Source organism: Coloeus monedula (genome assembly GCF_965178545.1).
Source record: "Coloeus monedula genome assembly, chromosome: 12".
NCBI lineage: Eukaryota > Metazoa > Chordata > Aves > Passeriformes > Corvidae > Coloeus > Coloeus monedula.
The window spans coordinates 11,085,827-11,573,413 of NC_138792.1; the positions used below are offsets into that span (position 1 = coordinate 11,085,827).

General features: G+C 43.2%; 20 protein-coding genes and 1 long non-coding RNA gene across 39 annotated transcripts; 12 read left to right on the forward strand and 9 right to left on the reverse strand.

The window, feature by feature from the left end:
• Nucleotides 1-181,107: 181,107 nt before the first annotated feature.
• On the forward strand, nucleotides 181,108-183,565 carry C1GALT1C1 (C1GALT1 specific chaperone 1). The gene is made up of 2 exons (XM_082289267.1): nucleotides 181,108-181,130; nucleotides 181,574-183,565. Exon 2 carries the CDS (start codon nucleotides 181,579-181,581, stop codon nucleotides 182,533-182,535), a length of 957 nt encoding a protein of 318 aa, XP_082145393.1. The 5' UTR covers nucleotides 181,108-181,130; nucleotides 181,574-181,578; the 3' UTR covers nucleotides 182,536-183,565.
• Nucleotides 183,566-183,935: 370 nt separating this feature from the next.
• On the reverse strand, nucleotides 183,936-191,854 carry MCTS1 (MCTS1 re-initiation and release factor). Its single transcript, XM_082289192.1, has 6 exons — nucleotides 191,719-191,854; nucleotides 190,967-191,119; nucleotides 190,153-190,250; nucleotides 188,935-189,068; nucleotides 187,825-187,892; nucleotides 183,936-185,688 (listed from the first exon to the last, which is right to left on the reverse strand). The coding sequence occupies exons 1-6, from the start codon at nucleotides 191,727-191,729 to the stop codon at nucleotides 185,607-185,609; spliced, it is 546 nt and encodes a 181-aa protein (XP_082145318.1). The 5' UTR covers nucleotides 191,730-191,854; the 3' UTR covers nucleotides 183,936-185,606.
• A 3,270-nt stretch (nucleotides 191,855-195,124) lies between these two features.
• Nucleotides 195,125-220,944, forward strand: CUL4B (cullin 4B). Of its 2 annotated transcripts, XM_082289467.1 has the most exons (20): nucleotides 195,125-196,262; nucleotides 198,923-199,038; nucleotides 203,561-203,664; nucleotides 204,590-204,659; nucleotides 205,115-205,188; nucleotides 206,178-206,340; nucleotides 206,441-206,530; nucleotides 206,798-206,880; nucleotides 207,927-207,994; nucleotides 209,102-209,220; nucleotides 210,065-210,257; nucleotides 211,338-211,442; nucleotides 211,735-211,845; nucleotides 212,581-212,666; nucleotides 213,229-213,336; nucleotides 213,586-213,699; nucleotides 214,625-214,730; nucleotides 214,805-214,977; nucleotides 215,507-215,659; nucleotides 217,229-220,944. In XM_082289467.1, exons 1-20 carry the CDS (start codon nucleotides 195,737-195,739, stop codon nucleotides 217,322-217,324), a joined length of 2,658 nt encoding a protein of 885 aa, XP_082145593.1. In that variant the 5' UTR covers nucleotides 195,125-195,736; the 3' UTR covers nucleotides 217,325-220,944. The 2 variants fall into 2 exon arrangements, 1 of the variants encoding a protein (XP_082145593.1); XR_014226762.1 differs by lacking the exons at nucleotides 215,507-215,659; nucleotides 217,229-220,944 and having other exon boundaries at nucleotides 213,586-213,710; nucleotides 214,635-214,730; nucleotides 214,805-214,942.
• An 8,104-nt stretch (nucleotides 220,945-229,048) lies between these two features.
• Nucleotides 229,049-243,022, forward strand: LAMP2 (lysosomal associated membrane protein 2; the record flags this gene model as incomplete). Its single annotated transcript, XM_082289553.1, is given in 10 exon segments — nucleotides 229,049-229,088; nucleotides 229,091-229,204; nucleotides 230,288-230,406; nucleotides 230,914-231,127; nucleotides 231,741-231,902; nucleotides 232,676-232,893; nucleotides 233,415-233,534; nucleotides 233,809-233,887; nucleotides 234,680-234,847; nucleotides 240,644-243,022. Coding segments are annotated over 10 exon segments (1,377 nt in total). The 3' UTR covers nucleotides 240,787-243,022.
• Nucleotides 243,023-244,534: 1,512 nt separating this feature from the next.
• Nucleotides 244,535-254,595, reverse strand: ATP1B4 (ATPase Na+/K+ transporting family member beta 4). Of its 3 annotated transcripts, none has more exons than XM_082289554.1 (9): nucleotides 254,512-254,595; nucleotides 254,188-254,245; nucleotides 251,329-251,491; nucleotides 248,535-248,663; nucleotides 247,590-247,694; nucleotides 247,142-247,338; nucleotides 246,447-246,503; nucleotides 245,685-245,780; nucleotides 244,535-245,146 (listed from the first exon to the last, which is right to left on the reverse strand). In XM_082289554.1, exons 1-9 carry the CDS (start codon nucleotides 254,526-254,528, stop codon nucleotides 244,985-244,987), a joined length of 984 nt encoding a protein of 327 aa, XP_082145680.1. In that variant the 5' UTR covers nucleotides 254,529-254,595; the 3' UTR covers nucleotides 244,535-244,984. The 3 variants fall into 3 exon arrangements, with proteins under 3 accessions (XP_082145680.1, XP_082145681.1, XP_082145682.1); XM_082289555.1 differs by lacking the exon at nucleotides 254,512-254,595 and adding an exon at nucleotides 254,438-254,494; XM_082289556.1 differs by lacking the exon at nucleotides 254,512-254,595 and adding an exon at nucleotides 254,428-254,446.
• A 2,167-nt stretch (nucleotides 254,596-256,762) lies between these two features.
• On the forward strand, nucleotides 256,763-282,572 carry TMEM255A (transmembrane protein 255A). Of its 2 annotated transcripts, none has more exons than XM_082289480.1 (9): nucleotides 256,763-256,870; nucleotides 261,004-261,146; nucleotides 265,616-265,678; nucleotides 269,900-269,989; nucleotides 271,794-271,856; nucleotides 273,554-273,642; nucleotides 276,290-276,452; nucleotides 277,711-277,854; nucleotides 279,888-282,572. In XM_082289480.1, exons 1-9 carry the CDS (start codon nucleotides 256,813-256,815, stop codon nucleotides 280,044-280,046), a joined length of 972 nt encoding a protein of 323 aa, XP_082145606.1. In that variant the 5' UTR covers nucleotides 256,763-256,812; the 3' UTR covers nucleotides 280,047-282,572. The 2 variants fall into 2 exon arrangements, with proteins under 2 accessions (XP_082145606.1, XP_082145607.1); XM_082289481.1 differs by having other exon boundaries at nucleotides 276,293-276,452.
• Nucleotides 282,573-283,563: 991 nt separating this feature from the next.
• ZBTB33 (zinc finger and BTB domain containing 33) lies at nucleotides 283,564-293,568 on the reverse strand. Of its 2 annotated transcripts, none has more exons than XM_082289730.1 (2): nucleotides 293,464-293,568; nucleotides 283,564-288,574 (listed from the first exon to the last, which is right to left on the reverse strand). In XM_082289730.1, the coding sequence occupies exons 1-2, from the start codon at nucleotides 293,489-293,491 to the stop codon at nucleotides 286,533-286,535; spliced, it is 2,070 nt and encodes a 689-aa protein (XP_082145856.1). In that variant the 5' UTR covers nucleotides 293,492-293,568; the 3' UTR covers nucleotides 283,564-286,532. The 2 variants fall into 2 exon arrangements, with proteins under 2 accessions (XP_082145856.1, XP_082145855.1); XM_082289729.1 differs by lacking the exon at nucleotides 293,464-293,568 and adding an exon at nucleotides 289,646-289,732.
• Nucleotides 293,569-293,680: 112 nt separating this feature from the next.
• On the forward strand, nucleotides 293,681-298,816 carry NKAP (NFKB activating protein; the record flags this gene model as incomplete). The annotated part of the gene is made up of 9 exons (XM_082289731.1): nucleotides 293,681-293,937; nucleotides 294,350-294,430; nucleotides 294,806-294,879; nucleotides 295,097-295,213; nucleotides 295,827-295,872; nucleotides 296,262-296,377; nucleotides 296,518-296,593; nucleotides 297,061-297,210; nucleotides 298,514-298,816. The coding sequence occupies 9 exons, from the start codon at nucleotides 293,681-293,683 to the stop codon at nucleotides 298,686-298,688; spliced, it is 1,092 nt and encodes a 363-aa protein (XP_082145857.1). The 3' UTR covers nucleotides 298,689-298,816.
• Nucleotides 298,817-303,780: 4,964 nt separating this feature from the next.
• NDUFA1 (NADH:ubiquinone oxidoreductase subunit A1) lies at nucleotides 303,781-304,684 on the reverse strand. The gene is made up of 3 exons (XM_082289567.1): nucleotides 304,457-304,684; nucleotides 304,171-304,260; nucleotides 303,781-303,876 (listed from the first exon to the last, which is right to left on the reverse strand). The coding sequence occupies exons 1-3, from the start codon at nucleotides 304,556-304,558 to the stop codon at nucleotides 303,856-303,858; spliced, it is 213 nt and encodes a 70-aa protein (XP_082145693.1). The 5' UTR covers nucleotides 304,559-304,684; the 3' UTR covers nucleotides 303,781-303,855.
• Nucleotides 304,685-304,898: 214 nt separating this feature from the next.
• UPF3B (UPF3B regulator of nonsense mediated mRNA decay) lies at nucleotides 304,899-311,178 on the forward strand. The gene is made up of 10 exons (XM_082289566.1): nucleotides 304,899-305,113; nucleotides 305,343-305,449; nucleotides 305,562-305,668; nucleotides 306,401-306,499; nucleotides 306,859-306,969; nucleotides 307,656-307,699; nucleotides 308,324-308,512; nucleotides 309,006-309,157; nucleotides 309,869-310,181; nucleotides 311,017-311,178. Exons 1-10 carry the CDS (start codon nucleotides 304,934-304,936, stop codon nucleotides 311,161-311,163), a joined length of 1,449 nt encoding a protein of 482 aa, XP_082145692.1. The 5' UTR covers nucleotides 304,899-304,933; the 3' UTR covers nucleotides 311,164-311,178.
• A 940-nt stretch (nucleotides 311,179-312,118) lies between these two features.
• On the forward strand, nucleotides 312,119-314,144 carry RPL39 (ribosomal protein L39). Its single transcript, XM_082289568.1, has 3 exons — nucleotides 312,119-312,248; nucleotides 312,456-312,559; nucleotides 313,839-314,144. The coding sequence occupies exons 1-3, from the start codon at nucleotides 312,246-312,248 to the stop codon at nucleotides 313,885-313,887; spliced, it is 156 nt and encodes a 51-aa protein (XP_082145694.1). The 5' UTR covers nucleotides 312,119-312,245; the 3' UTR covers nucleotides 313,888-314,144.
• A 4,184-nt stretch (nucleotides 314,145-318,328) lies between these two features.
• On the reverse strand, nucleotides 318,329-319,339 carry SOWAHD (sosondowah ankyrin repeat domain family member D; the record flags this gene model as incomplete). Its single annotated transcript, XM_082289706.1, has 1 exon — nucleotides 318,329-319,339. The coding sequence occupies one exon, from the start codon at nucleotides 319,337-319,339 to the stop codon at nucleotides 318,329-318,331; it is 1,011 nt and encodes a 336-aa protein (XP_082145832.1).
• Nucleotides 319,340-322,080: 2,741 nt separating this feature from the next.
• SEPTIN6 (septin 6) lies at nucleotides 322,081-348,403 on the forward strand. Of its 5 annotated transcripts, XM_082289620.1 has the most exons (11): nucleotides 322,081-322,148; nucleotides 328,363-328,477; nucleotides 335,432-335,627; nucleotides 336,792-336,978; nucleotides 337,209-337,370; nucleotides 339,736-339,832; nucleotides 340,098-340,266; nucleotides 340,745-340,877; nucleotides 341,544-341,734; nucleotides 343,637-343,680; nucleotides 345,367-345,944. In XM_082289620.1, the coding sequence occupies exons 1-10, from the start codon at nucleotides 322,122-322,124 to the stop codon at nucleotides 343,638-343,640; spliced, it is 1,281 nt and encodes a 426-aa protein (XP_082145746.1). In that variant the 5' UTR covers nucleotides 322,081-322,121; the 3' UTR covers nucleotides 343,641-343,680; nucleotides 345,367-345,944. The 5 variants fall into 5 exon arrangements, with proteins under 5 accessions (XP_082145746.1, XP_082145745.1, XP_082145743.1 ...); XM_082289619.1 differs by lacking the exons at nucleotides 343,637-343,680; nucleotides 345,367-345,944 and adding an exon at nucleotides 347,894-348,403; XM_082289617.1 differs by lacking the exons at nucleotides 343,637-343,680; nucleotides 345,367-345,944 and adding an exon at nucleotides 346,445-347,812.
• A 942-nt stretch (nucleotides 348,404-349,345) lies between these two features.
• NKRF (NFKB repressing factor) lies at nucleotides 349,346-369,284 on the forward strand. 4 transcript variants are annotated; one of them, XR_014226769.1, is made up of 6 exons: nucleotides 349,346-349,734; nucleotides 354,169-354,290; nucleotides 356,360-358,348; nucleotides 358,923-359,091; nucleotides 363,684-363,860; nucleotides 364,871-369,284. XR_014226769.1 is itself a non-coding variant. In XM_082289621.1 (4 exons), the coding sequence occupies exons 1-3, from the start codon at nucleotides 349,532-349,534 to the stop codon at nucleotides 358,345-358,347; spliced, it is 2,313 nt and encodes a 770-aa protein (XP_082145747.1). In that variant the 5' UTR covers nucleotides 349,346-349,531; the 3' UTR covers nucleotide 358,348; nucleotides 358,923-359,161. The 4 variants fall into 4 exon arrangements, 1 of the variants encoding a protein (XP_082145747.1); XR_014226770.1 differs by lacking the exon at nucleotides 364,871-369,284 and having other exon boundaries at nucleotides 363,684-363,993; XR_014226771.1 differs by lacking the exon at nucleotides 364,871-369,284 and having other exon boundaries at nucleotides 358,941-359,091; nucleotides 363,684-363,993.
• Nucleotides 361,172-371,113, reverse strand: UBE2A (ubiquitin conjugating enzyme E2 A). Of its 2 annotated transcripts, none has more exons than XM_082289623.1 (6): nucleotides 370,975-371,113; nucleotides 369,434-369,514; nucleotides 369,300-369,325; nucleotides 364,102-364,191; nucleotides 363,004-363,092; nucleotides 361,172-362,607 (listed from the first exon to the last, which is right to left on the reverse strand). In XM_082289623.1, the coding sequence occupies exons 1-6, from the start codon at nucleotides 371,022-371,024 to the stop codon at nucleotides 362,479-362,481; spliced, it is 465 nt and encodes a 154-aa protein (XP_082145749.1). In that variant the 5' UTR covers nucleotides 371,025-371,113; the 3' UTR covers nucleotides 361,172-362,478. The 2 variants fall into 2 exon arrangements, with proteins under 2 accessions (XP_082145749.1, XP_082145750.1); XM_082289624.1 differs by lacking the exon at nucleotides 370,975-371,113 and adding an exon at nucleotides 369,833-370,144.
• On the forward strand, nucleotides 371,072-374,825 carry STEEP1 (STING1 ER exit protein 1). The gene is made up of 7 exons (XM_082289622.1): nucleotides 371,072-371,326; nucleotides 371,521-371,638; nucleotides 371,770-371,811; nucleotides 371,922-372,060; nucleotides 372,576-372,665; nucleotides 372,793-372,885; nucleotides 373,645-374,825. Exons 1-7 carry the CDS (start codon nucleotides 371,203-371,205, stop codon nucleotides 373,705-373,707), a joined length of 669 nt encoding a protein of 222 aa, XP_082145748.1. The 5' UTR covers nucleotides 371,072-371,202; the 3' UTR covers nucleotides 373,708-374,825.
• Nucleotides 374,826-380,043: 5,218 nt separating this feature from the next.
• Nucleotides 380,044-401,973, reverse strand: LOC309577403 (ADP/ATP translocase 2). 6 transcript variants are annotated; one of them, XR_014226760.1, is made up of 7 exons: nucleotides 401,616-401,973; nucleotides 398,964-399,205; nucleotides 397,426-397,598; nucleotides 386,375-386,509; nucleotides 385,104-385,332; nucleotides 383,138-383,201; nucleotides 381,952-382,074 (listed from the first exon to the last, which is right to left on the reverse strand). XR_014226760.1 is itself a non-coding variant. In XM_082289396.1 (6 exons), exons 2-6 carry the CDS (start codon nucleotides 383,185-383,187, stop codon nucleotides 380,282-380,284), a joined length of 1,002 nt encoding a protein of 333 aa, XP_082145522.1. In that variant the 5' UTR covers nucleotides 383,188-383,201; nucleotides 385,104-385,241; the 3' UTR covers nucleotides 380,044-380,281. The 6 variants fall into 6 exon arrangements, 5 of the variants coding, with proteins under 5 accessions (XP_082145522.1, XP_082145524.1, XP_082145523.1 ...); XM_082289396.1 differs by lacking the exons at nucleotides 386,375-386,509; nucleotides 397,426-397,598; nucleotides 398,964-399,205; nucleotides 401,616-401,973 and adding exons at nucleotides 380,044-380,439; nucleotides 381,050-381,190; nucleotides 381,306-381,792 and having other exon boundaries at nucleotides 381,909-382,074; nucleotides 385,104-385,241; XM_082289395.1 differs by lacking the exon at nucleotides 381,952-382,074 and having other exon boundaries at nucleotides 382,500-383,201.
• Nucleotides 401,974-402,698: 725 nt separating this feature from the next.
• Nucleotides 402,699-403,888, reverse strand: LOC309577478. The gene is made up of 3 exons (XR_014226765.1): nucleotides 403,772-403,888; nucleotides 403,612-403,669; nucleotides 402,699-403,510 (listed from the first exon to the last, which is right to left on the reverse strand). It is a non-coding gene; the product is annotated as an uncharacterized lncRNA (long non-coding RNA).
• Nucleotides 403,889-406,261: 2,373 nt separating this feature from the next.
• On the forward strand, nucleotides 406,262-415,937 carry LOC309577622 (A-kinase anchor protein 17B-like; the record flags this gene model as incomplete). The annotated part of the gene is made up of 6 exons (XM_082289763.1): nucleotides 406,262-406,267; nucleotides 406,411-406,589; nucleotides 412,620-412,857; nucleotides 413,698-413,824; nucleotides 413,954-415,210; nucleotides 415,751-415,937. 6 exons carry the CDS (start codon nucleotides 406,262-406,264, stop codon nucleotides 415,885-415,887), a joined length of 1,944 nt encoding a protein of 647 aa, XP_082145889.1. The 3' UTR covers nucleotides 415,888-415,937.
• A 5,354-nt stretch (nucleotides 415,938-421,291) lies between these two features.
• On the reverse strand, nucleotides 421,292-425,205 carry PGRMC1 (progesterone receptor membrane component 1). Its single transcript, XM_082289261.1, has 3 exons — nucleotides 424,820-425,205; nucleotides 422,832-422,987; nucleotides 421,292-421,671 (listed from the first exon to the last, which is right to left on the reverse strand). The coding sequence occupies exons 1-3, from the start codon at nucleotides 425,142-425,144 to the stop codon at nucleotides 421,571-421,573; spliced, it is 582 nt and encodes a 193-aa protein (XP_082145387.1). The 5' UTR covers nucleotides 425,145-425,205; the 3' UTR covers nucleotides 421,292-421,570.
• Nucleotides 425,143-485,313, forward strand: KIAA1210 (the record flags this gene model as incomplete). The annotated part of the gene is made up of 12 exons (XM_082289764.1): nucleotides 425,143-425,183; nucleotides 461,316-461,392; nucleotides 465,918-466,086; nucleotides 470,339-470,468; nucleotides 472,885-473,043; nucleotides 473,616-473,681; nucleotides 475,147-475,359; nucleotides 478,103-478,205; nucleotides 478,979-480,577; nucleotides 481,342-481,490; nucleotides 481,985-482,084; nucleotides 485,141-485,313. 12 exons carry the CDS (start codon nucleotides 425,143-425,145, stop codon nucleotides 485,311-485,313), a joined length of 2,979 nt encoding a protein of 992 aa, XP_082145890.1.
• Nucleotides 485,314-487,587: the final 2,274 nt, after the last annotated feature.

A 487,587-nucleotide genomic window follows, 5' to 3' on the forward strand; every position in this document is an offset into this window, starting at 1 on the left:
ACATTGCTGTGCATGCAAACCTCAGGAGAAGCATTTGTGTCACTCCAGAGCAATGTTCTGAAGGCACTTGCCGTCAGGACATATCAGTCTGTTTTCCAGCTGTGGGTGAGGATGTCACTCAGCATCTACTGGATTTCAGTGCCAGGGTCCTGGCAGGTTTTGTCACCCATATCATGGTCTTCCCTGCTCTGGGGAACCTGTGGCATCTCAGCTACACCTGGACACACACACCTCCCACTGACAGGGTAAGCAAACACAGTGGGGTTTCATGATCCAGTTCCTACAGATTTGTTAAACCCTCTCCCTCAGTCACAGCCCAACAAAAAGTTGTGCAGGACTCCAGCCCCACCCACCATTCCCGCTGACCTCAAGTGCTGCAAACCTACAGGAACCTCCTAGGCCATGTTGCATGTGAGACTGGACTAGGTGAACAGCTGACCTTCAAATCCAGAAATCTATTTCTTTGAGATCACTTAATAATAAACTCTGTGCCAGGGCTTTTTGTGCAGCTCCAAAGGATTTTATCTCTTTTCCATCTATGATTCATTTTGCCTCTTAATTCTTCAACCTTTTTTTAAATTCAACAAAAAGACCTGCAATCATGATCACCACAGGCAAACTACATTTTGAGTAAAGACTACAACCTGTTATTGCTCTTAAATGTCCTACTTTTTCATTTCAAGAATCATGATAAGCATTTTAAGAAAAAGTGCCTCCTGAAATCCATAAAAAAATGACGAAATTTTGCACTTATCTCCAAAGTAATTTTACAATTGTATTGCTAAGCTCTTTAATTGTAATTGATTACATCCAATTTTCCCTGAGAATTTCAACCTACGATTCAGCTCAGTTACTCTATTTTGACTGACCTTGACTACATGAGATGCAACACTTATTGTTGAAATGGAACAAAATTGGTTCCCTCTTTTGAATGTTTTGAAAGATTAAGTGTGAAATTATGAACTGAATATCAACCAGAGTAATACCAAGGTCACGCAAGTTAAATCAGTTGCATCTGAGCACTCAGGATGAAATTGCACATTAAAGGCTTTTACCATGTTTTCTTTAATGCACAAAGCACTTGACTTTTCTGAAGAAGTGGGGAACAACACTTAGCAACACAAGCTCCATGAAGCTCTTAAGGCAACTCAATAGCCACAAACTGCCAAATATTCCTGCCATAGATTAAAAACTAGTTAAAGAAAGTTGACACTGGCCCAAACTGCCAGTTCTAATTTTAAAAAAAAAAAAAAAAAAAAAAAAAATTATCACTTAGTAACAGCCTAAGCAACAGCAAAAGCCAAAACCTGCATTCCTGAGGCACACTTTCATATGCAGGTAACAGAGTTACAGTAGGGCACAGGCAAACTAAGGCATTTAAGGGATTAACACAGAGGAAACAATAACCTTCACTTCAACACAGACATACCCAAGCAGCCTGTAAATTAACTAGTTGTGCCAGAGAAGCAACGTGATCACTGCAGCACAGAGCTGAGAGCAGGCTTCTGCTTCACTCTGCCTTGTCAAGCCCTAAAGTCAAAAGGATTCAGGACAGGATGTTGATAGACAGTGCACAGAGCCCTTACACTGCTACACACCTTTTCTTGGATTTGGTCCTCCTGCATGTCAAGCTTTTGCCTACTACAACTGGCATCGTATTGATCTGTTTCTTTGCATGTTGAGTAAATCAAGGTTAAGACCACCTGTGAATCCCTAGCCAGTGCAGTGCACATCCTAAATCCTGTCCCTGTTTGTCCAAGTAACCCAGATGTCCTTCAAGCCTCACTGACAAAAGCACAGAGGTACAAAATAAAGAATTTTCCAAGGCACTACCTTTTTCATTCACCTTCCCTGAACATAAAATCCTCACCATCTGCCTCCTTTGCAGGTACTGTGCAGGCTGCTATTGTGCTTTATTTTGGGGAACTTCTTGAGCAGGATCCTTGAGCAGTGGGCCTGGGAGGTTTCCCGGTTGCCATGACAGTGAGTTTACAAGCCACATCCTTAGTCAGAGGAGCATATGCTGTCTTTGGAAAGAAATCTAACCCAGCTGCACCTTGCCTTTTCTTTTCCCACCAAAAGAATTAGTGTCTAGTCCTACAGTGGGGTGAGGCTCCAAGGAAGGCAGGGCCACCCCTCCCATACAGCTCTTGGTGGGATGGTGGTGGCTCCATGCCCCCCGGGCTTTCCCTCTGCCTTCAGTAAGGCTTAGTTGAATCACCGTGTCACTCTCCAAACTAACAAATTCAACATGCTAAACATTGGGACAATACAACACAGCACAAGGCAGAGATGTGCTTTTTAACAAACAAAGCTTCTGTATTATCTGGATGAATAAAATCAATACTAAAACACATGATTTGTGCATCTCACTACTCTCAAGATTTATATTTTATGTATTTTATGCAGTTCAAGAACTTCCTACTAGGTTTGTTCTTGCTTCTGATACTTTCTTCTTTCTCCCATCAAAACTGTAATGTAAAGCTCTTTGGCTATTAACCCTGATGCCAAAGACCATAAAGCTGGAAAACTCCTTGCTCTGAAATCAATAATATTTGATAAGGAATCATAATCCTTCTTAAAGGCAATATAAATAGAGTGTAGCACTCTCAAATTCTTCAGGTTTCTGTAGTTATTTAATCAAAGTCTTCTTACATTTAATTTCCACTACAGAATTTCTTGTACCACACAGTTCTGTCAATGTACATTCTGTCATTGGCAAACATAATTTCATTTTTGTAAATAGATTCTGTCTCATGTCCTTACAATTCTTCAACTGAAGCAAACCTATTCTGAAAATACAGCATGAGATATACGTTCAAAACTCAAAGACTACCAATATCTGCAGATGACAAGGCAATAAATGCCTGGATTTGCATATTACCCAGCTGATACCTTAATATAAAGGTGTAGCGGGTTGAGTTCGAAACCGGGCAGAAAACACCAATTAAATGTAGTGGTTTTGGTTCAAAATATTCATTACTTACTTATTTTCCTTCTGTGAGATAAGAATTAGGAGAAAAGCAAAGCAGGCACAAACCTTAAACAGTTGCAGTACAATGAAAGAGTTTTATTACTAATAGAATTAAAAGTAAAGAGACAATAACAAAATTAAAGCAAATCTCCCCCCCCCCCCCCCCCCCCCCCCAGCACTTCTCTCCTTTTACCTAGCTCACACAAGGGATAACAGAACATGGGATGTTAGTCAGTGTTCCAGTTCTTGAAAAGTCTCTCTCTTATGCTTAAGGGAAAAAAGGGTTTTTCCTTCAGTTGCACGTGGTTCCCAAACTGCCACCAACAGCAGATCCGCCCAGAAACAAACAATCTGCTGTGTGTAGAACATCTCTCCCATGAAAAATCTCACAGTTCCTTCACACTGCAAAACATGGGCCATCACATGGGGTTATTCATCTTTTTAAGGATAAGTTCTTTTGGCCTGCACACAAAGGCTCTTCTTCGCCACAAGTCTCTAAAAGCCTCTCGCTGCTTCTATATAGCCTGGCATAGGCACTCTTCACAATCTTCACAGGCACACGAAGATACTCCATCCCCCCATGTTCTTCAAATGGATTAAAGAGACAAACAGTTTGTGGTATTACAGTTTCTTACCACGGCATACAAGAAGGTTTTTTTTAAGCTGCGCGCCAGAATCGCGGCACCGCCCTCTTTTCTCCCGTCGCCATTTCCAGCTCCGTCCCACGGGACTCACTTCTCTTTCTCTCTGACTCTGACGCCGCCATGCTGAAGGGTGTTCTTGTTCAGCCTTTACGGTGGGGAGAGCCTCGCTCCCTCTGTGCTGCTGGCTGCGTGGTGTCCTCTTCAGTTCAGCACGAAGTGTGCTGGCTGCAGACAGGAGGCTCTGCTGGCTCCCGTTGACTCTGCCGGCTCCACATGGAGAGGAACCCGCCTGTCCCCAGAAGCCGCGCTGGATGGGTTTAGCTGTGGCAGTCCATGGCTGGTTTTAGCTGCCTGCGGCTCTGGGACAGTCCCCCCCCAGCGACCCAGGGTCCGTGCCGCAGCGTTGGGAAAGGGGGGAAGGGGCAGTGGCCCCGGCCTGGCCCGGCAGGGCCTGGAGGCTCGGAGCCCCCCCCCCACCTTCCAGCAGGCGAGCTCGGACAAAAAGGGGAAGTCCCGCCTTTCTGTGCAGTTTAAGTATGTAAATTGTGAGAAGCGTAATTGGTCTTAAAGACTGTCCATCAACTCAGGGTCAACCCAATACAAAAGGGCTGAAATTCCCAGTTGATGGACAATGTCACTGGCAATTACTTGGGGTTTGCCACCAAAATTCCTGAGTTGATCACTATTTTCATATATCTGTCCTCACAGTTAGCAATAAACTCTGGAGTCCTTGGGCCCCTCTTTACATCAGTGCAACCTCATTGACTTAACTGAGCACCAACTAAAGAATTCAGCACAAAGTTTGGCATTACAAAGTTCAGCTGTGCTTTCAGTGCCAGGTAACCCTCTAAAAGTAGAGCCAACAGTATCAGTAAGATATATTAAATATATTCAGAGAGGGGAAAAAAGTCTGGTACATATACTTTGTAGACCAAAGGGAGTTTCCACAAATGAAGTGTGTAAACAGATGATGTACAGGAAGCATTTGTTCGAGATAGTTGTCTGACAAACATGCTACTTTTTCTTAACCCTGATAAAATACCATCAGAAACAGGATTATAAGCAACTCCTCCAAAACAAAGATTGTCTATTACAAATAGATAATATCCAGAAAGTGAACCAGGCTTTGTTTTTTTATTAATGAAAAAATACCAGTTTGAAAAATATGGATTTCCAGGTAGACTGATTACTTAAGATACAAATAAAGGGTACTAAGTGTTAAGAAGTGTTTATTATAGATCATCTATAGCCTACAGTGAAATTCAAAAAAAATTTTTTAATTAGTATAAAAATTTGGTAATTTATATTTATTTATTTATTATAAATATAATAATGCACACATACCTAGTTTTACTAGTGGGGGTTTTTTGTATTTATTTTTTTATTAAAACTACATACAATATATTTTGAAAGTAATATTACTTCATTCTTATAAACTCCCAGTAATACTTTATTGGCAAGTTTCTGTGTTAGGTTTTATTAATTACTAGCCATTTCATTCTCGATCTCTTTAATTCAGCATGAGAAACATTCAATTTCTGTAAAGACACTGACTCAAATTTATGTAAAGTAGTTTCTGTTTACTGATTGGTGATTTTTATTTCCTATCATTTATATTCTCATTAGATTTTTTTTCCCTTTTGAATAGAGTTTATGAATTCATCACAAGGACCAACTTGTGAAAACCCCCTTAAGATAGACATGGGTTAATTACCATTATGGATGGGTGAACAAGTATCAGATAATTTTCTACCTTCATCATGCTCGCTGAGAATTCAAATCTGACAGGTCACATGCTAGACTCTACTCCCTAAACACTAGCTTTGAATTCTAGCAAAACTTAAACTCCAGAAGGATAAAAGATCTTTCTTTGCCAGGTTGTCCTGTAGCAAAGAAAAAAGAAACAGCAAAACTCCTGCTACAACTCACTGCCCTGTTTTTTCTACATCACTGCAGTGTTTTTAATAAGTGAACTTCCATTAAACTGGCTTAATATGAGTGTAACAGCTGAAATCAATGATATTAATGTCTGATTCTTATCAGGTAGCAGCCAGAGGGAAATTAACCTTGTAGCTGAGAAGTGCACGTAAATCTGATTTCCACAACTTTACACTTGATGGACTACCTTGGGGGGAAGTTTGGGGGGGTAAACATACAGCGTTTCCATTGCAAATTTCCATTGACTTTAGCAGTACTGCACACAAAACATCTGCATGGAAATTAATCATGAATACAGATGTTGTAAATTAAACTCTCTCTGAGATTTTATTAGACAAACCAATGAATGATTTCCCCAGTATTCTTCAATAAAGCTCTAATTAGGAGTATATATCCCAAAAGATTTTCAATGAAATGCCAGATAATGCTAAAATAGGAATGCTTGTTCTTTTAAAATATGGTAAGTACAAATTTTTTTCAGTAAAATCATTTGCTAACTCTGAAAACTTTTTACCATACAATATATTTGAGATCAATCATGTTGGTATGGATCAGTAAAGAGAACTGAAAAGTAAGAAATCAGTAAGATTAGTGAAACCTTCACCCTATTTTATGGTCATTTGCTGAAAGGAACTACTGCAACTGTCCTTTGCTGGTTCTCACATTGATAGATGACTATGGTAGTTTTTCAGAGGACCTTTCCCTAAAATGAACTTTTTTATGACAGAATCAATAAAAAGGCCTTTTCATTCATAGCTAGAAAAAAAGGATTTGGAGGATTTGGAATGCAGCAATTTTCCCTAACTGCCATTTTGAAACGGGAAGCTCTTAGAGGAGCAGTTGTTGCATCCAATAATGAAAGAGGCACACCACAGTGTCTTTTACTCAATCTGCTAAAACTGGGTTGATCACTGTAACATGCTAGTACATGTTCAAATTCATTCCTGAGCACCATAAGTAAAGGAGAAAGTCAGAAGGAAGACCATAAGTAACTGTATAAACTCCATTTCATATGGAAACAAAAATGTAAATTCTTCATTGTGCTACCTGTAATTCTAATAAAGACTACTATTCCTTAAATTTGAAAGGTGCTTCAATGCTTCTTAGTACATTGCATTTTAATTTTTTACATTCCAGAAAAAAATTTGGTTTGTGTTAAGAAGATTCAAGTTGGCCCAGAAAATCTTGAAGGAAAATGTTCAAATTTATTCTCAGTTGTAAATAAGTTCTACTAAGTTCCTTAAAAAATTAGATTTATCATGTCTTGATATTGCTAAATCTACACTGAACTCATAGCTGAAAGAATTTCTCTTGGAAATAAGAAGCAAATATCAATCTATATTGATATTTGAGAAAATCAAGAATAAAAAATTTTTCTCAATGTTACCCACATTTTAAATTCATAAAAAATATGGAATGCTCTTTCTTTATTCAACTCACACTTGTATTTTCATTATTTTGATGAATTTTTGGTCTCTACAACACAAGTGACCATCAGCCAAATGACTTAAAACAGAAATCAGCTTCACTACTTGTTGACATTAGCTAAGAACATGAGTATATACTAAAATGCTTAGACAAATAAAATGTTCTTAAATTCCCTGCTAACTCAAAGCTTTAAAAGTAAAATCCTAACTGAAATAACAAAGATAACCTTTTTCCTCTTATCTGTACTGGACAGCTGGACTACAGACATTGCTTCCTTAATATTTGCCATTTTAAACAACACACACGGAATAGTTTACTATCATCTACCATAGTAAACAGTGGCAACAGTTTTTTCATTTCAACAAAAATATTCCAACTTGAAAGAAAGCATTAAAAGGATTTTTAAATTCTTTTTTTAACTAAGCAGGGGTTGCAGAACTATGTCACCCTGAGTCGCACAGGCGAACAGTGTATTGGCATTCGGGGCATTTATCACTGATGGCATCAGACCATGACACAAACAGAACCTGCCCACGACAGTGGGCTGAGCTCACACTGGAAAAATTGTAATTGGGATTATAGATTTTCAGTAATACACACTCTCACTGTGAGAAGCCGACAGCATTCTCCATCACACTAACCTTTAGGAAAGGAAAGGTTTGGAAGGCTTATGGGAATAGTCACGGGTCTGGTATTTAACTCCTCTAAACACATTCTTGTTAAGACATAATGACTTTAGATTAATTCATGGTGAGACTCCCTGATATATAGTAATGCTTATTCATTTCCTTTGCCTTGCTTTCATCTGTTATCATTCAGTGCTCTACTCATCTGATACTGTTGTTTTGCTTTTTTCTGCTGCATTCTCTGATTTTTTGCACTTTTTTTATGGTTTTCAGTAGCATAACCTTGAAGAGTCTCTTCATGTTTAAGCTAATTAAAAATGTTTTCACACCCAGTAAGCAAAATGTGACTCCATACTATGTGTACTTAATGGAAGAAATATGCTTTACATGCTTCATTAAGTTATTTGCAAAATTGCTTTAGTGCCATTCCATTAGTGTACCTCTTTCAGCTACATCTGTGGCCTGCTTTTGACAGACAAATTACTAGTTTCATAAGTCTATTTTACATTAGTAATGATCTTCTAATATGTTGAAAAATATCCATCTTAATAGTAATGGGAAAAGAAAATAATAATGCATTTTTCAATATAACAGGAGCAAAATTATCTGCTGTGGGGCAAAATATTTATCAGATTTCTTAAAACAAGCAATTACAGGTTATTTTGGATATTTCATTAAAATAACAACCTTACACAGTACAGGAACATTAGCCTTGAAATAAGATGCCATAATGAAGTCAATATTGATTAGAAGTGAAAGGAAAGTGTTTACTGCATTAAAATCCTTTTAGACACCTACAGAATTTTAAAGCAATAAAAATGATGTTACATTGACTGTGCACTAAATTGTGAGAATATTTTGACATCTTTTTAATCTGCACAGTAAAAATTCCTTTAGGAGAAGTAAGACATTACTGACCCTGGGTGTGAGCATTAGTTGGAAACTGAGATTTAACACAAGAGTGATCATTTTTTACTTTTTATCCACTGTTTCATAATGACATCCTATTTTAAATCATACCACACTAGATGTCTAAGTCACGAGATGCTATTTTCCAAGATTAATGATAAAGTACTGTTTGTTTTCAATTAGCTGTTCACTTAAGATCAAGGTCTCGTTATGTTAAGCATCATAAACACAAGAAGGTACAGCCCCTGGCCTGGAGAACTTACAGTCAAAGAATTTGGACTGTACTCATCTATGCTGTGCTCATGTGCTGTGCTGGTGCAGAAGTAACGATGCGTAATACATACCTCAGAATTGTTATTAAACAGGCCACATGTGGCCACAACCTGCCAGAGTGAACAGGGAAAAGATGATGAGGACAGCTGGAAAACTCATTTGATGTTCCTTTTGATACCTCTGTATCAACAGATGATCAGGTGATGATGATTCTGATATAGAAACAGATATTTACATTAATCATTTCTCTGTCTAAGATATTGACTAGTCTGGTTGCTGACCTTCAAAACAAATTCAGGGCCTCGTATCAGGATTTAATTCAGTTATATTATGTGTGCCAAGATAGTGAGTAGATAGTAGTTGTCTCACTACACTAACAAAAATTACCTGGAGGGGAAAAAAAGCACCTAAGTCAATATTTATTAGAGTCATTCATAGTTGTATAATAAATTTGTATGCCAAAACCCCAGTTTAGGAGCAGAAATATGCTGTGTCAGTTTCCTGAGGGTCTTTTGATATTCAAGGAATGTATACTGAGTGGAAAACATACTACAGAGAAAAGTATCAATGACTGAGAAAACATGAACAATTACAGCATCAGTCGAAGGCAGCTGTCTCCAAATATGTTGATTTTACTCTAAAACAGAAGACTTGGCAGGATTCTGTCAATGACAAAAATACAAGCGGGATGGCTGGTTTAGAGCACTAAATAGCAAAGTAGGGCAATTAATTAACCACAATTTAAATAGAATAGTAAATAGGTCAGGCTTGTTTCACAGCTTCTCTGGACACTTAAGTACTGCCCTTCAATGTCGAGAAGTACATGAAGCTAAGAAGCCTTTTCAGTTGATCAACTCACAACTCTGACTGTTCACTTACTAAATCTTGTTGTCCATCATAGAAGAGCACAAGATGTCTCACATGGAGGAAGGAATATAAAATAGTCTTGTTAAGCTGAGCATCTATATTTAAAATAATCTCATTCCTTTTATCTCCACATATGACAGCTAGGACATCTGTATTTGGTATCACAGGGTTTCCAGACTCTGAAGCAAATCAGGCTGATCTACAACATTGCACCCTCACCATAAGGAGTTTCAGCTTTTGAATGTCTGACTTTGAGATATGTGGTACATACATGCATAATAAAAGCCAAGTAGTTTGTATGTGCCCCTGTAATACAAAACCTCCCTGTGCTCTACAATTCTTGCCATTATCTGACACCTCCTGTTCTTCAGCCTCTGCTACAAGTGCTGGACCCCAAGAGCTGTGAGAGAAGCCCATTATACAGGCATGAGTTTGGAGTTAGTGCCATTCCCTAGTTTCACTCCTTGAACATTTTGTAACCTTTCAATAGCTGACTTACTCTGGACTTACAGTCCCTTACTTTTACTCATAAAATTAAAGACCAACACCTCAAATGTTATATATAAAATGCCTCGCTTATTAACAGGTGTGAACCACATTCATGATACATTCATGCAGCTTGGACAGCTTTAAAGGGCTGCAGGTAAGGGCAGTGCCACTGAGAATTTCCTCATGTAAAGCCATATGTTAGGTTCATTAGTACATTTGCTTCTGCCATTTACGAGCACAACTGTAAATTACACTCTTCCTGCCCTCAAAGATTTTAAAGAATATTGACACAGGAGAGTGTCTGGCCCAGTTACAGCTCACAAAAGTCAAAGCTACAAGACTCACAAACACCTGGGACAAATGAACCACAGGGAAAGAAAAGTGCCATTCAAGGAAGGCTGGAAATTACTATTAATAGCTACAGACTCGTGGCACTAGAAAAGCAGCACACATGGGTAGACAACAGTGCCCTACATTCACAAAAAGGTTACAGAGAGCACCAGCAGGCAATGAATCACACTCACAAATGGAAGAGCTGCTTCACAAATAAGTGGGTTTGGATTTTTGCCTCTTTTTTTACTTCTTTGTGATAAAAATGCTGCTATTCTCTTCAACTATTGAACCCAAGAGTATTAAATGTTGCATCAGTAACAGAGAAGCATAGAAATGTATAAAACTCAATATTTAAATAAGATACTGATTTACAGACAGCATATAAACTTTCATTCTCCTCTTGAATCCTACAGACCAAACTCCTTCATGAACAATGTTCATTTTTCTAATACAGGGTAAGATTTTATGTTTTAAAGAACAAATATTACTCAGATCACATCACACTTGGGACATGAACTAAAAGACACATGAAGGTGGGTGAAGAGGTGAATCTGGGCAAGGCAGTGTGGGGGTGACACCTGACAATAGATAGTCTGCTCATTGCCTCTGTCTTATGCAAGTCTGAACTCTTCCTGATGTCACCCCCACAAAGGGCTCTCTGAAAAGCCTCCTAAGGACAGCAGGATGTGAAATGGGATTTTTTTTTTTTCTTTTTTTTTCTTTTTTTTTTTGACAGTACTAAACCTTAAAATAGAGTGGTTTTCAGTTTTGTGGATTGTTTTTTCCCTTCAAGGACTGAAGCAGACTGATGTCAGAGGAGCAGGAATCACACCACTGTTAATGTACAGCATATTTTAATGCTCCGGCTCCACTCAGGTACTAGAAAAATTATATGTATTAATAGAAGCACGTTTAAGAACCAGAGATTTGGATTTTGGCATGTGAGCAAAGTAATCCAATAAGAGGTGTTAAGGCCAGAATTTCTTGACCTTTATATTTGTCAAAGTTGTTGGTTCAATAAAGGTCAAGATGTGTGACAAAATTCAAGCCTGTCTAAGCCAATTAATGACAAGCAACCAGACCATTAAAAATCTCATTTATGCTGAGCAGTCAAGTGGGTCATGTGAGGGCAGTCTGTACCTTAGATAGCCTACACACTTGGTTACAGGCTTGCTATAGGATAATAAAGGACAGAAGGCAGCAGAATGAGAGAATACTTAGTTTTAAGATGAATAGGATAATCTCTCCAGCTTGCCCAGTACAGACAGAAACACAATTAAATAAATAGTAGCACTTCCTCATTTAATTGCAAATATTGGTATTTCACAAGAAAATTATGAGAAAAAAAATTGAAGATTAAGAATTTGTGGTTATATTGCATTGATGAAATGCCAGGGAATAAACTCTTCAACACGGCCATATGCAGTTCATGAGCATCAGTGGCATGCACTAAGATACTAAAGATATTAAAGAAAGCACCAAACTGCTCAGGGATCTCTTTCAAAGCGCTGGAAAATTGAACAAATACAGTAATGTTCTGGTTTTCTCTAGGATAGAGTTCACTTTCTTAGTAGCTGGTATCATGCTGTGTTTTGGATTTAGTATGAGAATGATGTTGATAACACACTGATGCTTTAGCTCTTGTTCAGTAGTGCTCACTCAGTCAAAGACTTTTCAGTGTCTCATGCTCTGCAGGGAGCAGGTACACAGGGAGCCGGGAGAGTATGGCCAGGACAGCTGACCCAAACTGGCCAAAGAATATTTGAAACCAAAGGACGGAAGAGCAAGCAGGTTTCTTTTATTTAGACACCCTGAATTTTACCATAACAGCAAAATAGGTTCACTGGTTTAGATAACAGTTTCTCCTGCTAGTAGCAGCAATCTTCAGTTCGAAAAACCATAATGTCTTGGGTTACAGTGTAAGATGTAATCAAAAGTGTGTATTCTGTTACCATCTTCATAAGCTGTTAAAACAGGTGGGGCAGTGTTCTTTATCTTCTCCATGGGTCAGCCCTTACAGCTCCCTCAGGGGAAGCAGCTACCACCCTGAGGGGGCCATCTCCGCTGATGGGCCATCAAGGTCTCACAGAATGACTCATAGAATTACATCATCCCATTGTGAGATGCCCTGCTCTGAGGGGAGGAGCCAAATATTCCCACCTGTGTACTATCTGAGGTGTGGAACATCATGGGCAGCTCTACCCTGGATTCCCAGAGGATGAGAGCTCGACAACTACCACTGGAGAAGGACCAGATCTTTGTACAGGATCACCACTTTGACAGAACCACATCCATCACTCCGACAAGGACTGCAGGCACCATTTAACTGGACTGCTACCACCACCCTGACCCACAGCGTGTCAGGTCATATTCTGACTGTCAGTTTAGGCCAGTTTTTCTGAACTATTGCCTTTATTTTAGTTTTCCTATTAGACTGCAGTTCTGTTTTGAAATCTCCCACTGGTTTGCTTTAAAACTAGTACACATAAGAAATCCTGCTTTGCTAGATAAGGTGTGATGCTGGTGAAAGGAATATGTTCAAAAATAAAAGCCAGCTTGTACATATTTTCTGTTAAACAGGGCATATAAACTATGGCTTTTATTTCATCTCACACATAACTCTGTTAAAACCAGCACTAAATATTGCAAAGTATCAGTTGTATTTTTAGTAAGATTGTGTTTCAAATAGGTACAATAAAAATTCCCTCCACCACCATCTTTGCAAGTAAACCCCTGCACTGGGACTCTCTCTGTGAAGAGGGGGAATGTTTGTTGTCACACTCACAATCAAACAAAGCTGCCCTGGCAAGGACAGACTGACCTATCCATGTTACCTGCACAGACATCAAGCATGGGCTTAAACACAGGCAGGAGAGAGCATCTGCCAGGGGGTGAGCTGCAGAGCTGGGAGAACAGCTAAGACATGCCACGGGACTACGGGAGGCATTGGGATGGAGGGCAGAGGACGGCTGGAGCCTGCCGAGACCTCAGCACAAGGAGCTGCAGTCCCAGGTCAGTCCCCGCCCAAGCTCACAATAAAGCAGGAGACAACCTCATACTGGGATAAGGAATGCACCTGCCCCAGCAGCACAGCCCCTGGCAGCAAGGAAAGGCTCTGGAACAGAAAAGAGGCACCAGCGTTCTCTCACCCTCAAATGCCAAAAAGGACACATTTTCAGCATTACAAAAAAAACCCAAATCATATTTAAAGCATTTTTTCTCAAAGTTGCTTAAATTATCTGACAGTGCCCTTTCTTTTAATGGCTCATCATAACCTCCCTGAAGGCATTTCATTAGCTCAGTAAATTCCAGTTTGCAGTGTATTATTTTTAAAGCAGACTGACAGACACCTTCACAGTAGGATAAGGAGCTTTTAAGTTTTATACAGCAAACAAGTTTTATGTTGGTAATTGAACACTATGAATTACATCTGCAGCACTTCTGTGTCCAGAGGCAGCAGGGCTGGCAGGGCTGTGCCCCAGCCCCATGGAATTCATACATGGAATACAGGGTGCTGCATTGTCTTAGGCTTCACATTCATTCATTCATTTGCTACTTCTCACACACAGAAACTTAAGCACAGATGACTGTGCTTAATGAGTAAACATAATGATATATAATTAAATACGCAATTCAAATGTATAATGCTCAGTGCATTGTATAAGCAGCTACTGATGTTGGGGCCTGGGACATGTCACAGCATCCAGCTTTGGCACTTTCTGGAAAAGCCTTGCAAACAAAACTTAAAGTCACCTCCATGTGAAGCAGATACTTACCTCACATTTTCCTTCTTTCTTCTTGTCATCACATGTCTCCCCATAGCTATTTTAGCACTAAATCAGTAACTCTTCTCCCTTCCCAGTGTGTTCCCTTCAATGTAAAATGTAGACCTGTTCCTTACCCACATTCCTGCAGCCTCTTCTCAGCCTTGGCCACCTCTTTCTGGCCTTCTGTCCTGCTGTCTCCTCTCACTTCTCTCCCCCTTCTCCTCAAGTCCCTCCAGCTTTCTCTCATTAATAAAAAAAGGAAGAACCTCTTTCATGTATTTTTCCCAATTTGTTATAGCTGTATCAGTGGGATTTTAATCCTTGAAAATTTTGTCTCCCAATATTCATGAGATTTATGAACTAGTGCCACATTTGCTATTTTGTGATGGATACAATAGTATTTTATTCTGCATTCCATCTGTGACAGTAAAGCAATTCCTCATTAAGAAAAATACAGTCATCCAAAACATAGGAATTTGAAGCAAACACATGACACTGTTCCTTTACAGCTGTTATTTTTGTGAGCTCTGCCAGAGATGAGATACACTGAAACATTGTATCTTTTCAAAGTCTTCCACACTTCAACTTTCCTTCAAGTAAGACCCAGACAGGAAAGTACATATAAATACCCCAAAGAATAAGATGCAAGTCTTGATTGAACTATTCTTCTACTTCAGCCTCTACCAGGAAAGCTGCGAGCAAATTATCAGCCTAAACAACTTACAGTGTTTTAGGGGTTTGGGAGGGTTTGAGGGTGGGGGGGAAGACGGGGGACATTAGTTTTGTTCATTGGTCGGTTGGTGGGTGTGGTTTCTTGGTATAACACATGATAGCAATTACTCTTGGAGGATCTGAAAGTTAATTCTACAAAATCTCACGTCTCCTTTTTGCAAGGCAGGGTTACCCACATTCATGAACTTATTTATGACAATGAAATACTATTGGAAGAGAACATCTCTGTGTTAAAGAAAAATTAAGGGTTCTGAACATGTTCCAAACTTCCCACACAACCCAACAGCTTCCTATTCACAAGATGCAAAATATATTTCTAGGGATGAAACAGAAACAAATTTATAGTATAGAAAAGCCCCTGATAATTTCAAACACTAGATAGCAGAGATGAAATTCCATTTGGTTTGGGTTTTTCTAATCTGGAGCATTTTAGCGACAATACAGCCATGTAATTTTGGTTTTTTTAATCCAAAAGACACATAAAGTACTGGAGAATCTGCAACATCCAAATCAGAAACTCTGCAGAACACCAGCCTATTCATAAAGACTTCGTTTGCACATTCTCAGCACTTAGCTTCCGCTGAACGGTGTGACTAAAGAAACTGAAAACTCTCTATTAGTATTTCTGTAATGCAATTTAATACATGACTCCTCTCTGCTTTTACAGGGATTAGAGAGCACAATCTCTTTTCACAATGCATGGAGTTGAAGCTCCAGCTTTGCAAATAGATAGAAGCCTGAGCATCCCAAAATGAAAGGTAATAATGTATTTGTATGTCTTTCTAAGCTTAATTCCTTTACCCATCTAACTTCAGAATGATTGAGGAACAAACAAGCTGCAGGTAAGCTGGCAGGTTTTCAGTTTAGAAGTGCATTGCAGTTTTTGTATTCTTCACCTTACCCAGCATTTTATTTTGCTGACAGTTTCCTTTAACAGAATGCAGCTTAATTATACTCAGCATTACCTAATCAGCAGGACTTTGCTTCTTTGAAACTTTTTTTTGTCCACTAAATGTATGAATTAAATCTGGCCCATAGCTACCTTTACAATCTGCAATGCTTAATTTAACAGCCCATATTACATTATGTTCATACTCAAAAAAATTTGTAATCTCAAAATGATTCATAGATGCTCACAGTTGCCTACATAATGAGCACTCAAAAGACTAACAAAAATTGATTGTTCCTTGGGAGTTGGTGTACAACATATAAACTATCTGTACAGTCTGAGTCAGTCAACAAACTCCATACTGATGGAGCTCACCCTTTTCCATTCCTTATTCTGAACCACTCTTCAAAAGGGTGATGAGATTAACACAGAGGGAACCGCTTTAGGTGTCTCCATTGTAACAGACACACACCCTGGATCATCTCTCATCATAGGTAAATCTGTTTTCTGCTTAAAATTTGAGTTCTGTGTGGGATGGTAACTAAAACAAAAACTACCTGGCCAAAGAACTCATGAGAAGCAACAAGACTAGAAGAGGATGCCACAGGAACAAAGAAATAAAGCATTATAAATCAAGCAGTCTCTTGGTACAAAGTTAAGCTGACTTGCAGCAAAATCAGTCAGGCAAGACTCCAGGTGCCTGAAGAAACACTGCACAAAAGAAAGGAATGTTCCTGACTTTCAGGGGACTTTTGCCCTCAGTCCGGATGCTCCTGAGCAGTGGAGAGATCAAGGCAGCTCAATACTCTGTATTGTCTCAAGCATTGCTGCTCTCTGTGTTCCCCAGAGCAGGAAGTAATTTGCTGCAGAATCTCTTTGTGACTAGCACTGCTTCAAAGCAGACGAGTTATTCCCAGAGCATGGATTTGACCAAACTGTCAAACAGAGGCTAGCATTCTGCTAAAGGCAGAGCTTGTCAGCTCTCCCGGAGCAGGGGTACAGGCTCACAAAAGGAGGTAGGAAGGGTCACAAAAAGAGGCAGGGAAATTCAGAGCCTTCCTGTCCCCTCTCCCCAGGAACACAGCACTCAGCTGGGACATGGTGAACTGGTTTCAGTTCCATCTCCTGATGCCAAGTCAGACATGCCTCCCTGCCTTCCAGAAAACACCTTTAATTGGAAGATGGGACCTAAATAAGTCCTAAACTGTGCAGTCACCCTTGTCATATTGACCTTGATTTTATGCTTTGAATAATCTCCCCATCACCTTTCTTTTCCAAGTCCACCTTCCCACTGTGTGGCTGTAGCATATGATGGTGACATCTGCTTTCTGTTCCTTCTGTCAAAGCTGTTTTACTTTGTAGACCAGTTTTCAGAAAGAGAGAGAACTGCATGGGGTACAGCTCTGCAGGCCTATAGCACTTAGCACAGAGGGCTGTACTTTCCACACCCTACTCCAAGGCCACTTACAAATATCATACATTAAATGATATTTGGACAAAATAACATTTTCTCATATCATAGAAAAAAGTCTCCATAATTGGCTCTAGAACTTTACCAAGCCCTCCAGGTCCTACCAGAGTACCAATTATATTAATAATGCCAGTAGTGGCTTCACAACTTCCAGTTCAGCCAAGCAGCGTACACTTAAAACTTCCCAATACTGTTCTGAGGATTCCAGCTCCAGTGTGCATCTATTCAATTCCAGGCAGGATTGTGGTAGACAATTCCAGACTCTCTCTAATAATTAAATCAAGACATGGTATTTTGCTCTTCTTGAGCATGTCAAACTTACTGGGAGTAGTTGCATCCAGGCTGCATTAATGCTCTCAATTTCTTGCTAATCTGCCTCAAAGGACACATACCCATAATACCACTGACTTCAACATGCTCATATTAGAGCAGAGTTTAAGCATCTACTTATGTGGGAAGATTTTCTTAAATTAGGGCCATATCTTTTGTGATAAACATAGATTGAAGTCCTACTTCTGCTAATGCCTAAGTGCTGTCCTAAGCATGGAGGATTTAACTGTGCATTAGAGTACTGTTGTGCTCAGAGGGAGTTTGTTTTCAGACATCATGTCCAGAAGTCCACACTCAGGAAGACAGCCACAGGTATAAGAGAAATCAGCCATCCTTTCCACAAGCTGCCTGCCTGTACCATGTGCAGAAACTCAATACCACCACATCTGCCACACTCTGAGTATAATTGCTACAAATTGAAAATAACAGCATTTCCTTCCAACATTTTTTCAGCCTCGATAGCTGCACAGACACCCGAGATTGAAATCAAGAGTTGTAGATGAGAAATTTAGATATAATTGAGCGTGAAGCATCTCATTTCAGACAAATTGTTTTGCTTTAATACATACAAGTGTACTGGTAAATGATGTTTTGAATTGCAAAAATCCAATCAATGAAAGTGTAAAAGAAATTAGTTACATTTTGCAAAACACATAGGAAAAATGTTTTCTATTGAAGTAAAAAGAACATTTCCTCTTATGAAACAGGAGGTTTTTTTAGTAACTATTCTATGGTGCATAAATCACGTTCAGGCTAAAAGTACATGTATTACAAGAATTTCAGTAGCCAGTAGAGCTCAAGAAGTTCTTACCTTCACTGAATAGCTAATTAGAGCACCCATTTATCATTCAAAAAGTCTAAGAAAAGGATAAAAAGGGAGGAAAACAAAAGAAACCGTAAATACATGTGGTGGTGAGACAGCTGAATAAGCTATGTCCCCACTTGAATTTAGTAAGTCTCAAAATTTAATACCAAGGGAAACAGAGTGAAAAGACCATCGCAGGGAGGTTCTGCAGTGCGGCTCAGGAGGTGCAGGCAGCCTCTTGGGAGCTCATAAGCAGCCACTGTGCAAAAATGCAGTCATTTCACTGAGTTTTACCTCTGCCATATTGGGACTGGCAGGGTTTTGTGATAAGCTGATTAAATTAATGGACTGTTTTACCTAGGGCTCATTTCTTCTTAGACAACCATCCACTTAAATGAAAAGCTCTATGACTCTTTGTAACAGTGGGGTTTTATAGAACTTACGGAAAGGCATATTCCTGTACTTCATTGAAGACTTAGAGAGTTGCTATCCCCAAAGTACAACATCCAACCCAGAAGAAAGTGCTTAATGGTTTGAATCACCAGTGCATTCACCTTCCCTTTTACTTTTTTCTATAAGAAACATTGCCCAGAGTATCTTTTGGGGGAGTTTGTTGTGCAAGATGCTCCAGTTTTGATAGATAATAAAAAACAGTTCATAAAAACACATCTTTGAGATGCTCTAATCTCTCTGCAAAAGTCTGTGTAGAAGAAAGGGGTCAGAAGAAGCAGGAGTGAAGGAGTCAACATATGAAGCATTGAAAAAATTTTGGAGTCCTAGAGCAATTAAATAAATAGAAATAAGCTGAAAAACTGAGAAAGGCAAAGAAAATGAGAACCTCATGAGCAAGTGCCCCATTCTCTTTTCTGATAAACTGTTCTGGTGGTGACACTGCTGGAGAGCACTGATCAAATCTTCAAGATTTGCATGGCAGCCTGGCAAATTTTTCTCTGTAATGAAATCCATTATAAAAATATGTGTGCCTAACCATGAAATTCTGGCTATAACCAACAATCTTTTATAGAAAAAAGTAGCAATGAGAATTTATTAGCTAAAATAAGTAGCATACACACCTGCAAGCTGCTACAGCTACATAATCTATTGCATTGTAACTGAAGACTATACAAGAAGAGCTTGTTATCTCAAGCCATGTAAGTATTACAAATTCTAGACCTTAACCAGCCATTTGTATGGTATCAACATATTAAACTCAGGGCTGCTTTTGGAAATCCTTATTACAGAATGACTGATTTATCTGGTGTGTAAGCAACAAATCAGTATAATGGCAAGCATAAAGCTAACAATATATTTTACAAGATTCGCTGTATGTATGACATAATATAGTTTTTAAACATGCTCACCACATTGTGGCTCTAATGTAAAATGTAGACAATGATAGTTAATTTTGTGAAAGCAAAAATCTTCTATGGCCTCCCAGTTTCCTTTTTTTTTATTTCCTTCAAAAAGACCAGATAACTTGTTAGCCAGTCGCAGCTCTAGGGAAAAAAGCTCTTGCTTTATAAAACCTCTACCCATAATTTGACACAATTTAGCAATTTCTGCTTATTGAAGGTGAATTAATTCAAAAAGTACATGAATTACAACACTTGTTACTTGACCAGCAAATGTGCCCACACGATCACTATTGAGGTCAGTGAAGGGACACTAACAGTGCCTACAATTTATTAGTTTGCACAGAAACATTTCCAGCTCAGTTTCTTTAAGCCCTTGAGCATAAGTATCTGAAACATCTGAAAATAAAAAATAAATGTAAAATAAATGTAAAATAAAATTATCAAGGTGCAGTGTCCTAAACTTTTCAGAAGTGAGGAGACAACTAGGTTTTTTAGGGTGGTTAGTATTATTCAATATGGAAGTTTTATTACTTTTTAGATGCACAAATACCCATGACTGTGTTGGATATGGACCAGGTGTTCAAGTGTCTCCCTCGAAACTATGAAGTTCTCTTGTCTCCTTCTATCTCCTCCTTAATAAATTTCTGATTCTGAATCACAATATCCATGGAAAGATCATATTTTTGATGAAGGATGTTATCTTTCATATAACAATAGGATAGGGCAGACAACAATAGTATCCCTTTATTAAATGGCACTTGAGCACAAATTCCCCTTTATTTGTATACACTTCAAATTTTTTTCTGTTAAAAACTTAGCACAAGTGATTTAATACTGCTTTTGTTTACTTTAAATATTGTTTGTTTAATTGTAAAATAAACTTATTTTGCACTTCTGTCTGAGCCTAACCTTCTCCACACATTACAAAACTGCAAATTCTCTGTAGTTTATTTTTCTTAGTTGTCGATAACTGTTACATCAATGAAAAATGGCATTGTGAACTGAAAAGATTTTTGTTACTTTATAATAGACAATTCTTCTGTGCATAATATGTCTTTACAGCTACAGATCAGCACCTACACATATCCACCCACATACCAGGCTGAAAGGGGAATGAGGGAAGGAGAACAATGGATATTTTGGTTATGTGCCAACAATGAATATATTTCCAGCTAAGAAAATGCCATGAGCAGAAGGCAGAGTAGGAAGCTGTCTTCCCAGGTGAGGGTTGAGGCAAGATCAATCTGCTTCTTGTAGTATTGAGGCCTTTCACACAAATGAAAAAACACCATCAGCACACATCCCAGGAAAATTCCAGATAAAACCTCCCCACAGTGTGGCAGTGCTTAACACATACTCAGTTGAAACAACTGCTACATCATGTCCCCAAGGCAACACGAAGTCAACAAAGATAAAACTATTCTTTTGTACACTGTATAGTTTTGCCTTGGGCTTGAGGATCCATCTGCCTAGAAGGTGTGTGAAAAATGAAAGCTGTTGTCTTGTTTTTATTGTTATGAATGTTTTTGATCAAACAGTTATTGAGCAAACACAGCTATTGTCCTACAACACTAACACACTAATAATTCTCTATTTTTTAAAGAAATTTAAAATAAATATTTAAATCAAATGAGATGCAAAATTTCTCTGTTTAGTGCAAGCCCCCAGTTTCATATTGAAATGCATCAATTTTGGTGCACCAGGCACAAACTACCCTTTTCTTTAGCAGCCTCAGCAGCAAAAACATGAGAAACATGTTCAAGTCTGGAGTGTTATATCTCAACAGCAAGCAGTGTGCCTTGGGCTGATACTGTCCAGAGAGGTCATGGACTGGGAAGAATATTTTAAAAAATCAATCCTCTAGGCAAGTTCAAGAGTGTAAGGGGAGTAATGTAAGAGCTTTAAAGTCTCCTAGATCTATAATGTTTGTGTAGTAAAGTGAAAGGGCAGGAAGGTAGATTATTAGATACAGCAGGGGAGTTTTATTTGGTTAAGAATTACCAAAATACTCCATGTGAAAAGCATTGAGAATCTTAGCCAAGGAGTTAAAAAAGCAAGGCAGGCATCACTTGATTTTTGGAGAGAGTTTATCAAACACTGAAGGGCAAGCAAGTCACCAGGTAAAGACAAAGCACAGTCATAGCAATAGGCATTAAATAAAGCTTACAGTTGGATGGGGACTCAACGGTGCCACAACCAGGCTCCCCCATTTTGTGCCCTACTACAAGGAGGTGTAGCAATACCGCAATTCTCCTGTCTCTCTAAAACCAGCTGTGCTGTCAGACACCGAGAGCCAAGGGGCTGGTACTCAAACGTCCATTTCCCTTCCCTCACTGGACCTGACCTATGCTATGCTTGCTTTTTTTGGCATCCTTTTCTTCCTGGTTGTTGGAGGATGAGGATTCACTGTATCTGGAAAGGCTCATCCAACATGTTAACACTAATAGGAACACCACTAATTTAAATCGTGTCCTGTTCAGAATGTACTCCCAGTCCTTGTGTTATGCATCTCCATTTGAAGATATTTCTCCCTCTATTTCAGACACCTGGTGACAAAGAGGCCGTTTAGAGATACTGCAAAGGCACAGATGAATATGGGGGGGTTAATATACATATAAAATATTAGTTAAAAATCTTTGAGACTTATGACAAAAAAATTGTCCGGGAGCCTTTACTGATCCTGATACAATTCCTGCTACAGTACTTGTTTTATTTATTTAAATAAAAGAACACCTAGAGGGCAAATGAAACAGTTTCCAGTCTTTATAGTGGAAGGTTTCCCCTCCATCTTTAATTCATGGGGTGCTTTTCAGTATTGACTGTAACTTGAATCAATGCACTCCATCAGGTTACCTGGTGATCATACACTCTACAACATGCAGGTACAATGGAGTGAGTCAAAACCAAGGGACAGTCTCAATTCACTCCCACATTATGTCTTGGATTTTTTTTACCTCCTTCATCCTTTTAACCCCAAACAGATGCTTCTAATGTGCATGCTAAGTTCAAAAGCACGCAACTCACCCTGACCACTTAATAAACCTCAGCAAAGCCCTATTGCTTTAGTGCTAAGAGATCCATACAGACTTCAAAGAAAGTTTTTCTGAGCTTGTTTGATGAAAACGAGCCCACAGAAATGAGCTGGCCGAAACAGCTATTCTGCACTCCACCCTCTTCCTTCAGGTTGTGTTTTACCCTCAGTTTTGAATTTGGAAATCCCCACCACACTAGGGAAGGGGTGTGGGAAAGCAAAGAGTTCCACTTAAAATATTAGAGGCAAATTGCCTTCAGTGCAGCACATTTTAACAAGTTTTTACATGAAAACAGTGTTAGCAAGTTTTTAAGACCCAGACATAGCCTCCTTTTAAGCAAAATGAGACCTTCAGCAAGAGCAGCAGCAGATTATGATCCTCTTCATCTACATTTTGTGCCAGCCCTAAATATTTTAGAAGAAAGGTTGCTCTGAGCATTTCACTCATTTTTTACCATTATCCTTTTCTCCCCTTTCAGGAAAGGCTTTCAGTGTGTTGATTATATTTCTGTGCTGAGTTCCTGGAAATATTTAATCTAAAATGACAATTTGACTAAATACAGTGGCTGCCATTTTATGTAGCCACAGGAGAGGTGAAAAAGTCGTTCGGCTGCTTCACTTTGTGAAATGGATAATATAACTCGGAGAATAGGCATATAACATTTTCTGTCCATCAGTCTATGCTTTCATTTTAAAGTTTTATCTGCTATCTAAAAGATCGTTGTTTACCAAGTCACTCTTATCTTTCTTCTTTGTGAAACTTCACTGCAATAAATAAAATGCCTTGTGTTTGCTGTGCCTCCAGATCATTTTGATTTCAAACACACTCAAGATTTCATTTTGATTGCCCTTCCAAAAATTATATTTCATATTATGTCATAGCATCAAAATATACCAATAGAGAATACTATTTCTGGGTTGGGGTTTTTTCCTGTTTGTTTCCCAAACAAAATTAAATATGCATATTTTACAAAATTTTCAGGGCATTTTCACTGAATTAAAATGAACCAGAATTAATGGAACTGCAGAGAGTGGTTCAAAAAGTAAATAGAAAGATGAGCATAAACTAAGCTGACTTCCTATAAGAGAAATTATTGTATTGAATAATCCACTAATGAGACAGGTCTTAGAAAGATTGTTTTCACTGTTCACTGAACCTCATACAATATTTAGATGAGCTTAGAACTTCAGCTGACAAACACACTGATAGCAACGAGAGAAGTTTTAGTCTGATACGATTCTAGAAATAAAAATTAAGAAGTTCCTCTATCATAGTGTTAGAAATTAGCTCCTTTGCACAAACCTAAGAATATAATTTAGCTTTTTCCATTCACATGCAAATACACTATTCCTAGTGCACAGAAGATATCCCAGGAAAGAAATTAAAACATTATAGAATCTAATAGCGGGGTTATAACATGTCAACCAAGTTTTGTGCTGCGCTTTGTTTCAAGTTCTGTGTGATATGACAGCTGCTTCTATTCAGATGTTATTTTAAAGGAAACATTTTCTGTAATTTCAGCTGACTCATTCAAACTAGCAATACTCCATTTTAAAATGCCATTGAGAAAATGCAAAGCATTTCTTCACTGAAGACAGCATTCACTGTTTTAATCTAATGCAAATGCTGGTTAGAATCAACAAGCCTGCACAAATGCCAAATCACTTGTCCCCCTTTAGATGATTTCACACCTAACACAGCAACAGACAATTTGCCAGAAAACACATTAAAAAGCATTTTAAAATATATCACTGTGTATTATCTCTATGGTAAGTAACACAGTAGGTCCCAAATGGCTGTTCTAAACAAAGAAAAAACACAAAACAAGTCCTGAAACACAACAAGGTCTGTGATACAAATTCAACTGGGACTAATATTGCAAACCCTAATAGAGACAGCACTCTGACATGAATAAAACTTTTTTCTAGTAAGGGACAGCCAACAGGTTGTCAAGGATGTCTTCCAAAGATGAAAATGTTAATTTAAGTAGTAAGGCTACTTTTTCCAGCTACTCCTGGCTAAGTCCCAGGCTATTTCACTAAATAGAAGAGAGATGTATGAACTGATAAAATTATTTATGTAAAAATGAGGAATTCACAGATGTCTGAGGGAAGGACACAGTGCCGAGACCACCTTGCCTTGTCAGAAGTTGCTCCAGCCATATCCCCAGACAGGGCAAACAGCCCTGTGTCTGTGAGAAGAGAAAGGCAGCAAAGCTTGTGGGCTCAGCAGTGCCAGAACTGTGGATGAGGCACTGACGGATGAGCCATATGGTGATAAGAAAGTGGCAACCATTTAGGTGGCCATAGGAGGATCATTTGCTTTGTGGGCAGTGATCAAAGCTAAAAGGAAAAAAAGCAGGAAGACTGGGGAAAGCACCTGGTGCTGCCAACTGGAACAGCTGATGCCATAAACCAGGTTGGTGATTATGTAGATAGAATCCTTTATAAATCTGTCCCAGCATATGGTGAACAGGAGAACAAAGATGGCCAAAATACTAGAGCATAGTTTCTACTGGGGCTCCTGAACATATCCAAGAGCTGTAAAGGAGTAGGACCAGACATGACTCTAAGATTGGTGAATGTTCCTTCAAGATGAGGATGATGAAGATCAAAACTGTTGCTCTCAGTGAGGTACTGTTTATAAGACAGCAAACAAAAAGGAACAAAAGAGGTGAAAAAAAAGAGCACACCAATACCAAACTGAGGATCTATATCCATGATAAAATGTGAGCCTGGGCACTGATGGGATTGTTTTCAGTGCTTCACAACCAGGATGGCCCCTCTTGATGCACTGGGGTTTGCACACCAATTTGACCCAGCTGAGACCCGTAAGCCAGAAGTGCACACAGCAAATACTGACGTAACAGTCCTGGCACCTGCTTTTAGCTAAGCTTCAGTACACCTTTCATCTCAGCCTGAGCCTTTTATTTTAACACAGCAACTGCTCACTGCCCTTTCATCCCTCCTGCCTACTTACAGGAATGTGACCCCAGCTGCTAACCCTCAATCTAGCTTTGTGCTCTCCCCAAGCTCTCCTTCCACAAAACCACCCCTAAGTTATTCATCTTGAGGCTCAGGACAGGTGCTGCAGCAAGAATGGCAAACGCTGCTAGCTCAGTGGCAGGGAAAGTGAGCCCCCCAAATGCCTGGCATGTCCTGGCCAGTCCCAGTGTCAGCTCTTTCTCCATCTAGCAGCATAGATGCTGTGTGTCACACTGTGAAATACTGATCACATTAACTGAACTTCCCAGCACGTCAGCTGGTTACCAACCAGCACTTAGATGGCGCTGAGCTGAAGACACTCCTTGGGAAATCTCGCCTGAATGAAGTTTTGACTTTGTTGGCTTCTACTTGTAATGTTTACCTTGTTTTATGCTGTGCATAATTGTGCTTCCTAAAAGCATCAGTGTTTATATTCTAGCCTTCCTAGAATAAACAAAAGCCAGTGTACCCACTGGGAACAAAAATTTACTGTAAATTCAACTAACATATGCCTGAACTTTCTGCATAGAGCAGATCATCAGTATGCACAGCAGATAATACTGCAGGACACAAAAACACACTACCAAGACTGTGTCAAATCCATCAGTGGCTTTGCTAATTGATACAAGAATGTTTGAGACTGGAAGCCAATTCAGGTTCACGTCACATGCCCCTCCCAGATGGCACTGAGACATGATGTTGGTGCATGGAGGAGCAACAACACGGTTCTTCTAAAAGTCCTGTTGCCAAACCACATCAGAAGGAGATGACAAGAGTCCTTAGTCCATCACCCTCTCACGTGCTAAGCAGAGAGACAGAAAGCAGCAGAGACATTCACATCCTGTCAAAAATTTCAGGAACAGATTAATTGAAGCTGGCAAAAAGGAGAGTGCTGGTACAGACTGACTGGAGTGAAATTACTCAATATTTGGCCAATTCAAGTATATGCAATTTTTATAGAATGTTTTTGTAAGATCTTATCATTGAGTTTTAATTATCCCAAAAAGGTGAGATGGGTGAGGAAACAGGCAGAGAGGTAAAGTTACACACACAACACCGGTGTTGTGAGTTGTGCAGACCCTAAAGCAAAACCCAGGACATGAGTTCTGTGCCCTTTGCTCCAGACTGGGACATAGAGATTCTCCTCAAGTGAGCTCAGCACATTTCACAAAGAAACATAAATCCATTAAGGACTATCCTTGGAGAGGAGAATGTCACTATTTTATTCTGTATTCTCATTATATTTCCTTCTACATCAGTTGATTTTTTTGGTAATTTTTTCAGCTCTTATTAGAGCATAAAAGTTACAAGTCGCCTCCAGTTTGAATTTACTTATACTCTATTATAAATATTTATCAGGCAAAAAGTATAAAGTAATGAGAATGAAAAGTAGTATTAAAGTATAGGATAAATCACTATGTCAAAAACCTTGCAAAAAGAATCGAGTATTCAGTTACTCCAGGTGTCTGTTTGTCCTTTCTGACAACAGAGTTATTTGACAGTCCTATATTTATAACAGGCACGAATTAAAGTGAGAAACACAAAGGCAACTTCTGCAGGTGTTTGTAAGTTCAAATTATGGCTGGCCAAAAACAGACACACTCACTAGAGTTTCAGTCACATGACACTGAAAACTGATTACCAGAGCCATTACCACACCAAACAGTGCCTGTTAGACTGAAAGCAAAATCCAGAATTTAAAATCTTTATCCCATCTCATTAAATGGCTATTAAATAATACCAGTGCACTAGTAAGTATTTCAAATGACATTCACAAACAATAAAGCACAGGACACAAGGCAGAAGATTTTCTCCCAAGTGTATTACTGAAACACAGAGATGATTTTTAGAAAGGTGCTAAGGGGCAACAGCAGGTCACTCCCAGAATTATGGGTTTGTGCTGTTTCTTACAGCTTCACTTGACATGGTTACTCTTCACACATGTTGTCACTCCAGACAAGAGCAACCTATGCCCAGACACAGATAGCATCACACATTTACATCCAGGAAGCAAAAAGTCACCAACCAAATTGCTTCTGTTATTGCTCAAATGACAATCACCATCTCTGTCCCAGTGCCCAGAGGCAGACTGGACATGCTGGTGGACACTGCCCTCCCCCAGAAAGCACAAAATCCAGGGGATACTTAAGCAACAAATAAGGAGGGACACTCTGGTTGAGCTGTGCTGGGAAGCCTATCCTACCACATCTCTGGCATCTTTTCCCACATGAAGCTGTTATGAAGCAGCCCAGTTCACACATCCCAATCCAAGGCCACCTCCTCAGAGCCAGCTGCCCACCAGCACCTCCCATGGGAGACAAGAGGTGTACCAGCCAAATTAGAAATGAGGCCAGCTAGGAAACAAAAGGGGGAAGGCAGTCGATTGCAGAGGGGGCAAAGAGACTTCTGCATCAAAACCAGCCCAGGAGCAGTAACAATCAAGGCAGGAAAATCAGCAGCTTCAGCTATTAGAGTTTTCTTGCCAGCACCTGTGCTCTGGAAGCCACTCAACATTGTGTGTCTGAGAGGCACCAAGCATTGTCTCCTATTCATTTATCCCACGTGAATCGAACTTACTGCACAAAGGGCAAATTCTCTCAGCTGAGAGAGTCCTTGGAGCAATGAAACATAAACACAGAACACCTGGGCCATACTGCCGTGGCATTCCCCGCAGTAGATGAAACTGCAGCAGCACATTTCTGGGCTTTGCGGAGTGCCTGCCTGCTGAAGGCTTTGTCATCAGCTTGTAGTGAATGGCTCTTGTTAAACAATGAGATATTTCCCTTTGTATTTGTAGTGGAACTGATAGAAAGGGATGCAAGAAACAAGACAACACCACCAAAGCAAGTGAGGAAGCAAGCAGATGTGCCTCAGCAGCACACAAGCTGCCCGGCCATTTATCATTTTCACTTACATGATGTTTTCAGCTACAGCTGTAAGCATGGAGAGCTTGAGTGTGTCACTGCTTTGTAAACTAAACCAAGGCTGTTTTTCCTTTGTGTGATTTCTCTGGAATCACTCCCTCACTTGCCACGTCTCTAAACGCTGCCTTTGCTGAGCAAGTAGTATGAGGAATGTCCCTGAACATTCATACAGGATTGAATCACTTCTTGGTCCTTCTTGCCACAAACAGCATTTGCACTAACTGTTATGACACAAGGATTATCTGCAGAGGCTGACATCTCTCCATGCATTGCCTTCCACTCAACTTTATCCAGTGCCATAAAGCATTTCAAAATAGTAGCCTCATCATAGTCATCTTTCTGCAATAACCCTGGACCACCTCAGACCTCTCAGGCTCAGACTCCACAGAGGAATACCTGACCTCTGAGAAACAGCAGTATCTGACACTCAGCAGACACTAAACAGATGCACATGTACAGTGCCATGAGGTGTTGCTTCTCATTAATTACTTCCCAGATGCTTGGCTGATGTTTTCTCTACAGCTATACAACCTAGTTGCTTCATTTTTCTTATTGGCCCCGATCAAACAAGAGGCTAAAGCATGTCAGGACAGACAGGGCTTGAAGTCACATACGAGCTCATGAAACTATGGCTGATGATTTAGCCTCATCCACTCTGCCTTCATTGTTGAGAGTGGAATGATGAGCTGGAAGCAACAGAGAGGGCTGCTGTTTGAACAATTTAGCAATTAAGAAACCAAAGGACACTCTGAAATGTGGTCTGTATGTAGATATTTTCCACAGATTTTTGTTGCTGTCTTGTCTTAGAAGAAATGTGTCACAAAATGAGCATTATTTCCTTTCTCACCATGGCATAGCCATGATTTGATATTTGTATCAGCAAGCAGTGCAAATACTTCATAAAAGCCTTTAATAGTGTAATCCAGCTAACAGTAATCAGCGCTTGCATCAGACACTGAGCAATCTGACAGCTTTGATTGCATCTCAGTATTTTGCTAAAAGCAGAGGCTGGTATAAAGGGGTGGATTCAAAGAGCAGCATGATTGAACAGGTGTATACAGGGGACGATCATAGTCTCTATGAAGTATTCATACTGTGCAAGAGAAAACAAATGGGAAAAGTGAAGGAAAATGGGCATCTTCAAATTTTGTCCATATTAAATGAATATCAGTTGTACCCACTTCAATGAATAAGTTCTGCCAGTGAGTAGATTTATGTATGCTTTGAGATGGTACTGAAAAATCTTCTCATTAACAAAAATAGCTCAAACATGACAGACTTAAAAGAAATTCTGATTTAGGTGCCACTAACTATATTTTGCATGTTTAGAAAATCATGTAAGCACATACATACTGGCTCTAATAGAGGAAGATATTTTAAAAAATCAAGTTAACAAAGTCAGGAGTAGCATTATTTATTCATTCATACCTTTAAAGGTGATATGCTGTCCTGGGTTGCAGTGTATTCTATTACCATCCTCATGAGCTGTTGAAATCAGGTGGGGCAGTGTTTCCTTGCCTCCTCCCCGCAGACTATCTTTCTGTTAATGGCCCATCAATGCCCTGCCGCATGACTCCCAGATAACTCCCTCCGGACTATCTTCTGTTAATGAGCCTAATCAACACTTGGCCTCATGATTCATTACCCCATTGTGAGATGCTCCACCCAGAGGGAGGAACCAAGCATCCCATCGTGGATATAATCTGAGATGCTGAACACCAGAGACAACCCTTTCCACTGGATTTCCAGAGGACAGGAGCTATACAGCCACCACTGGACCAAACTAGTACATAATTTGGCACCCAGTGTGGGGCTTGCTCTGAGAGAAAGTCAGAATTACAATTTTGTATAAATAGAAACCTATTCACCATGGTGTTCAGCTTGTCTACATGGGTACTGTATATTGCTCTCTATATTTTTCCTCACATGGGGAACTACCTGCCTGTTGTGTTACTCCTGTTAACCAGGGAATGGTATGAGAATTGATTTATTAGTTTATTATGTCTATAGCATAATAACCTGCGAGGTGATGAATACCATTCAGAATATATACTCAATTTTGTTTGGCTGTCCTAGTCTGGGCTCTCTTCAACAATCGCACCCAGCCCCTGGTGGGAGGAGTAGAGAGTGGTTTCTTCCAGCCTTTCAGGCCAGGCACAGCAGTTTTTGAAAATATTGAGTTCCCTCTGGATGTTAAGGATGGTATAATCTTCTTGTCAGTTCTATTCTCTTTTTTCTCTATGGCCTGTACACCATGCTTAGAAACAAAACACTACTTAGTGTGGTGCAACGTCTGCTTGAGGAGGAGGTAAAAAGGAGCAAAGCAACAAATACCACGTCTACACAGACTGTCACACAGAAAGGAACCAAAAGCAAAGCAACAGTGTCCATGTCTACACACATTGTCACAGAGGAGAAAGAAACCAAACGCCAAGCAACAGCGTCCATGTCTACACAGACTGACACAGAGGAGAAAGGAACCAAAAGCACTGTCAGCGTCCCCACACAAACCATCACTGAACCAGAACAGCCTAAACCGATTGCAGTTGCCCCCGTTCAGAAGAAGAAATCAAAAAGCAAATCAGTCCGCATAGTGACTGACAAGGATGCAGCAGGACCTTTGCACCCACCAGAAGAGGCAGAGCCAGAGATCATCACTCGGTTGCAATCCCTGGGTGAGCTGCGCGACCTGTGAAGGGAATTCACCTGCCAGACAAATGAGTCCATCCTGACCTGGCTGTTCCGCATCTGGGACGCTGCAGCCAATGACACCATTCTGGATGGAAGTGAGGCCAGGCAGCTGGGATCTCTGTCCCGGGATGTGGTCATTGACCAGGGGATCGGGAGAACCCAAGAAACTCTCAGCCTCTGGCGGCGACTGCTGACAAGTGTAAGGGACAGGTACCTTTGTAAAGAAGACCTCCAGGTGCACCAAGGGAAATGGAGCACAATGGAACAAGGTATCTGGTGCCTGAGGGAATTGGCTGTGCTGGAGATCATTTTCTCAGAAGACGAGAGATTTCCTAAGAGCCCAGATGGTGTCCAGTGCATGTCACAGATGTGGTTAAGGTTCACACGCCTTGGACCAGAGATATACTCCTGTTACCTGGCAATGCTGCAATGGAGGGAAGGCAAGGACAGGGTGGGCGTCTTCATGAACAAACTGAGGATTTATGAGGACACCGTCACAGCCCCATTTCGCACCCATGTCTCATCTGTGGAAACAATGCTGGCTGAGCAAGTCCGGAGCTTGATCGAAGAAGGCCATCAGAAACTGAAAAAGGAACTTAAGGAAAAGATTTACCACATCCCGCCAGAACCAACAAGAGCCTCTGCCATTAGGAGCCAGCGTCCCCCAACCAGGGAGAGAGGACACACCCCACAAGGTAATCTCTGGTTTTTCCTTCAGGAACATGGAGAAGACATGAGTAAGTGGCATGGAAAACCCACCTCCTCCTTAGCAGCCAGGGTACGTGAACTAAAAAGAGGGGCAACTACTACAAGAAGTGCATCTAGAGTCAACATTGCTCCAGTCTCTCATGCACAGAACTCCAGACGGTATAAGAATGATAATATGACTGATCCTCTCGAAGGGACCTCAGGAATGTATTCACCGGAAGGGAGCAACATGCAACATGACCAGGAATAGAGGGGCCCTGCCTCTAGCCAGGTAGAGGAAAGGGATATCAGGTCTTTTGGACTGTGTGGGTCCGATGGCCTGGCACATCTGACCCACAAAAATACACGGCTTTGGTTGACACTGGCGCTCAATGTACTCTGATACCATCAAGGTATGTGGGAGCAGAACCCATTTCTACTTCTGGGGTGACAGGAGGATCCCAGCAGCTGACTGTACTGGAAGCTGAAGTGAGTTTAACTGGGAACGAGTGGCAGAAACACCCCATCGTGACTGGCCCAGAGGCCCCGTGCATCCTCGGCATAGACTATCTCAGAAATGGATATTTCAAGGACCCAAAAGGACATCGTTGAGCTTTTGGGATAGCTGCTGTGGAGACAGAAGATATCAGACAACTGAGTACATTGCCTGGCCTCTCAGATGACCCCTCTGCCGTGGGACTGCTAAGAGTTGCAGAACAACAGGTGTCAATAGCCACAGCAACAGTGCACCGTCGGCAGTACCGCACCGACAAGAGACTCTGTGGTTCCCGTCCATGAGATGATTCATAAACTGGAGAGCCAAGGGGTGGTCTAACGCAACCAGGGGCTTGTTATCACAAGCCTCGGCGTGCCCTCGGGCAGAGGGGACGCAGCGTTGGCCTCCACAGCGTCCTCGCTGGACGGCTCAGTGGAATCAGCGTGAGATGGGTGCGTGAGCTGGCTCCTCCTCAGAGGAAGCACGTCGGGCAGCCGGTGGATTAGGCTCATGTTAGTCCGGAGGCAAAGAAGGCGGGAGGGGCTTCTGGTATGGGTTCCAACAGGTTTATTTGCAGGAGGGTCCAGGAACCAGAGAAAAAAGCCGAGAAGAAGCGGGCTAGCCCCTTTATGGGGGGGTGGGACAAGGCAGGGAGAGAGAAAACAACCAATGGGGTACAAGCAGAGGGGAGGATACAATTTTTCAGAACAAATGGGGAAAACAGGGAGGCAGGAGTCCTAACAGGGAACCAATTAATAACTAAGAAAGGGAGAACTTTCTAGAACAGAGGGAGGTAATTTAGGATTGGGAGCCACCCAGGGGAGGTAACCTAGACCTCAGTGATCTCTTCTGGTGACTGATACTTGATGGTTTCAGCCCGAGAGCAGGCTGAGCCACCCCAACAGTGGTCAGCAAGGCCCATTCACCTTTCAACAGCCCTATATGGCCAGTGCATAAGTCCAGTGGAGAACAGAGACTGACAGTGGATTACCATGGCCTGAATGAGGTCACGCCACCATTGAGCGCTGCTGTGCCGGGCATGTTGGAACTTCAGTACGAGCTGGAGTCCAAAGCAGCTAAGTGGTACTCCACTATTGACATTGCCAATGCCTTCTTCTCCATTCCTTTGGCAGCAGAATGCAGGCCCCAGTTTGCTTTTACCTGGAAGGGGGTGCAATACACCTGGAATCGACTGCCCCAGGGGTGGAAGCACAGTCCCACCATTTGCCACGGACTGATCCAGACTGCACTGGAAAAGGGTGAGGCTCCAGAACATCTGCAATACATCGATAACATCATTGTGTGGAGGGACACAGCAAAGGAAGTATTTGAGACAGGAGAGAAAATCATCCAGATTCTCCTGGAAGCTGGCTTTGCCATCAAAAGGAGCAAAGTCAAGGGACCTGCCCGAGAGATCCAGTTCCTGGGAGTAAAGTGGCAAGATGGACGACATCAGATTCCCACTGAGGTCATCAATAAGATCACAGCAATGTCTCCACCGACCAACAAGAAGGAAACACAAGCTTTCCTAGGCGCTATAGGTTTCTGGAGAATGCACATTCCCGAGTACAGCCAGATCGTGAGCCCTCTCTACCTGGTTACCCGCAGAAGAACGATTTCCACTGGGGCCCTGAACAGCAGCAAACCTTCTCCCAGATCAAGCAGGAAATCACTCACACCGTAGCCCTTGGCCCAGTGAGGATAGGACCAGAGGTGAAGAATGTGCTCTACTCTGCAGCCGGGAACAATGGTCTGTCCTGGAGCCTCTGGCAGAAGGTGCCTGGTGAGACTTATGGCCAACCACTGGGATTCTGGAGCCAAAGCTACAGAGGGTCTGAAGCCAACTACACTCCCACAGAGAAGGAAATCTTGGCAGCCTATGAAGGAGTCCAAGCTGCCTCTGAGGTAATCGGCACTGAAGCACAGTTGCTTCTGGCACCCTGACTACCAGTGCTGGGTTGGATGTTCAAGGGAAAGGTTCCTTCCACGCATCACGCCACTGACACTACATGGAGCAAATGGATTGCTCTCATCACACAGCATGCCCGTATTGGAAATCCGAATCGCCCTGGGATTCTAGAAATTATAACAAACTGGCCTGAAGGTGAGACTTTTGGATTATCTTCTGAAGAAGAGGAAGAGCAAGTGACTCGTGCTGAGGAAGCCCCACCATATAATGAGCTACCGGAGACTGAAAGACGTTATGCCCTCTTCACTGATGGTTCCTGCCGAATTGTAGGCGCTAACCAGAAGTGGAAAGCTGCAGTATGGAGTCCCACACAACGAGTTGCACAAGCTACCGAGGCACAAGGTGGATTGAATCAGGTTGCAGAGCTTAAAGCCGTCCAGCTGGCTTTGAATATTGCTGAACAAGAGAAGAGGCCGAGTCTCTATCTCTACACCGACTCATGGATGGTAGCTAATGCTCTGTGGGGATGGCTGGATCGCTGGAGAAAAACCAACTGGCAGCGCAGAGGAAAACCCATCTGGGCCGCTGAGATTTGGCAGGACATCGCCGCCCGAGTAGAGAAGCTGACCGTGAAGGTTCGACACGTGGATGCGCACGTACCCAGGAGTCGGGCTAATGAAGAACATCGCAACAACGAGCAGGTGGACCGAGCTGCCAAGGTGAAAGTATCTCAGGTGGACCTGGACTGGCAGCACAAGGGAGAATTATTCCCAGCTCGTTGGGCCCACGATGCCTCTGGTCATCAGGGGAGAGATGCAACATACCGATGGGCCCGTGACCGAGGGGTGGACCTTACCATGGACAGCATCTCACAGGTCATCCACAGTTGTGAGACCTGTGCTGCAATCAAACAGGCCAAGTGGGCGAAGCCTCTGTGGTACGGTGGACGATGGTCAAAGTACAGGTATGGGGAAGCCTGGCAGGTTGATTACATCACCCTTCCCCAAACCCGCCAAGGCAAGCGCTACGTGTTGACCATGGTTGAAGCGACAACTGGATGGCTGGAGACCTACCCTGTGCCTCATGCTACAGCCTAGAACACCATCCTGGGCCTGGAAAAGCAAGTCCTGTGGAGACATGGCACCCCTGACAGGATCGAGTCAGACAACGGGACTCGTTTTAAGAACAGCCTCATCAACACCTGGGCCAGAGAACACGGTATTGAATGGATATATCCTATCCCTTATCATGCACCGGCTGCCAGAAAAGTCGAACGCTGCAATGGACTACTTAAAACCACCCTAAAGGCACTTGATGGGGGGACCTTTACAAATTGGGAAGTGAACTTAGCAAAGGCCACCTGGATGGTCAATACCCGAGGGTCCATCAATCGAGCTGGTCCCGTCGAGTCTGAACCCTTGCACAAAGTGGATGGAGATAGGGTCCCTGTGGTACACCTGACAGGTATTTTAGGAAAGACTGTTTGGATTAATCCCACCTCAGGCAAAGGCAAACCCATCCGTGGGATTGTCTTTGCTCAAGGACCTGGTTGCACTTGGTGGGTAATGCAGAAAGATGGGGAAACCCATTGTGTACCACAAGGAGACCTAATCTTAGGTGAGAACTGTGTGTAGGGTTTCATTGTATATATATATATATATATATGTATGCGTGTTTAGAGTTTAAGAAGGTATTGATTTGGGATGATGTAGATGGTAATAGAATAAGAGGTGGATAATATCCTGGGTTGCAGTGTATTCTATCACCATCCTCATGAGCTGTTGAAATCGGGTGGGGCAGTGTTTCCTTGCCTCCTCCCCCCAGACTATCTTTCTGTTAATGGCCCATCAATACCATGCCACATGACTCAGAGATAACTCCCTCCAGACTATCTTCTGTTAATGAGCCCATCAACGCCTGGCCTCATAACTCATCATCCCATTGTGAGATGCTCCACCCAGAGGGAGGAACCAAGCATCCCATCGTGGATATAATCTGAGATGCTGAACACCAGAGACAACCCTTTCCACTGGATTTCCAGAGGACAGGAGCTACACAGCCACCACTGGACCTTCTGAGGAAGAGCAGACCCTTTTACTACAGGATCACTGCTTCAGAGGACTGCAGCCACCATTCTACCAGACTGCTACCACCACCCTGCCTAACAGGGACTCAGGTTGTATCTTGACTCTGTCAGTTTGAACCAGTGTTTTCTTTTAGTTTTTTTCCTTTTCTTTAATTTCCCCATGAAATTGTTATTCTGACTTGGTGCCTCCCACTGGTTTGTTTTCAAAGTAGTACACATGCCAAACTGAGTAGTAAATTGTTTTTCACTTAGTTATACCTCTCATATTTAGCAAAGCATAACCCTAAAAAGTTTTCACAAAATATCTCCTGTGTTTTCCTAACCTAATTCTTCACCAGTTCTCTAACACTCCTTAACTGTAATTATACTTCCTCTGGAATTGCACCCTAAATAGAAATTGAACTATTCATGGTGTAAATTGAAACTCTTCAATGCAGAGCCATACAAATAACTTGCATTAGCATTAACCTCCTTCCAAAATTTGATAAGATCACTCCTGTTTCTCAGAAAGATCATACTAATTGCTGTTATTTTTATCAAGTCCAGGCAAACACATTCAAATCAACATATAAATGCTTGAATGACCCAGAAAAACTTCCCTTTAACATTAAGAGTAAGTGAAAGACCTCACATGAAGACCCAGCAAGCCACAGTCAGAGGTGCTGTCTACAGAGCCAAGAGAGTGAGAGCAGGTGGCATATCACGCATTACAATCAGGGTTTGCACTTACAAACACAACAAAACCACTTTGGGGATTGTATAGCAAGTGAGGAAGAAACACACAAGAAATGTGTCCCAGGTTTTCTTTGGCTGAGGTACAAAGCACCCACAGTCCAGCGACGCTAAGTTGCAATCCTGCTGTCTCGCTCCAGCCTTCTCTGAGCCCCTAACATGGGCTCAGCCCTCACACAGGGCACCTCCCCAGGAAGGGCTCCACCACCACCTGCCCCAGCCTCTCTGACAGCTTAGCCTTTATTAAAGGACACTGTTAATTACTGTTTCATCCCCACTGTTTATCTCTTCCCTTCTAGTCTCCTGTACCCTCCCTTCCACTTTTCTGCTAGCCTGCCACTGTAACTCATTAAATGACCTCTTGGATTAGAATCAGATCTTCCTCATCATCACAGCTACAGTAGACATCTGTAGTAGTAATGATGCCATGAAGGTTTTTTGCCTTTTCTTTTATACCCCTGTTATACCTTTCTTACAAATTCTGTATTCCTAGTGCTTTTTGCCTACATTCTTGTAGGACTTGTTTGTCAAGCTAGGAGACTAAACATTTTAGAAGCTTCCTAGCTAGGGATCAGTGTGCCCCAGACCCCAAGGTCCTCTCCAGAACACATTCTGTAAACTAAGATAGAACCATCCAGGAGAGGGTTCCTTGGGGAGGGGGCTCGCTTGAGCCTCTCATTGGGGAATTTCTGATGGATATGCTAATTATTAAGATCTGCAATGTTGTACCCGATCTTTTGGGGGTGGGCATTTTGCGGGGTGCATTGGGGTGCATATGACCTGGACGTGTGCACCTAAGGATCCTTAAAATAAATACCAAGGTAAAATCCCTTTTCCCCTTCTAACCATGTTTGACTCTTGATTTTAAGACCAGGAAAAGGCATCAGTAATAATAGGAAAAATACTAGATTCCCTTTTTCCCCTAGAAAATATGACTGTTGAATATTAATTAATTATTATTTTTCCTAAATACTGATATCAACAGCAGATTTTACTGGTCAGATGCTCAACTTATTGCCATGGGTGTTCAGGCAGCAGGGCATGCACAGACAGGACATGGTCCTTCTGCATTTCCATGCTGTTCATGCATTTCCATGCCCATCAGAATGGGAATACACCCTCCCTCATCCCACCACACATCTAAGACAGAATAAGGAGAATTCTCAATTCTTTGCTTGTTATGCTTAACATTATTGCTGATTATCTACTAAAGAAGTCATCACTTGATAAAATGAAAATCTCTGATTTAAGTAGTGTCAGATTCTAATGCACTGTGTGCAAAATACAGAGGAAAAACTCCTTTGCAGTAAGAAAAAACAGCATCTATTTTCAGAAGAACCAATCCTGCAAGAGAAAGCAATGAGACTGCAGGAATAGGCACTTAGCTTTCACCTCTAACTTCTACAATTTCATTATGGAAAACTTTGGGATATTTACTTTGTGTGAATGTGTTATTTCTGTGAACCAGCAGGGTTAGAATTAAATTATTTCAACAGAAAAATTGCATTAACATTTGTTCTTGAAACACAGCATTATGATAACACACTTTACACTGGGAACATTTCTACAAACATTTTTTTTTACATAACAGTGCCAGTTCTCCTCCTCCTGAACAGGCTCTTAATATCCTCAAGTGATTCATTAGTAAGAGAGTCCAACTAATTAATTGTTGCAGGCCTAGTCACACACTGTTATATTTGTTAAAGTGACACAGTCATGATAACATTCACTAACAAAATTCACATTATTCATCTATAGAAAGTGGTAGATTTACAACAGAACCAAATTTAGTAAGAAAAAGAAAATTCAGAGAGACACCAATATGGCCTAACATCAGGGACATAATTTACTTCCTAAGCTAGAAGCAGAGTTGTCATTCACAAAACGGCTGGAAATGCCTTTCCTTGGCCGAGGAAGAAGACACTGTAACTCTGTAACTCCTTCTGAATACTTCTCAACCACAGAGCTTGATAATTAGAGCTTATTTACATGTAATTGTACATGTTCATGCTATGCATCTTAAAACCCAGCAGCTCTTCTGCCACCCATCCACATGTGGAGCCAGGTCTTCTCTACTTTATAAGCGACTCACTTGTAGGGTCAGCAGGGCAAGGTGACTCCTGAAATCAGCCTCAGGCAGGTAAGTGAGGCAGCTGGCGGCTGTATCAGCTGAAGAAAGACAATTCATTTTGTCCTGCTTTGTGAGGGTGATTTTGTTGTTTGAAGTAATAAACAGGGCCCTGAAGAAGAGCCTGAAAGTGATCTGAGCATGTTGTTTAATCCTTCCTGCCTGTTTCCCTAGCAGTCTATGCTAATCATGACCAGCCCCGTCTGAAATCTCAAACACACAACTACCTGTCTGACTTGCTTATATTTACTAGCTAAAACAGCCATCTGCAAAGATAGATCTTAATAGTACTGCACATAAGCCTAGGACAGAGAAGTATGCAGTACTCATACAGACATTTTCAGGTTAGATTTGTGCTCTTTAATTAAGCAAAACACAAAGAAGTACAAGAAAAAAAGGCTGTAGCAAGTGCCTGTGGAAGTCAGCTCACGCTACCTTTCAGTTGTACAGCTGAATTTTAATAGCTCACTCTGCTGTTCTCTCTGCTCCAGTTTTAAAACCACATTACAGGCAAGCACAGTGTAAGGTTAGCATCTTCAAGAGTCCTTTGCAACTTGTTTTTCAAGAAACGGCATCTGTGAATGTGATTGTTACCTGAATCCTTGTGTTACTCTACATCAGCTGTGAGACTGCTTATGCTAACAGGGAATAATAGAACAGTTCCCTGCAGATTTGTGAGCCTCAACTCCACATGCTGCCTATGGACACTTCACACCCAGTCTCCTTTGTGAGCTATTTCATACACAGGCATGAGAGCAGCAAGAGGATCCTAAAAGTAATCTGCATAAATCCCTATGCAGCAACACTGGGAAACTTTGTTGAAGTGCACTACTAACACCATTTGGAAAGAGAAAAATATCTGAAGTATCCTTAGCTGGGCTGAAGTATTCACATGCTCAGAAATGGGAGGTAGGAAAAGAATAATTTTCACTTAAAATGATACTACGTGACTTAAGATTTGAATTCAAGCCCTGGGGAGATAACATCTCATATAAAAGGAACTTAGAGAGAGGGATCCCTTTTACATCTTCAGGTAATGCAATTAAGAAAAGCAGAACATTTCTATCCCCATTTAGACGCTTTTTTTCCTTGCTCTGGCAACAACCCTACGTATCTGGGTATGCACATTGAGAAAACACACAGATAACCACAATTCTATGCCTGGTGCTAAAAAACAGTGTTGGAAGGAAGATGAGCATCTTGGAGAAGCTGCCTGGGTTAAAATCACCCCACACTGAGTAGCAACTGAGATGAAAGTTTAATGGGGGACAGATTGTTCCCACCTACTTATTAAGGACAGCTCCCGATCTAAATGAAGTGGACAAGTGCAGGTTGCTCCAAGGGCGGGAGAGCAGTCCCAGCCTCCTGGCTCCCTCTGGCACCCCAGGGAGCCTAAGTCAGCGACCCAGTTTTTCAGACCTCTTCCCTGCCCCACTTCTGCTTCCAACCCTCAGGCTAAGGCAGGAAAACATGGTCTTCTCTACTCTGCTGAGAAGCCTTGAACCAGTCTGAGAAACTCTACAGGTTTTTGCACCTTCAATTGCAACTTCTGGGCTGTTTACTCAGTTTGCCATCGTAACAGCAAAATGCACGAGCAGTGCACATGAGAGGCTCCAGGACAGTGTAACTCAGTGGTTGGCTGGGCTGGGGATGGCCTGCACTGGCCTTTTGGGTTGCTAAACACACACTTAGGAAAACAAAGCCCTTTGCAACAAAACTCTGTCCCAACTACTACCACAGCACAAAGCAATCAAATACACAGCACATAAACAACTGGTTCTGAGACCCAGTGGGTGCCCAGACTCCCCTGCCTAACCTGCATCTGGTCCTCACCTGTCCCCTGAGTACATGGGATAGAAATCAGCCACAGAGGCTACAGAACAGAGTTCACTTGGGACAAAACTGGCCACCTCAATTCACCCAGCAATTTCTTTCAGGGAAAATTGTGTTTCAGTACCAGAACAGCTTTCTGCAAATAATCCTAAACACACATTTCAGCCAAAGTAATGATGTCTCAAGAACAAAAAGAACAATTATCATTGATCAGAAGATTAGTGGTTTATAATTGGGCTATAGCAGTTACTAGCCTCTTTTAACAGTGTATTATAACATCTTTTTTTTTTTTAATTAAAAGAATTTTAATTGCTTGTGCATTTATAAAAGGATAAACAGGAATGGATTATTCAATTTTTCAGAGAATCTCTACATTGGTAACAGAGTGTTGTGAAGCAGCAACTAAAAAGTTGCAACTAGGTGAATTCAGTCTTCTAACTTTTTTCTTTGCCCAGGTGTCAAACAGACAATATTATTCCTTTTTTCTTCTCTTGGTTAATTTATCATTGCAAGCAACCCACTGAATGGGGCAGGTAGTATAGATTTTACTGAAAGTGCCATTAGGCTATTTAATACATATACTCTATGACAAGTAATAATTTAAATTCACTTGAAGGCTTTTTTGTTTTTCACATAAATTAATTCAGTTGTGACAACAAAATATGTAAAAATATTGCCAATGAACATTAACTACATTTTATGTTTCAGTTATTTTGTATTTTACCAGGTTGTCAAGGAACAGATTTACAACAGAATGCAAAAAATGAACACTTCTGATGTCCAAACATGTTTAGATGGTACTTTACCTCGCTCTAGTAAGAAATAGTTCATAATTTGCATTTATAAGGCTCAGTTGGAGCAACGAAGACTTTATATGAATTTATATGCATCAAAAGCCTATTTTAGTATTTGGTGTGAGAAGCACTATTTCATTACTGACAATTCCCTGATTTTAATGGGTTCTATACTCCATAAAATGCATGTTCTGAATTTAATGGGAAAATGCACTACAGGATATGAATGTATCAACCAGAATACATCATTATAAATTATTCTTAAATCAAACAGTACAGCATTCTAGCTTTAGTCAGCAGCAGCAAACAGGACAAGGGATCAGCAGCAGCACACTTCAGTCAGTGCCATGGCCAGTGCCTGGGGGCTGCTTGGTCACCATGGGTCCCCAGACAAGGCAGCTCACTGCTGGCTGTACCACATCTCTGTGTCACTGGGAGAATGCCACAGTGGGTTTAATTTTACTCTCTGTTAGATTTGTGTAGCTATACAGTGTTTTCTCTGTCTGAACTCTTTGGCTTGTCCTCTGTTTCATTCCCATGGATGGTTTGCAGTTTTATTACAATCCCACTCTTTGGAATAATTTATGTTAATTAGGAAATTAACACATTGCCAGTCCTCAAACTGTTATGATGACACATGACAGCATAAAGACAACCTATGACTTCCGTTGTGTTTGTAGAAAATGAAAGTTAGTCAATGAAATCTTAAAGTTCTGACCAAGTCACAGGTAAGAATGTGTTTTTAAAAAGGATTCCACTTTTTTCTGTATCACAAAATTATGATGACAACAATACATGCTAAAAAAAAAAATGAACAAACAAACAAAAAACCAACCAGAGTACTCAATTTTATGTTACTGCCACATAAATTGCTTTTAAGGCAATAATTAGGTATTAGTATTTATTTTCATGAAACATCTAGGAACAGTACCAATATTACATCCCGTTTGAAATGTCTAATGAGAGGAAATACAACAGAGCAGAAAATCACTTTTTCTTTAGATTATTAAATGTGCAAATACTTTTATTGGCTTTTGAGGCAAAATTAACGCATAGAGGGAAACGCCAGCAGTTTGTTATTACATGGACCTGTGGAAAGGAACAGAGTTACATGTGGGTTTTGTTCTGAAAATTGAGAGACATGTTGTACTAAAACAAGATGCTTACCTTGGGTAACATGAATTTACAATACAGAGAAGAGAGATGATTTAAAAGTTCTCCTCAGTGGCTTCATTAGCAGATACTCTACTACAACACTGGTCCAAGGCTTCCTTTAGCAAACCATGAGCTCTCAACAAAAAACTGCAAAGTAAGCCTGAGTATTGAATGCTGAACATGCAGATGAGGTACTGGGAACTACACTGCAGAAATACAACAATCCAACAGTGCTTAGAGAGCCAATTTATAAACAACCTTTATTGCTCTCCCCCACTTCATTCTATGCAGTAAATCACTACAGTACATCCTAACATCTGTTACCAGGGTTCCTCAGAGAGCTCAGACAAACATGACAAGGACAGATATACCTGTACCAGTGAGAAAACAGCTATAGGTGCAGGTTGAGGTGTCCAAAACAAACTGCTATATTACTTAAATATCTCTTCCTACCTTTAAAAAGTCTTAGAGAATTGCATCACTCTGAGCTATTTTCTGAGTCAATTCTTTCCCAGATATTTTCTCAGTGTAAGGAAATGAGCTCAAGACAGCAGGTGGGTAGAGAACAGTTCAGGGCAATATGACCCATAATGTGCTCTGCAAGAAAAGAAATCGAATTGTTTCACGTAACACATCACAGCAGTCCCTCTGAAGGTCTGATCTTCCCATGTGCTAAAAAATCTCACTTCCCAAAACCTACAAGACAGAGAACACTAATAATTCTGCATGGAGCCCTTAGCATTTAAGGAGCTGCAGGAAAGGAAAAATAAACCCAGCTCTCTTAAACACTGTCTTCAAAGAGAAAAAGAGGGAAGAGAAAGGCCATTCCTTATGTCAAACCTCAACACAGTGGAGCAATAAATTCAAGCAACTGGTGTAGGATGTGCCAAGCAAGTGAGACAAAAATCCAGTGCAGGGAGTTCTGACCTGGCAGGTGGGTTGGATGGGACCAGAGCAAGCAGGAGCTGACTCAAGAGTGTTCAAGCTTTGCCTTGTCTTGAAGGAAAGCAGGCATGGCTATCCCCATTTTAGTTGTGCAGGAAGAGAGGGAGCACGCTGCTCCTAGAAGCAACTAGATCTGGTACAGGAGAAATTGCAAGAAGAAAGAATGAAGCCACAAATCTCCCAGTGTGCAGCTTCAGTGAGAGGTTCCTGCCCATGGTAACAGTTCTCCCCTTATCCCACTGAACTGGGTTATTTGAAAAATGCTGCTTTTTATTTCTTTTCCCAGTAGAAAATAACTCCATTTGCACTAACACAGCACAACAAAACATTAACAAAATGTTAGAAATCACTAGAGAAAAATGTCCTCCGAAATTAACTCTGTATAAACCAAAAGTAACTCTTGTTATGCAGGAAGGAAGCCTAGATCTGGAAAAAACAAATGTCTGCTCCCTAAGCATTTAAGGTTACTCCTTCTTTCTTAAGGAATTGAAACATTTTGTCTCTAGGCTTTTCCTGAAAACCCCCATCCTTGCAAAGGAATGCCCATGGTAACTGCTTAAGCACAGCTCTGCAGTAAGACCTCACTGCCACCTTTCAGATATTCATAATTTTCAAGCTCTGCAGCAAAGCTGCGGCACATGCAGGTACCTCTCATGGTTATGTGTCCCTCTGGAAATGGCCATGCCAGGAAAATGAAAGGAAAAAGGACCAGGATTTATTACACATACACATTATCTTCTTCCTTCACTGACCTCCCCTTCAGTATGTGCTGTTTTCCAGCCTCTGCAGCATCCAAAGCCCAAATATTGCAGGACCAGCCTCTCCTGCAAACAAAGGGACACCAGATGGAGCAAGGCTAACCAAATGTGGTTTCTAGCCAGAACTTTAGTATTCCTGGCTCTGTAATGTACCACCTGAATGACCCCAACTGCCAGGACTGAGGAAGGGGAGTTCTGACCCCACCAATGCCTGTGACCTGTAGCCCTCAGCTTCCCTCTGGCCCCCATGCCCCACAACCAAGTTCCTGCCTTGGCATGGGCAGGGAGGGGGGTGAGCTTGAAGGTGAAAAAGGATATTGAGATAGAGAGGGGATAAGGAAGGTATCATGGAGAAAGCAAAGTGAAATTACTTAAGTCAGAAATTCAACTTGCTAAGTGTTGAATTCAGCTTGGTCTCAGTGTTGTCTCAAATCATGGTCCATTAAAAAAAAACAAAACAAACTTCAAACTTAAACTCAGCTGATCTTTCCTGGTTGCACTCTCAGAAAATATTTTTTCAAAGATAAATCAGGTTTTTTCCACCTATTATGTGCCATCAAGGCACTTAATAACTAAACATTGCCTTCGCACTCTCTCTGACCCAACATTTTAAGCCACCAAGAAGATACACTATGTATGCAGCAAAGCATTTATACAGCTTGACAGATGGACTTGCAGCACTTCTTACATCTCATTAGCAGAAAAGTTGGGACTGTATCACAGAGTTTTGAATGAAAAGTGGAACTCAGTTCTTTTTCTAGTCCTTTCTCTACCTCCTCCTGCTGTGAAGCCAAAAGCACATGTTGTGACAGAAAGCCCAGAACAAGAAAGGGACATGAAGGAAGATGAAAAGGGACCTGGCTCCCTTTGGCAGGATGCAGAGCTCGAGTGGTGGATTTTCCTTCACCTTCACTCAAGGCCAGACCTGACAATCACACACTTTCCAGGCTTGCTTGTCCTTCTCAATGACAGCCATCTCAAGGAACCCATGGGTGAGATGTCCCAAACTCTACCTGGATATTCTAAGCTAACCGACTGTAGAAATCACAAACTCTGCCACATCATCTTTCTGGTAAAATAGTCTGTGTAAAGTCTTCATAAATCTTCCTGTTTAGAGATTTTACACCTGGATTTACACCAACTCCCAAAAACACTGCATAGGTGCCTTGTATTTCTCAAAGCTGGTTCATACTTGAAGACCGAAATTCAGCTTTCGATTATTCTGTGTACAAAAGTGCACACACACTTTTGGGCTTACATCTGCTCCATGGCTCTCCTTGGCTGCAGGCTTAGGGGAAAAATAAGACAGAAAGAGCTCCCAGCATTTTGCCCAGTGTGTTCTGTGTGTTTCCTTGCAATATCTGAACTGCTGCACATGTTTTATTGTCAAAGGCAGATGGTCAAACTGGAGACATGAAAAATCTCCCAAATGCAATTACCTGAGAGTGTCCCTGAGCCACTGGGAAAAATTGAAGTTAAATCTCTGATCAGATCAGGGAAACCTCTAAATTCAACCAACTGTAAACTGCTTACGCAGACCTCTGCAAAAAGAGACCAGTAAAACTTCCCAACATCATTCAAAGTCACAGTGATACCCTCAGGCCTCTTTCATCCTCCAACTATTCTTTTAATATGCTGAGAAGTTTTTCAGTTGTTCCATTTTCTTTTTGGCCTCATTGGACTGCAAGAGGAAACAGAATTAGTTTCTTCTCAGGATGTACAGAATTTGTGAGCAGAGGGGGGTGTGGGGGTGGTAAGGTAATCAGAGGACCAGATGTATTTCACCTCTTATCTCCCTAACAGATGGGCAGCTATTCTTCTACTCACAAATCTCTGTCTCAAAATGAAAATATGAACAAAAGCCCTCAGGGAAATGGGCTTTGAGGTGTTGAGATGGTTTTTTCCATATACTTTTGGTGAACTCAGGTAGAGGAAGAATAAACTTCTGTCCCCATGCATTCAACCACAGCATTGAATACAAATGCCCTGGTATAATTTCAAAAAATAAAAATAATCTTTTCTTACCCTGCACCAGCACAGGATTCCTCCCTGCCTGTCACAGAGTTGTGGATCTCTCTGGGATGGACACCATTCTTTCAGGAAAGCCCACCACAGGCTATGCTGACAGCTCTGTCCTGTCTCAGCCCTCAATGAGCACGCAGGGAGAAATAATCAGGACTCCCCTTTTTAGGAAAAGACAGATCACAGAGGAACACTGTTTCCTGACTGCCATAGCTGGAAAACAAAAGAAGGGCTAAACTCAAAGTCCTTAGGCTGCAGGAATGGTCTGACCCACAAATTCAGCTCTCCATCTGCCAGACTGGCCACAGGAATAGTCAAATGGGCAAAGATACTAATTTACCACGTTAAGCCTTAATCATGCCTGCCTCTTCCACCTCCATTTTGACTGTATAAAGACAGAAGTCAGGATCTTTGCACTGGGAAACTATAAAGAACAGTACTTCAATATATTTTAAAAAGTCCTTCTCCATCCAGTGTTACAAATTGCAGCAGGGCAAGAGCTGTTGTTCACACAGGAGCACAGTTTCTACCACCAGTGCTGCTATTAGGCTGAAGGGAACAAATGTTACTCTTCTTTCAAAAAGATACAGGCCAAGGTCAAAGCTTATGTCGTCACAAACGCAAAACATGAGAAGCCTACACACTGCTTTCAGCAAGAGTACATCTTGCTGACATGCAGTTTTCTATTCATTTAGGACATTTCCATCTAAAATTAAAAGCCAGAGGGTACAGTCTGTGCTGACCTTCCTCTAACAATTAAATAGAACACAAAATCTTCAGGCTTCAGAGAGAAAAATTGATGCCAATTCAGTCTTAGATAACACAGCATAGATGAGCCCAGTCAATAGTGCACATAAGACAGTCAGCAATTTAGGCATCTTGTTCCATTTCTTTTTTGGGGGTATGCATACTAGCAAAGGAAAAAATTTGTATAAGGATTAAAGCATAGTAGACAAAAGCTGATAATTGACTACAATTGCTGTTCAGTATTACATTTCTAAAAAGATACTACCAGAGCAATTCACAGCATTCTCTGAGACTCATTTCCTCCACCAAGATCTTGAAAAAGTATTCTTTTCTTATCATTAGCTATTAATTGTACTGGGAACTTATTTATCCTAAAGAATAGCCAATCCAGCACAAAATGAGTTTATTGAATATTTTCATTTGAATTAAAAACATGGTTCTGTTTGGGAGCAGAGCTATGCTGGCTGCATTACATTATTATCAAAGTCAAATTCAACAGATCAGTTTTCCAAGACTGTAAAAAATAAAAGGGACAGAAATTGCAAGTACATTTAAGATCCTATAAAGCATGATTTATAAGGCAAATGCACATGATCACCCTGTATTAGAGGCATTTTATTTTATTATGTTTCAATTTCAGTAGATTTAGATTTTACTTTTCCTCTCCAGAAAGGGAAGTTCTGATTCATCACAATTTATGTGACTATTCTGACGTTGCTTTATGGCTGCCTGACCCAGCTGTGGTCAGCCGAGTTCTAGAGCTTGGCTTTTTTTCTCTTTTATGCAGAGGGTTCCCCTTGTCAAGAAAATTCAGTTTCAGACCACAGAGGAAGCATCTGAAACACCTCTCCCCTTACATCAAAATGATTTTTTGTTGGAAGAGCTCTAGCTGACCAAATTTTCAAATCCTGGTTTGTGTTTTCTGGAAGTGCTGGCCTCCACTAAATTTCTTTCAAACAAGCTGAAAGTTATCCTATCAGGCCTTGAGCTACATTTTATTCTAAAATAAAACTTTCAAGCCAAGGCCTTTCCATGCCAGGCACATGTGACAAAGCCTTGACAAAAGAACTGCAGTAGCTATAAGAAGTAACTGAAAACAACCTGTTTAACAGGGAAGATGCAGCAGCAATCCTAGTTCCCACAGCTGGAGATTGCCAGGATGAGATCTAAAGTAGAACACAGGCAATCCAAGGCAGGTATTCCAGTGTTAACTGGAATAGGCTGAGACTCTAATTCCCAGTTAGAATCTTAGTTCCCAGGACTGAGACTTAAGCCTCTATGCAGGTGCTAACCCTACACAGTCTTGTAAGTCTAGATGACTCCACACACGCGGGATCCAAAGAAGATTTCCTGAGAACAGGCACCTACTGGTTTTGTAAGAAGTGAGGTGTCTCACAATGTATCCATCAATAAAGAAGACATATTATCAAAGACAGATAGTAGCAAATACTTCTAACCTGCCAGTGATCTGTATGCTCATGTTCTAGCTCCACACCTCAGGGTATTCCAGTGCCCTCTGAGATAGGACATCATTTAACTGCGCAGACACAGACCATTATTACCACAGGTTCCTGTTCCTGGCAGCCCAGAGAGGACAAAAAGTATTTTAAGATCAAAATAGCTACCTCATTTCGCCAAGAAATGAGAGGCCTCATCTCTGAGTTGCTGCTTTGGTGGAGTTAGGTGAGTAACAGGAAAGTGCAATTCCCCAGAAACAAGATGTTTGCAAAACATTATGAACACAAACTGATATCCATATTCCCTGGTTATGCACCCACAACATTTTGTAAGAATTATGGTTGCATTACATACATTACGTACATGCAAGAATAGTTCATTTTTCAAACAGTTAAATAAGAGACATTAATGTTGTCTAGTAGTTCTTTCTAGAAAGGTAGTAACACAAACAAAAGCAAGCTCTCACTGAAGTACAGAGTGTTATATTAAGGAGCTATTAACATGGAGAAACACAAGTTTATGACCTCCATTAAAAAAAAAAAAAAAAACAAAAAACCTCACATGAGACATCTCTCTGACTGCCTACTTGAGAAACAATTGAGAACTGGACCAGTAAGATCAGACTCATTGCACATGTTTCAAGTATACATTGATTGGAAATGTTAAAGACTCAAAATCTCATTTACAGGAATTTGTCCTACATTGATCTGACCCTCTGTCCAGTCAGCAGAAGTGTTGGGTTGGTTTCTGCAGTGGAGAAATACCATAAATGGATGGTTAAGCAAAAGAGCCAAATATATTAAGCAGGGAGACCAACACGTTTTTAGCTTTAGACAAAGCAACAAATCTATGATTATTTCATTATTGAAAGTTTTATTATCCAAGCAGGTTGTTGGATTGTTTGGGGTTTTCTTAAGCTAGGAAGATGATTTATTAATCCTGTTACATGGTTCCCATCACAAACTGAAGAGCTGTTTAACCTGAGTCTGCTCCCACTCAGACATGGTATAAAACTGAGGTGAAGATAAAGAGAAAAAGGCTTTCAAATTACACCAGTCACATACTTTCCTCCAGTGGGAACACTGTGCATGGTAGCTCACCAATGGGCGAGGGGTTTAGGAGGCTTCAAAGCACAGAGGCAGTCTTTAAACACTTCAAAAATAAAGAGCAGCTCATGCAAATCCACATAGCTCCCAATATCACCTCATGCCAATGGGAAACGTTGCTAACTTTTTCTAGAAAGAAGTATATGTTGAAGAGCCAAAGAAAATTGCAGACTGCAGTTAAAAGGAAAGTTTCAATTTCCCAAAACAGATGAATTAAATAATTTGCTGACATGAAAAAGAAGTGAAGCATGCAATTTCTCGAGCCTCAGTTTAGGCACAACCTGGTATTAGATATTGCCACAAGTACCATGCCCTCCTCTGCCTAAGGAAGCAAATCTCTGTTGTTTTCTCCTGATCTCTGCCACAGGTGTCCCCAGCTGATGGTCCCCTCAAGCCTCTCCAAAGAGCCCCATTTTTTTTTTTAATTGAAAGGAAGCACCTGCACTGACATTTCCTTCACTGAAATACTTGCTTTACTGAAGTCTCTGTTGTGACTTCCCTACATGTCTCTAGGTGTTGCCTTTTTCCTGCTGCAGCATCTCCCCACCCCTTCCTTTTTAGCACACACACTTCTCAACCTAGACCATCTCTCAAAATCCAACACAGCCACATTTCCTCCTACTCATTTCTTACTCATTCCTCTGCTCCATTGTCTTTTCTTCCAGGTTATTTTCTCCATCTTGTAAAGCTGTCTGTTTTACATCTTTCAGCACACAGTGCAAGCCTGATCTGAAGCTGTTGAGTCATTTTACCAGAATACCACCCAGACATCACCACAAGCTCCCTGACTGTCATGAACTGCAACAGCTGGCACCAAAATCATCATTCACTTTGTTAGCTGTGTCCCATTTTAAAATGCTTTCACTAAAATTTTGTTCTCTTGTTTCTAATGTGCCTCCCCCATCTACTTTGGGAGACCATTTTTATAACCTTACATTTCCTATTTTGCTCCTCCTCCCATTCTGAATAATTATTTCCAGCTTGATGTTCATACCTTTAAGATAGTTGTCTGACTATATCAGTCTAAGACCCATCACTGTCACTTAGCTAACTCACATCAGATTCTTCTCCCTTCCTGGTATGAACTGTATTCCCAAGTGAGTTTATTTCTAAGATGGTCACTGTCTAGGAATGAATCCCACAAAAAGATTTTAATTGTAGGTTATGATAATGCACTCACCAAAAAACATCTATTGCTACCCCTAGCTGTTAAAAATTATACAAGTCAAAAGCTTTATTTTTGGTCTTCAGAGCAAAACAGGTGTCTAGTTAACACCATGCAGCCCAAATTCATGACCCACAGAGAAATATTTCCACGCTCTCTGCCTGCTGCTCTCTAGAATTTCTGCTCATGTTTGTTGCCAGGCACCGACTGACTGCTGCTCTTTGCTGTTTCCTTGTTTGTCAGGGCCTCTTAAGTCAGGAAGCTTATAAAACATTCAAATGCATGTTAGTGTGTCAAAACTTTTACTGTAATAAATTAGATACTACACACAGAATGAGAAGTCAAAACCCACCCCCTCATCCTTAGGAACAGCTGTGGAGTTCCACCTTGCAGAAGACACTACAATGACACAACCTGGAGTCCAATCACTTGCTCAGTAACTTGACAGATTTGTCACCAACATCTTATGCAATCACAGACAAGACCAAGAGACTTGTTGCAAATTAGTGTCCTAGTTATAAACAAAAGATAATGGGACTTCCCTCTTTCCCAAGGGTTTAGAGAGTGTAACTACATTGACCATTACAAGGTGCTCAAAAACTACGGCAGTGGGCCAATATAAAACCTGAAAATAGTGATACCATGAGGGGTAATGCATAACATATTCATTTTGAATTCATCCTTTTATCATCAATCCTTCTTAAGCTAGAAAGGGCAGATCGGGATTTTTCAATTTACAAGCTTGAAAATTGCAAATTGGAAAGAATTCACTTCTGCCCTCTACTGTGAGATAACCATGTATGAGTGACAAGAAGACTTGTCCAATTGTTCCAATTTTATTTTCCTTTGAAAGCCATTTGCAAAAACTCCTGTTCTCTACAATTTTTACAGTGAATCATTCTGAGGTAGAAGAGAAGCTCTCAATAGTGATATGAAGATGATGAGTAGATCTGCACTTCCATCAAACACATTCTTCAAATATGGCATTTTGTAACAAAGAAATTGTTTAGTGATTTTCCAAGTCAATGAGCCAAAACAAAATAATTAATGTCAATGGTAGATGATGAACCCTTAGAGGTAGTAGGAGACTAATTCCATTAACACACAGTACTGCATCTAATGATTCTGATTTTGAAAAGCTCCTGTAAAGAAACTGCATGATCACAAGGATTTACTTGCATTCTCTACATGACAAGAAACAATCTGTGACAAGACCTTTGTTCCAACCTATTTGATTTGTGACAGAATTAATGCTGTGGAATTAATGTTGAGTTCCAGATACTTCTTTGTTTGATTTTCAAACTCACAAGCATAAGTGCTTTTCAGGTTAGGATTGGATACAGCTGTATCTGAGAATGCAGATTTAAATACTGTGGAAATATAAAACAGTCCTCCAACAATATTTTGTCTTTTAACAACTAGGATCCTATAGAACAATGTATATTTGCTCATAAATAATGGGAAATATTGTCTTGCCATGGACTCTACCCTAATTAGTGTGATCTAAACTTAGTCATAAATCACACTTTAGTGAATAAACTGAGCTTTACTCAAAAGACATACTTTAAAACCATCAAAGCTAAAATTCATATGTGGAGCTACAAGGTCCACATGCTCTCCCTGCCCTTCCCTACTCCATTGTCTATCCCACATTGTCTTCTGAAACCAGTTCCTTTCTCAGTACTCCTACCAAGTGTTCAAGGTAGAGCATGTTATGCACTCACAGACCCATTATCCTATGGTGAAATTCTACCTTCCTTTGGTCTGAATGGAATAAAATGGAAGCATTCTCTATGCTGCCAACTAGGTGTGGAAATTCCCGTAGATGTAGATACTGCCTGTTTTCCTGACACAGTAAGTCATTCTTTGTTACCAGACTGCACACAGCACTGTGCAGATACCCTAGAGAGCTTTCAAAAGCCACACTAGGTCCTAGAAGCCACAGGTCAGCTCAACATAGTGTCAAGTCAGGTACCATAAATACCAGTATGTTCTTTCCTGTACTATTGATGGCACAGTGGGCACATATTCAGTCATGTGGACCAAATCTAACAGCCATTGTCAACATAGTGAATTTCACTCAGCAGACACAGAAACCCTGTGGTGAAAAATACATGAGGTAACTGCAAAATCCAGCTTTGTTACTGGGGACATCAGAGAAAACTAGCAAAGACAGGACTTCCCAACCATTCTGTGACTTTGTTTGCAAAGCACAGGGATAAATTTCACACTCATTCTTGGAAGGTTCAGAATACATGATATGTGTTTGCTCAGTTACAGGCATCAGGCAGAGAATAAAAGTTCACATGCACACTAAGTGGTACATCACGCTACATTTAATAATTTGAAGTGCTTTTGTCTCTAACGTGCATGTTTCTGAAAAAAAAGCAGCAGCTGTTTGACTGTAATTAGTTGTAGGACTTTCAGTAAATTGAAGAGTAAGAAGTGCAAGGGCAGACAGAACAAATATTCTGTAGGTCCTTAGCAAGATCAAACACAAAACCATCAGCATTTATGCACTCAGGGTTTGCAGGCAAAACCAACAGATTTTAGCAAATGGCAGCATTATCATTCCTAAGGTCACTTCTTAAAAAGGACATCCTCACACAAAGCCAGGGCATTTCCCAGGTAAGTGCTACCCAGACCAGGTTAGTACAGTTGAATTAAGACAGATGTTCACTACTCCTCCACCTCCTTTCCACTCTTCACTCCCAGGTTACAGGACAGGATGAGCAGGTCTCCCAACCTTTGCTGCAGGCAATTCCTAGGAGAGCCCAACTGGTACAAGACAGCAAATTTCAACTTGCACCCCTAGGTGTTCCAGGGCCACATAGACTGGACACAAAGCTCATGTTTTGCATCCTTCTCTCAGTCAAGCTACATGGAACTCAATAGAAGCTCTCACAAGCCCACCAAGGACACAGAGCCTGAAGTGACACAATGCCAGGACTCGGATCCTCAACAAGGACACAGTCCCACAGTGCCAAGCAAGGGCAGCAGAGCAGGGCTGTGATGGCCACAGGGATGACCAGAGGCAGATCAGCAGGGTAAGCCAAGAAGTCAAGTCAGCAAGGCAAGGTCAGGACCAGCAAGATACCTGACAGGGCACAGGCATACCTAAAGCACAGCTCAGAACAGAGCCAAAGGCAAGGTGTTTGAGCTGACAAACACCTCCTGATCCCTTTCATCTGATTCTAATTTTGTGGACTCATTGATACTCCCCATTTTTGCATCCTGCAAATGTCTCGACACACCCACACCCAAAGCATTCTCATTTGAGATTCTTAAAATTCCAAAGAACAAATACCCTCCTGATATATTCTTGTTGCATACAACTCATTAATCTCCCTACTTGCCAAGGGCACTCAGAATTGAGCAATGGCACCAAAAACATCCATCCTTTTGTCATGAACCACCCCCTGGAATCAGCATAAACACCCACTCACAGCAAGAGGCCAAACCAGTATTCACAGAAAACAGACCTGTGCACTCCCAACACACCTACTTCTAACCTTTCTCTCAGACATACAACAGGACAATTGGCATGAGAGATGCCCTTTGTATATTTCTATGCATTTTGCGGGAAACTGGCCTGTTTTCCTGTCTCCATTCATCTCCTCCTGCTCTTTTAAGTCTATGGAGGCACTTAATCTTTCTTCAGTGGGAATTGTAGCAGTGTCTTATTTTTATGCTATTGATCATTGCAATGTCTGTGCAGAACACCTAATGTAACATAATTCAGTCACAGAAAGTATGAAGACAGTCAGGGAAGTCTCTAAATGTTTTGATAAGAGCCTTGCCCCACAAAAGTAAGAAGAAAACAGTAAAAAAGGAGAAGCAAGGAGGAAAATTAAGCATTTTAAAATATTTGCCCTAGCTGCTTCCTAAAGACCTTGCAAAGGCCAGGAGAAGGGAAGCAATAAATTACATTCAGGAGTAACCTTGCTAACAAAGATGGCCTTTTCTGCAGCTAATTTCAATAGCAAACATGTTACGGGTCTGGGATTCAAATGGCAGATGCCTTTCCATAACTAAAGATCTTGCTGATGTTCTCAATCAAGTCCCTTTATCTCAATTCCTCTTCCCATCCTTGCCTGCTCTTTCCTTTCAAAATGAAAGCCTTCAAAAAAGCAAAAAAAGCTTTGAGAGCAAAGACTTGTTCACTCCTCTTCATGTAACTGCATCTTCAACTGAAGTCGTAGTTTCAACATGTTCCTAGAACATATTTACTCAAAACATATGATAGTGGAGGAAATTAAAACCAAAGCTATTATGACTACTAGAATGTCTGTTCGGTTATAACAGGAATTCCAGTATTCCTCATCTCCCACTGTCTCCATGAAGAGCTCAAGAGAAGGGCTGCCTGCCAAAAGGCAGGCACCTCTCCTCTTCCTTGACAAAATCAATAACTAACATCCCGTGTGGAGTGTCATCTCCATAACACTTGGGGAAGCATTCCTGGCCTGAAGATGCTGTGCAGGCAGACTTGCTGCTAAGGCAAAATTGAGAGCAGAGTCTATACTACTGTCACTGCTGCGGTGACACCTAAGGCACCTCTGCTTGTAGGTACACATCCAGCCTAGGAAAGCAGCCCCAGTACCATGGGCCAAGGTATAGCTTTAGTTTAAGACTGGCTTTTATACTTTTGTTGTCAGTAAATGGAAAAATGGACTGTAAAAGCAAATAGGTATTTAGGGCTTGTTTGAATAATTATTTTAAATTCTTCCACATCCTGGGTTCAAGAATATCCTAAAAACTTTAAAATTGTTTCAAGACTGATTAAAGCTGACAAGAGACTTCAGGTAGAGGAAATCATCCTAAACTCAAGAGTTTGTCAAAGGCTGTGTACATTGTACTTGAAATCAATAATCCTGCACAACCTACAGCCTAAGTTCCTTCCTCCTTTCTCACAGCAACAAAATTACATTTGGGAGAATGCTGTCTAGATCTATCCAGCATAACCAATAACAGCAGAGCCCTGAGACAACTCCAGCTTTAGCAGATGCTTACAAACAGAGAACATACCATAAGCACTGACACCAAGCAGCCACCAGTGCTGGTGGGACTGGCTGTCCTACTTAAGGCCAAGTTCACTCCAAGAAGACCTCATGTACCTCTAACCATGCCTGCAGAGCCATTCTTCTCCTTTCTTGCACTCTTGGAAATTTGCTATCTTCCCCATCACTTTTGGCCAAAAGAGGCATTTGAGAATCTCAAATCCAGCCTTGGATGATAGAAGGTGAACCTTGAGGCTTCCTTGTCAAAAGATCTGTACTGCCTCCATCAGGGGATACATCTCCAGTTGGGTTACTTCTGCTCAGTCAAGATGCAAAACTATTCTTGCTAAGGCTTGTCTGTGTCATTGTTCCTCTCTTTGACAAATAAAGGCTTTTAGAATGATCTACTTGTTCAACACATTTAGTGTTTGCACTCAGAAGAATGCAAAAAAATGGAAAAGGTTCTGCTGATTTCCATGACACTATCACCTCACAATAAAAGTCTATGTGATATGAAAATCCATATCTTTTCCATTTCTTACTAGAGTAGTAACTAAAATAAGATGGTTCTAAATCTAAAATGATACAAAAGTAACCCAAACAAATGTAAAAGAGTTTGTGGGGGTTTCACCTCTTGACTAACTTGCTTCTTGCAATTTCTGACCAAAGCTTTTAACAGTTTTCACAAAAGCAAAAATAAAGGTGAAGGACAGGAAAGTCCCATCAACTGACATTTGCACTCACACATAGATATATTTAATTTCCAACTTCAGAAATTAATGACAGCAGCTACTAAAATTCACCTGATGAGGAAAACACAATTAGGCAGAGTAAAATTAGCATATCCTAAAATATTTTACAAGTAAACCAATTTCAAGTTGGGATGAATTCAGGATCAAGATACCAAGTGAAGTGGCAACACAGAGCTGGACACTAGATCAAAGGCTCTCTGTCTCCAGACCCATTTGAGATATATTTGCATTGCTACCAACAAGACAACCATTTACTTGTCATTATTTTCACCAGGTCACAAAAGAAATTATTGTCTTAACCATAACACATGTTATTTAGCAGGAGCCCTTGTGTGATTCTCTCACAATAATTCATGCTTAAATTTATGGGAGGCATAAAATTCCAGTGGCAGAGTGACTGTAAGAGAACTAATGTATCTTGTACGACAGTTATTGACGGCAAAAAGGCCTCTTAACTTGCAATACTTCCTTGTTAATTGGTACCTTTGGTCTCAAAAAGACACATTAAATAAACGTTTTTTAGTAATTTCCCTTTGTTTGAAATCTACAGTGAAGTTGACAGTGACCTCATTCGGACTTGATCATCAGCTTTCTATAACAGGTTCCTTCAATCCCCACTGGGTAGATTAGAATGGCCCTTTAGAAAAGATTTACTTACAAAGTACCATCTCCAAGCTTCCAAAGTCATTCCAAAATCAAATTTCAGCAGGTACTCACTGTGAGTTGGAGGTGGCTTCTTCTCTACATCTACACACAGGAACATGAACCTAGAGCAGGAATAAATAATTTGACAATCAGAACATTGCCTTAGCAAAAGAACCCGTAAGAACAAATATTAAACCACTGCTGTGACTCATTATGGTGTCAGTCTGAGGAGAAAGGAGAGAGTAGTATTTTTCTCTACTAGATTTTTTCAAATCTTTTTACTCACAAATGCCAACTTTCATAAATGGAGATCCTGAATGATGTGTTACAGAGGCTGCTGGAACCTTCTGCCCACGTGCATGTACATATTCAACAGTGCTCCCTACAGCCAGGGAAGACACCCACTAGAGATAGTTAAGCACATACAAAAGTCTTTTCAGGATCAAGGAAACTGTTTATTCCACTTCAGTAAGTGCAACTTAATGTTTCCCATATATATAATATTTCCCTTGACATCTTCAGGAAGAATTAAGAGAGAACACGAAAGTAGGCAGAAACCAAGTGACGAACAACGGCTGGAAGCTGCAGATGCAACCTGAGTTTAGCATATGCACTTGATATCTATAGCCACAACTTCTGTTTCTGCAAAAATTGAGGAACAGGGTGTTCAGGCATGGGACTCAGGAATACAGTAAAACTTGGAGCAAGATTTGGATAAGATGAATGAGCAACCAGGGAGAAGAGGCCTATCTCCCTGTAGGAGGGAATGGCAGGAAAAGCATTTGTCTGGAGAAAAAATGTGCAGCAAAGGCTGCAGTTTCAGTCCTGGAAAATGCTGATACCCACCCATCTAAGCATATCCACTTGATTTTTTGGGGGGGGTACCAACATTTTATGCAAAAGTCACTTGGTGTTGATTTGAACCAGGAATTCCACACACCTAATGAAGCCTCAAAGGCAGTGATAAATCTCAGCACCCTACAGGTGCTGGAAAGCTAGCACAGAGCGAAGAGCAAAGGGAGCCCAGAGTGGCCCCACGGCCTTCTTTATGAACTCAGTGTTGAGCTACCAAATCGAAAAAAGAAACAAACCACCCCAGCCAGTAACTATTTGGCCAATTGGCATAAAGTAGTTCTTTGAGAGCCATGAGTTTTCCAAGGAAGAGAACTTTCTTGTGCTGTAATCACTCCTCTGCACAGGCACAGCAATGCCATTGAAAGATGTGGTGAGAGCAACAGCCCCAACTGACAAAGTTACAGCAGGAAAAACTGAAGGATAAAAAACCCCAAGCCTTAAAAGTGGATGTGGGCTCTAGACCTTTCTTCAGCTACTTTAACACAAGAGAAAAATGAAAGTGTGAAATAGAGAAGCCACACATCATAGGCTCAAATCCCACTCTGGACAAGGACTTATAGCCTTGTTCCTCCCAGGCAGCTCCTTGAGGACTGGTGTGGTCTTGCCCCCCTTGCTGTGGGGCACAGGGCTTCCAATACCTCAGGGGGGAGCAGGCAGGTGACATTTCACATGGGAAGTTTTAAAACTGGCAACAAAAAATGAAAAAGATGACCTAATAAAGCTTCACCCTCTGAGCTGGGTCTCACAGGGACTGAGGTAGATGTTAGAGACCACACAGCATATCTGAGAAAGGACAAATGTAAAGTAAGATAGCCTGGTATTTCTGCTGAAGATCAGAAAAGTACACTGTTCCAAGCACAGAAAGAGCTCTTACATTTTTAGGAAACATACCATTACATCAGTATACTATACATTATTACGCACTGCCTGCTATGAAAGGGCAAAGAATATTTGATTTGGCATAAAACTGGGACAGTGGAGGGATATAAAACTTGAACTTGCACAAACCCCATCACTCTCAGTTAAACCAGCAAAACACTTTGAAGCAACAAAGCCACTGTGAGTTGATGCTGTACCCACACACCTGTGGCACTTCTCAAAGGGCTGCAACTTCAGAGAAGCTGGATTTATTGTACTATAAACCATACAGTATTAAAAGGTTATACAATGCATTGCTATCAAAGGTTTGCAATTAACCAGTCAACTCTTGCAGGCTTTGGATTAATCTTTAACTAAACTGAAAGGAGTAATATCCCCAGGCTACCTTCTGCTCATCTACTGGTAGCCACATGTTATTCATACCTGTGACAGTCACAGCTGAGACACTTTTTCCCATCTTTGCATGATCGACACCATGTATCAGAACTCTTCCCTTCCTTTAACTCGCAAATGCTCTACAAACAGGTTGTGGCTTTCAAGAGCTCCCTCATTACACATGCAACTCTTTGATAGCTTTTGTGCAAATTAAAAGAAAAAAAAAACTTTTCAAAAGGTCTAAGTCACTTCTAGTGGGAATACCTCAGAAATCTATGCAAGTATCCATGGTGCTTTTGTCTTCTGTGTTTTGTTCTTGTGAATAAGAATTAGCTGAAACAGATGTTTGTAAGTAATTAGAATGATAGGCAGTAGCAGCAAATCAAATCAGCAGGTTTTACTCACAGGAACACTTGCAAATACTTTGTCACTATATTCACTCAACTCCAATCTGAGCCTCTTTGGCTCTACTTCTTTCTTCCACCAGCTACTTCTTCTCTTGATAGCTTTAACAGATTTGTTGAAGTTTCATTCCTGTTGCAAGTCTGTTTCTCTTAGTATTAAACCTGGTTTTGTGTTAACTGCACAGTCAACATTTTCAAAGAAAATTCCTTTACACTTGAATCTTAATGTGTGTCTTAAGCACCCTTTACCTTCTGTAGCCAAATACTAGAAGTTCTGTCACCCAGTTTTCATTCTGTTTTCCCTCAGTATATATTTTCCAACAAAACTTCAGAAATAGGGGTTACAGCATTGTGAAAAACATTAGCCAAGATGGAACCACAATACTTTCATCTCTGTATGAGTCATCCAACAGAATAAAACAAGGACACTGATTAGGGTTTTTGTGATGGGAAGCAGGGTGCATGTTCTGCAGGTTACATCTAAGGAGGATACAGTTTCACAACAGGCCCATTCTTTCCTGAGCAACGGAGTAATGTCAGTCAGGTGCTCGGCTGAGGGGATTGTGTGAACTTTACAACATAATAACTCAATGAAACAACATAGGATAGTGACTATGTAATGCTGAACTGCAGTATAGGCAGCGTCCCCGAATTCACTATTTTATTTTTGTGTGATAAATGGCTCTTGCTTCTGTCCCTGAGGAAAAATTACTCACTGGCTTCTTAGCTTCCTGCAGAGAAGTTTGTGTTCTGCTCCACACCCTCTGTTACTATTTTGTTTTCTTTAGGCTTTAACTGTTGTCCAATCTAAGCCTTCAGGAATAACATAAGACAGCAGATTTTTGTTATCCTTGGGCTTTTTACATCCCAAATCAAGGTGGGTTTTGTTTGTTTCTAAGAAAACCACCACAGCCCACTATCTCCTCCGAGTCACAGCAAAAGGAAAAGCAAAACCATAGTAACATTTGTGCAACTCTAGTGGCTTTTAGGATACCAGATATGATGCAACATTTTGGGGAGGAACTTATACAAGAAGGAAGCATCAGGGAAAAGGAAACAATGGATGAAACAAGGCTGGCAGCCTGGTGGTTTATATCAGCATTTTCTACAATGGCAGACTCCAAAGTAGAGTAGAAGAATGAGAAGACACAGGAAGGAGAGAGGGCAAAAAACTCAGAACGTTTTATTCCTAACACAGACCCCCCAGTCTTTGATGGAGTATTTTCAACCATAATCCTCCTTGCAGCTTTTGGTTTAACCCCATCTGGTAACTCAGCCCCACACAGACACTCCCTCCCCTCCCAGCAGGATCAGGGAGAGAAAAAGAAGAGTAAACATAAGAAACCTTGTTGAGATAAAGACAGTTTAAGAAGTAAAAGATGGACAGACAAGCAAAGCAGAAAAAGGAATTCATTCCCCACTTCCCCAGGGCAAGCAGGTGTTCTGTATCCCCAGGACACCACGGCTCCATCCCACACAACAGTGACTTGGGAAGACAAACACCATCACTCCAAATGCTCCCCCCTTCCTCCTTCTCCCCCAGCTTTATTGCTGAGGATGAGGCCATATGGTCGGGGATATCCCTCGGGTCAGCTGGGATCAGCTGTCCTGGCTGTGTCCCCTCCCAGCTCCTTGAGCACCCTCCGCCTCTCGCTGCTGGGGTGGGGTGAGGAGCAGAGAAGGCCTTGGCTCAGGGTAAGTGTTGCTCAGTACTAAAAATACCATCTGAGTTATCAAGACTGTTTCCAGCACAAATCCAAACCTCAGCTCCATACCAGCAACTGTGAAGAAAGTTAACTCTATCCAGAATCAGCACACAGCCTATTTCCAGTAACAGTGACCACAGGAGTAGCTCTAAGATGTTTGCATGGTGCTGTAGCTCAAATGACTTAACATGTTGAGGTCTCCTGAGTATTGTTTATTTTTTAAAGACAATTTTATAACGATTTTATTTGCAGCTTAAGGTTAAGAAACATTGAAAACTAATGATTTGCAACCAAAATGAAATACATGTCTCCTATTGATTTTGTTTTCTTTACTTGGAAACAATATTGATTCCCAAGAGATACATCTAAACACGAAGTCTGAGGCCCAAAGAATTTCCATACTATTGATTAATAGATGCTATCTATGACTTTCACTTTTAATGAGACATTTTCTCTTCCATGAGATACTGTATTCTATCGAAAGGTCAAATGTGGATTCCAGACAAGAGAGAAACAGCTCACAAACAGCCACAACTCGGGAACAGCTGATTTCTTTGCTTCTTTAATTAAATCGGGAATAACTGTTTTCCTTCCTATCCCCAGAAGTTTTTTTATTAGCATGCTTTGTTCCTTTGATAGTCAGTTCTGTTAACATTTAACCTATGCTTTGGTTGGAATTAGTTTAAAACTAAGACTTCTTTTGCCCTGTGGGTTTTATAGGATACAATACATGCCTGATTCATGACCAGGTCAGTGCATTACAAATAATAACAAACCTTATTAAAGAAATCCCCATTACTCTTTGAGGCATCTTTCCTTTGGGCCAAATGCCATTATCTGTGCAATGCTCTTAAACAAAACCAGCAAAACTAGAACTGACAGTTGATACATAGACATTCATAAAGGAAGATGATTTGCAACAATATCCAGCAGCCCATTGGGAAATACATATCACTATGAATTCAGTAAGTGATACAAGTGCTTATTATGCATTCAGCTCAGTAAATTATGAGAAAATTTCTTCCAGGCCTCGGAGAGAACAGCTTTTAATAAATCCTTACGGATTACCAATACTTCCAGTAGTACTTGGCAGCACAGAGACAGAATACACAAGTTATAATAGGAAAGTTGAAAAATAGGGAATTTGCATCTGCAGAAGTTCAGGGTGACTGGGTAGCAAGGCCCAGACATTATCAGCTGGAGGCAAACTCACAGACCAGAACAGCGGAGCTGTGTAACTACTGAAAGGAGAATCAGGCTGAAATAATAATTCAGATTGGGAGGGTCCTTGGGAAGGCTCTACCTCAAACACCTGCTGCCTCTTGCCCTTCAAGGACCACCTCCAAGAAGGTCCTGCCTCAAACTCCCCTGGGTAGCTACCACTCCTTTGGGTAGCTGATTTTAGATTCTCTCCACCCCCTTGGCTGCCAACACCCCTCAGCAGACACTCTACTGTGTGTCTAATGATGGCAATTCCTGGAGCACCCCCACAAAAAGTAGTGATCTCAGTAAACATCAGCTCTGCTGCATAGCAGGAGACTTGGCATCTGCCTAACAATATATGCATGCATAGATGCCCGAGTTTATGAGCAGAGCAATTTGATGCTCTGGAGATGAGCAAATCCTGACTGGAAACTGGTGAACTAATGACCAGCATTTACCAATTCAAGGGATTCTCCCACACTCCAACAATGATTAAGAGAAGCTGATTTTATTTAAAATATTTCAGTCTAAAATACACATTTTTCTTCATAATTAGAAATTTTAATAATTATGAAAACATTCAACATCTAAAGTTACCAGACTTCTGAAGAAAAGTAACAAATTAAATGTTACCACACCATAAATCAGCCCTGAGATAATAAGCATATATTTTCTAAATATTATATTAGGTCAATTATCAGCAAAAAAAAAAACGAAGTGTGATAGTGACATGAACAATTGCATCTTGGCTGGAAGACAAAGAATACAAGGTGTTTCTTTAATTGTATCTTGGCAGTTCCATTCACACTGATATAATCAGGTTGCATCAGCAATTGTATTATGATCTCCCTTTAGAGGTTTATGATCTGCCTCAGAAAAGGCTTTCTAGCACCAAAACTTGGTATTTGAGGGGCATATAACCAGCCTTCCTATTTGTGCAGTGAGAAGAAACACTAAACATTCAAAATCCCAGGCTCCCCTTGCTAAAACATGATTGCACTGTTTTTTCTCCTGTGCAGTTCTTCTACAGAACTACAAATGCAGGGAAGAGCTGGAAAAAGAAAATCATTGACTGGAACAGCAACAGCCTGTCCATCTGCAAACCCCAGCTCACTCCCACAGCCACAGGGAAGCAGGGCTCCACCACACCAGTTGAGCCCCAGTTAAGAGCCCTGCTCCCAGATGTTTGTAGGTGAGCACTTTACTAACAGGAGCCCAAAAATATCCAATTACTCCCAAACTTTTAGGATGGGAACGATTACATACTTTATAATGGCTATCACAGGTTTAGGGTAACTATTAATCTAAATAAGATACCACAGAGCAAAACAAATGGGTTTCCAGGCATGGTGTTAAAAATAAATGCTTTGATGAAATTCTCCTTGATAGCAGTTTACCTTTAAAAGCTCATTCTTACAGTTCTCCCTTAATTCAGCCACCTGCCCATGTATCCCATGGTTTCTGCTGCCACCTCCTATAGTCTCAAGGGCCAGATCCACCAAAACACAGGGCAAGTTACAGGGTACTCACAAAAGTTAACTGGACAAATCCCAGCTACCAAACAAAAACAAAGGAAAAAGTTTTCCCTATTATGTACAGACACATCAGACAATTTGTCTTTAAAGAACAAAATGTTAATGACAAAATGCTATTATCAGACAGCTTAAGTGACTGGTATCACCCAACTAAAAATCATCATGTGCTAGTAGAAAGGTAATTAAAGCTGAAGTTCCATCTCCGGATTGCAAAAACCTGCAATTAAGGGAACCACCTGGAACCTGGGAACAATCAGAAGTATTCTGGGCATACTTACCTGGATGAAAAATGGAATAAAGAGCATATCTTAGAAAGAAATTAGATGTTCTTACACACTCTTTCAAGATACAAATATTCAAAATGTATCCTTTAAAAGCACATACTCAAGGAGCAAAAATTTATAGAAAAGAAAACCTGTTTCAGAGCAGTTTTAGATAAAGGGTGCTTAGCAGTGCAGAAAAAACACCAATGGCATGAACTTTAATTTTCTCAAAAATCCAAAAACTCACACAAAATTCTAAGCCATTTAAATTACTGTTGTGTGGAATTCTTTCCATGGACATATTAATCCAGATCTATATAGGACACAGGTTGGTTAAGCAAGCTTACTTAACACACAGACATTTCAGCATTCATATTCTGTCAAGTACCTAGAGTTTTTAGAAGATTTTTCTCCCTTGGACTTAAAAAGAGACAAGAGGGGGCTTTGAGACATTTTTCTATTCAGATCATTAGGTTTGTCCCAATTGGCAGGGCTTTTCCTATTGCCAGAGGTCATCAGGATGCTAGGATACCTGAAGAGAGACACAGCTGTGTATGTGACCTTATTTCCAGACTTTTAAGTTAAGGTAAGTGCTTAAGATGTTACCAATCTGCATTTCACTTCAGTTTGCATTGGTAACCAGGCAGCTTCTCTAAAAGAATCAGCTTAGGTATGCATACATGTTGTAGTTCTGCTACCAACCACACAGCCTGTATTTTGGCAAAAATAAGAAATACAGAAAGGACAAGAAATATTAGATATCTACAAAGGTGATTATGAAACAGTCCCTAGCCCTAATGCTACCTGGCACTCTGTCATTAACTGTTGAGGGACAGCCTGCTGTCCTACCAACCTTGTCTTTTTGGAGTGACACAGTAAGAAGTTTCAGTCTCAACCATTTAAAACTTCAGCGGAGTAAAGAAAGGAGAACAGACAGCTTCCACTTACCGTCCCTAGTATGGGTGCTATTACCAAAAAGAAGAAAAAATGAATGCTGAAAAGAGAGTTGTAATTTCCCTTTCAAAAGGGTGGGATATTTATGTCAGTCTTTATCCTCATGTCAGGAAAGACACATCTGCCATCAGATGGTACAAATGGCTTTCATTTGCTTACGGGATATTGGTTGAAGTTAGACCTCCTCTTCCTCTCCCCTTATTATTTATTCTGTGTATAGCTGTGAATCTCAGATTTTCCAAAGGAAAACCTTGTAAGCAGTTGCTTATGCTTTTGCTCTTCAGGGGAAGCTGGTCATTAACAAAACACACACAGACATTAAATGTGATGCTTATCTCAGAAGAGTTTGCCAAGTGTGTTGGCAGGCCTATGCTTATATCAGGTTGGTTTGTTGGTTTTTTTAGAGTGTGCATCATAGCAAACTAAACTTTATACATCTTTACCAACATTTACACCATATTTCTCTTAGCATTCAATGTGCAAAGCCAAACTGCTCTGTTTTAAATATTCAGGAAGACACACAGAACAGCTACAGAACTGAAGCCAAGAATGTTTCAATGTTTTTAATTTCTATTGCGATTCAATTGGGAATATCTGAAAACCAGAGGAGCAAGGATGGACAGTACTGGAGATCTGGGTTACACCCAGCCATGGGCACAAAGTGGGAATAAAGAGAGGAGGGAAGAGAGAGGTGGCCAGGGCTGTCCCAGTAACCCCCTTTACCAGGGTCATCCTCCTCTGGAGAATGCCACAGGAGATGACAGCTATTACAACCCAGAGACACCTGTTAACCACCCTCAGAAAATGAGAAGCAGAGAGGGCAACTCTTCTAATAACCCACCTTGTTATTTTAACACTTTTTTTAACCTTTATTCCACTAGAATTTGGGGTTTGCAAGCATTACCTCTGTATTTGTTAGTATACCCCAGGCCACCTTGGATCATGAAACCAAAGTACAGGAACCTGTTTGCATTAACCAGCTCACAAATTGTCCTCAGCACCCAAAGATGAGAGTATTTTGTAAGCTTCACACATTCCTCTGAGAGCTGTAAGGCACTCTCTGAGAGGTGGAATTGTATTTAGGGGCTGGCACCAGTCAGGGAAACACCTATACAGGGGAAGATGAATGCTTAGGCCAGGAGGTCCCTGCAAAGCCTTGCAAGAGCACCGTACAGGGTGCTCTGTTCACAGAAAAGCCAGAGCAATAAAGTCAGATGCAGCAGAAACCACTTAACCCTTCCTAGCATGAAAGCATTCAGGTCCAGCTTGCTGGGAGTGCAACAAGTGTCTGGAGAGAGAACATTGCATCATTACCAGCTCTCCTTGCTTCCAGAAAAGGCCTCCTCTGTGAGAATGAGTTGTGCTCTGATGTTGAAGAATGGTTAGAGGATCAGGGACATGGATCATTGATAAAGCTGAAGGGTACAGATCAATAAAAGAGCTGTACAAGCAAAGGCCTGCATGAGAAAATGCCTGCATGAGAAACAGGCCTGAGAACCAAAAGGGAGTTTTAAGGAGGTACAGTGCTGTGCTGGTAAGATGTACTGACCATGAGAAGGGAGGAAGAACTTTGCTTTCTCAAGTTAAAACATAAACAGTAGAAGCTTGTCAAATGTAGTCCTTTATCTAACCCAATTATGTAGAAACAAGAATGCACTTTCGTAAGTTTAAACCAATTAAGAACTGATAAGCATGTATACTTATACAAGTGCCTCTGTATTGCTAATAAACGAAGCTTGCTTTATCAATCACACTGATTGTCTGCATGTCTTCCCCCGCCGAAGTCAGCAAGTTGGCGCCCAAGCAGAGACTGGCACTTCGTTTTCTTGACTAGGCGGGAGACCGAAGAGGCACCGATAGCAGCGATCAGGAGGCAGAAGATCAGCAGCTGCAGGCAAGCGTCTGATCTGTGCCTGGACTGACCTGACACAGGGGTCCGCCGTTACAGCTGACAAGGGCAAACCTGATAAAGGCTGCACAACTCCTGTCAACAGGGACAGCGGTAAGACGCGGACTACGGTAGGACGCAGATATGGAAACAGAGGTGGCCCTTGATTTATTTTTACGCTTTTTAGAAAAGCGGGGAGTTAAAGAGATAAACCTTAATAAGGAGTCCAGGGCAGCACGGTTCTTCGGGCTGGCCGCAAGAAGACCGATTAAAGGCACAGCAGCACCTGTCCGCTCACTGCGGGAGTTGCTGGACTCAGCAGGGCAGGAAGTTACCCCTCCGACGTCTGAGAGAGAAATGGCCGTGAACGCAGAAGCAGAGCCGCCCGACCCAGGGGGCAGGGTGCAGGCAGGCCAAGGAGACACAGGCAGTCCTGGTGCCCGGCCCAAAGAGGCAGAGCAACGTTGTGGTCCTAAAGCCCCTCTGCCGAACGGCGGAGTAAAGTCCGGCAGCGAAGCAGCTTCTGCGGTTTTGTCACCTGCAGAGCCAGAGCCAGCCAGGGCTGCCAGGGGTCAGCCCCAAGAGGGGGAGAAGCATCAAGAAACGAGCAAACATCAAGGTGACACACAAGACCCACTGTATGCACTCCAAGCTGACATGCTAACTGGGAGTGGAGCTTATGGGGCGACGGTGACACAGCTGACCATGCCCGTAGTCATTCATCAGTTGTCACAAACTCTTGCCCACAAAGCCTTGTTGTCAGTACCTGAAAAGAAGAAGTCTCCCCCGTATGCAGCAGTCCGACGGGACTGTCAGAACCATATGGTCAGTTCATCGACCATTTGTCACCAGCCTTAAAGGATGCAACTGAGCTCTCTGAAGAGCTCCAAGAGCAAGTGTTCTGAACACTTGCCTTTGAAAATGCTAACAGGCAAACGGAGACAATTCTTGCCACGCTGCCCCCAGGAGCAGGTGTAGACGAGATGCTTGTACATGCTACCTGTGCGGAACAGTCATCTCAAACAGCTGCTTTTACTGCAACACTGCACAGTCCTGCAGCAACAGGGACAAGTCGTCGCCGCAGCACTGACCAGAGGAGTGCCCAGCAAGTGGTGCCGTGCTACGCATACAGGACCCCAAAGCGAGAAGGCATAGTCAGCATCAGCTCCTGAGGAAAGTGACGCCACTACTTCAACAGCTGGAACTCTGGGACCTCTGTCCTGAGAAGCCTTGGGAGAGGCTGAAGATGTGGCTGAGTGAGGGGGCTGAGGACTTGCCAGATCCGCCACTCTCTGTAGCAGAAGAAATACCGTGACTCTGGGGCGAATGTAACAGCTGCCCTAGGTGGTTGCTAGTGACTTGTGGTGGGTGTCAGGGAACCCTCTCCAAAGGCAAAACTAAGAAGGAGAGTTGCATAAATTTTTGGGTATAGCACCAAACACAGAGGTAGAGTGAGAAATTGTTTTTTGACTGTCTTGAGACAAGAGTATTAGCGGACATTTTCAATCAGCTGTCCGTCCATTTAGATCGAGTGAAGGCAGTCAATTTGGCTAGCATCTATGTTTTTACCTGGTACTTCAGCAGCCAGGGCTCATGCTATTTTGCATAAACTTGCTTGCTGGGAGAGGGATAAGTTAAACATAACTTCACAGATGCTTGATGAGTTAAGCGTAGATGTTACTAGTGTTAGACATACAGTATTACAAAATCAAACAGCCATTGATTATGTGCTGTATGAATCTTTCTGACCACTCTGTCTCGATTCACAAGCAGGTAAGTGAGTTACATCAATTAACCACACAATTACAGAAAAAAGATGGTCTCAGCTTAGAAGGATGGTTAAAGTCACTAAGTTTAGGACCATGGCTAGTTTCACTTGTGCAGCATTTGATTACTGTAAGACTAGTAATATTATTAATAATAGTGTGCTTACCTTGCCTGTGCCAATGCTTGCAAAAGATGATATACAAAGTTACTACATCTGTAGCCAATCAAGCATTGCTTGTACAAAAAGAAAAAAGGGGAATTGTTGAAGAATGGTTAGGGGATCAGGGACATGGATCATTGATAAAGCCGAAGGGTACAGATCAATAAAAGAGCTGTACAAGCAAAGGCCTACATGAGAAAATGCCTGCATGAGAAACAGGCCTGAGAACCAAAAGGGAGTTTTAAGGAGGTACAGTGCTGTGCTGGTAAGATGTACTGACCATGAGAAGGGAGGAAGAACTTTGCTTTCTCAAGTTAAAACATAAACAGTAGAAGCTTGCCAAATGTAGTCTTTTATCTAACCCAATTATGTAGAAACAAGAATGCACTTTCGTAAGTTTAAACCAATTAAGAACTGGTAAGCATGTATACTTATACTATATAAGTGCCTCTGTATTGCCAATAAACGAAGCTTGCTTTATCAATCACATTGATTGTCTGCATGTCTTCCCCCGCCAAAGTCAGCCCTCTGACACTGGAGTACAGCTCCCATCTAGAGAAATAAGCCTGCCCAAGCTTTTCCACAAAGCTGCTTCTCTGGTAACAGAGGAAAACATCAAAGATGCTCTGAAGAAAGGTGTTTGGATATAAGCTCTGCCTTCAAGTGTTCTGCAATGTCCATAGCTCTAATGCAAGCCTGAAAAAGTCAGTAGTTTCCCACTGACTTTGATAGGATTTGGGCTTGGTCTTTGATGGGCAGAAAAACAAAAACAACCATTGGGCTTTTAAAAGAACTCCAGTAAATACAGCTATTGCTACCTTACAGGACAAGTAAACAAAATCATTACAGGTAATTCATCCATCTCCAAGGGAACTTCCCTTTAAGAACTACAGATCTGTGACAGAAAAAGAACATTATTATTCTTTTTATTCCAGATCTTGGGAGAAGGTACTACGTCAGAAAAAGACAATTTGTTTCCACTGGAAGAATAAAAGAATGACTCATCAGATGGCTGCTCTGAATAAAAAGTTCATGTTCACAGTAAAGGGGAAAAATCCTACCCTGGGCTTAGGTGTTACACAGTGAGAAAAGAGATTTACAGATATCGTTAATAAACTGATGAGATACATCAAAGAAATATGAAATCCTAGTCAAAGATTTAAGTAAAAACAGATTTGAGAAAGGATTTCATGTTGTTTAAGGACTTTTGTTTGACTTTTAAATGCTTTCACACTTTTTAATACCCAAAACCCCCATGAGTCTTGTCAAGATAAAACCTCCAAAGTTTCCTTTTATAGAAGAGCAATGTCCTTGATGCGCTCAGCACTGCGAAGCCATTTGAACACAGCACTTGTTTCCACCTGCAGGAAGCAGAGCTCTACACAGACCCTAAAGAGCACTGGATTTCACAGAAGTGAGGTATGGGAGAGGAGACACGTAAATATTGCTAAAACAACATTTCATCGTTTTTATCTTCCTAAACAGCACTCTGACATGATGGATGTGCTGCTGACACCCAGTGTTATATTGGTTGCCACTTTTAAAGATCATGTTTTAAATCTAAAGTGCAGAAACAGCTACATTGTAGGCACTAATAAATAAAGGGCTTTTTGACAGCTGTGGATAGGGAGAAGTTAGACACATTCTGCCAAGTTAAATTAAACTCAAAATTCAGGGCTTATAATAAGTAGTAGCAAAAGCTAAGACAATCAAAAAGCTTCCAGGACATTATTTCTTTCATTTTAACGACATCAGTGAACAAGAACTTCTCTCAACATGCAAATCCTGGATCTCTAGTCCACCAAGAACATCACTAAAAGTGGTGCTGCAGTAACAAGCCATATAGAGTTTTATATAGAGCTGGTATTGAGGACAGGCTGGGTGAACTGTGGCGTTTACCACAGACAGAATAAAACAAAACGCCAAGATTTTCACAGAAGTACCCCACATTCCCATCTCACCCACTGCATACAATCGTATCATCCCCACCCTGGACCAGATTCAAAGGCAAGTATTGGGTTCCAAGTGCCATAAACATGTCCCAGTTCACACTGCTTTTCTGTATTACAGTAACTTACTGTTCATGCTCAACATTTAATTGGATGGAATTTATAGGTTGGGAGAGGAAGAATGCCTGTAGTACTTCCTAGAGTTATATATTTATACTAAAAATTGAAAGTCATTGGAAAACCTGCTTTGTTAAACAATATTTTGTGATGGGGCACATTTGACAGGCAGAAAATTCAAATACTTATCCAGCAGTAGTTGTGGGCGGTTTAGATGCACAAAAAATATAAAGAGCATGAGTCAAAGCCATAAACTTTGATTTATAAGGGGATGCTACTGTATTAGTAAAAAGCAATTCAGTCAATATCCAGGAAACTTTAAAGTAAATGTAACTTACAGCTAAATAAGAACAGGCTGCAAAATTCTATATACTCTGCCACTGAAAAGTCATACAACAAAGCAACCATTCTTGTAAGTGACCTCATACAATAACTTTTGAATCGTTAATTTGGAGATGGGTTACAAATGCATATTGCTAAATACCAGTATCCCTGCTAATTCTTTCAATAGTGAACACACATTTATTTTCCCCAGAAACAATAACTTTGTCACTACCAAGGAACAGTGCAGAATTTGATGTGCACAGCTCAGGGACAGCAGCAGTAAAGCTCATGGGATGGGCATGGCTGGAAAGCACAGAGACACAAAGCAAACACTCTTACCAAGAACAGAAGCTTTGTAAAGCTTTACAATTCAGGAAAGCACCTCAGAGCTACCCTAGTGCATGAAGTTAAGCTATTAACAACGTGATTTCACACAATTATCTATCACCATTAGAACCTTCTTGAGTTCCTTGCAGGATGTGAGACTTCCCAGTACCATCGGGTTAACCCATCTCTTTAATCCCATCACTGCAGCAAGGGAGACTTGGTGACAGCGACGCTTGCTGCCCCTGCCCTCTTTTGTCTCTCCACCTTCCCTGACACACAGCAAGTGTGGGTGGAGTCATGTACTGCAGGAGCTGCAGCAGCCACCATCAGATTCCCAGGGCCTATGTCCCTGCTGGAATAGTGACACGTTGGGGCTGAAAATGGGAATGAAGGCACATCTGCTGGAGCCCAAAGGCCCCCTGCACCACAAGTCCATTCACTGCACCAGTACAGGGCAGCATCCCTGGACTGCACTATATTTCACTCCTCACATGGGGCTTTGTGTCTTGAGACTGACCTGCAGCAAATGAGGACTGAGCATCACCACCATGGCATGAGCCACAGGTCCAGTTGTAAACTGCAATTAGTTATTCTGGGGCCTCGTAGCTAACACAGCATTAGCCACAGATACTAATGTGATTCATGCTCTTGGGGCTCTCATCCTATTCCTCCAAGTAAACATACTTCTACTTTATAGACAGCAATATCACCTTTCAAACAGCATCTTCCAAAAAAAAAAAAAAAGTTATACAAATGTGCCCGTTACTCTTCCAGTAGTGCCAGTCCTTGACAGCACAAAAGGAGGTTGAAGATCCAACCAGACATCAAAAGTTAGGGAGTTGCTTGTAATTTGTGTTAAACAGAAGCTGCAGCAGCACGATATGACAGAGGGACCCCAGAGGAACATAGGAGGTGCAAGTTCTGCTCCTACATCGACTGCTGGCCCATTAGGTGACCTAGAGCTAGTCCAGAAACTTCAGCATCATGTGTACAAAGCTAAGCCAGTACACCTGATCTCCCTCGAAGTGTGCTTTGAGCTCCACCCATGAACAGCTCTGTGCAAGAGCACAGGCAGGAGTAACTCATTATTACTGCACAGATACATGAGCTCATCTCTACAGGGATCAGTTTACAACACAGGCAGAGAACAACAGCTCAAGCCAGCCCTAGTGAAGGGACACCTTCAGAACAGTTACAGAAGAAATGCCAGCTCTCTGAACCCAGGAGCACTGGGCAGGGTTGAAAGAACTCTGAGAGGAACTTCAGCACAAGCTCTATAGGAGTGACAACGGCAGTGTCGTGAGACGAGCAGGACTTGGGGGTTTGATTCTCTGGGTTTTGTGTACTATTATTACTATTATTATTACTATTATTTTGTGGTGGTTTTGTTTCATTTTGATTTTCACTGATTAAACTCACACTTCTATAAGGTCTTTTCATTTCTGGCAAACACACCACACTTCTGTTTTAAGAAAGTGTTGGACAAACATTCATGCATGAAAGAAACTTTATTAAAACCAGTGGGTTCTTCAAGACAAAGCATATCTAGGACAGTAAATCAGCGATTCATTTTAAGAGCCTCTGTTCCGCTATCCTGAGCTGAGAAAAGCCAAGACCTATGACCCACAGAATACATCCTCAAAGGTCAGCAGCCACACAGATCGAAGAGATGATAGTCTACTTTTTCCCCATCTCTTTCCAGGGCTAGTAGAAGCTGTTTGAGGATACCTTTCAAAATGGCCTTTCCAAGCCTCTGAAGGGTGACCTTACACTAAACCATTAAAAACCATTTGGGGCACCAAACTGAGATCTGAGGAGCAATTAGAGAACTGGAAAGTTTCTCAAACAGACAATGTGAGATAGTTGAAAACCCAGTAGTGTCAAAGGAATAGTAGTAAGGCATGAAAATAAACAGAAACAAAGATTTCAGAAGAAAGAACAGCCAAAACATTTTTTCTGCAACTTGTAGCACAAGAAAGACAACAATAAAGTGGATAACACAAAGAACAGTTTTTCCGTATTGCAGCAAACCACATTTTTGACATTCATGTCAGATGAAGAAATTATTAATGTTTTAACAGAATATAAATTACCAACCCACCCCACCCCCCCTTTTCATTTTAAAATAAACACCCTGATTTCCTTAGGATTAGACACTGTCACCAAAAGCACTGTGGCAGGGAGACCAGACTGCTCAGTTCCTCTCGTGATCAATCTTTTCAGGTCCAACCAATGCCTACAGATGTTGGAAAACCTACAAATACAGAGGTAAAAAACCAGCAGCAGCCAACAGCCTCCTACTTTAGTCCTTTTAAGTGAGTTAAGACCAGCCATATGTAAGAAAATCTGTTATTCTCCCATGAGCCAATTCCTGCCTGATTAACTTGCACACCTGCAATTCCAGTGGCTCTCCTGAGAGCACAGGGCTGAAACACAGCTCAAGGCTGTAAATGGAAGTTCTCATTTGTACAGAGAAAAACACTCATTGTCAGCTAATGCCAACACAGCTCCTGCTAGTGCCAGGGGGACCTCCTCCCCTCCAGGGAGCTCCAGGGTCCTGCACATAACAGCTAAGGGAGCAACAAAGCCTACTGCTTTTTTGTGGGAGGTTTTGTTTTCCCCACTTTCAGTTTCCATGCACAGCTCGTGTTACCCAACTGAAGAGGTGCCAATTCACTGGCAGGGGAGAGGCAAGCCACACCTTTCCCAGGGTTTTTATAGCATTCAGACAGATAGTTTTTCCAGCTATTTTTGCAATCAGTAATAAAAGGGTCACATTGCTGCTGCTTTTCAATCCACTTAGTTCCACAAATATTGGTGACAAAAGCAAGCACATTTTTATTTTTTTCGAAACTGTGTCCAGTTCAGAGTAAGAAAGAGATTATGTAAACTGTGGTTAAAGGTTCTTCTGTCATTGTACTCATGCACCAAACAGTAGTACTTTCAACTTTGAAAAATTCAGTCCATTACTCTGAAAATTTCCAGACATCTGATACAATAGTACCTGCTCTTCCTTGCTACATGCCCAAAATCCTTTACATAGGAGTCCAATTACCAGTCTTTCACCAGTCATATGAATACAAAAAGTAGCTGTAGCTCCCAAAATAGAGATAATTTTGAGCCTTGTAAATTCAGCTTATTTGAAGAGATGTCTTGCTGGTCTGGTTAGCTGATTAAGGAATCCAGAAGTCCCTGAAACACTAGTGCACAGTAAACTTGGTAAAGCTTTGTCCCCTTATCACCAGTTAAAGAATTACACTGTACCTGGTCCTATAGTCTTCCTGTACCCAAGGTGGGGAAGCAAGCATGGGAACAGACTGCCCAGGGAAGTGGCAGAGTCACCATCCCTGGAGACATTTAAAGGATGTGTGGATGTGGCACCTGGGGACATGGTTCAGTGGTGAACATGGCACTGCTGGGTTAACAGCTGGACTCAACCATCTTAGAGGTCTTTTCCAACCTTAACAATTTTATGACCAGTCTGACCAAAACATTTCTAAGAGAAGTCCGAGAGAGCAGTTAAGAGGTGCCTCTGTCCACATAAGATTTCACAACACTGGCCAAGGCCAGGGTGCTGCCATTTGTCACACACACACAGGCTACACCTGCCCTTGAAAACAGAACCAAGGAGCAAAGCACTGCCCAGGACTTTTCTTCCCTTGGAGATACAAGAAAGGCTTAAAGAAAGCCTAATCAAAACTTTGCATATTTCCCTAGTATTAGAAATCATCACTTTGAAAATTGCATAGGGATAAGAAAACTGTAGTGGGCTGAAGAAGTCACACCCCTGGCAAGTATCTTAGCTCAGGTACAAATCCTACATAAGACACACCCCAATCCAGTGGCTTAGTGAGACCACACACTGCTGGAGGTTGGCAAGGGGAGAGGGTGCCTGTTCCCTCCACTGCCATAGTCTGTTGTAAATATTCACTTGTAAGCACAGGCCAAGGGGGGATGCTACACGAGACAGCACCTTGGTCTCACCAATATATTTGTCTTTCTGGCTCTACACTCCCTTCAGCCTTAGAAAAGGGCTTCAAAGCAAGGTTTTGCAAAATAGATTAGCAACAAACACAGCACCCTCCTTGAATATGTGAAGAAACTTGCTTGTTTATGGAAAGCTACATCCTTGGTTTCACCTCTGCCGGGAATCAGAATCCAGGGTGGGAGATCATTTTTGGAGGGAAATGCTCCCCCACCACATTCCCTCCCTCTGCAGCTGTTGATGCACCTGCATGGGCAGCCTGGAGGGTCGGCCTCCCACACAACCCTGGCAGTGCAAGAGGGACTTTGCATAGGAGAAGTGAGCTTAAGAAAAAAGCACTACTAAAGCTCCCTGACAAAGAACTACAGCATGCTTGAAAACAGGACTCCTGGGTGCCTCTGAGTCCATTTGTGGGTTTTTTATAAAAGATTTAAAAAAAAAAACCTGTTGAGAACTTTTTCTATTAAAACCTGCTCAGCAGATATCAATTTAATTTGATGTTGTAACCAACTGCTTTTACAAACTGTAGGAAGAGACAAGTGTGAAAATTACAGTTATTTATATTCAGGCAAACAGCTGACAAGACTGCACAACAGCCCAGTAGCACAATAGCAATGGCTCAGAGTGAAACAAATTAGCCTGGCATTTATAATTTTAAAAAATTTTCTCCTTCCTGGAATGCATCAATTGTCATCTCTTCCTCCATACCATACATTAACACAGCATCTTTGATTGCTTTTGTGCAACAAACTATTCATATACTAAATGCAGAAAAATATTTAAATTAGTTATTTTTTTCTTTAGAGGGTTTTTTTTGACATACATGCTGTAACTGAAATGCTGAATGAAGTATGATACAATAAATTGAAGGGTGGGGAAGCTTTAAGCTGCCTTTGACAGGTAAATTGGGGGGAGATTGTTTCTTTTTCATTATTTTTATATTTTAGGTAGTCTAGCTCACTTAGATCCCACTCTGCATTTCAGATAATGTTATGTTATTCCCTTGCCAAATTGTTTTGGTGCTGCATGATGAAATACTTGCAAATGTCATAAAATGCCTCTAACTTGTGGACTCTGTTATTTTTCTTCAAGTTCAAGTTCCTGAGAGATTCTCAAGTTTCAGTTTGTTTTAAGAATCCTTTCAACTTTGGTGGCTTCAGAAAAAGGAGTTAACCATTAAGCAGTTCGAAACTGGAAAACAATCTTAAAAACTTGAGCACTCCCTTAAAACCTAAGCAAATGTTATCAGTTTCTCAGTGCCCGATGCAGGAGTTTGCAGTATTATTACAAGTCTCAAAACACAGGAGAGTACAGTGACTTTCTAAGCTTATCACAATAATAATATCATAATAATTACTAGAAAGTCTCATTCTTTGCAAAGTTATAGTTGTCATCTGCCACAAATTAGTCAATTATTTCTCAGTTTAGGGAAATGCTCACCTGCCATTTCCGTCTACTTTTGTTTCAACACAGGCCTCAGGGGATTTAATAAAATGAGGCAGCTCACAATAGTTGTTGAGATACAAAATGTATTTATTTTTCAGCTCCACACTGAAACTCAATACATTCAGGTTGAGTTGGTGGAGAACAAAATTGTGCAGCAGCATAGCTCTCTTCTGGGAAAGCAAGTAATTTTTCTAGATCTAAATCAACTTCTTGTCCTGAAAAAACATTATGAACGTGTTGGTATCTCTATTTCTCATAGCCTATACAAAACCCACAAAAACTAAAGAAACTGTGCATTATCTTCCTTCCTCCCTATTTTAGCAGGGATGAGAATATTTTTGGGTGTGACAATTAAAGCACACATGTTGGGGAAGATAGTACTTACTTGCTCTGAGACTGTACAAACAAAACCATTACTTAAATTGAGCTCAATTATTCCACTTTCATTTACTTTAAAAAAAAATTTAGCATGTGTTGGCCTTCTTCTATCCCAAAAGAAAAACAGAGATTTCTAACCTTGCACATCATCAAAATTAATTAAATATCATGCAAGATATCCCTGAGTACAGAATTATGCAGACTGGAAGGGACTTTCAAGTGCCTTTCAGTCCAGGACACACCTGAGGGGCAAATATGGACAGAAAGTACCTGCACCTTCCAATGCTCATGGACAAGCAAATGAAACAGGGTGATGGACAGGGAAGGGAAAATTAAACATAAAAAATTAACACAGAGAAAAGATTTTTTCTTGTCTTCAAAATGCAAATCCACCATGGCAGTATTGCATGAACCAGTCCCAAATGCATTTGAACTTCTCAGAAAAATGAGCCAGTCCTTTGATTAAGAAATGTTGATCAAGTCTATCCCTTCTGCAAGGTAATGGAATGCACAAGGTTTCAACCACCTCTGCTGGCACTGACACAGTAGGTTTGCTACTGATGACTGACTTTTCTTCTCAGGCAAGTTGTGACTGCCCACTAAAGGCCACAAAGTTTCTTATTAGCTGAGGAATTAGGCACTAGAAGACTTTTTGGAATTTATCATACTATCAAACCATCTATGAAATGTTTTCATGTAGCTCTACCAATTGCCTGATCCACTTAGTCCCCCCATTAATCCCTCTGATTTTGATATTACACAGTAAGTTATAAACATTTTTTCTTACTGAGGCTTAATGCACAAAACTATCAAATACAAATGAAATAAACCAGTACAAATAAGCACATAAAACATATATTGAGCTTTAACTCAAACATATCTACACATGATTTAAAGTGAGCCATGCTCCCTCACTGCTCATGAATGGAGCAATTTTCCTTAAATTAAGCACTTTATCCTAATGAAAGCAGAGGAGAAGGAATACAAAAAGGTCATCTTTTTTATCTCATTTGATACCATAAACACCAATTATTTTTATTTTTCTTACTGAACAGCATTGTTACTTTAATGTTACTTGTATCCCTTAATATTTTGTTTCCACACTTTGAAGTGTTAAGATTTCCTTTGACAGCAGATTATTTTTTGATATGTAGTACTTGTTTGGGGGATAAGTAATATCCCTCACTGAGAATTTTTTGCTCTTAAATGGTTACAAGCATGTCAGCCTTAACTCCATCTCACCACAGGAGTTTTATGTAACTATGAGCAAAAGCACTCAGTGGAGTGCTCTGTTCTGATTTTTTTCTCACAGGATGATTTTGATGAAAGTACTTGTTACTGGATTTTGTAACCATCCACACTGGATGGGGTTTTTTGCATTGTCAATGTGTTTTCCAACTATAAAACATAGAGGCAATTTTTTTTACAGATGACTAGCAAACCAGGCATCAGCTGGAAAGGTAACACATCTTCAAGTTCAGAGCACTAATGAGTCCCAAATGTCCTGCAACACCATTCTGCTTGTTAGTCTTACCATTAAACAGTCTTGCTGGAAAGCCTGAATATTTACTTCCAATTACCAACAGCACATGAAAAATATGCTCATACCCCTTTCATTATCTTACAAGACACTGTTTCTCCACCAGCATCCCAAACGCAAGCTGAAGGATGGGGCAGACCTGAGGCAGAACACTTCTCATTGACCAGTCCAGAGCAGGACAAAACATGGCACATTTCACCCCTTGAAAACTGAAGGTTTGTAGGAAACCTGGTGTTAATCATTTGCAGATGACCTGACTCTGCAACCCTTGTATCAGGAGAGGCTGAGACAGCTGAGCTCATTCAGCCTAGAAAGCAGCTGCTTCAGAGGGCCTGATGTCAGTCCCCCATCCTGACACTGAGGTTGTTAAAGACATGGAGCCAGGTTCTTACAACACTGTGTGCCTTTAGCAATATCTGTGATTGCATCATTGATTACCTCCATAAAATTAATCAACTTTATAAGAATGTACCGAGCGTTCAACTGAAAACTGTACTTATAACCACCCCAGATAACCAGACATGGCACAGGCCATGCCTGAAGTGTACAAGAGACAAAAGCAGGGACAGCAGTATTTAACTGCAGGCAATTTAGAGGCAGAGAAACACGATGCCATCAAGCTCAGAGCAGTGATTAACCAGGTTTAAGCATCACCAAGACTGCTGTCATCTTCCCTGGTGCACTTCAGCACCCTCTTTCCTCAGCTGAGCACAACCAGGAGATATTTCTAATAAACAGTATAGACCAGGCCACATTACTGGGCAAGGGAGAGGGAAGAGAAAATGTGTTCTGCTCTGTGCCATTTGGTCTTAGTGCTAGAGAGTGGCCATCACCAATTTTATTCACCATTACACCTGATTTGCTTGCTGCCCTGGATCAAGGTTATCCACCAGTTCATCCAGCCTTTAAGTTCTGAACACTCTTCCTTCTCTACCCTATTTGTTATTACAACTTTTTCTGCAGACTGGAGGAAGAATTATTAAGAGTCCTATAAATTAATTCAGTGAGCACATAAGATTGTAACACAACAATATTTGGTTTCCTCCTTATTATGAAGTTGCATTGCTTGCTGCTAATCTTCTGCAAACCTTGCTCACCATCATCCAGTTAAATGCAAATCTCGGCTAACTTCTGCTTATAAAGAATTTGCATTTACAAGAACTTTGCTATCATTCCTATAGTGAAGTCTACATCATGATTTGCATTCAAGGCTCATAGGAACAGCATAACCTAGCTCTCGATGTCATTTTATCTCTTGAATCCAGCCTTCAACCTAACTCATGTTAGATGAAAACAAATCTTAAAATATTCCATCCAGCGCCAGCACAGCATCTTTAAGCAGCACCACATTTCTATCACACCTAATTTCTCTTTTCATTTAAGGTAGTACTGTCAGCAATCATTCAGAATTTTCCTTTATTCCATTCTTTTCAAAAAAAAAAAAAAAAAAAACAAAAAAAAAAAAAAAAAAAAAAAAAACCAAAAAAAAAAAACCAGCAAATTAAACAGAAGCAGAGTTGCCAGGAAAGAAGCAAAATAGCAAGTTTGCCAAATAAATCATTATGTACTTAATCAAATGAAAACTACTTAGCCAATTCTGAGAGAACCTCCATTTTATGCAAGCCAGGTCACATTATAGCAAATTAAAACCTCCATATGGCAACATTAATGCAGTTACATCTATGTGAAAGATGAAGAGAGAAATGACTATACAAATTAGAGATGAGTGAAGTAAAAAACTTGTACAGAACTCTCCAAAATGCATCTGAAGTCTCAATAAAGAGAAAAATATCTTGATGTTCCCAGTGCTTCTTCAACCCAAATAGTCTGAAAGCAGCACCAGCAACTGGTTTCACGCAGAGGTGGGCTCAGATGGCAAGCTTCCAGTTTGAATGTGGGTGTACTTGAATTCATAGCTTTAGCTTACATTAATAAGCATATTAACACTTAGACCTCCTGCCAGAAAAGGAAAAAGAAAATAACAGGCTGAGCTATTGCAGGAGAAACAGGAACAAAGAAAGAAAGAAAGAACAGCAAAACTAAACCAATCTCAAAGAATTTTAGGGATGGGTTGAGTTGAGCTCCAAGCAGGGATGATAGTTCTTGCCACCCGCACACAGACTGTCTTTTTGGAGAACTTAATGATGTCTTTACTAATTTGAGAAAAATCACCACTGAACTGACTCTCAGACTGAATACTCAGAGGGCAGCAGCTTCATAAGCAAGTTGCCAGTTACCTAGCAGAAAAATATAAGCTGGAAAAATCTCTTTTTACATTTTGCAACAATAAATTAAAGGCTTAAAATATTGAAAAGTGTTCCCCACACAAAATTGTATATCAAGGTAGAGAGGGAAAAAAAAATAAAAGTTGATATTAACCTCCAAACTCAGATGAGGATTGATGGCGCCTTTGATTCTAGCAAGGATTAGGGAAGGAAGTCATATTCTGTTAAGAATGGCCTTAAACTGACTTTCTGTTCAGGCAAGTGACAGCAGCACAAGTAGTCAGGAACAAAGTGTCACAGTTTGATTAATATGCAAACCTTTAGATCTTCTTTATCTTACATCCAAGGTTTCAGTTCACTCTGGGGTGGCTTCTATTAATTTATCTCCATTTGAAGTAAAACCAAATCATTGCTCATACACTGACACCTCTGTGCCTTTGAAAATTATACCTGATTCAGCAAGAGGTACAAATAAGTGGGAGTACTATCCATACATTCAAAAAGTACATTTCTTCTCAGTTCTTGCAGAGTTCAGTTTCTTGCAGAGTTCTGGTGCTCTATCCCACTAATGATAGACTACTGTGTCACAGAAAGAAACAGATGAGCATCACACTGACGAGATATTTATGTGCATAGATGAAGCTATTCAATCCTTCTTTAGGAAGCCATGACCACTATTGAAGTCCACCAGCTTGTCAAAGTTCTCATTCAATCCTCAACCAAGTTTTTTTCCGGTGTAAATTTGGACAAACACATGTTTGTCAATCTCACAGTGCTCATCAATACTTGCCAGGTCGCTTCCACAGCTCTTTCCTCTTCTGAAGAGCACCTGATTTTTGTTCCTTAGGCAACTTCTGCATACATTGCACTGGAACCTCCTTGCTAAGTTATAACTTGCAGTTTTGTCTCATGTCACCCTCCCAGTAAGCCTAGCCTATCCATGATCTGCAACTATCTAGAAAACTATTTTATATGGCAACATACAATCATTACACAATATATGAAACTTCCATTCCATCAACAGTGAATTTCCAACTTGTTTAGTTATTTTATTCTTAATTTTTAATTGGTGTTAAGCATCTAGCACTGCTAGTAGCCTGTAAAATCTCAGGATCATTATCTTTCTTCTCCTCTCCACTTGCTCTCTTCTAATATCCTTTTACCTGCATCTGATGGCATTAACTGTACTCATCCAGCACAAGACATCAGGGAAAAAATATTTTACTTATATTCCACATCATTGACAATCTTCAGTCTGAGAGTTAGGCTAAGCCTTTAACAAAAGGCTACAAACACAGCACAAGATAAATAGCCATTTCTTATAAGCCTCTTTTCCCTGCAAGGTCCCTATTATCATTCTCTACCAGCAATAAATTTCTGTGAGAATTAAACATCTCTCACACCACCCCATTGATCAGTATAACAGTCAGATGCTGCTTAGTTCTGCCTCAAGGGAGAGTGTTGTATTTCCAAAGTCCTGCTATCACCAGCAACTGGAAATCCCTACATTTCCAAGCAAGAGTGAACTTTCAGAAGAGCCACTCTACCTCAGAGCCATATTATTTTACACTATATTAAAAGCAGCAATAGGTGATCTTCTTGTCTCTCAGTGCCTTTTTCTCACCTTCCTATTACCTTGTGCATTTCACTATATTAAACATTATCAGACAGTTAATAGCCCAAGAAAGGCTTTTACCACTCAAGCACCAGAAAATCCAGACACACTCTCTCAGTATGGCAACCTCTCTTATGTTTTAGTACACTGAATTCAATAACTGACTTATCAGATCAGAAACCTTAGGGGTTTGTTCATCATCATCCTAAAAATCCCATCTTTCTTCTCAAAGGCCAGAGGGAGGTGCCCAGGATGGGAATTTCTGCCACTCAAATTTCATTTCATTTTTTGCCATTTTACACCATGAAGAAATCTTGGCAAATCCTTTTTGAACATGATTCGGTTTTCTTTGGGTTTTAATTTAGTTTTGGAGAACAGTTGTAGTCAGATACCCTCATTTCAAAGACTAGTGCAGATAATTAAAGAAAGGGCTCATTTACTCCTAAGTAGCTTGCAGAAAACTTTCTTCCTAATATGTGGCCTTCCCCTCCTTTCTTCCATAATCACTATCTGTCATTTGTTATATGTGCCTAATTAAATGTGGGATGCAAGTGATCATAGGTCTCAAATTTCAGCTTATCTTGGTATTTGTACAAGATGTTCTCATTTTATAAATTAACTGACCTAAAGCATGGAGGAGAATATAAATCTTCGCTGGTTAATACTGCCTAATATAACTACAATAGTATTCACTCTATTAGAAGAGTATTTTCATTTCATAGCCATACTTCTAACATATGTGTCATGGTTTTTTCCCAGAGTGGGAAAAAATAAGAGACATGTTTGCCTCCCAAGCCACCAGGTAAGCATAAAGTTAAAAGGATTAGAGTGAAAAAAATGCTAGCAAAATGAGATGAGAAACAGTATATCCATGGCCAACTGCTTCACCTGTTAAATCTTGTCTGCAGGGTGAAGAAAAGGCAAGAAGAAAAAAGAATTTTCCTGTTGTTTGTCTCTTCTGTACAACTTCCCTGTATCAGTTATCAGCTACAAAAAAGTTTCATATATAAAGGGCCATTTTTCCAAAATTTTCAACATTTCATTGAAATGAAGTGGGGGGAAACAAAAGATATTTAGTAACAGCAAATTATTTTTTAAAAGACTCTCTTTAGGAAAACACTGGCCTATAAAAGACAAGGAAGGCATTGGGGCTGCTTCCCTCAAGCCTCCACCTCTGGCAGCCAAGAAGCAGAGAATGGGCAGAATTAGATGATATTTTGTAAGTTGTTCTGTTAGACTTTGGCACCTATACTTGGTCCAAAAGGAAAAGACAAACCCAAGTGTGTCTTTTTTGGGATCCTAGGCTCTAGTTTCTGAGGCCTGAGAAGTGGGCTGTGCCTGCAGCACCAGCCTTGAAGTTTCTCTCTTGGCCAGCCTGAAGGAAGCATCTGTCACCCCCATGAGGTGATCCATTGGTCTGGTGTCACAACAGATCCTGAAGAATGGCAAAGCTGGAAAAACCAAGCCAGAAACAAAAGGGAAATAATAGCCAAGTCTAGAGACATTCCCCCCAGGCTGATGAGCTGACTGGCTTTGGAAGGGCAGTAATTACTCACTGGCTGTCCCTGAAGATCCTCAGAGTTCCTGTGGTCTGGTGTATGGTTAGGAAGGGGGGGAAAGACCCCTCCATCCTGCAGCATAAATGTCAGGGCTGCATTTTTTTTATTGTTTTATCAGACACAAGGTTATTTCATCAGGGCCAAAGCATGCTCTGGCTGCTAGATAAAGTAACCCAGAGCTTTGCTGTACTTCCTGATAAACCCATAGGAAGTCTGTGCTGAGGTGTGGGAGCAGAGACCAGGTATAATGTCTCTGGATCATCACCTATCCAACAACACCCTGGACTATGCAAGGAGCTGGAACACTAACTCAGGGAAACACAATGTCTTAAATACGTTAGCTATAGAGGGTACACAGCAGGGAAGCAAATCAAATCAGAAATAGTTTTTTCCTCAAATTTCAGCTGAAACACTTGAAATAATTTTGAAAGATGATTCCCATTCGTATTTGTTTCACATTCAGATTTGCTTTTGAATTCTGCATACTGTGAAACACCTGGAGTTTCTAACACTGGATTTAGCAATTACAGACTTCATGGCAATAGATGCCAATATAAGCAAACAACAATCTGGGAACCAACACATCACACCTACTTTTGAATAATATGTGAAATACTATTTTTGTATCCTTTTTTTAAGTCAATGCTGAAGGTCTCAGAGGCTGTAATAATGGGTCAAAGACTTGCAAGTGCAATCCAGTAAAAGCTGTAATTGCTTTATAACTTAATAATACATTATAGCATTGAAGACTACTCAGAAGCTTTAACAAATACACAAAGTAGCTATCTACTTATTTAGTAGAGACACAAGAATTATTAGTTATTCCCTGAAGTTTTCCCTACCTTAAAATTTTCTTCTAAATGTTGTTCAGAGAGATAATTTTTATCCTTAAAATTCTATCTGATTTGGGATAGGCTCCTGGGGGACAAGAATGAATCTAATATGACCTGCTATAAGGGAAGAATATATTTAGAAATGCTATTAATTCTGCATCTTTCTGGCCTTATTTTACTCATTTTTACTTATTAAGGCAGGAGGCAACACTGTCCAGCCAGCCCCACAAGGACCTTGACATTTCATTCACTTTCTCCCCCACTGAAATGCAGCAGCTGAAATGTAGTTAAACCATAAGCAAGCTTTGAGTTTTTGTCTAAGCAAAAAAAAAAAAAAAAAAAAAAAAAAAAAAAAGATGGGGGGTAGCGGAGAAAAATACCACTGTGCATTCTTCTTCTCACCTTGCATTATCTCCTGCATTAGCAGAAAGGAAATCGTGTTTGAACCATGAACCTACCAGCTTTTAACAGGCAGACAGAGGTTATCAGACTATATTAACTATATTATTTTAAAGGTGAAGTTTACATAACAGAACTATTCCTGCCAAAACTAGCAGAGAAGCTAGTGAACACTGTTGATTTTCAGCAAGATCTTTTCCCTGTTTTTAGCTGTCAAAAATAATTTCTGCTCTCTAGTTTGACTGACTTCTTTTGAACCCATTTGATGTAGAGACTTAAAATGACCATTTTATTCATTACCTTCATGCCCTGACAGCACAGACTGAGCTGAGTTGGGACAGCAGCAGTGTTGCATGGAAATCAGGACTCCAGGGGGGACAAAGAAGTGATCAATTTTGGTTTTATCTTTCTATCATAATCTGTGAAGACAGACAAGATATCTTTATGACTGAAATCTAATTTTCCCCTCTAAAAGTAATGTCACGCATTTCATCTAGCAAGAAAAACCATATACCTGTTAATAGATCTTGTAAATCCTGGTTCAAAGGAAGAATTCATCAAGTAATTGCCCCAACATAGCTGCACTAAAAGGCCCAACTGTCCATTGGCAACTACTCAAAGGAAGAAAAAATTTTTGCCTAGATGCTTTGCCATTCAGATTCTGTTTCTGTCTGCAGCGTTTTTCTTATTGTTCCACCCACAGTTGTCAGTATAAATCTGCAGTAGCTCTAGCAGGAAGCTACAGCTAATAAAGAAATTCAATTACAAAGAATATCAGGAGTCCTCCTAAAACTTCGTCTTTCAGGACTGCTCCAAAATTCAGTTGCTGTGCAGAACATATTCCCATATTGATTCTCAAACAACAAAAAGAATCTTGTTGCTATGGTGTTGCAAGAGGAAGGCTAAATACAATTATCATATGTCAGTTTAAAGAAATATGACCTAAGGTTCTCTCAGACCATGGTGTTTCAACAGATCAGATCTTCACAGCTGCCTATAGGAAGTGCAGACTAGTGAGAACAAAGAAGCACCTGAATAGAAGAAATTACACCTGTTCTGTCATTCCTCCAATGTTTAAATCCAATTAATTTAAGCAGTTTCATATCTTGGTTTAAGATGTTGAAATTCTTAGTAATTAAAAGATGCATTCAATCAACTCTCCCGGTCTGCAAGGAGAGATAAACATATTTAGATTCTGCTTTCCTGAATGTACAGTGAACACTGATGATAGGCACCATTCTCCAGACTTACTACCTGCTCCCAGCATGCTGGCACCCAGACCCCACAGCAGGAATCCCAGACGGGTTATCACTAATCAGGGTCAAAATGCACACAGGACAACGGACAACGGAGAAGAGTAACAGAACATGGAAAAGCATGGGGAAGAAACCTGAGCATGAAAGGATACACTCTGGCTTCTTACAGTAGGAATACTTGTTTTTTCAAAAAGAGGTGTCAACCAAAAAGGGAATTGATGCCAGGCAGGCACTGCTCTGCTCCTAAGCACTGATTTTCACAGACCTTCTGGCTGAGGAGAACAAACCACCTGGGCATAACTGGGATGCACAGCTGATGTGGTGCCACTATTTTCCTTTGCATATTTTAAGCATGTTTGCTTAAGCAAGATTTAGTTCTTTATTTCAGGCCTCTAAAATACAGTAAATCAATGGGAGACAAGAGATTAATATTAAAAACAGAAACCCCAAGCGTATTTAATACTCAAAATCAACAATAGTCTTATTCTTTTTCCCTTACATATAAATGTAAGGGCTACTGTGAGGTTTCACAACCTTTGACAATTTCCCATCTTCCTCAGTCTTTAGGCATCTTCCTCCTGCTTTATTAACTGGGAAAGAGTCCAGAAGTACTTTTTGTTGGGCACATTAAAAACTGAGCTATTAAAAGTATTAATTCAGAATTATTTAACTATGCAATCTTTTGGAAACAGTGTAAAACTTGGAAGTGCAAAGCAAATAGGGGAAAGATGGTCATCCAGGTTCATTTGATTTAAAACCATTTCTTACCTCTCCAGACGAAATTTATCATTCCAGTAATTTAATTTATTAGGGCAACACCTCTACTTGTAGAGTTTTTTCCCAAAAAAAAATGCAGGAAGCACTCAGCATAAAAAAAAATTTATATTTCACTGGTAATGGCAACCCATAGCCTGAATCTACAATGACTTTATTAATTATATATTGTTCTCAATGCATAATTATGTAAAGTGTAACAAATTTGGTCTGATTTACTTTTCCCTTATGTAGCAAGAGTACATCCATATTTAATAAGACCATTGTAGCAGAAGTGAAAGTCTAAACAATCTGCACTGTCCACAGTTATGAAGACAGTAAATTAGCGCTCCAGCGTGGGTCCTTTGAGGAAATGCAACAATTAAAAATTGCACCCAAAAATTACTTTTTTTAGTGGAGAACTAAAAATACTAAACATCACACTCCAACATTTTTGTTACAAAGCCATTTTTGTTACAAAGTGATATTTTCAAATTTACATCAACAACATTTATTATATCTTAGCTTTCACATAAAACACTAAAAACATAATATTGTTTCAATCTGCCCGCAGTAGGCCATTCATTTTTTAAAGTATTCTACCCAATGTTTCCAAGCATTCTTTCTAACGGCTCCCTTCTCCCTGGCATTTTAAACCACATCCAGATTTCTCCAGAACCTCTTTATTTAGACCTCAATTTGTCAGTTGTATAGCTTTAGTCACTGTTTTAGACAGAAAATCTAGAAGTCCAGCCCAGAGACAACAAAGGAACAGCTCTGTAGAAAGGAAGCCCAGGAGCACAGCAAGATGTTTGTGTAGGAAACATGCCAGGAATTTACACCACAAACATGCCAGAAGGTTGCAACAAGCTTAGATCTGAGGCAATGGGAAAAGAGAGGACTGCAACACAGCTAAAATAAATTTCCAAACTAAGGCTTTTGTTTCTCCCTGTAACGCTCAAATATAAAAACCCTCAGACTTCTGTCTCCAAAAACTCCCGCTGCAGTTCGTGAGAAGAGTTCCTTACCCACATTAGTCTTATCAGTCTTTCTTATGAAGCAGTATCAATCTGTATCTCATGCATGAAAAAAAGTAAACCTATTAAAAAGAAAAAACAAACAAACAAACAAACATACACCATGGAGATAATAAAAAGGTACACATCCTTCTACAGCAGATGCACCATCAGGGAGTTTGAAAAACTTTCTGTTCTAACATCAAAAATTTGATTGAATTTTCCTAAGAACACTAAAAGTATAGTTTTAGAAGTGCAAAACTTTTGCAGTTCTTCCTCCAAAAGGTACTCGAAAGCCTGAAATACTCTATTCAGTCTAATACAGCTCTATATTTCTTAAAGCTTTGCCAACGTCTCAGAAACCAGTTTTGAGAAAGTTCATAGCAGTTCTTATTTTCCATGATATCCAGTTTCCACCGACTTCCATTTTGAAAAAGCCCCAGAAGAGGAGCAGGACAGAGAAGGGCTCTGATGGTTGATTTCTACTGGGCTCACTGAGCAACAGCTGAGGTGGTCTAAGGTCCCACATGCAATATTCCTGTAAGACTTGGCTTTCTCTGGATCCCTTCCATCTTTTCTATATCCAATATCTTCATGAAAGCAAGTCTAGCAATAACAGACTGACGAGAATGTAAATCTGTGCATTTGATTAAACTCAGCCTGAGTACATCAAAACAAACCCAGAAATAACTCAGTCGGCTTCTGGTAAATGATGCTTTGAAGCCATATTCCACCCATGCTTTTCTCTGTCACTTTCCAAACTAAAAGTTTATTCCACTACTGCAGGAAAAGTAAAATCCACTGTAGATTTTCTTCCCTTAAGATATTTCTCATTTTAAGCACTGCTGAGTGCATGAAATTTGGCACAGGAAATATCAGAGTGCAAAATAGTCTTCAAGGCCCTCAACATAAAAATCAAATCTAATATGTATAGCTGAAAAAAAAAAGCTGGAGATGATGCATAAGGAAAACTCAGAAGAAACCTGGAAGCATCAAAAATATTAAATTAAAACCATTTATCTGAAGCAGAAGATAAGTTGAAGGAGTTTACAAAAGGAGGGAAAGCCGACAGTGATGAATATAGCAATTTGGAAACTGAGAAAAAAAGAAAAGCATGAGGAGGAGAAGTTATGGAGGAGGGAAGCAGGGAGGACTAATAAAATGAGAGACTTCAGAGGGAAGAAAGGAAACTCTGGGTAGCCCGGTATGCATCAAATTGCTTTCCATGGAAGTAAAACAGAAATGAGCAACCTCATCCCTCTTCTGACTTAGTGACTTCACTAGAGCTAAAAGGATAAAACAGGCTGCAAAATATTAAGCAGAAGTCTCTGCTCCAAAACCCTCTCAAACCATCGCATAAATAGCTCATCTCCCTCACAGAATTTTCAATTCCGTTATCTAAAGGCAGTTGACATATTTACAGCTTTGACACTGAGGAAGGCAGAGATCTGGATTGTTCAGGAAAGCCACGGGCTTCCAGGGATGGTGAGGTTGCAGTGGAGTTTGAGATATCTTTCTCCTGTTTTCTCCTACTGCAGCATTTGACATACAGCATCTGAGACTTTTTGGTCTTTGTACTAAACATCCTCATTATTTTAATAGACATGGAAGCCATTTAATGATCGGCTTGCAGTGGCTTAGGAGACATTTAAGAAGAACAGATATTTCTGTGAAATTCTCTCATTTCAACATCTGCTCTATAGCTGCCTGTGATTGCAGCAGAATACATTCAACGACCCACATGTTCCCTGGCTATCCTGCAGTTTCAATCATTTCTTTCCTGCTGCAAGGTAACAAGATACAAAAAATGTAGACCTAAGACAGCAAAGAAACAAGATGCACAAAGCACACATTAAAGAATTTCTTCATAGCCCAAGGTTCATTATTATCACAGGAAGTTTCACAAAATCAGAAATTAATTGCTTAACAGTGGCAATCACTGATAGAACAGATGTTAATGTTCATTACCATATTAAAAAACTGGCTAGGCAGTTAAACACGCCTGAAGCCATATGAACATTACCCCCCAAAAGTAATTTTAATTCAACTAAAATGTTCTTGAGTACTTGTGTTGCATCTTTGGATTGCTGACAGCTGTGTCCAGCCTCCAGCCCATCTAATCAATACACCTTTTCCTGACAATCTATAGATGAGTTGGCTATTTATCCCAAGATTCCTTGGAAAATGGCAAAAGCAAGGCACTGCTGCAAGTACTTAACTTTGCAAGAGGCTGAAGGACATCAAAGTGCTTTGCAAATTATTCAGGTTTCTAGAACTACAGCTCTGGTTTTTGAATGGCCTTGAATAGCATGTTGCATTTGTTTCTTCATCCAACAGCTTCTCTGTCCTGCCTATCCCACACACTTCCCACAAAAGCCACCCACCCACCTTCTTTCATGCTGGCCCATACACACCATGTGTTCTATCTGAGAGTGAAAATAGAACCTTTTCATGCCACCAAACTGACCAAGGACACCTTCAAAAAAGCAAAGACAAGTGCAATCCAAACAGGCTGCCAAAACAAACCAGCGATGCTCTGGCCCCATGGTTTCACCAGCTGCTGGAGAAATCAGTCTCAGCTGGAAGCACAAGAACCAAGGTGTACAATTGTAAGAGAATACCACATTTTTCTTCCACTCTATATTCATAAATTAAACTAACTTTTTTCACCTCCCTCCTTACCTTTTTTTGTGCGGATTTATTGGGAGTGGTGGGGTTGAGGGTAGGTTTTTTTTGTTTCTGTATCACGTACATTGTGCGCTCTTCTCTTTGAGGGGTTCAATGCTTATCTTTCATCCCTCTCTTATACACTGATTCTTCTCATACTGTTCAATATTAACAGCAATGACCTGAAAAAACAAATGGCTAATGATTAACTTTTAGCTATATCATCTCAGTAAAAAAATTTTTTGCCAGACCAGATAATGGAGCTGGTGATTATCCAGCACTTGAGAAGCGGCACTGTGGGATGAGCCACCTCAGTCCAGGTCCCAGTGGACAAAAGGCTCCTTTGCAACTGACATGAACAAGTCACCATGACAGAAACTTTAGAAGGTTTTGAGACAGCAGTGAATTCAATCCAACTATTACATTCCTACATAAAACATGGGAACAATCAGGAGAATTTTAACCCATCCATCTTCTCACAGCCAAGCACAGACTGCAGGCACCTCTGTATTTAAAGTGAAAAGATCAGCATATGAAACTTACAGAAATGTTTTCCTTCCTTTTGTACCAAGGGAATTAATATAATAACTTGGACCTCAAGCACATTCCTAACTCACCAGACACTTCAACCACTTGCTGCTTCCTGCAAACACTGCTGGCTGGGGCAAAACATGTTCTTTCCCTTCCAGCCAAGTTAGTGCTGCACTTTGAATCCTTGGCCAAGCAAAGAGTTGATGCAGGGTCAACATCAAGATGCCAATTAGCGCATTTTACCATGGCAGCCACTACATCTTCCAAAGAACCTAGGAACATTTTTACATCTTTTCCGGGAATTGAGTTGTTAGCCAACCCTGTGCCTTCACATTCCTCCCAAGAAAAACTAAATATTCTTCCACACCAGAGATGCAAAAGGGTGGAATCAGTAATGGCTCACAAAGCTATTTTAATGCTGAGGTGGAACAAAAATTAGAAATTACCAGAGAGCAAATTAAGTCCTTGTTGGAAATTAACTCATTAATGAAAAAACACACACAGTTTGTTGCTGTTATTTTGCTTTTTGGAGGATTTGCAACATTCTTGATGCAACCCACTTGTGACTGACAGACACCTGCACATGACTTGTACCTTTAAGAGGAGGAAGAATTGCAACAATCTAGTAAAAAGCAGAGCAACGTGTTACTCTTTCCAATAGATATTCCACCAGGGACATTGCAAAGGATGATCTTAAAGTAGACTGTCACCAATCATTTGAGCAACTTGTTTTCTAGTTCACAAAGGTTTGTAAACCCCTAGGTCTAGAATGGAAGACAATATCTGGGAAAGGACAGGTATCCACTTACATCTTCATGATGAAGGTACAGCACCAGGCTGAATGGCTTCAGTGAAAATAAAATAGAAATCTTCCTCCCAAGTTTTCTTAAAATCATTGAAAACATTCTGGCTTGGGGCCTCCAAGCCAAGACAAACTGAAGGGCAAGCACCTTCTCTCTGCTTTGAACCTGAGGCAGCTCCACCAGGAATTCCTGTGCTCAGCTACAGACATGCAGAGCCTCTGTCCAGCTCACAGGGAAAGCAGTCTTGTGCTTTCCTTGGGGTAGTGCAAAAATGCATTCTGACAGTTCAAGCATACAATAAAAGAGAAGTACAAGGATGAGAAGATGTTATCATCTAATCATTCTGCAAATGGACTTTTCCATAGTGCCTCCTGTAAACTCATCTTCCAGTGTTCAGTAGGATGTAGAGAAACATCTCAAGAATCTTACAGGCAGCAAGAACTAGCAGCTATTGTTAAGCATCTATTAAATTCTGTAATGTTTTCCTATAAGGGTTATACTGTTTTGAGCTGAGTGGCTTGAATTTAATTTCATCAGTCAGCCTGAGGCCAGGGGAGTGCAGGAGTGATCTGTCTATTATGTGTCTTGAAGTCATTATAAGAACCGTTATCAATTTTTGAGGCAGTTTTATTTAATGGCATCCATCACAGCTCTGCATCCCCTCATTGGTTCTGCCTCAGCACAGCCCTCTCTCAGGCAGGATAACCAAGCTGTCAGACTCCAAAGGGCACTGGAAACATGTGCCCTGCAGCAGCACCTCAAAGGTCAAGGTTTAAAATTAGGTTTTGCTGTTTCACTTCATATGAGCAATTTTGGACTAATAGTTGTCCCATCTCTTATTAGCTCTGAGTGGTAAGTCATACTGTGAAAGCCCTGCAAGGCACACCTAACAGTGGTTTCATTTATTACTACTAACATCTTCAGCCATTCTCCTTGAGCCAGCACAAGAATATTATTTATGTTACAGTTAGGAAGTAGACACTGCATTTTGATTGGTTTCATGTATTGTATTTCTAGGATTCAGAATTTGCACTCAGCCAAGTGGCTGAATACCTCTGGGACTCATTACTAAATACAGAGCAATCTAGACAAATGTTACTGTTCTAACCATTTGTACTTCTCAAAGGCACCAGCCATGCAACCGCAGAGCAACAGTTTCAAGGTAGATGTAAAAGACTTTTCATGCTTATCAATTTGCATATTGGAAACAGCAATACTCTTCCTTACAGTTAACAAATGAGACGCTCAATTTACTGCCAATGTTTTTATGGGTTGGCATTTGTAATTCACTGCATTCAAATCAAAATGTAAAGGATGGTCTTATGACGTCTAGCAGAGAGGTTTCCAGCACTATATATATCAGCAGTAATATCTTTCCACCCTAAATAACCACTGTCACTTGCAACAGTAGGCTCAATTCTGACTTCATCCAGATGCGTGGGAGTTTATGCATGAGCTACTGATTACGCCTAGATTTTTCACTTCAAGCATAGAATGTGTGCACCTCCATATCATCAGATAGTGGCAGTCCTCGTAATTATCTTGTCTCCTTCAATTTTTCTTAGGCTTTCCAAAGATTACTCTCCCTCTCAGAAATTATTACACCCAAGAAAATGATATTCATTAAATACAGTGAGGCAATGCTAATATCAAGGACAAGGAAGGAAAATGGGTTGAGCTTTTATCCTTTTCGTTCAAGAAAGCTGAATGAAATTATTTTTATTGTAATCCTGGAATGGGAAAAGATCAGTCTCAAGTTTTAAATTCTATAAATCTCCAAAGCACTATTTTTTTCCACAGACTTCTTAAGCTTATCTTTAAGATTTCAAATTTCTTCACTGAATGAAAATTTATCTGTGTCTTCCAAAAAATATGATTCCTGGGCTAAACAAGTACCTATGTAATACCCACTCAATGCATTCAAATATCCAGTGAGATAATTCGTACTTCTCCCCTTTGCCATTTGCATTTAAATAGCCTGGCATTTTGCTGGGGAGAAAATTTCGTTTAAAAGGCTATAACCTGTATTAGTTATACTTTTGTGAACAGAAAATTAGAATTACTAAAATAATTATACAAAAGCTCTTGAGAAGCCAACAGACACCAACAACAAAGGCCAAAGCTGAGCTAATGCAAAGGTCTTTGACTCCCAAAGATCTACCCAGTATTATCTGCAACTTTGGAAGTGATGTTATTCCTCTGTAAGTCCAGTAGCTGTATTAAACTGATAACACATGTCTATATATCTTAGGGAAAAGCAATAAACCCTGCTGTGAAACACTATTTCCGTAGTATCTTGGAGGAAAGATAACTTTTTACACAAACTCATTTTTCATTTCCACAGCATTGTCTTCTCTTTCAAACAGGATATAACATGATTCCACAGACAACTTCAAAAATAAGTGTTTATCCAAGCTCACTTTTTACACAAAAGTTGCCCATCTCAAGAAATTAATAAAAACAGAAATGCATTCTATTTCCCCAGAAAGTGAAAGACAACACTGAGATCTGCAGAGCTAAACTATTTAAAGTTCTTTTCAAGGCAGAAACATCACCTCCCATGGGTGAACAGTCTAGCTGAAAAATAGCATTTTTACAAACAGTCACTTTTATTCTCACTTTTTCCTTAGAAAAAAGTAATTTGTAATGCTAACTGCATCATAAGACCTTAAGAATGGTGATTTCCCACTTTTTCCCACAGCAGTTGTCTTTCCACCGTTGCTCAAGCACAACTTTCTTACTGTATTTTCTCCACCTTCTCTAGAAATATTTAGAAAAAGCTTTATATATGGGTTGTAATGGTGCAAAGACAAAGGCAGCAGCTTCCACAATGCAGGGAACTCTTCATTGCAGATGAGACCCTCCAACCTTCTTAATGCTATAAGCATCACTGAGGTCCACAAGGACAACTGCTTACTGTACTTCTACAACTTCATTTTTATTTAATTTCCCATCAAAAATGTTTTTGAAGTATTAACACTACTGTAATGAGATAATATGTTATTATAATCCTATTGAAACAGAATAACTCAGAAATTATTGCTGTCAGCAGTATAATTGCAGAGGTAATGCTACTCCTCTGCTGCTGGGATGGGAGGGAAGCAGAAGTGCTCAGCCCCACAGCCCATCCAAACTTCTGCTCCAGCAGAGAGTGACACACCAGATTTGGTTTGGGCTCCAACAAAAGCAGTAAATAAGGTCTTCTCTAGCCCAGCAATAATCACCTTCTGCTCAGCACTTGGAGTATTCACCAAAAGCAGGGTCTGTGGTACTGCCTGCACATAGGGCACATCCTTGGATTTGCTACAGACCTGTCTGGAGACTGGGAAGGCTGGGGGAGGTCTGTGTCCCTCAGACTGAATATCAGGACAATCCCACACAGTAAGTGAGGAAAAGGAAGAAGAGGAAGGAGTTCAAAGAAATTTCCAGAGTGAATATAGTGAGGTCCCAGGTTAACCACTTAGTTCTAATAAAGGGGGAGACTAGTGAACTGCATAAAGTCAAGACTTAAACAAGGGTTTCCTGAGTGTAAGGAGTGTCTGAGCTAAGTTTCTGCTGTGACTGGTTCAAGCCAGGGATTTGAATGTAGGCCTGGCACAATCCAGTAAGTAATATAATCCAGTTATCAGTGCCTGACAGGGACAGGACTCCTTTGGAGCTGTGCTACTTTTATAAATAAACGTTTATTGAAGGCAAGATACAAAGATAAGTCATGACTTAGAACCAGTTTATGACAGATTACAAGGTTCAGTGTCCTTTCCACAAAGTTTTAATTTACTTGCATGAAGAAGAGCTGCAGCTGCAGAGGTTGAGTCCAAACCCTTAGAGTCCTAGAGCACAGCCTTCCTTTCTTTTTACCAAGAGTCTTAATCAAAAAGATATCACCAAAAAAACTAATAAAAAGGTATCTAGAGGAAAAATTGATAGCAAGCTCACAACCTTGACAAAATGCAAAGAGATAGCTAGTTTACAGAGTGTAGATACAAAAATGCTGCTAGCAAGGATTTTCTTGCTATTTTCTAAGCCCGTGAGAGACTTTTCTCTCTCACAGAAGGGGTAGCAGAGTTATGTAAACAACCAAATACCTGCAACCTCGAAGAGTCTTGTTTATGGTACAGTAGAAAAATATTTTGACAATGGATGTTTTAGGATTTTAGCCAATCACCCCAAGGGGTGGCTGGTCCTTTGTCCAATTAGACTATGAAGAAAAAAGTCTATAAAAGAGTTTGTAAAATAGTTAAATAGATCAAACTTGCTGCACAATTCCTGCCTGCTGGATCTTCTCTCCTCTTCCTCCCTATGGCTGCGGGACACAGTGATATACCCTAGGGCAAAGGCCTGTACTAATAACAGACGGACAAAATAAAGCAGAGAGTTCCCAAAATCTCTCCAGATTTTTAGGAAGCTGGACATGTTACGATGATTGTAATTCTGAAAATTACTGTTAAAGTTTAACAACATTAGATACTGCTTTTTCTGAAGGCACTGCTGAAATAAGAGTCCTGAGATTCATGGCATGACATACTATGAAAATATACACATTTGCAAGCTACTCTATGTTCAAAACCTGGGTTAACCAAAGACAGAACCAGTACTCTTATTTTACTATTTGAAATAGTTTTATTATTGTATCCAGGAGTTTTGCTTTAGTTATTCACTTTCAAGGACACACTGAAACTCAGCTGGTTGCTTTTCTCTTTTAAAATTGTAACACTTACGCAAATGGGGAGAGCTCTTAATACTGGGGATAAAAACTAATTTATGTTTTTCAGCCCATTTTCCAGGTCAACTTCTTTTAACCAGACCCAAAAGTCTTGGCTCAGTATTGTCCTTAGCCAGGTGCCACCAACCATCTGCACGTCCTGCCTGGATGCAGGCACACATAACAGGGTGGTCTGTCCTACATATACATTGAACAAGCATGGAAGGACCATCATGGATATAAATGGTACAGCCCTGCTGCAACAAGGGCTGTACCAAAACAAAATTCAACATTGACGTTAGGGTGGAAAGTGGTCCTTGTTGCACTTGGGCAGATTGAATCACTTTACTGCCTTGGAGAAAAAATCATCCACTCTAATCTCTTGACTCAGACAGAGATTTATGTTCTGAGGACTTCAGATATACTGTATACATTAATGCATGTAATCTTCATTTCAGATAATTTACCTTTTACAAATCATGCTACTGGAACAGAAGTCCTCAGATACAAACTATAATAAGAGAAATAATGCCTTGGAGAAATAGTATTAACATACATGGAACAGTCTGTGACCAAACCCAGTAACATGAAGTCTTTATGCGCTAGGAACTGGTTCTAGCAGTCTTAAGGAATAAGGGCAATGGGAATTTGTGTAACACCTCAGTATTTCTCTCACTTCTAATGTCTCACTACCCACGTTTTGAGCAGCTCTTCACTCGTCTTTAACCAGAGTCTGCGCTGTAGCAGCACTGTGCCATTACCAAGATGAGCCTTCCTGCTGCCTGCCTGAGTCCCCAGTTTTATTTTTTCCAAGTAAAATGGAGATGCAGAAAAGGTTATATCCGTCTCTTTTTTAACACACTTCTTTTGCCAAGACCTTTCTTGCAGTCTGGAAAGTGAACGCAACAGAGCCACAAGACAGGAAATAATGTGTGTAAACATGACCTGATGCAGGCCATGAACCTTGCAGTTCAGAGAAACTAATTTCTAGCTCTTGACATATTCAAGTACTAAGCCTGCCTTAAAATTACTTATTTTCATACTACCTGGACTGGCAACCAACTGTTCCAAATGACAGCTTATCAGAGAGGCATTTTTCACCCTCGAGGTTGACTTTGCTTACAAACAAAACAAAAATCCCAACCTGCTGTATGAAGATAAACCTTATGCCTAAGGATCATGGAATGGTTTGGATTGGAAAGGAACTTTAAAGATCTAGTCCTAGCCCCTGTAATCAGCAGGTACATCTTCAACTAGATAGGTTGCTCAGAGTCCCACCCAACTTGACTTTGAATGTTTCCAGGAATGGAGCACCCGCAACCTCCCTATGAAACCTGTGGCAGTGTTTCACCACCCTTATCATAAAAATTTCTTCTTTATATCCAGTCTAAATCTAACCTCCTTTAGTATAAAACAATAACCTTTGTCCTATTACTACAAGCCCCACCTTTCTTATAAATCTACTTTAAGGCTGCTACAAGGTCTCCCCCAAGCCTTCTCTTCTCCAGGCCAAACAGCCCCAGATCTGTGTCTTCATAGGAGAGGTGTTCTATCCTTTGATCATTTTTGTGGCCTTCCTCTGGACCCATTCCAACAGGATAACACAATCTATTTAATTTTAAAGCATACCTTTATCTCCATCAACTACAACAAAACTGTATGCTGTAGAATGAAAAATAAGAACAACCTATCACAAAAATAAAAGATAATTTGACATGATAAAAGAGAAATATGTATAAATGCCAGCCAAGAGGTCATGCTAACAAATAGCTTTGAGACAAACTTGACGTAGTCATTAAAAAGGTATGAGGGAGGACACAGGTGGTTCCACAGACTTGCATGAAGAGCCACCTCTGTAAAGCTTTGGCAATCCCTCTCTTCCCCAGAAACCAAGGATGCATGCAAAGTCTGCATATATATGAGACAGCAGTTCACCAAGATTCCTGCAATGGAGACTAGCACTAGGAAAGTTAGCTCTGAGAAATCATCCATAAAACACTGCTGTACTTGCATGACTAACCCTAGCATCCCTTCCTTCCAGAGGGCAGAGGAAAACAACCTAATAAACATCCCCTGCAGCAGTGGTTAACCTTAACCCTCACTCAAGACAGAAACTTCACGGAGGGTGAGGGAAAGACAAAGTGTAATTTAGCAAAACAGTCAAAACCAACTATGACCACGGTTGAGTATATCAAATGGGTAAAATATACTCCACTTAAAAAGCACAGTGGTGTGTGGTGATGACAAAAAAAATCTCCAATAGGCTTACAGATAAAATACCCTGCTGAAAAACCTGGTTACCAACTCAACAGCCTCTACTAGAAATATGTGATGGTCATAACACTCAGAATGCACAGACTCACACTGAAAAGGATAAAAAAAGCCCACAGCTCTTTCAAGTCTGCTTGAAAAATACACAACACAACATCCAGGTCTTTAAATTCAGCACCGTATCCCTTTTGCTACCTGATGCAATACCTTACATAAAAACAGCACAGGGATACAATGAACAACCCCTCAGGCAGGGCAGGTGGAAAGGATAAAATACTACAAAAAAGCACATGTCACTTATTCAGGCTGCTGGGACTGAAAAGGAGAATAGCCTGTGACAGCAGCCTCGATGCCTGCAACACACTGGAGAGGCAGGATTATTTGAACAAGCACCTTTTCCTCTCAGAGAAAATAGCAGTCAATAAGCTTCAGGGTATGGGGCAGGTTTGAGAGAAAAAGAGCAAATCCCTGAGGAAAACAGAAAGGGACCTTTGTGCCTGTTCCCCTTCTCAAAAAAGAAACAAACAAACAAACCCAAAACAAAAAAAAAAAAATCAACAACACCCACACCCACTAAAATACACCCCAATTCTTTCTATTTGAAAAACCTAAGCTATATTTTCTGGTAATGAGGACAGCTCATCTCCATTACAGGCAGTCAGTACCTAGAACTTGCTGAACCAGTGTGGTCCATCCTCCATGACCTTACTCTCTTAATGAGCGTTTGGTGTCCAGACACACTGAGACTGGCAGAGGAGGGGGAGCCCAGTTTACCCCAAGACAGTTGGTGTCCAGGAGAAACTCCTACCCACACTTCTGGAAAAGCCAAAACCAGGAGACAGCCCCATCCAGACAGTTACCACTCCTTCCCATCTAAGATGTAGTGACAAACAGCAAGGAGGGTGTGGTGAAGCTGTTCAGGTCAGGGCTAAGAAACCAGCTGGAAGAGAAGCCTGTTGTGAGGGAGTGGTTCAGGGCTGCAGCTGATCATTAGCAGCACAGACCCCCAAACAGCCAACAAGCTCCCATTTGGTATGAAATCTGTTGGCCCAGCACACATAGCACCAAGAAGGAACACTGGACGCACAGCTTCGCAAAGCAGACGTGGCTTCAGACTTCCAGAGCTACACTTGAAATGACAAAACATGAGAACGGCCAAATGGGGTCACATCAAATATTCCACCTTCCTTTGTCCTAAGAGGCATTATAAGCAGAGGTCACAGGGAAGGTAGAACAGGATAAAATTGACTAATGCCTCCCTCAGGTCTCTCTTAACCTTTCAGATCCTGGCCCAGGCCTTTAGTAATACTCAGTGTTTTTTCTGTCTTCACCAGTGAACATGACTGTCTGGTCCAGACTCGAGGGATTGATGAGTTTGGTCACACCTAAAGGCTACCACCAACAGGACCTTCAGGTACTCTTATTCAAGAGCAAATCAGAGTTGAAAAACCTCACTGTGCCTTGCCACAGACAGCCAGAAGTAAAAGAATCGTCCCCTCTGTTTATTTGCTCAGATGCAGGATTGCCTGTCTGAGGAGATACAGGATATCTCTTTGCAGGTCACCCACCTCTTCTAACATGATCCAGATTGGCCCTATGAGATTAAGGGATAGGGAATGCAAACCTCATTTACAGAGCCCTGCCAGCAGCAGCTGATGGTGACAGCCTGTGTCCCTGCTCTGTGATGCAGCTCCACTCTCTCAGCCAGACTCTGAGCAGAGCACACCAGTGATTCAACTCTGATTCACTAGAGTTAGAACAGCTGGACCAAGAAGAGACCTGACTGGATGCTCACTCTTTTCTGTCGAGTCATTTTAGCAGTTTACAAGGTACAATCCAGGGGAAAAGGCAGTTAAGCTATAATGCTAATTTGACAGAGAACACAAGACACTTGCTTTAGCCTCACCAAAGGCAGCAAATGCTAGCTTGGTTCAGTTTAATTGATAGCAGGTTCTACACGTTGCAGATAAAAATGACTTTCACGGACTTGGCTTAGCACCTAGAACAAAGAGATATCTAAAAGTAGAAAGCTATTATTTGTGAAACAAAATTGCATCCTGTATTTATAAACTCTGTGCTATGTCCATACATCAATGAGTTTAGCAAAAAGCAGCCTTAGTTCCAAGTTTCTGCAACTTTGTTTTATTTACTTCTGCTCACAATGTTCTCATAACAATATAAGCCCTAATTTTATCCTAAAGAATTAGGAACAAGGCTGAAATAATATTTGCTTTTGTTGCCTAACCTATACAATTGTCCTCCCCAGTAACAACTGTCACTAGAGATTTTGATGTCCTGTACCACTGCAAATATAGCAGGAGAAAACTCCCCTCCCGCACAGTGTTCACTTTTCCAATAAATTAAGCATCAAAGGCAATCCATGTACCAAGCAGAGTTTTTCACCTGCAGCAGCCTCCCACTGCTTGATCTGGAAAACTTCACATCCTAACCATAAACCTCCCACCTACAGTAGAGCAAAATATAAAGGAAATGAGTCAAGAACATTTCTCAGGCTTAAGAACTTAAAGATGAATTCACACATAGAGAAGAAATACAGAAAACTGCAGCCCAGCTTGCAGAAACATCACTAAATTCTGTATGGCATAATATTTGGTTAAGAGTGAAAGAAACTACTAAGGATGGAAATTTGTTCTCATAAAATGTGAAACAGACTTCTTACTTTACAATTATTGTGTAGCTACAAAATAGTAGTCCTGTCACAGGTAGAGTGCCACTAAATACAAGGAAAAAAATCTATAATGATCAGCTTAGTCATCAGCCCATCATAAACTGAAGCAGGGCAAATTCAGATTATAGACTAGAGCAAAAAAAAGGCCCACTGAACATTGTGTCAAATTAACAAAAAATAAAACTAAAAGAGAAGCTTTGTAAATGGTCAGAGCACAAGGAGACTACTGCAAGGGCTGATCCAAAAACTGTGTCACTAAGTCCATCATGAGGTAGGGAGAGACCAGATGGACCAACAGAAGATGTTCAATCAGATGGTCTCAAGTAATTATATAATCCATGGTTTAAAACATACCAGAAGTGATAGAGATCATCTTGCTTCTATTCCCATCTGTCCCTGGCTCACTCAGACAAAGCTTCAGAGCCTCTTTCCGAAGGGAAGTACTGCTGTTCCCAGGCATACAGAACGTACCAGGTAATAAACCTGCACGGCTTGAGCTCACATCCACAAAACAGTTTGAAATGTCAGAATTCTTGAAATAGAAACTTTACAGATACCATCCCAAAAATTTGGGTTCTAACACCATTCCAGCCAAGGCAAACATGGATTTCGGGCACAACTGAAGGTCAGTGTAACTCTAACTAGCACACTCTGAAAAAAAGAGCAGATGAGTCACTAGAAGTGGTTGTTTCCAACAATTTCTTTTCAAAAAAAAAAAAAAAATCATGGCTACAGTGATTCTCCTATAGTTTTAGTGGTAATTTTGTGCTCTACTCACATCTTCTATCATGTGTCAGACACAGCCAGTGGTACTCTTACTAATAACCCAGATAACCTGGACTACCTACACTACTAACGGTCTGAAACTAACACCCATAAGCACAGCAGGGCTCTGACATACACAAGACAGTTTGCTTCCTGCCAGCCACAGACCACATAACCTGTTTCTCACCTCGTCCTCAGCACACAGCCTCCCTTCCATAGACTTCAGCTGCTGGCATTCAGTGCAGAACATAAAGTGTTGCAGTCCTCTGGTCTAAGGAGCAAGTTGCTGGAAGGGAGAAGCAAAAGGAAAAAGACCAGAAAAGAAGCATCAGGATGACTGTCCTGCAAGGCTGCCTGCATTAACTGGGCTGGACAGAGAGCAGTCAGCTTTATACAAAATATTTGTAAGTGGAGAGTATGTGTAAAAGAATGACCACCCACATGGAGGCAGTTACCTTTTTTCTTATGTCCCCAAAGTCCCCGACCAGTAGGAATGCAGCCTGTAACCAGTCACCATGCAAGCAGGATATCTGAGGAGACTGTTGATGAACAGGAATTCTATTTTGAGGGAGGCCATCAGTTTTAAAGATGGGCATTGTTCATTGCACCATCCAACAATACATCCCATACAGGTTTCTTTAATTTTTAAATAACTTGTGTTAAATATTGTGGTTTTTGTTTCTATCTCCTGCATTCAGAATTCCCTTCCCTTCAGCAGTTACTGTGGCCAGGCTATTTGCAATGCTACATGATCCCTTCCCCCAGCTTTTTTGTCCTACTTCCTTGCAGACTGAGCTCCCTCACCTGGAAGGCTAGAGCCTTCCACTATGATCAGCTTCATCGGGGATCCTGCCGCCTCACTGCCTAATGAGCTTAGAGAAACCCTGAACATCTTTTCATGGTTTCACTATAACAGATTATTTTTCCTTAACTGAGATGGGCAGAAGGCATTACCTCCCATAGCTGCCCTTCGGATGCCAAGGCTGAGCTGCTGACTTCAAAAGCAAGGTTGGGGTGGATCCCTCTCCTTTCCATTTCTACGGTTTTGTTTGACATTTTGGAGTTCAGAGGGTTCTATATGCCAGCAAAAGAAATAATTTCTCACATGGCCAGCTGAGGGTTCCTAACAAGAACAACAAATTAGAAGTAGTAATGGATTACAAGAAGTAAACTGGGTTTTGCTCATCTGCAGCAATGCTCTGCCCCCAAGGGACAATTTTTATAAATACAATATTGTTGATATTCAAACGTTTCCCCTCAAATCCAGACTCTCACCTTTTTATCAGTGGCAGGTACTATTGTCAGTATAAGTGAACCATCACAATAATCCAAGGGGGCAAAGAGCAGACTGGAATTGGAAACAGCTTGCACAGCAGCTCCAAAGCAGGCCTTATGTAATCTGCAAGTTTCCTATCCATCTTCATAAAATTCTGATTTTATACAGCAATAGTGTAAAGTCAGTTAAACACAAGAAAGATTTTATAGGTTTCCAAAGAGCTGATGTCATTTGGGAACAGTGTACTCCATTTATGCATTACATCTGAAAAAAACAGAGATACAAATCACAAAGAAACACAGTGAGTGTTTTACGAGTTCATAAATTTAAGGGTATGGATATGCAGGGACCAAAATTTGAATCTTTAAGCACCATAATTATGAACACAAAAAGATTCATTTTAACTTTTCAGTATTTTGAATGTGAGCAAAACATGCTGCAGCAGGAGCAAATACATGATGCACTAGAATAGCCTAACTAAAAATATTTTATTATCATTGCTCCATCACACAAGTTCAAAGGCAGTGGCCTGAGCATATAACAGTGCACATTACTAAGAGATGCTGTGAGAACAGACACACAGCACACGTGCAGTCCCTAACATATGCTCTAGTTTAGCTGATTATTCCGTAAATTTCTCTTTTCTCTTCCCCCTTTTGTTCTCCATCAAGAAGGAGCAGGAAGAATGAATGCACAACACAGGGCACCAATTCCCAGCTGGTGAAATGCAATGTTATGTTCTTCGTGACTGTACATTCTTCTGCTGCCTATCAACACAAGAGCTGCTCAAATGTGTAACAGCAGAAATTTAATCAGCATTCATCTGCAGCCAGGAAGAATGCAAGTACACAGAGCAGCAAAGATAATGTGCTTCCAAAAACAAATTTTAAAAAACAGAGAACATGGACATAATTTTACTTTTTTTAACCCAAATTTTATCACTGCTCCCCAGGTGCATCTGTCCTGCAGCAAAGCATCTCTATGTGACAGCAGCTGAAAGCTATGTCAGCCATGCTTCAGTGGGGCAGAAAAGTACCTTCTGTTTAAAGAAGCAGGACTTGAGTCATCTTAACAGGCAATATTTAACACTAAATTTCCCACCAGCTTCTGGGGTGACATACGTGACACTACACGTGGAAATGTTGTCAATTATGGCTAAGGCTCAAATACCAAAAGTACTCAGAGGTACTTGAGATATGGCATATCACAGGATTCCAGACACACCTGTACCTGGACACTCAAACACACAGAGAGAAGGCACCACCAGTGGTTTAGAGGAGATTCACACTATGGCCAGAACACAGATCCCTGGTTAAACAGAGCAAACACACCTAACATGAAGGTGTAATGACCACAGAAATTTCTCAGTGCATCAAGTGGATGCTTAGGTGCTCTGCTGGCTTTGGTTTAAACCCTAACCCAGTTTCAAACCTGAAGGCAATGAGAACACAGAAGACACATTCAAGGCCTCACCACGCACCAGAGCAAGGAATCAACCCTGTAAATCCCTCACCTTGGCCTTTGCCCCAACCCAGTTTCACTCATCCCAAGTGCTAATACTGCCTCATAAGCTTCCTTCGAGAGAAGTCAAGAAGAAATAACGTGTAATCACAGAACCCATTGATCAGAAGCCATCCTTATTCAGCACTGCACCACTTGGAGTCAGCAACACCTGGGCATAGCTCCAGATTTTCTGGGTCTGAACTGAACTTCACCACCACACACAGAAACATTCTTCCTATAGGTCAACAAGCTGAGGCACAGGGTGTTCTCACATGCAGGCCTAATACCTATTTTGTAAACAAGAAAAGTGAGAGACAGATGAGTTCATGCTTATCTCTCACCTCAGTGGTATCACAAGAAGCACTTTCAATAACGACTGCCAGCTCCTTGTTGTGGTCTTGCAGTACAGCAAAACACAGGGCCTTAGCTGGGACCAATTAGCAAAGGCTCACTAGCTCTGTAATGACCAGGGCTGGGCCACAACTGGCAATCCTCCCTATAAACAGAAGAATGTAGATATGATCTGGATAGTTCCAGCTATTTCCCATCCTTCTATCTTTGTCCCACATTGCTGCCAATTTTGCTCAGTTTTAGGAGGTGATTCACATTTTCCTTACTACCACTTTCATTGTAATGCCTTATTAACAGCACTTGGACAATCATAGTAGGTTTTCCAGAAGAAAGATTTCCATCAGGAGATCACCAAGCTTCAAACAGCACTTTGCATAATCCCCTGTTCAGAGGTGGAAAAACAGATCCAGAAGAATAAAGTGACTCATGGACCATCCAGCAAACTAACAGCAAGACTAGATATAGAAACCTAATATTCCCAGTGCCCCATACTGTGCTCTCCCAGTAAAGCAGCAGCTTGCTTTCTCTTCTCACAAATTAGACTACCCCCAGGATGCAATAAAGAGTTTTCTCTGAGTTCAAGCCTGTTCCAGTCACCACTGTGGCATGTTTTGGCCCGGGCCTCTGTTAAGTTTGAAAAAGCAATTCACATAAGGAGTTTAAGAGCTCGCTTAGGACTGAAAATAAAGAAGCAATATGGACAAAATGCTAAAATAAACTACAGTTGGGATCTTAAGAGAAAGAACATACACACAGAAATAAATTTAAGGTGGAAGAAAACTTACCTATATATCACAAATATCAATGCATGCAATCATACATACAGTTTATTTTAGCATTTGCCCAATGAAATAGGGCATGAACCATTAAAACAATTGCCCTTATTATTTCAAGGGCAATTCTGCTTTCCAGAGCAACATATTACAGAAATTTTGTGCAGCATATTCAAAGCTACTGTAGTTAAAATAAATTACATGTTTGGGCTCAATTATGAGACCCTGATGAGTCATAGTCCTCATGTGGCAATTACTTAGGAAAAAAAAAAGTGTTGGAAGCCTCTAGCACCACAAAGAAAATTCAAAGGGAGGGTGAATTCAAGCATTTGAAATAAAATGAGAGGTGCATTAATCAGCAGGCTCAACCTCCCAAGGCAGGAAAAAAATTTATTGCTTGTCTCAGGCATCCTTCAATCTGACCTGCAAAGCAAGCAAATTTAAAGTAACATCCAGTGCCTTACCGAGGCTCACAGGCTGTGAGTCTTCACTATTTGCATTTCCCACACACAGACAAGTGTTTTAACCATATCAAGGTCATTCAATACCGAAACCATTAAATTAAGTTTTCCTCCAAAATGGGGACTCATTAACAAGACTAATTAAAGGATGACAAAACCTTCTGAATAGTTCCAATCCTCAGCAAAGGCTTATTCATGACTAGAGCATTCTTTAGAAATAAAGTTGAGTCAAATTATTATAAGATGTTGGGGTCTCCTCCCCTGCCATGGAGCCCTGGCAGATGGGCCCTGGGGGGGAGACACGGGGTCTCCCTGCCCCTGGTCAGCCTCATTTCCCATTGGTTGGTTTGTGTTCCCCGGGGTGGCCAAGGACCCTCGGGTCCGGTGACTGCGGAGTTCCTGAGCTGAGCCCCGGCCATGCGGCTGGAGAAATAAACATCTCTGAAACATCTACCATGAATCTGTCCATATATACTTCGCTTTCCACGGGACTCCTGGTTTGAAATATGCTTGTTACAGTAATCCCCGCTGCAACAAACTGGTAGAGGAATGCAGGCAAGACACCGATCCCTGAGGAAGATTCGTGAGTAAAATAGCCACTCTAGACCTCTCTCATCTTGGTTTGGATATTCTCTCTGGACTATGAAGAATCGTGGGAAATGGGGCTCTCTGAGCCACAGAAAAAAATGTATCTAGAAGTAAAAGGAATCCTTGAACAACAAAACAAAAAAGTATTGGAACCGGGAGATCTAGAACATTTCTTCATCTGGCTTTTCAAAAGGTTCTCCTGTATTTCTCGAGACTTACTTTTTGATATTGAACCTCCTGGAACTTGTCATGGGTGTTTCTGGGACGAGATCTGGGATAAAGTATGGGATCAAAGAGAAGCTTTCCGTGCATACCTTATAATCAGGGAAGCTCTTGAGGGGCATCTGTATGGTCCCATTACCCCTAAAGCAGAGGATCATACTAATCCCGTGGCCGAGACCGTGCGGCCGCCATCCCGGGAGCACATGACTGCAGCCGTGCCGGTGGAGATGCCTGTGCTGGATGCGCCCGGCCCCCTCGGGAGCGCGCGCCTTATCGTGGACCCCATCCCTGTCTCGGGGTCCCCGGCCACACGACCGCGAGTGAGGGAGCGATGCCGCAGGCGCCGCGGGTGCCGTGGGCCACGAGCAGCCAGGAACCGGGGGTCGGCGTGGAAACCCGCTCTGAGCACACGGCTCGGAGAGCCCTGCGGAGGGAGAAGCGGCGGTTTCCAGAGCGACACGAGAAGCTGCGCAGCGCAGCGCCGAGCCGAAACCGGGCCGCTCTCAAAGCGGCGTGGAGTTTGCGGAGCGGAACCGCTCACAGGGCACGGAGCCACTCACAGGCCATGGAGCCAGCGGCGATGGCAATGCAGGACCGCGCAGAGCCCAGACACGCGCCGGAGCAGCGCCGCTCGGAGAGCGCAGAGCAGCCGCAACGCGGGGGCCCAGCCGAGACGTCGGAGTTGGCGAGGCAGCGGCCACGCGGGACCGGCACCCACAACGAACACGCAAGCACGTGATAGGAGAAGTTATAGCAACGAAAATCACAGGAACTGTGAAATGGTACAATGTAAAAAACAACTATGGATTTATAACATGAGATGATACAGGGGAAGATCTATTCATCCATAGAACTGCCATTAAAAGGAATAACCCTAAAAATTACCTGCAAAGTGTAGGAGATGGGGAGGTTGTACAATTTGATATAGTGCAAGGAAAGAAGGGTTTACAAGCAGCAAATGTTACTGGGCCTGGAGGTATTCCAGTCAAAGGCAGCCGTTATGCTCAAAATTATAAACAATATCCATCCCTGCAATTTCCCTACCCACAGCCTACTTTCCGCTTTTACCCTATACCCAATATGAACCCCTTCCTAAGTTTACCCCATCCCCAGTTTATTCCTAATCTGTTTTTCACCCCATGGCTTCCCTATACAATTCCCTTTCCCTCCAATTCCTCTCTGATGCCGAGGGAGGGATGAAAAGGGGGAGGGAAGAAATTAAACCCTCTCCTGCCTCAGTTTCCCCACAAAGCATGCCCGGAGAGTTCTGTCTCCCTTCTGTCAGCCCTAAGATGTTCCAGAGAATCTGTTTGGACATTTAAAGACTCGGGAGGGTGGCTTGTTTTGTCTTGAAACTGTTCTTGTTATGTTTATCCAGTTGTTTTCATTCTCCTTTTATTAAAATAAAACGGGTGAGCTGTTGGGGTCTCCTCCCCCGCCGTGTAGCCCTGGGAGAGGGGCCCTGAGGGCACAGACACGGGGTTTCCCTGCCCCTGCTCAGCCTCGTTCCCCATGGGTTGGTTTGGGTTCCCCGGGGTGGCCAAGGACCCTTGGTCCCGTGACTGGGGAGTTCCTGAGCTGAGCCCCGGCCATGCGGCTGGAGAAATAAACATCCCTGAAACATCTACCACGAATCTGTCCATATATACTTCATTTCCACGGGACTCCTGGTTTGAAACATGCTTGTTGCAGTAATCCCCGCTGCAACAAAAAGCTGTTTTAGTGTCTGTGTGAAAAGTCTCCTGACTGCCAACATTAGAACTGTATAAAAATGGTCAGACGTATGATTTTTCTATCCACACTTCCACCACATATTTTTAATTGATCTTCTGGACTCACTAGTTCCCTGGTTTTGGCAATTATCCATCAATGTTTGGAAGTCAGAATATATGGGGAAAAGGCAGGATGCTCCATTTTTTCCCCAGGGCCACTGGGATATTCACAGGGGCAGACTGGATTACAGGACTACTTACAGGAGCATTCACTAGGAATTTATATTTCTGAACCAGATATGGTGTCAAAAACATGTTGAGTGGCTCTCAGTGCTAGAACAGAAACAAGCTAATTTCTCAGTGACTTGTACAGGTAAGCATAATTTAGACAGCACCAAACACACAAGCATTTTTTTGTGAGCTCATCAAAGATCTGAATCTCCCTTCCCAAGGATCTGATGGAACAGAAAGAATGTAAAAAGACTTGCATTTGTCTCCAGAGAGTCCACTGTTAGTCTTAGACCTCAGGAAGAGGTTTCTTAAATTCTATTTTCAGTCTCTATGTGAAATAGAAGCCATTCCCCTTCCTATCCACAGTTCCATTAAAGAAATGTCTCCCATGCATTTCCCCTCCTCTGAACCTCCCACCCATACTCACAACACTGAGATTTCCATCATGCGTTTGAAATGAGATTGAGAGTCCTAGACTGTTAAATCATTTCCAAGATGCAAAGAGCTAAGAAACTGTGATGCTTAGGAAAGCACTCAAGCTCTTGTAAGTTTCTTCCTTTTCAGAGCAAGAATGGATTATGGGATGCATTTACAAAGAACAAAGAAACCACAAAACCCCCTTCACATCAAGACTGTAAACAAGAATAACCAGCTCCCTCCTAGCTCAGGCATCTCGTTCAGACCTTGCCACGAGCCCCATGTCCCAGAGGGGCTCTCCCTCCACCTCCTCCCAGGCCTCTGCTCACCACTGAGCTTCCACATCCTTAGCTTTATCCAAGAGGCAGAGCTCAGCCCCCAGGCTGCTGCACATCAGTCCTCTCAATCTAATTGAATTAGCCTTGCCATATACACGTCCCTAGGCCTGAAACAGCAACTTCCCAGCATTTCCACCATCACATGTGGGGTGAAATCACCTCATCCATTCAGGCTGAAGCAGGAACGGCTATCACATCCATCTGCTCTAACCAGGCCTTTGAGGAGTGGCTACCATTAAGGCCTTTTGCCTCCAGACAGACAGACTATTGCTCATTGCTTCTCACTTGTCAGCAGGAAACATTGGTGGAACATCCTGCAGCTCACGAGCATTTCCACTGTGCCTAGGGAAGCTGAAAGGAGCTAGAAATGCTACATGACAATCTATGAAAGATTTCATACTGCATTTCTCAGACCCATGTTGAGGGGATGGATGTGGTCTGTTTTCCATAATCAGATGCTCCTATTGCCTTATCAAGAACACAGGGATAAATCAATTTAATTCTCAGAAATCACAGCTTTCAAAAGAAAATGTATCAGTAGAGTAATAGCAATGGGGTTCGTAAGTAATAAACCTGCCCATGAGCAGTGAAAATGCTGCAGAAAGGAAGCTAATCCAGAGCAGCAGGCACAGGGATATTAAAGAACAGCATGCCCAGACATTTGTAAGGCACAGCCCCATGGTAGCAATTTGGAAAAAGGTGCAAGTCTTCTAGGAAGAGATTTTTTCACCTGTTCTCCTTGAAGGGAGATGGTTCCAAGAATTAAAAGAGACTTCTTAGAGCTCTGAAGAATCTAGAAAAACCTAACTCCAGACCACCTTCTAGCACATGAAAATTAAATTGATATATTTGCCACCCAGGATACTTTTTATACAATGCATGTCTCTGGAAGAGGCTCCTTTACTTCATCTTTTTCTTTTCTTCTGCTCTGCTGGATCTCTTCCAACCTCACATAAACCTCTCTCTCTGCCTGTCCCTAGACTTTAATTCTTCTGATGAACTTCTCTTTGCTTAACACTGACCTGTAACACTGACCTGTCTTTCTACCTTGGAGAAAAACATCCCATAGAGGTACAACACAAAGAAGAAGAAAGGATAGTAATGGGCTGTCACTGTTAAATGTATTTACTCCATTCTCTATGCTTTACATCAAAAATTCACTCAAAATCCAAGTCATCAATCAATTCTCCATTATTGCAAAACATATTATAATCCACCTGCATGCTTTGCCAATTTTAAGATTAAAATTACACTGCCAAGACATTTTTATAGCTTTTAATTTTTTTTTCTAATCCATGCTTTAATACTTTCTCACTAGGCTTGAAAAGCAAATGTCTTTCCCTATTGATTCTGTTCTTTCCCTTTGGCAAACACCGATTTATTTTTTTCCTGTGTTACAAATAAATCAAGAATTAACATGTCTGTTCTGTTCCATGATAACAGTTTCTCAGTATCAACTCAGCCCACCCCCCCTCAGTTTGCCAAAAACTTCATTCATGACTCAGCACTACAAAAAGTGACTAAGCACCCCTTACAACACTACTTTTGCTACAAAGACTGAACAAACCAATCATCTGAGACAGTTTATAAAAAATATTACCTAGTGTTTGCTTCAGTTAAAATTGTGATTGTCTAAAAGACAAAAAGTCCTTTGAAAATCTGTGTGAGCTCCCAAGAAGTGGCAATATGACCCAGGACAGCAGTTACCATCTGGTTTGCCAAGCCTCACTTGAGACTGTTCCAGGACCTTAAACATTAAAACCACACTGATCTCAAGAGCTGTGTGCAGCAGAAATGCATTGAACACAAGTGTGCACACATTCACGTATACACCTAGTTAGGGTTGGGTCAGGTCCCCACATCTAGAGTGATGAGCAGCCACCTAGTGCTGTGCTCATCTGAGTAAATCTCAGGGCATTTTAAGGACAATCCTAAAACAATCCTATGATGTTTTTTCTTGCTGTGGTTGCCCACAAGAAACAACAGAAGACTCTGGACAAGCAGAAAGGGAAAATGTAAAATTAGTATTGTCCCTCTTCTGTCATCCACTAGTTTGCCACCAATAATTTTCTACCTTTGTTAAGCAACTTGCTTTCGGGTTACATAGGGATCCACAGTACTCTGACATTGTGAGGATATAGCTAACAAGTGAGGAAGGAGGTGAAATTGGCCAGGTGTTTCTGAAAAGACATCAGGAATTTGCTAAAAAAGCAAGGTACTGTTTTGTCTTCAAGTAAATCTTCAAGCAATCTTCTGTACACCTACGGAATCCAGGAAGGTAAGACTTGGCAGAAAAGTAGTAAGAAGAGAAAGCAGATATTAATGACAAGCAGGAAGGGTTCTCTCCAAAGCATCTCAAGAGGTAAATGTCCTTTACCATACACAACAGCAACAACTTCCCCTAAAAGAGGCTAAGGGTGCAAGTCTTGAAAAGAGTAATTATATCCTGAACAGCTGAAGAGATCTCTGTGGAAGTTAGAGTTGGGGAAGATCAGAGACAACATAGCAGGTGTGAACCCGCCACGAGCAACTATCAGAGCTGATCCCCTTTGGAAGCACATGGACAGATAGGTGGCAACAGGGTGGGCTGGGAGGAAAAAAGCACAGTGGGGTTTAAACAGGTACACAGACAGGCTAAGTCAAGCTCAGGGCAATGCAGTGGAGGAGAGGAGCTGGGAGACAGCCAGGAAGAAGGAAAAGACAGGAGCTGGGCAGGGATTTTTAAGTACTAAATTCTGGAATTGAGTGCGTAATGCAGCACTTTGATGAACAAATCTCTTCAGAGTTCTGGGAGTTTAGGGAAGACCAATTCCATCTACTTTCAGGTTAAACTTGAAGCCTACGGAAACTACAGGTCACGCCCATCTGACACTTTTAAACACATGTATGAACTTTACTGGTTTCAACCTCAAAAAACAGCCACAATCCTGTTAGAAATGTCTCAGAGACAGGCTCACTATCTACTGTCTCCCTCAAACTGTGGCTTGATTCAACATGGGAAACAGATCACGTCCATCTGTAACTGTGTAAAAAGTACAGTTGTCGCCTGGCTAAGAACAAAGAGATGATAATTCAAGAAGGGATGGCGGGGGGGGAAGTACTTTCACTGGTCACTTCATGAAACAATTTATCTTGAATAAATATAGTGCCAGACTGTCCAAAGCATGTCTGCCAGGAAGCCCAGAATTCTTTCAGAAGATATTAAACAAGCCATCCAAGATGTTTATACAACACTTCATACCTGAGGTAAGACTCAGAGCCAATATTAATGCTTTTCATATGATGAACAGAAAAACCCTCCACGACACAAATTGCTGGAGGGAATAAAAACAGTGCCAGCAAAACTGGTCACTGGCTTGCCTGCTGTTAAGGAAGACATCCTCACACATTTTGTACCACACTTTACATCTCCCAGGAATTTCAGAGCATTTCACTCCCTGGGACAGCTAAGACTTTGAGATGTTTTACATCAGTATTTTCAGATTTTTTTTTTTTTTCTTTCTTACCTGCTCTTTCACCAAAACCAATGTACTTTTTATCACCCATAGCAGTCCAGCTAGCAAATTCTTCACATAAGTTACTGCTGACAGGTATCACTAAGATGCCAAGGAAGAAAAAGGTATGTGGGAAATAAGCATGAAGTCTTAGGCAAATATACCAAGGGCTAGTGGGAAAAAAAAAAAACACTAACATAACACCACACACTACTAGTTTGTGACCTTCACTTTAGATACTGAGGATAAACACTGGTCAGTTACTGTCCCAATATTTCAACAAATCAAAGATCTTCCTCATAACATAATACACCAAGCTTTACACCGTCAGTCCACAGAGCAAAGTCCACTTCTTTTAGGCATAAGTCCACTGCCTTTCCAACTGCCTTTCAGCTTCACAGCAAGCACATTCTCAACTCTGAAAGGTCACACTGTATGTGGAAGTGTTGAAATGAAAGGACTGTGCAAAGAATAAGGACACTGAAGCAGAAGTTTGGAAAAATGAGCAGAACAGCCATGGGGAAAAGCAGCAACAAAGCCTGAGATGAGTTGGGTGTCCGGGCAGACTCTGATCTTTCATCCCACAACACATTCATTCCCCAAGAAATGCCTGCTCTGACTGCAAAGACCACATAACCTTCCTCTAAATGACACCAGCCTAGTTTGGAGCTCTGTGTGAAAGCACAGTCCTTCTGCATATGTGTCTTTCTGGCACGATCACATACAAACCTACTTTTTTGATGGCATTCCACTTGGACAGAGGTCTTAACATTTACTATATCACTCAAATTTCATGAAAGATAAACAATCCACTACAGGAAAAATATATGTTAAAAAAAGGTGTTATGGTGAATAAAGAAGTTAAGACAGCTGTACGAGCTCAGCCTTTACTAATTAAGAAACCTTCACGGGAAAATCTTGCTTTGAGTGTCCTAATTGCTGAAAAAGCATCTCTCAAAAACTTTGCAGTTATGAGACATGAGAAATTTTAACTTTTATTCACATTTTTTTGCTACTATGAACCCTCCAAAGCTCACTGTTAGTTATAAACTCACTTCAAGTTCTTCCCATGGCCAAATACTCTCTTCAACTCATTCCCACTTTTCGTGAATTTTCTGATGTCTTATAAATCTCTACCTCACTACTGTAGCTTTAGAATAATTTAGTTAAAAGGCCAGTCATCCATGAGACACAAAGCCATAGGAAACGAGTTTTCATTAGTTCTGCTAGTCACAGAAGTACTTGTTTATTATTATAGAAGCAGCTGGAATGTATTTGGTTTCTGTACAATGTCTCTCAAATTTTACTCTCAAAACCAAGAACAGCTGGGACATAAGATTACTGACAGTTGCCTCTAACATTATTATTAGAAAAAGAACAGCATCAAAAGATAAAGCCCCAAACTGTTGAGGAAAAGCACACTAGGGGTGAGGCAAGAAATCTGCCAAAAAGTAGGCTGTAATTTTGCAATCTTTACTGGCACTCTAGAAAAAGAATACACATGTTAATGAAAGCAGGCAGGTGATGAGTGCCAGGGGCATGCTGTCAACAACAGAAAAATCCAGAGGAATCTCACAGCAGAGCAAGGAAAATGCTATGAGAAAGTGTCCCAAGTTATCACTCATATCTTAAAAGTGGCTCCTTTTAATGTGGCTCTCCACAATGTGGATGTTGGAAGGTTGAGCTTTGCATGCAAGACTACCTGTCTACACTCTGCTATCCCTATGTGAAGCAGTCTGTTCTACAGTACAGCATAATAGAGTAAGACAAAAGACCTTTCCAACCCCCTTCCATCAGCAAGTTAACCAGGACAGAGAGCAAGCAGTAGCAAAACCTTATTACCAGACAGTCAGAAAATGTCTCTGCACAAACAAGCAAAGTCAGTACAGAAAATATCTCCTCAAGGGCTAGAGACAGCCTGCATGACTGAACAGGCTCTGTAGAAGGAAGGGTGATCCACTGTGAAGACACCAAGCTGGAGTTGCTTAATGCCCTGCTCCAACCCAGATTTCTGCAGAGCAGTGAACAAGTCATCTCAGCACACAGTCTTGAATTAAACAGACATCTAACTCCCTTTCAAGTCAACTGAAATGAAGGAGTTGAGTACTTCAGAAGTTGTCTCCATATTCAGATTGTCATCCGTGAAAGGGTCAGGTAATAAGAAGAGACAGCAGAAAGGTCCAAGATATTCACTCACAGCAATAAGTGACTGGGGCTTGCTGTACACTTGGAGCTCTGAGGTTTGGTGGAAGGACATTCCTAGCTTCCCTAGAAAAACAGACACAGAGAACAGTGGAAGAACCTCTAGAGCACAGAAATTAAGAAAAGCAAGGGTCAGCATTTAATGCTGACATGCATTTCTCTTTCACTATGGAAGATGTCCAAACTGAGAAATTCAGATCTGCCTTATTCCCTCTTCGGGAAGATGATGCTTCTCACAATGGCCTCTGGCCACAAAGAGACAAGGGATTATTGCAGCTAAGACTTTTTTTTTCCCAGGGACCTAAAGGTATGTAACAACCTTGGGCGCCTACGAAAGGCTAAGAAAACCCAAGTCTAAAGGGAACTACTGATAAAATCTGTCAGGTAATACCACTGTTGTCACATAACTACCATGACCTAAATATCCTAGGGACAAACTAACCAAGTGTTACTCAGCCAAACCTGAACTTCAGCAAGGATACCACTAGCAAGGAAATCTTACATTTATAGAATATCTCAAGTTGGAATTGACCCATAAGGACTATCAAAGCAAATTCCTGCTCCTCACTGGATTTACCTAAAACCAAACCATGTGACTAAAAGTGCCATCCAGATGACCCCTGAACTCTTAACAGGCTTGGTGCTATGACCTCTTCTCTGGGCAATCTTCTAGTGACCAACCTCCCTCTCAGAGAAGAGCTTTTTTGTACCACATAATCTGGACTTCCTGATGCAGCTTCATTCCATTTCCTCTCACCAGAGAGCATCTCTGTCCTCCTCAAGAAAGTTGTAGACTGCAATGAAGTTGCCCCTCACCCTTCTCTTCTCCAGGCTGAACAAGCCAAGGACCTCAGCCACTCCTGAGAAGTCTTACCCCTGAGGCCCTTCACCATCTTGGTTGCCCTTCCCCTGGACACACTAATAGTATGATGCTCTTCTTATTTTAATGTAGCCAAAACTGTCCTCAGAATTTGAGGTGAGGCCACCTCAGTGCAGAGCAGGGCGAGATAATCCCCACCCTTGCCTGGCTGGCAATGTTGTGCCTGATGCCCCCAGGACACGGATGTCCCTCCTGGCTGCCAGGGCACTGCTGACTCATGTTCAACTTGCCATTGACCAGGACCCCCAGATCACTTTCCATAAGGCTGTCCTCCAGCCCCTTGCCCCCCAGTTTGTATGAATAACCAGGATTACGCCATCCTAGGACAAGATGGAATATTACAGCTGAGCCCATATGAAGGAGGCAGGAACGTGGAGGGAATCATACCATAGCTTCCTGGAGCCTCATGTTCTCTCCCGAATCACAGAAAACAGGCAGAAACACCACTATGTTTGCTGTTTGATGAGGTTAGGGGAGGTTGTTTAAGGAGAGTGAAGCTAACACATTACACTACATCTTGGTAGAATTGTCTGGACTTAGAAAACAGCCTAGGAAAAATGTTTATTCTCATTATAACTAGGAAGTAGAAGCTAATATTCATCCTCATCCAACAGAAGCTAATAGCCACAGTTCCTAAGCAGGGGTGCTGTTCCTCATACTGTTTTCCTCTCTGAACAGCAAGTGTTATTTTTCTCTGCCAAAGCAGTAGACCAATAAATTATTTTTACAGGACTACCCTACCAAATGAAAAAAAAAAAAAGGCAACAAGGAAAGCCTTGGATGATAACATCTACAGCTCTCCTAAAAACCTGAGCAGCCTTGTGTCTACAGAGTCCCAACATCCCATACAAATGAATTTTCTATTCCTGTATCCCATGAGATAGAGGAAGCTATTGCTTTTGCAAATGAGAAATGAAGCAGTGACTTATTCCTAGAGGGCTGGTGAGAGCTCATACCTGAAATGCATTTTGCTGCAGGGTAGTCTGGCAGGACTACGAAAAGCAGGAAAAAAATAAAGTCATCATTTTGAAAAATCCACTGAGCTCACAACAGGGGCATGGAACAACTCAGCAGGCCTGAGCACAGCAGAGAGAATGAGGCAGACATGAAAAGGGAAGAACTAGGAGGGACAGTTGTTGGGACCAGAAGGAACTAAAGTTTACAGATACGGATTTTTGGACTTTTGCAGAACAGCAGCACTGGTTTTGCACAGAACTTGAGCATCCCTTGTTCAGTCTTCCACAATTTAAAGGAAAAGGGATTGTCCAAATATTCCTATCACTAAGCCATTTCTTCCTCTACTGATCACAGCCCTTGTCTCTCCAAGAGCTTAAGCATGAGAAATTAAGGCTAGAAACATTTAGCTCATCTTAAGACAGGAAAAGGATTCTAGGTACTAGTACAAGAATTCCTTTAACTATCAATAAACCAGACACCATTCAGGCAATAATAAATACTTCCAGTTACTACTGCCTGGCTCAAAGAACCACAAATCTCAGGTCAATGTTACACAGAAGAAAAGCAAGTTACCAAATTTAAAAAAAAAAAAACAGTCTGTCAAAGTGTGTTGTCTCTGGTTTGTTTTTCTGCATTCTCCTTCCTCTGCTTCAGAGAAAACCAACAAGACTGCAGTTAAATTCTGTGCATTCCAGACAAAGAGGAAACTTAATTGCAGTCTTCAGGAGACTGAATTCTATTGAATGAGATAATGAAGCATAACCAATAGCATTTCAGTGACAAGGCTCAGAAGGCAATTTGCTAAGATGCAGAGGTGTAGAGCAATCTCCTCAGCAGAGTGATTCACTGAAGCACCATAACTGGCAGAGACAATCAGTCCAGATAGAAGAGTTTCACGGATGACAGTAAGCTTGAAGCTTGTAAAAGGCTCCAGCTCAGGTAAACTTAGAAAGATGTATCATCACTGAACAGGTAAGTAATAAAACATTATTGTTAAAATTAGCAACATACATGCACAGTACCTTTCCCATGAACATTGAAGCAAGAATCTTTACTGTTAGCATAACCACTGAACTAGTCATGCAGTGTCTAAGTACCCCCTGCTGTCAGTAGCACCTGGGTTCAACAAAACAGGATGCTGCTCAGTACAGAAATGTCCAACTCTAGCCCTGAATAAATGGATTCTTAAAATGCTTACTAACTCACTAAACAACACCTAGTGCTATATCACTGGAAGCCTCATTTTCTACTGCTAGAAAAGACCAGCTGAACAGCTTTATTTTTCAGTGTATTTTTGGAATGTGCTTCTATGTGCTTAAATGATGGCCTTGAGTCATAAGCTCTGGGATTCATCTATTCAGCCCATGCTCAGGTATCTGGAATGCAAAAGGCTGGAAAAGAGAGATATGAGCTTTTGGTTCTTTACCAGCTTAGTATGTCCTATATTCCACCAAGTATATTCTCCCTCCAAAAGCAACTTACAGAATAACTTAAGCAATCTATAGAGATAGCCCTTCATCTTATGTATTGCTGTAGAAACACCTCACATACTGGGAAATCCAAAATGAGCTCTGCAAAGATAGCTGATCTCCCACCAATTCTTTTATCATTGGTGAAGAAAATACAGTTCTTCATTCAACTTGGAGTCAGCTCCAAGTTGTGCGAATTTGGTGACTCTGTCACTCAGGAACACTTTCCTACTTAAATACCAGATGAACCAAATGTTTACAAACAAAACTGAGAGCAGAACCAGCACTGACAAACTTCTATAAGCATGAAAAGAACCAGTCAGCCTACCACCTAGATGAGACAGCTGCTCCTTCAAGAATACCCACCACATTTAGGTTCATCTGTTCATCTGACACCGCCACCTCAAAAAAAAAAAAAAAAAAAATTCCTAGGCTGAAAGTAGGATGGACTACAGGAAAAAGAATTCACATTCTTCTAGACAACTGTCTAGATAGACCCAGATAGTGTTGGGTCACATACCCCTCTCTTACTAAAGCAGAATGTGAAGAGGACAAGGGAGAAAGATATGACACTTCTGTCCTTCTCTGTGATGATTTTTTTCAGACACTTCCTGGTAGAAGACAACCTGACAGAGCAAAGTCTCAAACATCTACTCCTCAGATTGACAGGATCTGGAGAAGATTTAAATCAGGGAAGAAATTGTACAGCCTTGGTCCCAGACCTCAAACACAACGCCCATCATCCAGTAAAGACACCTATAAAATGGAATCTCAGTGGATGTCAGGAAGAAAGGGCTTGGGATCCGTAGCAAAAGCCAATTAAACAACTTCCATCTCAACTCTCCAAGCATGTGAGATTCCATCCAGAAGAGAGTGTGTCTAACCACATCCAACTATGACAAAATACATGAAGCAAAATATTCAGTTATTCTAACTTCATGGTGCTAACAGGAAAGGGAACTAAAATCTACACTTCTAGATTCTGGTAACTCTGGATTACCATGTACAGAAGTTTATAGTCCATTCCTAACCAATTAAACAACAAAATAAAGACCTTAAACCAAGAACTACATATCACAATATTCCTGGGGTTTGGGGAGCTTCTGTTAGAGATCCTGTCTCATTTAGCTGTACAGATGTAGTACAGAGTAGCTACACAGAGCAAAAGATGGGTAAAGACCACACGTTGTTGTCATTAGCAAATTCCCAAATAATTCAGTTTCTCCACTCTTTTTATACAGAGCTCCTTTCAAGACAGAACAGAGAGTTTCTGGACAGCATTATTTTATATGTTACAAAGCATTGGAGGTTTTTTAATGACTTAGAAAAACAAGTTGCTTTCACTAACACTTTGCACATAACTATCATCACAGATTGTGCAATGCCACGTACTTGAAGTAGTATTTGTGGAGGACGGAAATGTGCCAAATTCTAGTGTCATGGAAGGAAAAATTACATTAACAAGGATTGAGGGTTTGTATCTTTGCACCCACATTTCATCCCCAAATGAACAGCATAAATACTTAACACGCTGCTGCCTTGGCACAGAAATCTACCTTTGCCCTGCAAGTGGCCACAGGCCAAAGTCAGCATTCAGAGGCACTCCAGCACTGGCATAAGCATGTTTCCACTGAAATCAATGGGAATTTCCTCACTGACCTAATGAGAGGAGACTGTAGCCAACACCAGTCCCATCTGTACTGAGTATAATCCATCATTCTAACAAAGTAGAAAATTCATTCATACACAAAACAAATGAATACTCAGCACAGTTATACACGACATTGAGTCCAGTAGCATTATCAGCTCTATGACAGACATAAGTGGGAAAAACCAGCATTCTTGCGGGTCTACACTAAGTCTGAACAGGCAAAAGGTACATTATTTATTACCAGTCTCTGAGCCACCCAGCCTCTTAACAGATGTTTTTAAGTTTTTTAATTTAGTGAAAATCTCGGCTATTGTTTATCTGTCATCCTCATCTACTAAAACACTAGTTTGTTTCCCCCAGCTCTGACTGAGAATGTTGCAACTTCTAATATCATTCTCTTAGCCCATTTTCTAGCTGGAAGATTCACCCCCCAACATACTCATTTTACAGAGAACTAAAGCATGATTTAATCTGTCAGATTCTTTGAAATAAATTAAGGAATTTCTGCATTCCCATAGGGTCAAAAGTCTTAAATTGATTAATTGCTGAGAGTATTCATAATAGGCAGAAGACTGGAGTATATTTACTTTGTTGTTCCATATATTCTTTCCATAGGCATCCTCTTTTGCCACAGTCAGACTGCTGTGTCAACAGAAAATAGGATCTGTGTGGAAGTATCCATGTCCCACAATGAGTCTGAAATGAAAGGCAGCACATACATGTTTGCTTATATTGCTCATCTTCTGCAGTGACCAGGTGCACCCTCTATTTTATCCTTCCATTCTGTTCACAAACACTATATTCAGTGCCATGTAATTGAGACAGAATTGTCACATATTAATATAAACCGAAGTGCTAATTTGAGATTTCACAGGGCAAGCACCAGAAAACAGCATTAAACCTGCAAACCTGCCCAAAACAACTACTTGCTTCTCTTTCCAGTGAAATTAATATAACAGTTCATCAACAGTGTTCAGGGAGAAAATCCTCAGAAAGAGAAATAATCATTCTCCAATTTCAAATATTTTTTACTTAAACAGGTGGTAAAAAGCAAAGTCAAATCTGTCCACAGATCTCTAGAAAATTTCTCCTATAAGAGATGTCATGCAATACTTGTGAACTCCCACCATTTCACGGCCAATATCTGCTTCAGCAAGAAATTCTCAGCCATACAACCTCATCATTTCATCCTGGCTGAGTTCCCTGTGCTGTCCTTATCTCCAGCTGCTGAACCTGCCTCACCTTTTCAGAATCTATTTATATCACACGCCAGAAGACAGCAGGGATTGTCAGCTCCCACCTGCATGGGACACAGCTCTGTAGAGACAGAGGACATGATTTTTGCAATGGGAAAATTGTTTGCTCCTTCCAGAAGCAAAAGCAACAGAAAACTTTCATGTTAAAGGGTAAACCAAAGCAAGGCGTGGTTGCTGATGTAAGGCAGTGATACACACAGGGGAATACTTTTGCTAAGAGCACTGCAATGAAACCTTAGGATAGTGAGAGTGCTGCAGAAAGCCTGCATGCCATGGCAAGGGCTGTGCCACAGATGGGCGCGCTGAGAGACCCACTGCAGAGCCCCACACACAGAACAGGCTTTCCTCCTCTCCCTTCACACACAGGGGCTTGCCAGGGTGAAACATGTCTATGCCAGTCCTAGACAGCATCCCAGACACCATGAAAATCAAAACAGCAGCCATATGAAGCTGTCTGTACCTTATACCTTTCCTCTCCCTATCTAAGCACAAAGTGATGAAGATCCATTTGTTATTATGTGCTTTAAGTAGTTTAATACATACCAAGTAACTGGTTAAACACAGTAAGAAAATACATCTCATCAAAGCCTCAGTATCAATAATCAGAAAGTAGGAGTGAAAATTAACTACCATCAAGTATCCAGCAGATTACAGTCTCACTGCTTCAACATGACAAATACACATTTTTCAGTGTCACCCACTCCTCCTAAGGACTGCACAGTTTGCCCCAGCTGCCAGTATGATGGTAACATTTTCTTCTCAACTGTATGATCCATTTGCAGAACTGTTGCTTGACAAACAGGGTTGAAGAAGTTAAAATTATAGAGAAGTACTTATAGTATATATTTTGGCCTGTGGTGTGCAGTGAATTGATAAGTCATCTATTATGCTTAGTGATGGCCTTATCTTAGTGATGACATTCAAAATAAATGTAAAAATAATCCACTGTAAATACCAAAAAACCCCACTCTGCTTTTCAACAGCTTCACTTGGATAAAACCAAATTTCACAATTATGAAACTGACCCCAAGGCAGCAAGAGATCATAAATGCTTTTGTGTTATGCCAGGAGCATCCTTAAAGGACTCTCCGATCTGATGGCTTAAAAATGGCTTATTCCCATAGCAGGAATGCTCCTATGGGAAGAGCAGCAAGTCAAACACACTCAGGAGATGTGTGCCAGTTTGAGACAAATTTAGAGGAAAATATCCTCTGATAGAAGGCAGGTTACAACACCCCTCCCCCACCAGGTTCAGGAAAAAAACTATTCCTCGGAGGAAAGTGAAGGAAAAAAAATATTTATTTAACAAATACATGGGAAAAGAATAATGCTAAATAATAGAACCTCTCGCTGTGGAGAGAACCTGGTAAAATTCAAAGTCCGTCTGTAGGTGTGGCTGTTCTCTCTCCGGAACTGGGGCGTGGCCCCTCCAGGCCATGGCATGGGCCTCCCCGATGATGTTTTGGTGTTGTTGCACAGTTCCAGAAGAAAAGAAGTAGAAGCCAAAGTCCCAGGGAAACAAAGGAGTTTAACTCTCCATCTCTCTCTCAGAAAACGAGCCAAGAGCCGAGAAAAAAGCGGAAGATGCTTTCCTCTGCTCTGCTGCAGACGTAGCTATCTCCGTGTCCTCCAACACAAACTGCTTTGGGAAGTTCATCTGACTTTTTTTTTTTTCTTTCTTTCTCTCACACCCAGTTTTAAAGACACAGAAAGGCACCGAATTCATTTCTAGGCATAGAGGGGCAATAGGGGATACACATCATAAAGTCACACCAAGACAGGATGCAAGCAAAAATCCCCACAGGGGACTTTTCAGCATAGACAAAGAGTACAATACGTAATAGATGCTGTGTTAGCAAGTGAAACACCCTCTGCTAGCCAGCAAGATTATCCTCTCTAAATCATCCATCTGCAAAACACGCTTTGTCCTACTCAAGTCACACATCCCAATTTTGAAATGGATGGTGAAGAACAGACCTTTGGCTGAGCAATGATCTGAGGGAAAACCCATAGAGGAGACATATCTTGGGCAGCTGGAAATAGCAGGCAGATGCATGGTGGACAAAACAGCATTTTGCAAGTCACTGATGACCTCTGTAACAGCAAGAGAAACTCCTGACAGCTTTACTATATGGCACAGATCAGGAAAACCACTGTGCACTTGTGCACACCCTCCCTCACCTCACAGATCCAGCACTATGGATGGCAGGAGCTCAGCTCTCTTCCAGCACACTGCAGCTCCATTACTCTCAATTTGATCTAGGTATTCAAGAGTATTTAAATTGTTCTTAGATCCAGCTCTGATCTGATGCCAGGAAACTCTGTCAGGAAACAGTCTGGAAGTGTGGTGTGCTCAGTAATAAGGAAATCTACTTTTTTTTTTTTTTTTTTTTTGCTATTTAGTCCAAACAGTAGCAGTTTAATCTTGAAATTCAAAACAGCAGCTTTCCCTCCCCAAAGAAAAAGGTAGGAAAGACCTCACTAGGGATGCCACTTCTTAGGGAATCAACACATACTAGTATTTTTCTCTCTTTCCTACTGTCAAACAACTTTGCTGCCCAATTTTAGTAGGAGTTACTGTTACATTCATTTTCCATTACTCAGTGTTTGTCTTCATGAGTTGCAATGTTAATAACAGTAACAAAAATAAACTGATGATCTCCCTATTGCAGTTGTATTTCACTAGAATCCATCAGAATTTATGAATTTATGAGCTTCAATTGGCTACAAAAATATGTAAAGAAAACACTGATATACAGTATTATTTTTTGTTGTCCTAAAACACAGCCACTACATTGCAAGTAAGCAAACAATTCTAGGGAAGTATCTCCTACATTAACAAGAAGTATTCACTACCTTATTACTAACAATCCAAAAGCTTAATTCATGTTCATATTCACATGTCTGCCAGGAATATTCACTTGCTCTTTAACAACAAGAAGTCATTCAGCTGCTCCTGCTTTTTTCCCTAATTATGAAAAATGTCATCCTTCTAATCTTGAATTGTAATAAAAGGACTGCCCAGGGTTGTTCAAATTCTCTTTTCTATGTGTGAATTGTCCTTGAACAAATGCAAGGTAGCTAATGCATCAGCTTGTGAAAAACCTTCACAGGTAAGCACCAAGGGAACACATCTGCACGTGTCCTTGAGGCACACTGGAACACCACCTTTCAATGAGAAATCTGTTTGCAGCCTTAGCTGATGAGGCACAGAGTGCATTTTAGTACATATTCTGCCCTAGTCACTTCCCCTTAGTATCAGCAGAGAATACTCACTGCAGATATTCTTCTAACATTTCACACATTCTACCTTTTAACACACACATTTAACTTTTCCATACATGCTGCAGTGCATTAGGGGAACATCTGAAGCCTACCGTCTTACCACGGCCTGTGGTTGGGAAAGTTCTCCTTGTATTCAGTGACTTACAAAGCACAGACAGCTTCACATCACTGCTGCTTTGCACTAGGCAGAGCTCCACATTTGAAATTATCTATACCACCACAAACCACAGCACTGAAACACTGAGGAGTTTTACATCCATGACTGATGATCATGGTATTTTCTCCACTGAAACCTCAAAGTTTTACACATATTTACTTCAAGAGGGTTTACATTTACTCTAAATTCAAGCTTATTACACTTCACAACATTTGCATTCAGTGAATTCAGGGAGGGCTTTTTAAAATCTTGGGCCTGGATACTGAAGTCATGTGCATGAAGAACACCCACTGCCACAAAGGATATTTTAAAGCAGGGAACACACCCTTGAAGAGATCATCTAGCCATCAGTGAAAAGCAGACGTATTGGGGATAAGAGGATGAAAAAGGGACAGAGACAAGAATGATTGTAACTGCCAACACAAAGGACAAAAAGAAAGAAGAATGTTGTATTTGTATTTAATTGCACAGAAAAGTCATTTCATTATACACTAAAGATAAAGTAGCTGGTTTTTTTAATGCCTACTGTGGCAGTTTAATAAAGCACAAGTGGACAAAGCCTCCTCCCACATGACTGTTCCATTATCCCAGGCTGCCCCTGCACAGTGGTATTCCAGGGGAATGTTCATCCCAAACACATATGCTAAAGTCCAGGAAAAATTCCAGGGAATGTCCACTTGATGCAGCCAAGGTCCAAGAAGGCCAAAACCTCTCCAGTCATATGCATGCATTGCTGAGTCCAAGTTCTCTAAATTCTTGCCAATCAACATTTGTTCACTCACTTGTTAGAATTTGTTAGTGCAGCTACAGCATGGTATCCGCCACAGCCGTATGATTTTTTTGTTGGAACAAAGCCCAGAGGGGCTCTCATCCACCACAGTTTCTCTCTCACAGTATATTTATCAGAACAGTCTGCACATCATAAAAACAATTTCTAAGTTCAGGTTGCTTTAGCTTCACCTCCTATTTTAGTGACCCAGCAGACATGCTCTGCTAAGTTAGAGAGGTGAGTCTCATCTTCTTCTGTCTCATTCCTTCTGCAAGGATTTTTCTCTCTGCAGCTTGACTGTGATATTCACCCCTGGCCATCACAGGAAGCTGCTCACTTTGTCAAGAGAAAAGTCTCCAGGCAGACTGACAGAAGAGTGTGGTCTCATCTAAGGAAAAAGTTGTACCTAAAGAGCCAACCCCTTCTGCAGCACAGTATGGATTTCTGCAGTGACTCAGGTACAAGTACTTAACTGGGATGCCCCTGCTTCTTTTGCCAAATCACAGCCTAGGACAGTATGGCTTCAGGCACTTGGAGAGATCTGGGGTTTTGCTTGTGTTTGATTTTTGCCTCATTTCTGACACAGGTTCATGCTCCCAGAAGCAAGTAATTTCATAAGCCCTTCTACAAGATAGTAAGTAAATACATTATGGTTCTGCATGAAGGAACTGCAATATATACTGAAAATCAATGCCTGCATAATTCTCAGGGCAAGAACTTCAAGATGTAATTTTACTTCAATACCTTACGTATTTACATGCTCTCACTGGGTACCAATAAAAACTTAACAGCCTTCAGTTTGAATACAGCTCTGCTATGGGTATGTACATTTGACAAAAAGTGTACTATTAAAGCAGCTTTGATCTATTCACTGTATGACCTGTTCCTGTTTTCTACCTAGAGAACAAAGTCAGAATCATAGAAAATTATAGTCAGCAGATTCAAAAACACAAGCAACTGTGTGAGCTATCAGGCAAGCAGCCTGTGGCTGGCACAGGAAATGAAGTGCCACAGGATTCTTACCTTTCTATTTTATCTTTACATGGTAGCCAGTCCCCATGATGGTTTTGACCTACTATACCACAGCAAGGGCCCTTGAAAGGGGCCCCCAGCTGAACAGCAATAAGGTTTCCATGCAGCAGAGAGGAAAAAGAGCAAGTCAAGCAAGAGCAAAGAGCAGCAGAGTCCTGAACAGTGCTCAGGGTCTGGTGCTGGAGCACACAGACGTTGCTGCCCAATAGCTCTGAAAGACCAAAACCCAGGGAACAGCACTACAGACAGACAAGCAGCAGCCAGCTTGAACAGCCCTCCATGCCCTTACAAACATCCCTCTGGGTGTGAGCTGTATTACAATCCACTTGGCTGTTGCAGTTTTACTGCCCGTGTTTCGAAACAGGTACTGCAAAGCTCATTTTCTCTGACTAGTGTTATATGTAAGCAGCAGAGATGAGTCATTTTTCCCAGGAAGCACTTGCTTGATATATCTTTTATTTCAAATCAGACTCAAAAGCTTTGTCTTCAGCTTCAAAGATACTAGACAAGAAGCATAAGATTACGTACAAGGTTTAGCTTACAAGAGACTATGTACCTGTCAGCCATCTTTCACAGCAGATTCCCTCTACTGCATCTAAACTAATATATCTAAGTGAAGGCTGAAAGAATGAAAAGCAATCTCTGCACTCATATGTCACTTGCAAATCAGTGCACCAGTCAGACTTAAGGAGAGACATCTCCATAATGAAAGGAGATCCAATTTTAATATTCACTGACTTCACAATTAAGTCCACCTGATAAAATATCAGCAAGAGGACAATTAATAAAGAAAACTAAGTATTGCATTGCTGCCTTTGGGTTTTATGAGATTTGAGGGCTTGTTTTATTTTAAAGTCTGAAGTTAAATAAGGCCTGGAAATTTCTGATGGGGATTTTACTGCAATGAACCAAAGACAGACAAAATCTTGTATGGTTTCACAGCAACTGATATAAGAACCATAGCACACTACTGGGGTACAGCACAGTTTTGCATAATAACACATAATATCTGGAATGTGCTATTGCCTGTCCCAGAGGATATTGCACAGAATTTACTCAAAAAATCCTGACATAAATGTAAAAAAATAAAAAACCTTGGGAAAAAGTAAGTTTTAACACATCAATATTTTTAGCAGGTTTGGTTAGAAATGCATCATTTTCCTTAAAATGACAAACTGATGATTTTTGACATTCTTCTAGTAGAAAAGCAACTGCTCCCTTCTCATAAGATTTGCACATAAGCCTTTGAAATCTCCCTGTTTGGCATCCTCTGAACAACAGGCAATTTAAAATATCTCATCAACTAGGAAATGCAGGTGGCAAAAGAGGGTTGATCGAGAACAGAGATTGAACTGTAACTCTGAACAGTTTCTCCTGTGAAGGAGACAGAACAAATTGCAATACAGTTCACATGAGTGAAGCTGTATAATTGCAAAATGTAATCTCTCTCCATGGATGAGAACAAAGTTTCCCTATCAATATTTATAAGCTGGGTATTTCAGAATCTCATTAGAACATGTCTGATACCTCACAGGTTGTGTAGAAAATTTTAAAAAATGGCATATTTGCCATGGTTTGAGAAATGCCAACTTCTTTTTAAATAAACACCATCCTGCATCCACCACCCTGTGCTCATGGAATGTTCCGTCTGATGTTCTGCTTTAGGGAGTGTTTGTTGCTGCGTGTAGCAGAGCATGTCACAGTAAAGTTCATGCTTCAAAGAAGTCAAGCCTGCCTAACATATGTTGTTCTCCAACCTAGTAGAAATAAATATTTTAGTTACCTCCCCTCTTCTGCAGTCAGGCTGATGCTTTTCTTCTGCCTCCAGACACAGTCTTTTCCTGTGGGCCTCTTTCATTTACACAATTTGATAAAAGAAACACTCTTCCAAATAACTTCACTTTGAATGAAAAGATTGGTTGGCATTTCCTTCCCTTTTGTGCAAGATCTCCAAAGCCACCAAGGAGATTTCAAACAAAAAATTTAAAAAGGCATTTGAAACCACCATCCAAAACTTTGTATAACTTGGGGCTGGGGGTGGGGAACAAACAAACAACAAACATTTTTCAAAACTATAGAAGCTTCAGAGGCAGGTCACAGATTCCTGAAAGGGAAATGTACACAAGTGTACACTTGCCTTTGCACATACAAATCAACTGTGCAGGAACAAAACACTCTCCCTTACATCCCTGCATTAATTCAAGTGCAAATATCATAACCTAATAACATGCACAAGCAATATTCTCACACAAGCAAATGATCTCTACCCTCTATTATTCTCTTCATAACAAAACCATTTTTAAAGCTCATTTTGAGCCCTAAGAGTGACAGAGAGTATATTAAAGGCACTAAAATGATGAAAATCCTGCATTATTAAGGCAGATATATCAATACAGGCACCTCTCTATGTTATCACTCTTCCTTGAGCAGATCAGAACAAATATGAGCATTGCACATCATTCAGCATGAGGATATGGTTCAGCATGTTCAAACCGGGGCAGGAACAGTAATGAGAATAAGGGAACTCTTATAATAGAGAAGTCTTTACAACAAATTCCACGTTGAACTACTCCATTGTTAAAATAAATCTTGACACAGCTTTACATTTTCAAGTTCATTCTAAAACCTTATCCCTGCTCAGCTAAACACCAAGAACTCCCACTTGGATCTCCAGGACTGCTTGGTATAAAATACAGTCCTCTTCCAACTTTAAAAACAAATATTCAACTACTGCTGAAGAAAAGAGAAGGATGAAATTCCTCTAAGAACAAATAGCACAAATTACCACTACTGAACACAGAGAACTACTCCAGTTATTTGTAATGCATTGCCAGAAATATTTCACATCTCCCTGATATAAAAACAACAGCATACAACAATAACACATTTTTCTCCTTTGACACAAGTGCTTACATATAAAAATCCCTAAAAGGCACAACAGAAATCTAAAACAATTCAAGAACAGCAAAATGAAAAGTAAATATGAAAAACTGTCATTTTAGTATGATCTTTCCTAATTAGGAGTAAACAATAAAATTTTATGTAAAGAGCACTATATTTTCCTTCTGTTAGTTCCACAGAAACTGAGCTAGAACAGGAATGTTTCAGAGATGTGTCAGCTTCTTTCTTTCCTTTCTGGAGTTGCTCCAGGCAGTAATTAATGCTACTGTAGGGACTCAGTCATTCCCTTTCACCAGTGAAATCTCAGCACCCATTCTCCTTTTGAGGCTCAGAATCAATCTCAATAAAGCAAATCAGAGATCCACAGCAATCAGAGGTCAAAATCTCACTACATTAAGTGAAACTTGGCTATATTGTAAGGAATAGTTTGCCTGTCTAAATTCACCTGCAGAACAAGATTAAAGCAACACTGTAATGACATTCAAAACCTTCCTACCGCTTTTAATATCACAGCTGCCTCACAGCAAACTCTTTCAGAAAGGAGGAAAAAAAATGTATACATACATACACATTTCCCCACTGTTACAATCAGGAAGTTTAAAAGACTATGAGCTTACTTGGTCAGGAAAACAGCATATTAAGCTAGTACAATATTTAATATTAATTATAGACAAAAACATCCCTCAGCATATATGTGTGTTTTAAGGACATATGACTACACTAAAAGGCATTTAACTCTTTTACTACCACCCTGAAATCAAATTACTCTCCATTATCACCAGATGAAGAAGGGTCCAGAAACTCTCAATATCATGTTTTCTTCATAAAAATAGCACACTCATGCAAAAAACTATGCATTTGCAACATTACCCATGCCAACACCCAGGATGTTCACAAGGGCCTGTAAGATAATATAGTCCCAAAAACACACTCACAAATGGCCTTCTCCCCCAGCACACTAACGAAGAGGTAGCAAAGTCCCAGAGGCTTGGATAAGACTAAACAAAGAACTTTTTTTAAAAAGCTTAAAGATACTTTTTTTCTTTCAGAATTTTCCAGACAATTACTGAGGTCAGCAATGACAAAGAAATAATTAAATGCCTGTGGTGTGACAAAAGCCAGACTTGAAGGCACAGCAAGGTGGAACAGAAGATACCCAGTTCGAGCACTAACCCACTGGGAGCCCCTGATTTAAATCCTTATGTTACTGGTGGTGTCACTTGGAGGAGACAGAGTTCCTGTGCAGCACTGGCCCATTCCTGGGGACAGCAGCAGCACTGCACCTTGCAGAGCACTAAGCAGATAAATACGTTGGACACAGAAGAAAATCAATACGGTGTCTATGGGGCACAGGAAACCAGCGCAAGGATGGATGCTGGAACAAGTCAGGAGGTGGTGTTTCATCAGGCAGCCTTTCATCCTGAAGTTAGAAGTCAAAAGACAGCTGAAGCCACAGTTGACAACATTTCCCCCTTTTTTAACCTTTTTATTATGCCCACGCTGAGTCATTCCCACACAAGCTTCTCAGCATGCAAGATCTGTAGCAGAGAGGAGTTTGTCCCAAAAGTTTAGGGAGGTATACTGGACGATGAAAATGTAGCTCATTGGAAGCTGTATTTCTGCTCTAAAATAAGTATGCACAGCCCCCAGGTGCCAGAAGGGCAAGTTTGCACTGGACTTGCAGGTACTTAACAAGAGGCATAGAATGAAACCCTTCCAGCACAGCTCACAGACACCACAGTTCCCCACGGCTTCTGGGTGCCCATGTTTCTCAAAGCCCAGTAATAGCTGTCATTTACAAACCAAAATACTGCTAGCCACTGTCCACCTGTCTTGAACAGTGTCTGTGACATGAAACAGTGTCTGTGACATGATTGAAGTGGTTGTATCTGAAGAAGTAAAAATATTTTGCCTCATTTTCCTTCCCAAAATTCAGGTAGCAAAGTCAGGGCACCAGTCACATAAACCCTGCTCTTACCATTTAAGAACACGCTAATAACATTGTTCTGTAAAACATGACTTTGGGCAAACTGCATGTGCAGTAAACATCATCTTTATTTTTCACTCAGTGGTAGAATAACTGCCTTGAAGAAGGCTCTGAATGCAAATGAAACAGAGGGAGCTGCATGCAGGTCTCACATACAAGCTGTAGCAGAAGGGGAAGGACTAGCTGAACCATCAGACACTCGGTAAAAACCACACTGCAAACTCCTTCCACCCCTCACCACAGGCAGGGTTGAAAAGAAAGGGCTCACCATCAAACAGATGCAAGCAGCTAAAACTAGTAATGTATTCCTTTGATATTTAAGTGCATAATCTCCACAAATTAGGCTTTTATCTTAGCACCTGCTAAGGACAGAGGTGTTAAGCACCAACAAAGCTGCTCTCAATTGCCTATGCCACATGTGACCCTCTAAGGTCTGGGGATGGTATCCAAGGGCTAAGGATGGATATGGAAGTTACATGAAAAAAATACTTATTTCTTTTCTGCAGCTTCACAGTAAACTCCTAGCTTCAAACCCCACTTACCAGCAAAAATAAATACATCAAAACATTTAAACTCTCAAAAAAATTCTCAAAAAAGCTGAAAACTGCAGGGACAATTCATTAGAAGGACAGTTGTTTAGGATTTTCACTTTGGCATGGAATAAAGCTCTCATATCTCAAGACAGTGTGAAACAATTCTACACTTCTGTTCAGCCTCCAGAACTCCAGTTACTCACAATGCTTTTGCTGGAGATTGGCACTGTAGGCTGCCTCTCTCAAGGCCAAGACTCCAACAAACCATTCCTCATGCTCTGCTGCCAAACACTGTTCTTTGTGGCTGGCAAATAAAGCAGAGAATTTCTAGAGAAAATTACTGTGCTGGTAACCTGGTGAGTTCATAACTCCTGCCCTTGCACACCATGTTGATTAACACTTCAGTCATGCCTAAACTGGACTGGTCTGCATGCACATCATCCTGCACCCTGATTATATCAGCATTTGTTCTCTGTCATGACAGCAGTCATTGGAATATTAATGCATTCTGACACATACCCTATCTATTGCCAGCTACAGCTTCAGAGGAAAACAGGTAGTATTATCACTCTTTGGAAATAAGTAGACGGTGAGACAACACTTGCAATATCTGAGCAAAAAGCTTTCCTGTACAGAACTTCTCATTTTATATCATTCCAAATATGACTATATAACAGAAGGTGCAAACCTCAATCCGTTTTAATTAACAGTTACAGTGTTTTATAATGGGCATACCACATTTGGGATGACTATCCTTCAAAAAAAGCACTTCAGTAGGAAAGTGTTATTGATCTAATGGAAAGAATGACTATCCCTAAGGATTACTGCAAGCAAGTCTAATAATATTATATCAAATATACATCCAACACAGGAAAAAAAGTCTAAAGTAGCTAGGAGCAAGCCACAAGAAATTGCTAGGTTTGTCTACAGGGTAAAACCAACACATTTTTTTCTGCAACTAACTATTCTTTTTATGAAAATCAGCATCATATCTCTGAAGTTATCCACTAGCTGAAATTTTAAAGTTATTGTTCCAGCATTTTAGAAAGGTGGTGAGATTGTATGCAAGTATTTTAAGAGTACTTGTCCAGGCTTAGCCAAGACAAAAATGTTATGTAAGGTCAAGTCAACACTGATTTGCGTCATACTGTCCTGCTTACCAGAGAGTTGACCCAGCAACATAAGTCAGGTTACAGCTGTATTTCAAGCCTGTCCCTATCACTTGATAAGGAAAAACTGTCCTTGGGATTCAGAGAGAATAATTCCAGAAGTTCTTCCCCCCACTAGCAAGATCTTCAGGGTGAGGATAACCCAAATAAGGGCGCAATTTCTTTACTGCAGATAAACTACCCAAAAACAAGCATCTATTGAGCTACCCAGAAGGCAGAGGCACCTAGAAGGTAATGGTTTAACAGACAGCCTGCCTGCCACTCTTACAGTCACCTGCTCAGGATGAAGCCTTTCACTGCAGAAGCACCTAAGCACTGGCACAAAATGTGCCAAGACATTTGAGTGTACTTGTTGCAATAGACAGTACCTGAACACAAAAGGAAAAGAGGACAACAAGTCCAGAGGCTCTTCTGCCTGCCTTTGGGACTGGTTATACTCCAGCAGATGATTGGAAAAGTCAAAATGCTTGTAATGAGAAATAACTGCCTGTGGGCACTCCACTAGTATCAGTCACAGATTTTCATTCAATGTTCTCCCAGTACAAATTGTAAAAGGCTGAAGCCATTCTGAAGACTCAGACTGCCTTTTGTCTGTGGATCTTTTGTGGAGGAGAACCTGACAACCATTAAGCAACCCAATGCCCCCACAAGGCAAGCCCATCACTACCAGGTAACACAGTAGGAAAGCTATGAAGCCCAGAAGAGCTCTCAGACTAAAATCTCCTTCCTAGGAATTAACATCACACAATTCACTTGTAGACCCATCATCACCTTTTGCTGTCTAACAGAGGGCCAAGTTTAGCCCTGATTTTAAGTGGGTATGCATCCAGAAAGCATGTAAAGCTTAAAAAGCGATTCCATCTGCTCTTCACAACATATAAGCTGAAAAGACCACAGGTTTTCCTTGATTTAATTCTTAAAAAAATGTCTTATTCCCCTCTATGTCCTGTACACTGGTTATCCCCTTAATCCTTTTTGACTCTTCTAGATTTCCAGACAGGTGCTCCAGAGGCTTGTCTTGAACGTACTGCAAAAGAACTAACTGGACATGGGAAAGATAATTACCCTGACCTGTGACAGCTTTTATATTCACTTCCATTTCAGAAGCATCCAGAGGTGCGAACCATGGGCACTCTCCTGCTACTAGTGCCCGTAGAACAGAAAATTCTCTCCAAAAAAGCGCCCTCTGCTGACACTGAAAGCAGAAAAGATAGGAATAGAAACAGAAGCAAGGAGCAGAAATTGCCCACGGTCGTGAGGATGTTCATAGTAGTGAAAGGTGAGATCTTACCATTTCCACTTTGGTGGTACCCTGTAAGATGAAGTGTTGCGTTTTGCCAAGTATCCTACTGCTAACCTTCACAATTCCTGAGGACGAGACGTATTTCTAGATGTGCTGAATACTTAAACACTGAAAAGCCTTTTTGAAGAAACCTTGAAAAAGTTCTGTGCAACCAAACCTTCCACAGAGATGCCTCAGAGTTAACATATTTAAAACAATGGATTGTCTACCAACAATCTTCATATATTCCATAGGATTATCTTCTTGGCACTGAAAGAATTCTTTGCCACCAGCTCTGAAGGGCTCAGGAAATACGCCTACTCTGACAAGTAGCAAAGCACAATGGGAACAGATCTACAGATTAAATAGATGGTGTTAAAGACCAAATAACTGCATTATACACATTCTGAGAGATTCCACTTCAGCTCAAATCTTGTTGGTCCCACTGACAAAAAGGCCCATTGTTGTTCAGAGCATATTAAATGGAATTCTAGATTGGACAAAACTGAACTGCAGAATATAAAAAAACCCTAGGATATATGTTCCAAGACAGTCCCATGACGCAAACAAAGGTACTCTAACCAAGGACAGTTTACATACAAAATTTTAAAATTCACTCTTAAAGCTTAAAATGCTAGTGTAGAGAAAGCATTTGCTCTCCTGCAGCAAACACTTTCAAAATATGCAGCATACCTGCCTTTTGGACACCAATTCTTACAAGAGGCAAAAAAGTAGAGAGGTAATGGCTTCTTGAGCCTCGAAGTTCTCCTGGGAGGCACAGGTTTTGACTCTCCTAGCAAATTTCTTCCATGTTACAGCAACCCTAAGAATCCAGCAGATGAGATCCTGTTTCATCTGAATCACAGCCGCGGGGACTGTGCAAATGAAGGCCTGACTAGGAGTGATTGTAGGAGGCACTGAATCACAACCAGCTCTCACAGATGATTCACAAATGCAGAACAAATTCTTCAATGCAAACAGGATGCAATTAGTGTTCTGGGATCAAGATATCTCTTCAAGCAATACAGTTAACTCAGCGGTGTCTTTGCAAAGCAAAAATATCATTCCATAAGGTGCTGAAGTACACATGACCCTCAGGCTAAAATTAAATTTCAATTCAACATGGAAAATTGGACACATCCTTCCTACAGGGAACAGGATCTACAGTGGTCCAAACCTTGGATATAACCCAGAAACTCTTTCCAGAGAGACTTTTCTCTTTATTTTTCTCTTTGTTGTGAAGCATTTTCTCTGGGAGTTGCTCTGTACAGATCTCTAAGTCAGCTTTCATTTGAAAGGGGCTCCTGGTGACAGAATCTTGGCCTGGGTAGAGTTCAGGGTCTGTGTGCAGACACCCTCACAGGGCAAAGCCACTCCACTTAAATTACTGGCAGTTAGCAGCATGGAAAGAACAGCCTCTACACAGGGGCTTTCCCATGGTCCATTCTGAAAGACCTGCATCTGCTTTATGCTTTAGCTGCCCATGTTTAGACAGCAAGGCAGGACCCTACAAGTGTATTCCATTTGTCAGAGACAGAAAGGTTCTTGTGCCTCATAATCAATCTGGTCAAAGGGCTAGTCTGCCCCCCTCCCCTGAAACCTGCTCTAAAGGATCATAGGCCCCTTCATTTGTCAGTCCTTTACTGATTGATCACCACCTTCAACAACGTGGTTCATGTCCCACCACTGCCCTTGGACAGCAACACCAGGGCTTTCGCTTTCACAGCCAGCAAAACAACAGGAGTTTTATACCCCTGCAAAGGCAACAGCCATTACTAGGAACTAAGCTTTAGCTAGTCTCCAGCTAGAGCCTTCCTTCTCCCTGCCTGATATTTATCTCCTAGATAAATTTATAGGCAAACATATCCCCCTCTTGGCCTCTACAATACTACGCTAAGCAAACAAGCGAACGTCTTCTAGTCTCCTCTCATAAAGTAAGCTGTCTGTTTTCCTTATCATATTAGCAAGCTTTCTTTGCACCAGTTTATTTTCCTTGGACACAGGTCATCAGATTTGTATGCAACATTCTAGAAGAAATCAATTCAGGTCCTTGTTAAGCAGCATTTATGTTCTCCACTGGAAGCAGCTTCCAACAACTCAGTCTCTTGTAGACACTCCATTCCCATTTTCTGCACTCATATCCCCCTAAATGCAAAGCCCACAGCCACCATTTCCACACCCAAGGCACAAGTCTCCAGAGACCAAAGTGAGAATCTCAGGGAAGGCAATACCCTTCTGACATTCCCCCTTCTGCAACAGTCAGGGATATTAGGACACAGGTGGTAAAGTCCCATCCCAGCTGGAATTCTGCAGTGTTTGAGAGCACCGTCTGGCCAAATTTGGACAAATCTTCCCCAACTAGGAACCTTGACATAAAAATTGCAACCAGATGAATTTGGTTTTTCTACATTTCCCCCACACCAGGCATAGAAATACCAAGACAAGTTAAAGGACTGCCCAGTCTCACCTATAGCATTTTCAGGGTTTCTTATGGGGAATATTACCAACACATTTCTTTCACAAGACATCTTCCCTGTAATTCTTTTTATTGGAATTCTTCATCTTTTTCAATTACAACTGGCAATATTATTGATGTGTTTAAATTTTAACTAGAATGCTAAAAAAAACCACAAAAGTGAGTATGCAACAACAAGCACTCTGCAAGGTTTTACTTCAGGCACTGGCAGTCAGACCATGTTGCATTCAACTCCTATTTGCACCCTGTTCTATTAACTGAAAGATTTCACTGCAGTTGCCTGGAAGTCCAGTATAAAATGCAATGCCTGCTATATTGAAAAAATCAGACACAGAAGTATAAATTGTGTTTCACATTGTCATACTAGCAGCATACCTATTTTGGAAATAGGATGTACTTGTTACATATATTTTAACCAGTAGCCTTCACATAACAGAAGAATTCATCTCCACAACTGATCATATGCTCCAAAACTTGATAATTTTACCCCACCTTCATATTCAAAATTTATTTTGGGTCTGGCAAAAGAGAATCTAATTAGAATGCTCAGTGCCCTTCAAATCAGACTTTTTAAAAAATCAGGGCTTAATGAGATTATACAATTAAAGATATATCTATTACTCAAAAATCATCATGTTCTACAGTTACAGCCTTCTGCTATTAACAGGAGCCTTCTCTGAGCTTCGGTTATCCCATTAAGAAACATTAATTGAACTATACAAGTCCCTGGTCAAAATACTATTTCCAAACTCAGGAAATACTAAAAGCATGCAGAACTCATGAATATGCTTCTCATGAATACAATTTGGAAATACAGTATGGCCACATGTCAAAAAGAACCCGAAACCCAGAGTTTCAAATCTAAGCCTGTAATTGAATTTGGAGGGGTTTTTGTGGGAAGATACACGGTCAGAGAGGGAATTTCATTAAGAATGAGGAAAAACTGGCTATAAAATCAAGCACTATTTCACTGAAGTATACAAGACCTCTCTTTTCAGACACCAAGTCCCATTTTGGAAAGCACATTTCTCCCCTTGCAGTGAAAAGCCAGAATCAAATGCTGACTGAAATTCTCTCAGCAGGGCAGTCAGTAGCACTGTGGTAGTTAAACACTGACATCTACAGTCGTATCTTGGGAAAAAGAGTAGGATCTGGAGTAGGATCCAACAAAACCATCAGCCGGTACTCACACTCAGCAGGCGCCTCCCATTCATAACCACCTGGTGTGAAACTCATTGCACAGGGTAAGGTCATACTGTGACATCAGCCCTGCTACTGTTACTGTTTGTAGCAAGAGTGAAAGGACAGACATGCACAACATCACACGCAGGAGGCAGGAAAAGCACATGGAACTTAAAGCCAGGCCCATGGCTTGGTTTTTCAGTGCTTGAACTTCCATCATTTCAACTGATGTTCATTGTGTGCTGGCACTACCAAGAGGAGGAAACACCTTGCAGTTTCTACTGCTCCAAATGGGTGGGGGGGGAGGGAGGGGTTAATGATACTATTAATTAGACCAGTAATTGCAATTAAAAAGAAAATAAGTCAATTTGATAAATTATATTGTAGCAGAACCCCATACTGCCAACAAACAGACCAGGATGAGAGGTACAATTTTGGCAATATTTCATGCTGAAAAAAGAAAACACAACATTCACAGCCAGATTGCATCTTTAAATTAGATAACTAACACTAGCTTGACCTTGATTTTTCCTCAGGTGAGACCAAATGCCTGGATCTGCACAAGTCCTTCCCAGATGCATGTCTTTTGTTCTAACTGCTACAGAACAAGCTCTGTTTTTTAAAATATCAAGGAAAAATAAAGCTCTAAGAAGTCCAGGGCAACAGTTATTCCCAGGCTCTCTGCATTCATCCCACACCATATTTTCCCTCCACTGCCAGCTCACCATTCCTTGCTTTGTCACTCCAGCACACCACTGGAAGGATCACGGAAGCATCTCAGAAGTTCACCTCTGCTAAACTCTGGTAGCTGACAAAGTTGTTTTAAGTATCTCTAACAGCCAAAGAGGCTCCAGGATGCTCTGCAGGCATCACCACTCACTTGACCATTAGGTCAGGATCTGGGAGTGGGAATAATTGACTGGGGGGTAGCATTTGTAGCTTGACCAAAGTCCATGCCTTTGACCTTCAAGTCTTATATCACAGCTAAATCTTCCCTCTCAATTGTTTTCTAGCTCTATTTATTGTTTCTTAATTTCTTAACATTATCAAGGCTTCCTCCTATCTCCATGTTTTTTGCCTGCCCAGCACTGTGTCCCTCCACAGATACCTCCCTTATCACCTCAAAAAGTAGTCAAAGGAGCAGGAAAAACAAGTATCCTTTCACAGATCATACAAAGGAGGCACAACATTACTGACAAAAATTAATACTAACACTTCTATTTGATTTGAAGATTTGTATTGCCAAGCATCTCAGCACATGCCAAATAAGCTACTTGCTGGGATACTTCAAGAGCACAGACTGCTGACATGCAGACAGGACACACTTGGAGGTATTCACCTTTGCTGCACACACAGCAGTTGGCATTATTTGGCCCAGATATTTGCATCTCCTACGATTTGCCAGGCAGTGATTGCTGTAGCCTCTGTATCAGCCTCTCCATATTGCTTCCTTGAGCACCCTCTTGGGGGTTACATGGTCAGACACGGCACACAGGAAAGCCATTATCACTGGGAATGCTTTAGGGGAAACACATTAAATTTGATCCGAAAAACAAGTCCTAGGAAGGGTTACCAGGTAGGGTCTTGCTCAAGATACATGCCTGAGAACCATTCTCTACCCACACCTAACTTTAGAAACATGTAAATCCAGCAAAAGGGTCTAATCAGCAGTCAGGATATAATCCCAGAAGGCTACATCAGTCACAACAGTGCAGCCAAACCTGCAACACCTGACAAAAACCATTCCAGCCACCATAGTAACACATCACTATGATCTGCCAGCAAATGAACAGCACTTCTATTAGGATGCAACAGTATATTTCACATCCCACTGTTATTTTAATAGCATTTATTAAATACAGAGTTCAACACCCATGACAAAAAAAAAAAATACAGCTTTGCCTGTGTGCTATAGAGTACTTTTTATTGTTTTAAACAAAATGTATCTATTGCTGTTTTTCTGAAATTCCTGAAGGTACAAACACTGAGATTACTGGAGCTCTAAAGATGCCCAAGTCCCTCCCACTCTCCCTGGAAAGCTGCCCAGGGCTGGTCAGTGGAGCTGCCCAGCACAGCCCCCCAGTCTTGACCAACAGCCACACCTGCTAGAGCTCACCTCATCAAAAGCAGCAACAATCTCCAAATTTTTGCTGACATTGGAATAGTAACTTAGCCTAGCTCTAAATTTTTTTTTTTTCACAGTGCCATTAAAAAGCCTATTCTTTAATATATCCTCATATATAGCTTCTCTATCTCAATTAAGCAGTTTCAGTAACTGGCATAATGGAAACCCATCTGCTGGTTCATATGTGTATTTAAGAGACCAAATCAGGCACATTTGGCAATAATACTCCCTATTACTATCATCACCCTGACTGTTACATATAGTCAAAAGATATCTTTGAGGCTGCATCAATTTTTACTTTCCATCAGCTATGAGCACAAGAGGTTAATCCTGCAACACAGGATTTTTTTTTTTTTGCCAAGTGCTATGGCTACAGCTCACAACATACCTATGACCTTATTAATGCTCAAATTCTAAATAGAATTATAAGATTATTCATAATCTTAGAACTGAAAAGGAAATGTTTCCAAAGGAGAACCAGTATTGTATGCACAAAGGAAGATCTAGAGTACAGCATTATGCCAAGATCTAGAGGATAGTGAGAACACTCACAAAACTAGCACCGTCAACAGTTTGGATAGAGTAAACTACACTCTGAACACACCAAGTCTCATTCCTCCCCATCCAAGTACAAGGACCCAGCCAGCAGTCTGACTCTATTGCAATACTGGCTTTTCCAGGAAGCCCTGGAAGCATTGTAGCTTCTTGAGATGGGCTATTCTCTTCCAGCCAGCTTCTACTGCCTCTTTCTTCTCATTTTCTTCCGGTAACAGCAATAGCTCTGGGCTTTTTACATCATTCACCACAGACTGTGATCCATACACTGAAGTGAGAAATGCAGAAAAATGAAAAAAGCAAAACACCCTCAAAACAGTTTTGAGGGGACAAGAAAAACTGTTATCAAAAATGATGCAGGATCTAGAGGGGTTAGCTTAGAAACCATTACTCTCTGAGCAAGTCTCCAGATGTATGAGGAGGCCAGGCACTTACGTTTAGTTCTTGTCTGATTAAATTGGTATGCACAGCAAACTCATAAGACAAACTATAGGCAAAGTTCTAATTGACCTGATTACATAGCTCTACAAGAAGCTTCCAACAAAATAACATGCAGCAGTTTTCTTTTATTTATATCTGACACTGAAGAACATCACAGGCAATCCATTTTTAAAATCTCCCCTGAAGAAGCTATTAGCAGAAGCAAAGAGTAATAAAAACAGGAGATGAAAAATCAGGGATCTAGTCTCTACCTTGAAGTATACCCTGTCTGCTTTAATGCTGCTATTTTGCTTTGTTTATGAAGGTGTAGGTTTCCAAAAAAAATGTGTAACAGTTTTAATGACAAAATAGCAATTTATGATATAATTTCTCGATGACAATGTAGCATGAAAATATCTTTCTTCAGATAAAAAGAAATGCCTTCTCTCAGTAAATAGGCTCACAAAGCAGGGTGTGCAGAACAAACATTACCTCCAAGTTGAAATTAATTTCTCCCACTTCTACTGACATGAATGTCAATTTATTCAATAGCTTATACTGAACTGTCGAAGTCTTTTCTACACTTACTTTTCCTTCCTCTCCAAACAATTGAAGAGCAAGAAAACATATGAGCTACCTAAACCAACATAAAGCCAAATACAAGAGAGAAGGGGAGGGGGGGGGGGGGGGGGGGGGGGGGGAGCCATCTTCTTGAACCTTCAAAGATGACATTCTCCAGCAGCTCTCTTCATGCTGTTGTGCAAAGGAGAGATGTGCAGGGCAGCAACATTTTCACTCCAATCCCACATGTCCAGCAAAAGCAGGACACAATGTTATGTCTTTGCACTAAGGAAATCCTTCCTCAATCACAACAGCCTGTTTCATCTCTGGCTCACAAGGTGCCTGCATGAAGTAATTCATAGGTGCACATGGACCAGAACACAGAAAGCACTGACATCTTTAAATTTTCAAAACTATTATTCATATATCCCAGTTACCAGGTATCATACATCACAAATGGGAATGTATTGTCCTAAAAGTCAGTCTTCTCCTGCCACTTCAGAAGCTTCCCAGTACGAGTACTGACCATTCCTCTCACCAATAACAATGGGTGGATTTCTAATTCTTTCAGATATTTGTGATCTTCATATTTAATTAGGCATCTTACTCGCCAACATTACTTGGCCTATGTAATCAGTCTTCATTAAACACCATCACTTTTACCATTTTAACAGACTGACCAGTGGAATACAGCCTGACATATGCTAATCGCTTGGAAGGAAATAAAAGGCTAAAAGAGACTTTGATCAATATGCACATTATGACCCTAAATCAGCAAGCCAGAGCTGGCACAGCCTGGCCTCCAAATGGAGGAAGTCACCAGCTAGAACACAGAAATCTAGGTGGAAATTCCTGCTCCACTCCAGCTTCTGTGTAATTTGGAAAAATGCATCTGGCCCATAGCTGATTTTCCAAAATGGTACCTAGGTACTTATTGCAGATTTCAGACAGGTAGGTCACTCCCAAAGCCCATGGCAAGGAAACACAGCCTCCTTAGACATTTGTAAATCCACATGCATATTGATCTGCATAACTAAGTATCTGAATACAGCTAGTCCTTAAGTTTCCCTCTCTTGACAGTCTCCCACTGAAATGAGGGAGACTGAATCAGAAATTCTGCTGGCATATATCTGGCATACATTTATTTGGCATAAACTTGGTCCAGCAGATTTGTTGCCTCAAAGTTTAAAATAAACTAAAAACAAAGCTGCAGATTCAAAGCTTCATACTTCATCCTTGGAAGCCTGAGATAGTTCTGGAGAATAGCTGTGAAAGCTACAAATAGCAGTAATACAGTCTCAATAAAATTGCTGTTTTAAATCACTTGTTTTTAACATCTATTTTGCAAGTCTCAGAGGAAACCAAAAGCCATTTTGTGGCAGCTTCCTCATTTTTATATATTATGAAAAATCTCCAGATATAAATATATGTTATGAATGGAGCTTGGTACTGAGGACAATAGCTGGAAAATAATGCCTGGGGAATGAAAAATGTACTGAGTCTTTGATATAATGCTAACAGGCAGAGGCCCAATGCATTATTTCAGCATCAAGGTAAATTTTCTGTCCCAAGGACGACATTTTACACAGTGATTGCTTGAAAAAAACACCAATATTTCTTTTATTACACTTGTCGGTATTTTTCCCACACACACACGCATACTGAAATACTGTAAATCCTATTTGCTCAGGAGAACATTACCCATTCCATTCATTTAAGTTATATCCTCTTTTTTCCACTCTTCTTCCCAAGTTTTCCAGAAAAATCTGCATATTGGGTTGTTTTAGCCAGTTAAGGTACAGGGGAGAGACATAAGATGCTCCCAACACAGATGTAATGATCCTGACCCCCAGAGATTATGTACATTTCATGTACAGTGCATGAAATCAATACCCTCCCCAACCACATCCACAAATTCTGCATGGGATATAGGCCCTGTGCAAATTGCCAGCTGCAGACAGACAGCTTGTTGCGCAGCACAGACTCAAGATACAGGCAGGAATTCCTACGTTTCAAGAGACACTGGGGGGAAAAAAAAAAATACACACATACTCTTTTAGCACACCACCTCAGCAGTGCTGCGGTTCCCCACAACGTCGGGACATGACACCACTAAAAGCAGCTCACTTTGTGCCCCAGCAGGAAACCTTTCAGACACACGCATAGAGTTCCTCCTGCAAAGCTGCACAATGAACAGCTCCAACAGCAACTGTGTCAGGGTCAGCGTGCTAGCTCAAAGAGAGCGCAGAGGTCTAGCCGGAACCCGACTGCTCCTAGGTAGTCCACGCAAAAAGAGAGGACACAGGAGGGGACGAGCTCCTCACCCGAGGGGGCCATCTCTGAGCTGTGTGTGAAGGCATGCAGGTGGAGATGAAGAAGAGAGAGAAGGGACTCTCCGTGTAAGTTCCACACAGGAGGTTTACTTAAGCAAAATCACAGCGGAGGAGACGAACAGCCGAAGATCTGTGTGGTGTCCAGGGATTTTATAGTGGGGATAGGAAAGGCGGGGATAAGGGATACAGCCAATGGGATACGTGACAGGAGACAGGGTTGAGGGCAAGGGAACCAATGGAAATAACACAAAGGAGGGATTTAGGGAAAGAACCAATGGGGTGTCGAGTACTCCAGAACTTTCTAGAATTAATACATATTAACTATGGGGAAATGAATATTAACAAACTTATACATAAAACAGGAAGGGGAAAACACGAACCAATCATACAAAACATGTAAACTGCAGAACTGGGGGATTATGAGCTCTCACCCTAAATATAGAGTGAGGCATTAAACTTTGGAGCCTGACCACCACAGCTTGGCATGTGTTGGGTCTTCAGGGGTCAGGGTGCCTGCAGCTATGTGCACTGCCACACAACTACTTTTTGACAAATTTCCAAATGCCAGAGGCATTAAGAGAAACCTGATCAGTAGAGGATTTCTGCCAACAAAGCAGAGATCATAGTGGAACAGAGTGCCAACTGGATATTAGCTATACCTTACACACTACTCTAACTGCACAGCAGAAGGCTGCTGGGCTCAACCCCATTCCCCTCTCACCCTTTCTCAGTTCAGGAGCTGCAGATAACCTTGGAACGTTTTCCTCTTGTGGTATTTCCATATATGAAAACTTCTCTTAACTGAGCACTTTTCTATAACTATAAACCCATTTTGTCTGATTCTCTCATGCTAACACTGAAGCACGTAGACATAAAGAACACATACCAGGTCTAAGGGGCACTTTCAGAGCTACATGTTCCTCTGAAAAGAGGCTGGCAGGCTTGTTGGGAAGATACAAAGCTACGTGGGCAGTAGCAGAGTCAGTTGTTGCTGTACAGAGCTGACTGCAGTAGGTTACTGTGCTGACCAGGAGCAGGAGCACTAGAGAATTTATGTTTACCAATGTTTGTTATAATTCTGACTGTATTCCAACCAGGAAGAACAAACTCCCTTGACTATGTTTTCCAAAGTTGCTGCATCTTGTGTTTTAGTCACTAGTTCATTATGCTGTTAGTTTTCAGCCAGAGCAATTCCTGTTAGAGAAGTGCTGCTCCTTCAGACAATTCTGAAGAGCCCCCATGGCCCCATTTACCACGGAAAAGTGCTTAAAATACATACGTTACTGCAGCAGCTAGAATTGAGTCTGCAGAGACCAGAGACCGGCATACAAAATGCCAGCAGAAAAGAAATGGTCGTAAAAAGCCTATACAGCCAAGTTCAACAAAGAGGGGGTTTGAGGGCACAAGCTAAGCTACATTGTTACCACCTCCTTATCACCTACGCAGCAACCTTGGAACAGAACCAACACAGCACTGTTCCTCCTGACACAGTGCACTGCTGTATTTGTCATCTCTGGGTCTTTTCCATCTTCATCACCTGCAGAGTAATGTCTGTCTGTGTAGGCAGAAATGACAGCAACTCTGGTAAACGTCACAGAAACTTTCCTGCTTCAATCCAGGAAGATCCCACATTCATTGTTGCTTGCAGTGGCACAATGGTCAATAAAACAATATGGGACAAGGAAGATTGAGTGCTTTTTGTGATCAAATTACCAAAAAAAACCCAGTAGCTGAAGGGAATGCAGGAGATGCAATATCTTGACTTTCATCGAACATTCACTACAGTGCCTCACAAACTGCTTGAATCAAATTGATTTGGATAGAAGCATTGTCAGATGGCTGGAAAGTTAACTGGAAATCATAAGCAGTGAGTAACATTGGGCAGCAAGTGTTTTGAGCAAGAATGGCATTTAAAAGTGTGCTTCCACAAAGATTGACATTAGACTCTACTTTATATAACATTTCTACTGAAGCATCTGCAAAAACAAGTAGCATATTAAATTTCTGAATAGTAACTGCATAGAACAAAGAGAAGCCAGTTTGAATTGAAAGTATGAACACACAACTACTTACAATGCAACAAAACCATACTATTTTAACAAGCATGAAAACATTATGGCAAGAAAAATAGCACAAAAGCAGTAAAAGCAAGAGATGCCTTGCCATTTGGCCAGCAGATTAGCAGAACCATGACTAAGGCCATCTGTTTTCCAAATATGCTGCCATTTTCCTGAGCAGAATAGGTCAGATCACAGTGGACATGACAGCTTGTCTTGGGGTGATTTTATGACGCTGTATCCCCTATTGCCTGCTCTATGCCAACATGAATTCTTTGCCTTTCTGTGTCTTTAAGGCAGACCCGAGGCGGGGAGAGGCGGTGGAATTCCTTTGGCACTGTGTTCAAAAACACAGATAACTTTTTTGCTCGCTTCTCGGCTTCTGCAGCAGGGAAAAGAGTGGCATTCTCTTGCTTTTTAGCTAGCTTCTCATTCATTACCTGAGGAAAGAGGTTTTCCTGGGACTTTGGCTTCTTCTACTACTCTTCTGGACTGTTCAGAACACCAGAACATCACTGGGAGGCCCTACACCATGGCCCGGAGGGGCCCACGCCAAACCCCAGCTCCGGAGAGACAGCAGAGCCACGCCTACAAAGGACTTCGAATTCCACCAGGTTCTCTCCACAGCAAGAGGTTTTATTATTTAGTATCATACTTCTTCTGTGCCTGCGTGCACTCTGCTTGTTAAATAAATAACTTCTTTTTCACTTTCCTCCAAGGAATTTCTTCCCGAACCTGTGGGGGAGGGGCGGCTGAAACCTGCCTTCTTTGGAGGAGACGTTCCTTCCAGAGCATTTCCCTTAACTTGTCTCAAACCGGGACACAGCTATTTATGAGATGTACCATCATTTGGTAATATCTGAAGACCAGACGCCTCTCAGTAAAGCTGAAAAGTTTTAAAAATGTTTACTATATATTGGGAGATTTTTCTTGTTAATTAGTGTCTCGGTTTTGAAAGACAGGTGTCTGCTAAGGAAGGCAGAAGCCCCCCTTGAAGTGGCAGATATAACCCTTTTTCCCTCCAAGTTATTATATTTTGAAATCAAGGGCCTTTAGGCAAAGATGTGGGAAATAGGAATAACAGTTCTTTACTCCCTCTCTCTCTATATATATGTATATGTATATAACCAGTCAAACAAAACAACAACAACTATGACAGTAACAGCACACACAAACCCAGTCCCAGCCTTCTCGGCTGTCAGGCCCTTTCCCCTCGGGTGCAGTTCCGCTCGCAGCCGGCAGGGGCGCTGGCGGCTCCCGGTGAGCAGGGCAGGTGCGATGGTTCCCCCGCGGCTGCAGGGGGCGCTCCGGAGCGAGCTCGGGGAGCACGCGGCACCGGTGGCCTGGGATCCCGGGAAGGGATGGAACAAAGGCTTCACAAACCCCTGGGCAGCCGATCCCGGACTCTCAGGAGCAGCAGGCTGGGAACGGCAGGCTGGAACGGCAGGCTAGAGCGGCAGAGACGAACGCAAATCCCGGGTGGCAGGCGAGATGTATCCAGATGGGAGAACCCCACGGATGCCCAGGCAGGCAGGGCGAGCAGGGCTACAGCGTAGCGAAAGCTCGAAGCAGCAGCAGCGGGACAGGGCAGCCACAGCTCAGCCTCCAGCAGGGCAGGGAAAGCGGCTTTTGGGGTCCCGGCGTTGTTTCCAGCAGGAAGAGAAGAACGGCCAAAAAGAAGAAACAGCAGCTCCTTTCTCTGCAGCTTCTCTCTCCGGACGCTCAGAGCGAACTGACCCCACACCCAGGTGTAGACAAAAAAAAGTAGCCAGGCCCGCCCCACTCCCTTTTTTGTCTTTCTTAAGTACAGCTATTTGTCCCCTAGCAACATGCATATGGGAGAAAATTCCTTTAACAGAAAAAAAAACCCTAAGACTAAACTAAAACCCCAACAATTAGCAAGCAATTTTCCCTGAGCAGCAAGGAAGATGGAATGCAATAAAAGCTGACACTTGCCAACACTAGGCAAGAAATAGATGGTGCTGCGCTCAGTCAGGGAGACCAGGCTATAGACTTGGTCTCTTGACCTGTAAACACTTTCCCCTTTCTTTTGCATTATATTAATCTGGAAATCCCATAATATAGTCTAGACATCATGCTCAAGCTGGGTTTACCGCTCTCAAATTCACCTTCTTTCAAGTATGTAGCTGAAACACACAAATTTTCCTTTGATTTCTGTCTGCTGTGAACATACCTCAGGTCTTACACGTATCAGAGAAATCATCATTAATGGCCTATGATCTATTTTGCACAGCCAGTCTCACAGCTGATTAAGTTGCTAGATAAAACACACTAAATTTCAAGTCCTAATTCCCTTTTTTCAACCATAAGAAAATACTCCACATGATAAAATAACAAGTCTTACAGTTAATCTTCAGTAGCACCCACAAAGTTTCAGATGTTAGAGAGATTCACATCTGCTGCTGTAATGTAAAGCACCAAAATGTTCTGCAGCCTCTCCCTGGCAGAGTTTGGCTACTCAAGGCCTGCTCTGACCTGGCACAGTTATCCCAGCAGCCAGATCTCAGGGTAAAAGCCACGTGGGGAAAAGATACAGGAGAGATCTTGGCTGAGGCCATTCACCCTTGGTTTGGGAGGTCACTGCTCTGCCAGGCTCAGCATCAGCCTTGGCTCCCCAACTCACCTGCCCCTGCAGAGCAGTCTGACCTCACTGCTCCCTGACATCTCACTTGTTTACCCACCACTGGGGAAGAGCACCTGGTATCCAAAGCAATTAACAGGAGCTAAGTAACCTCCATTTGTTTGTACTAAACTGCATTACTGCCAAAGCAAACCATTCCCTGCTGCTCTGTAACTAACCCTGACCCTCAGGCCATCATCAATAACTGAACACAGGCACAAGACAGTCAAAGCAATGAGTCCAAACAAGGAGAGCTATGGTGGATATTACTGCTGATATTCTGGGCATGTTACCTTCCTCATATCTGTCCAACCCTCATCCTGACCCACTGGTCCTCTACACACCACAAAGCACTGGCCTACTGACATTTTGCTCCCAAACCCATAAAAGCTGGAGTTGCTGAGGATCTGTTGCTCCCAAATTACAAGCCATACAATGCACAGAATGGTCTGTTCTCATAGGTGCTCTGCAAAAGAAGGTGGGAGGGGAAAAAAAAAATGGAAAAGGGACCCTCAGACCAGTAGTGCTGGACTCCAGAGGCTGCTCACCAAGGTATATATCTCAATGTCAGTTATGATTGTGTGGCTCACAGGGTGACACACTGGTCACATGGCTCAACTTGCTTTGTTTTCCAGAGAGAAGGGCACAGTGGATGCTCGTCAACAAGAGGAGGAAATGCCGCCAGGCACACTGCGCGCAACAGAGTAAACATGTAAGTTATCACCTACTGCCTTATTCCTATAAACACATCAAGCTGGCCTAACTGAAAAGCCCCAACGCTGTGATCAACAGCACCACATCCAACTGGTGCCACTAGTAACATTCCTGAGACAGATATTAGAGTCAATGCTATTTAAAGGCTTTTTTTAAATGAACTAGACAACACTCTCCACAAGTTTGCAAACACCAAATTAACACCAGTGCTTGAAATTCTGATCAGATATGTGCATGTTTGGTTGTTTTGGTTTTTTTTTCCCCACCAGAACAGGAGACAGAGTGGGCAGGGAAGCTCTATTCTTGGAGATACCTAAATCTCAACTGGATAGGCCCTGTGTTTTTGCATACTCTATAAAGCAATATTATTACAATGGGTTATGGAAGCCTGGATATCCAGAGCAACACCCTATCTTCAGGCTTCCTTTTGGTTGAAGTATCTGGCTTCTGACACAAACTAAATTAGATTTTACTCAACACTAAGCTGCAACGAGCAGGCTGTCTAGTGGGTACAGACACCCTCAAGCCACGTTGCCTCTCCTTGATGGCAATTTTTACAATGGCACATTTTGCATTCAGCAGCCACTTTCAGGGCAAGTTATGCAAACTACACAGATCCTCCTCAGAATGAGGTACGAACCTTAGGTCATCTACCTTATAGATTATAAAGAAAAATAATGCACAATAAAACTTCTAATGGCCAGTGTAAGTAACTACTTATCTAACCAAAAGCACATGTTTCCCCTTCCTCTCCAGGTCCTGAGTGCTCTAGAGATTGCCTGCCCATGGGTTTTGTGAGCAGAAAAATTCTCAGCTTGCCATTCTTTGCCTACACTAGGCTCATGCTGGTGTGATAAATTGTTACCTGTAGATGCACTAAATCTGCAGGAATAAAAAAAAAAAAAAATGGAACCTCTACTTACAGTAATACTGCTAGAAAAGAGCAAAGCAAAATAACATTCATTTTAGCCCTGGGGCAACGAGTAATGAAGGAATAAATTATAATTGATTAAATTATTGATATCTATCATTTAGGAATCTTCTTGCTCAGCAGTAGATGTTTTCCTCCTGTAGCTATTTGTGATGTGTGGGTGGAGCAGAGGTAGAGGGTGATATATTTGCACCTGTGTTTGGATAGCATAGTTTGCAACCATTCAGTATTCTACTGAGATTTGAAAGTTGTTAACCTTTCCAGCAAATAGCAATTACAAGTTCAGTAGGGTTTGACTGTCCTAAAGCCTTGCTTTAAGGAAGCCTTCAGCTTATTAACATGATACCAGTTTTCAAAATAAATACAGAGGGACCTCTTTGCTTATAAGTACATAGCAGCATTATACCTGAGACCCACAGAGCATTTTTCTGGTTAGTTGGCATTTTTCTTTATAATTGTGGTACTAATGATTCTATTAAGCAAATAATGTTGAGAAGCATTCAGGAAATTTATTTTATGTAATGGACTGTTTCTCCTTAAGGATGAGGTTCTATGGAAATACAGACCATAAACCTTCCCTTTTGATAGAAAAATACCATGCTTTGCAGGATATTAAGGCTTAAGCAGTTATCAGAAAAATAAGGCTCAACTAATTACAATACTGTGTTCTTTCAGCACACCATTAAAATGCACCAATTCAAAAGAAATGAAAGCTGCAGCCAGGAAACATCACCACAGAGTTTTGTACTTACCCTCATTTTAGTGTTGTTTCACTTTGTGAAGGAGCATGTGGCACCTGAACAACATTCCCACGGTCCCTACATACCACACAAACCCTGGTGTCCTGCAGAAGGGGAACCACAACAGCCCACTCACTGAACACAGAGCCCTTGGTGAGGCTTCAGCTGAAGCATATCCCAATTGTTGTAATGCACACTAGGACCAGGGCCACCACTCACTACAGAGTCCAGAAGCAAAATAACTAAAAACCACAGCAGGAGAAACCTGGGAGTGAGTGGTCGTGTTATCTGTGATGTTCAGGGTTCTCTACCATTACAAGTCTGACTCCTGTGGTTAGTAATGGGAACTCCCAAGAGCACAACAGGAGTTTCCTGAGGCTGGCAGTGGGAAGGGCTAAGAGCACAGAAAGCCCATTTCTCCAAAGTGCTTTCTTTTTCAGGTGCAGACATGGACCTTTCTACATAAGTCAAAAGGTCTCACTAACTTCTTCAACGAAAAGAAACTTTTTTTGAAGCACCAGTCCTCCCTTCTTGGTTGTTCTCTGAACACCTTTCCCCCAGCTATTATTGCAACCTGCAATGTTTTCTACTAACACACAAAAAGCTGTTTACCTGGCCAGAAAAGAGCAATTACTGAGTCATTGGGAACTTTAAGCTCTGGTATAAAGAAGTTCAACTAACCATGTGATCAAGTACAGAGAAAGTCATAAGTTCAGATTCTTCTTTGCCAGAGGAAACTCAGGCACACTGTTTCAAGGATGATGTTTTAGCAACAGGCTGCTTGGGGCAAAGAAGCAAAAGCATTGCTTTCTCTCTTACAAACTGAGGCAGATCTACTTCATGTTGAGTAGTTAGGCAATCACTGACCAGAGAGGAACACAGTACCCACAGTATACTAGCAGAGGGAACAAAGTTGGATTGCAGTCCTTCTTTCCTTCCTCCCTCACTCCCTCAATTTATTTCTATTTTATATATAGCTTAAGGTTCCCAGTTCTCCCTCTCCCAATATGCCCAGATCCCAAAGTGAAACATTGTACTCACTCTGACTTCTTTCAGCAGCCATCTATTCCCTTCTCCAAAGGGGATGTGGTTCAGCACTCAGAACACTTACCCACGAGCTGGGTCAATTTATTAACATTAATCCTCTCTTAATACTACTTTTCCTTTCTACAGGGCAGCAGAGAACCTATTCCTCTACCCAGGCCCTAACAAATACCTATTAGATCAGTGGCCCCAATAAAGGCACCCAGAAGAGGTGGATTGATCTCTCTCTGAGACAAACAGCAGAATATAGGGTACCTGTGGCACTTCAGTAACAAAAACCAGATACACGTGAAGACATTATCTCCTCCAGGGTTAATAGTTGTAAGGATTTTAACTTTGGACTTCCAGGTTGCAAAAGTAGTATCTTGTCTCATAACTGCCTTCTTGACATCTAAGCCCAAGTAAATTTAGAAAGAAGGGAATAAGCCTTTGCTAGACACCACTGCCTTCCTTTAAGTATTATTCATTTAGGGCTTGGTGTGAATGTGGGTGAAAGCCCAGATCCTCAAGGAATAACCACCATCATCCCTGTCCTGTATGCAGTGACCTTGCCAACTTTACACCACCAGTCACAGTGTTGGGGAAGATGAAACAGGAAAGCCTTATAAATATGATTGCTTGACAAAAGATTTTGGGAATATGAAAACTACAGGCGACATCGAAATGAAAGCCATTTTTGAGATACCAAATCTTAGTTACTGAACAACTGGAAAACAATGGTATGGCCAACTGAAGGTAATCCCCTCTTGATTGAACAGTACCCTCTGCTTGCAGGCAGGTCCAAGGGTCAGAGCAGACCCTACTAGCTCAGCAGAAGGGGTCCAAAGAGTAGTTTTTAGAAGTTAAGATGTAACACTCTATGGTAATATAAGAACTCTTATAGGCTGTATGTAAATGCTATAGGATTTGTATCTTGTATTAGATTGGTTAGTGACAATTAGAATATTCAGTACAGAAGATGATTTATTGTATTGTAACCAGGACTTCAGACACTCGTGCTCTCTCTTACTAGACTCTCTTACTGTAGACTCTTACTATTCTCTCTTACTATTCTCTCTTTACTTACCCGCTTACTCTCTTGCTCTCTTGGGCCTGCTCAGAGCTGCCAGCTGCAGCTCTAAGCAGTGCCCCTGTACCCACGCCCTTTGCAATAAACCGCATGTTCCAAGATCTGACTTCAGAGATCTCTCGTCACCACGAGATTCCGTCTCTGGCCGAACCCACACCAAGAACCTACACACAGGTGATGGATTAATGAAGACTGATTTGAACCAGCTGCACTCTGTCAGAGTCTGCTCTGATCTTCATGCTGGCATAACTTTCCATTTTAACTGATTCTGCCAGGGATGAAGCTGTTAAGACAACAAAGTACATTGCCAAAAAAAAAAAAGGCAGTGCTAAATTTCACTACTACTATTAAGGTATTTTTCGCAATAGTGAGAAGACTGACAGGACATGACCCACTTTATGTCAAATTCTTGCATGTGCATGTGTTATTGAGGCTTCAAAATATGAATGAAAATTTTAGGGTCAGCAGACTAGGCAATACAAGGAGAGGTTTATGCCACAAACAAACTCATATCCACAAAAGATTATTGACAAGTTTCCCAGCTCTTTCTGTGCAACTTAGAGCTTGCTGTCTTTCAAGGAAAAAATTTAGTACTGCCCCAGCCTGCATCATGTACCATAATAGTTGCCATAGAAGTGCATCTCACTGCTTATCTGTCACAAAAAGCACATTTTATGGAAGCTTTTTGTCCACAAAGCCTAAATCTAAAACTGGTGTTAGACTCTTTACTCTCCAGTTCCCAGCACATACATGGGCACATGCACAGGTCTGCCTGCTAATACCAGTTTTAGATAAACACAGTCTCATGCAAAAAGTACTGAATTTAATGAGGTGGAAGGAGTGTGCAGACGCCTGGAAAACCAGGATCCAGGAGGGATGAAGCTGGCATGCCAGCCACTGGGTCGCAGGCTCTGATTACAGCCTGCATTCCCACCCAGAGGGAAGGAACTGCAGATCACTCCCCAGGCAACCCCATCAGCTGCTGTTCCGCGGTCTCAGACAGCTCCTTTATTAACTCTGACAAAAGTCACTCACTTTCCCCTTCTCTAGGTAAACAGAAGTCCTTCCCAAAGCATCGGAAATTAACTGTTTCAGATTTTAGTTGCAGGGACCCTGCAGTCATACGGGAAACAACAGCATCAGATGAAAAAGACGATCTCTGGTGTCTCCTCCTCCCACAGTAGGCCATCCAGCACTGGACGCACTCCTGTTGCTGCTTGCTGGCATCCTGCTTCTTTTAAGTATGCTTTCATTTCTCACACCAGGCTTAGCACACAATAGACACAATTTGCATTACAATCCAGCCTCTCGTTCACCTGATTGCTGCTGTCCACTCCAAAAATACCTGAGATCACAAGTATCTCTTTGTTACCAGGTGCAGCAACACTGCCAGTGAACTGAGGTTTAATAGTCATTTCACCAACTAAAGTGCTTAGAGAATTAGATCCTGGAAGGGTCAGAGAAATCAGCAGTACGTACCATCCACTAAATTAAACTGTTTATTGCCTTCTTGCATGGGCTCTAATTTTTGCCATTCTCTGCAAGGTAGCATATAAAGGAGTATCAGCTCTGAAGGTGTCAGGGACTCAGCACTGCTAAAGCAGCTGCAGCACCACTGATTCCAAGAGCGTGGCTCTGTGTCACTCAGTGGATGATCTCAGCAGCTTTCCTGAGCTGAACATGGACCTGTCCAACAGATCCCAGTACATACTCCCATCCCCATATGTCAACAAATCTGCCTGACCAGATTCACTGACTTCATTTCAGTTTAAATATTGGAGTGCATAAGTACATCAAGAAAGAGCTTAGGCCCTCTGTAGCCAACTCTTTTCAACTTTCCCAGATCCTCAGAGAACTTTGAAAATTCTGAAGACCATACAGACAAATACTATTATAATAGTACCAAAGCAAAACTACAATAGCTACTCAAACAAACTTCCTAAGACATAATCAGCAGTATACAACAAGCGAGAACATAGTAAGAGTGCTTCTTTCAAATGTTATCGTAGAAGAAGCCAATCTGAAACATGCAATCCTGACACAGCCAGAGCTACTAGGGGACATTGGAAGGCTCATTGAAAAAAAATTTCATTAAATCATGGCCTCCACCGGGTGACTGAATGATGGGGCACCACTGATCAGCTGCAAGAGACAGCTCTTCCCTTTGTGACCCAGGCAAGGATCAGCATGGAAAGAAATGGAAATTGGCATACAACCAATATCCATTCCCTCTGATGGAGGAGATGTGATGGGTATGTCTCTTCTAGCCATTAATGTGCCCACCCTGCTCTTTTCTTGCCTCATTTGACTGGAGGAGAAGCATTTCATAGGCACCATCCAAGGTTTCATGAAAACATTTTGAACCAGTCTATCATGGGAGAAACACCTTCAGTCCAATCCTCTCTAATATTTATGTCAGAAATAAGGCATTTATTACATGCACATCATGATTTGGATATTAACTTCCAAGCCATAAAGAGCAGAGACATTTAATTTAAACAAGAGCATAGCTTTTAGGACACAAAATAGTAGCTTCCAGAAGAAAGAAAAAAAAAGACTTTACTAAGCCTGTACTGTGTCCCGGATTGGTCCTTGGACCTAGTGCTGAAAGCCAACACCTGAGTAAATGCTGCAATCCCAGAAGCCATATGAATCAAGACAAATAACTTAATCATGCTGTGCCTCCATTTCCTCATAGGAATAATGCACAGCTGCTTCACTGGGGTAATGCAAAGCTGATTTCATTAGCATTCATAAACTTCTTTCTTCCCAGCAGAGGAAAGTATTAGGGAAATGTTAAGAATCTCCACTGCTGGGCTTCTCTTCTTAACCAGCTCTTTTCATAAGTTATGTCTTACCAAGCATACAAAGATTTCTTAGAACCTTCTTAATCAAGAAAGCAAACATACCCTCATCTGCCAAATGCAGCCTTGTAATTATGTGGAAATGAGGCAGAAACAGCATATACATGATCAAGAGATAACACCACCATTAATATATCCTTTTGGAAATTACAGTTTTAAGCCAAACAGTTGGAAAATCACAAGTGGTGCTCATTAAACATTTTCTTTTTCAAAATTAATTAAAAAAATATGAGAAAATTATGCAGTAATTCAAGGGAGAAAAGGAGCCATGGTGCTTAAATGCACTACATTCTAAGCTGTCCATCCAAATGGACCCACAGATCTCATGTACCCAGAGCAGACATTTAATGGACTGTTGGATAGCTGTAAACAACCAGCTGACCTTCTGCGAGCTCCTTCACCTGCTTCAGACAGAAAAAAATCTCAGCCAGTAAAGATAAAAAACCACATGCAGCTGAGTAATCAATGCTAGCACAAAGGAATGGGATGGGATCAGGACGACAAGCAGAAGAACTGGGCATAGAAACAGAGAAGTACATAAAACATTTGCCACTACAACGCAGGTTATCTGAAGGAAAGCACTGGGGAAACACCTGAATCTGTGTTGGAATCCATTTAAAGTCAGGCTAAAATATATTCCACTCTCAGTCTGTAACATTGAAGATATTCCTGCTCTTGCCATAGCATAGGCACACAACTTCATAATGTGCTGAAATATGCTCAATTAGTTTATTTTTCTTCTTCTTTTTGTTTGTTTTTTTTTTAATTAGAACAGGTTTATCTTTCCAATTATCATTTTTCAGCATCATAAGTCAGCGTTCTAACTCTCATTATTTTCAACTATGTTTACATTGGGAAATAGAGAAACAGTCCCTCTGTTGTTTCTTTACTTCCAAACTCCATTGTAACCACAGCTGACCATTCTCTTCCAAAAGTCACCTATTCGGTAGATCTTTTTCTGTGTGACATGTAAGACAAAGCACTTTCATTTTACCAATGGTTAAGATTGGATTAGGTTAAACAAATGTAAAGCACTTGGATCATTTTCTAAAACAAATTAAGGATCCAATATACTTTATTAGATCTGGGAAATACAGGATATTTCTCTAGACTAAAAGCTATATTGCTTCTGTTGGGTGATATTGGTACAGCTCAGGTGCTCAGAATTTGTATTAGCACCTTCCAATATCTTTAAAGTTCCAGCATGTTGTAAAGCTTTAATTATCTTCTCGCCATTTTACCATTGTTGATCTGCTACATATATCACTGTATTAAGTCACAGAACAGATATGTGACATGGGCAAATAGTACTGATGGGGAGTTTTGGAAAAAAAGAAAATCACCTTAGTTACATTAATAAGCTTTTCCTATAAAGCAGACTCAGCTCTCAAGCTGCTGCAGTCTTGATTTCTAATTTGTTTGGAATCTGTTTTGATTTTCTGTCTCCTCTTAAATATAATTCTCTTCTGGGCTCTGTTTTATGCATTGATTTTTGCAATTGCATCCATATTACATTGGGACCCAAATTCACAGTTCTCAAATTCAGGTTGCACAGAAAAATTCAGACAAATAATCCCAATTTTTTTAAATTAGAGAGATACTTTGCCACTTTGAGCAAGGATGGGACTCAGAGTAGTTATAGCACCATTTGTCTCCACAGTTGATATACATCAGGAAGCGATGGACTGTTGATTTCTTAAGAGTATACTAAAAAAACCTTCTCTCTAGACTATATTTTGTATGGAAGAAACTTACAGTTTAATCAAGTGTAACTATTATTTTAAATCACTGTGCTCCAGAGTAGCAATCAGTGTTGGCCTGAGAATACAGAGAATCTCCTAAAACTCTCTGCTGCACAGGCCTCATCACTAACGCAGCACACGGTGACTATTTCCTTTTAAATAACCACAAGTGGGGCTGACATTTTTATTTCAAAAAAGTAATTTTTACTGATTTTTATGGCTACTAGGTAAGTTTTAACATATGTTCATTTCAAAAATACATGCAGAGAACAGAAACATCATTACCACAGCAAAGATCTGGTTGCTATTCCTAGAAGCTCATTTAGGGCTTTCTGAGAAATGTAGGTGCAGACAGAGGCAAAGTCTCCTATTCCTGTGCTCAGCTGGGTTACTTGTGTCAGCACAGCGCCATACCCAACCTAACTCAGCTGAATCCTCTCTTGCAAGAAGCTTCTCCAGCTACCCTTGTCTTCAACTGGAATGTAAGAAGGCAACAGCTCTGATGATTACAATTCAAAATTAACTGAGCTTGAGACCCTCCCATTTGTAAGGGACAAATATTACTAGCTACTTTTTTGCCAGCAGAAGTCACTTGGAGCTTGTAGAATTACTTTGTGGGTATGACATAGAGAATTATACATAAAAGTTGAAAACCATGAAAGTGGGCTTTGGTTTTAGATGTTTTGTCTGTTTTTATGTAAAAGAAATTAAGAATTCTGGCTAGCGGCTGACAATTGCTGCTGCTAGAAAATACTATTTCAAAGGCAATGAAATCTTTGTACCTACACACCCTTTCTTCATCCCCTTTATTCAAAGGGTGTGATCCCCTCTGTTCAAATAAATATTTTCCAACTTATTTTATATAGACAATGAGAATATTGACAAGAGTCTCCTTTCTCTTTCTCCTCTCCCCCTCCAGTTTCTTCCTACAATGAATATGCCACAAGACAGATACCCATGGCACTATTCCAATAATATTAAGAAATTTGGTTTCCTTTATCTCAAAACCCAGCTGATTAGAGCTAGATGCAAAAAAGACTGTTTGCTTTCAAAATAGTCAAGAAATAGCCTGACTGTTTGGGGGCTTGGTTTTGGTGGGTTTGGGGGGAATGAGGAAGAGGTCCCTTCTCACTCCTTTTCAAGCAGAGCATAATCGATATGGTTTTCTGATATACTGCTCCTTGTCTAAGTTTACTCAGCACATTGACCAAGGAGTCTGGAATGCTATAAGTACCCTCATTGTGTTCTCATTTTCATTTCAGACATTGCCTTCCCCATCATCTCAGATGGAAGAAAGCAGAGGAGTCTCTGTGATGTGCTACTCTGCCATTGTGCTGACCACTTTACATTTTTTAAGAAGACAGAGTTTTCTATTGCTCCAGCAGAGTGATCATTTTTGTGCCTCATTATTTCATACCCTTTCCACTTCATTATAAAAACACCATTTGCTAGAGCTAAGGTAAGTAGCACAGTAGCATTTCAAAGCAGCATGAATTAATCAATACAGCCTGTACAGCTGAGAAGTACAATGTCACTCTCACTGGAAGGTGTAGGTTTCATTTCAAGCTGCTCTCCATCCTTCCAATTAAGTGCTTTATAACTCATCGTCTACAAAAAGCCTCAGCTCCCAAGTATAAAAACAAACATTTCTGTTGAGAAACAGATGTGAATATAACTGAAGTAGAAACAATATAATCCATCTGTAGGAAGAAAAAAAAAGAGAAAAACAAAACAATTGAGTCAAACAGGTTAGTCCCTACTCCATCTAGAATAGTTAGGCTTGACCCATATACACCTGCTATTTTCTGTACAGTGTTCTCAAGCCTCAGGGTCACTTGTTTTATCTGGCAAGCAGAAAGGAAGGAAGGGCCAAGAGAGCTTTCCTGCCCATCCTTTTCACTGCCTAACACCTCATCTCATTGTCAAAGAGCACAGTCAGCTTGCAGCCTGGCACTCACCAGAACTCAAAAAAACTGATTTTTATTTCTAGGGCCACTATTGAACCAGGAAGCTGTCAGGGTGTAAGGTTCATAATGCTATTTCAGCTTCACTGAGTGACCTGTGTGGGCTCTACATCCAACATTCAGTCCATTAGCTGTCCTTACAAAAATTTGACTTTTGTTCTTGAAATAGGCTCCTGTGCTCCACTGTGTATTGTGAGTCGAGATAATTTCCACCACCCACCCAGAGCAAACCAGACCAGTGGGAGCCAGCAGAGCCCTGGGTTAACTGCTGTAGGAACTGCCTACCAAACTCCTGTACAGCCCCACCAACACAGTCATCTTTTGTCATTCACAGCCCCTCTATCAATGCAACTTGCAACTCAGCTTCTCAAGTTAAGAGAAATGTTTTACAGCAAGAAAGTCAGCCCTGGTCCTTTCTACTTTCAAGACATTATTTTAAGATGCAGAAGTCAGGCTCAGGGACTGTAGTCAAATATTAGATCTTTCTAATTGCATGGCTAGGAAATGGGAGGAGTAGCACCAGTCCTTCAGAGCAGGAGGAGTCCGCCCCTTCCTGCAGTACAGCAGTACTGTCATCTTCTCCTTCAGAAGACACAGAGGCACTAACTAGGAGTTAGCAGTCACCTATTTGCCTTACTGTGCTGAGGTGGATCCAGCACACACTTTTACCTCCACTGATCATACAGAAAAAAGCAGAAAAATGGGAAAACATCAATTCTCCTGTTGCTCCCAAATCTTTTATCTATTCTGCAGTCAAGCTCTAAAGCAAAGACTTAAAGCAACAGCCAGTTTGTTCATTAACAAGAGGTCTCACCCAAGTTGCTTTTGTTCAGCTGTGCCATGTGCAGATCTGCTTTGAAGTCTTTTAGAAGACACTGCAGAGCTGACAGGTAGAATTAAGTGCTTTGAATAAGGAATTGTTGTGCAATTTTTTAAATTTACTTTGTGGGAATCCTCCTCACAGACCAAGACTAATACTGTGCCAAGAGTCTTATGTATACAACACTGCAGGTCATTCTGTATCATGCTGCTAGTTTTCCACTGTAATTTAATGTATGGTATTTTATCACCAGTCTTTCAATTGCAGATATCAAGCAGAACAAAATGGCTTACAACATCTCTTACTGGCAAGAGTTTAGATGTGTACTTGAAAGGCAACTGGAGTTAAAATATGACAGGCAGTAGACTAACCTTAACCAAGCATGAAGCTTTCAGACAGTTCTTTCTCTCCCCAAATACAGTCAGCTCCTCTGGGGTCTGCTTTGCCTCTGTTATAAAGGCTTCTAACAGCGTACTAATCCAGCCCTTGGGGGTGGCTCACAACAGAGATGGTGCTGATTGGGAAAGGGCAGCACTCTTTTCACTGAGGTGAAGCTGGCTGGCTGTTATTTACTTTCTGCCTTATGAAGATATTTTCTTAAAAACAAATGCAATCAAGACAACAGTCCACTGACTGCGTGGCAGATGGAAAGCAACTCAGCTTTAGTGACAATGTCCCAGAAAAGTTTCATTTTGTTCAGTTTCTAAGTCTATCTAAAAGAAGATCCAGTAGAAACTTGCCTCCACAAAGTTAATCCTGAAGGAAGATGTGCTGGTTTTTCCTGGGGTAGAGTTAATTTTCTTCACAGTGGCTGGTACAGGGCTGTGCTTTGGATTTGCTGAACACAGGGCTGATAATATAGAGATGCTTTTGTTATTGCTGAGCAGGGCTTACACAGAGCCAAGACCTTTTCTGCTTTCCGTACTGCCACACTCGTGAGGATGTTCCCCAATTCCTGACTCTGAGTACTCATCAACCCAGCCAGAGCACAATATTCTGGAGCAATGTAAATGGAGGGATCAGAGCTCAGCATGCAAAGGCTCTTTGCAAGACTGCCTCACCATGCAGCATGGACACAAGTACCCTGTCTTTGGTTAGCCGGGTCAGTTCCCCAGTTTCAGCCTGGGAAGGGTCAGAGAGCACAGTGACATCTCCCACCATGCTCAGCTGACTCTGTACACACAGCCCTGACACCTCCTAAGCAAATGTGCTTTGTTCTGCAAGTGCAGAACAGCAGCTTCTTCAGCTGAGGAAAATGTGCTGGGTTTGCTCTAGAGATGAAGAAGTGCAGACAGCTGCTAATCCTGTGGATGCCTGCCAGCACATAGAATGGTGACTGCAAATGCACAGCAGAGATGGCAGGGTGACACTGCAAAGGCAGAGAGCCAGGGGCAGGCTGGTACCAGCACAGCCCACTTGGTCTGAGGACAGCTCACAGAGGGAGAGTCTAAGCCACAACAGGCCTCCATGTGGCAGTCTGAGTAGCCCTGCCCTAAAAATGGAAAGCATCTATGTAGCACATTACTCAACAGGCACCAGGCAAAATAGCTCTCCTGTTAGCAATGCACTTCCTGATGCTAGACAACATCAGAGCTACTAAGCTGAAATCCAATTTTAATCCTTTTGCAGAGTGAATTTACCTAAGTTCAAAAGGGAGTTCTCTATCATTGCTACAGACCTCATCTCCTGAGACAAGGTGAGGCAAGTTAATCAACAGAGGCATGGTTACTAAAGCACAGGAGAAACAGATGTATTAGGACTGAGTTGGTTTTCTAACTACAGCTTTGATTCACCTGTTTTTCTCAAGACTGTCTCATCTGTCAAGCTTTCTGAAGTGGTACCAATTCAATGCCTAGTTGAGCTATCAACCTTCCACTATTCCTCTTTCACTTCATGTAGCACTCAAGCCTCTATGCTAAAAACACTGGTGCCACATGGAGAGAATAGATAATTTAAGTTTAATGCTCACTATGGATAAGAGTCATTTATGTTAATAGACATTTTTGTTCCTTGGAATTAATCTTCCTCTGGGGTTTTTCTTTCTGGTGGCATAAATCAGAACAAATTATTTCCCTTACAATTTAGAATACTCTTCTTTCTCAGATACTAAGAGCAGAGAAAGATAATCCAAAGCAATCAAATTACCATATCCTAATGAACTACCATTTGTCAGCTGAGCCAGGTTACTATTTCCTTGAGTGTAGCAGGAAAACATCAGAAAGGCTTGACGATGGTGATTAAAGGCAGTATGCTTAATTCTGCATTTGCAGGAGGCACTCTCGACCACTTACCTTCAAATCTCTATCAATTGCAATCTCTTGTCCTTACTCTGCATTTTCATTTCAGCCTTTTCCAACTCTCCCAACACTTGCTACTCCAGCCAGTTGCTGCTGAATTCCCCACTGGCCTCTGAGTGCTGGACAGAGATGTGTTCCTGAGCAATAGAGGCTTTTGGACCACCAGCACTGGAGAGTGAAGAGGCTTGCCTGGTGTCTATCCTCAGATCTGCCAGAGACATTTTGACATTTCCTATGCCTCCTTTTCATCACATCTGGATTGATAATAACTTTGCAAAACACTTCGAGATCCTTGGTAAGGGAAAAGGAGGACATGCCTAAATGTGACATCGTAGATGACTGCAGCATATATATATTTGAAACCTTGGCTACTAAAAGAAAAAAAATCATCCTTTCCTATCCAGTAAAGGTCTAAGGACTCAAAAGAAACAGCAACTTTACCAATTTGGGGTGCAATATTATTTTGGATACATGAGTTGAATCCACATGGCATATTAGCAATTCCCAGCAAGGAAACAATTTCAGGAGCTATTCATTTAAGCAATAGTTTCATTCTATCTGAATGCTGGAAGCAATAAAGGCTCCTACGCACCCAGTAGAATAGATGAGGAAATGGCATAGTATGAAAATCAGAGAATAGAAGACAGATGTCAGAGTTACGAAGAACAGAAAGTAGCATCTCTATTTTTCCTGTTCCAGCTTTCTGTGCATGAAGGCGTACACATAGAGCCTGCTTTGGTTTTCAACATAGTATCTAAATATAGGGGCTTGTGTTCCCCCCAGAAGTATACAAGGTGAAAGAGAGGGGTGTTTCCAACATAGGTGGTCACAGGACTAAAGGATTACATGCCTAAAACAGGGAAGGGTTGGTTAATCCGCTTAACCTGAAAGGCAGCTGGACTTGCCTCATAATCTGCTACTGTTTTGAAACTAATATAATAGAAAAGTTTTGGGGCGTTTTTGTATCATATTAATTGGAGCTGGGTCAAACCCAGGATAAGAACAGTATTCTCTACCGACACAAAGGGCAGCAGTAACCTGGAGACCTTTCATCTTATTACCATCAGACCAGCCCACCAATTGCACCAGGACTGAACAGAGACTGAGGTTTTGTCCTGGCTGCTGTTAATCCAGCATTTGAGTAAGCTTAAATACTGCAGTATCATTTCCAAAAAAGCCTAGGCCGTCACAGGCAGGAATGATCACTCCTCTCTCTCCAGGAGGATGTATGCAGATTGCTGGGGAGTCATAAAGGAAATTGCATCCCAGTACAGCAAAATGAGTGAAATGCTTTACTTCGTTCAGCTCACTGTTGAACCATCCTATTTGGCCACATATGGAGGCAGGAACTGTACTACTGCTCTTTAAGGAATTTATATTTACAGTCTTTCTTCAAAAAGAACAGTAAGAAAACTTAAATACCCAAAAGCTGTAAGGCATTCAGGAAGCCTACAGTGCACCTGCCACTGCTGTCTGAATGCAGCCGTGTTAGTGCTTTTTGTCCTCTACCCTATCCCGTCAGACATCTTGCATGTACTCACCTGAGCTGTACTGTGAACACCAGCAACTTCTGGGATCACCTTCGATAGTCTTCTTGTTCAATCAACTCTGCAGCAGCAATACCTTCCTCAACAGTATTTCAGTCTTGCTGTCACCTAGTCAGACTAAACAGATCAGCATGCAGTTTCCCCCAAGTCTGTAGAAATAGGGTTTATTCTAAGAGAATGCTAAGGGCTTCTGATAAACTGGATTAAAACCATTGATCATCTTGCAGAAAATTCTGTCTACACTCAGCCAGGTTCTAAGGTAGGATGTGCATGTGTCATACACAAGAGCCTAATAATTCACTTACAATGTCTTTACCGCTATCATTGCAAAAAAAAAAAAAAAAAAAATCAGAGCAACAGAAGTCTGGGGTTTTAACATTGCCTGAAAACTGGTAAAAAGCCCTACCCACAGCCCTTGAAAAGGCTTTCCTTCATGAGCTGCAAAACTTTTCACTTTTCTTTAAAGTTAAAAGAGCTTTCTGCTGTGCCACTTTCATGTCCTCTTTTCCACCATCTCTGTTCTGCCTACTCTGTCTGAGGGCTCTCCCTGATTCTCTGCTCCACATCTGGGTCCCCTTTGAACAGCCTTTCTGTTCAAGCAGTTGGGAGAGGAAAAACACGCTCCTCTCTTCTCATCTCATCTCTTCCCATTCCCCATCAGCAGTGCTTCCCTCTCTGCCCAGAAAACTGCCAGTGTGGAGTGACTGTGTGTGTTAGGGAAGAGCTGCTCTGGGTGGCACATCCTGGACCTTGGAGAGAGATAACAGGAGAACCAGGCTCCCTCAGGCTACTTCACATGCTTGCCTCCAGTACAAGGCAGGTCTCCAAGGGCATATCCTGACACCTTGCAAAAAGCAGAGCAGCGGGAGCTGAGTGCAGCAAGGAGGGAAGGTTCTGACACCCTGTCTAAAAGGATGAAAAATATCATTACTGTTAGGGAGATGGTGTTGCCTTTGGATGATATTTGACATACAGACCCAGCAAACAGACTCTCCAAAGCAAACACCACCAATACTGCAAGTTGACTTCTGTAAGCTGCAATTTCCTGTCCTTGGCTGGTAGTTACAGGCAGTATATTCATGCCAAAAAGTCCAACCACAAAAGCAAAAAATTAAAGAAAAAGGACACTGCCAGTGAAAGTCTGACCTTTTTGAGACTGATGAGTACTGTAGATGTTGGATGGCTCTGCTCCTAAATACACCTGAAGTCAATCATTAAATATTGTGCAATAAAACTGCCCCATACTGAAAGTTTTGCCCAAGCCTTAGAGGCCACCCATCCTACAGAGAAGTATTTCTGTTAGCAGAGTTACAGGACCACCACAGACAAATAAAACAAATCTGTTAGCAGAGAGTTAGGTGACCTTCAGGAGAACATCACCTTCTAAGGAACTTATAGACATAAAACTCAAAATTAGTGGGGTTAAAAGGCCTCACAGGCTTTTGTGTCCTTGATTGCTTCCTTTGAGCCAAGTCATGCATGGAGATTAAGCACTGAGCGTCAAATTTCCATGAAACTCACTGTCCTGGCTATATTTCTTACTGATTTGAATAATTTCTTAGAACTATTATTCTTCTAGTGATTATAATCTTGCAGGAGCTCTGGCAATAGGGTGGAAGGAACCTCATGGATGACTGAATCCAGCCTCCTTTTCTTGAAATAGTGCCATATAATCCCACTCAGAAGACTTGCCAACCCGGATTTTAAACTACCAAGGCATCCGGTTCCCTGTGCTCTGTGGATATGGCTTTCCAACATAGTGCCCTGATGTTTAACTGGTTCTGTTGTGGTTTTAGCAGGTTTTATAGAATACTTACTGTCTTTACAGCTCTACCTGCAAAGCACTTCAAAAGATTCTCTGTTAAGACTTACCACTGTAAACCTGCTGACTCCATAATACAAATTCAAAGTAATTCCAGGTCAAACCTTTAATCAGAGAGACCTCTGTAAGCTGCTTCTCACCCTTATTAAAGAGATTTACAAAACCATGAAGGAGGTTGGAGAGTTACTGATGTGCCATTTAAAAAGGCTCCATTAAGATGTGGGTATTTTTATCTTTTAGAAAAAAGCATTTGCAGATTACAACTCTAAGGAGACAATTATAAGAGCATTCTGAGAGTCTTTTCACTTGAACTATATGGGGGAGAAATGGTACAGCAAAGTATAGGAAAGAAAATACATTGCCTAAGCCTTTTTCTTGAATAGGATCCTAACTAGCCATGTCACAGCTGCAGTGAAGTGTCTCATGTTCCTGTGATTTATTACTATAAGGGCCATCATCTGCCAAAGTGTGCTTGTAAGGAATTAAACGGTTTCCAAAGGAAACTTCAGAATAAGAAAGATTTTATTTTTTGCATTTTTACCCTGATTAGTGTCTGTGAATCTCCTTTGAAAACTTCTGTATCAAGCACAAACATGAAATTATTGCCACATGCAGTTTGAATTTGGGAAGGTTTCAGGAAGGAAGCCCAGTTACCCACAGAAAGGGATGAAGAGACTGTTTACAGGACTGAGAAGGCAGAACAGTACTGAAAGAGAAAGGAAGTGGCAAAGTTCCAACATGCTGTGCCTTGGACCCAATTGCTTTCTGTCTAACATGATGAGTTGTTCACAGGCCTGAGTTATTCCATTACCCTTTTAGCTTGACCTTGGACAATAAGCCTCAAATCAAGTGTAAGTAACAAATTAAGGACTTGATCCTACACTCCCAGTTCCCTTTCACTTCAAGCTGAGGAGGGAGAATGGTATTAAGACCTATATTCATGTTGATCTGATTTACCAAAATATGAATATCGATCTAGTATCGATATCCAACTGAGACGCACAAAAACTCTCTAACAGTTTAGAGTTAGAAAGTGTATGTTTTATTTGGCGCCAGGCACTGCATGGGATAGCTCCCTGAGAGGCAGGGGCCCGATCCAAGCAAACACGATACCTTTTATTTACAAATATTATGAATATCTAAAATACAAATGCATATTCATAGTGTTAACACCTCCCATTCTCCGCTTCGTATGGAAATGAGCTTAAATGTCATTAAACATGCATAGTGTGTGTCCTGAATGGAGTCGGTGGTCTTGAATTGGGTCAGTGGTCCTAAGGAAGATGAAGTAACTCATCTGCCTCATTTTGACCTTTTTGCTTCTCTGAGCTTTAACAATTCTAATTACTTTAGTGACCTCTAAGTTTCCTCTTGCACGACTTTTGGACGGGCTCCCACAAAATTGGTAATTGTCTTTATTCTATACACCAACTTATCAATGTTTCTGCTCCTTATTCTAAGCACAGCTAAAAAACATGCTAATGACAGATCATCAGTTACTTGGTAATCACTTACTAACATCTAAAACTCTATTTCAAATCCAGATCTCCTAACTATTTTGATTAACCCTCACTGGGCCCAAGCCAAGAACTGAAATCCCAAGCCTGTGACTGAAATCTTTATGTTTCCTCTAAATCTATGTTTCAGATCATGGTGTCAGTCCTGATGGACATCCATCCAGAAAAATCACCAGAAAAGAAAACTCCCACAATTAGCCTAGCTACTGCAGACAGACAATTTGGGACCACAGCAGAAAATGAAGCAGCAATATTTCTGTTGACACCAATAGCATCAGAGAACCTCAGAGTCAGCCTTTCAAGACTCTTGTTTGCATATGAGTGTTTCTGCTAACTCGTATCAATTTCTTGTTTTCAAAGGGAAATAAATTTAACCTCACAATATTTTTCCATTGCTGTAAAACTGCTCTGTTTTCCTGATGTAAGCCAGCAAAACTGAGTACAACTGTAAAGAAGTCCCAGCACTTCCATCAGAAAGACCTTGGGAACACACAATATGAATCTATTACACCTTTTTTATTATTAAAGTATGGAAAGAGCCAAAACAAAATACAAATACATGGAAAAGGAAAAGTATGTCATAATCTAAACAGATTGGCAAAGTGTAACACTGAGTATTCTCTGTAGAATGCCCGGAAGTTTACTACTGACTAACAGGCCAAACAAACGGCTTGGTCAGTCTCAACTTGACTTACATTGTAAAAAATACCAAAACACCAGCAGTGAGGAAGGACTGACATCTTACTGGCCTAAAGAGGTGACTTGATTTTCAGATGTGCCAGGAAGTTGCTGATGGTAAATTACTGTTGTGTCAAATAACATGCACCCTGTAGAATAAATGCTAACTTTATGTTGGGGTTTTAGTTCAGTTTTAGGGTTTTTTTCCTGTTAAAGGAATTTTCTCCATAGGCATGTTGCTAGGGGACAAATAGCTGTACTTAAGAAAGACAAAAAGGGGGGTGGGGCGGGCCTGGCTACTTTTTTTGTCTACACCTGGGTGTGGGGTCAGTTCGCTCTGAGCGTCCGGAGAGAGAAGCTGCAGAGAAAGGAGCTGCTGTTTCTTTCTTTCGGCCGTTCTTCTCTTCCTGCTGGAAACAACGCCGGGACCCCAAAAGCCGCTTTCCCTGCTCTGCCCCGCTGCTGCTTCGAGCTTTCGCTACGCTGTAGCCCTGCTCGCCCTGCCTGCCTGGACCTCCCTGGGTTACCATCTGGATACATCTCGTCTGCCACCCGCGATTTGTGCTCGTCCGTGCCGTTCCAGCCTGCCGCTTTAGCCTGCTGTTCCCGCCTGCCGTTCCAGCCTGCCGTTTCCAGCCTGCCGTTCCTGAGAGTCCGGGATCGGCTGCTCAGGGGTTTGTGAAGCCTTTGTCCCATCCCTTCCCGGGATCCCAGGCCGCCAGTGCCGCGTGCTCCCCGAGCTCGCTCCGGAGCGCCCCCTGCAGCCGCGGGGGAACCATCGCACCTGCCCTGCTCACCGGGAGCCGCCAGCGCCCCTGCCGGCTGCGAGCGGAACTGCACCCGAGGGGAAAGGGCCTGACAGCCGAGAAGGCTGGGACTGGGTTTGTGTGTGCTGTTACTGTCATAGTTGTTGTTGTTTTGTTTGACTGGTTATATACATATACATATATATATATATATATATAGTAAAGAACTGTTATTCCTATCTCCCACATCTTTGCCTAAAGGCCCTTGATTTCAAAATATAATAACTTAGAGGGAAAAGGGGTTATATCTGCCACTTCAAGGGGGGCTTCTGCCTTCCTTAGCAGACACCTGTCTTTCAAAACCGAGACACTTTAGTTCTCTAGCATCAGAATCAAAAAGCACAGATAGTTGCCATGAGACACTGGGAACAAAGCAGCTTTGGTAGTTAACACCAAGGAGGAGATTCTCCCCTGAGTTATAGAGTCTTCAAAGGGGATGTAAAAAAATCCCAGGGAATAACCAGATGCATGAACAGATGAAAATATGTGGCTAATAATAAAAACAGAAGGTTTTTTAACTTGGTCTTCCCACCTTTATCTGTATTCCTCCTAGAAAAGTTTTGCAGAGCTTCTGCAAAAGATTATTTCTGATTTTGAATTTGCAACAGCAGTTGTCACCAATAACACCTCCCTATAAACCATGAATACACATCCAATGAGCACAGGTTACACCACCTCAGTACTTCAATCCATTTGCTTTAGTACCAACTGTAAAAGGATGACGCTCAACTGTTCAGTCTGCTACTTGCTTCCTTTTCTTCCTTCCAAGAAAAAACAAGCATTTTGCCTAAACTACTGCAAATTTCCTTGGGGAGATAGGATCACATTATGATGAAGCCCATTAAATTTGTTTCAGAACTATAAAATGCTGGGATCAGGCCAAAAGAATCCCTCCAGGTATATGGCGTATTTCTCTTCCTATGCATTATATCTACAGTCTCATTCCAATACCATGTACCAAAGCCTTTTCCTCATGCAGAGAAGCCAGGTAATACATGATAACCCACAGAGAACATTTCTGACAGCTTCTTTGACAGATGCTCAAGACATGCTGTTGACACTATTTTTTCTATGGTTGCGATTGAATAATTAAAACTGATTCAGCACTGAGAATCTTCTAACTTTGTACTGATCAGGAAAAAACATGTTCAGCTATGAGATTACTAGAATCATTAAAATCCTATTTCAGAGAACTGCTGTTAAGTGATAATTCTGCTCTTCAAATTAGGAGAGAGGATTGATAATTGAATCCAAAGACTTAGTTATATATATTTGGTGGGGTTTTTTCATAATATAAAGAATGACTTGCGCAGAAATCCATTAAAATTTTTTGTATTCCCGTGCTAGTCTGATTCAAAGCTTTTCCATTAAGTAGCACAGGCATAATGGCATTAAACTACTTAAGCAGCAAAACCAGCACATAATTATCACTTTTAATTCACTCTTTTCACTTGTGAATAGATACTGTACATCACTGACAATTCACATTCCTAAAGAGATTTTTCTGTTCTGTCATAGCAGCTTCACCTCCTCTTGTACTGGTATAATTGATCCAAGCATGTATAATTTTTTCCTCAAGAAAAATTCCTCAGATTAATGACATAGCAAATTTAAACCCAGAGGTGTAGCAATCAGCTACTCCTTTATTTACCTTAAGATAGATGTTTAGATATGAACAGGAACTACGGCACAATTACCCATGTACCAGCATATCAGCCTCTTAAACCATGAGCGTACTCTCCAAATTATGAGTACATTAGATATTGCACATATTAAAAACAAAAGTCCCACATAGAGAGTATAAAGCATATGGAAGCTCTGTAGAAATTAGGGGAGAAGAGAGAAGACTATGCAGCACATAACATCCCTCCCTTGCCTCTCAAACAACCCTCTATTTACTGCCTTGGGACCTCTTTTTCCTGGGAATTAGGAAGTGTGACACATTTGTACCAGCAGCCCCATGCAGCACTGGCAATGGCTTGCTGCCTGCCCTCACAGGACTGCTGGGAGGTGCTGCTGGTGTAAACAAACCAAAATTCACTTCCCACCACTGCCATCCTTGGTGCCAGGACTGCTGGGAGGTGCTGCTGATGTGAACAAACCAAAATTCACTTCCCACCACTGCCATCCTTGGTGCCAGCCCTGCAGGGAGCCAGGAGTAGTACTGAGTACTGTAGGCTCAGGGATCTCCAGGTGCCTTTCTCTTGGCGCCCCCTCCCATACAATTGTCCCTCTGTCACACTGTAGATACTACCATCAAGCTAAGGAGCAGTGGCATCTTTGCATTTTGATATATTTGCTAAAGGACTTCGTAAAGGCCAGTAAAAGGCAGAGCACAGGAGCGCTGTGGTTTAGTTATCAACAGCACAGCTTCTGCAAAAAGCTGCAGCACAGCAGCTGTGCAAGTGACAAGTCTAAATACAGCCCACTGTTTCCAAACCAAACTGAAAGAAACCAGGCAGCAGGCTTGGCCCGGCCAGGCTGAGCCCTTGTGAGGCAACACAGCATTGTCAACACCTGTTTTAAAGATAAATAGGCTGAAATTTGACACATTGCTGATCTCAGACACAGTAAACTCAGACCTTGTCCACTCTTTGCTCTGTCTGTGCCACTCCCTGCTCCCATGTGCCTGCTATTGGCACTGCTTACACCCCTGCTTCCCCAGAAACTGAACAGCTTCTACATCTGATCACAGCGCCAGAGTGACAGCATCCCCTCTTACATGGAACAAGCTCTCTCCTTCACAGGTCATCAGCTGGCAGGGAAAGATGAAACAGTTCCTCCTATGTTAGGGACTGAGTCCAGAGAGCTGGCCAGATAAACAACACGTACAGCGATACGATTAAGCGTCGTTCTCCCTTTATTATTCAACTATGTAAGCTTATATCTACTTTTGCAAAGATTCACACCCAGTCCCTCTAGACAGCCTCTAATCCGGGGGAGAGCCGACCAGTGTATAACTTTGCCAAGGACTCTCAGGGCTGCCTGCAGCCAGGTGCTTTCCAGGCCTGCCTGCAGCCAGGGGCCTGTTCAGGGACTTTTCCTCAGCAACCCTGGGTTGTCCAATCTTTCCAGGGGTATCATATGCCCTTGTTCCATAAGGAATCCCTCTACACTCCCACACCTCAGGACCAGGCATTTAATGTCCACCATCTGTCTCCTCTCCATTACAGATCTACAACTGCAGCACAGGGCTCTGAATTCTGCTCTAACATCATTAGTAATTCCAGTTTGTTGCAAACACATATCTAGGAGACATTTCCGCCTCTGCGCATACAGATCAGGAATCTCCTATTTCAACACTGCTATAAGAAAGCAAATGTCTACTTGGAGAATCTGATACTTCAAAGCCTTGATTTCCTAAGCAAAATTAAGAGATATCAATATGTTTTCTTGAAAACATCTTGTGGAAACTACTGACATTCAGGCCTGTCATATGCTCTATATCCATCCTTCCTTCCTCTTTCTTCTCTTCCCTTAGTGGGTTAATGTCAACATAAATTCACAGGTCTTTCCGTCTAGTAACAATAGCCACTTACTCACCATAAGCCCTGTTACAAAAAATACTATGCCAGAAGCTTTTGTGTCTCTCCAGGTTGCAGGTAGCCAACCAAGACAATGTCTAAAATAGATTTTCTCAGACACTGAACAGAATCCATGTTAACCAAAACACAAGCCTAGTCCTGTGCTCAGGCTCCATAAACTGTCCATAAATCACATCAAGGCAGCTCCAGAAGAGCAAGGTTCCCCTTCTGGCTTCTCTGCCTACATCACTGCTGCTCACAATGGTACTTCTCTACCTATGAAATCTGAGCCTGCAAAATCATAATTTGGGACCATAAATTTCTGAAGAGGGCCTTTTTCAAATAATCCCAGACTGATAAAACCAAGCTCCTTAAAGATGCAGCAAAATCACTTCATCACTGTTTCATGCATTTTATTTTAAAGGCCTGTTAAGAACCCATTCTTTCTAGTAGAATGCTATTTTCATCTCAACTTTTTTTTCCTGTGGGATCTTGAAAATAGGATTTTCCTATCTCTGCCTCTTTTTTTCTTGTCTGTTTCTATTTGACCAATGATGATTCTTTTTTCCTGTGCTTCTAAGAGAGTTGACATTAAAATGTCTAGTTTCTATTCTCTTTCTGTTGTATTTGTGCATTGGAACCATTCACAATGATGTCGGCTCAGCTCTAGGCATTGTCTCTGATAGTTCAATTCCAGCTGAATTGCTGGAGCCAGCAGGACATTAGCATTCACTTGACTGATTTAGCATACTCAGAGAATGAGATGGGTTTTGTATTCAGTGACACACATGAAAAACTGAAGAAATTATAAAGCAGCCCAAAGTTCTTTTGGAGTCACATATCTTTTCCTTCTCACATATCTTCCTGTGCTTGAGGGCACCATCTAAATAATGGTCATTTCAATGCCAAGCCTTTCCTTGACAGCACTCATGGAAGAAAGAGAAGAAGAAAGTGATTTTAAACTATTGTTTAATATAGTTCATCAATTTAACAGATTTCAAGGCTAAAAGATCATATTATGCATTACCTCCTATAAATACAGGAGAATTTCACCTGTAATTTCCACATTTTGTCCAACAATTGGAGAGAACACTTTTTCAAAGGAAAATACTTCAATCTGAGTTCTGAAATAAGTATTAAAAATATAACACTTGATGGCTTTAAAACTTTCTTCCCTTGTCTAGTCCATACCCCTATGACAAGGTTTTGGTGTTGTATGTGACTCAAGATGCACATGACCTACAGAGAGTTCATGTCTTTTCAGAGTCCAGATTCTTGAATGTAAAACTAAAGTGAAGAAGAGAATGCAGGGCAATATTTTCAGAAGAGGTGGCTAAAGTTTGGCTCAGGAATCCATTTGCCTCTAAAGGAAATGCTGAGCTGAGCAGGTGCATGTGAACTGAATGAAGAAATATGGCTTTATTTTCCTGCAAACTAGAATCTCCACCTCACTATTTTATGACTTCAGAACAGGGATTCTCAAACTTTTTAACAATAGGACTGAAGACCTCAGCAGATATGTTTGTTCAATTATACACTTTATGGGCTGCCTGAAACAAATGGAAGGACCATACCGTAACAGAACATAGTTGGCCTTTAACAGCCCTTCTCCTGCACCATCTCTATTGGCTCAAATTAGTGTTCAGCTATTCAAGGTGAGTTCGCAACCTTCAGACCATAATCACACTTGACCCCTGTGACAGGACCTTTCACCCTCTAATACAGCAAAAGCTTATCTCTACTTCCCCCATGGCTATGCTAGGCCAGAATGATTTGTCTTGTGATGAATTATCTCAGCTGAAAACAACCTTAGCCAGCAATAAACATCCTTCCTTGAATGGTGGGAAAGGATAAGCCAGAAATGACTGACAGACAAGCACTTTTTACAACTATAAAAGACCACCATGACTTTCATGAAATCAGAAATCTCTTATACACTCTCTGAGTGTGTAGAGAGTTCTCCTTGACATGGAGACATTCACATCGAGATACTTCCCTGGGATGGAGCAGAATTAGGATTCATCATTCATTGGTAAGGGACGTTGGCTCCTAATTGATATTATTGCTTCGCTAGCTGTAACATAGGTACTTTTATTATTGTGCACTCTATTTTTATTTACTCATAGTTCTTTTATTTATCCTGTATAGTAAGTAAGCCTGTTAAAGTCTTATGTCTATTTTCCTTGTGTCTATTCAATAAATAATTCATGTTGTAATAGGCCGGATTGGTCATTGTTAAGGACTTGAGAGCAAGAGTGGATTTTGGGGTGCTGGCTGCCTCAATAAAGCTACTGCCTACTGCCAGAGATCTGAACAAAGGCAGGGACTTGTCTAAGCTCTCCCCTCTCATTTGTAACAACCACCCCCTTCTGATGCAGTCAAATGGACAGGTAGAATTTGTGCATTTTCCAGTAGCTTCAGCATTACAAATATATGGATGGTGTGACAACAAAGTCAGCTGTCCCAGTTCAACCTCACGCTTGCATTTCTTTTAATTCCAACAGGATCTCCTAATTAGGGGTTCTTTCTATATGACGTGTAGCTCAGCTGGTGTTTTAGCTGCTCAGAAACACCTGCAATAGCTCTCCCCTGACTTCAGTTACCTGTTCTGAGTGCAACTGCAGGCTCCAGCCCAGAGCATATGTATGCACACATACATGACAGGGAGACAGATGGGTCTGCTTCCAAGAGAGTGGACACTCATTTTTGATCATTAACAAGCAGTGCCTGTAAAAGATGACAACTCATGTGTCAGATGAAACATTTCATATTAATTGGAACAAGGTTCCTATCAAATATATTTTGATAATAGCCAATCTCTCAAGGATATTTTGCGCCACACAGTGAGAACATAATGTTTGACGTCTTTCCTTGGAGGCAAGAAAGAGAGCCAGAAGGCAAATGCAGCTACAGCCAGTGAAGAAAGACAAACAGAAAATAGCAGAGAAACAGTTCTGTCTGTGGAGACAAGCAACAAACCATGGAGCTTATCAGCTCTGTCAGCAGTGTACGTCCTGACACAGGTCTGTAGGTTTGAAAGGCTGCCGTTGTTCCAGAGGGTGGCAGAGACAGACACTGCAAAGGATCAGTAGAAGTAGGGGATAAAGATGCAGCTACGAACATCTCCATGGACAGCGAGTCAGTACTCAAAGCTGAAATCTGGCAATACTCTCTATGAATACATGAGTGCATGTTTTAATACAAAACTAATGCAAAGCCATTTGCAGTGATCTTGGAGGAGTCAGTTCTCCTGGTTCATTCCTACCATGTGACTGAGCATTTCCCTTGACTTTCCTCACTTAACTTCCATCTTAGGGCTGGCCCTTTCTTGGTTACAAGATCTGGTCAGTTCCCAGGTGACAGCAGAATGACTTCAAATACTTATCCCCTGAAGATCTTAATAACAGTTTCTTGTAGTAATTTGAGATGGATAGTTTACATGAGTACATGTGTGTCTAAATGAGCTACAAAATACTTAACAATCACTGTTGTGAGACCTTATACATTACGATGCCATTTTAGTCTTTTTAACACCAAGCAACAATTTCAGAAGCCAGAGAGTCTCTCTGGGTTTATAGCATGCTTTACATACTGCTTAGACTTTCTCTTCATTGATCTGCTGCTGGATAAAAGCAATGTTGAAAAGACATTAAAGCAACAGTCAAGATCTGTAGCTACATTAGTTGTTCTGTCAGAGACCTGAAAAGAACCTCACAGAAGTTAAGCAGGAAAACAATTTGTTGAAGCACCAGCTGAAGCAGTGAGTCGCAACTCATTCAAATCTCTCTGAAGTACATGATCAAGCAACTGCTGAAGCCCTGAAAGCCACAAATGATTTTACAAACAGGAGATACTAAAAAAAGCTTTGAACTCACCTCCACTCTCTGGTAGGTAATAACAATCTGACTGTCCACATATTTATTCCTTTAAAGCAGTCGGGTGGGAAAATACAGGATGAATGACATTCCCCTTGTGCAGCAACAGAACTACCCGTACAAGCTGGCTGACAGTACTCTTCCATCACTGTGTGTAACTGGCATTTCGTTCCACTGAATGGAGCCATTTTGGACATGCACTGACCCAACCAAAGTAATTATTTTGTAACATTTTTACCTGAACTTCAACCAATGGTTCCCCAGGGCCCAGAAGAGCTAAGCAATCAAAGGTCTTACAGGTCTTTTTGCCAAATATAACATTGTTGAGCCTTGAAAACTACAGTACAGCCAGGAGCCTAAAAAAACCCCAAAAGTTACTGAATAACTGAGGCATCTGAGGCACCCAGACAGATGCCATAAAATCCAGAGCACCTCAGTTGTAAATTGACTAATATAAAACCAGCTAAATCCATCCAACCAGGACATACCTTACAATACAGGGAAAACCTATATAGGACTTTATCCTAATCACTGTGTTGGCCTAAGGGTACAGTTTCATCAGCTAATAAAGAGACAAAACATGTAAAACTTTTTTTTTTTTTTCCAAGAGGCAGGTGGAAAAAGGGAGCAAATTGTTGTTGTATGATGCTCCTTCAAATTAGGTGTCAACTCCAAGTTCTTGAGAGGTGATATGTATAAAGAGATTCTGTCAATCTGGAGATGAGAACAATTATCACTGAAGGAAAGAAAAAGTTATATTAGTTGAAAATACTGGTTTTCATTTATTCTAGTTTAGCTAACTTTGTGTGTGTTGTGCTCTCTGCCAGGGAGGCAGGGGAACAAGTGAAATGTACCATGCTTCAAGCCCAGTCTATTGCATTGGTTAGGAAATTTATGGCAGTATATCCAGGATTTGACCCTGGATGTACTCAAGATATTGATATACTTGATATATATTTGATCCTAGAAATACTTGGATGTATTTTATTTGATCCTAGATTCGGTTTAAGGCCAGTTCTGCCTTTCCTTTACTATTCTGTCCCCATTCATATACCTTTTCATTTAAAAACAGAGTTTGTGCTGAAAACTTGAACTTTTCTTGCAAGATACAGGTTGAGATGCAGATTGAGCCCAAGGTGAGGCCTGAACTGCCAACCTTTGGGATAAGGGCACAAAGATGGGTGATGCAAGCCAGGTGAATGGAAACAAGAGACAATAGCAGGAGCTGGGAACTGCCGACCTTTTCTGGTAACAAAGGAGACGAAGACGGGTGCCAGTGAGGTGGGTGGACAAAGAGAAGGGGACAGGAGCAGAGGACTGGGGAGGGAGAGTGAGACTTGTGGGACGGGACACTGTGAGGGGATAAAAGCCACGGGGTTCCTTAGTTGGGAGCCTCCTCGGAGGCACTAGCTCGAGCTGTTCCTGTGTTGCTGTGCCGGAATAAATCCCTTTATGGGACGAAACATCTGAGACTCAGCTATGGGAAACCTGGGGTAGAACCGGAGAGGAAACCTGGTCTGACTGTGTGAGTGGGGTGTGTGGGGAGCCAGGCGGGGACCCGTCGTGTCACTGGAGCTGCCGTGAAGAGGCTTCTATCCCCGCAGTGACTGTCTCTGGCGGTGGGAGCATGACTGGCAAGGGTCTCGTGAACGGTCAGACTGGGTAGGTTCTTTGACAACTGCGCTGGCACAGCAGGGCCCGCGGCTATCCCCGCAGCCCTCTGTGAGCGGCTCAGGACCGGCGCGGAGGCACCGGGGTCCCCTGACGGGAGCCCGCGGGGCGGGCCGGGGCCGTGAGGGTGGCGGGGCCGCGCGCTCGCCGCCAGGCGGCGCCCCCGACCCACCGAGCGCGCGGAGCCCGGCGCGGCCGCGCGGCACTTCCGGCGGTGCAGGAAGGGGCGGTGCGCGTGACTCCGGTGAGCGGCGGCTCCGCCGGGCTCCGCGGCTCGGGGAGCTCGGGGATCTGCGGCGGCACCGAGCGCCGGGGAGCGGGGCAGGCGGGGTCTGGGCTCCGGGAGGGCTCCCCGGGAAACGCCGCCGCACGCGAGCCGCGATGTGGCCGCGTCAGCGCCCGAGCCGGTCCTGCGGCCTCTCGGTGCTGCGGGCGAGGAGGCGGCGGGGCCGGGGCCGTGTGGTCACAGCGGCGGAGAGGGGCCGGGGCACAAGGCTCGTGTCGTATCGTTGCCGTGAGCCGCGACCGAGAACCTGGGTGTTGCCACCGCTTTCACCAGCCTTGTCCTGGTGCGGGAGATCAAGGAACTGCATCTGGCTTTAGAATTTTAGGACTGCATTAGAATCATACGGAACCCGCGGTAGTGCACTTATTCCTTTAAGTTCTTACAGTGCGTCTCTTCTCTAGGAAAAATGATTTCTGAAAGCAGCTCCTTCGTGAAGGGGGTGGTGCTTGGAGGAGCCTTCTGCATGTTGGTTACGCTCCTCGGACACATTAAGGTGGGCCACGGGACCAAACCACATCACCACGAGCATCATCACATCCAGGCTCCGAACAAGGAAGATGTCTTAAACCTTTCAGAAGGTGAACGTGTGGAGTTTAGTAAAAGCATCCGTGTTTATTGTATCATCCTTGTCAAACCAAAAGATCTGGGGCACTGGGCTGCAGCAAGGGAGACCTGGAGCAAGCACTGCGACAAGGCTGAATTCTACAGCTCAGAAAATGTCAAAGTGTTCGATTCTGTAGCCCTCAACACAAATGATATGTGGGTGATGATGCGTAAAGCTTACAAGATAACATACGAACATTATAAGGATGAATTCAGCTGGTTCTTCCTTGCATATCCAACAACATTTGCTATAATTGAAAATCTCAAGTATTTCTTACTGAAAAAAGACCCTTCGCAGCCTTTTTACATAGGCCACACTGTGAAATCTGGTGACCTTGAGTATGTAGATGGCGAGGGAGGAATCGTCCTAAGCATTGAGTCACTAAGACGACTCGCCCATGTTCTTGAAGACCCTGACAAGTGTCCAGAGCAGGGAGGTATGATTTGGAAACTCGCAGAGGACAAACAGCTGGCAATCTGCCTGAAGTACACCGGCGTGTTTGCCGAAAACGCCGAAGATTCAGAAGGAAAAGACGTCTTTAACACTAAGTCCGTCGGAGCCCTCATTAAGGAGGCCATGTCCACTCACCCGCAGCAGGTGGTGGACGGCTGCTGCTCCGACATGGCCATCACCTTCAGTGGGCTGGCCCCCAACCACATGCATGTGATGATGTACGGGGTGTACAGGCTCAGGCCCTACGGCCACTCATACAGTGATGCCCTGGTCTTCCTGCCCCCACTGGGCTCGGACAATGACTGATGTGTCCTCAGAGAAGGCCTGGAACTGTGGAATTGGCTCTTCTCACAACACACAGTTGTACTGACACATTCTGGTTCTGGTGTACAGGTCTTTTTGCACATGGAGGGTTGCTAAAGCTCTTAATTTTAAAAGTGGAAGAATAATTTTTTTCTACATCTTTTTTAGAGGAATGTTTCTGGCTTTTGACAGTGCTGGAATGAAATGATAAGAAGTTGTAATGTTTATTATAAAAGGAAATTAAGTTTATAGGGGGGGTTTGTACATGTAAATATTTATTAATGAAAACTCAAAATTAATTTTAGTCTAATCTTAAAAATATATTTTTGCAAGACTTTGACTATTTCAGTTCTTCCAGGCATTTCTAGAATGTCTTTATATCTTTCTAAGATGTACCAATAAAACACTACAGATTCAGTCTCAAAGACTGTAACTGTAAGCTTTCTTTTACAGTGAACTACACAATAGTTTGAGTTTATACAGCACCTGCCACTTCACGTACAGCCTTCTAACAGTAAGGAATGAGCAGGAAGCACAATAACAAGAAATCTTTTAGGAAGTTGCAGCAGAGTAATATCAAGTGCCCTTTGGACTACTGTTTCTAAGCAGACAAAAGAAAAAGATAAACTGTATTTGAATAGGTATTAACATGGTCAGGGAGTCTGTTAGCACAAGATTAATTGCTCATTTAAAATTTCACTTCATCTATAAGCATGTTAGAATAAGGGTTCAGTATTATTTTTACTCCTGTTAGTGGGTGCTAATAGTGTTTACAAGGAAGAAGTTGGTTAGTTGTCAGTACAATTGTTCCTGGGTCACACTCCCATCCACTCACAGCATATGCAAACAAACAGCACTTCAGTATTTGCTCCATTTAGAATTCACTGACCTGACATGGGTGTTTCAAGACTTAAGGTACATCCATCTGTTACATCTAGGACTAGCACAGGCTTTGTTGGTACTACGATACTCATAAAACATGGGAGCAGACTGTGTTACCTCACCTTTAACCAACCGTAACACCCTACCCTGATCTGCAAGGGGGCAGGGGGGGAAACTGCTGATGGGGGGGGGGGGGGGGAGGGGAAGAGCTGATGAGAATATCCACATCTTGGGTTTTAAGCATCATTTTTGACCCAGAAAGGTAGGACAACTGCTCAGACCCCCATACAAGCTCCCACAGCTCAGCTGTTTTCTGAAAGGTGGGACAAGTGCACCTTCTTGTTTTCCTGGTCAGTCAGGGCTCAGCTGACAGCAAGACAAACATCTACATGATTGCTGCCAAAACCTAGGTAAAACTTGTATTTCTGATGTTTTGCTAAACTGGTATATAAATTAGGCCTGATTTGACTTGTATCTTCTTACAGAATAATACAGCTGGGAAAACTTTTGACAAAACCAGATAAAATAAAAAACTTTTATTTCAGTGCTTCTGATTATTAAAAACAGTTCTGCCACCCCTGCAGGAACAGCAGTCATAGGAGAAAGAATGAGTGAACAATTCCGATGAGAGAAAACCTCATTTGTCACAGATTTGAGGTACTGTAGGACAGCAGGAGGAGGTAAGATGGAAGGGTAAAAAAGCAAACCACAAAATGCAAGATTAGCTCATTTTACACAAAAAAAAAAACCCCAAGACTGAAGCATAAACTGATTTCCCATAGTACTAACTAGAAATCAGTACATTTATAATGAAATCTTTAAGATGCACAGAAATGTTCACCAGCATTCTGAAGGTGTGATCAGAACTTTTTCTGCAACGCTGCTTAAATTTTGTCTTCCTACATTGTTTCAGATTTACCCTGTCATTTTCAGAAGTACAGTCTTGTAAATAATTTTACAGAATTTTAAAATCAGTATGTGTTAGGCAATACATATCTTAACTTGGCTTTAGATTTAGATGGAGAACACCTTGCCTACTGTCTTCTGTAAAGGTCCCAGGGTGGGGAAACCAAGCCTGCAGAACAGCATCAGGACAAGGCACTGGCACACGAAGCTACATTCTGCTGTTGTAAAATGCATGTGTTAGAATAAAGATTTGAAATATTAATAAATGCTTCCAGACACAGTTATGAGTGGCAGACCTTAAAAGTTTCTTTAATTTATTACATTATTCCATTTTTCCATAGGCATAGCTTTGGGTATGCTGAATAAATGATTGGGTTATCCAGACACACAGTGCTCCTGAACCCATTCTGTAGCTGTGCGGACGTGTGGCAGTGTGCACAAGCTGAGAGCTCTTTGAAGTTCCACCTGAAAAAGTTGCTCCTGGCTACACTGAAAAACATGTTTTGCTATCATACCTTTATTTAACAGTGATTTTGTTTCTGCTTCTAAAATAAGGCGGCACACAGGGAGTAGAGAGCATCAGGCACCAGTGTGGCACACACTTCACTGGGAGTGTGCCCACCATTGCTATAACTCCACTAGAAGGAGAGCAATATCAAAGTGTTGGCAGGTAGAAATCTGAACATATGTACAGTCTTCAGATATGAGCCAGAATAAAAGAATTTCTAATCCACATATCAGTCTGAGTTCATCAATCCTATACAGATAAATGCATATTAAAAAAGAAAATCCTTAAGTAAAATGAAGTTAATGCTGTTAATAAGTTAAAAAATAATGTCAAAAAACCTGATTTCTCCACATTCAAGAAACAGGTAGACTAACAAGATGTCAATCAGAAGAAAAAATGTTTCAGAGGTTTTATAAACCATATTTATATTTCACACACACTTTATATTACTCTTTTGGAAGAGCATAAAAATGTAAACTTTTCTTGGCTTTTTCCTCCTTTCCATTTGAAATAGTCTACTCACGGTCTATGCAGAATCTTCAGTATCTGAAGTATCTTCAGTCACTGAACTCAGGTTTAAGACAAAACAAAGTAACTGTAATAAAAAGAAATCTAGAAAACTATTGTAGCCTAACAGTACTTTTGCATTCAATTGATTTATTTAGCATAGCCACAGAACAAAATAATTTGTACATTCAGTCACATTAAAAACAAGGAATTACAAAGCAGTCCACATTTAATCTAAGTGCATTCCTTTGGAGTAACAGTTCCTGTTGTTTCACTTGTATGTCTTCATATGCCAAAGGCCATCATTTAAATAGTGGATATTTTCAATACCAATCCCTTTGTTGACTTTCTCACTGCAGGAAGAAAAACGTACAGAAGTATTAGCTAGGTTAAATAGGCGAGCACTACACAATATATTATTTCAAGTAGAAACTGCAACATTTGTCAACTGGAAGGGGTAAGCTATCAACCACAAAGTCATTATCTTCCATAGCAGGTGGACAGGAAACAGTATTTGTCATCACACATGCCCACATTACTGACTGATAAGAGGACAATATTTGCCTTCCACATTTTTTCAACAGCTTTCCACAGTATTTTTACTACTTCTTTGTGGGACACAGTTCTTCAGACACTGCTGCTGAACTTCTGCAACACTTCTGCTACTTTGCTACTTTTCTTAATTTTACCATTTCTCTATCAAAGTAGCACAGCAGTTGTGAGCCTTCCCCTCCCAGCACAGGACGTGGTAAAAGACAACTGGAATGTGGAATCTAACAAGTTCTGGTTCCAAGTGTGCCACTGATACAATCAAATGCAGGTGAGCTGCCTCACTTCTAGTTGCAGGTCATCTACCTACTTAATAAAGAATTTAAAATGCTAAATTTATGTGCCAAGGACTTGCAGCCTGTTACGGACATGCTATCCTCTAAAGTATTGACTATCTTTTCAGTCATGTCATCTTTTAAAAATTACTGGTTTGTGTCTGCATTGTATGTGGTTATTTTCCAGTAAAAAAAAAAAATAGTTTTGCCACAATAAACAAGACAAATCTCTTTCTTGGTGTGAGAACAAGTTTCATTCCCCTGGGGAATATAGTTTACTCTATTTACACCAAGTGTTCTGTTACTTACACAACTTGTCCAAAAGTAACCAGGAAGGAAAATGCTACTAACACAATATTAACACATTATGTGTAGTAATCACGGCAAGAGATTGAAATCCCATTGGCTAAACCAGAAAATTGTGGAACAATGTCACACAAAAAAGCAGCTAACAGGCTGCTGACAGCAGTATCATTTCATTTTCCTCTCCAGTTCATGTTGCTTCTCACACGAACAGGATATTCAGCTGCAAGGCTGGTGGATTTGCAAGGCTGGTGGATTTGAAGTTGGGAACCATGGTTTGCAATGGTCACAGCATATCACTGCACACTTAGAACAGGGACAGAAGTGGCTTTTCTTTCCACTTACTCTTGGAGTCTTTTGAAGCACCACGAAGAATCCTGAGGAATATAATTCCTCAACAGCTACAGCAGGTCCAAATCCAGGTTTCTGCAGTCCCGATCCATCCCTGTCCTCTAACACATTCCCACCCCTCTGCCTCGTGCTAGTATTACAGCTTAGGACAGCAGTCACCCAGTACAAGAGATGATCCTGCTGAGAATTTACCACACAAAAAAGAGTGATTTGTTTTCAGCAAAACAGCTTCCTCACTGCCACAAGTCACAGATGGGGCTGGAACCAACACAGCCCAAACCTGCTGGGTGCACCTCACATCCTGCAAGATGTTAATAGAACTTAAAATGACAAAGTGATTTAGCTACCTGTAACTTAACACTATCTGAAAGCCAGGAACAACTAACATCCATTTCCATTTTCTGTATCTCTTTGCCTTCTCAAATAGTTTTCCATTTATCCCCTGAGCAAACCTCTAAATTTCACAAGAGACTCAGCTAAGTTAGTCAGCACATCAAGCAGGAATGCTGCATGTGGGTACACCCTGAAGAAAAAGAGTAGGCCACAGAGAAAAAAAACACTAGACAGGCAACCAAGCTCCAGCAGGACTTGAGTCTCTGCAGGCAAAAATCTCTTCAATGTTTTCAATCTTCTCAAATCCAAATTACACCTCTTGCCTAGCCCAGGTAGTAAGTACTTGATAGAATTATTTTTTTGTTCAACAAGATCTTTGCGAAAGTATGATCAGAGCACTAGAAATACTAACATTCAGTAGTAGTACTAATATTTTGTGTCTTAAAATCCAGATTCACGTGAAAAGAACTATTTTGAATGCCAATAAAGATGGACGACATCCCCTGCCTCATCTTTCCCTGAATACCCATCAACAAAATGAAATCTTACAAAACTCCATGCTTGAACAACACATGCTGCAACAGCAATGCAGTAACCTTGACAGTGGTGCTTATACTTCAAACTAACATAAGAATAATAACATGGGACAGGCTATACTTCAATTTTTAAAACACTTACATGTCCTCAGCTGACATCTTCATTACTCCCACACATAATGCATGTTGTTTTCCCTCTGCCATTATTGCCTACAAATTACTGCTAAGGAAAGCAGATTTCTTTTTGAACTATTTCAGAAGAGTAAAAGCAATATGAAGAAATTACTTCCAAAAACACTTTGAAAAGCCAATGTTGAACTTTTAACCTTTTAGTAATTCTAGAGCTCCAGCTCTTAAAGATAAGCAAAACAATGCACTGAATTTAACAACTGAATCACAGTGTGTAGAACAAAGCATGTATTTATGAACTTGGAACAGCAATTACAGAAAAAAATCTCCCAGTGCTACACTCCATTTCTTCCTTTGTGCCTAACACAGAGATGACAGTCTCTCCCTTTCTGGAACAAAACAGCACATGTTTGTGGGGCCATTTTAGATTCCAAGGCACAGAAGAACTGAGACACCAATTTAAAAACCACAAGTACTGAAATCAGATGTGTCCTTTTCAGAGCTTAGCAACACATGATGTTAACTGCTGATCTTTTCCGATAGCATCTAACTAACAACAAAAGTAGCACAGCTTGGTGTTATAAATGCCGTATTTGTTCAGAGTTCTTTTCTCAGTAATATAATGAGTGAATTATCAAACATTCCTCATTTTACATATGCTAACTCGTTAGACACATAGAGCAAGTCCTTACTGCTGTAAAGCTGATCCTAAGCATCTTCCCTAATTCCCTAGGAACAGGGGAGAATTCTTCTTTAACTAAAGGGAATACAAGATTGACTAAGGAGGCAGGGAACAAATTACACTGCACCTCATCTACTTTTACCACTCTGCATAAAATCACTAAGGAGCTCCACTTACCAATGAGATTAATGGAACAGCAGCCCACCCAACAGTACAGCAGGAATAGTTATTTGGTTTGGAACATACAGTAAGTGAAAAAATATGAACAATTTTAACCTTGCCAAGCTATATCTAAACCTCTGCAGCTCCTTTCTGATTACTAGTCATTTCATCAAATCCAATTAAAATCCAAAGTAATACAGATAATGATCAACTGAGAACACAAGAATGGAAATTTAACTCATCTGACAGTAAGCAATAATTCATAGTTAAGAAGGATACAACGACAGTGTCAACAGCAGCAGGGTAAAGCTTTGCTCCAGGAGACGTCAGGCCAGGGCACATTATATTAGCTCCACTCAGGACAAATTTAATGGCACCTTTATCAACCTGCTGATGCGGGAGAATAAATGGGTCTAGGAGGGGAAAGATACAGCATTGCAATTAATACAGCACCATGACAACATGAATAGCTCATTATCAAGTCAGTTTAAATGGGGCAATAAGATATAGAGTGTGCTGCAAGGGTAGGAAGTTTGAGAAACAATTACCAGAGTTCCTGCTGGGCGGTACCACCCCAAAAGGACACAAATACTGACCCAAAAGGACACAGGTACTGTCCTCCCAGACTACATCTTTTATTTGAGAACCAAAGGTAATCCAGCACTTCAGGCAATGACTCCTGCACACTCAAAGACCCACAGACTGAGCAACAATTTTCCCCTAGGGAAAACAACCACCCAAGCGCCCATTCCAAGAGATCGTAAAACCAAGGGGTCTTAAATCCCTTCGAACTCCATGTACTCTTACAAATTACTCCAAATGAAGGAAAAACAGTTTAACATTAACAGAACAAAAAAGGCAAACATGGACAAAATTCATGAAAGCTGTCAACTCTCCAAGCCATCCTTCAAGTGCAGACACCCTCTTGACGTATTTCCAACACTGAGATCTGACTGAATAATGTTTTTTGGGATCCAAAACAGAGTGACACAATCAAGCAGAACAGCAAGAAAAAAAATGCAAGAGCAAATTGTAAAAAGTAAAAAGCATGCAGCATAAGTTCCTACAGGAGACAGATATACATTACATCATTAAACTCAGGAAGACGGAATATTTTTCTAGTAAGAACTTACAAGTATTCATATAACAACGAGACTTTAAAGAAAAAAGATAGGGACCAACAATAGCAAATTTGTATCTCTGTCCTAGGGGAACCTCTCCGGATTTTTTTACAGAGCTTTGCACAGTTTCATTCTTACTTATCCAAGTTCAGATTGCTTAACATATAGAATGGACACAATTCACACAGACATGTGAAATAGAAAATTAATAAATTCCAGTTAAGAAAGTATGCTGTATCTTTAAGAACTATTCTGGAATATACATATGCATAGAATACATGCAATGGAAGCTCTTTTTCATTTAGTTCTACAGACATCCTGTGGAATCACACTGTCACCCTTCTCTTCTCAGCACTACCACCCTCAGGAAACTTACATTTGTGAAGCAACCTTAGCGTCGGGTAAAAAATCCCTTCTCTTTGCCTGAAGAACAGCAACTCCCCATTCACAGTGAGAATTTCTATATGTTCATGACTGCAAGATTAAAAAAGAAAAAAATTCCAAGAGCTACTTAACCCTTCTATAATTTAAATACAATATTTTACTTTATGGAGTCTAGTCTGTCTTAGCACCTGAGAATAAAAACAGTCAATTAGCAACAAAATTTAAAACTAAAAATATTATCTTTTTGTATGAGTTGTTCTTCAGCAGTGTTCTCCTGTTCACTTCTTTCCCCTTTGATAAAAAAGAAACCAACAGACAAAACACACAAACTGCATTTCTACAGTGTTGCTTTTTGAATGCAATACAAAGAGTGAATGAGGAGAAGAACTCAGCAAAAATGTACTACCCTCTATTTAGAAAAAGAGAAGATACTCAAGATAATGTATGGAAGCCCAAAACCAATACAAAATGTTACTGACGGGAATCCAAACAATTGTGAGCTTCCATGTCCATAAAGCTGAATGCTTCCCTTCAACAACAGGCTGATCCTTGGAGAGACCCTGAATACACTGCACATTAACTACTAGGCAGCATTTTTAAGTTCCTCATGCATCCTACTAGCACGTGCCTTTAAAGCACAATGAGCACATGCCAACTTTCTAGTTTGGCCATAACATGGACTATCAGCTATTAAGAAATGACAGATGCCTTTCAAAAGTGGTAGGTTTATCTACTGTACAAAGTAAATGCACAAAGGAAGCAATCCTAGCACCCTGAAAGCAAAGTTTAAGAGAAAAGATACTTACCATCTTACTATTTTGACTGGGTCTTTCTTTGGCATGATTTGGTTTAGCCATGGTTCAATAACAGGAAATTGGTCTATCAGTTGATTCTTGATACCTTTAATAACTGAAGTCTTCAGCTGAATGCAGTTTGATACATTCTCCTTTTCATCAAATCTGTCAAGGGAGCGACAGTATTTTAGAAATGCACAATTTGATGCACAAAATATGGATTTCTCAGCAGCTGTCTTCAGAAATGCTTATAAATTCACTATAAAAGTTTAATAGCAGACCGACTGTCCAACTTTCAAATGCAGGATTTCATGAGGCTTAAATTTGTCCCCTGGGAACACTGGGGTGGGGGAAGGCAGGGGGTCCCCCCTTAGTAGCCTGTCTTCATCCTTAAACTTTTTGTATGGCCACAAAACAAGTGTTTAGTCTTACAGATAAGCCCCGGCACACAACGCTATTTCACTGAGCGCAAAGAGTACTTTGCTGGTAACACAAACACCCACAGTCCTGTTCCGATGCGAATCCTTCACCTCCACCACGTAAGTACGAACGGCGCTTTCTACCACCCGAAGTTGGGGCAAGTTAATGACTCAGCTCCACTTAACGAGCGAGTGCCCAAGGCAAAGCCGAGGGCTGCGGGCGGCGCTGCCGCGGTGCCGCTCCCGCCAGCGCAGCGCCGAGCCCGGGGCTGAGGGGGCGCCGGGCCCGCCCGGCCCCTTCCCTTCCCCCGCGCCTCCCACCGCCCCCAGCCCGGCCACACTCACTTCTTGAACATCCTGCGTGCGGGGAGCGCCGGGCCGGCGGGCCAGGGCCGGCGGGCGGGCACCCACAGCCTCGGCGCTGCTCACACGCGGCTCCGGCCGGGCCGTCCCTCCCTCCGCGCCCGCCGGAAGCGCCGTTCCATCACCGCGGAACGGGCGGGGCCACCCGGCAGCACACCGTGCGGCAAGGCGGTGCCTGTGCCAGTAGCTTTGGCATCCTTTCCTGCCCACCCGCTGCTCCGTACACAACAGCGGCGTTATTAGGCTTTCACAACAACCAGGTGCCACGGCGCTGTTTTCCCAGGCAATATATCGCTTTTCGGTAAAGTAAGAAGAGCAAAGTGGTAATAGCTACTGTCATCATTTAAACACAAAATACGTTTAACAGGAAAAAACACAAACATCTTCAAACTAGCAGAGCAGAAGCTATCCTCCCGCCAGCTCCAGCGCAGGACACAAGATCCTGTCAATAGTCAATAGCATTCTGGGGGGGGGGGGGGGGGGGGGGGGGGGGGAATGGGATTCTTGTCAAACAGCAGATACTGGAGCCGGCCAGGGAATCAGTCCCAGGTGACAGTGCCACATCCTTCAAGGTGGGAAGGGAGAAGAAGAAGCCTGGCTTGCAGAGAAGATCTCGGCTGCCAGGCAGAGAGATGGATTCTGGTGGAGAGGACCATCCATAGTGTTTATTAGAATCAAATTAGGTTTTGCTTGGTGATGGCTGTAGCAATTGTGAATAGAAAACCGTCGGCAGACAGAATTTACCACACTGCTTTTTCACTCTTTGAGAAGTAGACCTGTGTTTGTTCTTTAGGCTGGCAGCTGCTATATAAACAGCCATACAGGTGACCACCCAGTTTCTTTTTAAGAGTCATGGAAACGCTACCACTGGCATAAGGGGGAGGGAGGAGAGGACATAAAAGACCAGGTTATCATTATGCTAACAACCAAGTTCTTTTTTTCCATACAAAACAATTTAATCACCTTTGATACTATAACAAATACTTAAAACCTAATACTTAAAAGTTACATCAGTCAAACAAAATAAAATCAAGCTTTATACATGGTATCATTCAAATAGTCCAGTACAGTGTCAGGAACTGTACTAATGACTGTACACTAATGACTTTTTTAAAGGATAGGAATGAACACTGGCATTACATAAATAGTCAAGCATTTCACTCATGCACACCACCTTCACCTACTTTGTAGCATCGCTAAAAATACTGAGTTATAATCAAGAAATCAATTTTAACTGAAACACAGTGACACTGCTCATGCCCAGATTAGAAAGTGAGAATGGGAGTTTATCACACTGACAAAGTATTCCATACATTCTGGTGCTCCTCAGAAAAACTTTCATCAAATAATACTTCACCATGCAAACAACCATGTTTTTAAAAACTGTAATGAAAAATTCATAATATTCTACCTCAAATTTTAGAAACACAAGGTAAACTTCTACACTTCTTGAGAAAGACAGCACATCTCACTGAAGCCACCTGAGCCACTGGTTTCATGCCTGCCTAAAACAGCAAGATTAGGCCTGAATTTTCAAAAATTGCCTTTGCCACAAGGAACATCTTACCTCTTTACCTCTACTAGCTTAAAGCAGTTGGACCACTGGTTCCCTTCAGGGCTGAGCTAACCTTGAGTCTCATCTCAACTTCTCCATCTTCTCTTCCAAATGGTTTTTGCTGGGGTAGCTGCAGACTTCAGGGCCAGTTAACTGCTGAGCCAATCTAAACATGCTTGTACAGAGGCTCCAAGGACCTAGGCTGGACTTTGTTAACACAGCTTTGCGTTACTGTTCAGCCTCACCACCAAAAAGCTGGAGACACTTGCTCTGGTTGCAGGGTCACTTTCAAGTACCAAAAATTTAAAAGCATAGTACCTGGACAAGACTGACAAAGCAAGAGGCACATCCAGCAACTGCCATTACAACCTCTACAGCCCTGACAGAAACCACTCCTCAGGGCCACATGCTAAATAGGACTTAGGGTTTCACGCCCCATAAGTTTCCATAGAAAAAGGCAAAAATCCATCACACCTGGCTTCTTCCTGGATCCCCAGAACTTCACCTTGTTTCCACCTGCTCTCTCATATCCAAAAGCTGAATATTCTAACTGATGGGACAAAGTCATTGACTGTTCTACCCCTGAATGATTGCACAGACAGCAACTTCAGGAAAAGGGACACTTACTCATGTCTTTTTTATAAATCAAATCCTTTCAATGAACCAAGAATGTGTAGAAATTTGGCATCTCTTACATCTCTATACCTCTTATCTAATTTGGCTTAAGTGAACATGACAGTTACTGGGAACAGAGGAAAACTTTATAGCCTACTCATGTAAGTTTTATTTCCTTAGCAAACCTGTTTATTTCTGTTACGTTGTTGGAATGTAATTTAGTAGCCTTGGGAACCATACAACCTGTTCTAAAGCCAGTCAAAACCAGACTGAAGATTTGTTTTTCTGGGGTTTATTTTAAACTGGAAAAAGTACTTCTCTACACATCACAAGCACGATGTTCCAGGCCTCAGGAGTTGTATCATGATGACTCAGTCACAAAACATTCTCCAGAAGAGCCTCAGTAACACTACATTCCTATCTCTATGTACCACAGTTTCTGTCAAGACAAGTTAGTCTGTCTTTTCCTATCAAACATACAAGTGCCACTAGACTTCCCCTGAGGAGCTCTGCTGTCAGGCAGCCAGGTGTGCACTCTTGGCTGAAGACCATGGAGAACCTCCCGGAACAAAACCTCATCACTTGGTTTGTTACTTTTTCCACAGCCATTTCTCAACAGTGTTTGAATCCTAACATTCCTGGGGAGTTTACAGTCTCTTTGGTAACAGATCCACCAACATCAAAAAAGAGACTCTAAAGGCCTCCGACTTCTGTTCTTGCTTCCTGAAGTTACAAAAAAAAAAAACCAAAAAAACAAAATCAAACCATAGACTGTAGCCCAGTGCAAGTCCGTATTTATTAAAATCATATCAAAAAGCTGACGCTAAGCGATTGTTTATAAATAAGTGTAAGAAAAATCATTTCCAAACCAAGCCAACAGGCCTCGGCCGCAGGCTCCGGGGGGCCGAACTCCCGCGAACCCCGCCGCGCACCGCACTGACCGCGGCCGGAACCTGCGGCGAGCCCGAGGCGGGGACGGGCCGGGTGAGGCAAGGCGGAGCCCCAGTACGGAACCCCAGTACGGAACTCCCCGACCCCGCACTCCCGCCACGGGGGGGGGGGGGGGGGGGGGGGGGGGAGGCGGCACCGCGCCATGATCAGTTCCGGCGGGGCCGACAGCGCCAGCGGGGCTGGGGGCGGGTCCTGGGGAGGATCCCGGGGCGGTCCCACCGCCTCCCGGCTGCGCTTCCGTGCGCCGCGCCCCGTCATGCACGGCGGGCGGATGCGCCGCCATTTTTGCGTTCCCTCTGCTGTGCAGTGACAATAACAACCCGGCCGGGCCGTCCCCCCTCAGCGAGCGCGGGCACAGGCGGAGAGGGGGGAGCGGGGCCCGAGCGGAGCGGCCGCGGGCAGAGCGGGAGGTGTGTGGGGCGAGGGGCTGGAGCCGAGGCGAGAGGGAGCCGCGCTCAGCCCTCCCCGCTGCTGCTCGGCGGAGACGAGGCGGCCGGAGCAGGAGGGGAGCGCAAGAAGAAGCCGGGGGAGCGGGCAGCCGTGGGGAATTCTGCTGCTGGAGAGGAGAGTTGAAAGGAGCTGGTGGGTGGCGAGAGGCAGGAACGGAGACGCTCCGCTGGGAAAGGAGTAAAAGCAGAAAGGCAGAGATAAACTACGAGAAGAACCAAAGTAATAAAGAAAAGGGGAAGAGGAGATAAAGTGATTCCTCCGATAAAGAAGAACGCGAAGGAGAGGAAATACGGAAGGACTCCACTGATGAGAAGGAGGAGTTGAAAGACCCCCCCGAGAGACAGCAGAGACTGACTTTAAAACTCTACCCCTCTTTTTGTCACACCACAAGGATTTGATGCCCCTCAGCCTGTTCACTTCTGTGTGTTCATGTTTCCCACAGGTTTCTCTTCCCCCAACCCCCCAGCTGCAGCCCAGGAGGTCAGACCTGCCACTGATGGTAACACTAGCAGCAGCTCCTCCTGCAAGAAGAGAAAGTTAAATAACAACAGCAATTCCGAAAAAGAAGAATTTGATTCCATTTCCTCCTGCACCTCTTCTCCTTCCAAAAACACCTCCTCGTCATCTTCCTCTGTCATCACCACTTCCTCGTGCTCCTCCTCAGGGGTCGCTTCCTCCAACCATCACCTCCAGAAGAAGCTGCGCTTTGAGGACTCCGTGGATTTTATTGGACTCGATGTGAAGATGGCTGAAGAGTCTTCTTCCTCCTCCTCTCCTGCTGCCTCTTCTCAGCAGCAGCACCAACAACAGCTCAAAAATAAAAGCCTTTTAATTTCGTCAGTGGCTGTGGGGCACCATGCAAATGGCCTGACCAAAGCTGCCTCCTCTACTGTTTCCAGTTTCGCCAACAGTAAACCTGGTTCTGCCAAGAAATTAGTGATCAAGAACTTTAAAGGTAACAGGCAATAATTTGTCACAACCTGTGGGGAGCTGACACTCGACTTTGTGTTTTGTTTTCAGCTTGAAAACCGGTTCCTTTTAAATAGCTCCAGGTTTTGCAGGAATTGCTTTTCTGTGGTGAACATTTCTTCACTTATGTAAAGGGGAATAGTGATTTCTGATGTGTGCTTGCCTGGTCATGTGCACATCCTGAGTTACACTTTGCTGCTTGGAATTATTTTTTGGACTCCCTTCACTCATCTCTTGAGAAGGCCTTAATTTGTATGTTAGGTGTAAGGTTTTACTACCTGTGTAAATCGCCTTTGTTTAAACTTTTAACATTTGATACCTCTTTTCTAGTAATCCTGATTCAGGGCTTAGTGTATATTTTAGCCCAGTTTATGATATGTCTTTGCACAAAATGTGTTTTTTTAAACTGGCCTTGAATTTACATGCCTTACCTCTATCCGTGTTGTCTGTTTATAGGATAATCTGCCTGTGCTTAGTTTTAAATGTTGAAACTAAGGTGATTATCTGGCTATTATGGTGGATTTCCTTTCTGGTTTTCCCACTTGCCTTTAAAGTAGGTACTTCAGATTTTTGCAGAGATTTTTCCTTGTAATAGCCTCACTGTAATTTTTAACTGTAGTATCTTTTCTCTGTCTTAGCTTGCTCTTAGTTTACAAGTTTACATTATTTTATAAATTCTCTCAAATCATATGTTTGAAATTTTTGAGTAATGTTACTAGAGACAAAGGTGAAGTAGAGAAATTAAACTTTTCTGATGTGATGCTGATTCATTTTCTAGTAAACAAAAATACAAATAGGTAGGCAGAAAGCTTAGCTAAAATGCTGCCATTTTTTCCCTATAAAGATGAGGAAATCACAGGCTTTTTTTATTTCCTGCCTCTTGCTGTCTTCCAAAATAGTCCACTTTGCTTTCTTGGGTTGTTTCTTTCTCCTTATGTGTTTGGGTTTGGGGAGGGATAAAAGATATTACCAACACTAAAATTAATTTCTAAATACATAATTGATACAAATGTTCTGTGGAGTTATTGCATCAGGTAAGGATTAGGATTATTTGACCCACTGTAATGTTTTGCAGGAATTCATGATCACACTGTAACTATTTGCTTTAAGGTTCCAATTCTCAAAAATGTTCTCCACCCATCCCAGCATCATCATTTAATTTGACTGATTATTTTAAAATACAAACCTATGATGCATCGTAGGCTGCTCTTCAGTTGCTTGTGCACTGTTATCTTCAAGGGAAGTTAACTTTTTGCATTTAAAATACCTGTCAAATGTCATGGATTGCATGGTGCTGTGGTCATCATTGCTTATGAATTGGTATTTGAACCACTTCCTTAAAAAGGATGTCTTGGGATTCTGACAGCCTTGCTTTTTATTTACTCTCAGATGCTAAACTGAATAATAATCTTAAGATTATTGTTTTTATCTTAGTGTGATAGCAGTAACATCCTTTGCAACTTAAATAACTTCCTAAAATCCATAACCGTGGTGTTAACTGCTGAGCAGCATACTCGGGAGTTGCTGGTGAAAATGGGCAAGTCCATAGTCAGTTGTCTCCCTAGATCCGTATGATGCAGCTGATGTTGGGATATTCCCAATATTGTAGGGAAATGCTTGAAAGAACAAAATAATTACTTCTCTCTGTTAGTCACTTCTAAGGAAACCATAGAGCTTTAAAATCTGATTTTTACTTTTAGGTGTGTAAAAGTAAATTTTAATGGAGTATAAACTCTGGGGCAGTTTCACCTGTTGATAGCATGAATGTGCATGTGTCATCATCTTCCCCAGATTTTCTTCTCCATTTGGGAATGTGTTTATTAGAACAAAAATGGTCACTTTAGGTAGTTATGAGAATATAAAATCTTAAAATAGTTCTTATATTCTGAGGATGTGACTTGGGGAATATCGTAGCATGTTGTAAATGCTTTAGTCTTGTTGAAGGTGCTGCAGAGCAGGGACATCTCTAGAAAAGAGCCAGAAAAAATAATGGTCAGATCTGGGAAGCTGGAGCTATTTGAACATTAAAAGAGGCTTAACTCTAAAAAATATCCACTGGTCAAACCCAAGAGAGACATAAAGGTATTCCTTTAAAATTGGAAGGTTTTCCTTGGGAACATAAAGCCTGTGTAATAATTACAGTTTTTCCATGAGTGTTTCTTGAGGAGTTCTTTCCAATGGTTAATACAGAGTTGAATTAATGAGCAGTAAATTAAAAACTAAGATACACACAACTGTGTATCTTTTAATCCATCATTTTTGCCTTTTATGTTCCCTTTCTTTTGGCTCTGCTGTCCTGGTAATGAAAGATTGTAATGAAGGTGTAGATCACTCTTGCTGGTTTTAGCCTTTCTTGAGCTGCTCAGGCACAGAATTGTGATTTTTGTAAAACACACATACACTTTGGGCTACAGGTGCTGTGATGTGTATGTGAAGAGCAATGCTGAATTACTACAATGTGTTACTCTTTCAAATGTAAATAAGATACTGCTTTTGCACAAATGCTTTCTTTTCATGTAAGTATAAATTAAAAGCTGGACCATCAACCCATACCTCTTTTCCCTCAAAGCTACATTCTTTTCATTTCTGTAAAAGATTCTGCTTTATCTAAATATTTTCTCAAACTTTATATAATTTCTTTTAAAGATAAACCCAAATTGCCTGAAAACTACACAGATGAAACCTGGCAAAAACTGAAAGAAGCTGTAGAAGCTATCCAGAATAGTACTTCAATTAAGTACAATTTAGAAGAGCTCTATCAGGTAAGTGCATTAAAAGCAATGGGGTAGGGCTTTTTTGTTTTGTTCTCAGATTTTTTTGCTTGAAATTCTTGCTATGGTGGTAAGAATATGGCATTTTGCTTGATAGCAGCTTTTGTCATTGAAAAACTTGTCACCAAATAGTTTCTTCATTTTAAAAAAATGAGAAAAAATTTCAGAAGACCTAGCATTGAACTCATATATTATTTTTTTACTTGCCACAACAAAATCCAAGGTATGGTTTCCCTTGTGGCAGTTGATGAGAATTAAATAAGGCAAGGAGCTATATTCCGTTTTCTGTTTAGGGGGTTGTGGTGTTTATCTGCTAAAGGAGAAATGTGGAATCGTCAAATATTGGTGTTTAGGTAAGAAAAAGATGATTTATATTAAAATATCATTTATTTTCTGAAGAAAGTATCTGTTCATGATCAAGTATCACAAATCACTTAAAAACTGAAACTTTTTATTGACTTCTTATAGGTAAGTAGAACACCATTTTTCCTTGATGAATTGTGTTATTTTTGTTTGATTGTAATTTTCGGGCATTGCAGCATTCTCTCTATTCTGACAACTGAGAATCAAACTTTATTGCCAACAACAGCTCTGATTGTTTTTTCTTAAATACTTTAGGAAGTGATCAGATTGAACTGCATTTCCTAATGCTGTTTTTTATAAACTCCACTTCTGCTTTTTCAGCTGAATGTGTTGGAGAGATTTCCCCCTGCTTACCTTTTCCCTACTAACGTCACTTGTGGTTTTAGCAGCATAGCAACAGTGCTGCTTTAGCTGGGTATTAAGAAGCACTTGAACTTTTTACTCTACTTTTAAAGCCTCTATTACCTGGTTAGTTGTTTAATTGGTTCCTCTGTATGTGTATATAGCCTTCTCACCATCTCTTTTTAGTGTCTCTTCTTCCCCTGCCCTCCCCTTTTCAACAAAAGCTGCATTTGTATATGGGGAAAAAAAAATCCTATTTGTACAAGGCTTGGGAACAGATTTAAGGAAGAATAAATTGCTGCTCCTCAGTCCAGGGCATTCTTAAGATCACTTTAATCTTTTATAATGTTCAATTAATTAACTAAAAATACTGCTTTTTTAACAGTTTGTCAGAATAATGATAGTATTGTTATTTTTGCAAAACTTGGTGAAAGTGATAGCAAATTACAACCGACTGTACTGGCTGATACTGTAAATTACTTACTCTAGACTGTGTAACAGTGCAAATAACTGTTAATTATATGCTTGAAGGCTATCCAAAATTGTTAAAAAATACAAAGTTCTGTTGAAATCCTTGCTTCTGTTTAACAGTGTTGCTTAAATTTCTGCTGTCTTACCACAAGCTTAATTTAATGTTGCTTGTGGTCAGAAAACAAAAAATAAGCTTTTTTTGTTTTAAATCTCAGTGATTCAACATTGTTATTACTTAGATACTTCTCAGTGAAACAGAGTGCAATCGAGTATGGTTTTTTTAATATAAATCTAAAAATAAATGTCTTGATTTAAAAATAGTAATAGGAATCCACTAGTGTTTTTAGATGCTAGCTAAACTAATGTCATTTCTGAACAGCTGCTTGGTAATGGATCTGATCCCAAATATGCCTTGGCAGACACCATTATCCAACATAGAGGGGAATTACAAAAGAGTCTGCAAAAGTTCTCCTGCACACCTCCAAAGAAGATAACTCTTTTTTAAATGGATTTAAGCTTCTTGCATTTGGTTTAACTCTTGTCTGCGTTGGAAAAATCCCACCGGGAAAACATTTTGAAGCTTTATTTCTTTGTGAGACCCAGGCTTCGTACTCGCTTTGTTCCTCCTCAGCAAGCAAAATGGTTCCTATCCTTGAGTAGCTGAAGTGCTACAGAGTTGAATGCTTCTTTCATAGAGTAATTCTCCTTACGTTAGTACCTGAAAGTAGAGATCTAGATCTTCGGTACCTGATACATAGCTATTTTTTTAAAATCAGATATAAGTACTTCCAGAAAGTTCCGATTTTCTCTTGTCAGAGTCGTGTTCAGTTCTTTTTCCTTACTACACAAACCCAGGTTAAAACCCAGATGCTGTAGTTAAAAAAAAAAATCAAAACAAACAGAAAACCACATCCAACTGTATATATGTTACACAAAGGAAATAGGGCTCTTCTTTGGATTTTCTGACCATCATTAGGGCACAGATTCCCTGATCAGAAACATGTTTTTCACTAATTCAGAACATGATAATTTTGTGAACTAAAAGCCCTAAAGTTTTTATGTGTATTAATGTTGATACATTTTAGATACAATCAGCATTGTCTAGCACTAGTAATTAAGCGAAGCATAATATTGTAGTAGGGAGTTAATCTCTTAAAAATAAGCAAAGTTCACAAAATTAAAGCATTTCTGTGCATGTCATCATCAACGAAGATGCAGAAGTTTTGTACTTTATGTTCAAACCCTCAATCCTAGTAGACATGTTAAACACTTTTGGCATTTCTGATAGACAAATGTAAAAGCTCAGCTTTATATGAACACTCCATAAAAGTAGGTGTATATTCATACATGTGCCTTTATTTCACTGAAAGTTAATTGTGTGCATTTGTCCATCTACAATGCAGAGGTTAATTCTTTTAAGGATTTAGAGCAGCATGGTTAAAGAGTACTTGTTTGATAGACAGCAGTTGTAACAGTGTTGGGATGAGGTGATCAGAAGTCCAGGAAAGAGGCTGCTGGTGTCCTGGGCTGGTGGGTTGAAGCCAGAGTAACGATGGTTCTGTAAGTGACAGGCAAGTTCCATCCAAAACATTCATCTTCCCAGCTCTCAGTTGGCTTCTCCAAAGTGGAAGAAATTAAGAAACCTAGGAAGATTGCATTTGCTGAAGTTCTGATCAGGCTCTTCAAGCTCAGTGTTTTCCATCCCCTTGTTCTTCTGAATCAAGTATGGGGTTATATCCTGGTTTGCTGCCTGAACCTGATTGTACAATAGCAGAATAGAGTTGAACAGTGCCCATAATCTGCTCTGAACAGTGAACTATAGAATGCATTTTCCTATTACTTTATTGTATTTGTTTGGTGTTTCTTAAGTGTTGAGGCTGAGAGTTAAACCTGTTGCTATTTCCAAACATAAGGATATGTATACTTGGGTGATAATTTTGGCTTTCCTTACAGTCTTCATTCAGACCTGTTTTGGTCTTAACTGGCACATTCACTCTCTTGCTATACCTGTTTACTTCTGACACTAAGCTCCTGGAGGTTTGGGGGTTTTTGTGGTTATTGTTGTGTGGGATGGTTTTGTTGCGGGGTTTTGGTTTTCATGGAGGTTTGGTTTGTGTTTGGTTGGAGTTTTTTTAACTCCTTTGTGTGCTAGAGCCAGTATTAGATGTAGTGCACTTGCACTCAGAATGGTTCCTGTTGATATCCTGGGATGAACCAAGGAACTCTTGTTTAGCTATTTTGATTGTTGCTGTGCTTTTAGTGGTTACTGCTCACTGTCTGCTTCTATTTGGACTGTTGGGAAATATTCTGGGGGAATTTCAGTGTAATAGCATAGATCTGCTCTGTGCACTTCTGAACTATGCAGTTCCTCCATGGTTGCCTGCAGGTGCTAGGGAACAAACTTTACCTTCCAGTCCTTTATGTTTTTTCCAAAGAGTTGGTCATGTTAGCAACTGAAGTCTTTTCCAATAAGTAAATAATAGCACAAATCATTAATTGAAAATCATATATGCTTCTCCTCTAGCTTCTCCAGCTATTTTACAGAATAATCGCTTACTGCGTCTTTCACCAGCCTGCAAAGTTGTTTAGTTGCTTTCAAATTCTGGACATGGGTATGAATTTTAGAAGTCTTGAGATACACTAATGGACTTAAGAATGACTGTTTGCTTGATAGGTCTCTAAGATGTGGCCCCATTCAACTTCTTTTCACTTCTTAGTGTGAGCACAGCGATAATTCTTCTAATACTTGATGAGATTTAGAAATCTGGGATTGTCATTGTAAACATCTGGAATGTAGTCATGCTACTAATATTCAGGATTGTAATTAAACTTATTCAGGCATGGAGTTGGTGGATGGATAGATAAGATAGATTACATACATATATATATGTACTTTTGGGGACGGGGAAAGGTCTTCAAAAGGAAACTAAGCTGGCAGTGCTTTTCCATTAACATCAGTGTGACTTGCAGAGCACAGCAGTTAATAAAATTAAGACCTTAAGTGACTGCTTTGAGGTATGAAGCCTAGCAAGATACTGGAACATATTAAAATACCAGCTTTGGTTTTAGAGATGCCAGTCCTGCAGTTCCACGTGAAAGATCGACACTCCAGCTAAATTGATAATCTGTGAGCTGTTCAGGGCACAGTCTGCCTTTGTCTCCTGTTACCATTGCAGAGTCATGTCTGTCTGGCGTTTTTCATGGAGCAGTTAACTGTGTTAAAAGCTGTGAGAAGCAGAATTCTTGTCTGGGAGGGGATGTCCCCCTTTCTTGTAAAGCCGCATGTAAAAATATAGCAAGATTTTTTAGTTGTTGTTTCTCTTTCTCTTTACTTCAGGCTGTTGAAAATCTCTGCTCCTACAAGATCTCTGCAAATTTGTACAAACAATTGAGGCAGATCTGTGAAGACCACATTAAAGCACAAATTCACCAATTCAGAGAATATCCTTTCTTTAGCTGTTGACAAGCCAAAATTGTTTTACCTGCAAGTATATGGTGATGGATTTCTTTGACTAGTTCATGACATTAGGCCATGGTAATCTGAATTCCTAGGATTTGTGTAATTGGTTTTGTGTTAATTTCTTTGTGGGACCTAGGAGAACACTACTTGTTCCTTTATGTCTGTAACCATTGAAAAGTTTATGAGAAAGTTTCACTGGTATTTGTAAAATACTTTGACATCTTACAGAAACTCGTGTTAGATTTGCAGCAAGGCTTAAAAAGCCTTTATTGACTGTATCATGTCAGGGTTTTTTATATTGAACTTTCCAAGCTTAGATAAAGTGTAGAGTCTTCCAACAAGTAGCTTTTGGGTTTTTTTGGAAAAGTAATGGTGGTCTGGCAGCATGTCAGGTTCTGAGGATCAAAATGTTTTATTTTCAGAAGTTTGGGATTGCATCAGGCTGAGATCCTGTTAAGTGGATGTTAATTAGTTCCAGAGCTGAATAAAAGATATGCAGTGAGCTGAATAAAAGATAAATTCGAAGGACAAAGTTTATTTCTTAAGGTTAACTGAAATTACAGTGTAGTTGTGAGCTCTTACATGTATTGGATATTGTTGGTTTTTGAGGTATGGGGATATGTACGTTTGTTCCATTCCCCAGGGATGGCAGATTAAACAAAACATTCAAAACTATTTAGATAGTTTTTTAAAATTTGTTCAGATAATTTTGATTTCTCATTATTAACACAAAGGCCCTCATTAAAAAGTAAAAATAAATGTGTTGCAAGAAATTAACTGGTTCATTCTGAGAGTAGGTTGAGTTTGTTGTGCTCTCTGTTAAGTGTCTTTAAAAAATAATTAAAGTTGGTTGATTTAATTGCTTACACCACCTATTAATCATGATTTTCTTAATGATTTCTTCATGGATTCATTGGATAGTGTCCTTTTTCTAAAGAAAATAGACAAATGTTGGCAAGATCACTGCAGACAAATGGTAAGTTTATCTTTTTAAGGAAAACCAGTTGCTTTGTCAGCCTGTTTTGCTTAACTTTGTTCCTTTTCAAACTTCTGAAACATCTTAAATTTATGTAAGGTTTCTCTGTGATATACAGCTGTATCTGGTTTGTTAGAAATGAATACTTGCCAGTAGTGCGTTTCTTAGCATATGGGTCTGATCTTGGACACACACACACCCCTAACTCCTCATTGTCAGTTTTATGCAAGCCTTTCTCTTTTATTAAAGGAGCTGTTCTGTTACACAGAAATATGCAAAGTGTCACATTGATCACCTTGCAGGGATTTGCAGATGTCAAATAAATCAGCAGTGTCCAAGAAAGCACTGCCTGAAACCCATTGGTGGGATTTCTTGTTGTTGTTGAGCATAGTTGGTGTTGCTCTTCAGTTTTAAGAGTAAAATGATTGTGGCTGTTTTATTCCTTCTCGTGACAGATTATGATTAGAAGTATCTTTTTGTTCTTGGATCGAACTTACGTACTTCAGAATTCAATGCTGCCATCTATTTGGTAAGGGCACAAAGAATTAAATTATTTGGGGGTGCATTTCAAACTATTGCTTGTACCTTGCTGATTTTCAGGTGGATTTTTTTAATATAAACGTCCTAGTGACCTGTAAATTACACGGTGAATGCACGAATGCTTTTTGCAAAGGGAGACTTAAAATTTATTTGCCATAAGTTATAGGATTGTTCTAGAATAGCTGTGATCTCAAATCTCAGTGAAGTAGATACCAGCCTCCAGTTTGCACAGTTAAAGGAAGGGGCCTGGTCAGCAACTGAAGTGCAAGGGTTTGGGGTGCCCAGTTACTGCCTTAGCATGCACAGTATTTCAAGTTCTGTAAGTACTTTGAAGGAAAGAATTACGTAAAAGCAAGATACGCTTTTTTGGACTTCAGCTTCTGCTCCTTGTATTAATAATTAGTATATGCCCTACTGTTCTTTGGTACCTGAATTACTTTGCCAGAGATTGATGGAGGGCCTGACTTTTCCTAAGTGACCATACCCATAGTTTCAAATTCATGGAAGGTTTTAACTGGGACAGTCAAAGCAGAGATCCTTGTCGTTCACATCACTGAGTTCTTCTAAGCCGTGCCTAAGAATTAGAGATTAGTAAGTGATGGACAAAATAAAAATATTGTCCAACACCATAACCATGGAATTGGAACCCAGGATGATATTTTTCTTTTCTCATGAAGGTTGGTGTTCCAACATCCTGTCGACCAACTGAAAAATAAAGATGTTGCGAAAGTTACGTGGTTATTTAGGAAAATATACCTGCATTGGTGTTTAAAATCTGTAGCTTCATGTTGGTGCAGTGTCATGGTTTATTTCAGTGTTCATCTATTTGTTCAGCTTGAGTGATTTGGAGGCAGAGGAATGAGGAATTGGAAGAATGCTAGTATTGGCCTCTTTATTAGATCTAGATCATGTTGTAATAAGATATGTCTGGGATTTATTCTTAAACAATTTATTGAGCAGTCTTTGTTTTCTTTTTAGGGATATGGGGCTAGAATTGTTCAGAACTCATATAATCAGTGATCAGAAGGTTCAGAACAAAACTATTGATGGCATTCTTCTGCTGATCGAGAGGGAAAGAAATGGTGAGGCTATTGACAGGAGTTTACTGCGAAGCCTTCTGAGCATGCTTTCTGACTTGCAGGTGAGTAAACTTGTTTCACCTTTAAACCACTAAATAGCTCAAATTCTTATTTAGTGCTCAGTAAGCTTTACCCTGGATTGCTGTCATGTTGTTTCCCCAGATTTATCAGGACTCTTTTGAACATAGATTCTTGGAAGAGACTAATCGCCTGTATGCAGCAGAGGGACAGAGGCTTATGCAGGAACGAGAGGTATTTCAGATGTTTAACAGTATTTGTTGTGCCTAATGTCAAAGCATGTGTCAGGGAGTAGAAATATTCTGCCTTAGTGTATAAGGCAATAATGTGACCTTTGTTTTATAGTATTCTGAAAAAGGAAATGCACGTGCAGTTGCCTTCAGTCACAGTGCTAACGATTTCTGCTTAAAACTGGAGCTGTTACTTCTGTCAGACCAGTATTGTCTCTCTTTTTCTCTTCTTGTTGTTTTTTAACATACAAAACTACTCCGGCATTTTCAGGTTCCAGAATATCTTCACCATGTCAACAAGCGCTTGGAAGAAGAAGCAGACAGAATAATCACTTACTTAGATCAGAGCACACAGTAAGTGTAGTCTCTCTTCGCCTGGTGGTATGAGCTGTTCGGGCCCTCTTCTGTTGAGGGCCATTTAAGTAGCTGCAATTTATTTCTGTTACTGACTGACCATCAAATGCTTTTCACTTCCCACGGTTCCATGTTTACAATGAAACATTGTCTTGGCTCACACAGCTAATAGCCTTTTCTTTTAAATCACTAGTTATTTTGGCATAAATGTTGTTAAGTATTTGCTTGAAGAAAAATAGGCTGCCACTCCCAGCCCAGATGTCTCTTTCCTGCTGAAATGTAATTAATCAAGTGTTGTCCTACCTGAAAAAGATAGGACTCGGCATAGAAAATTCTAAAGCTAAATCTTCTGAATATTTACAAAAAATATTTGCATGCGGAGTCTGGGAAATTAATGAATAATGTCACTCTTCAGTCTTTTCTACTTAGAGGCAGGATTTCTTCCAACACAGTCAGGTGGAGGTCTTCTAACATAACACTACAGCTGTTGGGTCTGAGAGAAAATGTAGGTCACTAATATCAAGACCTTTCTGAGAGAGAGGTGTTCTACTGCTACTGTCATACGTTTTGATTTCCTTCGTCTCTCAGCTGTTAAAAGTGTTTAGCTTGTTTAGTGGCTTCCTTCTTCCATGCCAGCATTAGGGACCAATTCTCTATTTTGTTTTAATACCTCTTGACTTGAGGTCTGTTTTCATTTTTCCTTGTTTTGTTTCCCAAGACATGAATGCCCTCCCACAGCACAGGATTAGGCATATTATTTGATTAATTCTCCCCAACTTCTTCACTGATGGAATAATTGTCCAGCTGCCTACAGGTCATGTACAACAGGCTTATTGTGTGAATTAAAATCGTCAGTCAGCAAGCAGAAAAAAAAAGATTGTTTACTGGGGACAAAAAGGATAAATATGTGTCTAATCATTTTAGGTCCTTGGCCACAGATAATTAGAGCACTCCCAATGATAATGTAATTAACATAATCACAAAAGAAGGATTTAAAACTGTCAGTAATGGAAAAAGGAAAATAATTCTAAACATTTCTTCTGTAGGAAGCCACTAATTGCTACTGTAGAAAAGCAACTTCTAGGTGAACATTTAACAGCCATTCTTCAGAAAGGTAATCTTTCTTCTTCATAGAAGTGTTTCTAATTACTGCTTCGGGGCTTTCAGTTCCTGTGCTGAAAGAAAGCGATGGATTTGGGTGCTGGGGGAGGACAAGCTACATCATTCTTTAACTCCCTTTGCTCCTCAGTTCCCAAAATAGCACTGACTATTCTCCTTGTTGGAGATAAGGGGACACTGTGCTGTCTGCTGATACACAGCAAAGCAAAAGGAAAATTAGAACAGGGGGCTCAAGTTCAGTATGTTAAGTGACATTTTGAAGACTTGGAGGTAAAGAAAGGAGTAGCCTTTGAATTATTGCTGTAACAGAAAAGGGAGATACTGAGTACTTGCTGCTAACAAAAAGCAGCTTGTTTTTAAAATGTGGTGTAATCTGAGCTATGCAATACATTGCCTCAGTTCTACAATGGTCTCTGTGGGGTCAAGTAACCTTCTGTTGATCTGAGAGATAATCTGGAAATAGAAACGGGTGCAGCAAGAGTTGAATAATAAAGCAATCAAGTCCTTAATAGCCTGATTCTGAATGAAATAGGTATGTGAGCATCTTCCTGCACATCTGTAACAAACTCTTCCTTGAGGGGAGTATCAGACTTTACCCATCCACTTTCTTAGAACCTTGTTGTAGAGCATCAGGCCTTCTCCAGAAAGTTAAAAAGTGATGATGAAGATATTTCTTGAAGCTGCTTGCCTTCAAGCATCTGTAAATTTTATTTTACAGCTGGAGTTGAGACTCAGAGCTGTCTTGCCAAGGAACTTTTCTTACAGATCAGTACAATGTAAACTTTTCAAATCTTTAGGGAATAGTAAAGCAGAAGTAAGCAAAGATGTTGTGATAAGGTTATTATGTAAAGTACGTGTAGCCTAAGTGCAATAAAATCATGTGCAATAATAAGATTTTTAAGGTTTCAGCCAGTTCAGGCAGATACTTTGTGTTTCACTGTTAAATTAGGCACCTTAAAATTAAAAAAAGAACAAAAAATAGCACCACTAATAGTTCGATTAAAAAATACTTGTTTTGAAGAGGCGTCTTACTGTGTTAGTAAGCTGTGCTTTCTTTGGGTTACTCTGGTTTTAATTTCTATTGAAATTCTCACATTTTCAGGTTTAAATCACCTTCTTGATGAAAACCGAATTCAAGACCTGTCTCTTCTATATCAGTTATTCAGTCGTGTGAGAGGTGGAGTACAGGTTCTCTTGCAGCACTGGATTGAATACATAAAGGTACTGTTCATAGAGCTCTGGAACAGATACCACTGTTGTATCAGTGGGGTTTATACACAGATACTTGAGTCATCTCTGTAACCTATTGCATTTTTCTAAAAATTGAAGATATTTGCTTATAAACATGTATTTAATAGACAGCTTTTGAAACATCCCAGGAAAGGTATAGTAACTGTTCTAGCCCTGTTGAAGAAAACATTGAATATTCAGTTGAATTACTGAACTCCAAATAAATTTGGAATTTATAATCTTGCTTATAGTTAGTTGGGGGGACAACTATATTTCTTCAGTAGTTATTTTAGTAAAGGCAGAATGTTTGTCTTCTTTCTGATAAAATTTCCTGTGAGAATGAGTGGTCGTTTAAGTTACCAACCAGTTGAAGTTCAAAAAGCACCTGAATATCACTTAGGATGATTCATTTTATTTCTTGGTGAAAATGTCACAGAAAATATGGTTGTTGTGAAGGAAGGCTTTGGAATGGCACAGGAGTACTGTTAAATAAAACTGAGTTTAGTGAGAACATTACCTGTGTAAAACCTGAGGAGATAGATGATTGAAAAGGGTGTGTTAATTTTGTCATGCAAAACTCTGTTTCTTTAGACAGAAGTTCTGATTCTGTTCACTTTTTCATCAGTAGGTTTTGAATCAATATGCAAGGCCTAGGGATGATTATATAGTAAATACTTCATAATACAGTAATACATAATAAAGGAATACTTTTGTTATTAGTGGAACTAATGTGAGTGCCAGAAACAACACATTACAAAGGTAACTTAAGGTTTTACAAGTCTTGTCATTTAAATTAATTATTCAGGCTAATTGTAAGATATGTTTTATTTTGCAGGCATTTGGTAGCACCATAGTAATTAATCCTGAAAAAGACAAAACCATGGTCCAAGAACTTCTTGATTTTAAAGACAAAGTTGACCATATTATTGATGTTTGCTTTCTCAAGAATGAGAAGTTTGTAAATGCCATGAAAGAAGCCTTTGAAACATTCATTAACAAAAGACCAAATAAGCCAGCTGAACTCATAGGTATTTTTCTTCAATTTCTTTCGTGTGAGAATTCGGGTGCTGAGTTGCTGATGCACTTATAGATGGGATATGCTGCGATTGTGTGTTAGTATGTGCACAGTGCACATCAAACTGCAGATCCGCTGTGCCGCCTGATGCAGGGGAATTGTTTGGGAGGGTAACATCAAACATTAAAAGCAAACTGTTCATCACTTTACTGGCTAGGCTATAGGAAAGTGCAGAACATTAGAATATGGGCATTCCAGCAATTGGCTGGTGTCTACACATGAGAATACTGCTAATAATTCGATTTTTTCAGAAGCTTCCATAACTCTGCCACCAGCACATATGCACAGAGCTGTTGGGGTTATACAGAGATATCTATGGTTTAATATGTGGAAGTGAAGAGAGCTGAGGATGCACTGAACCTCTATGGTGTGGATACAGTTTCTGGTTTGCAAAGAACATTATTTACAGATTTGTGCATTACATGCCTGGTACTCTGCACTTTTGAACCATTTCCCCACACAGTGAATACTACCTGGCTTGCAATTGGTTGTGCTGTTAGGCTTGTGGAGTGTCTGCCCTCCTTTTTTTGCATTAATTCCCTAACGGTAATGTGCTTACCAGACCATCTGAAATGAAAACAAACAATCTAGTTTGATTGAAACTAGAAATTAAAACAAAATAGTGATCTGCTAGAGAAATTCAGCAGTATAGTCAACACATTTAAATAACTGATTTACATATTTTTCTTATCTTTTTGCTTCTCTTACAGCTATGTCAGTCTGCAACAGCAGTGACTTTACTTTGAGATCACAACATAAACCAAGATTTTTTTTATCATAGGCAAAATGTTTTAAACATTGTATATGATAATTAAGATGCAGTCATTGCTTATCCAAAAAAGGATGCTAGGCTATAATATTTTTATAACTTTATAGCCTTATGAAAATGTATCAAGGTAGCTGTTACAAGGCTGATAGAAAGTGATTTCAGGATCTTTTACATTTTCAAGATTTCATAATATTAGATTTAGAAATTTTTGTTTCACTGTGATAGTAAGCATGTGCTAAACTTCATTCTTCATCACTCTTTTAGCTAAATATGTAGATTCAAAGCTTCGTGCAGGCAACAAAGAAGCTACTGATGAAGAACTTGAAAAAATGCTGGATAAAATTATGATCATATTTAGATTCATATATGGTAAGTATTGGGGGGGTTTTTGTGGAGTTGTTTAACCAGTAACATAAAGGTACTTTGAAATTATTTTTGCAGTCTGGCTACATTTTCAGGTGTTTGTTCTCTGTGGATGTGGTTTGTTGGTGTAGTGCTGTTTAACTACTTTGCCTGTCAAATTGCAAATAACAAAACCTGTGGAAATCTTCATATGAAGGCCCTTTTTGCTTTCCTGAGCTTTGAATTGGGCCTCTTGTTGGTAATGTTTGTTTAAAACCAACAGTGCTTTGTGATCACTTTCAAATCTCATCTCTTACAGGAAAAGATGTCTTTGAGGCCTTTTATAAAAAAGATCTAGCAAAGAGACTATTAGTTGGGAAGAGTGCATCAGTAGATGCTGAAAAATCTATGCTTTCCAAACTCAAACATGGTAAGTAAATATCTGTCGGCCTATCTATCATTTCTATCTATCAGCTTTCTTTTAAAAGTAGTTGTTTTAACAGGCCTTCACAGAAGTGCTGTTGATATTTCCCCTTTCCATGAGGGCAAAAGCCTCTGTGCAAGTCCTGAATGACTGGTGGGTTTTGAGGAGATTCCTTTGCTTTTAGTTTTGTAATTATAACAGGAAAGGCAAAACCACAGGAACTTAAAGTATATCTTGGTCTGTAGGATAGAGTTGAGGTTCCCCACTGAGTAAATCAGGGATGTGCTCAGAGAACTTAAGGATGACTCCCACTTGTTACTCACTGTTAGCTAGTGGTTCTCTAGTCTGGTCTTCATTGTTTCATTGGATGTAGCCTTTGGGTGGCAAGGGTAAGGTTTTTAGAGCTTGACCTCTTTTCTGCCATCAGGACACAGTTTGTAAGGCAGCTGATAGGGATTAGAATTGTCATCTGAGTGACCGGTGGCCACCATAGTCAACAGATGAACAGTCAGGTCCACGTGGAAAAACAACTGGGTTGCGAAATAGCTACCACATGAAAACATTTTCCTCTTTCTTGTTTATAACCTTATTCTGTACCTTAATTAGAAGCCAGGTCTTTATGTAAGAAAATCTGCTGAAAAAGGTCTTGCGTAAAAGTACATTCTGACACTTAGAATAACTACTCTGAGATGTTGAAAATAAACACATAAACTTCTAATACTTACATTTTTTATTTTATAGAATGTGGAGCTGCTTTCACCAGCAAACTTGAAGGAATGTTTAAAGATATGGAGCTTTCAAAAGACATAATGATACAATTCAAACAGGTACTGAGGGAAAGTCTGCTGTCTGTCCTGTCTGTGCTTTTGAAAATTTTACTAAATTTATTAAAGGTTTTTCCTGAACAACACTGCAGAAAAACTGAGACAAGCTTCTTCAAAGAAACAAAACATCACCCACAGCAATAAGAGAATTGTAAACTTACAAAACATTTTAACACCAGCTCTTAAGACATTTTTAACACCACTATATTCTGATGCCTGGCTTGGAAGTTTTTGCATATTTAGTTCTGATGATTTTGTAATGTTTTGATTATAAACAATTTTTAACATTCTTTCCTCCATTCACACTTAATTAGATCTTCACCTCAGCCTGCTAAAACACTACTTTTGCTGTTTTCTTCCTGTATGGAAGTGCCTTTTGAACTTCAGAAAAGTGCTTTTTCTTTCCTTAATTTTCTTTCATGTAACTTGCAGTTTATACAGCAAACACATCATGTGGTCACTTGTCTTCTCAGCTCTCACAATGCCTGTTCTAACTTTTCAATTCTACCTGAAATACGTATAATAAACATAGCTCTATTTTAATTTATTTTGTTTCTCTTTGCAGTATATGCAAAACCAGAATGTCCCTGGCAACATTGAACTAACAGTGAATATTCTGACTATGGGTTATTGGCCAACCTACGTGCCTATGGAGGTCCACCTGCCCCCAGAGGTAATGAACATCATGGGTTATACAAGTATTGGCCTGTCAGAAATGCATCTTGGGATCCACTGACACTTGGTTTTCAATATGCATAGAGAAAGAAATGCAGAACTATCTTTTTTTAAATGAAACTTGTTTTCTTGCAATTCCTTTTATCATTCTAAGCCTTGATTTAAGGCTTAATTGATTGTCGAGGAGGGAAGGATGCTTTTGAAGTAGAAATTGTGTTTTAGTGTTTTGGAATTTTTCTTTCTTTAGATGGTAAAACTGCAGGAGATTTTCAAGACCTTTTATTTAGGAAAGCACAGTGGTAGGAAACTTCAGTGGCAGTCAACACTAGGACACTGTGTACTAAAAGCAGAATTTAAAGAGGTGAGTCTATTGTTTCTATTATTCCTGTTGTTTTGTCAATTCCAAGTCTGGGTTGTACCTTAGGTATATATGGGGAAGCTTTTTTGTGCTGTGATAGAAAACTTAACACTGCTTTTGCAATTACTTTTGATCTCCTGCTATCTTTTCCAGAGTTGGTAGTTTCTGAAACAGATGTGTTAATGTCTAAGAACATGCACCCAGTTTCTGTATTGATGGGGAAAGAAAAGCCTGTTGGGGAAAATATCCAGTGGGTTTACCTCCAGATTAAAAATGGCCCTCATTTTTATAGTGGGGAGGAAAAAAAAGGAGCCATGTTTCTTCAATGGCCTTACTTCATCTGATAGCATCAAGCATCTTTACAGTAAGCTTTTCACTACTGAAATAAGGAAAAATTCTGGATTGTACAAGAACACAATTGTTTTAAAAGGGTTTCCAGTTACTCCCCTTCACCATTTCTTCACAAAATTTTCTCATTAAATAGGAATGCTTACCGCTTCAATTTTCAGAAAAATGTTAATGGTAAAACAACTATTATCAAACTTGATTGTTTCAAAGATTCTATGGTTCTTTATGCTGTGTTCCTTAAACTAATGTTTGTGTAAGATTTTGATTTAAAGGTCTTCCAAACTGTAAATTTAAGCACTCCGTGGTTTGAGACTTGTCTGGAGTAATCTGATGCATGTCTTGGGTGAGGTTTGTCACTGGATAAAATAGTCCAGCTTTGTGGCCTCAAGCTTGTGCTGCATTTCATAGTAAACACAAGGGACCAGTAACTTCTTTCATATTCTCAAGATACTATAAAATAATATCCTGTTGCTGAAATAATTGACATGCAAGAGTGAGTTGTTTCTCATGTTCCCCTCATCCCTTTTTTCCCCCCAGAAAAAAACAGCCTGGTGATGTCTGTTTATTTCCCATGTTACAGGGCAAAAAAGAACTTCAGGTCTCCTTGTTCCAGACACTGGTGCTGCTCATGTTTAATGAAGGAGAGGAGTTCAGTTTAGAGGAGATAAAGCAAGCCACTGGGATAGGTTGGTATCAAAAACAAATGAGTACTTCCAAGTGTTCTTACTGAAAAAACCTAAACAACTTGTTTCTGCTTTAGAGGATGGAGAGCTGAGAAGGACACTTCAATCTCTGGCTTGTGGCAAAGCTAGAGTACTGACTAAAAGCCCCAAAGGCAAAGATGTGGAAGATGGTGATAAATTCACATGTAATGATGATTTCAGACATAAGCTCTTCAGGATAAAAATCAACCAAATTCAGATGAAAGAAACGGTATATTTTTTTTAATCCTCTGGGGTTTAGATCCTTGGGTTAAGAACCTTGTTGCCTGCCCTTTTACAAGCTTTTTTCCTCCTGGTTGTCATGTACATAGTGGTATCTCTGTCACAGTTACATGTGTAATTTGGATGACAGTACATACCTAACAGTGGTGATTTAAATGTGTCTCTGTACTAAGACACCAGCGATGCTGGATTTCTCTATAAGGTTAAGAGAAGTTCCAGTTATGAAATGCTCTTTTCGTCCTTTATCATTCCATGGAGCTTTACTGACTGTGAACGTGGAAAACTCACTGTGGACTTGTTTCTCTGACAGCCATCCAATGTAAAATCGGTGCAAAGGTTTTAATTCTTTGTACGAGTGGGTTTTTTAATAGACAATCAGCCTTCGTATTTGTAAAGGGTTTATGTCAGATATTTGACAACAGGCATTTCACTTACACTGAGAATTGTTATAGAGATAGAAAGAATTGTTTTGACAGTGCTGGTATTCTCATTAAAACTTTTCTGAATGGATCCTTCAGGTGGAGGAGCAGGCAAGCACTACAGAGAGAGTATTCCAGGACCGGCAGTACCAGATCGACGCTGCCATTGTGCGGATCATGAAGATGCGCAAGACACTGAGTCATAACCTGCTTGTGTCAGAGGTCTACAACCAGCTGAAGTTCCCAGTCAAGGTGGCGTACTGATTCTTCTACTTCTAAAACTTTATTAGTTCTTTTTATCTTCCCTGGCCTGCCCTCAGTTAAACAGCGCTTCTGTCTAAAATATGCATCTTTTTAGTATTAGAAAGGGCAAATACTTACTTTCAGGAATTTATAAAGTGCCAGTTTTTACTGAAACCTATTTCCAAAGGATTTCAGCCCTGGAGTTTGTTAGCAGTAAGGGAGCAGCTGGCTCTCCTTGTATGCTGCTGTTCCACTGTTTGCAGTGTTCTGGCAAGGCATTCTTGGGCAAAGGAGAAAATGCTTCAAATCTCAAAACCAATTCTTCGTTACAATCTGAACTTGGTTGATACTTCTGAAGTACAGTGGTTTTTCTAGATGGATTATACTGGTTAATATATATACACACTCAAATAGGAATAAAAATAAAATATTGGTGAATGTCTCAAAGCTGAAGAAGCCCACAGTTGCAATATAAAATGACTGGCTTATTACTGTCTCTGTCCGGCTTTGTGGCTCACATTTGTGCATGCACAAATGCACAGCTGGTTTCAGTATAAAGTTGGTGACAAAGAGATGAGAACGGTCTTTTTGCGTGTATTCCAACAAGAGCATTTATTGCTTCTACACTGTGGAAGATTTACAGAGGCAAAGGTGAGAACAATGGCAAACTCTAGGTTTTATCCAGGAGCGGGGAAAAGGCAGGACTAGGGAATGGGGACCAATGGGGAAGCTCTGGGGGAGTGACGAGGCTGACAGCCAACTGGGGGAGCTAAACGGAGTAGATTAACATAACAGAACAGGCATCTTGAGAGAAGCCTTTCTGGTCACCCTAACCCTGACTGGTAAGTCTTTAGCACCAGAGACTGTCTTACCAAGAGCTCTCTCTGTCCCTTGTGCCACAGGCCAATCAGCCACCACACTGGCTCATTGTGTACAAATGGAAATGGGTTTTCAAACAGACAGTGGTGCATTGTTGGAATTCAAATATGTGGTGCTTTCTATCAATGGAAATGTAAAATAAAAGGTCCTTCTATCTCATTCCATTGTATTACCACATTGAGTGCCTGCCTGCCTGCAAGTATTGCATAAACTGCAGTTGGGCTTTGTAAGATTATAGCAGATTATTTAAATAATTTTCCTCACCCGTTATCATGAGGCATTTTTATAAAGTTCTTCACCCAGCAAAATCACAGGGCACCCAAACTGTTGCAAAACTCATTTGCTTCAAGAGGAAATGAAACCATCTTTTACTGGCTAAATGTCAGAAATAGAAACACTTTGGTATGTGATGCACAAACTGCACTTCTTTAGAGTTCAGTTCAAACAACAGCAAATATCTTTCCTTTTTGTAAAAAGTCTGTTTAGCTGCAGGTGATGAGCCAGATTTGTAACTCTCTCTTCCATCAGTTATACATTGCAGACTTTAGAAGCTCTGATACTTTAAAGGATTTTTTTTAAACTGGGATTTCTGTTTCCTCAGCCATCTTGAACAATATAGATATTTGGGTCAACTGGAAAGAAAGAACCAAGAAGCATTGACTGCAAAGTAATAATGCTGACATGTGCTTTATTTTGCAGCCTGCTGACCTTAAGAAGAGAATAGAATCCTTAATTGACAGGGACTACATGGAAAGAGATAAAGAAAACCCGAATCAGTACAACTATATTGCATAAACATATGTTGGCCTTTGTTTTACTGCACACTTGGTGTCCTACACAGTTGCCAGTGGATAAACTAGCCTGTTGATCCCGTTAATTGACTTTTTATACTACCGATGATTGAATGAAAGCAGTGTAATGGAAAAGTATAGTAGAGTGGACTTCTTTCAGTGGTTAACATGCCCATTTAAAGAGTACTATTTACATTTTAAGAAGAATGCTGTTGAACTCTTTGCATGTTATTTAGTAAGATGTGCAGAAAGCTGAAAGAAAGTATGTGGTCTTTCTGATTCCATTTGTCTCTGGGTCTGAAGAGGAGTCACTTGATATATGGCAGATATCTTTCATATCTTTAAATGGAAACAGAAGGTTAATTAATATAAGAAAATAGCCTTTAAAATGCTTAAACTGCATGCAAACTTTTAATTTTCTGTACAGAATGCATTTCAGTTATACATACCATTGGTTTGGTTGATGCCCACACTTGGATTTTTTTCTCTTGAGGGGGGAAATGGGGAATAAGCCAAGCTATGCTTATTGCTGATCTAATGGAAAATATTCTTGGTTGCAATTAAGACAAAATGGTACCAGTATAAAATGATGTACAAAGTTTGCAGTGTGGGCATGTATACTGTATATACAAACACCATTCTTAAATAACTGCTACAACAAAACAAGTTCAGATTAGATTTATATGGCTTGCCTGTGAGACTTGGTGTTCACCTTTGGGAATTTTAAGCATAAAAACAGCCATAATGGAAGAAGTGACAGTTTTTACTAGTCATGGGTAGGAGGCCTTCACCTCTTGGCAGCAATACTCTAGAATAAAGAGAATCTATTTACAGATGAAAAGCCACACTGTTTTTGTGGTAAAGCTGTAAGAACAAAAATTGCAAATGGATTTTAATACTTGTTTTGCTTTGCAACATTCTAAACTTGAACTAACCTCAAGGTTTAGACAGGGCAGCTCTTCTAAGACTGCCCTGCTTTGGATTGCTTTAACTTAAAGCTTTAAGAACTCAGCCCTAGAGCCTAGCAGGCCTCCTAGAACCCAGAAGCCTACCTCTCATATAGTAAGTTAAGTATTGCTACAAGGCATCTAAAATATATTTTCTTAGATGACCAGAGAGCATTCTTTGCATCTTTATAAGACATGGGAGAGTAAGTCACTTGAATGTAGAGCTTTGTTTCAACAAAATACATTTTTTATTGCTTATAGCAGCATGTGCCAGGAATATATGGGAAAAAAAAGGTGTCAGCAGCAAAGGAACTCCTCCACGTACCAGTTCTTCCTTACCCAGCCAGGCTTTAGACCTACGATCAGCTGTGTTGCAGAGCACAATGAAAACCTCATCCTCTTTCAGGCACTGATAGTCCTGGGGAATACCAGATATCTCTTGAAAGCAAGATGTTACTTTTGTTTAATGGCAGTGTAACTTAGCTCTCTATGACCTATAACTTCTATCACTGTGATCCCTCATTCAGGGGTGCGCATGTGTGAGAGTGTGTGTGTGTTTTCTATCTGATACATCCCATCCTTAGTGCTTTTTTTAATCTACTGTTTAATTCCATATATGCTCCAGCTGTGTTTTCTCTCAAGCTCTTTTGTATGCAGTTCTTAGCTGACACATGAAGCAAATGTGGGTGGTTTTTTTCCCTGCTAAATTATTTGCAGTCATCCTCAACTAACTATCATACAGCTCTTTGTGATCTGCAGAAAATCCACCTTGCCCCTTGACACTATTGCAGCATAACCACTGGTAGACATCCAGGGCCACCCCTGCCTCTGTGAGACAAATACTGACAGTAGAGTTATGTGGTGAGAACCCTGAAGACTCCTCCTGCAAATCTTCAAGTATTAGTTCAAATAGAGATTTACTGGGGAGGAAAGAATGCCCCCCACCATAAAAAAACAAAAGACTTCTGTGTTTTGCATTCAGTGTTCCTTTTTCTTGTATGTGTTTTGTATCTTCAGCCAATAAAAGATTCCTTTTAAAGAGAATTGGAGAAGAAGCATAAGACTTAACTCTTTGGGAGACAGGAGATGATACATTGAGCTGGTTCCATTCAGTCTGTTGTAGCGTATAAATCTAACACCACTACATGTGTGAACACCTGTTGTGGCAAAACCCTCCCTCTTTACACAAGTGTCACATTCAGTCAAATGAATTGCAAAGGTCTGTAGGTTTATTTCATTTTTATCCTGTCTATTTCACTAACTTAAATGCAGAAAATTATACAGAAAATGTCCTCAAATCTGATCAGAATTCACAATCTGAGGCAGACCCTAAGCGCAATCTAGTTAAAGCAACCCAAAGAATGGACTTTGAGAACCCTGGCTAGGCCAGGAGAGGGGTGAGCAAGGGGAGGGGAGAAGGCTTCTCCTTGTAGCTTCATGGGTTTTCCCCAAGAACTTGTTCATCTCTTCTGCTACGGTCTCGCTCATTCCTGGTTAATGACAAAGCTGCAGCCAAGATTTGTCGTCGTACAACTCCGCAAATTCTTGCTGGGATCATGTGCCTGCTTATTGAGCCATATATATCTCTGTAAGAAAAAACTGAAGTGGGCTTGGACCACAACTCATCTGGCTAGAACACAGCTTGTCTGTTTGGCCACACATTTTTAATCTTGACTCTTGCATGCAGTTTATAGCACCTTGTTCATAAGAAATTGCAGTTTATTCTTAGAAATATATATTTTAGGGTTTTTAATCTTTATACCCATAAATGGACTATTTTTTTGTCTTGGCTGGTTTCAAAAGTGACCATTTTGTTTAAATGCTGTAATTGCAAATGTGTTGTAAACGTTGTTTTGTTCTATAGTTTACACAAAGGTGCCAAAGTAAATAGTTAATAAAAAAAAAAAAACCCTTAGCAAATTGTTAAGTTGCTTTAGCTGTTCTTCATATTTTGGTCTCAGCTTTTTTTTTTTTTTTTTCTGTTGGCCTTTCATTTTTTCCCTAGACGTATCATTTGCCCTAATGCTTTCTTTTAGAACAAAAAAAAAAGTGCATCTAAAAAAAAGTTCAAATACCACTTTTTTTTTTAGTGCTCATATAGTAGGAAGAACATTTTTGAAACGTTACACTAAAATTGTAAGAGTACAGCAGCATTCAAAAATGTAATATACTTTTTGTATAACAGTCTTGAGAGTGTGTCTGGAGTTGGGGGGAAAAAATTAACCCTGTTACTTTCCAGAAGCCTCTTCCCTCAGCTACCAGAATATGAAATTGTGCTTTTTCACAGCATCAAAAACTTATCGTTTATGCAGACTTGCAAACAGGGCATGTATCACCATTGCATCCTTCGATGCAAAAAGCAGCAAAACCTTTTTTATGTTTCATAAGTCTAATATGGGTACAGAGAGTCTTTCTTAAGTTGGTAAATAATGTAAATACATGTCCTTTCAGAGAGTGAGTCTGTTATCTAGGTATTTTGTGTCATTTAATAAATATTAAACAGTTTTGTGTTGATAAACTCTTGTGCGTAAAATGCCTTCTTACTCCAAGTTCTGTATGTTGGGCTTACTAATGTTTATGGCTTCTTTAAATTCTTTAGCTTGTGCTCTGATAGCAAAATACTTGTTTGCTACTTAAATATAATAAGTAGTTCCTTATTCATTCAGTCATTAAAATCCCTTGAGTTTTCTAAGTGGCTTCCATTCCTGAATTTTTATTGTTTTGGGTTTTTTGCTAAGTCTTCTATGGTTCTTGGAGGGGAAGGAAATAAGCATCCTTACAGACTCTGAATCGGGATTAGAATGTGTACAAATGGCAGAAATACATAAAAATACTGGAGGTGGTGGTTTGTTGCTCCTAGAGGAGGCACCTCTCCTGCTATATGAATACTCCTTGTCTCCCAGTTTCTCATTTTTTTAATGACACTGGAATGATTATTGAAGTATGAAGGACAGAGCTGGACAGGGAATTTGCTTCTCTTATTAAGAATGGCCAACTGGCCGTTTCTTGATTTTTCTTCCTCATGCTGAACTGCTGGATTAAATCTGAGCAGAAGGACTCTGTCCAGCCTGGCCCTTTCCAGTGCAGGAACACTGAGGACTTGGTGGAGGGGGGAGATGGAGTGTTTTGAATTTTCTTTTTGAATTCTGGAAACTGGGATAGCTGTAGCAGAGCACATGCTGATCCTGTGAACTGCTCCGTGGAAGGCTTGCATGGGCTGCAGCGGGGCTGACCCTGCACTGCTGGAACCACACAACAGTCCTGGGGCAGGTGGGCTTAGACAGGTCTGGTAAGCGTCTGCCACGAATCCTGCTCAGGTGCTGCCTTCCTGTCTTACAGCTTGGAGGCATCTAAATGCGTGGAATGGTTTTTCCACTGAGACTTTCTCCTTAAAGAGAATATTTCCTACATTCTTCACCAAAAAAAAAAAAAAAAAAGTACTACAGAAACAGATGACTGTTTGGAGACTGATAGATTATCTGTCTACTCTGAGAAAAAAACCAGCAGTAAATTCTTTCATTCCTTTTTCTGTGTGAAGTGTAATATATGCCGCTGTACTTTCTCCTGATTGAGAAAAACTGATGACAAATCAAATTTAAGATGGTAGCTTTGGATCTGCCTTTTTTTTTTTCTCCCTTAAAGATGCCAGGGCTGGCAGACATACTGTGGCATTTAAACAATGAACACCTCAAAACTTACTGGAGTGGTTGAGAGACATTGAACTTTGTGCAAAGGGTATCTTGTAATACATGGAGTTAACTGGGAAGAGAAACAATGCATGTTGGTTAACCTACAAAGGAGCAGGTTTTTCTTCTGGTTAAGTAATTGTTTCCTGGTACAAGGTCACCTTTCAAGTGCCCCATTGTCAAGCTTGTCTTGTTGCTGCTTATGGAAAATTAGCATTAGGATATAAATGAAAAAAAAATTAACTTTGAAAGTGAATTTTCTAAAATCAGTAGGATGTTGCAGCACTGCAAATAAACCCCTTAAGCTGAAAAAAAAGTAGCTCGCATCCAGCAAATACTAAATTTTTATAGATTGCTAGAGATTTACACAGACCAGCCACAGTAACTGTATCTGACCCTAGGACCCCACTAAGAATGCCAAGTCCAAGTGAATGTTTCCAATTAGTCTTTTTTTAGTTCTTTGGTTACAGCTCAAACTGGTGCCTCTGGAGAGGAACCCCTACCCCAATTCACACCTCTCAGTTATACCCCTGACACTCATCACCCAATCCAAGTCAATCATAAATTCTGTTTGGTGGACTCTTGATTTCTTGCTGGGTTGCACTGTTGCTGGGCTGGCTGCCTTCTGATGTTACTTCTTCTCTTGGAATTGTCTCCTTGATCCTTATCATCTCCCTTCTGCTTGTATCTGCTGAATTCCAAGAGTTCTTTTGTTACCAGCATTGTTATATTTGTTACATCAAAAGTTTGGTCAGCTCTTGCAGCCTAACAAGACTATTCAGACAGGAGAATACAGTTAACCTAATTCTCTCTACAAGTGTTGATAGTTCTTTATCTTACTCCTTAAAACAATCAGTTGTCAGCTTGCAACACCTCTATTTTAGAGCTGGAGGAAAACAGGGATGTCACCAGGTACTTCTGTGTTAAAATGCCTGAGAATCATAACTTGCTATGAAACTTTGTCTTTTCAAAAAAGTAAGTCTATAGATTCTGTTCCATCTAATGATATTTGCAGTAACAAGGAAGTTGCAGTAACTGCTTTCCAGTAGATCCAGCATTTAGATGTGTTATGCAATTAAGGAATGCAGAGGGTCACTGCTCAGGCCATTGCAGGGCTCAGGGGCTCCTATGCTTCTTTGCAAAGCTTAGTCACTATGACTTTGCAGAGAGGGGCTAGCATGCAAGTAAATTGCATCTGAAATTATATGGAATAGATTGCTTGTAACTATTTGGAGCAGTAAGTAGCTTTAATACAGTGTGAAATACCAGTGCTGGATTATTAGCAACATGTTCACTTAATATATAGCTTTATTTTCCCCTTCTGGACTGAACTTCCTATGAAATTATCACAGTGCCTGTTCTGTTTTACCCTTGTGTAGTCTCTGAAGCTTGAGGTATAGCTGAAAAAAATTCATTACCATGGCCAAAAACAGATACCTTTGTCAAAAGCAGGCCCTTAATTATATCCACCAAGTCCTTCAGCTGGTGCTAGTTTGAGACTCAAGGCAAAGCTGCTTTATTAATTTTCGGTGAAGGCTGGGCAGGGCACTGCACAGGCCAAGTTCTGCCACGTGCATGCTGGGGAGAAGGTGCAGCTTTCAGGCATGAGATAGGAACAAAAATTACAAAACACAGCCTCTGCAGAGGTGAGCTGAAACCTTGTCACTGCACAGGTAGAGCTTGTTTGTAGGATGTGGCTGGGGACTAGGTCAGAACTGGTTCTGCAACCACAGGGCGGTGATTCTGTCACTTGCAGAACTGACACCGTGTGTATATCTCTTCAGTTTCTCCCTTTTTACTCCTACAGCAGCAGTTGCTGCTTCAAATCCTAGCTCCAAAAGCATGAAGCAAACACACAACCTCAAACTGGAAAGAGATCATTCCCCCAAAGAGCTCTGTTTCAGGACAATGCACTGAACAGGCATTAGTCTGGTGTTTGCCAGACCTGGTTTCTGATCTCTGTCAGAGCTGGAAACTATAGACTAACTACAAATATCATTATGTTCTCTGTAAAAGGGATGCAATGTTATTCTAGGGCACAAGGGATCCTGAAGCACTGAAGTTCTGAAGTTAAAATATCCAGTTATGAAAATGACTGTAAAATACCCAGTTTCCCTCCAAGCCCTGTATTTTAGATGGTAACTTCTTTTCCTGCTGAAATCTCTCAGAAAATGTTACAGCCAACACATCTTTCATAAGAGATGGAAGTGGGAGGTGCCTCCTGTGCAGAGCCATTTTCACGCAATAATTTCTGCTCTGAAGCTGACAGATGTATCTCTAGCAAGTTAGCACTGTATGTCAATCAAACCACAAAAGCGAGAGTATTGACACTTCTCTACTTTGCTGTAACAAGCCCAAAGAACATGTTGTCAGTCAAACAAGTTCTTTTCACGTTAAACAGAGCTACATCTAGAAGCAGTTGGTCTGACGCACAAAATGCATAAATCTCATCTGCTGCCACATGTTAACCCAGCTGCTGAGTACTGTAGCACACACCACATCCAGCAGCAGCTGGAAATGCTTCTGAGCACCACGGGGCATCCCAACACCACCGGCACGCCTCACCCTGCAGCCAGCAGCACCGAGGGGCAGCAGTGAGACAGCAAAGGGGCAGCTGCTGCCCCAGCACCGTGTCGAGGCCCAGCCCCTGCTTTGCTTTCACCCCCGAGCCTCCAGCACACGATTCACCCGAGCTGTGTGCGAGCTGTGTTTGTATAACAGGCTGTGATGAAACGCCGCTGCCTCTGCTCCGGCCGCCTGCGCTGCGAATGTGTTTTTCCAGCTGTGTCACGACACGAACGGTTTTACAGGAAGTTTCGCAACTCCCTGCTGCAACCTGCTCTCTGATCCCTTCACCTCCCCACCAAGCCTTCTTTTTTTGGCTTTTCACGTGATTTCCCAGTCTTGACTCAGCAGTTTCTCGCAGCAGCGTTTATTGGTTTGGTTTCCTACCACCACCTCCCCCAGAAACCCGACAGCTCAGAAACGCTGCCATCTGCTCGGAGCCCTCGCAGGGACGAGATAAGAAGTGTTTTTTCGGAGCTATCAGCGCAGAGCTTCCGGGAGGCCGCCCTGCCGTGCCACCGAGCAGGCTCGCACACGCCGCTGAGGCACTGCAGATGTCACTCTGCGCTGGACAGTCCGTGGTCTTCATTGCGGTGTCCGGATGCCAAATCCTCAGTCCACAGCCTACAAACTGGGGCTGCGTGAGAAGGAAAACTCGTGAATAGCTGTAACTCTCAGATGCTGGCACAGTCCCAAGAAGGTCCCTGTGGTTCATCCCCCTCTGCCAGGTGAATCTGGGACCTCTCTGGCCAGCATTAATACATTCCTCTTTCTACCCCTTCCACATGAAATGGAACCAAATCTTTCCTCTGCCTCCTGGGAAGGACTAATCGATTCTGCCATAATATTTTCCCTGGAAAAAATACACGAATTGCCCTTTTGTTTAGAGACATCTAAACGAATAAATAAAAATACATGAGAATAAAGTCACGATTACTGCATGTCCTAGGGATTATCTCTTTCTTCTTTTTATCACAACCTCTACTCTTCTGCACCAGGAATCAGAAACATTAAGTTACTCAGTGCTTCAGTAAAGAGTGGACACTTTGCTTCTGACCACACACATCCATCAATTTTGGCAAGTCCCAGGGCTAAGAAAAGTTTGATTGCAGATATAGTATCTAAACTGCTGAAACTGCTAAAGGATTAATGAAGGATTAAGCATATTATGCAAATGAAATTAGGCATGAAATTATATTCCTTAATGAACTAAAGCTTTAAAAATAAATTATAAGGTTTTGCATATTTGCTCTCAGTACATGTCAATACCTTCTTAAAACAACTGATGTCAGACAGTATAACATGCAGTAAAACTGTAATGCTGTACAGAAACATTACAGTCCTCCTTCTCACATCCAGAAATAAACATAAGGAATGTGAATGTCTTAGAAAACTGGGATCAGCTTGCCATCCATCAGTGGCTCCCAAAATCATGCCAACTGCAAAATCATTTCTCTCTACTTAGCAAGAGGGTAAGGCATTTTCTCTGCATTATAGTAACAATCATTCACTCTTCTCTCATTAAAGGAAAACAGCTGAAAATGTGAGTTTGAGCTTATGTTACTGAAGTCCAACTATCACATAAATTTTATTGTTAAGACTGCCACAATCAATAAAGAAATTACTCATGATAAATAATATGCAGTGGATATTTGTTAGAGGTTGAATCCTACAAGTACTGAATATAATAACTTATGGGATTAAAGAGGAATCAGACAACATCTGACCCCAACTACTAAACCTTTTTCTGAGGACACCTGAAGGATTTGTTAAACATGAGAGGAACAGAGCTTCATTCTGCTCCCTCCAGAGCTACAAAGAGATAGGCTTTGGGAACTGCCGAAAAATTCTCTGTTTAGGGAGAACAGTGCCAAAATCAAGCTTCTGTCAGTTGGCTAGGCAAGAGGAGAATATCACTCTGTGAAAACGCAAGAGTACATTGCTTTTAACAACCTTTTATCACATCCAGGTGGCTGGAGCGTATGAGCTTTGTTGGACAAACCTCTTCCTGTACATGAACACGAGGTGTTTGTATCAACTCCTTAGAGATGGAATTTGATCCTTTGGTCTCCCCAAGGATTCCATGCAAGGGCAGAAACCCCTTGGGCAGCCTTTGTGGTTGTCCCATCGCTTCCTGCACCTGCAGGTGCATCAGTCCCTCTGTGGCTGTGTGACAATAACAATAAACCACCAGCTCAGTCCACTGAGATTGTGTAAAAGGACATAACAGCACCACATGCCTGTGACAGGTTATTATATGGCAGGGATGAAGGGCAAGGATGAAGTACAGGGAGGGTGAAGTAACCAGATGCAAACAGAGAAAGAATAATCGGTCTTCTGGTATTAATGATGATATTTCTGGTGCAAAGCAGGATATTTTCCATTCTGCCAAATGATATAAACTATACCGTTCTTTTAATCCCACACCGGTTGCTATTTTTCTTGTGTTATTAAACAGAAAAGGATTTGCTTGTTATGATTGCTACCATTAGATTTCATTTCAAGCTTCACTAAATTGGCATAAAGGAAGCAAGTTAATCAGTCTTCCCGTTATGTCTGCAGAACATCCACTTGGTTCAGAGCCCATTTCCTATGTGCAAGCAAGAGATCCAGATATTCAGGATTCTTCACTCAGAACAAGGGAGTGTACCAATGTTTGTCCATAAATCCGGAAGTAAATATTCCAGCAGATACAAAAGGTGCCATTCCACTGCATGAACTACCTGAAAAGACCAATAATTTTCTCCTCTTCCAATTAATTAAAGCTTAATTCAATGTCTGCTTCCTAATAGTCAAATCCTTCTAATATAATTGCTCCTAACTCCTTGTAAGATTGCTTTTTAAGAACAGGACTTTGCACTAAAGCAGTGAAGCCTAAGGAAATACAAAAGCCCCAGAGAAGGACTCTCCCTAGCCCCATTCTTTGTGGTGGAGCTGAGAAAGACTCGTGGCTTTCAGAATTCGTGGTTTCGTCAGTGCAGCTTTTACTGACATTTCCCACAGCCTACAGCAAGTCAGTTATTAAATATCAAGTTTATTTCTTTAAATATTTTTTTTTTATAATTAAGCCCAAAGGATAAATATAAATTTACTCTAAGTGTTTTGAAATTACATTAATTTTGAGAGTCACATGCAACCAGGTTTAGATAAAGGCTGTGCTGATATGTAACATGCATGGTGAGTGGCTTCTAGGTGTGGTTATTAAGCACAAAAAGAAATGCAAAGAAGCCGTGAACTCATCTTACCACAAAAGCCCTCGTGTGGGACTCTCATTTGTTTGATGCCCCAGTTTCCGTGGTGGCCCTGACATGGCTGTTTTGGTTTTGGTCACAAAACCAAACTTTCGATGGGAAAGTACAGGATTGCAAGCACACAACTGAGAGAAATTAACTGCCCTTTGATAACAAATTGCACTTCTTCAAGACTGCATTACTACTTTTCTATCAACACCATCTATCCAAAATATCAGGTCAAGGTGTTTTATTGTCTTCTTCAGACTTCATTTTCTTCCTCCATGCATGGGGATGTCTCTTAGAGCCTGATCATTCAAAATCCTCAGTTCTCCCACAGCATCAGAAACTGGAATATGTCATTCCAGAAGGCCCTTCCTTGCAGAGTGCATAGCTCCTGTTTCTTCAGGCCGTTTTCCTTGCTGTCTTCCAGCCTCAGTGTCTTCTTCCACATTTCCCCTTTCTCTGCCAAGCCACCCTTTCTGACTTGTTTTGTTTGGGTGTGGGGTTTCTGGGATTTTTCCCCCCTAGTCAACAGTGTCCAGGGTGCAATCCAGCATCCATCACATTTTATACCTCCTTTCAGACCCAAATCCACCAAGTTTTTTGTCCACCTGTCTTCTCCCCGCTTCACACCGCAGGCTCTTTTCTCCCTCATTTGCACCAAGCTCCTGTGTTCTCCCACCGTTTTCTGCCCCACTTTCTGCCTTTCAGCACCAGCAAAAAACGCATTACAGCTCCGGGTGCTGGTGCCAATCTCGCCCCCGCCGCAGAGGCCGTGCCTGGAGGGGTTTCTGCCCAGTCCCCGGAGAACCCGGGACCGTCCCTGGTGGGAGGGTGGACGGACAGCACCGACAGCCGTATCAGGGGAGGTGCACTGAGAGCAAACTAACCCATTGTTCCCCCTTTGTATTTATTGCAAACACGGGCAATATCTTTTTTTTTTTTTTTTTTTTCTCAGTGAAAGTCTCTATATTAAACTTCTCTGGATGTGCATCTCTTCTAAGCTATACCTTCCCAGACTAGAGCAGCCCCGGTGCAAACCGCTAACACTGCCGAGGGCCAGAACAAGCCGCCGCTAGGCTGCACCTGCAGAGGCCACCGCGGCACAGCCCCGGTTCGGAGGCCGCTGCTATCGCCGCTGCCGGTGCTGCCGCCGCACGGGGACTGGGACGAGAGCAGACCAAACCCGCCCGCCCGAGGCGGCGCGCGACGAGCGGCCCGTCCGCGCTCCATGGGATCGAGCGGCGGCGCTGAGCGGCGATTGGCGGCGCGCGGGCGGCCCCGCCCTGCCCCTCACATGACCGCTGGCGAGGTTTTTGTCGCGCCCGCTCGCCGTCCTCCGGTGTCCCCGCCGCCGGCAGCGGCAGCAGCACCGCCGCCATGGGCCCAAGCCGCTCCGCCGCTTCCTCCTGCCGCCGCTTCCTCCTGCCGCTGCTGCTGCTCGGCGTCTCCGGTGAGCGGGGCAGCGCCGGGGCCCGGGGGATGGGAGTGGGTGTCGGATGTCCCCGCGGGCTCGTGCCGCTCTCTCCCCCTCGCCCCGTCCCGCACGTGACGCGGCGCGCGGGCACCGCGGGTCCCGGGGGGGTCCCGGGGCGGCCTCGGCCCCGCGGCGTCTTCAGGGGACGGCCCCGGGGCGGAGGCGCCGTTGCTGCCGCCACCCCGCGCTGCCACCCACGGGAGGGGAGGGGACAGCGGCGGGGCCGCGACGCGCGGGCCCGGCGGACGGAGCAGCGCCGTGCCGGGGAGGCCGGGAACCTCGGGGTGCTTCAGCCGAGGGCCGTGGCCCGGCAGTGGAGACCGCGGGCCCACCCGCGCGGCCCGGCCAGGCCGTTCTGTCAGCGCTCCTCGGCGTGGGGCCGCGGGCAGGGCAACGGCTGTGCCGGGATTCACCGCCTTAAGAGTACAACAGCTGGGAAAAGTTTTCTTAATACGCAAAGGGAATTTAACACCAGTGTCTTTCGAGCTTGGAATCGTGGAAACAGTGAAGGCACGCCGATCCCATCTCTTAGGGGTCAGCTTAAGTCGTAATCACTGATACAACACATAAAACCATGGACCCATGGTCTACAAGCAGCACATTGTTCAAGTGCTCTGTTCATGCCCTTTGGTTTACACAGTGTGTCACCAGAAAGCTGGTGCTTATTTCAGAGAGTCAGAATTCCAGGTTGGAAGGGACCTTAAAGATCAGCTGGTCCAGCCTTTCTTGGCAAAAGCACAGTCTAGACAAGATGGCCCAGCACCCTTTCCAGCCAATTCTTAAAAGTGTCCAGTGTTGGGCAGTCAATGCTTTGAGGTTATTAGTCTATGTCAGGTAAACAGACTATAAAACATTCTCTCAATCTTTGCCAGCTCTGATAATTTCATGGCGTGCTTCCTATTTTTGATGCTTTTTAGAAATCTAGCTATTCTTTCAGTGTCTGGTAAATTGAATATGGTCCTGACATAATTTACTGCTTTGTGATGAGCTGTCCTCTTAAGTTGTTCTAGAAAATGAAGGAAAAACAATATCTTAATAGCTAATAATCATATCTTACAGGTTTTTTCCAGTCCTATGCAGTGGAAGTAGATATAAAGGATGCCTCTAATGCTACTTGCCTGTATGCAGATTGGATGATGAGGTTCTTGATAACATATGAATCAAACAACGGTGATTATGTACGTATTTGGGGGTAACTCTTGCTGACAACTGGATTTTGACTTGGATAAAAGTTTAAGCTCTTTTACCTAGGATGTTTGATTTCTTACTTTTTTTTACTAAATCAGTTGAGAAGAATATTCATATATAGTCCTTATAAAATAAAGAATAAGTTCCCAGTCATACAAATGACTGAAAGTACCCTGTTGCTCTTACTTAAATGCCATACACAAAACTCACCAAGTCTAACCAGTATCAGTGTAGTTATGTTCTTAGCCCAAGCAGTAAATGTAATTGCAGCTCAACATGATTAAGATTTAAGCCAAGTTAGAGCTGTACTTTTGTACTTGAATCTGAAATGGCTCCTTTCTCAGGCATGTGCCAGGGAGCCTTTATCATAATTTTCTAGAATAACCTAAAATAATCTCAACTTATCTTGTGCAAGGTTTCAGCTGACTCCAGCAAGTTTATAATGTTATGGGGAAGAACTGCATGTGAATGCATTTAAAATTACCCTTTTCTTCTAGAAAACCGCAACCCTGAATTTGTCATCAAGTGTGACACACAATGGAAGCGTCTGTGGCAATGACACACAAGCTGCACTTGTGGCAGTGCAGTTTGGAGAAGGTCATTCTTGGAGCATTAACATCACAAAAAACAATGAAACTTACCAGGGAAACTTCATCACACTGACCTACAACACCAATGACACAGCTGTATTTCCTGATGCTAAAAGAAAAGGTAACATTCAGTGCAGAATCTGACTTGCAAAGGAGTCTCAGCCAGAAGTGTCAGACCTCGTGTACCTGACCCCGCTTGGTTTTTTCGAAGTTAGGAGGAATATAGGAGTTAGTAATGAATGTAGGGAGTTCTGTACCACGTGCTGCCAACTGCTGTTCCTTGTACCTGCCGGCTGGGTAACAGTGCAGGCCAAATGGCTTCACTGGATGTGTAATTCTTGTAAGTGGAAGAGGACGGGAAGGATAAACAGCTTTGATCAGTGCTGGTAGACAGCAGGCACATGGAAGATTAATTTTAGTGTGCGCTGCTTGGCACACTACCTTGCCAAGCAATACAGTGTTAGGCTGTCTGTGTACTAATGCCTACTAATAATAGAATTTTTTTCTCCTTAAAAACTTAAGTAAAAGGGTTCACCTTTCTAATGGCTTGTCTAGTTCTGCAAGTTTGGTTACTCCTGCATTACCTAGCACTTTCGGTTAGGAAACATAGGGAAAACATTCAAGAGAGCTTAGGATTGTTAATTATGTCTTTGTCTTAGGGAATTATATAAAACATAACACTACCTCTAAGTTCTTGTGCTTCATAAGGCATTAAAACATGTGCTTATTTGTAGGACCAGTTACTGTTCTTGTGAAGGATCCTTTGCATCCAGTTCAACTGAACACTGTCTTTGTGTGTCATAATTCCTACTTTATTGAAGCAGAAAATATAACGCAGATTTTCTGGAATGTTACTATGCAGGCTTTTGTTCAGAATGGCACAGTCAGTAAAAAAGGTGAGCATTTCTGTTTGTGAAAGAGCTTTTTTGTATTGCACCTTGGTGCAGGGAGCAAAGTCCCATAATAAAAAATCCACCAATTCTAAGATGTGTTGTGTTTAATAATATTCATGTAAATATCCTCTAGTACTTCTTCCCTTGTTCCTGGAAAAAAAGATTAGGAGAACAGATTTAATAGTGTGCTGTAATGTTGATTGTTTGTGTGCCAGGGTGGGAGTCTACTCAAGTGTGTATTCCAGTAATTGGGGTATTAAGAATAAGCACTTCAGAACTACGGTTGCTGAGTAGATCATTTGAGTTTGACAGGTTTTAGCTGACTGCCTTCCACTTCCAGTGGTGGCCTCTGCTGTTGGCATTTCAATAGTCCATAGCCTGTTGTCTCATCTCATAGCTCAGAAAAGAGATGAGTGCATCATCCTGCTGCATACAGCATAATAGGGTCACTTGCTTGGTCTACAGCAAATACATGTCACACTTCTATAACAACTTAATTATCTTTGTGTGTTTTGCCTCCTTGTGTCAGAGGCAAGTTGTACTGAGTGTGGATTTAAATGTGAGCGTTACACAATTTCTGAGAATAATGGAAGCTGTACTTTGTTTGGAATACTGTGCCACAGTGCCAAGTTTGGTACTTCTGTCTTGGTGGTTAGCAGACTCCTAGTGAGCCTATATTTCAGCAAAGGAATTGGTATCTGTATTGAACTGATCTCTGAGTAATAAGACTTCAATAAACTTTTAGCAATGAAATGGTGATTAAATTGTCTTTTCAGAGTCTAGATGTCCTGCTGATACACCTACTTCTGCACCTACTGTTCCACCTACTATTGCCAACGTAACTACTGCATTTACCACTACTTTGGCTCCTGCTCCAACAACTGCTCCCAAACCTGTGGAAAATCCAGACACAGGAAACTATTCTCTTAAAAGTGGAAATAAAACTTGTTTCCTGGCTACTGTGGGGCTGCAACTGAATGTTTCCCAAGACAAGGTGCTTCTTTTTTCTTTTGAAGAGCAAAAGTTGCTGTAGTTATTTGGTGTGAAATCTGAATTCAGGGTATTTGCTTTGTACACTGCTAGCTGTCCAGAACTGCTTCTAAGTACCGTATGTAGCACCTCTCTGACATCAGAATAGTTTTGTCGCATAATACCTGTCTTCAAAAAAATCTTACGTGGATTCAACAGAATTTGTTATGGGGAATACTTCTAACATGATTAAAAGTCTGGAACTTTCTTAGCTGTTACGGCTGTTGTTCCCTGCAGATACTGTCTTTCCCCTCAGAGGGTAGCCTGTTGTGTTAGGGAAGAGTAAGACTTCTCAAGCAATTTGTTTGCTTCAGTATTGCCAGTATGTAAATATAACTCAAACAGCCTTGGTTCCATAGCAGCCAAGCTCAGCTCTTCCTGCTGTCATGTTTACGACAAGCTCTTCTAACCCAAGACTGTTCCTGACTGAGACAATGTATTCCAAAGGCAGCGGAATGTCTTTGATGTGCTTTGTCTGTATTTCAGCCTCTCCTGATCAACATCAATCCAAAGACAACTGTCGCAGATGGTGCCTGTGGTAACACAACAGCTACTCTGAAACTGAATGATGGAAATAGCACACTGATTGGTTTCACATTTGCTGTTGTAAGTAACTTCTTTTATTTTAAACTAAGTCTTTATTTAACAGCATTGCATGGTGATCGCTCATAGTAAAATCCTCCTGTTGCTTGCTGGTGGTAGGTTGTTCCCATATGGGAGGTGGAACTGGCCAGCTGAGTGCCTCAAGACTAATGGAGAACTGGGTTAAAGTTGTAGAAAATGTAAGACTGGTAAATGTGTTGGCTTTTGTAAAGCATGTGTCCTTAAAGTTACAAATGCAGAATTGTGCACTGACAATCGGTTCTTGTTTCTTGAACAGAAAAATACAAGTGCAAGTGTACAAAAGTTTTATCTGAGAGAGGTGAATGTTACGCTGCTTAGCCGTCTGAATGGTTCTGGTAAGAAACAGTATCTGCCTTAAACAAATGTAATATTTTACTCAATGTCCGCATCAAATACATCTGACTTTTTTTTCAATGTTGTTCATGCTTACTGGTAGCTCCTACTGTATGTCTAGAAGTTGGTATGAACAAAAATAATGAGCAGAAATGGCTGTACGAGTTACTTTAAACAGCAGTGTGGGACTACTCCACGATTCCTGAAACTTCTGCTGATGGAGTCTCTGTAAATTAAGAGGGCTTTTTTATAACTATTTTCAGTAATGTAATTTTTTGAGGTGTGAAATACGATTGTACCACCTTTGAAGCTTTTTTCCTAAACTAGCTGTTGTCTTGGTTGAAAGATAACAGCAGCATCTTCAATCAAACACTTGTACTTAACTCTTACTGGGAAAAGAGACCAGTCCGTCAGAAACTAAAGCATACTTTTTTTCCCAACAAACATATGTTTTCTTTTTTTTTTTTAATTGCTTGTCATAGCTACAGCAATTAAAGAGCACTAAAGCTAAAACACTTGCAGCTCTGCAACACTGAGATGAGTGGAGGTACAAGGAAAGCCTGATGTCATGTACGTATGCAAGAGAGGTTATTGCAAAGTACTCTAATAACTTCAGTCTCTGATTTCTGATTAAGCAGATCAATCCCACTTTGTACTCCTTTGTTTTTCAGACTAGTCAGTGTTGAAGTGTTGGCCCCTCTAGATTCAGCTTCTCAGTCTTACTGTATTAGGAACTGTCTTGCATTTTAAGTGAACATGCAAATTCCCTTTCTTCTTTCCCCCTCTTCGTTTAGTCATTTCAAGTGCAGATAACAGCAATTTCAGCAAGTGGGATGCTTTCCTTGGTAGCTCTTACATGTGCCGAAAAGAGCAAACTCTTCAGATTAATGAAGATGTTCAAGTACATACTTTTAATCTATGGATTCAGCCATTCCTTGTGGAGTCAAATAAGTTTGCTACAGGTAAGAGTTATGTTTTTGTTTTTAATGCTTACAAAATTCTTACTTGCTAAAAAGCACCAGCATTAGGTACAAGCACTTTATCTCAGAAGCTCTTTTTCCAATTTTTAAAAATATGTTTATATATACATGGAATGAAGAGAAGCTCTGAGACTGACATTCAAGTTCAAGCAAAGATTTGTTCTCACTTAAAAAATGTCTACTAAGTGTGTGGTTCTCCTTCACAAAACTTCAATGAACTAGAGACGCTGAAGGGGGACTTAAGTATTGCCATGCAGAATAGGTTAGAAGTTACCTGACAACATCTTGACATACAGCTTTTTGTAGCTCAGATATGTAAGAAAATTGTACAGAACTTTTGCAGAAGTGAACTTCGGGAATACTGTTAGGTGTTTTGTTTCTTTTTACCTGTCAGTCTGAGGAATAGGAGTGTTGAGAAAGAATGAACTGTTAGAGCTTCCTTCAGAGGCAGTCTTGAATATCCAGAACTAAAAAGAGATCCTAAAATGTTTGTTTGCTGCATTATCTTGATCTTGTCTGGAGAAAACTGAAATGTTTCAAATTACCTCTTAATATTTAGTGCAAACTGGTCATTGTGCTTAATGATAATACTTGCAGCACAGTCTTAGTGGACTAGACTGATGTGTAGATGCATAGATTGAAGAGTTCTGCTTTTAGACAGAAGTAAAATAACTCTCCAGATGTGTGTAGGGTAAACAGGCTCAGAAGAGTTAGGGACCCATTTCACTCTGTAGTTAAAGTTGCAGCTAGCTTTCTTTTAAATATAGTTATTTTATCTGTGTAACATGTCTTCATTCTGCTTAGATTCTTGACACCAAATCTAGGTCAGTTTTTATCCTTAATGAGTGAAGGCACCAACCAGACTTGCCTTTTAGTATGAAACAGATAAGCCTGGTTCTTGAATGTAGAAGAATGGCTGTTCCCTTGCCTAGTGCAGATCTTGTGCAAAGGCAAACTCGAACACCCTTAGCTTGCTATAGGTTATCGAACACACCACATGATTAAAGTGCTTAAATATGCTAAATGTATCGATGAGACCTCTGCAGTTCTTTCTCTCTTAGTTTGAATAATACTTGATTTTTTTAACACCTTCATATTAAGGAAAACAGATTTTTATACCACGCTTGGCAAGTATTCTGTCTTTATTTATTCCTTATTGCAACCTTTTTCTCATCTACAGCCCAGGAGTGTTCGCTGGATGATGACAGCATTCTAATCCCAATTGTAGTTGGTGCTGCACTTGCTGTCTTGATTGCCATTATAGTGGTTGCTTACATAATTGGCAGAAGAAAAAGCTATGCTGGATATCAAACTTTGTAAATCTAAGTGTGATTCCTGTTCTGATTTCACTCTAAAAAAAGCAAGTGCAAGTTCTGAAGTCCAAAAAAGACCCAAAACTTAGGAGTAATTACTAGCCACAGCTAATTGGAGTTGAGAAACAAAGGGAGAATGTTTATCTCAGATGAAGCAGAACTACACTTTTGTTTTCCTGCCCTAAGAAGACAATGTGGGTTTCATAGCTGTTTCGAAGATGTCAAATACTGGATGAATTGCTAGACTAAGGATTTTATCTTGCAAAAAATCCTAAAGCGTTTGGGATATTTCTGCCTTTTACAAATAGTAGCCTGAAACAGAAACACATTCTGAACTGATGTGCATTGGGCATCTCCCAGAACAACATAGAATTTGTACTTGCTTCTCTCTGCGTTTCTTAGTTGTTGTTGTAATTGTGGGTTAAACTGGAGCATTAGTCACTCTGTTGACTTGTATAGTATTTAACAAGGATTGTCTAATGCCCAATAGCAGCTTCGTTTTCCATAGGATTGAACTTCAGGCTGGTGATTGTGATCTCTTGAAGTGGCAGCAGTAACTTACTTGCCTTTGTTAGGATTTGAGTAATTTACTCCTGCCTTGGTGTAATTTCAGGAATCATTCCTATACCATGACTGTACAAACAAAAGTAACTTGCCAAATGGTGAATATATGGGAAGACTTCAGTGCCATTTCCAGATGGTTTCAAAAAAAACCTGTTAGGCACTGAATTCTTTATTCTTTATTATACCTTGGCAATCATCTAAAATACCTAAGGCAGACTTCTGCTAAATTAATGCAAGCTTTTTTTGCTGGCATCTATTTAAAGGGAATAACCTTCCTAAATATTCCAGAACTTTAAAGTGCACTTAACTTCATACCATACTCTGCACAGAACTGGTCTGTCTTGTTGCTTTGAATGACCATTGTTTAAAGATGCTTTCTTTTAATGAGCCAGTATCTGTTGTTGCAGCTTGAGCTGTTTTTAAATCTTCATCTTGAATAGTTCACTGCCAGTCAAAATTCACATTATAATTGCCCGCCATTGGCACTCTGAATGTTTAATGTACTTTGTGTTGGATTGTTTGCAGTGTAGCATTTATTAATGTTAAGAATGCAAAAGCCAAACAAGTCTGAGATAGACCCACAACACCTGTTTTTCCTTGCTGTATGGAAAGAATAACTAGGTTAAAAAAGTGCAGTGCAACTGGACTGTTCTTAAACTGCAGCTCTGTAGAGACTAACCCTTGATGCACAACTTTTCTCTGGGCTCCTTGTGCTGTAATACATATTCTTACTGCATGGAAAAAAAACAAGTCTTTTAGATAAGTGTGGCTTTTTTGCATATGTCATAACATGAGCTGCCTAAACTGGTTATTTAATGAACATAACATTGTTTCCCCCTTTAGAATGAGTTTAGCCTGCATCAAAGCTGCTCTAGTGTTTTATTAGTGTTCTCTAGGGTTATAGAGATGTCTGTGGCATGTTTGTATACAAATCATAAAATACACTTCTTTCAATAATGGTTTGGGTTTGGTTATTTTTTTTTTTTAAAGACAGTTGACTCTTGACACTAGTGAAGGAAGCACGTATGGGTGGATAATGCTTACTATAGCTTGTAGTCTACAGCTTGAATTTTGCATCAGTTACTGAAATGCATTTTAATGAAAGTGGGGAACTGCTATAAGTTTAATCATGAAACAAGCTTCAAGACTTACCATTTTAATTTTAAAAATGGATCTTTCATATTAATATATCCTCAAATGCAGAAGTTCATATAGATTTTTTTTAGCTTTTTTTTTTTTGTGAGTGATGTTCAGTGGCACCAGTTAAACATGCATTTCTGTTAAAGAGTAATCATCACACTATTCTTCTGACCTTGCAAATTTTTGAACGGTGCACAGTTTCCAAGTGACAATATAGAAGACTCATGCAAACTGCTTTCTAAAATCAACACTAGAAATACCATTGCAAAAACCTGTAAGTATATTGGCTCTGAGTTTTAAGTACTCCTACACTGATGTGCAGGTAACTGGTTCAAAAAACATCAGTTTCACCTGACTTCTGTTGTTATAAAACCACTAGTTTTCCTGTATGTATTGCTCCATAGGGAACTGTCTATCTGTTCAACCTGTGCTCTAAAAAATAAAGATTGTTCTATTTCTTAAGGAAACTTGTTCACATTTTTTAACTGATTTGAAAACAGGTGTCTTGTATTGTCTTTTTTTGAAGAAAATAAACTCAGTGAGTAAGGTGAACTCTAATCAGCCTATATCTGAGATTCTGTTACGTAGCTGGTTTTGTTCTGGTCTGTGGAAACAGCATTTAAAATGTGGATGTATTTAACACCTGTGGATGTGGAATATTAATGTGTATAACCTATTATAGAGTGTGGTTGGTTTAGTGCCTTATACACAGTTTACTAACTATTGTATTATAAAATAACAAGATTTCTGATATTTTAGGTTAAAGATGTCATGCTGTAGTCCTCAAAAGAAGCATTTCTAGCCAGTGAATGATGGGATTTGGGTTTTGGAAGGGGCATTTTGTTTGTTCATTTGTTCCTTGTTTTGGTTTTTTGTTTGGCTGGTTTTTAATTTTTTTAAATTTACTACAGTGTTCTCTATTCATTGTTAATAAAACACAAACTTTGGGGCTATTGGTTGAATTTAATGATTGAAATTAAAAGGGAAGGCAGCTTTTATACTGGGGCTAAAAAAGTTTTGGGCCAAAATTTCTGACTATTTTCAATGGAGACACATTCAGCCACGTCAGTTGAAAAAGCTGTTCCTGCTGGCCCGAATGCAGAGTCTGTGTGTTGGGCTGTAGTTACCAACTCTGCACTTGAAGACATCTCTCTGAAGCTTCTAACCACTGTACAGTAGCCATACCTGGCTAGATGTGTGCCAGCAATGATGGAATGTTCCTGGTATGAAACCTTAACCTCTTTTTCGCCCTGGGAATTCCCTGTAACAGTGCCATAGTGTGATGTGTACTGCAGCCATCTCCTTCCTTTGAAGAAGAGAGGGAATTTCTGTCACTGCCTGCTGGGCACCCTTCATCCTTAGCAAATCCATTCATGTTTAGTGTTAGTGTTTAGTGACCCATTACCCAGCATCTAGCAAATTGTCTATGTTGGTATTTAGTGAACAAAGATGACTAAACATCAAATGCATGTCTCTCTTTAAGATGTTTAAATATTTTCTCAGAATATTTTGAAATAGCTGTATTAGGTGCATAATTCTTTTCCTCTTGGTTTTTTGGTTTTTTTTTTTTCCCTTCCAGGTGTTGCTCTACTTCGCAGTAGGTGCCTTCAGATAATCCGAGTTGAGTATTTTCAGCTGTTGAGCCTCCACGTGTTGTTCTTGCCCTTAGTCAAAGGCTCTGTATAGTATTTCGGGAAGGGGGCTATGGCAAGTGTATGCTGGACTGTGATATGCTAAAGCAAGACAATACATTTCCCATAAGTAATGCTGATTCGATGAAAAACAGCAGCCAGCTTTTGAGGAAGCATTGACTCTGTGTGTCATGCTCTGTCCTAATTAAAAACTCAAACAAAATAGTTTTATGAGGAGTGCTGCTTTATGAAACACATGTAAGTCAGGCACGGCCTCCTGCCTTACCAAACCTCTGCTGGCACAGGCAGGTGGAGCTCTGCTCTCCTTACAAACAGGTTATGATGCCAAGCCCTGCCCCCGATTTTGAAACCAGTTCCCAGCATGGGTTGCAAATCACCAATGAGTGCTTTCGCCAGCAAGGAGCTCCCCACGTGTTTTACAACCTGTATATTAAAAACCACTGTAGCATTATAGCTATCTCTTCTATTTTTCCCTCTGATGTGGATTTCAGTGAGGTCTATGTAGTTCTCTTTTCCCTTTTGTATGGAAAATAAATTTACCCACCCCAAGAGAGTCTTTTCAGTGTTTTCCAGGCCATGCAGTGACTGCAGCACGTTTATCTTGGCTGTCTCTTGTAGCTCTTAGTAAGTTTCTGCTTTGTTACTTGGATTGTCCCTTATGTATTCATGTCTAGAGCCCAGAGGAGTGGTGGCAGCTCGAGGGTTGGGAAGACCCCTGGGTGAGGCAGTAATACATCAGTATGGGGTTTTTGTTGCTTTGCTGCTAACTCTGAGGTGTGATCAGCTAATGCACACTCAGACTGCCAGTTTGTCCTCACATCTCTCTAATCTATCTTCTGCTTGCTAGAGGAAGCTGAAATTAAATGTACAAATAAATGTACAAATCATAAGTATATTACCAATATAAAGGATGTGTGTAGTAAATGTGTTCAAAGAAATCAATCCTTCCATCAATTCTTTATTCAATACTGATTTTACTTTACATATATTATTGTATCTAATACAATGTAATTTCTCAAAAATTTGCTCCTTGCTTGCTTTGGTTTCTAATGCTTGATTTCCCTTACTAATTTATTCTCCCTTGCTTTTTTTTTTCCTTCTTTCTGCAGCTGAAGAATGCATTGCTGATTCTGACCTGAACTTTCTTATTCCCATCGCAGTGGGTGTGGCACTTGGATTCCTTATCATTCTTGTCTTTATATCTTACATCATTGGAAGAAGAAAAAGTCGTACTGGCTATCAGTCTGTATAATCTCTTAATTCCATCTCTCTTGCCCACCTTCCCTGTTCTTTTCCCTTTCCTAGTCTCCCTGATCTGCTCCTTTAAAAAAAAAAATTAATTCATGGTTTCTTTATTTTAAAAAATTAAATTCACTTCATGACAGAATAACATGCCATGAGTCTGAAGATGAGTTGCAGAAGCTACTGTATGACTTTAGAGAAAGTAGGTGTTCTGAGGACCATTGATGTGTGTCCCTGTGGGAAATGTGATTATTTTTAGTAAAGAAGACATCTACAAAGCTTTCTGTCATTTAATCTTTTTATATAAGAAGATTTCTAGATGCCTACAGCTTGTCTTGGTTAATGCTAAAGCTAAAACTATAATTAAAAGTGTGAATGCTGTGTCAAAAGGACTGTACATGCAGTGGGAAAATGAATACCCAGCTCTCAATAGACTTTTACTGGCAACTTGGCATATGGCTGTTCTTGTGAATCAGCCTGAATTTCCTGCTTCTGAATGTAAAGTAGTACCTGATCTCACTAATACCCTGACATAATATGAGAAGAACATCTGATTAATTAATTTGTTTAATATCACATGGAGAAGCTGACTGCTAATATAAGTTGAGTAGCTTTGCACTACCATGGTGTCTAATTTGCCAAGATAAGGCTCAGGTCTGGAGAACTTTGGCTACTCAGAAAAGTCAACAGTCTGCTGAAGGAAATGTCTCCTATGCTATTTCGTTGAACTGCATTTTTCCTTTTGTTCTGAGCTCAATTGTGAAATGAGGGTGGGAGGCTGGAATTTCACTGGCTGCAGTTTCTCTCAGCTTTGATTCTGAACATAAAAGAAGCTACACAGCATTGGTCCATGTGAGGCTCGAAAGTATTTTGAGAGCACTCAGACTGACTGAGAACACGGATTGCTCAGCAATTCCTGCAGTTCCTTTGGACAGCTTTCATAGGTTAACAGGGGATCACTGAAAAGCTGTGATCTCTGAATGCAAGTGGAGATGTAAAACCTTTTGGGTTTGATAGAATTAATCTGCTTTTAACTTCCTCAGTATTGCTGTCTCAGTGTAAGAGCACACAATTTCTAGCATGAAGAATGCTGATCATAAAGCAGAAATTAATATATGTATACTGAAGAAAGTGACTTCCAAAGGAATGAGAGCATCTTCCCTGTTTGAAGATGCCTTTATTATTAATGCCATACCTTTGCAATTCTGTATTCCATATGTATTCCATATCTAAACTGTACCAAAATCGAAGTTAGGAATTTGTGGTTGTGTTCTGCTTCATTCCCATCAGGTTCCTGTTGATGGAGTGAAAGAAGCCTCTGGCTCTTGAAACCTTTTTGGTCCATCTTTGGCAAAAGCCTTTTGCAGCCAATAAACCCTGATTTCCAGCTCAAGAGCTGTCAGGTCTGCAGAGAGCTTCCTGAGGGCACACAAAGTTCTGTCCTCTGCAGCAAGTGTTTACTAAAGCTGCCTCAATATTTAATCTCTTTGTGCGTTGACCCTGTATCCATGTTGTGGGAAAAGCCCCTTCAGTAATTCACATACACAAAGTTAACAGTCAACACTGATGTTTAAGCAACTCACAATAGCTGTGTATTCAGGGGAGGGAGTTTTCCAAAGCGTTAGTTTTGATGTTTGAGAAATACCTGCACATTCAATTCTTCTTGTCCTCACAGTGACCAAAGATACACTCTACGTGATTCTGACAAAAGTGATTCCACAGTACAAATGGGCTCTTGGACCAAGTTGTCTTTTTTTTTAGGAATGTAATTAAATGCTGCTGAGTTGGACTGTGTGCTTCAGGTTTGGATGTCTTGGTCTCTTGTATTGTACCTATGCTCTCGCAATACTTGATTTCCCTGCCAGTGTTAAATGGAATTATTTCAGGTGGCATTTTATGAGTACACCCCCTTATCAGTGTGGTGCTTCTCTGCTGCCAGCAGGTGGATCACAGCTATGTTTTCATGCTGAGATTGCAGACAAGTATTTAATATCACTTTTGCTAGGCTATCTTAGTAAAATGTGGTCATTTCCTAGATGCAAACACATACACATATATGTATATTGTAAATACATAGAAAGTACTATTTTGAGCTTCAACAGAAGTCAAAAATTGATCCAGCACTTTAAGGTTGTTGCAGCATGAAGAGTGGTGTGTACAATTTTCCAGATCTTGAAGTAACTGTACAAATATGCTGAAAACAAAATATATGTATGGAAAATAAAGTTAATTATTGTGTTTATAAAGCTTTGTTTCACTGTAAGTAGACATTAATGCCGTTTCTGAGAGCTTTTCTAAAGTGTCAATGTGCTTGGATCTGGATGTTTGTGGGGAAACAGAAGCTTTTGGTTCTAAGCTATTCACACATATACATCCAAATCAGTTGATTTTTGTTTGATTTGGTCAAAGCATGGGTCCAGTATCTGCTAAAGGACCTCCTCTTCCAACAGAATCCTTCCAACAGACAGATAGGGAATAGATATTAAATAAAGTTTTATCTTGTTGCTAGTGTGAAGGCTGTTAATTTGATGGCATGAAACACGAGTTTGGTTTCCTTTCAAGACCCCACAAATATAAATGCTTTAAAAGAGCTAAAGCAATTGGCAGACAGAGAAATGCTTGTGGGTTTAACTTACTTCCGATGTCAAAAGAAGAGCCACTCCCCCAGCAGCATCCTCCTTGGCAGAAGCCAGTTTGTGTTGGTCAGAAGATGCTCTTGCAGATAAATTGTGCAGGCAGAATGAGTATGTTGCCCTGGTTCTGTCAGTGCCATCTGAATAATGACAACTGAGCAGAATTACTTCCTAAACTACCTCTGTTTCAGGTATTTAACAGTTCTTAATAAATAGTTTCTGCCAGATGGTTGGTTGTGATACTTGGTGAAGAGTGAGTCTTACTGCACTGGGCTCCTGAACTCTTTGGCCTGGGGAAGTTTATCAAGTGCTCAGAATTGCAGGATATTGTTACATGCTGCTTGGAAATTCAGTCCCTAACTTGCAGCAAAACCTGCATCCCTTAACACCAGTATACAAAAAATCACTTCTTAGAGACTGGTATAGACCAGGAAATGACAGCAGATAAAGTACCTGGACTATGGATGTAGGACAAACATACCATAATGCCCCTGTTCAGTCAGTAATTTTAGTAAGTGTGCTTTCCAAGTAATACATTATCCCGAGGTGTCCTGTCCTGCTGTGTTCTCATAGCCCCAACAAGCAGAATGCAGCTGGTCTCTGTCACATCCGAGGGAGGCTCGGGCTGCTCAGGACAGCACACTCTGCTCAGACTAGGATGGGTGTGTTTCACCTTTCGGGGTGATAAACTGATGCCTTCACTCACACCAACATTGACCCCTTAACCATAAAAGGACTGAGCATTTCCCTGCATTTTCCTGCAGCATTATAGCTGTGACCTCTTTGGAACTTTGAGCGTTTCTGTGCCTGATCAGGAGCCACCTGTGAACCGTGACAGGAGAGCAGAGCTCCTCTCACTCATCCCTGTCCAAGAGACTGGGTGAGGATTCCTGGGGCAGAGAAAAGTACTGGAGTGAGGAGGAGGGAGGGAGAAATGCAATAATCTTCCCACTTTAGAAAGGAGCAGCTGGAAAGGTTCAAGGGCAAATGATTTTCTATGTCCCTTGCTCAACATCTTGGGTGTGCTGAACAAGCTACTGCAGTAAAGGTGCTTCTGGGGCTGGAGATCCTAGAAAGCATTTTGAGAGCTGCCATTTTCACTTTTCAACTCTGTTATTGCACGCATAATCCAGAATTTTTGCTGTTTATTATTTTAACAAGAATAGTGCTAATGAACTACCTCCTTTTTAGCTTTTGCCTGAGAAATGCACATAAAACTATGCTAAAAATTAAAATTTAAAGCCAGGAAAGATGCATTCCACAGGGATCACTCATAAAAGACCTTACGAAAATAGCATTTGGATACCAGAGGTTTCAATCAAAAGTGAAATCTTCTGCAGGGTCTCTCCCCAGGGGAAAACTTTTTAATTTTTACTAATAATGTTTACATCAGAAGATTAATAATGTGGACCCAGACGCCATTGTATCTCATTGGTTTCCTAACTATGAACAAAAATAAATTAACAATAATCTCCATGTGCCTGTTTTTCCTAGCATAAAAAAATGCTGGCTTGATGCTTTAAAAAGGAAAAAGCCTCTGATTGACTTAACCTAAGTGCCTGCTGTTGGCAGGAGCTACTTCCCAATGCTGAGTGTGAAGATGATTCGGCCCAGGAAGCGGTCACTGTTCAGGTCGTTGATAATTCCTTCCCCATTCAGACTGCACTGAATGGGGACCAAGTAATTCTTCTGCACATCTATAAAGTGCATAGCCACCAGTGGGGAGGTGTAGTTGACCTGGAAAGGAGGGGGATTTAAGTGTAATTGTTGAGGGAGCAGAAAAGAATGCAGGGCTTTTATGTTCAGTAAAATAATTCATAAATGGTTCATGGTTCCAGGCATCTGAGAGTGTCTGCCTGATGTCCATCAGGGTCCCTCAGGATGCTGCAGCTGAGCCTTTCTGCAGCTGAGCCTTTCTGTGTCTGTGCCTTAGCAATATGGGATCACTACACATTGCCTCTTGGGGTCATTGTCCACGACAACACCAGACAATGGGACTCTCAAATGCTTTTTGCTGTCCTAAAAACCACACACACTCACACACACTCACACACACACACAGAGTTACACACACTCTTACACACACAGTTACACACTCACACACACACACAGTTTGTCAGACACAGAAACAGAGCACAGTAATCCCAGTGTCCGTGGCCTCTGTCCCTGCCCACATCTGCCCAAAATAGCCCGAAAGCACATCTGGACCCTGTGCAGCAGCTCCTGCCCTCTCATTCCCAAGGAGGCATAACAGAGATTCCAGACCCTTACTTACATGGGTGAACTTGCCGTAGTAGGGATAATACATGAGGTCAAACGTCCCGTTCCCAGGGTAGAAGTCCACTGACCTGAGGTGACTCTCGTTGCCTTTCTGTGATCGGAAAAAAACCAGAGGCACATGCGCACACGCACATAGGACATGGACACAAAATATAGCTCCCTTCAGAGCTTGTCTCAGAGCAAATGTCCCTTGCCAGCCCCTGGCTGAGCTCAGCTGTGCTGTGTTTGCAGTGAACCAGTCACTGCCCTGCTTCCAGCTAGAGAAAAGTGGAGCTATGGAGGCATGGGCAGGATTACAGTTTGCTGCCTGTTGATTCCCTACTGTGCCTTTGCTCTCTAAGGGTGTGATCCAGCAGCTGCCTGAGCAGTGGGAGCCCTTCCTTCACCCCATTGCTGTTGGCTTTCAGGGTGCCCCCAAGGCCTGAGGGTGCTGTGGAGCTACTGGAGATGGATATGAGCTGTTCCTACATCTTCCCACTGAGCTCCAGGCTCTAGCTGGGACCTGGCACCCAGCTCCACAGGCTGCCCCAGGGTGGTGCCCGTGAGGCTGCAGGAGCACCGTGGGTAGCAGGAGACGGGTGACCTCTGTCCCTCTCAGCAGTCTGGCCTCCAGTTGTGCCCAGACACATGGGCAGTGCTGGGTCCTGTGAGTGTTTGGGGCTAAAATGAGGACAAATTGTGCCAGCTGTGAGGTCCATCAGGAGGAGACATTTGGCCTTGTACCCACCACGCTGCCGAGCACAGAGGAAAGCAGTACCTGCACTTTGCAGTCCACACTCACGGGGACCCCAGCACCAGGGCGGTAGCCTATGATCTGCAAAAGCAAAAAACATCCATGCTTGCATGAAACTAAGTGCCAAGCACGTGCTGCCTCCCTTCTCCAGGGCTTAAACCTTTCTGGGTGCCAGTCACATTGCTCAAGACAGGAACTGTGTGTCCCTGCAGCAGGGTCTGCCACCCCACACAGTGCAACCTGCCCATGGCTGAGTGCCAGTTTGCTGCCTGAGAGCAGGGGCAGAACAGAGAATACACAGAGTCCAGACTCCTGGAGTGACAGAGGCTCTTCCCCACACAGTTCACATCCCCTCCATGCTTATTTTCCCAGCAGTGAGCACTGAACCACCATGCTATTAGACTTCAAATAAATTAAATTCTAAGAAAACTCCCATTGTAAAGCAGCTGGGATCTGGGGTGTTCCCCTAAAGCTCAGTTCCTCATGAAGAAGGGCCTGGCAGAAGACCCTCTGAGCACTAACGCCTCAGCAAATCAAATGGAGCAAGTTTTATAGTGTTTCTTTTTTATGTGTTCTAATAGATATGGCCAGCAGGTTTGGGGATTCTAGTTCCCTTTTTCCCTGGGCCTGTGAAGTGAAGGAGTTTCAGTCCCTGTGTGGTCTTCATCACACTGGGATGCCCTAAAGGAAGGAATTAAAACAAGCAGTTTTCTCTGTACCCGGTTCATCTTCAGCAAGATGCAGGGCTGGCCTTTAGAGTAGCCAAATGTTGGGTCCTCGATGCCAGAGCAGTTCTGCAGCAGCGAGCGCTTGAACTGGCAGGCCTTCTTCTCCTCACTGTCATTTCCCCCTTGGATGAAGTACTGTCCCGGGACACACTCAATATTCTTCTCCTCCTGAACTTTGTCATCATAAGCTGGTGGGGACCAAGAGACATGTTAAAAATCCCCCAAGACCTGCACAGATCCAAACTCTCAGAGGACATCCACGTTAGGAAGTCATATCTGGAAAGGCAAAGCTCCCTCCCACAGAAGCTCCCATGACCTTGTGAGCCTCTCTTTCCAGATGTGGCTTGTGAGATGCCCAGGAGGAGACCCCTGCACCGCATGCATGTATCCATGGATAAAAACAACTTCACCATGATTCCCAGGGTGACAAAGAGCTCACCTGCTAGGAAGTGGTGCATGTTGTCCACGTAGGGCTGCCACGTGTTGGGCTGGGAGACATTGAAGGCAATGGTGAACCCATTCAAGTGCGGTCTGATCATCACTCCTGAAGAAGGAGACAGACCCTGATAAAGCAAATGTAGGTGGACCAGCCATGGGCTTGGGCTGTGTGTTGCAGGGGCTGGTGCACCGCAACTGAACTTGGGGCCAGGCATAGGCATGAGAGAGGCAGCACCAGCTCACAAATCAACTCTCTCCTCCACCTACTGATCCCTCACCTTCATTTCACCCCTGGAGAACACCATACACATCAAAACATCCCAGGAAACACTGGAGATATGGAGAGTCTCAGTGATGTGGGTTAGTGATGGGCTTGGGGTTGCATAGAGTGGCTGCAGGTCCCCTGTGTTCCCAGCTGTGTGGCCAGTTCCAGACAGGGAGCAGGGCAAGGGGCCCTTGTGTTCCCCACCAACACAAGAACATGGGGAAAATGCTGCATCTGACATAGGGAAAGGATTTTCTGAACATTCCCTTGCCAGAACTCCCCCAAATAGTAATGCATAAAAGCTACTCTTGATTTGCATTTTATTTTGAAGGCATGAAGTATAAAGGACCAGCAGCTGAAATGCATCAGCATCACCTATGAAATGCCTAAACTTGGATTTTACCTTGAGAATAATGATAACAGTAAACAGTGCAATTAGAATAACAATTAGTATCATCAGGGTGAATGCTTCCCATGGGGCTTTTTAAGACATCTGATCCTCTGCAGAGAACCTGCAGCTCTGCCAGTGCCCTGAGATGAGAACAGCCTGTGTTAGGGAGGGCTGAGTGACTGTAGGAGTGCACAGCTCCAGCAGGGCTTTGCCTGAGGTCCTAGACATGCCATTTTGGTAGGACACTGATGGGCAGAGGTGCCCAAGGCCAGTCTGGCTGGGGTACATACCTGGCGGAGACACACGGTCCCGGAACCTGGGCGTGTAGGGGCTCAGCGTGAGTAGCATCACGTACAGGCAAAAGGCAAACATTCCCGCCAGGCACGTGTAGAAAATGAAGTAAAACAGTAAGATCAAGCCTGCAAAAGAGACAGGCATGTCACTGTTAAGGCAACCAGAGCACATCCCGTGGGATGTGTCCCACAGGGATGCACAGACGTGCTCAGCACGGCGTCCTCTGCAGCTCTGAGTCCATGGTGGAGGTGGGAGCTTGCACCCTCCGCCCTGCACACAGACCCTGGTGTTTCTGGGTGCAGGATTGTCAGCTGCTCCGGGGCCAGGGTAGCTGCTGTTTGGTTCTGTATCCCTTTTGCTGCATGGCCCTTCCCAGAGCTGTGTCAGGACCAGGTGTGTGTGTCCACCTGCCTCAGCTCTCTCTGACAGATGGACCCAGCATTCCCTCTTGCCCTTCCCACTCCCTCCTGGCATGGTAACATGCAAAGGTACCCGGTGTCTTCAGCCAAACTTCTGATGGGGCTGTGGGGTGATGCTCCTGCCCTAATTCTTGTCCTCTGGGGCTGGGACTGAGCAAGCAGCATCACTCAGGGCTGCAGCACCACTGTCTGTTCCATAGCCCAGACATTCAGGGAATGGGTTTGTTTTTCCTCTGGACCAGGCTGATGGCTGAGGATGTCTCAAGAGGCCACAGCCTATGAATAAAACGCAGCAGCTCAGAAAGCAAAGTGAAGTCCTAACCCAAATATTTCCCAGGAGAAACGTCCCGGCAGCTTGGAGGGAGCCCTGGGAACACAGATGTGCACTCCTGCCGTGCTTCTGCCAGGGCCACCATGCTGGGAACCACTGTGGGACTGTGTCCTACTGAGGGCTAAGCCAGGGCAGATGGGACCACCACTACTGTTGGTGGCACAGAAGGGACAATGTCCAGCCCTGCCAGAGTGATGCTGGATGGTGTCTTTGCCCCAGCCTAGCAGAGCTGGAGCTGCTGCTGGAGCATCAAGTTGATGCTTGTTGGGACATCTTCCTGCTACCGCTCCAATTTTATGTTTCCTGCAGTGCAGCAGGGAGTGTTGTCACCAGCAGAGAGGGGGGTGCAGCCTTTCCCAGGAGCTGGGGCCTCCAGTGATGACCCTGTGGCCAGTTGTCTCCCTGCATTTTGTGAGTGCAAGTCCCCTGAGGCCCCCATCCCAGGGGACACCTTTAGAGCCAGCACAGGGGAGCGGCCCTAGGCTGGGCAAATTCCCTCCTCCTCACCCATGAGATGAGAGTGGGAAAGTTCAGCTCTACTCATCTCCCAATGCTCTCACTTTAGAATAAATTTTGATTTTCATAGTAGCTTCTCCTGCCCCCCTGTAGAGACATGTGAGCACATGTGTGTGCATCACGGGCACGTAGGTTCATGGGCAGGGGGGTCATATAGCAGAGCACGGTGATCCCAGGGAACAGGAGGATGCTGCACCCGCCCCAGTGCTGCTAGCACTGCCAGCAGTAGCCTGCTGGGGTCACATCCACACCAGACTGAGCAAATCCTCTCACAAGGATCTTCTCAGGACCCGGAAGAGCCTCCAGAAAACCAAACCCACATCACTAAGGACTGTCACCTTACTGCTCCCACACTTCGATCTATGCCTTCCCATCCAGCAAAGAAGCAGAAAAACTGGTCTGCCTCTGTGGTCAGCAAAGGGCACAAGAGAGCAAACATGAATATCAAGGTCTGTCCCAGACTCGTGCTTACAGGTTTTCAGACTCCTCTCGTGCTGGTGGGCAGCTTCCTTTGTTTCTCCCAGCTGTAACCACAGGCTTTTGCAGGAGATGCAGAGCTCTTGGCAGGGGCATGGGAGGGCTGTGGGGCTTGTGGCACATTGCCAGTGCCAGCCAAGGGCTGCAAACACCGAGCAGCAGCCCCCAGTATTTCACAGCCTTACACTGATGGATGTGCAGGCAGCTCTGGATCAGGCTGGGATTTTCACTCTGCCAAGGGGGCTGTGTGCTGGCAGAACAGAGCTGCAAAGGTGGCTGGCACCATGTGTGCAGTGGCACCTTGATTTTGGACCAAGCCTGCAGCAGTGCTCACCCCACAGGCTGCTCTCAACCCCCTGGGGCCTCCAGACTCAACAATAAATTTTGAAGGCCACATGGATGTGGATAAAGAAGACAGGGCACTCAGAACTGCCAAAGGTGGCACATCCCAGTCCGCCAGCTCTGACAGCACTGTGGGTTCTGCTGTGGGCACCTGGTCACTGCCTGGGAAGCTGTAGGGTGACAGTGACAACCAGGCCTTCCTTTCCCTTTCTAGAGCCAGAGCTCATCCAGGCAGGGAGGGCTGCTGTGCCCCATGGGGTGCATCCTCCACTAAACGCCTGCCCCGCAGCCTGGGCACTCTTCCCTCACCAACCTGATGACCCCAAAGCCACTGTCCCAGGAGCCCCTGACTTACACAGGCAGGAGCAGGATTGCTGGTGGCAGCAAGGGTGCACAACTGCAGCAGACTGACCTGCAGCTCCCATGCTTGCTCAGGCTCTAAACTTCTTTGCGGGACATGATCTGGGCAGCCTGAATCTTTGCTTTCACATTCTCAGTCAACATTAACATCCAGACCAAGCATAACTTTAACATGGTTTTCTGCTTGTCCTCCTCACTAGTTATTGCTCTGGTTAGAAACATAACACTAAAAAAATGGGCAGGGGTGGTCAGTCCAAGCTATCAAGGACATTCACAGGCAAGTGAGTATGTTGTGAAGCAGAAAAGGCAACAATCCCCTAAAGTGGAGCTTGAGCAAGGACCTACCCCAGCTCTTGGCTGTTCTCCCCAGGCATGTTTTCTCCTCTGGGTTCCACAGGAATATCTTCATCTCCCCAGCCAGGTCTGCCCAGGTTTTGCTTCCCATGTCTGCCTTAGGCTGGTCCTTCTCTCTGTCAGGATCCTGGACCTTCTCCTCATGCTTATTTTCCTGGAAGAGTTACAGAACACAACCCCCACAGGCAAGCTGAACTTCTCATTGGCCAAAAATAAATGCAAAAGCACTTAATATCTGGAAATGTTTCAAATTTCCATTTTCCCATCATCACTCTTGAGTTAAAGAGAGGCAGTTTTGGCTGTTCCAACTTAAGATTGCTTAGAACCCAGCATCCATTTTTCCATGACATGCACGTCACTGCTGTCACACTGGGTACTTGTCTCCTTGTGCTGGCATTTACAGAAACTCATCTTTTTCCACCTGGGTGAACATGACCAAAGAAAACCTGTGATCTGGGAAGGCTGGGACTGTTCCCACGCTTCTGCAACATCTCTGAGCTCAAGTGCACATTCTCTGTGCTGCCACAGATGATAGAAGGCAGCAGTATTTAAGAGATCAACCAGTTGTTTTTCTTGGCGTGTGAGCAAGTGTTTAGTCTTTGAAGAAATCCCTGTGTTGTTACTTTTTTAAATTACACTGAGTTCCAGGGAAAAGCATCTTCCCAGGTTGCACGAGTTTGTATTTTGCCGAAGGGGTGAAAACTTGTTTGTCCAGAACTCAGGAACACGAATCTATCTGTACCTGTGCCTAGGCAAGAGTCACTTGAGACACGGGGGCCGTCCTTAATTCCCCTTGAATCCGGGCAGGTCTCCAAAAACAGGCTGGTAGGAGAAGGTGCTGACCTTGCTTTCAGCTCGGGACAGGGCTGGGCCAGGCACCACCGGGGAGAAAGGCGATGCTGTGATCCGGATGGATTCATCACCTCCCCGCATTTTAATGCAAACGCTGCTGCAGGGCTCAGCCGCTCCGAGCTGGGTCAGAGCCACGCTCGCCCGAGGCTGCTGTGCCTGCTCCAGGTGTGGATCCACAGCAGCTGCACTGCAGGATCGTCCCTGCATGTCTCCGCTGAGGGTGGTGGAAACCTGCCAGCCGCGGGCACCTGTTGGAGCCAGGACCCACAGACAAGATATTTGCAACCCGTAGGTTGCCCCGGGCGAGCGGGGCCGTGGCCGACAGCTTGGCGAAAGCCTTGCTTGGAAACTCCTTTGAACTGGGGCCGAGAAATTAAACTCTGCTCAGACACGCAAGTACTGCAAAACAGTGAGAATGGGGGGGGGGGGGGAGAACACTGATTCCGAAGCCTGAACGTGTCCCTCGGGGAGCCTAGGCAGACCCGCGGGGGTTGTAAGCCATCCCCATCCCACTGACTGCCCTGATGGGCTCTGAAGATCCCCGGTGGGGCTCTTCTGGGAGCACTCCTGCCTCAGAGCCCTGCTGCCAGAAAATGCCCACAGCTGCCTGTACAGCCAAGGCGGTGTTTGGCGCAGGTCCCACACCCCAGGCTGGAGCCCTTCCTGAGCCAGCTCCTGCACGGTCTGAGGTACAGGGTACACAGGGTACAGGGTACACAGGGTACAGGGCACACAGGGTACAGGGCTGATGAAAGCAGCGGATTTTGGAGCGGGGAAACTGCAGCCCCAGCACGAGTCACCAGCAGGGACATGGGAGGGGAGGTGTGGGGGATCTACGCTGCCAGGACACTCACGAGGGAGCAAGTGACCGACAAAAAGGGGGAAGAGGAGGTGTTCTTCCCCCTCTCCCCATTAAATAAAAGAGCCAGCTGCAGCTGTTCTGGAAACGTTTCCTCAGGCTCCCCGAGTAGGGGGGACTGCCCAGATGAACTCCACAATGATGCTTAGTGCTGCATTGGGGAAAGCCCCTTGGATTTCATACAAGCTTCTACTGCAGGCAGTAAGAGCCCACACTCAGAAGCTGCTGCCAATGCTTAGAGCTGTGGGGGGACATGGGGACAGCCTCCCCCACCACGGGCTCTCCCCCTGGGAACTCCACAGCTCTGCCCTGAAGGAGGCTTTTGCAAGGAGGGAAGTTTCCAGCTTTCCTGGCTCTATGCTCTGTGACCCTTCACTTGGTGAAGGGTCCTGTCCTGCTTGACTGGCAAAGGCCACGAGGGCTCCATGGCAGCCTGGGGAGGCTGAGGAAGCCCCAAGCTCACCCCATGGGTCTCTGTGGGGCAGCTGGGCAGGATGGGATGATCCCACTACCAGGTCCCTGGCAGATGTATCTCAGCTAGGGAGCTAGGTCAGGTCTGGAATGAAGCACAGGTGGTTTATCTTTGCAGCCCAGGACAGAGATGATCTTGGAACAGTCCCTTGCACCTGGACTAGGGGCAGAAGGAGCAGCATGAGCTGGGGCAGGAGTGCAGTGGGGCAGGGAGAAGACAGAGCCATGTAAGGATGTGTTGGATCACTGGACAGCCCTGAGTCGCTGCCTGCTGTGACAGCTTGGGAAGCAAATCTGGGATTCTTCTCTGGCAAAATCATTCTGTGCTGACTTGTGGGTGTCCTGGGGGAGGCCAGGAGCTTTCCCCCATTCTCACGTCAGACCAGGTCAGCTCTCAGTGTTGGATTCCTCCTGCTGAAATCCAGGTATACAGAGGGTCACCCTGCCCAGGTGTTCCTGTCCCTTTTAGTCCCCCTCACCACCCAGCACCACTGGCCAGACCTGCCACTGCCCTTTCCCCCCTCCCTGTACAAAGTGCTTTGCCTAAAGGACAAAGCAGCATTTCCTAAAGCAAAGTAGTTATAAATTTATCAGCGACAAAGCAGGTCTTTGCAGCAGCTCCCACCTCACCTTGTGGAATGAGGCTAGCAGCCCCCCAAAACACTCACCACCTTCTGGTTGGGGCTCCTGAGTTGGTTCTCCATGCCCCTGGTGCTGGTGTCCATTCTTGGGTGGGAAACACAGAAAAATGTGAGTGTTAGCACAGCAGCACTGGCCCCATGTCATCCTGGCTCTCAGAGACTCACAGACATAGCCCCCTCCCCAGCACAGCTCGCCAGCCCTATAGCACCCCCTAAAACAGCAGCTATGCCAAGACTGTGGGGAACAACACTGCTTTCCCTCCCTACCCTGCCGAACCTTGCTGTTCAGGAGTGGATCAAAAAATAACTTGCTGTCCTAAAGGAGATGAGCTCAACGCAACAGGATCCTACCTCGAGTCCTCTGGCATCTGGTGCCCTTTGCAGTACCCTCACTGCATCCTGCCTCATACTTGAGAACCCATCACTGCCAGCCAACGCCCTACATGGGGAAGCCAGGCTCTTCCCCCAGGGGACCGTGTAGCTGTTAATAAACATTAACAAATCGCTGAGGTTTCCGATGGCCAGAAGTGTCGGTCAATGTGTGCTTGTCAGTCACAGCGGGGCCAGGGTTAATGGTTGCAAAATCTCTTTTGCAGTGAAAGGGGTAGTGAGAGGCGCAGGCAGGTCTATATTTATCCCCTCGAACGGAGACAGCAGCCAGGAGTTCACAGCATCGGTTTCCTTGTCCCAGGTTTAAGAGCTACCCACAGCCTTTCAGACAAAATCCAGAGGCACACCTTGTCGTGACACCCTGCAGACAGGGGCTGGGGAATGTCAGATTTTCCTCCATCAGTAAATTACAGGCACGAGATGATGCACTGGGGCATCCGGGGTGCGTGCTGGAATCCTGCTGCTGGAACAGCTCCAGCGGTGTGATGGCGGCGTGCGGGGCTGCCCATCCCTGGCTGAGTCCACGCAGCTCTCGAGGAACAGTGGGGCTCGTTTTACACGTCTGTCCCAGCAGGAGTGCGGCACGATCCACCTGCTCATTCTCTTGGCCCGTTTCCAGTGGGACCGGTGACCCTTCCTTTCGCAAGAGAGCCAGACTCTGCTCAAGGGTGGGGAAAGGCTGCCTTGTCCCAGGCTGGGACTTTGCCCGAAGGCACACGGACATCTGTCCCAGGCTCCCGCAGGGCTGCACGGTGCCGTCCCAGCCGACAAAGCACCATTCCTCCCTTTCCTCTCCAGAGCATGGCTGAAAGCCGCTCACCGGCTGTGCTAATAAATGGGCACAGCGGGAAACAAAGAGGTCTGGCAGCTGCTCCGGGCTGCTCAGAGTTGGCCGGGGCTGCCGCTCGCCTGCTGCTCGGTGCCGGTGCCGGTGCCTGCCCGCAGCCAGCCCGCCGGCAGGAGGGCACGCCGGCAGCTGTGCCCACAGCTGGATCACCGGGCCAGGCTGGCGCCGTGGGGCAAGGGATGTCTTGCAGAAGCTCGGGAGCTGGGATGGGATACAGGGATTTAACATGGCATGGGCAATTGTAGGGCACCAACACCTCCTCGGGAGCACATGTGCCCTGTGCTGCTGCACAGCCCAGCTCTGGCACGGGACGGAGGAGGGAGCTGAGACCTGTCTCCTCCATCACTAGCACAGGGTGGGGGCAACTGAGCAGGAGGGGACCAGTGTCAGCCCCTCTGTCACAGGCAGTGAGCTCAGGGCTCCTCTAGTTCATCCGTGGTAAATAACTGCTTTTTTCTCTGGAGGTGATGTGTTCTTTGTCATTAACTGATCTGGGCATTTGTAACTTGCCTCTTGCATTGCTGTCGGTGTACACTTCCCCTTTTCTCCTGGGAGAAGCTGGTCATTAGGCTCTTATACAGTAGAAGTGTGGGGTTTTAAAAGCAGAGATAGGATTAGTTTCTTTTAACTTGATAAAATATGCTTGAAATAATTACATGATTTGTACTTAGCATCTCTCAGCCGAGAGCATTAGAGTGATTTACAAGCAATTACGAAGCCTTCTGGGAAGATGCTTTTATTCCCATTTTGCAGACAGGATGAGGAAAACAGAGGTTGAGGGCCTGTTCTTGCTCCTTGGCCATGGACACGGAGATTGCTGTCTCCATGGAACAGGGCACAGGCAGCAACAGGCATTGCCACCGGAGCGGAGATCTCAGAGCGCTGAGAAATAAAACACTGGGCCGGTGGCCGTGACGGGGTGGCTGCCCGGGACTGTCACCTGCACCTCAGGGAGGAGGGAGATGGGGAGAACGGGGCAACAGAGAGGTGCCAGGGAGATTTTGGCGAAGGACAGAATGTCCTGGAGCAGCTGGACTGGAGGAGGGTGGGAGCTGCTGAAGGCAAAGGGATGGAGAAATATGGGGAGAGAGGAGGGGAACCCCTCTGGCCGAGCTGCCGGTGAGTGCGCCGAGACCTCGCAGAGGCGGGACAGGAGCTCTGTCCTCTCTGGAGACGGGGCGGAAGCTCCGTCCCCCCCTCCCCAAGCCCCCTTGGGGAAAGGCCTCTGCGCTGGTTCCAGCGAGATGGCCCCGGCGCCAAACAGCCACTTCGGACAGAGCTGCACATCGCCGCTCCCTCCCGCGGAGCCGGGGCAGCCGCGGGCGGAGCGGAGCGGAGGCGCAGGCGCGGCGGGGCCGGTGCCGGGGCTGTGCCGCCGCCGTGGCCCGGCGGGCTGCGGCGGGAGCGGCGGCAGCATGCGGCAGTCCCTGACTCAGCAGCGCCCGGCCGGCGTGGCCCTGCCCGACTCCGTGGGTGAGTGCCGGACCGGGGGGGATCCCGCCGGCCCGGGGGACGCGCCGCGGGGCCGTGCGGGGCGCTGGGTCCCGGGGACCCCGCTGGGGCTGCGGCGGCCGGGCCGCCCCCGCCGTTCTCCCCGCCCGCCCCGCCGCCGGCCGAGCGCGGGTTCGGCCTTGTGTTCCCGCAGCACACGGGACCGCTGCGGGGGGACGCCCGCGGGCGGCTCATCCCGGGCGGAGGCGGCTGCGGCCCCGCGGCGGCGGCAGCATCCTTTGGAGCGGGGAGGAGCGCGGCCGCTGCCCTCCCGCATCCCCCAGTGAGGTCGGGGACCCCTCGTACCTAATCGCGATTTCCCCTCCCTTCCACCGCCGCAGCCGGGCGTGAGCCCCGCAGCCCCCCGCCCGTGCGCTGCCGGGCCCGCAGTCGGAGACGTGGGGTCACAGCTCGCACGGTGACGCGTTTTCAGCAGAAAAATGGGACGAAAGGAGAGGGGCTGGGAAGAGAGAGGCTCGGTGCTATCTGCCCCCGGTTCTCCCGGGTTAAAAGTTAGAGCTGGCTTCTTCCTTGAGCTACTCTGTGCCTAGTCTTTGCTTCTAGCTTTTCCCCCAAAGAACAAAATGGAGAAGTCAGTCCTGTTTCTGTGCCATCTTGTCCATTTTCTTCTAATAATCGGGGGAAAAAAAAAAAAAAAAAAAGTGAATCAAGGGCAGTTCAAAGATACGCATTATTGCAAACTTTTAAAGTAATCTGGAAAAACCTGCTACAGCCTTGTCTTTAGAGTGGCTTATATAGGGCAACTATAACAAGAGGATGTTTCTGATGCTTAAAAGAAAAATGATCATTCTAAAACCAGCGCCCATTTGGAGTGCCATTTTAGCAAAAGCAATAGCCAGGCTATGGATGGCATTAATTTCTTTACAGCTCCCTAACAGAGTTAAGCACAGTGTTTTGGATCACCTTGTCTACTTATGTTGTGGTAAGCACTGCAGGTTTTGGGGTATCTGTTTGGGATAAATCACAGAGAAAAGGCTACTACTGTCTCTTAAAAGCAGAGATAGCAAAGCTGCCGTACGTACCTCATCTTCTGTGCATAGAGCTATACCAAGCTCAGGAACATGATCTGATGGGGAATACTTTCAGCAGAAATTAATGTTGAGGGAGTGAATTTTGTCAGAGCAGCCCTTCAGCAGCTATTACAAAGATACTGGGTATGAGTCCATGTATGCTGAAGCAGCTGCAGTCATCCTTACAGAAGTACAAAACCACATTTTCCACCGCATTGCAAAGTGTTTTCAGAGAAGGAAAAAATGTAATTAATATCCCAATACAGAGCTGAAGTGAAGGTAGTCACATTATCTCTTCAGTTTCACATCTCTCTTCAATATCAAGTTAGAAGATTATGGCTGGTTTTGTCAGTACTTGAAATAAAAACTACTAAATTTTTTTTTAATCTTATGACAAATATTGAAAAGCTTTGAGAAATTTTCCAGTCTAAACCTTGTTTCTCTTCTCTATTGAATGTTGATGTGTGCCAGTCCTGAACTGGGAAACAACATAGAAATTAAGAGTGAAAAACATGATGGTGCTGAAACAAATACAGCATCTATCAATGGCGTTTCAAGATGCTTTCTTTAGAGTGGTCTTCATGGTAACTTTTTGCAGCATTTGTGATGGCAGTGCAGGAACCCTGGTTTGGGTGTGTAAGTGCTATCCTTGTGTGCCCACAGCACCCACCCCGCCATGCCCTGCAAACATCTGCACCCCCACAGCCTGACCGTGTACACTGGCAGCTGTGTAAGGAGCACATGGCTGGGCTTATTTACCCTCTGCTCATTTGCCAGCCAAACTGTAGCAGTAATTGGAAGTTTGGTAATTCCGTGGAAGCAAGATGGATTCATCCTTTCTCTCCTTTCAGAACTAAACTATGTAAGAAGTGGCAAATTTTATCCAGTTTTGGTCCCACTGCTATGGATTTTTTAAGACATTTATGGGACACTTGCATTTAAATGGTTATACAATGATAGTATTTGTGAGGCAACACATACAGAATGGCTTCATATCTTAATGATTTTTGAATGATTTAGAAGACTAGATATTATATTGCTAACTTATTGGTAGATTTAGGAGAATAACCCCAAATGCGACCTGCAGCAAACAGTCAGGTACCTTTATCTCCAGCCTGTAAAACATGGCTTGAAAGACTGAGGATCACTGATAAAATATCCAGCCTGAATCTTGGGGTTCTCTATCAGTTATTTAATTTTTTTTTTTTTTAATTAGCAACTCTCTAGCTATTTTTTCCAGCTGAGGACTAACCAATTGTCAGGCTTGTTGCTCTTAGGGCCAGTAATGTCCCAGTGGTGCAGTCAGACCTGAGCTCTGGAACATGAGCAGAAGGTTTGTGGGTGAAGAGCTTTCCTTCCAGAGACAGAAAGTCAGTCAGAAAGGATAGTGCTTTTTTTTATAAACCTCTCTTGCCCTTCATGTAGGGCAGGGAGGTTGGACTAGATGACCTCCAGTGGTCTTTTCAACCTTACCCTTCTGTGATTTTATGATCTCCTTCTGTTGGGCATTTAAGCCCCAAGTTAAGCCCTTGTCTGTGATTTCAAGCTTATCTGGTTGCTGTGGGTAAATCCAGCCCCATGCCCATGGCAGCCGTGCCAGCCCAGAGCAGGGAGAGAGAGCACTCCTGCCAGCAGCACAGCTTCTGGGTCAGGCTGGAGTGGGTGTGGAGGAGCAGTGGGGAGCTGCTGTGCTTTTCCCTGTGGAGAGCTGTCCATGTGGAGGAAGGGGGATCTTTGCAGCAGCGTGTGTCAGTTGGTATGGCTGCATCAGTGTAGCTATTGGAGTGAAAGGTTCTCTTTATCTGCTCCGCATATATACACAGACCCTACAGAAGGGCCTCTGGGCACCTGGGGCGTGCATCTTTGGGACAGAAAGCTGCCCAGCAGGGTCTGGTGTGCTCCTCTTTCTGGAGAATTTGGACAAGGAGGTTGTTTTTGGCTTGACCAAGTCTTCCCTCATGGCCTTTCTGCAGGTGTTTTATCTCGCTGTGCATAGGGAGCCCCTGAACAACTGGGGATTCCCAAGGTGGTTTGCTTTAGGGAATACACTCAGCAAAGATAAAAGCTCCTCCTTGCCCTTGGGACATGTTCCTGCCCTTCTCTGAAACACCCAGAGAAGTGCTGGGAGCCTCTGAGGTGAGAATATCCTTACCTGCTCCCAGGTCCTGTTGGAGAGCCCCAGGCTGTGGGAATGGGATTCACAGTGGCCCCAGCAGCCCACAGGGAGTGTGGCAGGGGTCCCTATAGTCCATTATCCTACCAGCAGGATAGCAGGTGCTGTGTTGTATCTACATAATATATGAAATGTGATCAAAAGGATTGTTCCACAAAGTGATACAAAGATGGCAAAGCACATGCAGACCACACACACCCCTAAAGATGTTGCTAAGTGTAGTGTTGCAGCCAGCCTTCCTCCTGGCTGGTGGAATCACTCTTTTATGTTTATGCTCATTTTGGAGACTCATAAATATAGAAAAGAAAAAAAAAACCCTCATCATCAGGCAGCTGTAGATGAGTTTTACTAATCCCCAAATTCATTATTCAAGCGTCTAAAAATACCTGGTCCTTGCTGAAAGTAGAGGATGATACTACAGGAGAGGGAGAAGTGGCTGTTACTGGTGATGTCTCATTTGTATGGAAAACTGTGGATGCCTTATGATTACAGTCAAATTTCCCCCCTCAAAACAAGCAGCATGCAGTGGGGTTATTTAGCTTGATGTAAGTAGGCAGATCAGAGAGTATATAAATGTCTAATGTGAATATTTTTTCATTAGCTCAATTGCCCCAGGCCAGAGGGGCGGGGAGACTCCAATGTATCTAAATGAGCTTTGCAGAGTTGCAGTTCTTAAGGCTCTCTTCATCTACGTCAGAGCAATGATAAGTGACACTGGATTCAGATGCCCTAGTAACGCTTGATAAAGCATGTTAGTGAAGGTGAAAAGTGACAGCCAAACCCAAAAATATTCTCAAGTCAGAAGAAAGGAAATTCACCATGGTGTTTTCGGTGGTGGGAGGAGAAATTTGTGGTGCTGTGACTCTCCCCAGATGGAATCAGCAAATTCTGTTGTGTGTGTGTGTTTTTAGGGTCGTTCAATAGAAGAAAAAGAAATTCCCTCTACGTAACTGTGACTCTCCTCATTGTGTCAGTATTAATTCTAACGGTGGGCCTAGCTGCTACAACAAGAACCCAAAATGTGACTGTTGGAGGTTATTACCCAGGGGTTATTGTAAGTATAGAACTCCTAGGTAGGTCTAGAAAACGTATTGCGTGCAAAGTCCCTTGTAATGCTGAAAATGTTATAAAGGGTGATCTTGTCCTGAATATTTTGCTCAGCTACTTCATTACCATTTGATTTATTTGTTTTATTATTTTGCACCTGCTGCACATTCCCATGCAGAAATCCCATCCAAATGGCAGCTTCCTCTGAGCTTAGGTAAAGATATGCTTTTGAGCTAGTGGTGAGACAGATAAATAGATTTTATGTCAGTCGAAGCAACTTTATAATTTCTTTGTTTATATAGATCACACTAAGCCCAGGCAGAAGTAAGGCAAAGAAGGACCATACTGCCAAAAGCAGTTGAGAGACCAGGTCTTGAAATACTGGTAACATGAACTTGTGGTCATAAAGTTCACTTGCAGAGTGTTTAGCAAATTGGAGTCCCTGGATGAGGAGCTGTGGCAGCTTGCCAGGGGAGCATGTACATCAAAGCCACAAGCACATCCATTTCTTCTTTTTTTATCAGCAGCTGAAAATGGGAAAGAACAACCTTGTAGCTTCAGATGGTTTAATTTAGAGAAGACCACTGGTGTCCAGCCTCCCTGCCATTAGATGTATACTCTCCTATAGAAGCATGAGCGGCAAGTGCATCACGACCCTCCCAGCATGAGCAGAGGTCTAACACGAGCTGGAAAGCAAGTCCTGCTCTGTTCCTGTGCATGTCTAAGACATGCTGAAAAAGAAGCACTGAACTGCAATCAAATTGGGTGTCTCAGTAGAGTAAATGCAGCCAGTAGCCCCAGCTAGAGGCTCCTGGTGTAACAGCTGTAGAATGCTGCACATTTGGTTTGGAGCCTTGAATTTGGAGGCTTGAAACCATTCCAGATAACAAGGTGGAAACTTGTTCTTGCCTTATTGCTGTTTGATTTATTTGCCGTGTGTTGCTGATCTCAGGGAGCTTTATACTTTTCTGTGCCCAAGTTCTTCTATGGCTGAAGAAAGTCCCTTTACAGCCATTAGAGTGTGGAACATTGTTGGGACTCTTTGGTTTAGGTTTTCTGGCTTGTCCTAGTATCTCCTGCATTTAGGCCTGATCTTTTTTAAAGAGAAGTATAGAAGGAAGGTGTTGAGAAAGGTGACAGGCTGGCTTCGGACTCTCCACACTTACCCTGCACTGTGCCAGCCTGAATTGAACCTCGTGCTTCAGAGCAGGTCCTGCAGACTGATGCAAATGGGCAGAGTCTGCTGTTCACATCCTCTTGACATCTCCCAAGCTATTTATGGTCCGGGAACGTCAGCATCACTTATGCTTTTTTAAGACTTAGTCTACTCAAGGAATTAATGAATTCCTGGACTTGGGAAGGGCGTTAAGCTACTTTATTCAGAGGCACCCAGGCATTTTGTGTTTGTCACCAAATTCCCCATCTAGGTTAATTAATCTGCTCTGTAGAAATATGTGATGACCTCACCTGTCTCGCAGCACAGGAAAACATTTCAGTGTGCTGCTGGATGCTTCAGAAGGTGCTTAAAATAGCTGATGTTTCATAACAAGCTGGGATTTCTCCCTTTACTGGGGAAAAAGGGCTGGCTGCAGTGAATGAGTATTTGGTGATTGTTCTCAAGCAGATAGAGCCAGAAATCTCTTTGTATGCTGGGTGACTTCTCTGTGTGTGGACCAGTTTCATGGCTGGAATCATCTTATGGAACATAGAATCATAAAATTAGAGGATATTCCAAGTTGGAACACATTCATCAGAATCTTCAAGTCCAATTCCAGGACAACCCCAAGAATCACACCATGTGCTTGAGAGCATTGTCCAAATTCTTCTTGAGCTCAGACATCAGATGTCTTATCACTGCCATACCTAAACCACCCTTCCTTCCTCCTTCAGCTTGTGTTTCTTGGGCAAACACCTCTTGTGCGAGGAGGAAGCATGCAAAGATGTATGCTTCAATGCAGGGAATTATTTTCCCAGGCCTCTGCTTCCAAGGAAGGACAGAACTGGGCACTGGAGACCTTCCACACATCAGTAGGATTTTGTTTGGTTGGTTTTTTTGAAGGTTTGAGGTTTTTTTTTTCCCCAAGCAGCTCAGTTCCTTATTGATAAAACTGAGAGGCTGAAGCAGAGGGTTCCATGACATCCTGTAGCCAGGCTGCCTTCACCCTTCTCCATGACCACCCACTCCTTTGCAACTACATCAGTGAACACCTTAGCTGTGTCTCCATGGGAAATGTCCTCACCTGTGGCTGGATGACTGACCTGGGACAGGGAAGCCCAGACTAAAACAGTGATGTTCAGCAGACAAGAGTAATGGTCAGGTGCAGAAGACAAGTACCCCTGTGGAAGTGAGACTGGGAGATACGTGTATTGTCTCCAAGTTATAACAGCTGCCAGAATCTGTGTAAATGACTGACCTTTCTTAGGCTTTCACTGGCACACCTCTTCTTGCCAAGGACGTTGGCTTGGGCCTTTACTCTGGAAAAGCACATTCACTTTGTGTCCTGTCCTCCTTTCAGACAGACATCCCAGGGGAGCAAATAAAAACATCCACCAGCAAATAAATGATGCAACTGAGGAACATTACTAAGATCTCTTTGTCCCATCCATAGAAGAATGAGTAGTTTTTCCATTAGTGCGATGAGAATTCCTGTTAATGAGAATTCACCAATTTGTTTGGTCTTCACCTGCTGGATGTACAGACTTGCTCTAATTTCTTCTTTTTGAATTATCTTAAATTATCTAAAGCATTTCACCTTTTGGTTTGAGGCTGCTCTGAAACACCATGTGGATATTTCCCTTAAAGCTCAAAGGACACAAAACATTTTTCTTGACTATTTGCCTTAGGTATGTGTTGCCACATAGGTTCCTTCTGCTAAATATCACCAGACTGAAAATTACGCCTGGATCCAAATCACTGTTAATCCCTGGACCTTCCAAATCTTTTGCTCGGGCTTGAACTATAAATCTCCAGTTACTGTAGGAAGGTGGGGGTGTTGCTTGCTCAAGCTGAGCAAAATAATAAGCCCAGAAGTACTGGCAGGTCAGTGTGGGGCAGTGCCCTGGGTCTCTGCCCTGCCTGTCTGCCACCTCAGTGGTAAGCAGCCCCTGGCTTCATTGCTTTGCTTCCCACCATGGCAGTTTGTCCCTGACGTGGGGACAGTGGTCTCCATGAGCTTGGAGTGCAAGCCAGGCAGTTGCGAAGCAGCAGCCTGATCAGCTGCTGCACTTTAATCCCTGCTGTTTGAGCCAGATGCCCTCCCTGCGTGCAGCACTGCACCAAGGGTTGCTGGGCTTAAGCAGGGCAAGGGAAGATTGAAGCCCAAGTTTACATCATATTTGCATCTGCTAATCTCTGCACATGCCTCTGCCTGTTAGTACTGGATTCATTAAACCTTTGTTTTCTCTTTCTGGATCTTGAAGTATCGATTCCAGGTTAGTTGACTCATTTTTGAGTCACTACAGCTTGTCTCATGCCTTGTTCTTCTTCCTGGGCAGTTGGCCAGTTATTGGGCATTCTCACACGGATCTTCACTGGCCCCTGGCCTGTTGCCTGGATTTGCACCTCCTTAATATGACAGATCCAACTGTAGGACTTTTCCAGCATTTCTCATTTTGCCAACCCATGGAAGTGGGGTTGGATATGCTCTACAGCAACCAAAGACCTTTCTCAGTGTGACACAATACTGGTTTTGGATCTCCCCTCTTAGTCCATGGTTCCTGCTTGAAGTCCCTGTTTCTGTCCTGGCTGAAGTGTGCTCTGTCTTAGAAACTTTTTCATAGTGTAGCTTGAGGCTGTGGAGGAAGGAGGTGGGAAATTGCTCTCCTGGATGACTTCACTGAGCTGAAATGAGTGTTGTCAGTTACAGCAGCAAGAAAAGATGCTTTTGCTGTGGTAGCTTATTCTGTTGGCCAGGCCAGTGTGAACTCTTCTGGTAGAACACCCTGGTTGATGCATCCTCACCCCTGGAGATGAGGGAGGAGTAAGAGAAGACAGAAAATGGCTAAATCTTCCAAAGTATAAATCTCCCTTATTTCATACTTCACATTGAGAAACTCTCTGAGTTGAAAACTGAGGTGGTTGCTCACATTCTCAGTGAGATCACAGAAACCTGGTCCTGGAGGTTTTAGTGCTGTAGTCCTGCTAGGTTTGCATCTGGAGGCTCCTGAGTGTTTGTAGGGTTGTTCCAAGACAGCAATGCATATCCTCATCCACCAGCCATTTTTCAACATCACTGGGTGGGATGGAATTCAGAACTCATCCTTTTGGTTTCTACACACGCTTTTAGTGTCATATGTGGGATACACCTGATAGTTCCTGCTAGCGAGAGACTCCACTGATTTCTTGCTGAAGAAAGAGTTGCTCACACATCAGCAGAATATTCTTTTGCTGCTTCTGGATTTAATTGTGTTCTATCTGTTTGTAAAATATGTTGGGTATCATCCTGATCTAAATGCTAACAATACATTGTTTTTCAGCTTGGTTTTGGGTCGTTCCTTGGAATAATCGGATCAAACTTGATAGAAAACAAAAGGCAAATGGTAAGTTCTTCATAAAAACTTCTCTAAAAAAACGACAGTAACTCAAATATTGTGTATAAAGAGTATTATTTTAGGTTTTCCTAACTCTTCCAGGGTAGTGTTGCATACCTCTTGAGAACTGGAGATGGTTTCTGGCAGCCTAGGAGCAGCACCCAGTGGGCACTCTGCCTCCTGCCTCCAGTTGGCTCACTCAGGAGAGCAGCTGCAATCCCCCTCACCGGTGGTTGTCCCAAGCTCTGGCAGCGAGATCCCTCCAGCCTTGCTCGTGAGAGGTTGCAGAGGGCTGAGGGAGGTCGTGCTGTCCCTGCAGCCTGTCCCGCTGGGCTGCTGCCTGCTTTGGCAGGGATGGAGGGGCTCAGGGATCAGATTAGCAGTGTGCACTCCTGACCAAGGCTAAGGCAGGTTCTGCAAAGGCAAATGGGAGAAATTCTTGCCTGTCCAAATCCAGAGTCTGCCTTTGTGCTGCCTTTGCTTTGCAAATAGCATGCTCCCTGCAGAGCAGGAGGAGAAGGTGAGGCAGATGCTTCAAGAGATGACATTTGCCTTTCCCACGGTCAGACAGGGTGCAGGGGAGGTGAGTTTCCCAGTGGATATTTTTTGTAGTTTTCACCCTGGCTCTGCAAAAGCAACATATCCCGTTCTTTCTGTCCTAGCAGGGTTTCAGCCTCGTGCTCATCATATATTAGCAGCATGTCAGTGTCTGGTTGAGCGATGACCATATTGTGCCAGTCCTAGACTCTTCACAGGAGTGCCCACAAGTGACAATGTGGCTCTGACTTGCTTGATTATTCTGAAGAGCTCTGGGTAGCCTGTGCTAATTCTTTTCATCTCTCTATCATTTTGTGTCCTAAAAAACAGCCATGACCCAGCTTTGCAGGGATTGCATCACTGTTGCCTGGGCTGGCAGCGAGCGTGTCTCCACTCTGACCGCAGAGAGGACATGCAGTAGCTGTCACTTATTGTCCCTGTGCTTTAGTCACCTGTCCTCCTTACCCAGGAGCGCTTTACAGTGGCAGCTTTGTCCATCGCATGTTTCTGTAATACTGCTGGCTGTGGAGGATTTATTTTTTTCATCTTCTCTGAACTTCCCCTGTATCCTAGTTTGCTAAAAGGCAGCCTTGGTGTGGCTTGTTGTGTGGCTGAGGGCAGAAAAAGCCAAAAGCAACTTGTGCAGCTGTGTTCTTGTGCATTTTTCTGTCCGTAACGTGACTGGGGAGTGTGAAGAGTAGAACGAGCTGGTGTGGCTGATGGGGAGAGCTAACCTGAAGGAGCACTTCTCACTTCCCCTCTCAGAGAGGAGCAGACCTCTCTGGTTTTTCCAACCCAAGTGTATTGACTTCCACGCTGTGCCTCTACAAGGGAAGGGAGAGCTTTTGTGCCCACAGGGAGAGCCAGCTGCCCAGCCGTGCTCCCCAGCAATGCTGCCCACACTGCAGGCAAGCTCTGGCACACACCCTGCTGCCCACTCAGCAGCTTCCAGGTGAGGAGTCAGCAGTTTACATGCCTTTATGACAGTCATTTATGCCATGGAAAAGTAAGAACCAGCAGCTTCACAGCCCATGTGGGGCTGTACATCACCTAAAGGGACCTTCAGCCCAGGACACTCCTGCGCTATCCAAACCCAGTTTGTCTTTTGTTGTCCGAATGCTACTCAGTGTGAGTGACTTCATCTGGAGTTACGTGAGTGAAGGTCAATCAATAATATCACACAGCTCTAGAGAGGGACTTCTGCTTGCTAAAGTAACAGTATTATCAACGCCAAATCAAAAATCTTGTTGGCAAGTTGAAAACTGGGATTTTTAAAATTAACTTGTATGTTTCTATTTGGTGTTTGATTTTTTTTCTCTATCATAAATTCTCAGTGTTTGGTTTCCAGGCTTTTCTTTCTACATCTGAGAGGGAGAAAACTATGTAAATAAAGTGAGCAAACCCATTTCTAGCATCAGATACTTATTTTTTGGTAGGGCTGTTAGGAAAGTATCATTAACCTTGTGTTTATTTTAAACCACCATATTAGCAGCTCCTATCTGCAAGCAGAGATGACCGACAAATTCCCTAATTGTATATATTTAGTGTTTGGCTTACTTCCCATCTCTAAGGCTCATGCTATTTAGGGAGAATATCCTCTTTCACGTTGTATGAAACAAAGGACAGTACTGAGAAAAACTAAACTTGCTACAAAATTACCTAACCCATAAACCCTATTTCTTTCACCAAGACTGGGCTTTTCTCCCCTTGTGTGGTTTCGCTGGTTTGGTAGTGAGACAGTGTGATTTTGTAATGGATAGTGTGAGTTGGGACCCAGACATGGAAAGGGTGGGGCTGAGTGGGGAAGAAATGCAGGAGTTTACAGCTGACAGAAACAGGGTCAGTGTAGGATCTGGTCCAGGAAAACTTGTAACCTGCTGCCATCTGCAAGTACTTTGTGGTGCAGCATCTAACATTCCAGTAACAGCTTGTTGTGATCATAACATGTTCATGTGGTCACTGGGATCATTTCACAGCCTGCTGTCTTTGCTGCTGCAGGTTTAATGTCTATGCCTTGAATACTTGCCTCATCTAGAAATCCATTTTATTTTCTCTCATTTTTAAGTAAGCAATTGTACAGAGGCCATTTCCACTGTCCCAGGTGAGCCCTCTGGCATCTCCAGTCATTGTTCAAGCTGATCTGGTCTGTACATGGAGGTTACTGGAACAAAGTCTGTTTTCGCTTAGAGAGATGTAGATAACACCAGTGTGATTAACCTAAAATTCCTCAGGTACTTTAAAAACACACATAGGATCCTTCTGGATTGTATTTGTCAAGGGGTTTGGCTTGTATTTCTGAAAACTGGAGCCTTGTGCAGTGGCAGGAACCAAGGTTTTCAAGCAAACTTAGTACCTGGATCTTTAAAACAAACATCCCCATGTCAGGAGAACTGAGACACCTGTCAGTGCTGGCTGGGCTAACTGTTCGTTTTGTATTTGTGCTGTAGTGATTTTTACTACTGCTCACAGCTCCCCCATGACCAGAGTCACCTTTGTACTTGTGGAGAAACAGTTTTTAACAGCTGCCAGCAACTGACACTTGAAGGTTGTGATCACCAGAGTTGGAAAACCACCAGGGAGCTTCCAGTTCTTTACACTGAAACACTGTAAACATACTGAAATAATGTATGTCAGTATATTTGAATTAATATTGAAAGCGGTTCCCCAAGCTGCCTTTTGTCAATGTGTCTGTCTGAATGCTGCACTTGCCCTCCCTCTGCAGCTGTGCTGATATCTCCAGTGTGCTTTGGCCAAGGAGACTGGGATCAGTGTTGGGAGCTCTGTGTGTGAGGAGCTGGTCAGGAGCCCACTGGCAGCAGCTGAGCTGAGTTCAGGTGTGAGAGGGGCTGTGTCAGCACTGGCTCTTTGGCAGAGGTGGTGTTTGAAGTGGCATAGTGGGAATAGACACTGTTTCTCATACCTGGATCAGAGATTATTTCTGGTTCACCTGCTGAATGCTTTCACCCTAATTTTAAGAGTGGGCAGGATGGGGCCAGTAGAAGAGGATCACACCTGTCTGACTGCCCTTCTCAAGCTGCAGGTGGAGGGAAATTTCTCTCCTTGCAGCTCCCCCAAGCCAGTGGGAGGCTGGATGGACTGTGCTTGCCACAGCCTGGCACCGAGGAGCCCAGCCAGGCTGCCGTGAGGGTGTACAGCATCGATGGCATCGGCTGGTCACCTGCCTTCTAGTTTCATGACTTTGTGCTTGTGCCTACATCCAAGTGTTGTTCCCTGAAGACGCAGTCCCAGCAGAGAGGTTCACATACTGCAGTCTCCTGCATCCTCACAGCTCAGTAAGTGTCCACAGGAGCAGCTCGCCACAGCACTCTGGGGTGAGGAGAGAAGAAATTCTCTCCTTTCTCTCCAGGGGAGAGTTACAGACAGCAGCAGCCAGAAGAGGAGGTGTATTCTCAGCCCAAGTTTAGCCTATTGGAGTCATGGAAAAACCTGCATTACTGTATCAAGTCCCCAGAGAACCAGTCTGGCACAATGCTCCTACTCCTGCCACTCTGCCAGAGCGGACACACAGCCCCACTGCCTTCAGCGAGACCAGTCTGTGCAGCCTGGGCAAACATTCGGGTCATTGATCGCTTGAGGGCTTTTTGACTGTGGTTTACGTATCCTTGTGGAGAGGACACTAATCACTTGGTTGTGGAGAGGCAGATGATATTTTGCTTTGTTTTCCTTTCTCAGCTGGTTGCATCGATCGTCTTCATCAGCTTTGGTGTCATCGCTGCATTCTGCTGTGCCATAGTAGACGGTGTCTTTGCTGCCAGACACATAGTAAGTGCTTCCAGGAAAACAAAGGTCCTGCAATGCTTTTACTCTAAGAAAACAAGTGATGGTGTCTGCAGTCCTGTATCAGGCCGCATCAAACCCTGTAAATATATATCATGTGCTGAATGCTTCTTTTAATCATAAGCTTTAGAAAAATGTTATCATTTTTTAAAAAATATTTTAAAATTAGCGAAAAGCACTAAGATCTTAAAGCTTTGCTTTGGGGTTTTTTTTTTGGCTCTATGTGTTTACTGAGTATCAGAACACTTAAGATGTAATGTGAATTACAACTATTGCCAAGGGACAAAATATGAGCAGTAATGTCTATTTTGTTTTAAATGTAGGCAGAGGTAGTTCTTAATGCAGAGTGAATCACTGGATGCTGTAGTAGAATGAAGCAATTTGATACAAAGCTCACTGCAGCATTACAGTAAAAACAGGAAACATTTGCAGTAGGTTCTGTTTCCATTTGGTGACTTAAAAAAATTATGAGCTACTGCTGTCATGACCAATCACTAGTACAGTGGGATGTGCAGAAGCTTTAGTTATTAGTATAGAAATAAAAAGACACAATTCCATTTCAGCTTTTTGATTGAAATTTCTAACTGAAACCAGATTTTTTGTCCTCCAACTCTGCAGTTTGATGACTTTTTTTGAAATTTTTGGCAAAAATGGATTAAAAAGATAGATTTACAGTTCATTTTTATCAGAACAGAAAGGAATTTCAGAAGGTCAGAATTACCCATGAAATGGAAACTCCCTGTGTCAGCTGACTAGTTATGCTCCTTGTGAAGCTGGCTCTTCTTTCCTGCCCCTGAGTATTCCAGAGGTGGAAAGGTGGCTGGATGACAGGATATGCTGACAGAGCAAAGATCAGCTCTGCTCAGTTGTGTGATGGGTGTCCGTCCATCTGTCTGGACAAAACCAGCAAGTCTGGGCCATCTCTGACCCCTTTTGCAAGGGTGTGACCTCATGGGTTGGGTTGTGGCATGAGCTGGCAACTCCTCCCGGCTGGCTCCTGGGGTGCCTGCGTGTCTGAGGCAACCAGAGCTGAGCAGTTGTGATGACAAAGGCTTTGGTTTCTGCTTCTTGGTGAACAGATGGGCTTTTGGCCTCACTTTACCACCTGACTGTCCAAAAATGTCATCAGCTTGCTGGAGATGTGCTTCTGCCACACCAGCACATAGCATTCTTCCTGGTGCCAGCTGCTGCCACTGCCGTGCCACCCCGAGCTTTGGATCAGACACCTGGAGAGCCAGTCTGGCTGCTCCTGGGAAGGGCTTACAGATGTGGATACACCTCTGGCATTGCTTTCCCTGAGGTTTTGCCTTGGAGATCAAGCTGCCCCAAAGGGAGGCATTAATGCATATTTGCAGGCTGGAACGTTTATGATCCTCCAGAGCTTTCCCACAAGACACAGAAGAGCACAGCAAAGACAAATTTGCCAACAATTAACGAAAAATTGCTAAGATTCAGCAAGAAGAGCCCTCAGAAACAGGTCAGGCAGATCTGGGATGTGTCTCACAGGATGAGGAATAAATCCTTCAGTTCAGGATAGCCACCATCATCCAAAGAGCCCAGCTTAAGAGATTGCACCTCCAATGCTGGCTGTAACAATTTCATGCCTCCAAGAACCAGGCTTAAACATCACCCAGGGCTCAGGGGGCTGGGGTGGGGGCTGCAGAGCCGTTGCTGTATTGAGGTGCTGGTGTGACATAAGGGTCTCTCTAAAGCCTGGTCCGTTTCCCCAGACCCTTTGGGTGATTTTGGCTTTGCTGCAGGGCTAAGCCTGGTGCTTTTTCTCTGGCAGGATCTGAGGCCGCTGTACGCAGGGCGATGTCAGTACTACTCCAAGAGTACGACCCCACCCGAGGTGAGAGCAGGTTCTGCTGTGTCCTCTGAAGGGACCAGCTTCTTGGTGCAGGTGGAGGAACCTGCTGCCAGGCGGCTGCTCCAGTATCCCAGAGGTCTGCAAAGTGAAGAGGGGGTGGGAGGCTGGGTCTGGGGTGGGAACAGGATGCTGAGTGGAACAGGACTTGGGAGGTGAGTTCCTCCATGTACTGCCTCATTAGTGAAGGAACAGATGGAGAGAAGGGGACCTAGGACAGGAAAATTCACCAGTTTCTCTAGACCTTCAGCTGTGCATTCATTATAGGAGCAGGGTGGTGGGTTAAGATTTCAGACAGTGGTAATTTCTGTGTACATGAGCAACAAGTACCAGCCTCTGCACCTCTCTTATTGTCTTCTCCAAAGAGAAGCCTCTTGGGGATGGATGATCCTACCACATACTGATAGTGTGTATGGACGTCTTTGTCTGCCTTTGCTGAGCACTGATTGGCTCTCAGAGCTTTCCTCACAAGTCCCTAGGTAGTTTTGAATAACCACTATATACCAAATTAGAATGCCTGCTTGAGGGTGCAAGGTACTGCACAGGAGCATGGATGTGGTCCACTCTCTTTTCAGGCCAAAGACTTTCCATATGTGTTACCACCCACAGGCAGACAATTAACCACTTTGGTCAGTTCTGCACCACTGTGGGAATCTTGACTCAGTTTGGATCATGCTATTGACAACTCTCTGCTCTCTCTTGCTATGGAATGAGGTGCATTAGTTCAGCAATGCCCTGGCTGCTTGTGAGAGTTGCAAAACCTCCTTCCTCTGCAGGCATGTGCTTGTCTGTGAGTTCCCCACAGTGAAAGGAAACACTGGTCTGTTCTAGACTAGTCCATCTCTGTTCCAGTAATGGAGGACTTTGTAGGAGCAAGATAAGGAAAGAACAATCTGCCTGAGGCTAATGTGGAGGTCACTGAGAAATCTACATGTAGAGCAGGCCAAACAGCAGCAGAAACTGTGTTTGGGGATTGTGTCTGTGAAAAACGAGGTTCACTCTCCTGTGAGAATTTAAAGGGTTTAATATAAAGACAATAAGAGACACATAAAATAAAGCAAAGGGATAACGGCCGGGTGCCTTGGTGCTCTGCCAAGAGCACACCTGATGCTCGAGGTGAGTCCTTTTTATACCATTTTTACTGTCTGTTCTCTATTCATATTAAAACTTTTCCTGGAGCTGTTCTGCATGGCCACTCCTTGGTTCCTCCTTTTTAGAGCATGCGTATTCTTCTGCCTTGTGGTTTTATTTCTTTTGATTCTTGGGGTTGGGCCCGCTAGGTAAGAGTCGATGGTAGGGTGGATCTCTTAATTCTCCAGACAGTCAGGGCTGATTGCAGCTTTGGCCTCTTTGCCCCCCGGGCAGAGCGGTGATAGCGGCTCTGGGCTCTCCTGGCCGCCCGTTCTCCGGGCAGAGCAGCCTTTGGGCCCTTTTGTTCTCTGGACAAAGTGTTGATCAGCAGCTCCTCGGGCCTCATCCTCTGCTCGCTTGGAGGTTCTCTTACTTGCTCACACTTGCTAACATTCTTGCTAAAACGAGAGAAAACTACATCCACACAGCAAAAAGCATTTCTAACATTATATAATATCTACCTTTATACTTTGCGAGAAGCCAATATTATAATATATATTTATAACAGTGTCATTCTGTGCTTTATGTAATTTTTTTCTGTATTCACACAGGCGGTCTGTCACCCACAGCGCCGTGTCCCCTGCACACCGAAAATAAAAACCAATACCTGCTTCTGCTGTGACCTGTACAACTGTGGGAAGTAAGCCAAAAATGCCACTCCTGGCCATGGGAAGGGCGAGCAGTGGTCATGCTCGTGTGCAATAGTTTGCAGCTTGTTTGCAGGATAGTATTGGTTAATGACAGTTGTTGTGGGAAGGCACCTTAAGCTGTGTTTGTTGGGAACAAGGAGTCCCAGACAAAAGCTAACCAAGTAAAGGTGGGTGTGAAGTGCAGCAAGGCTATCCCAGCTATGGGTGAGCATGCTCTGGGCCAGCCCAGCTGGAAAAATGAAGAGCACAGGAGTTTCCATTACTTTCATGCTTGGTGTCCTCCTCAGGTTTTCCACCTATTGAGTGTTGCTTGTCTTAACACCTTCCTCCTCTGTTGCCACTGGTTGTTTTTATTTTTTTTTCTTTTAGAATATTGAAGATGCAAAAAACTGGGACACTGTTCTTCCTCACCTTACCACCATTCCATTCCCCACCCTGCTGACAGGGAGGAGAGTTCACAGGCTGGTGCCATCTGTGTGTTCATAAACCAGTGTCCTCTCTGCCCAGTGAATGTCTTTCATGGTCACACAGGCTTGGAAGGTGAACCAGCACTGTGCAGTGAGTCAGGTGGTTACTAACCGAGAACCACTGCAGAGTGATCACACCACTGAGATCTGGCTACTGTGCCTAAGCCAGCTTAATTTACAGCATGCACTGCTTATACCTTGTGGAGTGTCCAATGTGTGTCAGCAAGCAATTAATAAATTGATTTTTTTACTGCTGGCTCTTGCCTAGGGCTGTTTCAGGCTTAGCGTTTCTCACAGTACTTAGTTGGGCTGGCCCCCACTTAAATCACTGACTGTGGCTGAGGAAAGCTGCTGTTGGGAGAGGGTGGGTGTTTCCCTGTGCTGGAAAGTGTGATCCCTGGTCTCTGTAGGACTTTGTGTGTGTGACAGAGGGGTGAAGCTCATGGTTTCCTTGAGCAGTTCACAGAACATAGTCCCTTTTTACTAGCTGAAGAGAGCAGGACACAGAGAACTGATTGGAATACAAAAGCTTGAAACTTTTCTGTACTAATTTTTCTTCTGCTTTTGTTGGTTTTTTGGGTTTTTTTTTCCCCAGTCCTGGTTCTGGGACCTGCCCCTGACCCATTTTCTCCTCTCTGATAAAAGATATCAGTTGTTGCTATTTTAATCTTGCTTAGTACCACGAAAACATCCTGCACTGAGGAGGTGCTGGTTCTTGTGGTATCTCAGTAAAAGAGGCATGGACACTCAAGACTGGTTACTGCACATGTAAAGGATGGAAATCATGGAAAAAGTGACAGCAATCTTGTGTTCCTCCTGATGCTGGGAACCCTGGCTTTGGCAGCATGGGGCAAGCCCCTTCCCGTTGATAAGGACATTCTGAACTATGTGGGATGTTCTCTATGGTGCACCAAGGGTCACTGAGAGAGCTGTGCTCTCACACATCTCCATAGGAACGAGCACTTACAAACAGTACATACACGTTTTATTGTTAGAGGGTCACAGTGAGAGCTCAGGTTACCCAGAGGTCGTGCCAGCCAACGAACAGGTTTTTGTAACCTGTGGTTATGCTCTGCCTCGATTCTGCTTGAAATCCCCATCTTCTCGTTGCAATGTCTCCTGCAGTAGCCTGCTAAAATGAAATGTGGGAATAAAAGGGTAAAGAAGGTGAAATTGAGTAATGAGCAAAGAAGGGTGACTCTTGTGAAAGGGGGCAGTTTCCTGCAGGCCTTGTGGAGTCTGCTGGGGAGCTGAACCTGGATCTCCTGCTTCTTGACCTTAAATATGAGCTGCTTCTTCCTGCTTTCCTCAAAGCTCTCATGCACTTTGAGCCTAACCCTGTGTATGAGCTAAGTCATTCATAAGCTCTTGGTACTGTTTGTCCCTGATAAATATGTTTTCTGAAGGGGTATTTGCTATAGGCCACTACATCTGGTAAGTTGTGCTGAAGGCCAGCCTGTTCCCCACCCAGCAGTCAGAGAGAAGTCATTCCTGGAGAATTCTGCTGCAAGACTTCAGCCCACATGTTGCAGGAGTTGCTTTTCCTTTTACAAAATAATGACCTAACCAGATTTGACCGAGTTTTCTCTGTCTCTTTTCTGCATGTGGAAAAGGTTCAAAATGTGAGCAGAAAGACGAGGTGCCAGGGTTCCAGGCAGCCCAGGCCGCTGTAGAGCTGTGAGGGGCCGGCAGCTGGAGCGGGGCATGGAGCTGGACCTGCTTTGTGGCTGTACACTGCGGAGCCAGGCAGGAGCTGTGCTGTCCTGTGCCCATCCCACCCGGCTGCTCTGTGGCTGTGAGGAGCAGCCAGCACTGCCTGGGGGCAGCTGCTGATCCTCCGGCACAGACTGATGTCCCAGAGTAATTCCAAGACCGGTTTGTCCTTGGTAAGCCTCCAGGACCTCTGTGGAGATTTCAGATGAAAGAAATAACTGGCAGGTTCAGACACAAAGTCGTTTGTTTCAGAACACAGCAAGCCCTTCGTGCAGGGAGATCTTGGATGCCACAAGCATGGAATCTAGGAGGCTTTATCCCCACTCCCTCAGTAGTAAGGTCCAGGTTATCACTGAATTGCAGAATGCATTTTACTGTCCAGCAGTAAAAACTGCTTAGGTTTTATGATATGTAGTGCATTTTTTTTATCATTACTGTTGTTTTTTTCCTAATCTAGCAGAGTAGAGATTTCTGGAGGTTACTATGAATACATTGATGTCAGCAGCTGCCAGGACATTATCCACCTTTACCACTTGCTCTGGTCGGCAACAATTCTGAACATAGTCGGGCTATTCCTAGGGATCATTACAGCAGCAATACTTGGAGGCTTTAAAGACATGGTAAGAGGATATCAATTTCTCTATGCATTAAAGAAAACAAATCAGGTAAATTGCCTTTAAAAATAATCATTAGAACTATTGGTATTTCAATGCGAATGATCTATGCATTACTTCAATCAGGGTGGAAAGAAGGGCAAGAAATAACGAAAATGAAAAAGTGGAAGTGATTCACTTTTCTGATCTTGTTGTCATCAGCTGAGCACAGTTAGAAAAGATTAACAGGATTGGAAGATTGTATTTTCAAAAGGAACCTTCACAGAGGCATTGGCAATGCCAGAATGATTAAAAATAAGCTCTTTCTTGAAAATTGATCTTCCTTTTCATAACGTTCACATTCTACAAGGAAATGTATGGTGGTTGCTCATTAATTGTTGATTTTATAGTAGCAGTCCGAGCTTTACAGACTGTTTAAGCAGCTGTGTTAGGCTGAAACTCTCCATCTAATTTCTTCATGGTGCAGAACCTGAGAGGATGAGCTGGGGATCAAAACCAAACTTCAGATAATTAAGAAAATGCTGTTCTAACAATGTGAGCTTTGAAATACCCCTCACTTAACCAGGCTGCCTGTTACCTTCCATACAGTTTTGTTCTAAATGGCACAAATGAATGGGTAGAACTGAATGTTCAACAGATACATTTGGGCCTTTTTCAGTCTCCTGTGACTCATTTGGAATAATACAAAAAAGAGACACACAGAAAAGAGCATTTGTTGTCCTGGCTATATGTTTTTCTTACAAAGAAATCTTGGGCCCTGCACTAAGGGTATCTTATTTCAGAACTCTGAACTCTTTTCAGACTCACCAATATCTTCACAAATAAAACAGGAGACACATTCCCAACTGTGCATCATAGCCCTTTGAGATTTGATCCACAGCAGAGAGCCTGTAAACCTCTGCAAAAATGTATAGAAATGAACAGCAATTCACAACATGCACCAAATAACAGAGTAATTGGAATTATTGAATAATTTCTTCTACTTGTGAAGATGTAAATCTGTTTTGTGTGAGTACTGGTGTGCACTGGGTTATTGCCAGCTTGTTCTATGGAATCTGAGAGGAAACAATAAGTGGCTGTGAAATGAAATTACCTTGGAACTTAGCTGCTGCCTGAGAGGGAACTGGATTGCCAGTTGCTAATTCAAAAGAGTTGAAGTCTAAAGACACACAGTGCTCCTTTAAATCATTTCTGCTTTCATTCAGCTGTCAGCTTTCCATGACTGCATTTGCAGCCTCATACACTCTTCTTTTTGTTTTGATAGACTCCTTCCCTCCCTACACTGAACTGCACAGTTGAAAATGCACACCCTTCAGTGACCTACTACTCCAGGCCACAAGTGACATCTTACAACTCCTACTACCACAGCACTCCTCACCTGCCTCCATACTCCGCTTATGACTTTCAGGTGGGCAACATTACAGGTTGTTTTCTTGTTTAGCAGCAACATTAAATCCAGCCAGTCTAGAGGACTCTGGGGGCTTGTCTTCCTGTCATTCGCACAGTTTAATTTTCTTGTTCCTGCAGAAAATACCACATTTTTCCTCCTAGGCACTGGTCCTTGGCAGTACTCTCTCTTACTAAGGCAGTATGTTCCTGAAAGCTGTCCTTGAAGTGAAGGCAAGAGGACCTGCTGCCTGCCTGCCTTCCCATCACTTGCTAGTAGAGATCATATTAAAAATAGGCACTGCCTCTGGCACTGCAGTGTTCTGAGGAGAGAGGCAAAGCCAGGTGTTCAGGTCCTAGATTTTATTAGGCCAGCTACTGTGTCTGAGAGAAATAGATGAGCTTTTGGAAACAAGCTATTTGAGCTCTTGAAGACACATGATGCCTGAAAAGCTATTTTTTTGTGGTTATTTTCCACATGCTTCAGCTGGCCTAAGAGGGGTCCCTGCAAATATCACCTCTGCTGTAATGCATTCCTTCCTCTTTGAGCTACAGAGCTCTGCTGTTGGAAATGGTGATTTCATGTGAACCTTGCTGTCAACATCAGCGTTCACTTGTTGAAGCAGATGAGGACATTTCCTCCTCAGCTCTTCTGTCAGGTGAATGTTAGCACAGGGGTGATGTTAATGAACACATTGCACAACCACCAGGACTGGAGACTTTTTTTTTATTAACAAGAGTTTAAGAACTTGGACATCAACTAAGGGGTGTGCTCTGTGATAGACACCACGTCCCTCATGTGAGCCATACATTAGAGGTAACATGAATCTAAACTTTCCTGGGTCTGCTGCTAGTGCCACTAGACAATACTGTTGTCAGGGCTCCTAAATATAATTGAACACTTATGTCAGAACTTCTAGGGTGTATTTATACAGATTTTTTTACTCATTTTTGAGATTAATGAAACCTGGGACAGTCACTGGTGTTGTGTAACTTCCTGCAGTTACAAAAATGCCCACTTCAGTGCATGCCAAACCCAGATCTGCTGCAAAGTCCTTTTTTCGGCGGTTCTAAGCACTGTCTGACCCAGGGTTTGTCAGTGTAGCAGCCCCAGTACCTGCAGAGAGCTCAGCAGGAGTGACTTCCCTGCTTTTTAACTGGAAGTACTGCTGGGCTCTGCTAACACTTAGAGCTCAGCCGGACGGATCAAAGTCTCTGTGTCTCACTGCTGTGAGCACAGGTGTTGGCTTAGGAGCTGGCACAAAAGCTGGCACAAAAGCTGGGCATAAATTCAAGTAATCTAAATTTAATATAGCCAAATCCCTCTTTCAAATGAAATTCCAAATCTGAGCCTTGCATATCTTCCAGGGAACTTGGGGCCTGCATGGGAGCATTAGCTGAACCTGTGGCTGTGGAGACTCTCTTGCCTTGAGCCCTACTCTACTCCAAGCAGTGACTGTACCACCCTGACCCCTCTCCCGTGCCATCCTACAGCACACGGAGCAAGCCCAGCCTTACCTCTCAAATCCCTTCCAAAGGATGCACTCCCTCTGGTGCAAGAATGCTTCCCACTCATTCCACACATTTTTCACAAGAGAAAAACAACACACCAGAATTCCTAGGGAAGTCTGGGACCTTGCAAAAACCTGGCTTTTACACACAAGCCTAAAATGGCAGACCCAGTTGTCTGGTTTTTGGAGCAGCCCGTTCATTTTTGCTGCTGGCTGGTGTGTGAAACCCAAGATTTGAGAGAAACTCATCAGTTTTCAGTTATTCAGTCTTTGTGAAATGCAGCAGGCACACAGAAGTGATGAGAATTTTTTTTAAATGTCTTCAATTTTGGATCTAAGGAGCCTCATTTTGCAACACTGTTACTTACAGGCTGTGCTTGCCTTAAATGCAACAAGTTATCTGAAGTGCTATTTGTATGTACATGATTCGCAGAGGTGAACCTTGAAATGTTAACTTTGAAACATTTGGTAATGAAATGTCATTTTGATAAAGTCATTTCCATTAGGAAGTGGTTACATTACAGCCTTTGCTGTCTCCCTGCAGCATTCCAGCGTGTTTCCAGCCTCCACTCCTTCTGGCCTCTCCGATGACCCCCAGTCCTTGTCCCCATCTCCCAGCTATATGTGGGCCTCTAATGCGCCGCCTCGTTATTCACCGCCGTATTTCCCACCTTTTGAAAAGCCACCACCTTACACACCATAAAGAATGTGGGAAAGAAGAAAAAAAAAATTTGCCATTGAAATAATTGTGAACATTTTGTATTTATATTTTACTGTGGGAGGGAGCAGGAGAATACAGAAGATAAGTGCAAATAGAAATATTAGACTGGACTGTCCTTTCTTGCGAGACTTATTTCAGAAGTTTAACGATGGTCTGTGACAAAGAGGACAGACTTCTGATGTTGTAATGAGTCAGTGAGTAGCAGGTGACCTAAATTTCACCCTCATTGCTTCATGTAGTCCTTGATTTTTAATAAAGTGATCCAACACAGATGACATATTCTGGTCTGCCTTACTCCATCTTGTGCCAAGCTGAAGTAAGGGCAGCCAAGATCAATAGTTGCTAGAGATTATCAATCTGTTTGAGGTGAGGGTGCTTGCAGACAGCATGACTTGACACTGGTTTTGTTTGGCCTTTGGGCTCCAGCTGCTGGGATTTTGGGTGGGAGGACACAGGACGTAGCTCACATCACTAGTTGGCCCAACACGCTGGAAAAAATTTGGGGGGAACTATGAGAGTGCCTCAAAATGTAGCCCTATTGAAAAGGATAACATCATAGGATAGTCTCATGTATGTGTAGCAAAATAATCAGAATATTGCTTTTTTGAGGGGGGGAAAGCTGTTTTTATTTCAGGTTGCTTCTTAAGATAAAAGATGAAATTGAGTAGTCTCTCTCTGAATTCTGTGTAAGTAATGCTGAAGTCAAACAGTTTGGGTGGTTGCACTGCCTAAACTGTCCTTGTATTCCTATAAAGAGCATCAGGAACTGTCTACAAGTCACTGAAACAGTGCAGTGAAAATGTTATTTATTTGTTTGTTTGTTTACTTTTTCTTTGGTTAGGAATTTCTTTTTAAGCTTGTACTTTTAACTTTTTTAATGGACTGAATCAGCACCCTGAATAAGCACTGTTTTAGTAGTTGTATTATGGGCTGCACATAAGGAATATCCACTGCTAGTTCTCCAAGATGTAAGTCTCACACGGATGAAATTCAACACCCTGTAATATAGGATGAAACTGAGGAATTTGCAATTACTGTTGTGACTTTCATTTAATCTTCAGCTGATGACTGTGCTGATTGATCTAGATTCCAGCAGATTTTGCATGCATCCTGCATAACAAAAGGTCAGCTTTGATATGTGACACACTGACCTCTAAAGTGTGGTTCTACTCCAAGAAGTGATTTCAGATGACAGTGTTTGGATCTGAGCTGCTCAACCTGAATGTTCTCAACTGCTTATTTCAGGGATAAAAACAACATTGACATTTTTCTCCTTATTTCCTAAAGATACAGTTTCCTTGGCATCAGTTGTTGACCCTAATCCTCAGTTGCCTACCTTTACTTGCAACTGATGCAGACAAAAAGGTACCTAAAACTTCTATCTGGCTTTCAGAATCAAAATGGAATACATGCTGGTGTGCTGGGGCAAAGTACAGTTGGATTTTAAACTGTGGCATCTACTTTTAATCTATAAAGAAAATTAAAATGCTGTCAACATGGAAAACAAACACTGAAGTCTCTGATCTTACTTTTCAAAGTACACCCACACTTTATAATGCTGTTTTTAATCCTATGCATTTGCAAAGCCTTTAGGCTAGACTATGTGTTAACTTTATCATTTCCACTGTCAAATACTAATCAGTATATTAGTTCATTAAAGGATGACACCTTATCCAGAAGCAAGCATGACTTTTCTCCAGTAAGAAGGGAAAATAAACAGCTGGAGAAAGGAATGCAACTCATGGGATTTAAAGCAGTAGTGTATGTAGAACATATCCTGGTGGCATTTTGTTTTACTATAGAATGTTGAAGTGCAGCTCCTATGAATTTGCATACTGGAAATAAATTTATATACTGGGGCATCCTCCATTTTATATTACATTTTATTGAATTAAATCTTGATAAAGAGATCATGGGCAATTTCAAAACCAACAGTACTTATCTTGACAAAACTCCCCACAAAACTAGAATCAGAAGGGCACGTTAATTTAGCATCAGAAAACATTTTATTGCTGTATCTTTGAAATAAAAGCTAACAGTCCTGTCCCACTTCTGACAAACACTGTACCATTTGTGCCTGTCAACTAAATAGGGCTAGAAGGACTAGGGGACACCACAGGACAGGACTGAACATCCTGAAGAGAACATAACCTAGTGGCAGAGAAACAATTAGGAGAAAATTGTGTCATTGGTTTTGAGTTGAAAAATACTAACCTTAGGAAATTACCCGAATTCTCTTTTTTTTCTAAGGAATATTTAAGCAAAAATTACATTGCTGCTTTAAATTCACTATAAAAGGACAAGTACATTTTCACATTTAAAAAATTACTGGTGGTATTTTCTGTTGAATTACCTTTTTCGTTCTGCTTGAGTAAAACTAAGCATTTAATGTAACTACAACATTCTGCACTGTATTTTTCATTTCTTATGAGAATGTCAAGTTTGTGACTCATATGTACCCTTTTATTACTTTGCCAAAGTTAAATAAAATTGTGTGACTTTTGTAAACATTTACCAGTTCTATTTTACATTTTAGCAACCTTCCTGTTTTACAAGCATCTTTAAGATTAGTTTTAAAAAGTTAGTAAAATTTGCATTGAAAAAAAAACAAAGCAAAAAAAAACCCCAACAAACAAAAAACCTCCCATCTCTATTCACTATCTTGGAGACATATTTCTACCAGGATTAGCCAAAACCTCTTTAAGTTCTGTTTTTGAAGGCCGCCATGCCCCCACACTTGATAATTCTGCAGTTCTACCCACATAACGTAGTGCCCTGACGTCAAGCACTCTGAAGTTGTTACTGCTGATTTTTCACTTAACACAGATCTGAATAATCCAACCAGTGGAGTCTAGGTGTCTCCTTTGCTTACTCTGGGCCTAATTCTGTCCTGATGATGTCAGCTGCTCCTTGGTGTCAGCAGAGCAAGGTAGAAGCCCTATGCCAAGGAGATAAAGGCATCTAGAACATAATTCAGTATGTTACTTATTAAATTGCATTCCTTACATGTAATAAGAAGTCTACACAAAGTCAGCCATGGAACTCTCACAAATCAACCAGTCAGCAGCTGGTAAGAAGAGGAGCCCAAACCATGAGTGAGCTGAAAGCACTGCACTGGTCACTATGTGCGTTTTACTGGTCACTAGGTATGGTTTTTTTGACTTTGAGCTCATTTGCTATGCCAGCAGTTGGTCAGACTGTTCCACAGGAGCTCTGCCTGTCCTGAGAGTTCCCATCTATCCCACCTATCGCAGCATTCAGCTCACAACACACTGGAGTTGCTGAGCTAATTTGCTTTCTTGGAAAGTGTTCAACAAAACCAATTAAACAGTATCAAAACAAAGAAACAAAACTAAGGCCCAAATAAAAACACCTCTCCCTGTTCCCCCCCAACAGTGGGTTCCCTGCTATTCCCAAAGACCTGGAAAAGGAAGCTACAAACATGTTAAGACTATAGAAACTGAGCTGCCATCAAAAAGAAACATACTACACCCATCTCTAGAATTAAACTTGTTTATTTTTGCCATAGAAAGCTCTAAGAACTAATATCACGTATTGATTAATGAAAAGTGGAACACAACTTTAAAAAGTATGTTAAGGAAAGACTGTACAACTATATACATCACAGACCGGGGAAAACCAAGGAATGATTCACGCAGAACATTTCCTAGGCAATAGCTGTAGAACTCAGAATTCAATGTATATAGTTGTCAGCTTCTGCATCTTTTTATAAGCTGCATGCCTTAACAGAACAAAATAAACAAGCAATAGATGTTATTTCAATATTTATTTAGTTCACATAGTGGAATGTTATGGTATGAATCCCCAAAGAAAACCAGACAGTGAGGATGCAGCCACCATTACCATATTCTGCAGCAGATCTGTTAATGGTTTTATATGCACAATAAATGACTGTGAGGTTTGCTACCTTAGTCTGTTGAAATGTTTAATTTCTATATAAATGCTTTGTCAGATTCAACCTTTTTCTTCCATTATCCCGAAGCCAATTTCTTAATATTTACATAAGTTTTTTCATTAAGTTAAACTGGAAGTTAACTGCTTACAAAAACAAACAAAACCACAAATATAAGTGCAATAGCCAGAAATCTAAATATAAAAGCTTACTCATGGCCCCATAAAAAGTTTTAAAGGAATGGATTTTAAATGTTTCCAAACCAATAAATACTGGAAGTGAAATTTTAAAAATGCTTTACATACCTCTGGACTTTGGATATCAAAAATCACTTCCAAGGAAAACTGAAGACCCTGAGACACATGCAAGCACGAGTCTTCTAGCAAAAATAGTTACAAAGCCCTAATTTTCCAGTTTTCCTCCAAAAAGAGACCTTTACTAGGCACAGTTTAATTTAAGGTTTTAAATATATCAGCAGCAAATAGTGATAGCCATTATGTTTAATTTTGCACTTTGTAATGTATGCTTAATTCCAGATACCCATACAGGCCATTTACTTAAGAGTTGGACTCTATGATCCTTGTGGGTCCCTTCCAACTCAAGACTATTCCGTGATTAAACATGTGTCACGTCAATAACAAAAATAACATTGCATTTGTTTCATCACAAAGTTCAGGAAGCCCCACCATAGCACCAGCCAGCTGCGGCCGAGCTGCCTGTGCCGACACAGGCAATCCACACTCATGTCACATGAGGATAATGTTTGACTGCAGAAATGCCACCACAGTTACATCCCACATTTAAAGCATTACCCATTGTATTCAAAGGAATCTGCAGTATGATCTGGAAATAATCAGGTATATCATGTTCTTGGCTGACAAAAGAGAAGTGCTGAGCACTACATGCACCAGGTATATAAATCCTCCTCCCATCGTTGCTCACACGGATTTCTGGTATCTTCTCTGTAGCACTATTTAAGCACCTTTCTGTCTAGAGTACTATATGTCTAAAACCTCTAACTTTGAAAATCATAAAATCAAGATGCTCACTTAAAACATGAAAAAGAAAAGAGAAACCTGTAACTGCAATTTAAGCAATGAAAGGTTTCCATAACTAGTACTATGCACCACAGTCTTTTCTCAGTCACCTCTAGAACTTGAGGAGTTTTCATATTACCATTTACAAAAATTCAACAAGTCACTAACGCTGAAATGCTAAACTATGACTCCAGTAAACAGCTGTTTTTCTCAGATCTACCATTTCCTGATCAAGTTGGATATCTAATTCATCTTCTAAGTGCTTAAACAGGCACCAATTGCAAGGAGATTAAAAGGGCAACATAATAAACCCAAACCTGGAAACAGGTGACAACTAGACAGCTGCAGAGAAATTATACAGTGGGCCAGGTGGATAAAGGGTATTTTCTGGTTGTTGGTTTAGTCCTCATCTTCCAAAATGTATATATGGGGGCAAGTGTGGGGGGGAAATCCAAATCCCTGTTTCACTTGAAGATCTAGCCAAACAGGCATACAAGATCCTCAGCAGTCTCAGTGCTAAACCAGTACAGCACTTACATGAATTCATAGTTGTGAGAAGCCTTCAGCTAAAAAAAAAATATATTTTCTTATCATGAATTTTAAAATTCCGGACTGAAGCCCTTCTTCTTGAAGGGAAAAAAAAGGGAACAGCACTTTTTATCAACCAAATTACTGGAATTTTTTCCAGCAGTAAGAAAACCTAGCAATGTTCCTCATGCTTTAAGAAGGTGAAATTATCTCCTTCCTAAGTGTTCTACGCTTCTTCACTTTGGAGCTTTGTGGGGTTTGGTTTTTACCTTGCAAAAAGAGTAAAATATCATGGTCCAGGACACTGAATACTTTGCTCACCATACTGCCAAGTGTAAGTGAAGTTTGTTCAAGTTAGCCCTAATGGAGTATTGCTTGTTGACCAGACTTTTTGCATGAAGACACGTAACATTTATAAAAGCAGAATTAAGATGCTAGCTCAAAAATATACTACTCCAGTGTAGTAGGGGATCATGTATTTTGGCCCCTTGCTCACAAATGCAAATTGTGGGATTATTTTTTTTAAATGGTTCCATGACCAAGATACTATGACTAAAAAGTCTTATTGTTTTCTCGGTTAACATCTAAACAGAATTCAGCATTAAAGTGCTAACATGAAAGAAAGGGTTTACATGGTAAGTATGGGTACAGGAAATACCTCAATTATTTTAGAAATATTTCTAGCTCTTTAGAAGGAATTGTACATTTTCAAGCTACAAATCCTCACGGTTTGACCAAATTTAACATACCAGAAAACACTGCCAGTGCCTTAGAAATGTCTTACTTTCTATTCACGTAAATTTTCTGATTAATTGCTTCCACAAATCACTGCAGTTAACACAGTCCATCTAAGTGCTACCATTTGGTGACTTGGTAGAACAAGTTAACTTGTTTTGACTTTAACCTTTGATTTTACAGCAATTTCAACAGTTCAGTTAAAACAGCTGCAACGCTCCTGCGCTGAATCCTTTTTCCAGCATTTAAAACATTTCAGTAAGATTCTGGTATCACGAACTCAAATTCCGTACTTCCCTCTGATGGGTTTTGTTTAAAAATTGTTTCATTTCCCTGTGGAACGAAAATGTCATCCCAGGTGATTTGTTTAGCTGGAGGGTTGGATGTTGTTCCTTCAGTGCCATCCTTCCCTGAGCCAACACGATAGACAATTCCCCCCTCATTTATCACCGGGACACTGCTGGGGCGGTCACTAATGTAGGCGTACTGTCTGATCTGCAGGGACCTGCAGGGGTGCAGCCGGTACAGCTTGGTGTCTCCGGAAGGGTCTTGGCTGTGCACTGATCTTATGTGGGAGGCCGTAATTTGGTAGCTGATGAAAGATTTGCCACACGTCAAGCACTGGTACCTTCGCTCCCCGGTGTGGTGAAGTTCATGCTTGGTACGATACTCTGCAAGAGCAAAAATTTTGTCACAGTAGCGACATGGGTACTTCTTCTCCCAGGAGTGGACATTGAAATGTCTCCGCAAGCTCGTCAGACATGCGTATGACCTCTTGCACACGATACAAATGTAGTAGACTCTACCATCCACTATGAGCTCATAGTGGTCATCGTGCTTTACTTTCATGCGTTTCCCCTTTGGAGATTCATCACCAGACTTTGTGGGCATGTCATCAGGCTTGGCTTCCGCTTCCTCGGAATCACCCTTCACAGGGATGACTATGTCGTAGGTATCCTCACCGATATTTGCATAAACCTTACAGCCTGTGGATAAGCCTCCTATTTCAGTTGCTGTATCTAATGTTATGATTTTCTGCCCATCTGCCACATTCTTTGATGCTAGACCCGAACTTAATTCTTTGTTGTTTCCCGAAAGGACATCTGAGATTTTTATTTTAAATTCTCCAGGTTTAGCAGAAGGCTCTTGTGAAAATGTAACAACCTGTTTTTTCTGTACACCTGTTCCTTCAGTGCTCACTGCCTTAAGAACAGCAGGTTGCTGAACCAAAGAGCTGCTGCTGACCGAACCAGGACTAGAGGAACTAATGATATCGACATCATCTTCAACAACCTCTTCATCATCAACAGCAGTTGCTTCCACTTCAGTTATGGAGCCATTATTGGGTGGCTGCTGGTTCTCCTCAAGTAAATTAATTGTAGGAGTCACATGTGTTTGATGCAAGGAGCTGGCACCAAGTGATGAGTTAAGCAGAGGCTTGTTTAGCACAATGATATTAGGAGTAAAATGCTGCGGTGTTGCCGAGACAAGTGATTCAGCACCTGATTGTGTTTGGTTTGGGCTTAGCTGACTGGCAGACAAAGTGAGGTTCTGAGCTGCTGTGGTGTTTGTCAAATGGGGAGAGCCACCACTCCCACAGGATTTTTGGTCAGAAGCTCCAGCTGGACTTGAGCAAGGCTGGTTCTGGCTTGCAGCATTTTTGTCTTTAGTACATTCTTTTGGAGGAACAATCTCAGAACAAAAAATTACATCATCATCCTCATCATCCGAATCACTCACTGTAATTTTTGTAGTCTCGTATTCTATGCCATGTAAGGAGAATGACTGTGTTATAACTGGCATCCCATCTGTTGCCTCTTGACTATCCGGCCTGATTACAGTTACCTGCGTTTCAGCATCTCTTTGATTTGGACTAGAAGCTGAAGTTTCTGAAGCACTGTCTTTCACCTCACTTAGCACATTTTTGCCTTCAGCCGGAGGTATGCCCAGATCAGCTATGAATTTAACACCCAGCTGCTGCCCTGATTTAATCAGTTCATCAAGTAAATCAGATCGAATGCTGATTATTTTGGAACTATAAATATAATTAAGAATTTCTGCAAAAATTTCTGCTCTTACAAAGCTCAGTTCAACCACTTGACCAGCCACTGAGAAAAGCTGGTGAAAATAAGTGCTTGAGGCTGAAAGAATGTTTCTGTGAGCTCGGAATTTCCGGTCTTCCACGATGACTGTAACATCACAAAAAAGTCCATGGCCACGTTGCTCATTCAAAGACTGAAGGAGCACGCTAGAATACTGCGTGTCTGTTGCAGAAATAAGTTTTTTCCCCTCCATTCCTACAAAGGGAAAGCAAAAGATATCAAATTAGTAAAAATGCAGATTTACAGTTTTAACTGCATGAGAACATTCACATATATACTGTCTATTCTTTCTTTAGAAAAAAACAAACCTGAGATACTGTTCAGAAGATTATGTGCTACTGCACTCCGCAAATTTGTTTCTTATTGTTGTTTGTCCTTTCACCTTCTACACAAGGTAAGTGGAATTCTGAATATATCCTCTGTTCTTACAAGATGGGGAACAGAGCAACACCACCTTACCTTATGCAACAGCAAATAGGGTTAATTATAAAACCAAGAAGATGGAAGTTTTGGATCCGTCAAGCAGCTTTAAGCATTATTAGTAATTTCTTTTTAATTGTGAAATATTCTGTAAATTGTCATGAGAGAAGTCCAATAACATGAAGTTATTTACGGTCAGACAGCAGAACCTGTGTGTCTGTATATTACTAGTCAACTGAGTTAATGAAAATGCTAGGGTTAGTACACTTCCTTCCCCAAAAAAATAAACTTATTTTGATCCCACGTCATATATTTGCACGGCTTTGTATTTCAAACCGAGATACTGAAGCAGCACCGTAACAAAACAGATCTGCTAAGTCAAAGTAACCCATCTGTCAGCACTGCCCATTCAAGCCCCCCAATAAACTGCAAAAAACAACATCAAAATACAGAACAGCGAGTCACGGGCTCTAATTTTACCCGTAAAACTTTATTTCCGCAGGCCGGGCCGGGCCGGATGAGACGCCGAGGCCGGAGCCCCGCGGCCGCCGCACGCCAGCCCGGGGAGCGCGTCCCGCCCGGCTCCCCCCGCGACCCCGGGGGGCTTGACCGTGAGAACGCGCGCTCCGAGCCGGGCCGCCGCCGGGGTAGCAGCGACCGGCCCGAGGCCGGAGGCCGAGCGGGAGCGGCGGCGCTGACAGCGGAGGGCCCGGGCAGCGGCCTAGCGGCACCGGGCCCAGGCTAACGGGCGGCCCCTCCGCCGCTCCCTGCTCGCCGAGCCGTGCTGAGCCCCCAGCGGGGCGGGAGGGACAGCCGAGCCCCCCGGGCCCACGTTCCCCCCGTTACCTGCGCCGCGCTCCGGCCGCGGCCCCGCCGCCTCCCGCACCGCCGGCACCCGCCGCGCCGCCGCCGGGGGGCGCTGCCCGCGCTGCCCTCGGCTCTGACCCGAGCGGCCTCGGGAACCTTCGGGCCGGGGCGGGGCCGGGCCGCGCTCCCGCCGCTCCCGCCCCCGGGCCGGGCACGCCCCGCGCTCTCCCGCCGCCGGCACCCCCGCGGCCGCGGCGCTCGGCGCTCCGGGGGCCGCGGACACTGCTGGGACGCACCGCCTGCGTCACCGCCTTCCGCCTGCAGGAGGCCGGCTGCGGACCCCGAGGTGCCGAGTGTGTGGCCCCGACCCTGCTCCACCGCAGGCCTTGGGACGCCTCGAGTCCCGCACACGGGCCTTGCTGCGGCCTTGGCAATTCCCGCCTGGCTCCCGGCTCCCCCGCGCTCCGTGTCCCGGGCGGAGGCGGCAGTAAACCCCCGACACCTGCCTTACGGCTGACCGTGTGGACAAGGCCGTGGAGACGCTATTTCCCGCTGACTATCATTTCCTTCCCGCGGGCACCTGGCGCTGCCCTACCAACGCTGGCGTAGCCGGCACGTCCGCCCAGCACCGAGGGGAGCTGAAACCCAAACCTGAACACCCTTCCTCGTGCTGCAGGAGCATTTATTTGGAATTTTTTGCACCTCAGTGACACGTGTTAGACTCTGCCAGCAGCTGTACAGACATATACGGCTTTGGCACAAAGTACGTTTGACAAAATGCGACTCTCGGCACGTTCGACATGTGGCCATCAAAATGACACATCCACAGTGTGGCCTCTTGGAACCTGTCGCTGTTCAGGGATGCTCGAAGAACACCAAGATCATATAAGATATCTTTCATCTTCAGTTACTGATCTGTTCCCTTTTTTCCCCCCTATGCATTCTGTGGACTTGAACCACAGGGGTTCCTGATTTTTCTTAAGATTCAAAAACTTTGACAAGAACAAATGTCCTATCAAATTCAACAATAATATGTACAGGCCACAGTCAGTGGCAGAAATTACTGCACTCCTTCACTACATAAATCAGCAATGAAATGCTCCTGCCCAGGTTTATGAGCTCTTCTAGCAAGAAAATCACCTGTATTTGTAGAGTTAGTAACAGAAATGCCTTTTTGAAGTGAGCCTTCAGATTTTAAATGTTACAAACCCAGTTTTTGTTTATTTATAGGTTTTCCCAGAGAATCAACTGAAGGAGAATAAATAATAGAAAACACTCATCAGGGAAAAGGCAGGGTTTTCTTCCTCATATGACCCGTCAATTCTTTTCTCCTTTGATACAGGTTCTTAGTAATTTTTACACAGGAGGCTATATTAAATTAAAAAATACTGCAATTGTTTTAATACTTAATCCAGTGCTTTTTTTTTTTTCCTCCAAAAATGTGTGTTATAAATGTGTGATGGTCCAAATTTAAAAATTTCTTAGCCTTTCATCCTCCAGCTTTAAGGACTTTTCTCCTCACTGCCTCTTCCAATACTAAATAACTAACAGGAGAATTTACAGCTACAGATGAGCACTGACTTGGAAGGATCCCTGCTCCTGAGGTGTCACCAGATGTCAAAAATCAGGTTTGAACCACTTACTCTTAGGCACAGAAATGCTGGCTGATTTAAAAGCCTCTGGGAGAGCTGCACCATCTCCTTGACTTTTACCTTTTTTGCAGCAGCTTTTCTCTATGGCAACTCCTTCTGTCAGATATAAAATCTGAACCCCACTGTCACATTCCCACAGTCAGGACAGAGCTAATGCTCTCCCCAGCTTAACCAATTTGACGGAAGCTGCCGTCATCTTCCTGCACCTGAAAGCTGAATTTCAATGTGCATTTTTTTGTCAGCATGCATCTCCTAGTTTGGGGGCTGTTTTTTCCACTTTTATTTTAAGATAAGCCTAGAAAGTGTTTGGTGATTCAAGTCACAAAAAACCTTACAATATAAATAACAATATAAAAGAACCATTTTATCTAAGATATTGACAAGAAACATCTAGGATATAGAACTAAACTTGGTATTCTTGGAACTGAAAAAATAAGTAAGACACACAATAGCAACTTTTATTTTTATGTATAAAAATGATCAAAAAAACTCTGAGATGGAGGCTCTGAAAATACGAAGTACAAATTTAAAGAAATTTATGTGCAGGCTTTTGTGAGAAGACAAAAAAGTATGCAATTCAGTAACGAGTTTTCAATTAAGCAATTTGAGGAGCTCTTTTGTTTTTAAAAATCCAGTTTGTGAGGATAGAAAATTATTTTAAAGAGCTGAAATTTGAGAGACAAAGTAACATTCTCCATCATGAAAACATGTATTTTACATTAAAATAAATTAAATGTTATAAGCAGAACAGTTAAGGGTTTTCAATAAAATTGAAATTCAATAGTTATCCTACCTTTAAGGACAGAAATATTCTTCCACTGTGGGAATTTCAAATAAAACATCACTGCTTCTGAAAGACTCTAAAATACTAATTTCCACTGCTTGTGCTTTGAAGAATTCTCTGAAAGTATTTTTCCTGCCAATCCAATTACATAAAGCCTCAAATAACTGAATTAAGAGTCCAGCAATCCTTTCTATTGACATTAGTAGTTGCTGTAGATGCTGTTATGTACTGCATGGGCATTATATAACTTGTGTACAAAAGCACTTCAAGTAACCTTATATTATTAGGTAGTAGAGGTGCAGAGTGCTCTCGAGGCAGATGTTTTAGTCATCATTTATTCAGCTCTATTTGCCAAAATAAGCACAGCACCCCAAGAAGGGAGAAACTGGGCTGTCCTCACACAGACACGAGCAACACACACGGGCAATCTCTGGTAACTTTTCCCTCCCAGTTCTGCACGTGGTTACTTGCATCCAAAAAAATACACAATTTAAATAGGCTTCCTCCATCTTACAGATTTTTTATGCTGCTTATGATAGGTTTGAGAGCTAAAATACTGTTTCATTTGTGAAAAAGAGACTGACATACCCTGACATCATTTCTAGACAGCATAAACCAGCATGGGCTTCCCAGGGTGGAGGAGCTGTCCAAGACGCCCAGTTTACACAGAGCTGGGCCGACCCAGCGATGTTACACTGCACTTCCCAGGGCTGAGCAGGAACTCGGGGTTTTTTTAAGCTCCGTGGCAACGTGGTCAAACCTGAGGGGGAAGGGCACTCACAGAAGAGGGAGAGTGGGTATCTTATCTGAATACATCATTTGTATCGTCTTCATAGATAAAGGTTAAGGTTGGAAAAGACTTAAGATCATCAACTCCAACCGTGAACCCAGCACCATCACCATGTTCAGCATTAAACCATGTCTTTAAGTGCCATCTCCACAGGTTTTTTTAACACTTCCAGGGATGGTGACTCCACCGCTTCCTTGGGCAGCCTATTCCTGTGCTTGACAACCCTTTCCATGAAAAAATTTTCCTAATACCCAACCTAAACCTCCCCTGACCCAACTTCGGGCCATTTCCTCTAGTCCTGCCAGTCTTGCCATGACACGCTGCCACCGGACCGGCGGCCAACGCCGCGTCAGGCCGCGCTGGGAGGTGCCGGACGGCTGAACGTTCGAAACCGGGCCTTGCCCGGGCCGGGCCGTGTCACGCGGCACCGGGCCCAGGCAAGGAAGGGGAACCCCACCGGGGCACGGTGAACTGTCCGCGGGGCAGTGCTGCTCCCGGGTCGCCCTGGACAGCTCCCGGGGCCGCGGCCCCGCGCTGATGTCCGCAGAGCGTGACGGAGCCGGAGCCGGAGCCGGGTCCGCGCCGCCACCGCCCCCCGCCCGCGGCTCGCCCCCCGCCGCCGCCGCCTCACCTTCCACCGCCGCCGCGCACGCGTCCATCGCTGCCGGGCGGCTGCCGCGGGGCACAAAAGGAGCCGCCGCGACCGCCGCCGCGTTGCCGGCCGGGCGGGTGGGGCGGTGACCCCGCGGGCGGGGCCGTCCCGCTCCCGCCCCGCTCCCCCTCCGCCCCCCCTCCGCCGGGAGGGCGCCGGAAGCCGCTGGAAGCGGCCCTTCCGCCGCACCGCCGCCATGGCGCCCGCGTCCCGCTCCCGCTCCCCTCCCGCCGCTAGCCCCGAGCGCCGCGGCCGCCGGTGGCGGTCGCGGTCCCGGTCGCGGTCCCGGTCCCGCGAGCGCAATGGCCCGAGACGCCTGAGCCACCGACGGAGCCGCAGCCGGTCCCGGAGCCCCGGCGCGCCGCGCTCCTCCGCGCACCACGGGCACTACCACCACGGCAAGGGCTGGCCTGAGTACTACGAGAAGGAGAAGGAGGAGATCCTGCGGCAGAGGTGAGCGCCGGCGTGGGGTCGGGCCTGCCCTGCCGAGTCCCGCTCTGCGCGGAAGGGACGGTGCTCCCGGGAGGGGCGGGCGGGGGCCTGGGGGTGTTGGGGGGACGGCCGGGCCTAGTTCTGTACGGTCCGTTCACGGGCTCTCCGTGCGTTCCCCGCGGACAGGGCCGCCCCGGGGGGACGGGACGGGGCTCCGCTGTAAGGGGGTTAACACCTGCTACCGCCGATCCTCTGCGGTGTGCGGAGCTCTGCTGCCAGATTCCCGGCCTGCGAGCTTGCTCCTTGCTCCTGGCTGTTTCTTTTCCTTACTGTAGCTGCTTTAGGCGATTAGAAACACTAACGTGTAGGACTTAAAATGTTTGTGTACTGGGTGTTGCAAACTAGGCGTCAGTGGTGGTGTTTTCCTTTACAGGAGACTCAATGAGAGAGAGAGAATTGGAGAACTAGGGGCACCTGAAGTCTGGGGGCTATCCCCAAAAGTTCCTGACCCCGAGTAAGCCATATTCTTTCTTCATATTTTTTATAATCCTGATTACATGTTAGTTCAGCTTACAAAAATGTTTTATCCCTGCGCTAGTCATGGTGCCGCAATATTTATTGTATCAGTTCCTTTCTGAAACAACATCATGAGATTACTACTTTTTTTTCCACCAAATAATTCCAATATACCAATTATGCAATATGTGATTTATTGTAGATCAGGTGACTTTTGTGTTGTGGTTCTGACAGCAGTTCCCAGGCTAAATTAGCTCTTTAATTTTTTGCTCCCTTGCAAGGATTGACTCAAAATGTGTATGGTCATATGTGTACCTTTGGTCTTGAGTACAACAAAACAGATGTTAAATAGTAAACTGTTATTTTTATTCAGTTCCGATGAGCACACACCAGTAGAAGATGAAGAGGCAAAATCTAAGAGTAGTTCTTCAGATTCTAGCTCAGAAGGTATTTTGTTTGGCTTGCACAGCTTTTTTGAAAATGGGAAGCTACTGTAGCCTAGAATCTGCTGCTGCTGGTGCTTGCAGGAGGTTCCCTGGCTTAGATGGGTGGAATTGAGTAGGGTGGGCTCCAGCTCAAAGGAGAGCATTTCTTTGGGAAGATCAGGGAATACATGGAACTAGATTTTCTTAGTTATCTAATGTTATCTTTAAAAACATTCCAGAGGAAAAGAAGAAAAAGAAGAAAAGAAAAAAGAAAAAACGTAAAGCGTCCAAAAGAAAGCGCAGGAAACATTCTGAGGACAGCGACAGTGACTCAGAGTCTGAGCAGAACTCCAGTGGTAAGACAAGAGGGTTTCAGCTTGCAGTCTGGCCTCAGGAAATGGGATTTCTGAATTCAGCATCCACTGGGCCTCTCATGCCAGAGATCTGTTTGATATGTTCTCATATCGACCAATACTGCAGGGAGCTTTCTGCTAACGCTTTCCCAGTATAAACAAGTCCCATCCGTGTGTGTACTCCGGCATTCTGGTGGAGGCAGTTAGTGGTGGGAATAGGCTTAGGCTTAGGGTAGTAGTTAGGTTAATGGTAGGGGTAGTGGTTAGTGTAATTCTTAGCGGAAGGGTTAGGGGAGTGGTTAGGGGAGTGGTTAGGCTTAGGATTAGGGTTGAGAGAGTCAAAGAGCCTACAGCTCTAGGAACACTGGGGCTGGAAAAGGCATGCCAAGGCCATCCCGGCAAGGCCCCAACGGTGCTGCTCCTACATCTTTCTGATCTTGACCACCACCCCTGGTGATGGGGTTAGGCTTTGGGTTAGGGTTGAGAGAGTCCAAGAGCCTACATCTCCATGAATACTGAGGCTGGAAAAGGTATGCCATGTTATTCACAGTGCAGTAAACTACTTAGTTATAGCTAATCATCTGTTTTTGATAATAGATACGCTTTCTTTTTTCAGATGAGGATAAAAAGAAAAGCAAGAAGAGGAAAAAGAAGACCAAAAAGTAAGTGTCATGGTTGCTATGTGTCATTCTGGCTGCTTTTGGCTGGAGAGCAACTCAATTTTCTTTGCAGGCCTTGGGAGGGAGCCGGAGGACCTTCGGTGATTTGTAAGAGCTGGCAAATAATACTAATTTGATGCATTTTCTTTACATCTACACAATTGTGTATCACAAGCAACTCCCTGTAGAGCCACTTTATAACACTCTATGAAAGTCATAACAGGACATATATATGTCTTGGTTTTGCTGTGAAGTATTTTGTGTGAAGCATAGCAGACAGCCAGTCTTCCTATAGGCAGAAGTTGCCTTGAGAAACGAATTGAGTATGATTCCAAGCACCTTCTTTCAGCTTAAATTTTGGTAAATAGCATGTCTGTCTGGCTTTGTCACAGGAAGAAGTATAAGAAAAAGAAAGCTAAGAAGAGCAGGAAGGAATCCAGTGATTCAAGTAGCGAAGATTCCGCTGATGAAGTGCTTCAAGGGGATGATCTCTGGATTGAGAGGTCAAGTAGGTTCACCTGACTTTAAACTTGGGTGGAAACTTTTTGATGTCCTTTTTGTGAATTCTTTGTTAGGTGTTGCTGACACTTCGGATAACAAAGAACAATGGGCAGAAGATTAATCTTCCTCATTATTTGATTGTTGCAGAAAATACTGAAGCTGATAGTTTGATTGGACCTGAGGCTCCCAAAACTCATGCATCTCAGGATGACAGGCCTTTGAAGTGAGTAGCCAGCTCTAATGGTACTTTGATCAAATCAAGTAAATCAAGTGTGAAAGTTACTGCTCAAAAGGGCTGTTGCAACAATAAAGCATGCAGAGGGAGAAATGCTGTGCCAGAAACTCACAGACAGAAGTGCTAGTGGTGTTAGACTTTCCCCTGGCCTGAATTTGGGTAGAAAAGTCTGATTTATGCTTTTTAGCCTTGATTCCTAGAAAATCAATTGTAACTGCCTTTATTCTAATGGTCTGCAGTATTGTGACTTTGTAGTCTCATCAGAATGAACTCCGCTGATAATTTAAGATGTTGTTGCTAGTGTTGCCATAAGGAAGAAACAGGCCAATATGTGGGAAAGAATGAGGAAGTGTTTAAAAATGCAGCTGTATATAACAGTGAACAGGGAAGTTGGATGTTTAGCTCAGGCTCTCTCTATCTGAAACTGGTTGAAATTACTACCTTTGGTTTTTTAGCTATGGACATGCCCTCCTGCCCGGTGAAGGTGCAGCCATGGCAGAGTACGTAAAAGCAGGGAAACGCATTCCCCGCAGAGGTGAAATCGGCTTGACGAGTGAAGAGATTGCATCATTTGAGAGCTCTGGTTATGTCATGAGTGGCAGCAGGTATGGTTTTGATGATGGCAATGGTTCAGTGGAATTTTTAAGAGCTGTTTTCTCTGCTGGCTGAACGGAAGACTGCTTCCAAGCTTTACTTGCAAGCATGGAGGAGAAGGTGCTCTATGTGCTTGCAATAATCTACACTAAACACCCCATTGCTAGAGATGGATAGTGAGTTTTTCAAGGACACTTTCTCCTCAAGAGCAAAAGTTCTTTCCAGGCAATACTCTTCTTATTTCAAATGAGGAGGTGCTTGTGTCAGGTGGCTCAAAGGTGGTCTGTGTGGACAGCCCTGGGAATGTGCTGGCCCTTCAGTAGGAGATAAATCAGTGTGTGAGAGGTTGGCTGCACTTTTTTCTCAATGACCAACAGGAATCTCACTTAAATTTTGGTGAGCCAGCAGCTGATACCCAGGGGGTAGGGGAGGCTTCTGACTGACTGCCTGAGAGCTGACACCCCCACAAATCAGTTCCTTGCTCTGCCATGCTCCCTCTTGGGAAGGTTAGTGTGCAGTTTGGATTATCTAGTGTAGGTATCTGTTTTGCCAGTTGGCAAGGTCAGCACAAAAGATGCAGATACCAACTTTAAGGAGTCAGTGTAATTTGCTACAGTGCAAAACTGCAAAGAATTATAAAGGACAAGCTAAGTAATGCACCTAATCATTACTGCAAAAGATTGCCTAGAGTGATTAAGAAAGATACATCACCAGTTAGACTATTATTTTACCATGATGCAGATCTACACATCATCTAGGGAGCCCCAGTCACAGCAAAGGATTGGAGAACCATTCCTGGGAATTCCTACATGGTGTGTCCACCTGTAGGCGAGGCCTCCATCTTTGCTGTGAGAGGGCCCACCTTTTAGACTGTAGAATAAACAAGCTTACACAACTTCTAGTGCAAAAATGTCTGGTTTCATCCTCCTCTTGGGTTCCACCCAAAGCCTGGCCAGGGTTCGAGGAGGAACCGAAGAAGTTGGCTTTGATCATATACCTTCAAACAAGGCTAGTTGTCTGATTTCATGCCTTTGTCTGGCTTCTAAATGCAGAAAGATAAATATATTCTTATCACACTACATATTTCACTAATGGTATGCATATTACATTAATGAGTGGATACAAATATAACATTTTGTTGGAAGGTTCACCTAGAGATCAACTTTGGCTCAGAGCCTGCTGTTCAGGCCTTAGTACTTAAGTATCTTTATTTAAAGCCCCTGAAGACATTCAGGCCAGTTAGTGGATGCGAGCTGTGGCAGGGCACTGACACCCCTCTGCCCATGCTGATGTGCCCTGTGTTCTCCCCCGCAGACATCGCCGCATGGAAGCTGTGCGTCTGCGTAAAGAGAACCAGATCTACAGCGCAGATGAGAAGAGAGCTCTGGCATCCTTCAACCAGGAGGAGAGGAGGAAACGGGAAAATAAGATCCTTGCAAGCTTTCGAGAGATGGTCTACAGAAAGACTAAAGGCAAAGAGGAAAAATAATGCTTTGTTTGAGCTGTACACCATAGATTGCACCACGTGGCAGCTAACCCAGTCCAGTTGTGATTTGAAAAAAGCTGCAGGTGCTGCAGCACCTTTCACCCAACAGAGCCAAACCTCAGGAGTGTATTACTTGTGTCAAGGAAACAGTTATTTTCATCAGATTTTTTGGATGGCTTGTTGACTAAGGAGTCCCTGTAAAGAGAAGGGCTACAAGGCAGGAACAGGCAGGGAAGATTAGAGGTGTCGATGTTCTGTGCTCACTTTGAATCAGACAAGCCAAAGAATCCCATGGGAAGGCTTTGTTACCTAATGCCAATAAGTGTGATTTTTTTTTTAATTCCATTTATTTTGATTAATCATAGGATCATTTAACTTGGAAAGACCTTTAACAAGCTATTAGCACCAGTAGCAAAAATGAAGGAGGTCCTGTGTTCCTGTTTTAAGATCTAGGACTGTCCACTTTGCTATTTTTTCACAAGTCTTTTAGATTTAGGTTTTTTCTCAAAACAGTTGAGTTTGTGGTTCAAACCAGACTTGTAAATATTTTGTAAATGAGTTTGTAATACAGATGGGCTTCAGTTACTTCAGAGGAAGCAGATTGCAACTGGGGTGTAAATTAACAGTAATAGGAGGGTCTGATCTTCAATCCACTGAAACGCACGGTGAAGAACTAAGTTGCTTGCTTCTTTTTCTCCTATGTTATACATAGGCATCAGTGCAGTTGGGTGCAGTGATTGGAACCCCTGGATGTACGCAGGTGGTAACAAGGATGCATCTTTCAATTTATTTGAAATGTTTTTGTTTATGAAATGTTCTAGATTAAATCCTTGTTTTTAACTCCTGTAGTATTTTACTTTGGTCTGTTTCAGCAGTATTACATGGCTTGCTTTAAACTCTGCTTGGAGGCCTTGATGAGGCAGTGCTTATTTGGTGATTATCTCTGATTCAACTGCATATTTCCAGACATACCCCTGGAACTTGTTTTTCTCAAAGGTTTTTGAAAACAAAATGGTTTTGAGAGGTGGGTTGTTTCTTTTTTGTTCTCCTATCTTTTTTTTTTTGGGTTCCTCTAAGTTTAGCAGCAGACATGTCTTGTATATTTGTATCAAGAAAATAAAAGTCCTAAAGTCCTATAATGTTTTCCCTGGAGTTCCACAGACCTGGCATTCCCAAACAGCAAATCCCACCCAGCTGCCTCTTCCCATTTAGATTCCGGAACCTGGTTCCATTGTGCTGTCCCCACCCATACCTGCCAGGGACTGTCACACACAGCCAGCTGCCATGTCAGGGCATAGCTGATTTTGCACAGGTTCAATGCTTTTTATGTATCCACAAAGTAGAAATGCTTCTAAGAAAGAGCCTTTCTTTCTTCATTATGTTTATTTGGTTCTCCACAACAGAGTATTGGTGATGGTGAATTGGAGCTGTTCATCGGAAAGCAAGTCTTTCTGTGCACGCTATTTTATTTTCAATTATGTCCTTAAGCCACTTTTCTCTAAACTGACACTGTTCTGGCCTGGAGAATGAAATAAAAACAAAGTAAATTGTAAGCATAATACTGAATCCAAGTTTGGCCAGCTGAGAGCTGGCCTTTATTCACCATGTAAGGCTGCAATAAAGACCCCCACCTAGACCCATGTAAAGCAGGACAAATTTCTGGAGAAGGCATATGCCCACAGGGTGGCTATTCATGCCTCTAGGGGTGTGAAGCTAGTGATAAGCAGGGTCATTTCATAGCAAGATTTTTACAACTTCCACTTCTCTGCTATTACTGCAAACTTACTTACATCGAGCTCCCGGTTTGGTTTTAGAATGGAAAAGCTTGCTAAAACAGAAGAGTAACATTTACCTCCGTATCAGCCTGCTGGACTCCAGCCTGTAGAAGACCTCCACAGGTGCGGTCTACAAGAGAGCAGAGACAGGACAGAGGCCATGTACAGCCCCTCAAAAAGCAGACATTGTACTTAAGTGAGAGCTACTATTTACTTCAAAAATAACCCGGATATTTGGTTGGGGCAGGAGGGAAGATGGTGCTCAGGGAGTGGCTGGGCATTGGTTGGCAAGTGGTAATTGTTTTCATTTGCATCACGTGTCTTTCATGGCATTTTTTTCTGTTTGGTTTTTTTTCCAATTTATTACTATTATTTTATTTATTTTCTTACATTATTACACTTTTTTTTTACACTTTCAATTCTCTCCCCCATTCCATGGTGGTGGGGAAGGAGTGAGCGAGCAGCTCTGTGATGCTTAGTTGCCAGCTGGTGTTAAACCACGGACTACTGTTTGGGGATCCATAGCTATTAAGTAGAAACACTAAGGTCGAGTATGACTAAGCCTGGAGGAAAGAAGTCTACTCAGTGCAATTTATTTCATTTTTTTCTCCTGAGCTGCAAGAGCTTACTGTACAGGTGCAAACTGCAGGCTGATCAGGAAAGGGATTCTGAGACAGCTTGAAGAGTGAAGTGTCACTCCCTTTCTACTGACCCCTCATTCTGTAACTCACCTCTACTCAGCCCTTCTTACAGCTACCCAGAACAATTGTTGCTTGGAAGGGGAAGATGGTAAGAGCAGGAAGGCAGATGTAAGATCCTGCCAGATTCTGTTTGTCACATTCTGTCAGTCAATGATTTGGGAACTAACCCAGCCTCCTGCTCTGTGCCTTGCTCCCCTTGCTAATTGAGGGCATGTTTCTTTTAGGCCATGTCTAAATCTCCTGCCATTGCTCCGGCAATGTCCAGACCTTGTCAGCATCTTCATGAGAACTGCTGGCTCCTTGCCAGTCTCTCCACTGTCCTGGCATTTCCCTGCCTCAGAAATGCCACTGTACTCTTGTCCCTTAAAGGACTGGTCCATCTACACCATTTCTGAGTACTTACATCAGGTCTGAATTTGGAGATCACTACAACAAAGTAGACACTAGCTGTTGCTTGTGGGATGGGTTTTCTGCATGTTGGGATGCCCCAGCAAGCTCTGTAATGGTACCTCTTGCTGTCCTTCAGTTCTTCTTCCTTGAGAAATTCTGAGTGGTGAAGCCAGCTTTCGTGAATGTCCCATGCCTGTTGAATAAATGCATCACACTGAGACTCCCTCTGTCTAGTAGAGCTGATTTGAGAGTGGTGCTAAAAAGGAACAGAGGTGCTCTCCTTTAATTTTTCGTACTTCTTAACAGTGGGAAGGTGTGGCCTTCCTGAGTGGATGGAATTGTGACTCACAGAAATGAGTTCTTCAATTTGCTGCCATCCTCTCTCCACTGTGAAGTTCTTGGCTGTGGTCCACAGGATATTTCTGATGAAATGCTTGGTTTCTAAAACAGATAAAATGCTGAGAAATCCTCCTGGAAAGACCCCAACACATTCTAGTAGAGCAAACACTAGATACCTTTCTCTTTTTCTTTGGCCTCTGGAAGGCATTCATCTGTACCGCTTCTCTCATTTTCTGGGGAGATGTGATCTTTCTCCTCACTGGCAGTTTTTTCCTCTTCCTTGTCCATTGGCTTCACCTTTAGAGAGATACACGCACAAACGCTGAGAGAGCACCGGTCTGAGAGCTGCAGGCCCCGTCTGAGGAACATGGGGATCAGCGGGCAGTCCCTCACTGTCCCTGGTTCGTACCTCGGCCCTGCTCACCCCGCTTGGGGCTCCCTGGGCGGCGGCTGCTGCTGCCCCGCTGCCCCGGCCAGGCCGGGGGTCCCGAGGCGCGGCGGGGGCCGCTCGGAGCACTCCGGTCCCGGGCGGGATCTCCGGTCCCGGGCGGGATCTCCGGCCCCGGGGAGCTGTGCCTGGGCCCGGCGCTGCGCCTGCCGCTGTGCGGGGCCCCGCGGGCACGAGCAGCGTGCCGTCACCATGGCGAGGCCGTGCCGCTCTCGGCAACCCCGCGGCATTTCCTGCCCTCCCCTGCCCTGCCAGCCCCGCGGCCCCCGAAAACGCCTCCCCAGCACTGCAGCCTCCCGGGAAGGAAAGACGGTATGAGCAAGAAAACAGCTGTGGGATCCAGGCAGATTCTCTGCTTGTCATATTTTTGCCATTCTGGACAATTCGGGAGCTAAAGCAGCCTCCAGTCTGTGCTCTGCCAGGCAGAGACTGTCCAGCCCGGTGCACTGAGGTGCTGCAGGCTCTGAACACCAACACTTGCAACACACAGCTCTTCAGAGGGAAAGGACCACGGGTGCTGTATGAGAAGCCAGAAATGTTTTAGCAGATTCAGGGTACTGAATTTCCAGCAGCTGCTCTTCCAGGATGACAAGAGGCCTTGGGGCAGCGGGTAGGAGGTGCTCCACGTGCTGGAGCGGAGATTCCCCTGCAGCCCGTGGTGCAAGACCGTGGTAAGGCAGCTGTGCCCCTGCGGGTCCATGATGGAGCAGAGATCAACCTGCACCCCAGGACCAACCCCTCTGCTGGAGCAGGTGGATGTATCCAGGCTGTGATCCCGTGGGAAGCTCATGCTGAAATAGGCTCCTGGCAGGACCTCCGTGCCCATGGAGAGAGGAGCCCACACTGGAGCTGGTTTGCAGGTCAGCAGGACTTGTGACCCTGCTGGAGCAGCTGATTCCTGAAGGACTGCATCTTATCTGTGGGACCCATGCTGGAGCAGTTAATGAAGAACTGCAGCCCATGGGAAGCACTCACACTGGAGAAATTAGTGAAGGAGTCTCCCATGGGAGGGACCCCATGCTGGAGCAGGGGAAGAGTGTGAGGAGTCCTCCCCTGAGGAGGAAGGAGCAGCAGAGACATGGGATGGCATTTACCACAGCCCCCATTCCCCATCACCCTGTGCAGCTCAGCAGGGAGGAGGAAGAGAATATCATGAGCGAAGCTGAACCCAGGAAGAAGAGAGGAGTGGGGGGAAGGTGTTTTATTATTTAATTTCTCATTGCCCTGCTCTTATTTGTCAATACATTAAAGGAATTTCTCTGAGTCGAGTCTCATTTGCCTGTGACAGTAACTGATGAATGGTCTCTCCCTGTCCTCGTCTCAGCTCATGAGCCTTTCTTTCTCTCTCCTGTCCAGCTGAGGACAGGAGTGATAAAGTGGGTTTGGTGGGCACCTGGTGTCCAGCAAGGGTCACCCCGCCACAGCAACACAGATACAAGGGCTGAACACATGTATAGCTTTATTTAAGAGTTAGATCATTTTCTATAGATACATGGATTTTTCAAAGCGTTGCCACCTTAGTCTATGTTCTCCAGACCCTGGAAAAGAAAAAATAACAGCTATATTTGTGTCATTCTTGCCACTAATGTGCAACAAAGCATATCTGAAAATGCAGATTTTCAAACTATATTTAATTAACAAAGCCTTAATTAGAACAAAATTAAAATGCACATCCCCAGAGGCAGGCCAGCTGCAGGCATAGAGTGAGATCTGACAGCCCCAAGAGCGACCAGTGTCCACCTCATCGGCCGTCCCTGAGCTCGGGGATGGGGGAGCAGCGCCTGGGTCCCGCTTCCCCCCGGCGGTACCTGCCCAGAGCCCCCAAAACCTGCCTTGGGCACATAGTGCTTGTTGACCCCCGACAGCCGCCGGTCCCTTTCCAGCAGGGTCCACTCGTAAGGATAGCGGGCGATCCTCTTCTCCTGCAGGCACAGAGCTGCCTGTTATAGGCCTCGGGCAGAGGCTTCCGAGGGAAGGCGGGGCGCGGGGGAAGGGGAGCCCCGGGAGGAAAGGGATACCAGAGGGATGCAGGGGACTGGGGGATAAGGGCGGCTCCGGTGGGGAAGCGGAGCCTCAGGGTCCCGAATAGCGGGGGGTGCCGCCCCGCCCCGCGCTGACCTTGCCGCCGTGGCACACACGGTGCATGAAGACGGTGGCGATGCCGGGGACGCTGAGGCAGACGCCCATGATGGCCATGCCGGGCAGGATCTCGTACCACATCCCGCCGGCGCTGGTGCTGCTTTCGGTGTCGCTTGCCCCTGCGCCGAGTGCCGGGGCACTCCCGGCGTGCCCCGCGCCTTTCCCGGCGTGCCCCGCGCCCCCTCACAGCCCAGCGGGCCCGAGCGGGCGGCGGGAGCGACAGCGCTGTCGGGGAACAGTCCCTTGGCAAGGAATGAGGCCGTGCCTGCGTTCCAGTTCGCCCGATACCGATCCCGGTCCCGGTCGCTGACCCCACCGGGATCGGAGGTGGCGGGCGCGGTGCACGCTGGGAGTCGTAGTCCAGCGGACGCCGCGGCTCCTTTAAGACGCAGTCTCGCGAGAGGCGGCGGTCACTGGGTGCGCGCGGCGCTGCCCGGGCCCGGAATCAGGATCGGGATGAAGGAGGACAAGGAGAACGCCAGGCCCAAGGAGCGGCGCGGGGCCTCCGCCGGGCCGGGGGTTCTGCTGGCCGCAGGGTCGGGCACGGGCCCCGCTGCCGGCACGGACGGCAGAGCCGGTGCCGCCGAGCTCGATCGCCTGGAGCGGCCCAAGGACAAGAAGGAGACGCTCAGCAAGGTGGGGCCTGCGCGCCGCCGGGAACGACGCCTTTCCCGGTAACGGGGCTCACCCTCTGTAACGGGCCCCTCCTCCCTCCGGTAACAGGGCTCCCCTTCTGTAACGGGACCTTGCCCTGCTAACGGGCCCTTGCGGGGGCCTCCTGGGACGGGACTTGTCGGGGGAGGCGCGGTAATGACTCGTCCCCGGTGCTGCCGCCGCCCTGAGCGCCGGTCCTGCCGTGCCGCAGGTGGTGATCCGCCGGCTGCCGCCCAGCCTGACGAAGGAGCAGCTGGAGGAGCACCTGCAGCCTCTGCCCGAGCACGACTACTTCGAGTTCTTCGCGAACGACTCCAGGTACGGCCGCCGGCCCAGCCCGGGCGCTCCCGGGAGCCGTCGCTGCCACCAGCCGGGCCCCAGTGGCGTCGCCGCCTCGTCAGCCGAGCGCTCTCGGTTTGTGTCTCTGCAGCTTATACCCGCACATGTTCTCGAGAGCCTACATCAACTTCAAGAACCAGGAAGACATAGTCCTCTTCAGGGATCGCTTCGACGGCTATGTTTTTGTCGATCACAAAGGCAAGTGAACGGCACTCGATGGATGTTGCTGCTTTCCTGCTGTCTGCGTGTGCTGGTTGAATTTTGGAGGGGTGGGTGTGAACACCCACGTCTGACTTCTTTGGGTTTAGTGCCTCAAATAACATTTCCAACGCATCTAGAAATGCATACATATATAGTTCCAATAACATCTAGGTCCTTTAAATGAGCGGGTTTGCAGTGTAACAGCAAACAAACTGTGTTTGCCATACCCACCTGAATTTGTGCAGCCATAAGTGTAGTGTTCTTATCAGAAGATAAAGCTTTAAAGCCTGCTTGTAATGTGTTGCATTCTACTGTATTTTGTCAAAAATTAAGATTTGCCTCAGTTGCAGTAACTTGAAATATTCTTTCTTGCACAATGAACACAGAGTCTGTAGGATGAGGCCATAATGTGGTGTGGTGCCACTGAGTTGGCTGAACTGATAGTCATGGGCAGTCATTAATCTAGTATGTCCTTGTCAGTCTGTGGATTTGCTGGTTTTTTAGTATAGTGAGAGTATTAAGGTCATGAATTCTGCTGTCTGTAAAGTGGGGTTTTTTTATTAAATGGCTTTCCAAATACAATAATTTTTTAATGCTGTGTAAGTAGTCTCTTCTAGTATTGCATATTTCTTGTGAGACTTACCTTCCTGCTTTAGATGTGGACAATATACTCTATTTTATATCTGTTTCGTTTTTATTTTAATGTATTCTTTCCTCTCCTCTTAACAGGTCAGGAATATGCTGCCATAGTTGAGTTTGCACCTTTCCAAAAAGCTGCAAAAAAGAAGAGTAAGAAAAAGGATGCCAAAACTGGAACTATCGAAGATGGTATAACATCTTTGTTAGCTAGTTTGTTTTGCACGTGTAGAGTTGAAACCCTTAGCAGTAATTTGAATGTAATGTTTTTGCTGTGACACTATAGTTCCACCAATAGGATGTTTGCTTAATTATATGTGAAGTTTATGAGTACTGCTTTGTCAGCTAGAAATCTATTAAATATGATTGTTCCACACAAACATAATACAGCAGCTCATTTGAGAGCTGCTAACTTATGTAAAGGTGGCATATAAACAACCCAACTCAAGTAACTGTAACTCAGCAGTGCACAATGCAAATACTTTTCATGCTACAGTATCTCTTCTTTTTTTTTTTTTTCCCCCTTTTTTTTTTCCGTCTCTTCTGTGTAGATCCAGAATACAAGAAGTTTTTGGAAAGTTACAGTGCAGATGATGAAAAACTAACCTCCACTCCTGAAACTTTGTTGGAGGAAATAGAGGCAAGAAACAAAGAGCTAATAGGTATGGAAATCTGCGTACTGTAGTTACATTTTCCTAGATCACAAAGAAACATACATGGTTTGTAATTTGAAGCTCAACCTGAAGGAGACTGAATTCTTTTGTGTGCCTGCTTAGTATTTGTTGAACCTTTAGGCTAATATTACTCAGTGTTTTTTGTTTTGTTCCCTTGCTCTAAATTCTTCTGTAGGTATAAGTTTTAGATAACAAAGTTCCTTCCTGTTGCAGATGTTGTTAGCCAGACCAGGCTGTGAAGTGGCTGCATTTCAGTGAGATGCAGTGATGTTTAATACACAGTGCTGTGATCAGTGATGTTCCATGCAGGCAAAAGTTCAGATATAGTGTGGTTGGGTAAAATACCACTAAAAAATGACCAGGTTGCTCTTTTTAAGTATGTTGCAGGGATCTCTTTAAAAATGAGAGAGTCTGGGAAAAGCCTATTGCAGACTGAATGTAGAGATAGGTGTAATGGATATCCTATTAGTATGCTAAAGTAGTTTATGGAATCCTAATAGTTGCCACTGTTTGGAGATAGGTTTGGAATACTTGTTTCACTGCTGTATTACTATATGTGAGAGGAGACAGGCGGGGGAATGTGTAAGGCTGCTTCCCTTCATATACAGCTTTGTTGTAAGTATTGCACTATTGGATAAGACAAAATACTTACATTTGTTTTGTCTATTCTCCAGCTAAAAAGACTACTCCTCTATTGAACTTCTTGAAAAATAAACAGGTAAAACTTACCTCCAGAATTTGCTTGTTGTTTGCAAGTACCGTTTGCTCATTCTATGTCTTGCTCATTGTATATTGATGCATTTCTGCTCTTTCTTTTGAAGAAGGAGCTTTTGACCCAGCTTGTCTACTTCTGGTTCATATATTTTAAAGGACTAGAGTGTTAGAATGGTGGTGCTTTGTGCCTGTAGGAATGGTGGTGCTTTGTGTACATTCTGGTTACAGTAAAACGCCTCTTGTTGCACTGACAAAACAGATTCCGTTTTAGTGCTTCCATTTTTAGTGCAGTTATGGCTGAGGTCCTTGTAGATATCCTTCTTCTAGCACATAATGTTATTTTAACTTCTAGCAATGGAGAAAATCAGAGGTGGGGCAGATTTAATTACAATTCAAATGATAAAGGCTGAGGCCAGTGTTGTGTTTGGGTTTTTTAAGACAATACAAATTAAGGCTTGTGAGTAAAAAAAATACTGCTGCAACATATTCAGGTTCACAACAACAGAGATGACAGGGCTTTTTTTTTTTTTTGGTAATAGAGGCAGCTTTGAGGTGAATTGTTTGATGGCTTAAAGAGATATTTTCTGGTGTGGAGAGTCACTATTTCTCTTTGCTTTTACATACACAGAGACTGAGAGAAGAAAAAAGAGAGGAGAGAAGGAGGAGAGAATTAGAAAGAAAAAGACAAAGAGAAGAAGAAAGAAGAAAATGGAAGGAGGAGGAGAGAAGGAAGAGAAAAGAAGCAGAAAAACTGAAGAAAGTAGACAGATGCCCAGAAAAAGAAAGAGACAGATCAAAAGAAGAACCAAAGATTAAGGTCTAGAACAGTTCTTTATTATAAACTGTTACACTCCCTTTCCCCTATTATTTGTATATCAGTCTCAAAATGTGCTTTGGGTATTGTGTGAAGAATCACATGAGTTTGGTGTTAGTAAATGACCAATTTTTTGTAATATTCAATAGCAGGCATTGTAAAGGTTTACATGCTGTAATGTTTCATAGTAGTATTTAAAGTTTTTGTCATGTGACTGTTGTACATGCTGCGGTAAACAGGATTGTAAATTAACTATGGAATGGAGACTGTTTTTAAGCTTTCTAAAACGGCCTGGTTTAGGAGAAAAATCCTAGTCTGCTGTGTGAATAATGCTTACTCATACACTCCAGCTTTTAGAAATACTGTGATTTGCAGTAATATTTCTTTAATGTTTACTTCTTACCAGACTGTGGTTCCTTTGATGCAATTTCGGTGTTATGCCAGACAATATGTATTAGAGTGAGCTTTTTAGTTGAGACTTCTGTTTTCTTTGTAGCTACTTAAGAAGCCTGAAAAAGATGAAAAAGACTTGGAGAGAAAAGAAAAATCCAAGAAACTGGAAAAAGAGACTCTGAGGGAGGAAAAAAATGCGAGTAGTGCATCTGCCAAACGATCTGATGGGGAGACAAAAGAAGAGAAGGCAAAAAAGTATTCTAGTACTTGCTATAAATATATATGTATCTATAACTTGTTTCCTGATTGTATTGAAGCTTAGGTTGCTCTGCCATGACCATGTTTTGAAATTCCTTTCAAACATTTTTTCTGATATAAGGCATGGGCTGTGTTCTCTGTGGCAGTGCACATCCCCATAATTACAGAAAGCTCTGTGAATTACCTGAAAGTTCTTCATTAATGGACAGATTTTAATATTTTTACAACTCATTATAGGAACTCCACTAAAGAAGCCCATATGTAGGTAACTGCAGCAGGCTGTGAGCACTGTCCTTGCAATGAGATAATTATTATAACCATGGTAAGAGGAGAAGTGTTCTCCAGTTACAAGTACCACTAAGTCTTGTAAAAAGTCAAAATGGAAAATGTAATTCTCAACAGCTCCGTGATCTGTTCGAGGTTCAGTTCTGCCATGTGAGAAATACAGATAAGACAGACAAATTCAGATGTTTTTTCAAAGCCAGAAGAGATTCAGCCAGCTATGCAAGTAGGAGGCTGGGAAACTCTAGTGGTCAGTGTCCTCTCTGGCTGTCATGCATGACCTGGGCTATCACAGTCTCCCAAGAGCTCCCTAGAACCTGCCAGTGTGTCGTCTTCTTATTGCACATTTACACCGCTGTTACATTGATCTCCCAGCTCTGTTTGATGAATCTTTTGAGCTTAATTTTCAGTTTTGTTTTCATACAGATCAGAAGATGAGTGTGTAAAGGACTACAGGGACCGAGATAGAGATTTTGACAGAGACAGAGAATATGAGAGAGCACAGAGAGAGAAACTGAGACGCCAAGAAGAGGAGCGTCGGAGGCAGAAAGAGCGCTATGAGAAAGAGAAGGTTTTTAGAAGAAAAGAGGAAGAGGTGAAAAAGGAGAGAGACTTACTCAGAGAAAAGGGAAAGAAAAGTGATCTTACAGACTTTACCAGCAGCATGGACAAATCTGAGAAAGTAACCAAAGATGATAAAAAAGAGGATACAATTAAGAGGGATCGTATCAGAAACAAGGTGCTGGATTTCTTTAAATGCATGTGTTGATTCATAGGGATCAGTTTGTGGTTTTTAGGATAAAAGCACTTCAAGGAAAGAACCATGTGGTTTCTCTGTTGGAACTTCTCCCTTCTCTAGCAATAAACTCTGCCATTGCTGGAAATGTCCACTAAACTTTGCTTAACAGTGGTATTTCTTGTCACTGTGTAAGAATTAAGCCAAAAAAACATGGGTTAAATTGTAAGACATTGATCCCTTTTCATTTGCTGACTTCTGCCGTAGGCTGTCTCTTTAAGGTGTTGGTAGAGTATCAGTAATGTGTCTGTGTCTGCTGATGATGTAGGTGCTTGAAAATGCATCTCAAAGTGGGAGTGTGATTGAACAGGTTCCTTGAAATAGGGAACTGCAACTTGCAGAATTTGACATGTCATGTAGGCTCAAGAAATAATGTCTTGAGTGCAGTTTTATCTACTCTACAGAATCTGGTTTTGCAGCATCACTGTACTTGTTTTCTGTATCACTTAAGACACTATCAGGTACAAATGAAACTCGGGGTTTTGAAACTTTGAAGTTGGCCTCTCTTCTGAGAGAGTGTAAGCTGAACTCAACAGGAAACTCGTCACAAATAACCTTAACTATGAGCAGTGTTCTTTGTGGCTTGAACAGGGATGTTGCTTTACAACAGAGACAGCCTTGATTTGGGACAATTGAAGTTACATTGCCATCACTGTGGAATAATTAAACTTAGCCTGAAAAGTTTGAATTTGAGCCATTTCTAATACCATAGAAATGCCATAATAACCCTGAGAGCAGGAAGCTATGAAAGAGTCTAAATAGTTTTGATTTATTTCAGGATCGCCCAGCAATGCAGCTGTACCAGCCTGGAGCCCGAAGCCGGAGCAGATTGTGTCAGTATGAAGACAGTGCTGCAAAGCCCCCAGATCAGGGAGTGGATAAGAAACAAGAGGGTGAGACCAGTCACACGAAAGAAGAGGAGTGACTGATGTGCAAGCCTTATGTGTTCTGACTGTCTGTGCAGCCAAAGAGCATGTCCTACGCAATCCAGAAGTGCCTTCGGAGCGAAGAAGGAACAAAGGAAGAAAAGGGGGCATGGTGCTGTTGGATGTTTCTGGTTAAAGAACCTCAGTGTAGATTTGGAATTTGAAATGTGTTCTCATTGTAATATTTTCAGTTATTTGAACTTATTTTCCCAGCATCTAACTACAACAGAGAAGAGAATCTTTGCGAAATAGAAAGACTTTATGGCCTTAAGTTTGATAATAAATGAGTTGTGGTCAGGAGGGGATGAAACCTGGATCAAAAGCCAGAGCTCTACTCTAAGGCAATTGGAGCCAGTGTTGGATGCACTTAAGCAGAGGAAGCTTGAACTTGCCTGGAGTTAACACAGGTGTTGCTGTGTTGTGTGGTGCTCCTACCTGAGGCAGTGAAAGCTAAAGTGTGTCAGTCTAGCACTGAGGTACATACACAGGCTGGGGTTGTTGAGGTACCAGTTGACAGGAGCCTTTCGGCACATAAGCAGAACATCTGGCAGTGCAGTAACCGTGTTAGGGAGGGAGAGACTGTCCTCTTCATTGGTTCTCTGGATAAAGTAACTTAAGTTGGAGTGTATGAATAAGCTGGCTTAATAGTTGAATATGTCGTGATAAATTCTCATGTAAAGTCTCCCTACATTGATATGTTTATTTTTAATCAAATGTAGCTGGTTGGGCATCCTGTTCTTTTCCAGCATCTTGCCTTCTCTCAAGTCTGAAACACTTCTGAACTCCTGCCCTCTCAGAACTGCTTCCTCTTCCCTCATAACTTGAAGTATTGTTTTACAGCCCAGAACGAGACTTCGCCAGTAGCAGCTCCTCCCGAGATAGCGAATTTTAGCCATAGCTTTTATTTGTACTGAACCCAAATAAACTCGCACAAACTCGCTCGGCCGCCGCCGTCCCTCACTGCGTGCGGGACCGCCGGGCCGGCAGGGGGCGCTGCGCCCGCGCCGCCATCGCCGCTCCGCCCCCTCCTTTCCGCCTTCTCGGACGCCGCCATCGCCGGGACGCCGCTCCGCTCCGCGCCATGGTGAGACATCCGCGGCCATCCGTGCCCTCCGGCCGCGCCCCGAGCCCTCTCCCCGAAGCCGGCGCGTTCGGGGGTCCCGGCGAGCGGGCCGGCGGGGCGGGGCGGCCGCGAGGGAGCGGGAGGGAGCCGGGTTACAGCATTCCCGGCTCGCCGAGGCCTGGCGGGGCTGGGGCTGTGTGAGGGACTGACCGCTGCGCTCTCTTGCAGTCGTCGCATAAGACGTTCAAGATCAAACGCTTCCTCGCCAAGAAGCAGAAGCAGAACCGGCCTATCCCGCAGTGGATTCGCATGAAAACCGGCAATAAGATCAGGTAATGAGCTCGGCTGGTGCCTTCTGAGGAGCTGCGGCCGCGCAGGCTTAGTCAGGCGGCCTGGGCCGTACGGGCCGAAGGCGGGAGCTGATGGCGTGTATGCCAGCAAAAGCGCAGTTTTGTGGTCGTGAGGGCCATGCAGGTGAGGCCTCTTGAGGCAGCGTGGGGCTTCCATGCCATTCTCTTCTGTAGTGGTTTTGCACCAGTTCTCTGCAAGCGTCCACAGACGTTCAGTGATGGTACATGTAACCTGAAAACTTGAACTGTATGTGTGGATGATTTATTCCAGATTTTGTACACTGGTAGCTTCTCTATTCCTGATATTCCCGTTCCCAATACCTGTCTTTTCTCATAGCTGCTCCTCTGGGCTCCTTCATTCTCAAGGAACAGTTCCTGAGCATGGGAGCTCTCAGGTTCAGGGGATGGTGTGTAAGGGAGGAAAGGACTTAGTGGATGTATAGGAAATCAGACTGATAGTAGGAGATGCTTGGCACCTGACTGCGGAATTAATTTGCTATAGTTCCTTGCTTTCCTGTTTTGTTTGTTTTCAAGCATTGTGCTTAGGGAAATGCTGAGTGCTGTGACACACTGGGTGCGCATGGGGCATGCACAGGGTGGTGCCTGTCCGATGCCTCTAGTTGAAAGCTGCAGCATAGTTCGATCACTCAGGCAGTCAGAGAGCTTTTTATCTCGTACACTCCTTCATCTGGGTTTTTTAAGGCAACAGAATTCCTTTTTCTCTCTTTGTTCTAAGCAGTGAGGAGAGCAACAGCAGCATTGGCTGGCTCACGCAGTGACACAGCACAACATTGTTAGATTCTGTTCTTGTAGCTGCTCTCAACTTGTTTCTAGGCAGGATGAGTGGTGTGTGCACTCAGCTGGATCCTTTTCTTCCACGTGCCAGGTTACAGCTGGGTTCTGTTCTAGCTAAATTGCAGTATTTTGAAATACTTGATCCTCGGGCAAAATCACAGATTTTTGTCTCCTGGCATTTGAGTAGCTGGGTCATCAGTTCTGTCCAAGCTTTGTGTTAAAGCAGGCTGCAATTGCAGTGCTTCCTGCTGTGGGAGTGCTGCCATTTTCCTGCTGAGAGCAACTCTGTTAATACTGTCTGTGGTTTCACCCACACCCTGGTGAAAGCATTTGTTCTTAACACGGACAAGTACATGCTCACAAGTTAATGTGCTCTCCTGGAAGAGACTTCATCATGTGCTGTTTTGCTTTCATGTTTCACAAATGTGTGTGTGCATTTTGCTAATTCACTCTGCTTTTGTCTTAGGTACAACTCCAAAAGGAGACACTGGAGGAGGACTAAACTGGGCTTGTAAGAGAAAGTGTACCGGGAGCTCTAATGAACACTGGTCTTTCTGTGTCAGATCGATAACACCCTCAAGTCACTCCTTCTGTGGTGCTGGACTGCAGTCCCCAGTGTGGGGTTTTTATAAGCTGGTCTGAGAGATGTTGATGTTAACTGGGAAAATCTTTGTATCTGAAACATGCAGACTGTGTTCGATTAGTGTTCTTTCAGGCATCACCATGAGCATTGACAGTGCACAGGCTTACTAATAAATATGGACCTGAATGACTTTGTTGAAGTTATTTCATACATATGTGGTGAGATTGTAACAATAAAATTCACAGTAATGTTACTTACATTCTCACTTAGTATGAGGAACCTGGCAGCTCTTTTCTCTTCAGGTAGAGAAGGCTGTTCCTTTTCACTGACTGTAAACCTTCAGGAGCAAAGTACCAATTAAAAAAAAAAGTGAAAATCAGAACTGAAGAAAATCTCTTACAAAATGCAGTAGAGTGTAGCACATAATGTCTGTGTATTCCCTAGCATATTAAATAACCTGAGTTTTGTTCAGAAGTCGGTGTTGGTTTGATAAGTCAATGCCAACCACAGGTGCAGCTTAGTATAAAACATTCTCAGCAGACAGGTAGAAATTTAAGATGCTTAAAGGGAGAGTTTGCAGCAATTTAAAAAAGGAGAGGAAAAAGGGAATTCAAGGTCTCTGGATAGTTGGCACTTGGCTCCCCCGTGCTGGTATTCTCTGCTGGGGCATGTGAAACCAATTTACTGCAGGGAAGCGGAGGAGGCTGTGGCTCTGCACCCAGTCCTTTCCATTCTGCAGTGCTGCCCTGCAGTAGCTGCTCTGGTCAGCAGGAAGGTCCCTGTTGCTGTGAGCCTGTTCTCAGCTGTAGCACTGAGGGCTGCCACGGTGTGTGGGTTCATTCCTGGGTTCAGCCTGTCGTGGTGGGTTCATTCCTGAGAGGCAGCTTCCTGAGGAAGCTTCAGGCTGCCACACCTTCTGTGTTGCTGCTTTTCACATTGAAGGTAAATAGGTCTATCTCCTTTGTATTGCAACTCAGAACAAATAACGCTGGGCACAGCATGTGCCAAACAAGTAAATGCTAAGAAATGCACATCTCACTCAGGTCATGAGGTCTCTCCCTCCTAAGGTGTGCTGCAGGGTTCTGTCAGTTGGGGTGAGCAAGGCTGGTATTTTTGCCAACTTCAGGATACGTCAGGGGTATCCTCTAGCTTCTTACCCTGTCTGGTAAGAGTCTGGACTCTAGTTCATCATCAGGGGGAAGCAGCAAACAGCATTACCAGAGATGTTTGAACAGAGGCTCACGTGCTGCAGCCACTTTAACCCCAATGATTTTCAAATCTCTTCTGCGCTCTTTTCTTTGAAGGGAGCGTTCAGGAAATAACAGCACTGCTGAGGATTGGAATTATGCCTTGGAGCCCAGTGAACCTCCCCCAGCCTCTCCACATCACTGCTGGCAGGCAAAACTGCTCATAGAGTTTCTCTCTAATTGTGTCTGTGGAGGAAAACTGATTTTATGGACTTGAGAAGGGAAAGACAGTTTTTTCTATGGCATTTGTGGGGAAACTTTCCTGAGCAATGGATTGAACAATTTATTACTATTTATTAGAAAGTCTCCCTATTGCTATCATGACTGTGATATTTTTATTAGATGAAAGTAGCTTCTACTAAGAAACTGTTTTGGAAAATAAGCCCTTGTATTATTTTCCCTGTTTGACTGAATCTGCTTTTCAAACTGGACATTGAGGGATAGCACAAAGTAAATTTAGTACAAATTAAACTTGGGTTAAACTTAATCTTCTGCAGAACCTTAACCAAATAAATATGTCTGGGTCTGAAAGTTTTCTGTTGTCTGTGGCAGCTCTCTTTGCCCTTGCCTCCTTGTGAGAGGGGATCAAGAATCTGCAGAACTGGGCTAGCACAGGATAACTGAGACATCAACAGAAGCTTTAAAGAAAAAAGATTTGGATATTCTAGTCCGTTGATTTTGGTGGATATGTTTTGTTTTCTGAGTGAAAAGTGAAGTTAGAGCTGATTGTATACTTGAGGAATATTTTTTAAACATGTCTCTATATCCAAATCAACTGCCTTTCTGTAGGTATGAAAATGAACCGAGTGAAACAAAGGGGAGGGTCACTGGAAGAAGATTTTTTTTTTTTTTTTTTTTTTTTTTTTTTTTTTTTTCTCAGTGGAAAGGAACCCAGCCAGGGCAGGGGGTGGCAATGGTGAGTATGTTGTAACACATCTAGAGAAGCAGAGTTCTGGTCCTGCTGTTTCTGAAGTCCCCACCTAATTTGTCTCAGCACAGAATACAGGGTCAAACCCATGACCAAAAGATGGGGAGGAAAGTTGTCTTTAGAGGGCTTTGGTTATCTGTCAAGAGGAGGCAATTACTGAAAAGCATTTTGTTGTATTTAAGTACAGCATTTGTCAGCAAAATTTTACTTTCAAGTGGAACATTTAAGTCCATGTTTCCAGGTGGAGTGTGACTAAGCCACAGGTACTATTTCCAAGGAAATGGCTCCTTCAAGGAAATTCTCATTAATTCCACTGTTTACTCTGTGCCTTACTCCGAGGAGGATGTAAGAGCCATCCTGTGCCCCTTCCCTGACAGCTGCAAAAGGGTGACAGAAGACTAATAGGTCAAAAGTATTTTGTCAGTCTTATCTGTCTTATCAACAGCACTTTGGTTACCAGAACTTGACATCAGTACTGTTCATGGAGTTTGTGCTGGCGTGAGCAGACCTGTGAGAAGTCAGCCTGCTCTCCCATGGCGTGGACGTGGCCACAGCAGTTCCAGAAGGAGCTGTGTTGCCAACTTCTTCAATCTATTAGAGATTACAGAACTGACTGAACTGAATTAGACATTACAGAACTGTTGTAGATCAGGCATTAAATCTAGTCCTACTGTGTTTTGTATGTATGTGCTGCTGACCTCAGGGATTAAAAAGATGTCCATACACACCTATATGTCCACCCAGGCACCTGGACTGGGCATTATCCAGTCACTGGATCCCTGTTCACTCATGTGGAGGTCGCTCTTCCACATGTCATTGCTGCAGACTGGATTATTTTGGTGTCCAAGCAGCATTTCAAAACACAGTTGGAATATAACTGGATCTGAATATAACTTAGCTCAGGATCTCTGGAACCCTCAGGCTCTATTTCCCCAGAGGAAATTATCTGTGTGTCTTTGTGTATCTTTTCTGCATCAAGCTGCAAATTCACCTGTGTAGCCAGGCTGGATCACCTTGAGTCCCTTGGTCACCCCTGCAGACCCCCTGAAAGGCAGCTGGAAAGAAACCACAACTGCCCTCCCAAAGAAGGTGTCCCTGCAAGGGCTGCCCTGGGGAACAGAAACTCCCCAGTTCCTGTCTGAGAAGCACTTCTCAAACGGGACTGCTATTTCGGGGCATAGGAATAGTCTCATGCTGATGAAAAAGAGGAAGGGGCTGTTGTTTTTCTGAAGATATTTTGAAGCAGTCCTAGCCTTTGAGAATGTAAAAAGTTGAAATCATCAGGGCAGAGCTCCACTTGGTGAACAAAACACAAAGAGACGAGCAGAGGTTTTGCCCTTTTAATGCAGTGACCGAGACATACATGCAGTGTTACGCTGCTGCAGTGATGTTCATCAGTTTCATTTTTGAGTATGATCTCAGTATCAATAAAAATAATCTCAATCTCACAGCCTTCCCATACCTTTTCCACAGTTTCCAAGAATGAATCATCTTTCCAGAGCTGTTCCTGAACTCTAATCCGCACAGGAGCCACCACATGCTGCCCCACTGGTGTTGTTCCTGCCTCCTTAACTCTGGCCCTCATTCCTAATGGGGTTGAGCATTTCAGGTTTCCTGGGATGGGGATCTCCAGGGAAGGGCTGCCAGTGTGAGTTGTTTTGCACTTTGAAAGGCTTCTCTTGACCTGGACTCCTCTCACAAACAGGGCCCTTAGCTCTTACTCTACTGAGAATCAGCTTTATAATCAGCTGTCATAAACAAACATCAACCCAGAGAAGGTGCATATGGCAGGGATCAAGAGATCTCACAGAGAGCTGGAAAGCATTTGCAGCATGGGATCCACACATGGTGGGTCAGCATCCTCCTCTGGGCATGCAGAGCTGACGTGTGAGCCCCTGCCATGGGGATCTGCTGGGATGCAGCACAGAGTCCCCATCCGCAGGGGCATAGGGCAAAATCCCCTATGCAGACCGGCAGTTTTTTTTGAAGGGCTGTCCCAAGGCAGTGCTCCCAGTGGCCATAGTGCTCTACACACACACTAGAACAGCCCCAAAAGACCACAAGAGCCAGGGTGGCCATGGTGCCATGGTTTAACCCTCACTTGGCCAGGATTTTGAGCACCCAAGTTCCCAGCTCCCTGCAGGCTTTTCTGGCTGCTATCCAACATGGGTTTACAGGTGAATGGGGCCAGGAGAGCTTCAGCGCTCGTGAAAGAAAGCAAATGCCTGTCTAACAAAGCCTCGGAGAGTCGACAGGCTCCAGGAGTGCTGGGTTTTTCCCTCGGCCCCAGAGTCCACAGAGTCCTGCCCTGCCCCAGCCTCTTTGGATGACTTACAGTTGTTGTTGGTGTTGTGAGAGTGCAGCTGGACCAAGTCCTCCTCCAAGGCCCCTGCCAGCTCCTTCAGGTCCCTGGAGGTGTCTGCTGGCAGGTACTGCCAAGCCTTGCGCCCATTGTGGTCCCTGCAGGTGGTGTCTGCCCCGTAAGCTCCCACCAGCACCTTGATGAGCACCTCGTGTCCCTGCAAGGCAGCCAGGTGCAAGGGGGTGAGCCCGCCGCTGGCTGTGGGGATGTTCATGTTGACAGGGTAGCCTTTCTTCTGGGCATGAGAGATGACCTGGATGAAGCTCTCGTGGAGACCATGCTTGGCAAGCCAGTGGAGGGCAGTGAAACCTGTCACAAAGTCTCTCCTGGTCAGCAGGCTGGGATCCAGGTCCAGCAGTTTGATGATGCTGTCCGCATCACCCTCAGCCACCGTCAGCAGCCATGTGTGTTCCAGGGGATCAAGGACAAGGGGCAGCAGATCAGGGCTCTGCTCAGGCTTCTGCTCTTGGTGCAGTCCTGCAGGAAGACTGCTGGTGTTGGAGGTCTTCTGAGCAGTGGCAAACCGCATGGTGCTGCCAGGGCTGTTGCTCTGCAGGAGGATTTCCTTCAGCTCCTTCCTCCGTGTACTGCTGGGGCTAGTGGGGGACCTGCCTGAAGTCCTACCCCAGCTCCCCAGGCTGTGCCTGCTCCAGTTGATGCTTTTGTTGGTGTCCATCTTCTGCAGTGTACGGAAACGCTCCCTGCTCTCCAGGGTGGCTGACCAGAGATGGGAACTGCGGGCCAGACTGCTTGCTCGGGGCTGGGCGGCATCCAGGAAGGAGAACCTCCGGGAGATGCCAGCTACCTTCTGCTCTGCCACGCTCTTCTCCCGCTCCTGCCGGGCCATGGCGGTGCCTCTCGCAGGGCTGTCCCCAGCAGGGCGCAGCTCACTCTCCCCAGCTCTCTCTCACTCCGCGCTTCCCCTCCCGGCGTTGGGCGAAGGAGGAACCGATTCCGCACGGCGGGAGGCCATGGCGGCGGAGCCACGGCGCTGCCGGGGCGGTGCAGGTGACCTTTGGTCACGTTGTGTCCATGGCTGCCGCCGGTGCCGGGCACGGCCTCAAACACGGGCTGGCTCTGCCCCCCCCGGCCCCACTCGCCTGCGGCGACACAGAGGGAGCGCGGCCAGGAATACAGGAGGGTGCGGGAATGCAGAGAGTGCGGGAATACAGGAGGGTGTGGGAATATAGGAACGTGCGGGAATACAAGGAGCATGCAGAACCGCGGGACCGGGCGGAGGCACGGGGGTCCTGGGAAGCTACAACAGAAATTGATGAACTGTATTCTCCTGTCTGAACAGTCTCGTTTAGCACTGCTGGCTCATCATTAGCACCTGAAGTAGCCAAAGCCTTAGGCCATAAGAGTTGACCAAACATAAATTTTTGATAAAACGATGCTGCTAACAAAGCACTCTCGGAATTCAGAAGATATGAGCAGAATGGAGATGATAAGGACCAAGGAGACAATCCCAGGAGAATCAAGTAACATCAGAAGGCAGCCAGCCCAGCTCCTGTGAAACCCAGAAAGAAATCAAGATACTGCCAACCAGAATTTAGTGATTGAGTTGGATTGAGTGATGAGTGTCAGGGGTATAACTGAGAGGTATGAATTGGGGTAGGGGTTCCTCTCTGGAAGCACCAGCTTGAGCTGTAACCAAAGAACTAACAAAAGACTCATTGGAAATATTCACTTGAACTCAGCATTCTTGGCAGGGTCAGACCCTGTTACATTGTCTGGCATGTGCAAATCCATGACACTGGTCCCCAGGACACTTCCTCTGACCCCAGCAGCATCCCAAGGTTGTCTTACTGAGGCACTTGCCTTACAGCTCCCCTGAAATAGCTCCCCATGACTGCAATGCTTCTCCTTGACGCTGTGCTCTGGAAGGCCTAGGTTACTGCCCCAAAAGGCCATGTTTCCAGTGGCTGGTGGGTCTCTCTGATGTCAGGGAGACACAGTCTGGGACTGTGTTTGGGTCCTTGCCACCCAGTGTTTTATCCCACGGGGAATTTGGCCTTCCTCTCTTGCCATGATTCCTGTTGTAGCACAGTCTATGCCTGGTGTTGCTGGCAGCGGCAGCCACCAGCAGCCTGTACCCTAATTTTGTTAGAAATCAGGACAAATTCTTCTGCCCCAAAAGCCCCCAGTCCTCTTTCTCTCCAGAGGTTTCTTATCCATGACTGCTCTGACACCTGTGGCTGAACTGTCACCAGGTGGTTTTGCAGCTGGTCAGGCAGCTAAAAGCCACACCAGCCCCTTGAACCTTTTTTTCTTTGCCTTCCCTAAGCTTTAGCCCTATTCTGATTTGCCCTGAGCTGGTCATCAGCCCTTGAGGGCCTTTGCCTTTTTCCAACCACTTGGACCTGTTTTTCTGGGATGTGTGGGGAGTTGGCGTAATCTCAAACCCCAAACAACTGGTGGTGAAAGCGTAATTGTCCCCTTGCTCCCTTTCTGGAGCTGCCTGGTTTTGTCACTGGGTTTTGTTGGCTTCTGTGGGCTCAGGGAGGCAGAACACTTGAGCCACACAGCCATGGGATCCTGGTGAACAGTTGAAAACACTTGGGTGGCATCTGGGGAAAACAAGGAGGGAAAGAAGAAGCTGCTCTTGGGGAATGAAGGCACTAATGGTCCAAAGCAAACCTCCTATTTAGGGCTATTGTGGTCATGCCTGCATTAGGGACTGGACACTCTTGGTGAGCGCTGACCATGATAAAACCAGGGTGACAACCTTGGGGACTTAACTTGGGAGTCTAGGGGCCGGGAAAGTCACTTTGAATAAGGACTGAGTTTCCTCTCTCTCAGCCTTGTTTGGTGCTTGTACTGCCATCAAATGAAGGGAAACCCAAACGGCACCAGCTACACCCTCGAAGCTGCAGATACGCTCATGATAGGCCGGGAGCTGAGGCTGCACCGCCGAGACGAGCTGGGCCAGGACGGAGCTGTGGTGCCCCTAGGAATAAATTCGGCACAGCTGCACTCAGCCGGGTGTCCGGGCAGTCCTGAGCCGTCCAGCGGACCTGGGACAGGGCAAGTGCGCGAACTGCACGGACATTCTGCTTGAAATAGCAACTCATCTCCTGAGGCTGGGGGACCTGAATGGACCCAAACCGCGAACCCCAGCCCAGCCTCCGGGCTGCACGGCTCTGCCCCGGCCCGGCCCCTGTTACCGGAGGGGCCGCAGGGCATTGGGACGGGTCCCCCTGGGCCTTCCTAAGGAGTCGGCGCAGGGAACCCTTCCCCGAGCTGGGAGCGGGCAGGGGCCGGGGGGCCGCGGAGGAGCCGGACAGCCCGCGGGGCTGGGGACCCGCTGGCCGGAGCTCCCCTTTCGCCTGGCCCCTGTCGCCGCCGCCCTGAACCTCCGCCCGCCCCGCCCGCAGCCCGGGCTGCACCATCGTGGGCTGCCGCGGGGAGGGACCGGCGGGCCCGCACCTCACAGAACGCAGCGGCGACGGCAGCGGGACCGGCGGGACCGGTGGGGCCGAGTAGGGCGGGGGGGGGGACGGGGCGGGGCGGGAAGCGCGGGCAGGGCGGACTCGGGGGCCGCGGCGGGGCCCCCCCGCGCGGTGCCGCGGTGGGCGCGCCCGGAGCCGCCCGCAGGCCGGGGCGGAACGTGCGGCGGGCGGGCAGCGATGGCGGCGGCCGAGGTGGCGCGGCAGGTGCGGGCGGGCGCGGGGCCGCCGCATCGCGGGGGCTGGGCGGCAGCGGGGCGGGGGGCCGGGAACGGGCAGCGCCGGGGCGACGGGCGGGAGAGCCGGGCACGGCCCGGGCGGCGGGGCTGGATCAGGGGGCGCCGGGCGGGCTGAGGGCTGCGAGGACACCGGCCTGGGGCCTCCCGCGGGTTCCGAGACTCGGTTCGGAGCGGCGGCGGCTCCCGGAGGGTCGGGCTTTGGGGACCGACCCGAGGGGAACTGGGGTTACCTGGAGTAGAGGATGTTGGGGTTCCCCCCGCTGCAACCCGGCCCGGCGACCTTGGGCTGCCAGCACCGCGGCGGGCCGGGGGTCCCGCCCTGCCGGTGCCCCGGGGCCTGGGCCCGGCCACGGCCGGACCTGCCGCGCTGCCCGGGGCTGGCCGGGCTGCAGCGCTAGGGAGGCCTGGCCCCGCATCCCTTACCCAGGTCTGGGGGCCCCTCGCCGGGCCAGGGCACGGCAATGGCATCGCTATCTCTCCGGGGATGCTGCTCTCCTCCCAAAGAAACCATCACGCCTTGCTAGATCGTGCGTGATGCGGGGAAGGAACGTCTCCAGTCTGGCACCGTGTGCCGAGGAGGAGCTGTGGGAGCCAAAAACCGGCACCGTGTCCCCGCTGTGCTTTGTCCCCGAGGGTCCGCGGTGATGTCCCCGCGGGCCACCGGCCGCCGCCGTGCTCGCCTGCCTGCCTAGTGCGGCACAAGATCCCTGTGTGTTTGCGGAGAATTATCCAGAAGAGGAGCAGAGGGAGTTGAGCCACCTCTGCGTTTGTCAGAGAAATGCTAAGGAGGCATCTGTAACGCGTTTGCATGTGGAAAAGTTTTGTCTGTGGTTTGATGGGCTTCCAACTTTCATGTCCATGTGTTAATACAGAAGTAATACTTGAGGTGAATGCTTGCCATTTCGTCTTCAAAGCAGTATGGTTTAGCATGGACCCATTCTTGTTGAACGGGTAGATGTACCCATTCCTTGCCAGTTTGTGATGTTATTTCCTCCTGGACATAGCCATTGCCTTGTATGTGACTGCCAAAATATGTGAAGTGACTCAGTTGCTCCCCTGTCTTTTAAAGAAATTGAGTGTTATGCTTTCCTAAGATAACGTACAGGAGTTTGAGACATCTGCTTGCGGCCTGGAATGAATTTATGATACCGCACAGCCTTGCTGGGAAAGCTGGCTGTGAGACAGACTTGAAATTAGTGTGCCGCAAATTAAAAATGTCCTTTTACGGGCAGATGACTTGTCAGCCAAGGTCTTGGGCATTTGGTCATGGCCATGCTTTGTGGAGCAGTCAGCTGTAATGTCCTGGTGGTGCAGAGGGCTCTGTGTGTGCCAACAGGGTTAAAGGTGTGAGAGCTGGGGCTGGGTTTGTGGGGGAGTTGGGGTTACCACCCTGCTATTGTCCCAGAAAACCCTTGATCAAGCCCACACTTATTGCAGGGATGGTCGGTGAAACCCCCTTCTCCCCAGGTGGGCAGGGTGGCCTCATCACCACCAAGCTGAGCCCCTTCTCCTGTCCTCTGCCAGTGGGGAGGATGGGTGCAGAGGACCAGCTTGCCAGACACTGTCCAACTCTCAGTCTCTAGTAGAGGTCAGAAAAATCATTGTGACTGCTGATAGTGGTATGTATCTTTTAATATGCTGGAGGAGACTTCTCCTGGGAATGTATCCAAATTGAATGGCATTTCTGCAGGCTTTTTTCAGGGGCCTAAAGAAGTATAATCTTAAGAGCTGTCAGAATTTGAGATTTTGGAAGCACTTGACTGTTTGTGAATGTTGAATGGCTGAGTGATGCAGTGCGTCTGGAGAGGGTGGTTGATGATCAGGACCTTTGGTGAGACACTTCTTGCTTTCCATGGGGCCTGCTTCAAAACTATTTCCCTCCCACTTTTCTGGTGTTTTTCTTTTATATTCTTGATGATCTTTTATCAGCTGAGCAAGGAAAAATAATACAAACTCTTTATCTAGACTTTACATTCCTGATTTACATTTATCTCCTGGAGGATGTTTATACTGTCTGCTGGATAATTCTTTCATTACATAGGAGAACTACATACTTGTACAAGTGAGAAATAATTGGTACAAGTGTTGCTCTAATTTGCTGTTTAATCAGAGCCAAATGCAGTCTGGGGAAGTGAATACCGTAACACCAAGGTCACAAGAAGGGATCTGATGTTCTGGCTTAAAGACGATGTGAAAAACTTTGGTGTGGAAACCTGAGTTCAGGTTCTGCCTTGCTTTGCCATTTGACATTTGACTTCTTGTGCAAGAGTTGTCTCAGGTTTGGGGGTTAAGCCCCCAGGGCTCAGCATTAAGGGCAGCAGAGGGGCAGGAGGTGGCTGCTGTGAGCACTGGCAGCGGTGGTGGAGCTCTGTGAGTGTTGCTTGATTCGGTTTTGTTGCAGGTTGGTTCTGTTGTGTTTGTTGCAGCTGTTTGGAAATCTTCCTAAGGGAGTCTGCAAGGCCTCAGGGTTTGAAGTGATTCTCATTTGGGAAGAGATGAGAAATTGTGTCAGAAGTACTAAGTGTCAGCTGTCAGTGTCCTGAACAGAAACACTCAACTGGATGAAGTATTGTACTGCGGCCTTTGAGAGCAGTTTTGTGTTGTGTGGGCCTCGTTTGGACACTGGGTCCCTTGGGTTCAGGGCTGTAACATTCTTTACTTGCTGTGCTCTGCCTGAATGTCACAAAGTGGAGGCTTTGCCTTTGCCATGGTATCTTTTCTCATCATTCCTTCAGACCTGGCTACAGAAATAGTCCCGAATATGCAGTGTTGACATTTGCAATGAGCAGCACCATTGCGTGTGTTCTGCTTTATCTCCGCAGAGCGGCAACGGCCTCTCAGGGCTCCGAGGACATCGGGAGGTGACAGTACTGTACCTGCTTGTCCTGTAAAGTAGATCAGGGCACAGATGTGCATTCAGCAAGATTTTTTTCTAATTGTTTTTTCATCCCAAGAACCCTGGAGTGATTCAAACACCTAGAGACTAAATCTTACCCCTTTTATGTAAACTAATAGTTAATGTGTGGTGCTTTCAGGCTTGGGGTCATTCATTATGACATCTTTGTATTTTCCATATGATTGGGATAGTTGCTGTAAGAGTTAGAGTAGGTAGTGATGGTCTCTGTGGCATGGAGAAGCCCTAACAAAAGGCTGTGTAAATCCTTCTAAGAAAGGAAAAAGTAAAATAGCTTCTGCAAGTGGCTGTTCCTTACTTTCAGTCTGCAGTAGCCCTGCCTGATACAGCAAGAGAGTGTGTTGCTCTTTTTGTTCTTTTAATCTTGTTTGTGACAAACACACTTTACTTCCTCCCAAGCAACAACAGCCCATTCTGTCTAGGCAGGGGGTCACTCAGTATATGGGGGAAAAAAAAGGCATCTGGTATGTTGGTGTGGTGCCAGTGTTCACACTGGCTTTCCAGAGATTCCATCTTTGTCTTCATTCCAAGAAGATGTAACCTTAAAATAGAGAGTACAAAGGACTCTCAGCCATCCAGTGCTCACTGATGCTCCTGGAAAAAGTCTTCATGCATACAGTAGTTAAACTTTGCTTACCTTGTTGGTACCTCTCTATATGTTTTAAATTTGATCTGGTTTTGAAGATGAATAATGGAAGACAGTCTTGAACACCTTATCAGCAAAAAGCTTATGAGCTTAATGTATTCTCCTTCAGTGTTGAACAAGAGGATCCAAACCTACATTTAATATATACCCAGGATGACTAATCAGTGTGTTCGTATGTTGTTTATGATGGTGCTGTTTATATATAGCAGTGCTCTGGTACAGAGACACCATTTGGTGCCTGAAGACTGGTGACATGTGCTGTTTCTTGGTGGATCGGACAGAAGATGTTTCTTTTCTCTCCACTGGTTTGGTAATTGCTGTCAGCTTTCTGATATGTGTAAAAACCAGTCTGATCTTAAAACTTTTTTTTTTTTTTTTCCACTGCATCCAATCTCTTGATGCCTTGGCCAGGGAGGCTGTAGATTTTTAGGCAGAGTAGCACAATATACCTTATGGCTGCGTACTTAACATGGAGGCTCAGCTGCTGTGACTGGAAATCACATTTTGCAGTAGTTGTTTCCTGGCCTGTACCAGATGTGAAGTGTGGTTTAACTGCATTGTAAAACCACAGGTGACGAGAAAAAGAACCTGCAGGAAATGACTTGCAGGCTGAATTCTGTGTGATGGTAAATGCCTCCTCTTAGCTGAGAGTGGCTTAACTTCTACCATTTATTTTGTTCCGTCTCGATAACACTTATATTTAGGGATGAGGGGATGATTTGTTCTTAATGAGAACCCACACTCCTGCCCACGCTTCCTGGGGAGAGTAGTGTTCAAGCAGTCTGCCAATGGTGTGGTTTTAAGGCTGAGTATTAAAAATACACTTGATATTTCTCCTTCCCCGGGAGCTGTCTGCCAGTGGTTCTCTCTTGCACCTTTGTGGGCTCTGTCCCCCCCATCTGTTCTTCACCAGGACCGTGGGGCTGTCGCTGCAGATCCAACACTGCCATGAGGTTCCCCAGTGCTGGGGTTTCGTTTTGGTGAATGCAGTTTAGGGGAGTTTGAGTGTGTTGTCACCAAATCTGTGTGTCTCATGGTCTCACTTTTTCTGCTTTAGCTGATTCTGCATTATTGGACCTCACAGCTGCATTGTCAGTAGGCAAAAGCAGAATCTATTGGGGAGCCTGAGTGCTTTCCTCATGAACATGTCATTAGGAGGGAAGGTGCTCAGGAATTAATGAAGCGCCGTATTTGGTGAACATCTTGTCAGGAAGAGTCAGACTAGTACACAAAATATGGCTAAGGGGAAACATATTTATACATCACAGACTGGTAAATATGGTTAATGGTTGAAGTGTATTTGGAGCCTCATATCTGAAAAAAAAAAAAAACAAACAACCCAAACCCACAACAGCAGACCAGTAACAAGGCAAGTAATCATGCTGACAGGCTTCTGTAGTAAGTGCTCTCCTTGGGGATTTTTTCCTAGCCTAAAATACCAGTGCCATTAGCAGAAGAGAGAAAACCAGTATGCCTGTCCCTATAAACAGGCTTTCAAGATATGTGAAAGCGTGATACTGAAGGAAAAAATTCAAAATCACACCCTATAAACTACTGCCTTTTGGCTGTAGTATTTTTTGCAAACTGATGGAAGGCTAGAGGGGAATTTTCTGATTTTCACACCAAAATACGTTTTTAAGAAGAGCCTGTGTTTCAGAGAGAGAAATACCTTTTTGGGGCTGCAGGAGGACAGCTTTCCAGTACATACCAATACAGGGGTGCAGCACTGACTTTTCATTTTGCCTGGTGCCATTTCTGAGGCTGAGCCTCTGCGTGTCGTGTTTTACTGTTGACTGGGCAGGGTTGGGACCCAGGGTGCCTTGGCAGAGACTGGCCAGGTGAAAATTTCTGACCCCCCCCTCCTGAAGCTCGTGGCTGTTCTGGGCATGGAGCACCACATATTCTGCTTGGCTGGGGAGACCAGATTAGTGGTGTTGGGTGCAAGAGAGAGCAGGGTGCATGAGCAGCTTCTCAAGAAGTCTTTCAGGTGGCTGGGCAGGAGCAGCCCTTGCTCCCCAGCAGGAGGTTTGGGTATCTCCACTCCCAAACCCTCGTGGCAGGCTCCTTCTAATGGGTCTGTGGGGTTATGAGCAGCTCAGTTCTGGACACTTTTTCTCTGCTTTGTTTTCCTGCAGGTACAGTTTTCCTTACTGTTTCTAGCTAGTTTCTATAATTGCAGCTGTGAATGAGAATTACATATGAGTTCCAATTCACATAAAGTGAATGGTAATAGGCTTGTAGGAGGAGGTGTCATTAATATATTGCTTTGCACAGAGGATTCTTTTTGTTTTCAGTATAAGGTGAGACTTGAGTTTCTGCATATTTTCGCAAGAAACAAGTGTTTTGTTGCCTCTTCATTTCAGCAGCTGTGTTTGTGTACATGTTTTGCACATTTTAGTATTTTTCTGTCACGGCTACCTTCAAATGTGTGGCAAATGAAATGTTCTATTTTTGCCTTCTGGAATTGTTTTGGAGAAGAGTGAAGCATGCTGACATGATTGACAGTATCTGTGCAAATCTCTGCTTGGACTGTGCAGTGGATTCCACTTGGGAGGTCTTAAGGGTTTATACAGAGAAGTATATTTTGCTTGAAAATGACACAACTATTTCATTGTATTTCAGGGCGAAGGCTGTCGTACTGTCCCGCTTTCCGGACATGTAGGATTTGATAGTTTGCCTGACCAGCTGGTTAATAAGTCAGTTAATCATGGGTTTTGTTTCAACATCCTGTGTGTGGGTGAGTATTTCCATTTTGGGAAGTTCTCTTGCTGAAAAGTTTTCTGCAGCTGGATGTAGCTTGTAGGTTACAGCAGTAACAAGGTAGCTTTGATTTAAATTTCCCCGATGGTTCTATTTTCAGTAACAAGATTTACTGGTGCTCTGGGAAGTCCCCACTGGGGTTCTGCAGTATGGCTTTTTACCAAGCAGTGAAATAAAATGCCTAAAATCACAGGCTGTTATTATGATCTTTCTTTTCCTCTGATGTTTGACTTTCACATTTTTAAAAGAAAATAGGTACTCATGCCAGAGTACTTTGTTTGTCTTGTTTGGTTAAGTATTGAATTATTATTATTATAACAAAATACTAGTCATGTTCCTCTTAAATCACTAAAAGCTATTTTTTTCTCCTCTTTTCTGTGCATACTTGAATTAAGAGAGTGTCTGGCCAAGCCTTAACTGTTCAGACAGTTATCCAAGCTGCCATGTGGTGTGGATCACAGCTGGGGCCTGGCACTGTAGCAGGACTTGGTGTCTGTCCCTGCAGCCCATCTCACAGGTCTTCCCCAGGGTTAGGATCCCAAATAACCTCTCCTCTTAGGTAACAGGAGTAAAACCCTGTATGGTTTTGGTACCATAGTTTGGTAAGGTGAATTAGGAAATTAAAAATAGAGAATTAATAATTGTCTCATGGGTTTGCTGCTGCCTGTGCCCTGCATCTGGGAGCAGGAGGTTATTGGATGGCCATGGCTGCTCAGACTGAGCCCTGTCTGCAGATGATCCCAGCAGGGCCTGGTGTGGCAGAGGGGAGAGCAGCAGCTGTGGATACCTCCTGGGGACTCAGCTGGTGGTCAGCTGTGCATCCACGCAGAGGTTTTCTGTTCCCTGCCATGAGAGATGCAGCTCATGGTATGGACCTGGTGTTTGCCCAGAGCAGGGTTAAGTCTGAAGCAAGAGTAGTAGAGCAAGGAGAGGAGAGCTGAGCTCTATTAAATGGAGCTGAAAAGACAGTTTTCTTTACAACCGCATTCCTGTGAGATGATAAACTTTGCTGACAAGTGGAGGTCACTGTCAGGCTGAGAATCTAGGTGATTTCCACAGTACATGAATGTGATATGACCTAAGGAAACTCCTGTTCCCAAGACTGAAGTCTAAAAATGTTTCATTTTTCACTTTCTGAACTGTAGTGTTTTTTTTTTAAAGTTCTAGGTGTAGCAGTGGGTGCCTCCTGTAGTTATATGTTCACTTTGATGTGTGGGGAGGAGCTGAATGCCTGTGCTTTCCTCTTTGCAGGGCAGAAATGGAATGCATTAATCACTTTTTGATGTGAACAACAAGGACTCACCAAGATCAATGTACATTAGTCACTCATGTCAGTTTTTTATGAACAGTAATAACACAATCTTGAAATAAAGAAACTTTATAGAAAAATACAATAAACTTCATTAGAAAAAGATTTAAAAATCTTTGCCCCCACACTTAAACATCCTGGAGAAAGAAAACAAAAATTCCCAGATTTCATCTGTCATTTATTCTGTTGGATCTCACTTGTACAGCACAGTTTAGGATGAAAAATTGAAAGAACAAGGGAACAAATGAGGATTGGATGAGGATCCCATAGACAGCCCACTAAGCATGACAGAAAGGCACTTCATTACCTCCCATTTTTCAGCTGTGTGTGGCATTCTACTCTGCATCATACTGGATCTGAGCCACCGATTCCTCCAGCTCCTGGTGGGGAAGCCAAGGAAAGCTTCAGAAATGACTCTCAGCAGCACGTCCAGAGTGGAGCAGTTTTTAGCTCTTCTCATGCTGAAAGCTGTCTCTCCTGTGAGACTAGAGCCAAAGCTAGTATAAATGAGAAAACCTCTCATTAGAAGTTAGGGGTTGCAGATGGTTTCTCTGATTTTTTTATTTCTCAGCACAACCATTTTCTTCCTAAACCTTCCGTGATAAATTTTTACATGCCTCTTTAGTTCTGTGCAAAGGCTGGAGAAGTGTTTAATGGCTGAGACTTTCTGTGCTGACTGTATTTCTCAGTAAGATTGGGGGAAAAGAGGAGGAACAGACTGCTGGTTTTTGATGTAAAGTTTCTCAATTTTTGCCAGGGTAGATTGTAGTTGCATTAAACTAGTATCCCAATTTAAGCAGGATTTTCCCCCTTCCTCTCCCCCAGGGTTTGCAGGGAATTTGTTCTAACTGGCCTATTCAGTGCAATGAGAAAGGCTGTTTTGTGGCAGAAATACTTCACTTTCCCCTGGGATTGTACCAAGACTGTTTGAGGTCTCTCACTCCAAAGAAGTGAGCCCATGGTGTGCAGGAGCTCTCACCTTGGGGGAGGTAGGGATGTGCACAGGATTCCTGGTGCTTTCCAGCAGGCAGCTCTCTGGGGTGATGAGCTGTACAGCCTGGAAGTTGCCCAGTGGTTGTTTTTGTGGTCACTGGTGCAACCAGCTGAGGAGAGAGCAGTTTCTCTAATCAAAAAGCCATCTGTCTCCTCAGCCTTCTCTTGCCCTGTGCCGCTGGTCCCCTGGGGTGGACGCTGGGAGCCGGGTGCTCCTCTGAGGTGGTGTTTCAGTGTCTTTTGTGAGCCCTTGTTGCCCTCCTTGCCCCCACAGTCCAGCCTTTGCCTGGCAGTGGGGAACTGTGTGGTGTCTCCGCACACCTGTCAGATGAAACAAATTATTTTTCAGTCTCTCCTTGAGAGATGGCCTTACCAGTCTGAGTTGCCTCAGGGCCTGTCTCAACAAGCCTGCTACATTGGATTAGCTTCCCTTTCTCCGCATGAAAAGGCTGTGCATGCAGTTACATTTTCTTTAAAATTGAATTATTTGGTATGTGGAGCCACGGCTGTTAATCTTGTGAAGGACAGGTGCTGCTCTCTCATGAAAGGGCACTCTTGTGAAAGCTGCTCCCTGCCTTTGAACAGGGAAATACTCCAAGGACTCCTCTGTCCTCCCACAGAGTCGATTGAGGATGATATGATTGGAGCTTCTTAAATTCTGAGTGTTGTGGGAAAGAGGGCCAGTGAGCAGTTTCTTGTTTCACTTAGCACATTGCTAGGGAAAAGCAAATTAAATTCCCAGGCACAAAAAGAGGAGGTACAGCTTTTGTGGTGTATAAATCAGCTCACTGTTGCAGGTGCTTAGGATGCTAAAAGTTCTGTGAAAAGAAGCCATGAAAGTTCATTTAGCACAAAGATGTCTGTCTTGGTTTGGAAAGTTAGGAGCTTGTCCCAGCTGTAGTTTTGTAAGTAGTGCCACCACTGTTCCAGCCATGTTAAATTTGATGAAGCGCTTCCGTAGAGCAGTGAAGATACCATGTGCACATGCAATTGGAGCAGGGAACATGTCTCAGGAGAATGAGAGGATGTGTGGGGAGCCCAGCTCAGCCAAGCTGTTGGGCATTAAGAGTGGATGGTGCTTTCTGAGCACTGATGTAAGACTGCTGTGTGTCCAGAACCTGCTGTGGTGGCTCTTGCCTTTTTTTTTTTTTTTTTTTAATGTCCTTGAAAATGTGTTGGACTTAACAGCAAGACTCCATCCCATGATGAAAGGTACAACACTCAAGCCTTTCCGTTGCTGTCACAGCTTCCTGGTTCAGAACTCTGCTAGTAAAGGTCGCTCTCTCTGCCCTGTCCTCCCCACAGAGCTTTGTCAGCCACTGTCAAGTTATATAATCCCTAAGTACAGTTTTGGAGATCAAATCACGTGTCCCTAAGCCTGGCATCAGGAAATAATCTCCCTGCCAGGGATGCCTCTCACTCAGTTTGCATACACTGCTGCTTTTTTCAAAATAATTCTGCCTTTTAATCCCTGTTCATAATTTCTGGTTTTTGGGGAAGATTCTAGTGCCATTGGCTGGAACAGGCACAGACCACTTGTCCTTTTTATCAGACCGTCTGTTCCATCTGCACTCCTGTCCTTACAAGAAGCAGTTGGCACCATTCACATCTTCCAGCCAGCAAAAAGTTGCCTCTGTGTGGGGCAGAAGCTCCCAGAAGATTCAGAAATTCTTCCTTCTGTCATTTTGGCCTTCAAAATAGCTCTGCTCCCTATCTCTGCTCATAATTAACATAGCAAAATACTTTATTAGTGTCTTCAGTCTTTTACCATTTCAAGTCACTCTGTCGGTGTTTAACATTCTTTCGGCTGAGACAGTCTTCACTCTCTTCTCCATCTTCCCTGTCAGGTTTTAATTCTGTGTCAAGTCAGTGGGATTACACAGTACAGGGTCAGGGGTATCTGCTGGCTCAATGTAAATTTGGCAGTGCAGACTTGATATTTGAGATGCCATGTTAGTGCCTGGGTGTTTGTTTTAATCATGAAGTCATTTGGATGGGCAACTCCCCCCTGTGGAAAAATGCTACAGTTCCGATCTTCCCCTTCCAAAAGGAAAAACTCAAGTGTTTGAGTTTAAAGTTGCCTTTGCTGGCCCTGTGTAGCTGGCATAAGGTGGAGTGTAGAAGCATGTTCTGCATCTCCTAAACACTTCTCCTAGCCCCTCTGACAGTTAAAGTCACTCCTGCTGGAAAAAAAACGCTTTAGATGGATTTAAAGTAGGCAGTAATTGACAGGTTCAGGATGTGCTTCAACAAGTGTTGGCCTCATATGAACATCTTTCACCCAAAAGAAGGAGGGAGGCAGAAAAGAGAGGTGACTTACAGGGTGTTGTCTGTTCGGAAGCCAGTGTGGTTTACACATGACCTTGTGTATCCGCTGCAGAGAGCAGCTCCCTGCCCTGGTCACCGCTGCTGCTCCCCTGTCACCCTGTCCTGTGGCCCTGGAGCTGCTCCGGGGCCTGCCAGACTGTGGGGCAGTGGCACAGGAGAAGGATTTGCAGGACTGTGTGTGGGTGACGCTCCTGCACCCCAGGGCTGAGGGACTCCCCTATCCTGAGATGTCCCATCAGGGTTCCTGGCATTCACAGGCGAGCAGCCAGCTAGCTGCTCTGTCTGACCCATCCCTTGGCAGGGGCTTTGGAAATGCTGCAGCCTTCTCAGGCTGTTTAGATTTTTGTCTTTTTTTACACTGCTGTTTTCCTGGAATCCCTGAGAACGGCCTGGGAGGTCATACAGGCTGTTTGCTGTTAACTCTCAAAATCCCTCTCCAGACCATGACAATGCTCTGGTCTGATTTGTGCATCTGCTCTGTTTTGGGGGCAAATGCTCCCTGACAAGTCTAGACAGTGAGATTCCAAGTCAATAAAGGGCTTGTTGGACCAGTTTATTCTTCCAGCAAGAGAGGTAACCTTGTGCTTTGCTGAGCCCCCCTCCCTTGCTCTGGCCATTGCTGTTGTAGGTACAACTGATGCATTGGGGTAGTGCAAGGGTCTGCAGCCATGCCAGCTCCTGGTGCTGACTCCTTCTTCTCCCCTTTGGATTGAAAACCAGATTGATGCAAAGAGCAACTGCACTGGTGACTGTTTTGGCTGTAGTTGGTGTTGGTTGGTGATGGAGCACAAGCTTTCAGCTGGTTCCCCAGCAGTTCTGCAGCTCAAGGTGTACCTTGACTTTGAAATGTTAATGGATCTTGCTGCCTCTGGAAAGATACTGGATATGTGATCCTGGCAACCAGGGACTGCTCAGTTCCCAGAGCAAGGGATTTGGGGCTTGGAACTAGACAATCTTTAAGGTCCCTTCCAACCCAAATCATTCTAGGGTTTTATGATTCTGTGTTTGCCTTGCCCTGCCATGTACTTCAGCCCTGAGTGAGGAAAATCCCTTTTGAGGCCAGAAGAGGAATTTGCCTGCTTGCAGGGGTAAGGCTTGGAGATTTGGACGTTTGGATGGGAGAGGATGGGGAGGAGTTTCCCCTTCTTGAATTGGGCATTTCATGCAACTTTGGATCTGCTACAGAGCTCTAAACCTGCAAAAATAAGAAGCTCTTTTATTCTGAGCAGAGTGGGAAAATGGGAAGTTGTTTTGTTTGGGAGCTGAGGGCTGGGGAAAGGAGGGGAGTGCTCTTGCAGCCAGACACAATCTCTCTGTGGTCCCACAGCAGGCTGGAGGAGCAGCCGTCACAGAGGGTGGGGTTCAGCTGCTCCTGAAGCTTCTCCAAAAGCCAGCTGGGCAGCTCAGAAATTGCTGTTTCCCCAAAACACAACAGCCCTCACAAGGCAACAGACCAGACTGCATAGGAAGTCAGGTCTTTTGAGCTCAGAGAGCTGGCTCTGTTGTCAGAGCCTGGTAAGGAAGGCTGCCCTGTGGAATGTGTGCACAGAGGGATTTGTTTTATTCTTCCTGGTATGTATCTAAAACAAATTCAGGACTGGTCTCTGGGATTTGTCTCTTCTTCCAGACAAGGAAATAGTTGCGTGTTGATAAATGGAATCAAAACCAGTTCAATACTGATAGAATACTAGCAGAATACTGACAATACTAGCAGAACTTTTGGAAGCAGATTTTGCAATATTGTGCAGCTTGTGTAGCCCCTTAGGTACAAAACCAGATATTACAGAAAATGCCCTGTGCCAGTGTAGAAGGCTGATTCTCCAGCTTGTTATGAGAAACCAATTGCACAACTTGCTGTCAGACTCGAACCAGCTCTCAGGGTTTCTGCACGGAAGGAAGCTATTTCTGTGGCTGCTTATTAGAGACATTGATCTGGAGTAGCTTTTTTTGGAAATGGCAATGAGCCCCATTTCCTCTCCCACTTTTTAATGAAAACAGCATCTTCTGTAGTGTAGTTGTGGGTTTAAGCAGGATCTGAACATTGCTTTCCCCTTTGCCTTTTCACCTCTTCTTTTCGTCTCTATTTTCTAATGACATTAATGGCCATTAGACTGTGAAATGTAATTTGCCCAGAATACAGACCTCCCATTGTTCATGGCTTTTTGTTTACCAGACGCTCCCTTGGGAGCATGAGATCTGCTTTCATCTGCTACAATTTCACCCCTGTTAACGTTTGGAAGCTGAAAGGCCAACCCATATTAATATTCAACAGAACATTTCAACTCTCTTTTTCTTCAATAGGGGAAACTGGCCTTGGTAAGTCCACCCTCATGGACACCCTTTTCAACACCAAGTTTGAAGGTGATCCAGCATCTCACTCACAGCCTGGGGTCCAGCTGAAATCCAGTACCTATGACCTGCAGGAGAGCAATGTCAACCTCAAGCTGACTATTGTGAGCACAGTGGGCTTTGGGGATCAGATCAACAAAGAGGACAGGTGAGTATGGGGGAGAGAGGCTATTGTGATGTGGCTTTTCATTCTCCCTGTGCCCTAGTTGAGCCTGACTGCACTGCAGTGTTTTCCTGCTTGCTTCTTAGGAGTTGTCCTTGTCCCCTCTTTGGGATGGGACAGGTAGAGGAGAGGACAGAGGCTCTGGAGTGTCAGCATTACTTCAGCTATAAAGCAGCTTTTTTCATGCTATCAAAGCAATATCTGCCCGGCTGGAAACCTTCTGCCCAAATTCTTCTGGTGGGGAGACTGAAATGCTCCAGGGCATCTGGGCTTGTTTTGGTTTGTGCTGACCTCAAGCTGCTGACCAAACCACTTGTGTGGTTTAGTGTCTGCTTGGCTTAATATCCAGTTCTGGCAGGGCGCTTCCATGGGAAGAGCCAAAGGAAGCACGATAAACGTGCGGTGAGATACCTTGGGGAAGTGTCTCTGGCAGCTCACATCCCAGAGTGGCTGGAGTGTGTTGGTTAAGGGATGTGCAGTTACACTGGACAGTCTCCAACGTGCATCTCTGCAGAGACATTGCTGATGGGATTTGCTTTTTTTGTGGGTCTGTTAGATTTTTTTTTTTTTTTTTAAGTTTCTTTAAAATGTAGTGATGTCCTTTACATTATGAGTCTGTTAGGCTCTGTATTTCAGAAGGCCTTGCAAGGGAGTTGCAGGAATTTTGTGCACCAGAGCACTGGGCAAAGGTAGTACTGAATGAAGCTGTGTCTTCCACCAGCAGCATGTGCGGCTGTGAGAGCAGCAAGCCATTCACTCCCTGAGTGCAAGCAAGGGTTACACACTGCTGCAAATGAGTCTCCATTAGCCTTGCTTTAGGAAGTCTCTCACCCTTAAGGCATCAAGGTGATGCCTCACATTTCAAAATATGAGAGTCTGCCTTCCCTGGAGAGGATGGTGTATCTGCTGAATGCTGATACTGTGTTTTGACAAACAGGCTGCCAGAGTCTGATGTAGGACCATGTCTCCTTGTCAGCAGTGCAACTTAAAAATTTCTAACAGGTGGGGAGCAAGGGAGGTGGAGAGAATTGGTCTCAGAAAGTGAAATCTATCAACAGCTTGTTTCTTAAAAGCAAGCAAAGGAGCATTGTCCTGTCTGTTTAGCTCTCTGACTGTGAGATGTATAGCTTTTTTTTCCTTTCTCCAAAGCTATAAGCCCATTGTTGAGTTCATTGATGCTCAGTTTGAAGCCTACCTGCAAGAAGAACTGAAGATAAAAAGGGTCTTGCACAACTACCATGATACCCGGATCCACGCTTGCCTGTACTTCATTGCTCCGACAGGCCATTCCCTGAAATCCCTGGACTTGGTAACAATGAAGAAGCTCGACAGCAAGGTTGGCACGCTTAACTCTTACTGGGCAGATTTACTGTTTGCGTAGTGGAAAGGCTGCTGCTTTTCCGGAGGATCTACCCACCCTGAATAGCCCTTCTGGTGGAAATGACTGAGTTGGCAGATAATTTTGTAGATTTATTGAGCACTTACAAGTTCTTGAAGGTCGTATTGCAGACTTGGAGAAAATCCCAGGAGCAAAGTTGATTACTTCATGCCTCTGTTTTTTTCTAGGTGAACATCATTCCCATCATTGCCAAATCTGATGCCATTTCCAAGAGCGAGCTGACCAAGTTTAAAATTAAAATCACAAGTGAACTGGTCAGTAATGGGGTGCAGATCTATCAGTTTCCAACAGATGATGAATCAGTGGCAGAAATAAATGGGACAATGAATGTAAGTGACTTGGTTCTTCCTCCTCTCCCAGAACAGCACTGTCAGTGTAGAGGTTGATGGCCCATACTGGCATGTTTCTTAAATCTGCTTTCCCTTTTATTTTGTGTCTTAAAAACAGAGGGTTTCACAAGAATCTTGTCTTTGTAGTGTCATCCTAGGCTAGGAGAGCTTTGTGGTAGGCTACTGCCTCTCTGGTGGGCTTTTCTAGTCAGAAAACAGACTTTTAATACTCTCCTTGTCCTTGTGCATGTCTGTTGAGGGAAATCAGTGTTTAACCCTTTTCAGCTCGAGGGTTTGTCATTATTTCTGTCTTATGCATCACCTGATGGCCTCCCACCAGTAAACTTCCAGGATCATGTGGCAAGGACTTACACAGCTTAGCCAGCAACGCGTGAAAAGCAGTACACAACTTGGGCCAGACATGCTTTGAGGTGCCTGCAGGTGCCCATTCTGGGTCTGGCCTTCCCAGCATCATGGGTGCCTGTCTGTGGCTCCTTGAGGATGAAACAATCTGTCCCTTGGCCTTTCTGGCAGCACATCCTGACCACGGTCCCATTTTCCAGAAGGCTTTTCACAGGAAATCAAGTAGGGGAAGTTGCTTGCTTCAGTGCTGTGGATGTAGTAGAGGCCTAGCTGATGTGCGTTTGTGCCACCTCCTGATCTAGTATTAATAGTTGTACAGTGTTCTGGAGAGGCCTGAAAGAAACATAAAGTTTGTCCTGATGTAAGAGCTGTCAGTGATGGTTTCCTGGTCAGAGCAGTTCTATGTTAGCCCTTCTGAGGGTGGAAGTGAACCTCTGCTTGTCTTTCAGCCATTTACTTGTCTCCTGGGAGGGAATTGCTGTCTTGGGTTGCAGATGTTCTGGGTTGTATCAGTTGATGCACAGACAAATCAACTCTTTAATCCTCTATTACAGTCAGAATTACCAGGTTTATGGGGACTAAGCAGGCCGGAATTTGACCAAAGCAATTTTGCAGATCTGGAAAACTTGTATCCAAATACTGATTTTATTAGAAACATAAGACAAATGTTACTCTGTGCGTGTCCCATGCGAGAGCTGGGGGCTGAGGAATACAGGGGAAGAGCCCTTATCTGTGAGTGCTTGCTGGCAGTTTTGCTTTGTTTGCAGTTTGACTGTATGAGCCACACTCAGAAAGCAAAAACATCATCTCTGAAATCTTTTGCTTGTACCAGCTGTCATGGACTTGTCCAAGTTTTTAGATAACCTGTGGAATTCACTATCTGCTCTTGAGAGCATTCCGGGGTCACTGGTCTTCCATGTAGTTGGCTTCCTGAGGCCCTTTCAATTGCCCAGAATTTGGTGCACTTTAAAAGCTTTGCCTGACAAATGTTACTTCACAAAACTCAGCAGAAGGGGTTGGTGCAAGGAGCTGGGAACTCAAAGTGCTGAAACTTTGCACTTGACTTCCTTGCAGCTTGGCAGAATGCACTGTAGTTCCCAGGAACAAGTGAAAGTGGGCAGAAATCTCACAGAAAAATGCAGCAAAGTACAATGTCAATGTCTGGGGGTTTTGCTTGGCTACCTGAGTTTTGGAAATGAGAGGACTATAAGGTGAGATCTTCAGAGTCTAGGTAGGTGTTGGGAGGGTTTTGGTTCCAATTTTGCTGAGCTTGCACTGGGCAAGTCTCTTTTTGCCTTCTGCAGAGAGACCATCTTCTTAACTAAGAAGTGACTATTTCTGATTTCTTAGTTTCTGAAAAGCAAATCCCTCTTGTTCTTAGTCAGCCTTCATGTAATGTGGAGTGCATATCTCAGCTTGAAGAGTGTGACCTTGGGTCACACCGGACACAGTGGCCCGGGACATGTTCAGCCCTTCCTCACCAGGGTGGAAGCAAGCAGGGAGGAAGGAGCTGTTACTCTGGGGGTGAGGAATGGACTTCCATCTCATAATCTGATGGAGCAAGGTATCGAGTGCTCCAGCATGAGCTAAAGGAGTGGTGGGGGGATGAAATCAAGAAGGCTCCAAGACCTCATACTGCTTCTGTGCTTGTGCAGATGTTCTCCTCAGGCATGGCAAGCCCTGGGACAGCACCGCAGTCCAAGCCGCAGCACGCTGTTCCAGCTGTCATTCTGATGCCAGTCTTGCACTGGCTCATCTCACCTGAGACTCTGTGGCTGGGAGGATCAGCCAGGTAGAGGATATAGAGTGGTAGCACTAACAAGGTTTCCAAAAAAGGACCCACCCTGCTACCCCTTGTCTTGGGCTAGTGGCCAGTGACTAGACTCCCTGAGATTAGCGTGTGCATAATGACTGTCTAGCTCAGTGGCTGTGCTAATCTCTGTGTGCTGGTGGGTCCCAGGTCTGAGAAGGGCTAACATGGATATCATTAAATGTGTTTCAGGCCCACTTGCCATTTGCAGTGATCGGGAGTACGGAGGAGCTGAAAATAGGAAACAAAATGATGAAAGCTCGTCAGTACCCTTGGGGCACAGTGCAGGGTGAGTTGAGCCCTGGGATTTTCATGGCATGAATGGTGACACTTGTGCAAGGAGGCAGTGGGCTTTCTTAAAAGGAGCAAGGGCCTGCTGGACTTGATTATCCATGGGGAATTATCCTGTGTTAAATCCTTGTGTCAGGCCTATAGTGCCAGTTTTCTTTGCTTGGAAGGGCTGTTAAACCTGTTGGAGGAGTAGACAAGTGGGGAATGCAGGAAGAGATCTAAGGTTCTGTCCCCATTTGCCTCCTTACCATGTCTTCTTACAGTGGAGAATGAAGCTCACTGTGACTTCGTGAAGCTGCGGGAGATGCTGATCCGTGTGAACATGGAAGACCTTCGTGAGCAGACCCACACACGCCACTATGAGCTCTACAGGCGATGTAAACTGGAAGAGATGGGTTTCAAAGACACTGATCCAGACAGCAAACCCTTCAGGTGAGATCCCTGGAGGAGACAGGAGAGCTTGAGAGAGGCATTTTTGGATGCGCTGTGTGCTTGTGTGTGTGTGTGTCCTTGGGGGAGCATGGAAAGAACCAATTCAGCAAGAAAAACTGCCAGGTCAGATAAATCCAGACTTAAGCAAAGGTCTGACTGAGAGAAGGTGAAAATACAGGGAGGGTGTGCAGGACTGTCTGTGAATCTGCAGGTATGGGAGTAGAAATGTCTGTGCTGCAGAGAGACAGCAGTGTTCCTCTGAACTAGTGTTTGTTGCCAGCTGGTCTCTTTGAATTGCCCAACATTCAACGTACAGAAAAGTGCCAAAAATCATTGGATAAAGAAGACCTTGGGCACACGTGGGTGAGTAGCAAATATGTTGTGTGCAAAGCAATAGTCATGGTGATGGCCTGATTTCAAAGGGTCAGGGAAAGCAGTTTGTCCCAAGTCTTATCACTGGACTTTCCTTCCTTTTTAGCTTACAAGAAACTTACGAAGCCAAAAGAAATGAGTTTTTGGGAGAACTGCAGAAAAAGGAAGAGGCAATGAGGCAGATGTTTGTCCAGAGGGTCAAGGAAAAAGAAGCAGAGCTGAAGGAGGCTGAAAAAGAGGTAAAGACTGCAGTATTTGTGTCTTCATGGTTGAGTGATAGATTCACTCCCAAGTAGGTAGTTGCTGCTGAAGCACTTTCTGCAGAGTGTGGTTTAGGACTTTCTTACCAAGAAGTGTAAAGTTTAACTTGGATGGGGATGTTAAGGTGTTCAGTCTGTAGGACAAAACTGAATCACAGTGCTTGTTGTGTACAGCTTACTGCACCAGGAAAGGGCCAGAGTCTTGATTCTGATGGAGAGGTGCAGTGTTGTAAAAGTCAAGGAGAGAAGCAGCCCTTGAGATGAACTTGTTTTGCAAAAAATACACCCATACAACTTTCTTAGTTCTGTGAAAAATCCATTAAATTATTGACCTTTAAAGAAGAATAAGGCAGGGACCCCTGGAAATAATTAGGTTTTTTTTTTACCCTTATGCTCTCCCAATCCTCTGTTCTTAGGCTGCACAATGATGCATTACTAGAACACTGCCTGCCTGTAAGTTGTTGTGGAAGGAGGCTGTTCCCTGCCCTTTGTCTGGGCACTGGCAGCTCAGTAGCTAGAAATGATGTGGAGACCAATGGAGACTCACAGGCTCAGATCTCAAGGGATCCTTTCATCTTCCTCTTTTCCTGTGAACAGAATAGCTGGTAGTGCCATGTCCTGCTCACCTCTCTCCTTTCCCTTTAGCTGCATGAAAAGTTTGATCGCCTGAAGAAATTGCATCAGGATGAAAAAAAGAAGCTAGAGGATAAGAAGAAGTCTCTGGATGATGAAGTAAATGCATTTAAACAAAGGAAGACAGCAGCTGAGTTGCTTCAGTCACAGGCTCAGCAGGCTGGAGGATCGCAAACTCTTAAAAGGGATAAGGAAAGGAAAAAGTAAGTTGCTAACTCAGAGATATTTGCTTTTTGGTAATGGTTCTCCTTTACTATTTTTCTGCGTGTTCATATCTCCCTCCCAACATAGCCAGTCCTTATCGGGGAAGGTTTGCAGACAGATTTAATCCCTTGTAAGGCTGAGCAGTAGCTGGAAGCCTTTAACATTTGCTGTCATCCTGGAGATCAGGGAGCAGTGCTATCCTCCCTCTTTGCCTTCTGACAGCATGGGAGAGGATGAACTTGTTTTTATTCCCCAAGATTCCCTGCTCCTCCCTTGGTCTCTCAATGCATGTAAAGAAGTGGAACCATACTAGCTGCCAAGGCTAGGGTGTGGGTAGCAGGGATGTCCCATTACCCTCAGAGAGGAGCACGTTCTTGCTCATGTTCTTACTTGTTTAGGTTGAGAAGATTGTGGAAATTATTCAGGGAGACTAACAGTCTTGAATTCCAGAATCTGCAGAATGTAAGACTGCAAAATGAGGAGACAGGTCATAGCACCTTGTTAGCACTAGTACTCTTCTCCTGTCCTAAATCAGCTTTTTGCCCTCCACAGAAACAGTGGGATATACAGAATGGCTGTAGCTGGGGTTCCCCATGCCAGGGACTGGTGTGACAGGATCCAGCCCCTCGTCAGGGTCTGGGATCTGGGCTGTCTGCAGGGCTTGTGCCAGGCTCCTGAAGCTCTGCAGTTGCTCAAGGGCAACCAGCTGTACAGTGAAACAGATCTCCCGCTTCTCCCAGCACTGAGCAGTTCCCTTCCTTCTCACTATGGTACATTTCCCAAATGGAGTGCTGTGCCACCTGTGTCTGTGTGCAGAGAGTGGTGTGCAGACAAACAGGGGTCTGGTTTTGTACCACTGGCATAATCCCCCCTCTGCACAGCCCTGGGGCAATCCTTGCCTGCACTATGCAGTCTTAAGTACATGATGAAGTGCTGTTAAATTGGACAATATGGGGTGTGTCCGAAGTGCTGACAGCACTGTTTGTCAGGGAAAAAGCCTGTGACTGTTAAGCTTGGGATCAAAAGAGACAGAGGAGGAAAGACCCAATTACAAGAATGAGATCCTGGTTTAGTCTCTTAGTTTAGAGCTGAAGCTGCTGAGCAATTAGTGCTGCCCTTTTCTCGCTCGCCCATTACTTTTTCCACTGCCTATTTTGATTTGTTCATCTGAATTACCTTCAGGGGGTTTTAATATATTTTCATACTGAGGAATCTGAGACTGACCGGGAACAGACTTCTCTGCCCAGCCTGGACTGTGTGAGGAATATCCAACTGAGCTCTTTCATGCTTAGAGCCCATAGGTATCTGCTCACTCAGGACTGCAGACTTCAGCCTTGAGATCAGTCAGGGTCAGGAATGCAGAAAAGGGAGCCAACAGCCCGATAGTATCAGCAATTAGTTGCTGTGGCCCAAGTCACACTCTTGGTCCTTGAATTGGTTCTCATCTCAGAACATCTCCTTGACACCAAGCATGTTGATATGGAAAAGCTTTGGTACTGTCCTTGTCAGTTAAGGGCACAGAAAACTCCATGACAGGGATAGGTCAGTGCTTCAGTAAGGCTTGGGAAGATAATAGGAAGCCTCTCTCGCCTCCGGGAATATTGCTGTGCAAGAAATGGTGCTGCTTTCTTTGCTCTGTAACTTCTCTGATTGTCCTTAATAATGAATTTCAGTATTTAGATCATAAAGTTTTCTTAACAATCCATGAATTTTGCAAGCTGAAGCTTACTTGTAGCTTGTTTACTACTGGCTGGCAGTACAATAGCCTTTTTCTTTCACAGGTGACTCGTTTAAACCCAAGCTCTGTAATTTGCACTAATCATGACTCAGTTGATTTTTTTTGTTGTTGTTGTTACATCATTATCATCATTATTAGCTCTTACATGTGTGCTGTTTTACAGTTAGCTGCTGTTTGGCTGCATGGTGCATGAGGCACATTGTCCTGGTAAGCGTCATTAACTAATAGAGCCTCACAGTGGGATCAGTTACCTTTCCTAAAAAAGCAGACGTGTACAAGTCCTGAAGCTATAAGTATTATCTCTGTCTTTTTCTTCTTTCACCCCTACTATATGTGCTCTGTCAGTCTCTCTCTACATGTGCAGTTGTAGAAAAAGGATGTAATTGTCTTTAAAGATTCCGCAAAGTTAAATTCAGAGACTCAGTATTAGGATATGGAACATAGAAAAATGAGGATTACATCCTCTTCCTTTTAAATCTTCCCAGCACCTCTTTGGCTCTGTTGTCTTTATTCCGTCTCTCTTAGAAATAAATTACATTCTTTAATCACACAGATTGATACTATGGCAGCAATTGCTATGGAGATGTGGTGCTGATGATACAGCCCAGCTAGCCATGAAAATGTCTCTCTCTTTCCTTTCTCCTCCTTCCCTCCCACTCCTCCAAGTTGTAATGTAAACTTGTGGTTACAGTGAAGGTAGATGCGAGACTAGTTTCTGTCATCATCTGACAGTGGTCTACTTACAGCTAATTACAAAAAATTGAGCATTTTTAATTTGCTGATGATTCTCTGGTGAGAGGAAGAAAGCTCCCACAGGAATGTCTTGCTTCTTGACAGAGCAGCAATACTCATTATCCAAGGCAAGCATGACAGTGCCCCAGACTGAGGTGCACAGGCCTCTCAGAGAAGGGACCTGTTGGAACTAAACTATAAAACACCCTAAAAACTCATCCTTGAGTCCACCCTTACCTGCAGACAGAGCTAAGACTTACATTCTCTCCTGGATAGTCCAAATTAAATTATGGTCTGTCCTTAAACTGGTAGAAGCTGATTCCAGGATTCTTTCCCTCTTGGCTCCACAAGGGAAATGGAAAAGCAAGTAAACATCATGCTGTCAGTGAGAGGCATTTGAATGTAATTTAAATGGGACCTTCCACTTAACAGAAGAGCTTCAGAAGGGTCTTGCACTGACTCAAACTGGCGCTTGCTGTCGTCTTGAGCTGTCCCGATGAATGAATGTCTCTGCTGCCAATGGTAACTGTAGAACAATGAAAAGAACAATTCTCTGCTTAACGGGCTTGGAATGTAGAAAAATAAGCTTAAATAATAACAGTGTTCATTCTGGTGCTGAGTACAAAGGCATGGCTAAAGTGCAGTTAGAGTGAACATTACTGATTTTTGTTGGTTTTGGATTGCTTTTGGCAGTCCTCATAACTGGACACTGTTGTGTGCTGGGCTTTGAATCAAATGAAGTTCTTTGTTCCCACTACACAATTGCAGACAGTGCCTTTTTCAATGAGCATTTGTCATTGCTAAATTAAATATGTATATGTGGTACTTTTCCAGGATTTAGAAAAACACTCTCCATATTGATCCATAAAGTGTTGCAGGGCTTCACTGTTTTGCAAGGATACAAACAAGTCACAGTTGATGAATCCTGTAGCTTGCAAAACTGTGAAAGGATTGTTTTAGAAAATAAATTTGGTTCATCCCACTGCTGAGTGTGTGTGTGTGTCTGCATAAAGCATGTTTTTTAGTCAGATTAAACCTTATTAACACTTAGCAATGCTTTCTTTTTTGTGTGTGCGCACATTAGGAAACATTTGTATTTTTATTTTGTTTTTTGTCATTAATCCATAAAAGCATTAACCTGCCTTTTTCTTTCATTTTCAGTTCGGGTTTCCTGTAGAACCTTTCCCTTGGCACCAGAGGCGAATGCCCCACCCTTGGCTGTGCCATTGTGCCTGTTTGCTCACCTTTCCCATTGCTCCCCTCCCACGCTCACCACTGAGGGTTTAACCAGAGCTCCTGTCTGCTGGGGTTGTTCTTGTGGGGGACCCTGCTGGCCAGAGGTGCTCATACCAGGTTCCTCCTGCCCCTTGGGCAGCAGCAGGATGCCCAGTGCTCCTGGGCAAGTGTCTCCTCTCCCATTGCTCAGCTTTTCCCCCACTCCATGCTATGTGAGAGCTGCCTGGGGGGTGCATTTAGCTCCTGCTGTGGGTTCAGCCCGGTGCTGCCATGGGGGGTGGGGATGTACTGCCTCCAGAGACTGGCTGCCCTCTCCCCATGCTAATTTTATGCTCCTAAGCCCTCATACCCCCTGTGCTGCCATGTGTGACTCAAATAACTTTCAAGGACTTTTTGCAAAACTTGACATCCTCACAGACTTGGGCCTGAGTCCAAACCTCTAGTTCCCAGGCTTGAGGAAATCACAAATTTGGATCCATGGTTTGCAACTAAGTGTTCTCTGAATGCTGCAGGAGTCATGAAGGATCTCTTGCCTTGTCTCCCTCTCAGTGTGCTGGCCTGGATGCACATCCTGGATCCAATCTCAGGGAAAACTGGTCACCTTGCTGTACATACCAGTGTTTCTGAAGAAAGATGATGCTGTTTCTTTGACTTCCTTCTCAGTGATTCCAACAATTTCTGGTTTTAATGCAAAAAAATACTACCTTTATTTTTTTAATCTGGCATCTCTTTAGAACTGTACAGATGTTGACAGGTTTCTTCTCATATTTTCTATTCAGCAAAAGCCTTGTTTTTACTGTAAGATTTGCACTGAAAAGGAGGGCGTTTTGCTCACTGGGCCAGGAGTTCACTCTGGCCAAGTGCAGCTGTGGTTTGCCTGCTAGTATCTTTTCTGTGTATTTCTGACTTGAGTTTTGTTTTTAAATAAAGAGTTCATCGGACAGTGAATTCTGGTTAACATTTACTTCTTCTGTTTTTTGTTTTCTTTGCCCTTCTTTTACAGTAACCCATGGCTCTGTACTGAGTAATTACCCCTGAATACAATGGCCTGGAATGGACCTTCATTTACTTGTTAAATCATAGGGTCTAATAAAACATGACAGCATTTCAGCTGTGACCTTTCCAGGGTGTTACCCTTGCTCTCTCCTATGTCCTCGTTGTGATTCTGTCTTTAGTATGTACTGGTGGTTTTTGCTTTTATTAAACAATGTAAAATTAGTCATAACAAGGTTATGGATGCTACCACTTTAAATCCTGCCATTTTTTTTTTTCCCTACAATTAATGGATTCCTCATTTTTCTGGTCTCATTCCACCCAGCTAAGTAAGGGATATGGAAATAAGTTCTGCGAGTTATTTTTGCTGGCAAAATAACAACACAGTTTAAATATATTTATTGATGACATTAAAATGATAATACCATCTTAGTTTAATTATCACGTAGTTTAGAGATAAAACACTTTTCTCTCATTATATTTGATGTCATTTTCATGACATCATCTGTCTTTTTTCATTTGCTTTTATTTTTTCCTTTGCTAATTCATGCTATCTGAAGACTAGCATGTAAATCCTCATTTCCATTTCAGACTTGCTTGTTGTGGCCCTGATCCCTCAGTTGTGCTGTGGGCGGGCTCAGTGCTCTGTATGTGGTGAATCCACACGTCCTGCACCTGCTGAAAGATCAGATGCATGCTGCAAGACAGCCTCCACAAAACCCCTCCAGATCCTGGGGTTTTGGAAGATAAGCACACCTCAGGGCTAGCCCTGATAGATGATGCTGTTTAGTGCAGTTTTTAGTGGAGTTTTACTCAAGCAGTGCTCTGGGTGATGCCACAGGCTCAGGAGCAGTTTCAGCACAGGGTCAGCCTGGCTCCTACTCATAGCAGCAGCCCCAGATCAGACCATGGCCTGGCCTCTGTTCCCAGCAGTGAGGGCAGTCCAAACTCTTGACTGCAATGTATTTTCTCAGGTATTCTGTTTCACCATAAATACAATTTCATTTCCCATAGAACTCTTTGATTGCTTTGTGGTTTGTTTGGGATTTTTTTTCAGCAAGTTAAAATAATTTGAATGTTTTCTTCTTCCTCTACTTTTGAATGCTACCCTGCTCCCAAAACCAGTCAGTATTAATCTGACAAGGATTTCTAGATTATCTGCTGAAAGGACAATTGAATGTGGCTTTTTTTACCATACTGCAGGCCACTGTCGGATCTTCCTGACCATTTGCCTTATTAGAATGTTATTTAAAGTTATGTGAAATCTTTTTAAAGTCTTTAAAGGAAAAAAGGTTTTTACTTGTGCGATTTCCTGAAGTACTTGAGGTACCACAAGGAGGTTCCATCTCTCCTCTGTCAGCTGTTTCCATGTTGCATCTCTTTTTCTTGCTTTTTGAATGTCTTTCTCTTTTTTGCTAATCTTCTGTTTTTTCTTTTTTCCCCTTTTCTCTCTCTGTAGCTTTTTTTAATCTGTCTTCGCCAGCTGCACTGTGTCTGAGGGAGAAGACTGCCACTTCTAGAAGAGTTTAAGGGTCTTTTGTCTGGGGAGGGGGGAACAAATCTTCAGTGTTAGTGTCTTGGAAAGAAGCTCTTTTACTGACTTGCATGATACCTAAAATTGAAGTGTCTTGTAATTTGTGTGACAAGACAGGGTGATGCGGGGGGAACTGATTACCTGGAATTTTGAGGAGCAACAGAAATGTGATGTTGGGACTAATGACGTAGCGAATACATTTTCAAATGTTGTTATGGGCATATGTTTTTTCTAATGTTGTCTTTAATAATCTAAATGTCATGGGCTTCCCTGAAGTGTGAAGCCTAAGGAATATTTTCAATATGCTGTTTGATTGGTTTTGGAAACCGTGCATTCAGAGTCAGAGGAAATACAAATATGGTGCAACTTGCTCTGTTGGCAGCCACGAAATATTTAATTTTATCAAAGAAATAAAGTAAGAACTGTGTGTTCTCACTAGTGTCCTCCTGTGTCTCACCACCCTGTTAAAAGAGCCCCATTGGTTGGTGGACGTGAGTCAAGTGGTACTTTCTTTTTCCTAACTCCACCTCCTCTTGTTCTTTAAAGTTAGGAGAAGTTGGCAGTGCCAGGGAGAGGCGATGCTGGGGGTGGTGTAAGGATAAATTCCATGCCCGCCGTGAGCGGGGTGCAGTGTCTCGGCGGTGCTGGAGCCGCCCGGGCACTGCTCGCCCCTCCGCGCTGCCCTCCCCGCGCCCCGCATGCTGCCCGCGCCACCGTCCCGTGCCGGTCTCGTTTCCTTTTTACAAATGGGAGTGCGTGAAAACGGCACCGCATTCTGTATTTACACGGCAAACATGAAGGAACCAGCACTGTTCTGCCTGTTACCTTTCTAACTTTCATGTAAATTTTAAATAAAAAATACGAAAAGCCAGCGCGGCTGCTGTGGTGTGTGTGTGCTGCTCGCGGGGCCGGCGGCGCTGGGCCCGGCGGTCCGGACAGCTCCGGACAGTCACGGGGAAGCCGAACTGAGGATGGCGGTTCCCGGCGCCGGGCAGCGCATCGCCGCGGGCAGGGCTGCCCTTGCGGCAACCGCGGCTGTTCGGCAAGGCCTGGGGCAGGGTCGGACCCCGCGGAGAGACCCCCGGGCCCCGGGGAGGGCAGGAGGGGAGCAGGACTGTCGGCATCGCGGCTGCCTCGGAGACCGCTCCGGCCCCGCCCCCGCCCCTCCCGCTCCGGATCGTGGCAGCCGCCGCCAGGGGGCGTTGAGGCCCGCAGCGGCCGGCCCCGCCATGGCGGTTGTTTCTCGCGGCGTCTCGCGTGATCGTGACGCGCGGCCACGTGACGCGGCGCCGGCCGGGCCGCGCCGTTCGGCCCCGCGCGAGTGACGGGAGCGGAACCGGGAGCGGAACCGGCACCACGACGGCACCTGCGGGGCGGGGCCGCCAGGGAACGGGGCCGGGGGGAGGGCAGCTGACGGGGAGGGGCTGAGGCCGGGCCGGGCCGGCGCTTTCCGGTGGCCCGCAGCGAGCCGCGGCCTGGTCTACACGTGGGGCCTGGTCCCGCCGTACTCTCCCGGTGGGTCCGCGCCCCCGGCGGGGTTCGGCCCCGCGGTCTTTGCCCAGCATGCCGCCGCCGGCAGAGCCGCAGCCGGAGGCGGTACCCGAGCCGGTGTTGGAGCAGTGGCGGCAGTACAACGAGACCGACCGGCAATGGGCGCTGCGCCGCCGCTTCATCCTCCGCCACCTCCCCGCGTACCCCGGCGCCGCCATCGACCAGCTGCTGGCGCTCTCCGTGCTCTGGACCAACCACATCTTCATGGGCTGCAGGTGAGGCCCGCGGGACACGCGGCGCGGCGGGCGGTCTCTCGGCTCGCCGGGCCCGGCGCTCGCTGTCAGCCGGGGGTACCCCCTAGGACGGCGGGGGTCGGGGGGCTCTGTGGGACGACCCGTGCTGCGGGCAAGACTCAGGGTGGAAGTTTGAAGCCGGGACGGAAGCCCCCGCGCGGAGAAGGGGCGCGGGTTCTTGTCGTGGCCGAATCTCGGCCCCAGATGCGTTTTAGAAAGTAGCTGCAGAAGATCTGGGGTGAAAGGGGCTGGTGCAAGAGAACTTCTGTCCCTGGCCAGTTTTGTTTGCTCGAATATGCCGGTGTTTGTATGTTGGAGGGGAGCAAGCCACTGGAAAAGTTTATGTGTGTTTTGAAAGTAGTTCCTGATGTCCCGCCCCCAGGACTCGTTAAGCTTGTGGTGCTGTGCTGTGTCATTTAAATGAGGAGAGAGTTCACCTAAGCACAAAGCAGCCTGTACAGTCTCCTGAACGCTCAGCTTTTCTGAGAGAAATAGGCGGGGAGAATGGAAGGGGTTTCCTTTCATCCAGCCATGCTGTCCATAGCCAGGTTGTGGAGATTTGCAGAAACGTTACCCACGTTTCACTGACACCTTTGATGGTGTGATTGTTTTTAAATGGACGGAAGGACAGAAGCAGTTGCTTAATGACCAAATTCTGTAAACTGTGCAGTGACAGAGGAAGTCGTGAACATTGACAGCACACAGATGGACTTTTATTCATGTTCCATCCCGGAGCCTTGTGGGGAAATACTATGTATCGTCTCTACAGAGCAAAATTAATATCTTTAAATACAGATCTGCCCGTTTCCTTTTTTTTGTTTTTTTCGGGGTCAGGTACTAAACTGTTCTGCTCTGCAAGCACCAAAATTTGACATAGATTTAAAATAGATTCCAATTCCAAAGCTTGAGCAATATGTTAAAATTGAGAATGTCTTCTTCATATACAGTCTGTGTGGTCCACCTTAATGTGTTTGTATGCTGTCTTGATGGGGGACCTTCTTTGTGCCAGGGATTTTGGGAATGGTGCAATAAGCAGTTACAGGGTGCTGGTAATAGAAGTGAACAACTGTGTGGGAAGGTTCCAAATCCCAAAAACTGATGCAGTTTAAGCCTGTCAGTGCACATACTTTCTGTGGTGGACTCTTTCACCTGCAGCTCTCAGGAGAGATGAGATTTGGGCCGGATGCAGTCTAGAGCTATTATCAGTGAGGCTGTTTCCCCAGAGCCGGTGTGCCTGGCTGGAAGCACTGCACAGGAACACACTGTGCTGTTAAAGCAATTCTAGCTTTACTTACAGTTGCCTAGGGAAGGAAGGGACCTGCAGTGTTCCCTGGAACTGCCTTTTGCTGTTTGGGAAGAGTTGTTGTCAAGTGAATAGCTTCAAAGTTTGAGAGATTTTTGTTGTTTTCTCTTAAGTTTGTTGGCTGGTTTTTGGTTTGGGTTCGTGTTAGGGTTTTGTTTTCCTAATGCTCATTTCTTGCCAGGTGAAGACAATCTGTTTGTCAGTGTAGCTCAGCTGGTTAGAGCAGAATGCTGATAAATGACAATATTGTGGGTCCCTTCCAACTCAGACTATTCTGTGGTTCTGTGAAGAACAGATCAGAGGCTTTGCTATGAGATCTGACTGAGTGTTCTGCTGGGAGATGATGTGGAGAGTGTCCAGAAAACATGGTCTGTGAGGACGGGGTTAAGTAAAAGGCTTTGTTTAGTCTAGGTGTGGATGAGAGAAGGTGCTCCTGTGCCCAGATCTGTTAAAGGTGGCTGAGAATGGGGGCAGTAGTGCAGGAAAGTGTTATGCTCCAGAGCTACAGGGATCAGGGTAAGGGATAACCTATTAAAGTCACAGCAGAGAGACTTCAGTTAGGTACTGGAGGCACTGGGTTCCTCTGGCTGGATTAGACAAACACATGTTGGGACTGGTTGATCTCCTCCCCGCCCCCAGCAGAAATATGAGCCCAAAGGTCTCCATCCTTTGTGAAGAACGATAGGTGTCAAATTTTACACTGTTCTTGCACCCTGCTGGAAAGGGACATTGTCCATCACAAGTAATGTCATCTTGTCCCTGTAAGCCAGAGAGAGGAACAGATTCCCACTCCTCTCTCCTTTGCAAGAGAATGAGGGTATGTCTTGGTTTGAAAGACAGGCTTCTGCCAAGGAAGGTGGGAACCTCCCTTGGAACAGAAAAATATGACCCCCTTCCCTCCGAATTATTATAATTTTGAAGTTAAGGTGCTTTCAGGCAAAGATATGGGAAAAGGAGTAACAGTTCTTTACTAGTACGTACATATATAACAAGGCAAACAAACAACAACACCGGCAGCAACAACAAACAGAGCCAGAACCCAGCGCCAGCCTCTCTCGGCTGTCAGGCCCTTTCCCCTCGGGTGCAGTTCCGCTCGCAGCCGGCAGGGGCGCTGGCGGCTCCCGGCCGGGCAGGGTGGGTGCGATGGTTGCCCCGCGCCTGCAGGGGGCGCTGTGCCGCGAGCTCGGTACCCTCAGGTGGTGATGGCGGGCGGGCTGGATGGCGGAATGGGCTGCAGCAGGAACCTCGGAGCGGCGGCTGGGACGGCAGGGGCGGGCACCACCCCCGGGGTGGCGAACAAAATGTAACAGAAAACTCCCCAGCCTTAGCAGGAGCTGTGGGGCTTGGGTGGACACGGAGTGCTGGATTAGACTGTAGCGAAAAAGACGGAGGTAGCGGCAGAAAACAGCAGGGCTAGGCAGCGGCAGCCGGGCTTCTCCGTAGCCGGGGAAACGCACGCTCCGGGAAGGAGGAGGCTGTCGGAGTCCCGGTTTTTTTCCCCCGAGGAATAAGGTCCCAGTTCAATGGCTGCTCTTACGAGCAAAGGCCCACCCACAGCAGGAGAAGCACTACAGGGCTGGGCTCCTGCAGTGGCAGTGAATTCTCTCCGCAGTAAGCAACAGCTCGACCGTCCTTCGATGCAGAGAGCGAGAGGAGCTGACTCCAGCCTCTCACTGCCCAGCCAAAATCTCACGGTATCTTTGCCCTTCCCAAGAGAAAACCCTCCAGGTAAGAGAGTAGCCAGCAGCATACTTCCTCCACCTTGGCCCTTTCTTTTGTCTCTCTTAAGTACCGGTCATTATTGTCTCTTAGCAACAGATGAGACAAAATTCCATGAGCAAAAGATACAAGAGGAAAAATCCTAACCCCCAACAGAGTATCACCACTATCTCACCTCCTTTTGATCCCTCCTGGCGTTTTCTTCCCATTCCCGGTTTTACTGCCTCTGCTGAGGGCTGAGCTGTAATGGTGAAGCAGATACTGCAGTAGTCTGTGCTCAGTTCTCACCCAGGAATTTATACGGATCTACTTTCTGCCTGGCCCTCTAAATCAGGAGCAGGAAGAGTCTTTCTTGAGTGGAGGTTGAGTAGATTTCCAGAGCCCTTGGAACAGCAGTATTTAGAAGCTGGTGCAAATTACTGCAGCCCTGGCTGTTGGGACAGTAGTGGGCTCCTGTCTGTGGGCGGTGCTCCGATGCCTTCTGACTTTGGAAGGTGAGCATACCATGGAACAGGTGCAGTGTTGCTCTTCCTCCATTCTGAACCATGGTGTGAAACTGTCAGAGGCTGGTGTCAGGCTGTGTTTGTAGGCTCTCCTTGGATAGAAAGGTTTGGGTTTCCTGTTCAGCCTCGGCATGCAAATAGCTCGAAATCATGTGACGGATCCCCAGAGCAATGGAGAACTGAGCTGGTGGGAGATGTAAGGCTGAGAGGGATGGGATGGGGCTGTGCCATGCATGTCCTGCCTATGTGGAACTGTGGATGCTGCAGCACGGTCAGGGTTTGCTCAGAGCTTGTCACAGCCACCTCACCTCTCTCATGGTTCAGGAACCTCAAACATTTCGGTTACAGCACCCAGGTAGAATTTAGTTTGGCCTTTTAAAGAGTGGTCAGTGAAGGCTGAGTAGTGCCTTTGTCACCTGACATGGCAGTTGCAGTGTTGGTGACGTGCAGGCTCTGGCTGCTGCCCCACACAGGACTCCAGTGCCAGTCTGAGCTCCTGTGTTTGATTCATTGAAGCTGCTGCTCCTCCTTCACACCCCAGTGTTCATTAGTGCTCCTGGCAGCTCTGCCAAATACTGTATTTTGTCAGATACTTAAATTTCAGTTTAGAACACTGTCGGTGTGGTGGCTGCATGGTTTATCCACAAGTGGGTTCATGCAGAGCCAGGTCAGCTGGTGTGCGGCCGTGTGCCCATGCCAGACCAGCTGTGGTGTGGGGACAGTGGTCAGTGCTGTGCTCTGCTCTAGTAGAATCAGAGGAGCATCTCCTTTGTTCAAGCTGCTGTGTCTCAGGTAGCTTTAGTTCTTGTTTTTCATAACAAAAGCTTGCGTGTGCATGCGTGCTGCCCCGTGGGGCCGGCTCTGAGGTGTTTTGCTGTTGAACCCACACAGATACGGCATGCAGGTCATGGAGAAGGTTCTCAAGATGGCTGAAGGCATCGACACTGGGGACACGAGGTCATACGAGTTGGTCCCCAACAGGAAGCTAAAGAGATACCGCTCTCCATCGGACAGTGAGTACATCTGCCCGTGTTAGAGATAATGACCCCTTCCCTGTCTGGTGGGCATCACTGGGAGTGTGGGGACACCAGTGTGCCACGGGGCTGCCTCCAGGACAGCTGGCACAGCAGACTGGGGATAAGTGCCCATGGTGTGTTCTGTTGGACTGCAGAGCAGTTCCCCCTCCTCCGCCGTGTGTGCGATTCACTCAGAGTTCTATCTTTGCTTAAGAAAATACCATTTTTCATTTCAGTTATCAGGTAATTGGTTTCTCCTGGGGATGTTGTCTGGAATCGAATACCCATCTGGCTTTGTCCGCTGTGGTGAGGGATGATGTTCTGACCCAGGGAAGGATTGTACTTGTACATAGAGATGTGGAGTTCAGCTCATTGACTTTGAGTTACCACCTGCTTGGAGCTTTGAGGGGATGGGGAGCAGACATGATGTGTTGTTTTGGGTTTTTTTTCCTCCCTGCTGGGCCTGGAAGAGTCCTGTATATGTGAGCCCAGTCCCATGGTCTCAGGGATCAGTGTTCCAGCTGTAGCTTTTCCAGTGGAGGAAATGCAGCAGGCAGAGAGGGCTGGCAGTTCGATTGCTCCGTCTGCTGGCTTCTCCATGGCACCTTCAGAGCTGCCTGCCCTCCCTCTGGAGAGGGGCGAGAATTGTGCCCGGGTGCGGGCAGGCCCCTCTGTCAGTCAGCATTGTGGCTGTGTGAGGTACAAATGGTCAGACAGCACGGGACTCCTCTGGGCTTGGATATAATCTCTAGCTCTGCCAAAGTTGCTTACCTTACTTTGATAGCCAGGAATCTTTCTGTGCTTACATGGGCCAGCTGCAAAAGTGAGGAGATACTGCTCTTGTCCCGTAATTTGTCTGTCACAGGCAACAGCCCTGAGAGTTCTCTAGGGCTTGTTGCACAGACAGCATAATGAGCTGTTCTGCTGGCAAGAGCCTTTAGGTGCTGCTGCAGTGCAACCATCAAAATACAAACAGAGGAAGAAATGCAAATCTTGCCGTAATTCATGAAAACTGATGGGCAAAGATTTAATGCGCAAGAGCTTTGTCACCTGATTTCAGAACAAAGGAAGGGCTATTTATACTGTGTACAGGTGGTGTTTTCACCTGCAGCGAGCTGGGTGGTGATACCTGTGATGTGGTGGTTGATGTCTAAACAGTTGTACTGCCTGACCTACAGCAGGGCCGCACATGTTGGCACTGGATTAAGCAGCAGTTCCTGGCACTGAGCTGGCCTTCTGCTCCTCCGATGAAATTACACATATGTACCACTGCAGCATGTGGGTGCTGAATTTTCCACAGGAGCAGTCTTGTGTAACCATCTCTTGGATGTAACATATTTGCTTGTCAGCTGTTTGATTCTCCCTTTCTGCAGTAGGTGTGCACGTCAGGATAGTCTTGTCTCATTTGCATTTCTTCTGGTGAAGAAACAAGAGGTCTGTCAGTAATGGGGCCCCCAGTCACTGCAGCTGTCCCTTGAAGCTCAGGCAGATTTCTTCATGTTTGCTGCCTTTTAGCCCAAAGCAATTACACTGAGAGAAAATGTGCTTCTGTTAAGTCAGTAACAGCCCTGTGTGTTTTGGAAAGGAGGGTTCGGTATCACTGTGTTCCACCTCACATGAGAAGACTTGAAGATATAGTAGTTTATCTGACATGATCCTGCAACCCTGCAGCAGAGTCAGAGCTGAGTCTCTAGTCCTGCTCTGGTGTTCTGTCTTGTTGGCCATAGTTTTACTTATTTTAGTAGATTTAAAGGGATTAACTTCAGAAATGACCAGGTGGGTCAGTGGGCAATGCTGGAAGGCAGCATCATGTAACTAAATATGTAGAGATTTTTGTGTGGTAGTTGTGAAGGTGGAAATACCACTGTAGTGACCTGCACAAGAGTGACTGGTTGTCTTTGATGAATTGTGAATGTCTTTTGGAAGGAAACCTTTTGGGTTTTGACTAAGGAGTGCAAATCCTATGTTCAGAGCCTGCAGGCTCCTCTTAAAGATCACTTTCTGAAAAGACTGTCTCCCTGTCATAGCCCATATTGGTAATTCTGTAATTTTCTTCCATCTCATAGGTCCAGAGCCGGAAGAGATTCCTGAGCCACCCAAAAAGGTAGTCCCCAGGTTCCGAGTGCGACCACGCTTTGAGCCCATACACTTTGTCACCAGCGCTGAGAAGGATGGCAAGAAGGACAGTTCTCTGGATAACCAAACGCAGGAGGTAAACCAGGAGGCAAATACAAACAGCATGGCACAGCCAGCTGAAAACTGTACAAATTCTTTTGTGAATGCACGAGAGGTGGATCCCCAGCTCTCCAGCACAGCTGGGCTTGGCTTTGCAGGCCCAGCAGCCGCAGTCAAGAAGGCTGTGAATAGTGTGGACTCTACCACAAGCAGCGCCTTGCAGGTTTCTGTTTCCCCTTCAACTGCCCCGTCTGCATCAGAGACTTTCCCTCCGTCAGCAATAATGCTGAAGCAGAGCTTTATGGAGAAACTGTCAGCAGCTGTCTGGAAAAATCTTACTAATCCAGATGCAAACACTGGGACAGATAAAATTAACTTCACGTATCTTTTGACACGTTCAATTCAGGCATGCAAGACGAACCCTGAATATATTTATGTTCCTCTGAAAGAGATTGCCCCTGCTGACCTCCCCAAGAGCAAGAAGCTCCTGACAGATGGCTTTGCTTGTGAGGTGCGATGTCAGAACGTCTACCTGGCCACTGGCTATGCCGGCAGTAAAAACGGATCCCGGGATCGAGCTGCGGAGCAGGCAGTGAAGCTGCTGAAGAAATCTGTGGAAGTTCGAGTTGTTCAGCGGAAGTTCAAGCACACCTACCACGAGGACCTGGTGGTTTGTGAGGCAGGTGTGTGTCGCCCAGATTTCCCTCCTGCTCTCAAACCTCATGAGGAGTTTGTAGTTGCCAACAGGGACTGTGTCCCGATGCAGCCTGGTACTGAATCCATAAAAAGTTCCACGAATACCAACAAACACTGGACTAGTTTTGTCCTCACAGAGAATGCCAGCGATGCAATAGGAATACTTAACAATTCTGCCTCATATAACAAAATGTCTGTTGAATACAAGTATGAATTAATGCCCAACCGCTCGTGGCGTTGTCAGGTGTATCTCCAAGATCACTGCCTGGCTGAGGGATTTGGCACAAAAAAGACCAGCAAGCATGCAGCAGCTGAGGAGGCACTGAAAATCCTGCAGAAGATGCAGTCAAATATAGCATCCCTCAAAGTGACCCAGGTGCAGAAAGTGGGCTGCTCGTCACGGGGCTCTGGGAGGAAGAAGGACCTGAAGGACCTGGTGATCTATGAGAACTCCAGTAACCCGGTGTGTACCCTGAACGACACTGCCCAGTTCAACAAGATGACAGTGGAGTATGTCTTTGAGAGGATGACAGGCATGCGATGGAAATGCAAGGTGATGCTTGAAGATGAATTCATTGCAGAAGCAGTTGGAGTGAAGAAATCTGTCAAGCATGAGGCAGCAGAGGAAGCTGTGAAAATCCTCAAAAAGACTCAGCCAACTGTAGTTAATAACCTGAAGAAAGGCACCGTCGAAGACGTCATCTCCAGAAATGAGATTCGGGGTCGATCAGCAGAAGAGGCTTTCAAACAGAAGATCAAAGAAGACAACATTGGGAACCAAATTTTAAGAAAGATGGGCTGGACAGGTGGTGGCCTAGGGAAAGATGGTGAAGGAATTAGGGAGCCTATTTCAGTAAAGGAGCAGTTCAAAAGGGAAGGACTTGGGCTTGATGTAGAAAGGGTGAACAGAATCGCTAAGAGAGATATTGAAGAGATCATTCGAAACTATGCACGCTCAGACAGTCACATTGACTTGACTTTCTCTAGAGAACTGACCATGGACGAGCGGAAGCAGATACATCAAATTGCTCAAAAATATGGTCTTAAAAGTAAATCCCATGGGCAAGGACACAACAGATACTTGGTGGTGAGCAGGAAGCGGCGCAAGGAAGATCTGTTAGACCAGCTGAAGCAGGAAGGCCAGGTTGGGCATTATGAGCTTATCATGCCCCAAGCAAACTGAGGTGAGGTGTCCCCTTTGACCAGAGACTGAGTTTTCTGGGCACTCGACTAAAGAAAGAGATGCTGCATTTTTCTTGTGGGTAATAATGACATTAAAGTCTTTTACTTTGGCAATATAATTTCTAAAATGTTGTTAGGTGTTTAGGACCGACCGAGTTCTGTTCAAGAGCATTAGCACAACGCAAAAGCAGTAGTGCTGTTACTGTATGTGTCTTTGATATTACTTGTTCCTTCACATTTTAATAGTTTTGTAATAGCAATCACATATGTCCAATGAGAAGGAATTTGACATCATTTAAAATTATAGGTCCCTTATTCTTTTTGAGCAAAGAAGGAAAAAAAAACCTTTAAAAAAATTAACAAGCAAAGAAAATGCAGTCTGGGGGCATAAACCTGTATGTAAAATTGGTATTAATGACTACAAAAATAAAGTTTTATTTCTGGAAAAAAAAAAAAAAAATTTTGTCACACTTTGTATAAAAAAAAGTGTGAAAACTTGATTTTGAGAAATACATATATTGAGGTCTTGTCTCTGCTGTGTGTGTATGTACAGTATGTAAACCTTAATCAGTTTAGTGGTAGTTTTATTCATAGATTTCTACCTTGCATCTCCCATTCTGAGAATCACTGAAGTCACCTTCATCGCCAGCGAATGGGACTGAGAGAATTCCAGCGTGTTTCTACCTTGGAGAACAGTTGACATGTGGAAATAACCATGGTGAAGTGTGAAATATAAAAACTGGAGGTAAATGCAGAGCCCACGCTCAAAGATGCTCATGTAGCTTGTGGGGACTGTTATATAACTTATTTTTTTACTTGGAATATCAGCTCTTTAATCCTGAACAAAACTGAATCTGTGCCTGGTTATTTCTCTGCTCCATTCCTGTACCAGTGCTTGTGTCTGGTGAGGACGATTCCCAGGAAACTCCGGGCCTTGCTCTGACCATGTGTGAGTGTGGAAGCTCTCCAGGGCTGGCTTATGCCACTGGGAGGCCGGAGTGTTTCCCTCCTTTAGAGGGAAGCAGCCTCTGAGCTCCATCTGCGCTGCTTCACTGGCAGGATTACAGGACACAGTGCTCTGTGAGCCTTGGAGAACACTCACTTCATGCTTGGGAAGCTTAAAGCATAGGAATTGACCTTGGAGGAACCAGGAGTGAGGCATGCCTAGAGCTGCTGGTAATTCTGTCAGCAGTGGGGTCTGAGATGCTTCTGTACCATGAAGCCAGTCCTAAGGCAGTGTTTTTGTCTGGTCTCCTGTTGCCGTTTCTCAGCCATCACCTTCAGTTTTCTGCTGCTTACATTTGCCTCTCCATCTCTTTATACCCTCCTGTATCTTTTTTCCCACATCTTGTTCTGTTTTGTATTTAAATGCTCTCAGCACTGAGGTGAGGATGCTTAACCTCAGAATGTCCCGGTGATGAGCAGTTAGAGGGATTTTCATCCCTGCAGGGTGATGAGGAAGAGGAGAGGCTGCCCTGGTAGGAGAGACTCACTCAGGAAGCAGAGAGCAAGCATCCTCTCTGCCTGGCTGCAGCACAGCTTCTGCCTGCTTGGACTGCTGAATAACAACTTGCTACTGCTGTGAAAAAATATTGTGGCAGCTAATTCTGAAAGTAGGTTTTTTTCCGTTTTGTTTGGGGTTGTTTTTTGTTCATTGTTTCTTCTCTCTGTGTCTGAATTCTGCTCTCAAGAACACTGGGCTCTAGCAGATGGTGCTGTAGGAGTGGAAGAAGCCTGGTACTTTCTAGGCAAAGAAGTGAAGCTCCTCCTTCCTAACTTGGGTATGCAGCAGGGTGTTAGAGATTGGTGATGCTAAGGAAAGCAGTAAGAGCACCACTGGTATTCGAGATTAAAAATGGCTCTTTTGGGAGAGGTGGGGCCTAGCTGTAGTCACTGTACTGCAGCAGGGGCAGCTGGCCCGGGCAGTCTCTGCAGGATGCCGCCTTTCCTGCCCTGGGTCAGGGCTGTGGCCCCTCTGCTGTCACGGTGCCTGTTCAGGACCTCGTGCAGGGCTCTGGGTTTGGCTGCCGGGGCCTTATGCGGGAGCGGAGAACGGCAGCGTCGCTGCCCCCAGGGAGGCTGCGGAGCCTCAGCCTTCAGGAGAGACACCATAGGGGCTATGATGGAGTCAGTGGATAAAGGCCTTGCCTGAGCAAGGTGTGATGGTGGGATTCTTTTGCACCTCAGTGCTGCTCCTTTCTGGCTGCCTTAAGAGTCCAATCCATTGGTTTGGGTTTTTTTAACTAGTGAAACAAACACAAGAATAGTGGGACTGCTACAAGGGCCTCTGTGGCCTTAGAGGAAGTTGGCCCCCTCAGAAAGGGGTGTGCTTGCAGCAGGCATTAACAGCTGCTCCATGTAAGGCACAAGGCTGTTCAAGGGTACAAGCTGTTGTCACTGCAGGTACAAATCTGTATTACATTTTTTGAAAGTGCCCATGCACTTGTAATTATGGAGCTCAGCAGCAGAACTAGCTTTTGTTATCTGCCACTCATCATAAATCCTGTTCTCCACCTGCTAAGACAGGAGGAAAAGTAAATGTGATTCCTGTATCAGCTGAGCTCACCAAGTTGCTGTAGCTAACTCAGAATCACATGCTCCTTTTTATTCACAGCCCAGTCCACACCCTGATCTTCTGCAGGTGCAGCCAGCCCTGTCTCTCCTCCTCCTGGCTCTAGAGTCGAATTTATCATCCTGCACTACCCCCGGCACACCTCTCCCCCAAATGCTGCCCATAGCAGAAGTAGTGCACAGTGCTGGAGCTTGACCCCCACACCCAACTCCTGGCAGCCCAGTTAAAGAAGCACAGTTATACACTTCTTGCCTATTTATACAATAAGCACTAAGGTTACACTTTATTTACAACTTTTGAAAAATGTACAGTTTCTTACATGGGTTACTTGTGCAAAGTTATACTTTTCAACTAACAGACCAATGTGCACACAAAAGACACTGGAACAGTGGACAACACAATTGCAGGTTCTATCCCACACTGCTGCTTAAGGTTCTGTATCCAAAGGTACAAACTCGCCTTACAAAAAAAGTGACTGGACTTACAAATGTTTTTCAGAATTGAAAAAATACTTTCATAAAACTGAAGGGAACAAACTCAAGCATGCAGCAGTAGCTTACACAAACCACAAGGTCATCTACGAAGAGCAGAAACTGCAGAGACTTGAGTGCCTACCCTGGACTTAATTCAAACTTTCCAAAAGACAAAGTTAATTCCGAAACACAACTTATCTTTCTCAGCCAAAGATAAGGGGCAGGAGAAAGACACCGAAGGAGAGTAATTCCATCGCTGGAACAGGTCAGGTTTTACCTCTTCTTTCATGTGGAAGGCCTTTCGCTGAGAACCACAACTCTACCTGGTTTTGTCCAGTAATGCCTTGGTGACAGGACTATAGAAACCTACTGACAGTTTCTGTAGGCATGTCCTTTAAAATAGTAATTAAAAAAATAAAAGGGCTTGTTTCTCACCCTCAGCAAAGATCCAAGTACCACAGCTGTAGTGATTTATGTAGATCTGTACATAAATCTTGCATGTGAAGTGCAGAAGTAAGCATTCCAGGGTCTTACTAAATCTTTGAATTGGAATCAATTGAAAAGCTGATTTTTTTAACATAAGTGAAGGAGTTGATAAACCAATACAAAAGGGAAACAAAAGGTGATTTCTTCACCCAGTCCTTACAAATGCAGTGGGGTCTAAACCAATAGTAGGGGTAAGTGACCAGCCTGGACACATCAGCACTTTAGTTAATATCAGTTAAAAAATGTGTATGTATATAAACATCCCTTTTATCAAGCTACACATAAGCATCACTGTGTATAACACAATTACAATTAAAAGCTTAGTGTACACTACAGAAATGCACAATACTGCCCTAAGACTGGAGAGGGACCACAGAAAATGAACTCAGCATCAGTAACTCTTTTGCAAAGTAACCCAAGTACAGAACGTTTGACTTCAAAGTGGGTGCGTTCTGATGTCCAAGGAGAAGCTTCAGCAAGGGAGGGTGGCAACAGCACAACAGCTATTTTGCTTGCAAAGTAAATGCTAGGAGGAAAAAGATGACTCGGACACTTTGTTTATTTTCCTCATCAACAGAGTGTTCGTTTGCATCATCCTGGGTCAACAGTCACGCCAGCTCTGTTCTACTATTGCAGAAACCCGTTTTTCATATTCCCGCTTATTCTCTTGGTATAGCTGAGCTGCCTGGCTGTTTGCTGGACTGTTCGGATTTGGCTCATCCAATAGGGACTGTACAAAAAGAAAAAGATCCTTAGGCACTGCAAAGTACAGTTTTCCAACTGTTCTGTAAACTATCCATACTAGTCAGGGCAGAGACATTAGTCCAGGTGCAGCACACTGCATTCCTGCAGCTGGAAGGCTTTAGAGGCTTTGGCCACCAGCATCACCCCTGCACAGTGCAGGTGACTTTTCTGTGACAGCCAAGCAATACATGCTGGTGGGCCCTGCAGTGACCACCTGTGTCACTGCCTGGCCAGTTTACACCTGGAAAGGATTCACATTTTGCCAATACCAAGGTATAGCTGCTACACTGGCTCTTAGGAGAGGGGGAAAAAACCTTTCCTGAGCTGTTTTTGTCAAAGCATCCTAATGTCATTCTGTCTCTTCATGCAGAGTTCTTTTTACCTGTATGGATGTTAAGATGGAGGAGACATCGTAAGTGGGGCTCCAGCGATTCTGAAGGATATCCAGACATATACTACCATCTGCATAGACTGGAAAGGGTCAAAAAAACCAGCTTAAAACACAACTTGCACAGCTACTGGCTTTTCTCTCACACTGCCCGATCCTGAAAACCTATGTACAGACACACTGCAACAGTCCATAGCGTCTGACAGGCTGAAATCCTGCAAACAGGCCTGTAGGTAGGAAGCAGTGAAGCTCCTTACCAACTGAAGCGTCAAGTATTTAAACTCAACCCCTGGTTATTCTCTCACTAACTTCTCTGTATCACTGCAACTACCACTATGGAAAACCACAAACAGATTTTAAGGAAAAAAAATTTTAGCTACGCAGAAGTGAACCAAACAAAGAAGACCCACAAACACACACACTTGAGGTTTCCCCATGAAGTCTCTAGAGTCCAGTCACCTTCCTCACAGCAGCTACAGGAGAACCTTCTCTCCCTTCATTGTACCCACACTTGCCATGTTGGAAGGTTTCTAGTATTTCTGCACAAAGCTAGTATTTGTTTGGAGGCAAAGAATACCTCTCCAGCCTTTAGTTACCAAGGAAGGGGATAACATTAAATACTCTTACTGTCACTGGCTATAGCTGGACCCTAACACTACATTTCATTCTTACAGGCATTTTGGGGAAGAAAAGTGATAGAAGACAGCTGCATTCACCAGTGTCACTATGCTGTGTCTACAATATATACAGACAGAAGTCCAAAGCACTGCTATTTAAGTACAAAATATTCTTCTGTAAGGCTTAACAGGCAGTTGAGTGTCTCATCAGTACTGTGCTGTAACACCTGAAAGGTAAGAGGCTCCTTTTATTGCCCCTTTCTTTTCAAGCCTAAGCACTGCTCACATATCCATCCTCACCAAAACTACACAACCACACTGGAATTTTGCTGCCTTATTAGATAGTGGAAACTTTTATTACAGGTAGATTTTTTATACAGCAAGCTGTAATAAAAAACACCCCAGCCCTCTCTTCCCCCCACCAAACCTCCAACAAAACAGCAAAAGTAAACCCAGGCATTGTGTAAGTACTTACCATTTGGATGAAACATTTTAGAGACAAATCTAACAGTAGGTGGCTTATTTGGGTATTCTTCTGTGAATTCTATTGTAAGTTTGAAAGTTCCTGGAGTTGAAAGAGAGATAAGCAACCTTTATACAGCATGAATTTACACAAGGGATGAGTAAGTAGCATCCCCCTGTGATACACACTCACACTATTGTGCTCACACAGGCGTGCTGGATATGGAACACACATTGTGCAATCCCACAGCTATTCCTTTACTCTCATGGAGCTAATAATTAACGCTGGAGTCCCAGACAGTACTGGTACAAGAGTATTTTCCTGTGACTTACTTTTATGGCCAAAACCAGTCAAAAGGTTTACGTAAGGAAATAAATCTGCCCTTGGGGTTTTCTTCCAGAGAGCCTAATCCCAGTACACTGTACAAACAACAGCAGTGGGTGTAGAACCATCTGTGTAACACAACGTCATTTGGTGAGTCCTATCTATGGAATATGCTGTCATGGCAAGGACCTTGTAAGTTATTTCCTCTAAATTAAAAAAAAAAAAAAAGTTCATGTTTCTCAACAACTGTAAGGTAATCAGGTCTTGCAGAAAAGTAGTATTGAATGCAGCATCCAAATCTGACACTTTAAAATATAAACCTGACCATTTACTTTACACTAACTAGTCTTCCTTAGAGAAAGGCTGATTAAGCAGAAACAGAAAACTGTAGCTGAGTCTCAATCCAACCATTTTAACAGCCTGCACCAATGTAAGTTATTTTAACCCTTCTCCTCAGGCTATGACAATCTGAGAATAAGAAGTCTGTCAACTAAGCTGCACACATGGGTTTAGGGGATTAAGGACTGCTCCTGATTCATCTTGGTAACTAAGGAACTCTACCTGAAGACCATGCGAGCTCCTCCCAAACACGCTACCACCGAGAGCAACCAGCCCTGGAGGCAGCCCAGGATGATCCTGGGTATGCCCAGAGAGAAATATCTGAAGCACCTTCACATAAATATACCGCTCTCCTGTAGCAGGACTGCACCTGACAGTAACAGCTGGAGCAAGCTGCTGGTGGGGCATATTACCTTTTTTGAAAGGTCATCCCTATGTATCAGTGATGAGTGGGGTTCCCCTGTCCCCTCCACGCTCAGTGTCCTTGCTTCCTACTGTGAGGGAGTTTTCCAGCACCAATATAATGAAATTATTCCTTTGGTTGGCTGGCAAACATATGCCAACAACTGGTAAGCCAGAGAACAGATTTTTGGATTGGGTTTTTGTTTTTTCTTTCTTTTTTTTTTTTTCCAGATCAGCAAGGACCTGCATGATTTCCCAGGGACTCCTTCCTTTATAAGGAGATAAACTGTAACACTGAGTTGCAAGAAATGAAGGTCATTGCTTTGACACTCCAGTTTGCAAACGAAGAGACAGCATAGATGCTTTAGCACTTTCCCTACAGCAGTGGGAAATCTCAACACCCTAAAAATAAGTTTATGCATGTTTGGTTTTTTTATTAGCAGCCTAACAATGTAGGAGCAGAGAGCCAACGCTATGCTATCTCACTCTGAAACAAACGAGCCAGAACAGTAGAGTTAGGATTGTTCAACTTAGTGGAAATCTGCAGTGGGGTTTTCAAATTTATGCCAGTTTAGTCCAGAGGCACAGAGCCAGGTGTGAGATCAGCTTGAAAGCCAGGACTGGGAAGTTAGTAACAACTTCTACCAGCTGCAAACATCTGCCCCTTAGAACCAAACGCTTAGAGATTTGACTCTAGATATTCTCAGCTCTCCCTGCCCCAGTTCTGGTTCTCAGTAGCCTCCTCCTGAGGAAGGAGTGACTAAGCAAGCAGTAGGATGAAAACCGAGCACAAACCATCACACAGGTTTGACAGCAACAGGAGCAGTTTGGTCTTAGAATCCATTTAAAACTACTGAAAGAAAGGGAAGCTACTGTCCCACCAGAGACAGGACAGTGCGACTTTTAACACAAATCTGAGCAAGGGGCTTATCTGGAGCAATATCCAGCTGGAGTATCTACCTACTCAGATTTCCAAGTCAGGGCCCAGAGTGGCAATGGCTCTTTGAAATGCTCCACAGTACACAAACCCTCGCTATTGAGCTTTATTAAAGGGCAAATCCAGAGATTTGACGCACCTAAGTCCAAGGGTCACTCACACTGAAAGCCCACAAAAATCAAACAGGTATCACAACACACAGATGGGGATGACGTCTTCAGTGTCCAGTCCCTCCTGTCACTAATTTTAGCACTTTCAACTGGTATTTCTCAAAATTTACCCTAGACAGCCATTTTTAAAACATAAATTATCATATTCACTGTCATTATTGATACTGGGATCACCACTAATTTTAGGAGAACATTCTCTTTTCTGCCCTTTACTTATCTTGTTGATCACTTCTACCTCAGGATTTGAGACCCTGACACAGCCAAGAGAGGCTTCTGCATGACCTGTGCACCAGCCCCAGCAACCCCAGAGAGCAGAGCCCGTATCCCTGCAGGGTCCCCTCCCTACAGACCCTGAGAGCAACCCCTCCATTCCACTGCCCAAAAAGCAGGGACGAGCTCTTTCGCTCCCACACGAGGATACAGGATCCATATTCCATAAGCAAGGCACAAACCACACAGAAGACAAATGCCTTGTGTTCTCTGTTCAAGCCTCCTGCACAACCACAGCAAGGCAGGATACTACAATAGCTGAACTACTTAAATGTTTCCAAGCCAGGAATCCTATACTAACCACAGTATCATCATCCAGTTTCAGAGAAACAGGTCTAAAGGACTGGGACAACCTGGATTTCCATGGCTGTGCCAGCATTACCACTTTAGATGCCACACACATAAAAATTCTTAGAGATATGGTGAAGGGCAGGATAAATATCCCCAGGGTCCTACTGCAGACACCTGCAATCGAATCCTCTTAAACCAGAAGACAGAACTTATGCTGCTGATCTAAATTAGTGGTTGCTCCTAAGCTGAGCCAGCCTGCACACTGAGTTGTGAAAACACCCTCCAAAATCTGGGGGTGGAGAAGGAGGGATGTCAGCTGCAGAATGCTGCACAGCAAGTAAACAAATGCATATCAACTTCAGGTTTGCAGCCCAGACAAACTACAACACCTCAGAAGCTGCAACTGGAGAAGGGCCTCACAAGAATGAGGATAAAGAACAGTAGCTCTCATGATGTTGGAATTATCATACCCCTAGAATAACAAAACCCCCCAAATTTCACAGCCTACTTTCACAAGAACTAAGCTATCTGAAATTTTACAGTATCACCATGGAGTGAAAGAGCCTAAAAATGAAAAAGAACACTGACCTGCAAGGCTTCATGAGAAAGATTATAGAGTTTCAGCGTACCTTTGAGTCACAAGGGCCTGCGCAGTTGCAAAGCAAGCCCAAACTAACATAGTGTTAAAATAAAATTCTCTTACTCTTACCTAAATAAAGCTAAACTGCATCTGGACTGCACTACCATTATCTGAACTGTGCTACTCCACTCACTGAATGGAAAAGCACAGCTGAGGCACCGACAAGCCCTATCTCCAGGAACCACTTAGTGCTTTGTTATCTAGCAAGGTAAGATACATCCAGAGGAGAGGAGATAAGCAGATATCCTGCAACACAATACACATCTGTCTTCCTGAGCACACAGTGTGAAAACACACATTTTGCTAAGAAAAGAGCAATCCATCACATCCGGAGATTACATTATGACATCAACCAAAGCAGGAGGACAGCAGCAGCAGCCTCAAGCACCTGTCTGAACCTCAAACTGCTGTGACTGCAACACGTCCTCAGTATCCAAGATAAAGACATAATGCTGCTTCAGAAAGCACACAGGAAATCAATATGTCAGGGCTCTCAAAAGCAGTCTTCAACCTTCTGCAACTAAATGGAAATATATGGAAAAAAGCCCTTATAGCATCTGTTAACCACATGCTGAGCTGGAAGAGCCTGAGCATGGCAACAACCTGCATTTTAGCACACTGCAAGGAGACAGCTTTCTGCTCCAAACAGTGAATCACTCTATTAGCAGCAGTGCTCCAAAGCCTAAGCAGCTCTAGAAACCCCCACAAAGCTTAAGAGAGCCCTTCTTTGAGGATTACAAGATGAGACAGCAAAATACATTTTGTCTACCTGTTCTATTATGCAATGTTTTAAGTCCAAGTTCTAAACATTAGACTGCAGAAGCAGCTACTCCAGCAAGTTTCTTAACTAATCAAATACATTAAAAAGAAGTAAGGCTTCAGAGTTTTCTTAGGCTTGAAATATTTAAAATCTTCAAAATCTTCACAGAGAAATATAATCTGCAATTTAGAGGCATATCCACAGGTCCTACCTCCAAGGATAAACAAAGACAAGGGAGTCAGCCAAGAACAACAGAAGAGTTCAGGAATTTTTCCTATGCTTTTGTCATGAGTAATGGAGATCTAAGATTAATTATAGCCTACACTGAAAATATCTTAAAAAAATGTATCACTGATTTTAGTTAAGACAGTATTTTATGTCTAACAGGTTTTCACAAGATGCTTAAGTACTCATACTGCATCAGTAAACCTATCAAAGTCAGTAAGACCAGATGGAAACTACAGGTGTGTTACCAGGACCTATTTAGTCATCTTTTAAACTTAAAAAGTCCTTTCAATCTTAAGCCCTGAATGATACCAATTGTAGCAGAGCGAAATAAATTACAAGAAAAAGCCACTGTTCTGAACTTCCTCAGATATTCAGCCCATTTCCTACTTCAGCGACTCACGTTGGAACTTGCTCACAAAACACTTCCAGCATCAGAAAAAAACCAGAACTCAAACAAAAGCCAACAGTTCTATATCAAGTTTTTAATGCTAACCCAAACATGAGTGTCCCATAAAACATGATCCAGAGTTCAAGAGAGAAGTTTGCAGAGATCCTTAAAATGATGTAAGAGACAGCGATTACAAGCAAGACTGTACAAGCTAATTTATATGTTTCTGTAAGTCAACACAGCAATCTAAATCTACAACACTTTCTGAGAGCAGGATTAGAAAAATAATATCTACATATATCGGGCACACGTGTGTGGTCAGGTGAACATGCACCCACGCCCCCCCACCATTCCCAGGCCCACACCTGTTGCAGGGTCTACAGTAGTGACACCAAGGCCGTATCAAAACGCAGCAGTTTACCCCGAGAAAGCCAAACACCAGCCCCGCACGCCGCACTTACCGTCCTCGAAAGGGGTCCCCTCGGGCCTGGAGGAGGGAAAGCAAAGCACAGCGTTACCCCGCTGGCAGCCCGGCTCCAACCCCCGGCGGCTGAGCGGCCCCCGCGTCCTGCCGCCCCCTTCCCTGCCGACTCACCCGAAGATGACGGCGTTCCACACCATGATGTTGTTCTCGGAGGGGGCCCCGCTCACCCCGGCCGGGGGATCCTCCTGCAGCCTGCGGGGCACAGGGACGGTGAGCGCGGCCCGCGCCCCCCGCGCTGCGCAAACGGCGTAACCCAGCCGGGCAGCGGCCGCGCCGCGCAAACAGCGTAACCCGGGCCGAAGCTGCGCAAGCGGCGTAACCCGGGCCGGCAGCGGCCGCCTGCGCAAACGGCGTAACCCGCGCCAGGCAGCGCCGCCCGCGCTACGCAATCAGCGGAGCGCGCCTTGCCCCGCCGCCATGTTGTGCTGCCCCCTCCTCCCCGGCAGCGCTCGGCCCTTCGTCCTCCTCCCTCCCGCCCGCCCCTTTACCCTCGGCCCGTGGCCTCGGTACCTCTTGAAGTCCCGCATGAGGCGCCTACGGGCCGGAGTGGACATGGCGGGCTGAGGGTTATAGCTCAGGCATACACTGCCGGAGGGAGCGCCGGGCGCGGCTAAGGTTCGATCTCCGACTGAGGCGGCGGCAGCACTGACGGACAGGAGCGATCGCGGCCTCTACCACTACGGCGGGCGCGGAGGAGGGGGGGGGGGGAACCTGAGCTGTACCGACTCCTGCGCCGGCAGCCGGACGGTCCCGGGATGTACCAACAGCGCGGGGAGAGGGGGGGCGGAGCCGGATGTGGCTGAGCCCCCGGCCCAGCCTCTACCACCGCGGCGGGGGGCGGTGCCTGGAGGGGGCGGTACCAACGGCGGCGGAGGGCGGGGGTGCAACGTAAGCAGCGACGTCACGGGAGGCGGAGCGGCGGCGGCGCTGCGGGTTGGGGTCAAAACAGTTCAATAGGGAAAGCAAAGGCCAGGCGCACAAGCGAACCGGAACAAGGAGTTCATTCCCCACTTCCCCAAGGCAGGTAGGGCTTCATCACACGTAACAGTGACTTGGGAAGACAAACACCATCACTCCAAATGTGCCCCCTTCCTCCTTCTCCCCCAGCTTTATTGCTGAGGATGAGGCCATATGGTCGGGGATATCCCTCGGGTCAGCTGGGATCAGCTGTCCTGGCTGTGTCCCCTCCCAGCTCCTTGAGCACCCTCTGCCTCTCGCTGCTGGGGTGGGGTGAGGAGCAGAGAAGGCCTTGGCTCAGGGTAAATCCTGCTCATGTAACAAAAACATCTCTGAGTTATCAGCACTTTTTCCAGCACAAATCCAAACCATGGTCTCAAAACAACTACTGTGAAGAAAACTAACTCCATCACTGTCAAAATCAGCACAACCTGCTACGCTGCATTTTCCTCTTCCCCAGAGAGTGTTTTCCAAGGGAAAATAAGCTATTGTCTATGTTTCTTTAACAGCTTTTGGAAATAAGAATCTCTCTGCTGTTGTGTAAAGCAGGCTGGCTGGGCTCTGTTTTTCGAGTTTATCCTCACTTGTAATTTCATATAATCCAGCTGTGTGGGAAGGCAGCTTCAGAAAAGACACAGGAGAACACCTACTGAAAGAAAGTAATAGAAAATTGTTTTCACGGCCGCACTGCAAACCTGTTGTTCCGGACCTTTCCCGCTGTACCAGCCTGTGCAATAAGAACCATGTGAGCTCTGGGTGTTTGTCAGGAAGAGCGTTGTCCAGTGTCCGGCCTTCAGAGGCACAGGAGTTGCCGGGACCCGCCCGGCTCTGTGCGCGTTCCCTCGGCGCCTCGCGGAGCCGCCCCGGCGGGCGGGGTCGGGTGCGCGGGGGCCGGGCCAGGCGGCTCCGAGCTCGCCGCCGCCATGCCCAAGGTGGTGTCGCGCTCCGTCGTGTGCTCCGACACCCGCGACCGCGAGGAGTACGACGATGGGGAGAAGCCGCTGCACGTCTACTACTGCTTGTGCGGGCAGATGGTGCTGGTGCTCGGTGAGCCGGGGCAGGCCGCGGCCCGGGGAGGGGCAGGCCGCGGCCCGGGGAGGGGCAGGCCGCGGCCCGGTGGCGCAGAGGGCCCGGGAAGGCGGCGGCGGGGTGTGGGTGCGGAGTGAGGGTGCGGATTCCGGGTTCCCGGCGCCGGTGCCCGCCCGGCCCCGCCGCCAGCCCGGCCCCGCCGCTCCCCGCAGATTGCCAGCTGGAGAAGCTGCCGATGCGGCCGCGGGACCGCGCCCGGGTGATGGACGCGGCCAAGCACGCCCACAAGTTCTGCAACGCCGAGGAGGAGGAGAGCGTCTTCCTGCGCAGGTGAGCCCGGCTCTGCACCCCCTGAGCCCCAGGCCCGGGGAAGGGGCTGCCCTCCCCGCCCAGCTGGGAGCCGCCAGGCACGGAGACGCTGTGTCCGTATGCTTTGCTCAAGTGCTGCCTCTCTCCCCCAGACCCGAAGGCATAGAGCGGCAGTTCAGGAAGAAATGTGGCAAGTAAGTGACGTTTTTTAGTCTTTTGAGTGACTTTTACAATTTTTTTATAAGGAAACCATAGGAATCCAGAATCTGGGTTTCGTCTCAGCTATGCATATTTCTGTTTCCAGGTGTGGACTGCTGCTCTTTTATCAACACCAACAGAAAAATGCTCCTGTGACATTCATTGTTGATGGTGCTGTGGTCAAATTTGGCCAAGGTTTTGGGAAAACAAACATATATACTCAGAAACAAGAACCTCCCAAAAAGGTAATTGGCTTTAGAGAAAAAGGATATCTTTGCTTTTCTAAAGGTGTTGTGTATAAAATCACTTAATGGTGAGGGCAGAGGGGAGAGAAGAGAAAAAAGGACCTCTGAACAGTAACTCAAATTGGTGTCTTTTCTATGTCTCCCTTAAGTTTTCCTTGACAGAGGTCACTGCAGCTTGGAGTCCTAGCACTAAAGGAGAGCAAAATAGCCTTGGAAATCCAGACTGTGCCTGATGTTTAGGCTCAGTTAACAGAAAGTTTTCAGTTGTAAGTAGGTCAGGTTGGTAGTCTGCACAGTGGTTCTCGAAGTCTGGCTCATCTATCAGTGAGCTTGCTTCTGGTAGTGACACCTCTAAGCCCAGAAATCACTGAGCATACTTCCCCTTTGGCACCCACAGAGTTCAGGTAATCTTGATGACTTGTATAAGAAGCCTTAAAAGCTTTGGAAGGAGGAAGCAATCCCTACTGGCACAACTGTTGCCAAGGTTTAACAAAATATTCTTGTTTTTCACCCAGGTGATGATGACCAAACGGACCAAAGACATGGGCAAGTTCAGTTCTGTCACAGTCTCCACAATTGATGAAGAGGAGGAGGAGATTGAAGCAGTAAGTTTTGGATGCCCTTAATGGCAGCCACATCTCAGCTGGTCAGAGCCAGTGATGGTCTCACTGTTTGGATAAGATGTTGTTACTCTGGGGTTTGCTGTTGCAAAGTGACATGTGTGTGTTTCAGAGGGAGATTGCAGACTCGTATGCACAAAATGCAAAAGTGATTGAGAAACAGCTGGAACGCAAAGGCATGAGCAAGAAAAGGCTACAAGAGTTGGTGAGTGTTTTCTTTGGTGTTGAACACAAAACTCTGAGATGTGTTAGCTTTGTACACAAAAGCTATCTTGCAGATTAGACTGCAAGTATAGAGAGGTCCTGGTACAGTCACAGGCAACTTGCAGCTTTGTGAGGATGAAATTTCCTTTACAAGTTTTATAGATATGTTCTTCTCATCCCCCTGAACTTAAATTTGCATGCCATTACCTGGAGAGGTAACTGAAGAGCAGCCAGCAGAGTGCTTGCAGGGAGGCTTTCTGTGACCTGTTGGACGAGGAACAAGGGAAGGAGAAATCAGGCCATGGCTTTGCCGGCCTGTGCTCTCATGCCTGCTTGGCAGAGCAGGTCATTGCCATGAGACATAAGGGCAAAGCAAGGCTCTTGTGGAGGAGCTGCAGCTCAGCTGCTATTGCAAGGGGCACTCGAAGAATAAATGGCAAGAACATCACAACTGATCTTACTTGCTGTGACAGGAGGGTAGTAGATGGAAGGAGGAGGAAATGTGCAGCTTCCACCTGAGGATAGAAAGTATGAAATTGTCTCCTGGGCAGTTGGTCTTGGGCTTTTTATGATTTTAAAGATGGTCCTCGTTTTGTATGTCAGTGGAGGAGGAAGTCAGCAAAGCACTTGAGCTGCTCTTGCTCCTGGTTTTGGAACTGAAAAGTTTGCATTGGTCAGACAAGAAGAGGAAACCTCATTGGTGCACTGAAGGGAAAAGTATCCAGACATTATTTAATTCTGCCTTACTTTTCCTATTCAGGCTGAGTTGGAAGCCAAGAAAGCCAAGATGAAGGGAACCTTGATTGATAACCAGTTCAAATGAAATGCTGTGTATCTGCTGGATATTTGGAGACAGGAGAAAGCTACCAAGAGCTATCACAGTTCTGTCAACGAAGCAAAAGTAACAGACAATGTTCAAGAGTTGCACTGTGCTGCAGCCAGCTTGGGGGATGAGAACCTCTCTGTATCCCTCTGTATTAAGTGATACTCTGGGTACCAGTCTTAACTTCAATGGCACTGGAGACTTTGCTCCAACTGCAGTTCTCTACAGACCCAGGCTGTTCTACGTAGAATATTTACTTTCAAGAAAATCTTTGCTGGGTGCCTTCCTGAGTTCGCCTTTAGATACCTGTCTTTTTATTTTGTAGTTTTCAAATGTGTTTCCCTGAATATATTAGAACGCTAGGTAACTATACAACAAAGAAATCCTTATAAAAGTAGGCTCTATGCCTGTTGTTCATTTTGTTACTTGAAATGTGTCCAAAAGGTGCAGCAGCCTGAACCATGCCATTCCAACAGAGTCTGGAACGACTGGGATGCAATGCTTGGGCATGGTGCTGCTGCTGCTCACCCTGACCTGCCAGAGGCAGCCAGCACAGACTGGGCAGCAGCACTGCAGTCTCAGCCCCTGCTGAACATCACAAGGCTGCAGTTGTACAGAATTAAACTGTCACAACGGACACACAACGGAATATAAAATCCAACCCTATTTTAAACTACTGTAAATAAAAACTGCTGCTAATGAGTTCAAATACATGGTTGGAAGTTACTGATACAGCCAGTGATCATTAAAGAATACAACTGTACATCTGAACTAGCCCATTGGGCAAAACAGTATCAGTATTTGGAGTTGTGAAATGTGAAGGAAAAATTGTTTTGAATGTACTGACCACTAAGGACTTGAATAGACAACATTACACACCAGTTTTTAAAGTACCTTGTTTGGGTAATAGTACTTCATGCCTCTTGTGTGATGTAATAGTGCGCTCTAGCCCAGGTCTTTGTTGCTCTACTTGGGATGAAATACCATATTACAGACTTGAACCAAAATACCTTTCCTGGGATGTTCTTACTCTACCAAGTATCATAAAACGTGACCAATGAACAAAATCCTTCCATCACCCACAATTATTATGGAAAACTTCCTATAATCAATAAAGATTTTCCATCTGGCTTTATAATCCTGACTGGGAAAACTCAGTTGTGCTTACCTAAGGATCTGTCCTTCCTTTCTTGGGAAAACAAGGTGTAAAAGAGGGAGTGAACTCGGCCCAGAGCTAACAGAGATGGGTCTGCAGATCCTGTGACAATTTAATGCCAGGCTGGTAAGCAGGTGTTCAGGTTGACTCACACAGTGCTGATCTTGGCCCCTGCTGATCACCTGCTAATCTGAAGCCTATTTCCAGAAGCCTGTGGCCAGAGGCCCTCGGCGGCAGTGTGCGATACTTGGGAAGGGCAGGAGGCGAGGCATGCGTGGGTACGCAAACCCCTTTCCCAGTGTGGTAGCACAGTCCAGCCAGGCGAGGGCCCAAGGGTTCCTCTGAGAGCGATCCAAGCCCGGGGTAACTGCAGGTTGCTCTCTATAAAAATTCAGAATTTTTTTTCCCGAGCAAAAGTCTTGGACATCTGAAAATAGGTTTTGAAGCATGTGAGAGGTGCTGGGATGCAGACGCTGAGTCTCCAGTTGTCCAAGGATGAAGTGTGGTCTTGCTTCAAGTGACACCAGAACAACAAGCTAACTTGGGGATGGTGTGATTCATTGTCAGGGTTAAGGCTGGGAGTGACAAAAGGCTTCAGCTGAGGACGGGCTGTGAAGGGGCTGCCAGGTGGGGATAGGACCATCTTTGCAGGTTGGTGAGGCACAAGGAAAATCTGCTGAGTGCCCAGCTCAGCACAAGTTGTCAAAAGTAGCTGTTACCAACTGCCATCAACTTCCTCAGCTGCCACTTGGAGCCTTGAGACAGCACAGCACAGACTTCTGGAAGGCCAGTCCATGTTCAGTCAGTTTGTTGTTCTTGTCATTGGAAATCTGCCTACTTTGGCTCAGGATGTGTGCATGGACCCAGTCAGAAAGGGGAGTACTTTATTTCTTCTGAGGTGCTTTTGATTCAGAAAGGGGAGTATTTTATTTCTTCTGAGGTGCTTTTGATACACTCTAGTTATGCAGTCCATGGCTGAAACAACTCCAACACAGAGAATCTGATCTAATACATTATTATACATTTCTTACTTCAACTGGAGCTAGTGTAAATCAAATGAGGTTTTTCATTTCTAGATCTAAATGAATTGAAATATATTAGCTGACTGTAGCAACAGGAAGCAGGGTCACCTAGTTCAAACAATTGATGAAGTGTCCTTTTATAATAGATGAAACCAGCCATCCTGCAGGGTTTCCGATACCCTGGTAGCAAATGGGTAATCTGCAGCAGAGTTCAGACCAAAGAAAAATCAGATTTCATGTTTCTGTAAAAGTCAACATTTGTTTTTATAAATCTGTAGATACAGGTAAGTGATATATTTGTTTGTTTAACTGAGCACCATATTGTATGTAAGAACTTGTCCAGATGCAGAGGTATCACAAAATGTGAAATAAAAGTGAAGGAGGGGATCTGTTCCAAAAGTAATGGCACACATGGCCAGACTTACCTTACCGTGTTTCATGACTTAGTCCAGACCAGTTTCCAGGCACCTTCACAAAACTCTAGTCTGATTTACCATGTCGGAACAGCTCTGGATGTAACAATGCTGCCTGGGTACCCATAACCTGTACAAAACCTCCATACAATTTGTAAACGCTCAAGAGAAGTGGTAACAGTGAATCCAACCTCCTCCCTGTTAATCACAGCTGTGCCTGGGGAGCAGCATGGAGTTCTCCTTGCCCACCCCCCGAGGGGATGTTTCTGGCCAACCCTTACATCTCTCCTTGCATTCCATGTTTGTGCTGTTTTACTCACTGACCTATGTGCATGCAGATGGCCCACTCTGACTCCCTGGACTGTTGCATTGATAGATGCACAATAACAGTGTGTATGACAAAGCGATCAGCTTGGGAGCAGCACTAACTGATCAGCCTGAATCAAACTAGTCTCAGCTTTTGCGGGTGCTATCCTAAAGAGCCCACAGGGCTTTGCCACATCCAGGCATTTTAAAAGTATAAAATGATGGGCTTGTTTAAAAGGCTGGAGGGCTGGGCTCCAAGGATGGAATGGAAGCCTTGTAATTCCTGCTGAGGGGTCCTTAAGAAGCGAGATGGCCACAGCATACTGGGGTTTGGGGTAGATTTCAAGGCACGAGTGGCCAATCTCTTTTGTTGTCAGCCAGAAAAACTCCATCCCATGCCTGCAGCCAGGGCTGTAATTCCTGTCAATCCCAGCAGGATCAGAAAGCAACAACCAACAAACCACTGGTGGGATGACACCTCCCAGAACCTCCCTGACGCTGCCAGTCTTGGTGTGGGGTCTTGGCAGGTCCTGAGGGCTCATTGTTCCCAAAACCACTACCCCCCGGCAGCTCGGTATGGCTCTAGGGTGCACAGAACTGGGGCTGTGTCCCTGCAGGCATGTGAGCTTAGCTCGTACCTACAGCCCAACCCACACATGTGCTTTGGGCAGCTGACAGGGCCACCTTGCATGGCTGGGCAGTCGCAGGATCAATCCCCGCTCAGAACAACTCATTTTACCCTGCATGACCCAAAGTATTGCCTCTTCCCCTGCCCCTCTGCACCAGATGCTGCCAGTCATGCAGGCAGCACATGAAAGACACTGGGGCAATGCCTGCCAAGGGTGACAAGGACATAGAAGCAGGGGCACTCCTGGCTCCATCCAAAGCCCAGAGACACAGCCTGGAGTGACACAATGGTTGCTGAAGGGGACAGTGGAGTGGATGAGCTGGCACTTTGCTGGTCTTTAACATCCTTGGGATGGGATGCTCTCCACTGCAAGACTCAGCACAGAGTCAGGCACAGCCCAGTTGGGGCAGGCTGGTGCACACTGAGCCATTCCAACCATCCTGCACCACTTGCCACCTGCCCCAGCCACTGACAAATGTGTCACACAATCCCCTGCACAGCTGTGCTGCGTCAACACCTCCTAAGCCTGGGATTTATGGCTGCTGAGCAAGGGGCTGAGACAAAAGCAGCACTACAGGCATTTACCCATCCCTTCCCACCAGCAAAGGAGACGATACACCAGGCTGGACACAGCTCCTGTGGAGGAAATAATGACGTGTGTGATGTTCAGCCCTTCCCACAGGAGAATTATGTTTAAAAGGAAAATCCACCCCCATTCATGCCATCCTTGGGGCAGCACAGCCCAATGCTGTGTTGGAGGGACTGCACTCAGCTTGCTGCCTTGCCACTGGCTGGCCCCAGTCCCTTTCCCATGCCTCAATTTCGCCACAAGAACAAAGCCCTTAATCCCTGTGCAGTGTGCTCCTGTGGCAGGCAACAGCAGCAGCTAAACCTCCCAGCCTGGTCCCCAGATAAAGCTGCTCCCAGGGAGCTGCCAGGAGAAGAAGGTTAAAACCCCAGAAGGCCTACCAGCCTGTGCTACCCAAGAGTGGACTGCAGGGAAAACCCCTTGTGGGCTCTGCCCCACATCTCCCACCTGCCAGAGCTAAAAAGAGTCGTGAAACACATTCTTGTTTCCTGAATCGCCAAGGCAGTTGATAGGGCAGGTAGCTAAAACCCATTTCACGCAGTGCTAGCCCTGCACCCCAAGTCCAGTGCACAATTTGTACGTCTAAGCACTTAGGGATTCCCCAGCTCAGCTCCTTTGCAGCCTGGCCTAACAGCCCAGGTCAGTGCCTCAGTCACCCACCACTGTGTTCAAGAAGAAATGATGCACTTACCTTGTGCCAATGGCCTGGTCATTTCCCTGTGCAGGAAAGGACAGGAAAGGGATGCCCCATGCTCAGCAATCAGCAGCATTTCAGAGCAGCCCTTGAAATCCAGGTGAGCTTAGCAGCAGGAGGCTGAGAGCCCTTAATTAATAAGCTTGCACTTGCACAACAGGAAAGGGCTCCCTGGTAAAGCTGCCCCATGACACAGTCCCCTGCCAGGCTGCTGCCTGTGCCCCCAGCACTGCCCACTGCTTGTGGCATTGCTTCACATCTCACCTTTACAGCCCATTTCGTTTCCATAGCAGGCAGTGGGGGATCTCATACTGCAGCAGCCCAGGGGCAGTTGAAAAGCATCAGCAAGGACAGTTGGCTCAACTGTGAGGCACAAGACTGTCTCCCATCAGGAATGCATGTGCCCACTTACAGAGAACCCAGCAAGTCAACACCACCTGCAGCAGAGAAGGTGCTGCGCTCTCATGCCTGGCTGCCCTGCTTAGATTCCAGCAATAAAAGGAACTCTCACCCTTTGCAACACAAGGACTTGTTTAGTTGCCTTGGGCAGTGGTTGAGATTGGTTTCAGTGATTGAAATCAACTGCTTTGAGGAGGCCCGGGCAGCCAGAAAGGACCAAAGGCATGGGGGAAGTGAGGAGACTCACTGATCTGAAGGGCAGAAGACCAGGAGAGCATCCACTCACCACTCCAGATCCCCAGGCAGAAACCAGGCAGCTTCATTGGGGTGACTCACAGACCTAGAGAGATATCTGGGTAAAGGCCACACCACACACATTGCTCAGTCTTGCAGTTTTCCCCAAATTGTCCCAGCAGCATGAAGGAATTTTCCCCTTCCCCTGGAATTTTGAACCTTAAGTTCCAGGGGTAAGGAAAGTGCCTGGGAATGCAGCTCCCTGCCTAGCAAGCACAGCTGGTACAGAAGCTGTCTCTGCTCAGCTACTGCATCCCCACAGCACAGCACCCTCTGTGAGGGCAAGGCTAGCCAGGGAAGATACAGACCAGCAGCACTTGGGTCCTCTGACTGTGTTTTAACATGCCCAAGTAGGTAGCTCAGTTTCTAAGGCAGAGAACATGATGACAAGCTCTGCTCCTCCAGAGAGCAGCAAACACTCCCTTAAGACATTCCTCCAGCCTCCCAGGCATTCAGTGCCATGGGGAGTGCTGTGTTTTACACACAGTTTAGGCACTTGGCATTGTCAAAATCAGGTTTCCCGAGCTCCAAGGAGCAGACAGGCTAGAGGCACGACTGTAGCACACAGTCCATCATCTCTGGTTAGTGGAGTATCAGGGAGGTCCACTGGGTGAGCCCTTCAGTCCTCATTCCAGCCTACACTACTGGCTTCCCCTGGGGAGGAAACACTACCTAGCTTCTGTGGCAGCCTGCACTGTATTTACGTGCCAGTACTTAGCAAGTAGTGAGGCTTGCAGGATGGAGATGGTTCATCTTCCTCTTTCTCTACAACTGCTGAGACCCCCAACCCCCTCATACTTCAACTGCTGTAAGAACAAACATGACATGAAGAAAATTGGTTTTGGATTTTTATTTCTCTGTAGTCTTTAAGCAGGAGTGACTGAAATAGAAATCATCATGAGTCCCATCAGGGGGAATAATTTGATAAAGACAGGGCAGGCAGTCGCCCCTGCCCCATGCCAACCTGTATAAACATCAGCCGCCACTGTTTAGTAACTAGATGGTTTTCGAACAAGTCCATGAACAGTCATAGACTACATAGAACAACATGCCAGTTCACAACAGGAAACAACTTATGTATACTTCTTGATTTCATCATACAGGACTAAGACAAAAGCACCACCCATTCCTCGGAGTACATTCGACCATGCACCTTTGAAAAAGGCCTTGGAGCCCTCATCCCGGGCAATCTTCCGCCAGCAGTCAAGAGTGCCGGAGTACATTATGTCAGCTGCAGGAGACAGACAGCTTTAGGAAGTGGATGCCTGTGACCCCCAACATCCAGGTCAGAAACAGCCTCATGTATCTGCTAGCTTTAAAACCTCAAGTGCATTCCATTTCTTGGCTGACTTTCTCCAATACTAGCACATCAGAAGACTAGACTGCCCAGGAGAGATGTTGCTGCTGCTGCTGCCATTGTCCCTGGGAGACACTGGAAGGACTGGTTCAAACAGAAGGCAGCAACTCATTGCTTTGACACCAACACTTCCAAACCCAAAAGTTACTGCACAGTTGGCCAGGCTGTGCCTGCTAAGGAGGCTGCCTTTTCTTGTCCCAGAGACACTGGCTTGCAACATCCTTGGGCAAGTTTTGCTGTTCCTACCTACAGACATATACCTGACTGGTGCATGCCACCTTACAGTTGTGCTGCACAGGCCAACTCATTCGTGTCCCTTCCTGTCACTTGCTTCTGCAGCCCCTCCTACACCCCTGCTTACAAGAGAAGAGGATATCTATGCAGGCTGATGAAAGCCAAGCCACTCTGCCTTCATTTCAGCTCCACCACCAGCTATTGATCCAGGGATGCCCAATAACTCTTATACAGTGAGGTAGAAACTTACCTCCTTTACGGCCAGACTGCATCATCATGCGACGACGAACCGTATCAAAAGGGTAGGAGACCAAACCAGCGACGGCAGTGACGGTCTGAGCAATCATCCAGCTGACAACAATGTGGGTGTTCTTTGGGTCTGGAAGCATGCCTGCAGGAGAGAGGCTTTGATGAGAATGGCAGGTGAGCCACCAGCACTATCGAAATGCACTACAGGCCTGCCGCAGCCCACCATGTCCCTTCTAGTGCTGTTTCGGTCAACCTACCCTTCGCGGTGTCATAGATGCCAAAGTAGGCGGCTCTGTAGATGATGATGCCCTGGACAGAGACACTGAAGCCCTGGTACAGGCCCCCAAGGCCATCTGAGCGGAAGATTTTGACCAGGCAGTCACCGAGCCCACTGAACTCCCGGTCGGCCCCGGCTTTACCCACATCCGCTGCCAGGCGGGTTCGGGCAAAGTCAAGGGGGTAGACGAAGCAGAGGGAGGTCGCGCCGGCGGCACCCCCGGATGCCAGGTTACCGGCGAAGTACCGCCAGAACTGCGTTCGCTTGTCCACGCCGCCCAGGAAGATCTGCTTGTACTTATCCTTGAAGGCGAAGTTGAGGGCCTGGGTGGGGAAGTACCGGATCACATTGGCCAGATTGCCGCGCCAGAAGGAGAGGACGCCCTGCTCCCGCGGGATGCGCACCACGCAGTCGATGATGCCCTTGTACTGCCTGTCGGCGGAGATCTGCTTGCTGGCGTGCTGCACCTGCAGGGGCCAAGATGCCGCCGTCAGCGCCGCTCCCCCGCGCGCCCCCGGCCCACCGCCGCCGCCCCCCCTCTCCTTGCGGCGACCTTGGGACGGCCTCGGCCCCCGGCGCTCACCTGCAGCAGCAGCTTGACCCTCTCGATGGGGGCGACAGCGGTCTTGGAGATGGCGGCCGCCACCCCGCCAGCAAGGAAATCCTTGGCGAAGGACACGGCCGCATCGGTCATGGCGGGAGCGGCGCGAGCGGGAGGCGATGCCGGGCGGAGGAGGCGGGAGGCGGCGCTGAGGGGGGCGCCGCAATGGCCGTTAATATAGGGGCTGCGGCGCGAGCGTGGGCGGGGCGCGCCTCCCGCTCGCCGATTGGCTGCGGCAGGGGGCGTGGCCGCCGCGGGGGGACGGGGCCGCCGTTGGAACCGGTGGGGGGCACATGGCCGCGGTGACGGGCTGGGGTAGCGCGGCACGGGGGAGCCCGGGACGGAGCACACCGGCACGGAGCACACCGGGACGGAGCACACCGGGACGGAGCACACCGGGACGGAGCACCGCGGAATGAGAGATCCCGGGATAAAGCATCGCGGGACGGGGCGTCCCGGCATGAAGGATCCCACCAGCACCGCGGGCGAGACAGTCTTATATTTATGTGGCCCCGGCCCGGTCACACCGCCTATCCCTGCCCCGGGCACACCACTTGGCGGTGACGGGGCCATCCGTGACCACGACCCTTCGGCTCCTCTGCGTCATCCCAAAGCTATGGCGAGAGCGGCCGGGCACAGCACAGCCGCGGCGCAGGCTGGAACGGGGCGGGCTCTGAGGCTGCTTCATCTACAGACATGTACAGGCCCCTATCTCTCTCACGCGTAGCCGAGACCCTCGCTCAGACACCTCTCAAGATACTGTCCACCCTGCACACACAGGGCTCTAGGAGTGACCGAGCTCCAGCTCGTGTATGGATTCCTTCAGTAGTCACAGTGCAGAGCTCAGCTGAGATGCTCAGATAGGCACACACCCCACCAGGTACCACCCGCCCCCCCAATCACACAGTTGCATCCAAATGTCACTCGAGTAGAACTACACGTATCCAAGAATTTAGCGATGCTATTGCCTGGTTCTTCATGGTCATACACCATTTCACATGTTAGTGATCCACTGATGAAGCGCTTTCTTTCAGTGAAAACTCAAGTATTTTAGTGCTGCCTATTGGGGGATTTATCATGCGTATTTGTCATTACAAAGGACAGGCTTGGTTGATAAAAGAGTTAGTGCTTGATAGGTCGTAGGAGTGCACTATGATACAAAGGTGGTAGTAGCACATCAGAAACAAGTTAGAGATAACTTTTTGACTCACTTGACTCTTAGGAGGTTTGAAGAGCTGATCAGACATTCATATGCACCCATTCAATCTTTAAAATCTATTTAGAAATACAGTGTTAGTAAAAAACATACAGGTATACTTGGACAAGGCAAGAAATCTAATCCTCCCCAACATGTTTACAATTAACATCTCCATATCCATACCTGTCCAGTAAGTCTCAGTATTATTACCTGCCCTGTGCCCATGGGAAAACTGAGGCACAGAGAAACACGGTCACTGGGCAGGTTGATTAGAACCAAAAGCACTTACAGCCTCAGTGTGATGCATGAGCCACCAGATCTGCTCTCTACCACCTTAATTTTTTGTTATCAATGCTTGCATTTCTTCTCTGAGAAAAAAATCAGTATGAAGCACCACTGCAGCAGAACAGAGTGAGTCCATTAAGAGAGATAATGCAAGACTTCAGCTGTAAGATACATCAGCAATGAGTTCTAGGTGCAATGCAGGCCTTACAGTTATCCCAAATCTTTCTGCAAGTTTCTGTCCACAGATACAGACTGTTCCTGCATGGATTTGGCAATGCCTCATCCTGCTGTGACATGTACTAACCAAGCAGTTTCTGAGACTTACTTATTTTCACTCATCAGGGGTTATAAACAGTGCAAAAACACAGACGAGGAGCTGTGTAAAGCCGCAAATGCTGTGCTGAACCCAGGCTGCTGCAGCTTGGGCTGGAGCCAGTGTGCACACACCTTCCTGAGCTGCTGTGATTCCCATGCTGCCAGGGGCACAGCCACCTTTTCCCCATGGACATGGGGTTTTGGTTTTCTATCAGAAGGGACTGGGATGGGGCTGTTCCATAGCTGAATTTCTACAAAGGAACTGGAGCAACACCATGGTTCCTGAGGTATAACACGAGATGATCTTTTGTTGTCCAACAGCTCCCAAGAGGCCCATCAGTTGCAGTGGCACTGGCAGTAACCTGGTGCTCTTGCAGAGAGATTCCTACCTACAGGACCTGTCTGCAGCCCCTGGAGCACAGCAGTTCAAGTGGATCAATCGCAGGTGGTGTGCATAGTGCTATTCTGTTGGCAAGTTCAGAGCAGCATAGTAGCCTTAGGTCTGTGCTCTGGAACTAAAAAGTGGTCTAATAAAAAAATAAAGCTTTAAAAGTACCTAAACATCATGACAAAGTTTGTGGCTCTCAAATATCTAACACATTTAAGAACTGCATTTTCCAGGAAATATTCCAGTTAGGGAACTTCAGGAAAACTATTTTTCAAAGTGTGAAGTAATTCACATACATGCAGTAACAATGCACGAGAAAGGGAGGAATATTTCTGAGTACGCACTTAAGTTTGCAAGATTGTCATTCCAGTGTATTACAATCCATTTTGCACATTACAGCTCTGTCTTAGCAAAATCACAGTTGCAGCAGCATACTTTCATTTTATGCTGGAGATTCAGACAAAATTATCATTCTCAAGTATGTCTCAAAAACTGAGGAGTGGATTTAGGAGTGTGACTGAACTAAGACTAATTCTTACTCTGTAGAATGCCATGTCCAACAGTATCACTAAAAACCTGGAGATTTCTGTAGAAATTCTTGCATGTTGCATGTATTTTATTCTGTTTTATTATTTTTAGCTCACTTGGTATCTCAGATTGCTTTTAAAAATTCATTTTCTTAATGTCTTCAAAGACAATTTATACTCTCATCTCTGTTCTCTTGCCTCTCTGCAATTGGTTTAATCTCAAACAGCTATTCAGTATTAAAAAGCACATAAAATAATGTCATTTCAAGTTCCAGTAGTATAGAGTTTTCAAACTAGTTGCATCTTTGCTCTTCACTATGTGCTTGCAAGTCCATTCAGCAAATGCAACACAGATTTATTCTTTCCTGTCACAGGTGTCTCACTACAAGAACCATGCAATCCAATGAAATGTCAGTACCTGTAGCTCAGCATGGCTTTCTTGCAAAGTTCCTTAAGAAAGATACCTGTATATCTGCAGTGACTCCGATGTCAGTTTTCAAGTGCTGATTTCCTTGGCTCAAAATTTTCCCTTCGGAGGAGCTTTAATTCTCTCAGTTCTTGTGGGTGTAAGCTCTGGTCAACGCCAGGTGTTAGCTTGTAATTTAAAGGAGATTCAATATAACCGTTTCTGTAGAGACAAACCCTCTTGCAGAATTCAAAGGTGCCAAACATAACACCGAAGTATGGCACAATCTGATAAAAAAGCAATATAAGAAAAAAAAATTAGACTCACTAGTAGCATCCATAGCTTAGATGTTTTAAAAAAAGGGAACTTCTAGGACTTCAGATCTGATCTGCTAATAGACCTGTCCTCATTTGTGTAAAATCAGAGTCTCATCTCAAACTAGGCTGGCAGCTGCAGCATGCTAACACTAGGAGTTTATTGTTGTTACATAACTAATTATAACAATATTGTGAGGAAGAAGGCCTATGCTAGCCTATAGATTACCAGAACTTGTCAAATACCCAAGCATGTCCTAAGCAATCTCAGCAAATCCCAGTAGGAAATGTGGAATTTATTCTACATACACTGGAGTGACTACACAATTTTCTTCTTTTGCCCCATGCAGAACCAGCAGCTCCAGCGCCACTGGCTTTGTATCAGCCAAGGTAAGGCAGGCCATCACAATCACACTGTCACTCAATTAGCACTCATTAGCTGACCTGTAGTACTCTATGTAGGTAATCCTCATCACAGCACTATAAAACGTATTTATGTAAATTAAATTACCTTCTGTTTAAGCTACCATGCTTTATTTCATGCTTTCAACTCAGCAAGGGCTGCAGTAGCTGATACATATGCATTAAATAGCTGGCTGAAAGCATTGCTTTGGACTTCTGGGCAACTGGCTTATACAAGCACACTTTTCTTTACAGCTCACTGCAACATGTCAAATTACAGAAGCTCAGGTCAGAAGAAGAACTTGTTTAGATGTCCTAAGTGGGTTGTTTGCAATCCCCCATCCATTCCACACCTTGTGTGTTAGGAGCACTCCGTTCTTTAAAGATGTTGAAATGAACTTTCAAGTGGTGATATCTAGAAGCCAAGCTTGCATTTGAGGAAATACAACCAAATCAAGTTCCAAAGCTGGTTTATAACCTGTTTTGTCACCGATTCTGTCATCTGTAAGCTACTAAGTACAAAGGTATGTCATAAGCTTTCTATCCCCAACTGTCCAAAACTGTCTTGATTCCTTCAGGATAGTATTTGACTGGGATGAAAGCAAAACCTCACCTTGAGCAGACTGGGTGTGAGTCCACCCCAAAGTCCAAGCACACCTTTGTTCTTCACAGTTTGCCGGAAGCAGTCAGCCATGCCAGTAAAATGGACGTCAACTCCTCCATAGTGGGGAAGCCAAGGACTCTGGGCCTGTCAAGAGACACCCAGAGGGACTTAGAACAAACAGAGAAAACCAAAGTAAATTAATTATTTTCTCCATTCTGGTATATATGGAACAGTCAACACCAGGTTTCAACAGACTGATCTGGATTCTTCCCAAAAGTATCCGCTAATTTGCATTAAAATAAAATTAAAAAGGGAAAGAACTCACTCTTTGATAGGTATGAAAGTGAACAGTAATTTCACACAGCACTTCCTTTTGTGCCATGTCACTACTAGAAATAAATCCCACCCTTGTGAGAGCAAACTGCTTAACCAGAGCCACAAATCCCATCAGCCCCATGCCAACTGCTCAGGTCCAGGTAGAGATATTTCACATCCCTGTCAGTGGAACACTATGAGAGGGAAGCTTGGAGCTGGTCCCCAAAACCACACTGCCCTCCTGTAACTCTGATTGAACCAGCTGACTTGTCTCTGGCTGCTGAAGCTGTCTGCACTGCTGTGAGAAGCATGAACCGCACTACAGGCTGAGGAGCAGCAGCATGGCAGAAATGGAAGGATGGGGATTTCGGCCCAGGCTGTTCAGGCCCACCAAGGGCTGCAGGTGAGCAGTTGGTGCCCATGCTCCCATATCAGTGTGTTCAGCTGATAGGGACTAGTTAGAAGTTAGCTGGGGAGAATCCTGTTGGGTGGCAGCTGAACTTCCAACTGCAGTACAGTGTCTGTTCACATGAAAGAAGTGTAGTTGGTCATTTTTAACAGCTAAATCCTTTCTTCATTAATCTCCTACTGCATTAGCACAGACAGGATAACATGACCTTGAATAATCCCATCCTCATCCGTCTGTGCACATGCAGGCATGGATTTTTTTTGCATTGACAAACCAGAGTTCCTCTCAAACACATGGCAAGTGACACTTTGGTGTCAGGGAACCCCAGGACACAGCTTGATGACTTGCAAACTTAACTTAAGCTAGAAGTTTGATAAAAATTGGGCTTGTACAGTTAATTGATTGATGAATATGGGTATCATGATCCCCACATTGATGTGAAACCCCATACAGTGTAGTGATTTTTCACTCCTTGTCCAGACTAACCTGTAGCTTCTCAGAGCTGCTAAGCCTATGACAAGCCTCTCAGAAACTGACAAGTTTCTAGAAGCCTTAGCTATAGCATTTCAAGTACCTTGCAACTGAGATGCTGGAAATGCAAACATATCAAAACTGATGCTCTAGGTATAAGAGAAATTGCTAATCAAATAGTTTAAATGTTGTTGCATTCCCTTGCATTACTGGCAAATCTACTGTTAAAATTTAAAGGCTGACAAAAACCCCCTGATTACCCGCCACACTAAGGGCATAGTCTCCTTTGTCTGAAAAAAAATCACAGATCATGATTTTTTTCTGGGTTTTTTTTCTGCCTGATTGAAATGCAAGTGAAATACCTCTTATGGCAGGTAACAGGTAAAAACCTTCTGTACAAAGGCTTTCATGTCTGTACTGCAGAAGATGCTGAGTGTTCCAACTGAGACTTCAGAAACCAGTTCCATAAGAATGGTGATATTAGCACCAGCAATGCTTAGAAGAAAACTAAAATGATGAAAGTATCCCTAAAAATGCAATAGCACTCATAGGAGAACTGGATTCAAAACCCTGTTCTGCTTTCTGGACTGTCAGTCAGGTTCTGTGAGGTGTTTTTTTTTGTAAATGAAGTTATAAGCAGCCAAGCAGTAAAGAAAGACAGGTTTCTGAAATGTTTCAGGAACGAAAGAATGCTATTAACATGTGATTCCCTTCCTTTTTCAGTCCCTTTGTGGTAGGCAGGGCATGGCCTGAGAGAATTTAGCTGCGTGAGTTTGACTTAATCCCCTTCATTACTGTATCCACTTCAAGGGCACAGATCAAAGGTTTTGATTACAGTACTCTTGCCTGCAACACCAAAGGAAGTGACAAGCACAGTATAGGTTTCAGTAACACAGTAAACACCTCCAGAAGGCAGTTAAAAAGGAACAGGTAAGTCAAACCCCTAGATTTCTGATCTGCCCATAGATACTGACCTCTTAAGAGATTTACTGAAATTATATATAGTACCATTCCCCACAGATAGAGCTGTTTCTAAGATTTCAGTCTGTGAAGTATGTGTTGCCAGCCTTCCTGCTTTACAGGAGCTGTATGCTTCTAGGACCCTATACACAGTATTTAAATTACAATTGTCCACAGAGTCTCAGGATCACCTTCTGCAAGAGGAAAACTAAAAACTGTATCAGTGTGTAGTTAAAACTTCAGTATTTTGGAACACCGCTAAATTAAGTTAAAATGTATTAATAGAGGAAAAATACTGCAAATGCATTTAATTTGGCACTATCGTCCATGAAAAACAGTAGCTGTGGGTTTTGGTGGTTCTCCATCTAAGCATGTCCACCACACTGCAATCCTCACAACCACCCTATGGCACCAGAGCCAGAAAATGGAAGCAACAAAACAGATCAAACTGGTTTCTCTACCTCTTTTGCAGAAACCTACCATGACATACAAATCAAACAGCTAATCTCATTCCAAAAAGGTCAGGTTTATGACAGAGAATTTCATGCACTTCAAAGCAGCTGGAATTCCTTCCTTTTGACACCCCTTGACAGTATGGGCGGCTGCATGGAAACCTGTTTGTTAGGAACTCTCTCAAAGACTTCCTTCCCCCCAGTTACAGCTGTCTCAAACTGCAGGAGGCTGGGGATACAGCTTCCTGTGCTGATAACAGTGCCAAGGTGTTGCTCGTAGTAGTAGCACGACTATGAGTGATAAGTTGCTTATCTTTTTACCTATGATGGACAAGGGGTTCTCTAAGTGATTAAAGTACATCAAATGCAGAATTGGCTCCACCTGCTCTCTCACAAACACAGCATTTTTATATCCAGAGACCACCAAGTCTACTGTGTCACTGCAACATGTCCACTGTTCTACTGCAACACTCTAAACCCAAGAGAAACATGTTCAAAAAAATGCCCAACTACCTGCACTTACACTTTTTTTAAATAAACAAGATATTTAAGCAAGGGTGCAGTGTCATGACAAAACTCAGGTAGTTATAGTTAATTATTACCTGAAGACTCTTCAGACACCGTCTCTCCCATTGTCTGCATTATGAGGTGACTGCCAGAACAACATAATCCCATTTTGGGAACTGATCTCACAGACCTTTTCAATGACACCCCCCCCCCCCCCGGTGCAGATACAAACTTTTCACTTGTTTTTTTGGGACATTTTGGTTTGCAATTATCTGTATTCACATGTATCAGAGACTGTGAATCCACAAATTTAATTCATGTACTTCCCCCCTCTTCCCTGTTCATAAAGCTTGTTGGTACAAATATTTACTATTTATTTTTTGAGTATGCAGCACTCTTAGCACAGAATATAAAAGATAACTAGCAGTGAATAGCTGTCATCAATGGTATGCTACTCTGATGGCGGATAGAGTAAAACTGCTTGTTGTTTACATATTTTCAACAGATTCAGGTGTCCTACACTTCTGATCACTTTAAAAAAAAAAGTACAGGAAGACAATTTACAGACAGCTCAAGAGTTCACACTCTTAATCTGGAAGCTAAAAAAAGAAGTCTTTAAGTTAATAAGGGCACATGCAACAGGCAAGTGCAGCTGTAGTTCAAAGGAAACTGAAGGACAAGGATTGCAGTTTTCATTCAAGTTAATAGCGCTCCAGTCAACAGAAATTTCACTCAAGTGAAGACTGAAATGCTTGAAAGAGTGTTTCATTCCACTACAATGAAAAATAATTTAAACGTAAATACATATTAATATTTTGGGGGAAAAAAATCATTCTCTTGGGCTTAATCAATCGTTCCTCCTCGAGGTCAGCCTTACTCGGCAGTCATTCCCTATCAGTGGTTTGGTAATGCTGACTTACCCCTGGTTAAAGTTCACCCAAAGGTATTCAGGAACACAGGAAGGTAAACCATGGCGAGCTATCAGGATACAGTCGGTTCAGAGCAGCACAGCACAGCTGATCTCCAGCGTCCTGCACTCCAAGAACACCTTGTCCCTTCCTCTGTAACCTGAACTGGGGCCAAATCATGCCTTTCTGGGAAGAATGGCACCGAGGAGCAAAACAGCTTCATGCTTGGTCAAAAGCTTGACTCTTTGCTTTAAACACGTATCACCAGGCCTGTTGTAGCCTGAGGCTTCACAGTTTGTTGCAGAATCCCTGCTTTGTTGCTGAGCCTAAGCTTCCTCGGCTTTAACACCTGCGGTGTGAAAAAGTCTTTAATACAGAATATAGAAGTCTTTTTCCTCAAGGCAATGCAACCCTCCTGCATGGGCAGCTCTGGGTGGCTTCCAGACGCCTCATGATGGTTCAGCTCAAGCCATACAAATGGGTGTACCATTTTCATGCACATTAGCACTAATTTATTTAATGATGCAAACCCTTAGGCAGTCTAGCTTGGTCCCACACTTCACACAGTGGATGGCAATGCTAGTTCCTGCATCTCCTGCTGCCTATCTAGGAACTGAGAAAACTAATTTTTTACAGGATTGGGACTTTTCACAGGTCATCCTTTCATTTGCCTGATGTGGATAAGTTAGGGATTTACACCAAATCAAAATAAATCACCCATAAAAGAAGAGAGTGTCCATCAAGTTTTAGCTCCTGTTTATGGAGTATTTTCCATAATTAGTCACCTCACATGTCATAGGCACATCACTCTAAGCACAGACAAATGGATACAAGGCTGTCCCGTATAACTGATGCAAAAGTACTCACGTTGAGGGTAACAGTAATAGCTGTACCTCCAGAGACATCATTGTCTCCTGGCTGAAAGCTATGTCTCTAATAGCTATGTGTGAACAGCAGCAAACCAAGCCCATATCAGGTCCTGTCTGCTACATGAGCTTACGGAGTTTAAAAAGGTGGGCTGAGTTAACCCATTTGATCTGTCCCAAAGCAGATTAAAGAGCTCTCACACCACACTGATCACAGAGCTGAGGCAGCTGTAAGAGGCTGGCAGACACGATCAGCTGGCACTACCAAATCTCAGACTGGGGGCCTGGTGGCCACTTCAGTGTCTGGAAAGATCATTTGGAGAGAATTGCATTCTGCCATCCCTCAGACTTCCTGCATTTCAAACTGGTGCAATGTATTTTCCTGCTTTTCTTCAGCAGGCCACTGTGTTGCAGTGCTATGCTGAACAACCTCAAGGTGAGTATTACATAATTATCACACCACAGATTCTTGGAGGAACAGGTTTAGAGACAAAGCAGACCTCATTGTTAAAGCAGCCCAGTCCTGCTTCCAGTTCTTGATCTACAATTTCTTCCTCCTATTTAATTTTCCTATTAACACTGTTCAGTGTTTCAACTTGACAGTCAGTCAGTCTTCATGCTTTCCTCCTGTGGAAGTCTGGGGATCTAAGAGAAATTCTTCCAACATTTGTTCAGATTCATAAAAGCTGATCTAGGCTGTTACAGAAGGCAAAGCCTATGTTATGCTCCATAGCTTTTTTCAGGCATTGTCTCAACCATTTACCAGACCAAATAGTTCCCTAAGCAGCAGAGCAGTATTCTGCAACAGCTTCAGAAAGTGGTATAAAATATCTTTATAACAACATTAGTGAAACAATAAAAATCACAGGTAGCTCAAAGTATTCAGATATAGTTAAAAAGAGAAGGAAGGAAGGGATTTTACCACAACCAGAATCTGACATCTATTACCTATTTGCTGATAATCAGAGGACCCAGGCTGGTCCCAAATTCAAGTACCACCCAGGGCATGGGAACCTGGCTGATGCCTGAATCCCAGCAGCAAGAAGAAGGGAAGCATGAGATCATAGGGAGAAGCAAGAAAAGTAAGAACTCACACTGCAGCCTCCCCCTTAGAGATGAGACTCTAAAATATTTCACCTATCTGTGCACTTCTTTTCACAACACTTGATGGAAGTTAGTATCTCTGAAATCTCCACTCTTTTGTCAAGTTAACTTGAAGTTGGACAGCAGGACCAAAAGTTATTGGGAGCAAGGACAAGGAAAGACAGCTAGCAACTATATAAGCCTTACTTAGGAAATCATATTAGAAATAGTAATACTGCTCATTATTTGCTCTCCACACCATGGAATTTATGCGATCAAATGGCTCAATTTCTGTAACTTTCAAGGCTCCCATGCTGTTCACTATTAAAGGGTCTCCCTGCACAAAGTCTCAGAGCACATATGCTTTGCAGATGTCATGTGAACCACATGACCCAAAAAGGATTTCTTCATTTTAAATCAGGTCATGACTCCAATTACTTTCATATTCCCAGCTGACAAGAACACAGAGCTCACCACCAGCAGTGACACTACAGCTTGTGAGCTTCCAGAGGCTGCACGCCAGCCCAGTGACTGTGCTCAATGACAGAGAACTCTTTGCAAGTCACTCATGCTTAAGCAAAGCAGGAGAACTTCTCATCTCAGCAGAGAGAAGGAACATTTATCATTCTCCTTTTCAAAGCTCTTTATAACCCAGCCACTGGGTTCTTGCTAGACTGACTTTTACCAAGCAAGGGGACTATTTTTAAATAAATACTTAAATAACAGTATTCCTTTTAAAAGAGAGGTTTTTACTTTAAACAGGGTACTTCACAAAGGAAATGACTGCTTAGTTTTGTTCAGGTTACTAACTCATAGCATTTATGTAACTTACAACAGATTTCACATTTGTAGAGCATCTTGTGTTCCAAAGAACAAAAAAAATCCAACAAAACCCCAAAACACATTGCAGATTTATAGGCAGCCAAGGCCAAACTGATTCAATTTTGTCACTGTAAAGAGGCCACTTCTTGGGTGATGCATGGCAACAATCTACACTAACCAAAACCAGTAAACCTGTTCGTTTGCAGGAGTGAAGTCAAAGCCTGCATTTTGAAACAGAAAGATCAGCACTGAACAATGCTTTCCCCACAGAGATGTCCTCACAGCTTGAGGATGCAGTGCAGTCAACACCAAAAATGTGCTGAATCCTGCACTTTACTAACAGTATGATTTATTCTGTATTACAAAAGTTTGATACCTGAGTAGCATTTACATGTGAAGGAAAGTTTAAGACAGGTTTTAGTCACAGATACTAAAATGTGGAGACAGGGCTGAGCTTCTGAAAATGATGCAAAGTTTGTTCACGTAAGCAGGTGAGGAGTAGCTGTGGAGTACCTACAAAGCTTTAAGGACATCTTTGTGCATTTTGCTTAAGAAACTACCAAAGTCACGGGTCAGTCTGGGACGGAGGCTGAGAAGTGCCACTCAGGGGTGTCTGAGCCTACCTCTGCACGTCATGAGTGCAGAGAGAAGTGCCAAACTTGGCTATTGGGTTTGCATTGACCATTTGCGTGGAGGAATGCCATTCTAATAATAACCTTCTGTACAGACTGTAACAGCTTTAAATTCATCTTCCCTTACTGAAATGCCACAGCTCTGTCCAATAGGCACTTATGAAGGTTATCATAGGCAAAAAGATGATGTAGGAATGTAGAAACATTACCAATGCTTCTTTACACCCAGACTCATTCAAAGGAAAATTTCCCTGCTAAAGGTAGGGAAAAAAATTGAAAAAGAAAAAAGTGTTCTTGTATGCAAGTCTGCAAGGTAAAAAGGGCAGTAATTTAATATGGCTTAGAACCTGGATTTAACAAAGAACACTATATTGTGAGGTAAGGAAGGAAAGCCAAGAATAACAGTCACAAGGATATAAAAATCAGTAAGTTTTTGTTCAGAAACTGATACATCATAAAAGTCAGGAAAACAGTTAATATAGAACATGCCTTTGAATAACCCTCTCCTTCACAAATCCCCTTCTACAGATGCACAACAAAAGCCATAATTCCATGCTGAAACATGCATACAGTACCTCTGTATTCTCTAACATGCCAATCAGAAGCAAAGTGAAAAAAGGAAGACAAAGGAATAAAATTAGGATAAGCACAACATAGAGGACTCAAATATTCAGTAAGACTCACTCATATTAATTAACATTTCTTTTAAGAAAAACATTCAGCTATATATAGCAAACACAGCATCTTAATTCTAACAGCAAAGGTTGAAGAAGCCATGATTACAGAGCAAATCTGACATCATAAAGCATCACCAAAACACAATTCTTCCTCAAGAATTATTTGCTGACAGTCAGCTCCTACTCCCACAGTTGTCAGTGACAGAAGCAGCCAACGTCAGAAGTGTAGGATTCAGATATGTAAAGTTAGAAAGGATGAAGCAAGATTATTACAATGGAGATCAAAAATAGCACCTTATCCTTCCTCCCACAGCAGAATTCGTTTCCTAGTCTATGCAAACAATTCAAGCATTGTCCAGATGAGGAGATGCATGGAGCTAACTCTTCTAAGACTGCCTAGCATATCAGGTAAAGATCTGAACTGGGTGTCCTGGTCCCATGCTTGTACTCCACTGCAGAATCAATGGAGACAGCCTTGTGTCCTAGATTCTCAGTTTTTGAAGCTCCTAAGATTGTCTTACAACTCCCTGCCTCCCCATCACCAGCAGCTTCATTGGAAAAGTCTCCTTTAGCAACATACTCCCTCCATCTGTCAGACTGGGACAAAAGGGAGGGAAAGGAAATCTGACTTCCACAGTGAGCTGGGTTCCTCGTCATACACAAACTCAGCATTCACTGCCTCAAAAAACCCTAGCACTTCTCTGTGTGCACTGCAGAGCACACACCAGGCCCAGGGGTAGCTGAAGGCTTTGGTACCCTCCCTCTTTCTATCAGCCAGAAAGCTGAATCACTAAATAAGATGTCTGAGAAAAACTGTGATCAGAAGTATCTGCTCCCCCATTTTCTACAGAACTCTGAAATGTCTTGAAGTTCTTTTCCTCCTTCTTTATTCTCCCCCTTTCTAGATCCATCCCTTTGCATGATACTTTTCCTGGCGCTGTACTAGGCATTTTTCTCTTTTGACCAGCACCCTACAAACTGCACAGACCAGAAAGCACAAAACAGAGCTGATCCCTGCAAAGCTAGGCCATACCTAGCTAACTGGAAAATCCAAACTTCTTGGATAACCTTGCAGGAGTTCCAGTGAGCTCTTGGTATCAGCGTGGGTTGCGATTTTCAACAGGTCTCTTTTCTGGACAACCCTCCATGAATTAAGTAATTTCCAAAAAATTACAGGATTTTGCACCCAAGCAGCTTGTTCTTTTTAAATACCTTTGCCTTCTCCCATGTCTTCAGAATAAATCACTGAACAGGAGGTGTTTCTCTAAGCTCAGAAAATCACTATTCAGTGTTGCAATGCACTTATGAGGAAGAAACCCTCTCTGTTGATGAGCCTTTTTTTTGTCATGCAAAGTATTTTTAGCCTCTCCACTTCCTACATATTTAGGCAATAAATCCAGTTCCCTTATTGCTGGAACTGCCGATGACTTAAGCGTCCCTTTGGTGGAAGAGCACAGCCTAGTGGCAGGAAAATGAAACACGGGCCTGTCCCACTTCTTCATATGCCTGTCACAACACAGCCTGACACAAAACATTGCACCAGTTAGAGCCAAAACCTACTTTTGAACTGATTACAAAAGCTGAATGTTCAAGTAACTGTTGCATCGACATAAAATATTAAAAGGAAAACAGCACAGTAAATGCCTTTACTTTAGGGCAACGGCATTGTTGTGAGCCTAAGGATATAAAGTAAAAGAAGGCTTGTAAGGAGTATTTGCTTTTCTTAGACCTATTGGTACAGCTGGATAAAAGGATCAAGTTTTCATGCTCAGAATCTCTTTCTTGTCTGAAATATTTTTTAAGATACCTGATGAAAGGGCTCAGTTTAAACCTTGACTTCTGGACACACCAGCTACATGAGCTGGTCTGATAAAAGTCCTTATTCCTCTTGCTGAGGTTCTCTGCTACGAGATGGAGAGAGGGCAGTGAAGGCTTCTGTGACACAGCATCTGAGCCCTGAAAAGGGGAACTCGTGGAGCAGGAGAGGGAAATTCACAGTTTCACTGACCTTTTGCTACCTTGTGACTTGCCAACCAGGCTACCACTTGATGAAGGGGGCAAGGACCTATATAAGGCTGCCACAACAAATGACTGTTTTTCTAATAAGATCACAAAAGCTTCCCATAAATCTGCATTCCCATGAACTAGGCTGAAAACCCACACTCATATCCCCCTGCCTGAGAACGACCATATGGTGAAAGCTAGCCACTGTCTCTCTACTGATGAAGTTCTAATGAAAAGTCAACATCAGCAAGTGAATTATGTCAGTGAGATGGAAGCTGTGGGATAGGGGTTGTTTTGTGTGGTTTGAGTATTTTTTTACATCATTACTGTTAAAATTCTAGGAGAAAGTATCCAGAAGATATAGTAATTCTCCTGTTGCTGATGCTCCAGGAGAACTGCAGCACCCGCAGCTGGTAAGTCACTTGTTAACCAGAGGAGTCAGAAATAGGAACAAGGACAATTATGATCCTTCAGACTTAATACTGAGCGAGTTTGTTTGTTTTGTGGTGAGGCATAAATGGCAGACACACAGGCTCTGAAAATTACATGGATCTCATTCATCCTGCCTACCACCAACTGAACTTCTTCATCTGGCAAACTTTCAGCCTGTATTTCACTGAAGGTATGCCCATTCTGAATTTTGAGAATTTGATGAAACTGCTATGAAAAAGAAAAGAAATAAAGCTACAGAGATGGAGTCTGAGAGCATACACATATCCCATGATAGTACTTGAACTCACATAAAAGGTATAGCAACCCATTTGTAGCAATAATTTCCAGACTTTAAAAACAAAACAAAACCCCCAAACGAGCAAAAAACCCAACAAAACCAAAGTCTCTGTAGCCTACTGGTAAGAGAAATAAAGTGGTACCCATGATCACCTGGCTAGTCTTGTCCCAAGGTCTTGCACCAAGCACCTACGACAAAGTACTGGTAACATGAATGTTCTGTACCTGCATCTTCCTCTTGACAGTCTCAAAGGGGAAAGAAAGTGTCTGTGCCACAGCAGCTGCTACACAGCCATTTATGAAGTTCTGAAGAGGAGTGAAATGAACTATGGGTTCTTGCCAGATTTTGTCCAGACTGATGTAAACAAAGAATGAGCCTGCAGAAAATGGGACAGCACCTAGAAAGCAAACCAGACAGGATTATATCAACACACTGTACACTAAGAGAAGAGAGCTGCTCATCACATAACTAGAAAGATAGGAGGAGCTGCTGCCAATTTACACCTCACGTTCCACAAACCCAATCCTGATTTTGAAGAACTTTACTCTTTAGTCTCAGGTTTACCACCAAACACCAATATTGTAGCATCTAGATGTGCTGATAGGGGCATGTGGATGCTGAAAGCTTGATGTAGAGAAATTTTCCAGCTTTCTGCCAGTATCTATGTGAAAGTCTTGCTTTCACACGCATGCTAGCTGTAAACAGTGAGAGGTTTTTGTAAACTAATATTTTTATCTTGCCTCCAGTAGTTTGTTATGCAGCTTGTTATATTACTGACTGGAGAAATATTTTGAAATGGGTGTTGTAGGGTTTAACCAATCATTCTAAGAGGTGGATGGTCAAAGGACCAATACCCTTATGCCATTCAAGCGAACCAGGATACATAAATGATTCATAAAAGATCACCCTTCTTCTGGACTGGAGTTCTGCCGCTTTTTTCGCCGTCCCCGGTACAACAGCGACAGGGGCATACATCTACATATTAAAATGTGCACGCTGTCAGAATTATTAACTGCTATAGTCTCATGACAGCTCAGGTGTTTCTCCAGGTTCTCTCTTGTGACAAGCTCTTTCTCAGTCCAACCCAACTCTAGCACCTGCTCTGTTGGTAAACAGAGCTATGTCTTCAGTCAGGCGCATGAGGGATACTTCTGGCCTCTTCTGCTTGTTTCATGCTCTCATCAGTTTTATAGTGGGATTATACATTTATTACTATTGCTGTTGTTACACATTTTATATAATGTCATGTTGTGAAAAAGTGGACTCAGTTAAATGGCATTTTTAAAGGCTATGGAGAGTAAATAAATAATTAAAAAGTAATTTCAAGTAAAGAGAGAATATAATTAATCTTTACTTTTCACACCTACTATACGCTACAGCTCACACTGGTTTCACTGAACAGTTCAGGAGACACTCTGATGCCTTGACAGGAGTTACAAACATTCTGTATGTGTGTATATAAATGTTCTGTAAGAGTTTAATGGTGAAAATTGTGCATCCAAGCACAACTAGATCATCTATAAAAGAAGAAAAGAGTATTTTGCTGAACACTTAGTCATATATAAAATGTTACACACTTGGTCCTAATTTGAAGTAATAAAGCTGCAGCAAAGGTTATCAGTATTGCAGTGCCTTGCAAATCTCCACATCTTCTACAAGACAACATTCCTGTTGGCTTTTGAAATCAAGTGAGCAAATGAACACACTACACAGCTGCAACGAAACCCAGGCCTGAGGTGATTTCACCCCATTATTGTTTTACCTAATATTGCTGGTGAAACACCACGGTAGAGTGCACGGAGTCCTTCTTGATGATAAATCTTGTAAAAAGCATGAAAAATTCCTTCGTAAGATGGTGCCAGCCGGTTCTGCACAATGAGCCGTGTTTTAATCACGTCAGTGGGGTACGTCACAATGGTGGCAACCATGCCAGCCAGGCTTCCTGCCATGATGGCTCTCCAGTGGGAGATATGGCCCAGCTCATCCGTGAAAAGGGTAACAAGTCTAAAGCAAACACATAAAAGAAGTACTATTAATGGCACTATGAACAAAACACATGAAAAACTAAGGCAGATGATTCTTGATGCAAATGTTCTTCTGTCCACAAGCCCCTTCAGCAGCAGGAATTGAAACTTTAACATGTGATTCATCCAAGATCTTATTATACGTAACACCACAGAAGCATCCATCTACAGGATGAAAATTACAATGAGTTAAAACACATCTGAAAGAAATTATCTGATCATCAGTTAAAGACATTGGTTAAACCTGCCAGTTAAGGTTATCACGTAACAGGAAATACGTAGATAATGCCATCACAGGCCTTCTGAGAGCAACAGAACTTTTTACTTATGTTGGGACAGGAAGGTCCACAGGGACATGCCTCTAGAGGAGACTTATGTCCAAGCACTATTATTCTCAGGAGTTTAAGTCTCAATTTGAAAATTTGAAATTGAAGCAGTTTCAAAAGCTACACACAAATCATGCATTTGTGGTGTACTGAAGGACTTTTCTATGACAGGAAACTTCTACATAAGGGAGAAATGTCCTGGAGGCAGCAAGAAGCAAGTAAAAACACTTGAGAGTTTTAGCTGGAGGTAAAGAAATGTATTATTCTATTTTGGAAGCATTAACTAAAACATCTAAACAGCATATCTACATTTAACCCACATGGTGTAACCACACACAGAACAAAATAATTTGCAAATATTTACAAGTCACTGCTTGCTCAGTTGATGTTTTTTCACATGAATGTGCATTTTCTACTGCATGACAAATCCTTGCATCTACTTGTCTCAAGCCCTGGGAGGGCCCAGGGCAGAAAGCCCAGCCAAGCAGAAGCTAAAGGGTATAAACCATTTTTCCTGTGTGTCTTATACAGTCCCTAAACCCACACAGCCTAATTTTCCTGTGAGTGCATAAATGCGTGGGGAAGGTGGTGGGGTACCTCTAGGCACTACTTGATAACATTTCAAGCTACCATGGAAAGACAAGAGTCCACGAAAAGGGAGTCACCATCCCCAGGGTGCTGACTGTGCTCAGTCCTGCTCCTCCTGGGACTGTTTACCCAGGCTGCCCAATAACATTTCTTTTTGTGTTTCTTGCCTTTATACACACCACTCTTCCAGTAGAAAAGACTTTCAAAAATCCTCAAATAGTGTATCAAGGATTAAGCATAGGCAACTTGTGTTTAATTTCCTGGTAGCCTAATTCCACCTGTAATTCAGAACATCCTGTGCAAACTAGACACAAACTTTAGCCTTGCAAAGGGAATACACTGTTTCAAGGTGAACAAACAAAGTAGTCATTTTGCTCAAAATCAACTGGTTTATGTTGATGCAACACACTGCCTTTTCTGTGAACTTCAAATTACATTTAAATTACTGTTTGTGCCTTCCCACTCACATTACCTCACTCTTTGTTTGACCACTGTGTCTGTTATGGCACAACAAAGCTGCCCAGTTTTAGAGTCACTGCATTTGTGGTCTCCTGAAGGGCGCAGGCAGTGATGGGCAGGTGACTTGCTGGGGCAGATGAGTGACAAACACAGCGGATTGGCAGTGCCTGCGACGCTGCGCTGCTGCTGCCCAGAACAGAACAACCCATCGCCCAGCTGGGCGGAAATGTCACGTACTACCATGAACAGCTGACTGCAGTAAAAAAAAAAAAGAAAAATGAAGCCCAGCCCCCAGAGTGGCAAAACATGCTGGTGCGGGTAAACAATCAGGCACTCCCTGCAAAGGCCAAGAGATACTGGCAGCAGAAGGGAATCCTAGGAAACAGCACGGTCGGCAGACCATCAGCACTGCTCCACGTTCATCCTGCTGCAGTCCTTCCAGTACTTACCTTAGTTTAGTATCTGTGTATTATCAAAAACAAGATCTTAAAACAAATAATGTCACCTATCAACGTCAAAACCGATCAAATTTGCCTAACAACTCCTGCATGACAGAGTAAAATATTTGACTTGTGATTTTGTTATTTTCGTTGATACAAACAACATAAATACCTGAAAGCGTATAAATTAATTAAACAAATTAGTTGCAAAGAAGAGATGTGACAGCCACACCTGCAGGTTGCACTGTAACTTCATTTCTAAAGGAACGTGAACAAAAGAATTTTAACAGACTATCGACCCTTCATCATTTGAAGAATACCTATGATTTTATAAGCCATTGCTGGCATATCACCAGGCCCTAACAATCGCTACGCGCTGAATAAATTAAAAAATAAAATTATAAGCAAGGGTCCGCATGTTTGGGGAGAAGGGGCGCACACCCAGTTAACCACCCGGCAGAGACAGAGACATTAGACTAAACTCGGCACTTTCCATCCGCTCCCCTCCGCGGGAAGGCCGGCGCGGGAGCGCAGGTCCCTGGAGCCCCCGGAGCCCCCGCGCGGGCCGGTCGCTTACCGGCGGGAGGCGGCGAGCTGCAGGGCGCTGTAGGGGCAGAGGCGCAGGCAGGCCGTGAGGTTCCCCTTCCAGAGGGCCCGCACGCCCTCGGTGCGGCACAGGCTGCGCCCGGCGTCGCGCAGCCCCCGCCGGCAGTGCCAGGTGCCCACCTGCGCCAGCACCGTCAGCAGCTCCAGCGGCGCCGTCAGGCTGAGGCTCAGCGCGCCCGCCAGCCCGGCGCAGCCCAGGCGCTGCAGGGCGGTGACCCGGCCATCCCGGCGCAGGGTGGCCATGGCCCCGCCGGCCCCGCCGGAGCGGAGCGGAGCGGAGAGCACGGAGCGGCCCGGCCCGGCCCGGCCCGGCGGGGCGCGGCCAGAGCGGGGGCGGCGCAGCCCGCCTTGGCCGCCGGGGGGCGCTATGGCGCGGGGCTCCGCGCGCCCCGGCCGCGCGCTGTGGAGGCGGAAGGAAAACTCGGAGCGGATGACCGGAGCGGAGCGGCCCTGCCCGCGGGGTGAGTCCAGACTGTGCCCCTGCCCCTGTTTGCACCTGAATTCATGGATTATTACATTATTTCGATATATGTTGCCGGAAAAAAAGGGCCCTCGCAACAGTGACCCAGCTGCACTCGGGACACACCTCTTTCTCTTGACAATTAAACGTATTTCCACAGGGAGCGAATGCAGCAACGGCACGACTACACAAAACCACCGCGTTCTGTTTCTGAAGCACTCTGTGTTGATGCTAGAACTGAGGAACTGAGTGAACATTATTAATAAGATTTATTAGGTCAATTAGTTTAGGTTTTGTTGACGTGCTGCCAGAGAAAAAGAAAAAAAGGCACAGGAGGGGAGAGACGAAAGTGGAAAGGAGATACAAGTAGAGACCAGAATCTGTAGAGTGAGGAGATAACAGCCAGTAAGAAGGTAGTAGCAGAGATTTGCTCCAAAACAGGATGTTCTGTTTCTTGTAATAAAAAAACCCAAACAAAATACCAACCGGCCCCCCCCCCCCACCACTGTGAAAAACGAGGTTCACTCTCCTGTTAGAATTTAAAGAGTTTAATATAAAGACAATAAGAGACACATAAAATAAAGCAAAGGGATAACGGCCGGGTGCCTTGGCGCTCTGCCAAGAGCACACCTGATGCTCGAGGTGAGTCCTTTTTATACCATTTTTACTGTCTGTTCTTTATTCATATTAAAACTTTTCCAGGAATTGATCTGCATGGCCACTCCTTGGGTCCGCCTTTTTAGAGCATGCGTAGGCTTCGGCCTTGTGGTTTTATTTCTTTTGATTCTTGGGGTTGGGCCCGCTAGGTAAGAGTGGGGTGGATCTCTTAATTCTCCAGACAGTCAGGGCTGATTGCAGCTTTGGCCTCTTTGCCCCCCGGGCAGAGCGGTGATAGCGGCTCTGGGCTCTCCTGGCCGCCCGTTCTCCGGGCAGAGCAGCCTTTGGGCCCTTTTGTTCTCTGGACAAAGTGTTGATGAGCAGCTCCTCGGGCCTCATCCTCTGCTCGCTTGGAGGTTATCTTACTTGCTCACACTTGCTAACATTCTTGCTAAAACGAGAGAAAACTACATCCACACAGCAAAAAGCATTTCTAACATTATATAATATCTACTTTAATACTTTGCGAGAAGCCAATACTATAATATATGTTTATAACACCACCAAACCAAAGCAAAACAAAAAAACCCCAACCAACCAAAAAAGTCCACTCAAACTGAAAGCTATATCCAGTATCTTCTTACAGTGCATCCAACAGAACAGTATCAGATGACTCTTAGTCTGCCTTTGGCAAGAATACTCCGCTGCTGATCCAGTGGACTATTCCCAGATCAATAAAGAGCTAAAAGACATCTCTCTAGAATTGCGTCTCTCTCCAGGAACTCATTTACTTATGGTGTTGTATTTTCCTGGTGAGAAGAAAGCATTTAACCATCAAGGAGGAGAAAAATAACAATAAATGGGTATAAATTGCTATACATTAATACTGCTTGGAAACAAGATTTCAAACCTTCAAGACTTCAAGAAAAGGGTGATATTTCTTCCAGAGTTTTGCTTTTGTTGCTCATCTGCACAAGACAAACCTCAACTTAAGATTCTTACTGAGCACTGATATTTTCCATACAGTCTTCCCATTTCCATAACTCATTTTGGGGCAAGTTTTTACATACTTGTCCTGGCTGATAAAATGAATCACCAGATGACCTCAGCCTCCCACAGCAATCCTTGGAGAAGGTGGTTTCTCTGTTGTCATTTTTCTCCTTTGAAAAGGGACCTGCCAAAATAAAACCAGTCATACATTTAAAAATGGAAATGTTCAAGGCCAGGTTGGACAGAGCTTTGAGCAACCTGATCTAGTGGAAAGTGTCTGTGCCCATGGCAGGAGGGTTGGAACTAGATGATCTTTAAGGTAGTTCCCTTCCCTTCCCTTCCCTTCCCTTCCCTTCCCTTCCCTTCCCTTCCCTTCCCTTCCCTTCCCTTCCCTTCCCTTCCCTTCCCTTCCCTTCCCTTCCCTTCCCTTCCCTTCCCTTCCCTTCCCTTCCCTTCCCTTCCCTTCCCTCTGTGCAAAACCACCCACTTACATACAAAATATTTCTGAAGTAACCTTCTTGTAGATTAAACCTATCACCATACAGAGTGATTAGAAAGTCCAGACAGGGAAGTTAGACACACTGAAAAAGTACCACCAGGTACTTTCTAATATTACCTCAAGGACATGAAAGCTTAACAAGTTTTCTATGCAGCCAGAATGCTAGGGGATGGCAGCATCCAACCCATTATTCACTTGTTCCTCGCTAGGAAATGACTGCCTAGGTGACTGCTTCTCACTCAATAACTGATCACATTACTATCTAAAGAAAGGGTATTTCAGCGCTGCACAAATTAGTTTCCTGAGTCAAACCTGCAATGACAGCAAACTCCAATAAGCAAGGTTGCATCATTGTTATTTATGAAACAAAACTATGTAAGTTTTCTTACTGTCCCTTGGAACAGGTTTCAGTTTTCTATTTCAAAATTAAATACAACTCTGAGGTTTGGGTTTTCCTATAGACTGTACAACCTAGAGGTAAGAGATATATATTCTCAATCAGGAAAGTTATCTTAGCTTTTAAATTACTTAAGCAGTATGTTACATCCAGACATAATTCCTGGAATGACATTACCAAGCCACAAGCAGAAACATAGCCAAGAGTATTCCTTTTACAGATTTAAACAAGCTTCATGTTCAAAGTTTCTTCGAACTGTCTTCCTCCCCAGCCTAATCCTGAAGCTTCCAGAGAAGCTCATCTATGTGCCCTGATTGCCAGGCTTTAAAGCAAACCCATTTGGTTGTGATGTCACTCTGTGCATTCCCTGACTCCTTTCCCAGAGGAAATACAATTTACTGTTCATTCCCAGAGTAACCCTCCATACTGCTCCAGCTCCGTGCTCAATCCCAGCAGGCAGGATATTCCACAATGGCAAAACAGCACAGTTTACAGTGGCTAGATCCCTGAAACACAGAATATAAAATAGATTGACACATAATTTGTTTAATTACAGGCAAGGAACTGGTTTTCTGCATCCAGAGGGCACATTCTCACATCTTGAAAGAAATAGCTTTGTATGTCTACATTAAACCTTTTATTCGAGAGCTAAAACATTAAAGTTTCTCAACTTGTTGCAGCTTTGGAAAAGCAGTAGGTGCACATAATGAGCCTGCTGCTGCAAACTGATCTCAAATGCCAGTTTGCCTGTTTTGGTTTGGAAAAATTATGTAGAAAGAAAAAAATCACATAACTTAGAGAGAGTATCTTGGAAATTTGTATCATCAAAGCACAATTTTATCTTTTAAAATAAAAAAACCTCAAACAAATGTCAGCATATAATAACTCCTAGGAAACCTTCCTAACACAAGAAGCAACAACTGTGGAGAAGGCAACCAGAGCAAAAAAACATTTGTCGGTAAACATAGTATCTTTGTCTTATCAGCTTGTACAGTGAGAAAACACAGACATGCTTTTAGGCACACAAAATTGTAACAGACATACACTCCCACCGTAAATATATGTGTAACCACTGGTCTTCGGTTGTAATTGCATACATAGCAATTAGACCATCACAGAGTAGAAATGGTCGGTACACCGGCTCTGCCTGCAGCCCTAGCCCTGTGTGTGTCCTGTGATCATCACCCATCCTAGTCACAACTGTATTGATCCAGGAGAAGAGGTAAAGTGTTTGTTTTTAACAAGGTGGAAGAAGGACATAAAAAGTATATATATATATATATATAAGGTTGTACATTGTCTTGGGGATGCTAAATTGAGAACAACCAAGGAAGTGCACACGGTACCATCAGCAGCACATGGGTGAGCACTGCACCATTGGGAGCTGACAGCCGTACCGTGCAGAGACACAGGCAGTGCTTTTCCACCGGGAAAACACCTACAAGCCAGTACTAAACCAGGGAAAGATGGACATAAACCCTCACACAGTTATCACTCATGAGCAGTGATGGATGAACTACCTTTGTTACAGGGCAAAGAAAAACACGGTAAAACACGGTATTGCATCACAACCAAGCCTTTGCTCTGCCTGAGCGAGGCAACTGCCGAGGAGTAACTTTTTCTCTTTGGCTTATTTTTAATACAACGCACACACGCGAGGCGCACAGGCCGAAGATGCCGGCAGCAGGCAGCTGCAGCTAAGGCCGGCCCTGCAGGTCACGGGCGAGGGGCCAGGCAGGAAGAGCAGCCACTAGCGCCTCCTGGGAACTCGCTTCGTGAACCGTTCCTCAACAACACCCGTGAAACCCCCACACACCGCACAGGCCAATCTGCGGCGTGGGCAGGCGGACGTGCTTCGGAGGCGGGCGTGCTTCGAAGGCGGGCAAGGCGGGCGGAGCGGAGGAGCCGCGCCCCGGGGCCGGGTCCATCGGCGCTGTCGCGTCCGCCGCGCTCCGCCCCGGGGTGGTGGCCGAAGGGCCGGCGGTAGCGCGGCGGCCGGAGGGTAAGAACGGCCGGCCCTGGGGAGCGGGGCGTGGGGTGCCGCCGGAGGAGGGCGCTCCGGGCCAGGCCGGAGCGCGCCGGGCAGCGGGCGGGCGGTGCTCGCTCCGCCAGGGGAAGTTGTCGCGGCGGTTCCCGGCGGCTCCGCTGGGGCTGCCCGGAGCCCGCAGGCCTGCCCGCACGGGCGGACCGACCCTCCGTCTGCTCCAACCCCTGGGCGGCAGCAGGCTCGGCCGGAGGAGCCTGGCCCGCGTGGCGGGCCTGGGCCCGGGGGTTGCCCGAGCTGGGTCCGCACCTGCCCGGGGCTCACAGCCGGGGCAGGGGAGCGGGGCGTCCCGGGTCGCGGTCCCGCGGCTCCCGCTGGAGCCGCCGAGAGCTGGGCCCTGCCCGCTGGGCTGCCCTCGGCTGGCGCTGCCGGCGTCTGGCTTGCGGTGCTGCCCGAGCTCGGGGGACCGCGGCCTTCAGTGGCTCGGTCTTTTGGGCTGGGGCTGGCGGTTTGTTTTATCCTCACTTCGGACAGCGTGGAACATAGCGGTGCTGGGAGAGTTCGCTTCAAAACGCCCCTTTTACTGCAATATTCGTGAGAGCAGCGGCACTTTTTTATCATCGCTCCTTTTCAGTTAATTTTGGATAGAGCAGCCTGGATAAACTCATTTCATATGTTAAAAATCAGTTTAAAGCTCTTCTTTAAACTTCTCTAAGTGACTTTCTGGTAAATGCTTGTCATAAAATCGCTAGGGTTGGAAAAGGCCTCTAAGATCACAGAGTCCAGTAACATTTACTATGTTTACTGCTAAACGATGTCACCAAGTGCCACATCCACAAACTATTTGAAGGCTTCCAGCCTCTTCCAATGCCGATCACCAATTTCAGTGGAGAAGTTTTTCCAATCTAAACTTTTTCCAATATCCAATCTAAACTTCCTCTGATGTAATTTGAGGCCATTCCCTCTCACGGTGCTTGAGAGAGTTGACCGACCCCCACCTGGATCCAACCTCCTTTCATGTGATTGTAGAGAGCCATAAGGTCCCCCCGACCCTCCTTTTTTCTAGGCTAAACGACCCTAGCTTTTTTTCCCTGCATGATAAACTCTCTGCTGCTGTGGATCAATACATAGGCTTGCCACATTGCCTTAGCTTGTAGTGCTCCTGCGTACCCACCTCTGCAGAATTAAAATATTTCCTCTACCTCGAGCTTGCCTTCAGCCCTGCTGGTGGGACTCCTCAGAGGCCACACTGTCCATGAGAGCAGGGAAACCAAATATCTGAAAAGTAACCTGGCAAAATATGATTTTATCTTCCCATCTTCAAGATAACCCTCTTTCCTGACCTGGTTGATGGTATGGTCTCTGAAACTGTTGTGATGGGCCAGGGCCTCGCATGAGTGACCAGCTGGGAAACTGGGGATGGTAAGAGCTGTTACCATCAGCTGTCACATCACAGTGAGCAAATGTGAGGGGCACCTTTGGAACAATTATTCCCACTACTTACATGTTGCTCATATGGACTATGTGAGTGTTTCAGGTTAGATATTTACAGGTTGTTAATTTTTCCCTAAAGTATGAGTTTGTTTTAAAGTATGAACTTAGGTGACACAAGTTAGGGTGTTGTAAGATAAGGTCAGTTCAGCCTGCAGTTACTGTAGTAAACCCTAGGGCAAGGGCAGATGTGCTCCAAATGTTATTACCGTGGCAGAGTGGCCAAAAGGAAATAATAATTTGGTAAAGGGCTTGAAGGCCAAATTCCTTGTGATTTGTCAGTTGCAACAGTTATAACTTAAGGGAGTGGCTTATTGATATGTCAGGGTTGATTTCAAAAGGCCATGCTGCTGAGCAGCAATTCAGTGGATCAGCCAGTAAATAATTCTGGGCTTTGTATACAGTTAGATAGTGAGAAATTAATTTCTGGTGCTTGAAGATCTCCTGGCTATGAACAGAAGTGGGGAAGAGCAAGGGTACTAGTGTGCACTAGCAAACTACTATAGCTTACTCAGATCTATGAAGAGAGTTTATGGCTTTTAGGTGATTGATTGCAGTAGTAGGAACATGGCTGCAGCCATGATGGTGTAAGGATATAAGTGAAAGAAGATTTGCAAGGGCAGGATAATATATCAGTTGGTTTAATAGAAGATGTACTTGCAAAACAGAACAAGATTTTATGTACACCAGGTGGTCTGCAGGCTTGACTTTCATATCTCTACAGGTTGCAACAACAGTGTCCTGGATGTTTTAATCTGCTGCACCACAAATCTTAGTGGGGTGGCAGAAGCATAGTTGGCACTAACTCAGTGGAAAGCTTTAGGAAGCTCTTTATCTTAATGCACAGTGGGCAGAAAGGACTCTAGAGATTACTTGCTGCTTCAGTTTTGTAGAAGGTGCTTTGCGGATCTGCTCTGCATATATGAGACAAAGTTAGCATTAATTCTGAGTGCATTTGGCAGCAGTTCCCTAAGAGGAGCGATTCAGTGCTGCAGTCTGTGCTGTAGCTGCTGCTTCCAGAAGTTCCTGGTTATTTTATATTAATGTTATTTGCACTAGCTTTTCCTCCAGTACATATGTGGGTTTTTTTCTTCATCATTCTCAGTAAAGTGTAGTCACTCTCTTTTACCAAACAGTTTCTGTGCTTGTCTTCCCTTGTACATTCCCATATTGAAAGCAAACAGGCATTTTTCAAGTAATAGCACTATAGTTGATAACCTATGAAGACCATATTACTTTTTTTTCATGTTTCTTCAGCGGAAGCTTTTATGTGGCACTCTTGCAGTTCTCTTTGTATATGTAACTTTTTTGTCTCCATATGATTTAGTCTGTATTTCTGTTAAAATTGTGTCTATCAAATAAAGAAAAATATAGCATATGGACTTATTAAAATACACTAAGCTTTACTTGTAACTAGGTGCTGAGACTTTGTGGAAGAAACTGGCACAGATGGTGGTTTGCCAACTTCTGCTTCTTTTTCCTTGAATTTAGGCCTGAAAAGTCCTTGATAAGCAGTGGAAGCCTCTCTGTAAACTTTTTGGACAATTAAGCATGTGAGGGGCAAAAAACCCCTGGGTGATTATCCTGTTTGTACTAGATGTAGGTATACTGATACATGAAATTCAGGCATCTGAATTTAACTCATTTAATCAAAACCCAGCGTTATACTGTTTTGATTTCCTGAAAAATTTCTCTGGCTAAGCTAAAGGTTGTCAATATTTTCTGTGTAGTTGGCACTGAAACTGAGAGATGATGTCCAGAACTGATGATACTCTGAAAGATACTTAGTTTCTTGTTGTTCAATATGAAGTGGTGTAGTGGCTGCCTGGTGATTCTTGGCTAGAAAATGGTAGCTATTCTCTTCTCTGTACCTTTTTGTTTAAGTATATTGAGAGATGAATCCACTGAAGTGTTATGCGTAGTGTGGCATTATAAAAGAAAATGTGCAACCTGTAAGCTTAATTTCAGCAGCCTATTGGTTTACCTCCATAAGCCCTTATTAGGGAGTACCCAGTTTCATTTTTTGTCCCAGCTGGTAATTTCTAAACTGTTACCCTGAAATATCCCTCTATGCTGGAAATAATACTTCGTATTACTTACTTTTTCAGTGTAGATAGACCTTGATGCAACTTGCTTGAGTGTTTTCTTTTAATGTGCTCTGTCTGGGCATTTGAAGCTGATGAAATGCAGCACACATCAACAGAATCCATCAATTTTTAAGCAAGCAAACAAGCATGTGATCCAAAAGATGTTGCTCTAAGAGTCAGTGAACTCTAGTTTTGGCAGAACTGCATTAACTCCTGCAATTAGGAGTGCTGTGCTGAACATGCTGAACTTTTGAGTCCCCAGAAGAGCCTACCAGGAGTGGGTTTGGTCAAAGGCATGATGTCAGATTGTGAGCCCCTGATGTCACAGCAGGAGGAGATATTTGGGAGAGGGATGTTTGAGCTTGATTGACAACCCAGTATGAACTTCAGAAGTTCTGGTATGTCAAGGTAGAGAGAGGCATTCTCACAAGTGTAGTGGTATTTTGGTAGTCACCTGGGTCTCTAATTTACTCAGCAGGTTGTCTGTGTTTGTATAAATATGCAGCAAACTAGGCTGCTAAGTCTGATTCTGCTTCTTCTGTGACAGGTGGCTTTTGACACAACCAGACATTTTTAGTGAAGGAGCCATAAGATAGAGAAGCCTGGAAAGACTAAAGCTGCAAGAACAGGATCACGGTCAAAAAAGGGGGAAAAAAAGGAGAGGGGGTTGAAAGGTGAGAGTATATTTTTAGAGAATGTCCCATTTTCTTGAAATTTGTTACACTTCCTCATACCAAGTAAAATACAGGAAGAGTGGCTGTGTAAAAATCCAGGCTTTGAGGAAACAGGAGTTGGAGAAATTGAAACAATACTATGTAGTTGTTAATTTATATATTGGGAAGAAAACCATAATGTTAATTCTGTGTGTAAGGTGTCAGATGTAGGGGTCTGGATTATGAGAAAGGCTGGACTGGAGATATCCCGAGGTCCCTTTCAGATTGGATTATTCTATGATTCTGTGGGCCTATAGTGAGAGCTGTTGCTCTCAAATTGTTCTGAGGATTGTTTCCTTAAGGTTCTGTGTGTGGGCTTTTGTTATTGCTCTATGCTGCAACATCTTAAATCAATGTCCTTATGCCCTGAAATAAAATTAATTTGATGTACATTTCTCAGTGCCTCCAAGCTGACTAGAAAATCCAAAGCTATGAAAAGAATACTTTTCTGTCTTTACCCATTTTTGTGTGTTATTTTTTTATTGTTGATATCTTTACTGCAGTGTTCTTAAATTTGCATATGAGTAATAGTAGTATATTGAAGTTTTCATTCATTAGATAATGTGTTTGGATGGCATCCTAAACTGTCACTAGTAATCAGTCGGGTTATGCATCTTCTTAAAAAACCAGACACTTAAAACGCATAGTGAATCTAATGCTAGGTCTCTAAAAGCACTGCTATGCTTCCATTGCTAATTCTTCCTTATTCAAATACTTTTTAAAAACTGTTTTTAAACACTTACTTGTCTGAACACTGTTCCCTGAATTTTCTGGAGGTTTTTGTGATGCATCATGTTGATTATTCGGTAGATCTACTTCCTACAGGGCAAAGTTTCCAAAAAGTGGTGATAGCCTGTTGTGGTTTAACCCCAGCTGGTAATTAAGTCCTACAACAGCTGCTCACTCCCTCCCCTTCTCCCCAGTGGTATGGGGAGGAGAATCAAAAAGGTGAAAGTGAGAAAACTTGAGGATTGAGATCAAGACAGTTTCATAGGTAAAGCAAAGGCCATGTGCACAAGGAAAGCAAAACAAGAAATTCGTTCTCCACTTCCCAGGGCAGGCAGGTGTTCTGTATCCCCAGGACACCACGGCTCCATCCCACACAACAGTGACTTGGGAAGACAAACACCATCACTCCAAATGCTCCCCCTTCCTCCTTCTCCCTCAGCTTTATTGCTGAGGATGAGGCCATATGGTCGGGGATATCCCTCGGGTCAGCTGGGATCAGCTGTCCTGGCTGTGTCCCCTCCCAGCTCCTTGAGCACCCTCTGCCTCTCGCTGCTGGGGTGGGGTGAGGAGCAGAGAAGGCCTTGGCTCAGGGTAAGCCTTGTTCAGTGATAACCCCTGAATTACAAGAGCCTTGTAATACCTCTTAAATAGGACCCTCATGCTAATCTTTAGGAGAGATTTGTTAATTTAAGAATTAGATCCAAATGATTAGTCTCTAGCTGTGCCCTTGGAGACAAGAATCATGTGATGCTGTTGTCTTGGCAGTGCTTATAAAGAAAACCCAAGAATACAAACCATTTGAAGAGACAAAGAACTTTCTAACTGTGGGGATCAGTTAGGTGTGTGTAATTTATGTGCCATGTTTTTTAAACATGTTATTTAAGCAAACGAGATTCCTTGTTAGCCACATGTGATTCTTGGTGACTGGTTGCTTATTATTAGCACTTCAAAGACTTACATCCAATCCCCCAGGATGCAAAATATAAAACAAGTGTCATCTAAATTGTCCCATATTGATAATTACCTAGAAAAAGAAGTGGTGATGAAAAGAAGTTCAAGAGACAAAAAGGAAAGCTAAGCTCGAGAGGAGAGAAGAGAAGGCAGATAGATGGAGATGAGGAACATCGCCCAAAGCAGCGGAAGGTACCAGCTGAAGAACAGCAGTGGCCAGAGAATATGCCTGAATGGGAAGAAAGAAAATCCCTGCTAGCTCAGAGAAGAGTGGAGTCTGTCAGACTGCTTACAGTGCTGTTAAGTCGTGTGAAAGTAAGACTATTTTAAAACGTACTTTAAATTTTTGAGGATATTTATTAGAGCTTGAATAATTCACTAGACATTTGATATCTTGATGCTATTCAGAAGACTGCTTTGGGGCTGACTGAACACTGAGAAGGCCTGAGGTCCATGTCTTGTGACAATCTGCTCTCAGTCTTACCCTAAGAGCAAACGTAGTGCATTTTTACACAGAAACTTCGCCTTTGGTGCTTTTTCCAGACCTTATCTTTACTGAGTAAAAAATAGGGCTGGAAAGGCTATATTACCTCTATTAGACTTGATCCAGTGTTGCAAGCAAGGAATTTTGGGGTGAGGACAAAAGTGATGCTCTCTCTGCTTGTTTTGGTCTCAGGCCTACAAGTGACTGAATTAAATTTGCACAGATTATACCAGTTGCATTTCTAATAGCCTCTTCTTTTTTCTTGCACTCATTTACCAGGCTTATTTCAGTTTGATTCAGATAATGTCTTGAGAAAGTCAGCAGAGAAGTGATAAAATGTGAGTGTTTTGCACACAGATTAATGTTTGTAGGTTTAGTTTAGTGCTTTGGGCAAAAAAAAGAGTTTCAAATGAAAATGGGGTTTTAATTTCTAATATGGTTTTGTCTTCACTATTTGTGGAGGAAAATTTGCTTGCAGCTTTTAACAAGTGTGTATTTTCCCCAGTCCTTAATGTAAAAGACTTCTAAAGGACTGTAATTTACTATGAGTTGAAGTCAGAGGCTACCCTTGCCATTCTGCATGAATTTTAGAGCCCCATTACATCTGACATTAGCCTTCTTAATTATGAAGGTGATGTGTTAAATAAACTTCTATTTTCTTGGTTTCGCAGTTGGCAAGTCAAAAAGTGGATCCTTCACTGGGTGTAAAGAAGGACGATTCATTTTCTGAAACAGCATTTAAAGACATACAGCAGGAGCTGATTAGCTCCCTTTATCATACGCACAAAGAGCTGAAACGTAAGGAGGAGTTTAAGTGCTCGTTAACCCAAAAAGTTAGCGGTTTATGTAGTGAGGAAGGAGATGTGAGTAACTTCCATGCACCTACTTGTCACATAGTTAGGACAATTTTAAATGATGTCTCTCCAGTCCCGAGCTCTGATGGACTGCCTGGCAGAGATGTGTGCAGCTCCTCCGCCAAAGGCTGTGGGCCTTTGCTGATCACGGTTACCCAGGACGGCCGGGTCATCGAACCTCTCCATGGAAGGCACCACCCAGCACTGGATGTAGTTCACACGCAGACAGTGTCTGAGGAAGATGATTGCAAAAAACAAAAGGTTTATGAGACTGATGAATTCATCCATTATTTACTAAACTACTATCAGACACCACACTATGCACGTGTTTGCTTAGAGCCAAAAACCACTGCGAACAAGTCCCAGTGGAAGCGAGTGGTGTCTGATGATGGTAGTGGGTTTGACATCAGCTTGAGTAACAAACATGGTCAGCACTTCAGAGAAGTGAGTCCTGTACAAAACCGCCACAAGAGAAATTGTAGTAGTGATAGTAATTATAGGCTGGTGATCACTCTTGGGGAACTTGAGTCAACAGACAAAGTGTTAGAAAGCAAGGTCCATGGGGGCAAGCTTGCAAAAAAGCTGCAAGTGCAGAGGAATGACTCACTGACTGTTGATAACTTACCACATGCTGGACTGAATCATTCTTTGGAGTGCACTACTGTTACTCGTAATAAGGAATTCAAACAAGAAGATGGTAGAGATGAAGGCACTGTACCATATGGAACATGTAGATCTGCTTGCAGATTAAAGGATTTGTTGGAAGAGATCAGTGATTCTGAGTACTTTAGAGAGGCATGTGGTGGCTCAGTGAAGAGAGCAGAAAGAAGGTATGAAGAAATTTACAGCAGTTGTATTAAAGGGTGCTTGCCTGCAAGAGCCGGGGAAAGAAAATTACTGGTTTACCGTAAAAATGTAGCTCTGGAAGGTCAAGAGAAGGAAATCAGCCAATGTAACTCCTGTTCTAATTCTGTCCATGAGGGCTTGGCAAAGCAGTGTGAACGTAAAGTTAAAAAGTCGTGCAAGAGGTCTAGTAGTAAATTAAGATATGAAGGAAAGAAAAGTGAGAGACAATCCAGGGAAAAGGAGAGAAATGCTCATAAAATGAAGAAAAAGCGAAAAAAGCTTTCTTCTAATCTTTTATCTGATGAATGTGGCTTTTCAGAGACGGACAGTTGCATGCAGCTGGGGTCGCTCAGAAAGATACAGAGAAAATGTAAGAAAATGTTGCACAAAAAAGTGAAATTCAAGACACTTCACACCTCTATGGCAGCACCAGATGTTACCCCTCATGATGGTTCACCCCTTCAGGAGATCCTCCAGAGGAGAGGTGAGAAAGAGGGATGCCACAGCTCAGGGGACTGAATTTGACAGGTCTGTGGCAGGTGAGGTTGCCACAGTTCTTACAGTGATGAATGGTTTTAAAAAGTATAAGCATGAGATAAAAAAAACCCAGTGCAACTTCTCTGCAATTAAGAGTTTGTTCAGTTTAGCTCTGAAACACACAGCTGCAGCTCAAGAGTAATATTTGTTTACTTAATTGGTTAGCACAGTATCTGTCCTGGGCATTAGCAATGGGTGGTTATTCTGTTAACTACATGCATACTAACAACATGCTTTAGACTACTAAAACATTGATAGACAATTCAGTGTGTGGCACAGCTGTGTGGGAAGTACTGTCGCAGGTGAGTGAATTTTTACATAGCTAAAATACATCTAATGCTCATACAGGATTGCTACTGGCTGTTCTTACCGTCCTTTTTATGATTTACTGTGCCTCCAGTTGATTGGTGGATACCTTACAGCCACCTCCCTTTCCCTCCCTGCCCACCTGACAAACTCATTTCAAGTAACTTTCTCTTATCTACAGGAGATGAGAGGAAATTAATGTTGAGAAGAGAGATGGATGCAGATGTCAGAGGATGCCCTCTATTTCCTCTTGAGATAATTCAGACAAACCCCTGCTCAGATACTTTCTGTGGAGCAGAGCCCAGAAGAGGATGCTGAACAGCTACTGTATTATAGCTCTGAAGTTTTTATACGGGGGTGGGAGAGGAAACCCCTTTGATCATTAAAAGGTATATGAAATACTGGGTTGGTTTTTTTTGTTTTTTGTTTTTTTTTTTGCTTAGGTGATTCCTTTGGTTAGAATATCTATCTGGTGTAGTGAGCCACAAAAGCAGAATCTGTGTTTGCCTTTTGGATAACAGGACCAAAACTTTCCCCAGAGCCAGACAAACTTTCATGGACTAGTGGCTAAGAACTTAAAAGCACACAGATTGAGATCTTGGAACATTACACTTTGATTGAATGCAGGGAATAATGTAAATTACAGTATTTACTAATAATGAGTAATTGGAAAAAACCATAATTGTCAATCCTAGAGCAAGCATATGAAGTGCCTCCTCAATCAGATTGTTATAATGATGGGAGTGATGTGGGGGACATTTATACTCAATTTTGAGAAGTAATAGATTTCCAAATATGAAAAAAATCCCATCTTCTGTAAAACCCACATTAGAAGAATCCTTGTCTTCTATTCACAATTCTAGAGGTGTTTCTGAAAACTTGCTTGCCTTTGGGAGGAAGGATTTCACTGAACTTACGCTCAATGTAGTGCTTCCAGGAATCTGAATGGTTGTCTAAGCAAAGCTCTGAGTATTAGATAATGAAAGGGTAGTACTTGTCAGCCTGCTGACAGTCCCCATGGAAATGCAGGTTGACAGTTCACAAGATTTTGAAGGCACATATAGTGAGATAGCTGTTTAGTATGAGTTTGCTTACAAATGCTTTCCAGAGGAATTGTGAAATGTTGTCAGAGTTGTGCTGCATGTAGATAAAAATGTGAAAATGCAATCTAGGAACTTGAGTTATATCCATGTTTATTCAGCTGGCTATATCTAGAAGACAGCCACAATTGTTTTCAAACAAAGTCCCTTAGCAAGATACAGAGAACCAGTTCAAAGTTCAATGCACTGATTATTGCAGCTTTCATTTTATTATGTTTTATTTATTACATGTCAGTAGACGAAGTTAATGTGAAAATGTTGCCTTCATTACATAAGATCTTACCCATGTTTGTAATTTCTGCTCTAATAAATAGTAATAAAAAAGAATAATTGTAATTGTTTGTGGTAGATAGGTTTTCCCCCAGTCTTCAATACTGGTGATTCCTGCAGGCTTCTAAGCCAGGTTTTATCAGTCTTTCTGTTCATGTGTTCAGACATTGAGTGCCTTTTCGGGGTCATGCATGACAAATGGTTGCTACTCAAAGTACTGTTAATCTATTACTTTTATCTAAAAAGATCTTATTTTCTTGACAGAAGTATTTTCTGACTATTTTGGAGAACATTTATGCCCCTCTTAAGTCTCCTTTTTAGTATTTTATACAGTTATAATGAAGATGGACTATTGTATTCATTGACCTTGTAAAACATTTTCAGTTGCACTGAGGTGACATACCAATGGTGTTTTTTCTCTATGCAATATTTGCAGATTAAAGATAACAAAACTTCCCCCTCTGCCAATCTATAGACAGTTCTCTGTCCATGAGTACCCATTTCCCATGAGACAGGCCTTTTGGTGACAGGTGAAGAAGTATTTCTTTTTGTTAATCTGGAGGAGAAGGAACTAAAGATTTCCTTCAGTGTAAATTTCCAGTGTTTTATCAATATGCTGTTACAGTAACCAATAACAAATAAATACTCCATTTCTGTAATTGCTTCATGTTCACCTGTATTGACTGAAATTGATAGGATTTGCTTTATCTCCCAAGTCCTCATTCCATGTAAAACATTGTTAGTAAATAAAATATGCATGCACTTTAAAATGTGAGACATTGTAATCTTCATACTGAAAGAGAACTTCTGTTTCCTGTTTGACATTATTTAGAACCTGATTTCAGGTGCTTTAATAATAATTTTACTTTACACAAAATCATAGAATGGTTTGGATCGGGACCTTAAAGACCATCTTGTTCCAACCCCCATTCCAGGGGCATGGGCACCTTCCACCTGCTCCAAGCACTGTCCATCTGGTCTTCAACACTGCCAGGGATGGGGCATCCAGTTTCTTTTGGCAGCCTCTGCCAGGGCCTCACTATGCCTCACTATATTCTTTTTCCTGTCAGCATATTTAATACGAGCCCTATCTTTTCATACACTGGACTGCTTAATATAATTTTATTATCCTGAAGGCTAATCTTTAAAGATTCATGTAACAGTTTGCTTTAAAACTTTTAAAATGCATGGCTTTGTAGATTGGATTTTAGTAGTTATAGATATTAATGTCACATCCCAAGTATGAAAGTTACAGAATGTTTTGGCAATTAGAACATTTATTACATGAAAATATGTATTAAAAGCAGCATTTATATAGTTCAGCAATGGAAATGTAGAACATTTCTGGCATAATTTCACACATTTTAGTTTGAACCTGACATGTGCTGTTGTGCCTAGCTGCTGTTTCAGGAGGCTGGGTGCTTTTTATGGAAATACTGTTTACTCTGACATGTATGAAGTTAGGCCCTGAGACTGCAGATCTTGCCATCAAATCTAATTTTTTGTACAGAACTAGTGAAAATGCCTCCTCATAGAACTGGTAGGAACAGAAGTTGGCTGAACAATGCTTTGTTACTGAAAATATGTGACCTGTGGGTTGTACCTTGTGCTGAATGCTGAAGTCAAAATCCTACATGTTGGTTTTAAAGCAGAAATACACAAGGTCCATTATTAAATCAGTCCATCTGCTTGAAATACAATACAGCAATTATAAAGCCCTTTCTTCTTAATCCAGGGATTCCAGGTAATGCATAGAAATGCCTCACCTTTCATGAAACCCCTTACATAACTTTCAACAGAAGTATTTGTTAATGACCTTTTTTTTGTTTAACTGAAACAGCAGGAAGCAAGAGCTAATAAAGGTGATTAAGGGGTGACGAAGTCCAGATAAAAGAATATCTGAATTTTACAAAGCAATTTACATGAGTTTTCCTGGTTGGAAATAAGATATGACTCAATTGTTTTGATTTGTCCTAGAGTATATCTTTGTGACAGGTGTTGGACATGTCAGATGAGGGAGACTGGTGACATTCTCTGCATTGAATTGGTCATCACGTCCTACCAGCCTGATAAGCTGCCTGGCATGGTTCCTTTTGCATACTCATTGCTGCCAGTCACTCTTGAAGGAAGGGTACAAATTGTAACGAACAGACTAAAAAAGAAGCTAAAATCCATCCATTTTCTTCAGCACTTTAGAAGGAAGTAAAATCTTTGCCTGCTACTTTATGAGCAGCTTTTGGGATTCGCTTCTTCCCTTTTCACAATAAATTCTCTGTTTTCCCTCAAAAAGTAACAGTCTTACCAAAGTGTTATACCTCCTCCCCAAAAAGTATTAACAATGAGCTTTGTCTTCTGTTACTGCCTGTTTTCTGCATTGTTTTTGTTACTACTTTCTTTGTGAAGCATAATGTTCTAATGTACAGATTAATACTTAAAATAGTGTTCAGTTCCTCGGGAGACGTTACGGAGTAACTTGAGAGTCAGCTGGTTGGGTCCACTGAAGGGTAGGTTACAACCTTCCAAAGCTCCAGCTTTTGCTCAGTATTAACAATTACTTGGGGTTTTTCTTCTGCTTAACTCTGTTTTTGCAATAGAGCATGTTCTCTATTTAATATTCCATTAAAGTTTTACTAGAGAACTGCATTTACAAGCATTCCATTAGAACATATTTTACTCAATCTAAGCATTGGATAATGTGACACATTAGAGAAAGACAATATAAAACTCGAAACATTAGGAGACTATTAAATATAACATCTGGTTGTAGTAAATAAAAACAAATACCACCCTTATGCAAGAGTATTTTATTTTCTGCCTTAAACAAATAAAAGCACATTTTCAATTTGAGGTAAACCATTAGTACTAGTTTGCAAAGAGTATAAATGTCTCTAAAAATAAAATAGCAACACAAAGGTCATGACAAGGTCTACATGTGCCTCTAGACCTTCGTTACTACTAGGTAGTTCATACAGTACCACTTTACACAAGCTCTCTGGTTCAAACAACCTTGCTCTTCATTGGAAGGCCCAGTGCAACCAAAAGAAAATGCGAGGACAGTATCGGGACTGAGGGAGAGTCAGTTGTTCTCACCACAGATGGTCCCAGGCACTTAACCATGTTGTGTCAACGTGTTTATGAAAGCTGCTATTGTGCAACACACTCTACTTCCAAACACTTTTGCCTAGTTTACACCTTCCCACTCAGGACTCAGTTCCTCATTTTGGTCATGTTGCCAAATTGCAACAACCAGACAGCTGAGCCAGAGAAATTAAAGGGAACTACACCAGACAGGCACCTTGAATATTCTGCACTAGCAGAATCACCTGGACAAGAAACAAGTTCAAAAGCAAATCATTAGTTATCTTGGAATTTATAAGAAGGTTTTACAGAAGTATTTTGGATGATGAACATTTACAGTTTTCCTTGGTCATATCCATTTACCCAGCCCTCTCTGGTAGGAGGCAGGTCACTTAGAAAAGACTAGTAATTAAGCATAGAGGTGAGCCAAGAGAGCAAATAAGTAAAAAGCAACTCAAAGGTCAGGTCCACAGGTATAGCATTGCTGATTATGCATGAGATTGTGCCTTTTTTGTTGATGGCAACATTCCAAACCAACAAAGGCCTCAACGCAGAAACAGCTTACGCCGTTTTATTTTGTACAGGAAACTTGTGTAAGTTACATTGACCAGTAATGTTTTCCTGCTAGGTAAAGGTGCATGTACAAGGGCACTTGCTAATCATGCCATACCAGCAACTTCTTGTTTTTTAGGCCTAGGAAGCAAGAGCAGCTGATCTTCCATGTTTAATATAATTCCATTAACATTCACAGAAGCATTTTTTAAGAAGAAGAAATTCAAGTGAACAATAGTCAAGTCACACTCCATGGTGTACTTTTAGGGATGCCTAGTTCCACTCATTATCTAAACTTTTCTAACACTATAGATGTGCTTTAAAAGTGAACAAAGAATATTAGTCCATGCAGAATTATGCATGTTGAATACATTAGTCTTTATTAAATATTTAAAAGTAATTTAACCTCTCAAAAATTCTTGATCTTTTTTAAAAGCAGTTAGTGTTTCATCTCTAAGTCGCTAATGCAACTCCTTGAAAGCCAAATTATCTTACATAATATTGAATTACATTGCACAACAAATGAGTATGATGCTTTGTGGACAAACAAAATATAGTCCCTTTTCAAAAGGAATTACAACCCTGGGGCCAGATCCTGCAGAAGCTAACACAAAAGAAGATTTAGTGGTGTTTGTGTTGCATATATGAAGTTATTCATGTGCTTGTGTCCACAGTGCTAGGCTGGTAATGAAAAACTTTATTTCGACTGACTCTGCAGTAAATGGTGATAGCAGAAAAATAGTCCTTTATTGCCAAAATTGCAGTTTACTTTTGCGCAGACATTTGTCATGCATACTTCTTATGTGGTTTTAAAGGAAGACAGATCACAGACCTTCAGAAGTTTCCCACTGAATTTGAATAGGAAACCTTTGAAAAGAAACAATTCACTGTAACTCTGGACCTTTTGTAAGCCTTGCTGCTGCTGCACCTTGTGAAACAGAAGTGGAATGTTACAAATGATCCTTTATGATTCAAAAATAGATTGTTCCTCACTGCATTATCTACTCTTTCTTTGCATCCTGGGCATCTTTTTCGTCTTCATCGGCGTATACAGTGGGTTCCTCCCCCTCCTTCAGCAGCTTACCAACATGATGATACTTAACTGGGGAAAAAAAAAAATCCAAGTAATTATTGTGCCCTGAAGAGACACCTTTTTAAACTCCTCTGACTGTTTTCTGAATGAACAGGATGGCTGTATTTTAATAAAACAGCTCTGAGCAACTTGTTCCAAACACTGGGAGAAAGGAGAAAAGCTAAAATCAACTATTACCTGAACTACTATTACTGTTGTAGTAAGAATCATGTGAAGTGAATATAACTGTACATCTCATTTTATTCCCTAAACCAAAAGATGGATAAACACAAACTGAGGGACTCACCCAGCCAAAGAAACAGAATCCTGGATTAGATTATTTCTCTTGCCAATGTCAAAGCTGGTTTTCCAACTAAAGGCAGTTAGACTATTTACATCATCTATTAAACACACACATGCAAATGTACACACATACAACTTAGAAGGGATTTTATTTTTTGTAATGTGTATTGAAAATATTCAATAGGACAGAATTTCTCCCAAAGATAAAGATGGATCTATTATCTGATTATGTGATTAAGCCTCTGATTTATTTCCTATCTCCTTTTGAGCGTGTAAAATGCCAAGACCATGTACATGTAAGGACTGAAAGCTATACTATGTTGCCTATCTGTCAACTTCAAGAAAGCAAAAGAAGCCCCTGATTACAGGTATTTCAGACTAGCAGTGTTGTTATAACAATTTAAAGCAACTCATGGCCATATTTAATAGGAACACAGTAATAAATAGAGTGGAGTTCACTGTCAGTCCTGATGCTCAACACTTGTAAAGGTAGATTTTAACACTAGTTCAAGTCAGATATTTGGTAGCATAGTTCTGGTTTCTGTGACAAGGTTGTTAGCATAATAAAACAGCCATTCAGTGTGGCATGATTAACAGTCTTAATTAAAACAGGAAGAGGGCCAAAATAGTAGGGGCACATGAGGTCAGGACTGAGATTTCTAATGACATCATGTGGAGGAAAACTCCACTGTAGCTGGTTATAGTAAATATTTCAACACTAGATTTAAAAAGAAAACACATTTGATTTCCACTATGCTAGTTATTGGTGTATGCAATTTCCATCATATATATATATAAAATGCTTCCAGCTGGTTACAGCTTTTTAACCATTGCTTCCCCTATTACCAGCTAACTACTTCTTTGCAAATAGGTTTAAAATTGCTTACAAGTGAATTGTGACTCCCAGTCCCTCAAGGTCTCTTGCTGTGTAGCGTTGAGATCAGAGAGGTCATCATACTTATCCCTCAGTGCCTCCTTATCCAGGCAGAAAGTGGCAAGACCTCGGGATGCATCTCTTCCAGCAAAAATCCCATACGGGCCCTCTTTAAAATAAAAACATAAGCAGCATTATTGCAGAGGTAATGGATGCTACATGATCTTCATGGATCGGAGTCCCCAAGCTAAAACAGATGGTGAGTTTCTACCCTTACCCATGCGTCAGGTACCTCAAGCTTCTGAAGTGCTTTGAAGTTTTATTCTAATTGGTAATAAGAGAAAACAGAGGAAGAGGACAAGAAACAAAACCATGGAGAAAGATACTGAGTTTGCTGAAACATCCGGACAATGAACCACACAATGGCACATGTAAACAGGGTAAGGATAAGCACACAAACTGGGAAGCACATCCTTAGAATAAGGAAAAGAGGAAGGATTTCTATGTCTGGGGTGAAATTAAAGTTTTCTAACAGATACTCCTGACTTGAGATGAAAAGATGGCTTGACAGAAAATCTAGTGGAGCTACTAGAAATGATCAAGTTGGAGGAAACATCTATTAAAATGTAAGATGAACTCAAATGATCAAAACATGCAACTCACAGCAGATCAGATATCAAGATAAACTCTTGCTAAACTTCATTAATGATTAACTTGCTTGCATGACAAGCCAAAAATTGAGATATTGCATGTTCAACTAGACATTCAAAGTTCTTCTAAATGGAGCTTAAAGAAGTTAGATGTGAACTCTGGTTATTGTAGAGCACATTCCATCTTCCAGAGTGTGCTTTTTTCTAAATTAATCAAAACAATCTTACTTTTCCATTTAAATGAACATCAAACTAGCCAGACACTGGTGAACCATTCAGCCATTACCAAATCAGATGCAACAGGCAGCTTTTACTGTCATCAAGGAAGGCAGCATCTGAAGCTTGAACCTTATGTCAAGTGGGTTTTAGTTTGCACAAATAGAAAACTGCACATCTAACTCAGCTGTACATATCATCCTGACTGCTGCAGAATGCAAATTTAGAGCCTGGCATCATTCAGTGAAAGTCTCATCTATGTTTGGCCCAAAAGTAGTAACCGATAACGGTTCCAAAAACATGGTGTCTCCTGCATTATTCTCCTTGTCTCAAAGTAGTACTAGCAGCTCACTACTGCAGCTACCAGGCTGTCTGGACAGCTCAAGAGTGGCTATGCCAGACAGATCCTGGTACAAATCAGCAAGCCTCAGTGAGGCATTTTAACAGGCAACCTCTGATAAAAATAAAACCCCATGCCCTCGTGGAGGTGATTAAACTCTTTCAGCTGGATGCACATACTCCCCACCCACCTCATCACCGGCTACTCTATGAGCATAGGTTATTCCACTTTGCACGTTTTAACTATGCGCCCGATAGAAAGCTGGTTTAATCTAAGTTGCCAAATATTTAGTAGAAATATTATGCAGTAGAGTGATAGCCACTAAAAGCTGGGAATGGAATATCAACGCTGAGAGAACACTTCGCTTCTGCTGCCTTCCATCAGGCAAAGGCACCCCAGGCCGACAAAGCCGCCGAAGCCCTTATGGTACGTGTAGCCTGCCACGGGAAAACACAGCGAATAATGAAGGAACGTAAGCTGGCAAACCCGGAGTTTCTACAGCACCGGGGCCCAACTCTGGAGCCCGGGCGGCAGCAGTCACCCTGCCCGCCGGCTCACCGAGACGCAGCTCTCCCAGCGTTGCAGGGGCGCGCAGCCTTCCCGGCCGCAAGGCAAGCTGAGCCCTCTCCAAACCTCCGGATCGGGACCAGGGCCGGGGTGGAGTCAGGCAGGAGCGCTGATCCCCGCCGGGGGAAGGCGCTCGCGGCCGGCACCGGCCCTGACCCGCCCCGGGCACAACGCGCGGAGGACCCGGGCTGGGCCCGTCTCGCAACCCCTGCCCGCCCCCGCCCTCACCGGGCCCGTAGAACTTCCTGGCGCGGGTCACGTCGAAGACTTTGCCGTTGACGGCCATGAGGATTCGCGGGTCACTCACGCCGTCGAAGGGCCGCAGCTGCTCCAGCGTGAAGTCGCGGCGCTTCATCTTGGGCAGCGGCGGCGGGTCCGCCTCGCCCGCGGGTGCCGCGGGTCGCTCACCCCGCAGGATCTGGTAGAGCAGGAAGAGGCAGAGGCCCAGCAGGCTCAGGTTGAGCGGGGAGCCTACGATCTCCAGGAGCAGCCCGCCGCCCTCGCCCGCCGCCGCCGCCTCCTCGCCGGCCACCGCCACCTCCTCGCGGGCCATGGCGCTGGACTATGCGGCGGCTCGGCGGGCTCTGAGCGCGTAGCGGCGACACAGAGCACGACCGGCGCGCTGGGGCGGGCCGAGGGGCGGCGGCAGGAAGGGAGGGGCGGTAGGCGCGGCGGGGCTGAGGCGCGGGCGCGGGGCCGCCCCCAGGCTGGGCGGGCTCGTGGCCTCCGCGCCCGCCGTCGGCGCTAGGTGGTGGTGCTGGTCTGGCCACGGCAGTGGCTCCCCGGCTGCTGGTTCCCGGCGAGGCGGCCTCAGGCCGGGTCAGGCCATGCCGCTGCGGCTGTTGCGTGGCACACGGTTCCACAGAAATTCCGGAAAAAATAACCTTGGGGTGCTGTTAGACCTGTGTCAGAGCTGCCCTGCTGGGCTGTGAGAACCAGCCGAGCCTTGCTGGATGGAGGATGGAGCCAGGCTCAGCTCCGTGGTGCCAGACACTAAGACAAGAGGCAACGGGCAGAAACTGGTGCCCAGGAACACATGTTCCACCTGAACATGAGGAAGAACTTCTTTACTGTGCAGTGCCTGCACAATGAAACTCATTGTTCTGAGAGTTCGTGGAGTGTCCCTCACAGGAGAGATTCAGGAACCATCTGGATGCAATCCTGTGCCACGTGCTCTGGGCTGACCCTGTTTGAACAGGGAGGTTGGACCAGATGACCCCTTGTGGTCCTTTCCAACCTGACCCATTCTGTGATTCCTTACACTTGCTCCACCTGTGCCAGCGCACATCTTCGCTTTCTTGGCAGGGCAGTGACTTTTCCCAGTACTCTCTAGAAATATTGTCGAACTAAACATAGAAAAGGGAAGAAATTACCAAACTTCTGGGGTTTTCTCATTCAGATATTGCCTTCAGGCCCCACAAAACTACAGAAGCAGCAACCACAATTTACTAATACAACATGAAAGTTCTGTATTCATGTTTCTTCTCAGTGGAGGCTTTGGTGAATTAAAACTTAAGCTGAATGAAGTACTAACTGGATGTATCTACTTGGTATGGTGTTCAGATGGTGGAGCAAATGGAGCCCTGAATACAGATTATACCAGACTGATCCTGGTACAAATCAGCAACATCTTCTCCTTGACATCTGCTCCCTGGTATCAAGTGTGAGAAAGCAGAAGTGATGTTTTGGGTTTGAGTAGTTGCCTCTGCAAACTGTGTCCTTCAAAGAGAACACAAACCAATGCCCTGCCAGAGTATCATCATTCTCTCTACACAAGTCAGTACCTCAGGTACATGTAGAGAAGGAATGCAGTGTACCAGCCTTGATCATAGCATCATTAAGGTTGGAAAAGACCTCTTAGATCACCAAGTCTAACTGTTAACCTGATCTTGCATTATAGCTTGGCAGATGGTTCATCTCACTGCTTCAGGGGAAGCAGGCAGCTTTTACTGAACCTAGCGCTGGGACATGTGGTTATAGAAAACTGATGGAAGTGCATTTCATTTACTTTCTAATTCTCAGTGTTAGGAAAATTTTTAACTGTGGGTCACTGCAGGTATGGATTAAGTTTTGCCTTTTGGGATACATGCAAGGACTTCAAGTAAACACATTGGCTCTTGCAAGGGAGGGCGTTTGGTTCCACTTGCTGTCTCCTTTGGGAAGCTCCTTGTTTTATTGATCAGCACTTGAACTTTGATCTCTCCTGTCATGGTATGCACTAACTTTTGCTTCCACCTACTGTGTAACTTGAAAAACTCCTTGTTTTATTGATCTGATAACTGACATTTGTCCTTGTTAATAAAGTAGCTCTGCATTTTGGCCCTAGTTAGGATACTAGAGAAATCTCTGAAACTTCAGAATTATTCAAACTGGGAGCTGTATTACCTAGTTAATTCTGCTCAGTGTAGACATGAGACTGTTACACTTCACTGTGTTGGTATTACATTGTAGAGGAATAGATGTAGGAAAAAGCAAAAATTTGGAGGGATATTTTACTTTTTTTTCCAACCGAGAGGAAAAACCCCAAGACTCCAAAACAACCCCAACCCTGAATTTGACCTTGAACTAGACACCAAGGCAGGGAAAAGAAGCTTTTTTTATGCCTAGTATCCAAGAGAAAACATCCAAGAACAGTTCATTCTTAGATTAAGAAGGACCAGGAAACATTGCCAAGACTGATAGAATCTCAAGTTATTTGCCACACAAGCACTGGTACTGGAAATTACAGTGGCCCAACTTTTCAGCTCTTTATAGAAAAGTCTTCATATGCCTTAGAATGCATCTTAAGCAAAAAAAAAAAAAAAAAAAAAGAAGAACAGATATTTAGAAATGATATGAATAAAATTATAATAAATTAGTTGGAAATATCTAAATTAATGAATCTTTTGTTTTACACTTCCTTCTAGCAAGCCTACTTGGCAATTCCTTTAAACAGAACTGAGGTTCTAGTTAGAGAGGAGTTGGCCCCAGCTCTAGTTAAACACCGCTGGCTTTAGTTATGCTACCACACAGGTATTCCTCTCCATTCTATAGAAAACAATAGCTTTCTCCTTGAAACTATTCTGTTTATGTCTATGAGATAGGTTGATAGCCTTCAGCTTATGTTCTAGTATAATGCTCTCTTCTTATTAATTGAAGAAAATGCTGGAACTCAGACAACATTCATATCCTTGCAAATCAGGATAGTTCAAACAATTTTAAAATACTCTACTTGTATTTTTTAACGAGCAGCATAGAGATGAAGCCAAATCAGCTCTGCTACACCTAATCATTCTTTTTACTGTGCTATTTCCAATTTGTATCTTGTCTGGTAGATTTAATGCATCTTTTAGAGCAAATTTAATGATTCTAAACAAAGTGTGCTTTGCCTGGGTTCCCTATGATACTATTGTTGCCAAGCTGGTTTTGGGCCTCACGTTCTCTCATTGTTCCTTTGGAAGCCCTTCACAGGAATTCTTTTCTCTGACCTACCTGACTGACCATTTTAATTTAAACTAAGACTGCAAGTTTGCATAGATGCCAATGCCTCATTTTCGTTACTTGTGATTCCCAAAACTGCTGGTCACCTGAAACTATTGCTGGCTTTCATTTGACCTGCAAGGACCCAGGGTTTCCAAAGCAGAGAGGAGGTATCTTAGTCCTTTAAGTTACTGAGAACTGGTGATTAATAAAACCACTGGCAAGTTAGGTCTTTGCTGCCCGGACCGAAGTCTGATAACTCCTACTTGAGAGACTTCAGGAAATGGTTGTAGGATTGCATTACAAACAGCTTGTGATACCCAAGTAGCCAAAGAGAGACAATTTTTGCCTTGTCATCCAGTGGCCTTCTTGTATGAAGTAGGTCTGTTCCAGATGCGGAACAGGGACCTGACCTAAGAATGCCCTGAATTACATCCAGTCCTCAGATCAAAAGCACAGACAATCTTTTTGCTGGACTTGCTTTTTTAAATTAGTTTTTATTTCCACCTCCATCACATTTCTGTTTCTTTTTTCAGTTGCATCTTCTAACATTCTAGCTGTGCTCTCCATCCAGTAATGTGCAAGGAGAAAGGACCGTGGAATGTGAAGAAGACACTATGCTGAAGGCTATCGAGATCCTGATATTCCTGGAGATAAATGTGTAAACATCTGCAGCATAAAAAAGCTCCAAATGGGAATTTTTACCAAGTTTTAGAAAATGTGTCAGTGAGGGGTATTGGAAAGGCAGACTGCTTGTGCTGAAGAACTGCTTTCCTCAGAAATATCCTGTTGTGAGCTTGCAGTTAAAATCTTTCCCTCACTGGCCTCATCTTCTCCCCTTCCAGGACTATGGGTTTTAGTTCAATCATGTCAAACAGGACTGACAGTCACTGTGACAAGAAAGCTTTCTTGGTCAGTATGTACAGCAACTACACTAGGAAGTTTTGGAGGTGTCTTTTAACTATAAGTGAAAATCCAGGTGTGAATTCTCAGTATTGGCTCCTTTTTTTGAAAGGCAGCAGATGTCAAAACCAATCTGCACAAGCTGCAGATACATCCAGAAGAGGCGAGGAAAAAAGAAAACATAAATCCACATGTGATTCTTGCAGAGTAAGAGTCTCAGTATCCCTAGGAAGCACACTCATTGACACTGAAAGAGTAAATAAAATCCCTGACTTCCTGAAAATAACAACTTGGATTTCCTTATACGTCTAATGAGAGAGCAGGATTTTATATATCAGAAATAACTGGATGATGTGAAGGAAAATTGATGCATTCTCAGATGAAGTCAAACCAGTAGCTCTGTTAGAGGGAGTAGGAAATGTTCTTCTCTCTGCTCCATTAGTGTTGGATATGGAAATGCTATTCATGGCATGCACACATGTTGTTCACAAGGACTGATTTTTACTTAAACTGGAGACATTCACTTTGCATTTTGGAACACATGAACTATTTTCACTCGTGTCACTGTATCCCTGAAGGAGGGCCTATTACTTCTCTGCCAATGTGTTGCAGTGCCAGTTCTAAAACAGAGCAGACCAGTCTGTTTCAATGGGAATTGGCAACCAACTTCAACATTAATTAGATTCAAAGGTTAGAAGGGAGTTATCAATAAAGTGTGCATTTTCCCAGGCAGAACCTTGCAACCTTTTAGTTGCAGAAATGCAACAAGATGGATGGATTCTCATCTCAGCTTATTTAGCTGAGATCAGTTCAGTCACTGAACTTGATTTGCACGAACTAAGACACTACATAGTGATCCAGTAGAATCCAGTTTTCAATATGCTAAGGAATCACTCCATTAATTGCCCCGCCTGATGCATTTCTATCTGTTCCAGTTATACAGTGCCCTCAGTGGGAAAATGTTTCAGACCCTCAAAGTCATCCTATAGCCTGAACGATGTTACCTGAATCATGTTGCTGAGAAGATGCCTCGCACTGTGCCTTGAGCTCTGCAGGCAATGTGCTGAGTGCTGACTTAGATCAAGCTGAATGTTTTCCCAAGACATTGTGTCCCAGGAGCCAGGCCCCAAAAACTGTCACTACCATCACATGAAGCTGAGTCTGGGAAGGTTTAGGTTAGATACCAGGAAAAGGTTTTTCACCCAGAGGGTGCTTGGGCACTGGACAGGCTCTCCAAGGAAGTGATTACAGCACCAAGCCTGTCTGAGCTCAGGGAGTGTTTGGACAATGCTCTCAGGCACATGATGTGATTCTTGGGGTGTCTTGTGCAGGGCCAGGAGTTGGACCTGATGATCCCGATGGGTCCCTTCCAACTCAGCATATTCTGTGATTCTATGGTCACACCATGGCTGTGCCTTCACAGTTGAGTTGTTACAGGTTTCTCAGGCTGGACTCTGTACAATTCCATGGACAACAAACCAGCAGGAAGCCTTGGAGGTAACAGGGACTTCCCATGCCACAGAGGCGTGAGAAAGAGCCAAAATTCCTTCAGTGTAAAATCCCTCCGTTTTGTGTAAGGTGCTCTCCCGGGCCACGCCGCAGGCTTCGGGCGGAGGCAGCATGTCCCGGCGGTGCTGCCCACCGGGCTGAGCCGCTCTCCCGCGGCTGTGCTCCCATGGTGCGCGGGAGGTGGGGCTGATGCCCGGTGCCCGGTGCCCGCTGGGCGGCGGCGGCCGGACAGGCGCGGAGCGGCGCGGGGCGCGGGCAGCGGCGGGTGAGCGGCGGCGGGGTCGGGGGCGGGGACCGGGGCCGGGGCCGGGGCCGGGGCCGGGGCCGGGGCCGGGGCCGGGGCCGGGCAGGGCGGGCAGGCGATCATCTGGACGGACACGGCCCCAGCTCCCGGCACGGGAAAGGCTCCAGCCCGGCCGGCCCCTCGGCAGCCGCCGTCCCGAGGGAGCTCCTCCGGCGGGCGCTGCACACGCGAAGCCCCCGGCTGGCGGCAGGGCTGGGATAACGCTGGCGGCTGTTCCGTGGCGGAGGCGAGCGGCTGAGCTTTCCGTGAGGAGGTCTTTGTTCCGACGCTGTATTCTCGGCTCCGTACGGCTGCGAACACAGGGGCTGGTGGGCTACACGGGCATCTTCATCCCGAACTTACAGACTTGCAGTCTTCCAGTGTCGGACCTCTGCATTTTATGCTCCAAAACAGGTTTTTAACCTATGTTAGGTAGCTGGTTGTTAATATGAACTGGACTTTATTTTGTCTCTTGCGTCGTTAGTAGAATTGCTGGAATTGGCTGTCTCCCAGGTGTGAGGTCTTAACACTGGTGTGGGGACTGGGAGAATCCATGTGATCTCAGAGCTTCTGTGCAGGAGTGGCGTGAGAGTAGTAGGGTCTTGTAAAGGGTCAGATCCATAAACTGTTGTAGAATGAAAAGACATTGTGTCATTTTTTTCATGATTATTTTGCTGATACACTTAATTGCTTGATCTTAACAAACAGCTGATGCAGGAGTAAAGCCTTAATCGCATAACAACTTTGATGAATTTTCTATGATAACTATGCTCGTACAAGTCAGAGTGGTTTATGTAAGGGCAAGTGCTTTCATCCAGGTGACAAGATGCAGACAGGGTATGAGGACAAAATATTCAAGAACCTCAGCAAACCACCTCCAGTCTTTTCCATTTTCTAGTTCAACTCCTCTTTTGAAAATGCCATTCCAAGTGACCCTTTTCCATTCCAGCCTTTGTGCTGTGTCCTTGCACCACATCCTATGGAGAGCTCTCTGAGTGGACTTCTCTGCCTAGATCTGTGTACTCAGCAGAGCTTGTCTGATGCATATTTGAATGGGGTTTTACTCATTTCAGACCTGGTGTAGCAGGCTGGAGAAATTAAGAGTTAGCCTAGCACACACATTCTGATCCACTTGGGATTACTGTCACTGTGGATCTTTCGCACTTCATGCTGTCTTTCTGATATTTGACACAAACTGAAAGCACTTACAGGTAACTTGAAGTGTACTGTTCGAAACCTTTAAAATAGAAAGGCAAGCTTGGTGGCCTTATTTTTTATTAACACCTTAATGAATGTGAGTTTTCTATTTCTTTTTCTCTCACATAATATAATAGGTGATAATTAGGACTCCAATACCTTTGCAGATCCATTATAAGATAGGAAATGCAAATATATATTTGTCTTGCTGTTATACAACAAATACAATGAAAGCTTAGTCCAGTGATTTCATAGATATGGACTAACTTTTTTTGCACTGTTTGCTCAATTAGTTGTTTATAGTTTGGACTTCCAGCTCTATAATATATGGACCAGTACATTTCTAGTGCTTCAGGCCAATTCCTGAAGAATATTGTACCAGAAAATTTACATTGACTTAGTGAAATTGCTCACTTGTTTCCTAAGGATGTCAGTAGATGACTTACCATAAATAGATGACTTATCAAGATGAACACAGCTACACTTCTCCAGACTGAGTACCTACACCGTCATAAGAAAATGCAGCCCTATCACACAGGCAGTGTGAGGTTTGCAAGGATTCCAGAACTGTCCAGTCCAATGTAGAATTTTGGTCCATATCTGCAAAATTAAAAGTTGACTCAGTTCTCACTAGACTATAAGCAAGTGCAAAGTACTTCTTCTTGCCTTGGACCTGACTTGACTTGACTCAGATTTAGAATATATTTAGATATGTAGGGCATTTATTTATGTATATAAATGCTTTTTCTAATGTGCAAAGCCAAATTACTTGGATGTTACATGAACCAAAAATGAGTCCCTCCATTTTTCAGATCACTGTGAGTTGGAAGACTTTTCCACATAAGCCATTTGCTTATGATTCAGTCAAAGATTTGATGGAAGTTTTCTGAAAATAAACTGTCATAGATTCCTGTGACCACAGAGATGGAGACATGCCCAATTCAGATTTGATGATTCAAAACTCTTTGTCCTTTGGAACCCACGGGGCAGGGTTTTTGGCTGTATTGAAACATTTGGGAAGTAGATCCCCTTTTAGACTTATTTTTAGTTTTTCTGGGAGCAATTAAGTGCAGACTTCACCATCAAAAGTTAAATTTTATCACTTAAGAAGTTTTACTGGCACTGGCTTCTGTTTCAAAGTTAATATTTCTTTCCACTCGTAATGTTTCTTAATTTACCAGTCAGGGAATTTGCTTCAGACAAATGCACAGCTATGTTTTCTTTCACCAGAAGAAGATGTATGGCAGACAGAGAAAAAACAAGAAGTTGAACTTTATCCAAAGACTTGCTCAATACAGGCCCATTTATTTAAATTCTAAATACATTTATTTAGAGATCAGTGGTTACTTAAAATATTTCACAAGAAAGCAATTGCAAATATTGGGATCTTGAATAAGCATTAAGAGAAGGGCTAAGATGTTACTCAGTTTTGAACAGCTGTGAAAATGGGTACTCGGGGAACAATACTTTGTGTGTGTGTGAGAGTCTGATACATTTAATACCAATAAACATATCTTTAGTTGTTCCTGCTTAATCTCTGATAAAAGCCACTACAACTTTGACCAGAATGCTTCCTGCGTCTGATACTGTTGAAGTGTGTTAGACATTAATTCATAGGTATTTATTGATTTATATGAAGTGTCTCTATATATAAAGGAAAAGAAAGTACACACAGTATATTAAACTGGGGAGCTTACTTTTTTTTCCACTGAGGATTTTCAGTAATCCTTATGTTTGTACTGTGGACAGTGTGTGTGGTGTGGTTGGTCTCAATATCTTTAGTTATGTAACATAAACATGAAGCTGTGCTGTGAGTCAAACGGGACAAAGCAGTGTGACTGCTGTCTCTCTGGTACATCTGCTGATGTACAGACTGCAAGCTGACTGCTATGATCTGAAGAGCTGAATTTAGTGGAAAGGCTGTCGTTGATCTTAATGAGCTCTGGATATGGCCCAAACTCAAGAATTGGTGGCTTGGCTTTATTGGAATGCCACCAGCATCATGTTGCATCATTCATGTACAGATACATAAACATCCTCTTAAAGTTTAAAAGGAGTGCCAATGCCACAAGCATAGATGCCATTTGTATTTCATCATTTTCTTCTAGATGAATTCAAAGATACTGCATGAGGTTTTGGTACTTTACACCGGGTTTAGTGAAAATGCAGTTTTCATCATTCCCTCAGATGAGCTTCTATGCCAGTTCTTCTGTCTGTTTAAGTTCAATCCATTGTGTAGTGTAAACATAAATAGATTTCTCTCAATTCGGAGACATTTATCTCCATATCTTCAGTTGACAGCTTTTATGTGTAATGGGAAGGAGTGCTACAGGTTAGAACTTGAAACCACCTCTTTGGGGAGCAGCAGATACTCACTGATGTTATTAAGAAGGATTGTTTCAACTACTATTCATCCCTGACTTCTGCTGACTATTGCAGTTCTCCCCCAAAATCTTGTAAGATCTCATCAGGTCATAGCTCACACAGCCAGGTGATCGTACAAGTCTCTGAACATTATTCTGAGCAACCAAAACTGCAGCAAAACTGCCAAAATACATACTCCGTCACAAAGCTTGAAAGCAGGATCTTTAATGATTCAGAAACTGGAAATGAAGAGAGCGCCAAATATTATTTCCAGTGTACCCACTTGTTTAAGACATGTCATAGTTTAGCTGACTTAGGAGTGCTGGATTTGTGGTGGCTGCACTATTCTAAGCTCTTAAAACTGGAGGAACTACTGAGGATCTTACTTCTTCTCGAAATTGCTGCTTAAAAGCCTCTGGGGGGGAATGGAGGTTAGTGCGCATACTGATTTTGCTTACAACTTTGACACCCTCTTTAGGGCTAACCTCAGCAAAATTGCACGTCAAGGAGTCACACAGCCCATCCTGCTGTTTCACTGCCATTTTTTAATCTGCTGTTCCACTCATTTTTCTTTCTGCTGAACATGCATTTCCTAGAATTAACTGATATTTTCCCATAAAAGAGGCTGCCATCATTCATAGGAGTCTGTTAAATATTATTGGTACAATTTGCAGCAAATCATGTTATAGTACCTTGTGGTCAAATGTGTCCTTTCTTTTCTCCCAGTTAATACTTCATGAGACCATTTTTGTATACCACTAGGTTAAGTGGGAAGGGTACTTGCCAGCACACAGAGGGTTAATGCTGCTGTATTTGGCTGGTTCTTTGCCAGTCTTTGCTCTTTTGAGTGCCAAGATTTTTTTTGTGATTTTTTTTTTCTTTTTTAAAAATGTCTAACTTAGTAGAGTTGAGCTGTAGCCCTTGCCATGCAATATGGAGGCATTTGTCTCTCCCTGAATCCTGGTGTCTGGCAAGCTGACCTTTTTTCCCAGTTCTGTCACTCACTTGCTGCACATGGCTGCAGCCAGGTAACAGAGATCTAAGGCCCTTCCTCGGGATGTCAGGATAAATTTTATCCCATTGTTCAGGAAGCTATTTGTATATTCCTAAGCACTGGTAATGACAGGAGAGGGAAGTTTTGGAGAAGATGAATTCTCTGATCCCGTTGTCTCTCCAAGAGTGTCAGGATTTCTGAGCTCTCCTGAATTTACCCTGTTTTTTTGTATGATTTTATTATCTCAGTAGAAGGAAGTGAAAGGACAAGTAAAAGAAAACAGGAGAGATAGGCTGTGTGGTTTGCTTAACATTAGAGAAATGATCTAAGAGCTTCTCTATAAATTTAAACTATAGACCCATAGTGTAACTTCGCAGAAACGTGCTAGAAGCAGGGAGTGTTTATGAATGGTGCTTGCTTGATTTTCTTGCTTTTTCAATCCATATGTTATATTTGAGTCTGCCTTCAAATGATTTAACATGTCATAGGGAACTTGTGGATTTATTTAACTGACTCTCTAAATCTGAATTTAAAAAGCAGAGATGTCAACAAAGTGTTGTAGAGAATGAGCATAAAAAGCCTCCTGTCCATTAGCAGACTAAACTTGACTGGAAAGGCCATTTCAGAATTCCCTTGTGTACAACAGTATTGAAAGTTTTTCCAAAACCTTTGTTCTTCATTTGTAGATAGATTCAGGAAGACCGTATCTACAGATGTATAAAGCTTTAATTTTGAAAAGATTTTTGTACTTTGAAAGAGACATAGCATTCAGCACATCAAAGTAAATTTCAAAACCACAATGCAATTGTTTGCGTGCTCTTAAGGCTTCAAGAGCAGTACAATGAACAGAAGAACATGAGAATGTTTATACACCTGTTGTTAACTATCAGAATGTACTTCTCTGAGCATTTTTTTATTGCTTATTTTCTTTTTTGAATCTATCATCTGTACATTATCACTATGTTGCTACTGAAGACTATGTGCTGACTGAGGAGCGAATATGAGTTGAACTCCGAAAGCTGTGGGTTCTGCAATAATTAAAAGTGATATCTTATTGTATAAGAAAATACATTAAAGTGTTAAGGTTCTTACAAATAAATCAGCTTAAAGCAAGAAATCTGAGCCAAAGAAAGACTATCATTTATCTCAGTTCTTGTCTTGGTTGATTTGTCAGGCTTCTAGGCTATGCAAAAGTTTTTATATTATCTTTTTAATTCATATCAATGTAAAATCATGTTAAGTAGAGGAAAGAGGAAAGAAACGAGCAAACCAACCGTTATTATTGTGATGAGTCTGAAGAAACTATTGATGCCTTAAGTATATCAATATCACCGCAGTTTATGTGGATTGGATAGAGGAAATAAAGGAATACAAGCAATTTACTCGCTCTGATTCTGATGATCACATTTCTTCTGCTCTTCTGGTCCTCAGACTATGGCCATTGCATCTCCTCTTCATTCTGCAGTTATAAGACAGTTAAAAATAGTCATAGGGTGTGACTTAGATTTTATTCATCACTAACCTACATTACTCAGCATCAGCACAATCACATGTCCTTATTCCTCCAAAAGAAAAATATTTCAGATTTTGAACAGGTTTTCATTTTGGTCGAATGCGTGTTACATTTGTATGGTGTATGGCACTCTTTAGAGATAACGTATTTGCTGGTTTCGTAACTGATTCTGATAAAAATAAAAGCTTAATCATATAATCACTTATACCATTTTAACTGGTGACCACTAGTAATTCTGTAACAGTCAGTGGCATTTCCTGTAGATGGTTTTGACTAACATCCCATTGTATTTAGCAACTACATGGTGAGAAAACTTTGCACAAGCTAAGAAAAATATCTGGAAGTCTTCTTATTGTTTAGCATTTGTAAGTGGTTGCATTTGCCTTTATGAAAAATTAAATCTCATCTGTAGTGAGAAAATATTATAGTATCAGTTTTGTGTAATCAGGAAAGCAGTGCAAATCCATCTTGTTAACTTAGCCCACCATCTTCAGTGGCTTTTAAATCCTATCTAGTCTTATGTGCATTAAATATAATCAGTCCTCAATTGAAGGAGGGCTTGCTTAGTATTCCCATGACCAAAGGGAGCTCTCAGAGTGCAGAACAAGCAGAGTTAATCTTTAGGCTTCACAGTAGCTTATCTGCAGGCAATATATGGAGTCCCTTGAGGACTCAATTAGTACCATGCCAGGCAGTATCAGTTATATTGGCCCCTGTGTTATATCAAAAGCAACGGTTTCATGAGAGAAGCTAAGTTTGTGTTCTTGGGTAGGTGTTGATAAAATCTGTAGAAGGAGTAGGTGACTTTTCAGCTCCATGGTGCTTGGTGACAACTGCTCCACTTTCTGTTTGGACCTGCAGTGTTGGCTGGCATTTTACTGTATGAATACCTGGGTGGAAGGGTCCGCTTAATAGCAAGGGCGATTTAACATGTGATGCCAATACCAGTGGATCTCAAGTATGTTCTATTTAAAGGTAAGCTATAGGGGCTGGAGTGGTGAGGCTGAGAGTGGCATTTATCCTAGGAGAGCTGTAGGTATCCCCTAAACTCCATGGTAAAGCAGAAAGATACTAAAACAATGGACTTAAGTTTGACATGGCTCTTAACTGCAGCTTTTTTGCATACCACTGATCCTGGGATGATAGACCCATCAGTTCAGTGAATAGCTTGAAGTGTGTGCCAGGCTCTGTGGTTGGGAAGGACCAAGCAGAGTCTCAGTTTAGACATGTGATTATGTGACTTAGTGACACAGAACTGTGGTTTATTCAACAGTTTTAGGTAAAATTCTTCTGCAATTAGCTTATTTCCTGCCTCTGGATATGTATTAGATATTTTCCCTTCCCATTACTGTGGAAACAGTGCCAGCATATTTAAGAGACAATTGAGATCACACTGGGATATTTAAAGAGTGCCAGAACTTGTTTGAGTAATGCGTTAGGCTGCTGTGTAAGGACTCTGATGTGCTATGTGCTTGCTCTGGTGAAATGGCTCAGTATGAGGTATTTTTTATTATGTGATGATTTTAAAACTCTTGACATGCAGGGTCAAGTCATGTTGTGCGGTCACTGATTTCTAATTTAACTCGGAATTTTGATGCCAGTGTTCCTGTAAGAGTTCCCATGGCTGAAGGCTGGCTAGTAAAGTTATCTTGGATATTTATAGGGTGCCTATTCTTGTAAGGTCTTTCTGGCTGTCCTTATTGAGCAAGGAAGCATGGGGAAAGACTCTAAAATACAGTTTCAGTCACCAGGAACTTTTGAGTTCAGTTGCAGTTTATGGATTCTGGAACAGTCACCAAATTACTCGTCTTCAGTTCTCCCCACTGTATCTCCAATATGGAATAGTATATTCTGTACAGAGGGGCACAGGTCTGATATCTCAGAAATATCAAGTGGTAGGAATAAATTTATTATTACTCAGTATTTTCACTTGTTTTGCTGATTGGGGAATGAACCAGGTACTGTATTCATGCCTTTATACAGAGGAAAGGTAACAGAGAAAACGCTATGTTACCACGGCACACTCATTTGAGTTAAATGTCAAGAGTATGCAGTTCTGACTTTTATTTTTCTGTTTATTTCCCCTTGGGGCAATAAAGCCTGCAGACAGGACATTCTGGGACTTCCCTGCCCTCCTCTGAAGGTTAATGGTCACCTTATCTTTAGCCTTCTGTTTGCAGGCACTGGAGTCAGACAGCTTTTTCCCCAGAGCTGTGCTTCCGTGATTTTCCGTATTATTGCTTCAGTCGACAGTCACTGAGATGGTTTCAGAGATGACCTTCGGTTTTGTAGTTTTATTTCACTTGCAGCTGGAATTCAGGATGTTGATGGTTTTAGGAATATTATTCCAGATGTGTGAGTCCCTAGTTCTCCTCTTGCTTATACCTGTACAAACAAATAGAAGTAATTCTGTTGAAGAGGTGGGCCTACATTAGTGCTAAACTAATATACATGGGAAGTCATTAAACTTGATTGCTGTTCACAGCACAGGCATTGGTGGCAATGTCGGTCTGATCTGTCTCCAAGGGAGCTTGGCAAGAGTGTTTGAAGGGCCTTAACTGGATCTATCCCTAGAGGGGAAGTCAGGAAGAATGGGGCGTAGAAAACTCAATTCATTATTCACATCATCTCAGGATATTTGTTTAGACTCAGTAACTGTTACCTCTGATGTTTGACATTTAGACTAGGCACTGGTCCATGTGCCTGTAGCTACATACTGTGTTCTCACATTTCTTTCCAGATGGTCTTGTGTATTGGTGCCTGCCTGGACACTGAGAAGGAAAAGTTGTGTTGTTGGAACTTAATATTCTTTAACATGGTATTTTCTTAAGTCAGAATGTGCAGAAATAGAGCTCCTTTGTTCAACTTCTGCACTAACCCCACCAGGACAAAAAAAACACAGTTTCCCAGTATATAAAATATTGACCATGCTAGTATTTTCACAGGAAATACCAGCTCTTCTACTGTGTCAAAAATAATCTGGTTTTCATTCAGATGCTTTAAAATCTTAGATTTTAGATTTATGGCCCTGGATGAAAAAAGCAGACATGTAAGAGGCAGCACATCCTGGTCTGTGTATACAGGGACGCTGTTGCTTATCTAAAAATAAATACATCTTTATATGCAAACAAATCCATGTAGATTGTAAAATGTCAAACAAGAAATTCTATCTCTGGATCTGTATTATTTGTTTGACAATTGATATTTTCTGTCACTGAAGTCTGAGGTTACATCGGTGATCCTGTTGCAAATCTAGGGGAAATTACCTTCTGAATGACACATGGCCTGATGTTCATCTCCAGTTAATCCAGGAAGAGTTCATATTTGGCTGTGGGGACACAAAGGATAGATTTAGAGTGCCAGTATTTTTCTGGCCATATTTTAGAATTCAGTAATGCACTGGATACCCCATACCAAAGTTTATCTTCAGTCCTTCCTCAGAGGTGAAGACAGTGTGTTTTGTGATAAACTGCAAGAAACAATGAAGACTCAGAATTACCAAAGAATCAAAGAGATTGTATGTATTGCTGCTGTCTTTGAAATATTATCATTATTGAAGGAGATTGCAGGAAGTCCCTCTAACAGGGAATGACAGCAACAAAAATCCCCCAAATCCCACACATTGTACTCAAAGTGTGAATACACACATAATTAGAGCAGCATAGAGTAATTAGACTCCAGAGTAAGTATCATGGCAAATTCTTCTGGCATGAAGAATTTATTCATGCATATATAAATAAATGGATGAATAAAAAGCTGTAATAATGCATAGTTGGATGCCTCCAACTATACTCTCTACTTTCAGTTTCAGAGATAGGCTTTGACCCTCATTTTCCTCCTAATATTAATCACAGATGGATGTATAAACTCTGCAAGGCAGAAATCCTCTTATGTCCACTTCTTTGTTGTCTGCAGACTACCGTGTTTGTTTCTAACCCTGTTTAAAGCTCTGATAGCGCAGCTTTTAACAGTGATGCATGTTTAGTTGTTTCTTTAGAACGGAAGGGTTTTCACAGTAAATTTCTAAGCCTGGCCAACTTGCCAGCCTGGGAATTTCACTAGTAAGAAAGCTGAATTCCTTTCTTCTTCAGCAAAGTGTTTCTTGAGAGTCACATTTATGTTGGCACACAGTTGCAAAGTGTTGCTAGGGGTACAAATGCAACATGCTTGTAAGGAATACAGAATCTTCATGACATAAAATCCAAGTGCTCAAGGATCAGCATATGATGGCTCACCCTGTCAGAATGTGAGATTTACCTTGCTAAGAGGAAGTCAGTTCAGAGACATCAAAATATACAGGAAATCTGAAATGCTACGGTCTATCAGTTTGGTGTAGGTTTTTTACTCCTACCTCTAAATTTGTTTAGTGAAAAGCTCAAATGAAACTTCTGTCCCTTTCTGAAAATAAATTTCAAAAAATGTAAACCAAACACCCCTGTTTAAATGCAGTTTGTGAAACGTGTGATTTCCTAACTGTGTGACATCTGGTCCCTTCCTGCTGCTGTGCACTGTGTGCCCTGATGCCCTACAAGCCAGCTTTGGATGAGCATTTTGTGAAATGTGAAGTGTTTGCAGTCAGGGATCCGGGGAGGCAAGGATGTGGTTAGCCCTTAGAGATCCAGTTGCAAGAGGCTGCATGAAACACAGTAGCCCTGTTGGACATGAAACATATTCAGAATTGCTGGTTGTGTGGGTAACTCCTAACACCTCTGCTCTCAGGCTGCTGGCATGTACCCATGGTATTAGTAGTATATGTGTATTTGTAATATGTGTCTATTTGAGTTTCCTCCATTGGATTAGGAGTTGCTGTTGGTTACTTAAGTTCATGAGGCCTTTTTCGCAATGACACAAGTGACAGTGCATGTGAAAAAAATAGCTTGATGATTTTAGGACCTGTATTTTGGTGCAAAGATTTCCCAATGGTTGGGTGGCTGGACCTTGCGCAGACTTGCCTCCCTCGTTCCCTTTGGAGAGATTAAGAAACGTGTTGGGAAATCTGCCAGGTGCTGGGAGCTCTGCTGCTGGTACCACTGTGGGAGGGCAGGTTGCCCCTGGGACTGCTTGTTCTCCCTGCAGGGGAAGCAGATTTGGATTGCAGTGATTTGAATGTGCAGTGATTTGAATGTGCAGTGATTTGCAGGGGGCTGGTGCAATGTTGGGCTGTTGAGGGAAAGCCATGACAGTGAGTTTGAAGAAAGGCCTGATTTTCCAATGAATGTAGGTCCAGACTGGGCTATTTCACTCAAGCCAAGCCACAAACTTTAGAGGAAACCCAGATCTGACCGAAATTTCAGGTGTTTAAACTTGCTGTCATCCCTATCTTTGAGAAACCATCTTTACTTTGCCAAAGTCTGTGGTTACTTGCTGTTCGTTTACCTCCCAGCTGAAAACAGCTTCAGTTAATTAACTGGAAGTAGAGCAGTCCATTCACTTTAGCGCTTGACAAGTGAGGAGCAAATGTCAGCGCAGCGATGTCTGCCGGTCAGAGCAGGGTACGGCACATACCTGCTTGCTTGCACTGATTTGCCTGGGGACACAGAGCTGTGATGTTTATCAACATCTAAGATTTCAGAGCTGTACTGAAAACTCTCAGCGTGTAGCCATTTGAAGCTGTGCTAGTGATAAAGAGGCTGAGCAGTGAATAATAAATCTAGCATGAAGTGCCTTGGAGAGTGATATGAAGATAGAGAATCAAAAAGTATTAAATCCTGAGGTGGGATAATTATTTTTAATGACTGTTTACTAGTCTGTGCTTGGAAAGTAAGGGGTTTTGAGATGGTGCAATGTGTGTTGCTAAACTGCCAGTTGCTGTGAAAAGGACTATGTTTGACCTAAATGGAAGCTGACAGATGAAGTCTTGCATGTTCAGGTAAGTAACTTGAAGACAAAAATGCATGAAAGAAGAAAACAATATTAAAATAAAGCATGTTTTGAAGGCAAGCTATCTGAGGAGGTTTGGAGACAGGAAATATGCTTTATGTTAGCAAAAACCCTGATTTTTTGAAGCTTCCGGGCTGTGTTCTATACCAGTTAAAGTGATGAAATTCTTCCAAAGCCATCAGGATTACACCTTTCCACTAGCTTTAGGGACTGTGCCTTCCCATTGGAAGGCCATTCAGTCTTTCTTGATTTTAAATATAAATATGAATTTCTCATGAGGTTTCCTTCATTTCTTACTGTAGTATAGTAGTATAAATGTTTCTGTTGGCAGCATTTTTCTGAACTAAATGCCAGGCAGATTTCAGATGCAGTCCTACATACAAGGTTTTGTGCATTAAGCCAGGCAGAAGGCTTCTCCAGTAATCTCCAGGAATTCCTTTCTGGTGGTTGTTGCCCAATAACTGAAGCCTTGATTTTGCTTTTTTTTTTTTTTCCTGTGGGCTTTCTCTGATGGAAGGAGATTAATGCTCTCTAGTGATCCTTTTTCTGCCAGGATTAGGAGTTCAGTGTGAAGTCATCATGACAAGTGCAGTAATTCACAACAACAGTGAAACTTGTTTGGGTAAAACTTCAACTAGTGCTACTGTATTTTTGCTGCTTTGTCTTTTCCCAAGAGACAGAGAGTGTATTGTATCTGCTTGAGATCATCTTTGATCTGCAAATGCAAATGCACTCTGTGGATGGCATTGAAGTTGGCTGCTTGTAGAGGCTTTTGCTTTCCATCTAAGTGGGAAACTAGACTAGAGTATGATTTGTTTCCTGTTTGTGATGGCCGTTACACTTGTTGTCATCTATTATTTGTGTGACAGCTTTCCTTTGTTAGGGGCCTTTACAGAAAATTGAGAAATGGGAGTTGTCCATTCACAGATGTCAAACTTCTGCACTGTTAGAAAACTGCTGTAGGTGAGCCACTTATGGGACTCCTCACCAGAGGTCCATTTCTGAAACTACATGTCTGTCTTAGGAGAAGGGTATTTTAAAAAAGTATTTTTCCAAGTATTTGTGAAGAACTTCTACTCTGTAGATCTGTATTGCTACTAAATGTCTTTAAGAAACTCATATAAAAATACTTGGTAATACTCCCTCCTACTGGCTTGCCAGACCCGAGTATTTAAACACTACGTAATAGCTGAGAAATACAAATAAATGTGTTTTTCTTCTGATCTTCTAGGAATGACTGTAAATCTTTGCTTTGCTCTTATGAGAGTTATGAACCTCTTACTTTTAAATATCTGTGCAGTTTTTAATCAGGAGCTGATATTCTTAGCAAGCCATGCAACTCCAGGAGCAGACTCACACTGTGGCACTGGCTGCTGCTGCTCCCTCCTTGTGTGCAGGCAGCACGAGCAATGTCTTGCCTCCTCTCTGCTTTTACCTCAACAGAGGCCATTGATAGCCATGATGCAAATTCATTTCCATTTGAATTTAATGCGGTGTAATGTCAGAAATGTGTACAGCTATGTTGTCCCCAGAACCTGAGTCACCCCTATGAATGAGGCTCCTTAAGGTTTATGTTCCCCAGCATTTACCTGTTCCACACCCAGTGAGTGCCTCCTTAGTTGTGATAATGAGTAACAATTGATAGTATATTGTCAGAGGCCGTCACCAGGCAGTAATTTTGTCATATGGGTGTGCTGGTTAATTTAAACTCTAGAGCTTTTTGCCTGACCTTTCAATATTGCAGGGATGCAGTTGTTTGGGGTTTTTTTCCTGTTAATGTGCAGAATAGCTTGTTAGAATAGATTGGGATTTACAGTGAATTGGGATAATGCCTGTTTTGAAAGGTCCTGTGCACCCCTTATGTGCTGGAGAAAAACTCTATTTAAAAACTCTACAGTTTTTAGTCGTTATTTCAAAGATGTTGTGAATATTTTCTGTACCTTTCCTCTGTCTAAAAAATAACACTAACAGTCTCCTCAGGGCTTCTTCACATCCTAATTACAACCAAGCCTCTGATTAGTCCCACAGGGAGACAGAATCAAATGCCATACGATATTTTACACTTAGGATGCTGTGCGTAACAAGAGCTGGAAGGAGACAGGAAAAGGGGGAGTTAACAGTTCATAACCATTTATGGAGCAGGCACAGCCCTCCTTGGACCCAGTTCAGCAGAGTCTGAGTGCCTCAGCTCAGGAGCTTTATCTGGCCAGTAATTGCCGCAGCACGCTGGTGCTCTCATGCACGCATGTGGGCAAGGGGGCAGCGCGATACACGGTGGCAGAAGCCCTGTGCTGGCATCCACACCCAGGGGTGAATTAAATGCACACACGCCTCCCGGGAAGCACCATGGCTGGGTTCTACGGGTGCCTGAAAAGTAAAAAGTAAGTGCCGTGCTGAGCCCTCCCCTCCACCTTTCCAAAGTGAGCTGAGTCTAGTGGGTACTTTGAAATTCTCTTTTTGTTGTATTGCAGCTGCAGCATTGAACAAAGTGGTTATGCTTTGGGACTGAAGTACCAGCCTGAGCACAAAAGTGTAAAAAATCAGTCCTGGCTAAAATATTTGTTTGGTGAAAATTGGTCGTGGTTTTTTTCTTTCAGAGGTATAAACATGAAATATTGAAAAAGGAATTAAGAACCTTTTCCTGTTTAATTACAGCAAGAGGGAAAATGCCCTCTTCCCTAGTGATTAGCTATATCATTTATATATTAACACATAAAAAGGAGAAATAAAGAAATTCACATTGGCTTTTAAAAAATGTTCAGCTAGAAGTCTGGCAGTAAATGCTCTTTAAGAACTTGATGAGCTCAGTTTTTCTGTAAGCAATCTGAGGCTTGCTTCTGTAATTGCTCCCTGTTGAGAGATTTGGTTGTATTTAAAAGAATTATTTCTTTATCGCTTCACTGACATGTTCTGTTGGAGTAGACTATGAAGGGAAAAGAGAATGAGAGAATGCATGTTAGTGTTTGTACTTTAAACCACCATGAAGATGCATTCTGTTTTTCCTTTGACATTCTCCCTGCTAAGGAATGGAACAAAATTTCTTGCTGCCACACCTGAGGAGAGGTTTGATCGTGTTTTGCACCAGCAGACTGCAGAGGGCTCTATTCTTGCACTCGGTGAGGGATTACAGACAGGGAACATGCACAGTGGAAGGCAAGTGAAGTTGTGTCTTGAGGGTTAAGATGGGAATGCTGATAGTTAAATGTGTGAGTAAGTCCTGGATGGCAGAGGGTGGAATATAGTTCAAAAGTGGAGGTGCAGAGTGACTATTTTTCCCCTCTCCTAGAGGTTGTATCCCTCACACCTAGAATTTGTCTCACATTACTCTGGTGGAAATGTGCATTTTCAAAGGCACACAACTCCTACTGGATTTCAGTTAGCATTTCCATCCCATATTGACCTTTTTCCTCCTTTGAAATTTGTAACAGGGAATTAATATTTGGCATAGAAGTTTGCTTTAGATAAAGGGAGAGTATGCCATCAGAACTTGCAAAAGGGCTATGAGTGAGTCCTGATGAAGGTAGGTGGATTGGCACTTGAATTGACAAAAAGAAGTCATTTTACATTATTTGATTTTTTCCCCCAAATCCTTCGGCATGTAATGCACTTAAATTTGAAATTCAGAGACAGACTATAAAGGCTGAACAGATGAAGCTTTTTTACATGAGACATACCATCTCTTCTTTCCTGGTCAATCTCCATCTGACTTGTGAGGAACAGGGTTTTTTTTCTTCAACAGATTCTTCTTTCTTGATATTCTTCAGTTAGGTCTCTACACTTGATATATACACGGGTTATACCTCTCAGCCTGTAATTTCAGCCCTGTGATGTGTTCCCAGGTGAATTAGTGCAACTACTAATCCTTTGCAGTCTTCACAAATTTTATATGCTGCTTTGGCTGTGGTTACTGGCAGTTAAAATGAGTTCAAGACACCAGTTGCAGTAATAGTGATGTTTTTAGTCCAAGATGAATTTTCAATGAAATTTGTTTGGTGTTTAACATTAAGTATTTGTCCTTCTGGACAAATTTGTCATTGGAACAACTTCCCCAAATTCTCATGTGGTCATTTGACCTGTAGGAGTTAATTTGCTTTCTGAATGAAAGCTCTTTTGGAATGAAATTACTTTAATGCTTTAAGCAATTGGCTTAGATACCAGTAGGAATTTGGCCAAAGTGACTTAGAGCTCACTGCCTGCCATGAAACCTGCCATGGACACTGGGAAAGGGTTCCTTCCAGGGTTTTGAGCTGCTAAGTCCAGCTAAAGCACCTGGAGTGTTTTAAAAGCTGCTTTAGGTAGTGCTCTCCTGTGCTACTTTCCCATTTACTCCACTCCCCCACATTTTACAAGAAGAAACAAAGGTTCTGCCTTGGTATGCTGTAATAATGTGTGGCTGAATCTGATCTTTGTACACATACTCTTGTCCCTGCACTTTGTTAATGTCCTCTTATGAAATTAAAAAAAAAGAACTCGGAGCCTAATCCAGGTAATTCTTCATCACAGTCCCAATCTTGTCGGCTATTTCACTGCAATAAAACTTCTAGATTGCTTTCATATTTCTCTTTAACCAGCATATGCAACCTGAATAATCTTGAATTGTTCTGCTAGGTTTATAGCTCATCATCCTTGTTGCAGAGTTCTGTTTTTGTCTTCTTCCAAGTATGGTGCCAGAAAAAAAATACTATACCTGGACAGATAGGATAAAATTTCCTAAAGCCTGTAGAGGAATCTTTTCATATGCTCCTCAGTTTTTTTGACTAGCCAAGTATGTTGTTATAAGCTGAAAATGTGGTTGCTTGAATAGTAAGGTTCACTGATGGTCTTCGCAAACTGCCAATTTCCAAAGACAAATACAGTGTGTTAGAAGCTGTATAAAATATTTGGCTGAAGGCTTTGTGTGCCAGCTCAGACTGGTTTCTATAGCAGACTATAAGACAATGTATTTAACTGTATTTAATGTGGTCACACAGGATTTCATGGTGCCTTTCACAAACAATCCCAGAATTATGGACCTTTCAGCTTGAATTGTCTTCTGCTTTGCCAAGCTTTGCACTTCCAGTGGGGTATTGTGTTCTTTTCCTATATTCCATAATTGTCAAGAAATGCTGATGTGCACTTTCATCCTGCAAAGAAGTTCAGGATTTGGGTAAAGCAAGTTGATCAAGGAATACATCAGTAGAATTTTCTATATATTTCTAGATTGTTTGAGATGAAGGCAATTGCCAATGTAAAATGATGTTATGGCCCTGAAATTGAGTAAAATATGTTTTCTGGGTTAGGTGCTGTTGCTGTATTTTGTGTTGTTGCCTATTCAGATAAGTGTCAGGAAGAGATTGTGGTGATTGCTGGGCTTATTCCAAAGCTGGTACAGTGCTGTCCACGTGATGGATAAGCTGTCTGTTCTGCCCCTTGCACCTTCACCTCAGCCTTCTTGTTGGAGAGGCTCATAGAGGACAGTGGAAATCCCAAAAATCCCTTTGTGCTTGGGGCTAGCCATACTTTTTACAGCTTTTACATGTCTGTGTGGTCCTTCGAGCCTTTGGCTCCCCATCCACAGCAAGCAGCTGCTGTTTTAGCTTGGACGGTGACAAGTGGATTGGAAGTGGTTTAAAGCTCCACCAGCTGCTACTGAAGTAGCAACTTGACATGTGGGGGACAGGGCAGTTTGAGCCTGTTGGCTCTTCTCTGTCAGCAACTCATTCAATTCCTGTGGCCTCTCTCCATTTCTGGAGGCATGTAATTGCCACAGGGGCTGAGGAGCTGTGTTGCTGACTGACTGCAGTCAAAGAGCATGCTTTGCTCTTTGGCATGGTTTTAGACATGAAGCATCTCTCCAAGACTCCAGGGCTGTTTAAAGTGAGACACTGAGTTCCCCGGCCATCCCTGCCTGTGGCATCCCCCAGCGTCATCTCAGCTCAGCCATGGTCCATGGGATCAGTGCTGCTGGCAGCTGTCAGAAGGCTGTGCAGCTTTGGAATCAGTGCAGGCTTTCTGGGAGCTGTGGCAGAGCCACTGGTCCTGTGGTGATCTGGGGATCTGTCTGTGTGGCTGATGCATTCAGGAGAGGTGAAATGCTACCCATAAACACTAAAAATATGTCTGCTTACATGTCTTTTTATTGTACATCACTTTAGCATATTATCTCCCAACAAGAGCAAGAATCATTCATTAACAGCTTTTCAGTGTTGGGGTTTTTTTGAAATGAAAATATCTGAGTATGATAGGTAGTTTCTGTCGAGCAAAGTTCACTTGTGCAGAGATAATCCTTGGATCCACACAGGGGTGACAACATTGAGTTTCAAGAAACAGCTTTTATGGAAAGTGGAGAGGTCCCCCCCCCCCTAGGGCCAAGTCAGAGAGTGTGAGCTGATGTGAAAAGACTCCTCAGGTGTTGTGAGTCTCTTGGAGGAATCTTTCAGTACACAACCTCTGAGCATGTTCCTGTATTGGGCAATTATACAGTGTTTGGACATTTGTGAGCATTTTGTCTTCAGCCCACAGGAGTCATTCAGTGCTCTGTCTGGTATTAAATGTATGGAGGTTTAAATCCTGTTTTCTTATTCAAGAATAGCAGAGAGGGTGAACAGAAGCAGTCAGGAGGCGTCAGAGCCATGACACTGCAGGCAATTGGGCACAGTTAGTACAATGGTGCTATATTATTAACAAAAAAAATCAACTATTTCTCTTTGTGTTTCATTCTTTTTGACTCATCTTTGTGCAAGAAGTTCAGTTCTGGCTTAATACACAGTGAGTCACTCCCATCTCCTCATTCTGTTCATGCTTGTCTCTGGATGGTGTTTGTTTTAGCAGGCACAGTGGTACAGTGTGTTTGCTGGCTGTAGGCAGAGGAATTCCAAGCAGGCCTGTTTATTTGGTTTCAGTAGAACAGCCCTTTTGCTATCACCAAGGTTCTGAGTATTTGACAGATATGCTGTCAAATTGACCTCTAATGCTGCTTGTCCTACATCACTTGCAGTAGAGCAGAAGCTGGGGTTGGGACAATCTGCTGAATGTAATTCTCACTCTTCTGCATCATTTGACCATCAGGTTTTTTGTCTACATTATTTTTCCAGACTGAGCCATGGAAACATCTTGTCATAATTTTTCCATGTGTTCTCTTCTAAGACAGAAACTTCTGCTGCTCCAAGTATCTAGCTTTGTACCCCTAGAGCCAACTGGAGAGTTTAATTTGTCATTTCATCCTTGTGCAGAGGTCTACAAAGTTTGAGGCTTTCACATCTGCTGTGATGTGAACGCCTAGAATTGGATGTAGAAGCTGAAATCTGATGATAGATAGGACAAAAATGCAGTGGGTTCAAGTTGTACTTCCGGTAGATAACCTACCTGAGCTGGTGTAGGGCAGCTAGAGCTGCTTACCAGCCAGATTTGAGAAAATCTGAGATAAGTCTGTCCATGGAGAAACAGGAAAAAAACCTGAGGTAATTGCAAGGTTGATTCTCTTCCACCCCTCAGATTTCTCCTGCTGTAAGAAAACAAGTTGAGCACAAGGTGTTCTACACTAATGTGCTTCAAGCTTACAGCTCTGCATTATATCTGTTACAGTCTCAAGGTTGGTAAAACTATTATGGATTAAGTAGTTTTAAATAATATTTTGAAAACAGAAAAGACTATCTGCAAATTCTCTTATTTTATTTTGTTTATCTTGCTGTTATTTTATTCATAATTATTTGTTTCAATATAGCAGGTGGCCTCCCACTCCATTGTGGGAGTCACTGTATAAAAAAAGAAAAAAAAAAACCCAGCCAGTTGATATCCTGATTTTTCTTGCAGATGCTGAGCTGTCACTGTTCATCACTGTGCTAATAGTCAGGGTTGTGCCAGCAGCCCAAGGTTTGCAACACAATGTATGTGAAAAGGGCGTGACCTGGGCCACACACATCATGATTCACTTTAACTGTATTGTTATACTTGTGTGTACTGCTGCATTCGGGTAAGTGTACAGGTGCTAAGACATTCTGTGGTCTGTTCTATCCCATCTCCATGCTGTAGCATGTAGGTATCTTTGTGACTGCTGTGCTTTAACCCCAGCAATTAAACCCTACAACAGCCACTCACTCACTCTCCCCTGGTGGGATTGGAGAGAGAATCTGAGAGTAAAAGTGAGAAAACTTGTCAGTTGAGATCAAGACAATTTAATAGGTAAAGAAAAGGTCATGCAAAGCAAAACAAGGAATTGATTCCTCACTTCTCAAGGGCAGGCAGGTGTTTCGCATCCCCAGAACAGCAGGGCTCCATCACATCATGGTGACAGGAAGACAAACACCATCCCTCCAAATGTCCCTTCTTCCTCCTTCTCCTCCAGATTTATACGCTGAGCATGAGGCCATATGGTCTGGGATATTCATTGGGTCAGTTGGGATCAGCTGTCCTGGCTGTGTCCCCTCCCAGCTCCTTGTGCACCCCCAGCCTCCTCACAGCTGGGGTGGGTGAGGAACAGCAAAGGCTCTGGGTAAGACCTGTTTAGTGATAAAGGAAGCATCTCTGAGTTATCAGCACTGTTTCCAGCACAAATCCAAACCACAGCTCTATACCAGCTGCTATGATGAAAATTAACTCTACTTCAGCCCAGACCAGGGTGCTCTTAAAGGGAATTGTAGCACTCGGTCAGAGCAGGGAAACTTGGCTGTGCAGAAAAAGCTGCCTTATCTTGTTTTCTAACCATCCATCCAGAGTGAAGGTGGCATTCCAGCTTCAAAATTTTGTGGTGGTTGTTCCTTTTGGCCTCTCAGATTCAAGGATCTGGTGTTAATTAGTGAACTAAATGTTTGACTTACATTCATGATAAATTCATTTATCTTTATTCATTCTCGGAAATACGTAAGTGTGCTCTTCTGCTGGGGCTTCCAGGTATCACCCATCTAACAACACAGTTCTGATCCACACAGTACTTGTGATGCAAATGAGATGTATTTTAGTGCTCTAGCTCAGAATTAGGATGGAGACATTGTGGTAACCATCAAGCTATCTATGTACATGGGAAAATACAGACCTGACAGAGGTGCAGAGGAATTGTTTGCTGGTTCACTCTAGCAAACTATTTTCCATCATTTCAGTTTAGTGAAAATAATGTTTCAAAAGCTTAAATTAAAAAAATGCAAACTGTCTTATTGCTTCCTTTCTTGCAGCCTTGGCCTGTGAAAACCTTACAGAGAATGTCTGTCCCCATCTGATTCCCTCCCCCATGTGCCTGCTTGTCTTTACCCCATCTTGCAGTCCTTGTTTTCTTTGGTGTCACACTCCTGTTTTTTTCTGCTGTCATGTACTGTCTCTGCTCCCTGATGCTACTGTACCACTGCCTTAAAACACAGTTGAATTCAGCTTGATACTCCATTGGTGCGAAACAGCATTAGTTCAGATAATCTTATTTTAGATTATCCTGTTTTAGAGAGGTATTTGTGTCTGGAATCCTGGGAAGTAGGATCCCTTTTTAATAGTTGCTCATACTAGAGCAAAAGGTCAGTAGTTGCCCTTGGGACAGAAATGGCTCAGGAACTGCTCTGAGCGCATGGATGATCTCCCTTGTCTCCAGCAGTTCTGCATGTGCTTCAAGACCAGTTGTACTTCAGGAGCTGCCTAACTCGAGGCTCTGGAGAGAGCAGCTGGGACACCAGAGCAGGGACAGCAGGAGGTTTTCTTTAGAACAGAAGAAGGGAGGGAGACCATCAAACTTCTCACACAGCTGCAGAAGAGTTCCTCTGCAAGCATGGAGGCTGCCTCTGGCCTTCCTTGATCAGAAGTCAAAATGGGCTCTGAATTGCAGAAATGCCCCCAGGCAGTGGGAGCTCAGGGTTAGCCAGCCAGACACAGTGTGTTTCAACATAGGAATGAGCTGGCCTTGTTTTTATTTGTTGTGTGTACAGGCAGTAGATACTGACACAAATAGGTTTTGGGACTTCACATGAAGAGGGATTTCCCGAGCTTCCTGCCAAAGGCAGCTTCTGAGACCACAAAGCCTGTGTTTTATTTGCTCCTTTATAGCCAAAAGATGGCTGACTGGTTTTCTGATGTTTTGATCTTCAGAGTGAAAATTTGTAACATAGTTCATCCCAGAATTTTCTGTTTGCCTCCCCTTTTTTTTCAGTGCACTTCGAATTCTTGGCCATTAAATGTCTTTATTATCTCTTGTCCTGAGAAGTTCATCTATTTGAAGATTTTTTTTCCCCATCTTTAAGCTACTCTTTAACCAAAAATTGAGGGATAAGTGACTGTTTTGGAAAAACCTTTAGAAAGACAAAGCTTTAGACATAGCCTAAAGTTCCATGTTTCAGTTCTGGTGTTCAGTTCTCTATTGTTGCAGCCTCATTTCTCCTGCAATAGTCAGACAGCTTAATTCGGTAAAAATGCCTCCAGACTCTTTTCTTTCAGGCCCAGGATGTAAAGATTCTTCCCATTTTCTGAGAATAGCATCTTGGAAATCACTGTGACTCAAATACAGGGGCATGGCAGATATGCAGATTACTCTTGTGAAATTTTATGCAGTTTTTTGTTATTTACTTTCTGTGTGGTTGTAGCACCTGTGTCAGTCCATACGGTTCCAGCATGCTGGTCTCCTGTAGCAGAGGTGATACTTAACTCTTCCATAGGGCTCATTAAGCTTTCCAGGAGTTCAGTGTGACCATTGTGATTCCACACAAAAGGTGAAGAAACTCATGGCTGAGTGATAAATAACTTGGCTCTTGTTAGACATACAGTAATTTGCCCTGCAATTCAATGATAGAGCCAGGAAAACCAGTGAATCTACCCAAGTCCCAGCCCAATAGTCTCCGTCTGCTGGAATACGTTTAAAGGACAAGCTCTGTTTCACAGGTTTTTCTGTCTAAACTACTATTTGTCACCTTCAGAGTCTGCAGATATTGGCAATTTCCTTGAAGTTTTCTCAGGCCCACAGTCTTTCAAGCCCCTGTAGAGCATGTTGAAGCCAGCTGATGGCAAACCTCTTTCCTTTGCCACCTTTTGGTGATCCCTACAAAGCAGCCCATAGACTCTCAGGGCTCTGCACACTACAGGTCAGATCCCAGTCATCTAACTTTATGCTTGAAGGCTCCAGGTGAGACAAAATTAATTAGGAATTTGGAGAGGGGGTAAGAAGCACATACACAAGATAGAAAACATTGGCTAAATATGCCCACCACCAGATGTGGGATGGAAGATTACACTTGTTGAATTGCCACTTGGAGAGGCAGAGACAGTAAGCTTGACTTTTATTCCCATACTTGACTCTCTGACATCTTGACTCTGCTGGCATGAGGCATGTTTGCTGTTCAGTGATAGTGGCTTGACATTTCCTGTTGCTTTGCCTTGAAACCATTTCCAAAGACAGTAATGCACACTGGGAGTAGTTCCCTAACTGGCAGAGGCAGCCTTTGGTTACATCCCTGTTGATTTTTAAATGCATGTTCCCCCTCCTCCGCAACTATTTCAAAAACTTTATTTCAAGTGGATCTGAGAGTGTCTCCTGCTGCAGGCAACTGGTTCCTTTAGTGTGGTTGCTGGAAGACTTTGCTACTTCTTTTTCTTTTTAGGAAGAGTGGGAGAAGATCCTCATTCCAGCTGTTTTCTGAAATTTTGAAAAAGTGAAGAAAAAGAATTACTACATGGGAAAAGCTTTCTCCTATGCTAATGCCAAATGGTGGAATTTAACTGGGTCATTTAATGTCCATTGCTTTAAAATGGAGACAGTCTTGGGCCAAAATCTTGCTGTGGCTTAGATCATGACTATGTTAGAGCCAGTCTTGATTAAGGCAAAGTTCTGTCACATTTCTCGATTAATACTGACCTGAAAATGCACTGCAAAATCTCTGTGATAAATTATTATTAGGGATGGGCTATCAAGAACCATTTTCCTTGGCTTTTGGCAAACAGGTAGATATTTGCTCTATTGTCTGAGCTGATAGAAACTTGCAGCAGAACTCTTGCACAGACAGCAGCTACCCAAGGTCATGCTAATAAGCACAGCAGAGTAATTAGGTGCATGAGGACGGCTTGAAGTGGCACCATACCAAGTTAATCTGTCTGGTGTGGGTGCCAACTGTTGCAAAGCTCTGGTAGCTGATAACTTCAGTTTGGCCTCCTGAGCTGAGTACAAACCCACAGCTGCCCTGCTGCTGGTACCTGCCTCAGGTTTAAGGTAACAGGTTTATATGCTACAGTCCAGTCCCCACATGCAGAGACACAGTTCTGTAGTGCTAAATCAACAAATGGCAGGAGTGCAGGGAGGGAGGGGGGGAGTCTGTGGAGATGGGGCAGCAGTGCAGGGGACAGAGGCATTGACTCTCTCAGTTCCTGGGCTGGTAACAGGGTGCTTATGAATTTTTCCCATTTACCCTTCCCCCTTCTTATCCTCTTGGCTTCTCACACAATTACAGACTGAGTCTGTGTGACTGTATGAAAGGCATTTCCTCCTCTTACTTTTTTTTTTTAAAGTTGGCTTCAGCCCACCAGCTGCTTTCCATTAGTTTTACACACACACTCACTAGGAGGGCAGGACATAATGCTTCAGGCACTGTTGAACAACAGAAATCCTTCAGAATTGCTGTCAGGCAGAGGCTTCTCAAAGTAGATTGTAGCTAGCAAGAGTTCAGCACATTGGGACCTGTCTTCTGGTGAGTCTTCACGGAGGAGCCAAGGTGTGTCCACAGAGGGGGGTCAGGGGTGTTGTCTGAATGCAAAGTGTGAGAGATGTGAATAGATCTCTCCATGTGAATGGTTGTTTGCTCTGGATATCTTGTTAAGGTTAGAAGCTGAATGTTGTCTGTTGCTATGGGGAATTATGACCGCCTGCTTAATTGGGGGAGAATATTTATTGATATTAAGTGTTATTTAGATGCTTATCCGGATGTCCTGGTGGGTACTACTGCTGTATATATTATTTGTGATCCTTGGAGAAGGACCTTAAACTTTGTTGAACTATCTCTCCTTCAGTGAAAATTACAAGATCAATATTCATTAACTTTATAAACTCTTCCCCTCACCATCACCAGTGGAGAAAGTAGCAAGAATCCTGGTGTAAACTGCTGTTTGTGCTATTCTTTTATAACTGCATAAAACAGTCATGGGAGGGACCACATGGGAGGGACCCCATGGGAGATACCAGCTAGGGGCTGGCAAAAAACCCTGGGAGTTTCATCCTAGAAACACTACGCTGTAGAAGAGCACAATGGGATCAGCTCTACAAGGTCAGATCCTGGTTCCCGCTGTCATTTTGCATTGTACCCTGTTTCAACAAAGCTTTTTGTGGAATCCCACACTGTTCAGCATATTCTGTGACCATGGCCCTTGAAGTGCAGGTCACTCATCTCATGGAGAGCAAAGGGAGCTTTGGTTGCTGAGTTTCTAATATACTCAAGGGATGTGAAAATTGAATAGAGGTCTTGCTGGCTTTGCTATTGCTGTATGATTGACTCTGAAATCCTGTTCCATGGAGTTGTGGAAGGTAAACTTCACTTAGCTGTCATTGGATTAATGAGTTCATTGATAGCTTGTTGGATTCCCAAAGAGGAAAGCCATCACCCATGTTTTGTCAGAACGAAGTCGTCTAATGTGCTTTAATAAGAGAGAAGAAAATTTAACCTCTCAGTCACCTTTTGCTGCCGAATGTAATCTGAATATTAAACCATCCTGCATTCCGTGTTATTTTGAACCTTGGTTTTCAGGAGAAATAGAGGGGCGTTCTCTGAGGTCCTGCAATAGCTTGAAGTGTGTTCTGTGAGAGGCTGGCTTCAGGGTGGTGACCTAGAGGACCAGATGAGGTCCACAGGATCCATTTTCCTGTGCTGATGCATCTTGCTGTGAAAAGTGTGTGTCCTGAAATCTGGAGCATAAGCTTGATTTCAAATAATTTTTGTAGCATGGAGGAAATTGGTCTTTAAAATCTCCAGGCAAAAATTTCACCTCTTTCTCTTGGCTGCTTGCCATTGTCTGTCTTCTATAGGCTATGAAGATGCTAACTGAATGCAGTGCCTCACATTCTTGAGGCTTTATTTCCTCAAGCATTTATTTGATAAGAAAGAGGCTGTTCAGGGTTCAGCATCTCCTTTGATCTCTGTCATAAGGCCTTCTGGAATGCTTGTACAGAACCATGAGTCTGAAGCTGAAGAAACACTAAAGGGGGGGTAGGACCTTGCTTGCTGCACAGTTTTCCAAGTCTTCTGCTCCACTGGAGAGACAGCAAGGAGGCCGTGTCCCTTTTCTGAGGCTGAGCAGAAATGGTTTGTCTTGGACCTTTGTTAAATGCAGGAAACTTGAGTCCTGTACAATGTTAACTTCCCAGGAGTCCTTAAATGCACAAACCAAGCAGTGAAAGGGAATTGCATTTTATTCATTTAGCATTCTCCCACCCCTCTACCCCCCATGTACATATTAAGTCGTGTTCATCTGGGCAAAGCGAATGGTCAGAACACCATCCTGGAACTTTATTTCTTTTGGAAACACAACATTTCTTGGAACACAAGCCCTATGAGGAACAATTGAGGAAACTAGGGTTGTTTAGCCTGGAGAAAAGGACACTCAGAGGTAACCTTATCGCTCTCTACAACTTCCCAAAAGGAGGTTGTAGACAGGAGGGGGTTGGTCTCTTCCACCAGGCAGCAACTGACAGAACAAGAGGACACTGTCTCAAGTTGTGTCAAGGAAGGTATAGATTGGATATTAGAAAAAAGTTTTTCACGGAAAGAAGAATAAAGTACTGGAATGGTCTGCCCAGGGAGGTGGTAGAGTCACCACCTCTGGATGTGTTTAAAAAAAGACTGGACATGGCACTTTGTGCCATAGTCTAGTTGAGGTGTTAGGGCATACGTTGGACTCGATGATCTTGGAGGTCTCTTCCAACCTTGTTATTCTGTGATTCTGTGTGTGATTTGCCCTATCACTGCCCTCCCATACAGCACTCCAAATATTTGTCCAGTTGCCTCAGTTTGTAAAGGGGAGACAAGGACATTTCTCCTGTTCCTGCAGATTTCTTTTTACTTTTCAGACTCATTAGTTCCTGTAATGAGTCGAAGAGCTCCAAGTGAATGCAACCCTGTAAGGTTATCAATGGAAATTTTGTATGGGAAAACGGAGAGCCTAGATCTGAAACATAAAACCAAGTGAGGGTAGCGGTGACCGCTAACTAAGTTCCATTGTCTGTTTTGAAGGTAAAGCAAACCCTGCAACTTTGTAGGAGTTTTATTGCTTTGAAGTACACCCTAGCAATGCAAATAGGGTCTAATAATGTCATTTTTATTTTTGTGATTGCATCTGCATAGGCAGTCACTCTTTGCAAGTAATTAATTAATTCATAGTTGTGGTAATCCAGCCCATCACCCTGTGCAGGGAGAGGCAAACACTGTGCTTTTGGTAAACTTTCATTCTTTGCCACGGCCCTACATAGGAATTGGTGCAGTGGACTTACTGGCCATGGCTGAGTCTGGCTTTTGAGGGGTCTGGCAGAAATTCAACATCTTTTTCTCCCTGTACCTCTGCAGCAGGAGGTCTGTGCATGTGCAGGGATTGCAAATACTGTTTGAGAGAGGATTAAGAGCATACTAGAAAGCTGTAGACTGGGGAAATGTGCCCACTGTTACACTTCTAGTGAGATGCAAACAGTAGCTGTGACTTGGCAGCTGCCCTGTCTTGGCTGGCCATGTCTGTTCCTGCTCCCACACTGAGAAGTCTTCCTGCATCCTTCTGCGAGCATCTTCTCCCAGGTGTCCTGTAGCATCTCAAGAGTATCAGAAATACTGCTCTAAAAGGCCATTTATTTAACCTGATATTTTTATCACTGAAAATCAATACACAGACAGTATTTGTTTAAAACTTTGTGTCTAATGGTGTAATGCTCTGGGAGAACTCACAGAGTGTTAGTGCAGCTGATTGAACTGGATGTTCATGGTATTGATACATCCTGACACTGTGGCTGTCTGCTGTTATTAAGGCCTGGAAGTGGTGAAGGTCTGGAGGTTCGATTGGTCAATGCCTGTGCACTCACATGCATTTGTATTGATGAGGTTTTGTCCTCTTTTTCTCCATTACACTGTCCCCCAGGCTAGAGTATGTTGCTCAGAACATTTGCTAACTGTTCTCTGTAAAGTACAACTCACTGCCACCAGAATTTGAAGTCTAAATGCCATCTAATTGCTAACTCTCCTCCAGGTATGTCATCAGGTTTTTAATGATGGAACCTCCACTTTGCTGGTGGAATATATACATTGTATATTATATGGGTTTTTTTCCCTGTAATTCAACTTGCTAACTCAAAGCTTGAGAAAATCTGTGATGTTCAGTTCACTGGAAAAAGATGATACTGTGTTGAGGTATACAAAGGCTCCAAACCATTAGGTCCTAAGTGGGGCACCCTTGTAATTGACACTTGAGCTCCAAGTGCCCCAGAGAACTCGGCTATAAAATTGAGTTAGTGCTGGAGCTGATTTGACTGTGAAGACACTGCCTCAGAGCTGAACTGCTTTGCAGTTGTAGTTCTACTTGTAAAAAAGATATACCAATTGGAAATATATGCTTGCAGTTATAATAAACACTGCAGTCAAAATATCTTCAAAGGCTGGGAGGATTCAGAGTGAGCAGCTGAGATGATTGAGGGATTAAAATAAACGTTGAACTGGTGCAAACAAAGCTGGATCTGAGAGCATTAATTTTCTCTTGCTTTGGTTTAATTGAAGGTGGGTAAAGGAGAAGTTAGAGGTCTAAATGAGCCAAGTGCCAGGTCCACTCACATTCTGTGAAAATAAACTCAAGTCTGGAGACTTGTCAGTTTGTCCTTGTAAATTTGTTGAATGCCTTCTCAATATTTTATTTCAAATGCATTTTGAAATTAGATTTTTCCCTCAAAAATCTAATGCAGTATGCGTGGTGCATAAAGTTGAGAGGAAAAATTGGAACCAAATTTCTTTTTAATATAAAGAAATAATCTATAAGAAAGTCTACTGACAACTACTTTAAAGAAAGTACGCAGAAAATGTGAACTTTTTCATAGATAATTGATGAGACATGGGGAAAAATGGATAGAAGTTGAATGGTTATATCATCCAGAAGGAAACTTAGAAATCTTATTTTTTTATTGCTTGTCAATATTCTCTGACAATTGTCTAAAGAACAAGTTCGTGTATCTCAGTTAGGAAAGGTGTTAGCAGTCCTGGTTGTTGCAATGACCTTTTAATTGATTTTTAACAACTTGAAGTGAGATTATTTGGAACTACATTGTGTTAATGCTCTCCTGTGCCTAGTGCTCCCAGGGGATCTGTTTGTTTGCACTTTGCTTCTCTTTTATACCTCCCCCATTCCTCCCCACAGTTCAGCAGCTTGGCAGTTTACATGTCTATGTGGCAAGTGCAGGGAATGCTTACTCCATGGCCTCTTTTTTCACAGGAGCCCTGCCTGTTTTACCTCCATGAGCTGCTCCTTTCTTTTTTCTGACAGACACCTCTGCCTCTGAGTTTGTGCACCTTATCCTTAAGGCTATCTGAGGATGTGGGCACATAGAAAGGTCCCAGTGGTTTTGGGCATGACAGATTTTAGAGTATGTAGGTGATACAGAAGAAATGGAAGAGTTTAGTGATTGGCCAAGTTAATATAGAATCACATTCTTGTTTGCTGTTGAGATACTTGACTTGGTTGTATTGTTACACCACTTAGAGGTGGAAAATTGTTAGATGTGATCTATGCAGAAAAGGAAGCAGGATTTGGTTGTAAAGATTTCTTACTCTGAGTCCTGACAGTGTATGGGAACCGATAATTATATAAAAGTATCACTGAAGTATCTTCCATAATGAAGGATAGTATTTATGAGCTGCCCTGCTAAGCTGTCGCGTTTCCATTGTTGCTTGACATTTGTACTGTAACTCTTGTGGTCTGCTGCTTCATTCCTTTGTCTGTGACAGACACCCATTTAGGAATCTTGGAAAATACAAAGTGGAGCCAGTTAACATTGAATGATCTTAAAACTAGGCTGAACTTTTGTTTTCAGCGGGGAGGAAGATGATGCCATCAGCTAATTTGGTTGATCAATAGCCCTGCTGGCGATAAGGTTTCAGAGCTTGTGGTTAAAAGCTGATTGCACTGGATCTAAAATAAATTTGATCTATTGGTTTCCACAAATGTAGCATAGCCCAGAATGATGTTTCAGTGCTGATGCTTAACTGGTTTTAATAATGCTGACAGACTAGACTGGTGCCTGCTGTGAGGACACTGTGTAATGCATGAACCCTGGCCAGCTGAGCACTTACTTATATTTTTTACAGTAGCATGGAGCTGTCACTCTCTAGCAAAGGTTCATTATTCTAAGACTGGGAAGCATTACAGTGTTTGCTGAGCAAGTGTAATGACATCTTTCCTGAAAGCAAACTTTGATTCTGGTATCCTAAAAAGAGAGAGGGACTGGAAACGATTAGACTGGATTGTTAGTTGTGGCTGGAGAAATAAGTGTTACTGGAAAACAAAAAGTTCTGTGGCCAAAGTGCAAAAAAGTGTGCAAGCCATGTTTGTGATAACCATACAGGCATGCAGTTTCAGAAAGGCTTCAGCTGTGTTTGTTCTTCATGGTGGGTGGGACCATATTCTGCTGGGGAGATGGACTAAAACTTAACTGATGCTTTAATCTCTATTTCAGTGACTATATAATGGCTACGGGACCCACAGAGGTCACACAGTCACCTGAAACTGGAGACACAGTCGAAGAGTGCACAGGTAAGCAGTTGTTCTCTGAATGTAAAGCTCATAGTGGAGTATGTAGTGACTTGTTCTGCAGTGTTGTTTCTTTGGGGCTCCTTTTGTAGTGTAAAGAAAATTCTGTGTGTCTTTGTCAGCTGTCAGTATTACGGAAAAAATGTTTTAATGTGCAATACTGGAGCAACATAGCCTGTTGGAGGGGTGTTAGAGCTTGAAGGGCTGATTTTTGTGCCTGTATTGATAGATCCTGCAGAGGTGGGAGGTGAGCCTGTTAACAAGCCTCTGTATGTGAGAGCTATGTCGGTACCCCCAGCAGCCTCTTTATTTCTCTGCTTCTGGCCACAGGCAGCCATTTGTTACTTATTCTTTAATCCGCTGGCATGGTCTGATGCAAACAGTGTGAGGGGATGGAATAACAGGCAAGAAAGGAAAGTAGCTTACTTATGCTAGAGACTTGTCTACATTAAAGGATATCCCCTTTGCCAGTTTGAATATGAGCAATAGCATGATGTCTGAAGCATCTCTGGAGAAGTGGCTGTCACACCATTTGATTTTTCTCTATTTTCTTTGGCTAATGTTTTGCAATCATCTTAAATGTTTGTGTTTCAAAGGTCATCTTGCTTTATCCTTTAGAAATAGATTTGCCACTATCAAAATATTGTTGGAAGAGATAAGCAAATGGCAAAGAGACTTTAGTTGAACTCTGCTTGGCAGATGGATAGAGGTAAAGAAAGTGTAGTGATAGATGCTCAGCAGTGTCTGGTTTCTTAGCTTTATAATCTAGTTTGTCCCACAGTCTAGTGCTATCCTGGGAAATTGGTAAGCTTGTGTGAAGCCCATGCATGAAAATTTTGTACTCGGGTTCACTAGAAGATTCAGAAAAGAGATCAAATTCTGACCCAGGTGATAGGAAAAGCAGGAGATGGCTCATGATGTAAAGTGTCGGCTCTAAATCCACCAGGAATATTTCTGACCCTACATGAACATAATTTTAAATAGTTAAAGGCTGCTGTGCTGTTGCCGAGGTGTTCAGGAGACACTTGTCTGGACCTGGATGAAGGCATTTTAGAATCTTCTGTTTACTTCCAATGTAATGGAGGATTGCCTCACCTCTCCCTCTTCGTAACTGGCTCATGATATAAAGGCTCTAGGAGGCTAAAATCCCCACCCTTCACAGTCCAGTCAATTAGACTGATTTCTTAAGGTTTGCCTTATTGTCTGTAGTACAAGGCTTCCAGTGCATGCTACTCCTTCTTGATGGCAGGAACCAGATCGCTGTCCAAAAATTGTTAGCACCCAATGTTAGTGGTACTGAATTCCATTATTTTATTGCCTGTCTGCCAATATCTGGTATTTTTTATGAAGCTAGAATCATGACATTGTCTGAGAATCTTGTCTATGGGTTGGGATTTTTTTTCAGATATTTTTAATGTTGAAATTGTCTAGTCCTTGGATTTGAGGGAAAAAAAGATAGAAAATATGTCCTGGCTGCATCTTAGGAAGTCAGAGACCATAGAAGATCCCCAAATGAATGGTTTAGTTTAAATATGATCATTGACCACCCTAATTAGATGTTCCCTATGCTTTTTACAGTTTCAATTTTTGCACTGGAGGAAGTATCCTTTTCTTTTGTATCTTGTTATAGGGAAGAACCACTCAGAGCAGAAAGTCATGAGTTAATTATCTCTGTGCGCAAGAGACAGAATGAAATAGGCAGTATACACGCAGTAAAAAATACAGAATACACAAACTTTACAGAGAAAGGAAAATGCTTATTCCTGCTCCTTTTCTGTTACAATTGGCTAAAACATAGCATAAGCAACTAATTTTTGGGAAAGCTTTTCCTTTTTAGGGCAGTAACCTAGAAATTTAGTATTTTATTTTTAATGCCATAAAACTGAAGACTGGCAACTATAAGATTTCAAAAATCACCAGTAGATGAAGGGGAGATAGGCATAGTTGTTTGAGCTTGGATTTTTGTAATGCAATGAATTTTTTTCCATTTTAAGTGTTAAGGTCCCCTTGTATTTTATTAGTTCAAGTATCATTGAGCATTCTACCAATATAGTGTTATGTTGGGCTGCTTCAAGTGCACTGAGATGTAGGCACCTTTAGCTTAAAGGTGGCCTCCTTTTAGGGGTAATAAATTAGAGTCTCGAGAAGGCATTGAAGTAACTGCTGTGTCTGCATCAGATACTCTCTGTTGCACAATGATACAAGTGTTGTCCCATGCCAGCTGAGGTTGGCTTGTTGGTGTTTGGACATCCTTTTTGTAGCCTCCGTTCTAAAGTTAGCACCACTTCTGATCTAGACAAGTATTTGGAATAGTACCTTGGCAATGTTTGCTTTTGTGGCAAGACTTATGTCTGTTTCTCTTAAACATCCTCAGGATCGCTTCTTTTTTGTTATTGTGTTGTGGGTTTTTTGGTGTGGTTTTGTTTTTTGTTTTTTTCTTTTTTCACACTCTCCTGGTTTTCTGGAAATACCAGCATCTAATTAAGCTTGTCAGTAATGCTTGCACTAGAATCTAGCTTGCTTTTTGTCTGTACAGCTGACAGTTCACCAGTGTACATGACCAATGTACATGTCCTTTTTTCTGATTTAGATAGTTTTTGAGTTGAAGAGCTCTTTGCCTGTCTCAAAGTTTGCCATTTCATTCTTTGTGTCGTTGACTGTGTTAGCAGACATTGCAGAATTGATAATTTTGGGGAACTGCTTTCATTAAACTTGTTAAACTTTTGTTTTGCCTATCTAGGATAAAGCAGATCAGCTTTGACGAGTTTCCTGGAAGAATACCATACACATTGTCTAATTGCTGATATGAAAGACAGGAATGGTCAGGAAGTGTTCCTAAAGACTCTGAAGTGCACTCAACATGCTTGTTTTACTTGAGAGGCTCTGTGTGCTTGCTGTGTGACTTGTCGTCTCTTGCCAGTTCTTGCTATGGGTGCAGCATGAAACTCACTGAGCCCTGTGGGAGTCTTAAATCCCAAACCCTTGGGATTAGCTCTGTTGTCTGAGCCACAGCAATACAACCTGTGTGTTTTCTGTGACTGTCTCATTCACTTATTGCCTGATAAGCAGCAGTGGAAGATAAAAAGGCCTTCCACTGATAAACCCTCCCTAGGAGCAGCCACATCCCATTGTTATTGACACGAGTGGGACTCCAGTGATAGTTTGCTGTACATGGTTTGAAAGATACTTTGGTCTCAGAAACAGCCCAGGTCACTTGAAAAGCAGCATGCAGGTCTTTGGTGGCTCTGCGCAGGGATAGCCATGTCACCAGGCCATGCCGGACACTGTGGCAGTGTCCTTGTGTGTCCTGATGTGTGGTGCTGGCACTGGGCTGGAGAGCAGGGAGGAGACAGGGGGAGTAGGTCTCAGTATCATTGTTTATTTCTCAATGTGGCCACTGTCTGATGCAGCTGTGTGGTGGCACAGTTTCAGCCCAGATAAGGCCCACTGGTAGAGATCCGTACACGTACAGGGCGCATGTTGAGACAGAGCATCACCGACTAAATCATTGCTAGGAGAAGACAATAATTGTGTTGAAATAATGCCTTGCTTATGAAGGAATCCTCCAGCTGTGGGCATGTATTATGCCAACTGCTGTAAAGTATTAATTGAACAATGAAGTTGGCTCAGATATGCAATGATGTTATTGCTCTGCGTATGTATTTAAGTCAATCACAGGGATCTTAGTACAATAGTTCGGCCCAAACCACTCAAAGTGGCCCCTCAGTGTAAGGATCAGGGACAAAATGCTGTATTTGTGTGCTGAAAGAAAATATGCATAAGAATGTTAAAGTATCTTAGATTATTTAAAATAAAAGATCAGTGATGTTTCATGGTGGTTTTTTTTTTTTTTTTTCTGTTTGTATTTTCGTTTGGACTGTGGAAAATCTGAAACCAAATTAACAGTTTTCCAATTGTGTTCTTAGGGCTGCTATGTTTGGGGCTTTCATGTCCTGCAAGACAATGTCTTAATTAAAGTTTGCTCCTTTGTCCCTGGAGGGATTGATTTTATTTTGGGACAGTTGTTTAATGTGGAAACAAATATTTTGGTTTTAGAGTTTATAAATTCTTTTTCCAGTTTCAATCTTTTTGCCAATGTTGCATGTGCTTCAGGTGTTGTCTCCTTAGAGCACTGAGTAAAGAGTAAGCAGAACTAAACCAAACTAAGTAAAAACGTTAATAGCTAAAGATATTGACAGGAATTTTTACTGAAAATATACCAAGTATGATCACTGTTCAGTTGTAGATAGATACATTTTGTATATAAGGTTTATTTTTGCATAGACTGGAACCTAGGTAGGCACCACTATTGTCAGCTTAGTGCCAGTGTTGCTTTATAGGAACCAAATGTAAGAATTGAAGCTTCACCTTTCACTGGACTCCAGCACTGAATTATTTACAAAGGAAGTGACTAAAACTGAATGGACTGCTCTAGCTTTGAGGCTTCCTCAAGAATTTAAGAGATAACATTACCCAAGCTAAGCAATACCCCCAGCTTTCATAAATTTTCTTTTTTTTCATGTTGCAGGAAAGAAAAAATCCAAATTTCAGACTTTCAAGAACTTCTTTGCCAAGAAGAAAAGGAAAGAGCCTCCGCCTCCCAGGGGAGAGAGTAATTTAAAACCCTGCCAGTCCAGCAGTGATGTCAGCGTTGCTGTGCTCGACACTACTGCACTTCATTCACCAAAGCAGGCTGGGTAAGCTGGCAGGGAAGGAAAATAAATAAAAGTGGACCTCTCACAGCAGTAGGATGAAAACATGAGTTGGCCCCTTAGGAGCAACCTCTGTCCAAATTTGTGCAAAACAAGCCCTAATGCTGATGAAGGAATTCCAGGAATTTCCTCTTTCTTGAAGTGCTTGAAGAGTCAGCCTGGAAAGGAGGGGGAGAGCAGCTGGGGGCAGGGGTGATCCAGCTTGGTCTAAAACTGCAGACAGCCCACATTGCTTTGATTGGTTTTAATGTTTGAAATCTGTCTAGGAAGGTCTGATCAGCAGCAACTTTACAAGAGGATGATGACTGAGTACTGCTAGTACAGAGAAAACTTGTGAAGCTGTGTGGTTGTTTTTCAGCATCAGTGATGCCCTCTCTCATGGCTGCAGTAAAGAGAAAAGTATTTCTGGTATATTATCAATGTGTGATTGCTTCTTTAACTTTCTTACGTAGCCCTTTAGGCATAGATAGCAACTGAAGGCCCCTGGTTTTGTGTCAGCTGCCCCTGGAGGGCTGTGCATGTAAGTGAGGTTTGCACGTCCATAAGAGCATTTCTCAGCTCTCTGAATGGTGTAAGTCCAAAACTATGTCCTTTTTTCAGTGTAATACAAGCTATCAGTGTAATACAAGCTATCAGCTTGCACTGCAAACAGGGCTTCACTGATAATCTTCAGATCATCAAACTACACAACACCTCCATTGCAAATCTCTAACTGACTCTGGCCTGAATCAACCCTCTGAGCATGGTCACATCTCTTTCCAGGGGTGTCATGGAATGGTATCAGGTAACCTGTAATTTGGCTGTTCTCCAGCTCCCCACCCTCCTCATCCTCCCCTGTTAGCCACTCAGCCAGGCCTCTCTCTGGATTGCTCTAGGCGCTGTGACAAGACACTGGCCATATTCAATGGTTTGCAGTGTTTTGCTGGAGGAGACATTGGCTGGAGGTGCCACTAGCAGAGGTCATGAATAGGTGACTAGAGTGGGACATGCTGAAATCAACACTGCTGCCAGATGCTTTCTATCATCAAACAAGGCATTTGGTGGAGCTGGACACTGCGTTTCTTTGGTGGAAAATCGTAGATGTTACTTTCTCATGGGTGCTTGTTCCTCCTTGCCCCACCTTTCCACACTTGCTCTGTGTGTCATGCAAGTAATTTGGGAATGAAGCAACAATCTAACAATCTATAACCTAGCATAACAGCAACAGAATAAGTCACCACACAACCAGTCTCCTGGGGCAAGGGAAATTAGAGTCAGCCCAGTCCAAAAAGCTTAGGAACATCTGAGCTTGCCCCATCAGCCCATAGGAGGGATCTGGCTTAAAATCAGCTGTCTGCTCCAGAGGCACCGTGGGTGAGAAGTCTTTCTCTTGCCCTTAACCAAGTAATTCAAGTCCAACTGCTGTTTACCTCAGTGCTATCCTCCAGTGATTATGAACTGTTTTGCAAGATCAGCGATCAGGAAGTAAGTAAAACCCTTCTGTTTTTTACCCTTAGAGATAGGATTAGAGGGACTATCCAAAAAGCTTAGGGATATGTTTGTGCTACTTGAAAACCCTGTGATGTAGCGACTCTGCATGAACACACTTTATAAGTACCAAAAGAGAGTGAACTACATAATCCTTTAGAAAACTTGATCCTGAAAGCCACTGGAAATACAACTTGTGAAGGGTTTATAGCAGGACCCTGAGCTTTGCAATTTCTGGCATGCAGAATATAAAACCCAATTCTAGAACGATGCTGCTGTTTGCTTGTTCTTTAGGCAGAAACACTTGTTTTCTTTTTTCTTCTTTTTTTCTTCTTCTTTTTTTAAAATGTGTGGTAGGCTGACCCTGCTGGACACCAGGTGCCCACCGAAGCTGCTCTGTCACTCCCATCCTCAGCTGGACATGGGAGAGAAAAATTAATTAGAAGCTTTGTGGATCAAGATAAGGACAGGGAGAGATCACTCACCAATTGCCATCACTGTTCGTACCCCTGCTTCAAACACTAACAAAAAGAGTGGGGTTGCAGCAACAAGAAATGGAAGATGGCACAAGCCATGATGGGTTTAGGAGCTTTGTGGCTGTCTGTAGAATCCCATCATTTCCTCCATTTAGGTGGGCAGCTTGAATGTTGATAAACATGAATGAATTGAGCATTTGTGTAGGGAAATCAGTGTGGACATACAATGGCTGAAACATCTGGGCTTTAATTAGTGCATCTTTAGCTTCAGCATAAATATAAATATAAATATAAATATGCTGCCTGGAATGACAGGAATATAGACTTGCACATAAGAGACTGACCTGTACTCAAGCTGCAGTTAATTCTATATTTAATCCTATGCCTTTTTGGTGACTGCCAGAAGAAAATACAGTAATTCTCTTGCAAACACATATGATACAAATGCAGAGAGAGAAAGAAAGAGGGAGACCTTGTACTGGCAGTCTCAAGAACAAGGAAACCTCAGCTCTTATGGGTAAAGAATTCCCCAGTTAGAAAGGCAAATACATCCTAATGCACATGCATTCTTTTCAATAAATAAAATATGCCAACTAATAGTGAATATACATTACAGTAAATAAAAGCTGCGTGACTGTTTTTCCTAATGCAGTAAAATTATGTCTTGCCCATATGGACTACCTCTCATGCTGGAAAGGACTATAAAATTAAACACAAAAGGATGGGATGACTTCATTAATGATGAAATAAGGCAAATGCCTTGCTTGTGTGTAGAACTCTTGTCCTGTAGACTAACACAGACATTAACCATGACATATAATGGGGGGAAGCACAAACTCTGACCTGTGATGTGAGAGAAACAGCTCTGATTGCCTTCAACACAAGATAAACTTAGAGAAAATTTATTTTGGCCTACTGTGAGACTGTGTATAACTGTAGACTGACTGACTACACCTTTGGGACAACAGAAGGGTTAGTCCAGCAGCTAGAGGAGGTGTGTCTGGAGATGTAAAGAAGGGAGATGGAGGAGGAAAAAGAGTCATTTGTTTGGGTTTTTTTACATGGTGTATTTACTTAATTTTCACAGTCTTTCAGCGCTTTTTCCTAAATAAAGAGAGAATCTATGGTTAGGCAAATAGCAGAGACCTCTTCTATTTGATTTCCTTGCAGAAGAGCTTTGACATACTGAGTTTTTCTTGTCAGAGTTGTGTTCCTAATCATTCTCCGTTCCCCAGAGTCAAACTTTCAGAGGCAAAACATTGCCTGCACAGCATCTGAGCCAAGGAATCCTTGTAATTTGTATTTGTTAATAGTCTGATGGCCAACAATCAGAGAATATTCTATGATGTTTTGCAGTCCAAGGCTAGGATGAAATCCTGGTGGAGGCTATCCTTGTTGTCTTTTGGACAAAGTAATGTACAAATAGTGCCTGCCTATGCTGGTGGAACTTGGCTAATAAATTATTTGGATCCTTCCTTGTTGTGCCACTCAAGTGCAAAATTTGCCCTGCAAAACTTAATAGCCCAAGCCCAATCAATCTCAGTTAATTGCAACTCAGATAGCAGCTGTTGTGGGAACTCATTGCTTCACTGGGCTGAATACCCAATGAGCACAGAAACAGAGCAGGAATGTCTTACCTAGGTACTTCAACCTGGCCATGGATAGGTCTGTAACTGTAGCCACGGACACTTGTCCCATCTACATTTTTTAATACACTTGGGATCTGATCATATTTAGGATACAGGTGAATACAACTGGTTTTATTGCTGGACATGAGAGGATTTGAATCAAGTTTGTTAATATAGCAAAATTAAATGTTCTGCCTATGCAAGAAGGGAAAAACGATCCACCATCTTTGGCAGCTATGACACACCAGGCTGCAAAAGTTGTATCCTGAATGTCTCATAATAGGCAGACTGCCACCAAAGGAGGACAAGGGACTCCTCTTGTCTCTTTCTGCACTGTAGACCTTTCTCAGGGTGGTTTGCATCCACCTAACTCCTAACATCATACCTAATCACCCTGGACTCCCTCTCTAGTCCACAGACTGACCTGTGTGTTCAATGCAGATGCTGAATATGTCTGCAAAGGGACATCTGCATTTGATCAGCATCCTAAAATGTGTTTCTCCTCCCTTCTGAGTATAAAAGAAGCTAACAGTGACTATCTTAAACATGCACAGATCTGAAGTTAAGCATGATGCATCCCACCCTGGCCTCTTTGTCATCCTTCTGCTGTGGTGGTGTGGGTAATGTATCCACTGCACTGAGCACTTGTCCTTCCTTCCTTTCCAGGCCCAAGGGTAGCATGGGAAACAAAGCCTTGTCCCATGACAGCGTCTTCATTTTTGAGTCTTCACCAGGAAATGTGGCAGGTGACGTCTTGTCTCAGGAAAACATACCTGGAAGAGTGAAAACTTTGCAGGTGAGAACATCATCCCCTCATCAATAGTGCTACTTTGTGTCAGCTGTCTCCCAGGAAACTCTGTTGCTTGATTCCTTTGCTGTGTGCCTTAGGATTTTGCTGACTGAAGAGTCCAAAGCCAAATTTGCTACTTTTGGATCTATTCTGCCTCTTGGAAGCTGAATTTTTGAGCAGTCCTGGTGCTTTCAGCCTTGCCCAGGTCTCATAGTGCGTGATGGGGATCCAGTTAATGCACTCTTGGAAACTTTCCTTATTAAGCGTGTCCTCTTCCAATGGGAATTATATTCTTTACTCCGTAACTACTGCTTTTGGGTTAAGGCCATTTATTATATGGTAGTGTGTCCCTTACACTGTTATTCTTTAAATATTATTTGTGTTACTCTTTTTGGCAGTTCTGGCTCAGACATTTTCACTATACATGGTAGTCCAAGTGGCTGTGTAAATGTGTGGGATGATGGATATGTCAGGGTGCTCTGACAGCTTTATTTATATGATTATTATTCTGATCTCTGCCAGCAAAAGATACGGTATTCTGCTGAGTCATTTCCTTCTTCCAAGGCAATACTGAACCCTTCTTGACAGCTCCCTTATGAACTGTTGGTTATATTAATTGCATTTCACTAACTGCCCAGCTTGGAACACTCAGATAAAAGTTTAAGGTTTTTCCAGAGACTGAATACAAATGGTTGATAAAGGAGCCAAAGGTCACTGAAATTCTTCCTCTGCTCAGTGTGAGACTCATGTTGCAAAACACAATTGAGTTACATGTTAAGTAACAAAAGATGCACAGAGGGACTTGTTCCTCTCTAAGACTGCAAAATAGGCTAAGCTATTTTTTGTATAACAAGAGGAGTAGCAGAAGAAATCATGTTTGTATATTACAGAACATTGTTGGGGAGGAAAAAGTTCTTTTCATGCTATTTGCAGTCCACTGTGCCCTCTCCTCATCCATCATCCTGCATAGTAATGTAATACTGCCAGCACTATTTTTGTAGCTATAGCAGACAGGTTTTTTCTGTGAGCTTGTCAGAATAAAAGCCAAGCACTCATAAAAGCAGTTACTTTCTTAGCAACGTAAATTAACTTCTACCAACAGAAGACAGAATGCAAATTCAGTTACCCTCACAGCACTTTGCTGTCTGCGTGTAATAAATTTAATAAATCTAAGACAGGAATTTCTGAAAAGAGACTGAAGCAAAATTGACTTTCTGTCTTTTACTTCCCGTTAGGTGCACACTTACGTTGTATGCCTTGTCTTGCTCATATATCACGGTATTGCAATATATTGCCCATAAATTGCAAAAGAAAGCTGTTTGAACTGGGGGACCAGTGTTCTGGACATTGTGCTACCCTGTGTGCAAGTTAGATCTATAGGAATTATATTGCAAATGAATCTCGCTGAATAAGAATTGCAGCTATTTAGATATATTTTACAGAGGTGTAAATGAATGCATAGATTGCAGGAAAACACAAAACTAGGTTTAGAATTACCAAGTATGGTTTAATAAGCAAAGAAACAGAAAAAATAAGTCTGTATGTTTATCTTGGGAATATTCTGTTGAGATGTTTTCAGTTGAAGGACAAAATTTGTGTTCAGACCTTGTTTCTATTCCAGCTTTGCCACAGCTGACAGACTTAAGCCAAGAATTTTAGTAATGGTGGTTCCTGAGATCTGAACATTTTTAGTTTGAGGGAACATCTGGCTGCTTGTGAGTTTGCAGACTTTATTTTTTCTAGGATCAGGGACTGCCAGAGCATTCTTTTCTGCAATCCTGGAAAAGAATCCCCATACTCCTTTACAAACAAAGTTGTTCTTGGCTGCTGTTACCATTCTTGCTGTAGACACGACCAGGATGTGATGATGGGGAAAATTAATATGCAATTCGTTAGGGTGGACCAGAAATGAAATTAAATTGGTATTGTATAAAAATAGGGTATTGTATAAAAATGGGACAGGGTTGTAACAAGCTCTCAGATTTGGAAGGGCTTTGTGAGGGAAAGGGACTACTTAAACCTGGGATTGGGAATGCTGACTGGCAATACTTCGTGTGACTAAATACTTAAATTTGTGTGACTAAAGAATTAAATCTAGAATTTTGAAAGTTTTTAATTTGAGTTAAACTGTAGTAAACTTTCCGGAATTGTGAAATTCCTGTATTCCTTTGGTAACTTACTGAATAAAACTGATTTTGATTTTAATTTTATACCAACACCAGTTTTAATGATGGGTCCTTGATGAATGTCGCTAGATAAAATTTTATTAATGGCTCTTTTCTATAAATGGTCTGTTACTTCAATTTTTTCTGTTTAACTAAAAGATTCTGCATATCTAATAGGAGCATCTGGGTTACAATGTGCAGAACATCCCCTTTTAAATTGTACAATTGAAAGTCTGTTGTCTAAATTTCAACCACAGCTTCAGCTGCAGCAGAACATCAGACTTGGGTCACCTCCTCTTGTTATAACTGGGAAAAAACTGGAAGATGCAGGTGCTGTTTCTGAAGATGATGGTTTACCTAGAAGCCCTCCTGAAATGTCAACCCTTCATGAAGTTCTGACAGTTTCACCAAATGAGGTATAATTGTCATGTCACCTTAGTGACCATCCATACAGAAAAGATAAAATCTGCCTGGAGAGGGAAGACCTTTTTGCTTGCTTGTGATAAAATGTGATGGTACAGATCAGTTAGAGCCAGAAGAAATTACCTAAGTGGATTGTGGACTTGTCACTCTGAGGTATACCTAGAAAGTGACCCTACAAATACCCTTTCTGGGTACAATTTTCCATGCTTTTATGCAGACCAGGACTGTGACCTCTATCATTGGCAAATGCATGATTTTAGACTTCAGTGAACTTGTGAGAATTTGTAAATCTGATGATTTTAACACATTAGCTCAAAAAAACTTTATAAAATATATTGCCTCCTGTGGTCAACCTTTTTGGCGTATCTCAATGCAGAAGAAATCTCCCCTACTTTATGTTTGATGCCAATGAAGAAATTAAACCTACTGTGTAAGGCAGGGACCCAGTGACCCTTCCTTTATTTTTCCTCTTGTGTTTTCTCATAATTAGCACTGGATATCCAGCTCGAGATAGTTCAGTGTGATACTTCCCTTGACTTAACCTCTTCCTCATTTTATCCCACAGTCCTCCAACCCTGTTCAGCGTCATAGCTCTTTGAGTTTAGGTGGGACAGACAGTGAAGATGAACAGGTAAATAGCTCCTTTTCGTGCTAATAAACTTCCCTGAGACATCATGTGTAGAGTCTATATGAAGCCAGTACAGTAATTTTATTTTTTAAAATTAATTCTGCATATGGTGTATCTTAGGAAACAATTCTTTAAGATTCCAGAGTGTGGCTAATGATACTTAAAATGTACCTCTCAGGGTTTTGAATAAGAAATAATAAGACAGGCAGAAATCTACTGGTAAGGGGTTTTTGTGAACAGCACAGAGGCAGCTCTGTGACACAGTGTGAATCTATAAAGTTACACAAAAAATTGGACCAAGCAAAGCACTTCAGTTCTGCTTCCATGTCAATTCTGCTTCCATGTCCCAGGGCCTCAATACCAAATAATTACACCTTCCTGTCAGCTGTGGCTTGTGAGCAGTGCCCTGTATCTCTTTTCTCATGGGAAATGATTGCAGGACCAACCTTTCCTAATGCCAGGTATTCCACAGGAAAGGGTGTGTTTTAATTTGCAGTTTTCTTTGGATGATAAATGACCATGAGAAGCAGCAGGTTCTGCTCTCAGAACAACACAGATAATGACCAGATTGGAAAAATTTGCAGAGGTCATATTTTTTGATGTACTGTGACCGTTTTTGTGGATCAGATGTGAAGATATTTTCATGATCTTTAAAACTTCATCAGCATACATGTTGGAAGTGCTGTGTTATATCCTAAGCTTAAACAAAACTAAGTTGTGAATGCCACGCACAGTGCAATGGCTGTGTGTCACCCAGCTTTATGAATGAAGCTTGTTTGGCATGTCTGTGACATTTTACAAATGTTCCAGAAAGTTTGGTCTGCATTTCAAAACAGTAGCAAAACCACTCAAACTTCATGTTTAGGGACTTTTCTACAAACATTTCTGTAAACCCTTTCTTTTGATAGCACAATCTAAGGTTACTGCTGTTCAGTTCCTGCAAGGCTGAGATCCACATCACTGTCTGGAAGATGGTTCTGGTATACTGAGAAGCCTTTGATTTTCCTGAAAGTGGATATTGTAAGAGAAAAGTGGCTATGGCAGCTTTCTTAGAGATAATGAGGAGTAAGCATCTGTGCTGCTTCTGTGTCTTTTTAATAATGAATTTCTGCACTGGGTCACACTACTGGGATGAAAAAGCAGCTATACAAATGGCAGCAGTGTCTCCTGCTGGTGTGTGCATATTCTGCAAACGGGTTTGTGGATAAGAACTGGGCTGGGGACAAGCTGAGGCTCTTACTGCAGCAGAGACAGGTATTTCTCCTTCTGTGTTGTGTACAGTTGAACACACAGAATCGAGGATTCTCTATGCAGAGATGACTTCAGGTATGCATTTTAAAATGAGGATTTATGTCCAAAAATCCAGCCATTTCAAGCTTCTGAAATGGAATGAGCTAACAAAGGAACTGTTCCAGAGATGTAGGGAAGTAAAGCAAAATATATATAGAATTGTATTTGTGTTTTACAGCTACCTTCTGGAGCTTCCTCCAGGCCCATCAGTCCTTTATCCTCTGCCACTCTGGGGACCCCCATTTCACAGGGCTGCAACTTCCTTCCTGTTGATTTTACCATCCCTGCTAGCCCCCTTGGCTGCCTGGACACCTCAGCAGCCAGACACAGGATTGCCATCAACCCTCGGAAACAGAAAGGCTTTACCAACAAGCATCAGCTACCCCTCCAGGTAGGAGTTTTCTAGAAAAGAATCACTGAGCAGAAGGAAATGAGTGTGAGTTTTTAATTATTATTTTAAATATTTTAATTTCTTTTTTTCTCTCCTATCCACTTTTCTTTACTTCTTCTATTGAAAGAAGGGAAAACACCTCTTTTGCACCAACCACCAACCAACCAAAAAAGACTCTGAAAACTTCAATATCATGGAAACTGAAGAAAAGTGCAATTTTTTGTTTTCATTATTTAGCCCAAAATTGTGGGTTATGCTTCATTTGTAAAGGTACTCCTGGTGTTTGAAAAGCTAAATGTCAGTTTTAAAGAGGCCTAAGTCTATTTTTACAAGTCTAGCTCTTAACTGGAATAGTACATAGCCACAGTGTTGGTAAATTACAGGGTGAAGTGTTGCAGTGGGGATACTGCAACATGCATATATCAAACCAGGAGTCCCGTGGAAAGGAAATATATATGGACAGACAGATTCTTGATAGATGTTTCAGAGATGTTTATTTCTCCAGCCGCATGGCCGGGGCTCTGCCAAGGAACTGCTCCAGTCACGGGACCAAGGGTCCTTCTGCCCGCGCAGGGAACACAAACCAACCAATGGGAACGAGGCTGAGCAGGGGCAGGGGAACCCCGTGTCTGTGCCCTCAGGGCCCCTCTGCCAGGGCTACACAGCGGGGAGAGGAGACCCCCAACAGCTCACCCGTTTTATTTTAATAAAAGGAGAATGAAAACAACTGGATAAACATAACAAGAACAGTTTCAAGACAAAACAAGCCACCCTCCTGAGTCTTTAAATGTCCAATCAGATTCTGTGGAACATCTTAGGGCTGACAGAAGGGAGACAGAACTCTCTGAGCATGCTTTGTGGGGAAACTGAGGCAGGAGAGGGTTTAACTTCTTCCCTCCCCCTTTTCATCCCCCACTCGGCATTGGAAAGGGATTTTTGGGAAAACAATTGGCAAAAGCATGGTTTTGTGAGGGAAACCATGGATGAAAAAACAGATTAGGAATACACTGGGGGTAATAGGACATAGGGTAAAAGGGAAAGGTGGGATTAGGAAAGGGAGACTGTAGGGGGGGCTTACAATGGAGATATTGTCTAACATGACTGCGATTTTTTGCATATATACTGCCTTTTACAGGAACACCATCAGGCCCAGTGACCTGCGATGCTTGTAACCCTTTTCTCCCTAGCACAATTTTGAATTCCACTACCTCTCCATCTCCCAAGCTTGGGATGCATTTTTCAGGGTTATTCTTTTTAATAGCAGTTCTATGCACGAATATGTCTTGCTGGTTGTCACACCTTGTTATAAAACCATACTTTTGCTGAACATTATACCATTTTACTATCCCTAAGATCTTAGTTACTATGATCTTTTCCTTTTTCCGAGTGGCTGCTGTTTTCTGTCTCGCTGCGTCTTTGCTCTCTCTTTCGGTCGCTCCCGTGTTGGAATTGTCGGGGCTGCTGGTGCCTGCGCGCTCTTCCCGGGGTCGCGTTCGGGGCTGCGCGGGCCGGGCCGGGCCGCGCCGCTCAGTTCTCCGTGCGTCGCCTCCTCTGGTCGCAGCTTCGCTGCCGATGCCAGGCGCTGTACCCACGTCTCGGCCGGGCCCCCGAGCGACGACCCCCCCATGCCCTGCTCCAGCGCGCGTCTCGGCTGGGCGCAGCTCCGTTCTACCGCCATCGCCGCCAGCCGCCGCCCCTCTCGGTCGGGCGTTCCCGGGGCTCGCTCCACCACGCGCTGTGTGGGGCCGTGTGGGCACCGCCGGGTCCCGCCGCTCCCGCCGCGCCTCGCTCCGCCACCGACACTGCAGCTCGCTTGGCTCCGCCCGCACGCGGGAACTGCCTCGCTGCTGCTCGCAGAGCGCTCGGTGCACGTGGCCTGGGCCGCACGGTCCCTGAGGCAGGCTTTGCTTCACCAAGACACAGCTGACATTGCTCAACAGTCTCGGTAATTAAATAATATTAACGAAAGTATTCTTCCATCGGCATATATTTTGACTCCAATATTAACTGTGTCCAAACGGTTTTCCAAAAGCCCTTGGTAAGAATTAAATCCCAAGAAACATAGAAAAAGTTCTTAAACAACCATGCCAGGAAGTGTTTCAGTTCTTTCTGTGCTTGAATCAAGCTAAAATTTACAAATCGTTGTTTAAGAATCATTTTAAGTTTGAGATAAATGTCCATATGTGGCTCTGAAAGCCAAGAGTCTTCCCACCATTCCTCCATAGTTTAGATGTGGAATAGCAAAGCAAAAACCAAGAAGAGGAATCCAAAGTTTCCAGGGTTTACTCACACAAATCAGTCGCTTAGGGATCGGGGATCGTTCTGCTCGCAGTTCCCCACCATTATGTTGCAGTGGGGATACTGCAACATGCATATATCAAACCAGGAGTCCCGTGGAAAGGAAATATATATGGACAGACAGATTCTTGATAGCTGTTTCAGAGATGTTTATTTCTCCAGCCGCATGGCCGGGGCTCTGCCGAGGAACTGCTCCAGTCACGGGACCAAGGGTCCTTCTGCCCGCGCAGGGGAACACAAACCAACCAATGGGAACGAGGCTGAGCAGGGGCAGGGGAACCCCGTGTCTGTGCCCTCAGGGCCCCTCTCCCAGGGCTACACAGCGGGGGAGGGACCCCAACAGTGGAGGTTTTGTGTTTATGATTTGAATATTTGTAAAAATGCATGTGTATAAAGTACAATTTTTGTGCATGATTCTTTAATTAAAACATCTTCACTTCTTTAGGTAGAACAGCTGGAAAATGAAGCATGTCTTCCTGCAACTCCAGAAAGGAAGAGAAATTCAACAGAATTACTTGAGAGTGACAAACACAAAAGTGACTGGGAAGGTAATGAAGCCATAGGTTTTGCTATTTTGGGTGCTTGAACTCTTCTGCATAACACTGACAGGACCTGTTTGAATTTTAAGTCCCTTCAAACTAGGCATCTTTTGGTTCTATAACATAAAACCAATCCTGGCTGCTAAGCTGTTGTGATGAAAAGTCAAGTACTCTCAATAAAGTAATGCTGAAGTGGTGAACTTTGAGGGCAGCATTAAGAAAAACATGAGGTGAAAGCACCATGTTCAGAAGTACCTGTCCTACACAGCTGGCTGGACCTCAGTGAATGTGAAGCTGAGTTCCTAAACACTCAGAAAAACCTTAACCTTGGCATTATATGTTATGTATGCCGGGTGACTTTGATTGGCTTGTGTTCACTGGATCTTCCTTTGCTACTTACCAAGAGAGAATTTTCCAGGTCATTTTAGACGGCTTTTCTAGGCATACACATGAAGAAATGTCTAGGGAAATCTGGCTAGTAGTCTTACAACTAAGGGTGTGTGCAGGAAACAGCTAAACAGCAACTAATGTGGTACACCTGAAACAGACAGTAACTTTCAGTCATTCCCTGGATTAGGTATGTTCAAACTAAAACTTTTTTAGTCTCTCACCTGGACAGCCCATTTCTAAATAGGCTCTGAACAGGCTTATTTATCAGTCAGCAGTGCCCAGACATGGGGCATTCGTGTTAAAGGACTGCACTACCTGGAATGACTTAGTCATACAGATGGTGTTTGAATTGTAACCTTTAAGTACCCACTCTTCTCCTCTGTTTAATACAGGATTATCAGCCCAGATGGGACATTGTGCAAAGGGAGGTGGTTTTAAGGAGATACCAGGTATAGAAACTCCCACTGATGCTGCCCATGACTCTTACAATTCCACACTTGTGGCAGAAGACCCCTGTGCTTTGCTGCAAGAGAATGGGTGCCTTCCTGATGTGGACCATCGCTATAAAGCAGCCACACTCCTTCTGAGGCCTGAGCCTTCTCCAGTGAACCTGGAAGAACACCACAGAGCAAAAGTGTCGTACTCTGCAGCTGAGTCTGCTAATGAATTGAAAGTACTTCAGCAAAGTACCAGTGCTGAAGTACCTGCACTTCCAGAATTGCAACAACTTGAAGGAGAAGCAGTTGTGTCTCCAGACATACCAGCAGTCGACTTGTTCAGCAGTGGTGTGGAAACAGTGGGCAGGGATATATTGCCAGATGTTGCACAGACTTCCTCAGTAAATTCTGTGGATCCAAATATTAAAGCCCAGGAAAAGGGGGATCCACTGTTTACTGGCAAAGAGGAACTCTGCTTTGGTACTACTGAGAATCATTCCAACCGTGCTGTCTCAGATACTGCACTGAGAACTCCACAGGTTGCAGTAGCTGACTCAGAGTCTTGTTCTGACATCAAGACAGTGGCTGTTTTGAGGCCTGAAAAGAGTTCAGTAGCAAAAAATGACAAAGGAACTTGTGAAATTATGGAATTTCAGTTATTCAAGGACAATGTAGAAAAAAAAATAGACACTGCTGCATCTGTCTCAAAAGCAGTTTGTGTGGTACCTTGCAGTAAATTGGAAGTATGTTTTAAAGCAGAAACTGTTCCTGTTTCAAAGGTTAACCAAGGCAGTCAACATGCCAACACATCATACATTTCTGAAAAACTTTCCATTGGGTGTCTTGCCTCTTCAAGTCTGTCTGGCTTGAAGAGTAATATATCTTCTGATGCTGACAGTAAGGAGTACCAGATAGGCAGTACAGCTTCTCACAGAAGAACAGCAGAAGGCAGTCGATCATCAGATGAAAATGTAAAAAGTCCACTGAAGACTGCTTCTGCTAAACCAGTCAGATTTACCATTGCACCAGCATGGCAAAGATCTCTCTCAGGGGGTTCAAATTCGAAGGAAGATTCCTATTCCAAAAGTTCTCCAACATCCCCCATAAGACCAGAGTTCTTTGAAGGAATGACAAAAGAGCACACACGTTTTGATGCAGTTTTGCAGGAATCAGCAAAAACCAGCTCAGATAGATTTGATCGAGATTGTAAGGACAGAGATCTGCATTTGAATTCTTTTATGGAGTGGGCTGACCATGAAACACAGAACTTGGAGAGCCCGTTTGGGGTCAGACTAAGAAGAACATCATCTTTACTAAAATACCAGAATGAAAGTTGTGTAGAGCCTCCAAAGCTGATTCCCTCAGCTTTTCCAATTGCTTCTTTTGCTTCAGTCAAGGAAGATCAGAAATTGATGGACACTGGGAAGCCATCTCCAAGCCTTCCTGTCAGCACAAAATCAGTTGTTAAAAAACCAGATCTCCAAGAGGACAAAAATCCTCCTAAGGCAAGATCAGAAGAAGTGGCAAAGAAGCAAAATGGTCATAAACCTTCAGGTATTTATGCTGTATTTGTATCCAAACATTGTAGAAAACAGTGGTCATGTAAAGAGCCTTGGCAGAGCGGCACAAAAAAAAAAAAAATCCTCTTGACTGAGGACCAAGTTCAGCCTTGAGTTCATCAGCATTATAATTTAATTGGCTTGATGATTTGGCCAGTCAAGAGAATTCTTGGTTTATCTTGATGAAGGGTGTGTTCCAGTAAGAATAACAACAGAATAATAGCTTAAGGGCCTCTTAAACATTTCTGCCATGAGGTATTTGTGCATATAGTTGGAGTTTTAACACAGCTTTTTAAAACTTGCTGCAGTTTTATAGTTAAAAATTCAGACTGCAGCTGCTCAAACCTTAACTAGGAGTTGAATTGGGTGTGATTATTTTTTTTTAACAATGACTTAATTTAAAATATTTAAAAAGTGACAAGGCAGCCTGTATTTTACTGCCTACATGAAAAAATCGTGATTATTGTACTCATTTAATCTGCAGTGGAAGGATGTTGTTTCAAAGGCAAAATCCGGTTCACAATGATCTCAGTGGGACCTCTGCCATTGACTTAGGCAGAAGCAGAGCTGGGTCAAAAAACTCTAGAATAAACAGAAAAAAACAGTTACTGCCAAGGACAAAATCATCAGGAAAGGTAATTTTATCTCCACCATGTTCAAAGGGTATTACAGATGCTGAAGGATTTAAAACGTGGAGCACTAGCTTTAGGCTGACTTGACCTAAATCCCTTCTTTACTTCAAACATGCTTCTTTTGTAGAAAAAGTCTCTCCTTATTTGGAAACTACTTCTTCTGAACCAGCCTGGGTCTCCATGGCAAAGCTAAAACAAAAGGGTTTCCAGGACCATCCTCTTGCCAAAGAACATAAAGATGAAGACAAAGCTTTGACCAAAGTGGAACAAGAGGAGGTAGACTACCAAGTAATATTGCATGGGTGTGAATCCTGCCCCAGGATTCACAGGTCACCTGGGTACTTTGCAAACTGTTCAAGATTGTCCTCAAGGGAGGTGTGTTGTGAGCACAAGGAGAGCTTTGCAGGCCTGACCTCTAAAACACTGAGACAGACAACTGATGCAAGTGTGCAAATGCCAGTGACTACACTGTCACAGGGATTAGTTTCAGAGCTGGATCATCCTATACGTTCCTTTGCACTGCTCAAACCTGAACTTTCTCAGAACTTTCCCTTATTGCCCAGAGCATATTTATGTAGCCCAAGAGTTGCTTTGGGTTGCATTAGGTTCCTCACTGCCTTCTCCCTCCCTCCCACAGGATGTTCCCAGCCATCCTTGCCTGGCTTTTGCTGCATTTCCACAGCCAGGTTTGAGAGGTTGCCAGGGGGAGCTTTATGAGTGCCCATGGCTGGTAGTTAGTTGCATTCTTTTCTTCTCTCCTCATGCTGTAGCAAGAGTTCTGCATTAGTGAGAACACACTGAAGAAGAATATGCCTTCCAGCTCTCAGGACAAGAAAACACAAATGAAGACTGGTGTGTCTGCAGCAGCAGGTATTCTTTTTCTTTACATAGTGGCTACAGTTTGCACCAGTAAGTGGTGTGGGTGGCAGGTGATGGGGACGAAAACCACCATTTTTATAATCAGCACACTTTATGTAAGGCCTATTCAGACTACGGTGTGTGTATGAGGTAACATAATGGCTTGTTCACTCAGCAGAGAAAGCAAGTGAGGAACTCTTATCTCCACTGCCAGTTCACGAAATGGCATATAAACAGTTTGGTGATTTATTACTGGCCAAGGTCAAAACTAAAGAATAGCAGTTGAAGTTGGAGAGTGTCCAGAAGAGAGCAGCAAAAAAGGTCAGGTCTTCTAAATCTCCAGTCAGCCAGGAAATACTGATAGGAGTGGGGTTGTTTAGTCTAGAAAAGACAACTAAATTTTCTGCAGAGGACAAGACTAGTCTTTATGGTCGGCATGAACTTAAAATGCACCAGGGGATGTTTAGCTTAGATGTTAGGAAGTACTTTCTAACAATAAGAGCAGTGAGGTGCAGAAGAGCATGGCTTGCATATGGAGAGTGTGCAGTTTCCATGGCCACATGTGTTGAATAGATAAACACGTATCAAGAATAATTTAGGTAGAGTCAGTTTCACCCTCAGGTGAACACAGAGGCTGGATGGCCCCTCTTCTGAACACTTAGCTGTGTTTCTCTATATTAAAGATGCAGGGGAAGAGTGTGACTCAGACTTAGTGACTCACATTATCTCTCCCAAGGCTTCTGCTGGGCTGCATCTTATCCCTCCCTGCTTACTCAGTGTGGTGCCAAACCTCAGAGACACGCTCCAGCTAGATACAGATAAGCCAGTCCTTCAGCTGTAAAAGCATATTGTGCTGACTGAAAGCTATTGATGGCAGATACTGCCTAAGTAGGTAAGAAATGCGCCACTGTGCCAGAGCTGTGGCTTTTCCATTGCAGATTCCTGTAGCTGACACAGTAAGAGATGCTGTCTAGAGAGAACCCATGCACCTGGCCCCTTTCCCTGTGCAGTCCAGCAATGCCCAGAGTTGTTGTACAAGAGGTATTTGGGAGTACCGCTGTGCTGTTCCCTGTAGTAGTTATTGCTAGAGCTGTTAACCATTTCTGAATTTACAGGTTCTACAAAATTAGCTTTCTCCCTTACTATAGTAGGTGGCTGGCTCAGTATGTTTGCACCAACACAGAGGCTCTGATGTCAGTTGCAGCTAACTTTGTGTATCTGTGTGTGATTAAAATACCATAACTTTTAAAAAGGATTCTGTTGCATGTCTCATGGTTTTAGGTGCAAAGTGAGAGATGAAACATAAACAGGCCAAGATTTTTGCTCAGATGAGGTCTTCCTTTGAAAGGCTGATTTCTATATGTTGCATCATCCTAACCTTGGAAGCTCGGCAGCCTTTGGTCAAAATTCAGAACTTCACAAACCACTCTGCTACTCACTGACTAGAACTTGCAGTCTTTGTGGTGCTTGCAGCAGAATTACAAGTTTTTGTGTATTACCTCTTCCCCATAACTGGGGAAGTTTCCTGACACCCAATGACTGTTTCTTCGCCTCCAGAGGTAGCATTTATAGGCATATTCTGGTGTCCCACGACTTGAGCATCACAAAAAGCTCTGACTAGTGCTGGTGTTTAAGGAAAACACTGCTCTTCTGCTGCTCAGAAAGCCAGGCCCTATTGTTTAGGAAATGTTCAGCACTGTCTACATATGAGTAGGAAATTTGGAATCCCAAATGTAAACTCACCTCTTCCTTGATTTGGGTCCCAGTAGCCCAGTCAGGACTTTGTCTCGTTGAAAGTGCTGGTGGTGGAAGGGATGTAGAGTTAATACCCAGAGGAGATATTTATTTGGATTGTTGTGCTTATTATGAAGAAGGTTCTCTCCTAAAATGTGGAAATTAATTTTAAAAATCAAAATTTCAGTAATACGTGAATTCCTACCTCATCTTAGATACTTCTGAAAATTTCCTGTGTATGTAGAGCTGCAGCCTGTTTAATGGACAGTATACTTCCTCCAGTATTCCTAAGGACAGTTTGCCTCCTGCAAGAATTACCAACCAGCCAGAACTTCTAAAAGACCAGAGACCTCCTGAGTGAAAGTAGGGAACTACTTTAGCTCTGCTCAGGAGAGTGAATGATGGAGCTGATGGATATTTTCCATTGATTTCAGTGCAAGCAAGATCAAGCTTCTTGTACTTAACATGGCTTAGCCATTAATTTTGAAAAATTTCAAACAAGATGAATGGAGTAGTACTTTTCTAAGTAGGAACTCAAAGCCATAAAAGAAGCATTATCTGTATTCCTACATCCTTTGTGAGTATGACAGGAGTCTGTTAGACTGCATCAAGAGGAACACCTAGTACCATCAGAATCTCACCATCACAGCTTACAAGTGAAAGTACATAAAGCACTGGTTTGATTCCTACCTAATATTTAATAATATTGCTGGAGCAGTATTTGTGTTGGCAGTGAAAACTAAAAAAAAGCTTTAAGTATTCTCAGTATTGGAAAACATAAACTTTACTCCACAGCAAGCCTGGGGTGATCCTTATCCTGCAGCTATTTTGTTTCTGTTTTCCTGCATACTCAGGGATCTTATTCCTAGATTTTCCTGCACTCGCAGAGCAGAATTAGCCTGTGGAACTCCTTGCTGTGCCCTTTAATAGAAATCAAGTGTTTGAAAAATTAAGAAATATAGTAACCAAGAATATGAATTAGAGAAATAACTGGGACTACAGTATTCACATGCTTGAAGAATTTTGAAAAATGTCCTTCATTTATATGGGCTTAGACACTTGCTGTTTGGACTGAGGAAAAGATTTTTTAATGGACACATTACTCACTGTTTAGTATCTATTTTCCTGTTGCAATAGCTGTTCCTCACCATTGCTGTAGCTGGACCAGAGAGTGCCAGCAATAGCCAATTAACAATTCCTTTGACTTATTGGTGAGTCACAAGCATTTTGGGGTGTAAAACAGTTTCTTTAGAGAGAAGAAAATATTATTGGCAGAAATTGAGTTTTTAACTCTCTAGCCTTCTGATGAGTGATGTGTATCTTCTCGTTGCCAGGTAAAGCTGGACGTATTTCTCAGGAAGCATCTGTGGTTCCTGCTGTTGAAAAGGAAGCAAGGCACTCCTCTAATCTGCCAATGACACCCTGCAGTCCTGCTGAACCGCCCTGGCTGTCCCTGGCCAAGAAAAAAGCCAAAGCATGGAGTGAAATGCCCCAGATTGTGCAATAGCAAATGACACGAGCATCCTTCTTTGCATTGCCAATAGCTGTGTTAACTCCATTTAATCCCTTCTTTACTGTGACCTTTTTTTTCTTTTATGAGAAATAAGAGCCTTAAAAGTTCTGATCAGACTGTTGTATGTAAATACACAATGAAGAAATGCCATCGTGGGCTTAATTTGATGTATTAGGAAGCTGAGCATTTCCTACTACCAAACACTAGGAAGATTTGATTAATTTTTATATGCTTACACATCTGATGGTGATATTATAAGAAGACATGCTTCAGGCTTTTGAAACGTTTCTCTAGAAAAATATGTTTTTAAGTTTCTTTTAAAAAGACCATACAGTATTTTGTACAGTTTGGCTTTCAGCTAAGAAATTAATGTATGCTATAAAATAGATACAATGCTAGGCACTGACGCATCATGAGTCATGGACATTGATGTCATCACACTTCTTTCTCTTGTCCTCTGTGATGGGCAGCCTGACTTTGGTCCAGATTGTTAATGGATCTGTTTCGTGACAGCTGTAAGATGTAAACACATCGTGAGTTGGAGTGATTCTGGCTTTTGTGTGGTTTAAAGTCACAGTACAGTTGGTCGTGCTTTGCTCACAGATACCCACTGGAATGGCCCAGAGCTACACACCCATTCTCTCCCATGCACTGGAAAACCACCATACTGTAGCATATAATCTGCTTTTTGTTATACCATTAGAAATCTGGGATAATTTAAACATTCTACTAAAAAAATCCCTCCTTTCTTTAATTATGGCAAATAGTGATTTTTTTGGTGAGGTTCCTCAGCCAATCCTCTTAAAGAGTGTGTTGGGGGGAGAACTTGCTCCTTAGAAAGTGGCATCTTGTTTTCAAGAAATCCCACTCTCCATGTTCGTAAGGATGTATATTTAGTCAATTGTATCTAATATTAGTCATGAAAGGGGCATCTGCTTTTCTTCATGTCTCATCAGTCTTTGACCATTGACTCAACATCAGTCTGAGAATGTGCAACTGAGGCAGGATTATTCTCTCAGGACCTGGCCTTGCAGTCACTTAAACTAACAAAAGTTTTGCTATTGACTTTGAAGGATGCAGACACTTGAAAAATAAGCTTTGTGAAGAGATATTGGTGGCTTAAGTGACAGTGGCACTTACTGGTCCTTCCACTTCTTGCAGCGTTGCATGTTTATGTAGTTTTTGTTTACAATCAGTGCAAAATTTGAAGGCTGACTTGGCTGATGGACTGTTTTTAGCTGGGAAGTTGGTCAGAATTTTTAAAGGAAAATATTATCTATTGATAAGATAACTGCAAACCAAAAAAAATTTGGTTGCAGATCAGCTCAAGCAAGACTTTAATCTTCCAGTCTTGGCCTGAATTTAATCTGTAGCTTTTGCAATTTGAAAACAGTATTAGGAGCTAGACTGTGATTTTTAATTTTTTATTACATGGGTGAAAACTTACTTGCCCAGGGAGGCTCAGAATCTATAGATACTATTTATCCTAGACTAAGACCAGAAAGAGTGGGAGATTCACATTGGCTTGGTAATTGATGCCTATTTTGTAGCTTGTTTTCCTCTGCTTTAGGACACATATCTTTCCTTACAAAGAACTGAAACATTTGTATTTCTCTGGACCTTCTGAGTGTAATGTAAATGAATATACTCCGCTTTGATTCCTGAAATTTTGTACAGCTGTCATCCCACCACAAGCTTACTGACCCTGTGTAAAATACAGGTCTTTCTATATTTTGCAAACTCTCTTCTCATTCTGTTAATGTGGATAGTGATTCTTCACCCAAAGTACTGCAAAGGATACTATAATCTCTCTTTCCCTGTGTTTCCTTTTGATCTTAATATTCTTCCTGTCTTTTATGTTTGGTATGTATATATGTTTTTGTAATCCTTGTCTTGAAGGAACCCCTTTTGTATTCCATTTCCATATTTGGTTTACTATTAAAAGCTGTTGCCAGTGATGATGATATAATTTCTGGGAAAAGAAGAGGGATGGATGGCCCTCATTCATTAAGGAAGAAATAAAAAGAGGTCTTTGGTCAATATTGACTCTGTACATGGAGAAACTGCATAGATTTGAGGTGATTTTGTGTGACTTAAGACTGATTGGCACAGCTGGTCAGACTAAGGAACTTTTCTAAATCTAAGTTTAAAACATCGTGAGAGAGCTAATGGCTCTCCTGTTATTCTGGAGTTATTGCTCCTTCAGTGCAGGGTTGGTTTGAAGGCAGCCACTTGTGGTCATAGGAAGCCTTGAAAATACTTGTTTGC

What these genes read in the sequence shown, in the direction of transcription:
- NDUFA1 (XM_082289567.1), bottom strand. Translation starts at nt 304,558, where the DNA reads ATGTGGTACGAGATCCTGCCCGGCATGGCCATCATGGGCGTCTGCCTC. An exon ending in GTGTGTGCCACGGCGGCAAG is followed by an intron (nt 304,261 to 304,456) that starts GTCAGCGCGGGG and finishes CTGTGCCTGCAG; the next exon opens with GAGAAGAGGATCGCCCGCTA. An exon ending in ACAAGCACTATGTGCCCAAG is followed by an intron (nt 303,877 to 304,170) that starts GCAGGTTTTGGG and finishes TTTCTTTTCCAG; the next exon opens with GGTCTGGAGAACATAGACTA.
- STEEP1 (XM_082289622.1), top strand. Translation starts at nt 371,203, where the DNA reads ATGCCCAAGGTGGTGTCGCGCTCCGTCGTGTGCTCCGACACCCGCGAC. An exon ending in GCAGATGGTGCTGGTGCTCG is followed by an intron (nt 371,327 to 371,520) that starts GTGAGCCGGGGC and finishes CGCTCCCCGCAG; the next exon opens with ATTGCCAGCTGGAGAAGCTG. An exon ending in AGAAAAGGCTACAAGAGTTG is followed by an intron (nt 372,886 to 373,644) that starts GTGAGTGTTTTC and finishes TTTCCTATTCAG; the next exon opens with GCTGAGTTGGAAGCCAAGAA.
- SEPTIN6 (XM_082289616.1), top strand. Translation starts at nt 322,122, where the DNA reads ATGGCGGCGGCCGAGGTGGCGCGGCAG. An exon ending in CAGATCAACAAAGAGGACAG is followed by an intron (nt 335,628 to 336,791) that starts GTGAGTATGGGG and finishes CTTTCTCCAAAG; the next exon opens with CTATAAGCCCATTGTTGAGT. An exon ending in AAATAAATGGGACAATGAAT is followed by an intron (nt 337,371 to 339,735) that starts GTAAGTGACTTG and finishes AATGTGTTTCAG; the next exon opens with GCCCACTTGCCATTTGCAGT.
- C1GALT1C1 (XM_082289267.1), top strand. Translation starts at nt 181,579, where the DNA reads ATGATTTCTGAAAGCAGCTCCTTCGTGAAGGGGGTGGTGCTTGGAGGA.
- MCTS1 (XM_082289192.1), bottom strand. An exon ending in GCTAAGGTTGCTTCACAAAT is followed by an intron (nt 189,069 to 190,152) that starts GTAAGTTTCCTG and finishes TTCCCCTCCTAG; the next exon opens with ACCCATTTATTCTCCCGCAT. An exon ending in AAGATGTCAGCTGAGGACAT is followed by an intron (nt 185,689 to 187,824) that starts GTAAGTGTTTTA and finishes TTCTTCCTGCAG; the next exon opens with TGAGAAAGTCAACAAAGGGA.
- TMEM255A (XM_082289480.1), top strand. Translation starts at nt 256,813, where the DNA reads ATGCGGCAGTCCCTGACTCAGCAGCGCCCGGCCGGCGTGGCCCTGCCC. An exon ending in GGCCCTGCCCGACTCCGTGG is followed by an intron (nt 256,871 to 261,003) that starts GTGAGTGCCGGA and finishes GTGTGTTTTTAG; the next exon opens with GGTCGTTCAATAGAAGAAAA. An exon ending in TAGAAAACAAAAGGCAAATG is followed by an intron (nt 265,679 to 269,899) that starts GTAAGTTCTTCA and finishes TTCCTTTCTCAG; the next exon opens with CTGGTTGCATCGATCGTCTT.
- UBE2A (XM_082289623.1), bottom strand. Translation starts at nt 371,024, where the DNA reads ATGGTTCTTATTGCACAGGCTGGTACAGCGGGAAAGGTCCGGAACAAC. An exon ending in GGGGACCCCTTTCGAGGACG is followed by an intron (nt 364,192 to 369,299) that starts GTAAGTGCGGCG and finishes TTTCAACTCCAG; the next exon opens with GAACTTTCAAACTTACAATA. An exon ending in TAAAATGTTTCATCCAAATG is followed by an intron (nt 363,093 to 364,101) that starts GTAAGTACTTAC and finishes GACCCTTTCCAG; the next exon opens with TCTATGCAGATGGTAGTATA.
- LOC309577403 (XM_082289394.1), bottom strand. Translation starts at nt 382,499, where the DNA reads ATGGCCCCGTCACCGCCAAGTGGTGTGCCCGGGGCAGGGATAGGCGGT. An exon ending in GGGTCAAGCTGCTGCTGCAG is followed by an intron (nt 381,793 to 381,908) that starts GTGAGCGCCGGG and finishes TGGCCCCTGCAG; the next exon opens with GTGCAGCACGCCAGCAAGCA. An exon ending in CATCTATGACACCGCGAAGG is followed by an intron (nt 381,191 to 381,305) that starts GTAGGTTGACCG and finishes TCTCTCCTGCAG; the next exon opens with GCATGCTTCCAGACCCAAAG.
- RPL39 (XM_082289568.1), top strand. An exon ending in AAAACCGGCAATAAGATCAG is followed by an intron (nt 312,560 to 313,838) that starts GTAATGAGCTCG and finishes CTTTTGTCTTAG; the next exon opens with GTACAACTCCAAAAGGAGAC.
- CUL4B (XM_082289467.1), top strand. Translation starts at nt 195,737, where the DNA reads ATGTTTCCCACAGGTTTCTCTTCCCCCAACCCCCCAGCTGCAGCCCAG. An exon ending in AAGATCACTGCAGACAAATG is followed by an intron (nt 204,660 to 205,114) that starts GTAAGTTTATCT and finishes TTCTCGTGACAG; the next exon opens with ATTATGATTAGAAGTATCTT. An exon ending in AAATTCAGATGAAAGAAACG is followed by an intron (nt 214,978 to 215,506) that starts GTATATTTTTTT and finishes TGGATCCTTCAG; the next exon opens with GTGGAGGAGCAGGCAAGCAC.
- ATP1B4 (XM_082289554.1), bottom strand. An exon ending in GGACCGTGTGTCTCCGCCAG is followed by an intron (nt 247,695 to 248,534) that starts GTATGTACCCCA and finishes CTCCTTCTTCAG; the next exon opens with GAGTGATGATCAGACCGCAC. An exon ending in ACTACGGCAAGTTCACCCAT is followed by an intron (nt 245,147 to 245,684) that starts GTAAGTAAGGGT and finishes CCTCCTTTCCAG; the next exon opens with GTCAACTACACCTCCCCACT.
- UPF3B (XM_082289566.1), top strand. Translation starts at nt 304,934, where the DNA reads ATGAAGGAGGACAAGGAGAACGCCAGGCCCAAGGAGCGGCGCGGGGCC. An exon ending in AAAGAAGAGAAGGCAAAAAA is followed by an intron (nt 309,158 to 309,868) that starts GTATTCTAGTAC and finishes GTTTTCATACAG; the next exon opens with ATCAGAAGATGAGTGTGTAA. An exon ending in GGGATCGTATCAGAAACAAG is followed by an intron (nt 310,182 to 311,016) that starts GTGCTGGATTTC and finishes GATTTATTTCAG; the next exon opens with GATCGCCCAGCAATGCAGCT.
- NKRF (XM_082289621.1), top strand. Translation starts at nt 349,532, where the DNA reads ATGCCGCCGCCGGCAGAGCCGCAGCCGGAGGCGGTACCCGAGCCGGTG. An exon ending in CACATCTTCATGGGCTGCAG is followed by an intron (nt 349,735 to 354,168) that starts GTGAGGCCCGCG and finishes GAACCCACACAG; the next exon opens with ATACGGCATGCAGGTCATGG. An exon ending in ATACCGCTCTCCATCGGACA is followed by an intron (nt 354,291 to 356,359) that starts GTGAGTACATCT and finishes TCCATCTCATAG; the next exon opens with GTCCAGAGCCGGAAGAGATT.
- ZBTB33 (XM_082289730.1), bottom strand. Translation starts at nt 293,491, where the DNA reads ATGGACGCGTGCGCGGCGGCGGTGGAAG. An exon ending in GTGCGCGGCGGCGGTGGAAG is followed by an intron (nt 288,575 to 293,463) that starts GTGAGGCGGCGG and finishes TTCCCTTTGTAG; the next exon opens with GAATGGAGGGGAAAAAACTT.
- PGRMC1 (XM_082289261.1), bottom strand. Translation starts at nt 425,144, where the DNA reads ATGGCCCGCGAGGAGGTGGCGGTGGCCGGCGAGGAGGCGGCGGCGGCG. An exon ending in CAGGAAGTTCTACGGGCCCG is followed by an intron (nt 422,988 to 424,819) that starts GTGAGGGCGGGG and finishes TTTATTTTAAAG; the next exon opens with AGGGCCCGTATGGGATTTTT. An exon ending in CTGGGAGTCACAATTCACTT is followed by an intron (nt 421,672 to 422,831) that starts GTAAGCAATTTT and finishes TTTTTTCCCCAG; the next exon opens with TTAAGTATCATCATGTTGGT.